Below are 576,716 nucleotides of genomic sequence, written 5' to 3'. Positions count from 1 at the left end.
TGAGCAGGGACATCTTCAACTGCTAATAGAATAGGCTGCTCAGAGACCTGTCCAGCCTGGCCTTGAATGTTTCCAGGGATGAGGCATCTACCACCTTTCTGAGCAACCTATTCCTGTATTTAACACCCTCATTGTAAATGTTTTTTTCCTCATGTCCAGCCTGGATTAGGAGGGAAGCAAGAGAAAGAACAAACTCTGAGCTTTCTAATTTCCAGAAGGCCTTTCTGTGAAGAGAATTACCAACATTCTGATATGGTATCTGAATAGCCTCATCTGTTTTTTGAAGTAAAGTCGGTTCCTCAGGGGAAGCATAAATGCATGGCCACACTGGCCAGAGATGGTCAAGGGTGTCAAACTCAACAAATTCACTAAATGATTTCAACCAACCAACTGGAGTCACAATATTATCAAGAACAAATATTTTAGTCAAGCAGAAGAAATATGTCTTTGGGCAACAACTGTAGCACAATAAAAAAAGAAATATTGGGTACAACCGTAATTCCATAGCTCAGTGTTGTTACTCAAGTTGTGGTCAGTTCTGTGTTCTTACAATTATACTAGATATCAGTGAGGACATCCATGAGGATATAATTTTCTTGCACAGAATCTCACACTGTGACTTGTCCTCAAAAACTGGGATGTTATCTAATTGGTAAAACATTATTAACATAGTAGAATTCTTTCACCTCAAAAATTGGTTCTTTCTGAACATCCCTAGCCTAATCACAACAATCAATGCCCGTCAGTGATTAATTTGTTTCACAAATGTTAACAGCTCCAGATATTCTACTGATAGATTGTCCTGGTGATCTTCAGGCTGCTCCTCTAGATATCTGCCTTTACTCTGTGTCATTTACTTCCTTTTACAAACATGTCACTTTTGGATGCTATGAGTTTGGATTTTTTGGTGTGTGTAACTATCACTTGTTAATAAATTACTACAACAAACATGTACAGGACATCTGAAAAAACCTACTAAGAACTGGCCAGCATCTACTTAAAATTCAAGTGCAGCAGCAATTTAATAAAAACAACTCCTCCAGAATGTGGCCATAAGGAAAGAGTTTGCACAATCTGTTCATCTGCATAATTAGTAATTGAGGACCTGAGAACAGTTGGAACATTGCTGTGGGCAACCCAGGTCAGATCACTGATAACATAAATAACAAAGATTCAGATTTCCACAAACTACAAACATCAGAATGGAGCTAACAACAACCCTAATAAAAGCACACAAAACAAACAGAAAGAGAGATAATTCAGAAAGCCAGGAAAGTCCATAGTGCTACTGAAAAGAAATAAACTATTCTAAAAAAAAATAAAACAAAACAAAAAACACATATACAAAAAAACCCAAAACATAAGTATATCATAATTTTCATCTATGGCTTAAAGGAATTGAGAAAATAAAATAGGGAGGGAAAAGAGACAAAAGATGCTTGGGGAAACACAGTAACTTATTTTGTTCATTGTTTGCATAATGGTATAAATATATGAATGCTTCTACCAGACACTAGAGAAATAATAAATCCAATTATTTACAGTCATGTAGTTGTATGACTAATCATTTCAGGTGCAAAAATCCTTGTAGCCACAATGTAATCCATAGCTTTCAACAGATCACAGTGAAAAAAATCGGAGTGCACAAGGTATTGCAGAGCCAGATGTTCATTTTTGGGAGATGAAGAGTAATACAGGAAAGGTAGTGATGCACTAACCTGCTGTGGATTCATTCTTTGCCATTATTTAGTTGATGTATACAGATGTGCATCAGGACATCAGAACAAGGTAGTTCTTTGCTAAATCAAAACCTTTTATATAATGGCTTCAGTTTGTCATCTTTTAAGAAGTTTCGTTTCTTATTCATTGTACAAAAACATCATCCAAATGAACTAGTTATCAACATGTAGTTTCTGTATATTTATTTGTTTCACCCTCCTGGGAGATCATAAGTAATAAGGGCACAGAAGTCTGTTGATTAATATTGGCAGAAGGCCAGAGTTTTGCCATGTCATACTAGATCAAAAATTATTTTTTCTGACAAAAACATTTAAGGTGGCCTATCTGCTTGGTTGTTCACCAGGGTTTGATTAATATAAATGCTTGAGGACACAAAATATCAAAGTAAAAGGGGACTCAAGGATCTCTGCATTTACAAAAATCAAGATTTAATTATCTCAGACTCAGTTGACACAAAAAGTAATACCTGGAAGCAGAGCTGTGTTTGCAATTCTGTCCCTTGTAGGAACATTATTTTATTTGCAGTGAGATTAGTATAGTGGTTGGAACTGTGTCATGGCTTAACCCTGCCTGTCAACTAAGCCTCACACAGCCTCTCACTCCCCTATGGTGGGATGAGAGCAAGAATCGTAAGAATAAAGGTGAGAAAACTCATGGGTTGAGATAAAGACAATTTAATAAGCAAAGCAAAAGTTTTGCATGCAAGCAAAGCAAAACAAGGAATTAATTCACCACTTCCCATGGGCAGGCAGCTGTTTGGCCGTCTCCAGGAAAGCCAGGCTCCACCACATGTAACAGTGACTTGGGAAGACAAGCACCATCACTCTGAACATCCCCTTCTTCCTTCTTCTTCCCCACAAATATATACTGAGCATGACATCATATGGTATCGAATATCATTTTGGCACGTTTGGGTCTGTTGTCCTGCTGTGCCCCCTCGCAGCTTCTTGTGCACCAGGCGTGGTGTGAGAAGCTGAAAAGCTTAGCAATAACTAAAATATCACTGTGTTGTCAACATTATTCTTATACTAAATCCAAAACACAGTGCTATAACAGATACTAGGAATAAAAGATCCAAGATGAAATCAGGACAAACTGTAATGTGTTTGTCTCTTGGCTATGTCAGGTAAAAAATTAGGGTGAAGGATGAACACAAAAATAAAAAATGCCAGAAACAGGAATATAAAAATGTGACAGCAGTGAAGTCAGTTGCACAGAATATAAATACCATGAATCAACTAGTTACTGCAAAGGACAATTTTATTTTTACTTTCATTACATTTAGTATCTTCAAGATACATACCTACTGGAAGTGAAAATACCAGCAGGTAGGATCTGCAAAAAACTTTTTATCTCTGTTCTCCCAGACTCAAGCCCAATGAGTTGTTACCCAGTCTCTTGATCAGGATCTAGAAAGAGACATATAAAAACTATGTAAATGGCTGGACACAGAAAAGCCTCCAGCAAAAAAATGAAGTGCAGAAAGGAGGAGAAGTCTTAAGATTCTTTCTAGTGAAGGTAAAAGCAATTACTAGATCCACTGGGAGAAATAAAACTGGTATCAGCAAAAAGAACATCAAAGCTTTTCCCCAGTTTCACTATGCCCTACAGAATTAGCTTAACACATGTGGGCTACTGCATTTCCCCATTTTGAGTTAAAGAGCAGTTACGGACTCCGATCTGAAATACAGATTAAGTCTACCAGTCTAGCTGCAGAAAGGTACAGGAAAACCTGATATAGCTGACACCATTGCTTACAACTGTTATGCAGAAATAATTAAATATCTATCAGACATTCCTCTCACTCTTGCTTAAAATTCGCCAATTAAAAAGTTAAATTCCTCTGGACCCTCAAGATTCTCAGCTCATTCTGTTGAAGGAAAGATGTGGAGTCATTTAATGGATCAATAATCTAAACCTTAGCTACAAATTAAATTCTTTAAGTAGGTCTCATCTGACTTTTGAAGGATAAGATTTCTCAAAGTACCCTCCCTTTTAACTATAATTAATTTCACTCTCTTATGATCTTTTTATGGTTGTTTTCCAGCAGTGCAGTTTTACAAGCACCAAGCATCTCTATATAATTTTCTATACCTCTATACCACAGCAGCGTGACATGAACTCTGTTGTTGCTTGACCAACTTGATTACCTTCTATGATGAAATAACCAGCTTGATAGGTGAAGGTTGAGTGTAGGATATTGCCTACATGAACTTCAGTATGGTTTTTGACACTGTGTCCCATAGAACCTTGTAGACAAGCTGTCCATGTACAGGTTGGATGAGCAAACAGCGAGGTGGATTGAAAACTGGCTGAACAACCAGGCCCAGAGAGTGGTGATCAGTGGAACAAAATCTAGTTGAAGACCAATAACTAGCAGTGTACCCTAGGGGTCAGTGCTGGGTCCAGTCTTGTTTAACAACTTCATTAATGATTTGGATGATGCGACAAAGTGTATCCTCAGCAAGTTTGTTCATGACATAGAACTGGGAGGCGTGGCTGATATACCAGCAGGTTGTGCTGTCACCCAGAGAGACTTTGTCTGGCTGGACAAACGGGCTAACAGGAACTTCATGAAATTCATCAAGGAGAAGCCCAGAGTCCTGCACTGGCAGAAGAACCACTCCATGCATCTATATATGCTGAAGGTCACCCAGCTGGAAAACAGTTTGACAGAAAATGACCTGCTACAGTTCTAGCAGTTCTATGTCTGACTTAAAAACTGGATATATTACCAGATGCCTCTTCTGTCTCAAGAAAATTTTCAGAAATAACATAAAGGCACAACTGGTGCCTTGAGACATTTCTCTAGTACATCACACTCCTTCAACAGGAGGAATAATGGCTACTGTCACTTCTTTGAAACTCTTTTTGGCTTTCCAGGAATACAGTACATAGCCAGAAAGTGCACTGCTAAGCAGCTTATAACAAGGGTTACACAGAGTTTTTCAAGGCACTCCATTTACAAAAAAAGATAGTTCCTAAATTATCCAGGGTATGTCATGCCTCTCTCACCTTCAGAAGGCAAAAACTGCACACAGCTACGGGGTTTTTATTCCATTGTGCAACTGGTCACCGAAATCGGTTTTCTGCTTCCTTACTGAATTATTAGGATTTAAAACAGATGAATACTGATGAAAATCAGTGCACACCTGTAATTTTTAAGTATGTTTTTTGTTAAATCTCATTAATATTTTATGAATCTTAAACATCTATTCCTGGGTACCCAATGATAGTCTATAAACTGCTTGAATAACTTGTCTCAGTTAGTCAGAATACACTGAACTCTGCACTTTTATTCATGAACAGAGTCATCAGTCTGGTTTTAGTTTTGGAGATCATTTGTTTGTTACAGTTCTGCCAGATCTATTCATCTGTGATCAAGAAAAGCCATCTGTCTGGATGGATAGATATGATGGTACACATATATCTATCAAGATCCATATGTGTGTAGTATACACAGTGGAGATCACGGAATAGCTTATCATTAATTTGTAACATACAATTGATGAGCCCAAGCCCAGGCAGGATAGAAAGCAAATGAGAATATGAGACTTACACTTCCTATAATTTCTCTTTTCAGCCACCAGATTTGTATTTTTCTCTATTCTTCCTACATTGTGGGCCACATTCCCAAATAACTTGGAATTCTAAATTAACTGGAAAAGATTTATTTAGGAAAAAGCACAATAGCAAGTTTGTACTAGTTTGGAAATGTCACCAAACTCCTAATTTAAAAGAAAGCCAAATTTACATTAAACATTTAAGATGTTGGAGATAGACTAGGTGGACTTTGTCCTGTTGGTCCCCTTGATGAACAGTTTCTCTCAATGATAACCTTACCTACTGTTAGCTGTACTATTCTTCTGAGTGACTTTGCACTGGTAGAAGCAAACCTCCATCACCTGGCCTTGCACTATGTGTAATACAAATATTGGGGTGAGGAGGAAAAGGCAGACATATCTGGCATTCTACTTGAAGGAGAGGAAAAGATTTGTCATATATCAGCTAATGCCTTTTGAACTCAACACAAACTTGAGGTCTTGAGCACCTGTGATTGCTAAAGATCTCTGGCACCTTTTCTGTGTATGAAGAATGTTAGCTCTGGTGTCTTGGCCAACTTTCAAGAAGGGTAATTATACTCTGCCAGCATAATTTCCCCTGGAACTGCAGTTGAAGAGATTACTTTTTTTACTTCCTCCTCCTAAAAAGAGTGTTTTATTTTTTCTGGAATTAAGGAGTTGCTGTGTTCCACCCTAGAGATGGTTGCATTTCAGTGGTGGTTAAATTGATCTTTAAGTGCATACAGCTGGCAACACACTTGGAGTCCCTTCTGGAATAGAAGGCATTTTGTGTGTATAGGGTAGTAAGAAGGTAGTACAAGATGACATGTTACGCACCAGAAACCTGACTCATTTTATACTCTCTCAATTTGAGTAGACCAGTCATTGAAACAGATTAGTGTGAAAACATATTTTTGCTCCTGAATGTTTGGTATAATTACTACAAAAAACTACATTTTTTTTTTCCTTCTTGGACAGAGAATGCTACATATCACTTAGTAAAATGTGTGTGAATTCAATACAGCTATCCACCTTCCTTCTGCTTCTCACAAATACACACACTACATACTATGTAAGAATGAGCTCCCTGATTTAAGAAACAGGCTTGGTGGGTGGCAATTTTTAAAGTAGCTTAACACAAAACACACAACAGAACTGTGAAAAATACTCTGGTTACACTGTTTGTCACTTAATGGTTTGGACCAATCCCAAAGCCAAGCCACTGAAAAAATCCTCCCACTCCAAGGGCTATACAAGGTGACATTGCCTCCTCTAAGAAACATAAACTTTACTTATATGGTTTAGCCTGCCAATTGTTCTCATGTAGTAAATCACATATTCTTTGAATGTGCTTTGAGACTAGCATGGGGAGAAGTTGTGAGAAGTTAAACTGTGTGGCTGATGAAGGAAGAGCTGGCTCTTTGATCCAACTATCTGAGCATGCAATAGAGTAAATATCCTTCTAATATTTTCCTCATTTCTGCAAGCAGCACCAGGAAAAATAATTTTCCAATTAGTCAACAGGTTTCAGCTTCATTAGCTTCTATATCAGATTTGCTACCATTCAAAAATGCATCAGGAGACAAAGCAGGAAGAGTTAAGTATCTTTACTGGAATCTGAGGTCTGTAAGGAGGTGAAATTAGATTAGCTCCATGGAAATGGGGACAGTTTACATTACCAGAGGGGCCCTACCTGTCTCTAGGCTTGACAGTGAACAACGCTTTTAGCATATGGCATTGCAATGGATTAGTGATCAAGTGCAATTAATCCTAATATATCCTCTTGTGAACCTCAGTGGCTTGTTAGTTGTAGGCAAAAAAAAAAATATATATGCTGTCCCGAAAATGTCAGGTGAAACTCTTATTTGAGGTAAGGGTACCATGTGGAGCTGTGCCTCCATCTGGTGACTCCCTTTTGTGATATTCAAACAGAAGGTGTTTTAATGAGTCTTTTAAGCAGGCACCACCTGCCACTGATCTTTCTCTCTAAAAAGGTATAATTGAGGATTGGTTTTACAGTACGGCTCGAATCTTAACCTTGGGAATCCATCAGGAGATGCAAATCTGGGAGTAATGTTGTAATTCTAAAATGCCATTTTGGCTTTTGGTTTAGACTGAATTTGTTAGTGAAAATTGTGGTTTGGCTAATTGCAACCAGTTATATGGTAGCTTCTCCCTTTTCAGATGGATTAATAGAAGTGTCAACTCAAAATTAAATATCCAAGCTGATGGTGACCATATGTCTCCATTCAGACCATTGTATATTAGTGTTACAGCTAAGCTACAGGCAGCTCCTAGGAGAATTTTTTTTCAGCACTTCTAATATTTACATGATTTTGATTTTATGACCCCTTATATTGTGTCCTGGTTTGTTAAAAAAAAGTTTCTCTTTTAGTGAATTTGCCTGTCAGTTAAAGCTTTCATATTAGCTGCATTTTCCTGGAGAACCAGATACATGTTTTGGTAAACCTAGCAATGGAATGCGAAGTTACTGATAAGCATGGAGGGACATCTTGTGAGAGGGGCAACGAGAAACAGGTGACCAAGAAACTGACCATCTGTTTATAGCATTCCATTCACGTGAATACTTCATATAAAAGTAGGAGATCATGAGGATCTCGTCCCTTTTTCATCTCTTTTTCCTCATGGCTGACATTAGGAGAGGACCTTGCTAGTCATCCCTGTGAACTGAGGCCTAGTGACAGACTGAATCCAGCTCCGGTTGGCTGCAGAGTCCAATCCAGGACTTCAGGTGCCAGCTCTGCAGTTGCTGAGACTTTCAAGATTGGTTTTGTATATTTTGTATTATTTTCTCTATTCTTGTTAGTAGCATTAGTAAAACATTTTTAATTTTTCCAACTCTCTTCTCTCTGTCCTTCTTTCCCTCCCGATCGCCTGTCCTGAGTGGGAAGGGGGGGAGCGGAAGGGGCTGAAAGGGGAGGGAGGAGGGAAGAGTGGGGTTGACAATACATCTGCCACGGTTTTATTGTCACTCCACAATCAAAACCCTCAACATATTGTTAACAATTCTATATTTAAAAAAATGCTAAATAACAGTGAGGAAAGCTGAACTAACTCTACTTTATTTCTAAAAAAAATAATTCAAGTTACAAGAAAGGTGGTGTCTAACTTCCACCACCCTGCATTTATTTGTGAATTTTGGACTTACTGAGGCTCAATCATTGGTTCTTCAATGATTGTACAAGTTGCTTTACTGAGGTGCATACAACACTTTTTGTAGTACCCTGTATTGAAACTCTTGCTGGCAGCTGGCAGCACGGCACAGTCACCATCAGAGCATGTTATTCTTAAAAGGGCTGTTAACTCCCCTCCATCTAAACTGAATGCTCATCTTAACACTATGCCTGTGGAATCAGCAATGAATCCCAGAAGAGTGCCACAGGACTAAGCCAGACTTATTTTGTGAAGTGTGGAGTCAACATGATTCCTACTTCTGTCCTTCCTCCAGAATATTCTATCCTCTTTCATGGCAGAGATGTGGACTCCCCATACCGTATCATGTGTAGTGGTTAGTCTTTGCCTTACTCGTTCCCCATTCTTATCAATTCATCTGCTCAGAAGTTTAAAGATAAATCCTTTTTCCATTAAGTTGAGTGTCAGAGAGTCTGCAAGTTATTTAACATGACTTCGAGTTACCATACTTCAGAAAACCTGGGCTGGGGTAAGGGAGAGGGAAGCATGACATTGAAAAGCTTTTGCAGTTAAGAGAATAATGATATTTTAACCATACATGAGCTTCAACAAATCTTACAATAGTCACTACAACAGCAATGGAAGGACAATAATTCTGTGATGTTTGAACTTAAGTATTAAGGCAAGTTTAAACCATGGATTTAAATTAAGGCTAAACCTTTAGTCTAAAGTAAAGTAAAAAATAACTTCTTCTGCCTCATGATGCTTTCAGGTCATAGCCTGGGTACAATTGAGCCTGAAGGGTGCAGCAGTCTTTCATACCATGACCTCAGGAATGAACAAGGTGGAGGTCCTGGCTTCACCTCACAGAACTTATTTACACTTTTACTACCCAGCTAAATTGGCTTCTCATATAGGTGCAGCTCAGCACTGCTCCTGGTGTGAGCTGACTGGGAGCCATGAGCACAAGCAGTAATGAGTTCTATTCTCAGAGATTCACAGTTCAGTCAAATCAACAACCAGTTTTATGTTCAAGACTCCTCTGGCCGTGTTTCCATGCCTAAAGTTTGTGGCAGAAAAAAGCAGTTTCTTCTATGATGCATGTGCTGTCAGAAGAATCAGAGACTGGGGAGGAAAGGCAGCAGGTGGATTTTTTGGGTAAAGCTAGAAAAGATAAAAGATTAATGTTTCCTCAAAAGAGCAAGTAACTGAAACAGGAGTTTGGAGCAGAAAATATCACACAGTCTCAGCTGTGGAGGTAATGAGTGCACATAAGACACATATTTGTGCATATCACAGAGTTACTCTATTCAGGTGATGCTCTATGGAGAGAGAAATGGAAGGCAAAGTATAGGAAGAAGGAAGGGTGAGCTGCCTGCCCTGTGTTCTCAGCTCTTTCATTGTCAATGTTTGAGCACTATTAGGCATTCTTATCATATCATAGGCCAGAAAATAAGATTTTATCAGAATCCTTTTTGTACTTTTCGTAAAAGATATATTTTGCTATAAAAAATGAGTAGTCTTTACATGTGAATTCATTACCTGTAAAATGGGATAGAAGGAAACTGTTCCTCAAGGCAGTGTAATATTTAAGTTTTCTTCTAGAACACAAAGGCAAGAATTACTTAGAATAAGACTTGTTTCTGTTGTATGTTGCCAAAAAGGCAAGAATTTGCATAGTTTTAGTGCTGGATTTAGCCTGAACCTTCAATAATAGGAAGTTAGCCAACTACACCACAGAGCAAAGCAAATTACTTTCACAAGCTTCGTAATGTGTCATTCATTAAGATGACTCTCTTGGCATCCAATGTGGGTGTCCGCTTGCTCTACCATAGAGCCTGAGGGAATATGAAAGATGCCAAGCCACTAAAAGAGCTGAGCAATAGCAGCCACTGTGGTCACAGGGCTAATGCCAGCACCAAAGGCATGTACCAACCAAATTGCAGATGTTAACTCTGACTATGTAACACAGTATGTGGGCCTTTCAGATTAAATGAGCTGAAAAATTACAAAAGTTTCATCCTTTAGCTTGCATGCATATGCCTAAGTAGGCCTATAATTCATTTTTGCTCAATATAATCTTCAATTTTTTTTTCCACCATCATATTCACTTATTTTCCCAAGCGTCCTCTAAGCAGGCTGATTTTTTAATGGCTAACGGGTATTCCAGAAATGTTGTATTAGGAATAATGTCCTGTTTGGATGAGCAAATATTCTTAGGCACTGATAGGAGAAAATCTATAGATACGGTCAGCAATACAAATGCACACAATTATTTTCTGTGTTTTTATGTCTGAAAAATTTCAGACTCACTGAAAATAATCTGCTGTACTGAGTCTAAAGAAACTAAAAAACTTGAATGCCAAAGAAATTAACTTTCAGATGCCTGAATTGCTTTCAAGAGAATAGCCAATCCAACTTTTTCACTTTCATGTTGTTTTTGAGGCCAATGTAAAACAGTGGTGTTTCTTCTAAATGAAAGGTTAGCATCAAAATTAAGTCTGAATGAAACAAATCAAGCCCTTCATCTCTAGAGTTTGACCAAGTAGTTTTTAAAAATCCTTAAGTGAATTGAGAGGTTTTCAATGAGTTATATAAATTTACAAATGTAGGCTTCCTTAAGCTAGGTGAGGAGAGAAGATTCCAGCTGAATTTTATTTTTGCAGTACAACTCAAAATCATCATTTGTATTTTTTAAGATGCGCTACAAAGTGCTGTTCTTGTTCATTATCTGGATGAACACACTGGCGTGTCTATCATCAGTCGTCTCTTATGTGAATTCAGAATCTGATTTCTGTAAGTATCTCTGTTTCTGTATGCATAACCTGAAGCCTGAATTCATAAAAGCGAACACAGAAATTTTGTGGACTTCACATTGGAAAGATCACCTTAAATTGGTGTCAGCTTAGAAAGAAACTGTTCCATAGTATAGCATCTGATAGTACATATCAGAGGAGAAGTAGAGGTAAGCTTTCAAATTATGAGACAAGGATTACACCAAGCACACTTACTGACAAGCTCTATCTGCAAGATAACCTCATGGTGTCCCCTGTTTACAAGCTAACAATTGTAACCCAGGAAAATAAACTTCAGGGCTGAATACTGAGCTGGTTTTGCGGTCAGACAAGGGTTATATCTGTAGAACACATATGAGCAGGTATTAACCTGTTCAGTATTCTCTGCATTTCACATTATATTAGTATCATGCAACCTCTCCATCTCAGAATCTCTGCCTGCTTCTTCTTCTTCCACCTGCTCACCCATACAAAATCTTTCTCTGCAACTTGGTACCCACAGCCACAGGCTGAAACCCCTCTGTGCTTCACTTCAGGAGCCAACATGCCCTCCTCTGCGATTCTTCTCTGTTGGCTGCCAGCTATTACAGTGTGAGGGGTATAAGCTGCTCACAGCATAAATCTAACCAGCCTTGCCAACTCCCACAGTTTTATTGTGAATATTGCAATATGTGTTCTTAATTAAAGTTTCATATGATACTCTAATTCCTGACTTCAAGTGTCCTAATTTTTCTTCATTCAAAGTGTCAGTCACTGTCTATTCTTATTGAAAAAGCCAAATTTTATGTGTTTTCCTACTTTGCAGCTTTGTGAAGATTAGTGGGGCTACACTTCATAGCAATGGCCACCAGCTCCCTCTGCTTGCAGATTTGTTGTGACCAGGACTGGTTGCCCACAGATAAGCAGCCATCTACCTCTTCATAGAAAGTGTGACAAGAAGCAGATAATGTGAACAGCTGGCAAGAGTCATGAAGCACAGGATAAAAACCTTGAAGGTGGTTGTAAACAGGGAGTGGGAAAAAGAGCACCAAAGAAAGTAACAGCAAGACAGTCTGTATGAGGCCATATTACAGAAATCAGTCACTAATGAGGGGCCTGAACCGTGACCTACTCCAGAGCTCTTCTCTTTTCCTACTCAATGCTTTTTGCATAACCTTATTGAAGCACTGTTGAAGAAGATAGTGCTGTTCCTCTCTTACTGCCAGTCAATGAGGTCCAGAACAAAGTTATCTCTAAACAGCTCTCAGGACCCACTGATTTATCTGGCAAAAAGCCACATGAGCTGGAAGCATGTCCTTGCCCCTGAAGACCATCCAGCAGTACTCGGAGGTAGCAAAGGCATCTCCCCCCACTCTTTTTCTGCTTATAGAAAAGACAAAAGAAGTGAGCTGAGTGGGTCAAATACACCTTTCACCTTAATTCCTGTTGAAATGTAAGGAATGCTTGAAAAGACAACAGTGCAACTGCCTAGGAAAATAAACTGGATGAGCTCCAGATTGTCTGTCACCCCTGGTTTCTACAAATCTATTACTGAGATTTCCTGTTTCTTTCCTGCTATTCCTTTCTATATCTGGAATTGCAATCTTTGTACAAACTGGTGTCAGATGCTTTATATCTGTACATTTCAGAATGGTCATTAATTTGTTGTCATTTTCTTTTGCAACCGGCGCCCTTCCTTGTGTTCAGAAATAAATCTGTTACCTCTTCCTATTGTGCTCTTTTTTCAGAGCTCCAGTTCACCACCTGTCTCCTGCTGTATAAAGGCATTCTCTTGGCTCTGAACAGGGGCTTCCCCAGCTGGACCTCTGCATTTTGCCCACATGGCACAGGGCAAAATTTTCCTGCAGTGGAGTGATAAAGTTGCGTTTCTATTTCCAGTGGCGGGCATCCAGGACCAACACAAGGTTGAGAATGAGAGTCACAGGACTGTTGTCAAAGCTCTGTTTAGTTGGGTTACTGCACACAGGAGTGCAACTGGAGTTTTTCCCCTGCTGTACCCTGAGATTGCGATTGGACTCAAATTCCTCAAAATGTAACTGAAAATTTTTATATTCTAGCTACAATATCCAACCTATATTATACTTGACTATTCATCTCCAGCACTGAAATCTCCGAATCCCAACTGGAGAGAGAGAACCCAGATGGCAAAATGTTCCCTCCTAATGAGGAGCACTCAGTTACTTCAGACAGATATCTCCTCAAACCTGTTATAACATTTGTGGTGTTTGAGGTGAGAGAGAGAAGGAAAGGGCTGGCAGTTATTTGTTTGCTGCAGGGAATTTTTTGAAGTGAGGAGGAGCAGAAGGATTTTCCTCCCCCATGAGTTGTACTTGGAGATTCAACCGAAGAGATACAGCTGAGGAATCCCTTCAAAAGTGTATGCGACTGTTTACACACTGGGTATTAGATTAGGTCAAATACAGAGGACCAGCACCATGTCTGCAAACTCATTTAATGCCAATTAAGCTCTTGAAACAAGGTTTGTGTGGTACTTGAGTGTACTTGTGTGGTACTTGATTGTTGATTTGTCAGTGAGAAAAATAACATGTGACTCACCATAAGGAATTAGCTGTTGAGCAAGGTCACTTGGTAAGTATACCAGTAAGGCACAGAACTGGTTAGGCAAAAAACCACCAAACCTCATCTCCAGCATTGCTATTCCTTTCTTTTATAGAACTTCTATCTATTCTTGTGTGACCCTGAAGAAAAGCAATGATACTGTAAGGAAGAAATCCTTCCTGAATACCCAAGATAAAATCTGTTTGAATAGGTTTTAGTAGAAACATATCCTCTCTTTTCTTTCACTGGATAGTACAATTAAACAAGCTGGTGGTATTTAGGTCATTTTTGTGGAGCATGAGACTACAATGGCTGTGATAACTGTGTCATTATTGCTACTTTAATGTCTGTCAGATCCTTCCCATCCTAGCCATCATATGTCCTTTGCCACTATAACATCTAACCAGCTACTGTTTTAATACATCAACTGCCACACTACCTTTTCAATGTACACAGAACTGGTGTGAGATGAGATACCACTGAGGTGATGGGGCTGGAGACCTTGCCCTGCAAGGAGAGGCTGTGGGACCAGGGCTGGTTCAGCCAGGAGAAGGGGTGACTTTAAGGGCACCCAGCAGCATTCCCAGCATCAGCAGGAGGGGCTGGAGAAGATGCAGTCAGGGTCTTCATAGGGGTGTGTGGTGAGAGGGTGAGAGGCAGCAGCAGAAGCTGAAACATGGGAGGCTCAGGTTAGAGTTAAGGACAAGCCTTTTCCCCATGAGGAGAACTGAAGTGGGGCTGAGGCCCAGGGAGGTTGTGCTGTCTTCAACGTTAGGGAGGTTTGTACCCTGACTGGACGAAGCCCTGAGCAGCTCGGTCGGAGTCCACAGCTGAGCCTACTCTGGTCAGGGACTGGGGCTGGAGACCTCCACTCCTGACAGCCTGAATTGCCCTGCAACTTCTGTGGACTGTTTACCTCACTGTACTTGGAGAAATGGAAGCACAGAGAAATCAGATGCCTCATGCTATGATCCAAGGTTACACAGAAAGCCAATGGCCAAGCAAGGAATTTAATTCCAGTCTCCACTGAATCATGAACCTTTGGATTCCACTGAACCCAAGGACACAGGTTTCAAAACTCTAAGATATAACTGTAGCTAGAGGTGTGTTGAAGGCAGTGATGTCTGAAGTACTGAAAAGAAGAAACCACTTCTGCTCTTTCTCTCCAGTCATTTATGTTGTCCACAGAAATCAATTTTGTGGGAAAGAACATATGAAAGTATGACCAGGATCAACTGATTACTCAAGAGGCCAAAACCACTGATGCGAGGAGCACAGCCTGACTAGAGGTGCTTGGAAGAGGAAAGGCTGCTGCATGCAAAATTTAAATTTTGGGTCAGGTTAGCACAGTTTCCTGTAAGAAACAAAGGCTAGACCCTGTACTCCTGCATTATAAATGTGCTTTGGTTATGTAAGCTGACACTGAAGAGCACCAGACTGAAAAGCTACAGCAGTTAGCTTTTACATGCGATTTACCAACTGGATTCAATTTGATTAGAAATGGGACTGCATGCTACAGAGCACAGAGTTAAGAAACCCACAACATAAAACTCCCAAAGCTTTTATGCTTAAATCAAAGAGCAGGGATTCAAAATTACAGGGGAAGATGGAAATGAGGAAAAGACAGTGTAAGAGGAGATTTTGGAGCTGTGACAAACGTGGCTGATGTAAATGGAGGAAAATATACAGCAGAGGTTCTGATCCAAGGACCACTCTCACAGTGAGCAGAACCATAGTTAGAAATCTCCTATCCATTTTCTGTGAACTTGGAACAAGCTACTATCGAACAGAGACTAGGCAAAAACTTCAGAAAAAAGAAGGGCTTATGGCTTGACCGAGATATCTAAGAAATGAAAGTCTGAAGAACTACCACTTGCTTGATTCCAATGTGAAAACTGAATAAAAAAATGAGTATGTTAGTTTGTTCCACACAGGCATTTTCCTTTAAAACTTAATATAGGCTTCCAAAAAATTATGTTAATATCTCAGGTGCACATATGGAGTTCAGAAAAATGTTTGTGCCTCTACACCTGGGGTTTTTTAAGAGCTCAAAGAACATCGTAAATCTATTTTTCTTAGGCACATTGTAATTAATAGCTCACTGTAACAGCTGATTCCATTTTTTATTGACACTTTAATTTTTTCAAAGGTTGTTATTTTGTCCCAGCTAGTCAACAGACTTAATAAAAAGGCAACACTGGCATGTTCTATTTAGAAAGCAGATTTTGGTTTAGGTTTGACCAACACTCACATAAAGCATTTTCTCTTGTTCAGATTTGTTCCAGAGTCATATGTAAGTGAATGCTGATTCATGCCCTAGGCCTATGGCTACCTTAGAGCAGGTGAATAAAATGTTTCAAAAGACCCTCATTTCTAACACAACAGGTAATATCGCATTGTACAGATACCAGTGACAATATACCCAGTCTATTTATAAACAGCTCCATGGCTGCTGTTACGTCCGGAATTTTGGCTTTTTCAATAACTCTGTAGTTTACATGACACTAGGTCTGCTGGTGTCAAATAGGATTCATCTTTCTCAAGGTGGGTAGAGCAGTTTTGGTAGTTTTCCTAGTGAAGCTTATTGACAGACCATTAAACTAGACTTGAAGAGGAAAGGGAATATCACTGTTGCCTGTGACAAGCTGTGGGAGATTAGAGGGACCATGTGCTAACAAGGGCCCTCAGCCTCCTGTTCTGAGACAGGCTGGGTACACTGCAGAACACCTGAAGTCTTAGAGAGATGGGCCAGGGGATCCTGAGGTAGTAGGAGCCAACAGGGGAACACCAGGAAATACCTCAAAGGAATTAAGGAGTGTTCTCTAGGAGGACAACACAGCTGACAGCCCAGCTGAAGTGCCTCTGCACCAATGCACGCAGAATGGGCAACAAACAGAAGGAGCTGGAAGCCACCATGCTGCTATAAGGCTACGAGCTAGTCGCCATTGCTGAAACTTGGTGGAACAAATCCCATGACTGGAGTGTGGCTATTGCTGGGTACAGGCTGTTTAGAAGGGACAAGTGAGGAGTGAAGGGTGGAGGGTTTGCCCTCTACTCTGAGAAATGGGTAGAGTGTGGAGATCTGTTTCTGAAGAATAGCCACAAGCAGGCTGGAAGCTTATGGGTGACAGTTATCAACCGAGGCAACAAATAGAACTTTGTGTTTAGTGCTAAGTACAGGCAGCCTGATGAGGGGGAAACTACTGATGAGGGCTTCTTACTTCAGCTACAAGGGACATCTTTCTTGCAGGCTCTTGTCCTGCTGGTGGACTTCAACCACCTTGACATCTGCTGGGAAAGAAGCACAGTGAGCTGTAGGCAATCCAGGAGACTCCTCGAGTGCATTGAGGATAACTTCTTAAGCCAGGTAATAGACAGCTCTACCAGAGAGGATTAATTACTGGACCTGATGGTCACCAGCACAAGTGTGAAATCAGAGACACCAAGACTGGAGGCAGCCTGGGGTGCAGTGATCATGCACTGGTGAAGTTTACAGTCCTAAATGATATGGGACAGGTGAAGGGTAAAGTGAAGACCCTGAATTTTAGAACAGAATATTCCAGCTCTTCAACAAGTTAGTCAATAGGACCACCAGGGAAACTGCTCTCAGGGACAAGGGAGCAGAACAGATCTGGCAGGTCTGGCAGGTACCTTCCATAGAGTACATGACCCCTTCATCTCCAGATGTAAGAAATCAGGAAAGGAAGGCAAAAGAATGTCATGGGTGAGCCAAGACCTGCTGGTCAATGTAAAGGGCAAAAAGGAAATAGACAGTGGAAGCAGGGACAGATATCCTGGGAAAAGTACAGGGACACTGCCCAGTTGTGCAGAGCTGGGGTCAGGAAGGCCAAGGCACAGCTGGAGCTGAACTCGTCAGGGAACTCAAAGAATAATAATGGTTTCTACAGGTATGTCAGCTAGAAAAGGAAAGTCAAAGAAAGCATAACCCCCATGGTGAACACAACTGGCAAACTGGTAACAACAGACAAGGAGAAGGCTGAGGTATTCAGCAACTTTTGTGCCTCAGTTCTCACTGTCAATCTCTCTTTCCATACTTCTTGAGTGGATGAACCTCAAGACAGAGACTGGAGGAACAAAGTCCCTTCCTCTGTAAGAGAAGAGCGGGTTCATGACCACTTGAAGAACCTGAACGTAAATAAGTCTATGGGACCTGATGAGGTGCATCCAAGAGTCCCAAGAGAACTGGCTGATGTAGTTGCCAAGCCACTCTCCATGATGTTTGAAAAGAAATAAAGCTCAGGCAAAGTCCCCAGAGACTGGAAAAAGGGAAACATTGCATCCATTTTTAAAAAGGGTCGTAATGAGGACTCCAGGAACTACCAACCTGTCAGCCTCACCTCTGTGTCGGAGAAGATCATGGAACAGATCCTCCTAAAAGCTATGCTAAGGCACATAAAATCACAGGGAGGTGATTCAATGCAGGCAGCATGGCTTCACCAAGGGCAATTCCTGTTCAGCCAGTCTAATGGCCTCCTGCAATTGAGTGACTGCATCAGTGGACAAGGAGAGAGCTATTTATGTCATCTATCTGTACATCTGCAAGGCTTTTGACATGGTCTCCCACAACATCCTTCTCTCTAAATTGGAGAGATACGAATTTGATGGATGGACTCTCTGATGGATGAGGAATTGGCTGAATGATTGCATCCAGGAAGCAGTGGTCAACAGCTCTTTGTCTGGATGGAGATCAAGGATAAGTGGTGTCTCTCAGTATCTGTATTTGGACTAGTACTGTTTAATATCTTCATTAACTACATAGACAGTGGGGTTGAGTGCACTCTCAGCAAACGTGCAGATAACACTAAGCTGGGTGATGTAGTTGACATGGCTGAAGGACAGGATGCCATCCAGAGAGACCTGAACAAGAAGTGGACCCATGTGAATCTTATGAAGTTCAACAAGGCCAAATGCAAGGTCCTGCACCTGGGTCAGGGCAACCTCTAGTACCAGTACAGGCTGGAGGATGAAGGTATAGAGAGCAGCCCTACAAAGAAGGACTTGGAGGTACTGGTGGATGAAAGATGGCACATGAGCTGGCAATGTGTGCTCTCAGCACAGAAAGCCAACCGTATTCTGTGGCTGCATCAAAAGAAGCGTGGCCAGCAGGTCAAGGGAGGTGATTCTGCTCCTCTACTCTGCTCCAGTGAGATCCCACCTGGAGTCCTGTGTCCAGCTCTGGAGCCTTCAGCACAAAAAAGACACAGTCCTGTTGGAAAGGGTCCAGAGGGTGGCCACCAAGATGATCAGAGTGTTGGAAAACTTCTCCTATGAGAAAAGGCTGAGAGAATTGGATTTGTTCAGGCTGCAGAAGAGAAGGGTCTGGAAGACCTTACTGCAGCCTTCCACTACTTAAAAGGTGCCTATAAGAAAGATGGGGACCGACATTTTAGTAAGGTCTGTAGCAATAGAACAAGGGATAATGGTTTTAAACTAAAAGAAGGGAGATACAGACTAAATAGAAGAAATATTTTACAACGAGGGTTGTGAAACTCTGGGACAGCTTGCCCAGGGTGGTTGTAGATGCTCCATCCCTGGAAACAGTCAAGGTCAGGTTGGAGAGGGCTTTGAGCAATCTGATGTAGTTGAAGATGTCCCTGCTCATTGCAGGGGAGTTTGACTAGGTGACCTTTGAAGGTCCCTCCCAGCCCAAATCATTCTGTGATTCTATTAAAATAATTCGGACATAAAATGAATTCTGATATCAAAAGTTAGTGGCATCAGTGAATAGTCTTTTACCTAGGATTGTGTAACCATACTCATTTTTCAAGTAAAATGTACCTGTGGCAACAGAATAGTTTAATTCCAAAGTGCTGCTTTCAGACTTTGCACTCAATCTGAAGGTATAATTAGTCTTTATTCAACAGTACAGCAAACGGCAGTCTTTCCAACTGACTTTAAATTATGTCTTCCTGAACAGAAACAGAGAAAAAAGGTTGCATAGAGAAAATAATTGGTCATCTCCTCTCCAACCCCCAGCTCCTCATGACATTCTGAATGCATTGTTAATCTCAGATCCAGTGACCCAATGGAACAGCAGATTACAACCAAGATGGTGGCATTTTTGGAGCTTTCATCCTCCATTTTGCTGTGATCCACTGGCCTTAGGAAAGGAGATAAGATTTTACACTTCTTATCAGCCACCACATGGCTGTTAAAACCAGAGGCTGTCTGCTAGGATTTAAGTTAATGAACAAAAGTGCTTTTATGAACTACTGGTATGTACAGTCAGAGATGTAATTCTGGTTACTCAAGACAGTGCAAGAGAATAGATCCCACCATATTTAACTTAATCTAGCAATTGTATAACAGCATTTCTGACTCATTTTCCATAAGCACTGTAACTCTAAACAGAAATGGATTAGCCTTAGTATGTTAAAGCTTTAGGAATTGTCCAGAGTTCAGGATTAAATAGAATTGTAGTGCTGTTCAATGGATGTTGATACAGAATTTTATGACTGAAAAATATTTTTAAAGAGAAATAAAGCCAATAATGCATTATATCTCCCTGTCACGTAAAGAAAAGTGATGATTTCCTATCATTACTAAAAAGATATGTGATGCCTGTTTTGAGAAGATGGAGCTGCAAATCCAGCTGTAAGGTTATGCATCTAAAAACATCTCCTTTTACAGAAATAATAGTTGCTAGCATTATAATAGCAAGTCAGACAGAACCAAATCCTAATAGCAGTCACTACCATACTGAGAGCCAACAGAGAAACTGAGAGAATAACAGAAACATATTCTGGAACTGGTCCCTTTATATAGAATAGATGAAATTTGTTAAGACCATATGTTAGTCATACTGAAGGAGGCATGGTTTATCTTTATGAATTCTGGAGTTCTCCCAGCAAACTTTCAAGGTTTGATGTCTCTCAGACTTGCTGAATTTCTCATGTGGTTGTAGACTGAATGCAGGTTAAAGGAAAAGTAAAAGAAATGATAGCAGAAGTTAAAGTTGCTCTTCATCAAGCTCACTATCAGGTTCCATTAGAAATCCTATTGTTAACTGTCTTATTACAGTGACTAACAAACTTGGCTTGATGGAGAAGTTGCCAGGTTTATTCTGAAAAACAAACATAATTTTCATAGAGAGACTGAAGAAAATCTGACCAACCTTTCTTATGTGCAAGTCATTTTCACTAGTCTTTTACTTCTTCATATATTTCTATTAAAATACAACTATGAAACTATTCATCCACATATTATTTACCTTTAAACTGACTTTTACCTGTATTAGTACACCTAATTTTAAAAAGAAGCTGCAACAATTTACTCAGCTGCTGAATCAAAGAAGTCAGTAAATAGCTCAAAAAAATCTAGAACCCTTTCTGTTTCTAACCCAAGGTTATAAGATGTTTCCTTTAGTATTACTGGTGAGGTTATTTTTTTTAAAAAAAAGTTTTGGTTTAGATCACAATATGGGAATCCTAGAATTCTACCAACAAAATAAAATGAAACTGTCTGGATGTATAAACATGTTGTATATTCACAACCTCTCATTATACTAGCAAACACAGAAAATGGTTCTCATTGAAGTGGGCTTCTGACCTTGATTCCCAGCTTTCAGCAGCCTGAATAAAGATCAATGGTATTAATAAATTAAATAAACCAGCACTTTTTGTTGTTGCTGATCTGATTTTATTGTGAGATGCTTTTCATAGCAAAATGATACACATTATATTTTAAACAATTCGTCTATACTGTGTAAACACTCTTGCACTGAAATGGTTGGGACTAGAATTATTGCACAGTAAATTAATGCATAGATACTGTGATAATATTTGGCTTTCAGCTTGGTGCTGAGCAATACCCCAGGAATTATGTTTCCCTAATTTGTATCTTGTTGCTGATTTAACTTCCAGGTTCTGGTAACAGGTTTGTTTTGGTTTTTTTTTTCATCATAAATATTATACCCATAGCATAAAATGAATCACAATCATTCCTATTACAGGATGAGTAATATGGTAAAATAATGTCATTCTCATCATTAAATTTATAGTGAACTCCAAATGTAGTGTTGTTTGAGCAAGCTCAACATTTTATGTATCTTACACTTATATTATTAAATCTCACGTATTTCACAGTATCACAGTATCACAGTATGTTTGGGATTGGAAGGGACCTCAAAAGATCATCTAGTCCAATCCCCCTGCTGGAGCAGGAACGCCTAGGTGAGGTTGCACAGGAACATGTCCAGGTGGGTCTTGAATGTCTCCAGAGAAGGAGACTCCACAACCCCCCTGGGCAGCCTGTTCCAGTGCTCTGTCACCCTTACTGAGAAGAAGTTTTTTCTCAAATTTAAGTGGAACCTCTTGTGTTCCAGCTTGATCCCATTACCCCTTGTCCTATCATTGTTTACCAACGAGAAGAGCCTGGCTCCATCCTCATGGCACTCACCCTTTATATATTTATAAACATTAATAAGGTCACCCCTCAGTCTCCTCTTCTCCAGACTAAAGAGAACCAGCTCCCTCAGCCTTTCCTCATAAGGGAGGTGCTCCACTCCCTTAATCATCTTGGTTGCCCTACGCTGGACCCTCTCCAGCAGTTCCCTGTCCTTCTTGAACTGAGGGGCCCAGAACTGGACACAATATTCCAGATGGGGTCTCACCAGGGCAGAGTAGAGGGGAAGGAGGACCTCTCTCGATCTACTAACCACCCCCCTTGTAATACATCCCAGGATGCCATTGGCCTTCCTGGCCACAAGGGCACAGTGCTGGCTCATGGTCATCCTGTTGTCCACCAGGATCCCCAGGTCCCTTTCCCCTACACTGCTCTCTAATATGTAATTTCCCAACCGATACTGGAACCTGGGGTTGTTCCTGCCCAGATGCAGGACTCTACACTTTTCCTTGTTAAATTTCCTTAGGTTATTCCCCATCCAACTCTCCAGCCTGTCTAGGTCTTGCTGGATGGCAGCACAGCCTTCTGGCGTGTCAGTCACTCCTCCCAGCTTAGTGTCATCAGCAAACTTGCTGATAGTACACTCTATTCCCTCGTCTAAGTCGTTAATGAATATATTGAATAATACTGGCCCCAGTACTGACCCCTGAGGCACTCCACTAGACACTGGTCTCCAACTAGACTCCGCACCATTGACTACCACTCTCTGGCTTCTCTCCTTAAGCCAGTTTGTAACCCACCTCACTACTCTATTGTCTAGACCACACCTTCGCAACTTAGCAACTAGGATGCTGTGGGAGACTGTGTCAAAGGCTTTACTGAAGTCAAGGTAGACCACATCCACGGCTCTGCCATCATCCATCCACCTTGTAACATTCTCATAAAAGGCTATGAGGTTGGTCAAGCATGACTTACCCTTGGTAAAGCCATGCTGACTGCCCCTAATAACCTTCTTATCCTTGATATGCCTTGAGATAGCACCAAGGATAAGTTGTTCCATTACTTTCCCAGGGACAGAGGTGAGGCTGACCGGTCTATAGTTACCCAGGTCCTCCTTCTTGCCCTTTTTGAAGATTGGAGTGACATTTGCTTTCCTCCAATCCTCGGGCACCTCTCCCATTTCCCAAGACTTGGCAAAGATGATGGAGAGCGGTCCAGCAATGACCTCAGCCAGCTCCCTCAGCACTCGCGGATGCATCCCATCTGGACCCATGGATTTATGGATGTCCAGTCTATTTAATTGCTCCTTAACCCAGTCCTCATTGACTAAAGCAAGCTCCTCCATTGACCTGGCTTCATCTGGGGTCTCAGGGGTACAGGGCTCCCCAGGACAGCCTCTGGCAGAGTAGACAGAGACAAAGAAGGCATTCAGTAATTCTGCCTTCTCTGTATCTTCCGCCACCAGGGCACCCACCCCATTCCTCAGTGGGCCTACATTGCCTCTGGTATTAGTTTTATCCGCTATGTATTTGAAAAAGTTCTTTTTGCTGTCCTTGACCCCTCTCGCCAGCTGTAATTCTAAGGAGGTATTTATCTGTTGCATTCTTCTAGGGATAAAAAAAAAGAATTAAAAATTGATATGTATAACTTGGCTGCACTAGTGATACCAAAGCAACTCAATTTTTTTGAATTTGATTTTTGAGTACTTAAGGTCAGAAATTTACCATTGGGTTAATCAGAGCTTCTCACTCTGAACTACTAGTACATGCTCAGCTGAACTGTCTGAGATCTTTTTCAAAGACAGAAAGTAAATCCAGAGATATGCAGTTTGAACAGCTTACAGAAGAGTTCATAGCTTCACATTCACTTCAGATTTATTTCTCCCCTCTGTTTGCGTGACTTAGCTACTTTTCGTTACAGAAAATTTTCACTTTTCTGTCTATTGTACTCATACAAATTCCTTGAGAGAAGCTATGCATCTTTGTATTAACTAAAGTGAAAGGGAGAGACAATCCTGTCCTCTTTATCTGTAAAGTACAGGAAGTTGTTAAACAATTCGTTGTTTGTAATATATATGCAGAGCATCTACATTCAAACAAAGAGTAACAGTATGCAATTTAAAAGACATTTCCCATGTACCATGCTAAATCCTTGATTCAGGGATACTACTTCATGATCCCATCATGAGGAAGATGGAAAAGAATGGGATAAATCTTTCAGTAAAAATATTTTCCTCTGTAGGTTTCTATCTTATTGACAGCTGCCTGTATCCAAGGATGTATATAGCAAGAAATCTTAGAGTAAGTGCACAATGCAAGAGGTAGGTACCATCCCATTGTGCAACATACAGCACAGGAGCCATTAACAAAAATTCCTTTCCATGTTGCTTGAACAATTGTGTGTGAAATATTTAAACTTGCTACATCTTTAAACCACTTCCTGGTATCAGACAGACCTAATCGACAGCAACTACATCTGCACCTCAAAATCCTGGCTATCTTATTGTAGCCATGGCCACAGTAAAGCTAAAGCCTTTTAATTGAAGGAATTACTGGGGTTTCTTTGGTAATTTCTTATTTAAATGGCCTTTCTATTTTTGTTTGTTTCAGATAAGAATGGAAAAATTATTTTAGTTCAAAAAAGTTTCAGACAGTTATATGTTCCTGAAGGCAGATACAGAGTGTGTAAATAACACTGTTTGGCAGCACTTAGCATAACATGGTGGTGTGAAGGCTATAAAGTTTTTCATTTAAGTCCCATTGCTGTGTCTCTTTTGGAAGAACTGTGGCCTGTGCTCAGTAATGCATTGCTAAAGCTACAGGTAAGCACACATTCAGACTGTGTTATGCATATAGACAAAAACATAGACACAAGTGTAGTAGCTACAGTGTACAGTCATGCAAGGATTGTATTTATGCGCACACATGCACATGCAGAGCTGAGAGCTCTTAACAAACCATTATAACCCAAAGACTACATAAATATATTTTGTCACTTCAGAAGTCAAATAAAAACTTTCTAAAATCTTGAAAAGTAGTTTTTACCTTCTCCTTTATATGTTCAAGTTTTAAGACATCTTCCACTTCTCTCAGTAGATCTGTTTCAGGTCCTGTAGGTGTGACTCACAGAGGACAGACATCTGTGACTCGTAGCAGAAGATGGAGGGGAATCTCCCCAGAGCTGGCAGATGATATCAGCTGCTAGCAAGTTACAGCCACTGCAGAGCTATGTAAAGCCTCACAAATTAAGAATATGCAGCTCAGAGACCAGTAAATTTTTCCAGCTGCACGTTCTTACCTTCTGCAATCCACAGCAGACACAGTGGACACAGGGTAGCTGCACATACAGTTTCCATATGAAGGCTTATATGAAGCCCACAAATATGGTCTTCATTTTCTGTTCCATGCAACCTCTGTGATGAAAGGTTCTGTTTGGTATGTAACCAAAAGAATGCAAACATGCAATGTTATCAAAGGCATTTTAAAAATTAAGTAACAAATAAAATGTTTAGCATAGAGACAGTGTTTCCTTCTCTAGAACTAATCAAATATCTCACCTTGATATTAAATATTTTTATATGTACATACAATAAAATTCACTTCCAACTCACTGAAATGTGAAATAGAGTACAAGTGGCCAGGTTCTGGCATCCTTACCTGGACAAAGTTATTCTCTCTGGGAGGTGTTCGGAAGAGCTAGAAACCACCCTGGCCTATGAATAATCTGTGTGAACACCCCATTTCAATACACCCGTAGTTTGTGGGCATGAACATCGACTGCAGTCTTCAAAAAGCATTCCACTGACTTTCATGGACAAATCTCATCAAGTTTTGTGCTCTTCAGTCAATGAAATATTATCACTGAACACACAACTGTAGGTATGTACAGTTGAGGTCTTTGGCTCCAATTCTTGCCTAACCTCCAAAGTACAAATATCTTTCTCTGAGATGCCATCATAATCTTTAATTATAAATGTAGTCTTTCTCTTACATCTGATATAGAACTACCTGATAATTCTTGACAAATAAGATTTTTTTTATTAAACCAAACAATTAATGAATGTCCAGCTTTTTTTGACTCCCATAGAGTATGAATCATTAATGTTAATACTAAAGATTTTATCATTTTTGAAGACAAACACATTTTTGAAATGTGAAATTTTAGAAAGACAACTTGTGACAGAAAACACAGGAAGGGTGATAAAGCTATCATTATCAGGGTGTTAATAGCTGTAGCACTAGGTGTCTGAGAAATAATATCAATTTCAGAAAAGATAATGAAAATTATTATAAATTGAAACATTACTCCTCTGAAATATTGGAGTTCATTGAACTCCATAAAGCCAAGCAAAATGCACAATAGGTTTGGGGTTGTTTTTTTTAATGGAATTTTAGCTCTTACTAAAAATCTGACTCTGATGATTACAAAGTGCCAAATCTGTTGCTTTTGGTTAAAAGGGCTAGAAAAATTCACAGTTTGTTTACATGTCTTTATACAATTTTCTCTGATGCTATCCAATTTTTATGTAGAACTCTGTGGCTGCGTGCCTAACAGATTCAGGGAAGAAACAACAGACACCTCATTAAGAAAGATAAGGGTCACTATGTTACTATGTACTTGAGTTTTTGTAGTGTCTGGCTAAAATACAAAAAGACACAGCAAGCTTTTCCAACCCCTTCCACTACAACTTAGTGTCCACATGCCTCTGCTCTTTGCAAATTGCTTTCATAGCCATATGCTCAGGCATCCATAGAGTCATTTATATTTTCCTACATCAAAGTGCAGAGTTCAACCAGCAGCAAAAGACTGCTGCAAGTGGTAGAGTAGCTGGTCTGCTCTACAACTGATTGTAGGTTGGACAGCTGAAGTATGCTGCTTATCTGTGTTAACATCCAGAGTCGCCTTGGCTTTGTCCCAGTTCTTTCCTTATTTCTTCAGGCTGCCTCCTGTTACAAAGATTGCAGACGATCTGCAAGCAATCACTTTAAACAGGATGTAAATTTGTGCAATAGTGGTTTGGAGCTATTTTCAAAGTTAAGCAGATGCTTATACACTTTTTCTGGGCCAAGTCCAGTGTAGTCAGTAACATTCCAAGTTCACTGGAGAACACCAGAATTCCTCATGGAAATAAAGTCACTGAGAAAGTTAGAGCACAAAGCATATTATTTGGACATTTGCTCTACCACCCAGAGAAGAAAGTCACTCATCATGACAGTCATCACACGTCACATTTAGATTGGTTTTTAACATGTGGAACCAATCAGGACAGTCTTTAGCAGGTAACCTTCCCCAGATCTATGCTGGTGCTCCCATAGCTCTTCTTCTCCAGCATTTATTCAAAACTGCATTCTGCTTTGACTCTCAAAAGATTAGAAGACCAACAAAGTCTCCATTTCTACTTTGTCACAGACAAGAGTTGCTGTACTGACATTGGAAGTGAAGTTTGAATCTGATTTGAAATCCTTTCTTGTTTCTCAGATTCTGTCTTCTATTTTTTTAGCAACAGGCACACATTACAAGAAATTCTGTTAGCAATTTATAAGCATATCACAGTTTTAAATAACCTGTTTGCATTGACATTAAAGAGAGTTGTACGTGTTCATCAGCATGAAAGTATGCCCCTTGTAGTTTTGAAAACCTCAAGAATGCACCTTCTCTAGGAATTAATGTTTGAAATATTTCTGTTATCACTTAGAAGTCAGTTGAAAACTTCCAAAACTAAAATATTTTTCCATTATATTTCACTCTTTATTGAGTGACTCCATTAAAGGTACTATAGCAGATTTTTTTAATGGCTACCATGTTTACACAGTCATATTAATCCACAGAGGTTTGGAATGTGAGCTTTTTCTATCTGTTTTTTTTTGGTGTAAAGAAAAAAGCAGCAGCATAGAGTCTGCATATTTTCTCTGGATTCATAAGTAAAAGTATCTTTGGACTCAGACACCCACAACACCAGCATTGAATGATCAACAATGCCCTATTTGCCTCTCTTATTGCACCTTCTTTTGATGTTAATTACATTCTCAACATGGACATATGTGTCACAGAAGTATTTCCTTAAACAACATATAGTATTTGTTGAATATGTGGTTACGGTTAGAATAAAAACTATTTTAAATGACAATTTGTAGTTCAACAAATCTTTGCATAGAAAGCATTCTGACCTTGTACTGATTAATTTTCTAATCACTATGAAGCTGATATTACCTTTTCATATTTTGTACTTCTGTTAGCTCTGCAAGGACAACCTAGCTACGTGAAAGTAAACTGTACTCCAGCTAAGACATCACCAATAAAATGTTTATACTTAAGCTTCAGCTGCAGACTGTTTAGGAATACACTAGAAGAGACAAAAGTTGGCTTTTAGAATCCTATCTGAATTTCCAGAGCTAGAACACTGGTGGAAAATACAAGATTTAGGATTTCTTGGGGTTTGTTTGTTTGTTTGTTTTTGTTGTTGTTTTTTGTGGAGTTATTTGTTTGTTTGTTTGTTTGTTTTGTATTGAATATATTTGATCTTAAGCTCTCAAGGAAACTTTCATTAGAAACACACAAATTAGTTATTGCATAATATATTGTGCATATCTATGAGAATATATATCTATTTTCAGCGTTCCTGATATTTTGCCTTCCAGCTGAAGGCACAGAACATTGAACCCAAGTCTTAGCAAGTCAGAACTGGTACAGGGTAGGCACTTTGCTCTTCTACTGACTCATTTTTGGTGAAAATCTGAGATACCTTGAATTAAGCCTACAGATAAATAATTAAAATAATTAGGTATTCTTGTAAGTCTTTATGTCTTGACTCTACATCTATTTCTTCTTCCTTCTGAGTAAATGGGATGATGAAACTTTTGCTTTCAAGTAAGGAAGCTGCATATAAAAGCAACCTTAAACATCATCTCACTACAGAAACATCAGGACTTTACAACTTTATGAAAAATGTCAAATGCTGCAAGAAGCAGAAAGAACTCCAGAATAATTACAACCTTCATGTGCAGCTACTGTACATATGGATTTTCTGAATGGAATTGGACTGATTTTTAACATAACCTCTGTAAAATACCATTTTAAATTAGTAAACATATACTCTTACTAATCTGATCTTAAATAGGATGTGATTTTAATTCTTCTAGCAATTTTTGTTTCATATTACTACCACAGTGACACCTTCAGAAATCTCAACAATACAAATCTGCCAAAATAAGAAAAGGGACAAACATATAGTATGCAGTAACATTGACTTTATTATGATACAAGAGTTTTCCCCACTTCTGCTCGGTTGCCAAAGTCCCGCAGAAGTGTTCACACTTGGCAGCAGCTAAAGTCAAGAGAATTTTGCAAAGAATTTTCTATTTGCATCGTCAGTCCACATGAGACAGTGAATCACCTTCTGTTATGAACATGCCTCTTTTTTGATGGTTGCCCAAGAAACATGGAGAGACTGAGTTTTACCAAGATGATGGGATACAAAATAAAAGGTCAACATTGCTGATATATCTCTCCACAAAAGAGGTTTTAAGTTGACACGTAACATAAACATGAAGTTGCATGCTCGTTTACACCTCCTAATAAAAAGGAGGCCAAAGGACAGGGTTGGTTGGAAGTTTTCACTGAGAGGTAACTTTTGCCTCAGCAAAGCCATGAGTTACCACCTATATGCAGCTAAAAGACTTTTGCCTTTCCATAGCTTGACCAACTCAAATTCCTTCTTTGGAACAGGACAACTCCAGAAAGTCTGCGGAAATTATTTTGACCTTTTATGCCCTTCTTCCCTTTTCTATAAAAAGAACAGAATCATTTGCACTACATGTTTCCAGAAAACATTTAGTTTTGCCATATTTAAAAGTTCTATTCCGGCAGCCAGTGAGGAGGTAGAAGGTTCAATATAGATCTGCAATTTGATATGCAGCATGTGAAATATCACTTGATGAAATGAGTTCCCAGAAATTCTTGATTAAGGTAGATCTTCCCTCAATATCTTTCCAAACAGATTACAGGAGAGGTTTTCTGAAAGTTTGCAGTCTGGCACAATTTTTTCCTGCATGTGACTTCCTTTGATTTGAGTTGGAAGTCCCTGAAGAAAAGATTAGTTATAGAGACTTGATGGTATAGTCAAAACCTTACCAATTTTCAGTCTTAAATTGTCTGTTTCATCAGAGTGCCATTCTCATTGCACTTTCAGTTTTGTTTCTGACATGCTAGTCTACGCCTACAGACAGGACACATGGAGCCAAATGGGTTCCTGGTCAAAGTCTGTTACTACGCCACTTTGACATTATAATACCAAAGAACTTGGCCTCTCAGCTTCAGTTAGGTTTGTGTCTTAAATGCCCCCCACTATTAACATGGGGAAAAAAAAAAGAAAAGAAGTCTTGTCTACAAAATCAGCCCGGAAAATAAAATTCTTCAGAATATTTGTGGAGCCTTGAAGAAAACAAGCATTTTTAATTTTTTACAGGTCTCTAAGATGATAACAACAACATTCATACATTTTTTTTCCTTAAATTTTAAGAGAGCCTTTATCTGCAAGAAGGGTAGAAAAAAATGTCCTTGAAAAAATTTGTAAGTAGGTCTTTTGCAAAATTTATAGACGCTTTCTGAACTAAACCTAGACAGTTGCACAGTTCTAGCTCTCTTATGGCTGCTCTACTCTGATTTCAAGCTCCGTTGCAGTCAAATATAATTTCCACAAACTGCATGTGCCCCACTATAAAACAAGCACTGTTTCAGCAGAAAGTTGCATGTATCTCTGTTGAAGCCTTTGCCATGTTAATATTACCTTCAGAAAATCTGTTGTTGGGAATCAAGCTGTAAAAAATAAAAAATAAATTAAAAAAAAAAACTACACTAAAAAACAAAACAAAAGAGACTTAATGAGCTCTTGATTTCTGAATTTCTAAATGGCATAATCTTTTTATGAAAGAAATAAAGAAAAAAAGAGAGGCCCATGCACCTCCTTAATACTGTATAACAGGAACATAGATCCTGCCATATGAGCCTCACTGGGGAAATTTAAAGGAGTTCTAGCAATGTAACGTGATTTGGCAAGAGCTGAATTTGAATGTGGTTGTGAGGTCCCCATAAGCAACATATGCTTTTACTAAGCTGTGGTATTCCTTCCTTTCATAGCCCAAGCTTTTAAAATATTACTTTATATTTTCTAAGATTATATAGTTCTAGGCCAAACCAAAGTTGTTAGCTCTTGATAAAACTATCATATTATGAAATTACAGTTCATCCAGAGGAAAAGAGAAAAACTGGATATTTAATTCTGACCTCTTTAACAAAAACACACACACACAAAAAAAAAAAGCAAAAAAACCCCCAACCAACCAAACAAACAAACAAAAAAAAAACCAAAAAAAAAAAAAGAAAAGAAAAAAAAGAAAAAAGAAAGTAGAGAGAAAGGGAGAGAAGGAGGAGGAGAGAATGAAGGAGGAGAGGGAGAGAGACGTCTGCTTATGATTATGAGATGAACTTTGAACTTTTTCTATTCCTGCAGCCAGGGATTTCTGATTTTTTAAATACCTTACCAGAGTTAAAATTTGAAGTGTTCACTGAACGTATAAAACTTTTACTTATATGGTTATGGAAAATTATATACTAAAAGGGAAAAAAAAAAATCCTTCCAGACACAACTGGAGATTGAAACATGTCTAAAAGCAAAGCTACCAATCTCGAATTTGGAAACAAAGAACATTCTTTAATTTCTTCTTCTTCCCCCTTGATGAGTGGGATGACAGTGTTGCCTAGGAAAGCTCAGACATGCCCTCAAATTTTTCTGCATACTTTTACTTCCCATTCTCTTCGTCACGTTAAAGCTGACAAGCTTTCTTTTTCAAAACAGATTAATTTAATAATCTTAATAATACCTCCTTTTAGAAAAATATATATTATTATTATTAATACCATGCCAGAAGCATGCCAGGAGAGGAAAGACATCTCTAGCACATGAGCTAGAGACCGAGAGATCAAGAACACTGCTTCCCTTCTGGGGATTGCTTGCACAGGGAAGGCATGCAAGGCTAAAGAAGAATGACTAGAGGTTTACCAGGATGATTGCTTTATTTTCAAATGATATTTCTGAAATCAGCGTCACTGAGCTGATGTGGGTGTAAGGACATGGCCCTGGGCTGACACAGGTGTGCCTCCTTATGGCACAAGACAGGACCCCCCACGCAAGCAGTGTTTCATCATGAAGCCTGTCCTGGCTTTGGAGGAAGGATTGCTTCCCTCTCCTCCATCTGTCCCAGGTGACATTTGTCTCAGGTACATCTTCAGATGTTCTCCAAGGCCTGCTTTAACCTCTTACTGAAGAGCACGTATGCAAAACTGCAGGGAAGCTACCTTTTCACCAGGTGAAAAGAAGCTGGGTTTGGGAAGGAAGAGGGAAGAAATCCTTTCTAAGGAAGGTGATATGAAAATGGACATCCATTAATATTAAATGATAGAAAAAAAAATAAAAAAGAAACACAAAATCAAAAGAAAATAAAACCATCCAGAAAAATCCCTGCAGGTTGCATTTGCAGGTTGCATTCACTGGCCAGTCTTACACTGCAGGTTCATTGCTTAGGTTTCAGTTTTCCAGTTTTGGCAAGGAGAAGTTATCTGAAAAAGAAAAAAATATTTTTAAGCAGAGCAATTCCAACAAGCTATTGCTCTATAAGGTCACCACTACAATTCCCAGCATGCTCCCAACCCTTCACCTTGGTCACATCACTTTAAAAAATAAAAAAAAATCACATGTTTACCTCAGGAAATTCAAAAAGGCCTAGGGCAAGGTCCTGCACCTGGGTCAAGGCAATCACCAGTATCACCAAATCTTGAGAGATTAATGGATTGGGAGCAGTCGTATGGAGAAGGATTTGGGTATATTGGTAAATGAAAAATTATGTATGATCTGGCAATGTGTGCTTGAAGCCCAGAAAAATCATTCATATCCTGGGCTGCATAAAAAGCAGCATACCCAGAAGGTCGAGGGAGGGGATTCTCCTCCTTTATTCCACTCTGGTGAGATCCCACCTGGAGTACTGCATCCAGCTCTGGTGTCCCCAGTACAAGAAAGACATGGACCTGTTAGAATGTTCAGAAAAGAGACATGAAGATGATCAGAAGGCTGGAACACCTCTCCTATGAGGAAAGGCTGAGAAACTTGAGGTTGTTCTGCCTGGAGAAGGCTCCAAGAAACCTTGTTACAGCCTTTCAGTATATAAAAAGTGTTTATGAGAAAGACACAGAGAGATTTTTTACAAGGAAAAGGGGCAAGGGGCAAGGATTTTAAGCTGAAAGAGAGTAGATTTAGATCAGATGTTAGGACAAAATTACTTACGATAAGGATGGTGAGACACTGGAAGTGGTTGTGCAGAGAAGTTGTGGATGCACCATTCCTGGAAATGTTCAAGGTCAGATTGGATGGGTCCTTGAGTAACTCGATCCAGTGGAATATAACCCTTCACATGGCAAAGGGGCTGTATTATATGATCTTGAAAGTCCCTTCTAATCCAAACCATTCCATGATTCCAAATACCAGGAAACTGGAAGTGTTAATGTCAAAGTTTTTTAAAGCTGAGATTTAAAGCATCTTCAGAACAAGATGCCTAACTGGAATAGAAAATGTCCATAAAAGCCATGAGGGAGACTTCAGTTTGTCTTTTGACTAAGAGACCGTGACAGAAACATGAACAAATTATTTAGGTGAAGCTGCCTATCAGAACCATACCAAACATTGAGAAATTTCAAACCCTCCACTAGACCCAGCCTGACATTCCTTATAATGAGCAAAATCTAAGAATCACAATCTCTGAGGAGGTTTGGATCTGATTTCAAAGCTGACAGCTTGCACTCTTTGCAATTTGTGATGCAAGTACCTATCCCATGGTCCCAAGGCACAGTTATAATTTAGAAACAAAATTAACTGAGACAGATATCAACAAATTCACAATAATTTGAAAATAATAAACAATCCACCAGTTAAATCCCAGAAATTACTGAAAATCTGTAGAAATAAAAAAGCACAATTCCTAATCAACATTTAAGGCACAATATATGCCTTTTAAATTTTAGTTGTGTCTAATGTCCCAGTAAATAAATGCCTTGCATGGCAGCCTGGAGGTCAAAAGAGACAAATGATATCTTATTTAAGTCAAAGTATTCAAAAATATATCCTCAGAACCTGTATTTGTGTGTTTCCACGCTACTTTTACTAAATAATAGGTAAATTAATATAGCTAATCTACAGTTCAGTCCTTTTTCAATAAACAAATGGAAGGAAGACAGTGCTCATGCATTTGTAAACATATTTTCTTTCTTCAAATCTTATCGTATCCTGCTTATTGGTTTGGAATCCTAGAAGATGGGCAGAATCAGTCAAATACAACTACAGAGCAGAATATTCTCTGTAGTTTCATTGGTAACTATGCCTATAGGTAAAAAAAAAAAAAAAAAATAATAATAATAATAATAACAATAATAATAATAACAACAATAATAATAATACACAACATACGACAACAGACAAGCCTCTTGAATCTGCTTCATTGCTGGAATTGTTGAGGAGAGGTTCTTCCTCGTGAAAAGTATACCTTCTGCAACAATGTAAAATTAATTAACTGGGGATGATGACTGGCACAATAAGCACTGGATTTGTGCATTGAGAGAACATTACTTAAAAGAATTTTGCATATTGTTTTGTTTTGGTTTGTTTTTCTATTGCTTTCAAAGTTCTTAAATAATGTTTCTTGACTTGATACTCATTTACTTTTCCTTATAGCATATTTCTTATTGCAAACTCCACATGGAAAATTGTGAGGTCCTCTTTATATTTTCTTACTTCATTATAAATCAAGAACAATATGTGAATTGAATGTTAATTAACTAGTCTAGTGGTCACAGCTTAGAATTGATAATATAATGAACAAAGGACTAGCTGTAGTTTTAACACAGGATTGCTGTGTGACCTTGGGCACACTGTAATCCCAGCCAAATTACTTTCTCCATCTATAAAATGGATTAATGCTATCGGTACTGCACTACAGTATTATGAAGCTTGATTCAATTATTCTGTAAAATGTTTCAGGATTTTCAGGCCAAAAGTTCTAGAAGAACATTACAGATAACTACTTCTGCAAAGGCCAGTGAAAAAAATCATAGTAGCACAAAGTGGTTTCTTTGACACCTAGTGATTTACAGAAACACTCTCCGCTATTATTTTTTAAAAGATATTTAGAAGACATTTTCACCTGCATTTCTCAAATACTCTGCCATTAGTTTACTGGGTTTCCAAGTTTACTTCTGTAAGATTTATAGCAGCATTCATTCCAAAGTTTTTGAAATAAAATTAAAAGGGTGTGCCTTTCTTATTAACCTGGAATAATTTAACAATTTTCTGTAAAGTATTTTTATTGCTCTTTCTTAATTACTAAGTATACTTGCTAATTTCATCTACTTCTCATATTTTTGCTTCTGGCAGATCTTCTATTACATAAAAGAGTAGTTTAGCTGGGTTTTGTTTTTTAACATTTAGCAGGAAGCCAAAACTAAGTAGTTGGAAAAGGTTTTGTGTGGAATTTTGAGAGTGAAGAAAAGAGATTAATAAATTGCCTCCATGAATAATCCAGTTTTTCTTATTCTACTAAAAGGAGTTTTTTGTTGGGTTTGGATTTGTTGAGTTTTGTTTGTTTGTTGTTTGTTTGTTTGTTTTTTATGTTGGTAAAAAAAATCCCAACACACTAATTCTTTACTATTCTGTAATTTCAAGACCTAGCAACTTTTTTACCCTGCATAACAATGACAAGTTTTTTGCTGAATTTTGTTGTGTTCTCACAGGATTCATTGTGACAAAGAATGCTTCAGAAATTAATCACTGTGTATTTTAAATTGTTTAGTTTTTTGTTGTTCTATTATAAAAGACCAACAAGACCTAAGAAAAGAAAACACACAAAGACATTCATTACTTGATAAAGAGCTACATATTTGTAATTTGCTTGGTAGCACTCACACAGTGACATACTTGTTTAGTTTTGCCTCATACATTTTCAGTGTACTACAATAATAGAGTAAAACAACAATAGGTTAGAATCTATACATAGTTTTTGCAATGCATATAAAATAAGGAAGTGTCTTAAAAATGCAGGAGTGGGGATATGGTGTTTGGATTCCTTCTTTTCAGCGTTGTTCTGCAACTCCATGAAACTACAATTGAATTTCCATCACTTTATGATATCAGAAAGTCAGGCTTTGTATTCCGCACTTTGACATACCACTTCAACCTCTAATAGGTACTATCAGATCAAGTTGAGTTGGCAAACTGATAATGTGAGAAGCAGTACAGAATCCATTTCCCATTTACTTGCTCTACTGCTTGACTGCATTAGGACTTGGAGTATTATCTTAAAGACAGGACTACTCCAATATTCTAGCATAGCCAAGAGCAACGTCAGTATTTGCATAAACTCTATACTGAAACATGACGCCGCTGTTTTATGGGTTCTACCAAAACTGAAGCCTGAACTGGTAAACACAGCAGGTAAAATGGGTTTCCCAAACACAAAAATATTTAGATTAAGATGCTAAGATTTACATTATTTTTTTTAAACTCTATTGACTCTTTAATTGAAAGGGAATAATGTTCACTCAGCTAATATAGCTTCTGAGCATTTAATATGTCAATGGATGGGAAAAGAAAATGCAATCTGCAACCAGAAACCACAGTCACAATGAATGGCTAAGAAGCAAGACACAGGCAATAGATTGACACTGAAGTCAACTACTAACTTATTTCTCTCTCTTGCCCTACCCCACCCCCCAACTTTTTTTGAAGTTTAACCAAAGCTGCAGGTATCTAATCTTAGCTGCTGTACTTTATTCCAGCAGAAGAAATCAAGCACGGATGACAGCCCTTCTTCCCTCTGAACACACACACATTTATTTGCCAGTAGATTGGAGGCTTCTGCTTCAGATCCAAAACTGTATTTCTCATTTTACTGACAAGTAAAATACATTTGGTAACACTTAATTAATGTTCCTATTCAGATTATACTGTCTGAATGCTAAGAACTAAGCTTCAGCTGTCCAACTCCCAGCAGCATGGTTAAAGCCACAAGTATCAAATTGGGAACATAAACCTTCATTTAGATTTAACATAGAGAGTTATTGTAAATTAAATAATTATCAAGTGATTGTTAAACCCTACCTAAAGATTAACAAGCATTATTAATTTCATAGCTGTTAACCCTCTGTAATTGTGTCCTTTGAAATCAGCTGGTATTTATTCATTAGTCTTACAGAGTGTTGTCATAGATTTGACCATTACACAACATTTTTATCATAATTAAGGATATTTTAATATTCTTTAGTTATTTGTATTATGAGAAATAGTCATCTTAATTAATTAGCATTTTATATGCTTTTGAGAACCAAACTTCAAAATACTACCTGATGGCCATATCACAGTGTGAAGTCAAATGACAAGAGGGATTTTGGGTCTAGCATATCAGTTACAACATATGTTTTGTACAGAATAATATAAACACATATTTCCTTTTTGGATTTTTTTCTCTCATGTTGGAAAACATTTTATAAGCAGAACCTCACATTCAGCAGATGTAAAATACTGAAGCAGCTGATACTGCACACAACAATACCTGGTGTTCCAAAACTTAGTGCTGTGGACTTGATCCTGCAGAAGACATGTATAGAGTGCTACAAGCATCAGTTTAAGTGCAATACAAAATGTGATGAGTAGAGCAGGAAGCTAGGCAATCTTATCCTATATTCATGAAAGCACTGTGATATAGACACTCAGGGACTGCTAACTGAAGAGAGAAGCAATTCTCAAACAAGAGTCACTAGGGACTTAATTCACCAGTTGATAATCTCACATAAAATCCTCTTTACCCAGGTCAACTTGCTACCTTGTTGTGCCATACCCATCTTTTTCTGTTTTCTTTTAGCAACATAAGACTTAGTAGAATCCCCTTCTCAATATGGAGTGCCCATTGATTCATTACACTATCGCCAACATAGAGGATTCGATTAGATTTGTGTTGAGTGCAACCATTTTCAGCTCCTGCAATCTTGATGTAAGATTACAGAATCACAGAATGGTTAGGGTTGGAAGGCACCTCTGGAGATCATCTAGTCCAACCCGCCTGCTAAAGTAGGTTCACCCAGAGCAGATTGCACAGGAATGTGACCAGGTGGGTTTTGAATGTCTCCAGAGAAGGAGACTCCACAACCTCTCTGGGCAGCCTGTTCCAGTGTTCTGTCATCCTCAAAGTAAAAAAGCATTTCCACATGTTCAGATAGAAACTCCTGTGCTTCATCTGTGCCCGTTGCCCCTCATCCTATCATTGGGCACCACTGAAAGGAGTCTGGTCCCATCCACTTGACATTCAACCTTGAGATATTTATAAGCATTGACAAGATCCCCTCTCAGCCTTCTCCAGGCTGAACATATCCAGCTCCCTCAGTCTCTCCTTGTAAGAAAGATGCTCCGGACCCCTAATCATCCTCGTAGCTCTCTGCTGGACTCCCTCCAGTAATTGCTTGTCCTTCTTAAACTGGGGAGCCCAGAACTGGACACAGTACTCCAGATGTGGCCTCACCAGGGCAGAGCAGAGGGGGAGAAGAACCTCCCTTGATCTGCTGGTCATACTTTTCTTAATGCACCCCAGGTACCATTTGCCTTCTTGGCCACAAAGGCATATTGTTGAGTCATGGTCAACCTGTTGTCTACCAGAACTCCCAAGTCCTTCTCTGCAATGCTGTTTTCCAGCAGGTCCACCCCTAACCTGTACTGGTGCCTGGGGTTATTTCTCCTCAGGTGCAGGACCCTACACTTGCCCTTGCCAAATTTCATCAGGTTCTCCTCTGCCCAGTCCTCTAGCCTGTCCAGATCTCACTGAATGGCAGCACAGCCTTCCGGTGTGTCAGCCCTTCCTTTCAGTTTGATGTCATCAGCAAACTTGCGGAGGGTGCACTCAGTCTCTTCATCCAGGTCATTTATGAACAGATTGAACGGGACTGGACCCCTGGAGAACCCCACTAACTACAGGCCTCCAACTAGACTCTGCACCATGGATCAAAACCCTTCAAGTTCTGTCATTCAGCCAGTTCATGATTGATCTCCCTGTGCAGTCACTCAGCCTGTACTTCCTGACCTTATCTATGAGGATGTTGTGAGAGATGGTGTAAAAAGCCTTGCTGAAGTCAAGATAGACAACATCCATTGCTCTTCCCTCATCTAACCAGCTAGTCATACCATCATAGAAAGCTATCAGGTTGGTCAAACATGATTTGCCTTTGGTGAACCCATGGTGACTACTCTGATAAGCTTTTTTTCCTCCACATGTTTGGAGATGACATCCAGAATGAGTTGTTCTATCACTTTTCCAGGGATGAAGGTGAGGCTGACTGGCCTGTAGTTTCCTGGGTTGTCCTTCTTGCCCTTTTTGAAGATCAGAGTGACACTATCTTTCTTCCAGTCCTCAGGCCCCTCTCTTGTTCTCCAAGACCTTTCAAAGATGATGGAGAGCAGCTTAAGAATGACATCTGCCAACTCTCTCAACACTCATGGGTGCATCCCATCAGGGCCCATGGATTTGGAGATGTTCAGTTTGTCTAAACAACCTCTAACCTGATCTTTCTCAACCAAGGGAAAGTCTTCCTCTTGCCAAACTTTCTCTCCTATCTCTAGAGTCTGTGATACCAGAGGGCTGGTCTTGGTAATAAAGATTAAAGCAAAGAAAACATTCAGTAACTCTGCCTTCTTTGTACCATCCGTCAGCAGGGCACCCTCCTCATTCAGCAGCAGACCTATGTTTTTCCTAACCTTCATTTTGCTGCTGATTTACTTGAAGAAGCCCTTCTTGTTGACCTTGACATCCCTGGCCAGATTTGCTTCCAAGTGAAGCTTGGCTTTCTTCACTGCATCCCTGCATACTCTAACAGACTCCTTATATTCCTCCCAGGTGGTCAGTCCCTTTTTCCACATTAAAAATGATGCAGTTTAGAGTGCCTTTTTTTGCCTCTTTTCTTTTTTTTGTTTTTTCTTTGTTTTATGTCTGCATGTATGTAGCTATGCCATCTCATACAACAGCAGTTATTGCAGCCCAAAATGACTTGTCACTTACTGGAAATAGACCTGGCTACAAAACCAGTAAGGAGTGGGTCAGGGGCTCTGGAGGTGTGGTGAGGAAGCAAGCAAAGGCATAACATGTCACTGAGAAAATTCTGTTAGCAGAGACTGAGGCAACACAGAGATTGACAAAGTCAGTGTTCCTGATTGTAGATCAGACCATCTCACATTCCCCTCACAGGGCTTTCAGATCCTAATCATGTCTCTGTCCTTTACATGGTATATGCACATATACGTAAAGCAGGGATTCTTCATAGTCCAGATGTACTAGCAGTTGTCCTGGGGAAGAGCTAGAACATCACTTAGGTGCAAATGGGCTATTCTGGATCTTTTCCTCCTATACTGTGGGGATGATACTAATCCTTGCCAAAGACACAGTGGTGGTGCAGGTAACCTCCATTGCTGAAGCATGGTGAAGTCTAATTGTTCCTAGCAGATGCACTGTAGGTCTGCTATGGTATGGACCTTTCCCCAGGCACTCACCTAGAACACGTTCAACAACACCCATAGCTCCATCGCAATTGTCAGTTCTTAACTGTAGGGGGAATTTCTTGTGATTCTTGTGATTCACAAGTACAAGCAGCTCCCTTTTTGCTGGGATTGTTAAACCTCACTTCGTAATGCAGAGTTTCATTCATCTCCTGAGATCATCTGGACAAACTTTACACACACAGTATACTGCAACGCACCATGGTCCTTCCTGTTCCTTGCTGCTTTCTGAACACAGAAATGCTGAATCTGGATGACAGTTTTGGGGATTAATATAGGATAGCTAAGTGAAAGTTTAATGGCCTGTGATGTACAGAAGGTGAGCTGGGATGATCTACTGGTCTTCCCTGGCTTATTAGGTCTCAGGAAAACAAATTTCATAAGCACAGGGATATTTTCCCCTCCCTTTTATTGTTAATTTGGCAGTATTTCTCTGTGTCAATCAACTATAGGTATGTCAGACTGATGAAAGACTGCAGAGTTTCTGTCCCTGGCTCACCCCTAAATGGGTTGATGCAGTCATGTGGCACCAGTTCAAATGAGAACGTTTCCATCCGGTCTCTGCTATCTGCTATTAGAAATCAGTTGTCTAAATAAGTAGTAGGAATGTAAATGTCCGCAAGCAAATTGTCCCAGTCCAACCATTTTGAACAAACTAATGAAATTACATCACTGGGCAATGACAGACCCAGCCCTTCATAGAGACCACATTAAACTCTGAAGCAGTTCAGCTCCTCTCTCACAACTGTCTCAGGCTATGGGTAGTGACAGTTCAGAAGATTTAAAGGGTGGAAAATGCCTCTGCTTTTACTTGGCACTGAAAAAAATTGGACCAATTATATTTTTTTAAAAAAGAATTTCAGTCAAACAGTAACAATTAAAAGTTATATTTTCTCATTTGTAAAGACTTTCCATGTGAGTTAGCTGACTGATTAATGGGCATCATTAAATTACTGTATTTAAAGTGCTGTAATGTACTCAAGTGTTGGCTTGCTCTCCTCCAAAGACCAAGGATATGAAACACATTTGCAACTCTATAAAAATGCTTCTAAAAAAGAAAGTTACAAAGAACACATAGCTGTTTCCTCTGTGAAGTAAGCTGGTATGTCTCTAGTGGCTTCAGCAGAGTAAGCATGATTTATACCAGCTGAGGATTTGGCCCACGGTATCTATTTTTCCTCATCAAAAGAAGCTTCCTTCGCCTGCCTTCATACATGTTAAGACATTCAGCCTATAAGGAAAGGATATTAAAATGTACTAGGACTGCTAAGCATGAAAAACGTACATGTGGTAGTTGTCCTGGGAGCATATTTAAAGATCACACATGCACACATTGATGACACCAGCTCCTTGAAACTGATCATGAAAACTTGCTTGTGTCTTCCTGAAAGTTTAAGGGTACATGGCCCACTACAGAAGGGTCATCCCAGTTAAAACATTCACCTAGTCCCATTACCAATGGAACTGGCCAAAAACAAGCAATGTTTTTGAAAGAAGTTTCTCACACTTGGAAACTTAGTCTCTAATAGACTGAAAACCTGATATCTTTCATTGCACAATATGTTGATTTTCAGCACACTAAAAATCATCAGAATCCACCAAATAAGTTGCAGTGTATCTCAGAGGTCATTGTGAGGTTAGCACATAAAATAGACCACCTACATACGGAGAGTGCCATGTGCCTTTACAATTTACTTTGTCGAAGAAGGACGAAGGAACTGTTTTAATGAGGTGTTTTTCAGTTGTCTTTTGTTTCATATTTTACACAGGAAAAAGGAAAATATTTCTTCAGTTCAGGGCATCTGAATCATATTTCCAATGGGACAGGCACTTTTAGGACAGTAAGTTCTGAGGTATAAATAACCTTCAGTGAATTGAATCCTAGTCATTTGTTTTTTTCATATGTGGAAACAGTCAGATTTCAGTAGTTGTGCTCAAGTTCTGTTTCAGCCAAATATTACATCTATGTTAAAATTAAAGGTATTATGGCACATGACAGCTCAGAAATACTGTTTGGACAACACAGTGCATCACATAATGATGAGAAACTCAGCTGTATCAATTAATGCAAATGTATTCCAGGTTTCTGCATACAATCAGCATCTCTAGTCTATAAATTGCACAAAACTCTTTCAGTGCTGTGAAAATTCAATCCAACAGTTAAGCACTAACTGTTAAAAAGGGAGGATGGGGAACAGGAGAAAACAAATTTTCAGACTTGAGGACACACATTAATCCTCTTCTCAGAAGATATTTTAAATGGACAGAATAGCATCCTTTTTATGTATTTGTTTGAATCCTGATGCTAAACATGCATTTCAAGTTTAATTTATTTCTTCAAGCTTTCATTAAGGCTAATCTGAGTATCATAATCAGAATAATGTAGAATATTACATTTAATACAGTTCAGTTCTATACATTTTAATGGCCTGTTTGATAGAAGCAGAACTTGAATACACCTAGGATAATTTTTTTTAAAAAAACATTACTATACTGCTGTCCTAGGGTGAAGTGGCCATGAAGCTGTGATGACCATGGCACTAGTCTCCCAGCCCCTTTCACACAGCTACACCTGCAGAGATCCCCGGAGATCCCCAGAGAGCCCATGGATGGGTTCAGGGATTTAACTTCATCCATGATGCCTTTACATTTCTAGATGTGCATGAGGCAGCTAAGTTATAGTCTTGGAGATGCTGTCTGTTTTATGAGGAGAAAGTGACATAATGCTATTGTACATATATATATACATATATAGTTCTCCAGCCTACAATAATTTTTACCCGAAAATAATATTGCTGGATACTGAGATTTTGAAGCATTTCATAGCAGCCTTTCACTCAACAGCAACACAAGCTAGATCAGCTTTAAATAAAGCAAGCCTGAACATTAAGTACTGATCAGAAAGAGTATTTTAAAACACATAAACAAACACAAAAACAGTTTGCAGTGAAGACTGGCTCTGTTTGTACCATAAAAGATCTTTAGCAGAAGAGCAGTCAAGATGACTGTTCAGAGTCCAAGGCAAAATAAATATTATTACTGTTTTGCAAGAAATCACTCCAGGGCTTTAATCACTGTAAGTCGCGCCTGGATGCTGCAACAGTGTTCAGAGTTTGGGCTGGTCTTACCTCAACTACAAATGTTTTACAGTACTGCTGGTTTAATTAAAGCAAAGTGAATGAAAGACATATTGAAGAGGATCATTTTCTAGCAGAGAATGGAATTAATCATATTTTCCCTGTTTTAATGTGTGCAGAGAATTGTCTCTGATAGATGGTTGTCATGAAAATGACAACAAAATACAAGTGAAACACTGCACTGAATCTTAGAGTCCAGTCAATAATAAATGTGTTATGGAGTCTTGTTGAAAAGCACCTAAGATAGTGTCGCAGAAAACGATGAGATGGAATTGGTATTGTTTAATCTTTCAAACAATTTTTTCAGCCTTGAAACAGTGCAGTTAATATTGTTCATACCAACAGTGATGTCAGAAAACTACTGATGCTGTCCAAGAGTCAGTGGTTTGAAGTGGACAACACTGTAAATTCAGCTAGAAGGGACTTTGTGTGTTCATGACACAAGTTTTTACTGAGAGAACTTTTACTACTTTGTTTTTGTGCCATCAGACAAAAGAAGTTTTTAACTACAAGCATTTGACTAAAACCTCTAAAGAACCCAGGGGACTGTCCGTACATCTCAAAATTACTGAGTATCTTTTTGATCTGAATCACGTTGCAGTTTCAGATGAGGTTAGATGGCAGAACAGCACCTGTTTACTGATTAGTCTAGCCTAAAGCTTACCACTTTGCTAGCAAAAGAAGCCCCATCAAAACAATACATGTTAAAAACATTCTATTTGTAGAGTCATCCTCACCTTCAGTTCTTCAATACTGATAATATATATTCTTGATCTCAGCTCAGAGCTCGATTTGATGATGGAAGATTCATTAAAAAGATTATGAAGTACAAGCACAGACAGGTGACAAGTGAGAAACCAGTTTCATTGCAAAGCCTGACATGAACAAGAATGATTGAGCATTTTTATAGCTCTTTTCATCTTCAAATGATAGCTGCTTTCACACCTGGAGAAGCTGAGACTCATGATTAGATAAACTGCGAAGTTAAAATAAACAGCAGCAAAATTAAGGAGAAACAGAGTAAATGGGAAACAGTTAAGGCAAGGTTCAGCTTTCTCTGCCAGAACCCTTCGTGTTTTGGAGAGATGCATTTGCTCTTGGGGAACTCACCTGGGGAAAGACCTATGAAGAATGGCTGCAGGAGGGGTTCAAAGCAAGATACCTCAGGCATAAAAGAAAAAGTGGCCAGTTTGACACAGGTCTCCTTTTTTCTGCTCCTTAACCATACTTACCCTTTTATGCTCTTCTTATTTTATCTTGTCTCTTTCATTTTGGCTTCCTTTCATCCCATTTTCTTTAAGTAATCTTCCTCACTTCACCACAGGTTCCCTCCCCAGTCATCAGACCAGAGTGGCATCTGCTGTTGTTACCTTGTTCACACTGTCTATTGAAGTTGAGCCTTCTTTCTCTCCCATTTGTTCCTCTTCTCTGCAATAAGTAAATTAGGCAATTCTGAGAGCTTTTTCTTTTTACTTAAGCCTCTAGGCCTTATCATCATAAATGTCATTAATTACAGTAAAACAAGGAGCCAGCAGTCAAGAATAGAAATCTCTGCTCCAAATCTTGAATTGAAATCATCTTGTTTTGCCACTGCAATTTTAACAGGTATTTGGACCCATCTACTTTAATCCAAATGTACTAAAAACCTCTCTGCTTCTTCTGTTTGTATGTTTTGCTTTGTTTTCAGAAACCTTACCATCCATACTCTGAGCTGGTATAGCTGACAAGGCTAAATAATTCCACTACCTTCAAAAGGTTCAATATCATAAAAGTCAGATCCTCTACTGAGATAAGCCAAGGCAAAGTGAAACCATGTGAGAATCTGGCCTATATGTTTTAAATGGTTATTATGCACCTGTCATCCATAACTAATCATTAAGTTTTTCCTCCTGTCTGTGCTTGATTTTTGTCAATTGTGTAGATTTTAAGTGGCACATGACTTCAAGAAAAAAGCAAGAAAAAACTTCCTTTTTTGTGAATGTAAAGGGGAAAATCCCTGATTTCTCTTTGCAGCCTTCTAAAGATATGTCTAGATGTATGATTTACAGTGCTTAGAAATAACTACTAAACACAAGGGAGGTGGGAAAAGGGATGTATCTTGTAATTAATATAAATCAATGAACTTTTCTTCTTCCTTCAGTTTTACCTATAGGCTATGTGCTTTGATGGAACTGGGCCATCCATTGAAGCAATCCACTCCAACACTGGCAACCGTTTGTTCAAAATCACCAAACAATAAAACATCTCTACAACTCAACAGTTACAAATTTCCTACCCAACCTCAAAAAAAAAAAAAAAATTGGTTTACTTCAGCATTTCCTCTCCATGCTTTTGATGTTAGATTAAATATGACAACCTGTATCAGTTAGCAAAATGAAGCAACCTCACTCAAAAGCCTCAGGCGTAAGGGATTTCTTTTATCACACTCACACCAATTACAAGGATTTTAGCTTCATGTGGTAACTTAGTTCCCTGTTAACTGTGGCAATTTAACAGCTCATGAGGAAAAAAAAAAAACACACCAAAAAAACCCGCCAAAAAACAACACAGGTTATGTTCCCTTTGTTAAATAAGGGAGGAGAGTAACTGTAAATCATGGGTGAAGTGGTGGCTGGTGGCTCCCTTGGCCACAGCAAGCACAAAGCAGTCAGGTTCAAAATATTCGCTAATGGGAGAAAAACTTCTAGCAAGACCTTAATACTAGATATGAGGACAGCAGACTTCAGACTGCTCAGAGAACTACTTAGTAAGATTCCCTGGAAAGAAGTTTTTGGAGGTGTTGGGGTCCATCAGTGTTGGTCATTTTTTAAGTACCACCTACTAAAAGCACAGGACCAGGCAATTCCAAAATGCCAAAAATTTAGCAGGTGAGGCAAAAAGCCATCTTGGTTGAACCACCATCTTCTTCATGAAATACAAGGGAAAAATAAATTATATGGTCAGTGAAAGCAAGGTCAGGCATCATGGGAGGACTACAGAGATGCTGCTTGCTACTGTAGGAGGAAATTTGTGCTGCCAAAGCTCAATTACAATTAAAGCTGGTCAATATTGTGAAGGACAATAATAAAGGGTTCTTTAGATATATCAATAGCAAAAGGAAAACTAGAAATAACATTGGCCTATTACTCGATGAACATGATCACTTTATTAATAGGGATACAGATAAAGCTGAGACATTTAAAGCTTTGTTTGCCTCAGTCTTCAACACTGATGATGGATTTGGGAACCCCCATAACCCTGGGCTAGAAAATCGTGGCTGCAAGAACGACAAACTCCCAAACAATCTGGAACTTGTACGGGATCTGCTACTTCAGCTAGATCCCTACAAGTCAATGGGACCTGATGGGATTCATCCAAGGGTACTTAAAGAGCTGGCTGATGTCATAGCAAGACCCTTCTCCATGGTTTCTCAATGGTCCTGGCAATCTAGAGAGGTCCCGGAGGACTGGAAGCTGGCAAACATTGTCCCAATCTACAAAAAGGGCAACAGGGATGGCTCTGGCAACTACAGGCCTGTCAGCTTCACTTCTCTTCCTGGCAAAATCGTGGAGAAGACTGTTCTGGGAGTTATCAAAAAACATCTGAATGGCAATGTAGTCATTAGTCCCAAACAGCACTGGTTCATGAGGGGAAAGTCAGACAAACTTCATTTAATTCTATGACAAGGTCACCCACCTAGTTGACTAAGGGAAGCCTGTCAATGTGATAATTTTGGATTTCAGTAAAGCCTTTGGTACTGTACCTCACAGTATTCTCCCGGACAAGATGTCCAGCATACAGCTGAATAAACTCACAGTACAGCAGCTAAGCAACTGGCTGATGGTATGAGCACAAATGGTTCTAGTAAAAGGGGTTATGTCGGGCTGGCAACCGGTCACTAGTGGGGTTCTTCAGGGATCCATCTTCAGCACTCTTCAATGTCTTCATAAATTACTTAGACTCGGGAATACTGAGTTCACCTATAACACAAAATTGGGAGGAACTGGTGACACTTTCAAGGACAGAGAGACCCTGCAGAGGGTTCTAGACAAATTGGAGAACTGGACGTCACCAACTGCATGAAGTTCAACAAGGGCAAGTGCCAGATTTTGCAGCTGGGACATGGCAACCCTGGCTGTACATACAGACTGGGGGACGAAAAGCTGGAAAGCAGCTCCACGGAGAGGGATTTGGGGGTTCTGGTCAACAGCAAGTTGATAATGAGCCAACAGTGTGCCCTGGCAGCCAAGAGGACCAACTGTGCACCTGCGGTGCACCAAGCACAGCATTGCCAGCCAGGCAAGGGAGGTGATTGTCCCGCTCTGCTCTGCACTGGTGCGGCCTCACCTGCAGCACTGTGTGCTGGTCTGGGCACCACAGGATAAAAAAGATACTAAGCTACTGGAGAGTGTCCAGAACGTGGCTACAAAGTTGTTGAAGGGTTTGGAGAGGAAGCTGTATGAGGAGCAGCTAAAGTCACTTGGTGTGTTCAGCCTGGAGAAGAGGAGAGTAAGGGGAGACCTCATTGCTGCTATGGCTTCCTCACAAGTGGAGGAGAAGGGGCAGGCACTGATCTCTTCTCTCTGACAACCAATGACAGAACCTGAGGGAATGTCAGGAAGATGGGCCAGGGCAGGTTGAGTTTGGACACTGGGAAAAGGTTCTGCCCCCAGAGTGTGGTGGAACACTGGAACAGGCTCCCCAGGGAGGTGTCACGGCCCCAAACCTGACAGTGTTCAAGAAGAAACTGGACAACGCCCCCAGACACATGGCGTGAACTGTGGGGTTGTCACATGCAGGGACAGGAGCTGGACTGAAGGATCATTATGGGTCCCTTCCAACTCAGGACATTCTATGATTCTCCAAAAATATGTTTGCATGTAAGTTTTACTTTCCAAGAATCCAAGGTCCTTCTTCTAAGACTGTCCTGCTGAAAGTATACTCAGCCTAGTTTACAAGTGAACTGAGAGCAAATTCCAATCTTTTCTAAGCTTCAAAAGCTGCAGAAAGGGAAGATCATGTTTTTATGTGTCATGAGCATAGGATTTGTGCTGAGAGAGACAAGAATTGCACAGTGGTCAGCAAAGGCAAACTGAGAGTTAAAGTTGCTTTCTTTTTTATGGGGGTAACATATCATTCGATACCAATTTATCCTAAAATCTAGTAAATAAACTTGAACAAGGAGGCTCCTTCACTCAAAGGAACTTTGATTTGTACAATTCCCCAAATTATTTTTTGTATAATGTGCATCGAAGCAGATAAAGAGTGTGAAAACAGATGGAGAGTGAGTGCAACAATTGGAGTGAAAAAGCTAAGAACAAGTTGTCTCCAGCCAAACTACAGTACTGAGGACCTTCAGTCCTCCAACTGCAGGATTAAAGAACCAACTTTCCTAAACATCATTGTGCAGTATCAGCCTTTCCTCATAGGAGAATTGCTTCAGTCTCTTCAACATCTTTGTGGACCTTTGCTGGACTCTCTAGTGTGTCCGTGTCTCTCTTGTACTAGAGAGCTCAAGAAGTGAGCCCAGCACTGCAGGTGTGGTCACACCAGTGCCAAGGAGAGGGAAAGGATCACCTCCCTTGACCTGCTGGCAAGACTTTGTCTAATGCAGCACAGGATCCCACTAGCCTTCTTTGTGGAAAGGGCACATTGTTGGTTTGTGTTCAACTTGGTGTCCACCAGGACCCCTAGGGTCTGCCAAGCTGCTTTCCAACTGGGCAGCTTCCGGCATATATCAGTGCGTGGGGTTGTTCCTCTACAGGTGCAGGACCTTGCACTTATCCTTGTTGAACTTCATGAGGTTCCTTCATGTTCAATTTCTTCAATCCTCATTTCTTTAATCTTTATTCCTATTAGTACATTGCTGTGGTGTCTTGTTACTTCTTCCATTCAAGGAAAATAAGATGAGTTCTAGAAAGATTATATTATTGCTCTAGGGTCTAACATAGAAACTAAGGGACATGTTTTCTTCTAAACAAATTTAAAATATTGCATCACTTTGTGGAAGAGTAATGGCTCAACTGTACATTCAAAGTCATCCTCTCCTCAGCATCGTCACTACAATACACTTCTCACAATGAAATTCCACCCTGGTGCTAATTGCATTTTAGGGGTGGTATGTATTGAGTTCCTAAGGTTGCAGAACAACAATTTATGCCCCAAAGCAGAACTAGGATCTGAAAAGCGTGTTGGATTCCCTCTGGATAAAAGGAATTACATAAATGCAAGTTGAGATTGTGTTGCACTCTGTAGAAAGTGACTTTTGTGCTATAAAGTATTAGAAAGAACCATCACTCAAATCAAAGGTGAACTGAATATAAGGGGTCTGCAGAATGCTACATGGAACAGAAAAGTCCTGTGATAAGGACAGAGGAAACCAAGTCTGGTTTCTTGAAAGTTTTGTGATTGCCCAAGAATTTTATCCATGAAGGAGCAGACAGGTAGATGTGGTCTTTTTAGACAGGAAGACAGACACAGGTGGTAATGCATTGGCATGAATCTACACAACAAGACTGCTGCTCAGTAACTACCTCTCAAAACTGGGAAAGTATAAACTGGGTTGTATTTATTTTGCTTTGATACTGGATTTGAGTATGAACTGATGACAGGGAACAAAATGAAAATATGACCTAGTGTATTTCAGTATAATTTCATTTGCAACAACTAATAACATAGGCCACTCAGATGACAGTCATCCCCAAAGGTATACAATTGGTTCAGAAGTAACAGATGCAAAAAGTATTATAACAAAATAAAAAATTAAATGAAATAAAAAGTTATATTATCTATTCCTAGATTGTAGCATGGAACTAGAAAAGAAGTTCATACTTCACTGACAGCTTCTAGAGAAGAGGGAGAAAATTTATCACCAACAAGAAAAACTTTGTACATTTTGATATATCAAAGAAATAGACTTCCCAAAGGGCAAGTCTGAATCCCAAGAGTCAAAAGTTGCATCAGCAGCAAGGGATTAGTAAAAGAAATGAAAACTCAATTAAATCATGTTCTAGACAATTAATTGAGGATGGAAAATATTTCCAACTCATCTTCCCCATTTATACTAGAATAAAACATCAGCATAAAGCCTTATAGATAAATATTTCAACTTCATTCCCTCTTTCTGAGAGCAATTACTGTAGGACTTAGGAAATCTTAAGAAAAAAAATCAATTATCTAATAAGCTCATACCACTTCATATCTGCAATCCTCTCTTTGATACTGCCCAGTATGACAGTTAGTGAAGTTAATATATATATATATTCAAGAGGCAGAAAAGCCTTTAGGAAGAAGTAACTTGCTGCCCTCTCAAAATCTCACAAGCTTATTTCCGCTGTGTCATTTGTGGGCATTTGGTCACTTTAATCCCCTTGGAAGCACAGAAATCTTACTAAGACTAGAACCATGCAAACATGACTTTGTCTTCCTTGTCTTGCCTAGTGCTGCAAAAAGGTACCTCTTCAGTGTCTGCCAGAAGCACTCATTTCTGCATTGCATCCTCAGTTTCTGTTTCCCATTTCTGAGGTGGTATTTCCTCTTAACCTTATCGTCTACATCCCACCATATCCCATAGCTCTTCTGCAACACTCAGCTGTTGCAGTAGGCCTAAACCTCAAATCTAAGCTAACATTTTGACTTTCCACCAGAACTACTACAAGACCAAACAGCTCTTTATTAAGAGAATATCTTGTATCTCTGACCACTTCCAGTGCTGCAGCAGGGAAAATGAGGAGGGGGTTTTGCCCTCTATGTCAATGACTGGCAGGAGTGCATGGAGCTCCACCTGGGGATGGATGAGGGGACAACTGAGAGTTTGTGGGTCAGGATTAAAGGGAGGGCAGGGACAGGTAACATTACAATGTGGGTCTCCTACAGGCCTCTCAGCCAGGAAGACCAATTGGATGAGGCCCTCTATAGATAGATAAGAGTAGCCTCACGTTCACAAGCCCTGGTCCTCATGGGGAACTTCAACTACCCTGATATCTTTTGGGGTGACAACACAGCAAGGCATAAGCAAGTCAAGAGGTTCCCGGAATGTGTTGATGATAACTTCCTTTTCCAAATGATAGAGAAGCCACTGAGGAGACTGGATGCTGAACTTTGTTCTCACCAATAAGGAGGAGCTGGTGTGGAATGTGAAGCTCAAGGGCAGCCTTGGTTGCAGTAACCATGAAATAGTGGAGTTCAGGATCCTTAGGGCGGTAAGTAAGGTGCACAACAAACTCACTACCCTGGACTTCAGGAGAGCAGACTTTGGCCTCATCAGAGATGTGCTTGTTAGAGTACCATGGGATCAAGCCCTGGAGAGAAGAGGGACACAATAAAGCTGGTTAATATTCAATAATCATTTCCTCTAAGCTCAGGAGTGATCCATCCCAATAAAGAGGAAGTCAGGCAAAAATGCCAGAAGGATTGCATGGTTGAACAAGGAGCTGCTGGACAAACTTAAACACAAGAAGAAAGCCTACAGAGATGGAAGAATGGACAGGTAGCCTGGGAGGAATACAGAGAAATTTTCTGAGAAACTAGGGATCAGGCTAGTGAAGTAAAAGCCCTGATAGAATTAAATATGGCCAGGGACATCAAGGACAACAAGCTTCTGTAGGTACATTTGTGAAAAAAAGGAGCCTAGGGAAAATGTGGAAGGAAACAGGAGACTGGTTACCCAGGGTATGAAGAAGGCTGAGTACTCAACAATTTTTTTGCCTCAGTCTTCACTGGCAAGTGCTGTAGCCACACCACCTAAGTCACAGAAGGCAAAGGCAGGGAGTGAGGGAATGAAGAACAACCCACTTTAGGAGATCAGATTCAAGATCATCTAAGGAACCTGAAGGCACACAGGTCCATGGAAACTGGTGAGATGCATCTGCAGGTCCTGTGGGAAAAGGCAGATGAAGTTGCTATACCACTATCCATCATATTTGAGAAATCCTGGCTGTCCAGTGAAGTTTCCATAGACTGGAAAACTGGAAACATAATCACCATTTTTTAAAAGGAAAAAAAAGAAGACCTGAAGAATTAAGAGCCAGTCAGTCTCACCTCTGTGACTGGAAAGATCATGGAGTAGATCCTCTTGGAAACTATGCTAAGGCACATGGAAAATAAGGAAGTGATTTGTTACAGTCAGCATGGCTTCATTAAAGGCAAATCTTGCCTGACAAATTTGGTGGCCTTCTACAACTGGGTTACAGCTCTGTTGGATAAAGGGAAGAGCAACTGACTATATATACACTATATATACTATATATGACTATATATACAGGCCCTGCAATTGGGTGGGAGCAATGCCAAGCACAAATACAGGTTGGGTTGAGAATGGTTTGAGAGCAGCCCTGAGGAGAAGAACTTGGGGATGTTGATTGACAAGAGCCTCAGTGACCTGGCAATATGCACTTGCAGCCCAGAAAGCCAACTGTATCTTGGACTGCATCAGAGGGCTGGAACACCTCTGCTATGAAGTCTGCCTGAGAGACTTGGGATCATTCAGCCTAGAGAAAAGAAGGCTTGAGGAAGACCTTATAGCAGCCTTCCAGCACCTAAAGGGGATCTATAAGAAAGCTGGAGAGAGACTTTACAAGAGCATGTAGTTATAGGACAAGGGGTAATGGCTTTAAACGGAAAGAGGGTAGACTGACAATATATACTAGGAAGAAATTTTTCTTCATGAGGGTGGTGAGGCACTGGAACAGGCTGCCCAGAGAAGTTGTGAATGCCCCATCCCTGGAAGTGTCCAAGGTCAGGTTGGATAGGTCTTTGAGAAACCTGGTCTAGTAGAAGTTGTCCCTACCCACAGCTGGGCGTTAGGAACTACATGGTCTTTAAGTTTTGTTCCAACCCAAACCATTCCATGATTCTATGAATTCAGGCTAGATGTGCAAGCCAAAAATTAGGTTATCTGTGTAGTACATGCTTACACTCATAGCTGATTCCTAAGCTGTTTGTTTTGGGTTTTTTCTTGCTGGTTCACTAATGCACCTTATTTATGGAACATTGATACAATAGATCAATTAATAGAATACCACAGAAACCCCTGTAAAGGGGTTGAAGCAGAGTCTTTGAACCTTACAGACACATTACTATTCAAGTAGAGATTCAGCCTGTCACAGTATTCCTGCATCTTGAGGAGCAGAGAACAGCTGAGGCACCCTTTATTTCCTAGGAAGCAGAGTCACTTCAAAGTGTGACAGTATCTCTGCAGATGTCTGCAAGAGCCCACCACGAGCTATCATAAAATCATTCATCATTTCCACCTAGTTAGCCTGCAGCATATTACAAAAATGACAGCAACAAAAAACATGCATTGCTATCCACTTTCTAAACCAAGTGTAAGTTAATGGATGCACCTGGCTTGCTGTAGTTTGATATCTGTAAGGCAATTCACAAAACCAGGGCAGGGAGACACAATGTGAAGAATATTAGAGCTCTCAGAGCACAAGATGAGGTAGAGCTTAACACCAATGTGTGATAGATCCAAGTGCTTTTCTGTGCAAGCAGATCATCCAAGCATTCCAAGAGACATGCTGACACCTTTCAAGGTGAGAGAATTCCATCTGCCTGGTTCAGGATCTGTGTTATTAAGAGAACTAACAAAAGTGGTTTCATTCCAGTCGTAATTCCAATAACCCTAAATTTGTTCATCTTCCAAATCAGAACATAGTTAATTTATCATTTTAAATGCAATGAAAAGTAAAATAATTGCAGACATTTGTCTTACATTACAGACAATCCTGATATGGCAGTGGTATAATGTTATATAAAAGCTAAAACTAGCCAACAATCTAAACAACTTATTTAAACAATTTCTGTCACAAGAAAAGGTTCTGATATTAAGGAAACCAGTTTTTTTTTCTTTTTACTTTTTCTTTTTTTCCAGCCTCAGGTGTAGGACTGTTGGAGGGGAAAAAAAAAAAATCAAAGTAACTGATCTTACTTGTGTTTGGAAAGCACACATACAATGCAGAGTTCTGTGTCCTTCAGGTTGTAAGGATCAAATTTGGTTTGACCTGTTTGAGTATTGATTGACTTAACCAACTGAATTAAGTGCAATGAACATTAAGTACTGCTTTTCTGGCTACAAACCAAGGCTTAGCTATATACTTTGCTAACAACATCCTGTAAAAACACACACACATATATTTATTTAAAACGGAAATTGTTCATAATTCAGTAAAAAAACTTCTAGGCAAAATAGATTAATAATTTATAAAATGCAGCATAGAAAAAAATATAAGTGAAATCTTACTTTCATATATTATTTTGACATACATATTGGAACCTAAATAAAACCCTTCCTTTCTTCTTTTAAGTTTCCTAATTTTAAGGTAACTTAGTTCCCTATTCAACTTATATATGGCTGCATTGTGCCTCTTCATATTTTGGAGTGACAGAGCAACTACATAAGCCATGTAATTATTCCTTTTCACAACAGCTTGCTAGGAAAACTGAATACAACAGTGTGTTAAAAAGCTATTTGGAACTTCTGTCTTTCCATGCTTTGCCAGCATTGGAACCAAACAGGTATGAAGAAAGAACCTCCGAGACACTAGAAAACAGATAAGCACAAAAAGCAGTTCAAACAATTTCAGTCTTCCCAGTTTCACCCTTAAGTAGAACAAGAAAACAGGTTTTGAGGTTTTTTAAGGGCTGTTTGTTGTGAAACACGAGCTGATGACTCTTTCCTTTCTTGAAAGTATGTGACAACATGAACCACAAAAGAAGATTTAGAGCTCATTATTTGTGATTATCTTGAGACATGTCAAAAGACCTATTTTGGAAGTTGAAGGTTGCTATGTAGCTGCAGAAAAAGATAGAATTACATGTAGCACACAATCTTCCTGAAGATCAAAAGTAGTAATAGATAATAAAAAAAAATGAAATAATCCGTTTGAAAAGAAGTTACACAAATTTGCACGTGTGAACTGGAATAATTTTTTTCTGATCAGAAATTTGTATATTTGCAATCTATTTCTAAGAGTGAGGGATGCATACATAGCTGCCTACAAATGTATGCTGTTGATATTATTTGACAACCGAAAAGTGAAAATTAGTTAAAATTGAAGGTGCACATAAACATCATTGGTATATAAAGCAGACAGGATTGAAAACACTTTCCTAGGACAATATTCACAATGAACTAATATGCTGATGACATCTACACAACTTGGTATTGACTGGGTGTTGAAATCTAAAGAGCAGATGTAACATTTTGTAAACAAGTCTTTTCAGTAGATATTCAGGTACAATATTTCAAAAATATGCAGAAAGTTTTGGAGTTTGGTTTGGAATCTAGTCTTTTTTTGATTTTTCAGATGTTCAGTGCAGGAAAATATTCAAGGTGGTCAGGAGGGACTCTGATCTACCTAGAATTCACACTTACATCATTGTCAGTTGTCACTTTCAGCTTTGGTTTAGAGCATGGAAAAGATATTTGTATCCCTAGAAACATTCACAACAACAGACTTGTTTAAGTCTTTAGGATAAACTTGCAAGAAACAGAGTTGTCATGGTCAAGTCAGGCTTTCACACATCAAGATGGGTTGAACGCCTTTAGTAGATGCCAACATGCCAAATTTCCTTTCCTGCGTGACATTCTTACTGTATGAAATCCTGCCATTAAAAACGTCCCTCCACAAATCCTCCATATTAAGTCAGCCAGGCAGGAAAGGGACAGAAAAGGGGGAACTTGTGCATCTTGCCTGTCCAGCTTTGAGGTGCTGGTAACAGGTGTGCCAGCTCAAAGGCTATTCCCAGCAGACTGGGAGGGGAGTTTGACCTTTTAACTGGTCAGGTTTCCCAGCCAATCTATCTGTTGGGTTTTTTTGTTTGTTATTTTGTTTTTCATTTCTACTCCATATACAGATATTTTGAGTGTGATAACAAAACAAAACCAAACCAAAGAAAGAAAACAAAACAAACAAAAACCCAAACACAAATAAAGAAAATACAAAACAAACCAAAATCAAACAAAATAAAGCAAACCAACCAAACAAACAAACAAAAACAGAGTGGAAGTAAATGTTTTAAAGGGATACAGATATTCTATTAAATTGCTTTCATAATTTCATTTGCATAAACAGAACCCCAGGTGGCCTCACACAGAAGAAGACTATAGAAAATTCATGCTATTTTTGTCATTTTTCTTGCTGATGCCTGTTAGAGAAGCAACCTGTGGGTAGACCAACCAAAAAAAAAAAAAAAACCAACAAAAAACAAACGAACAAACAAAACCTTTATGGTCAATGTTAGACTCAAGAGGTTCTTTTTCCACAGTAAAGGACAAGCTATCTACGGCAAAAATTCATTACCTTATAAGCAAGTATGATATTATTTAAGTGCCTCAGCAAACTGTGGCTTTTATAGCTAAAGGTATTTGAGAGAGTGAGATGTCCTGAGGGCATCCAGCTTGGGATAGTTTAAGAAAGATTTTTAAAACTTGCTTAATGACCTCAAGACCAACTGAAAAACCAGACACTGGACATTCAAAAATAGTCAGACTTCCAATGCCTAAAATTGAACTCAGAGGTCAGAGTCAAATTGACCTTTATTTTTTCCCTCTAAGGTGAAAAACAAACAAACAAAACTTAACATTTTGATTTAATATCAGTACCAGAAACTGTAAGAGGCAGTCCTCAAACCTAGTGGGTTCCAAGGTGGAAATACAATATCACAAAGACCTCCCTGCTCCAGGGTCTTCTTGTACCTGAATAATAAAATCATGAGGCATATATTCCCCATGTTTTGTTTCTGCATGTATGCAAACTTTCATTAAGCTATTTCTTGTGAAATTGTGTTGACAGACAGGTAGACTTCACAGCCACTGAAATCAGAATTCCTTTACCTCTAAGTAGGATGTAGAACAGACTGACATACATCCTGGTCCTAGAAAGAAGCTATTGCATGTAAAATTTTAATTGGAAGACCAAACATTTAGCAGCCCTGTTGCTGTGTAAATGTTATTTATTCTAAAGTTCTTCCATTAATATAATTAGACCTTTTTTCCTCCACTTCTCAGATTCACAGCAGTGCTACTGACTCTAAGAATGAATCCGAGAAAAAAAAAAAAAACATACCTGCTGTTAATTTGTGTACTTACAAATGTCATTAAATTTGCCTGCTTACAGAAGAAATTTTCCCTACTTTTCAAGCAAATCAACACATTTGACATGACAAAATCCAAACCTGGAAAGAGTCCAAACCCCAAAACCTACATCAAACGTCTCTAAAATATGGAGTTACTTATAGCAAGGGGGTGGTTTGGGTACATATCTAATGCAAATCTCAAACTGAAGTTTGGTTTTGATTCAAAGCGTTAAAAATGCAGGTTCCTTCTCATGCTGTACAAACCATTTCATTCAGTACTTGTCTGAGATACAAATTACTCAAGCAGGAATTGTCCAACAATTTGTCCATGGAGTAGTGATTTAATCCTTTCTGCAAAGACATCACGTCAGAGCTGATACTGTAAAGTTTTATTCATAGATAAAGCATTTGCAATTGGAGGTGGCCCACACTGGGAATTCCTAAAGAGGCTCTAAAAACCACAAGATGTACAAACTAATTTTTCCCTTCCACAGCCCTTCCTTATTCTTCCTCTTTTTTTCTTCCTTTTTATCTCAGAGTTCAGTTTGAAACTTGATCCTGTTTCACCAGGTAGGACTGGAGTGGAGCAGGAGGGAGAGGAAAAGAGGAAATTCTAATGTCTACAGAAGAAACATACCAGAAACACTCGAGAAGTATGCTCTGTTTTAATTAATAGCATGAAGTTAGAACTTGCAGCTGACATTGGTTACAGTAAAAGGTCAGCATCCTGCTGCCCTCTGCATTTACTGATTTGTAAGATTGTTTCAGACTGTCTTTCCCACTCCTATCTACTCACACTCACCTGGGTTCCCCTGTCTAGCTGATCCTTGCAGCATTTTTTCCTTTAACTGCCTTACCGTTTCTATAAACAGTGGGCAATGCTCCAAAAGTCAAATAAATTCAATGCACGTCTCCCTGCCTGTTTCCCATCCTTCTCCCCCATCACCTTCATATGCCATTTTTATTTTTATCACTGCTCTGGGATCAGGTCTGATGGGATGTCGTTCACCTTCCTGATTCTGGATGTGTACCCCAGCCAGGTCCCAACATCTTGAGGTAGGAACCAGGATAGATAAATTAGAAGCCTGATTTCTGAACTGTATTACTGTGAGACTCACTCCCGGGTAACACCTTAGAGATTGCCCATGGCACTGTTTCAACACAGCAACTACACTGCTTGCGTATGCATTGCCCAGTAGCATGGTCTGACCCCCATTGCAGCCTCTGGACACCACCGTCACACTGCTAAGGAACTCTCAGTGAAGCTGTGAGAGCTAGTATGAAATTAATCACAGAAAAACAGAATGTTTGGGGCTGGAAGTGACCTCTGGAGATCATCTAGCCAACCTACCTGCTAAAGTTCATCCAGTACAGGTTGCACAGGAATGTGTCCAGGTGAGTTTTGAATGTCTCCAGAGAAGGAGACTCCACAACCTCTCTGGGCAGCCTGTTCCAATGTTCTGTCATCTTCAAAGTAAAGAAGTTTCTACTCACATTCAGATGGAATCTCCTATCTGTCCATGCTTATTGCCAATTGCCCCTCAGCCTATCACTGGGCAGCACTGAAAAGAGTCTGGTACTGTCCTCTTGACACCCACCCTTGAGATATTTAAAAGCACTGATAAGGTCCCCTCTCAGCCTTCGCTTCTCCAGGCTGAACAGACTCAGCTCGCTCAGTCTTTCCTCATAAGTAAGAAGCTCCAGACCCCTAATCATCGTCATACCTCTCTGCTGAATTCCCTCCGGTAATTCCTTGTCCTTCTTAAACTGGGACCCCCAGAAGTGGACACAGTACTCCAGTACTGGATGCAGTACTCCCAGTATTTACCAGGGCAGAGTAGAGGGGGACAATAACCTCCCTCAATCTGCTGGCCACATTTTTCCTAATGCACCCAAGGATACCACTGGCCTTCTTGGCCAGAACAGCACATTGCTGGCTCATGGTCAACCTGTTCTCCACCAGGATTCCCAGGCCCTTTTCTGCAATGCTGCTTTTCCAGCAGGTCCACCTGTACTGGTGCCTGGGGTTATTCCTCCCCAGGTGCAGGACCCTACACTTGCCCTTGTTGAACTTCATCAGATTCTTCTCTGCCCAGTCCTCCAGCCTGTCCAGGTCTCGCTGAATGGCAGCACAGCCTTCCGCTGTATTAACCACTCCTCCCATTTTGTTATCATCAGCAAATTTGCTGAGGGTGTACTCAGTGCCTTCATCCAGGTCATTGATAAAATGGTTCAACAAGACTAAACCCAATACTGACCCCTGGGGAATATCGCTAGCTACAGGCCTCCAACCACACTACGCACCATGGATCACTACCATTCAAGCTCTGCCATCCATCCAGTTCATGATCCATCTCACCATGCACTCATCCAGCCTGCACTTTCTGAGCTTGCCTATGAGAATCTTGTGGGAGACAATGTCAAAAGTCTTGGTAGGCAACATCCATTGCTCTTCCCTCATCTACCTAGCCAGTCATACAATCATAGAAGTTTATCAGATTGGGCAAGATTCACCCCTTGGTGAATCCATGTTGACTACTCCTGATAAAGTTCTTTTCCTCCACATGCTTGGAGATGACATCCAGAATGGGTTGTTCTATCACTTTTCCAGGGATGGAGGTGAGGCTGACTGACCTGTAGTTTCCTGGGTTGTCCTGCTTGCCCTTTTTGAATACTGGAATGATGTTGGTTCTCTTCCAGTCCTCAGGTGCCTCTCCTGTTCTCCAAGACCTTTCAAAGATGATGGAGAGTGGCTTAGCAATAACATCTGCCAGCTCCCTTGGCACTTATGAGTGCACTCCAATGAGGCCTATGGATCTGTAGGCATCCAGTTTGACTAAATGATCTCTAACCCAGTCCTACTTGACCACGGGTAAGTCTTCCTTTCTTCAGACTTTCTCTCTTACCTCCAGGGTTTGGGATTCCTGAGGGCTCATCTTAGCAGTAAATACAGAAGCAAAGACGATATTCAGTAACTCTGCCTCCATCACCAGGGCACCTATCTCATTCATCAGTGGACCTATATTTTCCCTAGTCTTCCTTTTGCTACTGATATACTTGAAAAAGACCTTCTTGTTATCCTATACATCCCTGGCCCTATTTCATTCCAAATGGACCTTAGCCTTCCTCATGGCATCATGGGTGGTGTGTCCCTTTTTCTGCATTATGTAAACAACTATCTTCTGCCTGAGTTTTGACAGGAGATCCTTACTCATCCATGCTGGCTTCTTAGTCCCTTTACTTTATTTCTTCCTCGTAGGGATGCATTGGTCTTGAGCTTGGAGGAAGTGATGTTTGAATATTAACCAGCTCATTTGGACCCTTCTACCTTCTAGAGCCCTAATCTATGGGATTCTTCCAAGTAGGACCTCAAGGTTTTACAAGAGGCCAAAGTTCACCCTGCTGAAGTTCATGGGTTTAGTCCTATTAATTTGTCCTGTATCTTCCACAGAGGATCCTGAATTCCACCATCTCGTGGTCACTGCAGCCAAGGCTGCCTGCAACCCTCACATCTCAAACTAGCTCTTAGTTTTTTAGGACGAAGTCCAGCATCATGCTTCTTCTCATAGGCTTCTCCACCACCTGTGTCACAAAGTTATCATCAGTGCTCTGCAGTAACATCCTGGACTACGCGTGCTTAGCTGTGTTGTTTTCCCAGAAGATGTCAGGGTGATTGAACTCTCCCATGAGAACTAGAGCTTGTGACTGTGAGACTACTTCCAGTTGTCTGTAGAAGGCCTTATCAACTTCTTCCTGACCAGGTGACCTGTAGTAAACACACTCAATAGTGTCCCCCTTGGTAGCCTGTCCCTTGATTTTTGCCCGTGAAATCCACCTCCCCCAACCGCTGTGGTTTTTTTTTCTTCCTCATTTTTTTCAAGAAAGCAAAATTTGAAGTTGATTTCTTTCTCCCACCTCTAATTGGAGGGACGTTCACTGTTCAGCAGTAATTTCACTGTTAGCAATTCTTACTTGAAAAACAAAGAGACATTTTGAGAAATACTTTTGTAGTGGAAATCTCGATAGGAAAGTAATGACTCCTGGCAACACTTCTTGGTTGTAAGGGTTAAACACTCCTCATGAGAGATATATGCTTCTATGAACAGCTCAAATAACAATTATGCCTTTGGGATCCAAGGGACAGCACGCCCCCACGTTGTTGGTGCTGAACAAACACCTAAGAACTTTACTGAATAAATGGCAATACAGAAGTAAAGAAAGTAACTATTTTGAGTGGAAAACATAACTTCAATAGTCCCAGAGACTCATCCATAAGAAAAGCCTGTCTCAGGGCTGTGAACAAAGCATGAGTAATCTACATCTGTATTACCTTCAGGACAAGCCCAGGTGGAAGTGATAGAAGACTATTTCCACTATAGTTCCTCAATATAGTGACTACTATTTTTGTGTACAGTGTCAAGTCACACAGACACGGTGTATGTATGCTAGCAGTAAAGAGTGCCAGGAACCGTTTGAAATTGGGGACAAAGTCATGTTATTGGGTTCTTGAGTTTATTGTTAACAATGTAAAAAGTAGTACCTGGCTGAAGGATAGTGTGCTGTTTTGTGGAAGGTGGTTGCACAAAATCTTGTAGTGTGCAATATGGCTCATAAAACTTATGAGCCATGCTCAATAGTGTGACCTAACTACCATTTGTTCAGCTTCAATGGTGGGGTAATTAAAAACTATTGTATACTTGGAAGGATAACACTTTTAGTCCAGCATGTGGCTTGCAGGACAAACTGAATTTACACTGAACAACACACATTTCAGGCACCTTTCACTTGGAAAAAAAAAAAGTCTATGGAGTAAAGCAGATCCCAGAATCTAGAGATTATGGATGATCTTTCCATAATGAGATACTGCTGTAATTTAGAGTGCCTGTGGACTTTACCCCTCTCCTCTCTCAATCATAGGCAGTGGTCTTGTGGTAGACAGTAGGTTGGTTTTGTTTAGTTCTCGGTTTGCACTACATTCCATTTAGGAGAAGCATTCATGTGAGGGCTTCCAGAGATAAGAAGGAAGGGCAGCAGTGGGGGCTGCAGGAGATGGGAATATGTCCTGGAAAAGGCTGAGTGAGCAGCCACACAAGCCAGATGTGACAGAAAGAATGTCTCAGTGACTGGAGGAGGCTACAGTGCCGCCAAAACTCTGAAGGTTACGGAAACCAACTTGAAACATGTATGGGACCTGCCTGCTAGGCCACAGTGGGAAGTGGGAAATTTGTGTATAAACAATATTTTTAAAAAGAAACTTATTCTCTTTCCCTTTGACATTTTATGTTTCTCTTTCAAAAGTCAAATGCCCTATTGTTTATTTTTATAAAATCTAACTTTTTTTTCTTTCTAAACTATTCTGTTCTCACACCAGGAGATGATCTCAGCATTTTCATCTCAAACCTTCGTTTAACTTGGTTTCTGTAACATATCAGGAATTATAATCTTACTCACTAATCTCTCTTGCAAGAATCTTTACAGACGAGGGACTGGCATTTTCTCTTACTAAATGGAGTTGTACCCTAACAGATGAGATTCTGAGAGGAAGTGTGGCCAAGCCATTGTAAAAAAAAAAAAAAATTGTTATTCACAGACAGCTGAATACCTTCACAGAAGAAAACATAATTCTTGCAATTATCTTAAGCAATGTGTAATCACTTAACAAATACCCCATTAGTTGTCTAATGATGCAAATGAATGTTTAAACCCCATATCTAGAAAAAACACAATCTTTGAGCTTTCAGTGCCTCCATTTTCCAATTATTAAAATATTTTCGTACTTCATAATTGTGGCAAATCACACACAAAACCAAAAAACACACCATTTCAGGTTCCTGCAATAAAATGAACTGAAAATTAAGAAAAAGATTAACTGATCAGCTATGCATGATTGTTGTCTTATTTGTAGATATGTATGGCACCCCTAGCACAATTAGAATTCTGGAATTTTGGGGTTGTAAAAGGCCTTTAAGATTACCAAATTCAAACAGTAATCTACTGCAGCCAATTCACCACTAAACCATGACCCTAAGCACCATATCTACACATCTCTTAAAACACCTCCAGGGATGGACACTCAATCACTTCCCTGGGCAGCCTGTTCCAATGCCTGACAACACTTTTTGTGAAGAAATTTTTCATAATAACCAATTTAAACCTTTCCTCGCACAACTTGAGACTATTTGCTCTCGTCCCATCACTTGTTGCTTCAGAGAAGAGATGGACAGCCACCCACTGCAACCTTCTTTCAGGTAGCTGTAAAGAGCTATAAGGTCTGCTTTTTCCAGACTAAACAACCCCAGTTCCCTGAGCGCCTCTGTATAAGTCTTGTTCTCCAGACCCTTCACCAGCTTCCTTGCTCTTCTTTGGATGCACTCCAGCATCCTATTGTCTTTCTTGTAGTGAGGGGCCAAAAACCGACCACAGGATTGCAGGTGCAGCCTCACCAGTGCCAAGCACAGTGGGACAATCACTTCCCTATTCCTGCTGGCCACACTATTTCTGATACAAGCCAGGAGGCTTTTGGTGTTTTTGGCTACCGGGGCACACTGCTGTCTCATGTTCAGATGCCTGTTGACCAATACCTCCAGGTCCTTTTCCATCAAGCTGGTTTCCAGCCACTCTTCCCTGAGCCTATAGCGCTGCCTGGGGTTGTTGTGACCCAAAAGCAGGACCCAGCACTTGACCTTAGTTGAACCTCACACAACTGGCCTCAGCCCAACAATGCAGCCTGTCCAGATTCCTCTGTATGGCCTTCCTACCCTCCAGCAGATCAACACTCCTGCCCAAGTTTGTGTTGTCTGCAAGGTTACTGAGGGTACACTTGATCCTGTTGTCCAGATCATTGATAAAGATATTAAACAGAACTTACTCCAGTACTGATACCTGGGGGACATCATTTGTGACTGACTGCCAAATACATTTGACTTCATTCACCACAACTCTCTGGGCCTGGCCATCCAGCCAGATCTTTACCCAGAAAAGTGTATACTCATTCAAACCATGAGCAGCCAGTTTCTCCAAGAGAATGCCATGGGAAACAGTGTGAAAGTCTTTACTAAATTCTCAATACGGAACATCCACCGCCTTTACCTCAGCCACTAAGGGGTCACCTTACCACAGAAGGCCATGTTAGTCAAGCAGGATCTGCTTTTCATAAACCTATGCTGGCTCGGCCTGAGCACCTGTGTGTCCCATACTACTATATACTGCAGAATAAAACCCTACTGAGAGTGCTCAGTGTGATTGCCTGGTTTGCTTAATTTCATCTATAACCATCCTGGTGGACGTTATTCATTTGAACATAAGTAAACTTCTAATTTTCAATATTTTGCCACTTTTGCTGTCAATGGACCCAAAAAGGCACATCCAACAAAATCCAAATGTATTGACAATATTCTTAATGGATTAGACTTCAAAACTTTAACAACCATATATTATTGAATCTCTTATGAAAACGTACATTTTGTTCTCAGAGTAGGAAAGACAATGCTTTCTTAGGCAGCCATTGCACTGTTACTTCAAGTAAAAACAGGAATATAATCTACAGCACAGCAGAATATTTTAACATTAATATATAAAAATATTGCTGCATGAACACAAACATTAATAGCAATAGTTCTAATCATCTCAGTAAAAGTATTTTACCAGAATACATGCTGGTTGCAATGTGAGCTGGAATTTAAAGAGTTAGGTTGTCGAGGACTAGGTTGAGACAGATTTGAATATCTCAATATCTCAATATCCCTGTGAACTGAGGCCTAGTGAGAGACTGAATCCAGCTCTGGTTGGCTGTGGAGTCTAATCCAGGACTTTGGGTGCTGGCTCTGCAGTTGCTGAGACTTTCAAGATTGGTTTTGTATATTTTGTATTATTTTCTCTATTCTTATTAGTAGCATTAGTAAAACATCTTTAATTTTTTCCAACTCTCTTCTCTCTGTCCTTCTTTTTTCCTCCCAATCGCCTCTCCTGAGTGGAAGGGGGGAGAGGGAGGGGCAAAAGGGGGAAGTGGGGGGGAGAGGGGGTTAACAATACATCTGCCAGGGTTTTATTGTCACCCCGCAATCTTAACTACTCGACAGATAATTTCAAATTTCAAATTTTCTGTGGACATCCTGTGCCAGTGCTCCATCAGCCTCACAGTGAAAAAGTGCTTCCTAATGTTCAGCGAGAACCTTCTGTGTTTCAGTTTGTACCCATTGCCTCTCATCCTATCACTGGGCACCACTGGAAATAACCTGACCCTGTCCTTTTTGCATTCTCCCTTCAGGTACTTATGTATGAACAACATTCCCCTGTGCCTTCTCTAGTCTGAACAGTTACAGTTCTCTCAGCCTTTCCTCATAGTAGAGATGTTCCAGTCCTTTGATCATCTTTGTGGTTCTTCGCTGAACTCTCTCTTTAGTGTGTCCGTGTCTCCCTCATACTGAACCCAGCACTGCTGGTGTGGTCTCACTAGTGCCAAGGAGAGGGAAAGGATCACCTCCTTTGACCTACTGGCAAGACTTTGTCTAATGCAGCACAGGATCCCACTAGCCTTCTTTGTGGAAAGGGCACATTGTTGGTTTGTGTTCAACTTGATGTCCACCAGGACCCCTAGGGTCTGCCAAGCTGCTTTCCAACTGGGCAGCTTCCGGCATATATCGGTGCGTGAGGTAGTTCCTCTACAGGTGCAGGACCTTGCACTTATCCTTGTTGAACTTCATGAGGTTGCTTCATGTTCAATTCCTTCAATCCTCATTTATTTAATCTTTATTACTATTAGTACACTGCCCAGGTCCTTTTCTGCCAAGTTGTTTTCCAACTGGATACTCCCCAGCATATAGCAGTGCATGGGGTTCTTCCCCACCCAGGTCCAGGACCTTGCACTTCTCCTTATTGAACTTCATGAAGTTTCTGTCGGCCCATTTCTCCAGCTTGTCAAGGTCCCTGTGGGTAGCAGCATGATCATCTGGTATATCAGCCACTCCTACAGTTTATCAGCAGCAGCAAACTTGCAACCTCTGCCCTATCATCTAGATAATTAATGAAGATGTTAAACAGAACTAGGTCCAGTATTGACCCCTGTGGCACACTGCTAGTTACTGGCATTCAGGTTGACCTTGTTTCACCAATCACCAGTCTCTGGGTCTGGCTATTCAGCTAGTTTTCAATATACCTCATTGTCTACTTATACAGCCCATACATCCACAACTTGTCTACAGGGATCTAATGGGAGACAGTGTCAAACAGCTGGCTCAAGTCATATAGACAAGGTCTATTGATATTCACTTATCTATCAGGCCACTCATTTCATTGTAGTTTATCATGCAGGTGAAGCATGACTTCCCATGGTGAAGCCATGCTTCTGATAATTTTCTCATCCTTTATATGCTTGGAAATGGTTTTCAAGATTAGCTACTCCATCAGTTTCCCAGGGATCTAGGTGAGGCTGACTGACATCTCAGGGGAAAAAAAGACAAACAAATAAAAGTAGATCCACCAGTGTCAGATTATATGTGCAGAATGATGTATTGTTTTAAAATGGTTTACATTTGTAATGATCCAAGCAATTTTCAGCCAAGGACTCCATAGGCATCCTAAACACAGAATAAAGTCAGTAACAAAGGAGCAGGAAAAGAAAGAACATGGGGTAATTCCATGTCTTTGCTGTGTCAGAGTTCAGTATGGAGGGTTCATTAACTGTAGAGCAGAGTAAGATTCATTACATGCACTACACCACAGCTTAGACTTTCAAAATTCTGCCTTATGCACAACTTTGCAATCTCTATTTTCAGTTCAAGAATATCATACTTAAAAGCAAAGAGAAAACAGCAAGCTCAATACCAGCAGTACTTCAGGTCTGTTCTAACTTAACTAGGACTCTAGGATTCAGCACTGTGACACACATTCTGATATTCCTGGTTTTGTGCCTCAGTGTAGAAAGGCTAATTGTTTTGCTGAGGTAGTGTCATGTGCCAGAAGTGGCTGGAAATGAGTCAGATAATTAACTAAGCCCCTGCTGAGAATGTAGACCTTTCCCCCTTGATTTTCCCTCTTAATAAGTGTCTCTTTTTTCCCTTCTCAGAGCCTTTATTAACTTTTCCTTAACTGTTGTAAATTGCAGAGAGTGGACAACCTTAAACCTAACACATGGAAATCCAAAGAAAAGGGGAAAAAGATTGCCCTGCAAAGAATTCCTTAAAAAAAAAAAAAAAAAAAAAAAATCATGTTCCATAACAGAATATTAAAAATATGTAAGTGCAATCACAATGAAAACCTTGTGTTTTATTCAAAATAAATCTCGCTTAAGGTATCCATTACTCATTTACAGATTAAATAACAAACTTTCAAATTTTGAAAGAATAAAGTTCCTTCAATTGGACTGTATCTGGCAGATGCCAACAATACAGCATCTTTTTGATATGTATCCTTCTGCTTTTATAGCTGTTTCATTGCTATTTTCTGGACACTCATGTCCCTGCCTCAGATTCTGTTAGGAAAACAATTGATATGGCTGTATACTCAAGTTTAATGGAGTGGGTTTTTTTTTTTCTACATGTTGTTTGTTCACGTCATGCATCACTACCGCATTTGTTTGTCATGAGCTTGGATGTTGGCATTTTCTCTGACCTTATCTGATGGCTCCATTGGACTTTCTCCCAGGCGTGAGCTTCTTCCCACACTAGAATTTTGAAAGGACACCTTCTGGCATGCAATGAAGCCCATCTGCAGAGACAAACAAGTGACTCCCAGGTAGCACACAATAACACTCACACCAGTTCCTCGTCTGGAGGGTGGAAATACCACCTGGTCTTCATTAACATCACTGCTGTGGTTAATGTATTGCAGGTGTGAAAGTGTGTAGCTGAAATCTGACAAAACACCTGTCTTTTGTAGCAAGATTAGATCTGTCTAGTGTGGGACACTACCCCCTCAGGTATATTTCATCCTACCTTGAAAGCCATAGTAAGTGTTGTCCTGTAATTATGAAATCATAGTCATAATTTGCTGGGAATAATTCTTTAACAAATTATACCTAATTACACTGAAATTGCCTTTGATTCATAGTAAAAGCATGGCTAAACTCTGTTCTATAACACCTTCCTTTTTATCTTTATGCAAATACGATTACATACTATCAAACTGACACAGCCAGTCATAATAAACATCTGCAGCTAGTTCTCTAGTTAGTGAATGGGAACTGGACATGTGCCATAGATTATGTTTTCTGGAATGCTGCATCACAAATTATCCAGTTCATTCCCTGACAATACTAATTTTTTCCGTCCCACTCAAGCCAAGAGTGTTCAGATTTGAGGTATTGGTTCAGTCCATTATAAAGACCAGGAACAGTAGAGGAGATTGGAACTGTCTCTGAATTTCTTCAAATATGGTGAGCTTTTTGAGCAACATCTTGAGCTTATATATCAATTTACTACCTATGGGAGCCAAACATGGCCTACAGATGTTGCTTAATTAACTTGTTGCTGTGTAAGATACAGATTTCTAGACACATACAACTCTCTCATTCTTTTGCTATTCATATTATCAACTTCAGAAAAAGTGTCCATTTATGTATGTTAGGAAGATAACATATTAAGAAGCAGAACTTGAAATGGATAGGGAAATGTAACTATTTCACTATGTAATTACAAAAAAAATTTTAATCATGAGGAAAATCTTCCCTCAAGTACACAGAATTCATTACCAAGTCATAGATCATGTTTGGACATGATCAACTTCTTTCTGAAATAGCAGTATTATAAATTCCTTTTTTTCACTTTACTTTCCTTTTCCAGCCACTGTACCATTTAGAAGACAGTTTTAAACAGATTTTCTTGTAAGGTGATTATTTATTATAAATTTAGGTCCCCAGTAGCACCCACCCAAAGACCAACCATGGTGAAGTTGACTGTTATGGAATTTATAGACAATGGCAGCTTTCTTCCTTCAAGCAGATGTGTTTTGTGGTGAAGACAAACCTAATATATTGGATAACATTATTTCTTTTCTTTTATTCTCCTTCTCTCCTCTTCTCTCCTCTCCTCTCCTCTTCTCTTCTCTTCTCTTCTCTTCTCTTCTCTTCTCTTCTCTTCTCTTCTCTTCTCTTCTCTTCTCTTCTCTTCTCTTCTCTTCTCCTCTTTTTCTTTCATTTTTTTTTTTAAGCAGTTTGTGGGGAATACACTTTGTGTTGAAACAGTACACCATAAAACAGGGTCTCAATCATGAGCAGACATTCAGGCATTATTGAGATACAAAGAATCCTGAGATACAAAGAATTCTGATACTTCCAGATGTTTCCTGACACATCTGATGTGTTGCTTGTAAGGTCTGTCCTTTCTTTGGGAGTTTGTGTCTTCAAGAAAGTTCTCTCAGAAACTTAGAAGTAATACAGTCACAAAGCAGTTAAAATATGGAATAGCATATAGGGCTAGGCTTAATGTTATTTTGTTGTTTAGCATTTATTCTTAAATAATTTTTTTTAGATGGCCCTTTGGAAACTATATTGAATTCCCTCTAAGCAACTTTATTTATGGGATTTCCTTTTTCTAGTATGAGATGCAACTGGTGCACTATAAATCAGTTTTCAGAATTTTTTTAATGACAACATTCTCTTCTCATTTAATGCTTCCAATGCAGGATCATATTCCCTTTTCTGTTGCAAGAATGTCTGGTTGTTGAACACATAGACTCCAAAACCACTATAATTGCAATGTATCTGCCCCCTAAACCTTTTCAGCCGTTTATTACTAATTTAATATTTTGTTAAAATGTGGTGTAATTGTGAAAACACTGTCTAGCTTTAAAGGAAATAATATTTTCAACATTTCAATACCCTTGTATGGCACACTGTATATAAGCTTGTCACAGAGCAAATAATTATCCCTTCTTTTTTGTTAAGTTTTCAGCTTTCTTATTGAAATAAGCATAATTCCTTCATTATGCAACAACAGAGCTGCAAAGTTCATAGGTGTGCTGATCTGAAGCATTTTGGTAATCTTTATTTTCAGAGTGTGCATGAGTCCTGTTTGAGCAGGTGGGTAGAAAAGAGACAATGAAAAAGGACCCAGTTGCATGTACAAAACAGCATTCGCCAAAAGGCCTTTATTAAGCACTCAGACTTTGTTAGATTTAGTTCAGTGACCCCTTTTCTACTACAATATTGAACCATTTTGCTGAGAAACATCTCGTTCAATGTTGTTATTAGGGACAGTATGGTATATAGGGGAAAGGCTCAGTGGGAGAGGAGTGCTTTAAAGGGTTCATTACATCACTACAGTTCTAGGCACAGCTACCATAGAGTGATTTTTGCTCCTTTCGCGTAAAATTTTGCTCTGGATACTTAGATCCCAAGACCCACTAATAGGCAAACCATTAGCACCTTTACCCACTGACCCATAGTTGTGGATGGGCCAGCTGTTGCACAACCACAGCTGCTTCCTTCTTACGAATTCTCTGTTCTAGAGCCAAATCGAAAAATACAGTTTCCCTCCAGTTTGGTTTCAAGTAAATAGCTCCAAAGTACCACAAAACAGCCTGCTCTGATGTATTTCCTGGCAACACAGAAATCCAAGAGTACTTCCTAGGGCAGTTATACAGGGAGAGAATTTGTGCCCTTTTTACGACTTCACCCTGTCTATGCTTGCACATATCTCAAACACACCCCCAAAGAAAGCACTAGGAGAACTACCATGAACTGCACAATAAACCTTAACTAAGTTTTGTTGAAACAATTCCCTTTTTCACACAAGTATGGCCTTTGTTTCCCCTCTATCCTTGTACATCTTTAACAGCTCTTCTGATCATTCCAGCAGCTTCTGACACTGATATTGCTGGTTGCTTTAATTTGTCTTCTTTTAGTGGAAAGGTAATGAAAGGATTACATTTTTCCCCTTACACTGCTACTATTTTATATTGCTGACAAGTAAGAGGTATTTAAAAAAAAAATACTTTTGGCCCAAAAATGAAGCTAGAGAACAAATGTCTGTTAACTACAAATACACATAAAATCTGAGCTGAAGAGAGCCCAAGTTTAGTGCCTGTTCCCGGGGAATGGCTGGTAGTTCAGCTGCCTGTTCAGAGAGGCTGTAGCTGTCTCAGCAGGCTAGCACACATCCTCATCCAGACCGGTGCCCTTGCCTGCTCCCTCCCACCCAGTCAGGTAGACATATGGGCAATTATATGTCCCAAGGATACTGGAGATACAAAAGGGATTTGGGGCACAAATAAATTCAAATGTTATGGTGGGATTGTGATACAAGTTGAAATAGGACTCTTATTCACTGAAAACCTGTCTTCACTAATTTTGTTGCTCACATAGCTTCTTTGATATTCTTTGTGTTTCTTACTCCACCCTTACCAGCATTCTTTAATGATCCTAATTTAATAATGATTGGCCCTTTCCCAAATACTCTAAATATGCCATAATTTTGAAGTTTACAACAAATATGGACTAAAACACAAGTGATAACAAAGCAGTTCCTTTTAGCTGCAGTACAATAAATATGATTTATAAGATAATTTATTATTAAGTGTGTATTTAGATGAGCCTATATTGTGCCAGAGCTAATTGTTTAAAATGAGGAAAACTGGTACAAACAGCTCACGCCAAAATAGTAGAAGAACTCTGGAGATTTTTGTAGGAGAAAGAAAGAAAAATAACAATATTTGTGTCTGCATAAGTTCTGGACACTGAAAAGTATTTTAATGCAACAATTTCAAAATCTAATTCCCTTTCTTTTTAGTGTAAATGTGAAGTTGTTGGAAGATTTACTGATATAAATACAGTGGAAATGAATTCATCACTTACTCGAATCTTTAAGTTTTCAGTCTTAAAAGATATTCTGTCACAGAGTGTCTTGTGACCCATTCTGAGCAGTAATTGGTCACATAGTGCAATACTGCTGGGAACAGACATTCACGAACACAGTTCTGTTCTCTAGCCTCTGCACTTAAACAAAATTGAGCAATGTTACCAGTTTGGAGCAATGTTACCATTTAGTTCTACACAGCAAAATGCTGCTCTGTTCTCATATCATGGGAAATTGTATCAGTTCTTCCTTTATTCAAGATTTTGGCTTGTCTTTCCTAAGATAGCCATTGGTTTGAAAGGTCATAATTGCTTCTGGAGAACTCTTGAATTGCTCTTAGTCCCTTTAACCATCCAGAGAGCCACAGAGGTTTCTTGAAGCACAGGAACTTCGGTCTTCATAATGAGCAGCAAAGATTTAATCAGGGTACAAACCATCTTCCTTCAGTTGCTGTTTGCCACTAATTGAACAGCATTTTTTCTCAGTCTTGTATGTGAGTGCACCATATAGGTATAGCCATTTTCAGTATCCATACTTTTAAGATGTATCCCAGCAACTGCAACAACCCACTTGGACTGATACAAGGATTTCACTTGCTGAAAAAGAGACAAAGGGAAGGACTTGGATGCTTGTCAAAGATCCAGCTAACCAATGTCAGAAAAAGACAGGCTCTATTCACAGTTCTCCCAAATAGGTGCCTTATATCCTTTTTATTTTATTTTCTCCATGCAATGGTAACTCATTTCTGTCATCACTAAGATATAAAATGAGACTTGGGGCAATAAAAACTGAGTGCCATTTAACTATTGAGAAATACCCAGTAGAAAATTGCTGTGCTACTGTCAGCTCAGTGCTCCTCCTCAAGTCACAGGATTTTGACACAGAAGACAGAAGAGGTCATATTTCCCTTCAAGGAGAATGCCTATTTCCAGTGGTCCCAATACAATTAAGGTAGGCTTGGATAACAGAAAAAATCAAACTGAGTTTTGTTGTGATTGGATTATAATGTCATAACAATTCTTACTGAAATTTAAGCAATTACATGGAAGACTTCAAGCTGTTCACTGGATATTGTTCTTATGCAGACACTTTAGCAACAGATACATGTATATGTGTGTGCAAATGTATGTGGGGTTTTTTTGTATGCAGTATAACATATATATAGATATATATAGATATATAGATATATAGATTTTTTTTTTTTAATTCTCACACAGATGCCAAGCTCTGAAGCTATGAGTTACGATACCAGCAGCTTTGTAGTGAGAGGAAGAGAAGACAGCATTTACTTCCCCTGTCTTACACTTCCTGACACATTCACTTCACTCCTCCATGGTTCCAAGAGCTGCTTAAGCCAATAACAACTCAAAAACTAGTACTGCAATTAGCTGAATTTGAGCTGATATTTTGGCAAGTTGTTTTCATGCTCCAGCTGAGTTAGGAAGATTTTCCAGGTGGCCTTCACAAGAAATAAAGCTATCCAGAGATGCTCAGCAGGGCATTCTCCAAACAGTTCCAATATTTTCCTGTAACAGTAAAAGAGTTCACTTCAGGATTTATCTCCTGTCTCCTCCACCAGGACCCATGTGTACCAGTTCAAAATGCCCCATGTCTACCAGTTCAAAATGCCCCATGTCTTGATGGGTTTCTCTCTAACTAAGGAACTCAGGGTTCAAATGTCTCCAGGATTTGTCAGCCACAGAGGAAATCAATCCAAGCATCCTGCCTTTGCGTTGCTTCTGGCTGTTTTTACAGTGCTTGAAGCAAGGAACTAGGATCTGCAGACTAGCCACAGTAAGATATATTTAGCCACCATCTACAGACTTCACATGTTGTTGCTTGGCACTGTTCCTTGACACAACCCAAGTTTGAAGTATAAGAAAAACCACATGCCAAGCTGTTATGCACCTCCAGCAGCACAATAGTTTAATTGCACTGTGGTCTGTCTTAAAGACTTTAATACTAAATGTTAGAAATATTTTCTTTACTATGCGGTTTGGAGCAAGGCAGAGGATATCCAGTGTGAGAGACAATTAAAGAACAAGGCATGATAAGGCATGTGTTATTACAGTAGTTACTAAACCTTATGCATTTCAGCTTACCAGACTAATGTATGACACTCTCTTAAAGAGAATTATACTGGTTCTGTTTGTTTCTTTGGCTTGATTTAGGACAAGTAGTATAAAATTTCATTTTGAATATTTCTCAGAAGTTTAATCCCTGCCTGGTGAGATGAGGTATGGAAGACGCTTATGATCTTGTCCATCTTGCAGGGGCACCTTGCTAGTTGAGCTGGAAGGCTTTTGTTCCTTTCCACTCCTTTTGACCTACAGTAGCATCAGCTCAGAGATGCTCTGGTTTTTTTTCACTGCTTTTGAGTGGTGGCTCTCTCTTTTCCAGCAAGTCAAAACCACAGATGATCTACCTTTAGCCTATTAGATGAATTGCATTATAACTCTTTTTTTCTGCCTCAGGCTTCCCAAGTGTAAGGTGGCAAGGATTGCACTTCAAGATTAACAACTTTATGTTCTAAACAATGGAAGGTTTTGGTGGTATGTATTCAGAGCTGCTGAATCTAGGAGCCCAAGTAGTGAGGCTGCTGCAGGTCCATATCCCCAGATCCAGCAAGTAGCAAGGCTAACCGTATGTTCCCAATAGGCAGATATGCACACATACCCACAATGGATGTATACAAGTACATATGGCCAGCCTCACAGGCTGAAGAAACAGCATTTATGAAAACAGAAACACAGCTAACATTCTCATCCTGTTTCCTCTCTGGCTGATCAGGATGAAAGCCCATCAGTGGAAAATATAGGTAGATAGGTAGACAGGTAGACAGGTAGATAGGTAGGTAGAGAGATAGAGAGATAGAGAGATAGAGATAGAGATAGAGATAGATAGAGATAGAGATAGAGATAGAGATAGATAGATAGAGAGATAGAGAGGTAGAGAGATAGAGAGATAGATGGATCCTTCTAGTAACTGGTCTTAGACATACACCTGTCCAGTAACTCTGGACCTCATTGTCTCCCAGTTGCTTCATGCACACACACATACAACCAAGTACCTCTGGCAGCTGGTCCAGACCCATGATACTTACCAATACCCAGCTGAGACACCTGGTCTCTGCTGCAGCTGGCTTGGACCTACAGCTGTTCTAGTTGTCAACTCTTAGACCTTCTGGTCTCAACAGTATCCAGTCCAGAGTTAGGGCCATTCCAATATGTGGCTTCCAAATCCCTTATCCTACTTACAGCTAGTCTGGTTTGATGTTTGCTGATGATTGAACACACAGACATCTGCACCCAGACAACATACAGACACCCCAGTCTCTCCAGTTGTAGGCACCCTGGCACACACGCCTGTGACCTGTGGTGCCACATCCATGGCTGACAATGAGCTGCCACACAGACATATACACAGACAGAGCCCCTTCACCCAGGAAACAGAAATGGAGACCAGTGATGAGAAGAGGGGAGGGGAGGGGGAGGGGGAGGGGGAGGGGGAGGGGGAGGGGGAGGGGGAGGGGGAGGGGGAGGGGGAGGGGGAGGGGGAGGGGAGGAGGAGGGGGAGGGGAGGAGGAGAGGAGAGGAGAGGAAGAGGAGAGGAGAGGAGAGGAAGAGGAGAGGAGAGGAGAGGAAGAGGAGAGGAGAGGAGAGGAAGAGGAGAGGAGAGGAGAGGAAGAGGAGAGGAGAGGAGAGGAAGAGGAGAGGAGAGGAGAGGAAGAGGAGAGGAGAGGAGAGGAGAGGAGAGGAGAGGAGAGGAGAGGAGAGGAGAGGAGAGGAGAGGAGAGGAGAGGAGAGGAGAGGAGAGGAGAGGAGAGGAGAGGAGAGGAGATCAGCCCTTGCTCACACACCTCCAGGCCCTTGCAATAAGAGGAATACTGAATCACCTATAGGAAAAACATCTGAGGCAGGTTCTTAACTATCTACTGCAAGGTTCCTGCCTTTCCCAGGAAAGTATACCAAGATGTATTTGTCTCCCTGACACAATTAATTCCTCTAAAGACTTTTAACATCATGAACTGAGGTTTGAAAGCAAGTTTGAAGAGTTCAAGTTCCCCGCTAGAAAGAGGAGAATTGAAAAATGGACCATGAGATTTTCTTATAAGGGTGTGAAAATTCCAGCCATTAGCTGGAATGATGGATGTGTGTAGTTTTAGAGGATTTTTTTTGGCCCTCTGTTTACAGTTATGACCTAGGAAAAGAACTGATAATGGTGAGCAATTCTTATTTGAATGACCAAGGTGTAAACTCATAATAAGTAGCAGAACAAAGGCCCAGGCAAGCTATGTCACACTGTCCCTAACATATGAAAATAAAAACATATTCCATTGCTCATGAGTGTTCGTGAGACTGAGGCTGTTTGGATTAAGAGAGCAAAACAATGTTCATAGGTACAACATGGAATTACATAGTCACTTTTGTTAGACGTTTCAGTGTAGGGCATTACATTTGTTTTACTGGCCTGACTATCAAAAGTTTGCATCTTGGAAACATGTTTCAGAGAAGTAATTCTGCACTCTTGCACTAGTGCCTGTCTGCAGCAGACAGCACTGACTTAAGGACAAATCCAACCATCTGCCTAGCACATTAGGACCTTACTATACACGCAGGTCCTAACTAATTTAAGCTTAGTCCTAGGCTAAGACACTGATCAAAAGGAGGAAGTGTCACAAATAACAGAGTAGAATGACATAGCAAGATTTATGCCTTTTTACTGGCCAAGCTGACTGAGAAGTAGACAAATCAGAAGCTGAATGTTAATGGAAAAAAAATGTTCCCTTAGACAAGAATGTTTTCAGCATAGGTTTGTAGTCAGACTTTTTGTAACACCTTTTTTATGAGAAGCTGAGCACAAATGAATAACTTCTTTGTAGAAAAAACACCTATTGTTTTTTGTTTTAATTTGTTTATATTTTAAATACCACTGGCTCAGGAAGTCCGACAAATCCTGTTTCTCAGGAGAAGGGAGAAAAACATTGTTGATTGACAGTTTTTTGGGAGGATAAATGTTGGTGTAAATCATCCCACCCTTTTCACTAAACATTTTTTCCAGAGGCAGCTGGACAGCTGAATGATTGCTTATCCAATTTAATCATGTTGATGCTGTCCTAAGTAATGTTCACATTGTGCAAACATCTTGCAACTCGCCTTGTTCATATCTAGGCTCTTGTACATTGTAGGCCAGGATGGAGAGAGTCTGGTCCTACCAGTGTCGTATCGTTAGCCATGAAGGTCTCGTTTTCCCACTGAAGTTAAAAATCTGGAAGGTAAAGATGGTAAGAGCAGTAACTTTCTAACTTCCTCCTACATTTACTACCTATGCACTCACAAAACTGCTTTAAAAAGTTGGTCAAAACTACCGTTTGCTTCCCATCAAAGTACTGCAAGTGGAAGATACATGATACATGACCACTCTGTGGAAGCAAACCTAACAAGTCTGAGCAGTGGAAGAAGGTTTTAGAACATCTTAGTATGCACTATTAAAAAAAAAAAAAAAAAAATCAACCTGCTATGGAAAAGAAAACATGCATGCCTGCTAAAGGAAAGCATGAGTAATTCAGTGGGGCTGCTGCTCAACAACAATTTGTCCTGGTGAAAATATTACTTCTGTAATGCAGCCAACGTGAATGTCAGCTTAGGTTATCGGCTGTGGAAGTGACGAGATGTGGGTGAGATCTTCCCAAGAAGACTTACCAGGCATGCACTTTGCTGTGAGGTCCAGCTTCAAGTTTTCTTTAGTCATTTACTGGCACCTCTTTTTGCTTCATACCTTTCCTCCTGTGTAGATTGCACACTCCCTGTGGCTCATCTTACCTTCTCATTCAACCTTATTAAAGCAGTATTTCTGGGAGAACATTACAGGCAATATCCAGGGTATTTTAGTGCACAGTTTTTTCCTCTGCAAGCCACAGTACAAAACTTGAGACAATTTAAACTGGAATAACTCTTTGGTAAGCTCCATTATGTTTTCAGGAATTAATCACCTCTTCCTCACCTCTCTACAGATTTCCTCTTCTCTCTTCAACCTTGCTGGCCATAAAGAGCTGTGGAGTTACTTTCCATGGAAATTCAGGAAGTGAAGGAAGAGAACGTTTTTGTCTCACCAGAGGCCCAGGTTCAGACATGCTCCTGCTTCTGTTCGTCCAAATCTGGAGTAGAGCTTTAGCAACACTAATGCACCAAAGTAGCAATGGCATAAGATCTCACCAAGCCTTTGGTCACATTACATTTTCAGGCAGACATGGTTACTCAACACCAGCAGCGTTACGCCATCTCTAGCAGTGAACTGTGATCCCATAGTAAAGGCACAGGTCCTTCCGGATCTTTAATATACTCTTAAACTTCAAGTGATGTGAACCAGAGCTCCACACTGTTCCCAGACATTTGGACATACTGTGTACAATGGGTATATTTCCAGACAATGCTGCTAAGCTTCAGGGAAAACATTTTCTTATTTCCACATTTATTAGCTGAGCAGAAACCACTCTTTACTGCACTGTCATCCACCTGGGAGTGCTGCCATACTGAGAAGGGAGGGGATCTTAGTAGACAAAGAATGAGAACACTAGTATAAAAGTTAATAAAAGCTCATTATAGCTGCAGCCTGGTCAGCGGTCTTGGCATTCAATTATTCCCTAGGAGAAACTGATGTGTAAAGATCATTTCCTGCTTTCTTATGCACTCTCTTCCTTTCCTAGTAAAGAAACTGAATATTTCTTTAATTAATTTAGTGCAGGCCAAATAGAGTTTTCAACAACGGAAATAGCATATTGCCTACATTTTGATAAAGAATTTAGACTGCTACTCAAAAAATACCTTTCAAAGGAAACTGGTAGAAGCTAAGCTGACTCAAGAAATCTTTCAAAGGAGTGAGGGAGTGTGACAAGGAAAAAATGTGTTTCAGAACCAACAGGATACTCAACTGCTGTGCTGTTAACTCCTTTATTACTGGAAGGGGTTTCATAAAATCTTCAACATTATTGACATTAAAAAGAAATAAGGAGAGACGGTTAATTCTGAAATTTCATAAACATCACTTACCTTGTCAGGTTATATAGTTCACAGCATTACCATTTACTGAGACTTCCTCTTCTGTGAGATTAAAAAAATATTCACGGTGTTTTTTCTGGAGATACCTCTCTGAGACTCTGTCCTTATTGAGCATACAGTCTTCTAGGAGGACTCACTTCTACAATTGCTACCCGGTTCCTTTTTCCTAACATATCTCAAAATTTTTTTATTAATGATATATTTTCTGGCAACTTGAAGCCTTCTACAAATGTTAATGATCTACAGCCACACTCCCAACAGGGAGACAAGCAATTAGGTGCTCAGGGTGACATAAGTAGTCAGTGATATAGCTTGTATTAGAAGATGTATTCACATGCTTATCACACTCAGCATTGCACAAATTCACATTTCTTTTTCACCACTTATTCTCCATGCTTGAGTCCCAAGCATACACACATGCAAAAAAGAGAAGAGTGCACAGAGCATTTCTCTGGCTTGACTCCTGTTAAATTGTCACTGATCACTTTTGGGAATCTTAATGAAGGCAAGATTTAATGTATGACACGAGCTGCATACAGGCTGTTGGAACCTTGTTTCCCCTCAAGCAATCCCAGTAATATATAATTTTATTAATCTTTGTTTGCTTTATAGGGGATATACTTCTTATTTTTCTTTCCTATTCCTGAACACTTTCCAAAAAGAGCTTGAACTGTTTTATGGAAAAGCTTATGAACTGCTAGAACTTTGCTAGAGTTTTTCAAGAGGTGAAATGGAAGAAGAGAGTGGTAACATCAAAACAAGTACTCTTCAGATAGCCCAAGCAAATTACAAGGTCTGTTCAGAATCAGTAATTAATGTAGGACCTAGAGAGAGGCCTTTCACTCTGTAAAAGTACATTGGGTCAAACATGGTACAGTAAAGTATCTGTGACACTGATGTCATAATATCCACCAGGTAAAGTGTTTAAATCTCTACTAGTCATTCTATATAACATAAAAAATGTTTTTGTAATAGAACACTGACAGAAAATCAGCTCCTGCTGCTTGGAAAATAACTTCTGCATTCATGAAACAGCAGGAGGTCATTAACCTGTGACAATATTCTATTCCATGGGCACTAGTTCTTAATTATAAATTGGTTTAAAATGTTCTGTCAAATTAGTGATTATATGAAAACTATTTTGCTAGAAATAAAGTGTTTATTAAGGAATTTTATGATCAACACATTCCTACAGTGTGTCTATATCATTCTGTTTCCATAGAATGAGGCTATTGTGGTAAAAAAACATGAGCTAGGAACACCAGGACATGGGAGAAATACATTTCTTGTCTCTCCAACAGCTACTTTTTGTGACTTCCCATAAGTTTTCACTGTATTAAGTGTTACCACTTTATAATGTATTACATGTGTAAATCTACTTACTACCTTTATCTGTAAAAAGATCCTCTTTTTGAGGATTGCATGCTGTTCTTAACTGAGATGAGATGAAGCTTGCTTTATATGTTAGTGGTGATAAATATATTTGTGTTTTTATTTCACCCCCTCAGCAGCAGAACAGAGCAAATCCTTCTACCTACATTTTAATTAAAAATAACCTTAGTTTTAGAATAGTAGCTTAGAAAATAAGAATAATAAGCAGATACTAGTAAATTAAACATTAACATTTTGTTGGTCAAGGTTGTCTCCAGACTTGGGAAAAAAAAAAAAAAAAAGGCAGAATATTAATTGTAGTTACACTTCTAAATATGATCTACTACTCACAACCATTTTCCCTGTGATCTCTCAGTTTACAATAAAGGCAAAACCTAAAGGTCACAGCCCCTGGATACCTCTCAACAAATACCATACACTGAGGTGGTTTGTTGTTACAATTGAGTGTCTACAAAAAAGGAACACCGAGCAAGAACCAATTTCAGTGGAACATTTTTGGAGTCATTAAGGCATGTTTTAACAAGCTAAAAAATGTCAACACATGCAAAATAACCATTTAAATAGTAAATCTGGCTTAAACCTCCAAAGCTAGGAAATTGCCACATCTCATTAGTATAGACCACCGTAAGAAAGATGCACATATGGTCTTCTGCCAGGAGGCCCCGCAACTGTGGATCAGCTTACATGCCCTCCATGCATACCTGGAAACTTTCATGCTTGGCTACCCCTGAGATTTTTCAACAAACACATATTTTTAAAGAAAACAGTATGAATGTAACATTATCAGCCATCTTAAGACAGTCTTGTAATTGTGTCCATGTAGAAGGTCTATTGCCACCATAAACCATGAGATTAAAGCTTTGAAGCATTTGTTAGAGCAATTCTGTGCTTGATAAAGGTAAAATCTCATATAAGAACTGCACTAAAATTGGTATGTTCTAACCCTAAACTAGCCTCTGTTTATAAAGTACCATTGCACATTTACTTTATGTCTAATAAAAGTCTTTTTAGGAAAATACAGTAATGATTGTCTCTTAGAACATTTTTAAGAACAGTTTAAAGTTTTAAATTTGGAAGACAGCATGAAAGGTTTCTAAAGGGACATCAACAGCAAAAGGAAGCCTGAGAAAAATGTGGACCAACTTCTAAATGGAGTAGGGGAGCTGATTACAAAGGACAATGAAAAGACAGGGGTACCTACCACTTCTTTCACCCCGGTGTTTATGGATAAGACTAATCTTCAGGTAGCACAAGCCCCTGAGACTGTGGGAAAGTGAAAAGGGAGGTAATTGTACCCTTGAGGGGGAAGATCAGGTTAGGAAGGCCTTAAACAAATTGGACTTGTCCGAAGACCCTGGTGAGACATAGCCACAAACACTGAGGGAGCTGTCCCATGCCATTGCAAGGCCCCTCTTGATTATCTTTGCAAGGCTGTGATGACTGGGGAAGGCTTCTGATGACTTGCAGACAGCAAATGTTACATTTTTCTTCAAGAAAGGAGACAATCTAGGGAAGACCATACTGGTGAAGCCTCCCATCAGTCCCTAGGAAGGAGATTTAATAATTTTGGAAACTATTTCCAAGCACATGAAGAACAAGGTCAATTGGAATAGTCAGCATGGATTCATGAAAGCAAATTCCCAGCAGCTTTCGGCAATGAAGTGACTGGCATGGTACATGAGGAGAGAGAAGTTATTTACCTGTACTTCAGTAAGGCTTTTGACACTATTACCTCTCTCTTAACATCCTCATAGACATGTTGATGAGGTATGGGCTAGGTAAGTGGATAGTCACATATCCTGTGGAGAAGTACTTAGGGGTACTGATGGGTGAAAAGTTGGACATGAGCCAGCAATATGCACTCACATCCCAGAAGGCCAATCGTATATTGAGCTGCATCAAAACAAGTGTGACCAGCAGGTCTAGGGAGGTGGTTCTGCCCCTTTACTCTGCTCTGGTGCTCTTTACTCCCTCCTGGAGTACTGTGTTCAGCTGTGGTCCTCTGTCCTCAGTACAGTATAGACATGGACCTGTTGGAGAGGGGCCAGAGGAGAGCCACAAAAATAATCAAAGGGGTAGAACACCTCTCCTATGAGAAAAGGCTGAGAGAGTTGGAGTTGTTCAGCCTGGAAAATAGAAGGCTTAGAGAAGAACTTATTGCAGCCTTCCAGTACTAAAAACGAGCCTGTTGCAATAGGAAAAGGGATAATGGTTTCAAACTAAGAGAGAAGTGGTTCAGCCTAGATGTTATGAAGAAAATTTTTTACAATGAGGGTGGTAAAACACTGGAACAGGTTGCCCAGAGAAGTGATAGATGCCTCAGCCCTGGGAACATTCAAGAACAGCCTGGACAGAACCCTGAGTGATGTGAGCTAGTTGAAGATGTCCCTGCTCATTGCAGGGGGTTTGGACTACATGACCTTTGAAGGTCCTTTCCAACTCAAACTCCTCTATGATTCTATGGTGCTATGATTAAAAACTGGGGGAATGGCCGGTGCTAGAGTGTTGTGATGAGTGGCACAAAGTCCAGCTGGAGGCTAGTAACCATTTGTGTTCCCCAGTGGAACCAGTACTGTTTGACATCTTCACTAATGACCTGTATGATGGGACAGATGGCACTTTCAGTAAGTTTTCAGATGAGGAGAGGCTTATTCACAACAGGGTCCTGCTGCTATCCAGAAGAACCTACACAGTTTGGAGAAACAAGCAGACAGGAACTTCATGCAGTTCAACAACGGGGAGTGCAATGCCCTGCACCTGGGGAAGAACAACCTCAGTCACCAGTACACACTATGGACTGCCAGGCTGGAGAGAGGGTCCTGGAAACTTCTGAGGGACATCAAGCTGACCATGAGGCATCAACGTGTTCCTGCAACAAAGGCAGTCAACAGCCTCCTAGGCTGCATTAAGAAGAGCATAACCAGGAGGTCAAGAAAGGTGATTTTTTCCCTCTCTTCAGCCTTGTGAAACACATCTGGGGTGCTGGGTCCAGTGCCATGCTCCCAAGTACATAGGTATAATGGTTTGAGTGCAGCAAAGGACCACCAAGGTAGTTAATGAACTGGAGTGTCTATCGTATGAGTAGAGGCCTAGAGAGCTGGGAGTGTTCATCATGGAGAAAAAAATGCTCTGGAGCATCTTTCACATGTGTATTAACACCTGATGAGAAAGAATGAAGAAGAGGCAGCCAGTGTGTAGGTTGGGGGTGGGCAAGAATTTGAGTGGGGTCACAGCTAGGTCGAGTGCTAGGTTCTGCATTTGGGTTGCAACAACCCCATGCAATGCTACAGGCTTAGGTAAGAGTGGCAGGAAAGCTACCTGGCAGAAAAGAACCTGGAGGTGTCAGTCAACAGGAATCTGAATATGAGCCAGAAGTGTGCCTAGGTTGACAGGAAGACCAACAGCATCCTGGCTTCTATCAGAACTGGTGGGCCCAGCAGGACTAGAGAAGTGAACATTCCCCGGTACTCGGCACTGGTGAGGCTGGACCTTGCATGTTTGTGTTCAGTTTTTGGCCCCTCACTACAAGACACTGAGGTGCTGGAGTGCTTCCATAGAAGAGCAAGGAAGCTGGTGAAGGGTCTGGAGAACAAGATTTACGCAGAGCAGCTGAGAGAACTGGGGTTTTTTAGTCTGGAAAAAGGAGACCATATCGCTCTCTGCAACTACCTGAAAGAAGGTTGTAGCGAAGTGGGTGTATGTTTCATCTCTCAAGTAAAAAACAATAGTATGAGAGGAAATGGCCTCAAGTTGTGCCAGGAGAAGTTTAGATTGGTTATTATGATAAATTTCTTCATAAAAAGGTTTGTTAGGCATTGGAACAGGCTGCCCAGGGTATCAGTGGAAGTATTTAAAAGACATGTAGACATGGTTCTCACAGACACTATTTAGTGGTGGGCTTGGCAGTGTAGTGTTTATGGTTAGACTCAATGATCTTAAAGATCTTTTCCATCCTATATTATCACACAACTTTTTGAAAAATAACTGGACTATGTGGACCTTTGTATTTAATGTAGCAGTCAACATAATTGTAGCACTATAACAGGAGATTTTTACACTGCATTGGATTCTGGATAAAACAAGCTCTACTTGCCTCACTTAAACATAAACATAGGAATGCATGTGTACAATTCACAAAAAATTTTTCACCAAGTTTTTTTGGGCAAGTACAACACTGCCAACCCTTTTCAACTAATAAGAAAAGTACTTTTCCGATAAAGTTGGTCTTTTAATTTTAATCCCCCTTGCTCAATATATCAAAATGCCTTGAACTACCACAACTTCAAACTACAAATTCTCCCCTAATAACTTTTAAAATTATGTTTTAGAATACAATTGTAACCAATACTATGAATACCAACCAAAAATTCAGGCAAGTGGGTCTATGCCTTCTGCAAACACTTAACAATACTATGACTTTGTTTTATTCCTGCTGTTGTGAATCATGGCCTTACCTTTAAATGGTCTGGCTTTTGTCACTTTAGGCCTCAGTCACTGCTATAGTCACTGTAATTTTGTCAGAGAACTATCTAGGCAGTGCAGAATGGACAGGAATACTCAGCACAGATCTTCCACATCATCCTAATACTGTCTGGCTTGGCTTTACTAAAGTACATAGCTCTAAGACAGGCAACAGTGGAAATATAATTTGTGAAGAATTATTAGAAGGCAGAAGCCCCTAACAAGACAAGTAATTCAGAAGTCATGATACCAGTCCTATTTCTCCCAGTAGTATCTTTGGCAGCTAACCAGCTTCACTCTCTCTCACCCCTGCTTTTCTGTTTTCAAAGGGTTAACAGCAAACTGGACTGAAGTGGCATGTTTTACCATGTCTTCTGCATGACTGATACTGCAATCGATCTGCAGCGGTTCATTTTCTCTCTGGAATCTCTGCCTACTGAGAACAAATACAAACACATGTGGAACCAATAGGAAGCAGACCAAGGGGTTTAAGAGCGCGTACCAACCTATGTCAGAAAGTTCTCACTTAACAGATGGGGCAATTAATAAAACAGTCAAGTGGTATGACTGCGTCAAGGTGCCTTTAAGTGCTAACAATCCTCTTTTGTCTTACTACTGTAGTGTACACATGGATTCCAACTGAGAATAAGCACTGCATTGTGCCCATGTTTGCCGTTGTACAGTGTCACAGTATTTATAGGGTGCCAGGTGTCCAAAGCCTTTTATTTTAAAGACAAATAGGAAACTGGTTCCCTCCCTTCTAATTCCCTACTGCTCTAGCATTTCAAGTGATGAAGTGATCACTAATCAGGGTGTAATTAAACCCTACAAGTAAAGCAGCCTTTTTAATCAATTTGTAAAGGAAGAATTTGCCATAAAATAATGCTAATACAATGCAGCCTCAGTTAACATGAATCTTTACTATACTGATCCTACACAAGAAAGCACTTTGTACAGCAGTGCATACTCTGCAGTATGGCTCACTATATCATATGTTGATTCCCAGAATTAAATAATGATTCTCACTTCTGAGTCTTGAGTATGAAATGTAAAACTCTGGTTATTCCCCATTTAAGACTTTGAGGGACTTTTACCAAGATTACTAGTCTGAGTGTCCTGACCAAATTCCACTCTCCTACTCTATGTCACATTTTCTTTCCCCTTTCCTTGTCTTCCTGTCCCTTCACTTTTCCATTAGCTTCCTTCTCAACATTGCATACCACAGCTGTCACAGGACAACTCTCACCTTGGAGATGGCTGTTCTCAGTTGAGCACAAACCATTTTTGACTCCTTTTAGATTGAATGCTTTTAAAATGTTCATAGGTCCAAAGGAAAGCATAATAATTGTTGATTTGTTGGGTTGTGTTTTTTTTCTCAAATGTCACCAAACTTTACTTTTCAGTCCAGGACAGAAATAGAGCAGTGAAGTGAGGCTGTTTCCTTAGCATCACTGACTTACAGACCTATCAACACCACATGCTGCCCAGCTGACAGCTCTTGTGCAAGCAGGGCACTAGAAGGGCATTCAGCAAGAGTCCGCACAGGCGTTCTGATGATCTTTTGAATTATACTTTGTCCCTGCATTTGAGCACTGAATGAAGGAGTGTTGCCTAGCAAAAAGACACCATTGCAAGGTATTGGAGTATCCTAATTCTGTTGTTGCGGTGTGTAACTATTTGATTATGCCACCTTTACATTATTGTTTTGTTATACCATGCTGAATGATTAATAATCTGTTTATCCTGTGAGCTGTGCGTTGTTATTGCTATTGTTATAATTTTTACCTCAGGCATCCAGCACAAAAAAACAGAAGACTGATTCATGTCTCACAGCACACAGGAATGATCATCCTTTCATCAGCTGCAGAAATATTCTGCTGACAGTAAAGCTAAAAAAAAAAAAAAAAAGGATGGAAAAAATATTTATTTTGATCTTTATGATCTTTATTTGTTCTTTATTTTACACATAACAATGGCATTACCTCAAACTATTTTTCACTTTGGTGAGTAAGGTTTGCAGGATCAAATCCTGGCCATTACAAATGTAGTGAGCCTGTCAACTCACCACAAATTGATGGAGTTGCCCTCCACCCATTTGTGAAATCATTAAATTAAATGTCACTCACAGAAAAATCTCTTTGCTATGACGAACAACACCGACATGCAGCCTCTCTCATTGATATTTATTTGAATTTTAAATACAATGTGCTGTTGGTGTTCTTCCACTTTTTTTTTTGTTTTCACTCAGCATACGCACCAGCTGATATATTCAGAAGGAGGAGAATCTCTTGACTATAGACAAGATTTTAAATTAAGGATGGACAATATTTGTAGGAAGCCTGTGTTTGATGAAAATGATCCAAAATAGCTGCAAATTCAAAGACCAGTTGTGATGGTTTTGGCTAGGACAGAACCAAGTCTTCTTTTGGTATTTTTTTTCCTTTCAGCTAAGTTTCTTCTAAGTAACTACACTCTCTGAAGTTAACTACATTTTTTCAGTCACTGTTTGGTCCTAGAATTGATAATGCTTGATGTTTACAGTTATTACCAAGGTAACAGTAGGAATGGTATGCAGAAAGAACCATGTTTATCTTTATTCCTATGGAAACCAAGGTTACTACTGAAGCTCTTACATTCCACTAGTGAAGTGGCAGAGAAATGTTGCACCTGTGGGGAGCAGAGGACAGAACAGGTGACTAAAAATTGACCAATGAAGTGTTCCATCCAGTACAGGTCTTACTCAGTTTAACGCTGAGGGATTACAAGGGTTGTGTTTTTTCTTCTATGACTGGTGTCCCTGAGGGACTCTGCCCATTCTTCTGCCTCCGACTCCAATCCATGCATGTATAGATTAAGACATTACTTATGGAGGAGAAATAACCAACTGGAGTTTGACTGGATTCTCATTGTGCCCTGTAACCCATGTAGGACACCTAGCACACTCACCTACAATTAAGGTAATAAATGTCTACATTGATCCATGGATGTGTAGATACTCCATGTGCACAGGAAAGGAACTATGGACACACCACTTGTCAGACAATCCTTTCCAAGTTGTTTTGTATTGTGGCAATATACTGATTTCCAAGGGAGTGAGGTGTTCCAGCAGCTTCCATAAAGCTCAAACTGTTGGCTGTCCTCAGCATTTTCTTTTGCACCTGTCAGCTTATCTATGTTGGTTTTGCAGCATAATAGCTCTTCTACGGCTTGTCAGAACCCTAGCAGGTAAAAAGCACTTAACTTCAGAGAAATCTGCAGTCTACTCCAGCAGTTGTTTTGTTTTGCATTGGGTCTGTCACTGTAAGGCAACACAAATGTTCTTATTTCTGACTAATGAAAGGAAACTCAACTTTCTCACTGTTATTTGAATTTGCTGCCAAAATTGATTATGCTCCTTGCTGGAACCATTGTTGATATTAAGCAATTGCTGCTGCAAAAGGGCTGACATTATAAACATCTTGTAATTCAAGAGCCTTTGACAGTAGCAGAAACTCATAACTGAAAAAATAACAAAAAGTTATTGGTATCTTGTTTCCTGTTCCAAGGTTATTGGAAGCTCCTTTCAATTTTTTATTCTATATATTTATAGCAACCAGATCTAGAAGTCATGACATTCCTATTTCTTTTATTCCATTGATAGTCAATCAATTCAGGATGAAACAGAACAGAAAACCAGTTTCTGCAGATTTTCCCATGTCTTGTGCAAAGCTCTTTCAGACATAAGATAGCTGATTCACACCTTCACCACCACACTCTTAGTCGTCATTTCCATGTTTTGCATCCCCTTTTTTTAAGATCTAGCTGCAATTTACCTCAGTGGTTTCAGAAGACACATTTGGGTATCACAAACAACCAGATGTATTTCTGCATATGCCACTGGGAAGACATAAGAATTTTAAAAAATCCCCTAATGTGTTTTGACCAATCTTCAAATACAGTCTGATTCAGCAGGCCCCTCCTAAAATGCCTTACATGCTTGGCTGCTGTATAGAAAGCTAAATTATTTGTCTGGTTACCTGTACAGATGTATAAAACTAATACATCTCTTCAGATTGCTTTTCAGGAGGAAGACATCAGAGAGAGCCAGAAGGCTCTCAGATTGGAAGATTATATAGCTCCCTCTCCCTCCTCCATCTTAGGAGCTTCCAGGACTCATCATAATACTAAGCGTTTCGGAGAGTTACTGGGGAGGAGATAGGCAGCTGGGGAACATGCTTGTTAAGCATACCCACACTGCAGCTTTGTATAGCTGGCCTCACATACAATGCCCCACAGAGATTAAAACCTGCCTCCTTCTGCACAACGCTGGGATGACACTAGTGGGACAAAAACATCTGGACTACCTTGTGGTGTGAGTTGAAATGGACCAAATAAGCAGAAGGACATCTGCATTGCCCAGTGAGAGGGAAAACAGATCTAGTCAGAACAAGATAATGTAGCAACTGATGTCAATATGGTATGCTAGAAATTAACTCCAACAGCCTGGAAACATACAAATAGGTATTTTCAGTTCCTTGCATACCAAAGTGTGGCTCATATACGGCCTACCATAAAACAAATATGTGTATAATGCATCGGTTCTATTAAGCTCCAGTTATGTTTTAAGCAATCACATCCTCTCTCAGTCTCCTCCCCGCCTCCCCTCGCCCCCCGCCCCCCGCCACTTACCCATGCAACTCACTAATCTAACAACAAATATATCACTAAAAGGCTCCTTTGGTTTTGTATCATGCTATTGTTTTGGGAAAACAAGTCTATAGCTTTTGTAATGTCCATCTTCCCTTTCCCCAAACACAGTTTCCTGCCAATCATGTAGGAACACAGAGTGCCAGGCACTTTGACAGGATGTTTGTTTGCTGCAGCCACTAGCCAAGTTGCAAGTCTCAGCACTTACTTGCACTGAATATCCAAGCATAAGAAAATGTCTTGAACAATTATTTGAACATTAATAGGGTTGTTTGTACTCTGAAACAGTGACAGATTATTCCCAAGTGAGGAAAAGTTGCTGGTGAACCCATAACCTTCAACATTTTCCATATTCTAGCAGTTCCACAGAGCAGATATCAGACAACTTACAACATTCTCTTAAACATAACTAAATGTTTTCAGTATTGTCAGTAAAGTAACAGATAATATCAGCATTCCCCAGGCTGAGAGGTCTGAAGACTATTTTGACATTTTTTGCTTGTAGTAATCTAAAAAAGTAATTGCTTAACATTCCATAGGCACACTTCTACTCTGATAACAAAGAATCATTATTTCAGGACATCAAATATTGATGGAACACCCTGAGATATAATGGGAAGTCAATCAGAATGGCCTGCCATGAATCTCAGTGACTCGTTATGGATTTTCTGTGTGCCACTCAATACTCTGCTCTTAACCTGTTCTTGTCCCTTCCAGATAAAGAGCAGCTGGCTCATGTTTGCATCTCTGTGGCAGAAGAAGCTGGATCCCTTTACACAAAATGGTAGTAGCTGTGCCTGTTCAAACAGAAGAAAGTAAGGACATCAAGACATGATATCCTGGCAACAGCTTAAGCAGTGGTTTGTGTAGTATTATTACTCTATATTAACTATAAAGCCACCCCAGAAGGAGGATTAATTCAGAACATAACTAAAGGTTCACACTGATCACAGGATAGAGAATTAGTCTATTCACAGGCTTATGTGTCTCTCTGTTAATCCATTCTTAAATGTTGAAAGTATCTGTTTATTTTCCTCACAATATTCTATGACTCCTTACATATCACAGATATTGCAGGACTGTGTTCAGATTCAGGATGCTATTTGTTTTCTCAAATGGGATGAAAATGCAGTATCTGAGAACAACTAAGTTAATGTTTGAGGCACGACTTGAAAAAGCCACAGGTTTGTAAAGACATATTTCAGAATACCTTAAAATTCAGCTTAAGGTAAGAAAATGGCACACTAATACAATTTTGGGAAATGCATACAGTGAAGTCACATAGCTGCACAGCTCTGAGTAATGTAGTGTCTGCACTGACCAGCTAACGATCACTTATCTTCTAGGCATGTGCACAGCTCTTAGTCAGAGGTCCATCTTGTATCTTTTCTCAAAACAGTCAGCTGCAATACACCACAACAGCTTGCTACTCCTGGACGTGTAGGTAACACAAGAAAAAGCAGTGCTTTTGAGAAGCCTTCAGAGTGCAGCTTTCCTGAGTTGTTGACTTGCACATACCTGGAACAAGCCAATAGCTGAGCCTGAAGACATCTGTCTATAGCACACTGACCCAGGAACTGAAAGGATAATCAGCCTCAATAGTCTGTGTTGATTACGTTTTTTTTTTTCCTTTCTGCTATTGATAGACTAGTGAAATTAACTTCCAGAGATTTAATTCTGACTAGGCAGTAAAAATAATCTATGTAAATAGAAACGTGTCACAGTTTACTTAGCCAGGCCCATCAGCAGTCTCTACTCTGTCTTGATGATGTCTGGGATCAGTGCGTATTTCTTCCCTACAGCCTCTGTTCCCACATAAAAGCCTGATCTTTCATCCTGACAGCCTCAATGGACTGAAGCCAAAGTCACCTCTCAAGTCCACATTATGACCTGCAACTTCTCCAAAAACTGTGTTAATCATGTATGTGGAAATTATCTATGTCCTCAAAGAATATTCTAGAAATAAGGTCCTGTGTTTAAGGACTTTACAAGGACTCAGAAGATGTAAAGTTTCTTTTTCTGCTAACAATTTCCTGTTATGTCATAGGGTATACTGTTTTTCTTTCTGGCTGTATCTGGACTGAGTAGAGGATGGGTGCCAATACACAAGCTATGGTCCTGTGCTGCCAGCTGCCGGGGCTGGGGATGTGGCCAGAGTACCCCCTGGCTCCACTGGGCACATACCTTCCAGCAAAAATCCAGACGCAGAATAGTGCTACCCTTGTTCTGGGTCTTCACTTGAGTACGGATCTGAAACAATGCCACAGTAGACCTGAGAAGTACTCCTAGATGCACCAGGCTATTTATGGCCCTTGCCATAACTGTTCATTTGTACAAAGACAGTAAAAGTATTTGCTTTCTTCTGCACACAGACTCCTTAGATTTAAAGTTTGTTTTTTTTTCAGATAGTGAGGAGCTACAAGGTTTTGTGAAGAGGTTATGTGTTTTCATAATATGTACTCGCTGCATCTTCTGTCGGGGCTCAGACTTTTGGCCCACTGTAGATACAAAATGCTGAAGATGGCACACACTTACTGTGCAGCTGTGAAAGGCTTTACTCAAGATCAAAACATATCTAGGCTAATCTTTTTCTGCCCTGTGTAAAGGCAGCCTTTAATATCAGCCCAGAGCAAAACTTGGAAAATGACAAATGCAGAGAGAGGAAATGCAGAGAGCAAATGCAGAGGAAGACAACATAACAATATGAAGAAACAAATCCAGCCTACTTTAGCTAATGAGGGTTTGGGTTTGCTTATGTTCCATGCTATATTTTAGCACCTAGATGCCATGGTGACTGAACATCTATCAAAAGCAGGTATATCAGCTACATTAAAGAGGCAGCACCTTGTTGGGGTTTTTTTTGGTTTTTTGTTTTTTGTTTTTTTTCTGCCTGGCTGTAACTGCCTATGAATACTGCCTGTCCTGAAGGAATTTTCTCATTTAAGACCCTAGAGAACACGGGACATATTGTTCTAACCAGGTATGTTAAAGTGCGGATCCCTAAAACTGTGCGGGAGAGGTACTTCTTCGCAGCTGCAGGGAAAGTTTTTTTTTCAGAACTCAAAACATTCAGAAATCATAACACAGGCTTTAGTCAGAGTTGAAAGAAAAGTACAAACCAAATTTAAACCATGAGTCTGAAATCTCGTTTAGAAAATAAGTTCACATAGCTATTAGTTATTTAAAATATTTTAATTTTCAGAGTCGAGCTTTTGCAATTCTATTTCACAGACTCTGCAAACAACAAAAGAAAATGTTTTGGGTTTTTTTTTTTGTTGTTTTGTTTCTTTTTTCAGAAGCAGACTTCACGAAAAAATAGAGAGAAAGAGAAAAAAAGAAAACAACAACAAAAAAGATCAACACAGCAACACCACTAATGAAATGAGGGTTAAGTGAATTTAGTTTTGTTCCTTACATAAGTTTTGGTGTTGTAAAATATGGCACGTTTTGTACTGTATGTTCCCTTAGAAAGCCAAACAGAAACTTGTCATCATGGTTTTGAGAGCACAAGGCCTCTCCTTTCTCATGTTTCAACTAAACAGTCTCCACTTGGGCTGAGGAACATATCATATATCATAAATCACTCTCTGATAGTTATTTGGCAGCTAGTCAGCACTCCAGGCTATGCAACGTACAGTATGGAACATTTTTAAGGTGGAATCTAGATTTTGTAACTTAAAGACTTAATAGCATCTCAAAACATTTTACTACTTGCTAGTAAAAAAAAAAAAAAAAAAAAAACCAAGAAAGAAGAATTCTCTGCATGGTTTTATGTTCCGAATACTGCACACATAAATACATACATACGTACATAAGCCATGGAACTGTAAACCTGCAGGGTTTATTCAACAGAGTGAAAACAATATATACATTAAGTAGCATTTCTACAGCTAACCCTTATAGCAATGAAACAGCAAAGAAGTACTGGAATCTATTTTTCATCTGCTAAAGATCTTAACTATTTCATTGCCTTGGTAGACCAGGGATTTTAGCTACTCAAACACAGATAGTCCAGACTCAGGTTGTTTTGATAAGATTTCATGCAAAATTTTTGATCTTACTAGTTACTTGTGAAATGCAGTGTGTGAATAAAGTATAGAGAGGCTTGAGGAGAAAAATGACACTAAGCAGAGTACACAAATGATGGCAATTAACCCTTTCATCACAGAGTGTCATCGGTGTAGTCAGGAAGGTATCCTTTATTATAATTCTCTTAATTTCAGGCCGGTGGCAGCTGCAAGGAAATGTGTATTGATGGCAAGGTTGTGTAAGAACTCTTTCCCTGAGTTTATGCAGTGTGTCATGGGACACTTATGGGTTAACTTTATGTTTTTGAGACGTGTTGTAGTGTTCTCAATGTACTTACACTGAGCAGTTCTTTGAAGGATGAAATGGAAACAGGAGGAATTGCAGAGCATGTGGTATGGGGGTTGGATTGGAAGAAGCAGAGACACGTAAGGAACAAAAGAAAGCTGCTGCACAAAATCCAGAGCAAGTTACATAGAAGTTAGGTAGTTATTGAGTTTTTTGAAGAACAAAGTGTGAAGTTCTAACTATTTTTTTTTCTTTAAGCTCCAGTTTTACTGATGTTTAAAACTGCAAAGAAAATTACTCTTAAAAATTATTTTGGTTAAACTGGATTATACAACTTTTGTTTAATTTATGCAGTGTTTTTGCAATGATTTGTTTTATTTAACATGAGACTATGAAAAATTATAACTTGGTCACTGCTTTGCCCTAGTCAGAAAGGTTGTTCATGCTGAAAAACTACATTTCTGCTTAAATTCAACCACTACTTCATTATCAAATTTAAAATTGAGGACAAACAATCCAGAGCCTTCTGATGTTAGAATGCTGAAAATTTTTGTAGACATTTTGCTTTTTAACCCTTCTCTCTGAAGTTTTTCTAAAGCTAGGCACATAAAATTTGACAGGCAATAGCACATTGCACATTTCCAAAATGGTCAGTACAAGGACATGAAACAGGGATGTCTTCCTTGTTACTTGCACATTTCATGGTTTCACTCGTCATCTGAATATCAACAGATGACTCTGTAAAGTAGCTGATACAAAACATTGGCAAAAATACATTTTCATTGCTCTTTCCCTGAGTGGGCAGCAGGTTGTTTAAAACATTAAAAAATGACAAGTCTTTACTAATTTCTGTCCTTGCTCTTCCTTCAACTCACAGTTTAAATTATTATATCTAAGTGTTTATATAGATTAAATGCCTACTCAGACATGCCACAATAATATGCTACAAAGATCATCTAGCAGTTTTTATTCTAAGCTTCTTTTTCTGAATTTAAATTTTTCATTTTTTCAGTCTTCATAAAGACTTCAGTCTTCATAAATGCTTCAGCTCTGTGTTTGCTTTCATGCCTGAAGATTAAAAATTAGTGCATTACATAAAAAATTTTAAGAAGGATTCACAGTCTGTCATTCATATATACAAACTCTATGTATGAAACTGCTAGAAATGAACCACATCAAGACTGGTAGAGCTTTTCTCATGTTGGCCAGTGATGAAAGATGGCAGTATCCTCAGTACTAGACTCATTGCCTTGATGACTCTAATGGTACTTTATTTCTGCAAGCACTCCTTCAAGTTCCTTCTAAGCATGGAGATCAAACACAACTGACTGTGTATTGTCAGACATCAGATCAACAAGAAGGAATAGTATGGTTCAAGAGATGAAGTAGAGCACCACCAGAGCCCACAGACTGAGGAAATGACAAGACAGGCTGTGACGGACAATTTGATTTTGAACTGCAGTAAAAGGCTCCTTGGGTTATGCCAGCCTGTACCATAGTTTGGGACTTTTTCTAATCTTTATTACATGGGATGCAAGTATTTATTTATTTTTATTGGACACAATAATGTCTTTAGTAATTTTACTAATAATAAAGACAATTAGACAACCAGTGCTATGCAGAGTGCACAACAAATGAAGATCAAACTTCATAGTTTTCTTAACTGGCTTTGACACAAATCACTGGTAATCATATACTGATGCAAGGAAAATGACAAGTGCACAACCCTAAAGATTAAAACTTTTGTACTAAATGAATTACATACACCAAGGGGCTTTTATATTTTGTTCTAACAATGTCTATCAGATGCAAAAGTGAAGAAAGAAACTCTTAAAGCAAGAATTTCAAAATATCTTGTTAGTATTAACATCAATGAAGCTTTGCTAAAATTTCAGATGCTACATATATTATTTTGTGTACACACACACACACACTCACACACACACACACACACAAAAGGGAAGTAAAATAAATCCCCACTCCACCTAGCAAAACTAGCAAACTGGTCTCCAGGAATGGCTTTAGCTACAAAATGTGATCTTCTCTCTTGTGTTAGATGAGCCGACACACTTCAGGGAGTCAGACTACAGCCTGATCATACTCTCCACAATTGGACAGCCCAGGAATGTATCAAACCTCATTTTCCTGTGTCCTGATTTAATGGGGTGGGTGGTCCCAAATGAGGTATAACTGATTTGAGTCCTGGTGGTGCCAAATTGCTACATGCCTTCTGAAGGAGACCTTTGCTGGACTGTGAATTTTAGAAGATATATTACCTTCTCAATGACTGACTCCAGCATTATTTGTGCAAACAGTTGTTAAGAGCTGACCTATAAATGAACATCAAAAGGAAGGTGAAATAGTAATGTAAGACAGCACATTTCCATACAGTATAGAAATAAAAATATGGTAGCATGGCTTCATGTCTACTTAAATATCTGTCTAAATCCATATTATGTCAATATGTTTGTCAGCATTGACACTTAGGTTATGTAAATTAACCCAGAACAGGTAATTGTCAGAACTTCACTTTGTTTTTTAGATGTATTTTGGCTACATTAAGTATTCATGGAAAAAATATAATTATTGACCTGCAAAAACCTGGGCAACTCTAGAGTGAGGTAGGTCTAATTAGAATTAGTAAAGATCTCATTTTGATCTTCATTCTTTCTTCATGTGTCTCAGATCTTAAGTCACTTCTTGCACCTGAGGAAATTTTAAGTTCATGTTTAAATCTCTAAAGACTTTTGTAAGCCTTCCTGTAAGGCTAAAATTAGGTGCCCACTGCCACTGAAATTCAGTAAGTTTGATATCTCGGTCTGTAAGGCATCTTTGAAAGTGTTAGGCTTGTTCCACTGAATAAATGATTAACTTGAAACTAACTTTCAATTGTATTTTTAGCTTCAGTTCGAAACAGAGCAGAGCAAAACCCTATCTTCCTACGCTATCTTTGAACAGTGTTCACTGAAGCAAGCCTTTTGGGACTATTACTGTTAATAGGGAAATAAAATTCAGCAATCTTACGACAACAGAATACATTGCACCTGTGAACTCCGAATTTTTATTAAGTATCAACATTTAGTTTTAATTCCTCCCTGCTTCTTTCCTACATAATGTCTATTTAAAAATGCCTGAAAATATGTCAGGGAGGAAGACGAGAAAGAGAAGCTCATTACTAAAAAAAAGGGTCAGTCAGTGTTAAATAGTCTTTAAAAGCTCTGCCTTGACGACTAAATTACACCTGATTTTGGGGGGTGTGGGAGGGATAACATTATTCATTAATAATTATAAAATGGGCTATATAAAAGGGTTGGTAAGATTTATGAGTTTAGATGTTATCTTCTATAATTCATCCTTATTAAACAAAAGTAGAAACACCACACTTCCACCAGTGAGGTTAAATAAGGGGTCCCAGACACTGCTTTAGGTTGCAGACAGAACAAAACCTTTGACTTTGTGTCTAACAGCACAATAAAAATGTGGCACCTGGGAGGAACCAGCCTACCTTTCCAAGGGAACCAGCTTGCACATTTCCTCTTTTTGATGCTAGGAGTTGTCCATGAGTGTGTCCAAACTCTAAAATGTTTAAACAATTTGTCAGCTACAGGAGTAAAGTTTTACTATTTCTTGCATAATCTTTACTCATCTTCCTAGTGTGAATCCCAGCCAGCTGCTTTCCAAGCTATGGGAACACCTCGTGTAATCCAACATTTCCATGTGAAGACAAACAGTGGAATTCTTTACATTCATAGGACAGAGATGAATATGAGACACAGAAGGGGAAATGAAGAAGGAATATCCTCTCCATTGTGCTAAAACTTGCCTCAGTAGAGGTTTATTCTTTATACTTTTTCTAATTGTAAAAGTTCCAGCAAGTCCTTTGGGAAGAAAAATGTGGAAGGCAGCCTGGCTGCACACGATGTTTCAGGTATCAGCATTTCTGGTAAGGGGATATGTGGACATACCAAGCTGCAGAATGCAGCACTTCAGGGAACAGCAATGGTTTTTGCACAGGATAAGGAGAACCTGAGCACTCACTGTGCTAGGAAGCCCTCTAATGGGTCTGGAATGTCTGCAGTGTCACTCACAGCAGCAAGAAATGGCTTCTTTTGTAACCAACTAAAAGGCAGTTTAGCAAACTGGTGAGACACTCCACAAGAATTGTACACATTGCAGAATGGTCTTCTCTGATTTAAAAAAAAAAAAAAAAAAAAAAAAAAATTAAAAAAAATGAAACTTAAACAAATTGTCTAACATTAAACCACTGCTAAAAAACACTTACTTTTGGACATGTTAGACCCACACTGGATGAACAGATTAGTTTTGCCTACTTGTCTTACTTAACTTGTTGTTTTAGAGGGATGATCTCTCACCATACACCTTCAGAAACAGCACTGCAAATGTCACTAGAGTATGAACAGCACCAATCTGAGGATCTGATTTGAGGAATTGTTCTTCAAAGAGCAGCGAGCAAATACAAACTTTTGAACTTGACTTTCTGTAAAATAATGCTGCCTAAGGCCAGATGTTGCTTACCACAAAGTAATTTTCACCACAAGATTATCACCACAAGGACCCCCAGTAGCACTGTAAGATGCCTGCTATGGAAAGTGGGTATGGCAAGTAGCCTATAATAAAGGCTAGAGGCTTCAGCCTACCTCCAAAGCAGCTGGATCTTTATTTAAGAAAGTTATAAATGAATATTTTACCTAAAATAGAAAACTCTATTCCCATTAAAGAAAAAAATTAAAACCAAAACAAAACCCACCTTGCTATTTTGGAATACTTATGTCCTGCTCTCTGTAAGGTGTTGAATGGGGCACTTTCAAGCAGCCAGTCAGGATTACAAACCTGAGTAGGACCCTCTCTTTCATTTGGTTTTGCTATTTAAACACCCATAAGAAACTCTTTTTTTTATTTGGCTGACAAGGCAAATAGTAATCCACTCTATTTTTATACTGTGGAAACACAATAAGAATTTATTCATAAAGCCTCCCGCTGCCCCCGCCATTAATCATGTTGTGCATACATCCAATCTTCTACAGAGTGAAAACACCAAGTGTTTATAGTTAGTGATGAAATCCAAAGTTCATCATGGGTTTTGGAATTTGTTTGTGAAAAAGTACTCAGGATGATATCTTTTGTGCAGCCCTCACTGTTTCTGCCTTGAGCACCAGACACTGAATTTCAGGGATCCGTCTGAAATCAAAATCACAAGCAGTCAAGGAGGGCTTTTCTTTACTGCCGTTATTGGCTCCTCCACTTGGTTATTCAAAATTTCCTTATGATTGTAAATTTTAACACCATGCATCTGGTTCTCTCCCCCCCATTTGTCTCCCTGTTCCCAGGGTAATTACATTTTGACAAAAATTTATTGAGACATCTGTTTTTTTCTTTAGATCTCCAGGTCATTCTGCAAGTGTAACAGTAGTACAGCACAGCTCAGCCATTTTCACCAACAAGGGGTCTGCAGTAACTGATGGCCACACTGGGGGGAACCTCAGTATAAATCTGCCAGCTGGTTTAAGATGGAAAGTGGCAGGACACTTGGGAATGGAAGGTGAGGTGAAGAAGAGCATTTTTCTGATAATGCTATACTTCCAGAGCTTCTAGTGCACTTCTAATAAAGCTAACCCACACAAAATCAGCAGTGCCATCAAGCAATCACTCTGGCTGTCAGGAAATGCTGAATTAATGCAACAAGGGGCAGGTAAGACTGGCAAAAGCAAAAGAAATTTTTAATAGCACAGCAGGCAGAATCTGGATTAAAGCATTTTGTGTAGTGGTGAGAAGCAATAAAATAATTCATAGAAAGGAGGGGTCTGCATATTTAAATGCATGACCTGCATGTTCAAAACCACTCTGATCCCAGCTGGCCCAAATTCAGAGCTATGGCACAATAACCTAGATTACATTTCAGTATCCAGTCTAAAATATGGCTATCTTGGAATTTAACACATACAGGACGAAAACGGTATGATGTAAAGGCTGCACCATAAGATGTTATTCAGGAGAAGAAACAGGAGTTAGAATGCTTTGTAACTGCTGCCACCACTACTGAGACCTAAAATTGACTGCCAGTCTCCCTTAGCGGTAATAATACTTCCATTTTTTTCTCCATTTACTTTGAGCATGTGTTACAAATATTGCATGGTTGGTTAGCAGTATTTACCATCTCATGAACAACTAAAATAGCATCCAAAATGCTCAGTGAATGGTGACATTCAGCCAGTATTTATGTCCAACTAGAACAAAGAGATCTTGGAGAAGTTATTATTAGGATTCTAAAGGACACACTAAGACACACCTCCCAAATTCCAAACAAACTACAGTTCATCATTACTAAAGCTCATCTTAGCTAAATCCTACATAGTGAAAAGTTTATGTTACTCCATTGGACTCCTCTCACAAAACACAAAGTTAGCCTTTCTAAAGTTAACAGAAAAAAATAACTTTCCCAGCCTCTCTTGAACCAACGAAATATCCATTTTGTACCGTGACATCAGTGACTTATTGCTTCATCACATTTTTGAAGGCAGGGCTACTTTCTTGTGGAAACCAAAGTTTGTCTTTCAGGTATAGTAAATGAGCTACTTCTGTTGAAGATGAGATGTTTCCTCCATACCCAAGGCAAATAACAGAATCACAGAATCACAGAATCTACTGGGTTGGAAAAGACCTCAGAGATCATCGAGTCCAACCCTTGGTCCAACTCTAGTCCGTTTACTAGATCATGGCACTAAGTGCTATGTAGAATCTCAGTTTAAAAACCTGCAGGGACAGCGAGTCCACCACCTCCCTGGGCAGCCGTTCCAATGCCTGACCACTCTCTCTTGTAAAGAATTTATTTCTAATATCCAGCCTAAATTTCCTCTGGCAGAGTTTAAGCCCATGCCCCCTTGTCCTATTGCTGACTGCCTGGGAGAAGAGACCAATCCCCACCTGGCTATAACTTCCCTTCAGGTAGTTATAGAGAGTGATGAGGTCACCTCTAAGCCTCCTCTTCTCTAGACTAAACAACCCCAGCTCCCTCAGCCTCTCCCCATAGGTCTTATGTTCAAGTCCCTTCACCAGCCTTGTTGCTCTTCTCTGGACCCGCTCCAGCACTTCAATGTCTTTCCTGAACTGAGGGGCCCAGAACTGAACACAATACTCCAGATGTGGCCTCACCGATGCAGAGTACAGGGGAAGGATCACTTCCCTTGTCCTGCTGACCACGCTATTTTTGATACAGGACAGGATACCATTGGCCTTCTTGGCCACCTGGGCACACTGATGGCTCATGTTGAGCTTCCTGTCAATTAGTACCCCCAGGTCCTTTTCTGTCTGACTGCTCTCCAGCCACTCTGCACCCAGCCTGTAGCGCTGCAGGGGGTTGTTGTGACCAAAGTGCAGCACTTGGCCTTGTTGAACTTCATTCCGTTGGAATCAGCCCATTTTTCCAGTCTATCCAGATCCCTCTGCAGAGCCCTCCTGCCTTCCATTAGGTTGACACTCACTCCCAACTTGGTGTCATCAGCAAATTTGCTGATGATTGTCTCAATCCCCTCATCTAAATCGACTGATGTCACACTCTAACCATCACCTTAATGCTGCATAAGGAAGAAGTGTTCATGGGCCATGAAAGAAGTTACTGTATGCAATAACTATTTTTATGTAAATTGGAACTAGTTAGTAGCCATCCCTTGAAGAGAAATATTCATTGCAATGGGAATAGGTAAACCTTATTGCCTGTTAACTCCACAGACTAAAACAGGACAAGAGAAAATGCAAAAAGGTGGGTTTTTTTAATACTGTAACACAGCAATTAGATTTAGAAGAAAATAACTCAAAATGGTACTACATGACTGCAATTGCAAAGTTTAGTTGGCCTTTACAGACAACTTCTTGCCCTGCACCTCAAAGTAATCACTGGGCATTTTGGTTTATCAAACAACTTTGTTGTGGGTACTCTTGGTAAGCAGATCTACTCCTCTCTTACTTTCTTTGTAGTCACTTCTGGTTTAGTGGTCTTCACGTAAACTGTTTCATCTGAGCAAAACCAGCCTGACTTTGAGAAGTTAGGTGTGTTTTGGAGAAGGGAAAAGGGAAGGATTTACTTCCTGAACTGCTTCCCCTATCTCTGGGAAAACAAATGCTTCCACACATCCCCATGATCTGGGGAAGCAGGTGAATGCAAAGTGAATAAACTGGTGAGCACATGGACCATTGCCAAGCGCTGTTCACCTTGTTCACCTAAACATTGCCCTTGAGAAATTGCCCTTTATGGCATAAATGAGGTGTGAATTCAATCTCCACCTTCACTCAGTTTCTGTCATTTACTGAGCTTACATTGCCAGCTGTGACAAACAACATCAGTTGGTCTGGTGATGAGTATGTCAGCTTTAGATGTTACCCCAAGAGGCCTTGCAAACTCACCTCAGGTGTAGAACTCATTTCGATCTCCAATTAGACAATTCAGATGAGACAGGCAGGGTATCTGTATGATACTCTTCTGCAGCATGAGGTAAATTCACTGTTGAGAGCTCATAAAAGCCTACTTAAAAACAAAAAGGACCTCCAGCATAGTTCACTTTTCTCATATTTTCTGTAGATACGAACATGATGACATAACCTATTTCTACTTAAACCCAAACAGACTGTGTGGGGAAGAAAAAAGAGAAATATACAAACAAAACCCACAGAGCAAAACAACACGTTCCTTGAGATTCCCATGTAGTAGCAGAATCAAGTGCAGTTCATTTAGCTTCATGAAATCTCTGAGAATAGGCATTGACAAGGAGGATGAAATGTATCTAGGACAAAGGAAGACCCAAACGTCTACAGCTGGTGTGTTTATTAAAGACAGATGCTTCACTGGCTGCTCAGATTTGATAAACATTACAATGGTAATGACCACTGTATAACAGTAATTTTATCTCACAGACCCATTCGGAATTTGTTTCCCATATCAGTGTTCACAAAGACACACGGTACGTCTTTTATTAAAAATGAAATGTTTTTGTAAATGTTTAGTGTGTGCTCTTGTTTGGTGGCTGCTGTGTGTTCCTGTGGTTTAATGCCTCTGTTTATGCCACATTTGCTATGGCAAGTTTTATCTGATACAAACAAAAAGCATTTTGATTCCTGAATTAATAATATGCAAATAAGAACAGTGATTGAACAAGAGCCATTCAAACAGTTCGAGTGAACATAATGTTTTGGTTTAATCCAATTAATAAAACAGCAAGACGCCCTCTTGAGTGTTCAAAATTGCTGCTCTTTCATAGGTAACAGTATTTTACAAGTCTTTGGGATACTTCAGGGATATTTGCAGCAAAAAGAGACAGAAAAACACACATGCTATCTTACATGTTGTATTTTCACAATTCATTGTAGTGACTTGCTAAATTGGCTTTTTGGAAACATGATAATCCTATAAAGGTGTTCTTAAACCAAGACCAGCAAAAGTGTTATTCTTACTTTACCTCTCTCTTTTGTTGTATTACTTTAGTCTGCTCTCATCCTGAACCTGTGTTTACTTCTACTGTGAGAGCTCACAAAGTATTGTATTTGAACACTAATATGTCACTGAACTGCAGCATAGAATAGCACAATCCTAAAAGGCACAGAAAGAAATAGTAAAGGATTTTAGTTGTTCTAAAATGCAACCCTGAGGCTGCATCTCAGTCATGAGGCAAAGCTTCCTAAATCCCACTTAAATAACATTTTGTGCATTCTTGATATGAAAAAAAGTGGTTTGGTATCATTCAAAACAATATACATACACAAATCCATTCTTATTCCACTCTTCTTTTCAAGTATGCAGTACCACAAGACCTGGGTATCTCATGACATGATAATTAACACAATGGACAGGCATGTTTGAGGATAGTATCTGAGGAAAGGTCTAACAGAATGTTCTGTAGCCTGATTTGGAAGTCCCAGATCCTGAAACATCTGACAGACTCCAACAGAAGTCAAATATTCAGTCGTACAAAAACAATGGCTGAGAAACAGCAAGGAGTGTTTGTAGCATCATTTTTCCTTGGGCTGTGCTTCCTGAAGGAACTCCTGTAATAGAGCTGCAGCACAATTCTGTGCTTCTCTTCTGTCTGAAATTACTGTTTTGGGATGAGAGAAATGCCAGGTCTCTGGACAAAGTCACTGCATCATATTTCATCATACTTTGGTACTGCAAAGTAAGTCTTAGGAGTTTGTTCTGTATATCACCTCCATCACCTTGTGACCATGTACGAACCTTCTCTTATGGTTGATAAGATTGACCAAAAATGGTCAAAATCATTTGAACGACCATTAACTTTAGCTAGTCTATGCACAGCTTACACTGAACAGAAGGTCCCAGCATTTTTTTTTCCTCATCTCTGGAACAGAGTGAAAACGTAGTGACAGTCTCTGGGAAGTTGGGCTGGCCTTCAACTCTCTGCACATAGAGAGAAGAACTGCAATTGTGCACATTCTGGGTGATGATAAAACGTGCAGCCATTAGAATTTGTGCTGTCAGAGCTCAAAAGAGAAAGAAAAAAAAAAAAAAAAGCTCCTTTATTCCTTTATCCCTATAAATAATTTTTTTAAAAAGCCTATCTTTTTCATGCAGATCAGAAAGTGTGGGCAACTGATTGGTTCAGCTGGTGCACAAGCTTTACATACCATTGCACAGTCTTCATTTTCCTGTCATAAATTTGTCGCAAGACTTACTACTGCTTCTTCCCTCCAGGTAGCTTACTCGCACAGCTACGCTATTGTCTGCCTCTCTCTGCTGTTCCACTTCAAGGAGCTGCTGGGCCATTTTCTCTCACAGTTACTGAATTAGAGGCTTTTCCAAGGAAACTGTCATGCATCTTGCCTTGGAAGTTTACAGGAGAGGAGTTATTTCAAATTCCTTATGGAAGGAATCCCACAGCCATGGGCTGGCTGTCAGCCCTCTACTTCAGCCAGCTCCATCACGCTCTGCTTCAGACTCCTGATGAGAAGGGGGTCCCAGTTACAAATGTGGACATTGTTCTTGTGTTAGTCAGTACACCAGGAGTTGAATCAAGGTCTGGGCTAAGTTAAACAACGCAATCTTAGCATATGAAATATGTGGCATGTTGCAGTTCTGTTAGAACTCATTTACCAGTATTTTTCCCCTTTCTACATAATCTTTCCAGGCTTCAGCTGGAAATGAAACCTATATGACCATAAAATAAGAATGACTCTTGTAGCATTTGTACTCCAAAGGAAAGGACATGCTTGTGAATCCCTCAAGCAAGCTGGATCTTGTGAGAGCCCAAGTAAAAATGTTACACAAACCCAGTAAGTGCAAATACTTTTCTGTATTAAAATAATCCTTCCAAAATGTATGCCCCTTCCCAACACTGCCATCAAGAAGCTCATCACTTCCTCCATGACTTCATTCAAAGTAATCACTTTTCAGCAAAACCAAGGTTGCCAATAGAAGACTGAACTTGACATGAGCTGTTCCACAAAGTAAAATCAACTACAGTTACTAAAACTTTTCCGGTTTTATTGCAGCAGTACAAAGTACAGCTATATAGCCTCTGATTCTAAATTGTAGATCAGATGGTGGAAAATGGTAAGGATACTGTACTGGGTGTAGGTGTCAAGGTGTTGGGGGGGGGGGGCGCGCACAAAGGGTTAACCTCTGTGGAAGAGTTTGGGGCTGCCCCATGCCAGGCACAGGTGGTTCCGACAGAGCTTAACTTGTCATCCAAGCAGGTGACACCTTGGGGAAAATGTATTTAAGAATGAGCAATAAGCACTGCACAGGTAGTGAGTAATGAGGAAAAAAAATGCAAGAAACAGTCCTGTGAACACCAAGGTCAGAGAAGAAGGAGGTGGAGGAAGATCTGAAGCAGAGATTCCCTGCAACTGCTGGAGGAGATGACACTGGAGCAAGAATTTCCCTGCAGCTCATGGAGAGGACCAATCCAGAGTGAATGTCCACACTGCTCCCAAGAGAGTTCCCCATGATGGATGGGAGTCCCTGTGGGAGGAACCCCATTCTGGAGCAGAGGAAGAGTATGAGGAGGGAGCAGCATCAGAGCAGAGATGTTATGGACAGACTGTAACTCACCATTGCCCATCTTCCTGTGCCACCTGAGTAAGGGCTGAGGTAGAGGATTTGGGAAGGAAAGAGTGAAGTTGAGCCTTGTAGAAAGGGGACATGGAGAGAAGGTGATTTAGTTTTTGTCTTTGCTTCTCATCCAACTCTATTTTTAATTGGCAACAAATCAATTTTCTGCAAGCCAAGCACATTTTGCTTGTGAGACCAGTTTTTAAGTGACCTCTCTGTCTTTATCTCAATCCACATGCTTTTTCATCTTATTTTATCTCCTCTGTCCTTTCAAGGACAGGGAGTGAGAGAGCATGTGGGTAAGGGTCTGGCAACCAGCCAAGGTCAACCCATCACAGACCCAAAAGGAGCAATTCTGGTTTCAAGAAAACTGAAAGCAAACAATTATAAACCTTTAGGTCAGCAAGGAACAGCTAGATCTGTTTCCTCTACAGAACGTGTTAATAAGCTCTGTAAGGAACCACAGTGAGTCTCCAGCATACCCACACAAGGGGTTCACCTACACAAACTTCACTTGAAGTGCAGATAGTCTGATGGGAAAAGAAACAGGAGTTTTTAAAAATAAATTTAAGCCCACATAGAATTCAGGAAATTCTTCTTTGGGTTTTTTTTTTTTTTTCAGTAGGTTACTGTAGTCATTTTTTAAAAAAGTAAACCAAATTTTAAGATAAAAGCTGTGGGAGTCTCTCAAACAGAAATCAATAATTTAAAACTAAACTTGAATAACATGCAGAGTTGATTTTGAAAGTGAAAGAGTTCAATATCCACCAATCGATTTAGTTTCAGACTCTAGAACTTATTTGTACATAGAAATACATAGACTAGAAAGTAAACCTCCAAATAGAATTATGGAATCATAGAATTATTTAGGTTGGAAGAGACCCTAAAGATCATCGAGTTCAACCATTAACCTGACTCTGGCACTAAACCATGTCCATAAGAAGCATATCTACCCATCTTTTAAACATCTCCATGGATGGTGACTCAACCACTTCCCTGGGCAGCCAACTCCAAGGCCCAACAACCCTTTCCATGAAGAAATATTTCCTAATACCAAATCTAAACCCCCCCCAATGCAACTTGAGTAAAATTCCTCCTTCTATCTTTTCTACCATTACCATGTTTACTTATTGCTTTATTATTTCTTATCAGTAAGTCAGTCCTCAGCACTAACACAGAAAGACAATAGTAGAAGGAATTCAAGTATTACTTGTCCACAAAGAGAAGTCACAGAAAGACGTTAAGTAACACAGTATGGCAACAGTCTCGTTTGAACTCCATTACTCAGTTACTTAATTTTATGCAGATATTCTTGTTTTGATATTAATAGAATTTTTGCATTTGATGGAAAAATAGCTTCAACTATTCATATTTTAAATGGAAAGTTGAAGAAACTACCATCTATCTAAATTGCACAACTTCAGCTTACAGACATTTTCCTACTATTGTTTTGTCATGTATTTTTTTATAAAGGAAACAGACAGACATCTCTAAATTTCCCATGGCAATGCTTTTTCCTGAATTCCAAATATGTCAAATCTTTCTCCCCCCAAGACTTTTTTTTTTACTTTAGAAGATCGCCTTTGAATTATTACATGACAGCAGTGCTGCTTTCACTACCGTAGCAGATACATGTAAAAGCCACAGCACTACCACTGATAGGTCAGGTAAAAGGGCATTTATCAAGTCGCTTCAGAGCCCAAACTGAGTAGTTTGTTCTTTGCATCTATTGAAACTTTTTGAAAGCCATGACTGCCATAGTGTTCAGTATTTCTTGTATTAGATATGTGCTGTAATCCAGCTCTTTCATTTGTTTGTTGTAACATTGTTATAACATTGTTTATTATAACATTGACTTGGTTGGGTTTTTTCAGTCTTCTTTCAGTTCTCATTACTCCTTACAAAAGAGTTATTTTTCAACCTACCAAATTACCCATTCAAACTGTAACACTTTTCAAAGCCTTTGGAACTTCCTTAGTGCTTAATATATATTAAGTGAACACCTTTGCAGGTACGAATAGCATTTGACTCACTTTGAGAACCCCTTTATGGCCTTGTGTGTTTTCCACTTACTAGATTTTGCAAACAACTAGTTCTCTTCTTCTTCAGTAAAGCACTGATAAGCATGCCAGCATCCCGACAACATACAGGGTCTTTCTTTCGGTTTTTTTCCAAACAGGAACGCATTTAACGGAGCATTGCTCTGGGATCATTCTGTCTTTTCAGCATCACTATGAAAAATCTTCTATCTCCGTTTGGCAATGGCCTTGTTTCACTTCGAGGTCTCCTTTATTCTTCACTTATTCTGTCTCCTTTTTATTCTGAGCTCTGCCAACCATGTTACTTTCCTTAATATTCTTCATTCCCTCTGTCATTTTTCTCATGTTACATCTCTCCCTTTTTGTCTGTTATTTTAGCAGACAGCTTCATTTCCCCGCTGAAGTGAGATGTGCTTTTATGCAAAGTTTTATTTTTCTTCACAGGCAGCCTGGGTTTCAGAGCTGTTTAATAAATTACTTCAACTGCCTCAAGAAATCGGAAGACTATGTAAACACTATTTTCTTTCCTTCTTTCTTTCTCTCTTTCTTTCTCTCTTTCCTTTTCTTTCCTTTTCTTTCCTTTTCTTTCCTTTTCTTTCTTTCTTTCTTTCTTTCTTTCTTTCTTTCTTTCTTTCTTTCTTTCCTTCTTTCTTTCCTTCTTTCCTTCTTTCCTTCCTTCTTCCTTCCTTCCTTCCTTCCTTCCTTCCTTCCTTCCTTCCTTCCTTCCTTCCTTCCTTTCTTCCTTTCTCTTTCTTCCTTCCTTCCTTCCTTTATTTGTTCACTTGTTTCTTTATTTTCTGAAACACAGCACTCATATTCATCAGAGAAAAGAAGATGTCAGATTATTGTTATAGCAGCAGAAGTTGCAACTCAGACATGTTAATAACAAGAGATGGGTTAGCACTTGGCTTTGAGCACATCCATTATGATTTAACACATTCTGGATTCATGTGCATCGTACAAATCCCTTCACAATAATTACATATTAATAGATGCTGAACAGACTGAAGAATGGCAGCCACTTGTTTAATCATGACTAAAGCCCCTTCTTAATTAAAGGTGCTTGTGTTTTCTGTCCTGTCCTATTGACCTAGACATCAACTCCCATTTAGCAGTTATTAATTTATTTTGTGTTATTTGTTGTATTTTGTGTTAGTTTTTATCAAATCCTTCAGATCTGCTTATTAATCCTTTAGGAAAGATGATTGTTTCAGTAACTTAGAGATAGCACTTTCCCCACCTCAAATTTCCTGGTCAGCTGAGAATCTTCTTCTACAACAAACCTTAAGAAAGAGATCAAAATCTTCTGCTGATCACATAAATGGAAAGTAGATAAGCAGAGGAAGCACAACAGGATAAACAGGATTAGGAGACAACCTCATTTGAATTTCTTCAAGTCATGTTTAGGTTATAGTTTTGATAACTGTTTCTCAGAGATATATTTCCTGCCACACCTAAAAGCATAGTGGATCATAAGATCATTAAATATCTAATACATATTTTACACGCTCTGTTAAAATTTGCCAGTTAAGTCCAAAGGGGGCCTTTATTACAGATCATGACTTGAGACTTCAAAAAAAATTTAGTTTGACTCAAAAACAACTTTGTATTTGGTAAATAGATCTCTCCTCTACTCCTCAGTAGGGAAAAAAAAAAAAAAAAGGCATGACAACACAGCATTCTCAAAAACTGTGTATGGCTTGACCATGTGCAAAACCTCCCAGCCTCCCATTATCCTGGCGCAGCTGGGTGATAAAGATGACACAGGTTTGGTAAATGAGCTTGCATTTTATTCTGGTCTTCCAGATGTTACAAATGAAACTTCGCATTAAAATAACCACCATCTATTCTTTTGTGTATGACTCACTTCGCTCAAAACTCTGAGACCAGTCTTTCTTATTATTATTAATATTTCCAGGAATATTAAAGAGAAGCCTAGGAGCCCTAACTGGGGATGTGGAATTCACTGGATCAGGTAGAGTATATGTGCCTAATTGGAGAGGGAAGGGGTTGAGGAAAATAAAAATAGATAGTTTCTGATCCCAGCAGACAAATAACAGTTAACACACAGTGTAAAAAGAACAGCACATAACTTTACTCGTTCTCGTCTGTCTTAGCAATGCTTCTAGCTTCAGATATGTTCAGGTAGAAATCCCATAACTTGTTACAACATTTTGTTTTCTCTGCAGCCCTTACATGTTGTTAAACATTCATAAAAGATAACTGTTCAGTCAAGCAATAAACTGTATCAATCATGATGACAGACGAATGAATAGACAATGGAACAGGCCTCAGTTGTAAGTTTCCAAGAAATAAAATACTACTATATGGAAACACTGGTGCAACAAAACAGGAGTAAAGTTTTATTTAAGCGGAAAAGGTGGGCTCCTCGTGTGCAGTTTTCAACAGTAAAAAAATGGAGAAGCATCAGGCGAGACCAACATGGGTGACCCCCCCACCTTCCTTGATCTCTGCAAATGGCAAATTCGGCCATAATACAGCAGTGCATTCCTGTACTTCATTGGCAGCAATTCATGTCTTCATCTCATCATGTTTTCCCTACAGACTTGTTCAGTAGGTCACTCCTGTTGTGTTCCTGGAATGGCTGTTCAGCTGCAACTTATGACACTGTTTTTGGGACACTTGTTTTAGTTTAAAGTTGGTAGCACTTCATTGTGAGCTGCTTTGCCATATAGATCTGTATCCCTTCAGGGTTTTTATTCACTTTCTATAAAGCCATACTTTAGAGAATGTTTTTCATTATGTTATATACCAGCACGTAATTATGCTAAAGGCCTTCACTCTGGTACTGAACATAACATCAAAATGGTAACAAAACCATGGTGATCATGTGAAAATGTGTGAAGTAACATCAACAATCAGGTAATTTGATTGCATTTCCTCCTGCCTCTTAGTATATCAACATGACTGAAACAGCTGAAGAGAAAGAATCTAATACAAAATTTGAAAACAGTGAATCAATATAATGTCAACAACTTATAAGTAAACACTCAACTTTGGAAATTTTATTCTCCAATTATTCCTGCATGTAGAGTTCAACATTTCCAGCATCCTACTGTGGAGACAATGCAGTGTATTTACTGGATCATGCAGTTCAGCCCTCTATCCCGAAGTACAGAGTCTGTATATGGAGTAATGTACTTTTCAGAGGACTTTTAATGTTTTCCCTAAGTATCAAACTTGTTAAATAAGTCTGTTGAAGTTGTCTTCACTGAAGTTGTCTTCACTGTCTTCATCTTTGCACTTTCCCATGTTACAGAGAGGCAGCTTCAACAGTAAAATGTAATCTAATGCTATATTTTTAGCAAGGCAAAGGTAGGAGCCATTTCTTCCCAGAACTGCTAAGGTGAAGACATCACTGGGAATCATATCATATTTATTTCAAACCCAGGCTTCTGCTTAATCAAAGACAAGTTGTGGGAAGTTAGATAATTCTGCATATTTCACTAACAACCAAGCAGACTAGTGCTAAGAGCCAATGCAAATTGGTGAATGTTTTCATTCTTTGCAAGGTTTCTGCTTACAAGGAAGCTTTGCCTGTAGAGGAAGCAGTTTTTATTCTTTCATTCAAGGTAGAGTACTCTAGGTTGAAGGATTTGAGGTCCAGCAAAACTCTTAATATAGACAAGTGACTTTCAAGTAGAGACAGAGAACCTGAAGTTGAGTGAAGACAACCTGTGTTAGATGGCTACAAAGCCACGTGCCCACATAAAAAAGAGATGAAGATAAGGGAAAGCAAGACAAAAATATCTGTCTAGTCATTGCATCCCATATCAATATGAAAACAGATAGTGAACATCATATAATTTAGAATGAAATTTACATTCAGGTCAACAAGAAAGTTCACCATGTTACTCTCTGAACAGAGCTTTAAAATTATACTGGTTTCGAGGGGTGGTTTTGGTTATGAAAACACACAAATTATCAAGTCTGAGTGAACTTTATAACCTCCAGCAGCTGCACCATGCGCTGTGCTTCACCAAGAGCTGTTGATAATGACTGAAGACAGGCTGAGAAAGTTGCAGTTGTTCATCCTGGAGAAGAGAAGGCTCCAGGAAGACCTTATAGCAGCCTTTCACTACTTAAAATGAGCCTATAAGAAAGATGAGAACAGACTTTTAAGAAGGGTATGTTGCAACACGACAAGGGGCAAAGGTTTCAAGTTAAAAGAGGGGAGATTCAGGCTAGACATGAGGAAGACATTTTTTACCATGAGGGTGGTGAAACACTGGAACAGATTCCCCAGAGAGGTGGTAGATGCTCCATCCCTGTAAACACTCAAGGCCAGACTGGACAGGGGTCTGAGCAACCTGATGTAGTTGAAGATGTCCCTGCTCATTGCAGGGGGGTTGAAGTAGACGGTCTTTGAAGGTCCTTTCCAACCCAAACTGGTCTATGATTCTATGATTGTGGGATGACCTATGCACCTCAGAAATTGGCTGGATTATTTTATTTTAAGCATTTTTTTTATTCTGCCCACATATCTCTATACTGTACGGGTGTCATCAGTGCACCTGAAGGACTGGTGTGCAAGACCAAGGGCAGAGCTTTTAACAGCAGCTGGGACCTACCTCAGTGCTGCACAGAGCAGCAGCCACTCATGAAGCTGATGCCAGACACAGAACACAAGCACATCCTGGGGCAGGCTCCTGACCCCAGTTACCACCTCTCTGTTGTCTCAGCATGGGAGCTTGGCCACCTGTGGCAGCCACTGAAGTGTGGAGCTCTTGAGGGAACAGGGAGCAAATGTGTCCCTGAAGCTGCTTCCAGGTGCAATTAACTTTGAAACATATCCTTCCCATACCAGTCCTTTCTTCATTTTATAGCTTATTCCAAATCCACGGGTTTGCTGTAACTGTTAGACAAATTCATTCAGAAACATAATTTTGCCTTATACTGTGCTCACCCTGCAGTAATATTCTCCCCGATGGATGATTCTGAGCAGGATCTCTAGACACCGGAAGCATTGCTCCAGATATGCTTAAAAAGACCTCTCAGAAAGATTTTGTTTACTGACATTCGTTAACCATCTTTGCAAAGCCTTTCTCCCTCTCATCACACCCCTGGATCAGATGTATAGAAGTGAAATCATTTCTGCATACAAACCTACAATCACCTTGACTATTTCTCCAGGACAAAACACTCCAGACCTCAGCAGTCACAGATACAGCTACTGCAGACTCTCAACTTTTGTTTATTTATTTTAGCAACCACTATTCAAAACTGGAGTTAAGTGCAACCAAGGCAGAACACATACCATGATCTGAAGAAGTAATTCTGACACAACTAAGCCCAGAAAGTCCCACTTTGTCCTGAAACAGCAGATGAGCCAAGCTCACGTCTGGCCGGAGAGGAGCTCCAGACACTGTGGCACCTTGGCATAGGTGCTCCTCTGCAGAAGTGGTGCTGTGGGAGGTGAAGGAGAGCGAATGTATGCCTGACATCTCTGCAGGTGCCCTTGGGGCTTCTGTCAGCCTCCAACATCCCTTTTGCCTCCCATCTATCTGAGACAGGAAGGGATCCTCCTGGAGTTCCCGGTCCCCCATCACGTCACCTCCCTCCCTTAGGCTGAATGATCATAGTCCACCCTCAGAAGGATAAGGGGGACACATGGCACAAGGGAAGCATTAGGAGAGCTGCTGCTTTGATCAATATCCACCTGAGATCGTGGGGAATGGTAAGGTGTCTGTGTAGACGAAGAACAGTAAAAGCATGAAAGGAGAGGGAGAGTGCTGAGCATACTGAAAAGAGGTTTGTGAGTCCATGGGAATGTCAGGACAGGACTGGCAGCAGGAGTGGCTCATGAAACCATTTGTGAGTCTGGATATGTCACCTGTCTGTCTCTCCAGTCACCAGCACCCTGGGAACACAGAGTTTTGATGTCTCACAGTGGGATGCTGGGCCCAGTCTTGGAAATTTCCTCCCTGAGTGTAAAACAAGATTCCTTATTATCCTGTTTTACCCTAATATCATCCTGGGATCCCCCAAACAACTATCCAATTGCAAAGCGAATAAACTTATGTTTTTATAAGACATCAGGGCTTTCTGTTCCTCACATTCTTCCTGGCATGAAACCTCACAGGTCTGAATGGAAGAATTATAAGCCTAAAACATGCTTGGAAAGGGTCTTCCACATCTCCACCAAACCTTCATGTTGAGACCGGAAAACAAAACATTTCTACTTACTAGAACATCATCATTGTACCACTCAATCTTCTCTATTCCACTCTTTTTTTCTCTTTTTTTTTTAAGCAAACATTGAAAGCACGGAAATAACTTTTCCCAGTTTGCAAACCCTGAAATTTTTCTAATGGTCATTGTATAGTGAATTTGAGCCTGTTGACAGTAAGTTTTCTTTCCTTAATTGCCTTTCAGAGTCCCTACAGAAGCATTCAAAGGACCTCAGGGTTTATTATGACCACAGATTGAAAGCCTTTAGCCTAGAGGAACACATCATTCACAGCAGGCACTGTCAAAGCTTCCTAATGATACAACAGTCTGAGCTTGCCAGCACCCTATTGTTCTTGCTGCTGACTGCTCCCAAGTGGAGCAAGTTTGGTAGCTATAATGGGACTTTCAGCCCTCTGTGATGCGAACATAACATGCCCAGAAGAAACCAAGTAAAGACAGTCTAACAGGTGACCATCTGATTGCAGCTACTTATGCATGACTGACTCAACTCACTTCCACATCTCTGAAGTACCTTAACTCATTAACACTTATTAAGATTTCCAGCTTGTGTGAATTCTGAAGTCCAGAGCATCGTCTTGGCTCACCACAGCATGCAAGACACAGCTAGGACTCAAATGCTGGTCAAGGACATTGTGTTGATATGAAGGTCTGCTCCAGAAGCCAGGCTTGTGGAAAAACATACTCAGGCCATTCACACTTTACAAATCACCCTAAAATCCAGAAATTTCTGAGTATTCCTCTGCTTTTGGAAATTTCTCAGTCTACCTTTGCTTAACTTTGTGTTGTTTCAAAACTGTGTCTCTTTAACCTTGTCAAATAATTTGGGAGAGAGGTGTTTTACAACCAGAATTATGTCTGAAAAGTGTTTCTAAGTGCTAAAGCCCCCACTTACCCGTGGGTGACCTCATTGCATTCAGGGGCATTTCAGCGGTCTTACTGGGGACATCATTTGTTTCTTGAAACACCAGTAACTATCCAATCAGAGAGTTTTTGAAAATTGAATAGGCAGCTGCTTACAATTGATATGGTTCCAGCATCACAGTGCTGCAGTGCTTCCCTTGTCAGTTATGGGGATATACATCTTTTATCCCTGCCTCAGTCCTGTAGCGTATCAGACTTCCTTGCTTGTCTACCCACAGCAATTTGAGCTGGTTTTGGCAGCCTGCAGTGCAGCTAAACATAGTCAGTAGAAGCCTTCATTTTAGTACTGGCCACCAGCTCAGAAAGCAGAAACAGTTATGTTCTGCTTTGAACACTTCCTTTCACGCTAAGGCACCTCCTTTAGGGAAAGAAATTTAAAATTAATTAAAGGAAGGAAGGAAGGAAGGAAGGAAGGAAGGAAGGAAGGAAGAAAACAACAAGCAAACAAACAAACAAAAACAAAAACAAAACAAAATAAAACAAAAAAACCATACCTGTTAAGACCTGGAAATACACATTCACCCCTAAATTAAGGTGCCTTGCAAGCAGTGTAGCCCTGATTCAACACTTGTTAAAAATCAACTGAAAGATTTCTATCAACTCCAGGGGCATCAGACCAACCTACTAAATGAGCAGGTTACCCCTCCTTTTCTAAAGAGTAATTTCTGTTTACTGCACAACAGCATGTGCAGAAGTCAACTGCAAGTCAAGCCAGAGATGAAGCACTGGTAGTTGTGTCACCTCCTCCCATATTTTTTAAAGTTTTGTATTTCAGAAATAATATCCTGTAACTTTGCTTACTCCATTCTTTATCTGGAGAACATGTTGACTCTCTGGGCAGTGTGAGAAAAGTGGACCAGAGTACCATGTAATGGTGAATGCCATAGAATGTAAATTGAATTTAAGACACAGTTGAATCCTCGCACAGCTTTGCACAGATCTTTACAGCTCTCAGCAGCTCCATCAACATTTATGGGTAATAGCCGTGGCAATGGTGGCTCATCTCACAACAATAAGGACCTTAAACCAACCATCAATGGATGCTCTAGAGAGGTATTTTTCACGCAGAAGCAGGATAGCTCTTCTAATGAAGTTCCCTTTGCCAGATCCTGCTTACATCTGTCAAATTTTGACCAACAATGCCAATCATTTGCCGTAGACTGCTGTTTGTTGATAAGTCTTGACAGACATGATTAAGCCATTCCTGAGGGTGATGTGCACAGCCTATCCATAAACAATCCTCTAGTTATTTTATCAGAAAGACTTAAGGCTGCTGCTCTTTTAAGTGGAGATGTGAGAAGGGGCATGAGAGTTACCTCAATAGCAGCAATGATTCTTTTTTCCCTCCAGGGAAGTACAGACAAAATTTGTTCATAGACACTCATGGATGTGACTCAGATTCTGGCAGCTAAACACTCACAAGAGTTCCCTGGTATTCAGTGGCATTCCCGAGGAAACAGATGCCTGTGGGCCCAGGCTCACAAGCAAGAAGCCAAGACTACCTTTCTTTTCAGCTTTGCCCAATCAGCCAGAAGTTGACTGAGCAACAACTATAATAAAAAAATTTAGGTCAGTAACCAGGACAGAAGGAGAAATAAGACTCAAAAAGAAACCCATGCACAGCAAAGATAATAACTTCATTTAATGACTTAAGGGGCAAAAAACTGTAAAGTTGCACTGAACCTTACTGCTTGTTCATGTGTTTGGATCTGGTGGAAATATTTATCTTCTTTTTCATTCATAATTTTTAAGCTCATGGGAAAACACACCAAAATAACACTGTAGTTTAAAAAAAACAAACAAAAAAAACCCAACCTGTCCACAAATTGTTTGCTCATTTCTTCTCAAAAACCTTGCAAATGGGAAAGCAGTAAGGTCTGAACCAGGAACTTCACCCCTTCAGCATGACCTCACCATGAAGTTGCAACTCATGGTCTGCTTTGCATGCTATTCATCCTGCTTCTTTTATCTTTGTGCTCTTGGGCACTGCATAACTTGAGTGTGGTATTGCAGGTCTGGCCCTGGAACTGTCAGTGTGAATAAATGCAGGTAGCTGCCAGTCTTTGTCCTGAACCACTGGCATCAGTGCCACTGTGCAGCTGCTACACACAGAGTGGAAGATCAAAGTCCTATAGGAAGCTCACTGCAGGACTCTGGCGGGCTATACGCAGCAGTAGGCTGCTTTGCAGGGGGCTGCAGAGTGGCTGGAGAAGTAGAGAACTTATGCATCTCTGGGTTATGAAGGAAGATTTTCTGTTTTGGAGGTTCCGACATGGCACCTGAATTTCTTTATATAGTTTTCAAATCTTGTCTAAATATCAACACTCAATGAAACTCTAGCAGGACAAATTGGTATAATTTCCTAATTTTTCAATGCCTGGCAATTTTGTGTGGACAGACACACATACAACAAAGGATCTCTTACAGAAAAAAAAAAATAAGCCATTTAATAAATGAATGGTATTTCTGTAAACAACCCAATGTGGAAAAATAACAAACCATTTTGCATTCATTTTTCACACTAATGGTTGAAATTGGATAAAGCTTATGCTCTGGAACCTGCAGAATATTTTTATCTAAGTAGACAAAGAGTTGTCAGCTTTGTTGTGCGGCAACATTTGACCATTTTTATACAATCCAGTTTAAGTGTTTACACTGTGATACAGTCAGTCATCTCTTGACCATGTTCATGCTATCTCCTGACTATTAGTACTAGTTTACGGATTCCTAATGGTGTAAGAAGAATATTTCCAAGTATTTCCAAGACCATGAGCTGAATGAAACATCCCATACATACAGCTAATTCACACTTAGGAAAAATGACTTCCTTTGTATAGTTCAAAGACCTTGACCCAAAGCAAACCTATCAGAAGTCAGGAGAAATTTGGGGAAGGTTGGATCTTGCTTCATGAAAATGTTATCACAAAGGTTGTTGAGAAATCAAAGACTTACTGTCTGTCATAAGTCAATAACATTAAAAGAAAACAGACGTCTCCTGCCCTTCCACTGTCACACTCAATCTTACATCACTGGAGAAGTAGTTCAGGTCGCCTGGTAAAACAGGATGATGAAAACTAAATATAAACTTTTAAATTGAGTTTATTATCTGATTGTATCTTCCTTTGTTTCTGTTCTCCTCCTTTTTCAGTGTAACTGCTAAGCCAAAATGTATGTGAACAAATATGTTAAATTTAAACTAACTGTACACAGAGCTCTCTAAGTCGTGCCATGCTGTCAGGCTATATGAATTTAAGGTTAGTTTCTAAGATATAACTAATTATGACTCTTAGAGACAGAAAACATAAGACCAGGGTCTGTAGCATAGCTCATTTTTATTGTTTAAACAGTTTTTGCATAGGAAATATATCCGCTTCCAGTAATTGACTGCAGTATGAGCAGCTGCTAGCAGTATAGGCTGGATATAACAGTAACAATCACATTAAGTCAAGCTTGATTTACACCAGTTTAAAACTTGTGGCAGTTGAGTTCATTTGTAACCTAAAAAAAGAAAAAAAAAAAAAAAAAGTACCCAAAAGAACATTATTATCCTCCAACCAGGCACAATAAAAACCTTTGTTAACACTCAGGCTAAAAACAGGTCTGATGCCAGAGGACCATAATTCCAAAATTAAGTAGCTGTACTGTAATGCATTCTACTAGTGAAGGTTCATTACACAAAGACTGTGCTCGCAACTCCTTTTTAATTAAAATGTAACCTTCAGGATTTATGGCCTACAGTATGGGAGAAAATGCCAAAAGTTTTAAAATGGATCAACCCTGGTGTGTAGCTAGCAAGCAATAACTGACTACTTGTCACTTACAGTTGTACTAAATGTATCTAAAGAAACACACAGCCCTACAAAAGTTGTTCTCAGAGAAATATCATTGAGATGGGGTGCCTCTTCCCAGTTTACTAAAAGTTCTATATGATATAAGCACAAATTAACAGCTTGATGAAGACATAATCTAATGCAGCTCTCGAGAAGCCTATGCCTGGGATTGAGGAACCCCTCACATTCTACAAAGTTGTAGAGTTTTTTTTGAAGAAGAAGAAGAAGAAAACGTTATCTGAAACATATTTACAACTGAACTCAACAGAGACTGTGAAATTGAACAGGCACTGCTCATTTGTTTGAGTTTTTTGGTAAACATTTTGCTGGTTTTTGTTTCTTTCTCATTTTGCATCAACTTTTGTCAGTCCATGCAACTTCAATGCCCTCAATGAAGAATGCATAATAAGCCATACTTCTTAAAAAACTTCCTTCTGCATATAGAGATACATTTGCCACATCAGTCCCTGTAGCACAGTTTTCAAAACCATTCTGTCAAAAATACAGTAATACAAAGACTGGCTTTAGTGTCACTAGCTCACACTTCTCCATTTATTTAGGCCACCTTTTGTTTTACTGTTATTATGTCATGCAATGAAAGTATCAAAAGCTTATTCTAGGATATTATGATGCTAGTGGCACTGAAGCCCTTTTCACAAGTTCAACATACATTTGAATTGCAACACACAGATATTTCTAAAGAGTAATAACTAGTGAACCCTTTTATCATATAAAAAAATAACCAAAACAAAACAAACTACTTACAACCATTGAAGAAAAAATTGCAACAAAAATGTAAAAATTGACCGTCTCCAACTTGTCCCCTTTACTATTAACAATGTGACCAACAGAGCTGTGGCATGGAAACAGTACAAAGAGCTGGCATGGCAAGTTTGGCTGATGCAAAGGTCATTGTGCAGGGTTAAAGGGCAAAATCAGTGGTCCGTGTTATCCTCCAACTGCAGTGCTCCACCACACCCACACAATTTTGAGGAATTAGAAAAAACAGGGGAACTAGCAGAAAGTGCAAATAAGAAGGAGGCAGTTTTCAGCTCCCTCAGCATGGAGTAGAACATTCAACTTTGAGCTTCTCCTGTTTAACTTGATTGGCCTGCGTATGATTTTACTCTCTCTTTTTTTTTCTTTTCTATAGAAACCAAATAAAAAAAGTCCAGGAGCATGCAGCTGGTTAATGTTAACAAAAGACCTTGACAGAATCATGTAAACTATATTGGACGTCATGCTTGGGGCCTTACTGCCAGCAACATTAGAGAGTTGTTTCATTAAAAGTGAATACTGTACACTGAATATGGGATAACTTTCTGCAGCCTTCATAATCTCACACAGTAAATATAATTTAGATTTAGGTACAGAACACACTCCGGTGTCACAGCTGAGTATGTCCTTGTGCAATCTCTTTCATTAAGTCCTTATGAAGCTACAAGTTGCAAATCCAAAATTCTGCTCCCTGAGGACAAAGCTATGTGAGACATAAGTACTGTTTTAGTTCTCTGCCTATCCTGAATTGCTCTGTGAACCTAATCTTAAATATCATCATGTAACAATCACAAAAACTTTTGCTAAAGGCCATATATACTAATAAAAAGACAGTGGTGCTTCCAACATTTTGAAATGCTCTGAAAACCAACTTTTCCAATACTAAATACAACAAAATAACCTTCATAAAATATAACTTTTCTCCATTTACATTTTAAAGGATTAGTAACCTATGCTTTTCAAGCACAGGAATCTGCGAAATAACTCCTAACATGGACAATTTTTTTTAATACATAAATTAAGAAACTGGAGAGTTTTAACCCAAGTCCAGTTTCCAAACAAGGAATATTCTTGTTTACTTTAAAAATGGAAATGACATGCATTTCCATTATAATTGTTAAAAAGTTAGCTTTACAAACAAGGGTATTTTAATTAAAAAAAAAAAAAATCTTAACAAAACTATACAGTGTACAAATTACTGTCTACAAGGTAGGCGGTTCATTCAGAAGATCCTCCTTTCTGCTCGCTACTTGCAGCTTCACAGATTCATTCACATATTTTCAATGGAGCTGCCCACCTGAATATCACCCCACAACTATATTGCTATAATTAATATTTTTGCCATGTCTTTATGTACAGTCTCCTTCACTGCCTTTTTTTTCCTTAGTCAAGCCTCAAACTTTCATGTCACTCCAGGGGAAACACACTTCAGTGGCACAGCCATGAGGCCAGGGCTGCAAAGCAACTTAATAAAGGCAGAACAGTGCACATAGAACGGGGTGGCTCAAGTTAGTCAGAATACACTTCCTGGTGAAGGAGGAGGCCAGAGACTGGATTTGAGTTCTCAATCTTATCTTAACCTTTTGACTACTGAGCTGAAAAAAGGGAAAAAAATAAAAAAAAAAAAAATTAAAAAGAAAAAAAAAGAAATAAAATAAAATTAAAAAAGCAGCTACCATAACTGAAAAAGTCCTTTTCTTCCAAGAAGGCTTTTCTATTAGACTGTTAGAGAGACGGGTGGAAAAAAACCCACAGTTGCTTAACAACCCAATTCATTCACATGGAAGGAAGAAGTTTGCTTTTTAAATATTGCATCCAGAGGCTCTTTTTTTTTTTTTTTTTTCATACAGGAGGTCAGAGATAATAAAAAACTCTTTTAAGGGCATCCATTCTCCTACAAGGACAACCATCAATTTCACTATTGCATTTTAAAGCCTGAACTTGTTTCATTTTCATCTGATGTCCTGTTAAAAGCTTAAGGTGAATATCTCGCTAGTGGCACTGATCAAGAATAGCCCGCCAGCACACTCCTCTTCTCCCGAACTGCTCAGTATCAGTGGTGTGCAGAAAGGACAATATAGACCTTGTTTACCAGGCCAGAGCCTGAGGTGCACTCTGGGTGGGTCTAGCACATTTTGGTAGTCTCAATAGCCACATGCTTAGTGAATTAAGTCACTTACTATGGGGCTCAGAAAAAGAGCAACATGAAGTTAATTTTCAGTTTCTTAGAGTGTCTTATCTTTTTATGTTGGGTTTTCTTGTTTTCAGTTCAACTATAGCTAAATCACATGGATTTGCTTTTCTACAGCTCCTGTCTCTGTGGCCATCCAGGCCCTGCCTACACAGGTATCTCTGGCTGGGATGCGGGGATGCACACCTCCACCACCACCACCACCACCACCACCACCACCACCACCACCATAGCTCTTTAGCCACCGTGCTGGCCAGAGACTAAAGGGACTGACTTTGGTGTTCCCAGTGCCCAGGGTGGGCAGCTGCTGCTCGAGCTGTACCTCTGAGGCTGCTCCAGGGTAGCAAAACCTCCAAAATACAGAAACAACTGCAAAGGGATGAATTTCCCCACCAGGCTATCCCATATCCACAAGTCTATACCCTCCTTTGCTTACAGCCCAATATAAGGATGTGCTTTAAAAAAAAATTGCCCTGTGTCAAACCATATGTCACAAGGATCCCTAGTGCATAAGAGGTCTTTAGCAACAGGTCCACTACTGATCTGAAATATGTGAATTCACTGGAAATACACTTTTTTTTACACCATAGTCTAATTCTGTGCATTAAGAACCTCCTTGCACTGAACGACCCAGAGCTCCCCTTCTGACCTGCTGTATGAGAAGACACTGCAAACCTCTGGCACAGCCTGAGCAGGCTGAAAATTGTAAAGCAGATGCTGTGAGTTAACAAACTTGAGGGAAAAAAATGTTTTGACTTAGAAGAAGAAATAAAAAAGAAAAATTTACCAGTCAAGCAGACTAAGGGAGGCAAATTCTCTGCAGCAGCAACTCCAGAGTCAACTGGATTCAGTGGAATTATGCCAGCAAAGATTTTGGCCCTGTACATGCATTTCCTAGACAAAGCAAGTGTCCTTGTCATTCTGAGCTAAAAACATTTTCTAACGTGAACACTTTAGTTTGCAGTATTTTTGCCAGAATGGAAAAGGCTTCATCTCACTGTGGGTCTTGACCTCGTCCTCTGTCTGTCTGTCTCTCTTTTCCTTTGTCAAGGAAAAAAAAAAGGAGGAAAAAAAAAAAACAAAACAAACAAACAAACAAAACAATAAAATGAACAAACAAAAAAACCCACAAAACTCAAAGTAAACCAATTTCCTCAAGTCAAGTCTGCCTCCAACAGAATTCATTATTTATTTTTTAAATCCAGAAATGATTTCAGCTTGCACCCCAGGTGGGAAGTTAAAAAAAGGGAACCGATTTGAAAGTTTGTCACAGTAGGCAGAACAGTCGCTTTGCAGCCCTTGCCTGGCTAAGGGTGCACTGCTTCACAGCTACACTGTAAAGTGTTAAAAATCCTCCCCACCCACCCCAGAATATATATATATGTATGTATAAAAAAAAATCCCCTGTCCACCTCTCAGTACAGAAAAGGACCTCATCACACTGCAAAAATAGCAGTACCCACTTTGGTCAATTAAAACAAACAAAAAAAGCATACTTTTTTTTTTTTTTTTTCTTTTAAATCTGTGTACTTACCTATAATAACCAATGCAGCTAAAAGCACTACCTACATAGGCAAAACTTGGTATTGCATAATTCATATAAATTTGTATCCCTTCCCCCCAATATTAATTGGAAGATGAAAAACATGAAAGGTTAATAGAAAAAACACCAAAATACTGAAAATATTGCTGGTCGATTACAATTTTTAAGCGGCAACTATACACAGCCATGATATGCTTTATAAATGTGAGATAAAGGTATAACTGTCTAAAAAATCCATGATGTCACACTTTTTTCCCATCTGGAGTACAAAATATTTTGTCATAAAAATGGTAAAGATTTAAAATTATAATAAATGCAGCAAAACAAGTGTAGTGATGTCAATTTTTTTGTGTTTTTTTTCTTTTTTTTTGTTTTTTTCCATTTTTTAGATTTCAAGGCAAGGCACGTAATGTGGACATTATATCTTCGTGCAAATTAGGATTACTGGAAAGAGTACTTTAATTACTTTTTTAAAGAGACATAGAGGCAAAATGTCTGCCCATGCACATTATATTTCTGTTAATATGTGAAAATTGTTGAACAAGGCTAACTTCTGAAAGCACCATGCAAGTATTCAGCACCCTGTAATTAGACTTACATTAAGAGTGCATTATTTAAATATAACATATCCCCATCCTGGTATTACCAGTTTGTAAACGGTAAGCTTTGCCCTTGTGGCATGGATTTGCCTGTCTCTTTGTCTCTATGATACAGGTTTTACAGAAATATGTATACCCTATGGGTTCTTGATGCAACCAGTAACTTTAAATAAATAAATCCTACCCTTCTGTGCGGGTAGCAGCTAAACCAACATAAGTGCTGTGTTTTAATTGATTTATTTTTCTCAAGGACATGATTTGTCTTGATTTAATGTCTTTTAATGCCCTCAAAAACTGAGGAGAAAAATAAGTTTGTTCAAAGTAATTTTTATTTCTATTTTTAATCCCCTCAATTTAGAGTCCAAGGGCTGAAGGACTTATAGTGATGACCCCTTAGATATGATTTTTTAGATTGCACTTGCCTCTGTTAAGTGTTTCTTTAGTGGGGAAAATGTTTGCTTTTCTTCCTTTTCATTTTTACTGTTGCATGAGGAGATAACACTTTTACCTACATAGAGGCATTTCTTCCATAGAGCCTGTGTGTTCATACTGATTGAGAACTTCAAACTGCATAACACACTAGAAAAGGCTGAATTAAGGGCCAAAGTTTAATAAATCCATACTGATAACTAAAGGCTACAGAGCTTATTTTAAAACATTTAGAAATCAGAGTGTTTCGGAAATGGCTGGCTCACGGCCCTTATCATCCCGCAGCTCTGCTGCTGCTGTTTAGCCTTTGTTCTGTGAGATAACCAGGAATAGTGATCCCATGCGTAAACAACAAGAATACTAAACCAATAAAACTAGCTTATCATGCAAATATTAAGGCATCTAGAAAGTCAGTTAAAATATATTGTCAGAGACAGAACATCTATTTCCCAGCAGACTTCATATAACAAAGGCTACTTAGCAGGGGCTACATTCTACCCATCAGTGAAATATCTTCGACCCTTCGTATGTCATTTCAGTTTCAACCATAAGGGAATTATTGATTGTAAGAGCTGCAATTGCTGGTCTATTTTTTCTTCTTTCTTCAGTTTCCTTTCTCATCCTGTCTTCATTTCTATTTTTATTTTTTTTAATTTTTCTTTTTTCTTTTTTTTTCCCTCAGTTGCTTGTTTCTGCTTGAAGGAAAGGCTCTCCAATTACGTTCAAACCATAATTTGGGACGTTTGTCGGCAGGATCGGTGTCCTATTTGATACTTGAAAAGGAACGAAGCTAGCCCAGGTACCAGGACTGTTGAAAAGGGGAAAGAGATAAGGAGAGAGAGAAAGAGAGAGAGAAAAAAAAATTAAAAATGTTGCAAAAACTGTAACACAATTAATGTGCATCAGGGTTAAGCCAATATTCATTATTAATAGCACTACTTAAGAAACTACTTAAGAAACCAAATATGTGAATATTACTTGAGATTCTACTTCACAGTTTTCTTTGTGAAAGTATGACTTATTTGAAACAAAAATAATTGCATTGATCTCAGTTACAAGTAATATTACTGCTGTCTTACACTAAGCGGCCTGCTTGTTTATCAAAATTTCAGAGGCAAATACATAGAGGAGACACAACTAAACCATACAAGTGACACTACATGGCTCCACAGGTATTATTTAAGAGCTGCTGAAATGCACTACAGTGTACGGGTTTGCTCTTTTCAAGAACACATTATAAAGGTTTAGTGGATAAGCTTCCCTTGTGATTTTCTGCCATCTTACAACCCAGCAGTTTACCTTGTCTCAGTCCTAAGACATGCCTCTGAGGTGCGTGGGTCCCCACAAGAACAGAGGACCTTTACTATTCAAAAAACCCGACGTTTTTACAGATTCTTCCTAAAAAGTATCAGTGCTTAAGGACCATTGGATAACACAGGACCCAGTCATGTTAACACTTGCAACCAAGGGTAGCTGTGAGTCAAGGGCAGCAGTGAGTACCATATATTTTTCAACAAATGTCTGAGAAAGAAAATATTTTCAAAGACAATTCAATGACTTTGGAACTTAAGTCACCATTTCAGAAACGCTGTCACTGAGGAGTTTATGGGACAATGGCAATCACCCAGATACCAGGCACCAACTAGCAGTAGGAACCATACCCAACAGTATTTGCAGGATGGATACTCAAAGAGAGACCTCAGCTGTCTCTATTCAGGGCCCAGAGCAAACCCTGAGCAGCCTTTTCCTTAGACACGTTTCTGGCAACCCAGAAATAATGGACTTTGGAGAAAGTCCCATCAAATTTATTCAGAAGAAAACCAGCATTGTTATGTCAGCAATCATGGCCAAAGAACTAACCGCAGAACTGGACACACAGCATGCAAACACATACTTCTCCACATTTCATTGTATTGAGTTTTTCTCCACACTAAGTGTTTCCACACATACAACAACTTACTTGTGAATACACATTGGGATTGGACTGATAAACTGCATGATACCACATCTCAAGACTAGAACCTCCAACACATGATTTTTGGGTGATGGAAACTGGAAGGCTTTCTCCTTCTCTATCTTAGGTCATCCCTCCACACTGCTCTCTCTCTGGATAAGCAGATGTAGTTCTGTGGCATCGAGTGTAAAGAGGTAAACAGACCCTCTTTATCTGCTTTAAATGTGCATGAAATAACTATATTTCACTTGGTAGACCTATGTGATCCTTTCAGTTGATGCTGTATGAACATTAAAGAAAGAGGTCAACTTATTTTGTGAAAAGCAGGGGACATGTTCTGCAGGTCTTTTATATTAAAAATAATACAAGTAGTTACTGTCATTTACTCCTATTTTATGCCCTTTACCTCTCTAAATCTGTTAATTTACTATTTTGTTTCCTAATAATTAATTTCAGGTGTTCTGTTTTACACACAAAAAAGTGGAAAAAATTGCTGGCCTGCTATGTGGTAAAATTCTAAAGTGAGGGTATATTCTTGAAAGTGACCTGAAAATCTGGCTAATTTTAACCTCTTCAGAAATTAAAAAAACTCTATACATTTTCAAAATCTAAGATCAGCTAATATGTTTAATAAATTAGTTTTCTTTTTCTTCTTTTTTTTTTTTTTTTTAATTCTACTGACTGTTAGAAATAAGATAAATTCTCTTGTTGGAGCAATAACATCTTTGAAATTCAGAAATAACTGCAAATCTTGAAATATTCACAAAGATTTAAACCCAGTTATGTATGAAAGCTTGTCCAATATGATCTGATGAAAAGCTTATTAAAAAAAAAAAAAAAAATTCAATACCAGAATCTCATTTAAGAGGTTTATTTGTTTCAACTTCACCTTCCTTCACAATTTGTTTTAAATGCATTCCTTCCTCTTCGGATTTCAGTGAGGTTAAGAAGTAAATTCTGGAATAACAGACACAATTCAAATTGTTTCCAAGCACAAGGACTTGTAAAATTAGGAACTAGTAATAAAAAACATTTTTTTTTAAAAGAAAAAGCAGTTTTGTTTTCTCAGGTTCTGTCCAAATACATGCTTTGCAGTGCACTGTTCTTTGCTGCCTTGTTACATGGGATTTACAGTGTTTGGTGACTTTAAACAAAACAGAACATTAACTAAAAGAATGTAAATTTCGTATGAGGTCAAGATGGTATTTAAATAATTTCTGCTGCAGAGGCTAAATACACATCTTCCAGGTTATCTTTCTGAAGATTTACAGTGCACTTCAGTAGTTGGATACATATATACGTGACTTTTTCCTTTGTTTTAAAGTAGACAAACTTCTAATGACTATGGTGGGTGAAGGAGAACAGTCAGTGCCAACAAAGAACAAATTACTACTTGTAGCATCTTTTTTATCTACAGCTTAATGTAGAAAACAAACAACTTGATTTTGTGCAAAGTGCTCAATAAAAAGAAGTTGTAGCAAGTGACTAACAGGGCCGTTGTTGCCGTATGACAATAATAATAATAGAGGTATCTATTTAAACCTTTCAAGCTTCCCACCTTATATTACAGCCATGGTAAAAATGCTGATTGCAACAAATTCGTTAATGGTGCTTATGAATCCTCAGGGATTGATAAATCTCCCATGTTAACACTGTGTAGGTCCCCCAGGAGTTTTGGAAGCCCCCGTGGAGCTGGCACAGAGCTTCCTGCTTCCTTCCCACCTGAGACAGTGGTGGAGGACAGCACAGTTGCAGTGCCACAACAGCTCCAGGTCCTCTGTGTGCGGGGATGGCAACACCATCACCCAACACCTCTGGGGGACAGCTGGAGTCCCTGATCTACACGCACCCTGACTGACAAGCAGCTGGCCCTGCTGGCTGCAGAAAGGGTAGGCCATGCCCTCTGTTTGCTAGCACTTTCAAAGCCATGATAGTCAAGGCTTGACTTTGGGAATTAACTTTATCATACCACGGTTTGATGTAACTCTATCTCACACCACCACAGTCACGATACAACCACCAGTCATGTTTACTGCAGAGAAAAGAGCAAACCTGAATGAAAGTTACTGAGATGAATAGCACTAATCACAGCACAAAGCTCTGAGAACAACTATGATACAAAAAAATAACTCAGGGTCTGCTAAGATGCATATGTATGGCTGTCTATCCAACATTCTGACATACTCCATTACATTTGCAGTAAATTTAATTGAACTTTCAACTACTATATCAGCCACACCCTCCTCTGTAGTTGCCCAGTACTCCTGCATGCAGCCAGGCCAGACTGACAGTCCAGAATGGCAAGATCCCCTACCAGCTTTCTCAAACCTGCCCTGAAGGGACTTAGGTGAGCACCACAGAGCTTAGCTTCTGCCATGGAAACCAGCTACGGCTCTTCTGCACAGTGTCCCAGCAGAAGCAGTTGTTACTGCTGTCTGCAAAGCAGACTCTGCCCAGGGGCCCACATGGGTGGCAACAGCAGGAAAAAGGAAAACATCTTTACCTTCGCCACACTGTCCAGCAGTTTGCGTAAGTCCCAGATAAACTTCCAGACCTTGGTTTCCCAAAAGCAGAGGCAATGCTCTGTGTCTGCTCGCTAAGTGCCTCAACATAGGGGGAAAGCCAAAGCTCTTTCCACTGGCAAGCTGGTTGTCCTTGCAGAAGTTAATGAGATGTTCCTCCACCCATGTGGCTTCTCCTTCAGACAAAAAGGTTTTGTGTGTATGACTGGAATAACACAGATCTACCCCACTTTCCCTCACCTCTTGTGAGGAAACCTGTGAGCCCTGCTCTGACAGAGATTAGAATATAAACACCCGTCTCTTGGAACGTGAGACCTCCAAAAAAATGCTCTAGGCTGTTCTGAAGGAAATTACATGAGAAGCACCACCAGGTATTGCTATGAGATTCAGACTATGTAGCCTTTGTGAGAGAGGATATGGTCTGCAGGACGACCTTACTGAAGCAGTATAACTCTAAGCAATTTCACTACCAGAAACAGTTTCTCTCACTATAACTCATATATCAAGTGTGTTATACAGTCATCAGTTTCCTTTCTATCTACAGCAAGTATAAAGTATTTATCTGTTCAAATTTAATAAAACAGCAACGGAAAACTCTGCAAGCATCCTACAGGGTTAACATTCTCCATTACAGTTTCCATTACAGTTTTCACATGTTAATTCAATCAAGATTTCTGCCGTGATTTCCTCTTAAAGATAATAATTGCTGTTTCAAGAACCTCTGATTAAAATATTACTGGAATGGACCACAAGCAGTGCTAACATTATATGTCTATACAGTCCGCTTTGGAGGTTATAATAACATAAGGAGTATAATAATGTTAAACAATTAACTAAATGCAATAAAAAATAAATCCAATCAGATCTAAGTAAAACTAAAGGATTTTAAGGTTCCTATTTTCCACCAGTTACTAACTTCTTTCTATTACAGCTTCAGAATTCTGTAAGTGTTTCACCATTTGGAAAAGTACAGTTTTTCCTTTGTGCAAATTTACTACCCTGTGCATGAACATACTAGCTTAGACAAGGCAGATCAGATGCCAAGTCAGCCTTTGGACAGAAAAGGTAGAAATGCCTTCAATATTGAGAGAAGTGGCACTAGCAAGTCACCGAACAAGATTCGTATCTCTTGTACTAGGCAAGTGCTTGCCCACACAAGTACAAGGAGCTTTAGCATTTCAAATTCTTAAGATCATATGAACTTTGGAAATGTAATTGTGCTAACCTCAGTGCCCTGGCTAAATTCCCACTTGTGCATTTCTGCCAGAAAAATAACCACCCCTACAGCATCTACTTAATGCAGCACTTCTGTTACCATTCCAAATTGGTATTTGTAGCTAAGCAGCTGCCAAATTTCACCTCTAAAGTGATCATTTACTTCAAGAGATATCTTAAGTATATCTCAGCTTAATTTAGGATGATTTTTATAGTCCACCGGGCACATACCACCCATCTAGCAGATGGAGGAATTAAAGACCTACTGATTAATGCCCAGAGGAGTGAAAAGCGAATTCTGCTGGAAGAATACTTATTTTATTCCCTGCAGACCAGGGAATAGTGTCGCCAAAAAAAAAAAAAAAAGTACAGAAAGATCAGGAAGAGGCCACAGACCCCATCCCCCATCACTAACAAAGAAAATCTACCGCCGAGAAAGGGCCCAGGGAAATGGTGCATGTCCATGCTGTGGTCTGGACCATGCATGCATGAGTGTTTGGTGCAGGGATAGGGCTAAAGGAGATTTGCAAATATGCAGGTGCACAGAGTGGATTATGACCAAGTGAAGGGCTGCTTCCCATAGAGCCAAACCATAAAGAATGTGGGCTTGAGTTACTGGAGACCATTGGGTTGCCTATGAAAAACTGACTCTGCACTTTCCACGTCTGCACTGTTTGTTTCCCCAAATATTACCATGTCTAATTTTAATTGGTTAGATGTTACCTTGGCACTTCTGAAACAAAAAATGTGACTGAAAGTTTATTTATCAAATTAGCTTGCCTAAATAATAATACAATTAATCCTAAATGCACACACAAAACAAAAAGCAAAAACAAACAAAAAAACCCCACGCAAAACAACAGTGTAGTTTTACTGTTGCAAATGAAACTATTGGAGGTAAGATAATTAAGAACTAGAAAAACAGGGTAACCAAGGGGTTAAAGATACAGTTTACACTTGGGAATTCTCTGTAATATGCTCCTCCTTCCCTAGTAGTGCTGCCAAAAATCATCTGACAGGAAACATGAGATTAAGTTTGCCCTACCTAAGTGAACAAAGAGTACTCAGAACAGGCAACCAGTTCATTGCAGAGCGGGAACTTTTCTAATCCTGCTGGAATCTGCAGTGCTGCTCAGAAAATATTACTGAAGTTGTTTTCTTTAACATCTTGCTTCTGGATTATCTCATTCATTTTGATCACACTGCAGTTCTTGCTGTTTCTCCCATAAAGTTTAACTTAAAGCTCCAAACATAATCATGTGGAAAATGGACATTATTGATTCCTATGGTCTATTGTTCCCCCATTCTAAGTCCCTGAAGTTCAAGTTCAATCTGGAATTACATCATGTCTGGTTTCTCCTGGTTACCAGACAGCTTGAGACGTGACCACAGCCACAGAAAAAACAAACAGCCTTCTTCACGCTTCTGCTCCCCTATCGATTCAAACATAAACTTTTTTTCTTTCTCTCAAGTATGCTTCAAGTATGGAGCATGGTTAATTTAGAGATTAAATTCCAAATTAGATTATCTAATGGCATCTTAATGGATTGCTGACCCATTTCCTGTGGGATGGCAGCATTCAAGTCTGGCTTGAATACAATTAATTTCTTAGGAAGTGTTCTGAAGATGTTTGCCTAGATGGAGAGGAAACATAATGTTCTGCACATCTTTCTGCATTACAGAGTTCGGTAAAACTATTAGAGTTAGCAATTTAAATTGATAAAGACCAGAAATCATCAGGTTTTCTTTATGTGAATATTTTTACAATCAGGATACTTCAGGATTTTTTTTCTTAAATTATAATGAATTGATATTTATATTCCAAAATATTGCCCAAGGGGACTGGGGGGGATGGGAAGCTGGGAAGGGGGAGTGAGGGTATTGCTCTAACAGGTGTCTGTGTTTGCCAAAATGTGCTTGCCACAGCAATGCTGCTGACTGTGTTAGTCACACATAAGGTACAAGTTAAACACACACAAGGTACTGTGCTACAAAAGCAATGTGCACCCATTCTCAATTCCCCTCCTCCTTCTTTCACAAATCAGAGATTATCTCATTTGATTGCCTTATCAGCATTATTATCATAAACCCAGAGTGGTGCTAGGGGGAAAAAATGGTGCCTGGAAAGCTGAACACTCCTACAGCTAATGCTGAGAAGGAAATTCAGCACTCTGAGAACACAGCTTCCCTCAGCATCTCCAGGAACAAACCAGCTGTTGTGCTATGCTTATGTGTCAAGATAACAGACCGAAAGCAGGAAATACTAACCTATCGCATTTGCCTGTGCAGTGTAAATGTAATGCTAAAGTAACAGTTAACCTGTAAAACTAATACAAAAAGATAGTTAAAAAAATGAATATAAATAACAATAGTTTGGGATAAAAATATATTTGTCAATAGCTAAGTTAAAATGTACACTTTCGCAATAAAAATTTGCTTACTGTCTGTGAAAGACTTGCAAATACTCAAAATGCTCTAAAAGAGAACCATCATGCCTGCTTTTATGAGTGGTCTTAATATCAATGGCACAAGTGGCTAGGATTCAGTTTAAAGCTCATGTTATCAGACTTATACACACACTTATCACTCTCATTCCTGTCTTAAGTTTACTTGTTGCATACGCTTTTGCTCTCATGTAGCAGCTGGGACTGTATTTTCCTGATCAAGCCTTACAGATATTCACAGCTTACCCTCACCCTCTCTCTTTAGGAGAACAGTTATTATCACAGAACTGTGATTATGAAAAAAAATAAGGGTTTGGTTTGGTTATATTTAAGCTATTCTGAGCATCTTCATATTTACAGGAAAAATTTACCCAAGTGATCTTAAAAGTACTTGAGAACTTAATTCTACTGATGTGCCTAAATGCTCTTCAAAGTTCAGCAGACATAATAAAATATATACCATAAATGCTGTAAGTAAGCAACAACAATAATGAAAAAAATGTAGAAGATTAGGGTATCAGGAACAAAATAAGAAATTTCTACTTGCAAATACTTTACCAAATAATGGGGTTTTTTTTCCCTCTTTTTTTTTAGAATGCTCACAGGTACAGGATGTTTTACATAAGTATTTCCTTGAAAGATACTACAATGTTTAATTCAGCTAAGCAAAGAATTAATCAGTTATTAGTATCACTATTCCTTGAAGGTCTTCTGGTTTTGAAGAAAATTGTACATCAATGACTTAAAGTTTTGTGGGGTGTTTTGTTTTGTTTTGTTTGTCTTGTACTATCCATATTCTCTCTCTCTTTTTTTTTTTCCCCAAAATTCAGTCTTTTGCATATGGACTACTACTGTCTTATACCCGGGACTTCAAATGCCAACAAATATATCGTTCTATAGGGAAAGAAAACCCCAGAAAACATATTTTTAAATCTATGTATCATGTTTTGAAACCTACATATTATATCTACTATCAGGTATGACAAGCAGCTACTAATAAGGCAAAGAAGATAGAAATAACAGAGGTTTCTCACAATTTATGTTCACCAAGTTTCCAAAGTGTGGTTCACCAACAGAGCTCTGTGACAAAGCTTTCAGCTTGGCCACCTCTGCTACCTGATTTCTGCAGAGACAGGACAGCTAACACTGAGGAACTGCTAAATTTATCTTCTTGAAGTCAAAGATTTTATTTCTGAAAAATCAGTATTCTTGAAATAACCACAAAAGTCTGCTGTAAAAAGTCAGATCAAATACCATCACAATAATCACTGCAGATCTGAAGAAGTCACAGAATCATTTAACAAACCATTTTGGAATAAATTTGACTATATGGACTAGAATATATTTCTTTGCCAACAAGGAACAATTCCTCTTGCAATACATTCTTTTTTTTTTTAGTGTTTGTTTTAGTGTTAGAATGGATCACTGCTCCTTAGCCTCCACAAGTATCATTTCTCTTCTTAGATCCTTACCTACATAGGATTTGAAGAATGTTGTATGCCAAATCCAAATCCTAAAAGCCATCTAGTAAGAGAAAAGTAACAGTTTGTTTCTTTCTCCTCCAAGGTTGTCCTTAATTCAAGGACAAGTATGCATAGCCAGGGCCTATAAAGAGCTGTCCATGGCAGAATTTGTGCCCAGGCTCATCTGGCAACACTTTGTATGTTGGCAGGGCCAAAGCAGCAGGCAGCACTCTCAGAGTCACCTGCCAGGCATCTTTTGTTTATAAAGGTGAGTGGATCACGCACCATACTTGTATTCATCACCCATGTTTCCTTGGTCATCACCTAGAAATCTCTTTCCTCCTTTTTCTTTCTTTAGAAAATTCAATTCAGCAAACACTGGCATAGTGCTTCAGCTGGTATAAACTGGCATTGCTTTACAGGGTGCTCGAGGGATGGCTGATGGAAATCATTGAAGGAGATATTCCTAGATAGGCAGTGGGATATAATTTCCTAATGCCTGTCAATGCCCTAATGCCTTGAAAAAGCGACACCCTTTGTAATGGGAGTATAAAACACACTCTCTGGGCTATACTAGTTCAGTTTGGATTCACTCTTGGCAGTACATTGAAAACTGGCAATTACTGCATGATGGGGATTTATAATGTGAATCACAGCCGTTGAGGAGATGAATCCATTAGCAAATTTTCCATTGTGCCATTTAATCTATAAGGGAAAAAAAATGATAAGACCTTGCTTTTCTACCACATTTCTTCCAGATTTTAAATACTATTGGAGAAAAATTGTAAAAAGGAAAAGTGAAGCAAAAATATTCAAGACATTTAAACTTCTCATTTGTAAATGGCACCAATTCTCAAATTCCATAATCACCCTTCCAGTTTAATAGTCAAAACCCCCAAACCTTCTAGTAATCCATAGTACAATACAGTGCATCAAAAGGAATTTTGTACATAATACATATACACACTCACACACACACAAACTATTCCAAAATATGTATACTTTCATGTGCACACATATGTCCAAGAGGTATTTAAAATTTTGAGAGAGTAGCTAGTACTTCACCTGACAGGGTCCCAACCTACACACACACCTCTCTATTACTGTAATTCATCAAGATATGTAAAAGATAATAATGAGTAATTTGTTAATGTACCAAAGGTTAATGGGGTTTATTGTGTTTGCCTTTTTTTCATACAAAAAGAAACTCTCTTTTGTGTAAATCACTCCTAATTATTCTGTTATTTAGTTGAGAAATAAGATGGTTTACATCTTACCTTCATGTACATGTTGGTGACTTAAATCTACACCGGCCGATTAGTCAGAAAAGTCTCTATGAATAGTATGCTTATTCATTGTCCAAAACCACCACCACCTCAGACATCTATGATTATACTCATCTATACCTCTAACAACACAATTTTCTTTGTGTTAACCACTAAGCCCCCAAAATATGACCTTTAATTCTGCAAACAACATTTTCATTTTTAAAGCCTAAGATCAATATTCCCTCAAACTTACAAACCCTTTGCATCTGACAGCACAGCATTGTCATTCCAGGTGCTTAATTAAGGTAGTTTTGAAATTCAGCTTATACTAAAAATAATCAGAATGCATATGGGAAAAAATGTTATATGAGTGTTTTAATCAAATGCTGTCACATATTCCTCTGGAGGCCTGTTAAAACAGATACTGTAGCTCAATGCAACTTTTTTAGAGGTGGTGTAGGGGTGGAAATAATTAAAATGTTACCTTTGCCAAGTAATTCCCAATGTATCCTCACTGGCACTGGGGTATAAATGCCTGCCGTTTTGATTCATGGTCCAGTCACAAATTCTCAGCTGTCAATTGAAACCTAGCAGTCAGATATGGATCGAGCAGTACTACAGTTTTTAGTATTTAAATGAATACATGCAAACTAGTACTGTACATAGCAAAAGCCTTACTTTCCCAAGAAGCAACTCTAAAAAATAAAATAAAATTTAAAAAACAAAGAAAAATAATGTATTCTGAGAAAGATAAGCCTATAGATTTGCTTAAGATAATGCTACTTTAATACGCTTCTCTATTAATAAAGCATAAAAGAGTAACTAGTGTTTAGCACATAACAATTAGCCATTATTAGATTACAAACTAAGCTGAAATAAAAGGAAATGTTAATATTCAATAGTTAGATACTTTAAGAAAGGAAATAAAAATGCTGTTTTGTCTAAGCAATGCTCTATATAATGTGTACTAAGATCAAATATAATAAATATCTTGTAACATGCATTTCGTGAAACATAGAAGACATGCAATGTATAGAAAATTTGCCCAAATTAAACATACTGTATGCCCTTATCTTGCTATTTAAGAGGGGTAAAGGTATTTTGTAATTCGAAGTTTATTAATCTAGTGTTACTGAAAGTGGTATTACTTAGCAAGAGGTGATAAAATAATCTAAACTTGTTTTAGACTCCAAATAATTGCATTTAAAATACTTTATTGCATTTTAATGTAACGAGGAATGTACTAAATGTTAGATGAAACAAATTTTTCCTTGAACTTCAAATCATCAGTTCTGCTTTCATGGGATTGTTCAAGCAACCCTCTATAGCTTTGTTCATGTAACAGCTGCCCTATAGTGTCAGCAGTTTTATTGAAAATATATACTGCTATTTTTAAGAAAGTGAACTTATCTGTCTTGCGAAGAAAACATATATTTCAGCCTCTGTATTGTCACGGCATATATCAATTGCTGCACCATTATATATGATACAGTACTCTGATTTTAATATAGTGTTGCTGAGTTTAATTGCATTCAATTCATTCTCCATCCATGCTCACAGTCTTTAGATAGTGCAGGCTACAGCAAACAAACAACAATAAACTGTATTCACAGGAGCACAATTAATTGCAGTCTTTTCCTGAAAAAGACAAATGCTGAGGACAAGACAGTATTGCAAACTGACCCTGTCTGGCTGTTAGACTCATAAGCTTCCTGCTGTTAAGGTCTGAGAAATGGAAATGTTAGTCTCTGATGTTTTCATAGGGATTGTTTCTTGTTTGTTATCTAAAGAACTCCAAGGGACCTTCTAAAGGCCATTAAAAGCATGACTAAACCACATGAAATTAACCAGAAAAGGAAACATGCAGTCAAAAAGTTTGCTAGAGGTAACTGTGAATAATACATTGAATATGTTTAAAGAAAGGGGTAAGTAAATATTTAGTTTAGTTGCTATACAAAACAGTATCATAAACCTGATTTTAATATTGAAGACATAGTAAAATATGTCAGCTCAGTTACTCAATGTACAGTAGATGTATTTTTTGTAACAATCTTTAAGAATGTCAGCATCTTCCTTACAGATGCATATCTTAAAGCTTTATAGCTTAGCTATAAAAACTCCATTCCAACTGAAACACAAGACTGAAAGGTTAAACCCCCCCTCTTTTCTTCTTTCACAAAACATAAAATCTATGAATAAAAGCCCTTTGGCTGATTAGAACCATAAAAATACTAAAATCCCAAACTTAATGTTACCAAATGATTTTATGCACTTAGGTCTAGCTCAAAAATCTGGCAAGCACTTAGCTAACTACAGAACTTGAATGCATTTGCCATTTGGGGAAAACAGTAAGGGATTGATACGTTACATTTTAGTAAATTAGTTTCTGCACTAAATCATTATTTTCTTCCCACAGTCTGTATGGAAACCTATCACATGTACAGTTAATGTGTTAAATTTATCATTAAGAAAGCTCCAAAAGAGCCTTTCAAACCCATTTCATAAATGCTAGCAATGACATACATGACATATATAGTTATACATATATTAATACATATACATCTAAATACAGTAATGGTAATAATAGAGCATGTGCATTTTATATATATGCTGTAGACACAGGCACATCTGTATGAAGATACATGCTACACCACATTTATACTTAGTGTAAACTGTAGTGCTATTCACTGCACCGACTGTGCCATAACTGTGGTACTGACAACATCCTGAAGAACTGCAGGGCTGAATGACAACAGGTTCTGTGGTTAAACCCAGGACTGCAACAGCTGTGCTGAAAAACACCTTCCCAATGTTAAAAACTATTGCTCCACACTCCTCAGAAAGCTCAGGTAGCTGCCATGTTGTCTTTGAAAACTAACCTGCCAGAAAAATGTGTTGTTTTTTTTTTCTCCCTCATATTAAATTCCTTCTCTCAAATCACTTCTGCTTAGAGATCAGGCTGTCTAAGACATAGAAGTATATTTTTGAAAGTATGTAGAAATATAACTTCTGAAGTCTGACTCTGCATCCCTTACATGTGTTGAGTGCTTTCTGGGTTAAAAGGCTGGAGAATCCTAAAAGAGCTCTACAAGCTCTGGTTCATTTTGATGGAAGATGTCTGCTCAAAGCAGCAGGAATGCTGCCTTTGAAGGATGTCCAGACAGCCCTGTAGAGAAAGCCTGGGGGCACAGACCTGACATGAGTAGCAAGCTTTGGAAGGAGGTAGGGCAATTTAGTACAGTACTTTGAGTGCTATATGTTGTCTGGAGTCACGCTGAAAGCCTTCTGGCTAGTTATAGTCCTCAGAGTAACTTAAGTGAACTCAAGAAGGACTTGAGAAGCAGTCCTTATGAGACTTTTAATAAATGCTGAAAAACTAACTTTCTGAAAAATATGCTATGAATGCAAAATAAATGACCTGATTTGGTATGTGACATGGTGAAAAGTCTTTCCTAGAAGCATGTTGGACTGGCCTTCTCTTCAGTCCTATGGCTTCATCATTTTCAGCAAGGCAAGACACATGAACTCTGACAATACCTTCCATCCTCAAAACATTATCAATTATTTTATTTATCTCTCACCTAACCACACACAAAAAGAACATGGGTCTGTATTCAGAAGCAGAAAAGGATGCCCAGCCTTGCAGCAGATGGGGAAACCCCAGAGGCAGCCCAGCCATTTCCTGGCAGCAGTCTCCTACCCCTGTGAGATGCCCTCACTGCTACACACATGAAGTAGCAGAGAGCACAAAGCCTACTCCAAGTGCCTCTCCAGAGGGGCAGCACAACCCCCTTGCCCAACTCAGCTGTGTCATGGTAAGCGATGGAAGGTCCAGGCAGAAGCAGAGCAGTAGACCAAGTAAATGCTTCCCCTAGGTCTTCCACCTGACCAAAAGTCATCCACCTCCCTGCTCCTGTTCTGCCCACTGACAAATGCCAGGAGAGTGATTTTGGTTTGTACTTTCCAGTGTTGTTCCACCAAATAGCTAGATTTCACTACAGCTGCCTTTTCAGCTTAAACTGGGCACCATCCAAGCACAACCATCCTGCAGAGTTTTAAGTATGTGTCCTGGTTTTGCTAAAAACCAAGTTTCTCCTTTAGTGAATTTGCCTGTCAGCTAAAGCTTTCATATTAACTGCGTTTTCCTGGAGAAACAGATACATTTTTTGGTAAACACAGCAATGAAATGCGAAGTTATTGATAAGCATGGACGGACATCTTGCAAGAGAGGCAACGAGAAACAGGTGACCAAGAAACTGACCAACTGTGTATAACATTCCATTCACGTGAATACTTCATATAAAAGTGGGAGATCACGAGGATCTCATCCCTTTTTTTCCCTTTTGCTTATGGCCGACATTAGGAGAGGACCTTGCTAGCTGTCCCTGCAAACTGAGGCCTAGTGACAGACTGAATCCAGCTCCAATTGGCTGCAGAGTTCAGTCCAGGACTTTGGGTGCCAACTCTGCAGTTGCTGAGACTTTCAAGATTTGTTTTGTGTATTTTGTATATTTTCTCTATTCTTATTAGTAGAATTACTAAAACATTTTTAATTTTTCCAACTCTCTTCTCTCTGTCCTTCTTTCCCTCCCAATCGCCTGTCCTTAGTGGGAAAGGAGGAGATGGAGGGGCAAAAGGGGGAAGTGGGCGAGGAGATTAACAATACATCTGCCAGGGTTTTATTGTCACGCTGCAACCAAAACCCTCAACAGTATGCAAATCCTATGTACATTAAAAACCTATAGTCAACAGCTCAATCTCTAATCACAGTATGAATAATTTTTATGGGTTAATATTTAAGCAGGTGCTGTATTCTATTTAAAGAGTGCCTGTTTAAGACTAACATGCATTTCAAGCTTCTGTAATGGCTAGTGAAAGCAGATACATATTTTGGAAAGTGTAATAGAAGACTGTGCTATAGCTTCTGCTAGTTGAGAAAAGCCCATAAAACTTAACATTTGCATATTGTCATTGTTTTGACTGAAACTTCCTTTAAATGTGTTTCCTTTCCAGCAAGCATATGTGAAAGGTGACCTCTTATCCATTTACATACCTCCCTGGTGGTCATATGACTCAGTTTTACGTCAAACTGTCAATTATGATAAGGGATACAATAAGAACAGTCTAAGTGTTGATAACCTGTTTCCTGGTTTTACTGAGAAGTTCTGTTTAAGAGTCCACTTGTGTTCTTCTTTCAGCCTTCTGCTGAAAGCAAAAGCAACATCCACCCAAAACATTTTGCAAACATATACTCTGTTCAGTGGGCATTTAAGTTTACAGTTTCCATGATGAATAGTAAGAAGAGAACTCCTTTTTGAACTGTTGTGATTCAGTAACTAAAGGATGCATCTGGTAAGATCAACTTCCTACCGAAGAGGATGGACAGTGTGGTGTGTAGGAAGTAAAAAGCAATCTACAATTTTCTGATTTTGCATTTTAGAGACATGAAGTGTTTCTTACTACCACGTACATGGCAAGTGTCTCATTCAAATGTCAAAGATGTGTGAAAATCATGCATACCACATACCACATCCAGAAAGTACAAGCTCTAGTAAAAACCATGCTAGTGTATTAGTGTAAAGACTGGAAGAGTTCATTAGCTCCTCAGTAACTGGGCCAGCATTAGTTAACACAGTTTGCTGCAACAGACATGAAAGCTCTAGAGGTCATTGTCTTCACAGACCTGAACAGCTATCCTGTTTACTTATATTTTCTAATTAAAAACAGAATCACCCATACAGTGTTTGAAGGTGCATTAAAGCTAAATGGACAAGAAAGAAAAGCCGTCAGTTATTTCACTCATTCCAACAGAAATCTTATTATTTGTGAAACCATTAATCTGTATTTGCAGTGAATACAGATGTCTATCTATTCATCCATCTATCTTTTTATGTTTTACACAAGTGCATGATTAGTAGTTCTGGTAATATTCTAGCTTTATCACCAGAAACAACATCAACCTGTCTCTTAAGTTGCTGTCATTTCAGGAACATAAAAAATTCATGAAGCTGAGAACAGTAACACAACGAGGCTACAGAACTGTTGTTACATAACCATGAGAATTCTGATTATTAAGCCTTTGTTACTGAACTAATGATCTCTCCATTAAAATTATTTAGCCAAAAGAATGAAGACACAACTAGAACCTGACAAGGGACTGTGTCCACTTGTAGAAGATTGAACTGACTGAGCTGCCTCAATTTCTTGCTTTTTTCCTATAGTCTGGGCTTAGAAAGCACAAACCTTCAGTAGCTGCACATCAGAGAAAAAAGGGGAGGGGAAGGTGCTCCCATATAATTGTGAAGATATCCAATCTTTTATGCATAAATCATTTAAAATATTTCCCAGCACAGATTATGAGCACCAAGTTCTAGATCTGACTTCCTAAAATAATCCCACCAACCACCAATAGTAAAATTAAAACAAAAATCACTCAGGTACCAGCTCTTAACACTTCCCTTGCTCCTTCCTATGGTGCCCTCCCTGGAGCTGTTATCAATTCTTAACAACTCTCCAAAGCTGATGCTGAATGAAGAAAAGCAAAACCACTGGTCATTAACAATTTGTAACAGACAGTTAGGGGGGAGCTGACATACCTTTTTTACAACAAAATAATCAGATACATGTGACTTTTTAGATGCCACTGAGGCAAGAGATGTGTTTTGTTACTGCTTATGTCACAGTATAGAAATACCTGGAACTTCAAGGCAGGTAACAGGAAGACCCAGCAGTAATTACAGCAGAAAGTGGAGTGCAAAATTATAACTCTTCTTTAGAACCTTGTCTTCCTAGCAATGTAGAATATTTAGAAAAGCATGTAACAGCATATTTTTCATAGTATCTAGACCAACAAAAGCAAATAAATCACTCCTATTTGTGTTAGCTAGCACTGCCTTTCAAAGTTGTATTCAGTGCTTCCCATCTAAAGGTGAGTATTCTAGGTAAATTGTGCTATAAGTTGTGTACTAGAAGTTCTAGCAAACCATCACTTTGTCAAAAGACTCCATGTAAAGGCATGTTGCAAAATAAATGTGAAACTTTTAAATTTATTGTGGTTTCTGTACTTTAAACAGGCTATATAATAATTCTTTTTAACAACAACAAAAAGTATTCAACAGTACACACCAAAGACTCCTCCAATAAAGTGAAAAATGTACCAGTGACAATATTTATTCTTGAAGGGTCAATGTGCATTACAGGGCATGGTGAATATTTAAAAGACCTCTCTGGAACTAAAACCATTGGCTTTCTAATTTAGAATTTCTCTCCACTAATACAAAATGATTGATTGCTTTTATTTCATGTACCCCTTGATTTTTCTTTTCATTCATCATGGGCTGCTTTAAACCAAATGCATTTAAAATCTGCCACAAGAAGAGTGGTCTCTTTTAAATTGTAAAGTAATGAAAGGACATAGTAAATCAATGTCATTTCTGCCTTACTATAGGACAACCTTTGCTCTATGAAAGTTATTTAGACAATCTCAGTGCTCCACCTCATTTTCTGGGTAATAAATGTAAATGGTGTTATCTCAGAGATATCTTTAGGATTTCAGTGAGTGAAGTAAATTAATTTATTAGAAATTTATATATATGCACTTATATATTTGTATTTTTCCACCTGAAAAGGTTTGTTGTTATTCTGTTCTTTCAAATGGTTTCAGTGGTACATACACACTCCCCAAACACACTCAGACAAGCATACACATACATCCATTGCAAAATTTAGGAAAGAATAGAGAATTCATAGCAAAAATGACACCCTGACACAATTTTTAAATTTACTATATGTCTTATTGGTCTTCAGTTGATGCTATGGAACTAATATAATGAGCCTACAAGTAATATAATTTAGAAGTAAAAAACATTAGTTTCACGGTAGCACTGAAGAATTTTTCTGTTTAACAAGTGCATGTGAGACCTAATTTATTTTCCTTTTCCCCCTAAGCCATCTGGCCATACATTTTACCATGAAAGGGAGTATAAAACAGTGCATGGAAACACCAAAGACCATGATGACCCTTGAGATCCCTCTCACATTTATGTTCCTATGACACTGCTGAAATCTCTGAGTATATTTCCATCTACACAAACTTATATATAAGATGCATGAAATAAGCAGTATATGATTTACCTATCATAAACTCAGACAAGAGAAAATTGGTGCTGACATTACCCTCTGGCATATGACAAGAAGTTTGTAATGCTTTCAATTAATTTGAAAGAAGGTGGACTTGTCTTAAGCAGTAGAAAATTTGCTGAAAAAAATAGTGGAAAAAAACTATTGCACATCCCAAAATCAACTGGATGTCAGAGACTTTTCAAAGGATGCTATGTAAAACTTCATACAAAAAGAAATCCAGGAATTACATGCATTGTGTTTAAAAGAGAGATGCTGTGTGTGCTTTAAAATACAAAAAAACACGTACTGTACATCTTTCAGAAACAACCATGTTATAGTAATAACAACACATTTCATAATATAACAAAAAAAAAACAGAAAAAAAGGGCAGTACACCAGTGCACCAGAAAATATACTGAAAAATCAATGGTTGGCAAAAGCACTTATTGTAATTTGGTATTTACACAGAAGTGTACAGTAGGCCCTTCTGGTTAAGAAAAAGTTGGTAAAGCATCAACTACCTTCAATAAATGATCATCTTTCTGACTTTATCTGAGCTTTGCATGTGATGGGACATATGCCACCTTGCCTTGTGAGCACGTAGGGACAGAGAGTTCTAGATGAAGCTATATATATACGTATCTCAACAAACACAGAACAGGTAGGTTTTACTGAAAAATGAAACAGGCATGTGTACCGTTAACAGGAACCTAAACCTGAGGAAAAAAATACAGTCCAATAAATACCAAGGACTATTTAACAGCCCTTTTCTTACTGCCACATTCAGCTTTTTTCCTTGTAACATTTTCATGCTGTTAATTTCAAAATCCTCAACTGTTAAGATCTAGATGCAACACAAGCACACATCATAAAATATGTTAAAGTTTTGAAAGGTCTAAATTTATTCCATTTACTAACAATGTAGAATTTCTGTGTATGCATGGCCTTGCTACTGACTGAAGCTAATTTTTTTGTAAGTCATCATTAATCTCAGGCTGTATATTTTCACAGTTTGGGTAAACACTTCATTTGCATTAAATTTACAGCATTAATGAGATGTGAAATTTAAAATGCTACTTGAAACATAAATGAGGTAAGAAACTAGACCAAAAACATGGTTTTATCACATTTGAAATCAGCAGACCAATTTAAACCTATTAAACTGGAAATGATCATGTGTTACATTGAAAATTTGGTTTTCTAATTCATCTTATAGAATTAAAATGAAGAAATGTAGGCTTAAACATCTGGGGAAAAATAGCTTGAAAATAATAAGCTGGACTTTTTGCTTTGGAAATTTTGCTTATTTTTTAAACTGATTTTGAAATGAGTATTTGTTCCTTATACATCTCATTCTTTTTCCTAAAATCATATTAAAGATTACACGTATGAGCTCTTGAAAAACAAAATAATTGAAAGAAATATGATTAGAATTTCCTTATGGTGGCACAAATCTAAGACATAAAGCGTATGCTAAATTGAAGTTTCTTAAAGGGTTCAGTTTTCTTTTGAGTAAACTTCATCTTCAGAAGACAAATACTGAAACCCTTAGGATCCCAATCTAATCCAAGATATCAGTGGCAGCACGTATAAGGTAATATCACAAAATCTTCTCTATATCATTACACCTATGTGAAACTTGCCCACCTGTTGCTGGTGTAGGAAGGATGGGTCTCTTGGGCTTAGTCCCACATATCGATTGGCTTGGGATGTGCCTGAGGCTGTGTAGGCTGATTAAGGAAGAACAAAACAGATTGATAAAAATACCAACCTATTATAACTATTACCCTGTGCAGGTACATTACAAATATGAGAGATCCAGAGTTATGACTTTGCAGTGTATAGGATGTGTCTGTGGTGGTTTTCCTTTATTTCAACTTTAATAGAAAAAATTGACCCAATTAGGAAAAGCACGTGTAAATTCCTATAAACTTCAATGGAAGCAGCAAGTGTAAATCAGAATGATGTCTTTGAAGGAATCACAAGCCTGATTCTCATTTGCATTACGCCAAACTGAGGCACCAGTGTAATCACTGGTATTAAAATCTTAAGAGAAAATATTAGTGTACACTTATTCTTATGGGTGTGAAGGCCCATCACAAAACTGTTGAAGAACAACAAAAACTGGAAACAAAAGTTCAGTCTACCTACATGGCATGAAATAAATCTTTATAGGCCTTTGCAAACAGGTTGTAATCTGATTAGTATTTTCGGGAGAAAGGAGCTAATTTTTACTGTGCAATATAATATTAAATATTCAACTCCCCTACACATCAAGAAACAACATTCTCCCAGGGGGACAATTTAAGGAAGTCTCTCACTGTCTGCTACAGAACATTAAAGCAATCCATTTCTGAGGAGAAAGGGAATGATAGGCAATGCTGAGATTAGTTACAGAATATGGAGCATTCACCTGTAGGTCACATTCCTGTCTGGTCTCTGTCAGTAATCCCTAAAAACCATTACTCTCTCATGGCTTTTGGTGGCACCTATGAAATGAGGTTATGGTCAAACTCCACTTTCCGGAGTGGAAATGCCCACACTGCAACTTGCAGCATCACAACTTGCTGCAGACAAAGCAAAACTACTAAACTTTTCTCATAGCTATCACAGTCATTATTTGGACTTAGTTTGAGAACAAGAGATAACACCCCAGCACAGAGTTAATGTTTTTAATTGCTCGGGTCTGGATATTCTGAGCACTCTGCCCACAAGTGTGAGGCATCGAGGAAGCGGGGCATGAGCGTAACTGACATCCAGACTGATCAATAACAGTATCCCATCCCATTAGCGTTATGCTTCAGATATAAGGAGAGTCAGGAGCTTCCAGTCTCTCTCTTGCTCTCTCACTCTTTTAGGCATTCTCACTCTTGCTTGCTCTGGGGTGCAGCTGGGGGAGTTTGTTTGGGACGTTTAGTTTGGCCTTTTCCCTTTTTGCAGAGGCCTCTGAGCCTTTCTGCCTTTATCCTCTTTCCTCCCTCTTTGGGATCAGCTTTGGAACCAAGTGTGATTTCCTGAGACTGGCTTCTCAGCATGTTCCTGAGGAATTGCCCTGAGTGTCTTTTATTTCTGTTTTATATATATATTTACTAGTAGCCTATTAGTATTTTGTTATTTTATTAAACTGTGTTTATTTCAATCCAAGTTTCTCCCTTCCCTTTTGATTCTCCCCCCTGTTTGGGGGGAGGGGAGGGGGTGAGTGAGCGGCTATGGTGGTTGTATTGCTAGCTTAGGTTAAACCAAAACATACAGTAAACACATTTTACTGAAAAACTATGATGAAAATTAATCAGTTATTAGAAGGAAATTAGAAGCCAAGGGTTCCCCAAATATTGTCAAAGCTAGCTCTGTTCTTTCTCATTCAAAACAATTCTGCTATTGCACTTATCATCAGACTGAATAATAATAATAATTTTTTGGCTAAGCATTTGTTTCATATATATATATATATACACACACACAAATATATATATATATATACACAATATATATATTTTTTGAACAAAACAATCAGTTTTTGCAAATAAAAGTAAAACTATGCCTTAAAATATATTTAGCCTTGATTTTTTCCGTTAAGCTAACAGTACTTTGTGTGTCAGGTCTATTATGACTGAAAATACAGTTTATTGTACTCATATATAATTTACATATCAGCAGGACATGATCCCTCATTTTTTGCTATTTTCTTCATCAACAAGCTATGTCCCTTCACTTTTTTTGCTCTTACAGTTACCCATTCAGTTTCAAAAAGCTTTACTAAGCAGATAGGCTACTGCACTGCTCTGAACATGTAGCATTTATATGCTATCTCACATGCAGAACTGGCACATTCAAATAAAATTTGTACATAGGGACTTTTTAATTATTATATATGTGCTGTAGTGACAGACATTGGATCTTTAGGCAAGAAGTTACTTGCACACTACTGTGGAAGCATGAGGAGGCATTACTTCAAATATCTAAACTAAGATGTCCTAAGGTTCATGGGGAATAGGGTACCCAAGTTCCAATGAATTGCACAAGAAACTGGGTGGTAACTGATCTGAAAAATATAATCCAGATTTTTCCCTTAGTAATAGGACAATGAACAAATTTGGTTTGCTTTCCTGTAATCCTGAATAATATGGTCAGATTACCAGAAAACATCTTAACACAGTTCTAACATTGTATTTGTTCTTTTTGCCATTTGTATTAGAAGCCCTAACCTTATCTGAGACTGCCATTTAGGCCAGGCAGAATCACATTAAACAGGAAGCAGAATGAAACCATGAATACTGGACCAAAAGCTTAGAGCAACAGCTTCTTGTTTGCTGATAAAATGACTCTTCTTAAAAGGTGCAAGAACTAAACCACCAGGGAGGATACAGATATACTCTACCACCTTTTAACAAAAATTCTGCTATACTAAAAGAACAGCTAAAATATTTGCATATTTTGCATACTTTGTTTCTACTTAAACAATAGTTTTTCCAAGTCTTACTACTTATCATAGCAATGACATAACCAGTTTTCCTCCTTATCCTTTACATCCTGGCCACTCCTATGCATTTGAGTCTCATCTCTGCTTCACTTTCTAATGAAAAGATGCAAAGTAGTATAACACCTGAGAAATGTACAGTTTACGGTCTCCAGTAAAGACAGACCAAACGTTAGGAACTGTATTCACAGTTCAGATACTAAACAGGTCTAAGGCAAGTAATTTTAATATAATGGATTCTACAGAGTTTAGTATTCTCAAAGACTTGTAAATTTTCTTCTGAAGTGTATGTTCGGAAGTGTCTCCTAAAAATCTTCACCATTCTGATACATATTGGTAACACTGGTCAGCTCAAGTCCAAATAAAAGTTCAAAGACAATAGAAATGCAGAAAGTAGTTAAAAAGCATTATTCTGCATTGCTGAGCATAAGATGAGTGTTTGGAAGAGAAGAAACTACTCTAACAAGAGACAGGCTCTTATTTCCAAAACCGCAATTCCATTGAAGATAATAGGATAAATAATATGGTCCTAGATAGTAATAAAAAGCTTATAAAGTTGGGGGGGGGTGTGTTTTGTTGGTTGTTGTTTGGGTTTTGTGTGTGTGTTTTGTTTGTTTGATTGTTTAAAAACCAAAACCAACCAACCAAACAAACAGAAAACACAGTGGATCTACCATCCATTGCAGCAAGGAGGAATTGTTTTTTCTTTTTCCATATCAGTTGTTTTTGCTAAAAATGACACAACCTATAACATGCAATTCTCATAGCTCGGATTCTGTATTTGTTGTAACAAGGCTTGATTTCTGTAGGAAAGCTCATTGAGGAGCAAATTATCCAGTCTCTGTTTGGAATTCCATCTGTGGGTCACTGTAAAACCTTGCTGTCTGGGTGTGCTTCTCAATGTCTTAACAATGTCCACCTTAGATGAACAACCGCATTTTCTTTTTCTTGAATAGTGGTCAAATATTCAGGCTTTTCCCTTTCGTTTTGGTTGTCATGTCACAAACTTTGGTTCATGTAACATGACGCATTGGTTGAAATTTGAGGAGGAAAAGCTTTGCAGTCAGATCACCTTTGCTCTCCATGTAAAATGATGAGCATCTACTTGGTCAAATAGTAGGAAAAGGCGCCTTTTTCTGGCCTCAATTTGAAATTGTATTGAATCTTCGATGGACATTTTTTGCTTCCTAAAGAAATACTTACTGGTTGCTGTAGGTGAAGATGCCTCACCTTCAGTGGATGTAGTGATGGGTTTAGTATCTGTCATGGTCAGGGTCACAGGTCGCACCGTACTGTGATGGGGAGAGGGTGCCAAAACTGGAGTAAAATGGCCAGGCACTTTCCCTACTACTTGACCACTGCTGTTAGGCTACAAAACAAAACCAAAAGAATGCCTTGTGAAACATACACATTGAGTTCAAGGAACCTACCCACCTATCTTAGGGTCTTCCAGAATGCCCATCACTGTAGTACCTGTGTACTGCAATGCACCATTCTAAAAAAGCTCTGAATGTTTTTGTGGTACTTGCAGCAGGCAGGTCCCTCCTCAGGTAGTACATGCTCAAGTAGCTGTACTTTCTGGTAAGCCTTCTTTCTTTCTGGATGCAGCATGCATCAGATTGTTTCAAAATACATTTGCTGTTCAGGCAGTGGCCGTGAACCACAGTAAATCTGTAGCAGAATTAAACTGATCAAGCATAGGCCCTACTGTGTGAAGTATCAAGAGCAAATGAATGATGCAAAACCTCTGTTTTCACATGCCATACCACCCTGGCTTGGAGAACAACCAAGACTTGACCACAGTTGTCCACAGAGATTACACATACTGGAAGACTAACTAATAATTCACATGTTTGGGAGTGAGGGAGAGGGTTAGGATACGATGTGCTATAATGCATACATCATAACAACTGGCTAAAAGCCACCTAACAAAAACACAGAAGTGTTTAATAATGGAACTTGGCAAGTCAAGAGCATAATAAATGAAGACACTTCTTTCACAAATACAAGAGGCAGTCTGCACATGACCTTATTCTACAGGACATCAAGGTAACAGGCTACTTTCTGCATATAGGTGCATCTGAATTTAGCAATATTCACGGCTATCTGTGTTTTTCCAATGCTTAAACATGCCATGGACATTCTGCATGACTGAAAATACTCCAATCATATGTATCTTGAAGTAAAAATTAGGAAGATGTACTTGCTTTTTCAAGAGTGGCTGACAACTTTTATCTCAAACTGATTGTGTATTCTGTGAATTGTAGGTATTTTAAAATACAGTCACGTAAAGTAAAAAATACTGCAAATCCTATTATCAGAAAGATCCTGTCAAAGATAACTCAGGTAAAGAAATGGACTGATAAAGGACCTGATTCAACTGATACAAGGAAAGGTTAAAAGAGGTAAGTATGACTATGGTAATGAAATAATAACTGGGCTGAGACAATTACTGCAAGTACGTGCAGAGTATAAATACAAAGAAGAGGAAGGAATTATTTGGAAAGTACAGGAAGTATAAACCCAGGGTAATGGAATGAAATCAAGAAGGAGGAAATTTAAAATTAATAGCAGGAGAACTTCCTGGCAGTATGATCTACTAGACTTTGAAAATGCCCCCAGGGGAGAGTCCTGTTCTTTAGGACATCTAAACCTAAGCTAGAAAAAACATTAGAAAATATAAATGAGAATGGAGACCATCTTGTATTCATAGGAGCATTGAGCAGACTACATCCTGCTCTAAAATCTCAAGACTTACAATGAAAAGTAAGAGTAAAAATGTACACTAATGAGAAGCAGCCAACAACCTACCCCTCCAAATGAAAAAAGTCACCTCCTAAATGTAACACTATGTTTGCGCTTGTGTTGGTGTGCAGATGGGGACAAAAGAGCCATGGAATCCCAAGATCTTACAAATACAGTAACTGGGTGGTATTTACCACTTTTTCATTCATGTTTCTATTTGCATAAGCCGAGAAGTTACTAGCAGGAGTTTAGTAATGGGAATATATTCAGCTGTCAAAGTTGCTTCAAAATAAGATAGCAGCATGGATTCAAAGGAATCACAATACTTTCACAAATAATACAATTTCCACAAATAACCAGCATGCTACATTAAGTTTTATTCATTAGGTGGAACTTAACAGTTAGATCTCCCTTATTATGTGTACTCAAAATGAAAATGAGATGTTGCAGAATTTATACAAGACAATTTGTAGAGAATAATGCAGCCTAAAAGTTTACTAAGCATCTGCTTGCATCCTTACATGACTAATGGATCATAAGTGGGAAACTCAGTAATTACAGAAAGCTTTTCTCAATAATACAAATTACATCTGTATATTACAACAAACAGTAAGCCCACTTTCTTTGAAATATTTCTTAGCAGTGGTTTAGAGAATTTTGTTTTGCAGCCTCCATTTTAAAGGCCGGCCAACCTCTAAAACCAGATCCTTCAGCAACCAGAAATCTGACTCCACCTGCCATAGAACAAACTGAAAATTTTTACTAATCTAAAATCAGAAAATCTCTAGGAGTTACCTAAAATAAATTTCCCATACAAATTATCCAAGACACCCTAAAACTTAGAGGCAAGTATCCCCACTCAATAGTTGCAAGTTGTACAGAGTTCAGCTTGAGACATCTCGGTGTTGAAATATTAATAAAACATGCTCTGTTGTAGGTAAAGGGGCCATGACACAGTTTGAAGTATCTGTGGGGAAAACTGTCAGAAATAAGAGCAGGCCTTATGATAAACTTTTCTCTAAAACACCAGAATTCTTGCCCGTAAGACCTGTTTGCTATGTTGGACTAGATTTTCAGTATATTTCTGGGAAGCCTGCTGCAGAGGCAAGCTCCCTCTCCTGCCCTTGCAGTCCAGCTGCCCACACAGCCTCCTGGAGGAACAACCACCTCCCAGATGAGTCTGGTAGCTCCTAGGAGGAGTCACTGACCTGTGACCACAGGGCTACCTTAGGAGCCTTAGCTCATGTGGTGTGCTAACAAATCGCAAAAACAATTGAGAAGCCCTTACCAAAAAGACCAACTTTTATTAAAAACTAAGAAAGGAGATTCCAAGGAATTTATGGATTAAAACAGTCAGCATCATCAACTTCCAAAAGCAGCTCTGTCTCCAAAGCCAGACTTGAATGAATTAGAAGGACACAGCTGGAGACCAGGACGATTTACAGATATGTATCACCTTCTACTGTTCCCTAGTGATCTCAATCAACAGGAATGCAATGGCTCACATGGACTCCAGCTTAGTCCTTGAGCATATGGTCCAAATGAGCAAACCCTTTCTTTGCTGAGTTATCAGACAAAGAATATACTTATACCCCATTATCACGTAAACCATGTTTTTCCTTGTGTAATACATAGCAGTGTAGTACATCACCCCTCTTAATCCAAACAGGGGGTGAAATCCTGTCCTTGTTGAAATCCATGCACTATTTGCTAGGGATTTTAGTGGATGTGGTTTGTGACCTCAAGTGTCCACATTCCAATTTCTCTTCTTTTTTAAATGTCTTCTTAAATGGTAACTGTTGTTCCATATCTGTCCTACCTAACACTGAGTGCAGACACAATGGAATGAAACTGAGGTCTGCAACCTCTAGACAGAAAAATAATACCTTCAAAGTAAAAAAAGGGAAAATTGTTACTTCAATGAGTTTAATTCTTATGGTTCCAACATTTTAGCTTGTGATTGCACAGTATATTTCAAATGCAATTATAACCTAGTTGCCCGTCTCTTCACAATTTTATTGCATATTGTCACATCTCCCCAAGTATTTTCTGACAACACTTCACGATCTATTCTGCTTTTTATTTTTGTCATCTCTAACATCTGATCTTTTCCTTTTCCAAGTAATTCATCTCTGTTTTCACGTTTGAAATAACATTTGTTTTAAAATTTTGCATTAATGTCAAATACTATGTATTGTAATAACAGTTCAGGTGTTATTGCTTGGCAAACAAGATAACACAAAAAGGGATAAGCACATACAAGACAGAGCTTGATGTACTACGTCTTAGAACCTAGCTTCTCCCCCCATACTGAAAGTTTCCTGTATTTAAATTTTTAACTAACCTTCGCTGTAGGTAAGCACACACCTACTGTGACTTTCATATTTATGATTCTTTTTAAACAATAGTAGCTGTCTTTCAGATGTGAAATAAGATCCTTCCTTTGACACAGCTTGTCATGAGTAACGGTACAGATTCATGAGTAATAGTACAGATGAAATTTTCCTAAAACTTCAGTGTTTTTCCTAGGTTTGCTACATTTGAAAACAGAATTTATGAAAAGCAGTCTCATACTCCCCCAAATTCTGTCACATGAATGTCACTCATAAGAAACCTTCCTGAAATGTCTATACTTGTCTTTCTTGCACACAGTGAACAACAACAAAGCAGTTAATAAAACTGATGTTTAAGTTATCACAATTAGTGTGCAGCTTATAATCACAAAGCCGTCCCAAATAACAAGATCACATAATTTACTCAGAGTTACGGCTTAGACCTGTCTTCAGACTGATGTTGACATTGCTAAATTCAGACTTCTATGGTTATTTTTGCAAATATAAAACTAGAAGTTTTTGAAACAGAGGTCTAGATTCTGGACCATAGCAGCTGATAGTAGTACAAGCTAAAGAACTCTGGCTCTCTTGGATGTCTCAAGTTCTCTGTCCCACTTTAAGTTTGCAGCGCAAAGAGGGAAACCATTTGATCAGAAATAGCCCATTGAAGTTGTCAGTTCATGAACTTATTGAAAACTGGCTGCTAGAAATAGCTTCTGTGCCCTGTTCTCCTTTTAACTTTTGCAGTTACGTCAGAAGATACTTTAGCATGGAAACTACACATATATTTGGACAGTATGCATATGAATTATAAGTGCAAATATTTATAGCACATCATTTAATACAAATTAATTTTATCCTTACTTAAAGTCAGTTCTACATTCTATTTCCAGTTTTCCCTGAAGAGTTTCTTACAGAAAAATGCATTACAGGTGAAAAATCAAACATTACCATCAGCTAGGGCATCAGTTTATCTTTGTGATGGATTCACAAACAGAGATTTGACGCCTGAGGCATAAACCACAAGCAAATTGCATGGAGGCAGCTGTGTTAGACAAACAAGCTCTGCATTTGAAAATGGGAGAGGAAAGGAGGCAAAGACAATGAAGGTCTAGCAAATTTAGCCCAAATTTATGCAGGTATACACTTTTCTATTGTTGGAGTGGAGGATAATATAATTTTCAGATGTGCTACATTTTATAGCTTTTTAATTCACATCATCCTGAATTGCCTCAGATTAATCCATTCATGTGCCCAAAACCACAGATGACTTATATTCACTGTCATAGTTGTTACAAAACTCAGATTGCCACACTGCTAATATTTGACTGTGTGCACTATGCACACTTTTGGTTAATCTTTTGGTCTGAATTCTGAAGAGAAACTTGTAACATATATGAATACCGACTTTCTTAAAATCAGGATTCACTATACTTGTTTTCCATGCTGGGATTTTACTAACATATTTGTAATTAGTAGTTAATCAACCTTCTTTTAGATTTTTGTTTACATATTTGCCCAAATATCAGCACATTTACATCTTAAGTCTTCATTTACATTTTAGGACAATGTTTTGTCATGTAGCTCACTACTTCCAGTGTCCAAAAAATCTTTCTGATGCCATAGTAAAATGGTAACACAAACATCTACATATGAGATACCCAAACATAGCAGAAATTTGACATATCTATGAAACGATTCACATAAACTATTAAGTTGCTTAAATGATAAAATACATTTTATGTTTAAATTTGCACAGTAAATTTTTTTACAAAATAATTGAATTATAATTCTAATTTCCAAATAAAATAACTATGATTTTCCTTGGAATCTTGAATACAAAGCAGCTTCAAAGAAATACTCAAAAAGACAGAAATCAAGTTAATCCTGTGCATGTCCTAGGTACTGCTACGTATGACACTGTGTTAGGCATTTGAGAAAGAATTTTCAGGGCTGAATAAAAATTACATTATTCCAACTAACCACTACACTTGGAGGATAATATATTTGCATCTCAAAACATGGGTGTTTCAATAGAAAAAATGTGTTTCCCAAGACGGTTACCCTACTATAGCCAGGTAACCAACCAATCAGTGTACTTCAGTCAAACTGAATGCAGTGTGTTTGGAAATACCCTGTCACTCAATTCTTCTCAACAGTTCCGGTCCCTTGTAATGGCCAAGTTCTAACACTATAGGGAAGAATATTACTGCAAAATCCTATGGCAGCGTAGTTTTGCGACCATGATGGAACTTTGTTGATGAAGCTGTAGAAGATCCAGTTCACATTTTGGGCCCCTGCTCATGGATCAAGTATCTTTTTTTAATAGATGTCTGCTAGCCACATCTATGAGCTACAATCATGGCTGACAAGTTCCATATTTGTGAGTCCATGCCATTGTGGTCTGTGACATCCACAGAGGGTGACGGATGTTTCAGGAAATCTTCAAGTAAAAGAAACTGGAAGAAGTATCTTCCATTTTTAGAACTTTCCTCCTCTTTTTTTTTTTTTTTTTGGTTATATGACACAAACCCAACCATTTACCTCACTAGAGCTTTTGCATAGGGCACCCTGAAGTTACATCAACTGTAAAAATCCAATGACCATGTTAGTCTCCCACTGGAGACAGCTCAATGGTACAGGAGGCAGTTTCATCAAATTTGCAGAAGACACAGCCTCAAGTTATTACATGTGAGTAATATAACACAGTGCCTTTGATACTCTGCTAAACATAAGTGAATGGTATTATTAGAGCACTGCCAGTGAGACTGTAGAAGGTACTATAAGGCAGCTCCTCTGTGGGTTGAATCTGGTGGGTTCCATAAAGCATTTGTTTAACAAGAAGCAAGGCTATACAGATTTAATTTCTGCTATTGAACACTATGGTAGCAACAGAAATGTACTTTGCCTTTTTATAGTGACCCTTACCACTTTTCATAAGGACAAATGTCACTAGTTTCCATACCCTTGCAACCTGAGTAATTCATTGCTACAGCACATCTTACCCAGATCTCACTGGGAGATGCCACACAAAAGCTTCAGGTGTTGTGACACGCAGCTACCTGCCTGCTGAGGAATTAGCTTCAGAAAAAACATGTTGCTGCCAGTTCTTGGCTGACAACATCACTTCTATACTACTTTCTGGGAGAAGTCAAGGTGTTGACTTTGATCTATAAAGCTCTGAATCTCATCCATTTGGGAAAGCATTTTCCTCTTGATGTAACGCTGCTGAAACTAAGAGCAACTGCAGAGCTTCAGCAACCCATGTTTGAACACAGATATCGTAAGGCATCCATCCTAAATCATAATTTTATCTGTGAGCTCACAAAATCTGAATTATTTGTCAACAGGCAGAGCACAAGGAAATACCCAGCCCTCCTCATATATTTCCTTAACAGCAGGGTAAGTCCCTGTTACACAAGGATGGGAAAGTAAATCTCTTAAAAAGATAAATGTTCAAAAGATATCTTTGGGTTAAATGGTTTTCATGCACTCTGGAGACCTATACCTGTGCATTTAATAAACTAGAAATGAGCGAACTAAATACAAAGTAATCATTTACGACTGCAAGCAAATCTTTAAATGCCTTGTTAGTAGATACGGTTAAATTAGTAGTCTCTCTCTGTCCCCCAATTACAATTAAAACCAGTAAATTGTCATATTTAATCTTCAATTATTTCTCAAAAATTACAAAGAAAGAGTTGTCCAAGAAGCTGAAAACTATTAAATGTGAATAAATAAAGGTACTAGCTATACCAAAGAAACCACATGCACACGTGTCTCTTGTGTCACCTTATTCTGCTAGTATTCTCCCAGGAACTGAGGTGAACCACTTTGACCAGCCCAAACAGAGCCTCCCTCCTCGTTGCTAAATGACTGCAGTTATTGTACTGAAGAATGAAAAAGCATCTGCCTGGCATTCCTGAAGAATGAACAAAAATGTAATATCCCAGTCCGTTATGAGAGGAAAATAAGTGGCCTCACCAGCTTCCAGAAGCAGCTCTTCTCAAGCAGTTCAGATATTTCTGTCTCCAGACAAAGAAAAAAACATTAAAAATACAAAGCTGCACACTAGCTCACATTGCAACAAAGTAAGTTTTAATAGCACCTGGAATTTTAGTCACTATGTGGACAGCGGTTCACTTGGACTGTTGTATGTAACAACTGCAAGCCTTCTATTGTAAGAAGAAAAAGGTCCAGTATTTAACACCTCCAAATTGGAGACATTTTTACCATGACACTGAAAACTGCCGATTTCATAAAAAAAAATCACAAAATTTGATTTAACGTTACCTGTAAACTGTTGCCTTCATAATCCAAACTCAAAGCATTTGCAAGATTGCCTACTGCTATTTGGTTGGTTCAGTCATCAAAAAAAATCTCACTGATGCCAGGAGGTTCTTCAGCAGGATACACCTGAACTATTTTCTTTACCATCATTTCCTTCATCACACTTGCTGACCCTTCTTCTGTGATTCACCACACCTTAATTAGGAAATTATTCCATTTAACTCGATAGGGCATTAAGTTTGGAGCTTTTGGTTTTGACTTCAGACAAACTAGTGGTGGTGTGCTTGGTGATTTTTTCAGGCTCACTGGAAGCCTGACATTGATACTGTATATTGATTCATACACTCCCGATCATTAATGCATTTCAAGTGTGTACAGATTTGTGTGTGCACATGCACGTGTGTATACACACACAGAGCAGGTAATATTTTCCAAGATTAAAAGATTTGCCCATCTGGAGTCATTCAAAAAGGAAATGCGTGTTCAAAATTTGTGGTAACTCTGAAAGTCTCGATACACTGTAGCTGGATAAACACCATAGGTGGATTAGACACATAGCAATCAATCAGTTTTCACTAAAATTTAGAGTGAGTAACCACTATCAATTTAATTGTGGAGAGACCAGCAATCCATCATAACACAGATACATACACACACAATCTCATACAGGAACACGAGTTCTTAGCTAAGGAGAAAAGATTTGAAACAAGTATAACAAGAAAGAACTCAGCAAAGTTACTTGATTAGTGGAAAGTACAGCAGTTCTCAAAATTTAGGAACTTCTCAGACCACTAGTTTTGCTCTAAGTCCAGCTCTATATTTAACAAGGTCCATTTCTGTTCAATATATGTGTTTATTTATTATCCAGATTGAACAGGATATACAAAGCAGATAAGCATGAAACTGACAGCCACGGCAAGGTTTTGTTTGGGATCATCCATTGCTGAATCATTTTTTACTGCAGCCAAAGGGCCTGTTTGAACTTCCTGACTGTTCATCACACATAATTTGGAGTATTTAACATTACGTCAAGAAAATTGCCCACTGCTTCCCACTGTGGAAACCTATGGGAGCTTTATATCTTTACACTAATTTTACTTAAAGTATTCCATTGAATAGCATTACTGTCTCTCTAAAATCAGTGCAGCAGTAATGTAATTAATCTCAAAATTGCTGTGGGGAGTACAAGGCATCTCAGTTGCTTGTCGTAACAATCTACATTAGTGTATTACTGAAAGATGTTGGGGAGGAACAGTTCATTTTAGGTAAATGCTGTCAGGGTATCCATCCTTTCTATTTCTAAGGCTGAAATTAAAACTATAATCATAGTTCTCCTTTTGAAATCCAAATGAGTATGTTTTGAGGTGGGAAAGTATAATTAAATTTGATGTGGTATTCATACAGATGCAGTTTTGCATTTTATAATAATTAAATTTGTTTGAATAAAAATTCATGTTTTATTTAGAAAAGAAAAACTGGTTTGGCTCAAAGCATGCCATTGTATCAGAACAATTCCCTTTTGTCACTGAAACTTCACAGACAGCTGCTTCTTCTTTTCTTAAGCAAAAAAAATATTCTTGCTTTTTTACTTCTTGTATAGCTATCCTTTAACTGATCTATTCAGAGACATTTTGATGGTGCATACAGCTCCTCTAATGTACAGCACATCTCAGAGGAGAACCTTAAAGAATTAAATTTAAAATAGATTCCACTAATAATAGCAATTCATGATAATAAATTGTGGAGAATAGCTGATGCAGATGCCTGGAATCTCATACTTGCTGTTGTTTAACCCCATTCCCTCTTCTCAGGAACATGAAATTAAATGAAAAACATTACCCTAATACAAAGGTTATAAAAGCTGATGAAAGTAGTAAATTGAGGCAAATTTTGCCTGTTATTCCCTGTGGTGCCACAACACAAGAATAGGAAGAGTTTTCAGTTTGCTACTACTCTGAAAAAGTCAGCAGAGTAAAATTTTATCTTTTCTGGTCTAAAGATTAATCTTTCAAATACAGACAAGGAAAAAAGTAAGGCTCCTGTTGGGCAAAGAGCTGATAGCATTTCTCCTGCTCAATGAATGTACTCCCCAATGTAAAAATCACAAGACAGCATATTTGTCAACCATCTGAAAGTTAGACACTTGATTTAGATATTATATATTTTCAGCGATGATGCAAAGGAGAACACTAAACAATCCAGAGAGATTATCACCTAATCTGCTCTTTCAATATATATAAGAAATCAAAATGTAAGTAAAACAAGCACTGAATAATCAAAGAAATGCATACAAGTAAGGGCCTGATTTTCATTTGCATAATTTCACCCTTAATAGTGCCTAATTAAGACATCAGTTTAAAAAAAAAAATCCATCAGAACTCTAAGATTTTCTGCATTGAATTAACGTTAAGGTCTTTTCATGGATGTCTTAATTAGACTTTGTTATTCATGGAAATTTTACACAAATTAAAATCAGGTCCTGCATGCAACGTTCCCAGCTGAGTTTCAGCAAAAGTTCTATATGGGCCTGAAAGACTTCCAATCCATGCACAGATAGCAATTTGTATTCTAAAGCTGATGTATCACATTTTTACTTTGTGGTTTCATTTGTATTAATATTGTAATCAAGAAAAATCACATAGTTAAGACTTCTCCTTTCAAAGTAAATTTTGGGTTTATGGACCCACTATTTTTTTGTAAACACTTAGAAAGTCATGTAGCTGGACCAGAGCGTGAGGCAATGGGGACAATAGTCACAATGAACAGCCCAGATGGGTCATATCTGTTATTCAACATTAGAAAGTTTGATTCAGTTTCAAGCTTATTTCTGTGGTGCTTGAAACACATGCTGAAAGGCCTGTCATTATAAGTGAAAAACAAAACAAAACAAAGCCCAAAACAAAATGCTGTCACAGCAAGCCTATCATCCATGATAAGACAAACCTTCAAAAGGAACCTAAATCTTAGGAGCAGGAAAACCTGACCATAGTCTCTTCAGTTTGCAGTCCCAAGGCTCTTCTACAGCATAAGCGACAGGACTCCACAGGAGCCTTTCAGACAAGGCATCAAAAATAAATAACAGCCTGAGCAGCAAAGATTGCATTACACTGACACTGGAAATATTCCAAGTATTGACAGACCAAGTCTCAATTACAGTTTATCCTGTAGTGTAGATCACATACCAATGCTATGTGCTGATGCTATCATGGAAAGCAGTTTTGCACATAGCCTTTCACAAATTACTTTGCTAATGAAAACCATGTTAGTTTCCCATATTAGACACAAGTCTGAATCAGTGTAGCAGCCATGAACTCACCTGTTACTGCACAGTCTCTACAAAATGAAGAAAAAAACAATTTTGTGGGTCTGTGCTGTGTTCACTACAGTAGTGTCTTAGTACCTGTGCAAAGAAACAGCAGGTGCCTACAGAACATGAAAAGCATTACCTTGCCAGAGGTTATTTTCACTGTCAGTCTGTAAATATACCCGTATGTCCATGCATGTGCATGTGTGCATGTACATATCAGCGGACTCCATACTCCATCCTGCAGCAGGAGCTTTGTTTCTGGGGGCCCTGCACAGCCACAGAGGCTCCCAGCCTGCAGAAGGGGTGCGGGACTAAGACCTGTCCTGTTAGTGCTGCTGGGTTGCTCAGTACAAGTATTTTTCTAATGCTTCACAGAGGAACAGCGAGTGGATATGGCTAACCTGCACCCTTTATTCAATCATGCTGAACATGAAAGGTTGGTGAGCCAGTTCCCAGTTTGTTCTGACACCAGAACTAGTGAGATACTGGTCTAGACACATTGGAAGACACACATTCCTCATAGGATTTATTTTGGATGGTTCACATTGTTTTACAGTACCTGGCTAGTCTGTGGGCTGGACGGGTCATAGGAAGGTACATAATTCTTCAGAGTATCCTGAGGATTCAGGTGAGGAGGATATCTGATCGTTGGATGAGAGAAATAGCTAGACGGGGCAGGAGGGAGAATAGCTTGTGCTGGAAATGGCAATGGTGAAGGTGGAGGTGGAGTTCTAGTTGAGATGACTGGAGAAGAGAAAATAAAATTAAAATTATTTTGTACCTTGTTTCTTCTAAAATTCTTCACTTCTGTATTTCAGCAAGAAACATAAAAAGTCAGTTATAAATCAGTACACTGCACTCACGCTTCATGGCATCTTTACAGAAAAACTTTACGTGTCCTCCCATCACATCATCCCAAGAAACAGAAAGTGCTAATGTTTCAAATTCATAAATACTGTATATTGTTTTGAATTTGTGAGTTATGCCATCATATTTTTTCATTTTTTTCTTTAAACAGCCATAATTCTCCAGTATAAAAGACATTTCAAGTATACAGTTTTTCCACTTGGAGTTCAAATAAACAAGTGTGTTACTCAATAAATAAAACCTACACTTGGTGGCAAAGCCACCAAGTCCTAAGAAACAGTTAGTGATTCCTCACTGCATTGCATTCTGCCTGCCTTATGTGGAGAAAGGGTAATTACTCATCAATAATGCAATTAATATTAGATGATCTTTGTGAAGATGCTAATGAATGTTCAGTTTCAAGGTGTGGGAAATCAATCCATCCAATCCATCCAATAAAAATAACTCAGGCAAACAAAAAAGTATCTACACTATGCATATTTTTCTTTGCATTCTCTTTCTTCCCAGCCCCTACAAACACACACTTCCCTATCTGCAGACTGTATGTAATGTCTAAACAATCAGCAATGTTTTCACAGCAAAAGGAATGTACAGCATGTTCTGCTGCTGCCCAGCCATTAAGATGTACGTGAAGAGTGCTCTTCTATCACACTGCACTATAACTCGCTTTCCACCTTTATTACACATCTAGAGGGCACCTACTTGGCAACATATTAAAAAGTAGGTAATGAATTCAATGAAAATGGAGAAAAAATACAACAATGTTTTAATTTTCATTACTGGGAAGGTGCAAAATCAGGTCTGTATAAGCAAGGTATTTTATAAACTGCTCATGGTTCTATACTGTAACAGTGCAAGCACAGCAACACTGCTCTTCTGGACCATCGCCCATATTTTGGGGTTTTCCAGCTTATTTTTTAAAATACTTGTTATTTTTGAGCTGGGACAAAGTTGTAGTTTGCCTAAGAAAAAACAACTGTAGGAATGTTCCAAAATTGCTGCACTTGGTAGTCAAAATCTTGCAAATCTCAAAGCCATTGCCCACTGACATAATAGAATAGGCTACACAGACAGAAATTAGGTTTTCTAGCAAGTACATAGCTCATCTACAAATTAGGTTACAACTGTTACCCAGGTACATATATCTAAAAATTATACAGTAAAGCAAACAGAAAGATCTACACATAAGTATAGGGACAAAAATAATCATGGAAACTGCTTTGGTGACAGGTTCATTTTAATCACAGCCCCACCAGTTCAGTTAAATCATTAAACATTAGTTACTGCTGTGACATGTGGAAGCTGTGCAAAACAAACACAAGTGAGCAGAAATCAATTCCTTCCATTTCACTCATCATCTATGACATGCTTGAGTATTTGCTGATAGTGAAAACCCTACAGAGACCACAATGAGTCCAGGCTCACTTTCATAATTCAAAATAAGTGGATGTTAGAGGCAAAATAGTCTTTATACATGGACTGAAAGAGAAGAACTTGAAATCATGGAGAAATCACAAAACAGAAACTTATCAAAACAGAACCGCATGTTAAAGAAAAGAAGAGAGAGTCCTCAGATCTGTTTTACTCCTCTAGTCACCCAGTTCTGCTCAAGCAATGAATCCCTTTATATGGAGTTTATAAGGAGACATGATGAGCTGCTCAGATGAGATTTCCGAGGATGGTGTTCTCATCTGAAGAATCAGGGTCATTCTCATCTCTAACATTAAACAGACCATGATGCTGGAATTCCTTGTCACCCCTGATAAACCCTCAAGATAACATGCACTCTGTCACATTTCAAGTGTTTCCTCCACACTTGCAGTAAAATTTTACTATGGATTTACCATGGATTTCAGAAAATAAATGTTGAAAAGTATTTATCTGGATTCTGTCAGAGCATTCAAAAGAAGCATTGGTCCTTAATTTCATTGGGTCATAGTGAACGCGGTTGTGCCTTCTCTTGTATAATAAATCCTACTTATTCTGGTATTTAAATACAACATAATCATAGCGACAATAATAAAAAAGGAGGTAGGTGGAAAGAGGAAAGGTGGGGAGGATTTTTCTTCTGTTAGTTTCCCCATGTAGTTTAAGGCTTATTTTATTCAATGGCTAATCCTAAATTCTTTCCAGCGACTTGCAGCAGTCAGACTACCTGAACTGAATTTAATGAGCATTCCTACAAGGATACCCCAAACTCCTCCATTTCTACTCTCATCAGTATAACAAATGGGATTAGCTCACTAAGAAAGTCTCTAAAAATGCATCAGAATCTGATTGTAGGAAAGGAGAAAAGACTAAATGTATGTGGAGGTATTTCTTCCTCCTCCACGACCCTCACCACTGTGTGCAACTCCTGGGATTCCTGGGTGGTGATGCTGGGGAAAAGTGCTCAGTCTTGGTGAAGAATCCTGGGGAGAAGTAGGACTAAACAAAGGTTTTTCAGGTTTCTTCATTGTAGGAGAAGACATATCTGCAACAGAAAAACAATGGAACAGTGACATTAGCTTAGAAACCTGTCTCAGGACACATTATTTTGTAGACTGAAGATATTTATTTTTACTGCTCTTCCATATATACTGTTTGGTGACCTAAATCCCCTGTGACCAATAAACTAATTTTAAACTATTGCTTTCAAACTTGAGAATTAATAATAATCCCCTAACTGGTCTTTGTCCTAGAGAAACTACATTCCTTTCATACCAGACAAACCAAACAGTGAAAAAATGCATGTCTTCAGAACCTCCCTAGACACTTCTCAGCTTTCCAGAACATCAACAAATCATCTGCTCCTTCAACAGCCACATAATCTTTATTGCATTTTTTAATGGAACACCTACACTCAGGTGTGTAGGGTAGCTGCCATACACATGCCAGTTTATGGTATTTATATTTTGTTATTTCAAAACCCATCCCTTGCCCTTCCCAAAAACCAAGGCGAAGCCAATTGCCTAAGAATAAAGGATACTTTAACTTCTCTATCTCATATTTTCCAATTCTCAAGTACAGCCTTCCCGCCTCTTCCTTTCAGTTTCCCCATCAACAAAAACATCTCTTTAGAGCTCACTGAGTGAAGATAAAACACTAGTAGGAACAAATGTATGATTTCTACCATGCAGGGTTACTGATACTGCATAAAGAAAAATTACTGGATTCTTTCTGAAATTTTAATTAAGCAACATTTGTTGTACTTTGCATCAAATTATTTCAAAGTTAAATAAAATACTTTTATGGGACACACATCAATGTCATTAAGGGTTCCATTTCAAATCAATGGAACTAACTCATGTTTAAAGGACAGGTAATTTCTTAAGTATTTTACTGGACTAAGGGACTAGGACCACGTTGCAGCTGACTTTCCTACATGGACCATGTTAGCTCTTACAGTGATTTTGGCAATTTTAATACTGGCACACTGTAATGTGCTATTCTGGGGGACATAAAATCATCTTGGAAGTCAAAGATAGGCCTGTAAAATGTGAGCACCTTAATGAGACCAAATTGGACCGGTGCTTTCTGAACTGGCTGGAGTTCAAAGTGAGTTTTCACCATGAAAGCTGTACTTATAGCAGGACCCATTAAGCTGAGAGACTGCTTGTCTGCTCTGCCCCATCCCACTGTCCAGCCCTGTACAGGCACTGGCACCAGACCCAGAGCAGACTCTGCTCGTGCCACTTCACCTTCCCCCACAACTCCCCTGCCCCCTTTTGGTCCTGACTACTAAGTCTGCTGATTTGCAAGATACATTGCAAGGTTCATCTCTTCAAGAAGGTGACTGAGAAAGGATTTTCTTCAGGAGAACACTCAGGAAGAGTGAGGAATTGCTTTACAATAAAGCAATTCAGCACTTATTCAGCTTTAACAGACATGACAAAGGTTACTCTAAACTTTTTTATTATACTGTTCTGTTGCAATTTTACGTTGTTATCAAAAACACTGAGTGCTGACAGATGCATCTCTAGCCATCTTATAAAAATTTGGGAAATAAATCGTTGTTGAGGAAGAAAAAAGAGAAATATTTTGTCTATTTGAATCTAACAGAAGGTAGCAAAGACAAAGCTGACAAGTGGTTACAGTTTTGTTGAATACATTCGGCTAAGTTAAGAAATAATTTTTAAAACTGCAAGACTGAAATGTTTGAAATTGCGTTTTGCATAGGCAAACCATGATAAGAAGGTAAATGAATTCAGGAATTATTTTCAAATATATCATTATGTTTTACTTCCTGCTCAAAAGACAGCCCTAGTTTCTTCATATAAGACCCTAGTTCCATCAGAGCAAGAAAATTTGCACATGTCCACAACAGACATAGGGTTTTATAGAAGCTCAGGACAAAATTATTGAGCTATTGTCTTTGTATCATGGTTCTATGCATGCACAAACTTTGTCTGCAGAAGCATGGCAGTGTTACACTCTGAGAAAAAAAGGTAAGTATGCCTAATATACTGCTTGTAGACACAGCCTCCCACTACAACTATGTGATTTTCAGTAGTTGTCACATAACTTACCAGCGACCAAATATCTTGCTCATTTTACCACATATACACCATCACAAAAGAGAGAATGTACAAAGAGTTTACTTTTATTTCAAATTAGAAGTACTGTATTTCTGTCTCCCTAAGGAAAAAAAAAACTTGGGCTGGAAGTGGAAAATCTTTTCCTTATGTAAAGCTCATATTTAACAGAAAACTCATGAAAGAAAAAGCTGCCTGACTCTTTAAGGTCTGCACACATCAGCAGCTCTGATTTCTGGAATGCAGCAGAGATTTAATTTGTTTGGTGACCGTTACTTCATTAAAAAAAAAAAAAAAGTGTTGCATTTTTCATAAACAACATGTTTCAGTTGCTTTAAAGAAGTATGCTATAAAAAGTGCAATGTAATCAGAGTACCCCTTAACCTCCCATCACTAATTTGAAAAGAGTGTACTGAAAAAGAGATTGGTGACTATGATAACCCTAGAGCTTGCTTTAAACATGTGTAACTTATTCCTGGCTCTGCTTTATGGAACTAAGAGTTGTAGTTAGCACACAGAAAAAAGACAGCAAAAATTACAATGCAAACAGAATGAACTTCTCGCACAGACTGTTTCCCCATCAGGGTGAATACAACTGGTAGCCAGGAGCAAAGAATTCAGCACTGCCATAAAAACACTCATTACCCACCAAAACAGTGACTTTAACATACACTGCCCAGCACACCAGCATGAAGTGCTTTCAGAAGTTTCATCATATATGGCACACAGGCAACCTCAAAGGAGGTTAATGCAGGCAGAAGGCTCCCTGTTAAGACAATGCAATTTGCATTGAGTAGTAATTCAGAGAGCCCCTTCCCCCCAAAGGCCCCGTGTCTCTCCCCACATGTGCCTGGCCGTCATGTCAGAGCGTTCATGCTCCTGCTTCTGCCGAATAACAGATGCAGCCAAGAGGGCAGACGGAACAATAACTGTTTGTATAGGTTAGGAAGAAAGGCTGCAGCCATTTCCTCTTCAGCCAAGAGAGGAGGCTCAGAGATTTAATAGGAAGACACACATGTAACATTTATTTGGAGAGTTACTATTTACAAAATTGGGGGCGGGGGGGAAGCAGTTTTTCACTGTCTTTAATTCTGCTTGTAAGCAACAGTGCCTTTAAATCAAGCAGAATAAGTCAATGTGACAGTGAAACTTCATATGATTTCACTAGTAGCTTATACATAGTAGAAAACACACATTTTTCTCATTTTAAAACTTGTCTTATTTTTTCCACATCATGAGATATAGTCTAGTAGCTATATAGAGATTAGTTATACACTGATAAATACAGAACAAATGACAAAAAATAGGCCACTTGCTCCATGTCTGTGTCAAAATTTCAGAAATAAGATTCCAACCTTCATTATTTGAGAATGAAAATAAAACAGTTTCAAGTGTGATTTATTTTTAGACTTTTGGAAAAAAAATGCAAAGTACAGATGAAAAGCAGAAAGATGCCAAAAGCACTTGGACAAAGTTATCTAAAGGTCAACACTAGTCAGACATTGTGTCCTGTCCTGCTGAGAATTTCTCTCAAATGTGAAAAACAGGCTTTTGTTTTGGTTTGGTTTTAATTCCCAGTTTCAAATCACTCTTGCCTATATTCTCATATTACTGTGGAGATACGGTATGTATGAACACAAACAGGGTGGCATGTTATACATTTTAAAGCATCACATCAAAGAAAAAATGGCTTATGCCAATAAAAAGTTAATAGGCCAACTCATCTCCCAACGAGGTAAATCTGCCTACCTAGGAAGGCAGAAGAGCTGCTGTGAAGCATAGCATATGCAACCTGTTCATCAGCAGCTTGCACAAATGGTGCTCAGATGTATAGTTCTTCAAGACAGCCCAAGGCAACAATTTTGATCAATTCTAACGTGATAAAATCCTGCAGGGAAAGTGTGCAGAAATGTGTATATGTCAGCCTTTAATTAAACTATTGTTCACTTCCAAAGAACCTTAGGAAACATTAAGGAGACATGAGTTTTGGCAACTCCTTAATCAAAGCAAAGACTGTCTTCCTCAGTCTGAAGCAGCTTGTCATCCAGGCAGTCCCTGTCACCTTGGCACACTAGTTGGCAAGACACCTGTGAGGAGAGCTCAGCTGGAATTGAGCAGTGATCCAGGTCAAGTTCAAACATCCACCTTTCTGTTTCTGGACATCTATCTGCCTTCTTCATCACCACAACATGGTAGCTTCTCCTTCTTGCTCTTGAGACAAGCTCATGAGCAGAGTAAGAATAAATAATTAACAAATAGTAAATATCTTTTAATCCAGTTTATTCTTTAATTTTTCTAACTAATATATATTCTACTGCTTAGTTTCAAAAGCCTTTCTTTACAAGGTGCACTCCTGTGGACAACAATCTCTAAAAAATTCATTTACAACTCATTAGTGTAGTATCACCTCCAGAAAGAGCAAGATAAAACAACATTGAACTTGCTGTATAGATAAACATAGTGAAAAGCCATGGAGTCCACAGCACCACTGGCAAGCTATAAGAGGCATCCTTTCAGGCTACAGTTTTAAATGAACTGCTTTTTTACAAGAAACAGGACCTGGGACAATTTCTTATGGCAGGATACACTACATACATCACATCTAGCTGGACCTCACTCTCCACCACATCTGGTAGATACACTTGTGTAAAGCGCATGTGAAAACATAAGTGAAATTTTAAGTTCACATCAGAGAGTCGGGTGATGATAACAAATCATGACAAATCCCACTGTGCTCAGGAAAATCAGTTTTGTTTTACACCTGTGCATGTGAAGAAAAAGCAGATCAATTCTGCACAGGCAGAGCCAGCATCACCAATTTTCAGATGTGCTCAGTCTGATTTCCTTTAATGCTGTAAGCATTCTGTATTTCTCAACTGTAGGTCACGATAAGGCACCTAACATTGAATATTGACAGCTAAGTGATTTTAAAGTACAACTACCTCTCATTTGCAAGAAAAAGGCTTTTATATATCTGTCCTAAAGACTTTGCACTGAGGCTGAGTGGAAACTAAGAATCCTGAAAACCAAAACATTTTAATTCATTTATCTTCTTTGCAAAAAAAAAGGAATGGTGATGTATTATTTTGTGAACAAATAGGAAAGAAAGACAGATGTGCCTGAGCAGCTTGGCGTCTGAGACACTTGGTGCCTAGAACAGAGAAACAGGTTCTGTTAAGCATCAGTCAGAAGTCATGCTTTGCATCTCGCTCTCCCATCATCCAAATCTGTGCTGTAATCATTGGCTTGTTGGTGTCTCATTCCCTCTCACTCTAAGTTTTGTCTTGGAACAGAGAGAAGCCCTCATAAAAAATGTAATTATTTCCATGAAAAATTCAGTTCTGATGTTGTTTTTCTGATTAGAAAATCAACAAAACGAACAAACAAACAAATCAATATCTGTTCTGTTCCATGACTTTCTGAGACACATATAGCAATTCTGTGTGAAGGCCTGTGTACTTGCTTTTGAGAGAAACACTGAGGTCTCACATGAAGGTATATATGCGTGTTACTTAGCAGTTAGAGAGTTCTGAACTTGAGGAGCAGCCAATGTAAAGGTTTGAAGAGAACTTCTCTTCTCCCATTTAAAAACCTGATCTCCATTTCCTTTTTGCCTCTACATTGAGTGTAGTAAAGCATTTTACATATGAATATTTGGTACGAGGGTAGAATGTTTCGGTGTACAAAGATTTGATAAACTTCTATCTTCAAATCAGCCTACTAAGGGCCAAAGTTACTTTCACAGACACACCCCAGATACTGCACCATGCCCAGGGCTAATCAAACACTCTGTTGTGCTGTTTTGACATTTCATAACAGAGAAACCATTTCAATGTACTATCTTTTGTGATTTGCAGTGAAAAATATAAGAAGAGGAGCTAGACTAGAATTTCTCCCAGTGCCATTTTCAGTACTGCAAGCTCGTGAGAAAAACACTACAACAAAATTGCAATTCAGAAAAGCCATGCTAATACAGAGGTACATTTCTTACAATAGAAATGGTATTATTTTCTTGTTCCTAGTTCCTCTATTAATCTTTACTAATAAAGTACACTATTTTATTTTGCACTGTTCAATAAGCATTCTCTTATTATACATAAGAGAAGAAAATGATGCGAGAACTTTCAGATAGACAACTGAAACTAAGAGTCAGAAATCCTTTAGATGGAGTAAACACATCGGTCTTCTCATTGTTACCCACATGCAAACTTGCAGAATACTGTATTCCATTGCCAACAGTTACATTCTGTGCGATGTGTTAACCTTGATGATTTTCTTTTTTCTCATTGGAAAGAGGTTTGGACAAAAGATAGAATGGTTTTATCTACCTTCTCTAATACCTCCCAGCATCCTGGGGGACTGGAGGCTTAAGGGCAAAGCAATGGAAAGATATGATGGTCAGAAGAAAGCATTAATATTGAATACGTTCACGTCAAAAGCTTCCTTATCCCAAAGTAATTTGAAAAAATGTTTGACAATAGATTGGGACATACGGACCTAATCCCATAACAGTTGTCTGACAGTATCATATAACATGTAAGTAATTAACTGCTATACTAAAGAGATTATTCCTATTTAAATGTACATCTATTCCCACTAGGATTAGACTGAAACTATGGCACATTGTCCTGCAAGAACAGTGGGCAGGCATTCTTCATTCTCATCTTTCAAACCCACCTTGCCACTCCTCATCAGCAAGTAACAGTAAACCTTCCAGAAAAGGTTCATAATCAGAACAACTGTGTTATCATACCTACACTATTTCTTCTGAGGAGAAAAATACTGGTTTTTTCCATGCATTGATCTGCTGGCATAAAGCTGGCCAGTCTTCCTCACCCTACATGCCTCATACTAGAAACACTGTCCAGCTGTGAGACCCACAAGCCACAAGGGTCACCATGGAGACCACGGGTAGCTGAGGCATTGCTGTTGGAGGGAAATGAGAATGTCCCCACCCGCTCCACAGTGACCCATGGTAGATGGTGGTAGAGGACCCGACTTAATCTCTGCAGCCTCTCCTGCCTCACTTCTTCCCTTCAGACTCAGCTTATCCAACCACCTCTGTGCCAGCACAGCCCATCAGATGTCATATGGGAAGCACTTAGGAGCAACTCAGAGCTCAGTGAGGTGGCTACGTGCTAAGTATGGAGCCGGCACTGCAAGTAATGAGGCTGACTTTGGAAATAGAGATAAAAACCTTGAGACCAAAAATGCAAGATTGCTGCCACAAGGAATGTACTATAACAAATATATGCATTGTCATTAACAAACCCATATGAAGCTCCAAGTACTCTGTACTGCCGTAAATAACCCTTAAGCAATTACAGTGTGTTTTAGGTTCTCAACCACTTTTTAAACATTATACTTTAGAAACGGACCTAGCCATTTCATCTTTTCTGAATCATGGTTATGAGATGTGATTCCAGTAGACAGCTGTGATAGAGAAGCATTATGGGACACTGTGAGAAAAAAATAATTTAAAAGCCAACAAATTATAAAGACTTTAGAGTACATTTTAGTTATTTATTTAATTATCCTACAGAAAGCAATCCAAACTCCAAGGGAAAATGCAAAGCTATAACATCTCGTTAATGTTGAGAATGTAAGGAACCTGGCTAGAAAATGAAATGAATTCTGTAATCCTAACTGCAAAAGTCAGAAAAGTATTTCCAATTTCCAATGCAATAAGATTAAAGAGGCATTTGAGATAAAGCAATGTAAAGGAAGTTGTTGATTTAAAAGCATTTAGGTTATGGTATCTCATTTTTATTACTATTATAGTCCATACTGGTAACAGTTTAGCATGGGTTAATAGGTGTGCTATATTAATGTAACTGTAGAACCACGTGGACAATGGTTTTGAACTGAGATAAAATCTTTAACTCACATTGAAGTATACTATTTGATCAAGTTTTATACAGTTTATATGAAAGCAGTAGAAGAAAGATAAATTAAGAACCTTTTCAAATGTACCTATGTATACAGTACAGAAATAAATAATTTATCAATGATGACAAAAAGGAGAGGTGCCCCAAAAAAGTTACAATATGTGGAATATTTCTTTTTTCCATCTCATAGATGTATTGTAACTGGAAAGAAATGTCAGTGTGGGCCCCTATGATTCTTCAGGCACTATATAGTTATCCTTTCAGTAACTGAAGATATCCCTCACCACATAGATTCACATTTAAAAATCCGATCTCAGGTTTATAAATAATTTCTAATAAGAGCTAATTAGTTTAAAAAATACTAATTAAATCTGTTATTCAGTAATATCAGAATAGAACAGTTACACTTAATAGTTTCTGGGACATATCTTGCATTAAGATATGCTTTTTATCACTAATTTCAAACAAAGGATGTCTAGAGCCACCATCAAGGTAACAGAATGTTGCCGTAGTATAAAGTTTATCACATATTAAGAGCTATGCATACAAGAAAAATATTCTTTTGCACTTACATTTTTCACTTATGCATATGGGAGATGCATATTATAGCCCTGACTGTATTCAGCTCACTAATCACACATGGAAAACGTTAACTAATAGGCCTTGCCACAATATATTAGGCAAAAGAAAAAACAAAGAACCTATAATGAGATTTTTTTTACAGTGACCTTCTTGAGCAAAGAACAGACATTTCCAGGAATGCAAAAAGCAAACCTTTTTGTATGCTTCCTAGTGTATCTCCTACTGTGTCTGTCTGCATTTCTAAACATTTTATTATTCCTCATTCATATATTCAGAAACTGAAGTGTACATGAGCAGAAGTCAGGTCCCTGCTCTGCCCAGAGTAGAAACTTCCTCATCTGCTACTCTGAATATTTGAAGATTCTTATGAACATGTTGTAAATTATTCTAAAGCTATTCTAAATACAGAAAACTAAGTAAAATCTATGTTGCTTTACTTTTGGAGAAAGTGTAAATTTAATATCATTCTCATCCAATAATGGAGGATACAATTTTCTTGATGCACAAGCAGCTTCACCTATTTTAAGATAACACTTTTGCTTTCCTGTTCATGGATTTTTTTTCCCTTTCTCTGCATTTTTTAATTAAGTAAGTATTTGAAAGCTTCTTCACCTATTTTTCTGTACATAGTGCCTTTCAAGCTTTAAGGATAAGGAAGCATTTTTCACTTTTATAAAAGTGATTTTCAACTTATTTTACGTACCAGAAGTTTGTATTGTAAAATTGCCTCTATTGAAACTGAAAGTAAACAATTCCCTGTTGATTTTAAATTTGTTTTAACTAGCATGGCAGAACTACTGATTTTTAACGAGGTGACATAATACCTGTTCATTGAGCACTACCAATGTCTTGTTCTGCAACCAGGAAGAAAGAGGAGAACCAACCTGTGGCCCCCCATGTGAGTCTTCCATGCTAATATTGTTGTTTGTTACCATGATGCCACTTTCAGCATTATAGAAGCCAACAGGCTAAGAGAAGCCGTGGGTAAGAATTCTCTCTGGAAATACACTTTGAAAAGTTACTTTTGGAGAAAAGTACCACTAATCTTAAAAATGTGAAGTTATTAAAACTAATCAAGTGGCAGCATTTGACTGGTGTGTGCACACTATACTAGTTAAAAACACAGAAAATTCAGACAGGTGCATGAGATGTGCGTATATATATACACACGAAAATACGTGTATCTGTTTGTATACATTGATGAAAGAGTATCTTGAAATATTAAAAAATACAAAGGCAGTATCTGAAGTTACTAACAAGACATAAATTGCTTTAAAACATGCTTTGACATACAAGGATTTTGAGAACTCTGACTCAAAAACACAGAAATGCACTTAACAGATGTTCATCAAGGTAAACCTTTGCAAGATGAATTAATCTGTTAGATGGAGAATATGATTTTCTAAAGCATTAACCTTCAGAAGGAGCACTGGGAGCTGGAAAAAATCCTGAACTCTGTCCAACACTGGTCAACAAAATGACAAGGTGATCTGTTACCATTCTCAACTCCTGGACCACATTAACTACTTCATCTTTTAGTTCCCTCACTTCGGAAATGAGAACATCCATCTTTGATGGTCCATGAGAAGGTCCAAGAAGGTAAGAGTCATTGGGACGGACCCCAATGGGGAAGGAGTGTCGGAGTGGGAACTGAGTGGGAAGAAAGCAAAAGGGGACAAGTGTCCAGAAGAGGGATATCCAACAAAGGCAGTCAGGAGAAGTAGCAGGTCCAACAGCTGCTGGCCAACGAATGGGTGAAGGCAGTCCAGCTGTTTCAGTTTTAATGGTATGCTGGCATCTTGACTCTTGACTGTTGGTAGAAGTGGGTGAGGTGTAAGAGAGTGAACATGATGAAGAAACTGTGAAATTAAAATCACTTCATTGTATCTTGATAATCAGTATTTCCAGACACCTGAGCAGAAATCCATATAAATCTCTCCACTTTTATTGTGACCAGCGTGCATTGGTGATAACTCCTGTTTTATTTATTTACAACATACACAGGGTTGTGACACCTACCAGTAAAACAGATCTCAAGGACAAATACTGAAATTGTCTGCAATTATATTAATGTACTTTGTCAAGCTAGCTTTGAGAAGGGAGGCCAGAGGTGCACACATTGTGCTCTGCTCTTCTGATATTCATGTTTCCCTACAACTCATGGAAAAAGTATCTGATTTACTTACTCGTTAATAGACCAAGATGTTCATCAACAGTTCTTTACCTATTAGATCTGAAGGTTTTATTAATCCACTGCACTAGCCACTGGGTTTGTTATATTTTTAATAACTTGCTCTTCTCCAAATAGGGAGGATGATTTTTTTTTTTTTTAACTGTACAAAACCTTATCCTCCTCAAAATTTCTAAAGTGCTCAGCAAATTTACTCATGCAGCGACTTCCATATATTTCACAAAGTATTACTACACTACTGCAGGAACTCAAAATTTTGTTTAACACAGAAATATGTAAAGAATTTAGTAATAGCAACTTGGAAAATGGAAGACTGAAAGAGATGTACAACAAAATACTTTTTAGATCTAGATATATTTCCAATTGGTAGAAATGTAAGTAAGACGTGACCCAGACATTATTGAAGCTAATAAGACATTCAATTGGAAAAAAAGAGGTACAAGAGAGAATAAATAACTTTCTCAATATCTGACAACAGACACGGAAATTGAACTCCTAATTGTAATTGTAGGGCTCTATTTCTAAGTAATGCAGTATTCTCAGAGATGACTTTTCAATTCCTTAGGCTCTGGGATTTTTGGAGAATGGTTAGTTACTTGGAAGACTAATGGTAGGGAGAAGGTTTGGGAAAATCTTTGCAGTTATGATCCTGTCTATTTGCTCTGCAGGAAAACCTTACACCTTTTACGAAAAAAAAAAAAAAAAGAAAAAAAAAAAGCAAATATAGTCATATTTTAAGTATTTTAACACCGCAAAAGTAACGGCACAGACTAAAGTATCTTCCCACAATGACTGAATGCACGTAAACTCAGAAACGGCATTTAAATCCACAATAATATATTTTTAAATTTGTTTTTGAAACTGTTACACATTCTGTTGTGGTTACATATACTTTTAAAATAGCCACAAACTGTTGTGAGCCAAATAAATAAACCTCCAGGACAGTATAATTGCTACATGAGCTTTTCTTTTATTTTCGTCTATAAGGACTTACAATCTGACTTCAATTAAAACAAATAAAAATTTGTTTTAATACATAATAATTTTTTATTTATTTTATGAATTTTGATACTTTTGTATCAGAGCAATAACATGCATAACAATACTAGAGCACTGGATAACGAAGCCACCGCTCACAAACCTTTGAGGACTGGCTTTGACAAACCCAATGTCATCAAAAGTTTCCATTTTTCAGATATGCTTACTTATTTCTGCCCAGAATTACCTCTTCAAACAGTCAACTTGCCTAAAATAGACTATAGTCTTGAAATCTTATCAAAACATTTTTGGAAGTGGTATGACAGGAAGATGATAGATAACAGCAAAAAGACAAAGTCTGGAGTTTTACAACTGAAAGCAGGGTGTGTTATGAGGAAAGTTTTATTGTAGCTGGACTAGATTACTTTTTCTTAGTTTCACAAATGCCATATCCTGCCTAAACCACAAGTACTTCTGTAGCCATGCTTCCACCCCTCATGATGCATGTTTGCACAGTAGAGAAGCTGTAGAAACTATGAGTATTACTCCAGAATCACTCATACAAAATGACTCCTCTCCTGATATCTACTTACCTCCTAAACTACATATCTGTTTTTCACAGCAATAAAAGGTTGATCTAACCTGTCCCAACCCACTTCAAATTTTCATCTGTCACATTTTAAATCTCAGTAGATTTCTGTGTTACCCATTAATCTTTGTCCCATCCTCTATATCAAAATAGTTCAACATCCCCTAGATACCTATGAAACTCCTAAATACTTTATTCCAACCCATTTCTGTTATCATTGGTTTATTGTCACTATCTCCAGTGCCAGACTACCATTGACATCTCATTTCTGCTATTTTAAAAAGGCAGCTAAATAAAGACATGAAAAGCCTTCATGATAAAAGAATCTTTCAAAGAATCATCTCTGTTTCTATGAAAATACGTTACACTTGGGTATGCAGATGAAGAAACTAGACCTATCTCAGTTCAGAAGTTAGAGATTTTTGCACTATCAGGTTCAAAACAGAGACAATGAAACTGCAATGAATAATGCATTATTTTTTATATCAACCCTATTGCTGATTTTGTTTCTCCTAGAAAAGTTAAAATTGCATCAGAGTGAAAAAAAAATTGCTTATCCTTAAGCAAGATACCTGTACATATTCTTAATTGTTGGTCCTGTGGAATGATTCATATTTCTGGTGCTCATGACCTTTGGAGACTGCCTGGATAAACAGTGCCTGTTGGGACTACATGAGCATCCTGTGGTGACACTGGATGAACACAAATGTGATCCCAAATGGCTTCCCCTTTTTTCCCATTTATGCCTAACCTTATATGGCATGTAGCTCTCCATGGGAGAGAGGAAAGTACTATCAGTGAGCTCTCTGGCATAGAAACCACATCCAAACTTCATTACCTTTGTGCTTGCAGACATAAGGAAAGGGAATATAGGTTTTCACAAATTTCATATCCTGGTAAGACCTCTGTGTCCAAAAGGAGTTTAACACAGATGCATGCCAGTATGAAGATCCTATCAAGCATCTTAACAAACTAGCAGCAAAACAAATGTCAGGAGCTGCCATACATGCCTTCCCAGTGAGGCCAGGTACCAAGAACAGGCACTGCAGTCGCTACCTTACAGTGTTTCTGCAGCAGCAGAATGTAATTGGAGCCAAACAGAAATGGTTAGGGGCAAAAGGCTTGTGCTTCCCCTAGTATAATGGTTTTCAGAGTGGCCAATGGTATATCCGTCCCTCTGCAGGAATGAAAGAATGCCTTCAGGACAGAAAAAATGAAGTCCCTCATAGTGTCTCAAAGACAACCTCTTTGACAGGGATCTGGTAAAACGTCACTAGGCCCAGCAGTGCTAGAGAACAGGATATTCAGGGGTGAGTGTTAACTCTGGGAAGCAAAAATAAAATAAACTGATTCAAGTCTACCTCTTTTATTCTCTCATCTTTTACCTGGTTTATGAAAGATGTATAGAGAGTTAAAGGCTGTTTCAGTTTAGAAGTCTGGCTACCCAGTGTCACAGAAATTAAGTGATGGTTCATTTTAGATCTGCTAAGCAATCTGAACAATAACATTATTCAGTAGTGATAAATGTGACGTGAAGAAGGCTGTTAAAATTGAACAAACCCAGTGTTCACAGACCACAGTTCCTTGCAAGCAAAATGATTCAAGAGCTAAAAAGCAATTGAAATAGTCAGGACCTATCTGTGAAAGGCTGTCTCGGCAGGACTTGGGCTCAGCTCTTCACATGGCACTGACTTTCCTGGAAGACCCTACAGCTCACTCAGCAGCACAAAAGAACTTAATTTCACAAGTATGGAGATGCAGAGACTATTTCACCAAGGAATGATGGGCTGTTTTCCCCACAACCACAAAACTAATTTATTTGAAAAGCACAAAATTTAGTTGAGGTACAATCCTGTCTTTTACAAAAAAAAATGTAAAAAAGTGTCATGACAAAACAGGTAACAGTCACAGAGGACAATATTTTGCACTAGAGTGAAGATTCTGGCTGGTAGAAATGCTATTTTAAGTTTGGTTCTGCAAACACATGGGTAAGAGGTTTTCTTAATTCAACAGTGAATGCTGCAAACAGCTAGAAATAAGAAAATACTGGAGCATCCATGAGAAAAAACAATGTAGAAAATAAATCATTAAGAAAAAGACTAGCAGATATTGTGTGAAAGGAACAGCCTAATGATGAGAACACAGATCAGAAGGCAGACAGAAGCAGATTGGAAGGAGACTGACTGTATCAAAAATCTGAAAATAAAAGGCAGCTAAATTAAATACCAATCACATGCTACCTTGCACACAGAGATGAAAGAGAAAACTTATCAGGCCGGGGAAAAAAAAGCCTAAACCAATACAAAAATTAGGTAAGACCAAAGGGTCAGTCAGTTACTGAAGAAATGAGAGCAATGATGAACAGAGGACAAGGAAAAGGAGGATAAAGACTGGAGGCAATGGCATATTTTCTTCTCTATTTCACTTTTACATACTGTGCTGCACATTTCACCTTCCAAATAGCTGTCACACCTCAGTCATAGGATTCATTAACCAACACTGGTTAAATACATGTGACTTTGAACACATTTTCACATCACAAAGGTCAGAGAAAAGACTACATTGTCACCTAGGTTTATAAAGCATCAAGATAACATGAGGGAAAGTTTTGCCAATTAATTTCACTGTTTTGACAGTCATAACTTTCTCCTCCATAAAACCATGTTCCTTGCTTCTGACAAACCAAAACACAGCAACACTTACCAACACCCTTCAGCATATGAATATGAGCTACGTGTGGGCTCTTCAGAAAAGAGCCTATTTGACCTAGTCTGAGTCACACAGTATGGACTAAAGGCACACACAGGAGTCTGTCATGGTAAAGTAACAAATGAGCAAACTAGCGTTGACTCAACCATAGCATGAAGATGGTTTGGTTTTTACTTGCACTCAAAATCCTGCTGGGATAATCACAGCATACACAGTATTAAGTACCTCACTTGCCCCACATCTTTTTAAACAGTAGATAAGGCAGTCATCATATAGAAAAATTATTATGTGGTTGTTTATACCATATCCTGTTGACTATTGGTTTTAACTACATTTACAAAACCAGCAAATACACGTACCTAACAGAAAAATAATGATTCTTCTAAAAAGCCATCACTTTATGGCAGTAATGGAAAGGCAGATGCAGAGATTTATTGTGTATTTTAATATACTTCAAGGTAAAATGGTCCCATGTTACTCACCTTGATCTCTTTCATGCCATGTCCGACTCCCCGCAGCTGGTGAATTTGGAGAAGGATAAAAGTCTCCTGTTGGGCTTGGCTCCATATTTTCATCTATGGAGATAGTTTTGGGTCTTTTGCTGTTGAAGGAATGTGAGATTTGGCAGTGAATATGATATGCAACTATTAGTGATATATACAGTGTTTGGATTTCAACAAATATTTCAATGCAAAGTAATTCAGGCATACAAAACACAAAAAAAGTGAATATTAGAGCTTACATTAACTTACATAGACAATGTTATTTAACAATATGTAACGTAGGTATGTGTTTGCATTTTTCACAGGATTTAATATTACAGAGATGGCATGATATAAAAGTCCTAAGTCCACCAGCATTTGGCTGAGCAACCAAGAAACCAGCTCCTGTAACCCACCAAAGAAAGTTTGTGTCATGAGAGTGTTAACATTAAGCAGGAATGATGAAAGCAAAACAAAGCGCTGGAAAAGTATTAATAATAAAGTCAAAGTAATGAGGAATTTTTCTGAATGTGTTAATAAGGAAAAAAATGTAGTTTTTACTGCATTTCATAAGGTCAAAAGCGTAAGCTTTTCAGACGTCTAACCTGAAACAAAGACTTTTCATCTTGGACTAGTTTAATTAAAAACAACAAAAGGCCCGTATTTCAAGTCACTCTATATATAATGAAGGAGCACTTCAATACAGTGGAGGGAAGTCAAGTTTCCTCATAACAATATATACTGAAGCAGTTATGCTGACTGCCAAAGAAAACCGGGATGAAATTTTTAATAGTAGTGGTATTACTAATATTGTTGTTGTTATTTAGACAACACTGTGAGAATTAATCTATTCATTTCTAAAATGCACTAGGTGAACTGCCAAACTGAAAATACAATGAAATGAAATAAGAGAATCTGAGCAAAGTAACTCAGAAGTACCAGGTGCTGGTGTAAGAGCATCCCAGCCTCCTGTCAGCCCTGTTAAATCCTGTCCCACTCTGCACATACTTCCTGACTCACTGGGGTGCAGAAACCCAAGACCATGAGAGGTCCCATAGTGCTTATGATTTCATAGTACATTGTGCAGTTTCAGAAAACCAAGGAAGCCCAGAAGTGTGACAGACAGTACACTGTCTGGGAATCAGAAGGAGGATACAGCAGGTTCTCCATCTCTATGGATCTGCTGGCTGCTCCTGAGGGACAGAACAGAACAGTGTCTTTCTCAGAGCTGGGAGAGGGTAGCCTGTTGAAGCAAGGAAGATATGGGTCCCTCAGAGCAAATTGCGTGTAGCTAGCACATGGAGACCCTTGAGAAAAACTAGAGAGGCTTTGACTACCTCACATGTTCCTCCTTGTTACCACTATGATGGCAAGTGCCCCTTGTAAGGGTAAGGCAGCAACTTTCATGAGCTGGGATGATGCTACAGATAAAGATATCGCCTTGTCTTTATACATCTGTCCTAACGCCTTTTCCACAGGAAACAGTATCAAGACAGAGGTCCAGGAGGGAGCCCTCACAGATGCCTTTTGTTCCTGCAACCATCCCATGGCATCAAACCCTGCCAGCAGGTTCTCAGCTGCTATAGCTTTCAGAAACTCAGCAGGAGTTTTAGGATGCATAACTGTTCTCTTGGCAGATGATCCAGCGAGCACTTCAAACCCTGACAAAAGTTACTATTGTGTTTGGTATCAACAATGACGACAGGCAATAATGACACTACTTTAAATTACAAGCTTTGTAACATATATATCTCTACACAGACTATGGTAATGTATGTAAGTTGTCTACCTCACAAAATCAGAGAAAATTCATAAGATAGTTGCCTGTTGACAGTATTTCTGTATTGCTTGTCCTATATTATTCAACTTGGTTTCACATTAGAACTTATTTCAAATTGTTACCTGCTGGGTGGAGAGGACAAAGACCTCTGTAGATTCACTCCCGAATTCATATCATGGTAATATGGCTGGCTCGGAAGCTCTCCAATTGGGAAGTTCACTCCAGTTCCCTGGGTTATGGGTGCTGAAAAACATATCATCATAAGGAGTCACAGATAATCTTCTACATTTTTAGCCATCCTTTCATCTTTAACACTGGGAAAAACACGTTACTACATGTATCTAATTTTCTGCCTCTTGCAGAAACCAAGTACAGACTAGTTCAATCAATGTTTATGTGCCTAAAAAAAAAGTGAATTATCTTCCCCAGTCCCTAGAAATCCCTTAGCAGTTGTGCAGACATAATATATTTGTTTTATAACTAATAACCTGGAATCATTAACATGAAAAAGGTAAGATCAACTTTGGTGTAAAGTCAAGCCTTCTGTAGAAGTTTTATAATGAATGCGGCAGGGTTTATAAGGACAGATAGTATTATTTACTAAAGAATGGAAATAACTGGAAAGAACAAATTTGGGGACACAAAAACTTGTTTCCCTTAATGCTTACTCTTTTGTATTAATAATGGCCTTCAGTGCTGACAGCTTGTTTTGCTGCCTCCATTTTCTTTCACCCAGTGCCACAGGTATTTTTATATGTACAGCTATACACAAACACACACACTCGGCATTATCTTCACCTCCTCACATAGCCTGTGTACTGTATGTCTTGGCATTTCAAGAATAAATTATATGTTACATATTGTGGTGTATTTACCTTTGTTCACTGTTTGTGCATTGTGCATTTTAACTACCTTTGGCACTTAAAAGAATAATTGCATGTTGTGTAATATATCCGAAGGTTTGTATTTTTCCTGACGGTTAAAGTACTACTCAGTTGTGGCTTGAGGTTAAACAAATGCATGGTAAGAAATCCCACAGAAACCACATGCTTTAAAGCTTATTATTGGAAGTATACTGTGTATAGCAGACGCAGAAGGTACAACTTCATAACACAGCTATAATAGTGATTCTTTTTTTTATCTGAATGGCTTAACACTTAAAAATTTATTTAATCACCTGACAAATAAAAGAAAGCTGTATTTTGCTCATCTTCATCCTCCTAAAACAGCAAAACCGTATCTTCAGTAACCACGAAAAGGAATACGTCCTAATTCTGCAGGATGGCAGTGCTCAGTACTTTACTGAAGGACTCAGCATAGTTTTAATTGCTGAATATTAATCTCTGACCACAGAAAATGAAGTGACATATGCACCTTAAGCCTCACTAAGCTTATTAAATTCCTCAAGCATCCTGACCTGGCATGAATTAACTCTTGTGCAAAATTTGGACAGACAGTTTTGGAAACTTGTGCCTGACTGGGTTTGTCCTCACCTCATCAGAAAAGAGATTTTCCTGGATCATTCAGTTGTTATAATGTGGGTCTCATCACTACAGACACTTCTAGCTACAACTTTCAAGTATTTCTGTTCACTTCCTAATGAAGTCTTAAGAGAAATACTTTAATAGTATTGATACTAAAGAGAGAAGTGTTCAGAAAGAAATGGCAAATGAAAATATGCATTAGTTTATGCGATACTATTATAGTAAATTCTTAAAAATCAACAAAATAGATCTTACTTATGTTCATTTTGTTTTTTTATTTCTGCAATAAAAGCTTCACACATCCCTTTATACTTAATTTTTACACTGCTTTTTTCATTTGTTTAATGTTCATGTGCATAACATTTCTGATGCAAAAACAAGCCAACAGAATTACAAATTACAGGTACAGCCAATGCTACGAGTAAAAGGAAGACAAGCATATAATACATTTAAGTTAGTCGTCCTTTTTATCCACGCTATGATTTTTGTTTTAACAGTTACAAATTCAAAAATAAACTAAAAATAATCAGATTGTTTAGAAAAATCCAGTGAAGTACAGGACAACCTTAAAAAGCTGCAAGCCTAACAAATAGTAGGTTTTGTTACATATAGTAATTTTACTGACATATCAGTCCATGAAGCTGTGCAGAGGGACACATAACAAATCGATTCAATCCTTAAGAATTAATGCAAAAAAAAGAAAACTGCTTGGTTTATTACAAACGCATCCAAGAGAAACTGTAACACTGTGGTCAAAGATATCAAAGTTGTGTGTTATAAGCTTTTCATATGTATCCTCCACCTTGGAAAGGAAAAAAAAAAAGTTCAAGAACAGAACATTCACTTGATTACAGTAGGTGTTGGCAATGATTAAATGCAAATGATAACTTACTTCTGGACACCCTCACAAGTTCTGACACGTTGAACACTCCAGATTTTACAAAACTGTCCTCAAGGTATACTGCAAAAGATCACAGTACCATAATTAGTATCATGAGAAGATTAATAAATAACTGTAGATAAGTTTATACACCAGCTAACAACAGTATGAAGAGTCCCAGAACTATAATACACAGACCAAAGTACACTGAAAACTGATCACAGGATCTATTGAGAGCTAAAATGGATGCAGAGATGCAAAAAAATGTTGAGGAGTTTTGAGAAGTAATTTTTTAATATTTGTATGAAAACTCATAAGCAACACACTGAGTTCCTAGTTAACCACATAGAAAATGTCTAAAATCTAGGCCCTTTTATTAGTATCTTCAATTTTTAAGTCAGTATTGAACTGTAGCAGCTGGACTAAGCAATTTCAGCATAGAGCAGTCCTGTCCTCTCATACATTACTGCTTAATAGATTTTTACTTAACTCTTACGCTGGTCATAGTGACTTTACACTACCACTTAGTTATTATTTCCCATAAAAGTAGGAACATAGCAAAACAACTGAGCTATTCCATGGATTTTTTGTGTACATGCTGAATTATATATCTAGAAACCTATGTTTAAGAAACCATGTGTTATTGTTTTGGCTTATGTTTACATATTCTAAGATAAATGTATACGATATACTCTCCCTGCCATGAAATTCAGGCACAACTTGGAAGTACTGCAGTGAAACTACAGCTGATAAGCAGGAGTTGTCTCAGTAGTGTAACTACATTCCTTATAAAAAGGGAGCTGAGAAACGCAGGTTTCTGTGGAAGCCTTGTACTAATAATCACTGCATGAGGTGACTTGACTGAATTTGAGATTACATGACATCACATCCTTTACAGGTAGGAATGCCAACCATTTACCAACAGATATATTTACATCTATACTTGGGGCACATCACTGCTCCAATAGTATTACTTTTTTATTTGCTTTCATGTGAGATGGTGTACTGAGAATTCCTTACTGTGGTCTCTCCAGTTTCTTTTCTGAATCAATACAGTTTTTTTCTTTCAGAAATTCACTGCCAATTTTTTGTTCCAAATGTCTGAATGAGTAAAAGCACACTAAATGTCTTAAGTAACAAAACAAACCAACAAAAAATGCACCTCCTGAAATATCTACTGATTTGGAAAACAAAGTTTCAGTACTATTCTCTTTAGGTTTCTTTCATCTATTATTGCTTTTATCTTCAAGTACTTTAGGAAAATAGTGCCACTATAATCAGAAAAGTGACAGGAAAGGCAGCACACTACTTGAGATATTTGTCCTTGGTACATCTGGAGAAATGTCTGCTTAGTTTTCAGGATCAAACAAAGAGGGCAGAGGCAAAAAGAGCAGTTTCCACTGCTTACTAGCAGTCTTACTAGGACCACAGAGCTGCCTCACCCAGCATCTCCGATATTATTTACCAGTGCACATATAAACAATGAACTTGACAACTCAAGCTGAAAGAAAGAGAACACATCCAGCTGAGCACATTTCCTGACATCTTTGTTATGCTGCTATACCTATGAGTGAATGTCAGTCTTCCCCAGATGAAAAACCACCCCAGGAGCAGGTGCAGTGGGCCTGCAAAGCACTATAGGCCAGTGGGATCATCCTGAACTGTGTCATGCCAATGCCATCATCTTCTTATCTTCCAGTCAATGTCACTTCATAAGATATCCCTGCATGCTACTTCATATGATATCCCTGTATGTCTTTATTTCCATGGGTAGCTCTGCAGGTCTCACTCTTTTTTCTTCACTTCTTTTCACATTCCTCTCCCTCTCGTTTTCAACAGCTTCTCTCCATATCTGTTACTTTTTCCACTTTTATTGTCCTTCACCTGGATGTTGCAGGCCTCTCTGCAACCTTATTCATCTACAGTTTCTGAGAAATAGGAGACCTTCTCTTTCATCTTCTGTATTCTCATGCAAACTTTCTCCTTGTTTTTTTGCGTGGACAAAAACACGACTTCTCAAGTATTTATTTTCTTATTTGACAGGCCTTGGCATACCCATACTATAAAAAACTGACCAGTTCATGTTTCTTTTTCCTTTCTTCCTTAGTTTTAATTTTTTAACCTAAGAATGGGCAAGGTGGATAAATGCTAATAATTCCTTTGACAATGGCAATATTTCCCTTCTCTGCCTATATCCTCCAGTAGGAAGCTGAAGCAGTACACGAACGGGAGATTTCCAAAGAAAAATTTGGTTTCTTGATTTTAGTTGGTGTGTAAGTGAAGTATGGCTTAAAGCCAGTGTGCAAATATGCAGCCAGCTCTGGAGCTGGTAATTAGACAAGACTGAAATTCTCTGCTGCTTATTCAAATACCACTACTGCTATTTTGAAGCACAACTTCTCCCATTCAAAGTAGGCTAACTTGAGAGGAGTTTTACCCAAGTGTAGCTTAGTCAAGGTATCATTACAGTAAGAACATGCCCCAAGGCTCACATTAAAAAAAAAGTCCATGTAGGATTTTATATGAAAGAACACAGATGTATACATGTATATGCACACACACACACAGAGACAAACGTGTTTAATCTTCAGTCTTCTCTCATGAATTCTTAGTTTTTCTCACCGGCAATACTGCTAATACCCACATAACACAAAAAGCAATATGGTGTGTTTCTCTCATTGTGATAATGAAATGGGAGCAGGGAAAAAGTTCTGCCACTGAGTGGTATCACTGTTCATCTCCCTCTCACAGAAGGATGTGTTGTTGACTGATGGATCTTTCACCTAGGTCTCACCTTGCCTTGGATGGTCCAAAAAATAATGACACTCACAGACATATGCAAATGCTTTGCCAGGCATTAGGAAAGAGAGGGAAACTGCAGCTATTGTAAATCTCAATCAACTTAGAAAACAGTTTGATTCTTTTCCCAATGGAATGTCACAAAATTTTATTTACAAATTGATGCAACAGTAAACAGTCTATGTCACAGGCACTGAACAACTTCATCCTGAGCCTTATGTTCTGAGAGTGAAGTTACATTCCAGTTGTGCCTCCAAGTGCAGAAAAATAAACACAGTAGGTTCAGTTCCAGCACTAGTGGAGTTCAACAGTTTTAACTACTGAGGAAGTCAATAGGATTTTTTTTTCCATTCAACTGATGTAATTTGTTGCAGATACCTGTACTCTACATACAACAAAGGATAAAGAGCAAGATTTTGACTTTATGGCGTGAGACACTGCCTTTTATCTTGTGCTGCTGATCTCCGTGCTGAAGATCTAACATTCTTGTTCACATTAATACACTGCATGCAAGAAAAACACTTGGTGATACTCCATATGCTATAGGTCTTAGTGTCTTTTTGATTAAGCATTCCTGAATGCACTGCTTGCATTAACTTGCTGAAGAGTCTCAAATTAGCATTCTTGTTTTTCTGATCTGTTCGGTACAGAAACTAATGCATTTGATAACAGTGTAGTGTTGTATTCCTCACAGAGGATTTACTGTATCTTTGGATGGTTGTGATAACACTTTGCTGTCTTTATTGTTCAAACCTAATATGAACATATATTGTCATTGACTGAAACTAACCTTGCTAAAGAGACAACACTCTCTGAAATGCATTTCACTAATTGTCATTATTCTTGAAAATCTAAGTTCTATAAAAGAACATTTCTACCAAAAGCACCATAGTGAAATTCTGTATAAATAGTCAGTAACTTCCAAAACCCAGGAATAGCAGTGATTTTTTTTTATTTCCTTTTAGTTTTCGCCTTTGTGCCGGGTGAGCATAAAATCTGTCTTCTCTCCTTACCTTTCATACAGAAAACTCATTTCTGAACAATACGTTTTCCAAACAATACTACAAAAACCAGACCAGTGCCAGCAAGCATGAAAGAGGAACAAGTTAAGCTGAGCAGCAGTCCTGAGCAGGCCCCCCGCACACAGTCAGTAACAGGAGAAACCGTCAGTAATGCCTCCAACTGCTATAGAAGTTACTCTATCCTAGTCTTTTTACATATTCCGCTCTGTACCTGTGCTGCTTTGAAGAGCTGGGTTTCAAGTACAGCTTTTAACCATGCTAAGACTCAAATGGAGAAAAAAAAAAAAAAAAAAAAAAAAAAGTTGTTTAAATCTACTGAAAAACATTTTGAGTTTGCACCAACATGCACTGTAAAGGGCTTGTTCTCACATTACTTAAAAGATTACCAGTGACGTCTGGGTTTACAAATCTTTAACCAGCCTTTTTTATGTCTTCTGATTTAATTGTACTTTTATGAATAGAATGCCTGTTTACATTCTGCTGCATATTGTCTAGTGCCAAAACATAAAATCACTTCCTTGTATCATTAAACATCTAGTTTTTTCACTGATAGAACCTTGATTTTGCGTAACTTATAAAACAGGAGTAAGGTTCCAATCAGTGCAGGAAACAATTTGTGTTACTGTGCTTTTATTTCTAGATCTTTACAAATAGGAGTTATAAAGCAGCAGATAGACTTACTAGCAGTTCAACATCAGGAGCTACTGTGGGAAGGCTGGAAGCTTCAGCCTGGTATACAAAATACTAGTAGAGAGCCGCAACTTGACTTTAAGTTATACAATGCAATGTTCTGGATGCTACTACAGTTTTGTTTTACTTCTGAAAATGCTACAGTTAAAACTTAATTAATTTCATTGCATTGCTTGTCTTGAGTCTTTGAAAACTGACTTTTCAAGCATCAGGTCTTGCTGCTGTCTGCAATATATGACTTCTACAGGAAGCTCTTTAACTTCAGCAGGAATCCTAGTGGCAGAGGCCAGAATTTCGTAAAGGCAGTGAAGGGTGGATGACCCAAGGAGTGACAGAGAAGATTTCAGCTATGATGTTACTTGAAACAGTAGCTAAGGTCTGTCCAGAGAATGAGGCTAATTTGGTTATCTCGCAACTGTCTCTGGCATTATTGCATACCCACAGTTTGTTTTGGTGATCTGTTTTTTCCTGAAAGTTTCAATGATGCTGTAAATGGGACAGAGAACAAATATTGCAAAAAGATCTCCTGATTCCATTTTACTTTTTAGCACAATAAGAAACTAAGCAGTTGCCTATGCCATTTTCAGAAAAAAAATGAGATTTTCGATATTCTCAAGTTAATAACAAGAACTATAATATCCTTCAATGCTTCAGTAATTTGAAGAAGTAAACATCTGGTTTAACGGACTCTCGAATCCATGCACTAAAATGTAATAAGTTAGTTGCCCAAAAACCTAACAAGAAAGAAAACTAACACAAATGCATACTGCCTACCACTCCAGAGGGTCTCAGTTTATTTACAAACTACAGTCAAGATTTAAAAAGATGCTGGGGCAGGTGCTTTTTAACAGCTGACTGCCATGTACCAAAAAAATAATTTCCTGATGTCAACACCAGTTTCTAGAATTCTAACAGGTAACCTAAGAGTTCTTAGTGAATTCTTGCTCTGTGCATACTTTGAAGTAAAAACCATTGGGCTCACCATTGAACACAACAGCGTCAGAAGTGAACATTGCATCAGAAGTGATCACAGCATCATTTATTTACACAGCATGGCAGTTGATTTAAAAAAAAAAAAAAAACAAATCAGAACACTAAGCCAGTAGACAGTGATAATTACGCACACCAAATTTCCAACCAGCATGCAAGGCCAAAAACTCTTCCTCTTGTTAAAAGGGGCTGTACAATCTGTGCAGGTTTCTGACTGTCAAGACAGCATAGCTGTACACTGGCTCCCAAACGTCCCACCTGGCTCAGGGCTGAGAGGCTGATGAGGAAGAGTATCACCTCTCAGTCACTGGCAATACTAATTCATAGAGCATTTGGGAAAGGGAGAACACAGAAAATCAAGCCCTGACCAAACCCAAGCCTGTTTTATTTGAAGATCACTATCTGAGACGACACGGTAGCAAGCATATGGGAAACACTTAGCATTTCAGAATATCCACTCCCACGCTGAAGAAGCGAGGTGAATATACGTTTGTTTAAATACAGTTCTGGCTGAATCCCCAAACTGCTGCTAGGGCATCATCGCTTCCAAAAGAAAAGCTGCTTACAATCATGAGTCCAGGGAATATCTCTTCTATTCCTATTAGTTAGGGGGTTAATTCCCCATCCAGAAGAGGGTAACTTCCAATACAGTAAAATAATCAAACCATCACTGTTCTCAGTCATTCAAAACTCAAAGATATTTGCTTACAGCATTTCCAAAAAAGAGGAAAGGTTAAGACCACATTAATCTTCAGAGGTGATTTCTGAAACTATACATGCTAAAACTCAAAACTGAAATACTTCTATCTAAAATAGTCACATAGGGGCAAATTTATTATGCATTTCTTAAGGCTTGATCCAAAAAGAATGTTCTCACTATGGCTGCTAGCCCACAGGAAAGCACAAAAATGCCTTTGAGGCTCTACAGCTGCAAAAGAGATTTGCATATTGACAGACAGGTGAGGCTGGTTGCAAGCTTTTTGGCAATATCTTTTTTTAATTAGAAAGAGGGAAGGGAAGGGAAGGGAAGAGAAGGGAAGGGAAGGGAAGGGAAGGGAAGGGAAGGGAAGGGAAGGGAAGGGAAGGGAAGGGAAGGGAAGGGAAGGGAAGGGAAGGGAAGGGAAGGGAAGGGAAGGGAAGGGAAGGGAAGGGAAGGGAAGGGAAGGGAAGGGAAGGGAAGGGAAAAAGAAAAAGAAAAAGAAAAAAGAAAGAGAAAAAGAAAAAGAAAAAGAAAAAGAAAAAGAAAAAGAAAAAGAGAAAAAGAGAAAAAGAAAAAAGAAAAAGAAAAAGGTAATTTAACTCAAGTCTTCTTTGGAAATGGTTCCCAGAATAAAATCTCTGGTGAAAACAGAAGGGGAAAAACAATTCCAGAGCTGTAAGACTGAGGACTCACATAACTATGCCTCATTCAGATTAAGGATCTTATCACTAGATTAATCCCATGACAACATGGTTACTGTGAAGGAAAGAAGAAGGGAAACAGTGGAGAGGAATGAAAGGCAGAAAGACAGTTTCTCAATCTCTCTGTCTAAAAGTGTGTCACCCCATACAAATAATCTAATATTCATCATCACACAGCTCAAACCTGAGTCATCTGCATTTCTCATTCAGCCCTGACTGCTGTTATAGAGTTTGCAAAATTTATGTGACAATATCCTTTGGACTAACTCAAGTGGAGTAAATTCTATCAAGGAAAAACAAATCGCAGGTCCCACTAGTGAGGAAACATACATCTAACAACCTCTGAACTCAACTGCTTGGATAAGAGCAAAATCTGAACACACTTCTCTTCCCTTACCAATGACATCCATAACTGTCTGTGTCAAAATGATTAGGTTTCCTTTGCACCTTCTGAAAAGCTATCTTTTGTATTACCCAGTCTTTGAAACCTTGAAGCAACATGTACAAGAAGAGACTATTCTCCTCCAGCTCCATCCATAAAACAGAACATGAAGAACATGAAGCAACAATAAGAACTGTCATCTACTCCTCAGGTTTCCAATTCTCTTGATTCTTCAAATTGTATTCAAGTCTCTATCCCATCTTATTGGTAAATCAAGATAACATTTTGCTCTATCAGTGTTGTTATTTCTTACTCTTATTTTAGCTGCTTTAAAAGGCTGTGTTCAAAAAATTTGAGCAACATGGGAACAATCAAACACAGAAGTGTTCAGCTGGTGTACAAATAACTCAAGTCTACCAAGGAGCAATCTCACATCAGTGACAGGTAGCAAGTAACCTTACTAATGTAACAGATGTGGCCACCAGGCAGGAAATAAGGGAAAGAAAAATAAAGCAGAACAAACCTCAGAAAATACTCTACTAGAAGAACTGGACAGTAAGGTTTGTATCACTGGAGACCAAATTAGCTTACTAGTAGTTCTAGATGGTTTTCCTCTGTTTACTCACCCTCATGTTTTTCTAATGCCTGACAGATGAACTTACTGAAGGATCACTCCCTCTGTCTTCAGTACACATCCTCCTACACTTTTGCAGGTATTTTGAGACACACATGTCAAGGAAGGATCATTTTTAGATTTTCTTAAGCTACATGAAAGAGCTATGGGACTTTCAGGGAGCAAATAATACAGCATTACACTGAAACTGCCACACTAGGTCTCCTTCAACAGCCTGCTTTCAACAGTATCCCTGAGCAGATGTCCAGTAGAATAGTAAGAGACGGAGCAGGCCTAAAGTATTTGGTTTGGTTTGGTTTTGGGTTTTGGTGGGATTTTTCTGACTGATAGTGTCCAAGGATCCAAGTATTCTCAGTTTTAAAACTTATTAATCCAGGTGTGCCTCTGTCTGTTTACTCACTCTGAATGGATCCATGAACACGTCCATTCCCTCTCTGAAACCATATAAACTTTTAATAGCACCATGCTAGCACAACAGGAACTTACTGACTGATGCAGATAACAGCAATGTTAAAACTCTTCTCCTCTCTCAGTTCAGTTCAGCTCAGCTCATCTATCTGTCTGGAACCTACTTAACAATCCCCATGCAGAAATGACCTTTACAACCCAGCTCTCAAAAAAAACAAGTTTCATTCTTTAGAAATTATTGAAAAAGTTAGATGAGGATATTCCTGGATCTTGCTACAAAAGCTGCATACCACTTTCACCATAAGCTCCACCATCTTAATAGTGTAGCTTGCTATCAAAGTATTCAGTGTATTTTTAGGAATGTATTGCAAAGAATTCCAACAAGTGCTCTTAATGTTCTTTTGTTTGGCAAGTGACATTACCCTACCACCATGGTTAAGACAGCAAATTACCAGACACCCTAAAGAATGCAACAGTCTTGCCAAACCTAGAAAAAAAACACTTTTAACACCATCAGCCTCGCCAACTACCACTCAGTTTCCAACCTCCTCTTCCTTGGCAATGTCTTTGTGAAGACAGTGGCATCCAAAAGCCAACAGCACCTAGCCCTTGCCAACGCCCTGGCTCCTTGACATACAGGCATCAGACCAAAACATGATAGGAGAATAAACCCTCCTGGCACTGCCAGTCTGTGTGCTCCTGGCCTGGGACTGAAAACAAACCTCAGAGTGGATATCCTCTGGGGCTCTGACAGAAGTGACTGCCTGCTTCTAATAATAAGGCTCATGTGAAGTTTAATAAGAACAGGACAGCAGCCCTTTTCCCAGACAAGCTGAAAGGAGTGCAACTCCCTTTTATCCTCCTGCACAGCCCCAGAAGTTCTGTGTTGTGGAGTCCCACAAGCCTCAGTGCTTTCTCCCTGCCAGTTTATCCCCAAGATAGTATCACACAAGGAATCAGAAAGATGCTGGAAGTTCATGTATCCTCAAGTAGACAGATAACATTCAATTATACCTCTATCTCTGCTTAAACGAGGGTTTCAAGGGAAGCAAGGCACAGCTTCTATTTTGTGTCCCCACTTGGCAGCCGATAAAGCAATAATACTGCCAGCAGTGACTCCAAAGCATGGGGAAGTGTTCTGCTCAAGTTTCAAGCAGAAAGTTTCATGATGAAACCAGCAACAGATTTCTCTGCCCGTTATCTTCTCCTAGTTTTCTGGAACTGGTCAAACATTGGGGCATCTGGCCTTGCCTCACAAGGCTACCAAAATAAAGCCTATATAGCTCATCTGCTGCCCTACCCGGGGTTCTGTTGCTGGCAGCAAGATTACTCATTGGTGGAGTAGCATGGGGTTGAGAATGAAGGTTGTTAAGGCTGGACTCACTAGACGGTGTGACCCTCAGTAGAGAAATATGTCTTTCTACCTTCTTACTCCAAATGCTCAGTAGTATTTTAAAAACAGATTTTTAAAATACCTTGAAGGTGAGTATCCAGACTTTACTTTCAGCTTCCCAAACCCATGGGCTACAATGTATCCTTCAAAATTAGAAGGGGTAATCCATTTGGCTTTTCTTGCACTCACAGAGACATTCTAAAACAAAAATAAATGCTCTACAGCTAAATCCTGCAAGTTTTATAAAACTGTGATTATCTGTGAGGAATTTTTTCAGGCTTGTTTTAGATGAAAATTTGCTGGTTTGGATTTCTAAACCACTGTCCTACATAATTTATTAGAGATACAAAAGACTAGTCATCCCACAGAGGTTGGAGAGAAACAGCATTGAAGTTTCCAGCCAAAAGTGACTTCAAGCCTGCAACATCCCTTGGAAGAAAAATCACTTGAAAAGAAGTTTACCATGTTATTTTACTTGTTCTGCCCTCATATATCTAAAGCATATCTGCAATCTTCCTTTTTATGTTTCTGGGTTTTATATTGCAGGAATGTGGCTTTTTGTATAACAAACTTTGATGATTCTCCCACTCCTGTGTACTCACATGCAACACACATGATACATGTAGAGAATACTTTGATCATATGCATCATACAAAATGGTACAACCATCATGCAAGCTGTTTTCCCTAATGTTTACAGAGATCCAGAAAATATGTATGTATATGTAACAACACAGCATCGCACAGGCACTTCTTGGTTAGAGTGTGCTTCATTTTGCGTTTAGAAAAAGAGCAAACTGAGTTAATTGCAGCTTATTTCAGATAGACCCTTCTTCTGAGAACCAAAATAAGATACAGCAGGACAGTGGTCTCAGGAGTCACTTCTGGTTCATTAAGAACTGATGATATATCTGTCACACTTGTTTGTCTTAAATAAAACAACAAAGATTACAAGATTTACTAGCACAGACCAAATGATTTGAACACCATGAAAATACAAATAGCTTGTGCTCTAAACAGTGTGGAATAGCAAAGTCTAGGTTTGATTTTCCCTTGAATGTTTATTTTTAGATAATCCTTGAAAGGACTGTTTATACTGACATCTGTGTCAAAAAAAATCCAAATGCCACTAGCATGTTCAAAAACTGCTCTGAGCTGATGTGAAAAATATAAGAAAATGAACATACCTGCATAATGCAGGTATTAAATAGAAGTAAAAAAGCTGGTAGCTCAGGTCACTGATTTTAGAAGTAGATCAATTGTGTTTTGTCTGAGATGAAAGAATAACTGTTGCATTTGAAAACTTTTATAAAAGTAAAGTTATTTGGGATCATGTCTTCTTATTCCTCTGCCTATCACCACTTAGGAAATTCTAAGAACCATGAATTGAAAGAAAAATTTCTTAAATCAAATGAATGTTGATCGAAGTACAATTGAGCCACTGCCAGTTAAAAAGACCTAAAATAATCATAGCTTGTCCTGATTATATGTACCTATCAGCGCAAAATAGGTTGCTGACCAATTATGTTCTCTTTAATAGTAGTATCTTTGTTCTCAAACAATGTTAGATGCACATGTTCTGGAACTTATATTTACCTGGTGGATTCTTGGCAGGATCATTGTGGCTTGGACTTCCTGGTTGTCCAGAATCTATAAAGAAATGAAAGAAACGTTTTACTAATTTGTTTTGAAAGTGTCTCACAATCTTTTAAGACCCTTCTTCAGTATTAAACTAATACTTCACTTTGTTCTTTAAAGGTCATTTCCCTGACTTTCTACATGAGGGCATTATTGAACAAACACACTATATGTAACCCATTCTATGCAGAAGTAGAAACATTGTGAAAGATGCAACAATCCTAATAGGAGGAACTCACAGATCACTGAATAAGGACAAGAGAGTCATTCAGGTAAACACTCAAGTTGTAAACACATCTACAAGAGTACCTTTTCATTCCCTTTCCCCCCAATCCTGCAAATATAATATTGCATAATCAGCAAAGTAGAGGAGGTTTAATGTCAGGTAATGACCAGAAAGATCAGGCAACTAATAATGTTTGCAGTCATGAGTCCCATATCTTTACCCTTTCCTTAAAGCAGAAAGGTTTGTGCTGCTTCCATAGACTCAAGACTGCACTAACACAACTGCCCATTTTAATACAATATAGTCTCTGTGTTCCTAGTTTCTGAAAGTCACTGCTGTGAAACGAAGATTATGTAATTTAAAAAACTAAAAAAATCTAAACTCTGTAGATTTCAGAGAGTGTTCTTTTCATTATATATGCACCTAATGAGTCAAGAGGATAATGCACTTTGATGTTAACACATTAAATAATAAATTATATCCTTATTCATAAAAGCAGTTGCCTCTAAAACTATCTACTTTTTGCTGTATTCCCAGACCAATAACACAACAAAACCCTGCTCCACTGCAATATTTTTTTATTAACAAAAACATGACAGACACTCTTGTATGCAGAGAAGAAATTAAATGAAGAACAACAATTTGTTCTGTAATTAGGTATCTAAAATGGTGCAGTTTTACAGTCTGAATAAAAAATATTTCGTCTTTTTTTAATTTAACAGTGCCTGCTAGAAGTGTAGGACCACCAAAAGATTGTATCATAGCACTGCAGAAATTGCTGCTCTCAAATAGACCCCAGAGGGAAGTCGGAGTTCTTTAATGCATTTCTACTAGCAGTGTCCAAATTAAAGAAAAAAAAAAAAAAAAAAGAAGATAGAAAAGGAGAAAAGTACATATCAACAAATATTTGTCCTTCAAGCACCATCACTTCTTCTTAAAGCCAACATAACCCTCAACCTAGAATGAAAGATTCCCTCCACCTACTACATGAAGTTCATTGAAACCTATTACCTTGTATTGTATAGCTTAACAAACATGGCTTGAGACACGTGCCTCTCAAGCAGCTTAAGTTCACAGAATCACAAAATCACAGAATGTCAGAGACTGGAAGGAACCTCGAAAGATCATCTAGTCCAAACCCCTGCTGGAGCAGGAACACCTAGATGAGGTTACACGGAAGGTGTCCAGGTGGGTTTTGAATGTCTCCAGAGTAGGAGCCTCCACAACCTCCCTGGGCAGCCTGTTACAGTGTGCTGTCACCCTCACTGAGAAGAAGGTTCTTCTCAAATTTAAGTGGAACCTTTTGTGTTCTAGTTTGAACCCATTACCCCTTGTCCTATCATTGGTTGTCACCGAGAAGAGGCTGGCTCCGTCCTCATGACACTCACCCTTTATATATCTGTAAACATTAATGAGGTCACCCCTCAGTCTCCTCTTCTCCAAGCTAAAGAGACCCAGCTCCCTCAGCCTTTCCTCATAAGGGAGATGCTCCACTCCCTTAATCATCTTTGTTGCCCTGCGCAGCACAACCTTGATTCTACAAAAGATATAATCTGAGATGGAAATCCACTCCACAGTTCAGGTTCTACTGAATTCGTGTGAATGACAGTTATCACAGAAGACAAGCATCTGAGGCATTACAGAGTACTGGAAGACCAAGGCACATGCAAAACTCAGTTCCAATTTTGTTAAAAACACAACTAAATTTTCCAATACTGAATTACATCACTCTTGCACACAATAAAATTCATATTGGATAGTGAATTTCACATTAAATTCCTTCTCTTCAACCCTAGGTAGGAAGAGTAAGGCACAGGCCTCTTGGTCATATTCTGCACATCCAACAGTTTGGGCACTCTCAAGAGTCCCACTGTACAGCACAATACATAACCATTCAGTAAGCCTGTTTCTTTTCATGATAAGATAGAGCACATCCCCTTAAAAGATCAAATCAAGTTGATTTGAAATAGCAATCGGCCACAATAAATGCTAAAAATACTATGCTTCTATGCATATGGATCTTTATACAGACAAACATACTTTTTCCTGTGTTGTAATGGGAAGGTTCACTCTATAGGGCACTTCAATACTCTTCTAATAGGCATTCTCTGCTGCTGTAAACCATTCATATTATTATTTAAATTAAGGTTATCAGAGAGGATTAATTTTACACAGCAATGGTCTGAGTGTAAAACTACTGCAGATGTGTGGCTAAATGAAGTGTCAATTTGGTAGCAGATGTACCCAATAAAGGTTAGACAGGGTAGCAGGGGGAGCACAGAGATTTGAAACTGGATTAATGATGACTACCAGAAGACAGCCTTTGAAGTTTTCTCATGTTAAAATTCACTAAAAACATGCATAAAGTGAAGAATATTTTTAGCTCTTGCACAGCAATTTGCCTTTACTCTTATTTTCTCATTGTCAACATGGCCACTTTCTGGACTCAGGATTTAAAGACAGATGGAAGTTTAAAAAATTCTTTTTCATATTATAATAAGATAAATTTAGCAAGGAATTTTCCAGTTATAAGCATAAGCAGTTGTATAGTTGTCATATTTTGCCAGTCAGATTTATCTCTGTTTTATGCTAACTACTGATTAATCATGACTTTTACTGATCGATTCTCACACAGTGTTTTGAGCAGTAGACGCTACTAACATATTTGCCAGTGGGGTCTCAATGATCTTGAGAAAGCAAAGAATTACTGTAAGCTGAATATGAGAAGCAACCTATCTAACCCTTCACTTAGAGCAGCTGAGAAAGAAAAGGATTGTATTCTGTATGAGAGTATCAACCTACGTAACTCTGCACTTTAAGCGCACAGAAGTATCTCATTCTCAGGATGAAAGACACAGATCTGAGATGGCCTGTGAGGATCCAATTCCCTACCCAATGTCAGTAATTATAAAGCACTCTCCTCATTTGATGAGATGCAAATAGCCTTGCAAAGTAGAAGAGAACCATAATCATTATATGAATAACTTAATTTATAAGCAGAACATGGAATAAAAAGAGACATTTGAGCAATGCTCTTCTAAAAGAGGTACTAAGAGGCATTTTTGGAAAGCAACAGAAAATATGGAAGTAAAAGATACATTAAGACACTTTAAATCTTTCTTTGTCCTCACCTGCACAAGATCATTAACTAATAACATGAGCCCTGGATTTAAAAATCACAGACTTTTCTTGCAGTGTGATAGAGAAAGACATAAACCAGACTAATAGTCTGTCTAGGTGGCTTTGCATTCAATTTTACCACTAAATAATTCTGTGGACATTAAAAAAACTTCCCAACCCAGAAGTTGTAAGCAAAGATATACAACTAGTAGCAAATAAAACCTCATCACATCAATATGATGAAACAGAAACTTTCACCATTGTCACTTAGGTAGCTTGCAACTGCAAGTTCCCTTAGTTCATTCTTTTTCTTTGGGTTTTTGTTTGTTTGTTTGTTTGAAAAACCTCCTTCTCACTGTGCTTTTCTTGAAAAAAATTATTCCACACAGATCTCAGAAATACTTATCCTTATTTGCTGCAGAACAAATGTTCACCTACACATACCATTTCCACAGAACAGCATTCATATGCACCTCACAGCTTTGGTGAGCATATCTTCTGCTCTGGTCTTCTTGGTGCTGACTGCTCCAAGAGTCAGCGACTGATGCCTTGATAAGTTATTGCCCATGGATTAACAGTTTATATTAGAATGGTTCAAGACAGCCTTTACTCTTATCCGGTAGATATTCATGTAACTCTGACACACTTTATGTGTAATTTATCATGATTTAGCATGGTTACCACCAAGACATTGAAACTCTTTATCTCAAATTACTCTTTCTTTTAGAAGATGGTACAAAAGGATGAGTCAAGAAACTGATATATTTTATACTTAATTATTTCCCACGTTTTAATTTCTAGGGGTCAATCCCAACGAGCATCTCCGAGTGCAGGCAATTGTCACTGCAGCCAGGGTTACATAAAACTGTCTGCTGGGGCCTGCTGCTGGTGATAAAAAACCATCCATTTCCTCTGCCATATACTAGGAGAGAGGTGCTGCCATGATATGTTCCTTTGGCTTCATAAAGCCAATAAGGGGTAAAAAAAAGCTTCTGTTTTGCCATCCAGTGAGGGACAAGACGCTCTCTCCCTTTGGTCCACCTCATCTTCAACAAGCAGCAGCAGGAAGGATGCACATCCAGCAAAGCCAAGAAAGTCAGTGCTGCTCACCAGCTTCCTGAGGGATTTTTACTACTCCTCACTTCAGTAGTATAATCTTTCGTTTTTCAGCCCCTAAGAGAGGATACTGTCTTTAAGAAGAAAGTTATACTACATCTTGCTTATGCCCAGGCTGTACAAGGAATTTTGCTTTTAAGGCTCTCTGCTTTAGCATAACATTGAAGGCCTTGAAAACAAATAGAGGCAGAATCTGTAAAAAGAAAAAATACTTTCTTGAGTCGTGTCTTAGAAATAAGCAGATTCTTCACAGGTGTCATACTAATCAAATAAACTTCCTCAGTGGTTTCAGTGAACACATTTCACTTTTCATTTGCCACAGGCTAGGAGACAGCCTTTGCACTCAGTTCATCTCAGCCAACAGACACTAATTTAATCATTCACCAGCATGTAAATACACCCTTGTTCTTTGATAGTCCATGATTTGGCTACAGGGGATAATAAATAAGCAGAGAGATGTGGCACCATGTAAGTATCAGTTTGATGCCATTCAAGTCATCACATAGTTATACAGCCTCTGACCTGACAACTGACAGAGTCACTACCAGGAACAAGAAACACAACTGCTTCCCAGACTGTCATCCTTCAGGATTACACTGCCACCTGACATCACAAACTTGAGGCACATGCTTGTACCCCTGAAAATCACAGGATAACAAGACACTTCGGTCTGCCTGTGGTCTGGTGAGACCTCCAGTCCCAGCTCCTGCCCAGGGAAGGCTCAGCCAGGGGATCAAACTGTGCTGCTCAGGGCTTTACAAAGTCAGGTCATGAAAATCCTCAAGGAGGGAGACAGCCCAGCCTCCACTGCTGCGCTGTCCTCATAGGCAAAAGGCTTTCCAAATCATCTCTTCATCTTTCACAGATTTTCAGAACATCATCATGGTAGGAAGGCATTTATGGCAACAAAAGAGCAAAATATTCCCCTCACTTCCAAAGCCAATAATATGATCAGCAAAAATTCATAAAGCAAAAAAATAAATACTCTCATTTGTGTACTTCAAATCACTACCATTAATTGTTATTTTCCTAATTTTAAAACACACCTTCGACTACCTGCATTATTTTACCTTGACAAAGTGACTGATTCAATTGACAAACTTCCCAAATACTTCTAACAATTTCATTTTGCAAAAGCAATGTCTTTCATTATGTACAATTTCTGTATTAGATGACACTTTTTTATTGTACAATTTTATGAGCATGATTCATATCAGCTCTAGTGATATGACAGTTTGTTTATGGTATAAACAAGCTGAAAGTGTTCTACTGCACTAAATATCTCCTGAAATTAGTTGGTGCAAGCATCATCCTTGTTTTCATAAGTCTAGTAACTTGAGAGGGGATTTATTTTTCACATTTTCATAGACCACCACATTTAATGGAAATACCTTACCTGACAATTTTGGCTCATTATGTATAGTATAATAAAATGCTCACCCTCACCACTTTCTTTGTTAGAGATCAAGTCTGATGAGGAGTAGCTGAGGGAATTGGATTGTCTAGCCTGGAGAAAAGGAGGCTGACGGGAGACCTTATTGCTGTCTACAACTACCTGAAAGGAGGTTGTAGCATGGAGAGTGTTGGTCTCTTCTCCCAACTAGCAAGTGATAGGACAAGAGAAAATGGCCTTAAGTTGCACTAGGGCAGGTTTGGATCAAGTACTGGAACAGGCTGCCCAGGGAAGTGGTTGAGTCTCCATCCCTGGAGGTGTTTCAAAGATGCGTAGATGTGGCACTTAGGGCCATGGTTTAGTAGTGTACATGGCAGCGCTAGGCTAACAGTTGGACTCAGTGATCTTACGGGTCTTTTCCAACCTAAGTGACTCTATGATTCTATTATTCTATACCCCTGCAGATATATGGTATGAACCACAGATCACACAAGGAGAAGCAGCAACTCAAAAATCAAGTAGGGCTGCACCATGAGACAGACAAGTTTGTAGGAAGAAGTCTCGCATCGTATCCCATCAACAAGACTGCTATCTGTTGCTATCACAGTTAAGTATAAGATATGCTAGGCCTACAAGTTTTTAATGAACCTAACATTCATATAGCTGGTAGTAAATGAACACTGTAGTGAACCGAAAGTAGACATTTAAGTGCAAGTCATGGGGCAGTGTCATCTGCTCCCAGACAACACTGTACTGGCAAGACTCAGTGGCCATACAAGGAAGGATTACTTATTGCTCGCCTTGCAGAGCTTCTGTGGCATCCTCCAGTGCTCTTAAGCTGACACAGAAATAGAAGTCCTGGTTGCTATTGACTTGAGGTGCATTTAAATCTCAAGAAAGCGTCAGTTCCTCAGTGAAGACTCCATTTTGGCAAGTAATCCTCACGGATTTTTACTCCCTTCATTAGTACGCACCCAGGAGGTAAGGGAGAGACCTCTTGGGAGACCAGAGCAGTGGCAATGGCTGCTCTGAAAGCTGGATGTTCTAGTCTATTTTGTGATCCTCCAAGAGCAGGATTCATCAGCACCCACGTGTCTACACTGGGAGCCATGGAGGCACTGTAACAGTGACCTACTCTCTTTACCTTGAAAGGGCCCTGCCATCTAACCTTCACCTCCCCAAAAAAGGCAGTGAGGAACAGAACTGACCACTGGCCCCAGAAAGCTAAGCTGTCTATCTATTTGTGTCACCCATCAGCTCAAGCAGGTACTCAGGTTTTAGTCCAAGCAGGCCTGTCATTCAACGGAAGCCTTCACAGCTCAGGCATGGAGGTGCTTCTGCTGGAATACAGCTGGCCTGGCAGGCAGGAGAGGGCTCTGCTTTCATTTGGCTTGGAGCCTGTTTACTTTGGAGTGAGGACACAGCAAGAGCTACTCAGTCATCACCCATCCCCTTTTACTGCGCTCCCTTGTGCCCTCCCATAAAAAGCCAGTTCTCCTGTAGCTGTCACGATGGGGAGAAACACCACACCTTTCGGCCAAGAGCCCGTCCATCCCCACGGGACAGGCTCCTCAGCCCCTGTGGTGGGGTCTGCAGCTGCCGTGGCATCATCATGGCCAGGCTGATCAGGGAGTTCCCACCAGGTGGGCTGAGAGCAAGGCAGTGTGTGACGGTTCGGGGCGTCAGAGCCATGCAGGTCATGGCGGGCTCCCTACTTCACCTCCCCTTTTATCAGCAGCTCAGATCTGCTGCTGCCAAGTCACCCCACTGGCCATTGTCAAGACTGTTAACTTTTCTTCAGTGTGTTTTAATTGGGTAAATAAAAAATGGTAATTAAATCAGCATTACGTAATGTCTTTCTGATTTGTAATCTCATTTAAATTAATTAACTGACTCAGCCCTTGTTTAGTTTTTAAACTGCCCTAGTTAAGAAGTGGAGCTCTGGGAGCAAATCCAGTTTTCATATAGTTGAAAGAAATTCAAGGACCTCGAATCAGTTACCAGAACCAAAATAGCAATAAACATAGTCAGCTTTTCAGCTTTATGTACCATGCATAGATTTATCTTTTTAATTTAAATTCCCTTATTTGTTTATGTAAAATAAGTCACAATACTTATTTATTCAAAATATTTCTTGTGCAATTTAGAAAGACCATATGTTGCTCATTTTGAAAATGGAACAACTTTACCCAGCTGTGTTATAGGATAAGTTGTGCATGGAATATATACATATATATGTATGCATACACACGCACACATGCACACACTTAAGAAAAGGGTTATATTTTTTCATGGCCTGAAACAAATGTTTCCCATACTACGTAATATTAGCTGAGCTCTTTTTTGACATGTACGTTAAGAAGAGATTTACATAGGTATCTTGCCACATGTGGATGAATGTGAAAGAATGAAGTTGCTTTCCAAAACTTGCTGGATTCAGTAGGAAAGGATGAGATATGAACACTTAATTTTATCCATCTGGAAGACACTGTGAATACTAGCCATAGTGAGAAACATTCAGAAGTTGTTCTTGGAAAACAAGAAACTTTTTCAATTAAGGTATGTATCATAAAGAGATTTTATTACAGATTCTTCAAAAAATGAAAAGCAGAAGGTAGAACACAGTGGAAGACTTATCTGGGCATTCAGAGAAGAAAGAAATTATATTATAGATCATATTAATGAAAAAGTTCATATTTGCATGTAAAGAATATGAATTTGCTTGCATATATAAACTTGCCATTTTATTATATTGTAAAATACAAAGGTTGACCCTCATCTGCATGCAATGTACTATAATAAGAACTTCTGTGCAGAGTCTGGTTTCATGGAAATCAATGTGGATTTTACCACTGGCTCCCATGCAGTCAGGATTTCATTTTGTGTTGTGTTTTAGAGTAGTAAAGAAAAATTAATTCAGGGAGTTGAAATACACATTTACACTACTTAATGCAATATTTTTAGGCATGGGATAATGATGACATGACTACAATAACAAACAAACAAAAAAGAAGTAGTTTTTGTCAATACGGGTCTCAGTCAAAGGTTGTTAAAATCAATGGGAAGTTGCCCCAGTGAGCTTTGGATGAGGTATGCCATGGTAAATTACAGGTTAAAAAAAAAAAAAAAAAATAAAAGCATAGTTCAATAGATGCTGTAGGATGGGACTGCATTTTTTCTTCAAAGAGCATTGCATCCTCCACTTATACAGTAATAAAAGCTAAATTCTTCAGTCTTTAAAGAAAGATACAACCATATGGTGCTTCATGAGTCTAAAACAATGCCTGACAACACACAAAGTAGTTTACAAATATTAGCAGAGGTTCACGAGGCCTGTCTATTATTCTTTAGACAGAGCTCTCCTAAAATGCTAAGTATGCCACTACACTATACACTAACTGTTGAAAATAAACAGCAATTAAACTAAAACACTGGGGTTTTACATATCATGGAAACTTCAAAATTAGAGTAGAGCACCACACCGTTTAGTATTTTTTCAAGTCAGCTAAAACAGTATGAGTTAGTCCTCTGCCAGTAAGTATAATAATATTTAGGTGCCAAAAACAAAATTAAAATTTTCTCTGAAATAGGAAGGAAAAGGCGTAATGATTTGACAATCTGAGTATCATTGTAGTGTTCATAAATACTGTAGAATTTACCAAAGGATCTAGTAATTTTCATCTATGACCCACAATACTACCACAATTATGTTTTCATTTCAATGAATTCCAACTTTATGACTGGTGATAAAGTGCAAACTTTAGCATAAAGAATATGGATTACCCTTCTAAGACCCCAAAACAGTAATGGTTTGGGTTGGTTTGGGTTGGTTGGTTGGGCTGGGTTTTTTTCAACTGCTGACCATACACTGATGAGTATTTCTTCTCTTGAGATTCCAGTTGATGCTATGTGTAATTTTTAAACACTGGGATATAAATTTACATCTAACAGAGATGTGATATAAGGAATGTCACAGTTCTGTATGTCCACAAGTAACACATCTTTTACGATATATCGTGTATATACACATAATTTGTAGGTTATGTTACCTTTTCATACCACTGGTTCATGAACTTGACTGGAATTGCATGTGTGCTCACAGCCACCATATTTATTTCCCATCACATGCAAGCTAGTAATAAATAGGTAACAAGAAGAGACAATGTATAGAGTACTGAAGCAACACTGATTAAAAAAAAATTCTGATCAATGTATTGATATTCTGTCTACTTTGATCTTTTACAGTAGATAAAAATTAGAATTAGATTAGTACCTAATCATATGAATTGCCACAGGAGAAGTTAAAATGTAGAACTGACTAACCCATAGAAAGGTACGACAGTTTGGGGTTTGGGCAGGGATGTTCTGAAAAAAAATGAAGGATTTTTTGTGTTTTTAAATCATGTAACCAAAAAAAAAAAAAAAAAAAAAAAAAGTATCCAAATTTAAAACTTGCCCTTCAAAGCAATTTTAAACATCTTTCCTACAGACTCCATACCCCCTATTAGCACTATTACTGCTGTTTCAGTCATATTGGTCAAAAAGCTATAAAAGATAATATTAAATCCTGTCTGATCACATTCTTTTGTGCCTTCCCAGCATAACTCTGTCATGTTGTGGCTGATATCAAATGGGAGCATCTGGTTTGTAATTCTATAACTTTCACTGGATATTACATGCCAGCGTATCGTTCACTTCTGCTAATTTCTAATATATTAGCATCATCTACATAGGTGAAATAACCTGATATAGTTACAGTACCAACTGCAGTTCTGCAACCAAGGCTTTAAAATACACTTACTGGTTCAGCATACAACGGAGGCTGTTTTGCTCTCTGTATTTCAATTTATTTACTAAAGGTGGCACATATTCTTATAGTAGCTAAGGGTATCCATATATTTGGAAAAAAGTGAACTACTTTTTATCTAAAAAGGGTATCCATATATTTGGAAAAAAGTGAACTACTTTTTATCTAAAAAAGCAGTTGTATGGATTCAAATGCCAAGGTTTTTATTTTTATTGATTACCACTTTTTTGTTTGCATGAATAACAACTGAGTGTTAATTAAGCTAAAAAAAAAAAAAAAAAGAACAAACAACAACAACACTAACTTACAATTCTTACTGCACCTGGTAACTTGCCAGTGTCTTGAACATTATTTAACTGGCCAGAGTTTCTCAGGTTTATTTTCTTACTACTGTTCCACCACAGCAGGACCTTAAAAATCTATGAAGTTTGATTTGGTCTGCAGCTATAAAAAGTCTTCGGAGTTAAAAAACCTTGTACAAATTTGCTGGAAATACAAGAGAAACTCAAATTTCAGTTTGTGACAGACAGTAATGGGGGTTGCACCACCCAGCTTCTCCAAGACACAAAGCCAAAATGAGCAACTTTAGACACTCAGTATATCTACTGTAACTGCAGGAGTTACATTCTCATGAGAGGCCCTTTCTTACTTTAAAAGAAAAAAAAAAAATTGTTAAATATATAAGATAGCATTTATTCCAATCCAAACAGTCCTGTCCTTTCCATAACTTTGTATATTCACGTATCTTTGCATCTGTGTGCTGAAATGATAAATGCATATAGCTTCAGGGTTATCTTACTTATATACCAAAATCTGGGGCTTTGTAGAGGGAAAAGTCTAATGAGTTAAACATGCTAACGCTCTTGTGCATTACTGAAAGAACAGGAATAAATGTGAACAGCACCTTCACAACAGCATTCCCTACAGAAGTATTTCAGGTTTTTCTAAAATCTTTATACCAAAAAATAGCAACTTAACACTTGCACTGTCCTTCTTCTGGGAACAATACTAACCATTTTCCCCTTAGTGCACCCACATCGCACGTGAAGAATCAGTTTGACATCTTCCTATGTGCATTGAAGCATTTTGACAGCTCTGTGATGTATTTTTCCTTGACAAATGGGTTAAACCCACTTGACCCAAAGGAGTTAAATGAGACACATTGCACTGCACAAGAGTTCAGGTGTATGCACTGTAATTACAGCAGACCCTTTTATGACTGATTTCAAGCAGACGACAGTACTTTAAAGGAAACCTGAGAACTTCTCAGACTTTGCCTTACCTTCCTTCTGCCTGTTCCTCCCTGCCCTCCACAAAAATACACACACCTTGTGCACTTCTGAAAATATATTCTTACAGCTCCCTTTCTAGGTGAGCCTCCCTTTATTGTGGTTGCTGCCAACACTTCAGAGAAGTGTAAAGTCAATCTGTCTGTGCTGCTTCAACAACTTGATGTGAGTTTGGAAAAGCGTGCAATGCCAAGACTAGACTTCATTCAGACCAGCCTATCTTTCAGTAGTTCAGGTTTCCACGGAGTTGCTAAAATTCACATTGAGATAATTGTCTAGTTAGACAATAATTTTTACCTTTATGAACAGTTATAGCAAGCATCTGAAACCCCACAATGCTTTCATGTTTTCAAGCACTTTTCCAGAAGATGCTGTACATATGAATAACAAAGAGTATCCCTTTAATGCCTACTTAAAAGTGAAACATGAACAACAATAGAGCCTTTTCAGGACAACAGTATGATATCAGTAATGGTAAGAACATGAGAAAATCCAGTTCTCTCATGAAATTCACTTTGGCCTAGGGCTGTGTTTCTCCACCCAGTGGGTGTGACTGACAGGCAGGCATGTCAGAGGGCTGAAGCTGTCTCATAGCAATGTAGGCTTTTCACATTATGCTCTTCTGTTCACTGGCACCAATGCACTTCCACATGTGGGACCAAAACAGAGGTGTGTGACCTGCCTGCAGCAAAACGAGGCAAAGTCAGGGCTGGCGACAGAGAGTTCCAGCAGCAGCGAAGCGAATGCCAGGAAATAAGAATATGCCAGTGCTTTTTCTAGCCAATTTTTCTGAAGTGATTCTGGCATTAGCCTTCCTGCCTACACAAGTGCTCAAACTTAAGTTCATGTAACGAAGTTAAAACAAGCTCCATATCAAGACAGTTTGTCTGCTATAAGCTTAAAACGCTGTGTTCCCCCAGGAAACACTAGCATTACTGTATGGCCCCTTTCTTCTTTTTTAATCAAATGAACAATCATATCACTTCCATATGCATAGCTATTGATAACAGCATGATGTAAGCATTCAGGAGACAAAAACAGCATATGAAGACAGATTGTCCTGATAATAATAATAGAACTAAAGCTTTATACAAAGTTTAATCCACAGGTTACCACAGTTTGTTACATGCATGTACATAGGAGACAGCCCAGAAAACACGAATCTAGGAAAAATGTCAAGCCTACAAGCCTACATTGTTTCCCATACACAAGTTGGCTCAACCACAGCAAGTCTGGGCATCTTTGCACAGCTCTCACCTATGCCATTTCAAACAATGCACCACAGATTAACTGAACTTAGGTAGCGAAGTTCATATAGATAACAGGGAATCACAAGGTTCTCTGAGCAAAAGCACCAAAATGGTAGCTGCCTTCTAAATTTATTAGCCTAAGTCCATTTTCATAATCAGAAGACACAAAAAATGTAATCTGTATGTTGCATCATTTAAAAAAAAAAAAAAAAAGAAAAAAGAAAGAAACAGACTAGGTTAAACATATGTAAGAAAAATCACATTAGGAAATAACATTTATTAAGCTATAAGACATTAAAAAGAAGTGCAATGATTATTAGGCAGAACAAGAGGTATGGTTAAGAGGCAAATTTTCTGGACCATATACTTCCATGAAATTAGCAAGGGAGAAGCATGTAAATTGACATATCTGGATGATGTGTTACACATACTCTTTCCTATGTTCCCGTACTTCATTCAAGTGCTCTCTCAGACTCCTGAAATACATTCCCTTGACATCATTCACAGACTCATGACCAAGACTTGAATGGCTTAAATCATCAGAAAGCCATGATAAATTCTTAGCCCAAATGACAAATTCCTTATTGTCTTTAAATCTGTAAAAACGAAGTTTTTGCCATTCAGGAAAGACCATTTACTGCTTACAGGGATTGTAGACTGATCTTAACAACCTGAACAGCCTGAAGACCCTTGGATCAGATGATTGTGTTCAGTTCCTGCTAGCAAAAAATTTAAAGGTTGATGGCCTGCAAAGGACAATATTTAAAACTGAATTTTGTTCTTGTTCACACATACGCATACCTGCAATGCTTCCTTCTGCAGGGCAGATGAGTCAGTTTTAAGGTCACAAAATAAACAGCAGCAATCAAGATCATCTTGCTGATTTCAGGCATTCCCAAGAGAAAGCTTCCTGAAATAGCCCACAAAATCAAGTTCTGTAGAAACTCTGCAGTGATGTTTCACTTTCAGGTACCTGAGAAGATGACTATCCTTACCCTGGCATTGAAGAACATCCAAAATACTCACCCATAAAGAAAGAAAGCTGCATGACTGGTGACAAGTCTGTCACCACTACTAGTGCTCTCTGCTCTAGGGGACAAATACAGCCAGAAGTGTGTATATCACAACTCAGAGAATCACAGCTGGAAGGACAGAGACAGACAACCCTCCTTCAGAACAGACAAGTAGTAGTAACAATTGCCATACACACTACACAGGATTCTTCCATCACATTACTAAAAGCAGAGAGCATACATCTGAGCAAATTACACTCTGGTATGCAATGAATTCAGAATATGTGGCTTTGTGTGTGGAGTTAGAAGTAGTTGTCTACAAGCAATGTTTGACTCTAGGAATTGCACTGTCATTCTGTTAAGGACATTGGCAGCCCTTTTACCCAAGGTCTAGGTCTACAATTAACTTTAAGAATAATACCGCATGTGAAATTGTTAAAGATTTACTATAAGATAACTTGCAACCACCTGTATGAACAAACAAAACAACCAACAACAAATTCATTTCCCTACCTTCTCTTTGCAATCTCTCTCTCCCTTTATCCTGCCACCACTATGTGCCTGGGAATATTTCTCAAGCCTGCAACCTTCCCAGTGTCTGGGAAAATACTTCTAGGTAAACAAACTAAAACCACTAAGAACTGTACAGGTTTCTTGCTCAACTGAAAAAGAGACAGACAATCAAATGCTGCTTTTTATGAAGGGGCCTGTTGCTGAAAAGATCTTTCTCTTGCTTGATGCTGTTACTTTAAAGAAAAACCCTCTCTTTAAAGGTGTGTAAGGTAGAGGAGAGGCTGGGCAGATGATGAACAAAGTGAACAGTCTCTTTTGAAGACCAACTGAAATACAAAGCTGTGCTTTGCAACTTGGACTTTGATGAATCATCAAACAGAAGGCTTCCCCTACAATCATGCCATTTTACAACTCATGGCCAACAGTCATGCTGCATTTATGGCTACTATTATCAGTCTTAGTGTTTAGTCAAAAACCAGGAGATTAAAGCATTAGGTGAATATCATAGTTATGGTAAGAGTCATTACAGAAATAGAAGTAGTAGATCTATATTCCTGCTTCATCTTCACAAGGTGGAGAGAAGCAAAATGAAAATCAGGCAAACAAATTTCATCTGGGAAAAAAATCTACAGAACTGCTCAGTTCTGGATTTTTCAGATTTATGTTGGTGAAGTTCAGGTTCTGAACATCTATATACTTATTATTAGAACTTCCCAGTTATGAATACCATCTTAAGATTAATTTTCTTAATAGTCACAACAGGATCACAAATATTAATGTAGCTGCAGATCTAACTGCAAAGGACTGTAGTACTAAACTCCAAAGGACATTTACTCCCAAATTCAGTAAAACTGAAGGAGTAAGCAAAAACAAGCTGGGTAGGGGAGAGGAGAAGGATACATGCAAAAAAACAAAAGGTTTATATATCTTTAGCACTTCATATTTCTCTGAGCTTTACTCAGAATTCCTCTTAAAATGTTCAATGTTGACTGCCACTTGCAGTTTGCAAAATTGTAACCCATACACTCCTATTGTCAAAAGTTTATCTGTATTCCTGTCTCAGCTGTGTGCCATGTACTCTCCCTTTAGCTGAATACAGAAGAATAAAAAGAAAATACAAATGTTGGCATAGGTGATTGCAAGCCTTAGTTGTTTGACCTTTTTGTATAAGCTTTTGGCATCTGTGACTTGGCAGGCAGAGTGCAGGCCAAGCCAGGACAAAGAGGAAGACAGGAAGCAGAAAGCTGGCCATGTCTCCTTGGCAGTCAGCATTGCAACAGGGTGAAAAACCACACTGTTGCCAAACCAGAAACAGTGGGGGAAGCCCAGATAGTTGGCAAGTCACATACGGCTGTATTGTACATCCTAAACACTAAATGACTGATAAACTTAAGTGCTATGCCAGAGCCCAATCCATTTAAACTGTCTTCTGCTGTACAGGGGAAAATTTCTTTTGTCCTTGTTTATGTGTTTCCCAAATAACTAACATGGTGTTTTTACTACTATCTAAGGGCTGGCAGGTTAAAAGCTTCCTGCTACTATATGTATATGAGCTTTCAGCATCTTTCTAAAAAATCCTCTAAGATAATGCCAGGGCAGGGAAACTCCACCACACACATTCATCTTCTGCCCCGACCCCCATTCCTGAGCATCCAGGCTTTCAAGAACCCTCCAGATACCTAGTGCACAGCCAACTGCAAAAAATTGCTTTTAACTATTTGAAAGTATTTTTTTAATTCTTGCCAGATTGGTTGAGGAGGACTATTGGTCTTCCAGTGTTTGCCCAAACATTAGGTAAACATACAGCTTCAAAACCTGTGACCTGGTATGAGAGGAGGGCTTGGGGTAAAGGTGGCTGTTGGTCACCTCTGTGTCCTCCAAAACCCCTGAATGGAGGGATGCTGTTTCAGGCTTTACTGTGGGTATGGTTCCCACCCAGGAGCAGGATCGGGTAGGTCACTTCCAGCACTGTGCTCTGCGTACTGCTGCAGGATGCTGCCTTGACAGTGCAGCAGTGGTGCTTGTAGCTGCCAAGGCAGAGGTGGCAAGCCCCCATGACATCAGCACTGCCACTGCAGGAGGATGGAGGAACACTATAGATGCTTCCTCTATCAGTTAGTCAAGGCTCCTTACACTTACAGTGGACCAAAATTTTTGAAGAGGACATGGCATGTTGCCCCACTCTCCAGGAAGGCCTGGCTCCCTGGTAGACCTGGAAATTGGCTTACACATAGGAGACCATCAGAAGCTTCACAGGGACTCTGCTCTCCCAGAGCCTTGTCCCCAAACCAGTTGTTTAGGATGTTTATTGATAGGCAAAACACAACAGCTGTTTTCTTTTCCACGTATTACCTGTGCTCCTGTAAAGCTTTGGGAAAGGGCGGATTGCAGTTTATGCACATTGTTATTTACCAATTATGCATGAAATTAGTCTTGTTGAAGGTGACTGATATTCTCTTTTTGGGTGTAGAACATATTTCTCAGTCCCACCTTTCTGAAATTTCCTTCCTGTGGCCAAGCTTTTACTATCCTGAAAACCTATTTTAAGGAACCCAAATGAATTACAAAGCATCATTTTTTAAAATGCTGATTCTGCCTATGAGCTGCCATAAGCATTCTCACAGACTTCTGTGGTCAAACAAAGGAGAGAATAAGGATCTCATTCACGAGATCTTTCACTACCAAACTGATTTTTTATTGCTTATGTAATGGCCAAAGTCTATTAAACAGTTTCATTTTAGTCCTAAAAGCACTCTGTTATTTGCTGTACTTACACTCCATTCACAGTAGCAATTCTGAATAACTGTGCTCCTAATTAACAGAACAGCACTTAAGAAAAACAGCCAGATAATTCAAATTTACAAGCAAGATTGATTTATTGATGGATTGATAGAAAGAGTAAGGAGACATTCAATTAAAAGTAATTATCACTTCCTACAGTAGGAGTCTAAGAAAATGTCTTGTGATCATAAGTGACAAGAAGTTATTCTGAATTCCTGCAATAATGAATTGTGTGGGATGCCATCCATAAACTATATTCCCTTATTCCCTCCCTTACAGCCTATCTCAGGTTACAGAGACAGAATTGTCCTTACAACTAGACACTAGTTTATCATAGAATCATAGAAACACAGAACAGTTTGAGTTGAAAGGGACTTTAACGATCATCTAGTTCCAACCTTCCTACTCTGGGCAGGGACATTGCACTAGACCAGTTTGCCCAAAGCCTCACCGAACCCGGCCTTGAACACTTCCAAGGATGGTACATCCACAGTTTCTCTGGGCAGCCTGTTGGGGTTGGAAGGGACCCCTGAAGATCAACTAGTAAAACACACTTGCTAAAGAAGGTACACCAAGAGCAGATCGCACAGGAATGTGTCCAGGTGGGTCTTGAATTCCTCCAGAGAAGGAGACTCCACAACCTCTCTGGGCAGCCTGTTCCAGTGTTCTGTCACTCTCAAAGTAAAGAAGTTTCTCCTCACACTCAGATGGAACCTCCTGTGTTTCAGTCTGTGCCCATTGTCCCTCATCCTATCATTGGGCTCCATTGAAAGGAGTCTGGTCCCATTCTCTTGACATCCACCCTTGAGATATTTATAAGTGTTGATGAAATCCCCTCTCAGCCTTCTCCAGGCTGAATAGATCCAACTTTCTCAGCCTCTTCTCACAAGAAAGGTGCTCTAGGCCCCTAATCATCTTCATAGCCTGCCACTGGACTCCCTCCAGTAATTCCTTATCCTTCTTAAACTGGAGAGCCCAGAACTGGACACAGTACTCCAGATGTAGCCTCAACAGGGCAGACCTGCTGGTCACTTTTTTCCTAATGCACTCCAGGATACCATTGGCCTTCTTGGCCACAAGGGCATATTGCTGGCTCATGGTCAACCTATTGTTGACCAGAACTCCCAAGCCTTTCTCTGCAGTGATGCTTTCCAACAGGTCCACTGCTAACCTGCACTGGTGCCTCGGGTTATTTCTCCCCAAGTGCAGGACCCTACACTTGCCCTTGTTGAACTTCATCAGGTTCTTCTCTGCCCAGTCCTCCAGCATGTCCAAATCTTGCTGAATGGCAGCACAGCCTTCTGATGTGTCAGCCCTTCCTCCCAGTTTGGTATCAGCAGCAAACTTGCCAAAGGTGCACTCAGTCTCTTCAACTAGGACATTCATGAACAGGTTGAACAGAACTGGACCTAATAGTAAAATACTGTTCCAGTGCCTCACCACCCTCATGGTGAAGAATTTCTTCCTTATGCTTTTAGTGTTTTAACATCTGCTTTTGCTGACTTCTATCACCTTTTCAGTATGGCAATTAATCTTTATTTTGTATGTTAGTATTTACTAACCTAATCACATTTATTTGATGTCTACTAGAAAGTAAATATACTTTTTAAAAAATAACAATTAAGATTGTTCACTTCAATGAAAAAAGGCTTGGACAAATCAATTGGAAGAAGCTCTTGTATGATGGCTTTTCACTCACATTTAGAATCAAACTGTCTGGAATTCATTAAAAACTCAAGTAGTTAATTTCACTCACTCACTTTTGGGCCAAAACATGCTTGCTCATTTAAAAACCTGCTGGTAAATGATGCCTTGAGCAATGCTCAGGAACATTGCCACTTGTATCTACTTCCATTATCTTGTCTTCCCTCATTTGAAGTCTACAGTAAAAACCCTTCACACAGTCCTCAACAAGTTTCTGCATGTGAGCTGAAAAAAACCCATGCAGATGCTTGAATGCTCTGTACCAGTCATTAGCCTACCTCACGTCACCACCTCCTGGCCCCACACATGTGTAAACCAAAGCTGAATATTCTGTGGGGCAGAGACCATCATCTAAACTGCTGTTGGATAACCATAAGCCTTTCTGCTGCTGCTACTGCATAATTATCAACAACAAGAGGCTTGTCCTGGAAATACAAATGCCAAAATGAAAGCAGAGAAGACAGAAGTTTCTTGGATGCTAGTCCAAGTTTCATGACCAAAGAAGTCCCAACATACTTTCAAAAAAACTACAATCTTTCCTACTCCTCAGCTTGTCCAAACTGAATTTATCCTTTGAATCCTAGAGTCTGTCACCCCTACAGAACATGGTAATCTAATTCAGTGACTGTGCCCACTCTGTTCTGCCTAGACCCTGAATACAGAGCCCCCCATACCAGGGATGGTCCCTGTGACACAGTGGGATTCCTCACAGGACTGGGGAGCTCCTGACTGCAAGGAGGGATTCAGCATTTCAGACTTTCAAAGTCACACTGAAGCTTTTCATTCCCGTAAAATGTGAAAGGAATTAGAGAGTTACTTTAATGTATTTGATAGTTAGTAGAATGATATTATCTAATATGTATTCTTATATTATAAAACATTAACCAGCTTCATAAAGACAATTAACTCATCTCATTATAAAATATTGTAACCTCCAGCATTTTGAAGTTTGCAGGGAAGATCTTTGGCTGCTTTTGCATGTCTGAGGCTGAATAATGCTTGTGATTGGAAATTATTTTTCTTTTACTCTATAAGAACAATTACCGCAGCTATCACACAATTATTGCAATTATATTCCTAAGAATTGCTGTTCAGAGCTGTTCTCTGTAGCACCATTCTTCAGCGCCGGGAACATTTGTCTTTTCTAATGATCACCAGCACAAATGTCCTTTTGTGGCTCTTTAAGTGATTCCATTTCTTTCTATTAATATCCTGTTACTTGCTTTGGGAGAAACCAAAGGAGACAGGCCCCAATTAATATATACTTTTAAAGCAAAGGCTTTTAGTGAAGCCAGAGCTAAGGCATTTTAAAACAGGAATTGACACTTCCCCTTTATGACAGCCTAACATTTTCAATGTGCCTTGCTAAATGGACAGAAAGCCCCCAAAATACTTCAGATCTGTGTTTCATAAACTGTACTCTGAGACGTAGCAATAAAGTTTATTGCAGACCTAAAGTATCTGCATAAACCCGGTTAATTGAAAAGTGGGTGGAGAAGGCTGCCAAATTAAATGTTTACATTAGCACAGCTGTATTGTAAAAACATTCTGCCCCCTGTGCTTTGTAATTATAAGATATTTCTGGACTGTGTATCTCTGCAAAGTTTATCTCTACTGCCAAGAGTGTTTTGGCACAGAGTGTCTGCAATTTTTGGCAGCCAGAGAGCTCTCAGCGCAGGCAGTATCTAAAATGGCTGCCAAACAGTTATCCTGAAATGTCGTCGACCTAGTGTCGTCCTGTGTGAAGGGCAAAAGCCAAAGCTAGTTTTAAAACCATCTGATTGTTTTAAATGGGGCAAGGAGCTGGGTTTCCAGACAAGCACAGGATCTGGCACCAGAGGCTGGTCATGCCAGGCTCACTAGGACACGGTGCATGGCGACGGGTGGAAAGGCATACAGACTGCTCCACACACACTGTAACTGGGGAAAAAAAATGGGGAGGAGGAGTTTCCCAAAAGGAAGCTTAATTTTATTGTTTTAAATTATGCATAAATCGTCATGCGCCTGCCCTGTGCCAGAAGTACACATGTTGGGACCTTGTCAAAGCACAGATATTCTGCACCCAGTCACAAGGCACTGGCAAACTCGCAGGCATCTGATACCTCCTTCACATTGCATTTACCCACTTTTGAAGCAAATATCTTTTCCAAGCAATCAGCAAAATGTACAAAACCCTTCCACACATCTCGAGCATCTGCTGTGCCAGCCTCTCTCTATTTGATTTGAGCTGTCCCATGCTTGGTCAGAACTACGAAACCTTAGCAGTTCTGTCTTGGGCCTGAATAATAAATATGGGTGAGTATTCTTTCACTGTGTGCATTGTCAAACAGAATAGAAATTGAGAGACTTCTTGGTCTTGCTTACTGAGTTGTAATCACAACTGACCATGACTGAAGCAGAGGCATTTTGAACCTTTGCCGAGACCTCTGCTTTCTTACTGCTCACTGAAGGTAGACCTGATGGTTTGGATAATGACAGGTGACACTTGAGTGTACCATGATGTTTCCACTGAATTTCCTCTAAAAAATGAAACTCTACAGGCACTTTATCATCACTTGGAATTAAAAAGAAAACAAGAACTGTCTATGCCAGAAGAAAATAGTCCATTAGTAGAAGAATTACAAACTTAAGGACACTACATGTATACAAAGCTTGTCCTACGGGTGCTGTCCCTGTCTACTTAGTGTCCTAAGCCTCCCTATCAACTATCATTATATAGTAACATCTGAACGAGAGCTTTTTATGAAAATGCTAGTCAACTGATCCGTGAACTGCTTATTGTGCATGGCCACACTGTGGCATCAGAAAACTTCAGATCCAGCCCAGTCAATTATTTATATAACTTTTATTTAATTTCTCATCTTTTCTACTCTATTGAGCAAATCTTTGTCCCTGTAAATACAAAGGACACTGACAGTGATAGTTCTGTCCACTCAACAGGCTTCGGAATTAAGGGACTTTCACCATCTGTTTAATGAGTAATCAGGGTCAAAGTCACACAGCTATGTAACGCTGATGGCCTTGTAAAGTACCAGTGAACTAGGGTTAAGGTTCCAAAGAGCATGGGGACTACATCGGCATGCAATTTCAATTGGTCTCTCTTCTATTAATATTTAATAAGTGCACCTTTAAACTGCTTTCTTCCAGAAAAAAAAAAAAAAAAAAAAGCTAGAAAGGTATTATGTTCAAAGTGTTTTATCAGTCGGATATGTACAGGGACATGTTTGTCACTTCCATTTTCCAAAGAATGTGCCATGGTTAATCTCTTCTATGTAAAACATTATCCTCACAAATTTATAGCCTCTACACATGAAGCTTTGTTCTGTGAACATCATGCCACTCTTCTTCCTTTCAAATGCACATGTGTATTTTAAAAATAAATATCTACCTGTTCTACATTTCTCCTCCTTCCTGGGTTAACATGGGACTTTTAATTCCAACACTAAATAAAAACAAACAGGCCTAAAAATTTCCCATGTGGAAGCATCAAGTACTTAGTTTATTGGGAATCCTAAAACTTTCTGGTTTTACCTAGCTGAATTGAAAGAAATATTAAAAGTGTTTAAGAACACATTTCTGTTCATTTATTAAAGACAGAAAATAGAGGTATAAGAACAGCCTTCTCAACCTCGAATTTCAGTGTCTCCCTTTCCCTGACCAGTCTGATGTCAGGTCAGAAACCTGGGATGAAGATTAGTATACTATATATTTGCATATATCTCGGCACTTTCGTGTTGTAAGCAGTAAGAAAATGAGATCACATCCCCAGTCCCCACGTTCTGCACACTACTGCCAATAGGCTTGCTAAAACCAAAATGAACAAATCTTCACTCTTCCAGGTTTCAAATGACTGTGAAATTCTATTTATGGTATTAAAAAATCCCATGATATTCATACTGTTATTTTAATGCTGCAGGAAACATCCTTGTATCTTAGCAGTTCCACTCGCATATTTAGAATGGCCTCTGACAATTAGCTCACATTTTCACTGGCACTGGCACTTAGGTTTCTGAAGTATTCAAAGGAAAAACAAATGAAGGCATAATAGTATTTTTTTATTTATAATTACTACTGTGGTCTCTTCCTTTTGCTTAAAATTTTCAAGACAGGAAAAAACAAAGGTTTTCTTCTATCACAGGAATATCACTACAGATGTTTCAGCTTCACAGAACTGTTGTTAAGACTTTCTCTTTCTTCACATTCCTTAGTGAATGGCTAGGTCTAAATTCCATAAAAGTCTGTTGGAAGAAAACACCGAAATGTGTACTTGATTCATAAAAATCAAGAGGCCAAAGTTATCACAATTTAATTCTGCTTCTTGCTTCAACTTATTATTTGTTTATTCTTCACATCTAGAGATCTCTAATGTACCTTGCCTAAAGTATACAAAAGCTATATGCAACAAAGTTGCTTGAAAGTCAAAATGGCACAATCAGTGATCAGAATAAGATTTTTTCTTAGCTCTCTGGGCCATATGCAATATAATTTATTGCAATCCATTCATGTTTTGCATCAAGTGAGTCTATTGTCTTTAAAATTCAAGTGGTTTTATAAACTTAGAAAGAAGCTAAATTCAAGCTGTATTGATAACCATGCAGTACCTGTGCACATATATATGTTAAAAAAAAAAAAAAAAATGCAGTTTATTTTGAGTCTCTAGTAGCATAAGGATGTTTCCGTTTCATTTGGACGACATATTCCTGAGCAGTTCTTCAGATCTTGCATAGACCATCAGAGATTAAAGAGAGGAAGGATCTAATTCAATGTAGACGAAGTTCTGAAGCTTCTGAAGCACTGTTCCTAGGAAAATAACTTCCACCACACCACCAAACCTAAAATAATCATTGCAGCACTCTTTAGTAAGGGTCATTGCCCCAACAAATACTGATTTTTCTACCTCCACGTATTTTTCCCATTAAAATAGTGTAAAAGAAAGTCAGGAGCTCTTTTCATTTTTGTACCAAGAAAGAATGTATTTTATGAATCTCCATATACTTGCAAACCACTACATAAATTACATGCAAAGCACAAATGCTTTCTAAGCAAGGCAGCTTTGAAAATTGCAAGTCCAAATGAGAAGTTTGAAAGCAGAATAGAATTTTTTATGCAAACTTAATGGTTGTCAACTTATGCTAATACAGTAAACCATTTAAACAGACTGAGATATTTTTATTTTAACTTTCTGCTTTGCTACTAACTCATTCCATCACCTACTGAATTTCATTTCCGCGTTTCTTTCTCTATTTCCTATTGTTATCTTCATTAAAGCTATGATTTTGATTTTTTTTCCCTGATATTTACTAGTTTTAGAGAAAAGCATCCAGGGACTGAAAACTGGGATGCTTCTCAGTGAATAATGACTATTAGAGATCACTTATATTTTTGAATAATGGAAGGAAAAAGAAGCAAACTACCTTCTTTTGAAAAAGAGTTCACATGTTTCCGCAATGAAACATCTCTTTTCTTCCTTCCAGGCATTAGAAACTGTCTATAGAGTTTTACCTAGTCTTATCTACCTTTTGTCTGAGTGAATTCTGAATTTTAAAAAAGAAGTTAATTCCATTGTCTGTTGGGAACAAATGTTTGTAAAATAACACTGAAATCACATCAGACAACCAGTACACCAGCAGCTGCCCTCTGACATTGATTTTGAAGCTAGTTACATTATAATCACTCTTCGTATGTTATGCACTGTGTACAGGTTGCCTACATCTCCACAGCAATATGCTCTTCACAGTCTTTCTCATTATCTTCTGCAATGGCATACGTGTAGGGGCACAGTAAAGTCCAACCAGAAGCTTTCAATGCATCTTTTTCTGCATCAGAAAACATTATTTTCTGGGCTAAAGGTGAGGCCTCTACTCAAGGGAACATTCACAATACAAATTTAATATTCTTGCAGTGCAAAGTTTTACATTATGAAAATAAAAAGACAAAAATGGGATTAGTGAACATCAGGAATATCATTGTCAAAGCCTTAACATCTACTAGAAGGCAATTGCTTAAAACATGGTTTTAATTGTGCGTACATATTTTTATTCATTAAAATGAATAACCAATAAAATCCCACACTATGGTGTCCCAGCCTCATAACACATTAATAAAAGTTCTTAAAGGTTTTGGCAGGGGGCCAGCACAGTCCATTAACTCCTTGAAAGTTGTAAAAAGAAGTCAAGTCATTTCAGGCTGCTTTGTGGTTATGAATGAAACAGCAGGCAGTCTGTATGGAAACGTCACTTTGGATATGGCATTGGTAATGGATGCTTTGCTGCTCAATCAAAGCAGTATGGGGATAAGTTAATGTGCTGAATCACGATCTAAATCTTGATGCACTGCAAACCTAATTTAGTTAAAAGTGGATGGAAAATGGCAAAAGATTCCAAATTATAAAGCTCTGTGTATTTTCCTAGTAGGCTGTCACACTGTATCAGGGTGAACCTGCCCACTGTGAAACCAAAAATTATACTATTAGTTTTCATTTATTTTAACAATTCTGTAAGGCTGCTTCATAAGATCAATCACATTTGTGGTGTAACTATTAACAAATAGTATAAGCAAATAAAGTACCAGTTTGCCTTATCTTACCCTTTTCTCTTGGAAATGTACAAAATATTCTAATTTTCTTGTTTTATTGTTTTACACAAAGGAGCATAAATAACTTAAGCAATTGATAACTAAGTGGCTGTCTTTAGCTCTGTCAAACAATTTGAATTAAAGTGCTACACTTTCCCCTTAAGTTTTATGTTGCCATCTGTCCTCCTTTTTCATAACATTACAAACATTCTGCTTTGGAGAATAGATTTACTGGTTTGCACCCTTTTTAGAGGAAAAAGCAAATTTGAATGTTGTTGAATATTCTGAGAGTCATCCAAGATTTTTCAAGTGAGGGAGCAAGTAGCCTGTAGGATTTGAGCATTTTCCTCAAGGTGTGGCCAGTCTTTCCTCTTGCCTTATTGTTAAGCATCAACATGTACTTTAAGATTAAAAACATATTCTGAAAAAAAAAGGCATATTAAAGAGGTTTTTTTAAGGAATAGTAAAAGGAAAACAACTTGTGGAACAAAAATCTGTGCAGTCTTTAGCAAAACAATTAAAATCCCACAGTCTGTTCACTGATGCTGTAATAGTAGTTCAGAGTATTTTTATGACAATTTCCAATTCAGAACTTAAAAGTTACATAAAATTTCCAGTGTGCAAACATCCCTGAAGTATTTCAGAGGGACAACCAACTAATGATCTGGAATGATATATCAATCTTTTACCTCTGACAACCTCAGCTCAAGTGTGGCTTAAATCACAAATGCAGAAGTTGTTTGTCTAGCACCTAGTGGGAATTTGCCATATTACAAAACCACAAAATGTGTTAAAATTAGCAGTGTCTTCAGAGTACGCCAAGCAGTGAAACAGACGGGTTGTTGAGGCCAAGGGTGAAACCCAACAGCACTTGCTATAAAAACTGGTTATGAAATAAATGACACAGCTATGTCAAATTCCTATTGATCTAGCTGCCACTGAGCATCATGCATTTCATCCATAAACAGGAATGCCATATTTCTATACCAAAGATAGCCTAATAGTTTCAATTTCAATATGTAAGATAGTTTTCAAGCACTCATTTGGGCACCTGGAAATGTACTCAATTCACTTACATTATATGAAATACATTATCCAAGATCACACCTTTCTGATCCAAAGTGTATCAAGCAACCTGGTTATCTAAAGGTTTTCCACTGGCTGGGAACCGAAAATAAGAGAAGACATAGTGATGTTAAAACATCTAACAAGTCCTGTGGCCGCCAAAATGTTTAAAACCACAAATGTGTACTTAAATCTATGCACTGAATGATATCTCTCAATGGCTCCAAGGTAAAATAAAAATAATTCTACAGCCTTCATTAGAGCTAGTGCAGATTTATGTAACCAACTGCAAAGTTAGGCCCAAGAATTACTTTTCACACACAACTGTATGTCAGCCATCTCTGAGATATGCTTTTTTAGCCACATACGACTCACAGACGCCACAGTTTATAAGCCTAACCTAATAAATCCATACTGTTGAATACACATCTAACTTGTAAGTAGTCATATTGAACCCCAACGGAATAATTTAAGCAGGAAGTAAGATATTCCACCCCAGCTTTCCAAAAAATTAACTTCCTTACAGAAAATAATCTGCAAATCGTAACAACAGATCTGTCAACCTTGAGGCTGTAAAAAAAAATACCATATATGACAGAAACTGCATTGAGAGTTTAAGCTGGGCATGATACATGCATATAAGCTGAATTGTTTCAAGTCTTTGGCCTCTTAGGAAAGAACAGTCAAATTGCTTTTGATTCTTAACTGAAACACTCATTTTTCCTGCCAGCATTTATCTTCAGTGGGAGTAGAAGATTGCCTGTAAAACATATTTTGAAAATCCTCACCACTTAACTTTCAGAAAAGATTATCTTATACCATAGATACCATACCCATCTTCCAAAAAATACCATATTCCATTAAGATACTCTGCCCCATGGTTCATAGGCATAGAAACTTAGGGGACAGAGATCTCAAGTAGTGATGCAAGGCAGTTTTTGCCTATTCTACATAAGCAATTGTTTTCCAAAATGGCACAGAGAGGTTGTGCGTCCTGAGTAATATCTCCTTCCTAATAACATAAGAAACATATATGATATGAACAGTCATGTCTCCCAGCATGACGCAGTTTCAAGTGTTCATTCACATCACTCAAAGGATCAGTGCGTTGGGGTTTAGATCAGTCTGATTTGGGTTTTTGCTATCTGGTTTTGTTTCACCTTTCTTTCCAAGTGTTAGATGAAAAAGAGTGAAGGCTCTTCATCTGTGCTCAAAATAGAGGAAGAGACCTTTCTCAAAAAGTTGGGTTTGTTTGTTTGTTTGTGGTTTTTTTTGTTTTAATTATTACTATTCATTTAGATATTGCTTTCAGAAGTTTGGAATGCTGGAATAGCCACACAAGAGAGTGATTAGTGGGTCAAGTGCTCTTGTCTCAACATGGATAACAAGTAGCCTGTTCAAAACAGGGGGAGGAAAAGATCCTGTATTAAATAGTATAGACTTGTTTCCCTAACAAAGGAAAAATACATTTCTATTTTTTTTAATGTTTTGATATTATAGAAAGGTGATGTCAGCTTTTGTTTTATCATTCTTAAACCAGCTCTATGAAGAGAAATTCTCAGATGACTTGAGAACATTCCGCATTAGTTGAATATAATCTCTTTTACAAATGAGATCTCTTGAAGTGTGGCATGGGCACAAATCACAGACATCAAATTTTGCTAAAATTTAATCTATTTATTCACCTCTAGTTTTGATAGCCATTCCTGGCATGTACAAGATAACATGCCCAACACATGACTGATGTCAGTCAGGAGAGCAACACGAGTCTTCCACACCAGCTAACAGTCTAGTGCACCATTTACAGGCCTGACTTAATCCCAAAGACCAGCTTGTGTTAGGATGCTCTCTGAAACCAGGGGATAGAGACAGCTGGAAGCTACCTTCCTCCCACCCCTCCCTCATTTTGGAGAGACTTGGTGTTCTCTCTCTTGTTCCTGGGAGAAGAAAGCAAGAAAACTGCAAATTTTGTTAATTGGCACAAGAAGATGATGTAGTGAGACCTATCCACTCTCATGACCAGCCAAGAAAGCTGGAGTCTCCACAAGAGAAAAAGGGGCATGAAGCTGAGAGTCCCAGTGAAAAGCCAGAGGTTAAGGCCTGAGGAAGAGGCATAGCAGGAATACAGAGCAGTCAGCAGCCAGCACAGAAGGAATTATCTTGCTCCATCCAGCCAGTGGCAGAATCACCGGAACACCTACTCATGGTTCAACAAGAAATGGAGACTCTTAGCAGGACATTAAATAACTCTCATTTCCCCAAACCATGGATGAGCACATCTCCTGGATTTGTGGGCAGGTAGGTATTGACTGCAAAACAATAACCAATATGGGGCTATTTCTTCAGTGTCACATCCATGTTCATTCACTTCCAAGAAGAAATGGAAGTTCTTGTCTTTACTGAGTAAGCCTTGCTTTTGGCTTTATAGCTCTAAACATGCATGCTGATTTGGGATTTATTTCTCTACAGATACCATTGTAGTAGGAATGGCATAATCTAGCTAATTAAATGGAATTTCTATCACATAATGTTAATCCATCAACGCTATAATCTTAACTGTCCTTGCATAACTTATATCCAGATAATACAGTACTCCATTGACTCTTCCATTTCACCATGCTTCAGGAATGTCTAATGAGTCACAGTTTGTCTAGATGCCTTCTGAGAGTCACAGTCTTCCCCCCAGCATCCCATTGTATCCAGGTGCAAAATAAAATGGCAAACAAACTCATGCACTGGTCTCTCTTTTCTACAACACTGTGGCACAATGGGGCAATAGAAGGAAACTGTAACAGACAACATTTTCAAATTTACCTCTCTTTTGAGACTTTATCAAATCAATAGAATTATTTCCTCCTATTACACATGGCTGAACTCAATTTTCTTTAAATTAGTGCACTTGCTAGATGTGAACACACTGTAATATAAAAGATGAAAAGAGATGTAAGTTCTCAAAGTCGCAAACTATCAGCAAGAACTGTGCCCATGCTACCTTTAAGGTTTTTATCCACATACACGACTTTTTTTAAAAGCAGTGTTTAGGACTGTTCTAGGGATCACTCAGGGGAACTTGCTTTATGATATTTACAGATTTAGCAGCTGTATTTATAACTATTATCAAACATTTCTGCTTACAAAGCTATGAACGATTTTATCAGCATGAATCGAGTAGTTGCCATATGTAACGAAAAGGATATTCCCAATAAATCTACAGGTCATTTTTATTAAGAAGAATTAAAGAGTCATAAGTAATTTGTGGTGGTCTAGGTGCAAGCTGGTGTCTTTCATTCTAGAGATGTAGTTGTTTACTACATCAAGCGAAAATTTATATCCCTCATGGGAAAGACGGGGTCTCTCCCAATAAAATTAACTCTCTTTTATCGCTCCTCTGCCCTTCCCTTCCTCCTTTCTCTTGTGGAAATTTTTCTCTTTCCTAAAACATTCTTTGTCATCCTCTCCCCCGGCACCTTGTTTTTTTTTTTTTCTTTCTTTTCTAAATTCCTACACATCACCCGTTTTGGAATCTAGTATGTTTGGTTAGAGATTTCACCCTTACTATAAACAGCTTGGCTGTTAGATGTTTATTGCAGGACAGCTCTCTTCTAACCAAAAGAAGTACAAGGGCAAAAAACAAACAAACAAAACCACAAGCTATGTCATACAACTGTGTAGCCATCTAAAATTCAGTGTGCACATGAGATACAAAATAAATGTATGCCAAAAGGTGTCAGTAACCATGGTTTATAAAGAAAAATTAACTTAGTAAATGCCTACATGCAGTCTTTCACTTGGGAACACTGCAGAATAAACTGCACCTGCAAAGTTTAACTCATTATTGTATTTCGAAGAGTGATCAGCACTATGTACTTCTGATGACAAATCAAAATTTCCATTTTGCAAAATTATGAAATAGAAGACCTACATAGATGATAACTTCTTTTTCTCTCAGCATTTGTCCTAAAACATAACTACTGATAATCTTCCTTTTTTTTTTTTTTTTTTTTTCCTGTCACAGCAGCCAAAGCTGCTGAGTTTGCAGGCATTACTTCTACTAGAGCTTGAGGTCATTTAGCAGTCACTGGAAAATTATCCAGTCTGCCTCCTTAGCCTTCAATGCTGCCATAAGAAAAGATGCAAAAACATACTGCTCTTAGATTGGTCTAGACAACTTTACACACACCAGCTGGCAACGTCTTGTCATTATTCATAAATATGGTGTAAAAAATAACTGCTTCCTAGATTTTTTATGAATCTCAAATATAAGTACCCATATTTAGTAGGCAAGTTGATGTTGGTTTATTTAACAGTTGGGGATTTAAACCTCCTGGAAAAGCAGTGAGCCACTTAACTGGTGACTATGCAAATTGACTACATGATTTCTGTACAAGTGGTAGTCTAACTGGATCTGAGAACAAAGGTGGCCCATTTTGCTGAAGTGATATTTGCACTTGGTATCGGTTAAAGTAATTAGGCTCAAAGAGACTGGAGGAGAGTCAGTAGTGGAATGTTGTTGGTTTTATTCGATATTTGTCTCTCTAAAGTGCTTTATGACTATAGGACATGCACCACACACATCTGAAGGAACTAACTTGATGTGCACTCCTTTCTCAAGAAGTCCTTGTAGACGTAGCTAGTCACACTACCCTTGGAAGAATAAAATTAGGCAACTTGAGAGAAGATTCACACTCTACAACTGGAAGTAGACCCTGCAATGCCAAGTGTATTTTACATCTAAATGGAATTTTAGTTTAAGTACATTTGCCTTGCTATTGTTTTTTTCAATAAGAAAGTGAAGGCTCCAAAAGTAATTTCAAATTTTATGTATTTTGTTTAACAAGATTACTTTTCTTCTTTTTCCCCTCAAGCACATCCTTGTTTTGGAAAGCATTCCATCTGACATCTAAACTTTTCAAAGAGGCAAAAAAGAGTTAGTGGTTTGGCTCTCACTTGTACTTCTAGTACATAACTACTGGAAGAACTAAATAATTTAGAATCTTTCATCATTTTAATAATTGATACTGTACAACTGCAGGTTTCTTGGAAATTGGTTTTGACCATGTTTCAATTCTAGTGTTGGTAAGAACGTGAAAAAAATCTTGTTTAATACTTTTTTCAACTGCTTTTGGGGGAGGCAGGGGCAGAAGTCAGCTAGCTAACTTTTAGTACTGTACTCCAACAACAAAGCATTATCTTTCTGCTAATTTTGATTTTGAAATGCAGTGGTTTTATACATAATAAGCTGTCTCTGGCACTAAAATTACCTGAAGCCTGTTTGGTTGTGTGATTCTGCTGTGAGCCATGTATGTAAACCTTGCAGAAGAGCTATGTAATGTTGGACCTTCTCATTCAGAATAAGAAGAATATTTCCTGAATATTCAGGCATATTTAGTCTGCCCATCTTCTGGCACAAGATCAGAGCTCTGAAAAGCATTCTCTGCTGACTTGGCTGCATTCCCATAGTTTTACTGTTGAGATCAATAACCAGTTTTGAAAATCTCACCTGAACCTATTTTTACTCCTCAATTTTTTTCTCCTGCTGATACTACCATGCCACCATACTAACGAGAGATTCAGCTGACCTTCCTCCACTTTGCATATACTGAACACAAATTCTGAGTGAATTCCAATGGGAAGATACAATACTTCCTGTATAAAAATCTCATGCAATGACCCCATCAGCAGGATTTGGACGGCATAGACTTTATTGCATGTGATGGTGCACTAGTCATGAACACAGCTCAGTCTTCACATCTTTCTTTCAGTGTACTGGATCTGCAACCTCTTCCTCCCTCTCTCCATCTTTCCTTCCTTCCCCTCCTTATTAACCTTCTTCTCTGCTCTCTCTTTTAAAACTGGAAATTCATGAAGTGGGTATAGCAGCCCACTAAACACCAGTACCAGACACAGATGGAAATAAACCCACTGTAGGCCTTCCACAGGAAAACGCCACTTAAAATGCTGACATGACACGGAGGATATCTTAGGTATTCATTTCAGTGAAACTCACTCTGGAAGACAGCACACTGAAAATTTTTCAGGCTTTCCTGCTAACTAATGAAAGCTTTGAAAACAAGGAAACAAATCTGGTTTCTTGCGTGTTCATCTTCTAGCTTGCTGGAGCTGGATAGGAAGAGAACACAGTTTTTACATGGGAGGCAAGACTGGAAGACAAATCAGGTCTCTACCTGCCACAAAGTAATCTCACACTTGCCAACAGCCACTCTTAGGGGCAGTGTCACTCTCATGTTCTAGGGCTATACTTCAGACCAAAGTTTTTCAGAGAAACTGTGGTCTGGCCACACTCTTTTCCTTATGCAGAAAACACTCTTTATCCTGGCTGAGGTTGTAAAGAGGTGGCACAAAGCTCCCTGTGATGGTTCTCCATGCTCTGTAACACAAGCAGCATCAAGATCTGCCCCACTGCTGTGCAGTGAGGCTGCAAGGAGGATGTGACCCAGCCTCACATACTTACAAAGGAGCTACCTTATGTGAACGCAGCACAGAAGGAAGATCAACCCTATCTGAATAAAACCCCCTCTGTTTATGAAACCCTTGGCACCAGATCTGTTATCACAAACTATTTTGATTGCATGTAAAAGAAAAGCCTTAAGTGAAAATTATTTATTCTTTATCTACAGTGCAATGAAAAGATTAACTCCCTTATCAGTTGGTTCTCTTTTTGAAGGTGTACGTCCTACTTTCATTGTCTTATTTTTACTAATGAGAGGTTTATAGTAGGTTTTAACTTAAGAATGATCGCTGATGGTGAAATGCAGTAATTATATGCCTTATGACAAGACACAAAGGTGCATAAAGAACTTGCATAAAATGCCAACTTAATCTCCCTCATATAAAAAAGGAATACTTTACAAGCTGACAGATCTTCAGCTTTGAGTAACAAAACCCCTTTCTTTTTCTGCCCAAAACAAGAACGGGTTAACAAAAGCAGGAACTGAAATCTCGGTATTTTCTATTCTCTCTTGTTCACAAAATATAGTATTACAGGACTTAAGGAATTTGAAATACCATGATGTGAAAAACTATGTGAAGCAAAAGAAGTCTCCTCTGATAGTAACAAAATAGTTCTATCTGAAAATTAGTTCATAACCAGTTCATAATGAAGGCCTTTGAGATCCATCATATAAATTTAATTTAGAAGCAAAGCAGAAATCCTAGGTAAAGGGCAAAAGGTATTATGGGCATGAAAGTTAAACTAACATTGTCTCCTGTCAAAAAAAAAAAAAAAAAAAAAAAAAGAGAAAGAAAGAGAAAAGAAGGAGCAGCAACAAGCAGTAGGCAAGTCAATAGTGTTTGTACTGTTTCTGCATGACTGCATTTTCTCATACAAGAGGTACTTCTGGACTACAATGAGACTGCGGTAAACCATCTGTTTAGGAATTAAGGATCCAGCAACACTGAATGTTCAGTTCAGCATAAACCCATCACTTGTTTAACTCTGCATTCACCACTGTCCCCCCAAAAGACTCAGTAAGTACTAGCTTTTTAATTCTGTGAATATTCAGAAATGCATTTTCTTCTTAGTATTGAAAAATGTCTTACAATAAGAGTGATGTAGCTATAAATTTTAATGTAAATTATCATCAATATTGAAGTTTTAGGTCCATGAACTGGACTGCAGCTCTGGGATTGAAAGCCAATTGGTGACTGCCACAAAAGATTTGAAGTGTTTCAGTAAAAACATAGAGTGCATGACACAACATACTGCAAACAATCTGAAAGTCTAAGAAAAAAAAAAAGAATGAATATTTGAACTAAATTTCAGGAAAATTTTTGCATTCATGGGATGCTTAGCACTGCTGCATCTTTTCCCAAAGGAGTGATATAACACTCTCTTTGCCAAACCAGACTGCTTTTGTGGAAGCTGGCATACCTGAGATGTGCATTTTAGTGAGACATCTGATGAGAAAAGAGTTAGGTATTGAGGGCGTTGGTATCATTTACTGATTACTATTACAAGCCCAAGAATTATAGTACATACATAATGTATCTATTACATCCCTAAAATTTACTATATAAAAAGCATAATATCCTTAAATAAAACACAAGATGTGTTACTTTGTAACACACATATATCACTGCATCAATAAAAATAAACACATTTTTGCTTAGACTTAAAAAGCAACCCAAAAAAGGGTAAATTGTACAGATTTTGCTGCTGATGTCTCCCCAAAATACATCTTGCCTTTCTGCTTTGAGCTTTCTCAGCTTGTCCTTCTCCATTTAAACTGCACCTATGAGTGGCAGACAGACCAGCAAAGTCCAAGCTCTGAAAGTAGTAGAACACAATTACAAAGTTTTCTGCAGCCAAGTGAAAACTCTTATTCAGCAAACTAAACTGCTTGCTCACTAAAGACAAAGTATACAAACTCCTGCTAAAAGGCAAAAGAAAACCACTAATTGCCTGAGCTTACAAAGCTACTTCCCCTATGGGCAGGTTATTCTGTAACTGTCAATTAATGGGTTTCTTGCAAATTCCACTGGCTGCTGTCAAACATGGGGTGCTACACCAGCCACTAAGTAGTTGATCCCAGACCATTGATCCTGTCCGATATGATAAAATTCCTGTGGTCATAGCACAACTCTATCTTACCATTTTACACATCCACACAGAAATCATAGTCTCTGTTTAAGGACTCCTCTGATCACATGCCATTCCTCCCTGCTCAGGACATTTCAGTAAGTGTTCAATTCAGTTTCTAGGAATCCTGAGAATATCCTTAAGGATGTCCTGTGGAAAGAATGCATTCCTGAAATCGTGATACCTGTTCATGATCTGCCAGCAGTGTCTGCCTCATTCACCAAACAAACCAAGGAAAAAGGAATTTAGTTAAAGCAGCTTAAGAACTGCATCCTGTACCTACAAAAGTGGCTGGAATGCTCACATGCAGAAAGTATTCTTCAGGTTATCAAAAATGCAAGGGAAGAAGAAAACTCTGAACTCCTAGCTTTAAACAAAACAATAAATGCTCTAAAGCCACACATCAGCACTGCTCCTCTATAGGAGTGAGCATACCAACAGCCCAAATCCTCCTGTCCACAAGTCCGTATAAGAAAACCTGAGAAATAAAGCTGACAGTAGCATTATCTCATAAATCCACCAAGCGCATCACAAGACTAGCCAAGATTATCAAATGTACCAGTGTTTTTGTTTGCATCTTAACCTCACTGAATGCTGCTGTCACTGAGCAGAGTGTTTATCCAGTGAGACAGGATAGTCACAAGTTCCTAGAACTACTACCTCTTCCTTGTTCTCATTGCTTGTTACACCCTCTCCTGGCATCAAGCCTTGAAGTAGGCCATCAACTCCTTAGGGCAGGTATTATGTCTGTGTTGGTTTTGCACAGTGCCCAGTACAACTAAATTCTAATCCCAACTGTCATTTCTATAGATTTTTCAAATATACAGGAAGCAGGCTGTCTACGGAGCAGCTTTGGGGAACCATGTTGTCTTTATCAAATGTCTTCAAAATTTTGTTCACATTTTTCTTGACCTCAGACTTCTACTCCATGTAATGGAATAGTGATTTAAAGTATGAATAAAAATACTTTTAAATCTTTATTAAATCTTCAAGAGAAATCACAGACACATTGCCCCGATGCTTTTGCTGCCCACACACACTTGCAGACATCTCCTATCCACACAGCTCTTTCAGCAGAGATGGCAATGGCACATGCCTAATTGTTGAGCTTATTTAAGCATTCCTTGCTGGGGAGCAGAACAAAAACAAAACAAAACAAATTTCTGAATACCTTAAAATTATCTTGCAAGAGATGAAACATCCTTGACCATGTGACAAAGCCCAGTGCTTTCCACCTGTCAGCACTATGTCTACCTGATTTTCTAAATTACACAAACAATTAAAGTAATATTCAGCAAGCTGCAATTTGTACCAATCTTATTACTCAAAATTGAAACCTCAGTCCCCCAGAATTCACTTTCCAAGGAACGTATCAGCTAGATTAAGGTAAAGACACTAAATCATGGCTCAGGCAAGTGTTTTGGCTGGCCATCTCCTTTATGATTACCAGTGAACCGGTTAACTCCAAAGCATCTCAGGGATAACTGCTCAACTTTAATGTCAGAGCCTCCCAGTCACAGAGGACTACAAGTTCACATCTCCTGCTGGTTTTGTTTCAGTTTTCAGGGTTTCAACTAAGAGGGCAGTTGTGCACCATGCCTCACTGTGAAGGATGTGCTCCCAACTCTGACAGAAACATTTTTCTTAGCATCCAGGTTCATAAACACTAACAAGTAAAACTACAAAAGCAAAGGAAATACCAGCAGAAGGGGTAATTGCAGTTGGCAGAGGTACTTCCAAAAAAACCCCACATATGCTGCAGTTGTTACAGTGTACCATCAGATAGTCCCAGGCGACCACCTACCATGACAGTCCTTAAGACTGACACATGGACATTTAAATGTATCACGCTTTGGATGGGGTTCAAAAAGTCACATCTACAGAGAACAAATAGGGGGTGTGCTGGAAGAAAGACACAGTTGTTTGACTTGCTGCCAAGGACAATCAACCAGCATCCCCAGGACAGAATGTTCTGCCATTTCAGAGCTGCATCTCAAGAACAAGGGGCCTTAAAAGCATGAGTCCCCACAAAGCTTTACATACATCATGTACTTCCCTCCTGAAGTTCAATGCTGGCTGTATGTAGTTCTGTCCCACTCTCTGGACAGGGAACCACAGCAGGTAGCAGTGTAGACGATTCATACAGAAACCCACTTTCCTCTAAACCAAAAGCATCAAAGGCTGATGGGCTCCTGAAAGTCTCTTCCTTTGGATGAGATCTAAAATGTATCAAAAACCAGTAAACTCTTGAGGGAACAGGATTGTTAATCTTCATATCACAGTTTGCTTCCATGCATTTTTGCATAGCTCTTTATTTTCCACCCAACGTGTGTAACACAGCAAGAGGTGTTGAAAAAAGCCATCTCCCATCCTCCAGCTTAGCAATAGGCAACACTGAGGCTTAATGCCACTTTTGACTCATAGCAAACTGTCTGCTGACATCAGTGTAAGTTCTGCCATGGGCCAAAAATCTTGTAAATTAATTAAATTTGGCATGTGGGAAGAGCTGGACAGCTGTTTGGTACAGCATCTTTTCTTTCATACATATAAGACCGTTTCTCCCAACGCTAATTGGTCAAACAAGCAAAAGACATTACCTAACATTTCTGCAGTTCCTTCTGTGATCTGTGAGAGAAGCCCTTTTAATATTCATTTTGAAGGACACATTGGTAATCTTTCATGATTGAGATGGTAGTTAGAATTGATCAGTTATCCTCTGCAAGATGCTTACCTTCCTCATTACCATAAGATACCCAAAATGCACCAGTCCACAGGGATTACAGAGGGAGCATAATATAAAAGAATCCATGTTCATCTCTGTAAATCAGCGGGATAAGTGCTTTTCTTGAGAACATCATTCATATTACGTTATTATTTTTTCATATGCTAGAGAACCCATAAGATGCACATTTCTCAGTTACTGCTAAATCCCACAAAAATTTTTGAACTCTGTTTAATGAATGAGGATGTATTTTAATACAGTGTCATTGTTTTACTACTTCCCATGTTTATTTGGACAGATTCATAGCACTGGGTAGGAAATGTATTGGTTGGCAATTTCAGCTTTGGAAGGGAAAGTAAGCACATGGTGATTAGCAAACAGTGAACTCCACTGTGTTTAATTTTGGTTTAACAAAAACTAAAAACACACACACAGACAAACACATGAACCAGAGACCATTTTCTACTTTGTTCCAAGCAAGAGCATTTCTCTGTACATCATTTCCTAAACCCTCTTTGGAGAGCTTCCAGGATTATACTTTTTTTCCTTTTTTTTTAATTCGTTCACTAACACTGATTGCAGATGCCAGCAAGGCCCTATTTAAGAAGAGAATGGTAAGACACCAATAAACAATTTGCCTCTGAGATGTAAAAGGAATCACTAAACCATAAAGACTAACGGGAGCTTGAAAGAAAATAAAAATGCGTCTAGTGTTGATAAAGGAAAGATCCCAGGAGTCATTTGTTGAAGAACCCAGAAAAAATACTGTAAAATGTCTCAATGAATTTCAAGGCTAAAGCTAAATACACAATGACCTCATAAGTTTCCAATTGTCACTGTTTTAGTGCTCCCATTGCTTTTTTTAGTGCTTCATTGCTTTACTTACCCTGGGAGTTGTTGGGTTTTGTTTTGTTTGTTGTTGTTGTTGTTTTTTAAGGCATTCCCCACATGCAAATGTGCTGTCTTTTCTGAGATTATGACACTCGCATTTGGGTGGAGTTAAGTGGCCAGAGCACAAAATTAAGTGCACGAATTCATACAACCAATCTGGAGTTCTGCCGCAGAATCTGTAGCATCACTTCAGGCAAGACAAATACTTTTTTTCTTTGCTTAATTTCATCTTGCCATAACAATATTTCTCTGATTCAAAGAAGTGTTGTTGATATTTTATTTACATCTGTAAAACTGCCTTGGAAAGATACGGTGGAATTTGACAGTGCTCTTGCAATTCATGACCTCCCTCACCAGACTTTTCTAACTACGTGGCAAGAACTTTTCCTGAAGCGTGCATCAATCCCCTTGGAGCCTCAGGTGGCTGGGGAGTATAGCAATGCACAGCAAAGCGTTTTACACACACGTTTTACACAATGATCACCGCTTGCGTTTGATGCACAAAGTAACTGCTCAGCAGCACTTGGTGCTCAATAAAGATGAAAAGCGTTTCCTTCCACGGAGCCCGGCAGCCGAGGGCCGCATCCGCCAGGGCTGCTCGGCTGATTTCAAACAAAGGTAGGAAACGGCTGTATCCTAATGCTTCATTGTGGCCCCATGAGTCAGGGCTTTGGAACTCAGTACCTATTCTTCACTCTTTTACCAGAAGAAGGAAAAAAAAAAAAAAAAAAAGGCAGCAGATAAACACTCCAGGCTGTTCAGATAAATGCTTTGCTCAAGAGAGATCTCTTGGTCCTTAACTTTTCTTTTCATTTCCTAATCTCCAGCTCTGCAATAACATTTACTCACCGGCAGGAAATCACTCCTGGTGACCGGTTTTTCTACTGCTATGGTGGCGCAGCACTGAGCTGCCGTTTCAAAGCCGTGGTTGTTGCAGAGAAATAAAGAGAGAAGGTGTGCAGGCTGAGAAGGTGACTCAGTTACCCTCCCGAGTGGAAAACCACCCTTGCAAATGCAAACATAGTAAGGTTATTCACAATAGTAACTAAGGAAGCCAAGCCACAACAAGTACATTTTTACTTATCAGTTAGCATATTTTTTAAGGTTTAACAGATACCTTTTTACAAAAAGCGTAAGCATCAAGAAACAGAGGAAGAGTTGCCAAAACCACATTGCACAGCTTTGACCCTGCTTTTCTGACTCACCTGCAAAACTGTTTACGAAGTGGATGACCAGATTAACATTACAAGAGCTGTGCTACTGCATGCTGACATGGCATGCTACATGGCAGACATCACAGCATTTAAAAACATTAAAAAAAAAAAAAGTTATTGAAAACTTCACTGTTGTTTTACACCACTGGAAATCATTTTATCTACCACAGATATGCAGTTCACCTCTGAGGTGAACAAAGGCAGAGGTTCAATGCTGAAGTTGAAGATACTCAGTGTTTCAGAAGCTCAGTGTCTAGAAAATGTCTCAAACTGGAGTCTGAGAAACTTCTGCAGTTACAAACATTCCTAGTTAATAAAATCTTACCTTCTCAAAGGTACTCGTGGTGACTGCAGGATACCAGGGTTAAACCAAAGATCCTGCACAATTGCCATATACCACTGTCAGACACATGGCAGCTACTCATTCAGGCAGGAGCAACTCTTTAGTTCAAAGGGAGACCTGAGTTACAAGGTCCATTAAGGAACAGTATTAAAAAGAGACTAAAGGAGGAAAAAATAGTTGGGCTGGAATGTATTATATCATCTATAACATTACTGAAAGGTATTACTGTAGTTTTGACAACCTGAGAATTTATGTCATAGTATAGTCTCAAAGGTGTAGTACAGTTCAGTTTTATATGACCATTCCCAATTGTGAAAATCATGTCATTGTTCCCCTTTTGCAAAGGTGAAGTTTCAGCCTACATATGTATGAATAATGAATGGATTAAAATTAGTATTCTTTTTTTAGATTTCAGTAACATTCACTAAATTTAAAAATCATCAGGTTTTGCATTTTATTAAAAAGAAGACTCAGTTTCTCCCTATATAAAATGGCAAAGTTAAACTCTGATTTTTCTTAAAAACTCTTGATCTAACTGTTGTTAAGGTACATCCCTACATATACTATGGCTATCAGATTTATAATTGGCTTCTTGCTCATTTAAAAGATACAAGCAATGCCTTTTTTCTTTCCATAATATCAATCAATAAAATGTCATTTGTTGTGCAAGTCTTTATCATATTTTAGGGAGTCAAACTGACCACGCTACCAAAACTGAGCATAGAGTTTATAATAGCATATAGCAGAGAGGAAGCTGTAAGAAACTATCTCATACTTTGCCAGTATATCAATAGTCAGAACTGTTTACAGGGGTACAAAAACTATGGAGAGCACAGTTTATAAAACAAAAAAGGAAATGTACTCTATGCAAGGAGAAAGTTAAAAGTAAAGTGCAGTAACAGCACTATCTTGTTACAAACACTTGGCAGTGTGTCTAAAGCACCATGGTCAAAGGCATGATGCAGTATGTGCTGCGTTCCTGTCAGAAGTACTCCCCAGCTCCAAACCTCTCTAGCCATCATCACCACCTCATTTGGCAATGGCTCCACAGACTCTGTTCGTCTACTCTGAATTTACTCCACATGAAACAGATACAAATGTACGAGATCTGCATTGTGTTCCATGCAGTAAAAAGGGAACATTGGCAAACAGCAGGAAAGCATATAGCTGGGCATCTACAAAGACAGTTGCACTGTATCATGAAAGCACACTTGTACATCATGTCCACATCCTGTTTTCACTTTAAAATTTCAGTGACACTTTTCTTTATTTGTCTTCCTTTCTAAGTTCTTCCAATTTCTCAGCCCCACGCTTTTTTTCCATGCTGCTACTGCCGCCACACTGGACACAGAAGTAATGTGTTCAGGACAGATAACAAGCAGCATTTTGAATGTATAAAGGAGGCAAGAGGACTCAAAGAGAAGTAACTGACATCTCTTTGATTAGGAGCTGAGCTGTAAAAATTCTGGAGGGTATATTCTACTTTCCTCAGAGTTATCAACAAAAATATTTTCTCAGATTCTCTACAGCAGCACACCAAAGTCAATTAATGAATTCAGACACACTGATTCGAACATAGTGCCTGCAGTATTTCTTAAAAGGAACACTCATAAACTGTAAGGAGTCTTCTCAAGCAGCTTTGGGGACCAAGAGATTCACTTTTCAGCAAAACTTGTAGTCAGTGTTTAACTACTCAGTAGAGTGAGGTTAACAAACAATCTTAAAGTCAGGCTAGTATGTACCAGAAACTGTATGTAAAAGACCCAAGCCAAACTATCCAAAAGCAGAGATGTTAGGTTAAACAAAAAATATTTCTATTCAAATTGATATTTTTTTAAATGTCTTTGAAGACACTGAAGTGACAACTACTTTTACTATCTATCTCTCTTTGAAGAAGGTTCTAAGAAGGTTCCTCTTCAGGTTTTTCCTCACAAGTTTCTTAGACAGGACAAACAAGAACCTCTGACTCTGAAAGGCTTTAGCATGAAAAACTCAATACAAGCTCCCAACCATCTAGGGCAAAACTAGTTTTAACTCTATGGAAATAGGAAAGCAGCAGAAGGACCATTCTGTCTTCATATTTTAGTGAAGGACTGAGACATAAACATTATTCCAAGGTCATAGAAAAAGTCCAACAATAAGAGACTTCTTTGAAAGGAAAGGAAAAAGTGGATTGATTAGAGTATGTAAGTACCATCACAGAGAGGAAATAACAGGTCCTAAGAGTTTTTCAATTTAATCATGAATGGCATAACAAGAACTATCCTGTAAAGCTAAACAACCTCAATTTAGCAACAGCAAGGATAACAAACCGTTGGAACAAACTACGGAGGGAAGCAACAGATACTTCTCTCCAACTAAGGCTGGATAGCTTCCTGGAAATGCGCTTAACCAAATGCAAGTTGCTAGGCCAAGAAGAATTGCTGCTGGATTACACTGAGGTCAACCAACCAGATAAAATGTCTGTTCTGACCTCAGGCTCCATGTATTTTTTTCCTTTTTCAAAGCAGCCTAGGTGATTTCTGCTTTGGAAAAAAAAATACACAAATAATTTTAATTTTATTTTCTTACCTTTGATTTCTGCTTGACTCTTAGCGTTGCTCACACGGAATGATTCCTGTCTGAATTGCAATGAACCCTGGCCTAACTCAGAGCAAATATCATATCATCTAAACTGACTCCCCAATGCTCTAATCATCTTCTTTCACAGTAACAAATTTTAAGACACTTTTCCATATCCCAGGTGACTCATTTATTTCATGTATCTAAATTCTGAAAATATAACTTGGGTATATGGTGTCTGTCTATTATATATTACTGTAATTAGAAAGAGATGTGATTTGAGCAGAGGACTCCAGCAGCCCTGTAGTCTATACTCTGCCTCTTTCAAGAGATGTGACCCTGACTAAGTAACTTAGCACTTCTGCCTTAATTTCTTCATCTGTAAAATAGAGATAATGCTGCTTATTTACATATCTCCATGTATAATGTGGATTAGCTAATGTTCTAAAGTGCCATGAAGTTGAAAAGCCATCTTTGAACACAGTTTGATTAACAGAAACATACATACCATCTGCAAATTAATAAGAGTAAAACTCTTTCAGAGATGTCTTGCAAAGATCAATAACAATTATACCAAAAAGGAAGTCTAAAAATTTTAATGCCTCAAAGGCTGTTCTGGTTTAGTAGTATTCACGGACGGCACAGTCAGAATACAAAAATACCAGTGTAGCTTCTGAAAAATGACTGAGAGTAGCCCCACTGAAAATGAAATGCCCAGGAGTTCAGGACTGAAGCCCTCCCACCTTTGCATAAACTTTGTGGCTGTCATGAGCCTTTCTCCTGTTCTATACATCAGATATGTCTACTGGGAAAAAAAAAAAAAAAATATGAAAGCCAAGTTTTAATTTAGAATTTAATAAAAATTGATTAAGCATCACAGAGCACAAACAAAGCTGCTCCATAAATCTCTCAACTCTTTTTGTGCAGGAATGAAAGAAAACACTGTCTGCTGAAGCAGATGACAGATGCTGGCTTAAAGATAAGTATTATTTATACTTCTGTACCAGATTTCTTCTTATGCATATCTTATCATGCATGGATATACAATCAACAAAGCAATTATTCTGTATCAGTCAAAGACCTTACAACATACTTTTACTCCATGGGAATTTATTTCATGCAGCTCATTGTTCAAAAAAAAATGGAGAAAGAAAACTTTCAAGAAAATGTTTAAATTATGTCTGAAATACTCTTTCACACTGAAGTACTGAAATAGAGGAACTGAAAGTCTTACAAACTGTCATGTTCAGAATTGCACTGATGCTTTGCAAATCACTTGTGACTATCTGCAACATCTGCAAATATCCACAATCAGGGAGCTTTTAATAAAGTCACATACTCTGGATGATTCTTCCACAAACTAGCCTAGTAACCTCTCACCTCCCTGCAAAATGTTGAGTATTGGCACATTTACAATCCATGGCAGCAGTTTTAGCATTATTATGGGTATGAACATATATATATATATTTGATATAAAATAATCACTTTGCCATTAAAGAAAATTAAATATAACTTTCAAGTTTCAATGCCTTTCTTTTTCTCCCCTCTGAAAGCTGACATTCAGCAGTAGCCTACTGAAACACTACATTTTTCTGGCTTAATGATCTAAAAGAAAAGAAAGAAAAATACACAATAATTTAAATGGCTGAAGCAACCTTCTTGCAATGATCTACTGTAACCTGTCTAAGAGCAGAGGCTGAGAAATGCAGACATAAAAGGTATGTTTCTGCCATGATATACAGGCACCTACACCATAATCACAAAATAATTCTTAGAGAATTCAAATAACAAGTCTTCAAAATTAACTTGGCAAAGAAATTAACTTGTAGGCTTTTTCTTTAATTGATTTAGATGGGAGTAAATTAAAACACTTTAAAATACTGCACATATATATCTTACCTATGTATGAATAGTCTGGTTTTTTCATTCTTAGTGAATGACACTAAGAAAGACTGACTACAGTATTTATGGGATTTCAACAGTTTTACCTTCCTGCTTTTAATTAAAAATGCTGTCACTACTGATTTTGTGTTGTGCCTAGACCCTTCAAAGTAAAGAGGTGTTCCAGGATAGAAAAGCCATTAAAGCTCACAAGTAAAAAGCCAGAGAAACAAGTACAGGTGTCTGTAGAGGAGACTGCTGTTCGCATTCTTGCTGTGTTTTCACTCATGAATGAGGAAATTGTGTCTCATTGGCATGGTGGGTGGTATGAAAATAGACACTTCCAGGGGAAAGAGCTAAGGCATCTCCTAATCACAATGGGTCCAAGTTATCACAGGGTCTCAGAAGGTCTCATCTTTTAGCAGATAGTTGATAGAAGTTATTTACAATCACTGGTCAGTCAACTGATCAACCATGGTCTACCAGACAGTCTTTGAACTTAGGACGTAAAACAAAAAGGCTTAAGAATAACGTTACTCTCAAGTTTTAGAAAACACAAGAAAGACTGCTGAAAGCAACATCAAAATAAATTAATTTTAAGTGGTCTGAAAATGGGAAGAATATTTCCAAATTGCCACTTACTGGCTGAGCTGTTCAGGGTATTGTCCTACAAATCAGTGGAGTCCAAGTATTACTTTCATAGCGGAAGGTAGAATGGTGGTACCTATACAGATGGGATTTTTCAAAATATTTAAATGGAAACCTTTTACATACATGTGTCAAAAGACTTCATCAGCAACCAAAGGTATCCTCAGAATGTCATTTTATCTTTACATTTCTCTGCCTGCCTTTTTCTTAACAGATAGGAAAATAATTTTCAAATGCAGCAAACCTGAAGAACCAGCTAACTTGCATGGTAACTCATGCAAAGGTATGCCATCTTATACTACATACAGATTTGACATTGTGGCTACACATGTAATGCATGGAATGTAAAGACATTCCAGAATAACACGCTTTTATGTTTCTCATAATTTTCAGAGAGGGAAATGTCCATAAAGACTTCCATCAACTTCATAAGAATTTGGTTTAGTTTGTTTGAATCATGATATTAACACAGCAAACTCCCTTTTTCGGAAGGCTATCTAAAAAAGTCAGTGGCATGTTTTAAATTATTAATGACTCAAAGAAAAATTTATCTTGGAAACAATCTAATTATCAAGGAAAATATTACAAAAAATACCTGCTGAAAAAGTATCTATCCTACAGTCTTTATATTAGCACTTCCTTGCTTTTGGTGGGACAATACAATAACTGTATTTCCATCAACTCACAGCATCACCCATTAAGCAGACTTTTCATTAATATAACCTTTCTTGTTTATAATTATGACTTATTCATTACACTTCAGTTAGCTAACAATCAGTCTCATGTTTATGACAATCAGGTTTTCAAAACTATTCTTCACAAACGTAACTCTCCTTCTACACTGAATATCCCATTTTATCTTTCATAGAGGACACATCAAAAGTTTTGTTGGAAGAAATACACGAGTACATCTGTCATAATAAATAAATACTAAATGTTCTGGGTCTTTCAAAGAGTCAACTTTTCTTTTGTCTGTCTTTCCTCCAGGGATTTCCGCAGTCTAGGATCTTAGGGTTTGAGTAATTAGCAGAATGTCACATTTCATTTAAAAATAAAACAAAAGTTAGAAGCTTCAAAGGAAAACAAAACTAATGGCATTTCTCTGAAATTTGGCAAGAAGGGCATGGGGGGGGGGGGGGGGGGGGGGTGGAATAAAAGTCTTGCTTCTTAGAATTAAAATATGCAACAAGTGAGACAAAGAAGTGCCATCCCTACTCAACAATGTCCTCTCTGACACCCATTCTTCAAAGGGAAGCACTGTCAGTGCTGAGCTGCTAAACAGTTAATCTTCAGTAACTCTGCTAAAGAGCACTAGTGGCAGGCTGCCCATCATTCTTTTAGACAGAGCTTGTCAGAGAAAGTAGGGCAGCTTGTCCAGCCCAGCAGTCAACTGATTACTAGCGAGCTCAATGGGGCTGCCAGCCAACCCCTGAGACTGCTGCCAGCCCCTTGGGTATTCAAAGGCCAGAATCCAGCGTGGCTCACTTTGCCAGAATCACATGATGTCAGCGCTGTTTTCTCCTGACCAGAACAACCAGTCATTCAGGTTGCTGCAAATGGTATGAAAACAAATGGCATCGGCTCAGCAAGGCTTGTGCCTGCCTTGACTTCCAGGGCTTACTGACACAGGACAGCACAACTCACCTCTGCAGCATGTGTTTCTGCAGTTGGAGGAGTGTCCATTCAGGCTTCCTACCATAACTACACAAAAACTGCTACCGCAATTGCATTGACCAATCTCGCTCTGGAAAGTATATTTCTAATTATTTTTAAAGAAAGAGATGACGCCAGATTACTGGATCTGGTAGATCTGAGCAGAAACCAGAGAGAAATTTACAGCTACATGTATGGAATGGAAATGAAACTTCTAAAAACGTGTTAGAAGAGAATGTATATTCACTTAACATCTGAGGAAATTTGGAATTGAAAAGAAATAATGAAACTGATGTTCAAGTGGCATGTTTTTCATAAAAGATTTCTCTCCCTGCACATTGCACCCAATCCAACACACAGACCTGTCCACTTTTATATACTCAACAGCATACATCATACTGTAGATATGCAAAGCATTAGCAAAGTGAAATGCAGTGATGATGAAAAAAGAACCAGAGGGATTTTTTTCACTTCAGAAGTTTGGAGGCTCATCAATAACACTCCCCTGACAAGGCAGCTGTGGTGGTGCAGTTAAGGTTCTGAAATCTGTCTTTGGCTGAGTGGAGCTAAACCAGGTAATCCTCTTCCTGCAGAGTATGAGTGTATGTTCAGAAAAAGAGTCCTCTGGAAAACATGGAGGATAACTAGTAAGAAGAAGGGAAAATATGTGGAAAGCAAGAGAGGCTGAAGAGTATCTTCAACACCCTTATATCAGAAGAAAAAGTGATGGAGCTACCGTTCTCTTACACCTTCATTTGCAAAGGTCTATCGTTGCACATAAGCTAAGGTGTAGGGCAAGGCAGATATTTTTTATCACAAAAGAAACTTATACAGAATGGCTGATTTAATGATCAGTCTTCAGGTGCCAGAGTAATTTTCACAAAGACAAATTCTACCACCTTTGACCACTGTTAGGCAGTACCTCAGCATCAGATGCAAAAGTGGCAGTGATGCAAGATTCAAACCAGCAGGAGTATAGTAAAAAAATTGGCTTTAAACACTGAGCAAGAGCCTCAGGCCCAACACAGTTGCCCAGAAGAATTTAGGAAGCCAGGAATTCTCACAACACAGACACAGAGTTCCGGGGGAAAAAAAATCTCTGGCTGACAAAGTAAGCATGTCAGGATGGACAGGTGACAAAAGCAGATGGAGTTGAAATGCAGTCACAAACCCCTTTGGCTCAAATGCCTGTCCCTGTAGAGGTGTGTCGGTGTCCATCTGCAAAAATGCAGGGACTCCTTTCCATTTGGAGGACTACTGCTCATTTCCAAAGTTGATCTAGCAGTCAGCAACTTCTCTGCTTTTAACTTGCCCTTGTTCACTCCAGTGTGTAACTCTCTTGTGGAATTATGAATTAGAGTTAAATCAGACATAACTTTAAACCTCAGCTAGTTATCAGCAGAAGGACAGCACTGTGTGAAACACACACAGCAGGTGTGTGTTTCTCAGATTACTTTGGCATCAGCAACATCCTCCTCCCCTCCAGTATTTGAGACTTTTGACAAGTGGTCCTTCTGTCTCTTCCCTAGTGTAAGGGGAAAGAGTATAAGATTGCATCTATGATAACCATTTCTCTTAACTTGAAAAAATAGCTATGACTGTAAAAATAAAATGATCTGTTAAGTCCCAGAAGTTAAAATAGTAGTGGTAAAAGAATAACCAAGAGAGGTTAAAACTGTCACTCATTTAATTTGCAAGATATAAGAACAAAAGGAACACACAGTTCGTTGGATTTGGTGGGGAAACATCTTTTCTGTCATTCAGATTCAGTACTCTTCCACCTGGTAGCAATGAGGGTTGTAGTGTCTATTCTTCTAAATCCTGTTTAAAAGGTATACCATATGACAAGATATCAGAGACCAACTGGTGACAGATATTTTTCCCAATAATGTCACTAATTCTTGGGAAAACCACAGTGTAACAGCTACACTATATGCAAACTAAGCAAAACCATGACTCATGACTCATGACAAATAAATCCAAACACTTTGGGCAAATCTTCTGGAAGTCTCAATATGCAGGATGTAAAACATGGAGCTGGCTTCCAAGATTTCAGTATTCTCTCAAATTCCATGCAGGCAAACTGTTGTGCCTCAGTTTGTCTTTTATAAGCCTGATAACTATACAAGGCAGTTATTTTCATCTATTGAAAAATGCACATTTTTAATGAAACATGATCTTCACTGCCACTAACGACTTGTTCCATGACTTCATGTGGTCCCATATGTTATGAAATATCTCAATACTGTGTACAATCTGTCATTTTGGCATCTCCCTCTTGCTACTTATATCCACTGCTGTCAATCCCAAAGATAAGATTAATTATTAGAAGATTAATACTAAGAGTCAATTCCAGATTTCAAGGTCACTCTAGTTTTGGTTCTTCTGGTTATTCATTCCTAATAGAATAGTGTTCAATTTATGCATTTTATACAAAGGCTGTCTGCTCTTACTAAATACACTGTTATTCTCAATTTTTGAATACTAGAACCCACAATACATACCACAGGACAAGCCCAGCCCTTTGATTCAGTTGTTTCTTTATCAGGTGATGCTTTTTCCCCAAAATTCCAACCTTAACTTTGTTAAATTGAAGTTAAGATTAAGGAAAGGGGTGTGGGAAACAGGTTTTTATATTTTGCTTGCAACACAGAACTGCAAAATATTTTTACGCTTACAACTTGCTGTAAGGTATTTTACTTTCACTGAGTCCATATGACAAGGATTAAGCTGTAGTGACATATCAGTCATATACCTCATTCATACAAGCAGGTCACAAAAGCAGTTAATTATCATTTTCTCCACAGAGTCCCCACAACTTTTCTTTGACATGTTCCAAAAATAGGTAAACAATAGGAATGGAAAAGCTGTGGGTGAAGGGCTGTCTGAAAACTCTACACAGTGGTCACAAATCACAGGAATGGAGTCAGTAGCAAATTTCCATGTTGCTGCAGAAAAATGGTCATTGCTCGGCCTCATCAGTCTCTAAGGCACAATGAAACCAAAGGTCAAAAAACAAGGTGAAAAAAGTCACCTAATCTTGGAATGAAGAGACAGCCAGACCACAGGACTGAAATAATCCTGTCCATACAACACTCTGGCCTTTGGTGTTTCAGTAAGCCAAGCAGCGCCCTGGATCCAGGTCCTAGCAGCACTCGCAAGGCTCAGAGAGAGCCCGGTCACCGCGGAACCCTGCGACACAGGGACATGGAACCTGGCACCAGGCACTCAGGCACTGCCCCTGAGACCTTGCACTCCAGGGAGCAGGGAGACCAGGAGCAGCAAGTCCTCAGCAGCCACAGAGGAGCACGGCATGTATCAGAAACAAAGCCGTTGTTCCTGTCTGTGCCTTGAAGAAAAGCCCTGATGATTTTTTTAACAGTTCTGTGGCAGGCTTTCACAAGACTGCATGAACAACACACCCAGAGGTGGCAGGCAGCTGAACTGCCTTAGAGCTCTGCATTTTTCAGCCAGTTTTTCTTTTTACGTCTACTGAAAGATGTTTGGAAAGTTGACTGAGAGCAGAACTTTGCAGCAGGAGTGAGGAAAGTGGCTTAACTTGACACTGCAAGTCTTATCTTACTGAAGAAAAAAAAGACAAAGCTGAAGAACAGCCCGGTCTCTTGAAATTCTTCTTTGAAAGTAACTAGATACCAAGCATATTAAATTACAGTCTTTAATGAGACAATTTAGTTACAGCTTCTCAAGTTTGTCATTTTTCATTTGTCTATATGCTTTGCTGGGATGAGGCACCTGCCTCTACAAGAGTTATGCTTCCTTCCCATCTTTCCCCCCCATACCCATACCACCGCAAATCTGAAGGGATATTTCAATCACCACTTTGATAAAGGAGATTATTTTGGCATACAGGTGATCTCCTAGCAGATTAAGGATATTTACTTTCTTCCTGATGGATCATTCCCAGACATACCAGCACAACGCAACCTACGCAATTAGTTTTCACAGGTGGCTGTTTTGCCTCAAGTAAAACTGCTTTCCTTCTCCTCCTGCAAGTCATAGCAGAGCAAATGTATATAAAAACATTTCAGATATGAAATAAACACTTTCATTAAAGCAGCTGTGATGCAATGCATCATTTCTGTCTGACCTGAGCTATGGAATGAACTTTTGTTGCCAGGATCAAAGATGGTAAGGAGAGAGTGGAGGATGGGGGGCAGGACGGGGTTGGGGGAAGATCAGGGCTCAGAATAGCACAGTGTAAAATAACCTCAAATACTCAAAGGGTAAATGCCAGTTTGGTGCAAGCACACACTCTCTGTTTATTCTGCTGGGCAACTAGGCTCATGCTGCTGTGCAAGACTAATCAAGGCAGTTGTCCATAACCTACTCTGTACAGCCAAGAGTTATGGAAAGACAAGTCCCTCACCTCTTACATGCCATAGGCAGCAGTGAACTTCCAAAGCATAATAAAAAGCACATCTGAATCTGTTATTTCACCCTCACACCTGGTCCCTGTCTAGGAAAGCATAAAAGAAAAAACTCTTCTTGAAACTGCTGCTTCCCATTTTTGAGGGCTGTACTTTCAAGGTACTAGAGTGTTAATGCACAAATCTCAAACTAAACATGCACTAGTAATGTTTCTATGTCAAGGGTCTCAAACTGCTACACATTAGTGGTTTAGACATATTTTTTTCCCAAGTGCATTCATGACTACCGTATATAAGCATTCAACTATACTATTAAACACTTGGCAGGATTCTTTGAAAGAGAATTTTGGTTTATTTTTAGAAGAATAAAAATCATACTAAGACTAACAATGCCAGTTTAATAATTTAGAATGTAGTTCAACCAATAATTAAGATCTCAGTGATGATTTCTGTAAGAGAAATTTATGGGGACATACTAAATGTGTGGGGATAAACTACTGTAGATATACATAGTTATATATGTATATTACATAGAGATTAACGGCAAAAAGGTCAAAGGCTCAAATCTGTCATTATTCTTCATGCAAAGTGTTTATGAAAGTAACTTATTTTGTAGATACCAGTATTGACCAAAATGGTTTTCCTGTGTAATCCAAATATAAAGTCTGAGTGATCCTCTGAAGAAAAATAAATAACTGCAAAAATGTGGTCAGACAAATTTGTGTAAATAAATATATTTAATAATTTGTATTAATACACTTTTCTCAGTCAGTTAAGAGAAGTTTTAATAAATACATTGGAGAGTGATAGATTGGGGTCTGCATCTCCAAAAAGAGCCAAAGGAATAAGTAATTACACAGAAGTTTGAAAAGACCACTATGAACGTTTGTAAAAAAAAGGTAGCTTTGTTATTAAAACACCAGCAATATGCTTATCCAGGGCCAGCCTACTCATTTTGGAAACTAAAAGAGACTCTGATTAGCTTTGAAGAGCTTATGTAGTTAAGAAAGCATGAGAAATAGATTCTAGCCCTTCTGTTACAGCTACGTTTGTTTATTAAAGTTGCACACCTGTGCATATTGACTCAAGGCAAAAGTGCAATTGAGGACATACTTTGGCCTGTAGAATATTTGTTACTGGTAACAGATGAGAAGGAACAAGCCCCATACAGCTATAACAATTCAGGCTAAGTTTGCAAGTTGATAGGGTGGAAACCAGACAAAGATATTTTACACTGTGTTGCTCAGACACAAACAGAGAACTCTTCTTTCTCTGACTAATTTTTAGAGTGACAGTGCGGTCATACCACCCTCTGCACACCAATTAATACTGCCCTTCACAGCAGGTTTCTGAAGATAATCTAAACTAACTCAACTTTTATAATGAGATCAAATCATTTTGAAGAAATTAGGGTTTGATGTTGTGTTACTAGGGAGCTTACCTTTATTCATGCCTTCACCATAGAAAGGCACTTGCCAGAGAGAAGAACTAGCAACTTCTGATTGCCTAATGACTAATGGCTACTGAACACACTAGTATCAGATCTAAAAAATACTTCATAGGACTGTGGCTTCATGGCTTCACTATCATTGTCATTTTGAAGAAGAAAGGAAAAATGCCTAAAAGAGGTAAAGAGATATACCCCAGTTCATTTCCTCAATTCATTACTGCCATTTCAGCAAGCCAAAAATGGTTTTGTGTTCCCTCACCCAAATGATCTTAGAAAATACACTCATCTTCTAAAGCTGTATCCATATTAATAAATAAAATATCATCATGTCTTTTAACAGCATAATGTTTACAAGTAACCAATTCTTATTCATCTTAGTCAATTAACATTCTTCTATTCCTCTGAACTCTCTATCCCCACTATATTAAAATCCAACAGCAGATGAGCTTTCTGAGGAATTTGTCTGCCTAAGTCTAATGTGACTGTAAGTTAACATGTGCAAACTGAGCCTTTGCAAAGGCTTATAACTTGGCCGCATGCAGGCATTTTTTTCACAAGAACAGTAACAGGCATCCCCTGACAGCAGAATGACCTCTGTGCTAAATTTCAAGACTTTACTCAAAAGCATGGAGGGCTCATAGCTTCTCAATAAAGCAGCTGTAAAATGTATCTGTTACAATCCAACATGGTTTTGTTTAATCTCATTTTTAGGAATGTCTAGCTCAGTTTTGCTGAAACTCAGCTCTAGGTGACACCCTGCATGGAGAAGTCAAAGCTCGAAGAGGTAAAGCCTGACCAAGTTATAAGCAACTGGAAGCATACTTGTAATGGGAAGATCTTGGCTACCTCGACTCTCAACAGTGTTACCAGCTTCACTTAAAATAAAAAAGAAAGAATTAACCTTTTAAGAAAAAGAAAGTAACTGCACCTTTAATCCAGACATTTTAGAATTGTAGTAACATGAATACAGCAAAAGTATTTATTTGGGACAAAAGCTGAAAGTATCTTCCCAGATTGCTGTGAAACAGATAACTAATAGTAGCCAAGCTTGATATCCAACGTGGGCCTTCACAGGGTACAGTGACAGCATTTAGCCTCTTAAGGGATTTGTCTGTGAAGCAATTCTGGCTGACAAACTTCTGGGCCCAAAAGTAGTTGAGCGGTCTCATCTTCTGTCTAGCTGCTTGAAGCAGAATCCTAAGCCACTCTTCTTATCCTGAAAGACACTTCATATTCACTGGTTTTTAAGGAGTGTTTGAAGTCCAGAACAGTGCTCAGCTGACTTACAGTTCCATATCTCTCTGCCTACCTTCTCCACAGCAACATGGAAAAGACAAGGTCAGATTTTAAGATTTCCATTATGAATGCAGGCTTTGCTTCTCACCTTAGAGGCACTCTGAGAAAGCCTACAATAGAGACACACATTTTGTCCTCTTCCCCTTAAGAAGAGAGGCTCCTTTGAAACTCTTTCCAGTGCTGTGAATAAGAAGATGCCTTCCTCCAATAAACTCTGCCCAGTATCATGCCAAGTAAAAAGATCATGCAGAAATCTTGTTCATATTGTCTGTCAAGTCTTCAGAAGCAGGCAGCACACTTGACTCACCATAAGGTGATCTGTTTCTGTAAATGTGCTTTTTGAGAACACTGGCAAGAAGCCAGCTACACGTGGTAGTAACACAACATAAAACAGATGTAAAGGGAACAATGTACAGTAAAAAACTAGCTAAATCACACGAGTCAATAATGCACACACACACCTAAAAAAGGCAGCCCTTTCTTTAGTAAATATTAAAAAAAAAAAATGCATTTAGGTTCTATATCATAGATGCATTGAATCAAATGAAACTATTATAGCACTGCCTCTTTTGGGGGATTTGTATGACTTGGAGGGAGCTGTGTATTGTAGCCTGTCTCAGGAGAATCTGCTTCTGGGAAAGACTGAAGAACACAGATATTCTCTACTCAGTACTTGTACATCGGGATTCTGGACAGATTTGTATCTCTGGATTTTTGGACTCTTGAGAAGTAGTCCACCCTGGCATGGGATAACAGGAAGTATTTTTACTTCTTCCAACTTTGTGTATAGACAAACAGAGGAGTCCACTTCTGGCTATGTTACATAGCATAGAATGGCCACTGGAAAAACATTATGGGAAAGGACTGAGATTAGGATTTTCAAAAACACATGGGCCTTTTGAAATATTTACATGTCAGCTATTTGCCCACATTTCAAGAAATTAGTTAAATCAGAACCTCAGTATTAGAAAGAGAAATAGTAATTGAAAGGTACTGCAGGGCTCGTATAGGGCTCGTATAGGTCAAAAGCTCAAAGCTTTCCCTGTAGGTGACACTGAAAAAAGGTAATTGTTCCCTCTTTTGAAATAAAACTGATATACACTTTTATGAGGTTTTTTTTTCTTATTGTTTTATGAATACCACAAATCATCAGTGTTTCTGTTATGATCACATTCTATATTCTTTTGTGGTGATTAATTCAATTGATTGCATTATCAACTTTGCTGAAAAAGACACATGCAATAGAGGAATGTACTTGATTTTCAGAACTTACTGAAGAAAGGTAAGTGAGGAGCAGCAACTAATCTGAATCTTGATCTAACCTAGGGAAGTGCACCAGGACAACGGTTTACTCCAACACAATAATTTCTTCAGCTGAACTGAACACAGGCTACAGTTTGCTGCAAAAAGGCACAGCCTCTAGCCAGCATTATTCAACGAGCAGAAGTTTTTGTTGTAGATCTGACCCTTGCCTCATGAGAAGATATTTCAGGAAATGTTGGACTATGAATCTTCCAAGATCAAGCCAATACTTTATTTCTCCAACTGGAACAGAAATAGTGTAAAAATTGAATGACTTGCGGTATTTCAACATTTCTGGTCCCAGATGGAAATATGAACTGGAGAATAAAGCCAAGGAAAAAAAAAAAATCCAGTTAACTATTTTGCCCCCTTCAAAATGCTTTTGATTCAAGGCTGGCTTTTACTAGCTGATAGACTGTTACCTCAAGCATCCATCAAAGCATTCAAAAATTGTTCTTCTTGAAGCACACCTGTTAGAACAAAGCCTGCTATCGGTGACTGCTTCTAGACCAGACAGCCAAAATGCCATCAGCCTCTTGTTTACGATTTTCCTATTTACTTACAAGTGATTCACACTTGTTGCCACATTAATCTTATTTACTGTTGTCTATTATCACTTAGTTTTCAAGGTCACTTTTTCTCATGCTTGTGTGATTATTATTCTTTTCTACATGCAGCTTTATATTTGGACAAGTTAGAAGACATAAAGGAACCAGTCCACACTGCTCCATGTCAGTGATTTTTTTTTTTCCATTATATTCATTTCTCCCATTGTACCTGCAATTTTTATCAATGAATGAGGTTGCAGATCTTGTTTGGGGTCAGAAACTCTCAGAAGAGAAAAGGATGATCGTGTCAGAGAAGTGGCTCCATTGATCACCAGCTCTATATGCCATTATTTGTATTGTTCAAATCTATTCCAGGAATGATTACAGATATCTTGAATAAATCTAATAGAATATAACAAAGGGAGTTGGGCTCTTACATGTGAAGGAATCTTTTTTTTCACATTCAATTTAACCTCTCTGTTGTTTTGGGCTTCTTTTTAGAAGAGAGCCGAGCCGTCAGATTGGTGTCCTAGGGACTACTAAAAACATTTTAATGTACCTTAAAGCTTTTTTGACTTTATTTTTTTCCATGATTATGAAATACAGTGCACCTGAGATATAGAAAGTCTATCAGAAAAGTAAGGAACCATGCTGCAAACATACAGATAATCATTCAGTGGTTTAGAAAGTCTTAAATATAAACTAATGAACTAATGTCTTTTTTAATTTTCATTTGGTTCCTTTCCAGACAAAATTGTCATCAAATTCAAAACCGGTAAGATCGTAAAAAGGCCACAATGAAACTATATTAGCAGTGAAGCTTTTAGCAAATATCCTTTGCAGACTGATCTCTTTCTGTCCTAGCTGACAATCTGAGAAATTTTTTAACAGAAAACATGTGAAATGCTTGGTTTGCCACCATATTTTCTATTGATAGATATATGGTAGTTTTTGGTTTTTTTGGATTTATTTAAATCTGAATAAAACATGGAAATAGCACTAGTTTGGAACACAGTTGAAGGACCAACATCTCTGTGTTCACAAACATATCTGATGTTTGTCAATCAAGGGAGAACAACAAGTGGGATAAAACTGAACAAATGTCTGAAGGAAAGAATTGATGTATGGAGAATCTTACAACTTCAGCTTTCTGGAGCAACAAGAGAAGTGACAAACCAAATGCCAGCCTGTTTCACATGAAAATGCATAGGAGCTGTGCCTTCCTGTTCCCCCCTAAAAGTATTTGATTACTTGAATTTTGAAACATTTTTGCATTATGTTTTCTTCTTTTTTTTTTTTTTTTTTAATTGTATTATACTGGACCCTAGCTATACAATCCTAGAGGGATAAGATTTCTAGCAGGTCAGCAAGCTTCCATGGACTTGCTGAAGGAGTACAATAAAAAACAACATTGTTAAGATTAAGGAAGAAAAATTCTTACACCACTGCAGCAAGGAGCTTCATTTCACTCATGAAATTAAAAATGAATGTTTGAATTTGGGAAGTCATTAGCACTTTACTATCCTGTGAAACATGTAAGCCTGCTGGGTTCAGACTGAAAAATCAGATCTAAGTTAAGTAAAAAGAACATCCTGGAAAATAAACCCTTGCCTTGAGCTTTTATGACTCTTAGAATATTTACTGAAGAAGACTAACAAAGTTCACAAGTCAAACATGCCATATACTGAAGTGTGCATATTTGTATAGAATATATGGATGTACTTTAAGCTCTGTGTCCTTTTAAAACTAATATTAACTACGTTTAAAATGGCAATGGAAGGTCAAATGGCTTATATATCTTGCCATGTACCAGTGAATTTCCGTGGTTAAGAATACTGTAGGACAAACCCTTGTCTGTATGTAATATATCAATCTGCAAAATAATTGAAAAACTATCAGTGCAGGTAACAAATAAAATGTAGAGGCAAGCGTCTCATAATATCATCTTTTATGAAGTACAGTCACCGGGGTCTTGTGATATTTTTATGCTGTATTTAATTTAAGAAGGATCTATTTCTTTTAACTCATTGATATTATACATACATACAAATCATTGATTTTTACCAACCATGAGATTTTCATTCTCCACAGAAAGGCAATCTATGCATAAACAGATTTGAAAGATAGGATGGAATATCCAAGTGTTTTAATAGCCCGTTATCAAAAATTATCCCTTGACAATAAAAGCTCAGACCACTGGCTAGAGATCAAGTCAAAGAAAAATGGGATTATACAATTTAATTGAGAGGGACAGAGAGATGTGCTCTAAAAAGCCTGAGATCACAGAGGAGAAAAAAATCTGTAGAAGGTAAAAGACAGATCAGCTCCATTTTCTGTTCAATCTACTGGTCTCTTACATACAAATCAACTAGATTTTCTAAGTGTCTTCTTGCTAAATAAAAAAAATAAAAATTAAAATAAGGCAATTCAAAAAAGGACTGATAATTGCAATTTTTTATGAAGAAGAAAAAAATCTCAAAAAAAACTCCACTATATTGAGAGGTGACAGGAAACAAAACAGCATTTTGTCTTAAATTTGCACAACCTAATTTATAGTAATAAAGCAGAGCCTAAGAGTTCTGGTAAATGTCAGTGCAGTCATGTTCATTACATATGTTGATAGGTATGAAGCAAAGTCTCTGTAGGCCCTTCAAAAATTGCACACAGCCGATTTAATGCAAACCAGAAGTCACTGACTGCTGGATGAACACTCGGTTTCATTCCCACATGGATATTTAGACAAAGCGGGGGGAGGGGGCTTCCTCCTCGTTTATTTACAGTTAAAGGGTGGGTCTTGAGGCCAGTGAAGGATGGATTTGGTTTATGGGAAGACACCTCCCAGCCTCCCTTTCTCCAGCCACTGCAGCGAAAGCGCCTGGATTGTGTGTAACCTCCTCCCCCACCTCGCATCTGCCTTGCCCAATCTCGCCTGGGCCCGCTCCAATAACAACATCTGCTTGGCAGCTTTTCAAACCCATGGATAGTTATCTAACTGAGGCTTTTGTGCTGCACTGCTTATTCTATGTGAAGAAATGCCTCCTTAGTTGAAAGAGTACTTTAGAAAAGCTGTGCAGCTATTAGCAAGTGAAGCACAAGGCTAATAACCCCCACCTGCTCATCAAATTAATTATGACATCTGAGTCATTATAACTAAGAAAGAACACACGACTGCAGACTTGTCACATGTAGAAATAAACACACTCTGCATTAGGGGAGAGAAATATACAGCAAAAGGTCCAAAAGAAAAACATCTAACTTTCCACATTTCAGTTATTAAAAATATGCATTATTTAACTTCCCAAAGGCAAAAACAAAGGGAATAAGCTAGAAGAGGATACATTTTTCCTGCAGAACACATCTCTATACGTCTGTATGGCCTTTGTAAAGAAAGGGAGAAGAAAAATATATTAACACAGTGATCTTCACAGCAGGACTGTAAAACAGTATGTTCTTTTGTGTGAAATCTTGTTTCCACAAGATTCCACAACAAGCTGTTAGGAGAGGTGTACATATCATCTCCCCGCTCTCCCCAACCCCCCCAATTCAATTACTCCACATGTAACAAGCGTATCTTTAGTTAAGATGTATTTTCAGATTGGAGCACACTTAACAAGGACTAAGGTAGAGAAAATCCTAAAGAAAAAAAAAATTAAAGTCTAAGCCAAACATTATCTCTCCGGAAAACAGCAAAAGGAATAAAAATTTCAAAATGTAAAATATCTGCATGTCAGTTTTTCATATTCAGATGTTGCCTACTGATCTGATTATCAAAGCTATTAGATGATTGTGCAACAATTCATGTAGAAGATGATAGTTTCTTTCAATCACAAGTATGAATTCAACTGAAAAAGTTAAACCATGTATTTGCTTGTTACACTCCTAAAGGTCTCTGGCATTCATAGACATGGTATGTACTTACTGTATTTTATAGTACTTTTCCAGAAGGAATGATGATTTTTCACTCTGAAAGACACAGCCCTGCACCTCATGGGGTACTTCACTCTTGAAAGTGTTTCTTAAGTGCAAAATGCAATTGACAGCCAATTAACTTTAAATAATTATTATATGTTTTATTATAAAAATTAAGTGATAGGTAAACAAACCATTAATAATTTCCTGTATTTTGTTTAAATTTAGTGAATAAAAAATGTCAGGCACTAAATACATAAATGTTGGAAAAGTGTTTGTCTTACGTTAGTCCCAACTCATTCTTTGTCAACAGCACGTTCTCCAACAGCACACAGAACAGAGGAGTAAATTCTCTGTTACAAAGAGTACAGTTTCAAGCAATGTCTCTATCACAAGTATGGGGTTTTTTATCAGTTAGAGGAACAAAAAACATTTTCTAAGTAAGAGAGAAAGTACAACCCAAAAAGTAGATGGCATATTACTTTTTCACCTACACCAGTTTTTCCGTTAGTGCATATTTTTCACTGTGCTAGTAGCAACCACCACCCTTTGCAAATAAAGACCTCCAGCATTACTTCTGGTGAAAAAAATGCTGTAGAATTAACTTTCAGACAAGATGATACTGGTTGTCTAGCCTCTTCATATTTTTTAAGCAATATGTATGCTAATTATTCAGAAAACCATGTTGGAACCTCATTTTACTTACAGCTTTTTTTTTTTTTTAATTCAATTATATATTTTTTTTTTCTGTTTGAAAGAAGATTTTGGTTGATTTATTCAATTTTTTTCATTTTACCCAAAGTTGAGAGGCATAAAAAGAAAGTAAATACAAAAAAAAAGGTAGTCCCATCTTTGCATTTGCCTAATAAAATGACTGATACTCATCCTAGAAAATAAATTACTATCCCTTGAATGTGTCAGTGCTGCAGATCCAGAAAAAAGTACAAAGAGGAAATATATTAATCACACAAGCAGGGTGTTCTGCAGATTTATATCCCTGGGAGGATGAGTCTCACATTTAGTCTTCTCAAAAGCTCCACTTTTTGAGAAATCCTCTTCACTGGGGACTTGATGTGTTGATGTTGAAGCCTATGGCTTCCTCCACAGTTGGATTAGGTCTGTAGACCTAATGAGACAATGAGTGTGCTCCTCCCTGCTACACTCATACATTCTGCCGCAGAAGTGTTTGCATTGCCGCCTGTGCAACTTATTCCTGCCCTGTCTGATCCACGTGGATTCACATATTGCTCCTTCACATCACAAAAAGAATCAGGAAAACTGCGAAGAAATAAGGTAAGGAAGGGTACATTCAGGATTCTCGCTGATTTTAGTTTAATGGACTACTTGGAAAAAAAAGGAAAAATGGTACATTAACAGTTTTTATTCACTTGTATAAACATAAATAATTCAGATTGCAGGAATGTACTGTTTCTATTCTTACTGTAAGAATCCACAAAGTATGGCTGTACGACATGTTGCCCTGCAGAAGCATTTAAGCACAGATATGAAGCACACTGAATCTGGCCTTGAGCTCAAATGTGTAGGGGTTTCTAAGAGGACAGGAAAGGAAGGGAAAAGCTCTTCTCAAATAGCACACTGTTAACTGAATTTGCATCAGTGTCCATTACAAAAGTTTGAGTGGTACCATTAAGTTACAAAATACTTAGTAAATCCAGATTTCATTTGAATGCTCTATTTTCCCCAAAATATTATCTTATCAGAAATTAAAATAAGTAGAGGCACAGAATTTATGGGTCCAAATTTAAAACCAGACTACTACTTGCAGATGCAACATCAGAGTGGGAAGAGTTAATGCTAAACTAGTAAAAATATTTTTGAAGTTATTTTTTAATAACTGGTTCCCACAGTTATGGAATTCCTTTACCATGATGAATAATAAATATGTATTCCAGAAAAACACAGCTAGAGTATATGAAAGCTTGTGTACCCGCATAACAAACACACACATTGCATACACATTATATATGCTAAAGTGCAAGAAGAGAACCGTATGCAAAAAACTGTGGTCTGTGACAACCACACACAAAAAAAGAGTTCTACATGGAATTTTCTGACAGGTTGCTAGATTTAGCAGCATTGTGACTGAACTCCTAAAAATGCCAAAGGACATGCCAGAGAGTGTGTGTCTTCCTCAAAATTATGCAGTTCCTAGATCTTTACAAAGTACACTGCTTCTCATATCCACTTAATCTCTGCACACATCTCCACCCCTGCTTCCTTCCCAATGGTATGTGGTCTTGAAAATACAAATGTTCAGGTCTCCTGGAGCTGAGCAAAAGAGGAAAAGACTCACTCCCAAGAGTCAAAACTAAAGGCTTTCAGGCCCCTGAAGTTGTTAACTACAATACAAAAAAAAAAAAAAAGTGGCACTTCACCATAATTAGCAAGAGGAAAACAGCCTTTTTTTTCACCTCCAATGGCATTAAGGAGATAAGGCAATGAATTCCAGATTGTATCTGAAGGCGCAAAGGTGTCTGACCAAGAAAGTGCTTATATGGACAAGGAGTGACATTTTGTGCTATAAAGGAGGAAACAAACAAAAATAAACAAACAAAAAAAGAGCAACACAAATCTGCTCAAAACTAGATATTGTTAGCAGCAATAATGTTGACATGCAACAGGGGAAAGGAAAAAAAAAAAAAATAAACACAGCCAGGAAAAAAGCCCTGTGATTACTTCTTCCTCTTTAAATTTTTAACTATAAATGTAGTCCACAGAATTCCTCCTAATTTTATAAATGTTCTCCTCCTTCTCCTTTGTATGGTTATATTATTTCTAAAAGTGCCACTTTGGGTATACAAAATGGTTTAGACTGAAAAGGCTTAAGTCTCCAGACTTTTTGTAAGTAATGTTATTTGTGTGAACAATGCCGAGCAACTTTCTTTTCCTTTATCTGTCCATACAGCTTTTGCCCCTGTGCTATACAAAAGTCACTTTGAAAGTGAAGAACCAGCGATGGTACTGCAAACATTTACTTCTCTGCAGCCATTCATCATGAAACTTGTCAATAGCAGTTCCAGTACCTCAGGGCTCCTACGGCAGTTTTAGTAGAAAAGGACCAAGCACATTACTGATACGGTTTATTCAAGTTTTTGTGGGGGAGGGGGACTGTAAAACACAAGTAAAAGTAGCACATAAAACAGGCCTGCTAATGGCTCGAATCCCCCAACTACAGAGCAAGTCAGGGGCAGTAGTTTCCTCTCGGGCTCTATCAATGTGCCTTAATGATTTTCTAAAGAAACCACATCAAAGGGGAAAACAATTGTTCAGTTAACCATGCCTTTTCATTCTTGAGTCTCTCTGCTGGATAATCAACCATTTCAGTGTTGATTTTCCATAAAACAGATACCAGTCCACCAGACACCAGACTAAACCTTCAGTCTTCTCTTTTATTCCAGGGAGACCACAGACTCCCGCATGTACTTCTGACAAAACTGCCACTCCAGACTTTAACTGGTTAATCACAGGGGTACCTCCTAGTCTTTTGGGGGCAGCTTTTACTGACTGATACTTGTCCATGCTCAACAGTACTAATTAGCGTGTACACAACAGTGCTTGGAAAGAGTACTGCAGAAGCCAGCCTTGCCACAGCCCTCCTCTGAACTGCAGGACAGCAGACATGGGGACATCCAGCGCTAGCACAGAATAAAAAGAAAAACAAATCCATGGTCGGGGGCTTTGTTTTTTGCAGTTTGTGTTTGTTGTTTGTTTTGGGGTTTGTTGTTGTTGTTTATTTTGTTTTTTCATATATTCTGCCTTTGGATACAGCATCCTTCGGTTCTGAAGACAAGACGACACTGTAACAGCCATTCCACCACTGCTAGATAAGGAGCATCAAAACGTGTCATCCTGCCTGTAACTACACTTTCTATTTCTGTTCTGAATCATACTCAATTACAGACTATACCAACAGGGTGTATGTTTCTGGTGCTGGGTGCCAAAATTATTTTTAAAAGCAATGTAGCTCACTGTCATTAAGCCAAACCAAAACTCTCTCAGTGCCAAATGTGGCACTATTGCCAACTATACCACTCATTGTGGGATTATTGTTCCTCTTTGTGCAATAAAGTGGCTGGACTCTGTTCACCTAGAGTGATGCATCAGAACTGCAAACCCACTTTTGGACTCAACAGAAGCCTTTTTTCCCCTGGTTTTCCCCCAGCTGACAATTCACTTAAGAGATTTTAGGCATAATTGAGAGCATGAAACTACATGTACAAAACTGGACTTACATTTTGACTATGAAGCCCTGAAAAAATAAAGATTTTATATGAGAATACAGCTTCATCTCTTTCACTGATCTACACAAATGTCCAATTTTTCATTTTAATTTCATAGACCTCAAGAAAAATATATTTTTTCCATCAGCTTAAAATTAATATTGTAAGGGTAAAATCTGAAAAGCTCACATCCAATCAGCAAGCCAAAACAGAAAACAGAACACTTTAAAACCTGGTTGATAGCTTCTGGACTCTTATATATACTGCTTATCAGGATTTATTGACAGTTCCAAAACCACAACCTCTGAAATACCACAGTAATTTCCTATCTTAGAAACAAGGTAATAAAGCAGTCTCCAAGACAGCACAATACAATAACCACGGAGAATTGCAGATTTTATGCTGATAACCACTGCACTGCTTTTTATCCAAGTGCTTCAAAGTGTCTTACAAACATGATTAAGCCTTACCACCACTGGGAGATAAGTAAACATATTAAGAGTTTTAGTCTGAGAGCTGAGCAGCTGAGGCACCTACTGTTGTCCAAAGGAGTTTTGCCTTTGACCTCCATTCAGGCAGGAATTAACAAGGAGTGCACTAATGAAACTGAAGAAACTGACCAAAATTCCCACAGAATTGTTTGTACAGAGCTCAAGTTCCTAATCATTGACTGGTAGGAGCAAAAAAACAGCCAGGTTACACTATGAATAAGTGTGTGCAAAATAAAAATGGGTCTTTGAAGTATTTGACAAGTCTATACATAGGTCCAAACACATGTGTATTGCATTTATTATTAATTGTAAAATATAAATAAATAAAAAAATAAATAGGTAGATAGATAGATAAATAAATAAATGACATAAACTAAACTGGAAAATATAAGCCAAGGGCCAATCTTTTATATAATTTAAAGTGAAATTTACCTCAGAAAACAAATTTCCCGGGTTTGAAGTTAAATATACATGTAAAAATTGTGTTCATTGTATTGGATGCATTTTTGTGATCCTGTAAGTGTAGAATAACATGAATTATAACATTCATTTTCTTGTTATTTTTCATGTACTTCTGCCACAAATTTTTAGTCCCAGTTCTGCTGATGATTAATTGTTAGCCTGCCAAAAGTCATTACTGAGGAACTTTTTTTCTTTCAAATGTTCAAGAAAAAAATGATCAAATTCTATTCTTGGCATTGTCAATGGAATTTTAGGGCAAATAAGCCTGGTTTTGGCCTTCTTTTAAAAAGTCCTGTATATGGACAACATATAAACAGATGAATTCTCTCTTCAGCAACCCGTCTACATCATTTGCACAGGAAAATATGGCAGTTTCCAAGATGTATTTCATTTAATGGTCTGTCTACACTGGGAAATCACTGCAGCATTGTCCAGAGTTACCAATGCCATTGTATTACTAAACTCTGCCAATGCAATAAATTTCCCTGCACAAAGACACGCAGCACAAGTTGAGAATGTTCACACCAAAAGCTGGTACAAAGTTTTTACTGAAGTGTAGAAGAGAGTAGCTAAGTTTGCAGCTGTGCTTATTTAGCTTACTTTAAACTGCTTTCCATACAGAAAGAAAACCCTAAACCCATTTGAAGGATAATAAATACATTACATTACTGTCTAATAAATGTAATTTCTCTATTGTTTGGTGGAGGGGAGGGGGTGGGAGAGAGCACTGGGCTGAAGAATGGTGGCATTTGGTTTTGGAGCCTCTGACCACAATGTGAAAGTAGGCAAATGCAAGGCTTTATGTCAAAAGTTTTGAAATTAACAAATAGGTTCTGTAGTACTAAACCACAGTTTCCCACACAGATGCCAAACAGCTGTTTACCCACATGAACACAGATTTCAGTCACACCTCCATGATTTAAGCTCACCCAAAACCTCAGGTGAAGCAACTGCTAACCCATCTCATCCTCCTTACATGCACAGCTATGTTTGAAAACCGTATTCAAAGCAGCGAGTGTAATTGTTGAAGTCTTTTTGTTCCATACCAAGTTTCTGAGAAATGCCTCACAGCATACATTTCAGATGCTTTGCTTATTTGATATACACTTAGCTTAATGCAGTAAGTTCGAAGGAAGCATGAAGAAAGAACAGGAGTGTCTCACTTCCTTCTTCATTACCTGTTGAGGGAAGGCTTAATGCCCCAGAGTATATGCAGTGAATCAAGTTTTCTTCCAACAGGAAAGAACATCCTCTAATGCTGAGTGTACTGGATGTAAGTGTTTGGGTGTTGGCACTGGAGGACTGCAGGGTGGCCTCTGTAGAAGAATTTGGGGCTGCCCCATGCTAGACAGAACCCATTCCAGCTGGCCAGACCCACCACAGGGCACAGCTGAGACCTTCAGCCAAAATGGTGGTGCCTCTGGAAAAATGTATTTAAGAAAGGGCAGAAGAGTGAGGACTGATGAAAAAAAAAAAAAAGTGTGAGAAACAACCCTGAGAACACAAAGTTCACAGAAGAAAGATATGGAGGAGGTGCTCCAGGACCATGGTGAAACAGATATTTCCCTACAACCTGTACAAAAGACCACACCAGAGCAGAGTTCCACACTGCAGGCCATGGAGGACTCCACACTGGACCAGGTGGATTATTCTTAAAGGACTGTACTCCATGGAGTACTCCCTGCAGAGAAGGATCTGGGGATTCTGGTCAACGGCAAGTTGAACATGAGCCAACAGTGTGCCCTGGCAGCCAAGAGGGCAACCATGTCCTGAGTGCATCCAGCACAGCGTTGCCAGCCGGGCGAGGGAGGTGACTGTCCCGCTCTTCTCTGCACTGGTGCGGCCTCACCTGGAGCACTGTGTGCATGTTTGGACACCACAGAATAAAAAAGATATAAAGCTACTGAAGAGTGTCCAAAAGAGGGCTATGAAGTTGGTGAAGGGTTTGGAGAGGAAGTTGTATGAGGAGCAGCTAAAGTCACTTGGTTTGTTCAGCCTGGAGGAGACTAAGAAGAGACCTTATCACTGTCTACAGCTTCCTCACAAGAGGAAGAGGAAGGGCAGGCACCAAACTCTTCTCTTTAGCAACCAATGACAGAACTCGAGGGAATGTCAGGAAGATGTGCCAGGGGAGGTTTAGGTTGGACGTTAGGAAAAGCTTCTTCACCCAGAGGGTGCTGGAGCACTGGAACAGGCTCCCCAGGGAGGTGTCATGGCCCCAAGCCTGACAGTGTTCAAGAAGAGACTGGACAACACCCTCAGACACATGGTGTGAACTGTGTGGTTGTCATATGCATGGACAGGAGTTGGGCTCACTGATCCTTGTGGGTCCCTTCCAACTCAGGACATTCTATGCTTCCTTCTATGGAGAAGGTCCATGCTGGAGCAGAGGAAAAGGAGGAAGGAGAGGCAGAGAGGAGCTATTATGGACTGACAGCAACCCCAACTCCCCATCTTCCTGCATGACTAGAGTCAGGAATGAAGACGTGACATTGAACCTGGAAAGAAGGCGGAAGTGGGGAAGGGTGGTTTAGGTTTTTCTTTGTTTCTCACCATCCAACTCTATTTTAACTGGCAATAAATTAGATTAATTCTCCCCAAATTGAGCCTGCTCTAGCTATGAGGGTGATTTCTGAGTGACATTCCTGTCTTCATCTCAGTCCGCCAGCTTTCTTATTTTCTCTCCTGTCCTGTTGATGAGGAAGGGTGAGAGAGCAGCTTGGGTGGGTGTCTGGTAGCCAGCCAAGGTCAACCTACCACACTTAGAAAAGACAAAATGGGCTTTGTCTTTTTCTTGTTGTGACAGAACACACTGTACTTGCCTGTCTGTCCTAGTAGTAGTGTCCAAACTAGAAGCCAGAAGCTCATTTTATGGCATAAGTTGCCTTTCCTCACTCTCAGCTTTCAGCACACTCTCTGCTCATCAATAAAGAAAATGCAATGAAAACCATCAGGTGACAACATTGCCACATCTAAGGTTTTTAAATCTAAAATAACGCAGGTTTATATCTCAGTTTTTATATCATGTCTGTCATTGTTTCACAGAAGTATGGACGTAAGTGTGAAATAGAGTACAGATGCATCTACCTCCCTTTCTTGTACATACAATTCTCAATCAAAACATAGATTTCTTCACAAAAAGATTTGTCCAACACAGCAAATTTACCAGAACAGCAGTTCTGGTATAACATAATACCCTTTGGGAAAGCCTACTTTGGAATACAAGCATCTTTTCCTCTTCTAAAGCATCTTTTTTTCACTTCTAAAACACCTGTGCCCACAACAGTAATTTACACTGGAATAACTACTATGGAATAAATTACCTAGGATTTTGTGTATTTACATCTAGAGTGGCAAAGAAGTATGAAAGAAATAAGATTGCTCTTTTAAAACTGAAGGACAATCCCGAGCCCCTTCAAAAAATGAAATGGCTGATTACTTTTGTGTTAAGTTTCATTTAATTATATTTCAAACTATTAGAACATTACATCTGTTTTTTTAAATTTAATATTTTAACCACATCATTTCCCAGACTAAGTTCATCCCCTGACCATCTAAACACTTTCTGTCAGCATGAAACACAGCTCAGTGAAGTGGTGAGACAACCAACAACCAGCACGGTGGCAAGTGAAGGTTGCTGTGGGGAAGCTGGGTGCAGAGGACCAGTGGAGAAGGGCCCCTTTTTGCAGCAGCTATCCACGAGGTCATCTCAGCTGTTTCATGAAGTTGCACCCTTAAATTTATCTGAATATTTGAAACGCTTTACTGTGAAACAAAAGATGTGCCAGAGCTTAAGGGGATTAATGTAAAGAACAATTGTTACTATGGGAGGAAAAAAAATGATTTCTTGACTGTGGAATGTATGTTAAGGAGGAGTTTGTACCCTGCTTTTGAGGTCTCTAAGCACTATTCAATGCCCTGTTTTAAAAATTAAACAGAAAGAGTAGAAAACAAAGTAACTGAAAAAAATTCTGACTAACAAGCACACTTCATCACCAGCCTGTTTCATGTAAATTGTCTCTGTAGATTTTCTGATGGTAGAAACACAACCATTCCTTCCACATACAGGAAAAGGGGAAAAGGGAAAAAGGAAAAAGGAACAGGAAAAGGAGAAAACCACAACTTTGTTACACATCTAGAACTCCCGGTAAATTAACAGAGATACATAATCATCATATCCCCAATTCAAACACAATGCACACAGTTTTCTTGCAGAATTTATGCTAAGCTCCTCCAGATACTCAGTGCGCGTGCAGAGGCAAATGGTATAGAATTTTTGAATTAGTAAGTCATTTGGAAGAATCTCCATAAGTGTGCCGAGGCATGCTTCTGGTGCTGTGCCAAATTATGTGCTTCTGTTTGTGGCTTTCAAATATGGATTAGACAGATGCACAAGCATGTACAATTTGGCAAGTAGTGGCAACAGCCTACTCTGAATTTAGCAATTTAAGCTTTACTTAAGTTTTACTAGGTGAAAGAAAAAATTAATTATGTATTTTTTTGAGCTCTGTCTTCATATCCTTTTGCCATCTTCCTGCTCACTAGCCAAAGACAAGCATCCCCTGCAATTCCAGAATGCCCTCCTTAGACAATCCTATGGCAGGAATTTCAAATGGAAGGTTCAAATGCCAAGTGCATTTAAAATGGAGCTTGCATTTGTACATGTTGTTATTTTAAGACACCTAAAAAATTCTGAAAGTCCCACTGTGGAAATCTCTAATATTTCAGTTTTTGGCCACAGATCCATTTGGAAATTAGTTGGAGGTAAAATTACTTAGAATGTCGAAGTATTGTGCCAGGACTGTGCCATAGGTAAACACAGACTTTTGCACAATACATACCGTGCATTCACAGGCTTACTATAACCAATACCCACTGAGCTCTTCCTCCTCTTACTGCTATGAGGTTGAATGACATACCTAGCACAGTACTTCTTGATTCTCTACACTTAAGACCTTGAAACACAGGAATTTCAAACAAAGCTTTATTCTAGATTCTGCAATCATTACAACATTCTGCAAATAACAGACTTTAATCTTCACTTTAATCTGAATTTACCAGGAATATAAACACAAGTGCCACTGTCTTCTATAAATCACATATAAAATGTCATGCAAGGTCAATCCATTTACAGTCTGTCACTTTCCTCATTTTATAGGTAAGAATAATAGTTGAGTTACACATGGAAAAAATGTACAGAAACCAGGAAACTTTTTTAAAAAAGATAGAAAGGATTAGATACTGACAGTGGCTCATTGTTAATTGAGTCCCATGTGTGAAAGCTACAGAAAGATTAGTTTATACAGCTGCTGCTATTTGTCAAAACATTGCTAACAAGGTACACATGTTAAATCTGAGTGTCTATTTTCAGTCTCTAAAAAAGAATGACCACACTAAATTCAATTACAAATATTAATTGAGAAAAGTCACTGTTATTTCCTGGGGAATTCCACTATTTCAGATTATTCTTCTTATTTTATTATGATAAAAAGCATTTTTAAACACTTTCCATTCAATGAAAACTGAGTGTTTTGAGAGTACACAGGTAGGATCAAAAGGAAACTGAAGGTTAACTCCCAGTAAATTCTTCCTCAGTATCTCCAAATGTAAGTTTTCAAGGACTATTTTGAAACAGAAACATAATGCTGCAGTCATTTCCAGTAGAAACTAAGACATTTTATATCAAAAGCATTCGTAACTCAATAACACCCAATATATTGTGTTCCGAAAATAATGAGAACTAAGGTTTATTCTATTTTTCTACATACTCCCCCAAAAAATAGGTGGACTACCTACTGAATTAAATGAGGAAGCTCTACAGCTGGGAAACAGAGAGAGCAAAATAGTCTAAAGCAAGCTGGTATCTCGCTCCCTGCCTCCATGCAAACAGACAAGCAGGTCTTGCAAAGAGGGAGGACAATTAGCCGGAGCCACCCCTGATGCTGCTATGCTAGGTCATGTTACAGAGGTGGGCGACATTACGAAGTGGCAGCTGGGCACTTCAAAGGGAGCCTGCCAGAAGACACAAGCTGCATCTGAAAAACAACACCATCACCCTCCCCTGACACATGGCCTGCCTCATCCCTGTCACTTGAGCTCGAAAGGAGCTATTTGAGAGGTCAGTGTTGACCACTCCCCTGTTCCCACTACTATTACAAGTATGGGTGTATTTACATGTTATTTTGCAGGCAGCCATACACAAGCCCTGACAGTGCCATGAGCCAGCTGGCCAGGACTGAGTGCCTTGTAGTGGCTTGGCTGACTCAGTGCATAGAGAAAGTTTGTTGAGTCTGCTTACAAAACACCGTATAAATATGTCCTAATCTTGCTTCAATTTTCTTAACATAACTACTGTCTAATCCACTTTAGCACAAAGCACTTCCCTGGAAGGCGAGCTCAGACTTCTTTGTGTAAGAAATAGGTTGTGACAAAAATGCTCAGCTACAGCACACTTCACAGCAGCACCAAGAAACACCCTTCAAAATCTCATTGTGCTATTCCTTCTAAAACTGGCTGCCAATAAGATAGTACCACACAAGACCAATGCAAAAGAGAGTCTGGTGGAGTCTCAGAGAACCAGCAGGAAGCATGCTGGTAAGTGTGGGCAGGAAACTGGCTCTAAATTTCCACAGTTGAAAATGCAGTAATATAGCCCATTTCAATGGGCACAGGGACCAGATGCTGGATGTTAGTTGCCTTGTCAATTTACCACTGTTTTTTTGTTTAGCCTAAGGAAAGATGCTTAATACTTTAACTGGAGAAACTTTATATTTTTTTCTGCAGAGTTCTTGTTGACTGTCATATATACTTAGACCTTTTGGTAGCTTCAGTACACTTAGACCTGTCTCTTGTTTTTCTGCACAACTCTCCTATATTGGGCTAAATTTTTATCATAATATAAATTATGAAAGATTTTCATCTTTTGAAATGTTGGGAGGCAGATGTTCAGGAAATTAAATATTTCTTGTGTTGAATTCAAGTCAGCATCAGTAAGAAAATAATATTTAAATTTGCATTATTATGGCAAGGAGAAAGAAAAAAACATGAACCACAACAAATAAACTATGCATATTCAAAGAACACTTAAATTTAGCTGCCAAATAACAAAAATATAATTATACCTGTAAATGCATCTGTGCAATTGAGTTGGATCCCTAAATGTTAAGACTTCCATTGTTACAAAAACCTGCTGCACATTAGTCTCAATTATACTCATTTCAACCTTACAGGCAGCTGCCTGATTTAAATATGTTTAAGAACTGCTGTCAAGTAAGCCAGGTAGACAACAGTGTCTATGACACTTCACAGTTGAACTTTGTCATAGGTGCTGCAACGTTGCTTACATTTTGGTGGTAAAAAGTGCACTGGTTCCACACAGCACAAATGCCAGGTTACTGTAGGAAGTTATTATCTGTAATTAACGGCTTTGCTGAGTCAGAAGGAAGACATGGTAAAGAAACACAACAAGAAAGTCACAAAGCAAAGAACTTAAATGCTCTTTATGTGGTCACATAAACACAACAGACAGTGGTAACGCCACCCCAAACCAAATTTAAGCAACAATTATCATGAAACCAAAAGAATGTATAGCAATGATTTTATGCTGTAGTTCTTACTGGATGTACTGCACCAATGGCATACTTGAACTTCACCTTCCTAGCTTGCTGCTAAGCTAGGAACATGGATGTAATTATAGTTATTGGCTTCTAATTCTGTAAACCATACAGAGATAAACTGCTATTAGTGAGCATACACTACAAATAATTGTGTTTTGATAATTTAGGTAAAGGAGACAAAAAAATCTGAAAACACCAAAAGGAAAGACAACCACAGCAATAAGAACGATCATGCCAGAAAGTACATCAAGGTCATTTATGGCTTACACTAATTTGCTGCAGGCCAAAGTTCCTTTTATTCACATGAATTAATGCATTCACGTTATAAAGCAAAGGTTTCTTAAAAATCTGGACTTGTTTAGATGGCTGAGATTTCCTACTTTTTAACAAATGTGTGAAAACACTACCTGCCATGCATGTTCAAATAGTTACTTTGTGTAGCAAAAAAAAAAAAAAAAAAAAAGTGTCCTCAAACCATGGAGTCTGTAGGACACACTTATTTTGATACCATTATCTGGATTAAACCTGTGCCAGAGTCATACTTTTGTGGTTTCCAAGATGAACCTCTTAAGTGTTCTGATAGAAATATACTCTTGAATTGTGTATTTTTCTTCACTTCTTCTACAGCGAGTTTGAACTGCCTACAGAACTGCCTATGCTACCCAAACACTTTTTATCAATGAACACTATACTAATAATCTTCACTATTTCTTACAAGTCACTATGTAATAAAATATTTACTTTAAAAGGCTATTAAACACACTGTACAATATGATTCTATGGATGGACAGCAGATTAGTTAAGTGAGTAATCTGTACACTAAGGGCTGAAAAATAGGTTTTTAGATATTTTTGCTTCTGAGGCCTATGCATTTATGCACATTGATATTTAAAAGCAAAAACTCAGCTGTGTCTGAAGAGTTTTGAAATTCAGAAATGGAGAAACAGATATTGCCATTTTAAACACACTATAAATTTATTAATATAATTAAAATGAATGATTCATCTAAAGAGAATTAATAGCAACAAGTGTTGTGGTCCTAGTCAGACCTATGCAGAGACTTTTCCAAATTACCTTATTTGCATCAATAGCAATGACAGCGTCACAAGAACAAGCATCATCTACTGAATTCTCAAAAGACTATCAGTCATTCCCAGCACAACCCAGTAAAGTGAACTCATCCTTTGAGTTTATACGTATGTTTTTGTTTCATTTTCTTTGTTTTCTTTCAAACAAGTAAAATTTAACCAAAAGCTATTTCATTTCTCTCTTAGTAAAGTTGAAAGTGTTACTGTGTTTTTCTACAGTTGTCTCCTTCTATCTGGTTTGGTGTATTAAGCTTTTGTAACAACTATAAAGATGAAGAAATTTTAGTGTTCACTATGATTAACAAATTTAGTTTTTCTAAAATAAAACCTTATCTGCTTTCCAGGATTTTCTCTCTTCACAGGTATTTTAACAACTATCATGGGAAAAAGTTAAAAATCTAAGCATTTACAAGATTGAAAGCAGTATTTCTCCATTGATTTTAGGTTTTCATGACAGAGGTAAGATACACAATTGCAATAGTTGTTGCTAAGAAAGTGACATAGAACAGACCTACCTTTCGATGCCTGTGAAAAAAGTATTTTCTTATTCATACTGAAAGACCTCTAGAATCTATGTTAAGAATACATTATCACTAATGAATGGACCCAACCAGTTTAATGATTTGTTTTATCTAGCAAGAAAAAGTGCTGAGAATCACAGCCTGCAGGTTGAAACGCGGCGTGCGGAGTATTGGTTTAGCAGAGAGTCTCCACACTAAGTGTTTGAAATACAGCCACACATGGCAATCTCAAACAGGGATGAAGATCCTGCTGTGCCTAGTGCTGAGCTGAGGCACAGGAGGACACCAACCACAAAAACCTCCTCCTCTCAGACACTGAGTATTAAATCTGTGTAAAAAACATATCTAGAGGCAGCAAGATAATGTAGTGGGTTTATATAAATAACTGTTGTTTCACTTAAGTAGCCAGGAGACAACATGTTATGTTAAGATGCAAATAATGCAAAACTCTTTTTGCATTCAAAAGGTGTTCACCTTCAGCAACAGCCCCATAGCACCGCAGAAGGATAGGACATCCTCTTATCTTAATGACTTAATGAGGTACATTGGTTCTGATGAAGAAGAACATTATTTCTCCTGAGATGCGAGATTGCAATATAGAAGATTATTTCAGACCCTAAAGAAATGACAATATTCCTTGGGGTGATACAGTGTGCACAACTAGATGTGAGCAAACTGACCTTATACACTTATTATTTTGAGAATACTTGTCCCATGCAGTTCCAAAAAAGAAAAAATTTCCTTATTGAATTAACTAATTGCTCTTAACAAAGGAAGATGACAATATCTCACATAGAAAATTAGCACAAGGGTTCTCTTCATATTTTGTTCTAGATAAATAAATTTTATAGAGATTTTTAATGTCATTTTTTCCCAAATCTTTCATATTAACATCTATGAAAAGAAATGTATAAATCGTTTTACCTTCAGTCCCAATACTTATTCCCTGGAGGATTACATTTTGCAATTTCAGTTGATCATCCTCTCCATTCTGCTTTTTTAACCATGGTATAGTTGATTTAAGTTGCACATTTAGCATAGGTCTATCTTCCATAAAGGTCAATATAAAATCTAGAAAGTATACACTAAAAATTATTGTCCACTTCACAAAATAAATTACTTCAGAACAAAGTGGAACAGTTAAAATTTCATTATAAATCATTAAGAGTATAATTCCCAATAACTTACCTTACAACATAAGGACAAATGTGGACCAAATGACAAAGAAGGAGGAATTGCGGTAACTACAGTGTGGAGATACAGATGATACAGAAGAAAAACCTATAGGAAAGCATCTGTTCCCCTAATGAGAAGTCTGCATGATGAAGGATCTTTCACATTTAAGGAACCGTGACTTGTAATAACCAGGAAAGATATTGAGAAGATGCTGTAAAGTTACAGTTGTGAATAAAAGCACAGTCTTTTAACTCATTACATTGTAAAGCTGAACTGCACACAGGCTTCATTTAGATTCTAGCTTTTACATATCAGTCAAAGCCTTGTCCATTAGGCTTTGGACATTATGTCACTAATTTCAGGAAAGTGAAAGGATAATCATGTGAAATATTCAAATTGAGAAGGAAAACTTTCAAGAATGTACTACAGTCTAGAGCAATAGCATGCTTCTGTCCATCAACCCTGCAGCTTCTGACTGCAAGCTAGCACTGTTAGTGTTTCTGCCATCTTGCCCCTTTTCTTCCATTGGTCTGACGGCATGAGTAGCAGTAGCTTATTGCCCATTACATGGCTCACAGAAATCCCAGACCACTGTCTTTGTCATGTACAGACTGTAAATTTTAAGTGCAGCAAATCCAAAACACGAGGCAGATGCTTGAACTATTGCACATGCACTGCATTGTTGATGTTGACTCCCATTGCTTTTGGACTTCAGGGAGGTCTTCCCCAATACCACATAAATGGTCCAGTTCAGTTGCCAAGCTCCTTCTCTTATATTTTCTACAGCTGCTTTATTATAACATCTGTGCTGCAAGGGACATTGAATAACATCTTATTTCTCTCTTCAGCTGCACAGCCCAAGGCATGCAGCAAACATACACATGAAATCTCCAGATTACACATCAGGTGAGCCCAGCACCATGACTCCACATGCTCCTGTGCATGACAAAACCAGGCCAGAGGAACTGGGAATCAACTAAGGTAAAGCAGCAGCCTACTGTCCCTTCTACATCAGACCTCCAATAGAAGTCACAAAAAATATTCAATTCCAGCTGCACCAAGTGCTACCACAGCTCCGCAGGTGTTCTCTTTTCTTAGAGGAGAGCAAAGGAAGTGGACTCTGCTCTTCCCCATGTGACCACAACCTGCTTTTGCTCAGATTCCTTTCTTTCTTGCAATCTTATCAATTGACTATCCACTGCTCCACCGCGAATGCCAAGTGCACTCTTCAAATGTACTACTTCAGTTAATTTGGACAGAGCCAAAACATAGCATAGAACTGCAAGATCCAAAATACCTTAGAATTTTATTGAAGACATTTCTTTCTCAGTTTCCAGAAACTCCGAAAGGAACACACTGACACTGATTAACCTGTATGCCAGAGGCCTCTTTTGGTATCTAACAATATCTCAAAATCTGTAGTCTGGCACAGAAAGTTTATGCAACACAGGTGAAGAACTGTTGTAACAGCACACAACTACGTATAGTATTTTCTCTCAAGTAAATAAAAATATGCAGGAAGGGAACAGAGGAGAGAGTATATACAGAGAGTTGCTTTTGGTAATAATCCACTTCATAGCAACAGATAACAGTGTTACTTTTTTGCTGTTTTCTTTTAGCCCAGATAAAATGTTTCCTCACAGTTTTCTTTAACAGTCATGAGATTATCACAGTTGGTGCAACAGATGTTGGTCTCCATGAAGAATGGCCTGATCCTGTAAAACCTGCTTTCTCATGTGCAGACCCTTTGAAATCAGTGGGATTTATGTAAATAGGGATTTGCAGGATTAGGTCTACAGTCTAGAGAGTCTGCAGTACTTCAGTCATACATGTTCTAGTTTTGTTGCCTGGGAACCCAGTACAGCAGAATAGTTCCTGAACAGGCCAAGCATCACTTACAGAAGCAGAACAAATCTGAACACAGTCTTTGCAACATGAATTTAGCATTAGGACTTTATACTACTGTAAAGCAACCCCTCCTGATTCAAATAATGTTCAATGTGATCAGATGTGATCTATATTAAAGTACAAAACACAAGGAGAATGATCCTTGCATTTACAAAACCAGGCAAAGGAGAAAAAATAAAGACTTTTCTCCTTTTTTTTTTTTACTCTTTTTTTTTTTCCTAAGTGGAACACATTGGATATGCATACTGTCCTCTCCCAACACCAAAACCTGGAGCTGGAAATATTTAGAATGCAGTAACTTAGGGTCACCATGGAGATGGAAGAACAGAGACTACTATTTGGAAGTCAAGAGACATGTCTAGCACAGGGGTTTCAAAACTGGTTCAACTGGCAATGGAGATGGCATCCTGCAATGGCCCGTCCTCACACCCACTCTTGGGCGCTCTCCACTGCACACCCTGCCCACTCCTCCCTTGGCCCACATGCATTGTCTTCTCTCACTTCACCCACCCCCCACATACCCCCAGGTTCCCCACATAGCCCCAGGTTCTGCAGAAGCTAGGTTACTGCTGCAGTTTCCATCAGCGAGGAAGCACACACAGCCCATGGCCACCAAGCAGTCAAAGGGGGACAGGCTACAAAGAAGATGGTGGGTGGTAGCTGCCTCATGGAGAAGCTGAGAAATGCTGGTACATTTATTCAACACTGGTGATGTCCAGAGATGCAGTTACTCTGCCTCTCAGGTATCTGCCACCTAGGCAATGAGAAACATGCCAGATGGCACTGGTGAGGCTGTACCTCACATACTGTATTCATTTTTGTGCCTCTCACTATAAGAAAGACATTGGGGTGCTGAAGTGCATCCAAAGAAGAGCAATGAATACGGTGAAGGGTCTAGAGCGGGGGTGTCAAACTCATTTTCACTGTGGGCCACATTGCCTCATGGTTGCCTTCAAAGGGCCGAATTTAAATTTAGGACTGTTTGAATGTAGGAGTAGTTACACAGTCCTAAAATTACATTTGGGCTTTTGAAGGCAACCATGAGGCTGATGTGGCCCTTGGTGAAAATGAGTTTGACTCCTGCGGTCCAGAGCACATGTCTTACAAGGAGCAGCAGAGGAAACTGGGATTGTTTAGTCTGGAGAGAAAAAGTGTGTGGAGAGGTTGTAGCATGGAGGGTGTTGGTCTCTTCTCCCAATTAACAAGTGATAGGACAAGAGGAAACAGCCACAAGTTGCACCAGGAAAGGTTTAGATTGGATTTTAGGAAAAAATATTCATGGAAGGGGTTGTCAGGCAGTGAAACAGGCTGCCCAGGGAAGTGGTTGCGCCACCAGCCCTGGAGGTATTTAAAAGACATGTAGATGTGATACTTAGGGACATGGTTTAGTGTTGGACTTGGCAGTGCTAGGTTAATAGTTGGACACAATGATCTTGAGGGTCTCTTCCAACATGAATGATTCCATGTGCCACTTTCAAATAGATCATGTGCAACCAATGATACAGAAATCAATCTTGAGAAACAAAGTAAGGCATCCTTCACAATAATATACATAATAGCTAGGATGTGTGCTGAACACTGTTCACCCAAACTGGAAACTACATATCAAACATCGCATCAACAGACATAGTCAGAGTCATATGCATATACTATCATTAGAAAATAAAATGCAACTATAACTGAGAGAAGTTCAAATGAGCCTACTATAGTTACTCCAATGGGCATATTTTTCCAGAGGAGGTCCATTTCATCCTGCAGGGAACTCTCAAGAGCACTGTACACAAGAGCACATGAAAACACCATATGAGTGCAGTTTTGCTGTTTTCAGGACCCACAGGAGCTTCCTCAGATGTCACTATGGTATTTTTAGATATCGCTTCATGTAGTCAAACTTCAGCAGAATGAAATTTTAAAATTCTAGAGTTTTTTTGCAACTTATATGCTATGTGTAAAGTAATCATTAAGTTCCGTTCTGTGTATTTTGATACCTGTTTCCTGGGCATTACAATGAAAGCAGGGACATCATACTTATATTTGCTAAAATGAAACTGTCATTAACTGCTGCTTCTCAAAATACAACCCATAACTATTACTATTCAGCAGTCATATCTACATGATCTAATACTGTTGTTTTCTAGTGTCTCTTTTCATAATTGTGTCTGTTGGTCTCAGATACAAGGTGTCTATGAATGGCAAGAGAAGTGTCATAAGCACAAAGAAAACAGAATATCTCATTATATTGTAACAGGGAATTTAAGAAAAAAAATCTATGTATAGCCCTCTCTGTAGGTTCCTCACCAGATAAGTAGTGAGTTCTGTGTTAATGGTCATCCTACTATGAAACACATCAGCAAGCCCAAGGTACCATTTATATGGCTTGAATTCTAACAGGGTCGAACAGGTTGGACTATATTTAAAAATACTTTTATCTTACAACAATACGATAATGTGTTCTAAGACTACATACTGCAGGAACCCAAGACTCTTCTGCCGATTTAACCTAGGCTCAGTAGCTAATGCTCTGCACCATGCTTCAAGTTAATTACTGCTGAACAATTCAGGAGAACAGCACAGGACTCCAGCACAGCACCAAGAGAATTAGTATGCCCTTCTGATCAAAGAAAACCAAGCAGGCTATGTCCAGGAAAGCAATTACAAAAAGGCAAAAGTCTGAAAGAAAGTTCGGGTCACTTTATGTGCTCATTATTTGTGAACTCAAAGCTCAGAAAAGGAGCAAATTTGACTACTCTATTAACATTACTGAACCTTGAGGTTACAAAGGACATGAAGTAATCACCTGAACTATCTCTCTGCTGCACAACTTGATCGCTTTAGGTGTGTCATTTTGGTAGATGCTTCCTAAACCTGTCCTTGATAAAAATAACACATTCTCCTCTCCAGTCTATTCTGCCCTCATCATGAGAAGGTTACTGTTTTTTTTCTTGAACATAATTTTTCCTGATGAAATGTTAAGCTTTTACTTCTTGTACCTATAAGGAAGGCTAATCATAGATCTAGAAAGTTTCTGGCTGTCTCAAATGATTCCCACTTTTTTTCTCATGTGCAATACCCAAAACTAGACAGTGTTGGATATCATTATACCGTAAGTCCTTTCAGTTGGACATAGTGGTTTGTGAGTCCTTCTAACAATTGCTGCAATTTCATTCTAGATCTTGGTTCACACTAGTGAACAATCATTATCATTATTTGACTCTGCAATGATCTTAGTCTTAAACCTGAAATACATCTTTAAACACACATGTTTTACATCACACAAATGTTGGAGGACAAACAACAGATTAATTGCTGGCCCTAATGCTGTGTTTGTGAGTGCTAAGAAGTAATTCCAAATGTTCCAAAAAGGATTAATGCAGTATAACAAGTCTATTTAATTACTGAAAGACCAGTGATCCTTATTTTACTATAAGCAGCTTTTCCTTTATTTGTAGGCTGTAAATAGAACAGAAATCATTACAGGACAACTATAATTCTTGTCCCAGAATATCCAAGTTACAGCAACAATTTAGTGGAAAAAAATTATGTGAATGGCCAGGGAAGACTATATACATACGCTGCATTTATGCATGACAATGCAAGACCAGGCACCCCTCGCTGTATTTAAAAATGCAGTAACAATTCTTCTGCTCTGTGTAACAATGTGATATCTGTTTCCTTAACTTAAAAAAAAAAAAAAAGGCAACAATTGAGCAAGTTAAAGTAATTATACATAGTTTACAAAAAAAATAACCTCCGGTTTAAAAAAAACAAGGAAGTCCATGACACCTACAACATAAGCCTTTATAGATTACTGAACTGCAGGCATTGAACTCACCTACGAATGCATATATGGTAAAATTACAACTTGATATAGATTACTTTGAATTATGTGTCTGAATCTAGACAGCCCAATCGATTTTCCAATTCTTCTTTCTGCACAAGCTGGTTATTCTTTAACTGGAAGATAAACAATAGAATAACTTTTGATGTTAACCCTTGATTAGCTGTAAACTGTGCAGTTTCAGTATCACCTGTGGTAAGTGCATGGACAGACTTTTTTCATTTTTATAAATTAATGTCACCTCCCACTCTGAGAACTAGACACAGTAATTTTGTAGGTGCTGATGTTATAGCTGGCTCATTATCAACCATGAAATATCATAAAGGAAGGAATGAGGAAAGCAATTACTTAACGAGTAAAAGTAGATGGCACACTGGGTTCAAAAAGCACAAGTTACTGAGTATTTAGAAGAGATTCAGTACAAGCAGCATGGGCTTCAAGTAAAGGTAGGCCCTCCAAGAGAAGATCCTCAACTAATTCCTTACAAACTGTCTCCCTCTTGGCTGGCTCACAAATCAGACCTGCCCAAGTATGAGAGATGAAACAGGATGCATATTCCACACATACACAGACAATTACGTTAGCTTGGGTTTTATCTCACACTTCAGACCAAACTGCTGACCATCCATCCTCCTGCTGTGCTGGTGTGCTCTGGTCTGAGCTACTGGTACACACAACTGAAAAACCTGGGCTCAGAGTGGGGTGAGGGATGAGGAACCAGACTGAGCTCAGAGGCCACCCCTGCAGGCACTGCAGATGCCTCCTCCATGGTAGGCCAGCTGGATGAACATATATGTAACTGCCCACAATGATTGTTTCTTGATTGTTTCTTTCACCTTTCTGTCTGAAGTATTTTTCCCTTCACCAGGCAACGGCAAGAATACTCACACAACTCTCTGAGTACGCCAAAGCCTCTGCACCATAGTCCCACCCTCAAGGGCCAGCCCTGCCCAGGGCTCCTGCAGACTGAAGCATAGGTGACCCACGGAGCTCTTCCACCACTGACTCAGTCTCCTCCTGCACAGTTCTCTCCGACACTCTCTCCCACGGAGCAGTACCACTGCAGGGCTTGCCATGCAGGAATGCTTTGTGCCGGCCCTCCCTGCTTGGGCAAGTTTCTTCTGTTTGAGCACGAGAAAACCAAGTAAGACATTTCTTTACAACACAGGGCCCACTTGGGGGCTGGGTACCAGCACACAGATTTTGTTTGCAATGAAACACAGGAAGAGTTTTAACTTTTCAGTCAGGACATATCTCAGTATTTTGCAACCCTCGCAGAGCAGTGCTGGAGCAAGCAGTGCTCTCTCTCCCTGGAACAGGATGCACAGAGAGATGAAGCAACCTGCATCTGGTCACCTGGGCAGCTGCAGCAGGGCTGGGGACCAGGACAAGGATTTTTAAATCCTTGCATCTAAACATAGAGTCACGTTTTACACTGGCATCACAGTGATAGCATTCAAGCTCCTTGCATCAGCATTCCCACCCTCTTCCTTCAGAGGAACTATGTAAGTGCAATTAAAAATCACACCTAGATTTTCAGGTTTCACCCTGAAAGAAAATGTTTGGTCATTTACAAGTGCACAGGAATGCTGTATGTACAAATATGCTCTGATATCTTTTCCTTTTTCAAAAAAAATTGAGTCGATATAGAAATCAGGTGGACAACAGTAATATAACCTTGATCATATGCTGCAAAATTCAGTGCCTCATGCTGCAGGAAAAAAAAAGTTTTAAATGAAGCATATTTCATTGAATAAATCTACTCATATGATCAAAGCTTTTGGGCTGAGGCCCTAAATTAAGAACATACCAATTATCTGATGACCACTGGATTACAAATTTACTTGTTTTATAATGGTACCCGTACTAGCATATGAGCTTTCTTAATCAAACAAGGCTGTGGCATGCCATCAGATTTTTAACAGAACCAACCACTGATTTCAAAAGGCAGCGCTTCCTAAAACAACAGCACAATGCAGCAGATTATTAGATGCAATACTCATCTCAAAAAACTAAACTGTCCTAACAGTGAAATTGTAGGTAATTACAGGAAGCACAAAGCCTACATCAAGAAGCTGACATTAGCATCAGGGACACTGACAGTAGGAAGCCTGTCGGGATATGGGGTCTGTGACCGCCTCCCCTCTCCAAGAGTAATTCATAAGGACAAATAGCTTCCCCCAGAAACAAAGCATTTCACAGAAGGAAAACAATTATTAAAAAAAAAAAAAAGACAAAGATTGTTCTTTCTTCCTTTTAGATAAGTTTATATACTGCATAAAGCATAGTGTGTAAAGTCCTTTACTTTAGAGACCACAGTTGCTCTTGAATGCAATCTAGTTATTGAACAAAATGACGGTTTGGTACTAAAGAAATCACATAGCCACTTATAACACTGACATGAAATGCTCCTCCATTTCACAGCAAAAAAAAAAATATTTTGATCAATCTTTTCTCCTAAAAATTGAAGTGGTATGTATACATATTACATTTTCATCACAAAACATTTTCGAAGTGGAACCTTCCCAGCTCATCCCACTCTAAAAATGCTCACAGTGAAATGGGACCAAGACTGACAGCGTTTGCCCTTGAAAAATGAAGCAAACCCTTGCACCCAAACAGAAGACAAATGCCCTGCAGCCTGGTAGAGGATGGAGCTTCCCTCCAGCCACCAGAAATCCTCCTGTCACCTCTGCCACTATGGAAAGCTGTCAACTTGTCCCCATCACTGTCAGCAGACAAAAGGTACCACCATCATGAGCACATCCAAGGGAGGATACAGCTGCTCCAGAGGGACACCACGAAACCCACTGGGGTGTATTTGGGACTAAGATCTTCTTGTCAGCAATTACCACAAAGAACTGAAGGAAGGGGCACGGCTGCTGAACAATGGAGAGGTCAAGCAGTTTGCAGCCATTTCATGATCCAGACAAGCTAAGGTCAAAAGATTTAGGTAGCAACTTGGCCTGGGCATGACTTACAGCACAAATGAATTGTTTTAACAAATTGGCTTTGGTCAATTAAACCTAACAAGACATGTTGCATCATGGAGCAGGGTTCTTGACACTAAGGCCAGGAGCTGAGGCCAGCCTCATAAAACATGTCTTTTAACATAGCATAACAAATTTAAGGTAATCCATCCAGAAACTGCTAGTGTCAGAATAATAAAATACAAGTTGTCTTGACTAGGAGTTGCTTTCACACTTTTAAATCAGGGACACTGGAGTGTAGTCATCCCTTCAAGATGTCTGGCTTCATTTTCAACAGCATTAATCATGCAGTGGAAAACTGATGCTGCAGTAAATATACTTACTATCTCTCAGACACAAGGCACTTCCATAAAAATCTGCTAAGCAAATTGAGCATTTCCTTGTTAGTTGCTTCAGCAAAAAAGGCAGAAAAAATTTTGGCATTTTAGGGCAAATTAATTCACATGCAATGGACATATATTCTGTAAATATTTTAAGTATGTTTGTACTTATTATTATTATTATTAAGTAGTTTGTAATTATTGGGTTCTAATGTGAGCAACTTTTTTATTTCTATTTTAAATAAAAATGTATAAATCCCGTATCATCTTCTCAGAAGATAACTTGTGAAGGATATGGCAAAATTGTTAAAAATTAAAATGCAATGCTATATTTAAGATAAATAGTTCATACTTATATTTCACTTGTTTAAATTCAATCCTTATGAAAGTATGTGTAGTAATTCAGGCTAATAGAACTTGATGATTGGGAAGACAAATATATAAACAATATGCTCAAGACCTAAAAGTTTAAAATTCTCAGTTGTCACATAACTGTAAATAATATAGAACATACTTACTTGTGCACAGCATTTGCATCAAACCAGTATCAGAAAACTTATCTTTTTTATCTAGTTTCTCAATGAACATGCTGAGTTTCTCAGAGTTCACTAATGCATTTTTGCATTGACTTTCCTGTTCAGTCTCTGAGTAAGAAATGGGGAACCGTTTTGTTCGATTTCCATGTGTATATTTCAGGGGTGAAACAATTAAAAGCCCACTTAAAGCCATAGAGATGCCATTAGTGAAGGTGTCTATATGGAAAGACACTGGAAAACATAAAAGTTTCCCTTCTGCTCTGGAAATAGGAGGTTTCTGTTCAAAAGTGCAAGGTCTCTCTGACAGAAAAGAACACTTACTGGGCTTTGGCTAAGCTTTTGCACCATGCTTTCCCAGTGCTATATCACAACTACTTCTTATTTCAATTCTATTTCTTAGAAATAGAGGAAACTAACGTTAATATGACTCCGATGTCCCTATAATATTAAGTCACCTTTTTGACTTGAGGAAGGGCGTGGAGGTAAGAGAGTTGTAACACACAGGAGCCACAGGTTATGAATGTAAAAGCTCTGGTCCTCAGGCTGGCTAAAAACATCCAAAATGTTGTTATTGATAAACACACTTTAGACTACCAGCTCTTCCTCAGACAGAATCCTCCATAAAAACTACATCTGAAGTGTCCATCTCCCACCAACTGCGAAAAAAGGCTAGAACAAAAGTCACATGCCAACAATGAGGTTCCTAAGCAATGGTTCAAGGAATATATTTATTTAAAACTGAAAAAGCACAATATACTTCAGAAAAGGAAAGAACCTCTCTGAAAGGATGTTTGGCAGGGGGAGAGGGTAAGGGAGTAATCTTTTTGTAAATAAAAAGGTGGGTGGAAAAGATTAACAGCTGTGCTAGAAGAATGTTCCTGACTTCATACACAACTCACTGCCCCCAGACAGTACAATGCACACATCCAAATCAACTCTCTTCTCTCTTGGACAAAGATAATAATCTAAGACTTACTTCCCCTTTACTAGCTTCTGAGTCTTTCAAACGCCTTCTAATCCAGGCTTCACTGCCCTGAGCCAGGTTCTGACCAACTGCTTCTAGAAGTTACACCAGAGTTAAAAAAAAAGGAAAAAAAAAAAAAAAAAAGAAAAAAAGGAAGAAACCTCCTTACAAAGAATGACATGACATCCTGTTTGACATCTGTTGAACAAATCGGTGATTTCTTCTCCACAGTACAATGGAAGGAGCAATGCTATTCAGTTAAGTTAGCCATTTAACTTGATATTGAGATCAACCCAACCAGAGTGATCACCACAAAGCAACATACCACCTTGCTGCTGAGACTGGAACATGATGCTGTAGGAAGCCTCTTAAAATACTGTGTTGGGCACCATGGCACGCTGCTCCAAGGACCAGAGCTTTGGAGGACCACCAGTCCCTGAGATGTCTACATTACTATACTAGCAGCAGGGAGATGGTGAAGGATCGAAAGCAGAGAAAAAGGGAAAGCTAGAAAAAGAACTGGACTTGACAGCAATCTCATGCAACTAATTTTAAAATCCAACTTGCAGCAGCATTTAGTGTTTAATTATTTTAATGAAGATTTCACAGTTACAATGAATTCAACATGCATGAAAACTAAGACATTTAAAACATAAATCTCTGTTGTTATTTGAAGTATTTACTTTATGAATTACTGGCCTTATTTATAGTTTTAGAGCATTTTTTTTGTTCCCAGTATTGTTCTTCTGTCAGAAACTATGGTGAAGCAAGAATCTTCTGTTTTCTTTTCTATTCTATTCTTTACTTCATAGCTTCTTGCTGTCGATCTAAATGTCATTCATAAATTAACCCTGACCTCTAAATTTTCAACTAGTTGTATAGAATTTATTTAACCATAAACCTCTTTTGTCTTAGACACAATTAATGTCACTTAAGCTTGTGAAAATGACTCCCCTTTGTGTATCAGGTAAGGGGAAAAAAAAAAAAAAAAAAAAGAGAAAAAAAAATAAAAAGAAAAACTAAAAAAAAATAACAAGCTAAATGCTCCTTCCTAAATTGTATATGTACTTCATTCCTGACTGCAACAGTAAAATTAAATATGGAAAAGTCTCTTTCCTTTCTCAGGAACCTGTCATATGGCCCGTAACCCTGTTCTGAGGGAAACTGGAATCCAAAATAAAAATATACATTTTGAATTCTTTGGATCTACTGTCCGAATGTCAGTTCACGCATATACATTCTGAAAAATAAAAATAGATGGGTGGCCTTTTAAAATGTTTTCATATCCTACCTCTTCATGAATAAAATATCATCAACTGAAAAACTTTATTATGCCCATATATATACTAATGACAAATGTCTTTCTTGACTGCAGTTTTCCCCAGAATAGAGATACTTGACAAAGTAATAATCCAAAATTCTACATTAGAAAACTAGAAAAGAAATCAATACAATGTCTTTTTCAGTTGGCAGAAGAAAAAAATTAAAATTAAATTTTCCATTTGCCTGAACAGACTGGAATTGCTCAAAGTAATTCAAAGATTTTTAAAGGTTTATTATTCCCTATCAGATTCTTAAACTACAAAAAAGCTCTTCTTATATGACATAAGATAAAATATTAACTCATACTTCTGCTTCTGCATTTGCTTTCTGATTCAAAATTGAGATTTAGCGCAAGGGATCAAAATGCCATTTTACTGTGTGTGTCACAAGCTCCTAGATCACTTAGACGCCTATAGGCACAGGCAGTAATAAGCTCCATTTCCTGTTGTTCCCAGTGTAACTAATAATTTGCTATGTAAGCTTCAACAAACCACCCTGTACCTTGACATAAGCTTCTGCAAAACAGGTAAAATGTTCTACTGTATGTTCCCAGGTAAAGTATTCAGAAGGAGGCAAATCATTAAAGTTAATGGAAGTAGGAACAATCAGCAATTCAACAGATTGATTGATTCTTCTAAGCCCATTATTTTTTATTAATTGTACGTGGAAGCATCAGTGCACACAAGAAATGCAAACCCTCATTCAAAATCCATCTGAGTGGTGTGACACTTAGACATATGACCATTATACGACTTAGGCAGAAGGAACAGTGCTTAAAACACAATTTTGATTGTGATTTTAAGTGGAATTTCTTGTAGGCACAGCAAACTAACCAAAATAATGTATTTATCATTTTAAAATATTAGAAGCATTGTATTACTATATCATCAATTTTCCATATTTACTACATGAAAAATAGGGTATAACATGAAAAAGACTACATAAACCTATCTTAAACTTTGAGCTCCCTATAAGAATAAATTCAAAAAACTCAAAAAGCTTAATAAATATATCAAGCCATTGGTACACCAAGAGTTCACCCACCCATCCCTGCAATTTCAATATATCACGATTAAAAAAAGAATTACAGTTCTTCCTGGAAGGAGGACACGTTTTTCAAAGTAACACAGTGCATTCGTGTTTCCAGGGCTGTCTGAAGTGAAAAAGTGATATTCCTGGTGAGTTCAGGATTAACAGTTTGCTGGCGCTAAACTAGGGTAAAGACAGTTTCAAATGAAGGCAGATGCAGCAGCCTGCGCTCCAGCTGAGGTTATCTGACATGGGGGACATTAACAAGCAGAAAGCCACCACCACAGGTGTGGCGGCTTGGCTAGAGGCAGGTGGCTGCACCCAGGCCACCCCAGCACAGCCGCCCCCGGCGCCGGAACCTGCCAACTCCCCACGGGGCGGCCGGAGCGTCCTGCACACAAAGTTCTCCTCTACCCAGGCTGCAGAAGCCAGCCCGAGCCCTCGCTGTCCCCTTCTTCTCCTTTCTTTCTTTTTCTTTTCCTGCCCCCTCTCTCCCCCGACAAGAGACAGGACACAGTCTGGCAATTCAAGGACTCACATAGGCCAGACTTCCTTCTGTGCAGCCCTTTGGGTAGAGTGGCTAATCCTTCTTATTAACGAGATAATAGCAGTTAACTGGAAAGCAATATTAATGCTATCTAGGAAACTTCCAACAGAAATTATCTAGTCTTTTTGCTGATTTCCTGGTAACAAACTCATGCAGCTGGAACTGTGGCAGCATCTTGATGGTTTCTGCCCTCCTTCTTGAATACTTTAACAAGATTCTCCCCTCCCTCAACTTCAGAGTTTATTAACAGCTGGAGATTCAGGGTCCTCCAATTAAACCACTCTTACAGAGTGACAAAGGACAGTGTAAACAGTAACATGACTGATCTGAGAAATGTAGTCTGAGAGGCATATGCATTAAAAACACTCACAAATGTTTAACATTTACATGTACCATTGCTTCAGTCCTTTAAACTCCCAAAGCCTTTCTCAAGGTCTACTATGCTTCATTCAGTATGTGCTGAAACACCTAACATCAAGTTTTCATTTTATTTATGCTGCAAAAAACAGCAGAGATGATGCGGGGATTAGGAATTCTGCAGATAAGGCACATTGCTGTAGATATATTATGCTTTAGAAAAAACAGCAACGCATTTTTTATTATTATTATTAGCCATTGTAAGAGTAAAATATCTATCAGAAGAAGGGATTTATATTATCTGGGTTCTGTTGCAGCAAACAAGTACTGCAGCTTTCATTCACTGATTGTCAAAAACTTTCCAATGTGCCCACTGCAATGCGGATGCCAACCAACGAATCAAAGGCATTCAGCAAGTAGACAAAGAGGGTCTGATGCCAACCTCGGTGCCACTGGCAACCATTATTGGCATCAAGCACATTGTCTGCCTTTTTTTTCCCCTCTCCTGGCACTTGACAAACAAAATGGCGGTTCTTGTAGCAACGGGAACACAGCATAAGCGCTGCACTGAATCAAATATCATCAAACGATTTTACGGACTGAGATGCATTTCATACCAAGTGATAGACACTCCCTGATGCCCGACCAAAAATAAATAAAAAAATAAATGAAAGGGGGCAGATTTGTCAATAGAAACAATATTCATACCATTTTCAAAGTTTGCGCTTTTTAAAAACTCAGGCGGGGGGGGGTGGACCTGATTCACATAACAAGCAGAAGTGTCTTATGATTAAGAATTATTTTGATGTTAAACATTGATTACAGTATGTACTTCCCATTTTCTTCCTCCATTTCAGTCAAAGGAGCAGCATTGCAACCTATGTCTTTTTTTTTTTTTTTTTTTTTAAGAGATCGTAAAGCATAAGACGATAGTAGGAAAAAGAATGAGGGGGAAAAAGAAAGGTGCTGAATTCTGCGGGAGATGAGGGAAAAGTAGAACCAGATGAAGTTGGTCAATGACAGAATTTCACAGGTCAGTCCTTATTTCTTCTTTCAAGGCAGGCATGGAAGTAGAAGCTCTTTTTATTAAGAACTGAAAGGATTATTGACACTTTTAGATCTGGAAATTGTCAATATATTGTAACATTACTCCGCACTGCAATGCGGATGCCAACCAACAAATCACAGGCATTCTAGGCTAAACAAAGAAGGTCTGATGCCAATCCTGGTGCCACTGGCAACCATCACTGGCACTCGAACTATCCTTCCTCCTCTTTTTTCCCCCCTAATCTTCTTTTTTTAAAGCAACAAAAAAAAAACCAAACTACTTGGCCCCCTTATTCATTTTATGTGCTAATTCCTTCTTCATATTTCATTTGGGGATTTAATTGTTTCTATGTCTCCACTTAGTTTTTACATGATACTATCAGGTGGGTTTATATATTCTAAAAGAGAAATAAAAAGCAAAACAGCATGTGTATACTGCAGCATTTTGGTTGACTTCGTGCTTATCTTTCGCAAAGCCTGGTGCTCTTAATCAAGTGCACTACAAAGCACCACAATTAACCTACTTTCAATGAGGACAGAGAATCAAAGTTTGACAAAATGGGAAAAAAAATATAAAGATAACTCAATATGAGTTCTTCAAGAAGAGAGTCAACAGATGTTAACAGAAGATTTACTGTGAAGCAGCAAGACAGATACAAAATACATGCAATTTACAATAAACAAAAGGGTCTACTAAGTGTGACTTGGTACACAGAAATTAGCCAGCTTCATCTTCCAGTGTATTTTCAAAGTAGCACCATATAGCTTTGAAATGTATAATATTACAGCACGTTTATCGTACCCATTTCCAATTAGACAAATATTTTTAGTAAACTCATATTCTCAATCAGTTTAAATCAATAAAATCAGCTATGCCCTGCAATTCCTTCTCCCACTTCAAGTTACTGGCTTCCAACAACTTAAAAGTCGACTGTATGTAAGAGTACTCTGACCCCAGCTTCTTTGGCTCAAGAGCTACTTAAACTGTTTTACCTCCCTTTGTAGTTTTGACTTCTAGAGACAGGTAAATCCATTAGAATTAATCAGTAAGCTATGTGTTGCAATATATGCATTCAAAATATCATTTGAATTTTTTTTTCACAAAAGGAGTTTACAGGTACAAATTATTTCTAATTAACTTATTTTGGTTAGTGCTATCAAAGAAATCTTTCTTTCTATGTTATTGGCGATCAGATTTGCCAGACTGCAGCTACTTAAAGTCGCTACAAAATGTATAACTGTTGTCTACTGCTGTGGAGAGAAAAATACAAAAAACTACAAGCAGGGGAGAAAAAAAAAATAATATATACACATATATATATGTATACATATATATATAAAATAAAAAACAAATATTTTTTCATTACAATTATCCTAAAAGATTGAACCCTATTTATATGTTCACATAAACATAGTGCTCCACTTTCGTGAGTAAATGCTAAAAGACAAATTAACTGAAAACAAAAAGGTTGTGTTGTGTATCTGCTCTCTTAAAGAATGAGTACACACCAAATGAAGACATGCAATTTTACTTCTTTTTTTTTACTAACAAAATCCATTCTGTTTGTTTTTCAGTTAAATCCTGCAGTTATGTATCGGGCATAAGATAACAGCTGGCCATCTGCCCTTCTGCAGGCCATTTCTGCCCGCTACCAGGCCAAGTTGTGAAATGGCCCACCATCTGCAGCCAGCCAAACTTCCCCTAGCTGAGGTCTGCAGCTAAAAAATAAACGCTTTATTACCGCTGATCAGTCAGCAATACAAAGACATCTAGAGGATGGTATAATCACCAGAAACAACCAAAATGACCCCTCACAGAGAAAAAGCACTTCAGAAGGCTTAATATTGGAGGGAAAAAAAAAAAAAACCAAACAACCTTCACGTACTTGCAGTCATTTACAATTTCAGGTAACTTGTCTATAAGTATTGTTATCTGAATATGCAATATGACTTGCAGTTTTTTCCCTGATACTTGGTTATCAGAAGCCCTGTTTTTATTTTCATTCTGTAAAGCTAAGTTTAAGAAGCTTTTCCATAGTGTTCTTGCACTTTTCTACATTTGAATTACCTGCCAAACAAAATAAGTACATGAGTGTGTTTATGAAACTATACTTTTCGTGGAAAATTATCTTGAAATATTACAACCTGGATCTTTTTTTAAAAAGCTCAGATAGGTAAGGTGAGCTGGTGATGTAAAAATATGCATAAAACATTAAGTATTGTATGCTGTAATTCTGACTACATATGGCATCTACAAAGCAGTATTTCTGTGTTGAAGTTTTTCCATGCTTTATTTTATAGACATGAGAAAGTCTGCAATTGCTCTTCAAAGTGACAGTAGGTTCACCAGTTTAAGGATGAATTCTTGATTATTTGTAACTACAAAGACAATAAAAATATTTGTACTATTTATTGTGGTTGTGCATATCTGCATCTGTTACTAACTATACTGGGGCAACTAAAAAAAAATATATATATATATATAGAAAAACAAGAAGAATGTTTCCTAAAGTCACAACTGGAAAAACTACACAATGTATTGCCACTAATCAACAAAAAAAAAGGCAACTTCAGTGGAATTAAAGTATTACCTAGGTATGTCCCGCTCTCTCTTGAAAGAAAGAATGAGGCACATATGTCAGACACACATGCCACTTACACAGGTCTGTAGGAATGTGTGCGTATAGAAGTATACATGCTGATTTACATATGGACATGTACTCACATTATGTCTATAGACGACAGAATAATGTTTCACTGGAAGCCAGCCCATAGGGGAAACAGGGCTACTTGGAATCAGAGTTTGACATACTAACATAGAAACATGACAATCTGCTTCCTACCTTGCTCCTGCACGTAGTATGCCAAAAACAAATCAAGCTCCTTGACTGATACTGTTATGTGATGTGGCTGGACGCAAAGTGCTGGATTTGTGCAATGTGGAGATTTCATGAGCCGCTCTCCATCCGTACTTTCCAAGGGGATGCCTTTGAACAGGATCACCATGACTAGATCCAGACGCCAGACTTTGTCAGCCTGTCGCAGGCAGTCGATTCTCCTAATCTTACCCTTCTGGTCAGGATTGGACAATACACAGCATGGGTGCTTCTTCCCAGTCACCGTGAGCACAAAATCCTCCCGGAACTCTTGGCGAATATCTTTGCGCAGCTTGGCCAGAAGCCTGGATGCCCACTTCTGTTTAATTTCAGGTTTTTCACTAAGTAACTCATCCTTGACTGCTCTTTCCTCATCCTTTGACATTCGTTTCTCATGCTTTTTAAAGTACTTGCGTTTTCGAGCCTGAAGGTTGAACCAAGTATAGGCAATTGCACGGACATGTGGAAGAAGTGCCTCAATGAACGGGTGAAATTCATCCTGTGGAAAGAAGTGGAGGGAAAGAAAGAAGAAGAAAACTCAAAGTCAGTAAGTTGTCATAATCAAAGCAGTATCGAGAAAGGTTTCTGAAAATCTTAAAGTGAAATCCAAGACAAAGAGAATAAACACTTAAAATTTTCGCAAATTTCTGCATAAAACCTTTTATGCAATTACTATCACTGTCAGGCAGCAAACAAAAAGTACACACAGAATTGCATTTTCCCCATATCTCCTTCTTTGAAAGAACCATGTGAAGATTTTATTTTTATGCCTCCCCTCACTTCAACCCGCAACACTGCGGAGATAACATCATTTAAAAGAGATGCTATCAAGATGTTTTGTTGCTAACATTTAAATATCTGAGTGAATGGCTAACATCAAAAAAAGTACCATTGCACAAAGAGGACACTATACGGTTTTAGAAAATCTGAGCAGAAACGTTCAGAAGGCTGAGGCGAATGCCACAGTTCATTTCTCTTCTCTGTGGCACAGAAACACAAAGCATATACATGCTCAGTGTAATGCCACACAGTTCCCGCTTTTGGAGCATGCTCTCAGCAAGAGACTGCTGGTGGCACAAAGAGCATGCGCCATTAAACTTGATCCATTTTCTTATCAAACGTCCAACATTCCAGCACTGAAACAGCACCATTCCAGTGGTGGTAACTAGAGAAACCAGTATACAGTAAGGGAAAGCAGGCAAAAGACACAGTCTGTCGTATACAAATCCTGAACAGAAGCTTCTGTACTTTCAGCTCATCGGGCTTCCCTCCCACCACCCCCAAACTCTGTAAAATAGAAGTTTATGAAGTTGAGAACAAAAATTACATTTATGTTCTTTCGGCAGCTCTACTGAGGGTTTTGAAGCCCCACAGAGTCAGTTAATTTGTTAACTGATCAAATGAGTGTGGCAATTATTCTAAACCCCTTAAAAATCAATCTGAGGTGTACAATGAAAAATGGCAACTTGGCACAAACTTCGCATTCTTTGTGTTTCTGCATGCTGTGGCAGAGTGACATTACGAGTGCACCGCTGGTCAAATGCTGCTTTTGTGAAATTCAAGCAATTTATTTACAGGTCAAAAATATCCCTTTCTGTCATCTGGCTTCACCTGCAAGTTCTTATCTTCTGCCTAGCAGCGATATGGATTGCATTAAGGAGGTAATGTTTAGTTGTCGTCTACACATACATGCTATGGCAATTAAATTAGTTCATTTTGTCTGCTAAAAGTACCATCCTACACATCCATGTTAATATCTAAATAGGCTTTTCCCCAAAATTAAGGCTTGTTTTCCGCAAGCAAATCCACTGCTTAAAACAGTGCAATCTGCTCATCAAACATTACTGTATTTTGGTTTGGAAAGGAGACCTTAGGGGAGGTATCTTTCTTCCTGTGCTCAGGCATATTTAAATACCATGCAGATTGCCCATCACACTGAGTGGCAGAGTCCAATCAAACTAAAACTGAACCTTTTTTATGCAATTGTGTTCAAGAATACAATTAACAAACTAATATTTTAGCTACACTGCTAGACAAGGAATGAATTATGTTTAATCAATAGGTCAATTAAGTCCATTAGGTAAAAATGATGAAAGTATAACTAATGGTCTCAATTATACAGAGTTCACTCTGCCATTGTATAAGCTTTGGGCCAAGAATTTAGTATTTAAATCCTCAAATTTCAAACAAACTTCAAAATTTCCTGAGTGGTAAAAAACACCACACGATCTAGTTACCTCTCTTCCCTACACATCCTCAAATCAAACAGAAAATAATAGAAAAGTTGCAAGCAGTTTACCTATGACCCCATTACCTTCACAGAATTAAAAAATAAATAAATAAATAGAGAGAGAGAATAAAGGAAGGTAATTGAGGACATGAACAATTGCATTACAGTATGATGCTTGACAAAGAGCCACAAAGGCAACAATTAAACTGATTAGTAGTTTCCAGAAGAGATTTGAACAATTCTGATACTATACTGGCACATAAAACTAGGCCATGGAAAGAGTTAAACCACAATCTGTTCTTTGTGTGGGAAGGCAATACTGCTCTGAGTAACCACAGCCCATGATAAGACTTCCCTATCTTCATACGCTTTCTGATGCCATGCTTTTTTTCCCCTCAATTATAACTACTAAAGAAAGTTTATTTTTTCTTCCACAGAAGTCATCTTGATTGAAGTATTCAAAGAAATTTTTTTTTTAAAAAAAAAAAAAAGGCATAAGGACTGTGCAGTGTTAAAACTTTACAATTCATTTTAGACTGAATAAACCAGATTTACTATAGATTTTGAAAATTCTAACAGCCGGAGCTAAAGGTGGCATAAAGGCAGGGGGCGGACGAGCTTTGGGATAAATGATTTTTTGTCTCAATACAATGATTACTCCTACATCTAGATGGACTTCAGTATTTGTATATTAAAATGGCAATAAAATGAATGTGGAAATACTCTGCGCTACTAGAATACTGCACATCTAGTTTTCATTTCCAAGAAGAACATCACAGGCTGTTTTCTAATGGTTATGCCTTCAGGTAATGCACATAGCAGTACCAGTAACAACCTACAACATTTTATGAAAATTTTTCAGAGAAAAATTCCAACTTTAAATTCCTATCTGTAGTGGTTGAATGTTTCTATTTCAAAGAGTGAAGGGAAAAAAAAAAAACAAAAACAAACAAACAAACAAAAACTAAAAGCTTTTCAAAACTGTATTCAGGCTTTTCTTTCATAATATCATTAAGTTGTAATGATATAAATATATGTGAAAGAGTGTGAAGGAGAAACACAGCAAAGAACATCCTGTTCTAAAGCAACATTATCAGATATCTTTGAGAGATTCATCGTGCACCTGGAGTCCTTTCAAATGAAACATTACTTGACAAGAAGAAGTGCCCATAAAAATGATCCTAAATGGAGATTTGCAATTAATCACACACATTCTCCACTAAACCTCCTAAAAAGCCATCTACAGAATTTAATTTTTTTTCTCCCTTAATACTCACACAGGCATTATTGATTTTTTTTTTTTTTTTTTTTTTTTTTTTTTTTTTTAATGTGGCATTCACCCATGTGCCACAGTTGCTCTTCCAATAAAGTGATTTATGGAGGCAAGATTTTCAAAAGTCATATCAAATGGCTCAGGTGAACTATTGTGCACTGGCAATTTACATTAAAATGGAAGTTACTATGTAATATCTATGTAGCTTGCAAATAAAGGAAAAAAATACCAGTCTTCTAATGATAATAGATAGGCCAAGTTTTCTTTTTTGGAAAAGGTGAAAGGGAAAGGCAGCGCACTTCTCCTGTCTTACACTTTTTTATAAACTTTGTATCAATTCATGCAAGATTGAACTGAGGAGCAATATAAAAATTTTATACAGAAAACTTCACGTACTCAGTTTTGCTGCATGGATTTTCTCTGTGCTGAATGAAACAACGTATTCCAAGAGGAAAACAAAATGACAATGTATTCTGAGTTTCCTGGACCACCACAACATAAAAATAAACCACGGCAAAAATATCACAAGAGACCAAGCACTTAAAGGCATGTGGTAACTGCATCCTATCATGCCTCAGCAAGAGAGATAAATGCATTTTATGCTCATTCCAAAACAGGAGGAAAGAAACATATAGGAAGGAGAGGAAAGGACCCCCAAAAATTAAATTGCATTTGGTTAAGTCTTCATTCTTCCTTGGAGCTATTTTACACCCACCAAACCCTTATGAAAAGAGTGATGGGTACCATCTGAATTGCCAAGGCTATTCTTAAAGCTGTACTTTGGATTTTAGACTTTTTCCTAAAAGGCGCTTCAGCATTGTCTTAGCAGAAACTAAACTACTGCTTTTGCAAGGAGCGCGGTCCGAACAGGTGTTTGTGTTTAGAACTTTTACCTAAATATTTTCTTCTGAGCACATACTACCACAGTCAATATGCATTGTAAGAGCCCTAGAGATGGAGAACACAATAGAGAGAACAATTTTGGCAGTACTATAACTCAGTCACAACTCAAAATGAGATCAATCCATCTTTTGCTTTAAATAAATAAATAAAATGAAGTATAAATTCTCCTTGTGAGTGTAATATTAATTTTTAATTGATGCAGAGGAAAGATAATTTTTAAATGTCTTTATCATTCCAAGTAAGGAGAGAAAGATTACAAATTAAAATAAATATCCTCCAACTGTGTTCCATGTATGTACCACTAAAGGGAAACTGCCTCTACATGGTACATGGTACAGTATAATTATAAAATATTATGGAGAAGTTATCAATGCATGAAAGCTTGGAATTGCTTTCCTGTATTTATGGCTATATAAGTACAATGCGGTGTTTTTGCATACACCTGAGTGCGACATTTTAATATAGATTTGGAAAGAATAAGGAAATCTATTACATCTGTGAGTCCAAAAGGCAAGCATATGGGGGAAAAAAAAAAAAAAGTAATCAGAGCAGGAAACAACAAAATTAACTACGCGCTGTAACAGAGGCGGTAGTGAAAATCTATGTTTCCAATGTAAAAAAAGCTTTCTTAAGTTATACTCTCACGTTTACACTTTGGTGCAGAGGTCTTATTGCTTGTCAATAATTTCACAGAATGGACAGCCCACATAGAATTAATTTTTACTAATTGCAGATTTCATCAGAAGTAATTATTTCTACATGTGTACCTGTAAGCATGCGCGTATCTGTTACACAAAACGCTTCCTACATGCATTCATTCCTCTTTTGAAGAAGAAATATCTCAACAGTACTCTTTCCAGCTTTGCTACACTGTAGCTCACGTTTACTTGCTGAAAATATCCATATCTAAGTCAATCACACTTAGATGCCAAACAAAATATAAACAATAAAAAATGTGTCAGCCAAAAAGCTACAGGACTGTATCCAATCACTGAATAAGCCTTATCATTGTTTCCATCTTCATTCACAATTTATGAATACTTCAGTCCTTTTGAATTACAAGGCTTTCTAATTGTGGAATAACTTAAATCATATTTATTTATTCACCGTGCAAATATAAGCACATCGTTGGCCGCTTAACACCAGTGTTGCAGGAGACGTTACTTTCGCACATTTTCTGCTTCTTTAGCTTTTTGGTGCACCAATGTGGAAGCAAGCAGTTATCGCTTAATCAGTTTACATCACATCCTCCTAAGACAGAGTTTCACAAAAAGCTTCTGAAAACTATCCCCTTGGCTTTGCAGGCCGGCTTTACTCCCCGGAGCGGGCTCCGGAGCCCCCGCTCCCCGTTACCTTACGCCCGGCAAGGACGCTCCTGAGGCACCCGGGCAACTTCCCAATCCTGCTCCCTAAACCTCTTAGGTCACCAAAAAAAGAAGAAAAAAGGCATTTTGCGGCGGCTGGGACCCCAGACCGGGCTGCCCGTCGCGCTCCGCGCCGCCCCCACCCTCTGCGCCCCGCTCCGCGGTCCCGCGCGGCGCCGGCCGCGGCTTCGCCCCGCTCCCTCCCGCCGTCCCGGTGACAGCCGCCGCCGCGGCTTGAAAAGTGGCTGCAAGCGCGGCTGCACAACACGGGCAGATCTTTCCCCTTGCTCGGGAGGATGCACGCTGCTCCGCGAACGTTGCAGCTTCGCTGGGAGGGGGGCAACGCTACGCTCCTGCACAACCGAACAAGAAAACAGTGCACAGCTTGGTCATCCCCACTCACATCGCCCTCGCTGTTGGCAGGCTACGTATTATTAATTAAGCATAAGACGGGATTAGTTCGCACCGGCGAGCGCTCATTTTTTGTCAAAAATAGCACTTTTCCTTTCAAACCCCTTCATTAGACTCTGCTTAAACCGGCGAGCTGAAAAGAGAGCAAATCGTTTAATTCCAATCAAATAAATACTTCTCAAACCTGTTTTTTACTGTAATTATGCTCATTTCCATTTTGTTAACCTTTGACTTCCTATGCACCAACAATTAACAGTATTTGTCTACGGGTGACACTTTGAATGGATCTCCCCAAAACAATGGCCTGGTACAGTTTATTCTCTACTATTCCCTCCTGCGAGAGGAGTTTGGATCTGACAAGCAGTTACAACTGTGCTTTAACCCGTTACAACTACTAGCAATGACTCATTAACAACTCACATATCAAAATTATTAAAAAAAAAAAAGTGAAAATAAATAAGTAAATTAACAAATAAACGAAATAAAACGCATCTATACCTGAGTGAGACAGATTGGAGAATACATCATGACTTCGCTTTGAGAACACGCTGCCCGGAGAGCCCCTAAGAAAAGCCTCAAAAAGGAATAATTTCATCTATTCATTTTACAGTCATCTGAGACTCAAGGAAGATGAAATCAATCAGGACGGGGCTCTGCCTTGGATCACCGCAACTTCACAACAAACCCCAGTCCTCCTTAAATAGCCAAAAATTCAAGTTCACTCCGTGTGCTAGATTTCCCGGGGTGAAATCCAATCTACACTTTTAACCCTCTTGTAGTCGGCGGCGCGGGAGTCTTGCTTTTGCTGCTGCTGCTGCTGCTGGTTGTTTTGCAGATGAGGGGGGAAGGACTCGGGGAGGGGGGGTGGGCGGGAGGATTTTTTTGTTTGGCCCTGTTGTTTTTTTTTTAATTTTTTTTTTTTTTTTTTAAGGAGTTGGTGATGGTGGGTTATTACGGCACTGTCACCACGCTCTCGAAAGTTCAAGGTTACCGCCCGGAGCGGAGCAGGAAAATCCCGGAGAGTGATGGCAGGCGAAACTTCGCCGGGCAGCGATCGTGCCGGCGGGCGCGCGCCGGCGCAGGAGCGCGCCCCGGGCGGGCAGCGCGCGGCGGCGCGGGCTGCGGGCTGCGCCGGCGGCCCCTGTGCGCTCCCTCCGCCCGCCCTCGCTCCGCAGCGATGGCGAGAGGCTGCTTTCCAAACGCCCACTGTAATAAAAATGATCTCTTGGAAATTCAAACGATAAATCTCTCCCCTCGCGCTCCCTCACGATTTGCTCCCGCCGTGTCCCCCTTCCTCCTTCGCCCCCCTCCCCCGACTCTGCAAAACTTGGAAGTTGAAAAATTCGCCGGCTACACCCTCTGGACCCCGTCCCAGCTCTCTCCCCAAATGAGACTTTTTAAATTATTTAATTACACAATCATCGCTTACACTCCTCCTTCTCCTGCAAACACATTCTTTCTCCACCAGATCCCCCTCCTCTGCCCTCCCTCTTTATTAATCACCATCTAACGCCGCAGAAGGAACTCGCACGTTTTGCAAACATCCCTCATTTTCCCTCTCTTCTGGTGGGAGAAAGTTCCGGCGGAGAGGGGGGAGGGGGCTGGAAGACTGCGGGGGGGCTGCTATCTGCAGGAGGTTTCTTTTCCTTCCCCTCCTTTCGGGGTACAATCTTGCCAGCGGCCGCGGGCTCAGACGCCCCCGCTCCCCCCTCGGCGGCCCCCGCCCCGCCGCGGGGGCGCGGGGGAAGGCAGCCCCCTCCGCCGCCCCACTAAAGGAGGGGCCCCTGCCCGGCACTGCCGGTGACTGCTGTCTCCGCGCTCGCAGGCTGCTGCCGGGCGGCGGGGGGGTCCCGGCTCCCCAGCAGCAACAGGGCTCGGGGTCTGGTTTCATTCTTCCTGGGCAGCTTTTACAAGGGGAGCTGGGGAAGGGAGAGAAAGTAGTGAACGAAACTTATTTCTGCTCTTGTGATGAGGGCTGCGATGCGGCTCACAGCTGGGGGGAGTGCTCGCTGTGTGTTCACACCCCCCCAGTGCTGCCGCTGCCGGCTGCGGGAACGAGCGGCTGAGCTGCACCGGCGCTGCCTCCCGCTGCCGGTGCGCAGCCTCCGGCGGCGTCCCGGAGAGATCGCTGACTTCCTCCTTGCCCAAAGTGAGAGTTTATTCACGTCAGGCATTTCACAACGACACATCAAGGCAAGTAGGCAAGTTCAAGTCAACCATGAAATGGTCACTTTTTAACCCCGTCCTGTCCTCATTAGGGAAATGCTCAAACACAGCCCATTTTCAACAAGGGCTCTTAATGAGGGGAGCTTGCCAAGTCTACCAGCTGCAATTCCCGTAAATTTACAAACCAAAAGAAGCAGGGGGATGGGCGGGGGAAGGAGAGAACCAGTATAAGACAGGTAATGTCAAAGAAAATATCAAGACCCAAACGTGTTAACCCTTGCAGAATCCACACTGCATCCCTGCAGCTCCGTTTCTGGCTGCATTTGCTGAGTTCCCTCAGATTTGCAGGGTTCAGGCAGCAGCCACGGATTTTCCTTTCTACAGATCACATTGGTAAGTGGCAACTACCGAGCATATGCTTAGGATGGGGGAATGGGGATGAGGGAAACTCTGCGCTAGCCACAATGAGCAAAATTAATATCCATATCTGGTGTAGAATACCCCCCAAATCCTATCATATTTTCCTGTACCCAGACACTGGAAAAAGCTGATAACACCAGCTTTAAATACTGGAGTTTCCCTTTGAATAAATCTTCAATTTACCTGGAGTTAATTTATTATAAAAGATATTCCACTTGGCACAAAGGCACTGATGCCCTTGAACACACCTCTTTGAGTGCTTGAACTCTTACACAACAAGCCATTATTATGGACTTGATTTAAAACCGTAATAACTCCCCTCTGTCCCTCTTCTCCCTCACACCCCCTCCACAAGGATCAGGGCAAGCCCACAACACTGCATCAGCAAGGCTGCCCCTATGAGCTGCATAGATGGGAGAAGTCTCCCCTTTTCCATGCAGGACCTGCAGAAGGCCCCACTCCCTCCCAGGTCCTGGCCAAGGAACAACTTTGTGCTAGAGACCTGTGCACAAAAAGCAAGAACTGCCTGGCAAGGTCCCAAGAGCAAGCAGAGGCAACTAGGAAAACACAAATGGAATAAGGTAAGGGCAGACACCAAGCTGGGTGCTTTCTGCAGTTCTTACTGCTGCAAGGGGTTGTGGAGTCATGGTGAGATTGGGTTTGCATCCCCACAGGAGCTGGTTGAGGATACGTTTGCATCTCTAACCCTAGCAGACAAGGCAGGGCTAGGCCCAGCCAGCCCTGCACCACATGCCAACACCCCCCAGAGTAGTGCTGCTGGGGATCACAGCAAAGCCAGACCCTCTCCAGAGCCAGTGTGCTGGCCAGGGCTGAGCAGGCCCCTCATGTGAAGCCATCCTGAAGGAAACGGAGTTGCCTGGCCAGCATGGCTCAAGCAGCATCTTGTCATCTGCATGACCTAGGAGGCAAGGTGGACATGGTGCAGGTTGCCATGGGTTTGCCTCCAGTTTGGCCCACAGGTTCCTACTGCATCAGTGAAAGCAGGCTGCACTGGACACCCAAAAGCAATGTTTTGGCTCTGTTCTTCCTGATCAGTCCTAGTGGAACTTGTATAGGAGAGGCTTTCTCCTGGGAGAACCCTTCCCACACGCAGACACATACGTGTGCACGAGTCTCCACACACTCACCCCAACATACCCCACCCCAGCTCATTTTACAGGAAAGCAAGCTAACAATTGTTTCCAAAATGGAGAAAGAACTCCATTAAAATAACAAAAAAGAGCAACTGTCTACACCTTCCTTGCAGAGGTACACAGAGAGGTATGTGGGAACTGGGTTAGCCTGGAGAAACATGGTATTAATGCAGCAATGACAGCAGCCACGGTGGCTGGACCCTGGCATGCAGGGAGACCTTGTGGGGAAACTGGTTCAGTTGAAGTCCTGGCTTGCAGTAACTCCCCATCCCCCTAAAAACACATTTTTCCCACCCTACACACTAAAAACCCCACTACTGCTGCAAATTCTCTACCCTTGAAGCTCCAGGCTGGGGGACAGTTGCTTTTTGTCCTTGCTGCTAGAGATATGCCAACCTCCATGCTGTAGCTGGAAGTTTAGCTATCATTTCAATGCTGGCGATTAAGAAAATAAAAGTCACCAACTGACCTTCCTGGTGAGGGACAGCGGGAGCTGTTATTGACTCTGTGGAGCCAGGATCGACTGAGTGATCCTGCCCGCAGACAGGATGCGATATGAGCACTGGTAAGACAGGCCTGAGGACACACATAGCCGCCCACATGGGTGCTAGAAAACTTCAGGCAACAAAAAGGCACGTTCAAGAAGAAAAGGCACCTCTCACACCAGTAAGTGGCAAATACTGAAGCGGTGTGTGAATGACCCTCCCTGAGAGTGTGCAACCACCCTACATCCCCCCATGCCTCCTACCCACCTTTTGCCAGGCTAGCCAGGATAGAAGGGCGTCCACTGTCCACACTGCAGGATTTGCAATCGTTCATCTCAGGAAAGAACCAGAAACGCTTTTTGACACCATGGGCAGACAGGCTTGCTCCCACAACCTTCCCTTGCTCCCCAGAGCAGTTTCCTGCCAGCAGTGCGGATCCTGGTATGCCAAACTTGCACAGAAAGCCTAGTTTTTCCCCCCTCTCCCTCACAGACAATGCTCACAAACTTTACCAGATGAAGTAAATTGGCACTGTGCTTGGACTTCAGAGATAATAATATTAAAAACTGGAAAGGCAAATTAGGCCACCTATATGCTTTCTAAAGCAGAGTTTCAGCTGATGCCCTTTGGCCAGACAAATGCTCAACTGCTTGAAGTTCTGGAGCACAAGACTACTATCATGCATCAAAAATCAAAGAGAAAGGTATTGCTAATGCTGAATCACGCAGCCTAAGATTCTCTCAGGATACAAGTGGGCAGTTTGGCCCACTATCTAAATATACACATACCCAGCCGATAAGAAATCAAATTTTCACTAAAATTCCAGTAGTCTCCTTGTGAAAATAAGAAACAACTGATTCTGGCATATGGCATTTCATCTAAAAGATTCAATATCTGAGAACCAGCTCCAAAACTTACACTTTAGAGGTGTCTGTGATCCAAAAGACAAACTTCACAGTGTTCTATCTAGTTCAATAGCAATTCTGTTAACTTCTTTTTCATGCTTTGTTAGAAAATGCCGTTCACACCTATGTTCATTAGATAAACAATTACTTAAGTACACACATAAATACTGGGCAGCCCAAATACAGTATAGTTTATGTCAACTACATGCAACAACCTAAATTATATTATATTATCATAGTGCTATATAATGGCAATTCTATCTGTATGACTTGTTTCCATGCCTTGAAGACTTCTTGTACACACATATTAAACTGAAAAGTTTCGCATCTTGGGCGTAATTAGAGCCTTGGTAAGTAGTCTTATGTATAGTATTGTGTGTGCATATGTATCTATAGATGTATGTACATGCACAGAAAGTTGGGTAGAAAACATTTAGGGAATAAACATAACTAGTTAAATAAGCAAATTGATAACACATTAGCTAATGGAGTCTCTGTACTTGTCATACGCAGCTGAATTGTAAGATATTTATTAATCAAAGTACAAACAGCAATCAGTAAAACTCTAAGACAGTGTAGTATAATACCTACAAATATATGTATCCTATATTTACTAGCACCTTTTTTTGTTTGTTTCAGAGTGATCGGAAGAATAACACTATGTATAAACTGTGTAGATTATGATCAGATAGGAAGTGTGCATGTATACAATCAAAAATAAACACACTATTGACTACGTACAGTGACACATATATACAAAGGGTGCACGTGCTTGACCCTTTTCCCCGGATGGTTTGATGCGGACTGGAATGCTTGAGCTTTCCACAGCTCCCAGACCAGCAGATGAAAACCTCAAACCTCAAGTGTAAAGCTGTAAACCACAACGTTTTGGGTTACACAACTGTGCAGTTTTTGTCCTCACTGTGGGTCACATTCTCAGCCTTTCAAAGGCGTGAAACCCTCTTACCCCAAAACAGTAAATTATTTTAAAATTCACATTTGCTGATCTTAAATGCCGTGGATATAAACAGCAGCAAAGACAACAACAGTACCATTTCAGCACCATCTTTTCTGACAGTTTAAATCACTTGCCAGATTTTGAGTGGGGCGGGGGCGGGGGGAGGACGGGGAGTGGTGTCTAGAAGCTGGATTTAAATGTCTGCCCAAATTAGAATTATAAAAGTGCCTTTTTTTTTTTCCTTATGATTCAATGTTAAAATTTTAAGCATTGCAGCTCAAAACCGCTTCAGAGAAAACTATGAGTTAATCTTGTGTGTTTTGGCGCCTTTTCCCTGCTAGCTACTGTACTTAAAAAAAAAAAAAAAAAAAAAAAAAGTTGGAGATCTTGTCTGTCCCGTCTCAAGTTCAGTGGCAGCGCTTTCCAGAAGCGGGATAAGATGGCCATGCTCGCAACCCTAATAATAATTCAGATCACGCCACATCGGCATCTTGTGTCAGAGTAGAAACTGGCTTCCCCGCCCCCTTCAACCTGAGAGCTGCCAAGTCCTCACACACTCCGCATTCAACCACAACTTAATGGATGGGATATTGTGCATTAAAATGTGGCCCAGACACACAGGCGAAGAGAGGACAAGAGGGAAAGCAGACAGACACACACACTCATACACACACAGACACGCAAGAGAAAGGAATGAATTAAAATACACACACAGGTCCCACAACAAAACAAGGGGCGGGGGGGGGGGGGAGCAAACACCTCTAAAGCAACTTTAAAAACCAAGCCAGAAATGCCACCCGAGCACTGTATCCTGCAATATAGCCTGAAAGATACCAGCATAAGCTTCCAGACAGTTTATTGAGCCGACCATACACTGCAGCAATGCCGTTTCCTCAACATTATACATTAATACTGCAGTCCATTAACTACGAAAACCACCAAGACAGCCAGAAAGCAAATATTATATTAAAATGTGACTAAAGAAGCAATCTCTACAGCAACAAGGAAGAGGGGGAAAGAACTGTCTGCAAGGTACAAATAAAGTAGCATTTGCATTAATCCTTTCCAGTATTTAACTGATAGTTGCCTGCCAGAGAAGAAGGGGGAGGGGTAAAAAAGCAGGAAATGTGCCAAGTTCAGCACTTTTGGACGCAACCTTCCATCAACTGATTCCTGGCATAAAAGTGTGACCCATATACCAAAGCTGCCAAAAAAGCAAAGTATAAACAATCCACCACTCATCTCTCATCCTGTAAAGCAGAAGTGATTATCAGCATTTAAGAAGAAGGTATAACATCCACTTTGAAACCACAGAGACACAATCTCAGCCTGGAGGAATTACAAAACAAGAGTCAAGCAAGTTAAATATATCTCTCTATAAAAAAGGACATTGAATTAAATAAATGAGATCTTGAAATCTGCAACACACACCACCGGGCCGTTGGCTTCACATTTTCCAGGAAAGAAATCTATTCTTTTCACAAGGACTCAGTATTTTAAGAGTCTTACAAAAAACAAACAAACAACAGAAAACAACAACAAACACAAAACACCATAACTAAACCAAACGAAAAAGCCGCCCACCAAACAGAACTGGCCGTCTGCGTTTTGAGGTGGGGTGTTTCATTTTTGTTTTGGTCTGTTTGTTGTCATTGATTTGGGTGGAGGAGGGGGAAGCATATATATTATTTGCTCAGGCTGGATGTTGGCTTTTTTTTTTGTTGCCGGCTTTTTGCTTGACACCGAATGCAATGGAAATTCTTGGCCGGAGCGAGGGAAAAGGCGGCAGAGGCACACATCCCGCAGGTAGCCCCCTCCTCCCACTCTTCCTTCCTCTTTCCAGCTGCCAGGCTGGAGAGCACGTTTCGGTGGCGGCGGGCTTGAACGCCGTCCAAGGAAACATATTTTTTTTTTACTTTTATATAATATATACACATACGCACACATAGATTTGTGTGTTACGGCGGGGCTGCCTCTGCGCGCCTCTGCACGCGTCCCTCCGCGCCCCCCGGCGCTGCGTGGAGCGGGTGGCCAGCGGCGGCCCGGGCCTCCTTACAACCTGAGCTCCGGGCTCCGCAGCCGCTCCCCGCTCGCCGCCCCCCGCACCGTGTCCAGCGGCGGCCGCAGCGCGGGAAGCGCGGCTCTCCGCTTCCGCCTGGCGGCTGCCGGACGCAGCGGGGCCGCTGCGCTCGTTTGCATATTGGGGGCACGACAGCCAATGGAGAGCGCGGGGCGGGGTTCGGCGGGGCGGTACGCGGGGGTGGGAGCAGCCGGTGTCCGCCCGGCGGCGGGGCCGCGTCCGCCGCGCTGCTAGCGGGCGGGGGCGGGTGCAGGCGAGGGGTGACACCCGCCGCTCGACACCCGCTGCTCGCCCCGTTGCAGTGTCTCGGTGTCGAGTCCCACGGCCGTGCTTTGGGAGGACTGGGGGTGTAAGAGCGCCCCCCCCCCCCCCCAGCCGGGGCACGCACCGTGCGCTGAACGGGGCGATGGATGCAGGCCGGGAGAGTCGGAGAATCAAATTGCTTGCAATCGCATTTTAAAATATAAATATCAAAATAGTTTAGCCCTCACAGGCCGCGGGTGACGAATACATTTCTTCACACGTATCTTTATAAGAGGCTTCTGCAAGACAGGTTATGTAATTTCATGGCTTGAGATACCTTTTATAAACTGTCACATCATACTGCTCCCTCCTTGCAGGATTGACTTCGGAGAAATTGTTCTGCAGCCCAAACCCGAAGGCAGTAAGGCACCTCGCAGAGGAAGGATTTCACATCTAAAACTTCCTACAGGGTTAAGGCACTTAAAATGAAATAAATAAAACTGCACCAGGAGAAAGTGTGTGAAGAGTTTTAATCAGGCAGATAACAAATACGTTCCTTCCTGTTAAAAATTGTTTGCCGAGTACAAACTCTAAAGAATCTTCATAATTGCTTGGAGACCATTGCTGGGAACATGGGGGCCTCTCAGGAAGTCAATTTTCTTTTGTTTGATTCAAGAAAAACATTCTAAGCTGCTAAAAATACATTCCACTCTTAGAATGAAGTACAAATTGCCATGAAATAGGAAAAAAAAATAAGAAACACAAGCTTTCAGACTTAAGAATAATTACTGTGGGGTTTTTTTCTTTATTTTTCTGATTCTTCTATGAAGAAGCTGCACCTAGAAAAATTAAATTATGAATTTGTCTGTTCAGTGAATGGGGGAAATGATTGTTCATGCTATCTGTGGCGCAGATTTTGTAAACTTTATGACAGCCAGTCAGTCGAGTGGAGAGCAGACCTTTCTCCATGCCAGACAGAATCTATGGGTGTTGATTTTTTTTCTTTGAAACAGAATTCAAGCTCTGAGTCACAGAGTCACAGACAGTTAATGATTTGCACTGGTCATCAATACTTAACAGAGTTTATGACAAGAAATTTGGCAATATTTTGTGATAGATTTCCAGGGTTTCTGTTGCTCTGTAGGCTTAATTTTGGTGCTGCTGTTGTGATTGCTCACAAAGATTCAATTTCTGGTAGACAGGCCAATTACTGTCTGCAGCTTTCTCTTTTTTTGTTGTTTTTGTTGAGCCTATATAGTTACTAAGCCTAACTCTGCAAGTGATTTAGCAAACAATTGGAAACTATTTATATTAGAACACATGAGAGAAATAATGGCATCAGGGAAAGCAATGGATATTGTAGTCTTTTAGAAAGAAAAATTTTCTTACCCGAAGCTGCCATAGTTACTCCATTTAGTTTAAGCGTGAATTGTTTGTCTTAGACAATTTTCTTGAACATATTTTTAAGTTCAAAAATTGTGTTATGTATCATTTAAGTTGCCTTTTATTTCTCAATGGTATAGCACTAGCATGTTTTGATTATGACTTTCTTTTCCATAAATATTGTCAAAAGCTCATTTATTTGTAACAGAGTGACCTTAGATTCTGTTGATTATGGATTTTTTTGTCTTCTGAGATTATATATCTGTATACTTGATACTTTTAAATGTTCATAATGGATGAAACATGAAAAGACTCTAAATAGTTCTCCTCCATGGATAATTGTTACATACTTGATTACCTATCTGGATATGAGCAGATAATAATCTGAAGGGAGATAGATTCACTTTCAGAATTTCCACGAAAAAATAACAATAAAAAAATATTTGACATCTTTATAACAGAATTCGTAAGAAAAATATAATTTTTCAAGACTTATTTTCAAAGCTGTTGATAGAATTTTCTTTATTAAAATTTCTTTATTTTAGAGTTTCCTCACTAATCAACAGGACAGGAAAATAAAATGAGTGAAAGAGGATCTGGCATGTCATTCGTTCGACAGTAAATTCTTTGACTAGTGCAGCCACAGCAGAAGCCAAGTAAACAAGGATCACATTAAGTGACAATACAGTAGGCAGAGTCTCAGTAGTACTCAGCTATGTGCATGAGAGGTACAGCCATCCTCATGCATAACAAGACAATGGAGAAAACCAGGTAGCTTCGGCTAAATACATCATTTTGCACGTGTAAAAAAAAAAACTGCTCTCGCCCTACCAGCTCCCAGGTAGGAGCTTCACATTTTTCAGGGAATGGCTACTCTTGCTATTCCTGCAACAACCCATTCAGGTTCATCTGAGCAACCCACCATGGAAAAATCCACGATTTGCACATGTGCACGACACTTGCTCATTATTTCTGAAAGTTCATACTTTTGCCATGCTGCTCTTTATAGGCTCCCAGCCCCACTGAGCCTCCTGCATAGTTTCCTAGCAACTAGGCAGAATTATAACTCTGAGCTTGGCACGGGTGAAATGGTTTCTTCTGCTGCTTCCCCCAGGCAAGTACTCTGCAATCTAGGGTAAAACGCGCTGGGCAGAGAGATGGGGAACGCCGGTCAACAGATTCATAGAGCCTGATGTTAGTAGTTCCCTGTACTGCCATGCAAAACCTAGAGTTCCCACTTGTCACGGCAGTGACAAGTGCCATTTGTTCCCAAAGCTGCCCTGGCTTATTAGGGAAGGGAGAATTCAAGGAGATTTCATAAAATTATTTCTAAAATCTTGAGGGCCCAGCAAGCAGTAACAAAGTTGTTACCAATTACAGCAGATCAAATTTCTGACTTTGGATAATAAAACAACGCAAGAGAGGAAATACAGCAAATACACTTCTAGTCAGCAATCAGCCTCCCTTTCCTTGTACAGGAAAGCAACTGCAGAATCCTGATACACAGTATCTATTTCTGCCTAGTTAAATGTGTCATACTATGTGCTTTTATTTGTTTAATCCTGTACTTCTATTAAAATATGTTGGAAGCACTTTCACAATATCACCACGCAACTGCATCATCACCAGAACAAATTAAAAGAAGATTAGGAGATTACAGAGTGAAGCACTAAAAAGGTAGGGATTTTCCTATACGTTCCATACAACAGACTGCTTTCAGTTCTTCAGCTGTCCTTAAACATACAGCAAAGTTTAATTTCTTCCCACAGACCCTTGCCTGTCTTGATACACAGGATTGCTGAGGAACTGTAACATCATTGTTTTTAATAGAAAAAATAATAGCTAAGCCTTAATGGTAGCATTTAAATGGCATACAGAGCCTTTTGTGTTCACACCTCATTAAGGTGAACAGGAAGGGAAGGGGTGCACATCTTTGTTGTTACTTTTGCCTTACAGCGTTTTCAGCCAAGCTATTTGAACAGACCAGCAGCACATTAACTGACTTTGTGGCAGCTGTATTTTTGTAGCAGATTTGTGGGGGTTTTTTTGTTGTTTTTTGGTTGGTTTATGTTTTTGTTTTTTAAGTTTAGAAATTGCAGAACATTGTAAAATGGAGCCAGGACAGGCCCTTAGAGGACAATTATTTTGGTTTTCTATTTTTTTGCAAACCAATCTGTCAGAACCAAGTCTCCTTCCTGCTCCAGTTAGGGGATCTCTTTCCACTAAACTTCACATACCCCACTATTTCTGAGGTGCGCCTTACAGCATCCAAATAGACTTGACAGAATATTTATTGCCCTGGACATGAGCATGTTTACCTGAGCTGACCAAACCCATATATGCATGTGCACCTGAAGAGCTGCCTGTGGCCCATACTCCTCTAACACATTCTAACTGTGTTGCAGTCACGTAGGTGATCAGATTTGGTCCTAGCATACGTTTGGCACTAGAATTTCTGAGCATGTTTTCCAAGGCTTTTAGCACTTACCAGCTTGAAAGCATTTTTCAAAATGGTCAGAGGAAGAACTTCTCTGTGCCTACAAACTCCTGTGAAAACGTAATTTTAGCCTGCTAACCCAGCTTCTCACTTTCATTTCTATCCTTTCCTGTTACATCAGCCTGGACCTGCATCAGCTACTCATGAATGTGGTGTTAGCGTTCTTGTAGCAGGATGCAGGAGAGATTAGGGAAGGCAGCAAAGGTTATTTTCATGTGAACATCTCACTTTTACACTGAGATCTCCAGGACAAAAAAGAAAAAGGAAAAAAAAAAAAAAAAAAGGAGAGAGCTTATTTCTGCTGCTGAGTGCTGATGTGATGGCCTGGCAGACACTTATCTCATGCTGCAGTCACTATGGGCTCTCTGTAGGCACATCAGCATGACAGTCTGTGCAAAAGAAAGCTATCCTCTCAGTGTGTAGTCTTGGGACATTGAGCATTTCTTCATGAAAATGAAATACACATGAAGCTTGACCACAAACTTTTCCTGTCCTCCATCTCCAGGTTCTGCCCAGGAGGGCAGACATTTTTTGTCCAAAGTGGATGATTTTGCCACCTGGTGGCTTTTTCGTCTAGACTTGTACAGGTCTGTGCCATGGTGTCAGCAAGAGAGCTGAAGAGCTTATGGTAACAAAGACTTTGGATATGATTTATGATCTTGTTCCTGTTGCTAAGGTGTTTAAAATAATAGCTACGGTTTAAGAGACTGGGCTTCACAAACTGCCCCGCAACCAGTGGTAACACTGTGGATACTTCACCCATCACAGAGAAAACGTTGCTGTGTCAGCCTGAAAGACAGCGCAGTCTTCTGTCACCCACAGAGTAGAAAGACGACCAGCATGATGCTGTCCCAGAAATTATATTCACTAGTTTAAACAGCAGGGATCTCACTCCCTCCCAAAAGTATGGATGTCAGCAAGACGTGTATCATTTTAAGAAACGCCTCTTGCCCTCTTCGTGCTGGTATCGCTGCTGCCAGCAGAAGAGTGTCAGCTGGAGAAGAGTGCTGAAGTGTGAACTCAGCAGGCTAAAGAAAAGACAGTCCTCCTTACCAAATCACTTCTGGATAAAAGTGTACCCAGTGTTATTTCTTCTCCTGCCTTCTGCAATATCCTGCATAATGTTTTCAAGGAAAAGGACTCCTGAGGCTCTCCATCAGCTTTCAAGGCACAGTAGACCTTCGAGAGTATGCTCTCCATCAATATGGTAGAGTCCAGTAAGCAGGGAAAGAACTGAAGGAAAATGCTGGCTGCACTTACACCTGCATTTCTTGTAATGTGCAAGAGAAAATGTCGTGCTATGGAAATAAAATAGAACACAGCACACTCCTCCAGCACCGATGGATGTATTTTCCATTGCTTTTTTGACAATCAGGAACCTGAATATGTTAGAGTCTTCCTGATGACTTCTCTCCTGAATATTCACATGGCTGGGAATGCCTATGAAGATTGTTTAATAAATTTCCTAAACAATGTTTAAAACATTAAAATAAAACTGTTACAAAAAGATATGTTATTTAAGATTTTTTAGAAGTATTACAGGCACTCCAACTGCTTATAATAGCAATTTTTAAAGACACAGATCTGCTGTTCCAGTAAGTGCTGGTGGTATAACCACACTGATAGTTGAGAAGGATTTCTGAAGAGTTCTACTTCTCTTTGACCACACACCAGAGTGCTGGGTGGGAACATCGTGAATGGGGAGCAGTACCTCCTTCCTGTCCTGCGATAACTGAAAATATTGTACTCCCTGGTGACTGGACTGGTTGTGCAAGAAGGCAGCAAGCAGGAGAGAACACTCGTAAAATATTGGAGGTGGTTATGCTTCAGGAGTGGAAACCTTTGCCTTGGAAACTGTGATAGTGACCAACGACTTAGCTCCTTTCTCTCTTTTCCCTTCCTGTGTGCTCTTCCAGTCCTAGTCAGAAAGCTATATCTCAGCTTTTATAAAGAGAGATTGCTTTACCTTCCTCATTTTCCATAGCTTGTGTTTGTTTTGTTTTGTTGTTTTGGTTTTGTTTGTTTGTTTGTTTGTTTTGTAGCTATTGCTCTTCCTCACTTCACTGGCTTAAATGTTCATCCAGCTTCTTTCTAGAGTTTATATCTACTTCATGCATCTATGAGCCCTTTTATAGTACTCTGTTGACTCTGCTTTGTTTACTGACCTCCAGGAAAAACAAAGAGCATATAATTTGTCCTCTATTTAAAGAAACAAAAGAATTACTCCTTTATATTCTATGACACGACAAGACTGCAGACCTTTTTCTTTGTCCCTCCATTTGGCCCATGTGTTGTCTGCTAGCAACCACATTCACAGTTCATTGGTGTATTATGGGAGGGATTTCAGATTAGTTTCTTAACTGACTGGAAAGAGAAGCCAAGAAAATGGACAGAGGGGTCATTTCAGTATGTTAATAAGGAGATATTATTGGTAAGAAGGCAAGTAACTTTCTCAAGTGTAACAAACTCCACCTGTCACTGCATGAGGCTCTGAGTGAAGAGCAAACCATGGCAGAGAGAGGACTGGTGAGCTACGGGAAGTTTGTTCTGGCCAAGAGGCCTACCAGGCATTGATATTTTAAACTTTAAATGTTAAAGGCAAATACTAGCATCCTGAGTAGGGAAGGGAGTGAATTTAAGCAGCCATTGATAGGAGAATAAGGTGAAGTTTTGCAGAGACTGTCAAATTTGTTCTCTCTCAGGATGTAAAGTTGTGAATGGACAGCCTCAAGAACAACAAATTCCAGAGCCTTGGGTAGAGACTTTTACTACATATAAACATTGGTCATCTACAGTCTGGACTGGGTGACAATGTTTTAGAAGTATCACTCTACACTGCTGTACTGGTGTGAATGTTACAGGGAGCATGGTCTGGAGAAATAAGAAACCATGGTGGCTAAACCAAAAGTCATAGTTTTCTTAAAAAAAAAAAAAAATATATATATATATATATTTTATGTATATATATATATATATATATATATAAGGTGCAAAGCAGATATTTGAGGCAGCCATAGAGATCCTTCAAGCTCACTATAGTCACAGCTGTCACAGCTGTACAGGTGCACAGCAAAATGTGTCGTTGGCATATTTTGGTGCGATTGCAGTTCTTCACTGGATTTATAATGGCACACCCTGAAATCACAGCAGGCTTTCTCATCTCTGTCTCTGAACATGCCTTACTGCCAGTGTTGATTTTCCATGCACCTACCAAAATTAAACTGTAAACCATGATCACATCAGGGAGTAACCAAACCCTGTGACGAGCCTGGTCTTGTCAAGAGCTGGTTAACCTCAGCAGCGTGTCCAAGGTGAGACAAGCATGTAAAAATAGAATGAGCTGCATGACCGGAGAGTTACATGTGTATAAGCCACAACTGACCACAGGTAATTTGTGTTGCATAGAAGTAAGCCACGAGAAGGAAGAAGAGTGAAACGGTACAGGCCCAAGGGTCTGCAGTACAGCACTGAGGAGCTACTAAAACCTGGCGTAAGGGTTTTGGACTTCAGCAGCAGCTACTCCATACAGGCAGCCTCTCAAAGCCCATTTTAAAATGAAACCTGTATCCTGTCTGTACCGGCAGCCAGCTGCATGATCCTGGCTCTCAAGGGTATGTAAGTTCAGAGTGAAAATTTTTATTTGGATGTATTTAAGCTAAAATGTAAGTCCTGCTTCGTACTTTAAATACAGGGTGAAATTTCTGAAAGGCTGAGTTTTGTGTTCAGAGGAAGACTTACTGGCATGTTAATAGTTTTCACTAGACACAGGAAATTTGAGTTCCAAAGGCGACATTTTCAGAATGCTTTGAACATATGGAAAACAAGGTTATAATGGAACTTCTCTGTAGCTTAATCATACCCTGTAGTTCTTTGAATACTCTGAATATAGAGACACACGCACTCAAGTTAATAAGGTAAGACTATTAATCTTTCTGTTAAACAGCTGAACTGATTAATAAAGTAATATATTTTGCAGTACGATATGCACTAATGCAGGCAAGCAATGGAGCAGGACAGCACTTGGCTCTTGAGTAGAGGAAGCAGAGAAAGTCAGAGGAAGATGTGACTGCCAGCAGCAGGAGGTCAATCTAGGCTGAGAGCAGCTCTGCCTGACTAGGATGAGCAAAGGCAAGCTTTGTCACAAGAGCAGTACTGATTGCTAAGGCAAAACCAAAGCAAGCTTTACCTCTTTCTTTATCCCCCCAGCCCTCACCCCCATCATCTATATCATGAGCCCTTCCAGTCTTCTTTTGGCTTCTTACTGAGCCAAAGAGAAGAAAATATGTTGGAAGCAGGAGGAGCTGAAGCAGCAGGAGGTACATAAAGAGCATGAGGAAAGCTCTATAAGACCTTACGGTGTGTAAAGGAGAGTAGTATATGAGCATCTCCAGAGAAGGTGGCAAAATCAACTTACAGCCTCTAAGTAGAAATACTACTGATTTTTCAGTAAAGAATGTATTTTACATAAATGCATATCTTCATGCTGTATAGAGGTGGAAATGTAGGTTGGTAGATTAGAGGAAAAAACGTAATCAAGCAGTGCTTTCCCATTACAAAGTTATGTGGTGTTTTCTTCTGCACCAGTGAAAGGAGTTCCTTTTTTCCCTAATGGATTTACTTTCCATCCCTAAACCACAGCCTCTCATGTCTTCTGTGAAGTTTTGACAGATAAAAGTTTTCTGGGAAAGCACGGGTTTCTTTGTTTCTGGTATGCATTATGTCTACAACTCCCATGGCCTCAATTCAGGAATACGATTTGCTTAAATACCATTTTCATTACTACTCTGGTTTTAAGGCTGAACTGTGGTAGTGGAATGGACACCATCAGAATGGACACCATCAGAATTCAGGCTCCACCCAAATCAGCAAAAACTGCAGTATGTCCTACCACCCCTCCCAGAAGACAGGGTGAAGACTAAAGCCACGTCACACCAGGAGGACGCAGCATCATCCCTAAGCCAGTGATGTCTGCACAGAGAGGTCTATAATACCTAAATTACAGTCCAGGGTGGTCCCAAGCTCATCCCTAGCAGCCCCCTTGGGGCAGGTTGCTGCTCACATAGCATGGACCAGAGGGGTGTCCATTCTTTTAGCCTGGGAGGGCCAGAACCAGCAACAGTGGTGGTGAAGGCCCCCTGGCAGTCGGTGCAGGGCTGCACTGCCATGCCGCCTCCTCTCACACCACAGCTGCCACCCCACAGCAGGCAGGTGGAGGTGTCATGCCTGGTGGGGAGGTGAAAGCAGAACAGTGTTGTGGGGCAGACACATGGCATCTGTGGGCTCCCCTCCTTCCCCTGCTGGGAGTGCTCACTTTTTTCTGTTTGTTTTAATTTTATTGTATTTCCTATGCTGCAGCAGAGAGACACAGCCAAAAATAATGTTGCCAAGCTGAAGGGATTGGCACACGCTGCCTGGAGTCTGCAGCAGCAGCAGAGGCTTTAAATAGACAGAACCCTGGCTGCAGGCTGCTCCTGGAAGACTGGCCAGCGAGAGAGGACACCAGCTGAGGGTGCAGGATGAGCTGCACCTTGCTGCTGCTGTGCCCGCACCTGTGGGGTGCCTTATCCCCATCTGTGTGAAGCTCCTCAGCCACCCTCAGTTCCCTGCTCAACCTTTGAGAAGGCTGAGATGGCTGGCAATGCGACCCACCCCCTGAAAATAACTCTGCAGTTACTAAAAATCTGTCATCAATAAAGTTGTGGTGGCCGGGTGGCAGCACCTGTGCACGTGAGGGAAGCCTCCTCTCCACATGTTACACGTGTGGAGTGGCAAATGTGGTGAGAGCTAACCCAGGGAGGCATTGTTGGCGGTTATTCTCCAGGCCCACTGCCACAAAAACTGCACAGTGCTGGTTTTTCATCAGATGTTTACCACCAGTGAATTTTCCCAGATACATGATTTCTCCCTCCTCATCCTTTCCCCAATTCAAAAACAATCCCTGTGGGCAACTCTCACCACCCTTAGGTAAACAAGAATCTCAAAGCCTGGCAAGCTGAATCAACCCTTCCTCCTTGGGTGAGAGTGGCATGGTGCAGGGCAACTAGCAAGAACCTCCAGCACCTTGCTTTGTAGCAGTGCACAGTAAAGCTGCCTTCTGCAACTGTGTGAGATGTAGGAGGGTCCCAAAAAGAGATCCTCTGATGCCTGCAGCCTGCAAAGCTCTTCAGGGGAGGCATATCTCCCCCTGCCTAGTGCTTGGCATGCAAAGTAAGCAATAACTCCTGCAAATCTTCGGCGTTGAGCTGCCATGTATTTTTTTCCTTCTGATTAACTCCTTCTCTCTCCTCCTGGCTCCTGGACCTTACTCCCTGACCCTTCTTTATTTCTGTCTTATAGCAGCCGCCTACTATTTCGCTCTCCTGGAGGGTGACAGCCTCTCCCTGCCCCCAGCCGCAGAGGGGCAGAGGCAGCCGGTGGGCAGGGGCAGCCCATCCCGGGGGGCGGGAGGCGCTGCGGGCGGCCGCTCCTGGCAGCATCGTTCTACACGGGGTTTCGCGGCCTCTCACTGCTTTCACTTGGCACCCTCGCCGCAGAGCAGTTTGGCTTGTCGCTCCTTGGGCTTTCAAAGGCTGCCTGGGCTCTGGATGTCACTTTCTCTGCTTGCCAGCTTCGTTTCCTTATTCCAAATCTGCTTCCTCCCCACAACCCCAAGCTCCCGCCTAGACGACCTCCAAAAAAATGGATTGGTTTCTCCTTGTTTCATCCAGTGTACGCAGATTTCACCGAATCTTTTGTTATTGCTGTTCTGAGCACAGTACAACTGGGTATTTCTCGGTTCTAAGAAAGAGCACTACTTTCAGTCTAACACCAATTGCTTACCTAGGATGAAGAAAGAAGCAGCTAACATAACGTGAATGTTTACTTAGGACACAGGAGACGTATGTTGGCCATTTCCTCTTTGACATCCCTGTGTTACTTTTACGGCGGACTGCAGCCCCGCTTACGAGTGTCCCGAAAGGGACAATGACGCAGAACAGGTAAGGACGCCACTACTCCTCCTTTAAAGAGCCGACTGCTTGTTTATCTCTCCCTCGCCTGTGGACACACAAACCGCGGAGAGAACAAGGAAATGTTCAACCTCTTAGGTTTTCCCAGCTGAAAAAAAAAACAAAAAAACAAAAAAACCCACACCAAACACCTCCCCATCCCCCTCCCCACCCCAACAACAAAAACCTCAACCCAAACCAAACCAAACAAAAACCCCACACACACCAAACCAAACAAAAGAAACACTCTCCACGAACAGCTTGAGCAGCGTTAGGCAAGTTTCCACTCGCCATAGCAGCTGCAAAGTTGTCCAATCGACTGGCATTTTTCGCTAAAATTCACATATTTAAGCCCGAAATGATGAGTGTGCCGAGCCTTCTGCCGCTGCCGCCCTGCCTCCGAAAACAGCCCACCCAAACAAACAGCAAAGAGACTCGGTCCTTCTCCACGAAACCCGAGCAGAGCCGGAGCATCGGCAGCCGCGGAGCGGTTCTTAGCTTTTGTCTCCGTACTCTGCCTTTTCCCTTGCTCTCCTTCCAAACTTTTGGGCGCTCTCTCTGAAGTGTATTTATAGACCTGGAGCCCACGGCTGTATTTTTCTTTGTGCCTCCTTTGGCTTGGGCTTAAGTCACTGGCAGCGAAAATAAAAAGGAGGCTTGCAGGCGGGCATGCATGCATGCAAGAGGACAGAGGGGAAAAGAGCTGGAAGTCCCTCAGACGGGACGCGGAGGCAGGCTGGGTCAGGGGCCGGGGCTGCAGGACTCCCCCCCTGCTCCTGGCGGACGAGAGAGAGGTAACAGCGGAATGTCCGGCCCCGACTCGCTGGGAGGGGAGAGGAAAGCCTCTGGGCAAGGGGCAGGTCGGGGTGGCCGCCCCGTCCGGATAGCGGGGCTCGGAGTGGCCGAGGATGGGGAGAGCTTGTATTTGTGTCTGGGGCGGGAGGGGACGACATGGTGTTTTTAAGAACCTGAGGTGTCGGACCAGGTGAAAATAAAGTGAGAACGAGTGGCACACGGGCTGCCGCCCGCCCCCGCTGGCGAGGCTGGAAGGCCGGTGCTCGTTGCTGGAGCGGCTGCCCGCCTGTTCGCGGCTGGCGGCAGCCCGGGACCAAGCCCGCACCAGGGGTCGGCGCCGGCCCCGGAGACCAGCATGGGAGTGCCCGGGGGTGGCGGGACGGTGGCACTGAGAGGGGATGTTGTGGGGCTGCAGCGGGAGCTGCGGGGCCGGGGCCGCCGGAGAAACCCGGCAGCGAGCCTCGGGCAGTACGGCTTTGCGCGGCGGGAGGAGGCTGTGCCGGGGAGCAGCAATGCTCGGTCGGGCTGGCGTGGGCTGTTTTTCCTGCGACGTCTCTATTGTGCTTTAAACAATCACACCCAAAAACAAACCCCACGCCGCTCACGGGAGCAGGGGAGTAATAGCTAGCAGGAAACGCTTTTATTGGAAAAGGAGAAAGCTTCTTTCCCTGCCCGTAGAAAAAAAGTGATTGGGGGATTAAAAACCTGGGTGTTTCGCGTTTTGCTGCTGTTCCTATTTCCCCCCCCCCCCCCCCGATGTGAAAGTAACGAAGCTGTCTTTTTTCGCAGCGAGGACGGTGAAAGTCTCTAACATGGCAGCAAATACCTCAATAACGTGGATAGTGTAATTGTCATGTCGTTAAGTATTTCCTTATTGACATGCACCATACTCAGCCTCTAATCTCCGAAATGGATGTCTGAGCAGTTTCTGACATCTTTAGAGAGCCTGTCCTGCAGGTAAGTAAAAAAAAAGTGAAGCTGCGGAAGGAGTTTGCTTTTGGACCGAAAATGAGACTTTCAGATTTGGCTTCGAATGGCAGAACGGCTGGAGCAGCAGGATTACACTTGGCTGTGCAGTTTGGCATTATTATGACCTTGTTCAAACACATTCAGATGTGCCACAAGGAAGGTATAAAATTAGATTAAAGCACCCAACAACCCATCAGATACCGTTCAGAGCTCCGGCTCTGGACTCGGGCTTCTTTAAATCACTGACTCTTTAGAACAAAACTCTTTCACCCTTCAAGTCTTCAGGCAGATTTTTGTGTTTGATTACATTAATAATTTAAGTTCTATTTCCTACCGGGCCTTCCAAGTGGGCAAATCAACCCTCTTCCAACACGGGTGGGGGCTGTTATTTTTAGCTTGTTCGAGGGAACAAAATGTTCCAACACTCCCTGCCTTGAATCTCATAGCAGTTTGGCTACTCTTTGATATTTAATACCGTCGTTTTTCCTTGTCAAACTACCTGTTGTAGGAAATGGCTCCCTTAGCTTGGCAAATCACTCTCAACAACCTAGACAGGAGCATTTGCCTGAATAAAGAAACGTTTCTAAAATGTTGCAAGGAAATGCCTGCAATATTGAACTAGTAAATCTACCGTAGGTGATGCCCTTATGATGACTCTAACGGTGTGCCCAGCTATCAAAATAAGAACTGATCAAAATATTGCCATGCCTTCTTGTCCCCTTGACAAACACATTTTGTCAGCACTTGCTGAACAGTTTTGGGGAGTTGTATATGCACTTCATAAACAGCACTAAAAACTCGGGTCCGATTCAAACAAACATCATTTAAATAGTCCCGCTTCTCCTTCCCAGATGTAGTCCTGCAGCTACTGTTTCGGTAACAGTACTTTAAAGTGCGTCTACATATTCCCCCGCTCCACCCCCCCCACCCCGAGTTGTCCGAGAGCTTCCAGCTGACACTACCGCTGTGTCCATCTTAAAAACGTGTCGCTGTGTGTTTAACTACAAGCTGTCCAACATAAATGCGAATAGCGCTATGAAGGGACGCAACAAAGTAGGGGGGAAGGGAAAAGGCGAAATCCATTTCTGTCAAGTGATGTTTCCTAGAGAGTGAATTACAGTAATTCAGACTTTAAAAACTAGCATTCTTGAGATTATAATGTCATATGCATTTATATGTAGGCATAGGTATAGTCTGAGGTGCAGAAATGCCAACAGGAGTTTTAATCATGACTGTAGATTTGGAAAGTTCTCGTACGACTTGCACTTGGACACCCGCACACATTAGCAAAAACACTGCATTGTGTTCAGTGCCTGATCACTAAGATCTTCTTCACAGGATCTTCAGTTACCGCCAACAGTATCTTCATGTAGGATGCCCTCCGTGGCCAGGGGCCAGAGACTGAACGAAGTCAACTGAATAAAATAAGTGCAAACTAGTCTTCTTTGCACAGAGACGTTGAAATATGTGTAAGGAGAACGCCTAGAAAAGACGAAAACCCGAGTGTCGGCGCTACAAATCATTACAGTCTCAGCAACAGAACACGATCATTATGCACGACAGAAAGAGGCAAAATCCTGCTCGTGCAGTGATTATTGTTATGAGTAGAAGCAATAACTGCTTTGCTATAAAAGTAGTGTTTGTTATGAAGAAACCGAGTGAACAGCCATCTAGATAAACATTCCTCGTGTCTAACAAGTCTACTGTCTTCGTGGTGTTTTGTGCGCTGCTAACCCCCTGTCCTTTTTAATCATTATTGTCTTTTTTTTTCTTTTTTGTCTTTTTTTTTTCCCCCCCTTGTAATTATGCGCATTGTTTCCCACTTATCCTAATTTCAGCACTAACGCTCCTAAATTGCACAGAGGAAACAAACCCTATTTTTTCCTGTATGTGCGCATCGATAAATTTAATACCTATTCTTACTTCGCAGTAACCTTTTCGTATGATTATATCGAGCCCACTCAAACATTAGAGGTCTCTAATTTCTCTGTATTTGTAGTGCATCTTAGTTGCATTTTCCTGGTTCTTGGAGAACAGTAACAAGCTCTCTCTGACAGGTAGGGAAAAACCTACAAAACCGGAGTGCAATACTGACATCGTTTCTCAAGTTAACTCTCTTTCTTTTTGAATCGCTATTTTTCTCTCTGTCATAACACTCGGCCAGACAGGAGTGTTTAAAACAAGCAGACTCCTTGTTTGTATGCGAGCTCATAATGAGAGGCACAGGTACGCGAGAGCCTCCGCGGACACCGAGAGCGCGGGGTAGCGGCTGTCCTGCAGCCTCCCTTCCTTCCTCCCACCCCGCTCCGTGTCGCCAGCTCCGCTCCGGCAGAACCACTGGCAAGGAGCGCAGCCCAAAGCAGCACTTCTCAAAAGGGACAGTAAAAAGGCAGGCAGCGAGCAACGGAGCATTCCTCGCAAATGCGTTCCCAGCCTCACACAAAATTAAAGCCGCCGTAAAGAGACTAAATATAAAGTAAGAAACCCACAAACACCACGCAAGACATAGTTGGGGGTGTGATGGGGACAGGGGGACGTGCGTCTTTTGTTCGCGACGGGTGCATTGAGGAAGCTTCATTTCAATTCTGCCTCGTATTTGTTGATGGATTACCAGAATGAAAGCGGACGGTTTTTGCCCAGGCGGCGCAGACCCCTCACGCCCCGAACCTCCTCGCCCCCGCACGCCCCCGCGTACATCTTTGCGCGCACGCACAGGCCAGGGAGATTTTCTCGAGACCTTACCACCCACCTCCCGCCGAATGAGGCCAGCGGGATTTCTGAGGTTACTGCTGCCGACCTGGCCCACGGCCTCTGCACCTGCCCGGGCGGTGCCCTTCCCCTCCCGCCCGTCCCCGGCCAACCCAGGGAGCACGGGTCGGCGCCGGCGGCTCTCGCAGGGCAGCGGCGCAGGCTCCGCTGTCCTTTACCGACCGTTCCGTGGCGTTTACTCATTTATTCTTAAACGCAGATGGATTTTGAAACCCCACTGATGGAGCCAGTGGAAGAGCGGACGCGGTTTTCCAGCGATGCTGGCGGCGGGCGGGCGCGGCGGCTGCCCCGGGGGTCCGCTCCGTACCTCGCCCTCACCCCAAAAACCCCGCTGCCGCCTTCCCGCGCACCCCTGTGACCACCGGCCCGGACGGGATAATTTTTAGGACGTCCGGGGCTTTCACCCTGCTCATAGGAAAAGTCGCCTAATTTGGCAGAGCCTCTCCGTGCCAGCGGGCAGAAGCGGGGAGCGCTCCGGCCCTTGCGGCAGGGCACGGCTTCCCCGAAGCCACCGGCGACACCTCCGCCCGCCACACGCGGGCAAGCGACCGCGCAGCAGACCGCACGGGAACAGGCCGCCGCCGCCGCCCCCGCCGCGGGCCCCCGGGCCCCCCCGCCCGCTGCAGCGCCCGAGGCGGGCGGCGCTGGGACGGCCGAGCCGGAGGGGGCACATGCGCGGCCGCGCAGCGCAGCACGGCCCCCGCGCGCCGCCTAGCGCCGCCCGTCCGCCTCCGCGGCTCCGGCATCCCCCGCCCGCGGCGTGGGGCTCGGCTCCTGGCCGTGGGATAGGCCCGCAGCTGTGGGGTCGACTTCCTGCCCGCGGAGCCCGTCCTGCCTGTCCGCCGCCCTCTCTTGCAGCTGTGGGTTCAGTATCCTGGGTATGGAGCTCAGGGTCCCTCCATCCCCCCCAGACCACAGCATCAGTCCATTGGCACCTGGTGGCAAGTCTGAGGTCAGGGGCGGACCATGGGGGCATGTATTGGTTTGGCCTATCCAGCCTCACGTCACCCTCCTATGCTCACCCGAGCTCCCCTCTGGGATGAGGACACCCTTCTCCATCTCTGAGAAGGCCCAGGGCAGCTGAGTGCACCTCCAGCCTGCTCCATGCATGGTGACAAACAGTTGGCCCCACTGTCACCATCACCCTCTGCTGTCCTTCAAACACTGGCTCACCTGACCCCAACCTGAGAGACACATCCTCTGCCCCTGCACTTCCACTGGGAACATCCTCCTTCACATCACAGCGCACAAGGGCCTTGCAAACGTGGCTTCATTTACTTGCACACAAACCCCTTGGAGGTGATGGGACCATTAGCTTCATGTTACGAAAGGAAGCAAGGGTAAAAATTACCAACTAAGTTTATATACTGTGCTTGAAATAATTAAAGTCTTGTTACACTTCAGCTCTCATAAGTACTATACAATACTGCTTATGGACACAAGTCTGTATTAAAGCTCTAGAATTCAACATAGTTCTTAATTTACTGAGGTGTGGTGAGTGATGAAAACTGTTTACTAATATCTCTGCGTGCTGCTCCTTCATTAAGCAAACTGAAAAATAACTTTCTATGAAATCATCCCAGCAGGTTTACCAGCAAGCTTGATGCCTGCAGAGATGCTTATGCACAGCTTTTCCACAGAGCTGGCAGTTTCTTGCAGCCTAAGCTTTGCACCATGTGCTTCTGTGTGCCATCTCGTCATGAAGAGATACCATTGTTTGTTGAGGAGTTTCTACTGCCCCCTGCCCTGACTTCTTAACCAGCTTGAATCTAACATCAACTGGCTGTCTGTAAGTCATCACTGTTGCTATCTACCTCGGCCATGGAACCAAATCTTCAAAGGCAGCCAGGCTGCCAGTGTCATCCGCTTTTATGAAACAGAGAAGTGAACACTGGGACACCATTACCTCCAGGAGAGCCATAGCGTGCAAGTCCTGATCTTCATGTTGGTTTAGGCAGATGAGGTTGGCAAAACTGATAAACCCACAAAAACAGAGAGCATCAGCTCCTACCATGGTCAGGAAATGAAATACAGTTCTCCACTTACTACAGAATAGCAGAAATTTAGACCGAGATCTGAGCAGAATTGTTCGACATATATATGAGCAAAATAAAGAGACATCTTTAACAATAAGAAAGAATGAGACCTAACAAAAAATCACGAAGCATGTGGAGTTGTTCTATATTGAAAGGAAGGTTGAAGAGAGCCATAATAGAGCTCAAGCACAGCGTTAATGGTGATGGGGAGAAGAGAGGGAGATGGCAATTTTTTCTTGCCATTTGAATATGTCAGTCCCTAACTTTTCCAGATGAAGCAGCTGTCTGGGAGTTTGTCCTGCACCTCTGGGAACTGAAGCACATACGGCATGTTTAGAAATGACAGGTGGGGAAAAGGTGGCTCTTAGAATGCCTGCTGTTAGAAAAGCCAAATTATGTTTTGGTGCAATTTATCAGAGCCGAAGGCCACCCTAAGTTACAGTAGTCCTTCCAGTGCTACTTATGGACACAGTATGCCTTAAAGTTTTTGTGTTGATTTCCTTCCCTTAGTGACCCACACGTGAGTAATGGTTCCTCCGGTCCACTGATGACTGTTGAATACCTAGAAGGCAATATCAAATGTGAATGAAGATCTTTGCCTGAGACCCCAGCAATCCCGGTCACTGCATGGGCTGTCACCTATTCACAGAAACAAATTACTTAGACCAGAGCATAGCAGCAGGAAGGGCCACGAGAGGAGGAAGGTTTTGAAAGGGTTACTCAGGTCTTAGTCCTATGTGCAAGGCTTCACCCAGTCTGGTAATGGGGGGATGTTCAGCACATATTTCTGGGCTTAACTCACAGTATCTTAACATTACCACTGGGATGAAATATACCTTCTTTTATGAGCTCAGGAGTGGTAAAATAAGAACTTTGGTGAAGTATGCAGAGGTCATCCTAATTCACAAAAATGAAATGGGTTCCCTCCAAGACTGATATACTGTGTTTTGTTACCATACTTTCAGGCTGCCATTATTTTCTATACTCAGTCTTTTACGGGGCTTTTATGATTTTGTTAAACTGGGAGTTCATTTATAGGGACTGTTCCGCTGCTCCGTTCCCCGGTCAAGACCCTAATATGCAAAGTCAAGTTTAATTTTTATTTTTAATTTTGCAGTTCACATCTCAGAAACCTTTTAGATTTGGAAGGTAAAGAACCTCTCCCACAGTGGGAAACCAGGGGCAAAGGGAAAGGAACACAGCAACGTAGTTTGCGTTTATTTTCAACGGACTCCTTGTGAAGTCTATTTAGAGAAAAACACATAACAACCTGAAGAGCATACTGACACTTTATCTTCACCTGATTTGAGACTTGTCTATTTCATTTCTTTAGATCCTCTTCACATCCTCACCCAAAGACACTGCCTTATGAGGAAAACAACGTAATGGTGTAGCCTTCAGGGCAGTTTATCTTTGAGCACCGAATCAGGTTCACTACCTCACTGTGTGCCAACAGCAGAACAGATCGTGGGGGCACCTACATTCTTTCTTTCTCAAGGGGCCTCAACTGCTCTTGCTAATCAAATAAGTGAATCCCTCGTGCCTGAAAGGGAGAGATGCAGAATTCATAGAATACTTAAGCTGATGAGCTCCACCATACCTTCATAAAAATTACACTGGTTGTATAATCGGCCTGTAAGTGAAATTTAAGAGCAAGGAGCCACAGTAAGTTCTATTGACGTTGGGCTGAATCTGCATTTGCCAGAGGCTTTCTAGCTGACCCCTAGAAAAAAAAGAAGGTGCCTTTGTTATTAAAAAAATCCCTGTATCATTCCTGAAAAGGCAGCCAAAACCAGGAGGTAACTCATCCTTTATTTCTGAGGCAAGATCTGCTGAACAGCTGACACTGAGCAGGAGGGGATCATTGGAACATCTGTCTTTGTAACAGAGTTGGAAGCTTCTGAGATGATTCCCCATAAGTGACGTTACAAAGAAAAAAGAACAGGCTGATTTTAGGGCAAGCATGATTTTTTAAAAATGTTTTAATTCTTTGAATGTGCAAGATTTTTCACTAGAAAACAGCTTATCCTGTCAGGCATTTCTTTGTCATTTTATCCCATTTGTTAGGTGTGTAAGCATTAAAAGTGCTACTCTTTTTTCTTTTTTCTTAAGTAGAAAGGTATAAAAATTGATGCACCAGCCTTTTTTTCATTAAGGAAAGGAAGTGAGCAATGAATATGGACTGGGGATATATTCATGGCAGTTTGCTGTCATTTTGCACAATTCCAGAGGTGTACGCAAAATGGAAAGTAGGGGCCAATAAAAGCAATTTTCTGAGTCCTATTGGCTGCCAAGTGGAATCACAATATGTGGTTAGTTGGGAATCTGCAAGATTTCTCACTTAATTCTACTGGACTTAAATCTTAGTTTGCCATCAGAACAAAATGTTTAATTGTGAGATGCAGCAGCTTATGACAACTTTTATGTGACTCTGACTCACACATTGACCAAACTGCAAGGAAAGAATTTTCCCTTGCATACATAGAATGTTCCCACTTGTTCTTTACCTAAGAATTCTTCATGATCTACTAATATGAAACAGAGAATGAGAGGAAATTATCTTCATCTGTTTCTCTCACCCATAAAGCCGAAAATAGACAAAGTGTTAGAGCAATTGCATACCCTTGCACCTTCTTCAGTTAACTCCTCTTGCACAGTCCTTGACTAGCAAGCTGCTAAAGAGAATAAATGTGTGCGGAGAGGAACTTTTATATCCCTGCTATCAGTGAAAGGCTTGCAGGAAATACAGAGAGAAAACATTGAAAACCACTAGAATTAGGAATTTGAAGAGTAACAGGAAAAAATAGGAAAATGGTGCCTACTGAGACTTCTCTCTCCAGACACTCATGATCAAAGCCCACGACTGCCATTAGGCAATCAATCTGCCGTTGCGCACATAAAGCTTTGGCAGTGTATAGTCTCCACTGCTTTCAACAGAGGCTTTAGACATCTGAAACTGGGCACTCTCCCAAAATTTATATTCAGTTGTGCTATACATTCCAGAAAATAGAGCACCAAAGCAGAGGCCCTCTTTTACCCATGTTATTTTCAAGCTGCAGGATATGAAAAGTTATGCTGCAACCCCCACATTTAACCTCTTGGCTTGGCTATGTTTGTGTCCTTCAGCTTTGTTGAGTGGCACACACTGCTAGTAGGCAGTTACTGCTTAAACGCATTGTTGTTTTAGGAGAGATTAGTGAAAATGTATGCCTGTCCTTCCTGACTAATTCCTTTCAATCACATACAGGCTTCTCTATTTTGTAAATGGAGATCTACACTGGCATAACATTTTACGAGTGTAATGCAATTTGTCTCATGAGTGACCCTCAATCTCCCGATTTGTCTTGTTTTTCTGCTTTTAAACCTCTATGTCTTTTGTGCTGGGATATTCTTCTGCTTTTCATTCAAAGCTGGTCCTAGCAGCCAGCCAAAGTTTTAGCAGCTTCCTCTTCTTACTCACTCCACAGTCAGAGGTTTTTCAAGCAGCTGCACTGGATTTTCTTGCAGGGAGATGAATTCAAAGGAATTCTGCAGTCACAATCGAAGCACAGAGGGCAGCCCCAGTTACTTAGTCCTAATCTATCTACCTCTATCTCTAGATGCTTCTGTCTTTGATTAAACATCCCTTTTGTGATAGCTCATTCTCAGTGTGTCTAAAGAGTACAGAGGCTGCCCTACATTTAATAGATTTTACAATTCCAGAATATTCCATTTCTTAACAGTCTATCTTTCATTCCATTATCAGAAAAAAAGTGCAGTAGCTATAGATATACAGAACATTTGCTGAACTCTTCCACATCCACATAAATGCCCTGTGGAATGTGCAGCCTCTGGTGGAGTTCTGCAGGAGACATCCTTCTACAAGAAAAATCCAGAGACCAAACACCACTTCATAAGATACACATAGAAGTGTGGTGAGATCCAGAGCATGCCCATGAAATCATTTGTGTGTTTATGATAAGAAGCTCACTCCCTCTAGGATAACCTCATGATTGCTTTTTTTAAACCCTTGGCAGCTTAAAAGGCATCTTGCTTGCCAGCGTCTGAGCCTTCTTCCTTTCCCTTTTCTTCTCTCTTCCCCGCACAAGGGCCCCCTCTCTTCACTCCACTCCTGTTCCTCCTCTCAAATGACATTCTTTCTGTACTAGTCTGCACAACAGCACAAGGCCCAGGCTGTGCTTCTAAAAGCCAGAAATAATGCCCCGGTCTCTCTGAGTGATTGATGCACTAGGCATGGAGAATACTGTGCTTTGGTCAGAAGGGTTTGCAAAGCCATGCACACTAATATACCTGCTGATCTGCTTTTTACTTTCACTGTAATTTAAACAGAAGACTTTAGGTAATGATCCTTGACTATACGGTCTTTCTTCTTCTTGTTGAGAAGATGAAGCCCAAGATTTCAAGGCATATCCAGACAAGGAACCACAGAGAGAGAGATGTATGTTACACACGTCTATATTTAATATTTAAAATAATTAAAACTTGAAGAAAATATTTTTCTTGAAAGATCTATGGAGCAAGTCTTTAGTTGAAGCAGTCCTGCTTGTTCTGATTAAACACACACATAGCCTTATCTAGAGACCTCCAAGCAGCTGGTGTTTCCTTTCCTAAGCCCTTGGCCTCCTCTGCCAAGGCCAGACATTACACAAGTGCCTTCAGTGTGTATCCAAAGATTAGAATACAGCCCAGGAGGTGGATTCTTGTCCATCTTGGGTAAGTGGAGACATACTGATTTACCTTATGCCTGAGCCTATACCTGAGGCATGGGGACATCTGCTACAAGACAACCTCTGAAGTGTTAAGAGATTTCAATTTTACTGTGATCTTAATAACCAAGAGCAGTTCTGTCCCTTAGTGGTATAGAGGATGCTCCTGTTTCCAATAGGTCAACAGCAGAATTCTCATTAACTTCAGCATTAAATGGGAATATTCACTGAGCACCTATCAGGAGAAACAGATAAGGTAAAAGTTGCAGAATTGTAAATGCCTACACTGAAAAGCTTGATCCAAACATCCTGAGATGCTGGCAGTTCAGATCTGAATCCAAGCTGTGTAGTTCAGGAAAAGCTTTATTGATAACCCTTTAAGAAGTTAACTTGCTGCTTTTCTCCAGTTATGACTTCGTATAAGGAAAGCTTAACCCTTAAGACACTGATATTTTTCCAAATTGCCAGATAAACTGTCAGAGCACAGCTGGCTTTCAGTCAAAAACTATCCTGGGCAAGCTGGAATTTGGAACAAAATAAGGTAATTGCTATATTAATTTATATAGATAATTAAACAATTTAGTTAATTTACATTCTCCAATTATGTGCTGCTATATGCTGTTTTTCTGTATCTCTAAGTCTCATGAGTGAAATCAGAACTGAAATGACTCCATAAAACTCACAAAGGTTTGCTAAGTTTCAACTAAATGTTGCCATCTACTGTTAGAATAATAATAATAATAAACCCCCCATAAATGGGTGAAACTAGCACTGTAATTGTGGAAGAACTCAATGGATATTTGTGTCCTATTGTGCTGATGCACAAGGGATTTTTCTTTGAATGCACAGGCAATAATATGTCCGTAAATCCTTCTGTATGTCAGAGGGAGAATAGAGTTCATTGTTTGCAAGATCTCATTATGATTACTTTTCAGCTTCTAAAAATGTTGTAATGGTTTCCAGATTCAGTATTTATGGTGTTCAGTATGTCGAGAGAAAACAGTCTTCACTGAAAAGCTTCTAAATGTGCCTTATCTATGCTTTTTTCTTGACTGGGCACACAGAAAAGTGATAGTAACATACATAGCAGATTTCTAAACATTCTCCTTCTGCAGCATTAAAAGCTAAAAACACACATCATCCCCTGCCCCCCCTCCCTTTACTTACAAATGCATAAGGGGTAGCTTTACATCAAGATCAGGCACAAGCATCTGGGTAAGGACACAATGACCTATCAGTTACAGAGTGTTTCAGTTCTGAGCTGACAATAGAAAAACTGCTGTCAGTCCTTTACTTTCTGTACAGCAGAAACATCAGAATTTAAAAGGGCTCAAAGTGGACGCCATCCCTGAAGCTTTGAAAATGAAGGCAGTGGGCACGTTTCCATGTATGACACTGGAGCAGGAGATGAATTTCAAGCAGTTGTGGGATTTATGGATTCCTGCTGCGTGTGCCTTAGCTGGCATACTACACTTATTTGTGCATGTCCCATATTTGCGTGTTGAAAGGGACCCACTGAATTTTCTACATTCGAATTTGATGGAAAAATATAGTAAAATATATTCACCTAATAGGCCTTGGGCATTTCAAACAGAACTTCCCATAACTTTGAAAAATCTTCTGCTCATGTGTTATTACATTCTCAGACAAACATCCTCAGCTGATTTTCACAGGCATGAGTTGTGAAAAGGCCAGAGGCTATTCATACTACCTAGAAAATAAGAAATCTGAATACAGAAAAAGGAAAAACCATGCATAGTATTATGTAGTGCCACCTACAGATAGAATGGTGAATTACAGACGATTTTTCAGCGGGGTTGTAGAGGCTGGGTGTTGATGCTGATGGAACAGCACTGTGGAATGGCACTTGCTCAGCTATGTAACACAGATGATAGAACTGAGGGAATATTAGTCATGTTTATTCTTTCAGAGTTTCGTTGAATTCTGTCTAATTATGTTTCTTCGAGGTACAGGAGTATGAATTTTTTATTATTTAAGTTCTGATTCAACAGACAAGTGCCTTCAATGTGAGGTGCAATGTAGGATGAGTTGAGAGAAACTGAGCCACAGCCCTGGACCCTGGAACTGTGTAGTGAATAGTTTGTTTCACCTTTGTGTGTTACTAGCATGAAAGGAAGAATGGCCCAATCAAAAGCAGCATCAGAAATAACATACAAGTCTCTTTGTTAGGAGTCATGTCATACAGGCCAAAGCACTAATAACTTTTTGATGTACATAAAAAGATGGAGATAGAAAAGCCCAAACTTATCAGGAGTTGAAATTGTCAAGAGACATGAAGAGCATCTATAAGATCTTCTATGGAAAAGGCCAAGACACACAGGGATTTCTTTGCCTTGATTTCTACTGTGTGTGTTTGTCTTTAGGTCTCCTAGGTCCCTAAGCCTAATGCCAAGGCCTTGGGGAATGAAGCATTACCCAGGATAGAGGAGGATTGAGTTAAGAATTGAGTTAGGGAGGTTGGACACACACAAGTCCATGGGACCACACAGAATGCACGTCCGGGTGTTGTGGGAGCTGGATGGTGTTCCTGTGATGTCTCCGTACCGTCTTCACTGTTGTTGTGTTTCAGAGAGATTCCTAATGACTTGTAAAAGTTAAATTATGCACAGCCTTATTCAAAAAGGGCAAGAAGGAGGATCTAGGGAGTGTCAGGCTGGTCAGCCTCACCTCAGTCTATGGTAAGATTATGAAGCAAATCTTCCTGGAAGCCATGCCCAGATGACTGAAGGAGAATAAAGTGATTTGGAGCATACATTTAGCAAGGGCAAATCATACCTGAACAACTAGATTGCCTTCTATAACATCCCATATAGACAAAAGGAAGGCAATGGATACTGTTTACCTCAGGTCAGTGAGGCCTTAAGACCAATCTCCTATAGGACAGTTATAGCCATATCAGTGAGAAATAAATAGTATAAACAGACCATATACAAGGTAGAAAACTTTCTGAACCATGAGGCTTGTAAGGTAGTGGTCAGCAGTATGAAATCTGTTGGATACTTGTGACGTTGTGCAAGAATCCGTTGAGGGCTTGAACTGTTTAAAGCAATCTTTTGCTTGCAGATTTTTTATTGTAAATCTTTTGATTGTAAAGAAAAAGCAAACTTTTCTAGCTTCCAGACTATTAAGGAATTGAATCCAAGTGTATGCTGAGATTTGTTACTTTCTTTGCTTCCCTAAAATGTTATTTCTTTGTTTGAGTCTGCTTTTTGGGTTAGAATTGTGAATCTGTTGAAAGTAAAGCTGGTTGTAGCATACTAATGCTAGACCTGATAAAGGAAGCATCCCACTACACATAAGAAGAGGTGTGCCTACTTCCAACAGATTATCAATTCGCCATCCTTTGGTGCAGCTGTGCTAACTCCATGCTGTTCTGAGAGGCATCCTTCATTAACTTGAGTGCCTTTTCGGTGGTGGCAGTAAGAATTGCTCTAGAGTTTAAAAAGCTAGCTCTGACTTATGTAATTCTGGTGACAGGTTGCCTGGTGGACACCAAAAATAACCTTAGATAGTAGACATGGCAATGTTTTTGCTAGGACCTCCCCCATTTAATGCTGTCAGTGAAAGCATTTCCCCCCCAAAACTGAAATATCTGGCTTTGGTATGTTTATAGTGTTGCTGCTCTGATCCGTTAAAAGACATGTCCTGTTTGCAGCTGTGCTCTTTCTCTGCGTGCACAAACACATTTCCCCTTAACTGGAGCAGACATACATCATGAAGAATGAATCAGTAGCCAGTCCAATCTCGGCCATGCAGGAGAAGGCTCAGTGAGTATCCTAGCAATGTATATAAGTAACTTAAAGGAGGGTGTAAAGAAGATGCAGCCAGGTTCTTTCCAGTGGTGACCAGTGACAGGACAAGAGGCAACGGGCACAAACTGAAACATAGGAGGTTCCCTCTGAACATTAGAAAACACCTTATCACTGTGAGGCTGACCAAGCACTGGCACAGGTTGCCCAGGGAGGTGTGGAATCTCATGGTCCTGGGCAACCTGCTCTAGCTGACCCTGCTTTAGCAAGGGTATTGGACCAGACCACCTCCAGAGGTCCCTTCTAACCTCAGTTATTCTGTGATTCTGAGCAGCTTTTTCCCACAGAAAATAGTGACATAGTCTATTAATCCCATCCTATTTAAGAGCAGCCCTTTCCTATGATGGTTAGCAGTGTGTTTAGATATGAAGAAGCAGAAGGTAACATGCAGTGGCATGCAGAAGGTAAATGAGTGGCCCTACCGAAACGCAAAGTCCTTCTATAACCATGTAACAGAGTTCCCACAGTTATGTGGAAAAAACAGTTTTGTTCCTTCTTCACTTTCTGTTTTGTTCCTTTCCAGCATACACATATTACAGGTCAAAAATCTAAGTCACATAAATAAAATTCCAAAAGGTCTAGATATGTAATTATCAGGCATTGGATGGCTACAAGAGGCAGGGAAGAGACTGAGATGCAGTGGAATTTCTGAAAACCAGTTCCCAAAGCATCTTATATTATATGTGCAAAATAATACTATTTAGTATAGAACACGCTTTCTGTCTGTTTTGGAGACAAGCTGATCTGTCCAAGAGAGCTTTCTAGGCTTAGTTGTTCACAGGACAGAATGGTACAAAATTTATGAGACTTTACAAATTGGAACAGAAACATGTCACACATCTTAGAAACTCATTGCTTCATACACAGCAGTTAGTATACATTGAGTCCAAGGAGAGCAGTGATCAAAATGCCCAACAGTATTTAGGAAGAGCATATTTTGTCATAGCTGATTTTTGGTTTGTACCACACTTTGAAAAATGAAGACTTTGTCGCCGATTTTATAAATTGTAGTGTTGCTGTTTATCATAATTTAATTCTGATTTTCATGACACTTGGTGTTTTTCCTTAAGCAATAATTGGAGACTAAGGATTATATTGTCATTACAACCATATGATTGCCATTAATAAATAATGTACTAGTAAAATTATGATTATATAATCTCAGTTTTCATTAAGAAAAGAGCAACCCAAAAAGTAGTTTTTTGCTCTTGCCTTCTGCATGGCCCCTCCAAAAATGTGCTGTCTTGGTGTCTTAATGGTTTCATGTCAAATCTCGTTATTTTTAAACAGGCCTTATGCTTTTGAGAGAGAGGGCTGAGCAACTTTCCTACTGTCATGGGAAATACAGATGTGCAGTACAGTAAGCAGCGAATTAAGGTCTTCGGGATTGAAAGAGGCATAACATAGTTTCTTTTACTATTCAAAATCCTAGTTTCTTCTCACAGAAAGGGGTGGCTTTCTAATAACTACTGAAAAACTCAAGTCTCAGGAAAGGCCTCTTTGTCCCTTTGGAGACAGTAGTCTTCCTCAGTGGTTCAACACTCCTTGTAGATAAATCCTAGACTCCTTGTCCTTTGAGTGGTGCTTTTAAGATGTCTTGCTGAGGACTGGGAGAGAACAGAAGTAAAATTTCTGGGCTCTCACAAACTGCCACAGCAACGAATGCACTGTAGACTGAGGACACTGATAGTGAACTGCAAAATGAGGGAAGATAACGTCATGCTTGATAAACATTTCATGGTTCTGGTCATTGCAGAAGAAGAGTTTAATTGCCTCAGGTTTATTTTAACCTTTATAGATTATATTAATTTAAGACAGCTCATGTAATAATTTGTTTGGTAATTACTTGAGTGCATAAATATTGTGATCCTATTGTAATTGCTACAAATGCATCATAAAAGAAGTTTTTAATTATACTTAGGAATATATCTGATTTTGAAATTACACTGACAGATAATTTATCTAGTTTAATTAATATGTATATATAATAGACAAGGTACTATCTATTCTGAGAAACAGATCTGCTAGCATTAACAAATGAAATTCTCACAGTGTCTTTGAGAGATATTTTACAGGTGGAAAATCTAATATATATAGATAGAATGACATACCTACTGAGGTCAACTGATGCAAGCCTATGGCTGGTTTTCTGAATCTCTTTGATAATACAGACAGGTGAGGTATCAACCAGGATGTCCTAGCACAACTGGGCTAGGTTAGTATTACTCCATGTCACCTTTCTCCAAAATAAGAAGTTTCTATATCTCACTCATAATCAGTCTTTTCTACCATGAAAGATATTTAGGGAACATGTATCATCCTGAGAGCCACCTTAGAGGGTGAATGTGTGGCTGGCTATGTCAGTAGATGTAAGCTGGTTACAACCTCTGGTGAATGTAGCAGTGATTAACAGATGAGACATGGCAGCAGTAAATTTAGTTCACTTATAAACAGAACAACACGTGAAACTGCAATCACTTTACGGCCCCAAAGCTTAGGAAAGCTCTCCTTCCATCATCTGTTTAATATGATTCTGATGTGCATCAAAAAGGGAAAGATATTGAGGAACATGGTGAGGACAAGTTTGGTAAACAGCAGTCCTGCTTACAGAGAATATCTTGTCACTTTTCTTTTGGCACCCGTATAAATACTTTTGACTGAAAAAGTACCTGTTGAGGGAAAATTCTCAGTGGAACAAATGAGATCAGTGAATAATCTAAATCCTTCAAATATTTAAAATATAGACATAACTGGGGAAATCACTATTAAATAATAATTCTTTGTTTAAACAATCATTTAATAGCCACTGAAGAGATTCTAATAGATTCAGTGTGAGTCAGTCTCTGGGATCAGATGGCACTAATCAATGCTCTTAATTCAGTTCTGAGGTTTAGATTATGATATTATCCAGCTTCTGGACTGACCTTTAACATGGTAATCACTTAACGTTTTGTTATTTCACAAATACCAACCAACCAGTTGTTTGAGGTTTTTTTACAAATAGGTGTTCTTTAAAAATGTGTGTTCAGTGTAAGAAAAATCTCTTTCAGACCTGTTAAATGCAGAGTAAGGGGTAATGAATTAGGTTTTTTTTTTAAGGAAGCCAGAATTTTGACATCGTTGTGCCTGTTCCTTCTGAACTCCTGCCAGGTAAATCTTAATTACTATGCAAATCTAAGCAAGATAACTTTTATACTCTGCAATTTTGCAGCGTAACAAAACATCATGAATATGGGAACTTAACCACTTCTAGCTGCATGCAGCGTATTAAATGAAGTAATCAGGGATTTTTTTAACAATACATGTGTGGGGTTTGGGTGGTGTTTTTTTGTTTATTTGTTTGGTTTGCATTCACTAGATACAAGAAAAGACCACATCATGGAGTGTAATGCCTTTCTAACTTTAGGACTGAAAGTACTAGAAAGTTCTGTCACCTCTGAGTTTAAAGGGTCTCTACTAACAGTGTCTCTCATTTTGTCATTCCCTGAGCAGCGCTTTCCTAACCACAAGTAGCATATTCAAGAGGTAATTAGCACAAACAAAATCTGACTACAATCATCTGAACACCCTTATTTTAACACTAATTAACCGGCATTAGAACACATTTTAAAATGTACTGTTTTGTTACCAAGAATAGAAAATGCATTTATGTGGGGTTTATAGCGCAGGTTGCTGAGCTGGTGCTCAGGGAGCTCTCAGTGCAGCCAGTGTAAGGGTCACAACTGAATCCACAAAATCCATCCCCAGAGATATGAGATGGTACATAACAAAAGAAAACAAAAATTACAGTGTCTTCTTATTGCAATCAAAAAAGCCTCACAGAAGCAGGGAAAGCACTGACATTTGTGTAATCAACATCTGCTAGTTGTCAATGGGACATTAACAGGGAAATGTATTTGAGCTCTCATGAGCCCACTGGTGCACTGCTATTGACAGCATTTCACTAACATAAAACTTAATTTTGTGTTGTCAGCATTATCCAGAATGAACTTGTGATATATTTATAATATAGCATCCTCTATTCGTGAGGGTGCTGTCAGCAATAAACCTTTTCAAAATCAGAAGGAAACTTTGAAGACAGAAAAGGAGAAAAGAGCTTTTCATAGTCAAACAACACAAGGAGTAATTCTGTATAGATGATGTACATGAACTTGAACAAGGGGTTCTAGTGGTGCTGTCACCTTTCTCTGAAAAAAAGCATTGGTAACAGGATTGACAGTATCCATAAAAAGGCTCAGAAAAGAAACCTGAAAGCACCTTTGCAGAAGGTGAAGCACCATTTCAAGTTTTAGCAAAATTATACTAAGATTTAATCAATTTGCACAACAGTCCACAGGACTGAACTGTTTATGGACTGTCTTTTATTAGTCTCTTGTTAATTGGTTGTGACATAATTTTACACCAGAAATTGGGACCTATAAGCAGCAGCTGAAAGAAGAGGAGTCTTTAAAGAGCCAAAAAGGAATGTCTGTGAGTTCCCTTATAAAAACATTTTTGTCCTCCTGTGTGTGGCATTGGTAGCTTTTTTCCTGCAACAGCAACGAACACAGCCTGATAGCTGAAAATAAATGCTGAGTTGTACCAGCAATATTTCTGAACAAGTTGCTTTAGCCATAGTTACTATCAACTGGCTATAGTAGACAAACATGGATACTGTGTAGCTTTATCAATAGATACCCATTAGGACAGCAACGCAGACTCCCTGGCTTCTGATCCACGCATCTCCCCTCTTTGCTAGGCAAGGTTTAGTAACAATGTATTGCTAGAAGGATTATGCTATGGTGCTGATGACTATTCCTATTTTAAAGGAAGTGGCACAACTCTGCATTACAATGAAGATTTCAGGAAACTAACATCTTTCAACTAAAGATATGCAGGAGCTTGGGATGCACACAATAGAAAGCGTGTGGAATTCATGGTTGCTGTTTGATGCTAAAGGGGACAATGCTGCTGAGACCAAGGTCAAGATAACAAGCTGTTTGGCTGCAGAACTGCAACTTAAAGGTCATTTTATTCCTTGTTACATAATTCTGTTGAGAGAAATCTTCAAGTTGGAACAAGTCAGAGAGATCTGTTTATTTGCAACAACATAATCCAAACCTTACTAAAAAATATGCTGGGTGTCATGTGTACCTTGTTTTGTGAAATGTGAGTTTCTGAGATTCTAACACATACTTAACTGATTTTTCTTTTTATCAACAATCTGTTATTTTTAAAAAAAGGTTTTGGAATCCTTTTCCTAATTTAAAAGGTGCTTAAATACCATCCCTGATCAGACACAGTTTGGTTATGTGATTGGAATGACCTGATGAGTATTCCATTATTACAGCTGTTGTGAGTATTTTTGTCAGTCTTCTGCATACAATATTAAGCACCCATTGCATAAGACAGTTCTGTGCACATTTCCTTTGGATTTTTGCCTCACAGTTACCCTTTCCATAGAACAAGCTGTAAATCTAGTTAAATGTGACTCTCACAAAGTTTTTCCATTATTACCTTAGTCATTTCATGGAAGAGTTTCTTCTGAAGAGATGAAGTACCATTCTGTCTGGACAGCCAAGCAATCTACATTTGCTTGGCTTCTCTGCACTATAACACCCAAAAGTCTGAGGATTTTGTGAATGGGACTTCACTGTTCATTTAAACAGATGGCCCTAACTCTACCTGCCCATGCATCTACATAAAATCTGAGTACAAAGGGGAGGATTTCAAGGCAGGAGTCTCCAAATAACAATCTGTTCTGCTCTGACATGCCCATTATGGAGGGATATATCACCTCTAAACTGCCTTGGAGGTAGAACAACTTTCAAAAATAAGAAGTAAAAAAAAACCACTGGTCATGAATGAAGTTTTGGCACATGTGCCAAGCAGACTGAAACATAGCAGGCTGGGACAGGTATTACATTTTAGTCACTGTTACTGTTCTCCTCTAGTTTCTTTTCAGCATTATATAAGGCAAGCTTCTGCACCAGAATAATTCCAACAGAACAGGGTCATAGGTTGCTTCATAGATTTCCTCAGGCTCACATATGTTTGATTTGCCAATCAGATTTACTTAAAGGCAGGTTTATTATCCAGTATATTAAGTAGACACTATGAAAATCCAAGTCCAAATAAAAAACATTCACTGTCTTTTATACTAATCCAGTACTAAAATAAGATGAGAATTTAATTCAAAAAGTGATTTTAGGTAGTGAAATGTCCATTGTCAACCTCAGGTTTTGATAAAGAACTAAAAAAAACAAAACCAAAAACAAGTCTATTGAAGAAACAGTAATACACTTCAAAACTAAATATTTTTACTGTCCAATATTACATTACATACATATTAAGCATCCTACAGACTGCATTGAAGTCTTATGTAAACTGTCCACACATAATAATTCAGGCAACTCTAAAATTAAGTATAATATGAGACTCAATTTCTATGTTTTACTCAGCTACAAAGATAATACTGTGTTGCAAATGTTCAGCTCAACCACAAGGACTTCTCAGGCTCATTTATTGGTGCCACATCATCAGGATGATTGCAATGAAACTTAGTTTATCAAAGAGTTTGCTTTGAAATGCACACATCTCAGGGAGGTTCAGGTTTTTTTTTTTCTTTTTCCAAGGAAAGCAGCTGAGTTAGCTCTTCTGCATTCTCAACACAGCCCAGGAAAAAGCCTCTTACTTTGGGGCCATTTTGCTAGATGTTATGTCATCATTCAAGAGGGAAATAAGCCATCACGTGTCTATGGGTTCCTTTATGTTGATATAATTACACAGGAATAGGAGTTCAATCCAGTGAAAATTTAAGCCATGATACACAAGGAAAAAAAGGCAGTAGCATAAGGGGAAGACAGATGACAGGGCAACAGGATTCTGCTGGAAGTAATAGCATAGTCTGAACTGTAGCACTAACATGTCCTACAATACCAAAAATTGTACCACAAATGGCCACCTAGATGTCTCAGGGCAGAGGTCTGCTCTACCACTGTGAGTCAGGATGCTTATATAATTGAGAGGTCTTGCTATTCCTAAATAGCCAACACCTTGAACACAAAAAAAGATTATGTGCCTTCAGTTCAAATCTACTTGCCTCTGGGTTTTTCTTATTCTGGAACCCACTTTTCCTTGTCATTCCCATGGTCCACTCCAATGTAAGGCAACCTTACCATCTGTGAACATAGCTAAACTTCTTCTGCTTCTGCTACCAACTTAGACCCAACTATTGCCTCCTGGATCATTTTCAAATGGAGAAAATACTGGAAGCACAGTAAGACAGGATTATTTCAAGGAAATGTCCTTGTATTCAGTACCACTAGGCCAAAATTCCTAATTTCCAAATTAATCAAGGTCTTAGCTAAATTTTAGCAACAACTTCAATTAAAGAAACATAACTAACATGCTATCAAATCAAAGAATCTCCAGAGGCTCATGTTTTGTATTCAAATATGCTGACACATTCAAATGTGCCAAGTTTTTCCCTTGGTGCCAACATCAACTAGTCAGATATAACAGTTACAAATGTGCAAGCTGAATCAAAGACAGGGGCATAGTTAATAATGCAAACATGCTTCTGAGTTTAAAAAGTTTAAAAAATCTCTCTTTTTCTTGAATGACACACACTGTCATGTAATTGGTAGCTTGGAATTGAGTTCTGACAATAATCTGGTTTGGTTTCAACAGAAGTATGGAGGATCAAGTGACAGAGAAATTGATTACTGGGCTGCTAGTAGGCCTTAAATATGAAGCGGATAGGTAGGCATTTAATAAACGTGAGACCATGAGCATCATGCTTACAGATGTAAAAGTCATTTAGCACATAGAATCTTACAAAACGACACACACAAAAAAAGCTGTACATATACGTTTAGATGCAGACATCAGACCATGTGCACTGTTAAAATAATTTAGACCTTTGGATCAAACCTAAGGCATTGCAAACACTGAGAGAAGATGATAAACTCCTAGAAATGGCATTAGTCTGCAGACAGTTGTGGATATTTCTATTATTATGTCAGTACATACAACCAATGACATTGGGTGGAGTTATTAAAAAAAAAAAAAAAAAAAAAAAAGGAAAGAAAAGAAAAAACACCATATTCTGAATATATTGGCAAACTGACATATTTTTATTTATTTGTGGTTAGAAGAATAAAAGTTAGGCAACTTTTTTCATGATCACAGGGAGTTTAGCTGAAACTGTGTAATCTATATTAATTCACCTCAGCAAAAAGAGAAGCTAGAAAATTCCAGGAAATCTTGCTGATCTATACATTTAACCATTCATATCCATGACCTGTTGCTTCTAACTCCCAGCAAAACTATAACACATGCATTGGCAAGATCCATGCCAATTGTCATCATCAATTCTGAAAACATGATAGAAGACACTTAACGTTGTCCTAAATGTTTCTGTATCAACTAAGATGCTCAACCTCAAGCTTACTTCCCTGAGTGACACAGGGTTTGTGGACGTTAACAGGTAAGGCTGTCAAGCTTCCAGTATCCCATTTCTTGGCACTTGTGGACTCTCTCTGCCCAACTGCCTCTGCTGTTAAGCACAGCTATACATTATAGAGATGTTTAAAAAAACATTGCAAGAATTGATATTTTATTTTTGTTGGCAGGCCTGGATTAGTTATTCTTTTGGCTTTCCTGAGAATCAGAATCACTGAGGCTGGCCAGTCCCCCTGGAAGTTTGTACTCCCAACATGGCTTGTACTAGGTCAGCCACAGCTGGGTGCCCAGGATCATGTCCCAGCTGAGTTTACATATCTCCAAGGATGAGGGTTCCACAACCTCTCCAGACAGCTTGGTCTGCTGTTCGACCACCCCCACAGTAAATAAGCTTTTCTTAGATTTAAAAGGGATTTCCTTTATTTCAATTTGTGCCCATTGCCTTCTGTTTTGTCACTGCATACAACAGAAGAGAGTCCAGCTCCATCTTTCGTACCATCCCATCAGGTATTTATGCACATTGATAAGATTCCCCTGAAGCCTGTTCTTCCTGAGCATAACAAGTCCCAGTTATTTCACCTTCTCAAGCTCCAAGCCCTTCACTGGTGTCTCTCCAGTATGTCCATGTGTCTCTTGTACTGGGGAGCCCAGCACTGGACACAGCACCCAGGTATGTCTCACCAGTGCTGAGTACAGAGAAAGGATCACCTCCCTTGACTTGCTGGGAGACCCAAGGAGGCAGTAGGCATTCCTTGCCAAAGGGACACATTGCTGGATCATGGTCAACTTGGTGTCCACCAGAACTCCTAGGGACTTCACTGACAAGCTGCTTTCCCATTGGCCAGCCCCCAGCATGTGTTAGTGTGTGGGGTTGTTCCTCCCCAGGTGTAGGGTTTGACACTTCCAATTGTTGAGCCTCATGGGGTTCCTGTCAGCCCAGTTCTCCATTCTGTCAAGGTCCCTTAGAATGGCAGCAAAACCACTGGATGTACCCACCAATTCCTCCCACTTTTTAAACTAATTAACAAAATTGTGAAGATACTTGCTACTATCAATCTTTTGCTGTTATCACTGCCCAACACAGAATTAAAAAGTGAGACTAAATGGTAGATATCAGATCTTTAATAAAGACAATTATTAGAATAACTCTACTATCAACACTTGTGTTTTGAAACATTAACTCTCAAACTTCAACAGAAATCTTTCTTTGGTGACTCGATGCTGTCAACATTTGCATTTTACTAGAAATCTTATTCTTCTGCCATGTCTGCTCAAAACTTCTCACAATGTGCCAGTTTTCTGTGAGAGTCCAGTGGGTGGTACTATAATACATGCTGTGGCTACAGAAACCTTGTTTGAGATCTTACTTACAGCAGGAGGGGAACATGTGTTTTTATGATTCCTTTTCAACAGCTTTTAAAATAATTATGTAACTTTGAATGTCCTTTCACCAGATTTTCCTCTACCACTAGGCACAGTGTTGAAAACAGAAGGAAGATTCACAGACCAAAATAATTGTATGTTTAAAAATAGATGTTAGCCAAACAGAAGGCAACAAAAGATTTCCACACCAGACTGCAGTAACCAAAAGGAGCAGGAACATTTTTCTGCCGCTATAATAGTTGTGCCCGTCTTCTGCATGCACATCTCTGTCTGCAGCACTGTTTTCAGCTGGGGAATGCCCAGGTTTGCCCTAACAGTAGCAGTCACCCCAGGCAGGGGGCCAGCATGTGGAACATTATAGCCAGCCTGTGCTAGGTGGCAATGCTTGCATGGCTCTGCTAGAGGGGAAACCTGAGTCCTCTGTATCTTGCCGTGATCGTATAGTGGTTAGTACTCTGCGTTGTGGCCGCAGCAACCTCGGTTCAAATCCGAGTCACGGCAGAAGGGAGGGAGAACAATTTTTATCTTCACTTTTGGAGGTTTGGTGGTGGAGGCACACCATGGGGGACACAACACCCACACAAGCCCTCACTCTGTAGTAAGTGCTGAACAGGACTCCATGTCTGAAGCACAGAAAAAGCAGAGGAGGGGAAGTAGTAGCTGCACAAAAAAAGCTCGCGTAGCTCACTGCTACATGACAAAGTGGTTGACACTCTTTGCCTAGGTTTTTTTGTCTCCTTTTATGTGATTTCAAGCAGTTCACATAGATGTCATTGTACATTGTTTTTTAACATATCTCCTTTCTCTCTCCCAGTGATGACTGACTTTTTTCTATGATCTATCATCCCCAGGGATGACTCTTCGCAAAATAAAATTCCAGAGGAATTTTTCAGGAAAGAGCAGCAAAGAGGCCATAAAATTCCATGCAATTAGTTTCTTTATTGTGACACTTCTTAGTATCTTTTTTCCAAGAATGATGCATTTATGAAGCCAGTAATCAATAGCAGCAAATGGGAGACATCATGTCTAGATCTGAAATTTGATTAAAGAGAAGCTTGACGCTGCTGGAAATGTAGTGCCATTTTTGTTGGGAGAGGATGAAGTGGCTGGGAGGACTCTGCCAAGAGGTGGGAAAATGGCCTGACATGATTCTCTGTTTATCTAAGCACTGTATCGTGGTTCATGGTGGATGTTGCTGTTTAATGGGGCAAAGGTGTTAGGGACCAGCTGTTTTCCAGTATGGGGGTGGTGAGGTAGAGGAGGTATCTGAAAGGCACAATGAAAGAAATTTTCAAGAAACACTCCCAAGTGCCTACAGATAAGCACTTCATAGACTGATTGAACTACACAGGAACACAGCTCTACTTCCAATTCATTATTAATAGAAGATGCTAAAAAATGTATTCATGAACTTCAGATCCTATGACCAATTGTAATTTCCTCATTACATAGCTATACATCTTGCTGACTGAAGTAAAAACTACTAATTTTGACCAAATTATTCTAAGCATACAGCCCAACTACATTTAAAAAGAAAAAGCAAGGGATGAAAAAGGAGAAGGCAGCAAATATTTGTTTATGAGAAATGGATGTATGTTTCTACCAGTTGACGCCAGAATCTCAGATGTTTTCCTTACCGAGGACAGTGGATGTCCTGAGGTCAAACCCTATTTAGCCATCTAGACATGGGCTTCTCAGCTCTTGGCAAACTTCCTCCAGGTGTCTGCCCAGGGCTTATTAAGGAAGCAAGACTATCTTGAAACTATTAAGATGAAAAGGAGTTTCTTTTAAAGTAGGATTTGTGTAATGATGGACACCAACAGGGAATATTTAGTTCTCTTAAACTCTTCTCTCAGCAAAGAAGAAATTGGAAGGACAATGTGATGAAACAAAGCAGTTCAACAGTGGGTGGATCAATCTTTAATTTCTTTCGGGAACTTTCGTCACTCTGTAAGACTTCTGGTTTCTTACGTTAGGCTTTCTAGAATTCCTTTGCAATTACTTTTCAGTCACATTCAGTTCTTACACAAAATCCAACAAAACAAAAAACCCAACAAACAAACAAACTTCAAACAGTGTTTCTGAAGAGAATTTTTCATTATATGCAAGTTTTCTTACAGCTGCTTTAGCTAAATGGTTCAGACTTTTCCTTGTCAAGTGCAATAGTAAAACACTAATTTACCCCTTGTGGTTTTATATACAAATGCCTTCATGGCTATATCATAAAGAAGTTTTCTTCTCTGTGCCAGTACAAAAGTCAGCACACCCTCTTGCCTTCAGCTGCATGGTGAATAATGGCAGCAGTGCAGGTCCCAGAATAAACACATCCTACTATGCCAGATTTTTCTGAACAGTTTAGATAGACCTGCCACCCTCAAAACAAATGTGATACCATCCTAGAGAGTAAGGTAAGAGGTTTGCTGCTCATATCAGAGAATGAAAAAAAAAATAAATCTGGGAGTCTGGAGGCATAAGACCTAAACTGAGAATGTAGGGACTCTCAAGAAAGAAATTACCAGAAAGAGTATGGTGGCTGTGTTGTTAGCTCCTTGCACAACTTTCAGGTGCAAGAGACATGTAGGCACTGGTTTAGCAGCACAGAGACACTGATTATGTTAGTATTACTGACTGTGTTATAAGGGAAAAATTTTGCTATATTATCATGGAATATCAAAAGTGTGCTCTCTCTCAAAGATTTGGGATCTCTCTGGATGGAGGCTTCTTTTTGGCAAAGAAGATATTCTTTTGAAAGGAATATCACACAGTGTCATCTTCTGAGTTGTATTTGGTGCAGATAAAGCATATATCACATTTCTTGATAAAAGAGTAAAGGAAAAAGTTGTAAAACAATAAGCACATGAATGACTTTCACAAAGCTTTGCGAAAAATATGTTTATCAGATGTGTTTGAATCTAATTCAAAGAGCTTCTGTAAAATTCCCAGTTGAGGACACTTCTATAAAGTTTTTAGAATAAAAAATGGGAATTTAGAATTCAAGAGATAGAACAACAAGATATAAATAAATTAAAAGAACAAACAAACAAACAAAAAGGAAGAAAAAAGAAACATAAAACATTTTTTGGATAGTTTTGGATGTTTGGTAGTTTTGGGATTTGTGCTGAACTCTTGATGAAGAAGTGAAATCAGGTCGTACTCTGTAGTTTGAAATGTAGTACAAAACGTTATGGGATTCAAAGCTTAGTCCAAACTGGGCAAGTTAAAATCTTCAAAAATTGATGACAGTCTTCACGTGTGCATCTCCCTCCTGTGCTGTGAGTGCCTGCCACAGCTTTACATATAAGAAGCCACACAGTCTTATTTAGAGACCAGGACGGCCTTTCTTTTTAAGAAACACCAAAGGCAGATGATTGAAAAAGCTATAGAACTGCAGCATCAGACATTGTTTATGCAGTTATGTTTACATATCAGGCTCAGGAATCTTCCCGTCTGCCAAATTTTCCCCAATTACTACCCATCCTGCAATAATACCCTGTAAACTCAGAGCTGAATTTCCAGAGGTAAAATCATCCCACCTGTGAAATGGATTCCTGGCATTCTTTGTTAAAGCACAACCAGCTATTTAAGTTTTCAGGAGTTCTCTTTACCACAGAAGATCTCCTTTCAAAGAGGCTTCTTGATGAGAGCCCTTTGAAAGGATTTCAGAGGGGACCTATAAAAGTTTTAATATGAGCTGCACTCCTGTAAAGAGAATGAAAAACAGAATTAATTTTATTTGATGACTGCAGATTCAAAACAGCCACTGCTTTCTATCCTGCTCAGCACCTGATATGAACATCAAACAGGATTTAACCAACTCTGCTGCACCCCTGAAAAATAAAGGCAGTAGAACAGAAATCTGCACCAGGTTCAATTAATATTTCAGAAGTTTTTCAAGTCTTTCTGTTCAGTGTTGCCTTTCTAACAAATAGACATCTTTCTCCATAGCTTAAAAACTCCAGCAGTTTTAACCATAATTAAAAGCTAACGTTAAAATACAATAAAAATACATAAATCTCTTCCCAAAGAGTGTTAATACATTTCAGAGCCAAAATGTGAATTAGGCATGTTTGGGATATAGATACCTCTATGTCTTAAAGGTTTTACATCCTATGCAGAATAGGCCATGCACTAAACAATGACAGATACAAAAGCACACAGAACAGCTGCAGAGAAAGCATGTACTCCTTTTTCTTGTCTCATTTTTAAAACACTTTTATTCATTTCCCACCAGATCAGCTTGCTGCATGAAGGCAGGGAAGGCTTATCTCTGGCCTTCAAAGTGGTCTTAGGGAAAAAAAATCTGGATTTTTGTTAATATTTGGACATATTATTAGTAGCATTATTAGATCATAGTTTCCAGCTGGAAAAGCATTATCTGGATATGTCTGCTAGAAATGAAGAGTCACGCATTTCAGAAACATATAGGCAATTCAAAAGCTTCAAAATCCATTCCAGGATTTTCCTCATACGCGGTCCTGTTATCCTTGGAAAAGGTTTTGTACTAATGTTTTTGTCTTCTTTTCCCCAAATTAGATGGGAAAATTGACATATTTTCTCAGGAAATAGAATGCTGGGAGCCACCTGTACTTGCATGTTTATATGAAACATGGAATTGAAGCTGTGTTTTAGTTTTCCTTCTCTTGTGAGGAGAATTCAGGGGAAACAGGTTAGAAGTGTCTGATTATCTGCCTACACCATTCTTGTTCTCAGTTTATAGTGCTGGCATTCAGCTAGTGATACAGATATTGGTCTCCTAAATAAAATGAAGTAAACAGAATGAACAGTTTTTCTGGCTAACTCATTATATTTTTCTTTTTAAAAGGTACTTCAAAATCATCAATATTACTATAGACAGCAATAAGGTAACACCATGTTACCACACTTTAGCTACAGATGAACACTGGATATGCAGAAGTCAGTTCCAGGGAGCCTGAAGTCAAGCAGGGGTGAGCTTTGAGTGTTTTGGCAGCCTCAGGAGGATACATGAGTAGAGCGGAATTTCTAGCACTGCATTTTTAAAATTTCTGTTCTAGGACTTAACTCACTGGGATGCTTTAAAGAATATATGCATCTATGATAAGTTAATCTGGTATTTCTGAAGTTTATAAAATCTGACACAATTGATGGTATTTCTGAGAGACTACAGCAGGGACAGAGTATGAAAGATAATCCTGGTCTCTTTTACGCTAGTGCATGCTTCTAAATTGCTTTCTTTTGGGAAATCATTCACATCTGTCTCATCAATTAGACCAAGAAGTCAAGAGCTAATTGCTCTGATATGTCCCTAAAAGGCTGAGTGATATTTAGACAAGAGATCTGAGGCCAGTCAAAGGCATACCCAAAGATATTAAAACAAACAAACAAAACCAAAAACCAAACACCCCCCAAACAAACAAACAAAAACACAAAATACCAAACAAAACAAACAAACAAACAAACAGACAAACAAACAAACAAACAAACCACAAAACAAAACTAACCAACCAAAACCAAAAAACCCAAACAAACAAACCCAAAATAAACAAACAAACAAACAAACCACAAAGAAAACCCCACAGCACAACAGAAAGAGAACTCATGAACCTGTGGGAGGTGGTAAGATGTCAGGGGTCACTAGCCTACTGCAGCAAAACAGAGACACCTAAGCCTACAGCCTCCAGAGGTGAGGCGAGGTGCTCTCTCAGGTTTGCAACTGTGTGGGACTTTGATTTTTCCTGATAGCAATGTGAAGGAAGTTTTGTTTCACTTCCTCACTGAGTAGGAGGACAGGTAAAGCAAAAACACCTGTCACTCACACTCAGCAAGAGCTGGACCTGTTGTATGAAAGTTGAATCCGCAAAGCCTGATAGAGATGTGATCTGCAATACGGAGAACTGATGTCCCATCAGATGCAACACTGACAGAAAACCAGCACTTTCTCTTGAATCAACTCCTTATCAAATCAAAGAACCAACTACCCGAAACTTTATCATGGCATCCAAATAATCTGATGAACTCCATAATAATTCTATTTTATTAATATAATTGTTGCCAGCTATGCAATTTTGTTGTCAATTTATCATTTATTGCGCAAACTGCCATTATTCACCATGACTAATTTATAAAGTCCACATGGTCATTTTAGAAGTCTCCATTCTGAGAATCTGAGCTCATATTACTGAGTGAGGCAGGACAGTGAAGTTACACGCCCTTTCTGCCACTAAAAAAAAATTTTAAAAGGAATCAGTGGAGTCAACGACAAGTGACAATTCCTCTTATCTGTCACCAGCAAAGACCTTCTGCTAAGAGCAGTTCATGCCTAAGTAAGCAAGATTTCCACACCTACCACTGTCATATTTCGAATTCAGGCAATTCAGCCTGATCTCTTTATTAGCACGAAAAACTAGCAAAGATCAAAACCAAACAGACTTCATGGCCCAGTCCAGATCTTAAATAGTTGTAATGAACAAAAAATTACATGCTCACTGTGCCACCGTGTTTGTCACAATATCCATAAACACCTAAATAAATTTTAAAAAATCATACTTGTCAATAGAATTACTGAACTAATACTTGTGGCACATACTCTTTTAGAAAAACATTCTTGTAAAACGTACAGAGCTTCCAATTGCTTTCTCATCTTAGTCTTAGACATCACTAATAGATTATTTTTGGAATGCACTCTGCAGTTACATTTCTTCAAAAGATGCACCTTTCCCTGCCGTGACTCGGATTTGAACCGAGGTTGCTGCGGCCACAACGCAGAGTACTAACCACTATACGATCACGGCAAGCTATCAGAAACTGCTAAGTTAATGTGACAGCTTTTTCCCCACTGTACTCCAAAATTTTATACAAATGGTGCCACCTACAGTTTACGCTAAGTTTTAGCAGCAGCTGGTTCTAAATATTATTACAAGTAATTACATGTTTCTCGAAATTGCTTCCAGACTTACTTTTCCTTTCTGTTAATAATCTGTACTTATCAGGATTGCCTAAAAACAGGCTCAAAAGAATTATAATAACCCTATTCCTGTCCCCCAAGGCTTTTCAGGAAGAACTTTTTCTTGTTTTGTTTTTTTCCTGTTTTATCAGTGCTAGGGAAAGCAAAGTCATGACAGCAGTCTGTCAGTGCACTATAGAGACAGATGTAGACAAAAGAACAAAATCTGCTTAACTGCAAACTGCATTTCCTGAATTGTACCAGGTATGCTTCATTCCAGTGTAAGTGCTTGTATTTTTGGACATCCTCTTTCTTAGCTCTGCAATAAGGACAGAACACACAAACACCTTTTCCAGAATTTACGTCATCTACTGTGGAAGGAGGTGGTCAAATGCTACAGATGAAGTCTGAGTGGAGTGAGCACTTAGCTTTTATCAACTAAGACCACTAATTACTATTATACCGAAGCAACTGCTGAGAAGCACCTGCCCTTTGTCAGGTGTTCAGACACAAAAACTGCAAATAACAACATTCAAATAGCCACAACAGCAAAAAATTATTAGTTCTCTCAAATAAGAGCTGCAACAGAAATCAAGTTGTACAATCTAAAGAGAGATTATCACGGGGAAAGATAATAATGCAGCAAGTTCTGGGGCACTCAAGCCCTGCTCATAAAATGCAGTCTGTTTTCCTTATGCTCATCCTACCCATATATTCATTATTTAATCATTTATATTCATTATTTAATTTAAAAAATTAACTGCTTTGCAAAGCTTGCCTGGATGACAGCCTTGGAGATCACAGCAACAACCTCAGTGCAGTGGTCCAGTGCCACACTGAGTCTCTGAAGAGGAAGGAAGACATGCAAGAAGACTTACTAGGCTGTCATACACAAGAACATTAAAACGTCCTCAGTGTGTCTTCAACATGTTGAGGTGTGGATTTACTCTGTATGAAGGTCTGCACGGGACAAGCTGCAACACTAAAATTGCAAACTTACTAAACGGACTCTGGTCTGCCTCAGTGCTGAATTGCATTGCCTCTGCCTTAGGGAAGCACACAGGGTCCTCCTTGCCACTGGAGCTGCAGGAGGGAAGCAAAAGCTGGTTCTGATGGTTACTGGGGCCATATCGAGCAGAAGTGTGCTCTAGTGGTGGTTCGGACTGCTGTACCTCACCCTACAGCCTTGCTTGATGGCTTGGTGTGACCAGAATAACATTTTGCTCAAGGGTCAGTGAACCCTTCCAGAGGGCAGGAAGGCTGCTTCTTGCCTTATCTCCAGTCCTGCTAGGCACAGCCTAGCCCTGCGTTAAGGGACTGCATTGCTGTCACAAGTTTGAAAGAAAGAAAACCAGGACCAGGAGTTGTATGCATCTGACACAAACTTAAATCCTCAACTTAAATCTGCTGCTGCCTCATAAAGCCATTACACTTAGCAGAAACTAAGGATAACTGTGGAAATTAGAAATGACATGAAGATAAGGAGGTACTAGGACTCTCTCTACCTCCCCACTCCATCCCTGTCTTTCAGTTCTCACGCCACAGATGTCTGAAAAGTAGGTGTTATCAGAACACCTTCTGAATCTTCTGGCAAGGGAAAAGGACTGGAAAAAGCAATGACCTCAAGCCCAGCTTGTGCACTGAAGTGTGAATGTTACCTGTAAAGCCATCACATACATGTTGTCAGCTGTAAGAAGTCACAGTATAGGAAGGCCTTTTCCCGTTTTCCTCACTGGCCTCCAAACCCTTTTAACTCTTAAAGGTATCTCTGAAGAGCTGGACAGTGATTGCAACTTCTGGGCAAATGTTTTGATGTGGTAAGTCTTATGATACTTCTCAGTACTCAGGAAGACCTTGATTAAATGGGATGAAGAAACTGGGTACTAGTATTTAACAGACACTATCAGGACAGCATATCCAGTGGATCTTCATTACTGCTTTTTTATTTCTTTTATTTATTTATTTAAAATATGTATATAAATTGAAAAATACGTAAAACTGTGGTTCGGAGAGAAGGGTGGTAGATAAGGGTTGAAGTCAGCTCAAAAGGTCTTCACAGTGAACAGTACAGTACCATCACCTAATCATCTGCATGTGAACAGAAATACGTTTGGAAGATGGCACTGCTCAGCATCACGCACACGTGGGCAGGTGGAACAGACCTGGTGAAACTTCTCTGAAGTTTCTTGTTATTGTAGCCCCATGGAAATACAGTTCTTAGAATATTTACTTAATTTCCATACTTAGGACCTTAAGTAACCTTATTTAAAAAAAAAAAAATTGTGTCTTGTTATTACTGGTTACCTGTCCTGAAGTAACAACAGTAACTTCAGTTTTGTTTGAGTTTCTCAGAACATCCAGATTTCCCCTTAAGGCAGAAGTCTAGTAAATATTATAGATATAGGTTTCTGTCCACAGCATGCACCTTCAAAGTAAGTAAAGGGATTAAGTTAAAACTACTGCAAGACTCCTTGAGGTGCTTTATGGCACAATATTCAGGAGAGGAATGTGATTTTAAATGTGGTTTGTCTTACAAATCGTCACTAAAATATTTTCAGCTGTGTTGAAACAGGGCCCTTGCAAGCTCTGTAACCTGTGTTAGTCTACTATACAGTGTCACTTCCCACAGAAGTCCTAGGGAGGCCTTATTTTTTGCAGCACTGAAATAGGTTTGCTAGATTCCCATCAAAAATTTTCATGTGATTATTTAAAATCTGGGTTTCAGAGAAACAAAGTGTGTTTCTAGTTTCATCTTGCTGTACAGAGCTTAGAATGTCACCTAATGCATTTTTTGCTAAGTTGGAGTCACTTGATACACTGTTTTTATTTCAGACCTACACCTGAGAATTTCAGACCTATGCATTATAATAAAATGTAGTTTATAATAAATGTAATCAATCACATCCATAAACCTTTGGAGCTTAAGATCAGTCCACAAATCTTTGAAATGATATTATAAGTAGCAGCCACTGTGCAACGGATGATCATTTCATTAATTGTACTACACTGGTACTACTTTTCACTCAGTCTCTATGCATCTTGTCATTTTTTGCATTTATATTTATTTTAATAATTTCTATTAGTAAAGCATTATTACTGTATCTTTCTTTCTTTCCCAGACAGTTATTGCACACAGGCATGCCTTGTGCAGTATGTGCACAGGCATGTGATTCTCTGCACCTGAGCCCAGCCTTGGTACTTAAACTTGGGCTCAGAGAACAGCTGTGAAATTTTCACCCACATAACTATAAAGGCACTCTAAATATCTGCAGTTTCCTTTTTTAAAAAAATTAAACTTTTTGTTGTTTGTAAGTTTTTGTTCAAAAAATATTACAAGGTAATGATTCTGTTAAAATGTCAGTTTTGGACGGAACATTTCTCTTGTTCAGGATTGAATCACTGGTCAAAAGACAAAAAGTAATCAGAAGACACTCCCCTAGCCCCCAAATTGCCAGAAAGCTCATGGGCAGGTCCAGAAGGAGGACTTGAAGCAGATACAAATAGCATCTCTCTCTCATTTCCTAAAGAGATTCATTACTTATCAAATTATTAGTTAATATAAGGTGAATTCCCCTAGTGTCTCTGGTCTGAACTCTTCAATTTACTGTTAGGATAAGCAAGGGTTTAACAGGACCAGGCCCCAGGCTGCTCACCTTTGTTTTAGCTGAGTGGCCCCGGCATCAGGCCATAGAGTTAGTGAATTAGCTGTGCAAGGGTAACACTTGATAGAAAGCCCTGAGACAGGCATACCCTCTGCACACCCATAGCCAAGTAGTCCAGGACATCCACATAGGCAACAGAAGACCCTGATCAGGTCCCTGTCTACTTCTATTACATATCTGGGTCTCTCAGTTTGTTTCTTGCCTACCAGAAAGGGTGTGTTTCTTCTGATCTTAAACATCAGAGACACAATACCTCCATTTAATTTTGAGTAACAATGCTAGTCTCCATGATTGTCAGAGTAACTTCATGCAGTTCAAATATGTATTCTGACCACATGGTGGAGAAGATTCTGGTGCTATGTCAAAGCCCAACATTGGCTTACTACTCTCTTTAAACTACTTAGCTTAAATTGTCGACAGTTTGCAGCACAATATCAAATAAGCTTTTTAGATGGTTATTGCAATTTGTACAGTAGACACTTGTCATAGACAAGCATTTGGGGATGTACAATTGAAAAAGTATCTTTTAGTACTGTTTTTTACTATCAGGAATAGAATTCTACTGGAATTTTCTGTGTTCAGTGTTTTACTCATAGATGCCTTCAGGCAAGAAGGCCTATCTGCGCATACAGGCATTATGGGTGATTTGTCTCAATAAAAATAAAACAGAATTTATTACAGGCTGATGAAATTTGGCTTCAGGCTCTTGACTAATAAAAATATAAAGTGTTAAAGACTTTTTGATGTAGCAATAATAAGGACAATCAATGAAACCTAGCATTTGTAGGAGGTACGATCATCACCCAGATCAGAAAAGCTGCTTTGAAGAAATAATGCACAACAGGAGTTCTGTCATTGTCTTGACAGTAACACCCAACATCCTTGTAAGGGACGTCATGCCATAGTATATCCACTTGTTAGTTTTCAATGCAGAGTTCACTTACCCAATATTTACTGTTCCCATCCTTTCTGATTGTATTTTTAATGAACAGGAAAGATGGGGAGTGACAAAGTTACATTTAAATATTGCAAAACCATTCAGGACAGCACCCAGAGGCTTTCTCTGCTCCTTTGGCCTGGTGCCATCATTTGCACAGTCTAAAGTCCCAATGTGATGCATATAGACAGTTCTGATTAGGTAGTATTTTGTAATTGCAAGGCACAGTTTTTTGTTGCTACATATATGCAGGACATTCAAATAGTTTCCACCAAAATGCTTGCTGACTGCCTTTGGTTAAGTATCATCACCACTCCATGCGGTAACACCAGCTCTATGGACGGAGAGCCACCTGGCTTCCTAAAGGCAGAGTGTGCTCCCCATCTCTGACCTGCAAGGACGACTCCTCTCCTGTTCATCTGCACCAGCCTTGCAAAGCCCTTTGTACCACATGGATCTGTCACTCAGCAAATCTCCTACCTCCTGCCTTGCACGGGCAGCTTGTACCACAGTCCAGCTTTCACCTCCCAATAAAGAATGAACATTAAAACCACCAAAGAGTATACAGGGAGGGTGATGCATTGTCATGCACAGCTCCGGAAAGGGTGAACTTGCTCCTCTATCTGCTTAAAGGGCTGTCAGTTTACTGAGCCTTTGGCACAGAGTACACTGAGGAACCTTACACTTTCAGTACAACAAGATTATAAAGAAATCGGGGTTTTCTCTGTTGGGTGTGTGCTTGCCATTTGGCTGTAGTCCTTTTCTCAGGCAGATTCTGTTCTGAACTTCAGTTTAATCTGTGTATAGACGGAAAATACAATTAATGCCCATTAAAAGCAAAGCCTGGGCTGGAAAAGCTCTAGAGCAATTAATTTGGCAGCACTGCCAACAGCAAGGAGTTTTTTCTCTTCTTCTGGTAATACTATTTCTATTAGTATTGCAACCTATCTTATTTTTTGTTTGTTCTCCTACACAAAGATTCTTAGTCAAGAAAAGTCACCTTGACATTCGTGTTTTTCTTTGAATTCAAATGCATCCATGCTACAATGCTTTTCATTTGCTCTGTACATCCCTATAAGTGGTCACAAATGACCTTGCAAGTGTCAAGTATTTTCCTTGAGCCAATATCACGTAACTTTACTTCATGAACAAATTGTTCTCTGTCCTAAGCATTTTGTTCATCTTTTCTGTTGGTCTTTTTCCTTCCTGCAGTTTCAAGTTTCTTTCTGGTAGCCAGAGATCTGGACTGAATGAAACACATCAGGTGTTCTGCCAGAACTCTCTGTCTGCTGACAGGACCGGCAGTGTCTCAAAGCTAGCATAGCCACACCAGTTAATGCGTTGTCTTTTATTTCTTTATTTTGTAATTTTTGTCCTCTTGCAAAATTCTCAATCTCACTGAATATTTATGCAAATTATATTCCTACAGCTGAAGATGCTTAGGGGTGAGATTTTTTTCCTGGAACGATTCTTGTCCTTTAAAATTTTTGCATACTACCCAAGTAAAACATGGAAATCAAGTTGTATGATCAAAATGAGCCTTGTGACTTACCTGAAGTGGAGCATGAACTAGTACTGATCTTTCCCTAATTTAGTTGCTGCATCTGAAGACTCTCTTCAAGGGTGCAACACCAACATCCTGGGAGGGGAGAAGAATTTCCCTGTGCCTCCCTATTTTTAAATAGACTGAGAACAGCAAAGATCTCAGGATGTTCTGTTACTGTCAAGCACATGTTCTTCTTAACTATAAACAGCATGTAAGCATGATTTCACATGTAACCTTCTGCTGTTAGTGAATTGGTTGAGGTGTATCCAAGGAAAGGATTTTGTATATGTGATGTTACTCATTATTTTTTTTACTGTAACACAACAATAACAGTTTCACCAAAAGCCGGGAGACTGCCATATGCATTGCAAACCACATGACTGGGAGGATGGCTGTTGGGCAGTTTTGTTCAGCAATATGCTCTCTCTTCCAATGAAGAAAAAGGGGAAATCCCATAGTGCCCATTCTTGCAACTATGCTGCATTTTAACTTGTTCTTGATGCTCTTTTCAGCTTTCTGTGTGGCAGCATTTTCTGTGCACTTACTGTCGCATGGTAGGCAAATCTGCAGAAAACACCCTTTTGCAAAGAGATAACCATATCTCACATTCAGATCAGTGTTTTGAAAACATTGAAGGATAAGTGAAACTCCTTACAAGGAGATGATAATGAGCAATGCAGTCAAACTAAAAAAAAAAATGAGCTAGTCTGATCACTTTTTAACATGTTTACTGTTGTTAGACCGAACATGTCTTGATAGCAATTTTCAGCTTCACATACGTTAACAAAGCAGGTATTTGATCTGTCTATGTTTATTGTGAGTGCTTTCTAGAAGCACCAAAAAAGTCACTAAGGAGATAAAAGATTAGCCCTGATGTACTCCTGTGAGAGCAGAACTGACATAGTCCACACCCTCCTGTCAGTCTGGGAGGTCATGTTTTCGACTCTTAAATCCCAGAAGCTATTCCAGGGACAGGCTTCACAATCTTTGAGATGTGCTGATCATTATAGCTCTTATCTCCCTCCTCCCCATCCAAGGAGGGTGAGCATTATCCTCCATACACCTTTCTGGTGGAGCAATTTGCCCCACATTGCCACAAGTGGAAGGGTTGGAGCCACTGCATTATGCAGCTTCAGTGGTAAGCTGTTTATTAACTTGATAGACTTTCAGGGCATCATCAGTGGTGATGATGAACACATGGCACCCTCAAGACTTGAGGGTATATCCCTCTCATATATATTTTTGTTATTATAAGCTGAACTGCTTTATATTTCTTTCACCATGAGCAATGAGATCTGTTTGTGCCTTTTGCGAAGGGGAAATGATACAGTGGGCCACAGGACAGCACTGAAGCAAATGATCCTGCGACCTGTATGGGAGGATTTCCAGCCTAAATTTATGGGCTCAGTTGGATTTTAGCTTGTAGTGCCACACAATCCAGCTACTCTGGACTGAAAGAAGCACTGACTGTGAGCAGGTGCTGCCTACAAGGTGAGATAGAGCTGGGAGCAGCACCGAGACAGCATGCAGCTCCAGTCACATAATCAGAAAATAGTAGCTGCTGGTTCTGCTACCAGCCACTGTGAGACTGAAAGTGATAATGTTACAGCAAAAAGAGAGAAATCACCAAAACTGGCTAAGGTGGGAATACCAAAGAGTCATCATGAGCAAATTTAGGTTAAGTATATAAGTTGTTAGGAATGTAAGCCTAACTCAAGCAGAAGTCCTACAGAAAAAAACTGGAATGTAGTGGGATGATTTTTTTCAGTGAGAACACAGAGAGGTTGTCCCCTCTTTTCAAAACTTCCCCTTTGTTTAAATACTATCTATCCTTTAGATCACTTTTTTTTTTTTCTTTTTTCATTCCTGCACATTGCCATAGGGGCATTTATTTTAAGCATACAGAACACATACATTTTCTGAAGTTATGAAACAAGCTAATTACCAAGGTTCAATTATGCTTATGGAAATCAGCTCCTGTTGTTGTCAAGGAGTACTGAATAGTTGCCCTGATTCCTTTGACTTTCCTAGTTCTCAACGACTGTGAATTCATGCATTACTACTCACTCCCTAGTCTTCCCTCTCCCCATTACTCTCTCTCTCCCCATTACAGAATCACAGAATGTTAGGAATTGGAAAGGACCTCAAAGATCATCCAGTCCGATCCCTCTGCCGGAGCAGGAACACTTAGATGAGGTTACACAGGAATGTGTCCAGGCAGGTTTTGAATGTCTCCAGAGAAGGAGACTCCACAACCCCCCTGGGCAGCCTGTTCCAGTGTCTGTTACCCTCACTGAGAAGAAGTTTCTTTTCATATTTAAGTGGAACCTCCTGTGTTTCAGTTTGTACCCATTGCCCCTTTTCCTATCATTGGTTGTCACTGAGTGTCACTTGTGACACTCACCCTTTGCATATTTATAAACATTAATGAAGCCACCCCTCAGTTTCCTCTTCTCCAAGGTAAAGAGACCCAGCTCCCTCAGACTTTCCTCATAAGGGAGATGCTCCACTCTCTTAATCATCTTTGTTGCCCCACGCTGGACTCTCTCCAGCAGCTCCCTGTCCTTCTTGAACTGAGGGGTCCAGAACTGGACACAATATTCCATTAGGCTTATTACTTCATGTATGTATTTCATCCTGTAAACCAGTACATATTCAGAGGATTACTCAAAACAATGCAGTCTGTCACATTATTGTATCAATTTATCTCACTCCATCATAGCAGTGGATTTTGACAAAGTTCATTTAATCACTCACGTGTATCAAAATGGGACACATGGAGGCAGGGATTTGTTGTGACACAGCTGAGGAGCACAATGTTAGCTTAGGTCCTGTACCAGATCCTAGTGAATACTTGAACAAATGGGTGCTAAAAAATGGATAAAAAGAGATTTGTTGTTGTTATTGAATCCCTGATCAATAATGTTGTGAATTGCTTGGGTAGACAGGTGAAAGCTTTCTTGTTCTGACTGTGATCAAATTGTCTGAATCTCATGTCATGTGTTTATGATATACAGCTGCCTAATCCTTATGGCTGGATAAACCACATGGCTACAGGCTGCAAAGCATCTGTGTGCTGCTCAAATCAGCCGCAAGACACAGATACCTGACTTTGATATCGTGGATCAAGTATTTGTCTTCTCCTGCAGCCAACACAATCAAGCTTAGGCCTCAACAGTGCATTGCATGCTTTGGCTAACTTCACAAAACCAAGTTTGGCTTCCAGGCTGGATCCTAAGCCCAATTTCATTGCTAGGTGACGCAGCTGCATGCAAGCCCAGGAACATATCTCCAGAACAAGTTGACAGAGTTGCTGTGGTCTGTGTACCATGGCATTGCCAAGGACAGGGAGAGGTTCAGCTGCATCTGGTTGCCCTCACCTGCAGCAACTCAGCATCCTAGCAGAAAAGAGGTTAAAAGGCTACAGAACAGTTCTCAAGACCTGTAGCAGCACAGACTACTTTGACTTTTTGCTTACTTAAATATGAAAGTTTTGTGTTTTCAAATACAGTAGAGGTACCTTACTGATTTCTGCTTGATAAGTGAGAACTTCACAGAAGGGAAGAAGAAAGCACACTGTTCATTCACCAGGAAGACCATGCCTCTCCAAAAGAGCAGATTTCTAGAAGTGGTTTTTTGAAGTTGATTCCTTTTTCACATGTAGGCATGTCCTAGATTCATGTCTTTTTACTATAGGTTGCAAAGATATCTCTTATTTCTCCTTCTCTACTACAGCAGTGTGTACAACAGTGGCGAGTTCACCATCACCATTTGCAGTGCAACTCTGACAAGGAGCAGCTCAGGGAGCTGGGGTTGTTTAGCCTGGAGAAAAGGAGGCTGAGGGGAGACCTTATTGCTCTCTTCTGCTACCTGAAAGGAGGTTGTAGCATGAAAGATGTTGGTCTCTTCTCCCAAGTAACAAGTGATAGGACAAGAGGAAATGGCCTCAAGCTGCGCCAGGGAAGTTTAGATTAAATATTAGGAAAATGTTCCTCAGAGAAAGGTTGTCAGGAATTGGAACAGGCTGCCTAGGGAAGTGGTGGAGTCACCACCCCTGGAGGGGTTTAAAAGAAATATAGATGAGGTTCCCAGGTTTAGTGTTAGGTTAATGGGTAGACTCAGTGATCTAAAGGGTCTCTTCCAACCAAAATGATTCTACGATTCTATGATCTTCTCCAGGGTTCTGGATGCCATTTTTTAGCAAGGAATGAGGACAATCAGCATCTTTTAAACTGGCAGAGAACCATCAGTAAGTGAACACCATCAAAACAAACCCAAAGCAAGTCATTGTACTTTTAATCAGATTTTTCATACTTTTATTTTGCATTTCACCCTAAATTGTACTCCCTAAAGGATTGCTGTATGTAAGCAAAAGTAATCAATCATGAAGGAGTGTAATTTAGTTTTAGATGGCAACAACACACATTCATCAGGTTTTTAAACATATACTGCATTACAGCAGGGAATGTGACCACTAGCAAAGCGTGAGCACCTACACAGTTAATCAGACCATATGAAGTAGTTGCTTCTTGAAAATGTTATCCTGCAACCCGTTTTGGAAACATTGTTGAAGCCAGGCCCTCAAAAACTTTGCCAGTTATATCCCAAAATCACATGTTTGGCTCTGAAATTCCATTATTATTTGGGGGTTTTTAATTTAATATTATATAAAATACTATTTAAGTAAGATTTCAAGGTCACTTATGTAGTATTTTTCTTCTCCTGTTTGTTACAGGGCTGGAGACAAAATACACCATTCAGAAAATAAATTTACAGTGGCCTGGGTCACATGCAGAAATAAATTGTGCCATAAATCAGTCCCCCAGAATAGCAATTTTTACTTCCAGTATTTGACTTTTATTCAGTAAAGAATCAGACATTAATTCTTTTCACTTAACAGACAATTGGGGTTTTTTTGCTCACTACATAATTTGTACTGCACTGCAAATGAATAATAAAATAAAATACACAGCTTGCAGGAGTATTAAAAGTGCTAGTTACTATGCCAAGGAATGACTGAGTAAAGATCTTTGGAGTTGCTTGTTATTCTAGCCATGCTTTACTGACTAAAGTAAAAACCACAGTTTTCGGTACTAAAAGCTGAAGAGTCTGTGCACTCCTTAAAGCATCTTACGTTATTTCTATTCACAGTGTCAGGTCCTCGTATCTGATATTCCCTGTCTCTCAAAAAGCCATTAAAATTTATTTTCACATAATGTGTCCTGGAGGTTTACTTATGTGACATTCAACTTAGAACATTTAAGCTAGTTTTTCACATTGTTTGAAGATCAAACAAAGTTTAACCCATCAGTACTAGATATAGAGGATTTATCTGCAACCATACTATGCTGTTCCTTTAATACCTTTCAGCAACATAAGTGCTTACATCCTAATAGGTTTTTAGCTTAAGATCTAATCATCCACTCTTGAATTAAGATGCTTGAATGAAGCCAACTCATTTGGAACTAAGCACTTTAATGTCAACAGAGACATATGGTATTGAGACTGAATTACAAAGGATCTTTTCTGAGCCATCTATTACGGAAGCAAGGCTAAGACCCCAGCATTATTATTAGTTTACTCATTTATTTGCTAGCAAATAATTGAGAGTAAGATCTTCCTAAGAAAGTGGAAATGGTCTAATAATTGCAATCTGGTGGTATAGTACATTCCCGTATGCACTGATTAAATCTCCCCCATCCATACTTTATGGCTCTATGCTCATCTGTAAAATCCCCTTTTGAAACCGAAAGAAACAAACAAAATATGCAGTGCAACAACTCAAACCCAGTGATTGAAATTCTAAATTATCAACACTAATGTCAAGTCCTCTAACATCTATTAAGAACTCTAAACATTCCCTTTCCCTGAATTATTCAGGTCTTGTTCTCTGACAAAATATTGATTTGAAGAAGGTATTTATGATTATATTTATGGCAATAAATGACACTGTCCATCAAATATAAACTTAAGACCAGAGGCTTCCTTTTGTTCTGAAACTCTCTGAAACTCTCCCTAGTCTCAACATTTTGCTGAAAAAACGTGTGCTGAAGTCCTCTTCTGCAGTATCAGTAGGAAAAACAGAAGTGGACATCCTTCCACATTTTTATTTCTGCAACAAAAACAGCACAACCAAAATAAAGCAATACAAAGTGAACCTAAAAGTACGTTTTCTGAAACTGTAATTTTATGTGGATAGTTGTGAAGTTTTGTTATAATACTATCAACAGCTTCTGCTTACAGTTGTAAGGAAGATATAGTTAGACAATAAGGTTGCATTAACATTTTAAGCCACGCGTTACTAAGGGCTTTAGCAGATAGTGTTTGTCTCTCTGAAGTAACTACTGTCTGTTGCTTAAATAGCCAATACTCTTGGCTCTGTACAAGTGTAACATGGGCTGTCGTTACAGTCCAAGTGCTTTCCCACTTCAAAGATACATACAGTCCAAAAGGCAGAACTGCCTCGGTACCACAGCAATAAACACCTGGCAAATATGATTACAGAGGTAAAAAGATGCAGTGTAGTCAGTCACTCCGGTCCTGTGAATGGCTGGACATGATTTTACTTCCTCCCAGCAGACTGTACAGAAGAACCACGTGAATTAAATACCCCAATCATACACTTAAATACTTTTAGAAGACTTTTCAATTTTGCAAATTTAGGACACCTCCTGTCTTTCTGATTTTAGAGAGCTTCATATAAAAGCATGTTGACACGGACAGAATTGCTTAAAATCCACTTTATTTTTGCTATATAGTATGTAAAAGTATACTGTTTTGATAATAGCTATAGACCTCCGTTTGTGGATGAATCCATGTTATTAACCAGCTGGTAAGCAGAATAAAACAACTTTAAAATCACATTAACTCCTCATTTTGAAAGTATGTATTTATGGTGGATAGTGAGCTGCCAGCTCAGTCCCACTGAGGTCACAGCAGGAGCATGGCTGCAGTTAGATGCTGTACAAGCCAGACCACAAAGCCAGGTCCCGTTCTCAGTTTGTATTCTGTGCAAGTAGCACCCAGACACACACATCAGACAGAAATGTGGCCTTTGGCATGTGTGCAAGGAAGAGCTGATTGTTTACCCAGGAGAGGGGCAAGGGATGCACCATGCAGCAAGAGAAGGGGGAGTTTGTTTTACTGAAGCTTTCCTCCACAAAAAAAAACTTAGGGAATTTTGTGCAGCTTCAGATGAAAGAGTTCATTTTTTGTTTTGACCTCTGTCTTTTATAGGTAGGCTATGACACTGAGGTGCCTCATGTGCCTAAGATTTTAAAATTAACCATGGAGATAGATAGACTACATTTCTTCCCAGGTGACACTTTGCAAGTTTTTCTTCCAAGGACCAGAAAGAAAATTTTTAGTGAATGAAAGCAATACGAACAATCTGGTTGTATCAATTCTGATTCACCTGTATTCTGTTACTGATTTCATGCACGGAGGTTTCATAACATGTGATGCACAAATGAAGCAAAAGCATTTGTAACGTTACAGGAGAAATCCATGTTTCTGATTCTCCATTTGAAGAGCAATTTGGATTTCTTTACAACCTAATTTTCGTGTACTAATTATTTGAGGGGTTATGGGAGAGATTAATGCTAAAGTAAGGAGGAGGGAAAGAACAGACTTGAGGGGATGAAGAGCAGCTGTGGTGAAGAAATCTACCAGACGATAATTGCAAAAGTCTTTAAATATCCAGAACTTCATTTGAAACCCTCTCTGGTGTAGAAAGGCATGTTGCAGAAAGGCATGGTTTCAGCAGCATCAAGCAGCCTTTTGTTTGCTTGCGCATAGCTGTAGTTGCTCAGAAGCACACATGGAGGGCATCAGCTTTCAACTACAGAGAAGGTAATAGCCAACGGTGGTACTTAGCCAACCCGACAAACTGAAAGCACAGAAAACCAAAAATGCACCACTCCCCGGACCAGCTTCCCACCAAGATCCACCTGCTATCTTTCACACAGGAAGATAATACAGTTTGCTGTCCTTAAGAGATATCAGGCAACAGTAACGATACAAAAGAACAACTTTGGGGAACAGTTCAGTTTTTTAAATCTGTTTTTAGTAGATGAGTCACTGAGAGAAATACCACAAAGAATTATAAAATTAACTTGTCATGTGTGAACCTGTGTGAAAATACACGTTAATTTGTTGTTACTTCTAAAGGAAGAGGAGTGTGCATCCCCTTTTCAATTTATCCTGAAACATAACTTAATTGTAAGGATAAACTTACATAGTTCCATCTAAAATTTTGGAACAAAATATGCTACCACAAATAAATAAAAACAGATCCTTACTTCTGAGATCAGAATATAGCCTCCAAAGGAGGAATAGATAACTTTACACAGTAAAAGTCACCAGAAGTAGAAAATACATTCCATAGCAAACAGCCTTGATTTTAAACCATATGTTTTTTTCTGGTCGGTTCTTAGACTCAGAGTATTTTGTTCCTTGCAAAAGCTTGTACTCCTTTCTGACTTGCGATGTTTCACATTTTGCTGCAATTCTCGTGAGTCACCACCTGAGGGACTCTGAGACTCTTTTGTCCTACAATTGCAAATCAGATTTATACTCAGATTAGACCTATTGCTTACGTTAAAAAGAAAATGGCATACTTGCTATCAGTGAGAACTGCTGATAAGATCTAGGGACGATCTTACTGCAGCAAATCAAACTCTTCTGTTTATATTGTAAGCAGGTGTAACTACAAAATGGTAACTTACAGAGCAAAAAAATTCACAAAATTGAAATTATTTTTTAAATAAAAATATTCACAATTATTAAAAAAATCACAATTTTCCTGCTAATTTTAGGTGGTGGAAACTTTCTTTTTGTTAGTTTATTATTTGCATGATATGCCTCTAAAGCACAGATTTCATTTGTTCCGAGCACAGAACTGCCACAGGGAAGAAAAAAAAAAAAACAAGAGAGAGAAATAAGAGAAAATATCTGTATCACCAGTCAAAGAGGACAATTTTACCCAGAGTTTTTGCTGATTTAGGATCAAATATGGTTATACTTGGAGGTGCTTAAATCCCACTCCCAGGTGAATCTACAGAAAGAGCTCTGGAAAAGTTAAAATTTTCCTACTTGGTGTCCCTGCAGATCAGACTGAGGAGTTTCAACATAGGCAAACTGGAACCAAATGAACCTTTTTTTTCAGAGTACAATTACAGACAATAGATGTGAAATAACAACTCCAGAGTCATGTGGGAATACTACATTTTGTTCCAGAAGCAGAATAGCCATGTTAGCCTGGCACAATGATGCACTGATGAAGTTACTCTCTTTCCTGGCTCAGTAGAAACTGAGGAATGACTGCACTACATTGCTTTATGTGGCAACAAAATGCTCTTTTCTTCCCAGCTCATGTTCAGACAACTGATTTTGTCTTTAAAAAGGTATGTTCTTAATTTGAGCTTTCTAACTGGAAGTCATATACTGGAAAGAAAAGGAAATATATAGTGCTCACCCTTAATCAGCTGGTTTATAGATCTCCATGGCTTTTAATCTGACCTGCTAGCTTGGACTGAAAACAAAAACAAACAAACAAAAAAGCCTTGCTATTTCTAGGATTCAAAGTAGATTATCTGAGTTGAGGAAAACAACATACTGTTTTTCCTGTGAAGGTAAATGCAAAAGGGTTTTTTTTGTAAATACTGACTGAAGTAAAAAGTCTTTTAAGTTGAAAATGTTTAGCTGATGAGTAAGATATAGCCAAAGGACTTGAAAGGAGAGTCAAATTGAAAGATAAGCCAAACCAACTGGAAAGTGGAAAAGAATAATCACTAGCACAAATCTAAATCATTATCTTGCTTAAGTATGTTGATATATAAATATGCATAGCACTTATTACATAAACAAACAGAAGGACTTGCAAGTCTCACAGTTCTTTTGCACAAGCATGAGTTCTCCAGAGGAAAGGCCCTCATGACACTTCGAGCTAATGCAGGCACAGAGAGCTGAACCTTTTGCTTTCTCGTAAGAGGAATTAGAAAAATTAGATAAGAAATCATACTGTTTCTCTGGAGTTTCTGTTGCCCACAACCCTTTGCCTACATTGTCCACCTACAGTCTCTGCAATGCAGAAACTGCCACCCAAACACAGCATCACGCAGCAGGAGTCTTTGCTCAGCTGGCATGTTTATGCTACATAATATAAACCCGTCTGTGTTAGCAATACTTGACATTGTCTGTAGAAATGGTACCAAAAAGACAGAAGAGTTGCCTTAGTTCCTAATCCCAAGAAATACAAATAGACTTTTAAAAGAGCTGTCATACCTATTGTCTGTAATCCCAAACACAGAGAGGTGTTTGGAAACCACTGACATGTAGATAGCACTTGCCAATGGTCAGCATGTTACGCTGTGGTCACTGTTCTTTTATATTTTCAGGTATTAAAATAAATGATATTGCATCATTAAAACCAGAAAAATACATTAGAATGATTCTGCAACTGCTGGAAAGGATCTGTCAGCCCAGATGTGTTTAAACGAAGCTGGCATTCATCCACTGGGAAAGGGAAGTGTCATCTCACACACACATGCATGCACGTTTAGAGGTATGTGTACGTGGGTGTGTGTTTTACTGAGGAGAGGACATGAAGAATTGCTAAAATTTGACACAATGAGAAAAATTCATTGTACATTCTCTTGGGGTACCTACCTGGAGTAAATATCTAATGAACATTATAAAAAAAGAACTGCAGGTGCTGTGCAGGCACACACTCCTTCAAGTGCTGGCAGACCTGTGGTTGCAACAGAATGCTAAAGTATGGGAGAAACAAAATCAGATGTGTTTGTTTTTCATTATTTACTTGTTTCATTTCATCCGCTTTTCCTTGTTCAGCAAATAAAGGTTTGTCAACAAGTCTCCACCATCCATATGATCTGCTCAGCCCATAGTTCTGAGCACTGTTTTAACCTTGACATTTGACCATTTAGCCATTTGACTTCACTACTGTTATTTTTTGTCAATTATTTTGTGGCTTGATAAGGAATGCTGAATGCCTTACAGTCGATCTTTTGAAGGATTAGGCCATTTCTATGTCCTGTGGTAAGAAAAAAACATTTCAACATTCACTCTTTGAGGAATCTCATTTCATTTCACCATCTCCTCTGCTGAACAGGAAACATCACATTTTCCATTTTTATATTCTTTCCAGGAGAGAAAACTCCCTTTGTGCTAGGTCAATAGTTTCTCTGAGAAGCCTACAGATTGTATCCACAGAGTAATATTGTGCTCTTGGATAAATTAAAGCAATTTCATTTACATTGACATTTTGCTGGAGAAGCTGAGAGTCCTACTAGTTCTTTCCTATTTTATAGAAAACAGAAGTATCTCTCTATTCTCAGTGTTTTCTCACAAAGTCTTCCAATTTACAAAATGCTCTTCATAGACTGCCTCATGAATGGACATCAACTTTATGGCCTCTCCAGCCATGATCAGCATTTAGGAAGATAACTTTAATATCCACAGGACCAAATGCTATCTCCTCCTTGTTTGAAAATTATCTGATCCAAATAATTCTATTAATGTTCATATACAGCTTAGTTTAAAAATACACTTTTTTTCTGCCAAACTTTATGCTGAGAACCTGAAAAATGCTAGCAAATCTTTACTTTGAGGCTTGGCAATGGCTCTTTTAAATGTTCCATTTTACCTATCAGAATGTGCTGAAGAACCTTGCTACAAGATGACACCTCCTTACTTTTCTTCCAATTTACCTCCACCAGTTTACCTGTTATTGAAGCATCCACTGTTCCCATTAATTTTCACAGATGCTACAGCACTCTATTGTGAAGACCATGAAGACACAGGGCTTTAAGGCCCCTTCATAGAGAAGGTGTTGGTTCACTCAGCTCCCACAAGATTGCCAGAGAAGCAACATACATTTCCCATTTGCCAGACATAGGAAATGCAACATGGGGGAATGTGCTGGTTTGTGCAGAGGGAGCTACAGCAACCAGATGATATTTTTCCAGGGTAGAAAATGCTGTATCAGATCTATTTTCCTCTTTCTATTGAAAAATCAGCGTAAAGCTTGTTTTCTCTTCTTACTGTAGTTAACATCCTTCCTAAAACCCAGTCTCTCCTTCTACTTTCACTTACAGCATGCTAATACTCGTTTCTCATTCCTCTGGTGGCAAACATCACCCATTCAAACTATGATCAAACAGTTCTTGGTTACACCAGAAACTAAACTGTCTGTTATTTCCTTAATTTCTTATTCTTGTTCCAAAAAACAACCCTGTGAAATTTGTGTATACAGATATTATGAAAATACCCTCTGTTTGCCTTCAGTTCCTGGCTCAGCCATGATCTTCCTTTCTCTTTTCAATTATCCTTTGCCCTCAAGACCACATCTGATAACCCTCAAGACCTAGGTTTGAGTATGAGACTTACAGCACTGGTAAATTCATTACAGGGCAAACACAGAGAGAGAAAAAGTGCTTGGAAGGAAATGGCCAAAGGAAAAATCTTCAGATGAATTAAATGAAAAGATGAAGGAGGGAAATATCTAGGAAATTGCAAACGGAATAAAAAGATAAAAACTGCATATTCATCTTCAGAGACTTCTGAATGTGCTTAAAGTTTCCAGATGTATGAAACTACAGAACTGAATTTTGTGAAATTCCCATGAAGTCCTGCAAGATTTCTGCCTAACTTATTGCTCCACTTTGAGTCTTTGGTGCTTAGAGGTGGACAAGATTTGAGGAGATGCTAACAAACGTATATACACAAAACAAAGATAATAGAGAAAAAGAACAGCATAACACAATTCTGTGTGTGAAACATTTTGTTTAAAGCACGTGGGAGGAGTTAAACAGAATGAAGACAAGGTCATCGTTTCAACAGATGGTCTGTGTCTGGTTTTGGCTGCACAATACAGGAAGGACACCCACAAACTGTCTGGAGAGAGTGTGGCTGGAGCCCTTGTCCTATGAAGAGAGGCTGCAGGACCAGGGCTCATTTGACCAGGGGAAGGAATGGTTTGGGGAGCACTCAACAGCATCCTGGGCACTGATGGAAGGGATGGAGAAGACAGAGCTGGGCTCTTCACAGCAGTGCATGGTGAGAGGATGAGAGGCAGTGGTGAAAGCTGGAACATGAGAAGCTCAAGTTGGAGATAAGGAGAGGCTTTTTTCCACAGCTAAGCAGCGGGGCTGGGGCACAAGGACACCGGGCCATCTCTATCCTTGGAGGGTTTCATTCCCTGACTGAGTGAACAGCTCAGACTGAGCTCACAGCCGAGCCAGCCTTGAGAGGTCCATAGTCCCTTCCAGCTTCCCTGAGTCTGCCACTCTGTGATTTATTACTGGAAAACACAAGTGGAGTACCTGGTCTCTCCCAACTCCAAGTTACTTCCCTCCCCCTCGTCTCTTTACACAAGTTCTGAGAACAAAAACTGAATGAAAAAAATCCAAGAGGTTCCAATTAGTTATTCTTTTCTTAATGAGGCTCATATGGCAAGAAATAAATCCAATAAACAAGTCACCTGGAATTGTTTAAGCAAATGCACAGTAATTAAACTAGGCAGCAAACAAGCAAGAATACTTAATTATCATCCTCCCAAAGATCTCACTTAGTAAACAAAACTTTCACAAGTTGTATGGCAAGGACCAGAAGCCTCCATTTAATGGCATGTAAAAAATTCTGAGCAGCTGTCGATAACAAGCAATAGCCACAGAAGTATTTCTGCAAACAGAGCATAATGCACAAAGGCAAGCTCTGTTTCTTCATTCATGCTGCGCTGTACACCTTTATGAAAAGAATTTCAATTATCAATACAGGCATTGCACTTCTATTCACAAATATGTGTTTGTAGAAACTTTAATTGTTCCTCTCTCTAATGTGTAGCCACACATATTTACACATACATTCAGGTGTATACATATACACATGTATACATAAATGTGTGTACAAATACATATACATATTTGTATACATATATATATAGATATACCTGTATATATGTACATACACACATATTTGTCTTTACAGTTATATAATATCACAAAATCATAGGACAGTTGGGGTTGGAAGTGATCTCTGAAGATCATCTAGTCCAACCCCTCTGCTAAAGCAGGTTCACCTAGAGCGGATCACACAGGAGTGTGTCCAGGGGAGGTATGAATGTCTCCAGAGAATGAGACTCCACAACATCTCTGGGCAGCCTGTCCCAGTTCTCTATCACCCTCAAAATAAAAATGTTTCTCCTCATATTCAGATGGAACTTCCTGTGTTTCAGTCTGTGCCCATTACTCTTCATCCTATGGTTGGGCACCACTGAAAGGAGGCTGGTCCCATCCTCTTAACATCTACCATTCAGGTATTTATAAGCACTGATGAGATCCACTCTCAGTCTTCTCCAGGCTGAACAGACACAGCTGTCTCAGTCTTTCCGTATAAGAAAGATGCTCCAGACCCCTAATCATCTTTGTAGCCCTCTGCTGGGCTCCAGTAATTCCTTGTCCTTCTTAAACTGGGGAGCCTAGAACTGGACACAGTACTCTAGATGGGGCCTCATCAGGGCAGAGTAGAGGGAGAGGAGAGCCTCCTTTGACCTGCTGGCCACACTATTCTTAATGCACCCCAGGATACCATTTGCCTTCTGGGCCATAATGGCACATTGCTGGCTCATGGTAGGCCTATTGTCCACAAGAACTCACAGGTCTCTCCACAATTCTGCTTTCCAGCAGGTCAGCCCTAACCTGTACTGGTGCCTGGGGTTATTCCTCCCCAGGTGCAGGACCCTACACTTGCACTTGTTGAACTTCATCAGGTTCTTCTCTGCCCAGTCCTCCAGCCTGTCCAGGTCTCATTGAATGGCAGCACAGCCTTCTGCTGTATCAACCACTCCTCCCAGTTTGGTATCATCAGCAAACTTGCTGAGGGTGCACTTGGTCTCTTCATCCAGATCATTGATGAAAAGATTGAAGGAGATTGGAACCGGTATCGACCCCTGGGGAATACACCTAGCTACAGCCCTCCAACCACACTCTGCACTGCTGATTACAAGCCTCTGAGCTCTGTCATCCAGCCAGTTCTCAATCCATCTCACTGTGCACTCATCCAACTCACACTTCCTGAGCTTAATTATGAGGATGTTGTGAGAGACAGTGACAAAAGCCTTGCTGAAATCAAGGTAGACAAGATCCACTGCTTTTTCCTCATCTATCCAGCCAGTCATACCGTCATAGAAGGTTACCAGATCGGGCAAGCATGATTCCTCCTTGGTGAATATATGTTGACTACTCCCGATAATCCTCTTTTCCTCCAGATGGTTGGAGATGGCATCCAGAATGAGTTATTCTATCACTTTTCCAGGGGTGGAGGTGAGACTGACTGGCCTGTAGTTTCCTGGGTGACTCTTCTTGCCACTTCTGAAGATTGGAGTGATGTTGGCTTTCTTCCAGTCCTCAGGCGCCTCTCCTGTTCTCTCTGACTTTTCAAGAATGATGGAGAGGGGCATAGCAATAACATCTGCCAGCTCCCTCAGCACTTGTGGGTGCATCCTATAAGGGCTCACAGATTTGGGGGTGTCCAGTTTGACCAAATGATATCTAACCTGATCCTTCTTGACCAAGGGTGAGGTTTTCTTTCTTTAGACTTTGCCTATTCCCTCCAGGGTCTGGGATTCCTGGGGCCCGGTCTTACCAGTAAAGATGGATGCAAAGAAGCCATTCAGTAACTCTGCCTCTTCTGTATGCTCTGTCATCAAAGTACCCACCTGTTAGCCTGTCCCGTAATTCTTACCCACAAGCCCTTGACTCATTCTTCATCCAATGCTAAGCAGAGCTTTATACATTCCAGTTGCTCTCTCATATGAAAAACAACTCCTTCACCTTGCCTCCCTGGCCTGTCTTTCCTAAAAATTACATAACCATTCATAACAGCATTCCAGTCATATAAGCTATGCTATCATGTCTGTAGTTGGTGTTTAAATCTCCCATGGTAGCTCCTGGCAGTGCCCAAGCTGTGTTAGCCTGTCTCACAAGAGCTGCTGGCTCCTGGAGGATCTCTGTGCTCTTCCTTGGGTTTCCCTGTCTCCAGGAACTCCCCTGTCCACCTCAAGCTAGGGCTCAGACAAAGAACTTAACTGCTGCTGCATACATCACTGACTGAGGTACCTTGCTGACTATCTCTGTAAGGACAGTTCTTAGATAATCCAGATGTTCAAATGTTCAGTCTGGACTTCAGCTGAGATCCAGACAGAGTACAATAGCTGCTGAGCCTCAGGAAGGTAAAATTGAATTTTTAGTGATTAGAGTTTTTCCTGAATGTTCAGGTGCCTATGCTTTCACAAGACAAATTGGCTGCCCAGACTTGCAGGACAGATAAATGCTCATCTGCCATAAGAGCCTTCAGAAAACTCCTAATTGCTGGGAACTGGGAAGGAATTGTAATATAGGTATTGGCACAACTGTCCCGAATCACAGGGGGATTTTGCTGAATCCTCCAGTAGGATGTTAAGCCAGTAATGCAATTTCTGTGCAATTTCTAATTCAACATTTTGACAAGGCATGTACATAGGTAACTAATAATATCGTTATTTCAGAGATGGAGTAATTTACAATCACAAATGTGAAGAGGCTTACCTTGCAGGTGTAGTAACTTAATTACTTAAGATGACCCTGATTTTCTGAAGATATTTCATCCTAGAGGTATCACCATGTGATGTGGATAAGATATTAACTGCTAATAGCTCTTTCTCCCCCTCATTTCATTGTACGTGGTACTATATGCACAAGATGGTATTGCTGGGATCAGCTTATGCCTTTACTCCATCAGGCAGGACAAAGGGCACTAAGAACAACTGATGCAAAGTAGAAGAGCCTTAAGCCTGCCATATACAAAATTAGAGACATAACCACCAGCTACTTGGATTACCCTTTGGCTGAAGTGCCTTAAATCCGTTCTGGCATCTTTCCATTCTGAGCTGACCGAAGTGTATTTTGTTACAGTTTAAGATCTTAAAGTGCTACAAAGCCTCACAAGAGAAGCAACTGTTCCTTTTGCATTTACTTAACATTGCATTATAAATAAAATAGGCAGACTGAAACCTGTGCTATGTCTCAAAATGCATTAAGTGGATGTCTATACAGACATGTACCTGATAGCCAGCAGTCCTACCCCAAAAGGGTGGAGAAAGATCCCTAGTCCCCTAGGTTTTTTATATTATTTTACATATCATTACACACAGATTTTTTTTTTATCTTTCTATTTTTATCAGTTTTTCCAAAGTCCTGGTTGTTAGGCACTTCACATGGTTATTAGACCACTCATATCCTCATATGTGTTTGTGCTCACATCTGTGCATATGTATGCACACATATACATATATCTTCAGCCAGCCTAATATGGTCTTAGCTGCATTTAGAGGATGTGTAAGCCCACAGTCTGCAGGTATATGAGCCTTGGTGAGCATCACATTGTGAAAAGAAGGGCCTGTTGCATCCACAGATTTGTGCCTCTGCTCCTCCTGACAGCCTACCCATTCCCTGCAGAGGCCTTGGCTGTGCACCGGCTCGGGGAGCAACAATCTGTTACAGTCACAAATGCAGAAATGACTGAGCCTTGGCAGTATATTCATCTAGACGTTTATCACATTGGTTGTAAGAAACATAGGGATTGTTAGCTTAATCTGCTGATATACCAATATTATACCAATGAGCCAGTTAAACAGAATTGCCTGCAGAGTGATTTCAGAAAGGTCCAAAACAATTGCAAAGAACCTAAAATAGCAAAGTCATTTCTAGGCAAAGATGACTGTCCACTGAGCAGAGAGAAAAAAATAAAAAGCAGATTAACTCCAAAGCTTTACTTGTTCCCAGCTTACTAAGCAGTTGTTTTCAAATGCCTGCAGCTTTATATGAGTAAGCAGGTGACAAATAACTTCTGTGAAATAGTTGAAGGCTTTATTGCTGCTGCTGCTGGAAAACAAACAAAAAAAAAAAGGTCTGATACAGTATAAGTACTGCAGTGTCATAAAAAAGTCAAATTGCTGTAGTTTTTGGAGATGGTGTTGTCTCATGCGAAGGATATGTCATTTATTTCTAAGAATTGTATCAGTTACTTATTCACCTAGTATTCACCAGCATCCTTTCTATTTACTAGTGTTTACTACCTTAGTTACTAGTTGGGGACTTGGGGCTTTTTGGTATGAAACACATAAAGGCTTTTTTGGTGTAGTAGTGTTTTTTTGCCCTCCTAAATTCAGGTGACTTTCTAAGAGTGAATCTTTGAAAAGGAGACAACTAAGATAACCATGACAACACTAAAACAATATTTCTAGTTCACTACCCATAAAAACCTGCTTGTCTAACATTTTCAAATGTAATTTTGTTCAAATCCACTATGGAAGATGTAGTCCACTGATTAAGAAGTCGTGTCGAGTCTTTTACTGTGACAAATCCCATAGCATTCTAGTGTTGCTAATCCTCCCACATTTCAGGTAAGACACAGAAGCATGAATATTCACATAAACATAGATTATTCACAAATGAGGACAGAAATGCAATTTCCAGAAGCTGCCCAGATTTTGCAGCCATCTTGGCATTTTGCAGAAGACATTCCACACACAGGGCCACTAAAATGGACCAAGCTGGTGACTTCAGGAGAAATTATGTGACATATCAAAAAAAAAAAATAAAAAAAATAAAAAAAATAAAAGATCCTTTCACTTTTGGGTAATAACATGGAATTTTTAACATTTAGGCAGAACGGACTACACCACAAAGAGAAGGCTTTTGTATTTAACATGGAAACATTTTTGCTTTCCTCAGATACCTTGTTTCCTACAGTTCAACCGCAAGAGAGTTTTTGCAGCTGTATTAGAGGTGCCTGACAAATGCAGCTGGAATGGGCACGGTTCTGTAACTAGCACAGGAAGACTGGTTACAACCATTGCTGCAAAGCATTCCTCTGAGAAACAGGATAGTGGGAAACCAAAGCAAACAGCAGAGGGGTGTAGTGAGAGGACATCTCCAGACAAAATCTGTGCTGTTATTAATTTTCTTTTGGTTTACAGCAGGCAAATTATATTCCTTCCATGTTTGATTGAATTGGCAGATGATTAGTTCAGCATCTTGCTCTCTGTCTCAGCTGAAAAACAGGCATTTTTTTCTTACATAGGGAAAGGTAAAACTTTTACTTCTGACTCCCTTTCAGTGGAAAAATTATTTAGCAGTTCAGCTACAACATCTGGGGTACAAGTCTATGAGCAAATAAACACAAGTATGTTTGTAACCTTAACTTATGAGCTTTCACAGTAAAATAGCCAAGAGACCTATCTGTCCTATTTTCCTTTCCTGTCAAGCATATTTCATTTACCCTGCACGTATGTTTCCTCTAACTTCAAGGCCGAAGTTTTTTCCCAGGCTTTCTGAAGGCTTTTGGACCCTGAGCATTCCTTAATGTCTTGATCCTGTCTTGATTCAGTCCCAAGTAGCCCACCAAGAAAACTCCACTGATTCCTCAAGTTCAATGTACCTGCCAGCTTGCACTTTTATTGTAATTGGAAAAAGGTGCTAACTGTTTCTTATGAATTTCAGCTCATACTTTGTGCTTGTTATATATAGCCTAAGCTTCATATCTAAGCTGCACATCTAAGCAGAAACTCAGCTGCATAGAATAATTGTCTCTGTTTTCTGCTGGTTTTGATATGATTGAAGAAAAGCTGCCCTGAAAACAGAGGACAACAATTTGGTTATACATCTTTCTTGAGGGGAACCTGAGTTCAGTATGATGACTTACATCAGGAAGAGACATGAGGAAGTCCCCTGGCCACAGCAGGCCAGGAAACAGGTACTTAGAAGAAATAGCATGAGGATATCAGTATGGGAGGTGGACTTGAAGGATGGAGACAAGAAATGGGAAAAATCTTGGCAGTGGAAGACAAAGAAGTTGCAGGGAAATGTTGCCAGCAGCACTGAAATGATGTGGATGGGGGATGGAAAGAAACAACCAGGTATAAATGCACATAGGACACAGAAGGTGAGGTCAAGTTCTGCTTGGTTACATGGAAGGAGGCAGTAAGTGGGAAGCGTGATACACAATATGATCCAAACTATGGAGCTGCAGTTTTGTAGGTGCATTAAACACAACTAAATGAGCATACTTTAAGAAAACCTCTCATATGGTGTTTCTTTGGAGTTTATCTTGTAGTTTTCCAGAAGTCAGTGCTGCAAGTTCATCATAGGCCCTCAGGCAAGAGAGTCTCTCAGGCAATGACCTAACTCAGCTGTACTGAGGGAAGATAGTGTCTCCGTGTACATCATCATGATTGACTCTAACTCTTAATTACAATATATAGTTCCTAGTTTGCCTTTCACAAAAATTAATTAGGAATAAAGTATTGAAGGGCAGTGCAGCAATCAGTCAGTAGCTTATGCTTCTCTATGATATTCATATACTTTCAAGGCAACTGTAGAATTTGCTACCTTAGTTAACACCTTTTTCAACCATGTTGGTGTGTTAGGGCAACCGCTGAGGACTGCACTTCCTAGCTCTGCCAGATGTGAGCACTTGCTTACTGTGTTGTCAACTTTGCCAATATTAACTACAAATCTTGAAATCTGTGATATTACTGCCTTAAACATGAAAGAATCTCTGAATTTCCTATGATTAGCCACTCTATAACTATTTGAATTAATGTAAGTCAAATGTGTTGTGTCAGTCACATGCTGGCAGATTTGGTGGTGAAGACATTTAGAAGATTGGGAACAACTTCTCTCTCTCGCTCCTTTGGGGCAGAAAATACAATACAAATGTATTTATAGCTTAGTGGTATATTGACAGCTTTAAATTAAAGTAATTTCAACAAAGATCACAGATAACCAATAATAAAGTGGGGTTGTTTCAACATTAATAAATGTTTTTAAATTGACATCCAGTCTATAGTCAGACTGTTTGGAAGATCCCAATTCTGTACTGATCTGCCTAGAAACACAAGGGCAATGATTTGTATTTCACAGTGGTTAACAAAGAATGACATTAATTTTTTGTTTGCCAACTAGAACTATATAGCATCATTTAGTTTCTTACTACTAGATGAGGACGTGACTGTATTTCACCTACAGTCAACAAACAAGCTTACTTTTAAACAGAGTATATTGATCCCCTTCTTTGACCAGGGTAGATCACTGAGCATAATCTCATCAGCAGAGAAACAAACAAGAGGCTGAGTGAGGAACAAACGGTTCTTTCTCTGAAACTCTGGGCCGTATTCTTTGACCATCCATTAATTTGGTTTAGAAAGAGGTTAGTAACAGAACAATAACTAGGTAAATGGGACTGAGAGAAACTTCCTAGGTCACTGAACTTGGCCTTCTCCTGTTATCACAGAATCACACAATTATAGGGATTGGAAGGAATCTCGAAAGATCATCTAGTCCAATCTCCCTGCCGGAGCAGGAACACCTAGATGAGGTTGCACAGGAATGTGTCCAGGCAGGTTTTGAATGTCTCCAGAGAAGGAGACTCTACAACCCCCCTGGGCAGTCTGTTCCAGTGTCTGTCACCCTCACTGTGAAGAAGTGTCTTCTCATGTGTAAGTGGAACCTCCTGTATTCCAGTTTGCACCCGTTGCCCCTTGTCCTATCATTGATTGTCACTGAGAAGAGCCTGGCTTCATCCTCCTGACACACCTTTACATATTTATAAACATTAATGAGGTCACCCCTCAGTCTCCTCTTCTCCAAGCTAAAGAGACCCAGCTCCCTCAGCCTTTCCTTACACGGAAAACGCTCCACTCCCTTAGTCATCTTTGTTGCCCTATGCTGGACCCTCTCCAGCAGTTCCCTGTCCTTCTTGAACTGAGGGGCCCAGAACTGGACACAATATTCCAGATGCGGTCTCACCAGGGCAGAGTAGAGGGAAAGGGGAATCTCTCTCGACCTACTAACCACTCCCCTTCTAATATACCCCAGGATGCCATTGGCCTTCTTGGCCACAAGGGCACAGTGCTGGCTCATGGTCATCCTGTTGTCCACCAGGACACCCAGGTTATGGATTCTCTTTCATCCTCAAGCAGTATGTGTTCCTCTTATATCACCATAGGCATTGCAGCAGGATTTTTCTCTGGCTTTGCCTTGGAGGGATTACTTCCTCTGTCTGTAGCAGTTCTGACAGTTTTCTACATGTGCAGTAGAGGCAAGTGGCTTTTACATACCTTTTCTGTCTGTTGATGTTTTAAGTCATGATGGCTTCAGAGGCACAGTGAAGTTGAGACCAGTCACCTCATTGCCCAGATGCCCAAAGGGGTCCAAAATGAGTGGCAAGGAAGCAATTGTAAGCTGCCATCACTGTTGGCTGTTGGACGTGTAGAGTAGGCTTTGCAGGCTCACTATAAGTCTTAGCATAATGATGTTACACCAGAAGTTGGTTGGCAGCTCTACTGTAAAGGCATGAACTGTGAGATTTTGCTTTCTGAATCAGCAGGAGCTCTGGGAAATCAGAGTTGAGAAATTTTGACAACCTTCCATGTTCTCTGTTACCTAACCTGTATCTCTTCTATAGAGAAAAATGCTACACATGATGTCAGCTGTGCAAACATACTTTTTTCTCTATCAAAGTTGTTGCTACAAATAGTCTATAAAAGCATATTTTCTTTCACAAAGAGTTGTGTTCCAAAAACTCTGCTATGCCCTCTACATTGTTTAAAAAAGTAAACATCTGAAATAAGGCCTTGTTTTTTTTTATCTGTGAATGATTCAGGTTGTCCCTTTGCCATTTGCCAAAAGACATGCAGACTCATTCCTAGTATTTAAGAAAACAACTTGCATTTCATTCATATGTATGTACACAATAACAATATGCTTGTGCTGTTGTGGAGAGAAAAAAAAGACAAGATAATTACATTCTGTCTAGCATGGCGATAAAAAACCTTAGTTCAAAAAATAAGATAACGTCTGTGATAAAATCAGAAGGGCCCTGGAGTAGGCCGTCAGATACCTGAGCTGAGGACACTTGATACAACCAAGTCAATACTGCCTTTCTTGCTTTCAGCTTTCTTTTTGCTACCTGTGTGAATAGAAGCCTTTTGTCTAGAGGGGTAGTGATGCCTATGGTAGTTGAATTCTCTGAAATTTCTTTGATTGTACTTAATGAAGTCATTCCTTTATAATTTTCACTCTTGAGGAAAGGGCAGAATTTATTAAATGGGAATTTCTCTGGGATTTTCTAGCCTCCTCTTTAATGAGGGAATAATGATACTTTCTTTTTTTCACAAGGAAATAGGTATTAGAATAATAAGACCCTTATTAATTATCTGGATTAGACAAGACATTGCACACTGCACATATAAAGCAGGACATCTAAGACAAAATTCCCTTCTTTTTCCATTCAGAAGTAGAATGTGGAATTTCATAGTGTAATCCAAAACTCAATTTTACTAGATTTGTCTGTGAACAGTTATCAAAGAGGGAGCAAATGCTCAGACAGGAGAACTAAGGATAACACAACTGAAATGCAGGAGCACTCTGAAGGCAAATGTGACCAGTTGTACTGCTGAACTGCCAGAGTACGTCACTGCTGATGCCACGGACACTGAGCAGCCAGTGGGGTACAACACCCCAGCCCATTTCTGGTGACAACCCCAGGGAAGCATGCTGAAATAGTGCCTCGCATACACCTCTTGTGGTACTGAGACAGAAATATACTGTCTGTATCAAACCTTGCTGGCAAGACATATCTGCCATTCCAGCTGAAGTCACATAGGCTACATGCACAGCAAAGGAACAAGAGTCCAAGCATGAAATAGTAAGAAACTGTATGGTGCCACTGATAATGCGCCTCACCTGCTCTTCTCTCCTTGCTTAAGGGGTGGTCTCATCAGCATGTTTGAGACTGACAATGAGGTTCAAAAGTAAATTTATTTATATACATAGTACTAGGATCACAAATAAAAGCATATATTCGAAGAAAAGTGGGGTTTATTCACATCAGGTGAACACAGTACAGTCAGAACCTTGTTTTTCATAGTTTCACTGTTTTACTTCAGCTCTTTCCAGTCTCTACCGTATCCAGACACACAGTCCACCTGTCCCTCTATGAAAACAGTAAATCCAAATTTCATACTTGAAGAAAACAAGGCACAGACATGCTAAGATGTTTTTGTAGCAAAGGAGGTTCACAGCAAAAAAAGACCATAACATTGTTGGCTTCTGCTGCTTCCTCAGAGCTACAGGACCATTTTTCCTCAGGCCACAGCATCCTGAAACTCTGTATCTCTGACATACACGTTGGTGTAGTATGTTTCACACACTAGTAGTTGTTTGGTTCTCTCTAAGACATTGGTACTGATATAACTGTACTGGTTTAATCAGATTTACTTCTGAATTATGTCACTAAAAGATCAGCATTTCACCAGCTTTGACTTGGGATGTAGTTCATGATTGCTTAGCTGCAACTTAAAATCCTCAGTTTTTTCCAGCCTTTAATGTCAGTCTATACTACTTTTCAAATTTTTAATTATTTTTGTTGGTTTTGCTAAGTTATGTGCTTTTCCCTTCTGTGTATAAGCTTCAGAGAAAGGTCTCTCCTGAATTGCTTGACAGATGAAAGAACTGTTAATGTAAATTTAGCTAGCAAAAGTGTTAGCAAAAACGAATGGTACATAGGCCACTTGTTAACTGCAGACCAAATTTTAGGGAAAAAAAAAAAAATTGTGAGAATAGATCACACAAATAAAGGGATGAACATAATATCAGTTTTCAAGATGAACCTCTCTCTGTTTATAACCATAGTTCTCACAGAGTGATAATGTACCTGAACTGTGTGATCATAATATAAAGGAACTTTCCTTAGCTGAAGGCTCACTGCCAATTCTTAATCCTACTGCTTATTTCACTACTCAACCCAGCAAGCTCAGTAAGCCCTGAATATTTGTCAAATAATATCCTTTAACAATGAGTTTCATCAGTTGATTGCATAACACGTCAAACACTATTTTTGTGTATCTCTCATAAATGTATCCCATCTCACTGAGTGACACTTTAATTCTGTAAAACAGAGTAGAATGGTTACGCTCAAAAGGACCTACAACAACCATCTAGTCTAACTCCCAGTAAGCACAAGACAGTTGCCTTCTTTACAACTTGTAATATTTATATTTCTGTTATATGCCCTCTGACTCACCTGCCTGCCAACCTAAGTAATCTTGGTCCTTTTAATCTCTTCTTTTAACTGACATAACTCTCTTTTGGCTGTATAATTTGTGCTGTGGGAACAGACGGAGAGTAACAGCCAGTGCTCCACTGACCAGTGCAGCTCTTGCATTCCTCTCTGAAGAAAGTTAGAGGGTTGGGAAGGATAAAAAGAAGAAAAAAAAAAAAAAAAGGAAATCCTCCTTAGCACCAGTCATGATGTGATTATTAACAGCTCTGGCTGTGAGTTCTCAGAATAACCACAGATAATACAAGCAGGACTGATAGGGACTTCTGGTGCACAGAACATCAGAGCACCAGTTTTCACTCGAAACAAAAATTAAAACGAGACAGGAAAATTAGCAATTTGAAAGTGTTTCTCAGAAAACTACCACCTACCTGAAAGAGCATGTATGATTGTGTCTGTTCAACTGCCCATCCTCATCAGGATCCTTTATACATAATCAAAAGATGGAGAGGTTTAAATCTTATTCTGAGCCCAAATAAGTAAAGAGCTTCATTAACAAGTTTTTAAAGCAGGGTTAAAGCTTGGTTGTTATGATTATTAACCTGGTAGACTTGGAATTTTATTTCTGCTAGGCACAGTTTCAACAAGCGATAATGAATATCAGTCAAGTAATTTTATCATGTATTTAAAACACAGTTGTATAACCAATATGTCTTTTGCTAACTGTGGTCACTGCAGTACCAGGAAGTCATCTCAAGCAACAGCAAAATACTCTGTCCACACTTTCATCTCTCTTTTTTTTAAAAAAAAAAATCAAAGGAATACTTGATGATACTTTCTGCTCGGGGAGAGGCACAAACATCTGCCCTTAAAAGTGAGAGGTTGTTATATGACTATGCCAAAAGGCAGAGGAGTTCAGGTCAGTAATGTCAGGAGACAGAACAAATAAAATTAATATTTTAAGTAGTTTTTCAGCACATAGGCTATCATTATTATTATACCATTTACAAAAGTAATAATACATTTAACCTCCATGCAGAGGTTGTATGGCATAAGGCAGATTCTGACTTTTCCCTACTTGGTAGCATAAATTGCTGGTGCAATGTCTTAGAAAAACATACAAAGATGTCTCTTTCCAGGGAGCACCTGAAAATACTTATTTACCGTAAAGTCACTATATGACTATACAATAGGAAGCCAACTCTTCCTGAAATTTTACAGTTAGTCTTACCTAAGCAGGCAATGTTGCCAGCAAATCTACTTGTTGAATCTTAATATCTACAGGGTGTTTAAAAAAATGGACCCAATTTCAAAGATATAGTGATTTCAAATTGGGTCCATCTTTTTGAAACACCCTGTTGTAACCACAATATGGTACAGAGCTTCTTCAGCCTCTCATTTTCAGTTCAAATTCCTTTGTCACTTATTTGACATTTCCTGTATTGAAATGACACAAGTTTGGATTGGAAATTGTTCATCATCACTTGCTGAAGGAAGTCAAAGCTCAAAAGTCTCATGCTGAGCTGGTCAGTATGTCTACATTACAAAAGTTATTTCTCACATGCTATCCTCCTAACAGTCCAGACTTCTAACTTGAACAGCCGCTTTTAGAAATTTTCCTATTGAGATGCCAACAGGATTTTGTTTAATGTGAACTTGATTTTGTTTTTGTTTAAGACATTTCAAAGAAGCTGAGACAAGAAGCACTTCCCTCCAACCTTGGTAAGCCATAATAAATCAGAAGAAAGCCTCATGAGTGTTCAGAGTGTTCTCTTGAGAAAACTTAATGCACATTAGGTATTGTTCTACTCTATTTGGGGCTCTCTATGAATACTCTTCACCTGTTCTTCATTGTTTAGCTATCCATAAAAAACATTTAGCACATTTTTTCTCTTATCTGTTAATCTGTATTCCCTAAAACCATGATTTAAATTTTCTTTGTGTGTCTTTTGCTGACCTCTGACTAATGTAAAATCTTTTGAGAGGACACTAAATCCTACTCTTCTCCTATTGTATCTTGGCCAATGAAGCTCTGCTCCTAGAATTTCACTTAATATATAACTTTTTTATTTCAGTGCATCTTACATTCAAGAGAACAATTGTGTCAGATGAGATTCACAGACAAAATAATAAGAAACTCTGTGAAATTAAGTACAATTTAAAAAAAACCAAAGTTTGCAAAAAAAATGTATTTATGTTTATATTCTAAACACTTAATAATAATTCCACAGTATTACTGAGAACCTCTTGTTTTTCATTACTCCTGATGACCTGTGTGTGAGTTGGAAATGGAGAGAAACTGCCTTGCCTTTTAAACATGTGCTGTTGCTCACCTGGTTGTTAGTTCAAGTTTCAGATTAATTAAAGAAGTAAGTTCCTGAAGTAGTCTTGAAAAATAGTCTTCCCTATAGGAAGGCTTTCATTCCTGTTTGACGAGGGCAAACTGACTTGTAGGCAGTTCAAAGTGTTGTATTGAATTAAGGTCTCAAGTTTCTTGCAAAACTGAATTCCTGAAGTCTGTTGTGTAATGCATTAATAGAGTTTTAAAGTATTCTTTCTCACATATACCTCAACCTTGTAGAACATGAGACATTGTAATAATGCACAACACAGGCAGTGAAACAGCTGCAGTCAGACACAGGATATGACTAAAAAGCAGCATTCAGGTTTATAGCGATGTAGAAATATGGCCACTCATTAATCTTTAATAAAAGTAATGCAGACAAAGACTGCCTTGTTCCCTTACCCAAACATTCCTAAAGACAAAATCACCTAATTTCTATAAAAATGTTCCTCAGTGCAGTGTCCATCTAAATTACTCAGCAGACAGCTCAGTAAGTTCATTTCTTCAGAGAATATTAATAGCTTGGAAAAAAAGTGGCAATAATCTAAAGAGACTCAGAGGTTTCTGAGGAAATTTTACTGAAGTTACCATGCAATTTCTTTCCAGACAGGCAACAAAAATGATACGAAATGAGACTTAAAATTATAGTAGCTGGGCAGAGTGAAAGGACAACTTGCAAACTGCAGGCAAGATGACACCAGTTCAGCTTGTCTGCTTCAGGTGTATGCCAAAGAGAGAAATCCTTCCCTGAACTCTACTGATCAAATAGCTATTAACTATACAGGGCTGCTTACTTGAATGTGGATGTCTACATCATAGGAAGCTCCTTCCACAGGATAAATCCATCCCTGTGTGTTGCTGTGAATGAGTCAAAGCAATGATCTAGTTCAGCTTTGTGTCTGGCTTCTCCTCAAGAAAAATAATCAGGTGAAGTTGTAGGAGTTGTGGTGATTACTTTTATCAGCTTATCAATGTAGGATTCACCTGGCACATTGTTTTATAGGCATGGATTATTCTCAATTATATTTTGAGGATAAAATAAGCAAAACTGAGAGCTCCTGGAAGGTAAAGTCACAGAATCACAGAATGCTAGGGATTGGAAGGGACCTCAAAAGACCATCTTGTCCAATTCCCCTGCCAGAGCAGGAATACCTAGATGAGGTTACACATGTGTTCAGGCAGGTATTGAATGTCTCCAGAAAAGGAGACTCTCCTCTTCTCCAAGCTAAAGAGACCCAGCTCCCTCAGTCTTCCCTCATAAGTTAGATATTCCACTCCCTTAATCATCTTTGTTGCCCTGCGCTGGACTCTCTCCAGCAGTTCCCTGTCCTTCTTGAACTGAGGGGCCCAGAACTGGACACAATATTCCAGGTATGCTCTCACCAGGGCAGAGTAGAGAACCTCTCTCGACCTGCTAATCACTCCCATTCTAATACACCCCAGGATGCCATTGGCCTTCCTGGCCACAAGGGCACAGTGCTGGCTCATGGTCATCCTACTGTCCACCAGGACCCCCAGGTCCCTTTCCCCTACTCTCTTTCCACTGCTTTCCACTGCTCTCCAACAGGTCATTATATACTGGAACCTGGGGTTGTTCCGGCCCAGATGCAAGACTCTGTACTTGCCCTTGTTATATTTCATTAAATTTTTCAATGCCCAGCTCTCCAGCCTGTCCAGGTCTCGCTGCATGGCAGCACAGCCTTCTGGTGTGTCAGCCACTCCTCCCAGCTTGGTGTCATCAGTGAACTTGCTGACAGTGCACTCTATTCCCTCATCCAAATCATTGATGAATATATTGGATAGTACTGGTCCCAGTACCGACCCTTGAGGCACTCCACTAGATACAGACCTCCAACTAGACTCTGTCCCATTGACCACGACTCTCTGGCTTCTTTCCTTTAGCCAGTTCCCAGTCCACCGCACTACTCGATCATCCAGACCACACTTCCTCAGTTTAGCTGTAAGGATGCAGTGGGAGACTGTGTCAAATGCTTTAGTGAAATCAAGATAGACCACATCCACTGCTTTGCCATTATCTATCCACCTCATTATGTCCTCATAAAATGCTATGAGGTTGGTTAAGCATGACTTCCCTTTGGTGAAGCCATGTTGACTGCCCCTAATGACCCTCTTATCCTTGATATGCCTTGAGATGATGCCAAGGATAAGTTGTTCCATCACCCTTCCATGGATGGAGGTGAGGCTGACCAGTTTATAGTTACATGGGTCCTCCTTCTTGTCCTTGTTGAAGACCGAAGTGACATTTGCTTTCCTCCAGTCCTCAGGCACCTCTCCTGTTTTCCAAGACTTGGCAAAGATGGTGGAGAGTGGTCCAGCAATTACCTCAGCCAGCTCCTTCAGCACCCGTGGGTGCATCCCATCCGGACTCATGGATTTATGGATGTCCAGATTGCCTAATTGCACCCTAAACCAGTCCTCATCAACTGAGGCAAACTCCTCCATTGTCCTGCCTTCCTCTGGGGCCTCAGCGGTATGGGGCTCCTCAGGACAGCCTCCAGCAGAGTAGACAGAGACAAAGAAGGCGTTCAGTAACTCTGTCTTCTCTGTATCTTCTGTCACCAGGGCACCCACCTCATTCATCAGTGGGCCTATATTGCCTCTAGTGTTAGTTTTACCTGCCATGTATTTGAAGAAGCTCTTTCTGTTGTCCTTGACACCTCTCACAAGGTTTAATTTTAAGGAGGTCTTAGTTTTCCTAGTTGCCTCCCTACACCCTCTTACAACAGCCTTATATTCTTCCCAAGTGTCCAGCCCCTCCTTTCATGATCTGTAAACTCTCCTCTTTCACATGAGGTGGCCCAGCAGTTCCTTGTTTAAACAAGCAGGTCTCCTGGTTCCCTTCCTTGACATCCTGTGTGTTGGGATGTTCTGATCTTGAGCTTGGTAGAAGCAGTGCCTGAATGCTAACCAACTATCTTGGGCCCCTTTACCTTCAAGCAGCCTTGCCCATGGGATTTCCCCTAGCAATTGTTTGGAAAGGTCAAAGTTGGCCCTACTGAAGGCCAGGGTTGTGATTCTGCTTGGTATCGTGTTCCTGCCACATGAGATCCTGAACTCCACCATTTAATGGTTGCTGCAACCAAGGCAGCCCTCAACCTTTACTGCTTCAACCAGACCCTCCTTGTTAGTGAGGATGAGGTCCAGCAGTGCTCCTCTTCTAGTTGTCTCCTCCACCATTTGCATCAGAAAGTCATCATCAAATGCACTGGAAGAACCTTGTGCACTGTGGCTGGCTGGCTGAGTAGTCCTTCCAGCAAACATCAGGGCAGTTAAAATCCCCCACCACGACCAGGGTCTGTAACTGCAGGGCTGCTCTCAGCTGTCTGTAGAAGGCCACATCAACTTCCTCACCCTGATCTGTTGGCCTGTAACAGACACCCACAACAGTATCATCCCTGCCAGCCTGCCCCTTAATTCTCACCCAAAGACCCTCAACTTACTCCTCATCTCTCCCTGGACAGTACTCAACACATTGTAGTTGCTCTCTCACGTAAAGAGCAACTCCACCACCTCACATGGCTGGCCTGTCTTTCCTGAAAAGGACATAGCCATCCATGACCACATTCCAGTCATGTGAGCTATCCCACCATGTCTCTGTAATTGCCAGCAGGCCATAATCTCCCGACTGACCACAGGTTTCTAACTCCTCCTGCTTATTCCCCATGCTGTGCACATTGGTGTGCAGGCATTTCAGGGAGAGAGCTGAGCACAATGATTGCACCCTAGGGGAATGGGAGGCCTCCCAGTCTTGGTCAATTCTAGAGTGCTGCCCCACTGGTGCAAGCCCAGCTACAACCCCATCCTTCTTCGAATCTAGTTTAAAGCTCTCCAAACAAACCCTGCTGGCTCCTGTCCCAGCATCCTTTTGCCCCTGTGAGATAAGCCTTTCCCATCTATCACTATCTGGACTGGTGTCTTATAAAACAAGCTGTTATCAAAGAATCCAAAGCCTTGCCTGTAGCACCAGTCTTGTAGCCAATTATTTATGGACCGAATTCTTCTATTTCATACCACATCAGCACCCAAAAATGGAAGGAGGGAAGAGAAAATCACTTATACCCCAGGCTCTTTCACCAGCTGTCCCAAGGCCTTGAAATCTTTCTTTATTCCCCTCAGAATGCAGCTTCCTCCCCACCTGTCTGGAAGACCAGCATTGAGTGCATCAGCCTGGGGAGTGCCCTGGTGATGTCCCTGATTGGGGCTCCAGATAGACTACTTACTTCCCTATGATGAGGGTCAACTCTGCATATTGGGCCCTCTGGTCCTCTCAGAAGGGAATTGCCCACCACAATTACCCTTCTTTCTCTCTTATCAGAGGCAGTCTTGAGGTGTGGTGCCAAGTGCATCTTCCTATGTGACCTTGTAGGTGGGCCTTGCACCACATCCTCACCTACCTCTCCTTCAAGATCCAGGACCTCAAACCTATTATGGAGGGGCACCTGGGGAAGTAAAGCAGGTAGGGAGGGGAGTTGCCTGCAATGCCGAACTGGAACTGACTTCCAACCCTCCTCATCTTTTTGGTCTTCTACTTCTGCCCGACAGTGACAGGGCAGGGGCTGTCCCAGGGAAGTCGTAAGTACTATCCCTTTCTCAAAATGTTCCTTCACCTCAGTTATTTCAAACAGGAGTTATTATTTGTTTCAAGCAGTTGTTATAGTAAACTTATATTTGTAGAGAGCCAAGCCCATTAACATTTAAAAGAGGACTGAATATAGCAGTGTGTTAAGAGCAGTAAGTTAAGTCCTAGCTCAGAATACTGTGTATTGGGATCCATTAACTCCAGCTTCATTTCAACAGTGGCTTAGAGTAAAGCAACAAAATGTGCTTTGTTGCCAAAGAGCACACATATCAAAACCATTACTGCATCAAAACTGATGATGCAGCTTCCAGGTGAGGATCTGTAACTTCCCAAAATACTTTTTAAAAGTTGCTTCTGGTTGTCTGACCACACCTCTTAGTGCTTTGTATCCACTATTCAGGATTTCCACACCAGGACAGGAAAAATTCCACTTCTTAAATAAGATGCTATCCACTCACAAACATTTTCAGATCGGTCTGTGACCAGTTGAGACAGTTGTAAAGGTGAGGACTCTACTCAATCCTGTAAATACTTTTAATCTAAACATTAACTTAATGACGGATTTGAGCTGACTGGGAATTCTTGCTGAAGCAGTATTTTTCTCAAAAAGCACAACTAATCAAAATAAAAACTTTCAATAGAAAATTAATGTCTTAAACAAAACTTCAATCAGAAATAGAGGCAGAATATACTTTTTCATGAAGTGAGGAAAGGGGAGAGGAGGTAGGAAAGAAAAGGAGCAGCAGCAGCAGCACCTTGATGGCTAGCGTCCATCATCAGTGTAGGAAACCAAATTTCCAGCCTTCGTTCAGCTTCACTTGGATGCAAGGTGTAATTCTTACATTTGGTTGTGGGTTTTTTTTTTGCTCCAGTTGGTAAACAACTTGGATTAAGTCTTTGATCCCACTTAAAACTCTCACACATGTGCCAAAAAAAAATAATACCAAATTCACTGACAGTTTATCTATTTCAGGTATGGGAAATGGTAGAGCAAGGGATATAATCTTTTTTATATGTTTTCCTGGCTATGATCCTAACACACAAGCTACTGTCTACCCATCTGTGAGCTATTAGTGTCTTCTCTCTGCCTCTTTGCTCTTTCCTTCTCCCCCTTTCCAGTCCTAAGGAGTAAATAAACAAAAATGGAAAGATCTTTATTTTTCATTGATGTGAAGTAGAAAATATTTGAACCTTGGGAAATTTAGATAGGAAAATTAATCTACAATCCACAATCTGAGTAAAATTACTTTCAAAATCTATATACTAATACCTTTTGTAAAGTAAGCATTTTGCAATTGTTAACCATTATATTTTCCAGTGTTAGTCTCCTGTCTACTCAGCACAGCCAAAATCAAAGATAGGGATATGGGCCTGATAAGATCACTCCCTTGGAGTGCTTTTGGAACTTTCCTATGACCTTTCTATTAAGTGGAATGGTTAGCATAAGGGGTCCAGTGCTTCTTATTGTGGAGTTTCATGCACAGAATACAGACATTAAAGTTTTCTTAAATTTCCTGTCTTATTATTGGGGTTCTTGGGGAGCCCAGAGCTCTCGTACCTCCCCTTCCTCAGCTGTTATCTCTGTATTTTTTGTTAGGTGGGGAAGCTTTCATAATTGCTCTTCTGTGTGCATTTATTAGTGGCTAAGGCAAGATGTTTTATGACATTTTTCCTCCTTGGCAGGAGGATTCAGCACAAAGCAGGACTACTAATGAATTTAGATCGAGCAATAGTGCCCAGATTTCTTGTCTAGAGGGCATGTTCTTGTGTTTCAGCCAGGGAGCACATCTGTACCCCACACTGCAACACTGGGCAGAGGGATACACTCCATATTACTACAAGAGGTAGAGCTCATCACATCATGAATTAACCTGCTTCTTATTCAGAGCCAGCCTGATTGTGTTTAATGCCTTTTACACTATGTTGCCATGCATATGGTGGATATTCCTATAATGACTGCTTAGGACAATATTCTATAGGTGTACTTAAAACTGTGGATTCCTGTTCTGTTTTCTGTGATGTCAATTGTTTTATCTTCTCAGCCAAAGATCTTACGAGAGGCAATCAAGCATTCTTTCCCTTAAATGATGGTCTTTTATTCTTTCTGTTGAAAAGATATTTCCTTGAATATTTGCCCTCATCATACTCTGAAAATCAGTATATTTGGGCTGTCTGCAGGAGCAGGTAAGTTATCAAATACAAGCCCTACTGCTATGCAACATTATTAAACAGAGCTATCATTTCTTTGTTCAGTTACGTTTTGGGGAAATATTTATGTAGTGAATTTGGGCAGACATTAGACAATTTCTCTAATATGGTAGAACATCACGCACAGGACTATTCATTTAAAGTTAAATGCTAGCAATATCAAGATAGGCTTCCTGTGAAAAGGAAAGAAAAGGTCTCCAACCACTAAACGTCTGAGCACTCTGCAGTACTCACAAACACATCCACAAACAATTGGGTAGACTGATGTGTTGGTTTTCTCACAAGGCATTGTTTGGAAGGCAAAATTAACCTACAGCAGTGCACGCTATTTTCGTTTGTGAAGCAGCAGCCTTGAGAAAATAAAAATGTTTTCAGAATGTAGCCCGTACATTTCCTCAGCAACATGAGACCTTACTAAACTAATTTCACTGTTTTTTCATATGTAGTAGTCACATCACACTGAAGGTTGTTCTGCTTTGATGCTATCTCATGGCCTGACACCTGAGAAGGCTAAAAAAAATTCTCAATCTGTCAGGCTGCTGTTATTGACCTTGAATTTTTGTCACACAGAACACATCTATGCAGAAGTTCAAATCACTGACAGAATGACAAAGTCTTTTTGGCCCCTACTATAAAAACACTGAAAAGCCTCACAGGCTGCCTTCAGAAAGACCAGAATGATTTCTGTCCTACCTCCACAACACAATTTTGCCTATTTTTCATCCTTCCCTCGTTGCATACACTTTATGTATGCAAATGCATTTTCCCCTAGGAAAGAGAAGTGTGGTAGTATATGGATAAACGTTTTTCAGTGCCTGATGACATAAAATGGCTCAAATGAAACCGAAGTTCAGGAGTCTATCAAGAGACAAAACTTACTTAAATTTTGGATTACGTCTTCAAATGGATAGAAGTTGTAATTATTGGTCCTACTGAGAAAAGGAAATGCATTTGAGGGATACAAAAAACACTGCCTCACTATAAATTAAACTTACACTCTTCCAAATTAGACCTGCTACTACACACAGTAAAATCAGTTTTACTTTAATTTCAGTGAATAACAGGGCATTATTTTGAAATTGCACTGCCTAACCAAGAAGTCTTTGGTGCTACTGAAGAAATTGCATACCATCATAATACTACAGTACTGTACTGCCATAGCAAATAGTAATAATTCACATACTGGAAAGTCTTGGAAATATTTGTAGGCTAAGATATATCTGGAAAATATTTTCCTGATCTGATACTTACAACAGCCATAAAATCTGCTCCCAAAGCCTGAGTGACCAGAGCAATGTAGGGAAGAGAGGTCTTGCATATCTGGACTATCGCTTTAAAATAGAGAGCACCTTAGAATATATTTGTTACATAGTCTAAAGCATAGTTATTCAACCTTTTTTCTTTTTTTCTTTTATTTTCCTTCCCCCCCCCTCACATTTGGGACCACAATGTTTGTCTTTAAAGTTATTTTTTTCTTCCTGACTGGTTTAATTTTGTTAGCAATATTGTGGATGTATTCATATAACTTCTAGTTTTCTTTTAGCACAAAATAAACCTAATTTGGAAAAAAGTCCCTGTAGTGTCTCTATAGTGTATTAGTCACCCTATCCTTTACAGATTAAGCTCTTTGGCATTATAGGAGAAATCATCTGCTACATACTGGCATCAAGCAAAAGCAGATTCATAAACTCTGCCCTTAATCTCTCTTTCAGTTTTCTTCCAATTAGAAACAATCTTTTGCTGATACTCTAATTAATAATTACACATTAAAATATTAGGCATTACAGCAGAAATCATCTGTTATATTCTTGTATAAAGCAAAACTAGGTTTGTAAGCCCTTGCCCTTAATCTTTCTTTCAATTTTCTTCCATTTAAAAACAGTCTTTCCCCAATGCTCTAATTAATGCAAATGATATTCATGATTAGTTAGTATTATGCTAATCTGAGCCCCAAATTTACCTAAATCTACATGGTGTTGTCTGAGTACCAGATTGCTTTAGGTTTCTAAGTAAAATTACATTAGCCTGCCAGCTGTACAAAATGCCATGATAGAGTAGAAATCCAAGCAAATCATCAAGATTACATTAGTTTTGTTTCTTAATGAACAACTGTTTGCATTAGGGATTACAGACAAATTATTATTTTCCTCTCTCTACCCAGGCAGCCAGGCATCTGTTGAGAAGTTTCATTTTTTTTTCCTGACTGTCCCTAAATAGATTGAGGAGAGCTAAGGCAGGGAGACGAGTCTAATATTTCATGTAATTGAATTTTTTCCATTACAAAGCAATCACCACTCTGGGGCCCACTGCTAACCTCAAATTTCTCGCTTCCACTTCTGTCTGGAATGCAGAAGAAACCTGAGTGGTTTTTTTTAAAGAGGTATCCGTCACCCAGCTTCACCTCTCCTCCTACAGTAGCAGATTACGTACCTTAGAGCCATACCTGCTTGCTGTTATACTTCAAGCCAATTTCCAAAACCATGCTGTTGCAGTTCTTGCTGCTCTGATATAAACACCGTGCCACCAAAAAGCATCGTGTGTGGAATAAAGAGCCATGGGGCTTACACTTCATAGTCGGTATCAACACCACAGGCAGGGAAACTGAGCTATGCAAAGTTGGGCGATAATGAACATGGTACCACCAAGACTGCTAATCTTTAAAGTGTAACGACGCAGCACCACTTTGTGTACGTAGGCAATCTAGCAACCTGTTCAAGTTTGTCCCTGTTTTGTGTCAAACTGTTGTAACATGCTTGTTATTATGTTCTGCTTGATTTAATTATGTTCCTAGTATACAGGTTTACTCATTCTTCCGTGCACTAATCTCATCTCCAGAACTCACACTGTGACAGCTCATTATTGTTGGCAAAAATGTAGGGCGCTGATAGGAAAAGAAAGGCTCTGATACATTCATCATTGTGTATCAAGACCACCCGATTACAAGATACAAGTAACAAGTTAATTGTGGATCAACCTGCAGAGTGCAGGGCAGTAAAGGGCAGTAAATCACCGTCCGTGTCTTGAATGGTAACACCAAGGAGCAGCAAAATAATTCGGGAAAAATTCTTTCCTTGTGTCAAACCCTGTGCTAACATCACAGCTCACTCTTGGCCTATCCTGAGCATCAGATGTATACAAACATGAACCAAAAGGCACTGTCACTATTGTGGAATTCATTAAGAAATCCTAGCTAAGTAACCTACAGAACACAACCTCCCTTTCACTTCCTTCAAATGGTTGGTTTAAACAGTTTTAATTAGTTTCAGCAAAAACATATAAAGTAAAAAACAAAACAACAAACAAACACAAAAATCTGACGTATCTTTTCTATTTATAGTCATTACTCCATATTCCAGACTTTCTTCTGTACTCTTTCATGTTTCTTATTGCAAACTACTGCAGAAAAAGACCACTCTAAATCTGGTTTTATATGCTGACAAAATGAAATAAATATAAAATATCTGTATATGGAGTCTACAACAGACATCACTAAGGCTATCATGTTAAAAAACTCATTTGAGGGTTTAAGGAAGTCTGGGCGACTTCCAAAATGCTTTGGAAAAAAATATTTATTTAGATACCTTTGTCTGAAACAGGTGATCTGCAGTTCTGTCTTTACTGAGTCTTGTTAAGTGCAGCAATTTAAATTGGAACAAGATAAAATCAGGCCTTCTATTTGGAAAGCTGCTTAAGAGCTAGTACACATGAGTGTTTTCCTGTCCATGCTTGTGACATTTGGTACTTCTATATGGACATTTTTGTGTTGTTGACAATATATACAGAAAATGTAAATAATCACTAAAACCGGTTAAGGAGGGAACAATCTTCACACTAGATACCAGGAAATGTCTACAAATGAGTATCTTTTGAGATAAAGAAATTTACAAATACTAGCCATTATACCATGTAAATTATATTATTCACTACAAGAATGTTTCAGAGTTTAAAAACCCATAAAATTTCTGCTATGGTAAGAGACATTGATAAGGCAATTAGATAGACTGAAAATCTGAATGGCTACATGCTGCTCAGTGTAGACATTCTGTCAATTAATGATACGTCAGTTTGGTTATTGATTTGTGAAAGAACACTAAAAATTGATTATAATCTACCCTAGCACTTGTCAGTGAGGTACCTTGAGATATTTCTATAATAGCAGCACAATGGAAAAACACATCTGAATGAAGTGGTCTGAAGATCACTGTACCACATTAATTTCACTATTAACACATTCACTTCGTTTTAATGTAAGTTTTTGCACTGATTATTTGGGTAGCATTATTAACCGTAACGTAGTTTACCTAAGCAAAAATAAAAGGGCTACTTCACCCTTCTCTGCTAACAAATACTCCTTATCTAGGGTGGTCTCAGCCTTAGTTGAAGCACATAGTTTTTTCCCCTCTGGAATAATGTCCTGGTTCATAACTGGTTTGGTTGAAAAGAACAGATTTTTAAGACAAATCACTACATGAAATCGGAGTCAGATGCATCATAGGTAGGATTAAAGTGAAAAGTACATTGGTGTCATGATGCTGTTGATGGGAATCAACTGGAATGGCTACTGAAGACTTTCATAATTATTCAAATAATGTTACTCCAGGTGAACCTGCTTTAGCAGGTGGGTGGGACGAGATCTCAAGAGTTCCCTTCCAACCCCAACCATTCTGTGATTCTGTGAAACGGCTGAGTTCAGATTTTACCTCATCAGTCCTCACCTGCCACTCAAACTTGCTAATTATCAGTAGCAAGGACAGAAAATTCATGAGTTTCAGGACTGTGCAATATTCCTGTAGAGAGGCAGTTCCAGCCCAGGTGTAAAGTGGAAGCCAGTGCTGCTGCTGCTGCTGCTGCACCTGCCATGGGTGCTGGATGGATAGATGTCAGCAACTGAGAAATCCTTGATTTGCAAGCACATGTATAGGAACAATGTTGTGGCTGGGAAGCTGAGGCAGTAAGCTCTGCTTGAGAAACATGAACATGTCTGCAGAAATGTTCTGATAGATGAAAACCTCATCAGCCTTACAGCGTGGTGCAATAAATCTCCGTGGTTTCTGAAACCATGTTAACTTTTACTTTGAGGTGGCGCAGTGATGTCTTCATAATTGCAATCAGCATAGTTATTTCCAGTGAAAGACTCTTGTAGAATATCCTTTTGTGTATAGCTAACAGGTAAATGTAAAGGTTTTATAAAATCAGAGCTCCTCAAAACCTGGAAAACTTATTTAGAATAAACAAACATGAGTCTGCGAGAGTGAATGGAATATGACTAGTTTAAAAGAACAACTTGGCAGTGCCACAATATGAAGACAAAGCATTTCAAATCCTAAACTGTGTCAGTTTAAAAGTCCAGTATTAAAGGATTCAGTTTTATCCTTCATTTATTTTTAAGGGGAACATATCTACTATAACGTTGTATCCACAAGTCTCAAGACCAATAGGTTTTGGTAACAGCTTTCTTTTATGGATTGCTTGGCCTAAATGGAAGACCACATAACTTTATTGGATCAAATTTACTACATGGAATAAATCAGAAGTCTTTGTTATACAGAGGAAATCAAAACCCTTATGTAACACTTTCTTGAGCATTTGTGAAATTTACATGTAGTCTAACCTCTCTGTGCAAAGAGTTTCCTTGAATTAAAAAGAATTCAGTTCACTTCCATATGAAGGTAATATTCTACCTAAACAGAAAATCTCCCCTATCAGTACTTAATATCTTTGAGAAATTGACATTGACAATTTGAGACTTGATATTTGACATTGAATCCCTGCTTAACAAAATACGGGTTTGCACATACATGCTAGTGCCAGGGAAGAACTTAAGTGTGTACATGACATTGCAAGGCAGAAGATCTGCTAAAACATTTGATTATGTGTTTTTGTTTAGAATACTGAACAGCTGTAGTAAAAATTTTAAGAGAGTTAATGGTATCACTGTATAGTGCGGAGTGGTAAAGCTTTTAGTAGCAGTTGATAAAGAAGATAAAAATTATTTCCTAATTATATTGGGTTTACAGGTTTGAAAAAAATGATTTTATTTGTTCTCGACACGATTTTTAGTTCTTTAAACTGTGTTTATCATGATGTTGTCATCTGAGACACAGTATGTCAACTGTGTCTAATATCTAGTTGTCTCTTATTTCTAGCAAGTACTAATAGAGTGACTTTCCCATCTTTTTTTTTTTTTTTTTTTTTTCCACTAGCAACTTCTATTTCAAAATTAAATTGGAAAAAAAATTGCAGAAACCTTCACCCATCTGTCTTTATTTTTAGGTCTTCCATTTCTTTACTAAAGTTGCTGTATTCAATATTCTAAACATAGTATCTTACACTAGGAACTTGAAAACGTATCTTAAAGAGTAAAAAAGTTTCTAGTTCTGATAGAAGGTTCAATCTATCAATATCAGGGTGTAGAAAACTCAGCCTTCTCATCTCAGAATTTTGACTCAACTGTCACCATATAACATCAGAGACCAATTATCAAAAATTCCAGCTAGGAAACTACATTTTTGTATAGTGACAAAGAAACCAGGTATCTGGGGAAAAAAAGGAAAGCGAAAGAACAGACTGATAACTTCAGGATAGAAAAAGGAACTTTATTAGGAGTTGTGTAAGATTTCTGTAGGTCCTGCAGAGGATTCACCTACAGGAAGGTGCCATAGCTTCCTTTGTACATGCATTTCTTCAACCATATAATATGTTCAGCTGAGTTACAAAGCAAAACTGTTCTTGAACATGTACACAAAACATCAATGTTAATTACATCTTGAATACTACAGTTGTATAAATTAGGGACAGGTTGTACAAAGTACAACTGCATTTTACATGCTTTAGAATTAAACAGCTACTTTTTCCTGATTTCAGTGAACTTTGGGTCGATGCCTTAAGCCAACACAGTGCACATATATTGAGACATGCAAACACATGCACACAAACATATGTTTATGATATTGTTAATGTACAGCTTTCTTCATAAGAAAATGTTAACATTGCCAGAAAGAGCAGACAAAAGGAGGCATTGTCAGACTCTCAGTGTGGAGCTCTTGCCAGATACAAGTATGAAACACAAGTAGAAAAAGTTGTTTTGCTCAGAAGGCACTGCAACTGCTAAACACCTTGCAGTAGCAAATCTAACTGGAAGTACGTAGCTAACATGCAAGGGACTGAAAATGAAAAGATGTAGAGGAATTTGAGAAGTATGTGCATGTGAATAAGCAAAAATATCTTTTTCTTGGTTAAAAGTACACATTTAAAAAAATTGTCGGTGAAGAGCTACCAAAAATGAACAACAGCACGTTCATTCTATCCAAGTGTATGTTGTTAGCTTTTAAATTCCCTGCTACCTACAGGTTTTTTCTTTATGAAGGAAGATTACTCCCTTGTTTCATAATAAAAACCATTAAACAGTAGAAATGAATGTGCATTCGAGGTTTACAGTTCTCCAGACGGACTTTTTGCATTTTAAACAATCTAATTCAGGTACATACTAATTATATATAGTACCTGAGATGGATATTTATTATAGACTGAAATCTAAATGTTCTGGAAAAAAAAATAGAAAAGAAATACTTATAGTGTCTCATGAGCACATATAGCATGCCTTTAAAAAAAAAGTATTTTGGCTAATGACTCAGAATAACCATTACATAATTAATAAAGGAACTTGTAGTAAGTTATGTACACTATTTGTATTTTTGTGTAAATAAGGAAAACTGAAAAACAGCTTACAAATACAACCTTGAGCTAACCCTTTCTCTTACTCACTCCTCCCCCTGAAATTTATAGAATTAAGATATTTTGTTTTGGGTCCATGTATAAGCACGGCATGTTCAATATGTCCACAGTTATACTGACATTTGTTTCTAAATCATTTAATTAAAAGTCATTATTGAGAACAAAGGATTCATTAACAATCTGTACATCTGAACAACTGATGGAGTTTTTGTGTTATGAATATCATTTTAATCCAAATTTGAAAACTGCACAGATGTGCTGCTGCAAAATATTGACATACTGCAACTCCCTTGGAATGTGATTAACATTTGTGTTAAACCAAAAAAGTACATTAAAATCTGGCTTTACTAATAGATTTAGTATTGGAATAATTCTTTTAATGCTCAAATATAGCATCTAAATTGTTGCCTCCATTTGGGACTATATGCCCTAGTAATAGAGCCTTAATACTATGTGAAATCTCGCTTTTCAAAAATATTTATTTCACAAAGTGAAAATATAGAGTAGAATAGAAAAGTGATTAACCTTGTATTGACAAACCTTCTTTCCAAGATTTTGTTATGAAGGTTTTGATCATAAGATCAAATCATTAAGCAAAATGAAATGTGCAGTATTTGCAACAAATTAGAACTTCCTAGTTGTCTCTGGATTGTTCCTAAGACAAACCTGTGATTTCCCAAGAGTTTTGAATAGACAGAGTATTTTTCATTCTCTTTCTTTACTGCACATACATGTATCCATGGATATAAAAATAGATCATTGAGATTAGGAAGAAGATTTTTTTTTTTTTTTTTTTAGAATATGTATATACACTCTACAGATGTGCACAGAAATTATTCAGACTTTGGTACAGATTTAACAAAATAACTTTGAGTAGGGGCCTCAGGTGTAAATATCTGGAAACCTTCCCCCGCAAAACAAACACAAACAAAAACTACCAAAACGACCACAAACAAAACAAATACCAGCAACCTAATAACAATGCCACAAAGTTTTGTAAATAACTTCTTATACTAAAATTTTTAAATCTGTAAAGTGATGAATTTTTAAATCTATAAAGTCAATCACAAACCACCATATGACTGTAATCCCAAATTAGCCCTTTGCCATTAATAAAGAGACAGTAAAAAATACCTAGTGTTTCTATGGCTATCATCCTCTCAATCACCCTCATTATCATTCCTCATCAGTTTATAAATGAAGATTTTTCAACAAAAAAATTCTAGAGTATTTGCCCGCTGTACTGAACAGTACTTGATATATAGATTCTGTGTCTTAACAGAATGCTATTTCCCTCATCACAAAGTTAAATGAAAAAATAATAAGATAATGTGCAACTAAGATGGTCACATTACAGCCATCTAAAAGACTGAGATAATAATCAGTAAACAAGTTTTCGTATATTGACTGTTATTTAACATATAACAAATTTACTTTTGTTTGCACTTGGTTGTTTATTGCATTCTTAGTAAAATTTTTATCCTCTTGTGTTTTAGTAAACATATCCATATTTAAGAGAACACAGATGGAGAGTGTGTAATTTCTGGTTTGGTTTGTTGTTTTTTTTTTCCCTAACAAATGAGTTTGTTATTATTGTAGCTAGGTAAAAGAACTTGAATGGAATAAACAGTAAGATAGGAAACCGTAGAGTAGTACTACAATACCACAGGTGGATAACACAGATTTTACTTATTAAACAGTCATTCCACTTAATTTAAACAGAAAGATGGAATGTTGTTTTCCAGGTGATATTTTCAAAGTAGTTACTTTAAAAAAAAAATACATATATATAAAAAAAAAAGGAATAAAAGCCATTATTTTAGGAATATTTAAACTAAATTTGATGCTGAACATCTGTGCTGCAAAATAAAATAGATAGCTTAGTTATAATGAAAAAAATACCAGATTTTGTAATGATGCCTGTTATAACAGTGTTTGTTAATGAACTTTTTTATAAGTAACCATCTTAATAAAGTGTTTGCTGTTCCTCACAAGGCATTTGCAATTCAATGTTTATAATTATTCAGGAAAAGCAAAAGCAAAAAAAAATAAAGAAGTCTGCCTTTCTTGATTTCTTCACTGAGAAGTCTTAACATTTTACTTATACTGCATATTTCTGATAGGAATTTACCATGAATAATTGCACAATAAACTCTGTAGTTATATTTTGCACACTATGGCATTGAAACATAAGTTACTTCCCATTCTTTGAGAGAAAACAATTCACATTGTACATGGGTTTACCTTAAATTCTACAACTGCAACTTTATAAATTAGAAATATAATGCAAAATAGAATGCACAGGTAAAATATATTTTAATTTTCACCTATACTTAAAAATCAAGTGTTTGTAAACTCCCTTTCCAAAGTGTGCGTGAAATACACACTCATGACAGTGAACATTTACATTACCTGTATTTCACAGATTACAGTTCAGGATAAAATACTGCATGCAGTGAAAGTATTGATTTTCTTTTCCCTTTGGAAGCAATGCCAGCTTACTGAAAGCTATTCTCGGAGAAACATTTATTAAATATAAGACATGCTCCTCAAAACCTGAACAAAACAAACTTTCGTACATGCACTATTAAAAAATCTGCTACGCAAACATTTCATAGTGCCCATGTCTAAACATTTGCCAGCCAATTTAACAGCTCTTTTCAATAATGCACACACAAATAAAAAGTCTGGTTAAAGATATAGACATGAATCTAAACGTAATACCAGAAAACACCTTTTTATCATTTACTTTCCTTCTCTGCTCTTTATAAAGTAAAACATGAAAGTTCATACCGCAGTAGTTCAACAAGTAGCAAAGACAGAAAAGCTCTCCTTCCCTGCATTCAAAACATACAGAAACAATCACAAGTAGCAAACACAATTTAAATTAAATACTCCCTTCAGGTATGATACCCTCACTGAAGGCACATATCAACATCCACCTTTGGAAAGATAATGAAGTCCTTGCAAAGCAGTGTAGGAAGGCAGTTACAATCAGAAATCTGCCTTCTGTCCAGGCACTGGGACGTGCTCTCCACTGGTGCTCCTCAGACCCACTGCCCAAGAATAAAGTGCCTATTGTCTCAGCACTGTACTAATTGTGAAAAAGCAGCCCATGCAGTAAGCATAATGATTATCCAGAAAAACAAGCAAAGGCAATCAATAAAGGAATGAAAAGGGTAAAAATACACAACCAGACAGAGCAAACCAAGAATGAAATTAATATTCATAATGGAATGCTAGCCAGCAGAAGGTCTCTTTCATGGCACAGCTATTGCATACAAGAGACTATTGTCCACACGCAACAAAAATCAGTATATGGAGAAAACTTTGTGTAGCCCTGCTGAGGAGAAAAGCTTTTCTTTCCCAAAGCACTTGCTCCTGGCCCCAGTGTTTTGATTAAATGAAGTTCTGGGCTCCTTTGCCTGGCAACATTAAAAAAGTTGTCTCAGGGTCCACCCTTCCCTGAGCTCTGTAAGTTTTTTTTTTTCCACCTCCCCGCTTTCATTTGCAGCTGTATAAATATGAACAAAAAAGCCGTGCTTGTCCAAACAAAGAAAAATTGGTCTGAATATGCATAGCCTCATTAACTAAATTTAATTATGACAAGCGGCATATTAATCAGTAGTTGCTCCAGTTACTGCATTCATTGGAAGGGAGGAGGACTCCAAATTAAGGGGAAGCGTGGTGGACAATTGCATACTGATTAGGAGGCTGCTCACAACATGATACAATACACTTTCTAAATAATTATTCAGAGGAAACAGAATAAAGAGGCAGATTGCTCTATTTTTAAGACCAACTCAAGAACAATTAGTCAAGAGGACGATGACAAGGCTGCTTTCTTTTTTCCCGTGACTGCTTCCATCTCCACTTTCTCACACCATCTAGCCTGGCAAGCACTGCAAAATTTGCATTTCATGGGGGGAAAAAAAAAAAAGGGAAGAGAGAGGGAGGAAGAAGAAGAAAAAGAAGAAAGAAAAATCCCATGCTGTCCTTGATGCTGTGTTAAAAAGAAGGCCCATGCCACTGCAACAGCAGAGAAACTCTATCTATCTGACCGTGATGTTTAGCAGCTCCTCAGTCACTGAGCTGGAGCTGGGAACTTCGCACACTCTGAACTTTGCAACACCTGCACTGCAGAAGTGAAGGAGGAGTTCAGAAAGGGAGGGGAAAAAAAAAAAAGCTTCCAGGGAGAGAAAAAAAAAAGTTATCACACCAACTTACCATCCACCAGGTCCTGGCTGACATGTCATAGCATAGCTGCCATTTTATGGAGCTGTCCGATGCTTTCCCTGCCATTACGCTGTCAGCAACCTTCATCAGATGCAGCTCAATGGAAGATAAGACACCTAATCAAGAAAACATCAGCAGTGGCTTGCAGGGCTACATGTAGGCCAATCCTTATCACACTGCATCATGGGAAAAGCTCCTTTATTAGCAAGAACTCCAACCTCACTGATATAAAGACAAGGATCAGGTTTTTTTCCTCCTTTTTTTTTTCTTTCTCTTTGTCTGAAGGGATTGGTGAAACTAGTCAGCGTTCTTTGTGTATCATGTGTACACCAGTTTAGTATCTCGCAAGTGGGCGGCTAGCTGCATTGCTGGGCTATGCAGACTTAAGTTTATTTGCATTCTTCTCAGTTGTACATTGTTTGACATGGTTCGTGGTGAGTGCCGAGCGAAAGAGAGGAGGGGAAAGAAACTGCTCTGAATCTCCCCTAACAAGGACAGATTCGTTTCTCTGACGTGGTGGGGGCACAGTTCAGGTGTCACGAGCACATGCATGTGTGTACACACACCTACACACTCATGCATGCAAACACACACACACGCACGCGTGCACAGGTGGGGAACACACAGGTAGCGGCTGCAGCTGGATGCAGCAGGGGTTGCCAAAGGCTACAAACTCTGTTCTCGCACTGGACATGTGGAAACAGTTTAACTCTTTGCAATCAGCCTCTAACAAGGAATAGGAAGGCTGGTTAAGTCAGCAGGAGGAGTGGGGAGGGGGCATGGTTAGGATCTCAGTGTCACACATTTTTCTCCCCTCCCTTCCCACAGATGCTCATGATCTCTTCTGCTCTGGCTGATCTAACCGGGAAAGCGGAGGCGAGCTGTTGGGGAACTATTTCAGTCACTGCTCCTTCCTGCCCCACAGCTACAGGTTCTCTGCCTGTTGCACCTACTACCAGCAGGGAGAGAAGGCATTCCTCCCACAAGATTTTCCATGCAAGGGTTTTTCCCTAATGGAAAATTTGTGATTCCCTGAAGGAAGGGCTGGCTTAGAAGAACAAATAATTCTGACTTTATTTAAGCTGCGGAAAAGTTCATATATAAGCACACAGAGCAAATCAATAAACCCTGCCTCACATGAAAGGGGATATAAAGAAAGAACAGGGTTTGCTAGTCCTGGCTGAAATGATCAACATGGGTTTTATTGCTGCATTGAAGATTCTATTAATATATATGCTTTAGCTACAAGTTGCTCCTTAGCAAAAAAACCTTCCACATTTCAGAAAATGTCTTTTTAAAAATATCACATTAAGTTAATTACTATAAACAAGAAAATATTTCACACATCTCTATACCACTTGTGTTTTCAGTTAATGGCCTCCTACATTTGCTCTGTGTTATATAATTGAAAACTGTTTCCAATTGACAGGCTCATTATGCCTATTTGCTGTGAGGCATAAGTAAGAATCCAGGACTACGGGCGTATGGAGATACTACAGTATGACACACACAGCCACCACCAGGATTCCTCATTGCTGCAGCTCTTCTTTCCCTTGTGTGTATTTGCCTCTTTTTCTGCTCTCTTCAGTCTTTTTCCCTTCTATGAAGGTCACCTCCAGAGTGAACCACCCCACAGCTGAAAGCCCACTGTAGCTAGTGCCACAGCAGTGCAGTGCTCCCACTGACAAATGGGGGTACCCGTGGATGCTGTGGGATGGACAGAAGATTTGTCTGGCATGGACCTACCTCTTTCAGCTGTTAGAGCTGGCGCCCGTGACCCATTTAATTAGGTCCCGAAACAGTGACAGCACCTAACAAAATTACTTTCTTGAGCAAGTCCAGAGCTCCAGCAACAGAATAGCTCTCTAGCAACACCAGGTGCATCAAAAGATTAAAACTGTTTTCCCTTCTCCCCGTATGCCATCGAGGTCAGCTTGCTGCCTCAGTTTCTTGTTTTAAATACAGTGGTGAGGCCAGCATTAAAGAAGTCAGACACAGAATTAATGGAGACTCTGGACATCCCAGTACGCTAAATTTATATAACCCTTTTTCTGAAAGAGCTCTGTATGATAAATGAGGATGTTTCCTTTTTTTTTTTTTTTTTCTTTTTTTTTTTTAATATCAGCTAGGTTAAAATGATAAATAGGAATCTGAGAAAATTTTGGATTATTGAAAGATCTGCCTATAGTCAGGTGCTGTGGTATGGCTGAGCATGCTTACAGTGCACAGGAGGTGTTAACTCACTCTAGTTCAGTCCTTATGTTCTGGTCAAACAGCTTGGCTTTGAAATAAACATTATAAGGTAGAGAGTGTACCAGCAGCAGATTTTTATCCAGTTGTTTGTAGGCAGTATACAGGCAAATATCCTAAACAGTCCCAGCCTGAATCTCTCCCATGGCCTTCACTAACAGCCTCATCATCACAATGGGACTGCACACAGCAGCCAGCTGCAGGTGTGAGCTAAACCTTGGAGAAGAAGAAGGATGCTATTTGTCACTTTCACACATAACCCCCAACAAACATACTTCCCAGTGCAAGGAAACCTGGGACTAGTGTGGACAGGTGGATTTTCTGCAGTTTCTCATCCACTGAAATCTGATCACAGGTGAAGAGACCAACTGCTTCAGTCACTAATCTGCCTTACCAGTGCAATTCACAAATCCCCAGCAGAATGGTGACGGCTGGAAGTGGGAGCCCACACTTTAGGTAATCATGAGCCAGTTCACTGTGCTTAAAAGAGGATAAAAGTTTTATCACGTTACAGCTAGCTGAGAGATCTAAAGCTGCTCTCAGAGGCCCAGCACACAGCAGATCCAATCTTGCAGCAAACCCCCTGCGACGAGCAGTGGTGTTCCATCCTAGAGGAACATAGCTCCCAAAGCTTCAAGAAGACTACACACCTCCTGCAGGCAAAAACACCATAGGCATATTAGCTTTATATGTGCATATAAAGCATATATGCATATATGCATATATGCATACATTAGCATATATATGCATATGCATCCAGAAAAGACAGAGTCAACAAGGATCCTCCCTTCTGCTGCTGCCTGTTGCCTCTTGCGTTAGCAGAGGGCAGAATGAGGATTCCTGGCACCCAGAAAAACAGCGCCTGCAGCGCTGGTCCGTGTGTGCTTCCCGTACACGTGCCGCTCCCATGCCTCCTCCTGCCTGCTGGGAGGTCTGCCTTTCTCCCAGACATGTCTGGTTTCCAGATGGGATTTTTTAAATGCTGTAATATGCAGGAAGAGACCTCATTTCCTATACTGCTTGAAGATAAAGTCATAGACAACACAGAGAAATAAGTAATTGGACAAAATTTTCAGATTTTTTTTTTTCCCTGTCAGGAAAAGATAAATTTATGAGGAGAGCATATGGTATTGGTTATTACATGATAGCAATGCATTTCAAGGTTATTAAAACTTCCATTTTGGTAGAAGGGTGGGGGTTTTTAACTGGAATAACTTAAATTTCTCAAGTGAGTTGGATTTTTCAAGTGAATTTGAATGAAACATTTGCTCTGACTGACCCTTTTTTTGCATCCTTTTCCGTGTTTTCAAAGGAACAAAAGAAGATACCAAAATATAAAATCTAATAGAACAAAAATCTGGTTGTTATGTAAGTGAAATCAGATGCAAGCCATTTCATCCGATTATAGTTACCTGTCTTCCTAACATATTAGGAAAAGAATTGCCAGCCTGAATTTTCCCCAGGGGTTTTAGTTTTTGTGAGGATCATTTTGCCCAGGCTGGCTCAGCCTTTGACTCTGCACAGGGGGATATTCCCATTTCATATCCAAAAGGGAGCTAATGAAGACCACCACTCACAATAAGCCCTCAAGAATCAATTAATTTCTTTCCATAAGGTCTGAACACCTACTAACAGAGAGGCTCAAATAGAGAACGCACAGTATGCTGCTCTGGGGGACATACAGGGCTGCCACAGAGAGACCCAAACTAGTAATGCAGATCTAAGTGATTACAGAGAACAAGATCAATGTTCAGATTTTGGGGTGATCTTTAAATGTTGGGGTTTTTTTAATCTGCTACTAGGAAAGTCCTTGATTGTCTTTGTAAGGAAAAAAAAATATACCCCACTGATTCTGAAAACCTCCTCTCATTATTTTAAGTCTAGAGCAGCATTTTTTTAACTAGTGGCTAGAGGCAGCCCTGTGTCCTGAGGCTATCCCCGGCATCTAGAGACCCTTCTAGTGTTGGCAATTCCCTTTCCACAACAGGCACTAGGCCTGTGGGCAGACACAAATCACAGCTCACATTTCCTAGGAAATTTTTCATTAAGCCAGCCATTAGTGGAGCCAAGCAGTTGGTATTAATAGCAGGGAGCTAACCACAGATCAGTTCACGCGCATTCTTACACACACACCTGTGTGCACTCACACACTCTCATCACTGCCAGGCTGAGGCTGAGACCAGCCCCAGCTGCCGATTAGAAATGGGACATTGCACTGATGCACCAGAGGCTTTTAGGTAGGTTTGGAAATCCCCTCCAGAGCTACCTTGTTTCACCAGGTGCACATACAGCCCTGTCCCAGCCCTTGGTGTGAGCCCAGAGGCACTGCTGGTCTCCAGAATCTAAGAACTCTTGGGAGCCCTTCACACACTGCTCTTCAGCATGTGCTTTTCCTCTTTCTCCTGCTGTTTTCTGGTAAATATTTTCCATCCAAAGTCATTGGCACCTACAGAACCCATTCACATAAGCTTATACAGAGAGGTCCTTTATGGCACCAGGATTTTTTGTTTCTGTTAATGGAGAAGTACTTGGCTGAAGAAGCCTGACAACTGACTGCTTTCCATTGAGTTATATCCCCCGGAAAATATAAATTTGATGATTACTTCATAATGCAGCAGTAGTGGTGGCAGGGAGCAATTGCTATTAGCTTAGCCTTTCCATTTTTCCCATTTTACATTTGTAAATGGGAAAACATAAGTTTTGTGTGTTGTTTGTCTTTGTTTTGTTTTGTTTTGTTTTGGTTTGGTTTGGTTTGGTTTGGTTTGGTTTGGTTTGGTTTTTTTAAGGAAATTATTAAACCATGGTGGGTTTTGCCCAAGAAACATGTTTGTTGATTGCCAGCAAAGTGATGAAAGGCAGCATTCTTACCAAGTCCTTTACTAGACATTTTATAGGCTGACACTTCCACCTTAGCACTTTTTCTTGTGGAGAGACATACTTCCTCTCTTCTGGAGCTCCAAAGTGCACAAGACATGGCAAGGTACCTGCAGGGATGTGGAGAGCTCCATAGTTGTCACAAACAGTCCTGGCTGAGGAGACAGGAGCAGCAGCAGCAGCTTTACTGAAAGTGACAAAGAAGGCTGACATGGAAACTGACTGGTAGTTCTTTCCAATATTCCTCCTTTTGCTCCCATCACCAGTGCCTGGCAGTTTTCAAGGCCGAACACAGCACTTTTTGGGACAAGCAGAAAACAGAGGGTGGCAGGTGCCACCTGAGGGTGGACAAGTTGGCTTCCAAAAGGCAAAAAACCCAGTTCCCAGACTGATGACATTCAGGAAAGAAAGTAATGCCGAACTGTTGTTTGCAACTCTTTGAAGTCATAAGTGCTGAAGGCTGACTAGAAAAGAAGATATGACAAAACAGTTGAGTGAAAACTACTGTTTTTAAAAGTACACACCAGTCAATTTCAGAGGCAAATATGAAAATTTAACTTGAAAAAAACTAATGACATAATTGTAATATGTCCACAGAACTGCCACATCTTCTGTGCTATCATAACTTGCAAGTTGGGCAGGAGACAACCAGTGGTAGAGATATGCCCAAAACAGTACAGTTCAATTATACATTCTAAACCAGCCCCAGAAAATGCTTCATTTGCATTATTTCAATTTAAATAATTCATGCACAATAACAGAACTAGTGTACAATAAATTAAAATGCTAAAATTCTAGCATTCTATTTTTTTTTAAGTTTATGAAATGCAGTATGTGACTTTTTTAATTTCTAAAAAAATTCCCTAAAGTAAAACCATGATTCAAAGACAGAGGTGAAGTTACACTTGCCATTTTCAAGAAAAAAAATTGTTTGATATTTAAGAATTGCATGACTCACACAAATGTTCTTTATTCACTAAGTGCCCTGTTTCATGAGGAGGGTGGCCGCTGGTGCTCAGTACAGGGTAACACTCCATCCACCTCATTTGTGGATTGGATTTCATCCCCTATGAGCCATGCGAGAATCATAGAAATCTGAATTGTATCCCCTGAGATTCAGTGCTAAGAAGCCCAGTAATAAATGGAAGTCATTATGCTGCTTGTTAACAATCTCCTTACAAGAAGGAATGGATTCTTTTCACCTTTGCTTTGAAGAGAGGGGCATACTGATAGGCTTCATCAAACACACTGCACGTTTGTAACCGGATGTGGAGCAAGCAGTTTCCTTACAGGACATCTCCAGTTCGGGGCCTGGTGAAACAGCCTTATCTGCCAGGACCAAAACACCTGCTTGGTGCTCACTGTGTGAGCACCAAGAACGAGAACAAAGCTGGTTGCTCCCCTTTGCTAGAGCACCACGAGCTTTATAAAAGTTTATAAAAGTTGGAAGGGTCCCACAAGGATCATCGAGTTCAACTCCTGTCCCTGCATATGACAACCACACAGTTCACACCATGTGTCTGAGGGTGTTGTCCAGTCTCTTCTTGAACACTGTCAGGCTTGGGGACGTGACACCTCCCTGGGGAGCCTGTTCCAGTGCTCTAGCACCTCTGGGGGAAGAACCTTTTCACAATGTCCAACCTAAACCTCTCCTCGCACATATTCCTGCCATCCCCTCAGTTTCTGTCACTGGTCACTAAAGAGAAGAGATCGGCTCCTCCCCTTCCTCCTCCCCTTGCGAGGAAGCTGTAGACTGCAATGAGGTCTCCTCTTAGTCTCCTCTGCTCCAGGCTGAACACACCAAGTGACTTTAGCTGCTCCTCATACAGCTTCCTCTCCAAACCCTTCACCAACTTCCTAGCCCTTTTCTGGACACTCTCCGGTAGCTTAATATCTTTTTTATGCTGTGTTGCCCAGCACTGCACACAGTGCTGCAGGTGAGGCCGCACCAGTGCAGAGCAGAGCGGGACAATCACCTCCCTTGCCCGGCTGGCAATGCTGTGCTGGATGCACCCAGGACATGGCTGGCCTAATGTCCTTCACATCCTCCTGCAGCTGACAGTCTGAAAGTCTGTTTTGTTTGCAAAGAGAAAACTACAGAGGCAGGGGTTAAGGCTTAACTGTTAAGCTGTGTACAGTGTTTGGCATTGTTGCATGGCTGCAATTGATCTCACCCACTTATATAAGAGAGGTGAGAGAAAGGGGAGAACAGGCCAGAGCTGCAAGAAAATCTCATGTGTGAAAGATCTAGCAGGTCCATTTCCTGTTAACTTCCCTGGACTGACTGATGTTCTTGACAGCATCTTCCAGCAAAATACATCCTCACAAGAGTGTTGATAGTAATCATAATTCCCTCCAGATACTAGGCAAGACTTCTGACTGCAGTCAGCACCATGCTGAGCCAGGCCCAGCACCACCTTGTGACAAATGCTAGCACATGACCCAGATGACTTCCAAGCTGCAGAAAGGCAAGAAGCACAGGAGGCTTTTAAAAAGTGTTCAGCATTATTCTCAGCACTGCAAGGCTTTATTGCTGCAGATGGTCACAGAGGCTGCGCTATTCAGGAACTGAGCATACGGCTTCCTCAGCATGAGGGCAATTCCTCTTTGGTCCTCACAGCTCTCAGTCCCATGAAGGAGGTACACGAGCAATCTCTGTAGATGAATTTTGCTCACAATGTCTTAGCAGGTGCCAGATTGTCTGTCCAGTTGTCAGAAGGTTTGCACCTGCCATGATCCTCTCTTCAATGGAGTGAGCCCAAACACATTCCCTCCTGCTCAGTTCTGGTCAGCAGCTGATCTTAGACCATTATTCCTCAGCTAGGAGGTTGTGGTAGGCAAGCCGGGTGGGCAAGGGTCAATGCAAACATATTTTACCTGGAGTTTTGGTGCAGGACTAAATGTAGGATCATTGGACACCAGACAGTTTTCTGTCTTGAGCTGGAGGGGAGGGTTTAGTTTTTACAACACAAGCACTAGCTGGAGTGAAAAGTTTTCAGTATCCCTGTGACTACAGGCATACAATTTTGATACCCATTCATACATGCTGCATTAGCAATGCCTGGTACTATACTATTGTGATTTGATAGAAGTTGTGGCCTGCTTGTTGTGTTTTGTTGTTTTCTTTTCTACTCTCATGTTTCTGTGTCTTCCTTTCGTCCCGTTTTACCAGATAAAGGTGACCACACTCTGGGTAGAGCACGAAGTAATCCAACAAACTGACAAATCCTCTGCTGCCACATTAGATACCCCAAACCTGCAGGAAACAGCAAACATGGTGAATTACAAGTTCACCGGGAGCATTAGGAGAAGCTAGCCTAATTCCTTTCAGTTCTTTATCTTTTTGTGCGCTAACGGAGCACAGAACAGCAAGCTACGCCAGAGAAGAGCAAGCAATGAGTAAATGGAAAGTGTAATATTTAACTCAGTTCCAAAGGAGAAAATAATTATCTGTATGAAAATGGCTCTGGGGTCTCAGCAGACTATTTTTTAAAGCTTGTTTCTAAAAGGTCTTCATATAATAATGCAGCTCAATACATCTATACAACTTAAAATTCCTAGAACATATTAGACAAATTGAATAAATCATTTCAACCACCTAGCTGGCCTCTTTCAGCAATAATAATCAGAACAAGCTATTTTGTTAATGATAAAGATTATTACCTTCAAATGCCTGTTGGCCTTTGTGAAATAACTATGCAAAATGCATGGATAGAGATGGCATATCCTGCAAGAGATCACTAAACTAGTAGGCGTGCAGTTGCTGTCTTCCTCACAAACCAATTTTCCAGCACATTTTTGCTGTCTATTTTATATGATAAATAAACAGAGCTCAGATTGCATAGCACTGATGTTCTACTCAGCTACCACTGTAATACAATAAAGACCTTCACATTCAAAAACTTACAGAATTATAACTGAAAGTCCATTTAAGATACAGCTGCCAAAACATATACTAGAACCTTAACAATGACAAGTGGCCACGTGGAGCAAACAACAGCGTCATCAGTATTCTCCCAGATGCAGTCATACTACCTTCCCCTCCGCTCCCTTTTATCCCATACAATAACATTGTTTACAGTGAATGTTTTATAAGAAGGCAAATTTATCTTCCACCTACTCCTATAATTTTTCCACTAAAATTTGATTAACTGAAACAATATGCTAAAAAAACCAACTGTTTATTCCTTTACTCAGAATCAGCCATAAATTACTGTATGAAAATTTGCTATTGTTGACATTCTTAAACAAAAGAGATTAAATTATTGAGATAAGTCTTTCAACTAAATACTACTGTGTATCACCTGCCTTTCACCCTAAGACAAGATCTACTTGCAAGAGTAGTGGTTTTGTTCAGACTTCTCCAAAACTGTAGAAGTGTTCATATACACCATAAATGCACACTAATCTCAATTGCAACACATAATTTTTTTCTGATTCTTTTTTTAAGCATTTAAAATAGGATCTCTAGGAAGTGACACGTCTTAGATGCAACATTAGCATCTGGTTTTTTAGTTGTCTTTGAGTTCATTTTTCAGGAAACAGCAGTTTCATTTTAATGAGCAGACTCTCTGATATCTTCAGATATCTTCAGTCTTCAGATATCAATTTGGCTCACTAGTACATTCAATTGAAGAATAAGTTTGCTGCTTTGAAAAAGGCATGTAGGTGAGAAATCTGATCAGTTGGACAAGACCATGGCTGAAGTTCAACAATTCCATCAGTGCTACATCATCTTCTTCTAAGTATCCGCAGTTTTGTCAGACTTGAGACGTCATATTTCTGAAAATCCAACTTTCTGGGGAATTTGCAGGGTGAGACAGGAAGAATGGGCGGTGTGCCCTGCATGATGCACCCACTTATAACTCAGCAGTTCCACTGGGAAGCTCCAAGGTGGTGTGCTTAACAGAACAAAAGCATCTGAACTGGCAGTAGCAGAAAGGATAAAGAGACTAACCTTCACATGCGGGCTTGCTAACAATAGCGCAGTTTCTTGCATCTCTCAGTACACTCTGAACGAGCATTTTGACATTTGAAAGAATTCAGAGCCACACCTTGAAGAACAGCTCTTTACATCTCATTCAGGAAAATTAAACAAAATCAGATGTGCGTCTTCAGCTCTTCATGTTTCTAAACGCCTGTCCATATTTACTTCTACGTTTGCTATGAATACAGGGCTACCCTGAACACCTTCCTGCTGTGTTTTGGGAAGGATTTATCGAAAACTTTTTTTTTTTCTGTAATGATGCACTTTTTTTTTTCTTACATACTACATGGAACAGCACAAGAGACAATATCATGGACAGAAAGTTTTTGGTAATGTATTTGCCTCCAGATTAAATGCATAGTCAGAATTCTTGTTTCGAACACCAAAATCAAAATCAGACAAGACACTTCACATTTTGAAACATCTCTTTGTCAGTTCTTAGGGCTTAGGCAAGTAATTTCAAGCAATCCTGTTACAGCAGATAAAACATGTTACTTGCTTCCTGACCTGCAATAGTGGACTGTGATCCTAATCTAGCCCTTGTGTGAAGTAACGACATTCCTGTCAGTTTTGGACATCTCACCACCTTTATGGTTATTCTTAATTTTAAATATAACCTGATTTCCTTATAGAAATACATTTCTTACTTGAATAGTATTATATTATATTCCTTTACACTGATGGATTAGAGATAAAATTTTACTCCTTGCATAAATTAATGGATCATTTCAAAGGTTAGTGGATACTGATACATTACTTTCAGTAGCTTTCTTCCTTACAAACAACTGAATGAATATGAATTCTTTCCACCAAAAATGCGAGTACTTGAAAATGAAGACTTAGTGACAAAAACATCACAATTTTCACCTATAAATAGTTTTTGCATGTAAACAATTAGAATGTATTTCATTGTGGCCTGCTGTTAACATGGCAAACCTATTACATGGCACTAAGTATTGACTTCCATGGCCCATGAAATGGCTCCAGAACAAACTAATAATCAGACAGGGAGCGTTAGTTATAGTCAAAGGCTTACTGAAATAACGTAAGCATGGTTGCAGTGTTGTTGAAAATAATTGCTTTGGAAACAGGAGGTACATGGGCTGCAAAAAAGTCAGTTCAGAACTGCTTTGCCACCAGCAGAGCTGTGTGCCTAACTTCAGATTTCAAAAAATACTGAGTAGAAAGTCACTTCGAGTGAGAAAATGAAATGAAACGGTATCGAGTCCAAAATGTGGGAAACATTGTGTTGAAAAATTCTTCAAAATCAAACATTTTCTTGTAAAATAAGTCCAAGTTAAGCTGTAATTCTCTAATTAAAAAGCCTGTTGTTTATCTTTTCCATCTAGAGCTAATCAGCACAAAATTAGATGTTCAATAGCATTCTGATTTCATTGATGAGTCATAAATCATGTCCTGAAAAATTCTTTATTTAGCTCAGTGTGTGCATCTCCTCATATTCACTTGCTGAGGTTCAGACATATCTTTACCCTGGAGCAGTGGAAATAAAGCTGTGCTCGTGCAGCAGATAAACAGACACTGCTTCTGAGATGCCAAGTTAGCTCTAAGTTCTTATTAAAAAGGTGTATGATGCTCACATGGTCACATTCCTTCTCCTTTGTCTTCTTCTGAGAAGCTTTGGAGGTTGATGAACTGACCCCGTAGGACTTCTCCACCTAGGTGCTCAGTGGAACATCCAAAAAAATGTGTTAGGATTTCATAGTTCCAGGTTTATGTGAATCTTGCAGAAAATAAGCTCTTTTAGAAAGGATTGTACAGCCTTTCAGTTATCAACTATTGCTTGTGTTTTGATATTTGCCAAGCAGCTGCCTAACTGGAAGATGAGAGGAATGTGGAGTGCTTGAGTTTCATCTGACATCAAACATTTGTTTTTAAATTTGACAAAATTTAAGAGCCCTTTGCCCTGAGAAGAAGGAGTTTACAGAGTCTGTTAGAGAAAAGAGGAACTCCTGCTCAGGTGTCTCACCTAGGAAGCAAAGTGCCCAAGCTTCCTACAGGGAAAACAATTCCCACTGCACTATTTCCCCTGCATACAGACCCACTTCCTCCCTGTCACCAGTGTGGGACCCATCTCCACCATGTGTCATCTCTCAACTACCTCATTGTGGTGATGACAAATTTTACCCTCCTGACTTTATGAGGCCCTCTGCCATCTGCAAGGAGATTCTGCTCTGAGTTATGGAGGATGGTGCTAGATGTCTCTCTTTGTGTGAAAGAGTGAGCAGGAGGGAAAAAGAGTCTCAGAGCCACACATCCACTCATAGTCCCCTCCACAGACCCGTCCCTGACTGGTGTGCTGTCACTGACAGTGCTGTAACATCCTCCACTTGAAAACAAATTGCATTAAAAAAACACACCTCATCCCTCAAGTGAGGTTCCAGACTCTACAAGATGCAAAACAAAGAACACTTGGACTGGTGGAAAATGCATTGCATCTCCTTTCCCAGGTCATACATGTTGCTGTGGTTCCTCCTTACCCAAGGATATGAAGGTAGTGCCTGTTGTATTTGCCACTGTAGGACTATTTTTTGAGAGTTATCAGGGTGCAAGTTCATTTGACTAGTCTAAGAAAAAAATTCTCAGCTGTCGTGTTCTGCGAGTATTAAGCTAGGAGGATAGGGAAAGCCAAACCTGATTTTTCAGTGCCAGGATTTAATACCTTGAAGCAAAGCTGAACAGAAGATCCTTAAAGGCTTGCCCAGAATAATTCTTACTCTCCCTGTTTGCTGAAGATGTTGTATTACCGGTAAGTGAAGAGACATAAGATTAAAATTTCCAGTCCAGGTTGTTAGTGATGAATTCTTCCTCACCTATACACATGCTCCATGATTTTCTAGAGATATACCCTGAATATGCAACTGTTCAGAGTAGACAGATCGGATGCAGAAAGGTATTTTCAATTTCCCTCCAAGTAGTTTCTATTTTAAAGCCATATATATACAACTCAAATATTTCAGAACAAAATAAGTCTAAATCTCAACATGATCACCTAAGGCATGTGTCAAGACTTAAAGCAAGGTGACAATAAGCCATGGCACATGCTCACTGTTAATCCCTCCCACCATAAAAAGTGATAGTCTTCAAGTCAGAAAGAGCCTTGCAAGCTGGAAAAATTTAATTTAAAAGGCTTTACTAATGCTACTAATAAATAGAGAAAACATACAGAGGCAATCTTGAATGTCCCAGGGTAAAGCACCTTTTAACCCTTCCCATGGTGGCTGGAGCTGGTGTGGCTCCAGCAGCTGCAGGGCAGGCACCCAGAGGTCCTGGGCAGGACTTCACAGCAAACTGGAAACTGCATTCGGGAATGCAGGGCCTCAGGCCTTGGATGGCAGGGACGGCAGGCAGGGTCCTCTCTCGATGCCGGCCATGGTTGAACAGAGTGAGACCCTCGTGATCTCCCTCTTATGTAGGGACTATGACGACTATGGGATGGAATACTCAGTTGGTCAGTTTTAGTCACCTGCTCTGTCCGCCGCTCCTTTCAAATGTGTCCCGTTACCAGGTAACCTTGCTTACCATAGTAATAAATCTAAACGTGAGCTTCCTCTGCATTCTGTTGGTCAGCTTATCAGCACTGAGCACAGTGTCCAAGAAAAAAAAAATATGCAGCTAACTTCAGAGAAGTGCAGTTACACAGAAGAATTTAGCTGAAAGGACAAATCACTAAAAGAGAAGTGGTCTTGTTTTTAACAAAATCAGGACACCATGTTCATCTGTTATTCTTTTATTCATTTTAATCTAAATTCAAATGCAGAAAACTAAATACAGTTTCTTATATGATCTTTGTCCTTGGTCCATATATTAATCTTTCGTATATCCATAAAGTTTATCAGCACGAACTGAAAAATACACATACTTCAAATTCTAGTCATCTGTGCACTCCTGGATGTTAGGCAGCCCAAGTACCTTATCTGACCTGTGGGATATGGCTATTTCTTCTGAAGTGGATTATCCAGGCTTCTGTGACCCACATAGTACAATGGAAGGGAAGGGACATTATTTGAAAAGCATTCAGCACGCAGTAACTCAGATAGTAAGATAACAATAAAGAGTGCTTGACACAAGTACTGCACACTGTTTATCAGGTGCCTTGATGACAGAGTTTGCATCCATTTCTGAGATGAGCTGGGATTGTACAGTCAACACAGGTGTTACCATCAGTCAGAGCAGGAATGGGAGCGTGGAGGAGTGATGCTGGTATCTCAACTTCTGTTTCAGGTGCCTTCACTGCCCTGCCTGACTTCCACCTGCTGATGGGGGAGTGGCATCCCACAAACTCTGCATTGAACTTGCTGGTCCCACACTGTTGTCCCGGCCACCCTAAGGTATCTGTAATAGCAAAAACTACTGGCATCACTCTTCACTTTTCCCTGCTTCTAGGAATCTGGTGCTGGGCCTCCAAAATCTGCTGTCCCTTGGGACTGACTTAAAGGGCTGCCCACTGGGACAAAGAGCAGAGGGTTTATCAGTGACTAAGAAAAATGTTAATACCTAATTGCAGTTTGAATGTTGCCACACTAGATAATTTTCAAGAAGTTTGTGAAAAGTTTGCTGGCCTGCTGATTTTGAGCAGCAATAAAGCTGGACCTAATTAAAAAGAATTTGCCTTCTTAGAAGCTAAATGCAAAGTTACACATGGGAACCAAGAATTCAGTTAAGTCTGGGGAACCATACCTTGAGTTTAGAAAGGTAGTGGGCAAAATCCCAGAATAATGTTGCAGCAAAAAAGACTAATACAATCACTGAGTGAATAGTCAGCAGATAAAGCTTAAGTAAAAGATTATTTTACTTCTGTGTGTGGCAATGAGCACAATACAGCTCTTCATGAAATATCATGTCTCTTTTTGTAACTTTCCTTCAAATGCCATGACACAGCTATAAAACTGCTTATTCAATAGTGTCCTTCAGCCAGACGGTGAGTGCATGTTCACTTAGTGTATCAAATACATGTATGGCTGAAAGGCAACTTAATGATATTTTACAAGAAAGTTTAAAGAAAATGCTGACTGCTCTAAGATTCTTGCAGTTAGAAAGAACAGAACAAGTCCAATATGTTCAAAGGAAAAGCTTAAAATTTCAAATTGCAAAACAGCACATTGAAAAACTCGAAATGACAGAATCAGGGAATGTTAGGGATTGGAAAGGACCTCAAAAGATCACCAAGCCCAATCCCTCCACTGGAGCAGGAACACCTAGATGAGGTTACACAGGAATGGAAAAATGGAAAAAGCTAGTTTATAACTGAAGGACCAGGCTTCCAAGGTAAGTGACAGATTTCCCGTTTCTCGTCACCTTCAAGAGCCCTCTTCTAGGAGACTGCAGAAGAGCTGAATGAAATTATACTGTCTGTTTTTCATAAACCTGGCTAAGATCTTTAATTTACTATGTATTTATGCATCTGCTGTGACAGGTGAGTGAAGACTATAAGAAGTTACTTCCAGAAAGAAGTTCTGCAAGACACTGCAAGTGAGACTTCGACGTGAACAGATACAGTCTAAGTTATTGGTCCACCAGCCTGAACTCTTGGAAGGAAAAAAAATGGAAAGAGAGGGAGTAAAAATTTTACAGTTATCTCAGAAAACCAGTTGTCTGTATTATGACTGACTTCCACATTTTAACTTATCTCCTTATATCTCCAAAGAACAACGACTCCTTACAGATCTATGATGCAACTAACGAGCGTGGGACAGAGAAGATAGATTTCTGTCAGTAAAGGAGTATATATGGAGTATTTGGAGAAAGACTACTTCTCAGCAACAAATACCTATCATAGTACATTAATCAAACTTTTTATGAATGTGAGATAGAAATATAGAATCCTACATAATTATTAATACAAGATACTCCCTCCTCCTCTCTTTAAATGCTCCTACGTATGCAACTACTGGAAGAAAAAGAGCTGATCATAGAACCGTAGAACAGTTTGGGTTGGAAGGGACCTTCAAAGTTCATCTAGTCCAACCCCCTTCAACCTGATCTTCAACTAGATCAGGTTGCTCCCTGGCCTTGAATGTCTCCAAGGGATGGGGCATCTACCACCCCTCTGGGCAACCTGTGCCTGTTTTTCACGATCCTCATTGTAAAAAATTTCTTCCTCATGTCTCACCTGAATCCCCCCTCCTTTAGTTTAAAATCATTACCCCTTGTCCTATCACAATGGGCCCTGCTAAAAAGTCTGTCCTCATTTTTCTTATAGGTCCCTTTTAAGTACTGAGAAGCTTCTATTCTCCAGACTGAACAACCCAAACACCTCACATGAGAGGTGTTCCAGGCTTCTGATCATTTTTATGACCCTTTCTGGTGGGAAAACTTACTCAAATATTTTTTGCAATTACAGTATTTAAAAATAACTTTTTCTAGGCTTCAAAAGCTTTGTTTTAAAGACAGTAAAATAGAAGATGATCAATTAAAGATATTTGTGCAGTTATTCGGGTATTTGTCAATCCTAAAAAGAGGGGATGACATGAATAATGAAGACTGACAGAAGACTGTCTTCACCAACTTTTCCCTTTCTATAGTCACACCTCAAGAACTGTAACTCAGAAGATAACCCATGCCAAAAATACAGGAGATATTTTTCTTTGGAATATGGTTATTTTTGTTTATTAACAGCACTTCCGAAGTGACTTTAAAAAGGTCTTCCTATAATATAATTTTGCAATTTTATGCTTCTGTATAGAGGTAATAAATTTTACAGCCCAAGATTAGATAAAAAACAAATTTTAAAAAGCAAAAAGCCACATGAGAGGAATATGACTGGCACTAGCTTAGCTGATGAAATCTCTCACGTGTGGCTTCTCTTGTACATTACTACTGGTAAGTAAGGTACACTTGAGTTGCTATCTGTCCTTCAGTTATGATACTTCTAAGTAAGATGTTTATACATCCATCAGAATATTGAGTCCCAACTCAGTGTGGAGGAATCCTGCTCTTTAGCAGGCCCAGCCAAAATGAGCGTTAGACTCTCTAGTCAGACTCTTCAATCCTGAATTTTCCAGCAAAACAGTTTGACTTAGAGATGTGATCAACATCGGCATAGTAAATTGAACTTACTTATCCACAGTATGTAGAAAACTAACATACATGCAAAAAGACTTGCAGATATTATCTGCATTTAACTTAAGGCAAGACATATTTTTACCTCAAGACCCTGAATGTCACTGAGGCGTACATTTTTTTGACTGGTTCTCCCTTGTTTATTTAAATCAGATACTGCTGCCAGAGAGCTGCAGCGTAAAATTTTCTGAGTCGTGTTATTACTCATTGTCTTGTTAAAATACACTCGAAACCTCTTCCTCTTCACAAGAGAAATCATTAATGTTTTAATCGAGTGTGAAAAAGGAGGAAATTTATTTTCTGATTTTTCTTTCTCTTGGGAACACAAGGATAGAAAGCAAAACTATTTTATTGTTAGTAGATATTTGGTGACCTGTCTTAACTGGAAATAATGTTAGAAAAAGAAAGTCAATGAAATAGATCAACTTTTTGAATTCTCTGCATAGAGCAAGACTAACGGCAAAAAGAAACGGACACTGGATGCACTAGAAACCTGCTACCTGGTCCCTAGAAAAGGATGTTACAGGAGTGAATTCTGGAGTTAAGGCCTCCATTGAAGACACTGTGGGAGGCGGGACTCTGCGAATGGCAATCGTGGGCACACAAGATGTGCTGGAACTACTCAGAGCTGGCGAGAACACTAAACACCCCAGAGAACTGCTCTAACTGCAATCCTCTGCTCAAAGATATGAAGAATCACTTGCTATAGCCATGATGTAGTGATGGCTGCTGCTGTAGGTGGTGAATCCTGCCCACATACCGCAGCTGCATTTGGGCTGGATCATTTGAAGGCTCTGGGGAACGATCACCCATGTCCCACAGCACGGAAGGAAGCAGGTGTGCAGCTCCTCAGGCAGAGGCAGCTCAGGGCCATGGGGACCCATTGCTCTGGTCCTCCTGGGAGCTCCAGGAATCCAGTATGGGATCACGGCCTTGGCTTCTGTGTCGCAAGATGCTGCAGCACCTGTGGCAGCACTCGGGTAGGGGATTGCAGCTCCACCTGAGACAAACAGAGGTTATGCAGAGAACTGAAGGCAGATCTTCTGAGTCCTAGACTTGTCTAGCCCAGTGGGTTAGCATCCATAAGCCACCAAAACAAATTATCCAGTTTCACCTTCATAGGGCTGAAATTACTGCACTGTCTGCACTGACACCACTTAGACAAAAAGAGGAGCCTACCACCCAAAGGGCAGCCAACAGGCTGTGGAAGCAGGGATTGTGGCTGCAGCTACAGGAAAATCCTAGCTTCATGCAATAAAAGAAGTGAAGTTGTGACGCATATCCTAAACAGCAAGATCGTGTCATATTTGGGGATAAATTATTAATTAGGCTTGAACAAGTTGTTATTCCTCAGCAGCACCTGTCCAGTTTATTTTACGTACAGCTCTGTGAGAATGAAATACAGGCTGAAACAGGCTTACTGTATACACAGCCTATTGCTGCGTGTGTCTGACCTTAAACTAATCCTTCAGCAAAGGAAATGTTTTTGAGACGGGAAGTCTGATGAGAAAAATATTGTGAAACTAGAGGACACACAAAGAATGTGCTGCGACTGATAAAAATTCTGGCCTTTTTTTTTCTTTTTTGTAGCTCAGTTGTATTTTATTCAGACTAGCACACCCTCCATGCTTCCTCAAGCCTGTTTACTCAGCTGGATGTCCACAGGGTCCAATTTTCCCCCCAATTGCCCTTGCACACTAACATAATTGCAGCTCATATGGATAATTGGTCAGCCTACAGCAGTGTTTGCACGCATTTGTTCATCTGCACTACCTAGCAGCCTCTTAAAATGAATTTACAGACTCAGAGTAACATTGAATACTTTGTTTCATTCAGTTTATCACAGGACAAAACACATCAAGGAACACTTCCAGAGGCTTTAGGCATTAAAAATACCACAGTGTACACATTAAAATTATTTTTATGGGCAAGAGGGAATAAATATCTGTTTCCACACATCAAAAAGAAGGCACACACTCTTGTCAGTTGTATCTAATTTGTAAATACTAAATTAAATAAATTTCGCAGCAGGGATCAACCAGATTTGAAATTATTATGTGTGGAAAAGAGGCCCATTGAAACTTCATACCGGAGAAACCGAAATTGTTGCAGCAGGCAGGACAGCTTTTTCTGGAATACACACCAAGCACAGAATTTCACAGGCTGGTTTTATGCTGTTGTGGGAGAATCAGCATTTTTATTCCTGTTATTACCAGAATCCGGTTCTTGGGTTGAAACAGAAGACACAAGCCTTGTGCCACAAACCGTCATCATGTAGTTTGTGACCACTTATTCATGAAGTGCTGCACTTCAGCTATTTTAATTGTTTCCTTACAGGCACAGCCACTGGCTTTTTTTCTCTGGCTCACTATTCTTGCAGTGGATCTTTCCAGGTGTCTAAAATCTTCAGTATTACAGCTGAGACCACTGCTGACACCGCAGCCAGCAACTTCTATTTTATTCCTCTCTCCTACATTTTTTCTGTGGCCACTAATACTTTTGCACTTCTTTTTAGATGTCTGAATCCAGTATCTCATTTGAAAGAGACCAAAGTGTGTGTAACCTCTCTGCTTCAAAATCTGACAAAAATTCACATGTACACAAACAGAACTGTTGCTGTTTCAGAGCCATTTAACTCTCTTTTAAAGTGTTCCAAGAACAACTATGAGCTATATAATACCTTGTATAAAAACATAAAAGCCAGAAGTTGTTTGAGTTTTTTTTTAAATCCCTATTGTTGCAATTTGAAAAATGTCAATTTATACAAGTTTTAGCTTATATCTACAAAAAGAAGGTTCTACTCTGATAGCAGTTACACAGAACTGTGAACTCTGTCTTGGCATAAATACACAAGAAGATGCTTGGGTCTCTTGTGCCAAGGTCTCCTGTGCTTGTACCCCCTGATCAGCACAGTCTAGAGATGTGATTGTTTTTACCTTATGTAACAAGAGCAGAAAGTAAAAACAAAAAAGGGGGGAGGGTGGGGAGAGGAACTGGGAAAGGGAGCAAAGGAGGGTTAAGGCATCAGTATAGCTGCATACACATAGTTTAATGATTTAGGCAAGAAATTTAACCAACACTATAACTAGTAGTCTTATACCAATGAATACGCCTACCAGAGAAAGTTTTTGGTGCTGCCACTAACACTCATTTTTTCTCTCAAAAACAAACAAGCAACTAAACAAAAGCAACCAAACAAAAAAACCCCAACCAACCAACCAACCAAAAAACAACAAACACAAAACCCAAGGCTTAGATAATAAGTACCTCACTAACTATTCAGTGATTTTTCACAGTTCAGTTTTCCAAAATTATCATTTGGCACTAGAGCTTAATCTTGTCACAATAAAAAATACTGAGTAATGACAGTAATTTATAAAAGAAATAGGAAAATCTAAAAAAGGGTCTGGAAAGTATTAGCAAAGTATTTACACAACTTTAAACCAATGTCAATTAAATCCAACGGAGAAAAAGAAACTTTGTGGTTTTTTAATTTAAAAATAAGATTTGTAAAAAATACAGTGCAGAAGAAATCTCAATAGGAATTTAAAAAACTACATAATTTAAATAAATCTGAAAAGCAAAACCGGAAGTATTACATGAATAAAAAGAAATAAAAGACAATACATTGTTTTTCAGTTGGACATACTCTTGCACTTTTAGATTTAATTAAAAGAATACCAGAGTAAATTTTCCTGGTTTGATGTTATTCAGCCATTCACCTCATACATTACCCAGTCAGGCATAACCAGTGTTAGACTTTTTAATTTTCAACAAGTCTAGTATGAACATTATTTAACATTGTCTGAAAACAGTCAAGATCAAACAAAGAACAAATTAGTAAAACTCAATTGCATCCCCATGTGTGAAGTACAAAATTCAGAATGCTAATTTACAAAAATCAGTATTATTTGGCTATGTGGCACTTAGATCGAAGCTGTTAAGGAGAAAGAGTGATGATTTTCTCTCTATACACTACACCGTTATCTACAGTATATCAGTCTTGTGAATGTGCATAGAAATATTTATTCACACAGAAACTCACATTAACTACAATTTAAGTTTTGGATTTGCCTACTCAAAAAGTACATATTCTACTGTAAATCTAAATTATTCTTACAGTTATACAGGCAGTGCTTAGATGGCCCTTGTTGCAACAGCTGACTGATCACTCTGCCATAGTTTGTCAAAGCCGACACGATGCCATTGAGCAACTTCAGCAGAAGTGAAGTCCTCGGGCTAACACAGCTCACAGATACAAGTACCTGCAAATGCTCAGCCACTGAGAAGTAGTACAAAAATCTTTTGAAGAACAATGCTTTCTGAATCTTTGGTCAGGCAGTATGTCGTGCAATTATGGACACTGTATTTAGAAGTCCCAATTCTTTCCAAAAGTGTCACTTGCCATCACTTGAACAGTTTTGAAGTCTTGACATTTTGACTAATTTAGAATGAGATTTGACTTATTAGTGTAAGAGACCTAATTAAATTTATTTTTGCTAATGCAGGAGACAATTCCCAGTATGTTTTCTGCACTCTTAACTATTAAAACTATTAACCTTACATACCACATGTATAAAATAGTCAACATGATAATGAGGTACCCGACATACTGTGTGGTAGTGACAATTGTAATTACATTTTGACATAAACAGCATACCAAGCAGGAATATGTCACATTTCATCTGTTTTAAATAACTTTAAATAGCACTGAAATAATCCTTTGCAATGCCTGTATATTTTCAAATAAGTACATTTTTAATAATTTGTATAGACAAATATTTCTAGCATTGTACTTTACATATTGACAATTTCCTAATGACTGTAAAGCAAAAGATTGCATCTATATCTAAATCCCCATATCAATATCATGAATTATTTTATTCTGAACATGATAATGTGACTGTGAATTATCTGAATTATCCTGAATCATCCTGGATTTTTCTGAATGAGAATGGCAACATGATTTATCATGGTGTTTCATTAACCATGTGCTTAGAGAGTAATGGGTAAAAACTGATTATCAGGAGCATCTGAAGAACAGCCCAGAACACACATTTTAAAACAGTTACGTCTGTTAATAAAGACTGAACCACAGAAGATCAGGTTTATTCTTAAAATTCTGAGTATGTGAGAACTCAAGTCTCACGACCATACCAATTTTAAAAAGTTATTTTTTGACACCAGAGCCATGGATGTCCAGCTGCTAAATGTACCTGTGGCAGCAGCAGAACATTGTATGTACTGTCTTAGACCAAGAGATACTGACTCAGGCAACAACAAAGTAAAAGCAACTTTCATTACATACAAATAATGTTTAAAGTTACAAGAAGCTCCAGGTGTGCTTTATCACAGTAAAAAAGGCAGTACTTGTTCAAAACCCATCAAAAGGTGTGACAACTTCTTTCTTTGTATTTCAGTGTACAGAATCCATAACAGATTTCAAATCTCTTAAGCAATTGACAGCTTGCTCTCAACCCAAATCCAAATGGAACCAGAGAATTTCGATTTTCTTTTTTAATTTATATTTTTTTAATCACATCAATACTCCAAAAGCTCCACACCTTCCCAGGCTACCACAGTGCCCATTCTGGCCAAGATGATATTAATTTGACTGCAGGCAGGAATATTTTATGCTGCTGTGTGCTCAGCGGAAAGACAGAAGAAGAACCATAGAAGCTGAAAGTAAGCAGAGGAAGGAACAGAACTCATTAAAGGCGGTAACTTTGCTATGGGAGAGAATTCATGACAACAGAAGTGATTTTGTCTGGGTAAATGAGGCTCAAGTACACCCAAGAAAGGTCCAGTCTTTACATGATCACAATGGTAAATGCTCACAAGCAGAATTCTTCCTAGGTCAAGGAAATGCTCATTTGCGCTCTGCAGTGACCCTTCCTACTGTGTAGACATTTTACTGAAATACTGAGTGTCAAATAGCAAATATTTTGGACAAACGATCCAGAGCTGAATGAGAAGTCATTATCATCCTGATTTTATGGGAGACACTACCTGCAGCTTCAGCCTCTGAGTTACCAACAGCTTATTTTTAAATCTAACTCTCCCTTTTTTGAATACAAAAATTCATCATGTCATTAATGCCAAGAATCAACTACTTGCAGGAACACTAAGCTAAACTTAAGTAAGTCATCTGCCTAAAACAAAGTGCAAAGTAAGCTTCTAGAGATGTTTCAAAGGTCCTTCAAGAGTTAACACTAGTTAGCACACACAAAATCTAAGGGCCATCAGTGGATAATCTCAAAGGGTGACAAAATGAACCTCTACCTCCTACCTGTCCACTAACCTGATGCAGTGGGAAGATAATAAATTGAGGCCTACCATGCCTTGAAAAAGCACACCGTGTGCCCACTACTCATTCAAACTAGTTAAGAGCTAAAAGAGAGCTACAAAGTGGCTGTCAGGTACAATTAACAGCAATGTATATTGAGGGCAGACAAGCAAAACTCTTTCAGAGGGAGATGGTCTGACTGAGAAGGGACAGGCCCTGAGAAGTTTATATATTGAGCTTGTGCTATTTATACATATCTGTCTTACACTGGTATACACTGGCACGCTATAGCACAAAACAAAGTATGAATTCATAATTTCTGAAAAGTATCATTTACTAAATAAAAGTGGACAGCTGTAAGATGACTATTGAAAAGCATAATATAATGACAGCATGTATATTTAACTGCAACCTCACTTCATTTGGTAAACTTTGGTAATGAATCAAAACAATTCTTTTGGCCCTATCACCTCCATTTTCTCTCTGCTTTTATTAATCCTCCCTTCACATTATTCCACTTCAGGTTCAATACAAGGAGGAAGCTGCCTAGTTCAGATTCTGTCCTACCAGTTCTTAGATAGTTTCTTACTCATGAATCCTCCTCACGACTGAACATCATTGTGTATTTCAACTACTCTACCAGCTGTTTGATGGAACCTGTTCTTCAAATGAACAGACCAGAGGATAGGTTCGTAAATACTATTTGATGCTGCATCTTTTATTTTAGACATCAAGATTTTTCAAATGAAATCTCAAATCTCTGATAATATGGAAGATAGCAAAGTGGCATTGTTCAGTCCTACCAGTTATTTTCAAATGTTGTCAGATGGTTTTTCATTAGTGTTTTGACATCTCTTTGTCACCCTCAGGAAATTAAGTATTGTTAAGTTCATAGCTAATATGCGATGTCCTCAATAAAGCATGTATAGTTCTGATGTTACATTAGGATGAAATACACCAATACTGTCTATGAGATTTATTTACATGAACAACAATGACAAACGACTAACTAGTCTTCAGAATGCAGTGTCAACTAAAATAAAAAATCATGAAAGACAGATGGAGGGAAATAAGTGAGATTTCAAAGGTTCAGTTCAAAGGATTTCAAGGTTTAAAGGATTTCAAATTATATCATAAAAGACTACTTGATCTTTTCCTGCTGGAAAAAACCCTTCTAAGAATCAGTTTCAGAAACTTTACTCTAATAAACATGGTAAGGTTATTGGCTAAAAAAAATTGAAATTTTTTTGTTACTTTTACACTTTTAAAGGCCTGTCATTCAAAGAATAAAGCTTGGTGTCTCCTAAAAATGAAGCTTCTCCAAATTCTCCCTTCCCATCTCCATATAATCAGAAACTAGATAAAAAATAAACTAGCTGCCTTAATCATATTACACATTGATTCCTAATGTTAAGGATGAATGGGAGACTGAGAAAAAATATATTTACCAAAAAAATGCAACAATACAAACACATTTGAGAAAATATGAGTCTATGAAACTACCACTTTCATTTGCGAATTGGGCAAGACTTTGATGTACATCCTCTGCTTAGCTGGATACCTGATACTTCAGCCTCAAGGTTCTTCTTTTGGTCATTTGAGTGAGCACCTTAGGATTTACAGATTTTTGATCTATCAATTACAACCACCAATTACAACACCCAAACCACGCAGTTCTTCCTCACAGTACCTACTGCATCACAATGTAAGAGGGCCGACAGAGGGGGTGTGGAGTGTGAAGGAGCATCCCCATGGAGGACAGCCACCCACTCACATGTGGGATACATCGTGGGCATTTGCACCTACAGTCTATAGGTCCTTCAGAGCATGTTCAAGCCCGATCTGTGCCATATCAGCGTTGGTTTCTGATGTTTGGTACCTTCTTTAGTTTAAGAAGGCAGGAATATAGCACACAATATGGTATTTGGGCTGCTGGTGGATTTTTATCCTCACAAAGCTGGCAAAATTTAATGGTCTCATTACTTCACTGTATATCATGTACAAAAATTAAATACACTGTTTATAACTAAGGTTCCTACTGTCGAGCAGATCCCGTTCTTTGTGCATTGTTAAATTAGCTGAAAAAATGATACTAAAACCAGAAATAATAATTATATGCCCCCACAGTGAACGTATCAAGAACAGTTAAATTTTGATCTTCTTTCTCAATTAGCTTCAGAATTGTATGATTTACTAACTAAAATAATTGATTGGCATGAAAAACTTTATAAAGTTGCCATTTTTTCCTCATGAAACATTTAAAAATTGGCATATAAAACAAAACTGCTATTGTTCCTCTATGTGTTTCAGAGACACTTTTATAGTGGAATTCCTTAAAAAAAACCCCAAAAAACAGAGAATACAGCCATTACTTTATAATATATATGCACATTCTTTTTAATTTCAAGCACCGCTCCAGCCTTTCCATTCACTTTCCTCAAGCTTCCTTTTGTTTAAACATTGCTGCCAATATCACCTTAAAGTCTAAATTCACACCGAAAAATAATGTGGAAAAAAAGTTTGCATATTAGTCTTGAAATTTAAATGAATAAAATATTGCATCTATTTTTAAAAGCAGAAGGAAAATGAAGTTGGTTCAAATATTAGAAGTTTACGAAAGTTTAAAACTTGAGTGATTTTTAACATGCAACTTCTGGAACATTCAATGGATCGTCAAAATCTGTCAATTCAGTAAAGGGACACCCAACATTGGTAGTGACTGTGTTAAGATTTTAAAAGGGCTGATCTAAATATTTGTTATGAATACCACTCATGACAAATCTAGCCCTTCTTTTTGAATGAACTGTTCACAAAGAAACAATTGCTGTCTCCATACACAACCTGTGTATATTACATCCTGATCCTGTGCTGCCTTATTATCTTGTTACACGACTGTCATTTCAGATGGATCCTAGTACTGTTGAACTAGAAAACAAAGGAAGCAGCACAACTGAAAATAACAAAGCTGTGAATTTCTCATAAAAATCCACAGAGATTTCAAAAATAATCTTTTGCTGATATATGTATAGATACAGAAGACTATAATAAATGACACAGTTTTTCTAAATACAGCAAAACTAAGCCTGTACTTTGGGACTCATCATCATTTCACCAGAGGCAATCTTAAGGATGCTTACTTTGGTTAACTACTTCAATAATTAAAGGGCCCAGAACAAGCTATTGCATATCAACATACTACGCTATCAAAACAGTTAATATACTTTACTATATATGTTTGTAGCAAATATCTGTATTTATGTATAAATATTTTAAAATATTTTCACACATATTTCCAATATACAAACACTTAGACCAATCTCAGCTAATCATGACTAAACAAAACTAAATATAAAATTTATAACTTCATTAACAATATACTTTTATTTATGATACATTAAGCCAACTAATTAAATCTGCATTTTTAAAAAGTAATCATTCTAGTATTTGCACCATACAACTTCTTTGTTGAATTATTGCAAAAACATCCTTTGGATATAGGGAAAACATGCTTTCTATCTGCATGTTTTACCCTGGAATATTTCACCTCTCTTATCAACATAAAGACATGAATATTTTTCACTAAGATCTTATCTATGCAGAAAGATAGCTGTAGGTTGCAAAACTTCTATACATAAACACCTAAATTTACAGATATTTATAAAAACCTCTCTGAGAAAGGTTTAGAAAGAAGTCTCCCTTGGACTGAAATGTTACCCTTCATAGTGTGATGCTGCAGGATTACTATTGCATATCATAAATAAAAGGCAGTATCACAGAATTTTAAAAACATGTAGCAGAAAAGAAGACATTAATATTATGTAAATAGACCTACTGATGAAAACAATTTAAAAAAAAAATTCAAGGCAGAATAAGACACTTGGTGAGAAAGATAACAATAGATATAAAAATCCAGTGTTTTCTACCAAAAAAAAAAAAAAAAACAAAAAAAAAAAATCAAAAGAGCCAGTATCAAATAAATACAGTAAGACTGCATTCCAGTCATTTGGTTTTGATATGAACCTACAGATGAAAGAAATGCCTTTGGAAAGCTAATCTGAAAGAAAATACACGTAAAGTTAAACATACAACTTGTATTAATCTCAGAACAGAATCAAGACCACCATTAAAATAAAGCCTGGGGCACGTTGTGATGCCTGCAATTGGTGTGTGGATTTTAATTGACTTGAAGGCTGTCATAGTCCTATTATCATAAAACCTGTAATGCATTTCCAGCATGGAGGACCCATCTGTGCCCACCATCCATCTGTTTAGACGTGATTGGCAAAGTGGTAGGGAACTCGCAGTGGTTGCCTCTGCCTGAAAGGAATAAACCACAGGATCTTCCAGTGAGTGCCAAAAACTTCTGAGAAGGTCTGCTGCCATGGCTTTCGTGGCCTCGATCTACAGAAGACAGCATTATTAGTGAAAGACAGCATGCTCACGGTGCACTTCACTCAGCTAGAACAATGCAGGGTGGCTGGGGATCCAACACTGAACTCTGATGAATTGTGTCCCAGCATCACAAATACAGCTTTTCTTTCATTATGGCACGCAGCTGAGACTTAACTTCGGAGAACAGAAACTATTTGTGTCGTAAATCAACCGAAGAGAACTTTTGAAGCAGAGGAGAACCTCAGAATTAATGAAAAGTATGTCAAGACACAGCAGAAAGTGTCTTTTGATCTGTACTTTCGAAAGAAAATAAAGTTCCACTGGCTTTGGGTAGGGAGGGAAAGGGAATAACGTGAGACTACTTTGTGTACAACCAATATTAAAAGATTAGTGAGCTGCTGCTAGACATAGCAAATACAGGGCACAGTATCATGCAAAATAAGATTTCTTAACAAAGTGCCTTCAGTTTCTTTTCTCTCTCACACAATTAAAAAAAGAGCTACCCCTTTATCTTTTCAGCAAATAAATGGAGAAATTTTACAGCACTTACATGTCTTCACAACAGTTTGACATTTTTTCTATACTTGTAGTGTCCTGTTGAAGAAAACACAATTAAAAGCATTTATTTAATTTCTTAACTGTTAATACATCATCATGAAACCAACTAAATAAAGCAGGGAATCAATGCTTAGTGTAGACTGCTTTGGCATTAGTCCAGTAGATTACATGTTACTTATACACCATATTACTTTTAAACAGCTGTGAGACTATATGCACAAATTTACTCAGTCTGTTAAATGATCTTTACAAACATAATGTGAAACTAGACTGCATAGTTTTACTACAACACCACATGCCACAGACTGTCAACAAGAACTTACAACATTACTACAGCTAAAATTAAATCAGATATTACAATTAATTCATGGGATATTTAGAATTAATGTGTGTAAACCACACTTTTGACATACTTTTCACAAGCATCCATTGCAGACTTGGAGTAGTCCACTGAGATAACTATAGGAAAATTTAGTAAAATGCAACTATTAACAGATGTATTTTGAAAAGCATGGCCTATTAAGAAGTTTTAAAATAGTTATCTTTATGAGTATTGTAATGCAAACAGCACCACTAGGAATATACCATCAGTTTCCATACTCTCTACAGGTAAGTACCAAATATAAAAATTATTCTGTTAAAATGTAACAAAAACTAAGTAATTTGCAGAGTGAAGGCACCCTGCAGCTAACAGTAAATTAAATTCATACTTTTCTGAACAGAATTAATTAAATGAGACAGAAAGTTTTATAATTATCAATTTAAGCTTAGATCATCTCCAAATAAAACTTTTAAAACTACCAAAAATACTACTTTCTTCTCTACTTTTGCACTGATTATTTAATAAGAAAGTTTGTCTTTTGAGTATCACTTCAGTTTCAACTCCAGCAGTATTAGTGTTTTCAGTGCACATTCATAGTTCATTATGTCCAAAAATCAATCATGAAGTCCACAATACAATAATTGAAATATTTCTCATGGTTCCATCTCCTTTTCATAGCAGCTTGATATTTCCCTTTACTGTTCATTGATTTAGGCATACATATAATGCACCTGTCAGAATACACTAGCGTTTGAATGAAAGCAAGAGCTCGCCTCTATTGTCCCAGCCACACACAGACACAAAGGCTGTGGTTTAATTAGGCTGCGACTTCATTGTCATCTGGAAATACTACCTAGCAATAAAACCACACTGTGTTCCTTGATTGTTCCTGCCATCAGTGCATCCAATTCAGTGCAGGCACTGCTGGGATTCTGCCACCATCTTTCGTAAAGCTTTGAAGGCGAAGGGTGAAATGTGAGTGGGAAATAATGTACAGGAAGCTGCTTCCCTGCTTCACCAGACATGGGTGGCATCAGCTCCCCCTGCCAAATTTTGTCCTTCTAAATCCGCTTCCTGCTCTGATGAATTTTGGAACAGGATCCCTTACCACATGCTAAACGGCAAAAATCTTAATTCTGCCCACAATCTATCCAACTGAATTCCAGGTGCACTATGGAGAAGGAGAGAAGTCTCCCCTTCTCTACGCCAACCCAATAGGATGCACAAGTTCCTCCCTTTTCGTGCATGGACAACATGCCCACAGCAGACTACATAAACTATCCTGGCCCCATCATTAGGTGGATTTGAAGAACCACTCAATAGTGAGAGAGGACAGGACTGGAGGCAGTAGACTGTTAATACTGTCTGTTGTTTTGATTCTCACAGATAAACTGCTTCTCAGCTCCACCGCATGGGCCTGTCTAGATTATTCCTGTTCACCTGCACAGGTGGCACGAAAACATGATGAGACACAAGCGGTTCTCCTCACTACGGCAGGACCTGACTGCACAGCCAAAGGATATTCTGCTTCCTTGGGCTGGCTTTTTGTCCAGCTCTTGTCAGAACAAACACCACCTTTTCTGACCACAGAAAATCACATACAGCTTTCTGAATAAAAAGGACTAAGTAAACACAGATACTACTTCCGTGACACTTTGGTGAGGTTCTAACAGCATTTTCATGAGATGCTATAGCTCCTTCCGTAACTACAAAAATATCTCAGCTCTATGAATTATCCTGTGGTCAAACCAAAGCCACCTACCTGACAGCAAAAAATAATACTGGTATGTGTGAAAGCAATAATTGCTAACAACTTTTTTTGTACAACACAAGCATGCTAGTCCAGACTATAATTGATTTCTAGCTATCAAAGATTTATGCCATCATTTCACAAAAGGAGCCTTAAAACAGCTTTGCATGCAGAAGTAACATACCAAAATAATACCTAAAATATGGCTTTTTGCTGTTTCTCCACATTTTTTATTCATTCATACATTTGTACTGCTCCCTAAAATACTGTATTCAAGATTTTTTGAGAAATTCCCAGGTTGGGAACTGGGGGCTGTATTTCTTTTAAATTGTTATCAAGGTATGCTAAGAGGACTGCTTCTCTCTCAGATTAAATAAGCAAACTAAGTGAAAGCACTAAAATAGGAACTGCTGAAATTTACTGTAAGAAGAGACTGCCAAGCTTCCACACCTTTAAAAAATACTAAGAATTCTAGCTGGATAGGAAGTCAAAGGAAATCCTCCCTTCCTTCCTTATTTTTTCTATTACAATGCTAACACCTACTTTAGAGTACTTTTGCTTTACAGTAACGGAATTGGGACTGACAAGTGAATCCTTTGCTTCTGGGATATTTTTTGAGAATTAAAAAAAAGCTTTATAGCCACATTTTTAAAGCTGTGAACTAGGGCTGGAGGGAGCGGGAGAAAACATCTCTCTGAAGTTTAGCTGCTTAGAAGTGCTAGTGACTGAACTTAAGAAAACCAAATTCCCCTCACAGCTTCCCTCCCCCAACACTGCTGCCAAACAGCTGGGTTCATCTGAAATGTACTTTCATTTGAGAGTGAATCAATTTACCTTTCCACATGAAAGTGAAACTTCACAGCACCCCAGGAAACTCGGTAGCCCCTCTGGAGACAGGAAAGGAAGGAAAGGGAGAGGGCCATGGTTGAGTTTTGGCCTGTTATTTAAGGCTTTCTTCTCCGACAGATGAATTTTTCTTCTTCTGGAGACAGGAAGATCAGAATAACCACTATTCTTCTGAATGACAAGGTGTTCTGTTCATTAACACATCTCACAAATGGCTTTCAACCAGAATATCATCTCTTTTAATTACGCATTTGATCTATAACAAGGTTTTGCTACAACATCGGTATTACTGCGTTCAGCCTAAGAGGCTTTGGCTGTCTGCATCTACTATCAGCTTGGATTACTATTAATACAAATAGAACTCCACTAAGATTTTTTTTTTTTTTCCCAGACTCACAGCTAACGCTGATGTTAAAACCTTTTGGAGAACTGGCTCTCATTCAAAAGTTGAAAATAACTTGATATGAGGAAACATGGCATTCCAGTTGAGATCTAGTAACCTCTATGTCCAAACCATCCCCCCCTGCCTCCAAATTTACAATTGTATACAAGACAAAATTAACTAAGCCACAACTGATTAATTTCACAAGATGGGTCATCTGGACCCCCAAAGTCATTATCCAGCTGGGAAACAGCTACTGTTCCTGCACCTCGTTATTCAGAGATACATAGCTGCTGATAAGTATCTTAAAGCAACTAGGAAATAAAATCATATCTTAGTGAGAAAGGCAAAAGAAATTAGAGGAAATAAACACAGCAATCTATAACAACATACCACTTTAAAATAAGAGAAAAAGGGCAAAGGTTTCAGAGCCTGCTGAGGGGATGAGGAATGTTTGTTTGTTTTGAGGACTTGCTACGAGTTTGTAAGAGCAGCTTGTCTAAGCAAAGTAAGCTACTGCCACAGCTAGGACTGTTACAAGATGGACAGAGAGACATAAACAAGAGCACCAGCCAAATTCTACAGACCAACTTAAGATTAATTTGCAAATGAATGCACCTGCATTAGCTTCTAATAGGAATATATCCTTCACATCTGTATTTTTGATTTATATAACAAACTGCCTGAAAAACTTTTTTTTTTTTTTAATATGACATGCACTGTTTAACAAACTGTGCTATAGGATGGGATTCATCATGAGCTAATTTAACACGAAAGAAGTACATGGAAATAATATCTTCCTGTTACTGATTCATGTTTTCCCAAGGAGTGGCTGTAATTTGTAACTCACAGGACTAACTCCAAAGCACACAGCCACAATCTCTGGTTCAATTTTTCTTCTGTGTTTTCTTAAAGTAACATGTAATCAATACATGTCTTTAAGCTTATACTTGCAATGGAAGAAATGTAAGTATTATGCAACATTTTCTTAATAGAAGATTTTCACATACTCAGTATATAAGAAGCAGCAGGAAAGTATGATAGAGCAGAAAGAGAAAACAAACAAAACTTACAAGCCTTCCTGAATTTGCAGCCATTGCTTTTATCTGAAAGTGCAAGACAACATGTCCTCTACCCGAACAATACATTCTACCTAACCTCCTTTCATTGTATGTATGTAAATGACAGCTGAGCAACTGAACACCTCACAGAAAGAACACTTCATATTTCAGAATTTTCCCTTTTGGCATTAATTAGATTTTGGGTTTACGTTTGGCCACTTTTTAGCATTGTTTTCTTAACCGAGACTTCTCACATAATATGACTAATTTTATCACTTACAATTAGGTTCAGCCTGAAAATTACTAGTTCAGTTTTAACTTTAGATCCCTAAATCAGAGAATTGTGTGCAAAATTAGAATTGAAGCTACACTATGTTGTACCTGGGGAATACTCCTATACTTCTCTGTGCTCTGATGAATTTATTTAAATATTTAGTTAAATAGATTTCCAATGTACTTGTCAGATATGAGAAAATGGTTCAATGAAAAGAAAATCTCTGATAACAAACTAGGAACACTTCTACAAAGATGATATAAACAGATCTCTTTTCTTCAGTCTATTTCAAATCTATGGTGTGGATAACAGGTGCAGATAGCTGGTAACAGCCAGACATGTGACAAAACTTACTATTTTTCTTGATACTTACAAATACCTTCTTAAGACAAACATATTGAGAAAAAAAATGCTTAGGAAGAGCAGCTGTCCGCCTTCCTCACAGAGAAGTCATTTTAACAATCCTATGTCTAAATTGACAAGCAACATTTAAACAATATGTACTCAGCCCCCAGAACACCCAAATATCATTATTATAGTTACTAATTTTTAATTGGTTAAAGGTACTGCCTTACTATTTAGCAAATAATGGCATTGTAAAAGGACTTCCTCATTGAGTCATGAACAGGGGATGTTTTTGGCATATTTTTGACTCTCCGCACAGTATAAAATCTCTTTGATTAAATTTTCTAACTTATACTTTTCCCTAATACTATTGAAAATAATTAATTCCAGTAGAAGTATTCCCACTTCACCTAAAACCGCAGTGATCTAAATAAAACAGATGTGATCTGTTGCCACTCAGTGTGTTTTACTCTTGAATTTATTCTTACATTTTAAATAGTTCATGAAAGAGGTTTTTAAAATAAACTGAAATTGTAGTTCAATGGTAAATAGATGTTTAAGACTGTCAGGATACATTCACAAAAAATGTTAAATAAATTGATAGTCTGCTTCAGAAAAATAAGGTAAAGGTACAAAAGACTCTACACAGTTAACAAAACCCCATTCAAAGACAAGGGCATCACTAATCTCTGACAAATTAACATACAGGACTTTATGCAGTATTCTAACAGGAGATTTACCTGCAGGTGGATTAAATTAGAGACAGGAAAAGGGGAAGGGATAAGAATACTGGGGAAGACACAGACAGGAAAACGTTAATATGGACTTATTTTCTGTTACATCTCCAATTTCAGACTACTATTCAAGTTTATAGTGCATGTACCTTTTGCTTTCCTCTACAATTACTTTGTATCTTACACTTATTATAGCCAGTTAAAGAATATGTTTGTCTGGGAATCCTAATTTCCCCTCTCAATCCTAATTTCTTCTGTGCTAAATTTCATTATGAGGATTAATATTTCCTTGATTACATTTCTGCCATGTTTGAAAAAAAAAAAAAAAAAAAACCAACAGGAAAAGCCCTTAATAGTTCACTAATCAAAACAGTATTTAATAGATTATCTGATTAAAGATATTATTACAAATATTTTTAATTACAAGATACTTGTTTTTAAAGACAAAAATAACTAGATCACTAGTACACCCTATAAAAAAACAGCAACGGATCAAGACTACAAAATATGCAAAGAATTAAAAAGCCTTTGCTTTTATTAACAGAATAACTGCAGTTTTATTTTCATTACTTTGCATTTCAGCCTGTGTAAAATTTCGCCTTACTGATTACACAATTTTAATTTTTTCACTGGTATTTTTATTGTTTGTATTTAATTTCTGTATTATACTATTTAATGAAATGATACTACTAAAGAAGCTAAACTGCTTGAAAATATTCCTCTGGGATAAATATATCAGAAAATTAATTTGTATTATTTCCATATTTTCCCAGTTTCCTTAAAAGGAAACTTTTTGGCCTTTTGAGAAGAAGCGAAGCCCTGAGCAGAATGAATAATGTCCCTTACCACAGCCCCACTAAGTAAAATAGTTAAAATGTATCAATCAGTAACTTCAAGATGTTCATGTGAAGAGGGATCTGTTTGCAAGAACAACAAAAAATAACTAGTGAAATACATTTACTACTACTTGAAGGTGAAAAGAAGAAACACTGCCACAATAATAAAACACAGTACCTAACAAATATAAACCTTTTAAAATGCTTCCAAGATGACAAATTTATGTGGTAGGCATCATTTTTTGCACGAGACTGTTGAACATCAGCTGTTAAACTGTCTTCCTTTCCATCCTTCCACCTTCCCCAAAGCAAATGAAGGGAAATTTCTCTCTATCACACACAGAGTACTCATGCACCAAGATATTGGCATATCATTGTACACCATTCAAACAGTTAATTAACAGGAAACCCTGGTAGCATTAATTAAATTAATAAAGTCACTGTCCACTTAGTTTATGATAATACATTCACTAACTTGTACAAAGGCCACATGGTAGCTATTGAATTCATAAAAGCCCAACCATTACATAATTCTTTCCCAGAGAAACAAGTTGGTTACTAAATAATTGAAATGAAAAGTTTTTCTCTACAATACTAACACACAAAAATCACATAAAATCATATTTGATGGACTATAGTGGAAAAATGAAGAAAATTTCATTAATTCCATATAAACACCTTGCTTGAACATATGGAAAAATGAAAACAGAAACTGTTTAGTATTTGAAATAAAAAACAATCAAAGGTAATCCTTTAAAATTAGGGTTCAGATTAGTGTCTGCAAAGGATGCTGTTTAACTGAAACATCTGGTAGTGTTACGTTGAGAGACAGGCCTTTTTTAACTTTGGAAATGAGATTAGTAGATCAGTTATTTGTAAGTGTCCAAGTAATTTCTAATTATTTTATCTGGGTCACAGATAATCTGCTTTTACAGGGCTCCCACAATGACATCAGAGGATCACTGCTGAACTGATTATCCTGTTACCTTCCACCATCCATGGGAAGACGGGATTTTCCTTTTGTAGAGAGGAAGGGAAAGAAGTGGCTGATTGCTTCAGACAGGTGGCAGCCAACAAAATAAAGAACACCACAGATCTTGAGAGGAAGAAAACCTCATATATGAAAAAGGTATCCACCTTAAAAATGGTCAGCAAACTCAATACTTCTTAGTAGCACTTGGTGCAATTTAAAACCTCACTAGAGATGAAGAAATATAAAAATAATCAGACAAATCATTGTTTAAAAAAGCATGCCATGTTATTTATTACTTGTTCTACGGTAATGCCTTGAAGATCAAACACAATCAATGACAGAATCCTACTGTATAAACAGAAAAACTGTTTTTTAACATCATTTTACTATTGAAGTGATGTGAAAAGACATGCAGAAGTATTTTCTTAAAGCAAAAATGGAAGATAAGTGAGAGAAATCCAAATGCCAGGTTTGGTCTCATGCTAATAAACACACACACATCCTGATAGTTTCACCTTTTTAAAAGAGCCTGAGCTGCAGCTCTTTACCTCCTACAATCATAAATCAGAAACAATCTGTACTTTACAGAAGATACTTTTTTTTTTCCCTAGGTGAACTTATGCCTCTTCTGAATAAATAGGCTAGTATGCATTTTTAAGGAAAACAAGCACCTGCTACATACAAAAATGTCACACGAAAGAGGAATTCTTAAAAAGCACATGTCAAGAAAATATGTCTTGAGGAAACAAGAAAGTTTCTTGATGCCATTTTATTTAGCTTCCAATTAAATTATTTGATGTGAGGATAACTACAGAAAAAAAATTGGAAACAAAATTGAGTAATGCAGATATGTCCGCCTCAAGATCTTCTTCTATGTTAAGTGCAAAGCGTTCTTTCCCAGATAACCCTTGCATTTGCCATTGCAGTACAATGTCATAAATAGGCACAGGCAGTAATTGCACAAGAAAGCAGATGTTTAGGACTTTTTGTGCAAAATTCAACAACTTTCTAAACTGTAACTACCTATCTCACACAAACATAATTTATCTATAAATAATATTTTTACTATTACAAGCCACCATATAAATAAATACCTCTCTACCTTCTTGGAGTTTGAAAGTGTCTATACTAGAGCTATCTTGTTATGCTGTAGAGGTTGAGGCAAAGGAGGAATAATTGCTTGCAGGAGTACAAGCATCTAGAAGTAATCTGAGGTAAGGGGTACCAAAAATTTAAAATAGATAGATAGAGAGAGAGATAGATAGATAGATACACACATACATACGTAAATGATAGATAAGTAAATAAATAAGTATATAAATAAGATGTTATTCTCAATAGGAGAATATTTAGTTTTTCTAGGGTGCAACTGACAAAAACTTCTTTGTTGTTGTTCTGTGTTTTACTTACAGTTTCATGCTAAGCATGTTTTACTTGTCAAGCAGAGTCATTAAAAAACATCATGCTGCCTGAGAATGTAAGAATTACAGCCTCATTTCCAGGTCAGGAACATTAAATTCAAATTTGCACTACAAGCAATTACAGGGAATAGCAGACTGGAGAAGCAAGCACCAAGAATGAAAGATATGCAGGCCTTTGATATAAATGCATGATCATTTTGGAAATTACATCAGATAGCACTCTCTTCACGGGTAAAACTGATTTCTTCCACACAGTTCTCTAGAAACATTAAAATTGTAAGTAAGAAGAATAATTGTTATGCTGAGATTTTATGAAGAGCATCTTCTGAGAATCATAGAGTTCCTATATTAGCATCCTAATTTTCTCCCTATTTCAGGGACTTCTGCATTAGAGAGAATTTAGATACCTCTGTTTCCAAAGGATCTAAATAAAAGTTCCCCAAGAGAGATTTCAGGTACATGCTGGAAGAAGTGTTAAAATTCAGGATAATGATGACAGTAAAGGCAAACAGAGCTTGGTGAAAGCAATTGAAGAAGGAGGATGAAAAGAGCCATGTGCCACTTCTGCTAGAAGTGTGTCTCACATATGCTAGTTTCTAGGGAGAAAGCACTAATCTCATATACAGAGGCCACCTCAGCTGCCCCCCTCTTCAGCAGAACAATTCATGTCAAAAGTTCCTCTAAGGACAGTTTTTGCCAACCAGCTGTTCTCCTCTCATTGTAGGAAGTCACTTCCCTTGTTATTTGGCTTCCTGGACCTTCAGAGGAGATAGGGATAGTCCTGCGCTAATGATACCCTAACAGTGATAACACGACAAGAGAGGTAGTAAATGTACTCAGAGAAATTACTGCCTGTTAGGTAACTTGGTCTATTAATCTCCTTCTCAAGCAGCACAGCCTTAAGAACATTGTCTGTGCAAGAGCCAAATTTGAGTGCACAAGTTACAAAGTTTTCATTTTTACCAAAGAGCACATTTTTTCCAAGCATCTTAGCATCTGTTGAACACACGTGTAACAGAATAACAGCAGATTACATGAAGTTTCTTCGTAAAGAACTTTTACATAATGGATCTACTTTTATAACCAATGAGCATTATGCAATGACAGGTACAGAAAATCAGTCAACTGCACAACACCACTGAATGCTGGAAAGAGCCAGCACACATGGCAAAATATTTCACCTGCAGTTCATAACATGCTGCTTTGCTTTCCTGTTTCAGCTACAGCATTGTTCCAGAAAAATAAGCTGGAGATTGTCAGATATATGCTTTCCATTACATGTTCAGTTGGAAAACATTTTTTAACTTCTGAAAAAAAATTATCAAAGAAGAAAAAATGTCAATATTTCCCCTTAAAATCCTACAAAAAAAAACTTCTGCTTATTCTTATGGCTTGTCAAGCCATCACTTCAATTCTAGAAAAGAGCAACTCTACTTATAAAAATGCTATATACAAAGGCAACTAAATGCAGGTTAATTCCATACATTCAACTTGTCTATCTTGCTGCAGTGGCAAAAGGATAAGCTGTTGTAAATATGAAGAATCAGCACAGGTGTTCTGACCTGGGGTACATATCACACTTCACAATGCATACTGCATGTCAATCATTTTACATTTGAGCAGGGCCACCCCATTGCGGAAATCAACCATAAACAATGAGGCATGAAGCTGCCATTTCAGGTCCTAGTTCCTCACTACTGATGACACTAAAGGAGGATGACCAACTTTGTGGTCTCGCTATCCGATGTTGCTTCTGTGAGACTGACGGTAAGCAGAGAACATATAGTCTACATAGAAGATACTGAAAACCTGAGGACTGGAGTGTTTTTTTAATATACATATCCAACATTCCTGGAAAAAAGGTAGACTTAGCTTTACATTACTTAGATGAAACAGAAGCTACTGGCTTGGTTTCTGGAAAATTATATTATATAATGACAGTCAACCAAGTTTACCTGATAGAGAATCAGGAAGTTTCGCTATTAATATAAAAGGGTCAAAGTTTGATAAACCTTGAGTTAATTTTTCTTTTAAAAAAATACCATTTTGGCAGCATTTGAAATAAAGGTAAATAACGTTAAACTCAAACAAACCCAAAGTTAATGAAGTCATTTAGCAACAGTATGTATCATTCAAAGTTTTGATCACGGAGATGCAATGCTGATTGTCTCTATTATTTAAAAGTAACTTTTATCCAGAAGCTGTTGAACTGATCTTGGCTTGATGTTAAACTGCAAACACAGGCATGGAGCACAAACTAGGAAACAATTTATTATGTGTTTTCTTGTACAAGCACAAGTAAGAGATGCCCTGCTTCACCTTTTTCACAAGGCTGACACCTTCGTCCACCTCTTTTGCACATGTCTCTGAGCAGCTTTAGAAAATACGGAAATTAATGCTCTCAAGAACAGCTATGCAGCAATTAATATAACATGAATGCTTTAACTGTGCATATCCATGCCTGTTTGAGTTTATTTTAAATTAATAGTCTGCACTATTACACTTCAGTGATTGTATTCTTCTGTTAAATAACTTCTGATTTGTACCTTCTACTAAGCTAAGCTTAATTTAATGATTAATTCATTATTTTAAATAGAACTCATTTCAGATACTATTTGCTTAGTTTATACAGGAAGGTTAAACGCTGAACAGTAACTCCAGCACAGAACACAGTAGGAACATCTCTGTCTCTTAGTGATCACGGTTCATAGCTTCTAAAGGACTTGAATGCCTTCCACACTGTGTGCTCAGCACTGTGGGTGGGTATACCCAGCCTCTCTGTTCCCCAATTCTATGCATGACAGGCATGTCTTTGGCAAGCTTGCAGAGAAACTACTCACTCACCTGCTGCCCTCTCCTCTGCCTTTTCCATCAGCTAGCCAAAGCTGTTAGTAACTGCTTACAGAGGAAACAAATCCCCTCACTACGATGCTGACAATCAAAAGCCATTTGTACAGAAAGATCTTCTGACACAACTTGCAGACTAAGCAAAACTTCACCAAACAGATTTGGCTTTGTTTGAATTCTGACTAGTTGTTCCCAAGCAGATTTCCTAAAAATGACGGTATTGTTTATTCTTGCCAATTCTATACTCATGAAGAAAGGAATGAAAAGGAAACAGATGACTGTGCTGCTGATATGGAAATGTTTTGAGCGGGGGATGGATCAGATGACCTATGTTCTTCAATGAGGCAATGCAATACCATTCACGTGGTGTGAATGAATTAAGAGTTTGGAGATCCCAGTAATGGATTTCTATTTCCACAGTAATCCCAACCAGGAATCCCAAACCTAAAATCTTGTCTATATGATGCAAGCACAGTAGCCCCTCTGATACAGGTAGGGTGCAATGAGAGGCCCTAATGCAGAAGGTCTGTACTTTCCAGAATTTGCCTCTCATAGTCCATCCATGTCCACAATCAACATTTTTGTTGGCCACATGGACAGTGGGATGGATTGTAATCTCAACAACTTTGCCAAAAACACCAAGCTGTGTAGTATAGTTGACATGCTAGAGGGAAGGAATTATCTTGACAAGCTTGAGAGGTAGGCCTATGTGAACCTCATGAATCTCAATAAGGCAAAGTGCAAGGTCCTGTACGTGGGTAAGGGCAACCCCAGGCACAAATACAGGATGGGCAGAGAATGGATTGAGAGTAGCCCTGAGAAGAAGGACTTGGGGGTGTTGATTGATGAGAAGCTCAAACACAATGCAGCAGAAAGGCAACTGTATCCTGGGCTCCATCAAAAGAAGCCTGACCAGAAGGTCAAGGGAGGTGACTCTCCCCCTCTGCTCTGCTTTTGTGAGACACTACCTGGAGTACCGCGCTGAGCTCTGAGGTCCCCAACATAAGAAGGACATGCACCTGTCAGAGAAAGTCCAGAGGAAGGCCACAAAGATTATCAGAGGAAGCACCTCTCCTGTGAGGACAGGCCGAGTGACTTGGGGTTGTTCAGTCTGGAGAAGGCTCTGGGGAGACCTTCTTGTACCTAAAGGGGACCTACAAGCTGGGGAGGGACTTTTTACAAGGGCATGTAGTGACAGAACGAGCAGTAATGGCTGTAAACTGAAAGAGGGCAGATTTAGACTAGATATAAGCAAGAAATTCTTCACCATGAGGGTGGGAGGCACTGGAAGAGGCTGCCCAGGGAAACTCTGGCTGCCTCATCACTGGAAGTGTTCAAGGCCAGGTTGGGTGAGGCTTTGAGCAACGGGGTCTGGAGGGTGTCCCTGCCCATAGTAGAGGGGTTGGAACTAGATGATCTTTAAGGCCTCTTCCAACCCAAACCATTGTATGATTCTATCATAATCACTGTGTTGTGTTTGTTTCACAAAGTTTGGCAAACAGGACAAAAGGGAGTATCCAGGCACACTGCAGCTCAGTGATCCACAGAATTATGATTCAAGTACATAAAAGGAGGCTGAACTTGAAAATGCTATTAGCTTACATCTGTTCCAGGGTAGTGGCCAGCTCAGTAAATGCAATGGGATGTACGTCAGAGTATACTATACAAATGACACAGAATAAAGGAGCTTTACAGCACTTTATAAGAGTTAGCAGTAACAGTAGCAGCCTGACAGTGTTAAGGCTCAGAATGGTGAAAAAACAGACTGGGAATTCACACCTGTTGCAGAGGCAGCAGAGTTGGTAGCCTGTGTCTGAACAGAAATGGCCAAAGTTTCAGGTGTATCTGACAGAATCAGGTTCAGTCTGAGAGTTTTTATTTCATAGTATCTGAATGTATCATTTCTGTATTTCAGTGTAGTATCAATTGCATGGCTTTTCGTTCATTATCATATATCCATTTAACAGAGACTAAAATGACATCCGTGTTTCAGCATCTGTACTCTAAGGCTTCCTGAGTTTCCATCTCTCCCACTACTGGGAGTGAGGGTGAGCAGAATTCAGATGTCTGCACCACTTCAGCTAGATACCCAGCAAGGCATAGTATTAGATTAGGAAAAAACCTCAACTCTAGAAGACACAGATGCAAAGGCTGTGTGCCAGCATTTAAACAGGGAGGTGAGAACCTGTCAGCAAGATGCTGGAACAGAAATCAAGCACATTGTAAAGGGGCACAAAGTTACATCTGTAGACCTGGGGATTGACAGAAGAGCAGCTGGAGGATGGCAAAATAATACACAGCATAGCCATAGCCACGCAAAGAGCAGAAGGCACTAAATTTATGTAAAGGTAATACAATAAAAACAATGGCCAATATTATTGCTTTATCTAACTGAAGTAAAAACTATACAGCAATTTTTGTTCTTTATTCTATACAACGGAATTGCATAATACAGCTAGGAGGTTTTCCATTCTGCATCTACAAAGATTAATACTGTGTAAACCCTTGTAATTCCAAAATGAAATCTCAGACAGATCTGTCAGTTGTACTCACAAAGATGCTGTCATCTTGTATATTACTGTATGTAAAGAAACATTTTGCAGACCAGATCATACACCCTTTCAGACATGTACAGATCCAACTAATATACTCTCTCTGTTCAACACTGTTCAGTACTTTGAATGCTCCTATGGATTCTCAATATAACTTTAAAGAATCCACTGGAAGTGGTTAACTTCTAATGTCCAGAACAGGATATTAGAGCAACAAAAGCTTGTTTCTTGCAGATATTTATTACATTACCAAATTCATTTAACTGGAAAATCTTTCCATGCAGTTTTTTTTTCTGTACCTTTAAATATAGAATATGCATTTGGACTGTAAATTGCACATGATCCCATTCCACAGTTTAGTAACTGAGATATATGAATGTAACCATATTTATTAAAATACTTTACAAAAAGTCTGTGTTCTCAGGAAGTATGATTTATCAGTGGGTCTCACTGTCACAAAGTATAATTGAGACCAAGGCACAGAAGAGCTTAAAATAAAAACAAAAATCAAAACCCACAAATACGTACCTTTATACACTGCACAATTCCAGAACAATGTATGGCTTTATTTTACTAATACAAATCAGGAAACTGCCTTGATAGGTGAATTATTAGACACTTGTTTTTTCGAAGGCTTATTGGAGACTTCCACAGAGACAAGAGTTTTGACAGAGCACATACCATGTAGATGCCTCATAGTGCATTTCTTATTCTTCCCTTAAATGCAAACTGCTTTTATCAATTTTATTCAAAATAAAACTAATAAATACTTCTAAAATTAGATACTTACGGTGAAAATACCCATTAACTGAGTGTAAAAGAGTCCACTTATTCCACCTAATATTATTAGACCCATGAAGGCAGATATTCTTAGGAGAGCAAGTTCATGTCTAAACACAAAAACATCCTAGAACAACACAGAAAGAAGAGAGAGACTTTAGCACTTACAAATTAATTCAAGTATTTGAATCAAATGGAAATACTAGATAAGAGTTGTTCCTGAAGACTTACAGCTAAAGGCAAATAGTGGATTTCTGAGTATTGCAAACCATTTATACATTTATATGCTAAAATTATAAATCGATAATCTTTTATTTATACATGTAAACACTTGGGGATTTTTGCCAGACTGTTAAAAATCCTTTTTCAGGTATTTAAGATATGGGAATACATCGAGCTCAAATAGGTTATTTCTGAATTTTCCATCTCAAACTGTGCCAGATTGCTACACACAAGCTCCATAACATGAAAACCATCCTGTTAAACAGTCTGATTTATAAGACTCCTATATCTAAGCTCCCAGACACAGCAAATTTAATTTTAACATCACCTCTTTTGTAATAAAAATATTAACATTCCTAGCTTGACTCCAGATCAAAATCCAAGTATCTGTATTGGATTGGTCTCACTGTAATGTTGTCCTTTATCCAACATAAACTTATCTTCACCTTTTAAATTTTGGGCTTAAATGGATTATTGTAACTTTGGAAATGGGTGCACAACCAAGTTCCCTTGGGGTACAGGAGACTATGAATTTACTGTATCAGCTGCTCTGGAAAGCCTGGTATCACCTAGCAGAAAATATGAAAAGCTTAAGAGAGTTTTATAGATCTTTTTCAAAAGATAAACCACCTTATTTTTATCACAGGAAAACAATTGTACACAGCGGTTACTGTAGATGTACTGCAAGTTCACACTCCATCCTACCCTTTGATAATAAGATAGCTCACCCAATCTCTTATTTATAAGTTACGATTATGTTCTCAAGGATGTCTTTTGAATGACACATCTGCTTTTTCACTTAGGGAAGCCAGATGACAGCAGGAAACTATTAAAAACTTTCAAGTAAACTTTAAATCACAACCAGAACATAAAAGTGAACTGAATGACAAAAAAAAAAAATAATACACACACCAAACATACAAAACAAACACACACAAAATGAAAACAAAACAAAAACACCATGCTCCTTCTTTATGTTCAACCAGTAGGACTTAAGGAAGAGGAATTCTTAGATTCAGGAATACTGCAAAGTAAATTATATTTAATAAAGTAGTCTAATTTTATATTTAAATTATCTCCGTGAAAGTTCAAAATATAAGCCCAGAAAAAAAGTTTATACTGGCTCCTAAAGCTGTGAAGAAAGTTTATACTTAAGGAACAAGCAAAAATCACTAGTTAACCACCTAAAACAAAAAGCAAATCCCAGCAGTCTTTTCTGAACTGTTAAGCCAGCTCTTGTTAGTATTGGCCTTTCTTACTTGTAGAAAATACATTTTTAGTTTCCACTTTTTTTTTTTTTAACCCTTCTTACTTAGTTAACAAGTTAATTCAAAGTTAAATCAACTCAAAATAAAAGTATTCATAGCAACCTTTATTCCCCTTTCCACAAGCCCACCAAAGCTTTAAAGAAAAGCAAGGTAAGACACAAGTTCTATTAGCTGTAAAATACCTTCTTTTCATATATATGTTGTTTTATTATATCAGAAATGTTTTAGCGTAGTCAAACTAAAATTAACAGAAAACATTGAAATGTAGGAGAAGATTGCCAACAGTGAAGTCACATTGTGGATTTAGCATCACACTCTCATTAGAAAAAGGTTTATAACACAGCTCTGAGCATTCTCCCAACACTCTAATTAAAAGAGTTCCTTCTCTTGTGCATAATATTCAGCAGGAAAAAGAGACATCACTCTACACATGACAACAAAAAATCCTAGCATAAATAAAGCGGGTTGCATTTTGCACTTGGCCCTTCTAACTCATGTCAAAACTCGAAGTACAGAAAAGACCATTCACACTGAAGTAAAGACCCAGGAATACTCCTCCTTTCCTAACTCCTTTCCTCCCTGCTTCCTTTTTTTCCTCCCTTCCTTCCCCCAAAAATGAAAGCATCTACTGCGAAAGACTGGGGGTTACTGAATTGCTAGTGAGAAGAGGTGATACCACCAATGCTTTCTCCAGCCATTATACAACCCTAGGGGAAACAAAGTCTCTGAGGCAATGATGGCCTGGACATCAATACTGGGCACCCACCTAGCAATCTGTACAGACAAAACAGCACTTTTCTATAGAAAACCAAGATATGCAGGAATAGCATCTTTCAGTAATCAGATCTTAATAACTGAGCTTTCAAAATTCTGCACTCAAATAGAAACATGTGACTCCATGAAAATAGAACAAAAATTCAGTAAAAAAAAATTCATTTAAATCACAGTAAAAACAATAATAATTATGATGATGGTGATACACTGAGGATTTTGTTTCTTTACACAGAAGCTCACGCCAATTTGTTTTTATTATTCCTTCTTAGAATTGATAAAAACATTGCACTTGGGTCACAACAACCCCAGGCAGAACTACAGGCTTGGGGAGAGTGGAAAGCTGCCTGGAGGAAAAGGACCTTGGGGTGTTGACTGACAGCCAGCTGAATATGAGCCAGCAGTGTGCCCAGGTGGCCAAAAAGGCCAACAGCATCCTGGTTTGTATCAGGAATAGTGTGGCCAGCAGGACTAGAGAAGTGATTGTGCCACTGTACTGGGTGCTGCTGAGGCTGCACCTTGAATCCCGCATTCAGTTTTGGGACATTGAAGTGCTAGAGAGAGTGGAGAGGAGGGCAACGAAGCTGTTGAGGGGTCTGGAGCACAAGTCTGATGAGGAGCAGCTTGGGGAGCTGGGTCTGTTCAGCCTGGAGAAAAGGAGGCTGAGGGGAGACCTTGTCGCTGTCTGCAACTACCTGGAAGGAGGTTGTAGCATGGAGGGTGTTGGTCTCTTCTCCCGAATAGCAAGTGATAGGACAAGAGGAAATGGCCTCAAGTTGTGCCAGGGGAGGTTCAGACTGGATATTAGGAAAAAATTCTTCACGGGAAGGGTTGTCAGGCATTGGAACAGGCTGCCCAGGGAAGTGGTGGAGTCACCAACCCTGGAGGTGTTTAAAAGGCGTTTAGACAAGGTTCTAAGGAACATGGTTTAGTGCTAGAGTTAGGTTATGGTTGGACTCGACGATCCACGTCGATGGATCTCAACAGTCTCTTCCAACCAAAATGATCCTGTGAAATTCTATTTCTGCCAGTTAAGAAAACAAATCAAAGCTATAATAAATCAACCCCCAAGACCAACCAATAATTATAAAGTTAATGCCTCTTTCAATCTATTTTGAAAAGATCCTCAATGTTCATACACCATCTAGGACTTGCCAGTCTCAGTGAATGAAGAGTACTGAGACAGCCTGAACCCAAGCTCCGAAATCACACTATCTGTGCTGAGAAAAGAAACTACACAGACTGAGCCACAATGCATAAACGTACTAAGTTAGCATCACCAATGTGTGAATGCTCTCTCATGGCACAATAGGGTTTTATCCCATAGCAGTTTTTTTCCACGTTGGGCCAGGCTGGCACTTGTGGCCTCAACACAGATGTTAAATGCACACTCTTAACAACGTGTGCGCTGCCCTTCTGATAGCCCCCTTCTCTCTTTTTTGTCAACATCACAGCCTGACTGCTTTGTCAAAATTTCAGTTCACACAGGCTGATCCCATTGTTTTTCTAGTCAGCATTTCCTACCCAGTTCAGACAGGCCCTCCACCCAGGCTGTTGACTGTTCTAAGAGTTTTTAAGTTCCCTTTAGCCACTACTTTTAGCCATCCAATCAAACTGTAAGGATTCTTGGCTGCTTACAAATATTGACAGACATGTGTACAATAGAAACATGTCACAAAATAAGAAACAAAGTGTAGGTCTGTTTAGGAATTGGATTACAATTGGATGTTTAGGAACAGATTACAAGCCATGCGATCTGGCATCTTTATCTTAACAGGCAACACTAAAACATTCCACAGAAAGTCAGTCTCCATGACAATTTCACACAAGACTTCCTCAACCCCACTGCAGAACATATGCCATGTCTTCATTTGTGAGCATCAACTGCTAAGGATGTTACCTGCAATGAAGGCTACCACTAACCAGGAAAAGAGCTATTATAGCTTTATACTATCATAACGGACAGCCATCAAAAGCCAATGATGGGTTCAGCTCAAGATCATAATCAATGATATGACAACTGCTTACATATTCAACTTCCTTTTTACCTTGCTGACAAAAACAGCAACAAAAACATAAAAACATTTAATGAGTCCCTGTCATTTGCAGTATTGGGTTGTCATTTTCAAGGGTTTACAGCATTCCTTTAAAAAAGAGCTTTCAGCAGGATCAACACAGGACTATTCTGTCTGTTCCAGAAGAGACAAAGTGAAAAACAATTTTCTTAAATTTTAATTTACAATCTAAGATTCATTTATTCAATCTTGATTCTTTACTGAAATATTATCTACACAGAAATTAATATACTGACAAAATATGTTAAGATACTTGATCTTTCTCTTGGGGAATGGATATCTCATGGTAACACATGCTTGTGTATTTTCAGTCGTAAATGCCCAGGATGTCTGTCCCAGTCTCATGATGAAGTCAGTCTATCAACCTGGCAGAAAACCAGTATAGAACACAGAACAAAGCCAGACTGTAAAATAAATAAATTTAAAAAAAAAAAAATCCAGACGAGGTTTTGCAGTAAGAAAGAGGAAGGAGATAGACAAGGGAGAAAATTCACTAATGTTAAAAAAAAAAAAAAAAAAGGTGTTTCACAGAACACAAGCTGCATTCTAATAAGCTCTTTTGTAGAGATATTTATTATTAATAACAACAGATGTTTATGTAAAGCACTTTTTGATTCAGGACTACTTCAATTCTACTAAATGAGTAATTTTCCAGTCTGATTCATTACTGATTTCGTTTCAAGTGAAAATGGAAATAGCTCTCTGATTCCAAAAATTATTGTCTACACAGAGTTCAAGCCAAAGCAGTAATTCTGAAATCATTTCAGACTAGAACAGAATTTAAGAAAATGCCATACAATTTTCACATAAAATGACACTATCAGGATATTAAGTTTTAAAAAAATGCTATCCTCTCAGTTGTTCCTAAATATATATATATTTTTTTTAATTATTTTTTTTTTTTTCAGACCATGTATCTACTTTCTAAACTTAATTCATTATTCATATACTCTCCTTACAATTATAAGGGAGGAAAGGGTTAGGTTGGTTTTGCAGAACCCTGAAAAGGAAAATTCTGATGTATTTTATTCTTTTTAAACTCACACATCCTTCTATGTCATTTTGTGACCATAAGAAAAAAGGTTTCCTATACATTCTCTTTACAATATAAATGTACACTGGATTATACATATTTCCAGATTTTAAAGAATATTAGTTAATATATATTATTGAAATAAATATTACTGTAAATAATCTCCTCACAAAGTCTGATTCATATTTTCCAACACTTTTTGTTTGGAATTAGGAAAGCTGAGTCCCAAGATGGAGCAGGCTGATATTGCCACAATGCTTCCTCCTTTATGTTTCCTCCCCTCTCTACTCATACAGTTCAAAATACTTAAAAGATTAAGTAACAGTATTTTCATAATATACAATGGATAACCACATAACTGAGAACAAAATAAAAGTAAACTAGAGCAAAAAGTTTTAGGGTTTTACATGTCAGTGTTTTTTCCAGCGACAATCATTCTATTACAGCAACATCTCTAGCAAACAAAATTACAAAATTTATCAGCAAAGCTTTTGCTGAAAAGATTAAAAGCCTTCTATGAATCACACAAAACATACTGCCAAAACATTTATTTTTGCTGCTACTTGGCATGCTGTGTCTAGAATCTGTGCCACCACAGCCACATAGAGAGCAACTACGTAGTCATGGAGTCACTCTTCTGATCTCACTGTCCCCAAGACTGAATACTTCCCAAAGGATTCAGCTTCCTGACCTTGATGTTATTTAATTAAGATGCAAAATTAAGAATGCTCCAGTCTTAGCCTCTGAAAATCATCAAAGCTTGCAGAGGAATTCATAAGCTGTTTAATTCAAACTATAGATTTTTCTCCTGCTAGGATCTCACATAGAAAATTTATTTATCATTTCCTTCATTTCTAGCAGTAATGGTACTCCTCCTGCTGGACAACCGGAGCAATAACCATCATCCATGTTTCTAACAGTGTACAGATTACAAGAGCCAAGAATACTATGCAGCAATTTTCTGCTATAAAACCTGAAGCTGAAAGATTGCATCTCTATGGAAACGGCTCCCCCCAACAGCCTTAAAGCTATCACCTTTACCTTAGTACACTTAATTAAAAATATTGGGCTTTTCTTACTTAACTCTTTAAAAATAAAAACACAAGTTTTCATTCAGAAGGAAATATTAACATGCATATAGTTATCATATCTTCATAATGCATTAATCAGGACTGTGAAAAAATGAGTATTTCACAAAAGCATTAAAAGCAATTTTAATTCTACAGCTTCTGTGTTGTGTACTATTTTATATCCAAAGAATAAAAATTAAGATGAAGGCACAACACCAAAAAATTCAAAAGTATTTTAATGAACAGGAAGGAAGCTAATTACCAATGGCTGTTTAGAAAAAAAACAACAACAACAACAACAACTGTTTTTGAATCTGTGCTTAACACTAGTCTCTGTCAATTCAGAAAATATAAGCTCTTGGTTACAACCAAAATTTTGACAAAGAACAGTGCTTCCATGAAAGGCAGAAGGTACCGAGGTCCCTGGAATGCTGTGGTACTTCAGCTCCAATTAATCTACAAAGACTAAAAGAATCATGAGCAACACTCAAAAAATCAGTTTTATAGGGCTCTGATGTCATCTTACAGGTAGATATATTGACTAGATGCCCAAATAAATTACTATTAACTTTCTGTACTTCACTGTGTGCACCTCAATCCTGCAGCTGAAAAACTGAGAAAGCTAAATACTGTTTAGTGTAACACTAGACTTAACAAAGGTCTAAACAGACCAGATCTGCTGTGCCTACTAAGTTTTTCTATACAGTGTAAACATTTTATCTCTCTGAGGGACAGAATGTTATATACTGTAACACTGCTCCTGTTTTTCAAGTGTCATTTGAAGTGTCCACATACGCAAACTCATAAAGCAAAAAAACCTCACAGCTAAAGGAAAACAAAACTAAACCAAACAGAACAAAGTACTCAATTTCTTCCACATCTTTGTGTAAATTCAGGCAGACAAACACACGAACCTGATCCACTCTGTAGGCAACTACATTAAACCGGGTTAAAATAATTACTGCACAGGTATTAATACTCTGCTTGCTAACCTGTCACATCTTCTGAAAGGTAGATATTAAAAGTAGGCTTCTCTCTGAAAGTCTTCGAATTAACCTCGTTAAACCATCAAGACCAAAGTTTTATACATATTCATTTTTCAGCTGTTATTATTAACAACTATTATTACCCCTTCAGAGGTTGCAAACTGTATGAAGTAAACATAATTTCCCTTTACCTCTCTTGTACAGACCATCTCCAAGCAAATACTTTGGCTCCCTAACAAACAGACCTTGGGTTCTTTTTTTTAAAAAACAATGTACTTACTAACTAAGAGCACTCAGGAGACTCTCACAATAAAAAGAAAATATTCTACCATTAAATTACACTATTAGAGAAGCACCACCAACACATTCAATACAAAGACTTTATCTTTGGAAAATAACGCTCCTTCTAGAAGCACTGCAATACTCAATCCAATATTCCATTCAATATCACAGAGAAGCGCTTGCACTTGAAACCTGCAAACCCTGTGCGTGGGAAGCCTTCAGAATACAGAAATAAGATTACTCGGTCAAGAAATGTTGTAAGTTAACTTAGTTTATAAATGAAAAAGAAATTTTAAAAGCTACTGAAACTAGAAGCAAAGATATTTACACTGTTATCTTTCAAAAATATTAACTTTCCAAAACTCTAAAATGTAACGTCCGTAAGAAATTTTTCTTAGATGACAAATTTCTTCAGTAACAGAGAAAGACTGCAATTTCATATCCCTTTTAATTTGAACGCAGCTACAACAAATCAAACTGGCTCCCCCAATCTCACAACTCCTGTAAGGTAAATATGAAAAGCCCATCTGCAACAAACTGGAAACAAAGTGAAAAATATGAGTACTCCATTTTAAGAGATGCATTTTACAGGTCTGTCTCTGTTTACAGGACATTGTCTATGGAAAGATTCTCCAAGTAGACACCAAATTCTTCGCTTTTCCATATTTCTGGAGTCCCTTAAACCATTTACATGGAAATATTTCTATAGATTAAAAAAATTTTAAATTAAAATCCTTTAGAAGAGAAATTATGTTGAGAGATTTGCAAAAATCCTCAACTTTGGTACATTCCATATGATAAAAACTTGGCACATACCAACTCGAATATAATACTTTTATCAGTTCTGGATGATCGAAGCAGGACATACAGTGTTCCTACATTTTCAGCTCTCTTTTGACACATCATCTTCACATAAGCTTTCTTGGGAACACCACATCTACTTCAGACTGACATATGAGCAAATAGAAGCCTGGAAGGCTATGCTCCATTCTTTTCCAGAAGGAGAATTTTTCAAGAAGTTTAATATTATTATTTCATACCATTTAGGACACAAAATAATGCAATAAACTTAAGTTGTCCAACAAAATGGAAAATGTGACTTGCCTTGCCCATAATCAAAAACCAGTTTCAAGCTGCCTTGAAGGACGTGTGTTATGTCACCACAACAGAGTATGCTGGGATCCCACATCAACATACAGTAAAAAAAAAATCTGCAGCACTTCAGTACCTGGAAAAAATCTCAACAAAACGTAGACTACACTACAAGTTTCTCGGATGGTCTTAGTCTCTTCACTTAAGACATCTGAAATGTTATCTAATTTTGAATATTGTTTAAACTTGTTTTCTAGGTTTTTCTCTTTAGTGTGCTCGTATTTGTTATCATCTAGTAAAAATACAACGGCCATTTCAGATTTTGGGTAGAAGTTTAAAGTTTCTTTACCAGCAAAATCTTGTAACATTTTATTCAAAAGAAAATGTATCAGCTTTGCTGCTCTAGTACTTTCAAGTATCCAGCAGCTTTCAAGCATACCTCTTGAATATTCTGAACATTAGAGATAATAATCATAAATGAGCACCAAACACAGATGTTTTTCAATTTCAATTTCATAATGAGAAATTCTGTAATTTTTCACTCTGCTCCAATTCTTAAGTTCATTTTCTCTGTATGCATGTTCAATTGCTTTTTGCTGATGCCAAGATGCTGGAATATGATAAGGGAACAGAGTCTAAATAAAACAAATTGACCTTAATTCTCCCTTAGCCCATGTGACCTTTTCAAAGCAACACAAGATAATGCTTCAGAACCCATGTATATTTTTCTCCTTTAAGAATGATCGGATGATCTTTTCTCATTTTTTCTGGTAATGTCAGCATTTTTAAAGAGGGACTTAGGGTAGATGTATACTCTGAATAAATCTATTCCAGAGAAAGTAAAATTAAATTTGAATACACCTAAAGTAGTTACATGGCTTCTTCCCAGTATTCACTAAAGAAACCTGTTTCTGTCCTCCTTTCCTAGATTTCTAAGAAAACTAATGTTGTATTTTTAAGACACAGAAATCATATACCCTTTTAGAACAATACTTGGTTACTTACCATAAATCAGTTTGCTTGCTTGATAGCATACACCTAGATGAACTCTACTAACAACTGACCAAGCAGAAACATGCAATAACTAGACACAAAAATAAATTACATTGCAGTACTAGCTATTTAGACACTTCATAGAGAAAACAGATTCTTACCCAGTTTTCTTTTTTCAGAGGCAAAAAGTAGTAGTAATGACAGAAATCAAGTATCAGTGTATACAAGCTAAGGATCTGAGTGTAGAAACAAAGCTGTAAAAACAGCCAATGATTGTCTTCACCAACACAATTATTAATCCTGCAGAGAAACAAATTGTATACATAAAGACAGAAATATCAAGACTTTAACACTGCAGTTATGATATTGTGAATACGAGAAGTTATGATTATTTATGGAGTAAACGTAAGAACTACTGACTAATCACTACATTCTTAGTCAAAGTGACGGTCTGTACGTTAGAGATGGCAGTTACCATGGAGTGGTTTCCTTACACTCAAGTATAGGTTGCATTACTGAGATCACTGCTTAGAAAAGGAGATATATTTCCCCATATCTTCATATAGTGAAGATACTACTAGAGTTTTAAGTAATACTCAAGTAACAAAACTATTTTTTAAAAGTCTGCAAAATTTCATAGTAATATGTACTATCTTCTGCTACTCAATAGATTTCACTGGTTGTGAACTATGTACAGTCCAAAAACCAGAAATGCAAATTAATGGTTTGAAATAAATGTGATTACAGGGTACCCCAATGACAAACAAGTATGACTAAGGAAGGAGCCTAAGACACAGAAGACAGAACAGGCATCTCCGTTCAGAAATCTTCTGCATACTCCAACATATACTAGTAAAGGAATCACAAGGATTCTAGAAATATCAAGTACAAGATTAAAAATTTTTTAAATCTAGGTCTAGTCTGCTTCACAGAAGTTACACTGATGCAAAAATGGTCAGGTTGCAATTTCACACAAGCATTGGCACAGACATCAGTAACAGGCTAAGCCATAACGACAAAAGCACTATACTGGCACCATTTTCTGAAGTAGCAATTGACAAAAATGGTGGTTTAAAAAATGGCTAAATCAAAACAAGAGGATCCTGATGTCACCACAATCTAATGGTGACATCACCTGATGTCCTTTGCCATCATTGCCATCTTGCAGGATACCATACCTCAGAACTACTGACAGAAATGTTTATTTTTATTTTAAGCTACAATCAGTTTACATAGAGAATTTTAGCCAAATTAGTTCGTTTTGACTGAAACTAGTTAGAAAACATCAAAATAAGCAATTTCACTACAAAATCAGAGAGGCTATGACAAGTGGGGCATGGTATAAGTCAATAATATTTCTACTCAGAACAGCCAATCCATAAAGTAAAAAATAAAAACTGTCTTAAACCATGATCTATTTTTATTATTATAAAGAGCATGCCCTTGTATGCTGAAATTTAAAGGTTTATTTAATCCAAGAAACAAAAATATTGTTTGATTTCCTACAAAAAATATTTTTTCCTGCATCAGAAACTAAACTGGAACAAATGAAATAAATCTTCAACATGCTAATTGTGTTGAGATCAGTTTTAGGAGTAAAAATTCCAATTCTTTAAACAAAATACATCAATCTTCCAAAACTATATGGCAGGTAACAATTTGACAATAATAAAATGTTACACTACAATACTTTTTACTGTTAGTTTTACTTGTAGATGTAAGAAAGTCTCAAAGCTGCTCTTTCCCTGCTCTAAATGCCTAATGATTAAGCACTACTTGGAAAGAAATATGACAAATGAGCAATACTCAAGACCATAAATTTTGAAATTATTCATTCAAACAACAGTAAATTGTTAGAACATATGTCCTGGTCTTACCATGGACAGTGGTGATCCATCCTCCTCACGCAATGTCCGCAACGACTGCAATGGTGCGAACGCTTTGGTCTCATCATATTGCACTTGTTGCATAATTCCCAATATTCTCGTTCTAAGAGAAAATGTAAAGACATCTTAAAAAGATTTAAACACAGTCCAGCATGCTTATGAAAAATCTACATAGTAGCGATTCAAAGACTAAGAAAATCTTAATATGACCTGACAAGGGTAGGCAGCATTTAAAAAATGTTTTTCCCACTGTCACCTTAAATAAACCGGAAGATATTCTTGCCACTCTGTGCCAGTTTTCTTCTTGAAAATCCTCTCCCCTCCTATATATATCTCTAAGGAGTGACTACTACGGCACAAAAGCTGCCACTCAAACAAGTAACACAATTCAATTATCTTCTTACATGTCTATTGTGAAAAAACACATCTGCTAGACAGAACCATTGTACAACCTCCCTGCCAATCCAGAACCTCCTGAAGAAATACTGCTACTCAAATTTGTCAAAGCTAGCTAACTAAAACAAAATACTCAATGAACACTCCAGGAACATCTTCCACCTCAAAGCATCTTAAGGCATGCATCTCACAAAATGGAATTTTACACATAAGGCAACCAAAGAACAGATAAAAGATAGGCTTGTATTTTAAAATATACACTATTTTTGGATGCTCAGTGTGAGACTCCTTAAGTTCATCTCCAGAGATATCAAGTAGCTGAAACTACCAGGAACTATTATTGCACAGTTTAGCTATTATTTATCTCAAATTGCACCACCCAAATTAGAGGAAGCCTTTGAAAATGAGAATTCAAAATTACATATTCAGAAAGTTCATCTTCACATGCAAAAAACTGACACTAACGCTATAATACTTCCATTCACAAAAGCATATGTATTCTACTGAAAATCTTAAATACTTTGGTTGTTTCTACTGAAATAGACATTTATTTGACACAGATTTTTTTTTTTTAAATCCCAGGGGACCAAAAAAAAAAAAAAAAGGGCATTCTGAAATTTTACAATTTTACACAGTAAAGCATTGTCCTTTTGTAAACAAAATAAAGTTAAAATTAGCACTTCTGAGCCACCTGCAGGCAGTTCTCATCTTATCTTTCTTGCTGCAAAACAACATTTGGACACTGGAAGTAAAAAAGCCCAATATCTGAGATCATTAAACTAGTAATAATGCCAGATGGAAACTGATATACAATCTGTTCCCATAAATCCAGTGTCACAGAGGTGTCACTCCCTAATAGGGTAGCTACTAGCAGAGTTCAGAAACACCCCAACCTGATTTTTTAATACAATTTATACCACGCAAAAAATCTTCCTGTCAGCCTATAGAATACCAGAGAACTGAAGTGCTACTTTAGAAAGTACAAAAACCCTGATCTAGCCCACACTAAACCATAATATAAATGTCACAGTCAAGCCTAAGTGTTCCATCTTCAAACATATATATAAAGTACCATTGCTGTATGAAATTAATGGAGAATGAACAGGTTCAAAAGCTATTTAAAGGGATCTCTTGAAAGAGAAAGAAGCATTTGTGCACAAAGGGAATTTGTACTGGTCCATGGTACTTTGCAGGTGAACATGAACATTCAGTCATAAACATAATTTTAACTGTACTAGGTGCCTTCATTCTCCAGCTCAGGTTTCAGAACCCATGTTGTTCTTCCTTCAGCAAGAACTCTGACTGCAGAACCCAAGTCTGAGCCACCTTTAGTTCTACTGGATCAAAGACTCAGTTACCAGGAATAGAAAGAACCCTGACATGAGATTTTCTGTGATCAGTGTTTCACATCTGAAATGAAGAGAGATACATCCCTTCCTACTATCTGCTGCCCAGTTTGTGCACATAGTTACTTCAGTGCTGAGGCTAAACAGATGCTGTTTCCAAACACGTCACCCTAGATTCTCACTAACATCAGGAAGAGAGAGCAAACTGTTATTCCTGGCATCTACCACATTGCAAGACAAGACCAAAATATTCAACTCTCACTACATTTGATACATTTTCTACATTCAAAAGGTATTTTCCGTTAATGTGACAACACTGATGCTGTTTAATAGCCCTATATCTTTCTAAACTGCTATGTAAAATCTCTATGCATTAGACAAGCACCTTAATAGCATCAAATGGTTCAAAAAAATATTGTTTTTTTCTGTGGAGAATTATTAAGGTCTCAAATTTCCTCCAGTTTCTGGAGCATTGAACACCATATGGGAATTGCTACTTCACAGCAACACATTGAAATTAGTATCACATTTGTTTGGTTAACAGCCAATACTAACATAACACACTGAAAAAAATGTGTAAAAAATGCACAGGTAAAATCCAGCATAAGAGTATCTTTTACCACCCTTTTCCACATCTTATAAATTTAGTTTAAAAAAAGCAGTAGAATTGTAACGAGTAACCATCTCTAAATATTTTCTATTAAATATTATCAACTTAGAGGTATATGCAGTATGTTTGAAAGACTCGAATGTAAAAAAAACCAAAAAATGTTCCCATGGAAAAATTTCATAGCAGAAGTTCCTACATAACTAAACTTCTGAAGGAATACAAGTTCTGAAAGGGAAATTTTGACTCTACACAAGGGAAAGTGCTAGAAATGTACAGGTTAAAGACAGTGACATACCAATTTTAGTTTCTTTAACAATACTGACTCCAGCAGAGATAGTTCATAGTTTCCATCAAATCTCACAAAATAAAATTTATTCCTAGTTATTTTGAGGGCATTAAAATAACTTTTATTCAATTATACAGAAACAAACGAATGTACCTGTAATAGGAATCTTTGGGTTTTCCGGTAGCTTTCCCGGATCAGCTACTGAGGCTCTTAGTAATGAAGCTATACAAAACAATGAGCAGAAGTAATAACCTGAAAAAAAAAAAAAAAAGCATTTTTTAGCCTTTTCAGGTGTACAAAATATCTGTTATACACTGCATCAAAAATATAGATGCCTCAGCATGGAGTTGGAAATTACTCAGCCTACTCATTCAATTCCAGATATATTTCTGGTGCTCTACAGTCTACAATACTAAGTGCTCCCCAGTCTGAAGATGACAGAGGAAAAGGTAGCAGTGAACATTGTTTTGATAGCACCAGCAGGATGCCACTATGACTTTACTACTGTATTGAAGAAGTTCCTCCCCTGTCTTATCAAACAAGTACCAGTCATTCTACACTTCAAAGCCCCTATGTAAAAGGACATTCCAAATGGTCCACCTTCACTTTAAAATTGGTTCTAGTTATAAATCAGGTATTCTCCCCAGCAAAACCTATTAGCCTAACTCATATCAGCTGACATCTAGAGATGTACAATGAAACTAATAACACCCAGTTTGTCAACCATCAGTACTATTCCTCCCAAATTCTGACAAGCATTAAGAGTTGTAGGTCTGAAATTACGTCGACAGGTTCTAGCTATAGGAACTAGAAAGACATATTAATGCTTTTCCCCAGTTTCCCTACAAACAAGTTTTACCACAACACCTTTGAAATGAATGGTCAGCTTCTCAGAACACAAAAATGTAGGACACATCCCAGTACTCCTATCCCTTATCTCCCTTATATCTCCTTTATATCTCTTATCACCTTTATCCTTCCTCTTTATCCTTCACTTTATTCTTTATTTTCTGACCTTTCTCATTCATGTTAATTCCTGCCCACAGATACTATCTTTACTAGTAGAAAAAGGACTAAGTTAAATTGACTTACACAAAATTGCCACAAGTGAAATATGTCCCTCTTCATAGTGAGGAAAAAGGATCACTTTTGGAATGAAGATTGTATTGTACAGCCAGACAAAGATAATCAGGCCCATGCAGCACCAACCCTGAGGGTCGACCACAAAGTGAATTCGTCGTCCCATTGAATACAAACAGGTAATCATCTGTCACGACCCAGGAAGAAAAGATTACCCTAGAGACATAAATCAGAGAAAAAAAAGTAAATTAACTAGCATCATGCAACCTACAGGGTTCCACACACATTCAAATAGATTAAAAAACAACAACAAATACCTGTCAGCTACTGATTTCAGGAACTGAATGAAAACTTACAAACATTTCATATACAGTGTTCAAGCATCAGAAAAACAAAAATTTTATTATTTCATCCATTAGTCATATCTCACTAAAAAGTAACATTTATCATCAAGATGCAAGTAAAATAAGTTCCTAGGAAAACTATTAAATAATAGCTACAGCAAGCAATTGTCGGCCAGCTGGCAGCAACAAAGGATAGAAACATTAAAGAAAATAAGTCTCCTACCAAAATAAAAAGGTTGCAAAGCAAACAATACAGGGAATGATTCATATTATGCAAGGATTCATCCCACATACCTATCATAGTCTCACAACTATATTTCAATTTTATTTTTTAAAAGCTTATAGGCTAAAATGGTCACAAGCTTCCCTATCAATTTGTCACTTTTCCCTTCTTAAAGAGCATCCTTCATGGCATTTATAGCAAACCAATAGAGAAAGTAACCACACTACCCTAACACCTTTCATGTAGATCATTAAGAGGTATCATACAATATCAAGTTTTCTCACTATTAATCATGCTTAAAAAAATCAAGGTTTCAATTCTGCTAGTTCAGTGTGCTGGTTTCTTCTTTGTTTTAGACGGAAGAAACCCCACCAAGTCCTATGGTATAAACTTCAGAGCTTCATAAACTATCTTGATAAAAACACAGCACTGTTGTAAGCACTACTCAGCAGAACCTTCAAGGGAACGATTACTACTGTTACTTTTTTTGTCAGGTTGCCTTCATATATATATCTTAGTATTGCAACACAAACAGAAACCCCAAGCTACTCTCCTACTCATTATTTCCCCAGTTTCTGGGCTTCAGGGAACTTGTCTAAGGTAGATAGATTTCCTTCCTTTCAGCTTCTAATTGTTGCATAAAAGTTTCATCTTGTTTATGAGGCAGACATCTCTGTTTCCAGGGGTTTTACTTGCTTGTTTCATGTTTGTCTATCCTCATTTGCACTAACAATTTCACAAGTTTCATTAATGTCTTGTTTTCATCTTTTTCTGGATCTTTAATCAAAATCAGGCCCAAATAAGCTATCTGACATTTTTCCAGACTTCTCCTATGCATTATTTATGAAAGTTCCTTTTTTTGCTGTCTTCTTTTGCAAGTATTCACATTCAAGTATAGCAGAGTATTAAGTGCTTATTTTTATCCTAAAAACGCAACAAATTTGATAACACTTGTTTCGTAAACTCATGTTGCATATTGAATACACCTACTGTGCTCTTAGAACTGTTTTCAAATTCACAATGATCATAAAAACTATTTAGGCCTATATTTACTATTATTTTCTAATTTTGCTACATGTAGCATGCACACACCACAGTCTGTTGTATACATTTTACTAATACACTACACAAGTACATACAGTCTCTAGACATATAAATGATGTAGTATTACACTCTTGAACCTGCCAGTACTTAATGCACTTCTGTTGTAAGTTAGCTTTGGCAATCAGCAGGGTTAGAACTAAGAAACATATTATATCCTTCTAAGCATGCACTGATGGAGGATCTGTCTGATGAGGCAGCCAAGCTCTAGGAGGAGGTGGGCAGACTGTACGACATCAGGGATACTGAAAAGGACATGGACCAGATTCCCTGCTGCAGCTACAGGAACCACCACAGCACTGCACAGATGCAGGCAGAGCCTTAGCTTGTCAGGCTGGGTATGGAGCTGCTGAGCTTGATGGGCATGGCAGCTTGTGAGTGCTGGTACCATGAGAACAGGTCCTGCTGTGCTTGCAGCTCTGATCTACAGAGCAGGTTCTGAACCCTGGCAGCAGGTAAAGACAGGGGGCTCTGTCCAGTGAAGCCTCCAAACTGGCTATGCCCAAGTCCTGTGGCAGGACAGGGCAAGGAACAGTAGTGGGAAACTCCCTGTTGCAGGGACAGAGGCAGCTCTGCCAACCCAACCTGTCACCTGGCCAGGTTTGCTGCTTGCCAGGGGCTTGGGCCCTGGATACCATGGATCAGCCATTACTGAGACTGGTAGTAGTGTGGCACTCAGACCACGACCCTCAGCTGCTCTTCACAGAATCACAGAATGGTTGGGGTTGGAAGGCACCTCTCGAAATCATCTAGTCCAACTCCCTTGCCAGAGCAGGTTCACCTAGAGCAGGTTGCACAAGTTGCTCTTCCATCTAGGCAGCACCAATATGGCCACGGGAAACAAGGTGAATATCATGCATGACTGCTTGGCTTGGAGTATGAAGGCCAGGGCCTAGGAAGCAGGAGGTGTCTCCTTCATCCTGCTGGTGAAGGGTAAGGACTTGAGTAGGAGTAGAAAGATCCTGCGGACCAACAAGTGGTTATATAGCTTGCATGAAAAGCTGGGACTCAGCTTTTACATCAATAGGACCTTCCCTGATGATCAGGAACCGTGGGGGAGGAGCAGCCAGATCCACCTGACACTATGTGAGGTAAAAGCCCCTTTGCCAACAGGCTGCTTAATCTGCTAAGAGAAGGCTTAGACTAGGAACAATGAGAGAGGTAGGTGGTGACCTATAATAGAGTGAGGAAGTGCTTGTGAGGGTTTTCAAGCCAAGGACAATAGAGATCCTGTAATCAATTAAACAGAGGTAAAGTGGGGCCACATCAAGTTTGTGTCCACATCTGATAAAGAAACACCACTTGGGTGTACTGGGATGTGGTTAGGAAAGCCAAAGTCCACCTGGAGTTGAATCTGGTGAGGGATACGAAGGTCAAAAGAAACTCTTGTACAGGTGCATAAGCAGTGTAAGGAAGGCTAGAGGAAATGTGGCTGTGCTGCAAAATGGGACACATTACCTGCTGAAAGGATGCAAAAAAGTCAAATTGCCTTCTTCACCTTGCTCTTTACAGGTAAGACCTGCTTGGAATCCCAGGCCCCTGAGACCAGTGGGAAAGTCTGGAGCAAGAAAGATTTTCTCTGAGTGAAGGAGGATCAGATTAAGAAAACTTTAAATAAACTGGGCATAACACTTCAATGGGACTTGATGAGATGCCACTACTGAGTTCTGAGAGAGCTGGTCCTGTCATTGTGAGGCCAGTCTCAATTATATTTGGACGTCTTAAAGTGATGGGTGAAGTTTCAGTAGACTCAAGAAAGTAAGTGTTAACCATGTTTTCAAGGGCAAGAAGGAAAATCTAGGCAACTACAGGCCTCTTAGGCTCACCCTGATCACTGGGAAGGTGGAGCAAATAATCCTGGAAACTGCTTCCAAACACAAGAAGGCGACTGGGAGCAGTCAGCATGGATTTCCGAAAGAGAAACCATGCAGACTGGCAGAAACACAAAGGTAAAAAACAACAGAGGCAGTTAGAAACACTGCTGCCCACTGAGAAATCCATCTGTTTTCCATCTTACCAGAGCAGCAGAGATTTCATGACTTCACAGTGCTTCCTCAGAAGGGGAAAGAATAGCTCAACCAACAAAACAGAGAGATTTAAGTACTGAACTGCTTGTTTCTCAGTGACCTACAAAGTATAATGCATGAGCAATAAGCAGTGAGAGAGATTCTGGAGAAAACAATAAGAGTGCCTGGAATGGAAACATATCCAAAATTTTTATAACTCAATAACTAACTTTTGCCTACATTATTCACTTATATAATTAAAGAACTAAACCAAACACAAATACAGCCCCCCAAATCATACCTCTGATGGCAAGTTCCACAACTAAGTTGGAACTACACATAAAAAGGCCCCATTCTCAAGAGAGGATTTTCATGATCATCTTCTGTATTTTTCCTGAAAGAGAACAAAAAGAGTGTGATACTCAAACAACCATCATCACTGGTTTGAAAGGCAGCATGTAATAGAGTACTTTCTATTATGTTCTTCGTACCTCATCTCACTGAGTAGAGCCTCCTCTCAAGTTATTTACACCGATATCGAGACCCTTTGCCTCTCATGTCTGAACTGACATGCTGATTCTAACTAGCATTTTTTGAATTTCAGTTCTAGGTCATTTCACAATTTTAATATAGATTTAAAAGGATGGGACTGTTCAGAGAAAGGTCTATAGTCAACTGCACTACTGTCAGTGTATTTCAGTTAATTTAGACTGTCATACACTTTCTTCGCCATGCCTTTTATGATAAATCAAGCTTTATATTTTCCATTACACTGTTATAAGCAATACTGTATAAGCAATGTTAATATGCTAACTTCCTCCAGCAAAGTGAGCTTTTTCCCTTCTCATTCTTGTTGCATGTACCATATATAAATACGTAAGAGTGTGGGAAATAAAGAAAACCTAACAAATGCATATTCTGATGATTAGGTAGAAAGTATTAGATTCCAATTTAACTCACAGGCAAGGTGGACTTACAGTCTTTTATTTTTAAACATACTTTAAAAAAATCTACATTAACTCTTTCAAATATAATGTCAAAATAAAGGAAGACTGATCTCAAATAAGTCTGTTCTTTGGGATGCATCATTTCTGATAAGAATAATAACTACAATATGTAGAGGAAAAAAGTCTATGAGCAGGTTTACAATAAATCAGTTGAAAAGAAACAATTAAGTATTTATATCCTTCTATATTCAGTATTCATACATGCAATGCCTTAGAATTTCACAACAAAATCCTTTAACATAAACCACACAACACTGATGTTGGAGGTTTTGTGGTTTTCTTCCCTCTTACCCTAATTTATAGCATTTTTTCCTAAATAAACATCTCAAACACAAAGCGTTTAAAAGTAAACATTAGCTCTGGCTGGGGAAAGCTTCAGATATGCCAAAATATGACAGAGCTTTTCTTACAAAAATCAAGAACTGTTCTTGCCTTCCCAAAAAATATTTTTACTACTGGATTTCTTCACTACAATCACCTTCAATATGTCCTGATGCGACATCCTGAATAATGAGACCACAGAATGAGTCAGGCAGTCAGAAAGTCACTTCCAAGAAAAAAGAAAGCTCTGCACTGACCAGAAATGTTAACATGAAGATTGTTTTAATAGGTTCATTCAAATGTAAACTTAAAAAAAAAAAAAAAAAAGAAGTATAAAATTTTGCATCAAGATCCTCCAAAACATACTTAGAAAATTACGTTTCATAAATAAAGTCAATACAAGCACTAGTCTGTTTTTCGTCCTAAGAAGCAAGAAAACCAGCTCTGGCAACTTCCTGTTTCTTGGACTTTTACGGCTATTGCATTCATACATAACTAGAAACCAAGATCCTATGCATTCTGCCTCACTTTGGCTTAAACAAGTCTGGAATGGCACAGATCAATAATTCACAGAATTGTTCATTGTAAAATACAATTTTAAGACCCTAAACAAACGGAACAATACTATGCTCTATAAAATACACCTCTAGAGCAAGAAAAACACCACTTTCTAAGATGGTTGTATTCTAAGCAGTTCAGAAAGTGGAACAGAGAGTAGTAACACGAGAGCTACACTTGCTATAATATTTGTGATAGCCAAAGCAAGGCCATAACAATCAACAGCTGCGGCCCTAGATCTGTGACGCTCCTGACATCTTAAGAATTACTGCCAAAAGCTACTGATATAAGATTAAAAATACACTTCAACAAGAAACAAAGCAGACTTGAACCAAACAGCTAAATTACTTTCAACTGCATTTTAAAGAAGTCACTTACGTGATGTAATCAAGGGTCAGAATATAATTACCATTATGCCTTTTACAGCTCTTCTGTTTAACAAAACTAGTATCTGAATAACCATTTAATACAAGGAGCATATTTTTGCCATGACAAAATCCTGCGTACTTGGCATGAAACATGTTTATACAATAGATGGTTGTTAGCAGAAACTGTGGCACTACAGAGCTGTTAGGTGGCTGTTGACAGGTTAAGGTAGGCAAGATGTTCCCACCCAATTCTATTTTACAGATAGGATCTTGCAAGGCGTGCCTCTAAATATCTACTGTACTCATGAAAGATGACACATGGGCTTGGCCTGGGACATGGCTCGATACCAGTGCATGCATGTTGTACCGCCATTGATCACAAATCCATGAAAACTATCTTCATCTATTGCTGACCAAACAGCCACTTTTACACAGACAATATACATGGCTTTAGCACATTCCTGTTTGCATCCTCAGTGTGAAATGTGTAAAGACGTACCATTTCATTTTACTAACTACTGGGGCTGGAAAATGAAAAGTGTGAAGCTAAGAAAGGCTAAAGGGCATTGTATTTCCTTACACTGTGTTGCCCGAGCACAGGACCAACCAAACCCATGCCCTTCCTCCAGAGCAGAAAACGCCCTCCTCATCATTTAGCAAAAAAAGAGCAGCATTAAGGAGCTTCATGAAAACGACTAAGTATTGCTTTATCTCACGGATAAGAGGATGCTCATGAAGTTTTGTAAGGATTTTCCTCCCTCCACACTCCGCGCAGAAAACTGCAGTCCTGAAGCTGACACAGGTAGCACAGACACCCAGCACTGGTCACACGGATTTAATACAGGCAAAGCTCATGTCCGAGACTGGTTACACGGAGGCCCGAGCGCACTCTACCCAAACCCCACCACCGAACAGCCTTCTCAGGACCACGAACAACCGCGCCCGAGGGTCCGCCGGCGCCCTCCGTCCCACCGCCACACAACGGACCGGCGGAGGCGGCCCCGCCCTCCAGGCCCCGGCTCAGCGGCCTGGCGGCGGGGACACCCCTCCAGCAGCCCCGAGCAGAGGGCGCTCCGTGGGCTCCTCCCGCACACCCCCCGCCCCTCCCCCCGCCGCCCCTTCCCCGCGGCACGAGGCGGAACCAACCGTCGGGCGAGGCCGCGAGGAGAAGGGAGGGGCCGCGGTCACGCGCCCCCCGTCCCCTGCTCTCCATGGCAACCGCGGGGGCCGCCTCCGCCGTTCGCGCCCAAACCCTGCGCCTTCCGCTTCCGCTGTGGGAGTCGCGCATGCGCGCAGAGGGTGCGGTGGCGGATCGGGCGGGCCCGAGGCGGGGGACCCGTCCCGCAGCGCGTTCCCGTCGCGGCTGAGCCCGGGGCTCCGCCTGGCAGCCGGGTGTGGTACCGCGCACCTGAGGCTCACCGGCCGGAGCGGTGTGACTGGTTTCTGCGCCCGCGGCGGGAGCCGCGCTGCAGGGCGGTCCCGCCTGCCCGCCGGAGGTGCCGCAGCCCGGCTGCCCGTGCTGGCTCAGCCGGCGGCCGCGGTTCGACGGTGTTGGAGGTCGCTGGCGCAGGCCCGTTCCCGAGCCCGGGCGTTAGTCAGGACGAGCCCTTGCCTCCCCTCCATCCCTCCAGTGTCCCTTGGCAGCTCCTGACCAGCACTGCAGACAGGGTCTCTGCCTCGCTCTCTGGGCCCCTGTTAGAAGAATCTCATTCCCCAACTGTTGTACCAGTTAGTCTTTATAGTATGAAATTGTATAAAGTATCTTAATAGTCCGAACTAATATATTTCGTAAGAGGAGTGTGTTTTACTTTGTATACTGCATAATCATGGCTAAATCAGCATAACTGAAGGGCCCCAGCTCACTGCAAGGGGGGCAGCCCCCACCTTAAAGAAACCGTCCTGTTTCTTGGAATCTTAAAGTCATCCACAAAGGAGAAGGGATACTCCTAGACTACTAAGGTAACACTAGCATCTCAGCCCCTCCAACAACTCTGCGAAACCCTCCCATTATCTGGCATTATAGATGAGTAAATGTAGCAGTACCAACCCCAGGGACACCTAGATCAAGAAAGCAGATGAATGGTGGCACCATAGTATTATACTTGCTTTTCAAAACAGTAATATGTGTGTGTTAAGTAGTGAGCAGTCAAATCATCCTGTATCTGAGCACTTCAAAGGCCTGAGAACCATGTGTAAAATCGCATTCAGTGTGCCCTCGTTGGAATGGGACACCTCGTGTATCAATAAATGATAACGCTTGTAATTCTATACTTTGCATCCTACCCTCTCCTCCATCTGGCATGGGCCAGTTGCAAAATTTTCATGATGCTCAGGTCCCCTGCTGTGCACCACGGAGGGGCCTCATAAGGCCACAGAATTCGATCTTTGTTTTTAAAAGAGAATTCTGACCCATGGGGGATTAGCAGGGGCTAAGAGCCACAGACAGCTTGTAATGGACAGCATTTTCGTGTTCCCAGCTGGGAATCATGCCTTGAGCACCCATGGCTGATGTACATACATGATCTTTTGGCTACCTAAAGGTATCTCCATCTGTCTGAGTGGCATGGTTCCCACTGTAAATTGATGGGCTCCTGCTCTGAAGCATTTTTCCTACACAATGATGAACGAACTGGATGAAGGGTAATATGGTGATTACCACCAATACAGAAAATTCGTCCTTATTACTGATAACATTCTTCCTAAAACTTAATTATAATATGATTATTTTGAAAGAAGAGTATCCAAAAAGTCAGTTTAGTGTTTAGGTGGATTTCAGGCTTTTGTTGCAACTTTTGGACCTTATCCTGATTTTATTTTTCAGTGTCCACAGTCTTCTTTTATGCTGGGTAATTGTTAATGTTTCCAGATAAAGTTGCTCTGACCTAAAAATACATATTCTTAGCAGGAACTGGACATTGTCTGGAAAGAAAATCAAGCATGTTCCAGGTAAACCAGAAAACAGCACTGCCTCGAGAGCAACTTATGTATGTTCCTAGGAACAGGTAACACTGAAAATAATCACATATTAATTGTTCTATTAAAAACATGGGGAAAAGAATCACTGGAAAGGTTGTTGTAATAAAAAACAGCCTCTGCCTCTATACCATGTCAAGTTTCACATCTTAATTTATGTGTATTTGTAAAAGACATAATAAGCGGTTTGTGAAAACTTTACACAGATTTGAAGAATGAATGTAAATGAAAAACAAACAAACAAACGAGGAGTGGAAAGGAAACCAAAGATTTGGGAAATAAAATGGAAATATAAACAAAGAGGGACAGTATGATCAATGAAGTTTTCTTGTAGTATGAAAAAGAATCAGTCAATGATGGTGTCTTCTAGTCAAATACCAGGTATTTGTATTTCTGTAATGGTGCCCTGATAATGGCCAGTCATTAGATCTGTAATCTTGTTAGAAAGATTATATTTTACTCTTTTCTACTCATGGATGTGGAGAGTAAACACAGGTTGTGGAACAAGGGCAGTAGTCTATTCCAGCTCAATCACCGGCACAGCAGTTTCCATTTGTTAGTATTTCTTTTGGGGAGGCACAGTGCAGGAAGAAAAATAGGCAATCATGTGCTGGTCTTCCCAACTGAACTTACAAAGGCTCAGACTATAGAAATCACCGGACACTTTTGCCAAAGTGTCGATCCAATTACATAATCAGTCTTTGTGGTAAACTCTATTCTGAAGGAAAAAAAAAAAAAAACAACATACTTAGGGGAAATATTAACTTTGCATAATATAGACTTTACATATTGTCCAGCATGGATGTATTACACAAAGATTATTAAAAGTCTGCAAAATTAGAATATCCACATTCTTCGATGCTGAGTATTGCACAATAGCATAGAATTCCTCTTGGAGTTTCTGATGCCTGTGTTGTGTTGTTGGTGGTGTTTATAAATTACCACAGGAGCCACCATTGTCATCATATAAATTTTATTGGCACTCTGTAAATATTAAATCAGCATGCTAAAATCAAGCCATGTGCAGTAACAGCTGATGCTCTGTTATGGAGAGCACATGCAAAAGAGAGGTATGCACTGTGTCTCCCCTGATTTTTACTGTTTACAAGCCCCTTACTTCATGAGACTGTTTTCCAGGGTTCATTTTGAGCCCAATTGTTTCTCTTGATTGATGTGCAGAAGGGGTGCTGTCTGTGCACAGATATCTCCTGGGTTGAGAGATCAGCCTTTTCAGCAGTACCCATCATCCTGGGTCCTTCTAAACTCCACAGTTTCTTACTGCCACTTCTTTTCTGCAGCACTGCCGTATTGCTCACTTCCTTGTAAACATTGCTGGTGTACATAAGAGACACTTGCACACTCTAGAATGGGAGCAAAATTCTTTGTGTCTTGAAGATCCATCTCATGTAGACAGAGGTCAGTGTTAATGACATGCTGTGCTGAAACAAATCCTGTCCTGGCCCAGTAGTTTTGTGAGTCACAATGTCACATACTAAGCATAAGGCAATAGATATTAAAGGAAAAATGTCTCTCAGGCAACTTTTTCTCTCTGACCTAGTTGCCAGAAAAATCAAAGGCAAGGTGTGCTTTCTGATCTGTCTGCCTCAGTAGTAGGCATGGTGAAATCTACTGATCATCCAGCCCAAATAGGTTTTATGAGGTCTAAGCTAGACCAGGCAGTAGTTTAAATTAGAAAATTAATTTTCATCCAAGGCATTTCAGTGGTGTGAGGAGCTCAGCTGAGATTATGTCCAGCTGCAGATGTCCTAGCATGAGCTCTCCTAACACCTCTCACCATCCAGGAGCTGCTGTCGTAAAGCCAGGCAGGGCAACAAGGCTGCAGGAATGCTTCCACATCTGTTGCAGTGTGAGGTGAGTTTGAACCAGCTTCAGCGGAGGGTTAAGCTGAGATACTGCCTTGTTCAGAAAGGCAGTTGAGGTACATGCCTGTTCTGTCTGAACACCCTTACTTCAAGCTGCAGCCACCAGCAGAGTATCAGACTAAATGGCTGGTAGTAGCAAGACCCTAAAACAGCAAAATGAAAATGCCTCAGGAAAGACCTTAGAGAAACGTAAGGCTGTCTTTGACTTTTAATATTATTACTCATTTTAGCTTTTGGCCCATTTTTTGTTTTTCAAGTTGAAATGCATTTTGCTGGTGCCAGGGAGCACAAGGCACTGCAAAAACTATTATTTTACTCTCAGTGTGGGCAATTGACATTTTTACCAGTATTATTTTAGCAAGCCAACTACAGAGTCTTCTCATTCCCATTCTTTCTCATCCAAGCAGAGGGAGTGTGCACAGCTGTCGGGGAGAGATTTCAGGGGAGCTGAAACTGGTGGCTGCATACCAGATATTCATGGCGCTGGGTTTAGCAAAACAGCAAATGCAAAATATTTATCATTCACTATCAATGTTTCCTCTTTCTACTGCCAAGCTGCCTGATGGAGGACCTAAAGTAGCCTCTACCCCAGTCTCTTCACATGCACTGTCCTGCATAGTACATGGTCCCAGCCATGATGTCATTGTGCAGCTATACACACTGGCAAGGGGCTTCTCCCTAAGTAAGAAATCTTGTCATCTTGCTATTGCAGCAAGGAGCTAGTGCATTTAGGAGAAAGTACCACAAGAGATTTTTGCCACAGGTCAGTAAAACATGCTAAAGCTTGTTAGCTGACAGCCATGAGGTTAACTGTGAATATTCCATAAATGATGAACAGAGTACCTAGCGCAGCATAAAGTGCCAAGTGCAACTTCAGAGACTGTTCCCTGAAATATATGGTTGCACAGAATTTGATAAGAGCTACCCTTTAGTATCTGATGTCTTTACATGCATTAAAGTCAGCTGCATAAAATGCTTATTTAAGAGAATAGCCTGTACTGAAGATTTATTTCACTTAAGCAACAGAATAAAGAACACTTCTCCTCAATTATTTTCCAGGTAAAGCACAAGAGCCAGTAGGTCAAATAAAATGGCAGAAGTGTACAAACCCAGCTTGGGATTGAGTTGAATTTTCAGACAGCTCTGCAATCATGACTTAATCTTGTTCTGTAAGACAGGTTTGCACAGGAATGCTCTGAAATAGAAGAGATCATATTAGCAGCACTTCTATTGTAAGCATAGCTATATTGCTGAAGCCTTCATTACACAAGGCATGCAATCTCTGAATGGACACAACTAAATTAAAGTCATGTAGATTTGCTGCTATAATGTCATTGCTGCTAGAAGGATCCATACAGTGATACGGATCACACCCGTCACCTTTCTGACCCACGTTATTATACTAGTAGAGGCCATCACAGTTGTGCTGAGAAAACAAAATCCTGTTAGCCCCTGGTCACAACTTATTCCTAATATGGAATTTTTAAAGGCTGAGAAATCTGATCCAATTAACATATTCTTGATTTTGCAGAATACTGTGCTAATTACATGAAACCAGTCATTGCTGGGTTAATTAAACATTCATCAAAAAAAACTACAGCACTAATCTAATTAGCAATTACTACAGCTGTCATTACCTCTTTTCACCTACTTTTAAGCTGTGCAAATTCACGCTAAGAATGTGGTCCTGTAAACTCCTTACATGAATAGCTTTCTCTGACTGCCATTATGCTTCTGTACACAGAAGGAGCTTTAAAAATTAGGCTGAATACAGTCCACAATATAGCTTCAGTTCTGCCATCTTTATCTGCAGAAGTCACAGTTTAGCAATCAGCAATGTCCAATTTATGAGACTGGAAGATTTTGCTTTTTAATTGACTTGTGATCTTACTGGGAGTGTGTGTAGGTCCTACCTATAAGTGGTTGTCTGCAACTATCAAACTTAAAACATACTTACATTTAAGAAAAAAATAAAACTGGGATAAATACTGTTATATACTCACACAGGTTTAAAACATCAGTGGTTGGAAGCCTCAGAAGATTTAGCAGTTTCAACTTACATTTAAGAAAAAAATAAAACTGGGATAAATACTGTTATATACTCACACAGGTTTAAAACATCAGTGGTTGGAAGCCTCAGAAGATTTAGCAGTTTCAGATATAAAAATACAGTTCAGAATAGAGAGGAAAAAGTTGGGAAATTTGATGCCTTATGTGCATCCTTCCTTAGGCTTGATTAAAAATGAACACTAATAATCACAATAACTCACAAAGGCTTAATAAAGTGCTGAGGTTTGATCTTTATGGTAAAGCAGGGAGTTGTTGCTTAGCTTTTCCACTTGAATACAGCATCATTTAACAAAGCATCAGTTGTTAGGGCTGACTGTGCAATTGGACATGCCCAGTGAGAAGGAATCTGTACTGAAAAAAAGCACGAGCTGTAAAGAATTACTTTATTCTCTGAAACTATATGGTTGCTAGCTGGTGCTAGTTTGCCCATTAGAAAAGCTTGTTTCTTTGGTCATAACCTGAGCCCATTCATGCTCAATGCAGCCCAACATGTGAAGGTAAATTTCTGAATCTAGATGCTATCTCCTTTCACTAGCACCCTGAGACAACCAATCAGCATTATAAAGCTAGAATCAATATTAAGTCAAAATAAGTATTTCCTTTATTGCATTCAATACAGGGATGATATGACCTTGACAGTTTGTTACTTGGAATAACATCATCTATAATGCCATAACATAAAAACAGCCATACACAGTTTGCATATCCATACTTAGTGTAAAAGGATAGAGAGAAGGCTTTGTTCGGTTTTATTATACAATTTTTATTAATTAAAAACAGGTTTATATATAATGAAGGATAACTATATAATATTCTTCAGGTCACTCACAGCAAGTGACCTGCAAAAGTAAACAGCTATTGCAGCAGTTCAGATCCAGTATCAGAATATCATTTGGATGCAATTTTCAGTAAATATTAAATAAGGGCCTTGCAATCCAAAGCCATGCTGCACATATTTTTTGGCAGGATATTAAGACACTTCAGATCACAGTGCAGTTCAGCTACAAGGAATCATTTGCCCAACTCTTGAATTGACCAGGTATATGAATACTAATTTTTCTAGTACCCACGGAAAAAGAGCTGTGGATAGTTTAACAACAGGGGCTCAGGTCTGAGAGTTTGGCAATAGCAGTGGAGCATATTCCCAGAGGACTTAAGGAGCTCAATTAGAAATAGGCTGAAATCTAGTTGCTGGAAGCTGATCACTGTCTGATATGCCAGGCCTGCAAGACAAATACAGGGAGAAGCAGCTGGAGAGAGCAGAGAAGCCAGGAGTTCGACTAACAGCCACTGGTGCTGTGTTGGCTAGCGCTAGACTCAGACCTTTCCTGACAAAGAGTTTTCTTGGCTGTTTCTCTAAAGCTATGTAGGTATTGCGATACTGATAGCGTCCTGCAGATTTTCTATCACACAAATGCCTTCTCTGCTTTAGTTTAGCTGTTGTCAACATTACTTGAACTTTATCTTGATGTCACTGACAAGGTTAAAATTCATCAGAGTGGAAAATGTGCATTGTCTTTTCACAATGAATCTAAATAATAATAACAATACATTCATTTATGATGTTTTCTGAGGGAGTATACCATTTTTAATATTTTTTTCTCCTACTATGTAACACTTTCAGTAAAAAAACTGTGCAGAGCAAATGCAGCCATGTAAGAGAGTAAGTGGTTTTTATGGCAAAATACCACTTACAAACACTTAAGTGTGTAAATTGTGAGTGAGGCATATTAGTTTTCACTGGGAACTACACTCCAGCTGGGAGCAATCAGAATGACCTTAACTAGTTACAGCTCTCTGTCTGTCTTATGTCATTTTATATTTTATACTTTTCAGCCACTAGCTTGATGTAAAAGTAGACCTGCTTTTGCAAGGAAGAGACTAAAGCCTCATCGGTGTTGCCAATGGAGCTATATTGGCAGTGTAAACTGATCAATACATTAGGGTTTTGCACAGGTAATTCATTCTATTTCCTCAGATGTGGTTTTCTAGCATCTTATAAACAGCAATAGGAAGGGTGGAAATGTTTTTAAAGGTTTCCCTTGTTAAAGTAAGAACTCTACAAATAAGCCAAATAACCTCATCCTTGTTCCCTTAACAGCTGCAAGAAAACATCTGTTACATTTTAGGTAATTTTTTTGTTGATGAAGAGAAGCAGTTCAAGTAGAAAGTCTGTATCTTTAATATTTTTGTGTACCAGTGTGAGGAAAGCTTTAGTTCTTTACGTTTTTTAGGAAGTACATTGCACAGGTTAATTGTGCTCATGTAAATTTGCATGCAAGTCTGACAGTAGCGATCCAGTTGCTGGGTCCTTAATTTTCTGAATCTCACATTTACACTCTTCTACAATCATGACTTCCTTGACCACTGGGACAGAACTGGTGCAGTTGAGATCCAGGCGCTTCATGGAGAACTTGCTGGGCAAGCAATGAGAACAAAAGGTATAAAGACGATCTTCTGGACCAGGAACATGAAAGGAACTACATTTTCCAAAACACAGATTATTCTGTACCATCACCTTCTCACAGGTCTCATGAGTAATGCCCTGAAACAGAAAACAGCTTGAAGTTCTTCGTACATGAATGGTCCATGGACTTTGCTAGAAGGCGTGAAGGCAAAAAAACCACCCAAAATACTGTATTTTTTCTTCTTAGAACGTTTACTTTAAACATGTTTATATTTTATGTCAAGCAAGCAGTAAAACATAAGAACTTTAAAAAGGAAACTTAAATGCTCCTGTGGGCAATTCTGAGATTGAACAACAAAGGCAAAATCTGATTCAGTCAGGGCCTTTGTGAGCTGATAGGGGAAAATCCCATATGTGGGTCTGGGATACCTTTGAGTTCTACGTTTCTGACATGGTTTAGCAGTCTTTCCCACTTAGCAAGCCTTAAATATCTTTTTGGCCCAATGTTCTTGTATATAAACCACAAGCTAGACTCAACCGTAATCTTTAAGATTTGTTTCCATGTGGCAGAGGCATAATGGCCTTCAGCAGTTTTTTTTAATAAAAATCTTGAAAGTGCAATGGAAGTTCTGTGTTCTCTTGGGTTTGCAAGAATAATAGTTCCTTGTATCAGGAGAGCCTATGTCAGCTCCCACGCCAGCAAATGCTAGACTGAAGTTAGCACTTTTATATTGGCGTAACTGCAGCTATCCTGGAGAAAGTTTTCCATGTTACATGGCACAAAAAGTAAAATGGTAGAAGTTTCTAGGCCACATCTGTATGTACATCTGTCTGCCAGTGAAATTTAGTGAGGGATGTGGGAAAACATGGTCCTTGATGGACTGTGATTACAGAAACACTGAGAATAGATGTGGCTTTATGAGGAATACAGAACTTTCATCTATATTATTTACTTGTCTTGATGTTACAACATGATGAAATGGCTTAATCTGTGCATGGGGCAATTTACCAGTTCTCCATCATTCTTAGCACAGAATTAATGCAGCAGAATGGAATCCTTGCTTAGCTGTAGGAAAACAGCCCACTTCTGCAAATACATGCCCTGGGACTCTTTGTATATACACCTATGTGTATATGTATTTACATATATATAGGTAATAGATGTATATGAACTTTTGAGATGTATGTTCCTTGAATAGATAACTACCACTGCCCTGCTTGCTCAGGCTCAGTCAGAACATCTTTGCATGAAAACAGTAAGTAACTCTGAAAATCGAATATGTGGCTTTCCAGTGCTGAAATTTAGCACTTTGCCTCTTTGGACTAAAGCTTTTTCAGCCATTTCAGTGGTGGTTTTCAGCTGCTTATTGCCTGTGAGCATTCAGAGGTGACCCTGTGACTTAGCAAACAAACTGTGTATTTTGTTTCTCATTAAAAGAGGCAGAGGAAAGAATGCATTTAATGATCTTGAATCCCTGTTCTTACCTGTGAAAAAGGCAGGGTTCTGCAGTTTTCTTGGTGCATTTCATTTGTCTTGATTGGCAGGACAACCTCTTCAGATGCTGAATTTTTCTTTAACATGAAGTGGTCCCAGAATTTCTTGGCATCTTTTCTATAGGGAGTTGCAGCCTTCTTCTTGCTGGAGTAGTGGGATGGAAAGAGGTTTTCCACAGGAGACATCTCTCTAGGTGCTGCCCAGGTTCTCAGGTCTTGGTCTGCGTGGAGTTCTGTGTTGGGAAAGATGAATCTGGATGTTTTTTTCTCCTCTGGTTTCTCACTTTCAGATGCTGTCTGTGGAATTGCTACAAAAAAGCTTGGTTCTCCCAGAGTTTCCTCAACACCTACTGGGTTTTCACCTAGGAGCTTACGAAAACTCTGACTTTCAAGCAGATTTTTGTCCAGATAAAAAAAGTGCTGAAATGGCCCTCTGCTTTTCCTTTGTGCTGAATCTCGCTGTGGCTCTGTGGCTCCAAGACATGAGAGAACTAACAGCTGGAGGAGCAGCAGTGACATGATCTTGTAAAGCGCAACCCTGTGAGACCTGCTGCTCTTGCAGTGAATGTAGTGTGCTAGCTTTATACAAGAGCTAGGTGTCAGCTTATGGCTGCTGTCAGTCTGCAGAGGAGGGGAGGGCTCAGGGGAGACCCTGGTGTGGCTAATTGCATTCAGTTACTTTAGATTACAATTATGATAGGGGAGTTTGTGCTAACGAAACTCTGCTTTCAATCTGGGTTATGTGTATTAGAAGTTCCTATCTAAAATCTAGTAAGCCAGGATGGTGTGTGGGACAGAAGTATTGAACAGGAGGAAATGTTTGGATAAACTGTCTAGCTTAGGCCTAGGAATTAAGGAAACATTTGAGGTTGTGTATTAGCATGGCCGTTGTGGTCTTCATTGTTTATTTTGACTTTCCATTCCACAAAGCCAGAGACTGTCAAAACAGGGAATGTTATTTCATCACAACGGGAAAAGGCATGCTGATTCAAGTTTGCTAAAACACGAAGCTGGATCTGAAGACATCAGATCAGCCCATATTTTCAAAAGTTGAGTCTAATTTTGGTCTTTCACATTAGGGATATGACCCAAGACCTTCAGCAGCAAAACTGGAAAGTGGCAGACTGGTGCTCACACACCCAGAGGAATCTGGCAGAGAGCACTAGCCCTTGCTTCACCTCCTTCACAGCAGTTTGCAGCTGCTGGAGTGCAGACATATCACTAGCCCAGAATAAAAGGTCAAAGGGTGAAGAAATTCTGCACCCCAGATTGTTGAAGACTAACTAACTGCTACATCCTGTTCAGGCACCAAACCCGCTGCAGGCTTCCTGTAAAGCCGGTAAACAGAATAAGGATTTACGCAAAACATGTTAGAACTGAGATATTTTATGTTTCTAGATATCGATGACTCAACAGAAATTTCTAGAGCATACTAGACCCTAAAATGAAGGTGTCTTTTACCAAATTACCATGCTATGCAACATGTAATGAAAAAAAATGTGATAAAACATCACGCAGAGGAAAGTTTTGGGAGAAGGAAAAGATATTTTCAATAAATATCACAAATATTGTTCCTAACCTGCAAATACTAAAAGCAAATTCTGCTTCAGATAATTTGCCATTTAGTTACTCTCATCTCTACACACTCCTGTTTCTACCAGAAAGAGCCTATCAATAGACTCCTAATTTTGTAGCGAATCTGTTCATTAGTATTGAAAACTTTGGTGATCTGTACTCGATGAATGGAATTTTTTTGACTTTCATTTCTGGGGAATTAGTTTATTGCCTGATAACTGAAGTAAAATAATTGCCTAGTAACATTGTTATGAGACACTGACTTAAAACTTTAGCACAAAGTTAGTGGAGATCTCAAGCTTTTCCTTACTGCATTATTCACTTCAGTTAACATTTGTTCTAATCTTGAGGTCCATCCTGAAGCAGAAGTGCCTGGAGGTCCAGCAAGAATGGGGTTCACACACCAACACTAGACTGTGTTTGTGCCGTGACCTCAGTGGGATGAGCTCATTAAGAGAAGCACAGCAATGAGGCATAAGCTTTTCTGCTCTGTAATTTCAGCTGAGAGCAATTTAATTCTGCCACTAATTTGGTGCCTTCCTGAAGTCTCAAGCATGCTCTGGAAGGGCAGATTCTCCCACAATTATCAGGAGTGAAATCATGGAAAATTCTGGCATCTGCAATAAGATCAGCTGTGAGATATTCCCGCAAAAGGTCTTTGTGTCATATTTACACTACCATGTGCAGCATTAGAGTGGAGCAACAATGAGTCAAGAGGATAAATTCAATGGTAGACAGTAATTTAAGTAGCCTAGAAGTTCAATTTGAATCTTCACATTCAGTCTTTATTGGCTAATGAGTTGAACTGAAGCAGCTGACCTTTGGAACTAAAATTCCTTGTGTCTGGTGCATGTTGGAACTACTCATTCAAAATTATTCAGCAAACATAAGGACATTACATTTTGAGTTTTCCCTCTTTTTTTCTTTTCCTCTTTATTTTAGTTTCTCAGAGAGTTACAAGACTGGGCTGGTACTCAGATCTATGTATTATATTGAAACAGAAGGGTTTGACGCATTTAAGCTGTATTTGAAGGGGGAAAGGGATAAAACCAGGCTTGCTAGGGGTTAGTCAGAGGATGGCACAATGAAGTTTGAAGGGTGGTGTGATAGCGAGGTCCTTCAGTCTGCCATTTCAGTGGAGGTAGGGGATAGAGACCCATGCAACAGCAAATATATAAGGGCTATTGATGTGTTAGAACCCACATAAGTGCCTGAGAATGGTCATGTAGGAATTAGAACTTTTCCTCAAAAAATGGTGGTGGGATCAACAGCCCAACTTAAATGCCTCTGTACCGATTCACCCAGCATGGGCAATAGACAGGAGGCACTGGAAGCCATTGTGCAGTGGGAAAACTATAATGTATTTGCCATCACAGAAACATGACAGAATGACCCTCATGACTGGAGTGCTACATTGGACGGCTATGAACTCTTCACAAGCCATAGGCAAGGAAGGAGAGGTGATGACGTAACCCTGTATGTGAGGGAGTGGTTTGCTGTCTATAGCTTGGTGAAGGTGGTGATCAAGTTGAGTGTTTGGGGGCAAGAATCAAGGGAAAGGCCAACAGGGCAGATATCCTGATGGAGGTCTGTTACAAATGACCCAACCAGGATGAAGAGGCAAATGAAATATTCTGCAGGCAGATAGAATTCTCACAATCGCTAGCTCTTGTTATCTTGAGGGATTTCAACTTACCAGATGTCTGCTGGAAATACAACACAGCAGAGAGGAAGCAGTCTAGGAGGCTTCCTGACACAGCTGGTCAGTGAGACAACTAGGGAAGGTGACCACTGGGCCTGTTGTTTGTGAACAGAGGAGGACTTGTGGGTCATGAGATGCTTGGAGGCCATCTTGGGCATAGCGATCATGAAATGATCAAGTTTTCAGTTCTTGGAGGAGTAAGGAAGGGGGTTGCAGCAGAACAGCTACCTTGGATTTCTGGAGGGCAAACTTCAGCCTGTTTTGGAGGGTGGTGGCAGAGTCCCTTGGGAGGCAGTCCTGAAAGAGAAAGGAGTCCAGGAAGGCTGGTCATCCTTCAAGAAATAAATCTTAAATGTGTAGGAGCAGCTATCCCCATGTACTGAAAGACAAGCCAGCAGGGAAGAAGTCCAGCCTCACTGAACAGAGAGCTCTGGTGGAACTCAGGAAAAAAAGAGTTTATGGCCTTTAGAAGAAGGGGCAGGCAACTCAGGAGCACTACAGGAATGCTGTGAGGCTGTGCAGGGAGAAAACTGAAAGGACCACAGCCCAACTAGAATTTAATCTGGCTACTGCTGTAAAAGACAATAAAATGTTTTCTTAAATACATGAGCAACAAAAGGAGAGCTAGGGACAATCTCCATCCTTTATTGCATGCAGGGGGAAACATAGCGACAAAGGATGTGGAAAAGGCTGAGGTGCTTAATGCCACCTTTGACTTAGTCTTTAATGGGAAGACCAGTTGTACCCTGGGTACCTGGCCCCCTAGCTGGGAGACATGGATAAGGAGCAGAATGAAGCCCAAATAATCCGAGGGGAAGTGATTAGTGACCTGCTACACCACTTAGACACACATACGTCTGTGAGGCCGGATGGGATCCACCCACGTGTTCTGAGGGAGCTGGTGGAGGAGCTCATCAAGCTGCGTTCCATCATCTATCAGCAGTCCTGTCTAAACAGGGAGGTCCCAGCTGACTAGGGGTTAGCAAATGTGACACGCAACTATACAAAGGGCTACAAGGAAGATCCAGGGAATTACAGACCTGTCAGGGTGACCTCAGTGGTGGGGCAGGTTGTGGAGCAGATCATCCTGAGTGACATCACACGGAACGTACAGGACAAACAGGTGATCAGGCCCAGTCAGCATTGGTTTATGAAAGGCAGGTCCTGCCTGACCAACCTGATCTTCTATGACAAGGTGACCTGCTTAACAGATGAGGGAAAGGCTGCGGATGTTGTCTACCTAGACTTCAGTAAAGCCTTTGGCACCTTTGCAAGCTAAATGATTATAGGATTCTATGATTTTAAGATTTGGCAATGTCTTTCAAACATAAGATTTGACTGAAGTAATGTATTTTTCAGCTCTTTGCTTCAGAATTTAAAAATATAAGGCTAACTAATACTAATTAAATATGATTCCTTCTGGATTATAGCAACACAGCACAGGTGTTCTTTGTTTGCTTTTATCTGTTTCAGCTATTTGCCAGGAAATGCCTTGTCTCTAAGTCTAAACCAGTGGTATACCAGCTCTTTCTGTTTAGAAGTTCCAGCTGTGGTCTTGATCCGATAAGGTCCATATTTATCCATATAAGCAAAATTGCATTAAATTACTGACGTGTGTTTACAGAACTGAAATCTAAGTTCCTGAAAGGCCCAATTTACCTCTCTTCAAAGCCTGCTTAAAAAATACCTCTGCCTTCAAGGTAAAAGAAAAAAGGCCTTTAAGTCTCAGTTAAACTTTACCCCAATCTGCCCTAAAAGTGGAAAAAAAAAAGGGGGGGGAGGGGGCGGGGGGGGGGGGGGTAATGCTTGAAAGTATATTCTGCCCTTCTTATCTGATGTGGCTGAGGCATGGTTTGGTGCCCAGATAGCATCTTAGTTTCTGCCGAAGAGTTCTCTTCTTTGTACCAAGAATATGAGCAAAATAATGTTATTACCGCTGTTTACAGTGGGTTCTTTCTGCAGCTCTTCACAAAGAATAAATCATGTTGCAAGCAACAAATATGGGCAAATGATTTAAGTATGTCTCTGTCGAGGCACAGATAAAATTTGAGCAAATGGTAGTACTGGAATGACTGAGCTGCACAGACACTTCTGACCAAACTAAACCAGTCAGGGTTTTTGGTGCAGTGCAAATATTAACAAGAAATGTATAAAACCCTTAACGCTGGCATATATGTGTAAGTGTTAGCTGCTGTTATATTTGCAGTGTAACAGCTGTGAAAAATACATGCTGAAGATCAGGATCCATTCATGTTATGTACTGTTTTATCCTGTAACATACAGCAAGAAAAAAAGCTTGCCTTAGAAGGCTTCAGACATAAAAGCACAACATATTATTTACAGAAGGGTAGGAAAGAAGTCTGAAGCAAAGCATTGTCAGCAAGTCTCTTCACAAGTCACTCCACAACCAAAGAGCCCTCTTCTTCTCCAGGTCAAGACAGTTCTACTTCTTGGGTTTTCTTGGATGGTTTTACCCAAGGTTTACTGAAAGCCGAAAGCAGCATGCCAGCTCTGGTTCTGCCAGGCCAGTCTGGTACTGTTCCATCATTCCTTCTGATAGTAAGCTGTGGCTGCTTTCCAAGTGACAGAATTGGTAAGAAACAGGACCTGGTACCTCTGGGCACAGTTTGTTCTATATTTACGCTTGTTCTAAACCTGTTTTGGAGTCAGTGCCTCTATAACTGTGCACAGGTAAGATATCTCTCCTCTTCCCCAGTAGCCTGCTTGCACTATGGGAAAGCATCCTAGCTTCAACAGCAAGTTTGGAGAATCATTCTGAAGTTAAAAATAGTATTTGTAAGTCTGTTTGTGGTGACACCAACTACATAGACTACTAATTGACAACAGAGATTGGACTGGGCACATTATCGTTATCTTCCAAATACAGCTAATCTCAGATTTCTACAAAAAGCAATGCTCTTTTATAAAAACTTGTTTTCCTGCCTGATTTCCCTTTAATTTAAGCATATCACATGTTTTCACTATATTTTGATTGTTAAATTTGTGGCTAAATGTAGTGGTGTCTTTCAAGCAGGCTTTGATTTGCCTTCATGGTAGCGATTTGTTCAAGACATTCTGTTTTCACTGGAAATAATCACCACGAGCATTTGGCCACCCTTTTAAAACTGTCACGTCTATAGATCACAAGCACTAGGCAAATGCAAAGTGGTATTATTTATTTGTTTCAGAGCTGTAGTTTGTTCAGTCATTATGGACATAAACTGAGTAACTGGTTACTGCCAGTTGATGCCTAAAAATAATTCTTAGGCAGTGCTTGAATTACTTGCCTTCTGTTGAGCTAAATAGTCTCCTCATAGCATGATTGATGATTTAATAATTTAAATGGGGTTTATATATTGCAGCCTGTTGTGGTTTAACCTGAGGCAGCAATATAACCATGATAGCCACTCGCTTAATACTCCCCCTCCCGCCCCTGAATAGGAGAGAGAATCAAAAGGGAAGGGAGAAACTCGTTTGTTGACATAAACACAGTTTAATAGCATAACACTAAAATACTACTACTGCTACTACTATTATGTATAAAATGGAAATAGAATATAAAATAAAAGATACTCAATGCAATTCCTCACAAATTCTGTCCACACTGAGCAGCCAGTCCCAGGAAGCAGCACCTGGTCCTGAACCGCTGATCCCAGAGAGGGAAAAAGAAAAAGCCAGAAAGGCCCAGAGGCCTCTGCAAAATGGTCCGACAGCAAAAGACTGAACTAAAGAAACCCCTGAACAGAACCCCCCGGAACAAGTCTCCATCCTGACTCCCTCCCACTCCATCACTAGCCGGAAGATCCTGGCTCACCTTAAATATGAAGCATGATGCTAACAGGATGGAATACTCCTATTGATCAGTCAGGATGTCAGTCAAGGTCTGCCTCGTCTACGCCCCACTTTTTAGCTGCCTCACACCTGTGAGCAGAGAGCTCAGAAAAAGTCCTTGACTCCCAGATGACAATTAAAAACATTACCTGTGTCCCAGGGTGTTGTCTTCTTGTTCTTAAACTAAGTCCAAACAATGACTGTGCTAGCTAAATATATATATAACTGCATGAAGAAAATTAACCTGGTTTCAGTCAAACCATATCTTTTATAGAACCCATATGAAGACTTCAGAACTAATAAATTAACACTATGCAGTTTATTCTCCAATTATTGTACTTACCAAAGAAAGCCGTCTGCCGTCTTCGCTTTACCAGGTTTTGGGGAAACAAATTACATACAGACCTCATGGCAAAGTAATATTTATGAAAACAAAAGGCTCTTCAGAAGGTACAATATGAAAGAACAGACAATGAAACTGTTCAGTTTTGTACCTTCAACCTTAGATACTGTACATACTGAATTCCCCTATGTTCTATTCAGTTTCAAGTCCTCTGCTGCATTGTTTCTTTCTTCACTCATTTATACTTTCCTGTTCACATCTCTCCATTTCTTTTCTCCATGCGCTAGCCGGAGAACTGGAGTCTTAAGTTTCAAACTGCTGCCAAAATGTAGATGCTCACACTTGAAAATGTTTGCATGTGTGTCCAGCAGGGTGAGGGTAAGTGTCCTTTCTTGTGTATTGGCCCATGTTCTTTTGGCTGTAGCTATGTACATATGATGCCATGGGTGTTTTTCTCTCTGTTACAATTTTCAGGTTGGTAGATTTTGCACAGGCATCCACCTCAAGCATCTTCTGAATGGTACTGGCCATATGTGCTTCCTAATAGAGAGTGTACCCAATTCTAGTCTGAGGAGCTATGCTGGTTATGTGCTTGATTCCTGCAACAGTGAGCCAGGGGAGAAAAAGTCTGGGTAGAGAGACATTTCACATCTTTCTTAGATTGCTGTGCATGATTTGGGAGAGTCATGGCGAGTCACTGAAGAGTTTGACAACACTAAGAAAATGTTTGTAGCATAATTCAAGGAAGAAGATGCAGATAAGTTTTCTTCTAGTAAAAATATATTTAGACTTATCTGAAAATTTGATCTGTGTGAATAAAATATCATTTTGTTTAATGTGCTTATATCCAGTACTTCAGATATCAGATTCCTATTCATTAGGATTACTTCTGACTGAAAAAAATACATTATCTCAACACTATAAAAATAAACAAACAAGCCCTATTGTGTTCTTCTAACCTTACACTGCTTGTGTACTGATGTAGAGAACAGTAGTTATGCAACAGAATTACAGTAGCAGAGTTCTCCATATTATGGACATCATAGCTTCTGAAAGGGTAATAAGAGAGGAAAACTGACATCTGCATCTCTTCCATGAAGATGACTGAGGTTGCTGAGGGACGATGACTTTTTTTCAGATTCTCCTTTAAATCAAGAATCATAATAAAGTTCAATTTTATGGACTGACTGTCTTTCTTGAATTCATTCTTCATCTTGTATATCTGTTTACAGATCTGTAACTTTAATTTACTTCTTAAAATAAACAGCATTTTTGATTTAAAAAAAATGTTTACTTGCAAAAGATTGTCCTTGTGGTATTCATTCAGGAATAAATTCATGCAGAACAAACACCATTCAGAGACCGCATAGAGTAAACAGTAGGTATATTATGCTTAACTATTAAGTACATTGCTACTATGCCCAACAGAACGTTCTTTATCACTAGAAAAAAAGCTCTTGTGAGATTATGGAACAGAAGAAATACATATTCACCAAAATATGTTTCAGTTTTCTGTTAACACACATTCTGAAGTTAAACATAGCAATATATATAGTGTTCTGAATACAAGAGTTAAAATAGCACCAGTTTTGTGACGTAAATAATGTAGAATCACAATATTCAATGAATTATATATATAATTCTCTCAAAGCTATTATAATTTTAGAATGAGTGAATAAAGACTTTCTTCAGATTAAAAACTTGATCCCCATAAAGTTAATAACAACACACAATGTTTTAGGATATTTTGTTTTGGAAGAAGTGTTTCTGTGGCCAGTTGCCTACCAATTTTTTTCATAACCATTGCTTTTGAGTCAACTACTCCTCTGTCAAATCTGTTTGAAATTGGTCAGCAGATTCAAAATCAACTTGACAGGGAGAGAATGTGGTTAAAAGTGGTTAAAAGGCACTCAAAGAGCTCAAGTTGCCCATCCTGTAATAGAAACCTAGGGTAATCACTGAGTTCTTTTCACTGAGCTGTTGCGTCCTGGTTCTGTTGCTCTTAAAAGGCATATGGGTAGTTCTGGTGAAATAAATCCTCTGTTTATCGAGAAATTGTGTCATCGATAGATGAACAATGGAATTTACATGCTCTTTGTTCTTACACTCAGTCTCTTAAAACTCCTTGGCTCATGCTGACCCTGCGAATACTGGTTTTTCCCCTGAGTTTACTCACAATCTAATTCAAAATTATTGAAGTCTGGAAAAATTCCCAATAACTTCTTAGGATTTTAGGCCCTTTCTTTATTAAACCTCTTAGAGACAACAACTTCCTATGGCAACAGAAACAGTGATGTATTTGTTCTTTCTCTGATTTGAGTGTGTTGTATTATTTGAACTCCAGTATACTAATAAAAGCTGCATAAAATCTGTAAAAATATACTTCATTTTTAAGGAAAACAATTTAAAATTTATGAGTAAATGTTCGAAACAGTTAATTGTGTTGAAAAGCAATTCAGCAGCCTTTCAGAGCAGAAATATCTTTGCACTGCAACATAAGAATTTTAGCTTCATTAGTGTATTAGAACTAATGAAACCAGTAAACACATACAGTTTGCACAACTAACAGTCTCTTGTGTACTGAAATTTTCATACTCTTCAATCACTTTATAGCAGTTCAAATGAAATACAGAAAATGGAAAATCCCCTCATCTCCCAAAAGCAAACCTCTGAGATCACTGTTGTCTCAGACTAGACATGAGTCATTTATTAATTCCTGATCAAGTAACAAGCACCTTGGTCAAAATTCCCTATCTCTTGACATCATTCATTTATTAAACAATTAGGAGAGGTATTTAAACAATCTCAACAGGTTTTGTCAAGATAGCACCAATAAGCTCAGCAGTTTTTATAAAAAGAAGGCCCTAAAGAAATAGAAGTTTATGTTTATATCTTACCAAGCTCTCTTAGTCATTTTTTGCCTGGAATTCCAGAACACAACAGCAAGAGATCCCAAGAGTGCTTTTTTTAGATCCTGTTTTTATTGCAGTGAGGATGATCAGAAATAAAAACAGGGCTGGATGGGTACTCAGAGGTACTTAGTCTGGAGAATTCTTGAAACAGCCTAAACTATGCAGATCTAGAAAACTCCTTTAGAGAAAGTGTCAAACGTCTAGCAAAAGTGTCTAGAAGCTTGACATAAAGATCGCTATGACAAAATTAAAAAAAATCCTGAAAATATATTTGGCTATGTCTGTTGATACCAACAATAAGGGTAATGTTCTGTCCTCAGTATTTTTCCTCAAGTTTTGCCATGCACTTGTGTTTATCTGCAACAGTCCTTTCAGAAAGGTTCTCCCGTAGGTATAAAGACTGTCCAGCTATTCACATGTATATTCATTTGACTTGTCACAGGCAAGAAGGAAGGATAAATAACCCATGCATGCCAAAGGAAAGGAGAAAGGATAAATAATCCCTGAACAGTGTCCCTCAGCCCAGAGAGCAGAGGTGATTCTGCTGCACCTGTCCCTCACAGAACTGAGAAGTTGCTGTGAAGACCCTCAGAAGGAGGTTTTGCAGCTCTGATGCAAATAGTGTTACAGATGTAATTGATCCAGAGGCTGGACAAACAGACGGGCTGATAGAGGGCACAGGGAGAATCAGCTGCAGGCAGCAGGCAGGCAGATGGAAGGGGTGCAAGTCCGTAAGGTACAGGGACTGTACCCTGCTCACCCTGCTCACTGCCCCTCCAACTGTCACACACTCATTGTGGGCAGAGGGTGGATTTGAGAGGAGCTTTAATATGTAATTTTAGGAAGCTTTTGACTTGTTTTTTGGTTTTAAGGCTGGCAGTGAGAAGGCCTTAAAGCAAGATTTTTGACAGGTCAAATATAAATTTACTATAATGTAACAAAATGGTAACACTCCAACTGCAAATATTTAAAATAAGTTTAAGTTATCAGCAGCTGGGGTTTTTTTCCTATTAAATGCTGATTTTTAAGCCTTTCTCAGAACTAAATCTGGATTTTTTACTATTATTTTTAACAACCTCAAATCCCTAATAAGGATTTAGATTAATACTTTTCAAAAGCCATAGCTGCTTTAATACAAAATATGTCTCATGATTACATTAGTTTATACACACATATAAATCCTACTGGTGTTCATGTATCACTGAATAACCCCAGATAATATTCCAGGATTAAGCTTCAGTGTTATTATTTTTTTGTGTAAGTCATCCTTTGATATAGCATTAGTCTTACAGAGGTCCCATTATTTAATTACACTAAAAATTACAGCACTGTCCTGCAACTCCAAAAAACATCAAACAGTTTTGGTTAGGAATGTGAAACAATACGCAGTTCTGCGTGAGCAGATCCACTTGGATCTGAAGCTGGCCTTGGGAGGCAGAAAAAGAAATACAAGGCTTTGCTCCTGTTGGTACTCTGTTACTAAATCCTGCTGTTATTGTTTTTGTAGGACGTTGTACTAGGGCATCCACTAAAGAAGCCCCAGTCTTCTGCCATAATGTCCCTCCCCTCATCACTCAAGAGGACCTGTTTTTAGCCAGCCAGGTCTGCCCACATTTGCACCCCAAGCGGTCTTCCTCTTTTTGTGACTGCAGGATAAAACTTCAGTTTTTATTGCAAATGAATTGTAGCAACAGCCAATTCCCCTGCGTAAGAGTGAAGCAAATTATCTGATGCGCTAGTTTCTTTTTATTACAAAGAAAAAAAAAAGAAAAAAAAAAAAGGTACTTTTAGACAGAAATGTGATAAAAGCCTTCAGACCTCACTCCTCTTTGGTGTAAAAATATATAGGAGTGAGAGATCAAAGTCTTTGGAGAAAGTTCAAAACCTTAACCTGGACTTAATCTTTGCAATTGACTTCTATCATCTGCACTTCTGGCAGCATATAAAATAAACCTTGCTGATAATTAAGACAGTTTTCTAAGTGCATACCATCCCATGTCTGCAGATAAATATAACTGAAACAACATGAATGTCAAGATGCTTTCACAAGGATCTTCTGTTCTTTACAGCTTTCTTGAACACATATAGCTGTTCCTTTTCACCTTCCTGCAGTCAGTTGCTTGCCATTTTCCTCGCTTCTGCACCAATACACAATTTCTTCCTCTCTTTGGAAAGTGGTATGAGCCTTTTCTCCAGTTTATGTAAGTTACAGGTTCTCCTCCATTCCACTCCCAATGTCCAGGATTGTCTTGGTCATTCAAGCCTGTGTGAAATTGGTAAGACCAAATGAGTAATTTGTATTGTCTCTGGAGCCTGTTGAAAGCATGTTGTTCTGTCCTTTTGTTAAAAAATGCATGCAGTATTGTGCTAAGAGAAAAAAACTGTCTGGAAGAATACAAGTAAAATACAATTTAATATTTCATAAGGGAATTGGTGCCATCTGAATAAGGGAAAATACATTTTTCTTCATTATTGTCCATCTAAAATGTTTTATCTCTTTCCATCTGTTGCATGTCTATCACCTCCCAGGTTCCTCCTTTGATACTGAAGATGCCAAGCAGAAAATATAGCAGAAACAAGACGAGTTAGAAGAAATAAATAGTTCTAGTCTGTGAGCTAAGGCAGATGTTCACAGAAAGGGATCAGCAGGTACAGAGAAGGCCTTTCCAAGTCCTTTGAATTTCTCATTAAATGAAGGGGTGCATAATATGAAACAGACAGCTAAATCTAAAACAATGTGATGAAATCTTCTTTAGCTCATCATCTAATTCACAAGAGTTCTGATACAAGATGACACAATTAAATTAGTAGTAACATAAATAATTATTTAATGTAAACTTTAAAAAAAAAAAGATAGAAATAAATAAAGTAACAGTCAAAAGAAAGGTGAAATAAGCGAAGGAGTAGGAGTGCCACCAGAAGTTATTTCACCAGCTAGTATTAAAATAGGGAAGATGTCAAGGCAAAAACAACTCAGCAATAGGCAACAGGATAAACTCTTCTTTTTGATAAAGACTTATAAAATTAGTTGGGTAAATTATGGCTTTCAGTTTATGCCTTGTTTGAGATGATAAAAGCAGCAGGAAGTTGAGGACAATGCAACATTTAAAAACTGGGTTGGAACTGCTGTGCAGTTCCTGCTTTCCAAGGTTAGCAGGAACTGTAATTCTCAGAGTGGACAGACAGCCGATGTACTTGCCTATCCAAAAGGGCTTCCTCCCACTGAAGTCCCACAGCCACTGCATGTGTTGCTCATTAGCCACACTTGCTAGACTCCCCAGGTATCTAGGCTCAAGGAGACAGACAAAGTAATTAGCATTCCACAGAGTGACTGACATTTCCCGTTGACTTATCAACAACAGGCAGTGATTTTAGTACAAAGCCTATAAATAATGTTTCATAGGGAAAACGCTACTTACTGACATAAAAGAATAGTTGCATGGATAAAGTCTTAAAATTCCGGATCACTTGGAGAGAAACCAAAGTCCTGGTCTGATTTTTCTAACCGAAAAATTAAATGGGCAACTAAAAGAAACATATACAGGAAAGGTGTACCTCATACTCACAAACTGTGTTTTAAACCATAGATACCCTCACTGATACATTATTTTCTTTAAAATAATCATCTGCCTACACTAAAATCCAAACCACCGAAAGACACAGATTTACTCATTTGGTAGTAGAGCAAACTATATCTTTTTGAAATCATGTTCTGGTAATACTAAAGGTTTGAATAACACAGTTGAAATCTCCTCTGTATTTCAAAACAGAACCAAATGTATGTAGTTAAGGGGTCTGGCTTAGAGTGGTAGTGTGGTTCTGAGAGGTAATGTTGGGTTGCCTGCGATGACTATGCATTTAGTTCAGATCAGAGAGCAGTTGTGGGGTGTATTGGCCAGACTATTTCAGAATGAAGCCAATGCATAAGCTCTGCTCTGTGTTTGTGCTTGAAGTATACGAGCCCCAAAGTAGGACTTTCAAACCCTAGCCACTGAGCGGCCTTGCCATTGTGATGTTTTCCAGCTAGTACCAAGCATGCAAGCACCAGCAGGCTGCTTTTAAGCCATTTGCAGATAGGCTAAATCCTGAAGCATTAACAGACAAATAGCACCCTTTACATTTGCCAGAACTGTCAGCCATCAGTGGCTCTACTTTCTTACTTATCCATCTTTTTGCCATCCTTGATGTCAACTTTTTACTTGTCATACCTGCTGTTGCCTCCCTATGATGCTGAGCATCTGTCATTTCTGTTGTCCCATATTTCTGACTGCCACTCAGTCAAACAGTGATGCCAGCCCCTTCAGTCTCCAGGAACATCCTGGGTGATGCTTGGTAGGGTGCAAGTAAACAACACTGCTCATCAAAACATGTTTGAAGAGAGCCAAAATCTTTTCTATCAGCAGAATAAATTAACGGCATAATGAGTATTTTCCTAATTTAATGACTGTTGCCAGATAATGGACACAGAAGAACAGTATAGCTCCAAAGGAGGTAATAACTATCTTCTTTAAGAGCTGGGACAACAACCAGACCTCAAGGGTGGCATGGCAGACTTGAGTCTACTATGGAGACCATGGTCAGATCTTGGGACACAAGCCTATCACCAGGCCTGCTTCCCAGTTAGAGAACCATGCCTGAAGCTCCAATCCTGTTTGTTGCCTTATATCTCTTCTAACAGTACTGATCCCGTGGATGCCATATCGTAACACCACACAAGATAGGGAAGAAGGCAAATTTTACATAATGAGGAATTCAAAGTAGTAGCCCACAATATTCTGCACAGTCCCTATTGCGCAAAATCTGGACCAATCCAGAGGGTCATGGTATGAAATAAATTCATTGTCATGCTGATGGGATGCTCCTACTGCAAAGGCTTTCTCAATTATCCCAGCAGACAACCAAAGCAGCAGGGGATTTACCCTCTGCTCTACTTTGCATGGTGGATCTGCCAAGGCCTGCAGGACAGCTGAGTCTCCTCAGGTACTCTCCTCAGGTAGAGGTGTGGTAGGATCGTCTCAGAAACATTCATCATGACTTTACAAATGTCAGACTGTCCCAGCACAGAGTGATTAGCAACTGGCTGGTAGGGGTCAGAGTTGTGCACCCATTTATGGTACAGGCTCCCAAAACTTCAAACAGAGAAGCTCCCAGCAGAGACTTTGACTGTGCATCTCATCAGAGTAAAAGTTTCATGCATGGTATTGGTGCCTGTATGTCCTCACAGTGATCTGCTTCCACGCCTCTGGGCCCATCTCCTAGACATGGAGTTTACAGTGAACCAGGAACAAAGCTGACAAAAGCTGACTGACAAAGCGTCTTGGAGAGTTTTGTAGTCCATCTTCTTCCTCAGACAAAAGGTCCAGGAAAGCAAGCTCAGTTAATTCAGGTTGTCCTCCCAAGGTAACTGATTCAGCAGCATGGTGCCATTCCTCCTCACAGTGACTGTGGTTGATCACCAACCAAACTTGGGCCTAAGAGGAGATTTGGGCATCAGGCTCTGGGCTATCACTGCCAGCTGAGCAAGAACAAAAACAGGGCATTTTACCTGGCTACTGCTTAAGGACAATCAAAGCTCTGGAACTAAGTCATTTACTTTGAGTAAGCATAACTTTTCTGTTGTTTCAATTATTTTAGAAAATGTGAAAACAAAAGGCATCAATGTGTATCAGTAACTGCTATATCATTTATGACATACAGGGGTAGTCTGAGCAATAACAGTTTCAGACTTTTACTTCAATCCAAGTACCAGTGAGAGACGTCAGCACTACAAAAGAAAAGCGTTGCAATAACTATAACATTATCTAATCTTCTCTCCGTATGAGTGTTCTGTAAATACAGCATGAGCACATTTAATTTGAACTGCTGTAGTAAATCCATGTCCTATACTGATGGTGAAGGGGAAGTAGCAACTGAGATGCTTTTCTTATCCCAGGCTTTAGTCTGGTCACATAGGGAGTAATCCTGGTATCCTGAAATAGGTGTCTAATGTTGCTTACAATGCATCACAGAATTAAAAACGTTCAGATAGGGCTGGCAGACACGATGCAGAGCTTACAGGAGCCTTGCATTTACTGAGTGGCAACTGGAAGTCAGACAAGATACACTAGGTCTTTAAAATAACTCTGGGTACCTGAATCCTACACTGGAATCACTAGCAATAATATGTTAAACCAATCGCTTACAGAACAAACACAAGCATTAGGAGAGAAGGGCAACAGGGTCTATCCTGCTTTGCGCTAAGCAACACTGAATCATCATGAGGGATCTAAAATATTATTTTAGGTGTGATTCTGCCTGGGATTCCCAAGGACTGAGGCCACATGCTGCTAATACACAAACACCAAACAAAACAGCAACCCTTGCCTTATAAAGCTGGCACTAAAGGACCTGAAATCTGGCCATATTTAAGCTCTAATTAAATGTTCAACCTCAAGAAGATGAAGGTATAACCTGACTAACAAAGCAAGAGATGCAACTGTGGATTCTGTTTGTCCAGTGTAGAGTTCCTTCCGTGGCAGCAGTGAAACCATCTCACATGTGAGTGAGCCCTGCTGCACTGACCCTTGGGGAGGAAATGTTCCTATGGGATAAACAAGAACTGTAACATAAATCACCAAAATTGTTGCTAAATCAGGCTGCTGTGGGATCACTCAACCATAACATCCCCCAGATGCTTCTCTTTATGTTGCCAAGGGCCACTTCATACATAAAAAACAAAGCGAGGGAAATGATTTCTTAAAAGACCTTTCTCTCCAGTGTGTTGGAGAAGGGTTAGAAATGGTATAAGACTTTCACAGGAATTAGCTGAGGTTTTTTCCATGCACACTATCACCATGGCATACAGCAACTTTCATCAAGACAAGTTCATTTTGATGTCGGCTTCTGTCCCTGAATGTAGAAATTGAAGGAAAGATTAGTATGTCATTTGCAACAAATGGATGCAATGTATGTCACAGCTCTTTGGAAGCCTATGTACATATAGTTATGTCCAGACAACAATTACTTCCGCAATAAACTGATATCATTACTTCGATGAAATAGAATCATAAAATCATGAAATCATAGAATATCAGGTTTGAAGGAACCTCAAGGGTCATGTGGTCCAACCATTCTTGGCAAAAGCACAATCTAGACGAGGTGGCCCAGCACCCTGTCCAGCTGAATCCCAAAACGGCCCAATGCTGGGGAATCCACCGCTTCCCTGGGGAGATTTTGATGGCTGATTGTTCTCAGTGGGAGAAATTTCCATCTTATGTCCAATCCGAATCTCCCCTGGAGTAAATTGCACCCATCATTCCTCTGTCTTTCCCATATGACTCTTTGTAAAAAGGGAGTATCCAGCTTTTTTGTAGCCACCCTTTAAATACTGGAACATGTTGATGAGGTCTCCCCTACGCCTTCTTTTCTCAAGGCTGAACAAGCCCATTTCTCTCAGCCTTTCCTCCTATGACAGGCTTCCCAGCCTTCTGATCATCTTTGTGGCCTTTCCCTGGACCCTTTGCAGCCTGTCCATGTATTTTTTGTACAGCTTAGTCTCTAGTCCTTAATCAGAGAGTAACAGTGTTTTCTCTAAGAGGCAAGGAGGTTGGTTAGTTGGAGACTGTTACTGAAACAACTTTAAAAATGCTTGTGCTTTTTTCTTGTTCTGTATAACAGAAAAGGTTTGGCAAGAAAATTGAATAGAAGTTTAAAATAATGCCGTTTTTGTATTAATAAAAATTATTCTTCTTTTTCAGTGAAATTGGATGATTTACTGAAAGTCAGCTGTAATATTTTCATTTAATGTCTAACGTTTGCTTGATCTAATAAAAAAAAAAAAAAAGGATTGACCACCATGCTGATTTTGTTTTCTTATTGGAAATATCAGCCATTTAAATCTCAACAGCAGACTTATTAATAACAGAAATATCACAGTTAGTGGTGGTAGTGATTGCTGGGGGAAAGCTGGGCAGATTAAATAAATTAAAAAAACATATATTTAGTTATCTTCTTGTACCACTTAAAAAGTGTGTGCCTGGGGTTATACTTTTGTAAACTTGTTTCAGATAGAGGCCAGGAATACTCCATTTACCAGGATAAAGCTTCCTTAATCTGTGGTAGTCTGACATTAATTACATCATCACTGCTCTAGGATTCATTTGCTTGTAGATTCAGTGATATGTCTTGACTTTTTGTGTAGGTGTTTAACACTGTTGTTAATTCACTGTTATTCATTTTAACAGCTACATTGTACACTATAGCCTTCAGCAAGAGGTTAGCACCTGCAAATAATATGGGTCACCAGAAGCACACTCCTACAAAGTGAGGAATACCTCCCAGCAGAGTGACATACCTTCCCAAGGGATCAACTGAATATTGAAGACTTCAGGAAAAAGAAAAAAAAATAATAATATTCACAATTTACAGCTTTGTTTGGATAAGTAACAAAATAAAAGCAAGTAGTAGAAAACCATTGCAGGAACTGAAATTTTAAGTAAACCCATTTACAATCTGAAGTTTGTGGTGAGCCCACAAATCAGGCAACATTTATATTTTGGTAAAGAGTAACTTCCATCAGTGGGAGGTATTAGAACCAAAACTTTCCTTTTGTGTGTTACCAAGACATAATCTGGCATAACCAGAAGGAAAGAATCAAGGTTTGTTATGCATGCTTTTCTGTGTTTTATGTTTCCTGCATGTCCTTCAACTACTTATGGAATATATTCTGTTTCTTTCATCTCCAACTCTTCCCTTTTTCAATTTTCATTTCATGGAGTAATGGAGAGGTCTGTTAAACCCCCTCCTATTGTTCAGTTCAGTCTTTAATGTGGTGCTCACGATTCAGCACAGAGTACAGAACATGTATGATCCCAGGGCAAGCTCTATGTTACCATGGCTAGCGCTTCTACCCGTCCTAAGCTATCACTCCTAAAGCCAAAATCACAATGCAGGCCTCCGAAGAGCAAGACTGGTGGATCTTCTATTCATCTCCTGTTTTGATGTTATTTATTAGCTTTTGTTTATCCTTAAAAGTCAGAAATTTACTGTTAAATCAAATGTTAAAGTTTTCAAGTAGTTACAGAATCTGAAGAGATGCATCTTCAGAAGAATATGGCGAGGTACACAGACACAAGTAACATTGTACTGTCACTACATCAAGTGAAGGTAGAACCAAGGAAGTGGTGGGTCACAGGGGGTGAAAGACAGAGTCTTTGCTCTGTTTCTCTTCTTTCAAACAAACTCTCTCATTGGGAAAGCATCCTCACTGCAAGTGGACATCTTTGGGAATTCATGTTGTAAATAAGATAGCATCACCACCTGAAACATTATGAAACTAATAATATTTCTATCCTCCTCTTTGTCTGAATCCTGGGCTTGTTCTGTTTTTTTTTGAGAAGCTGTGCAGTACAACCAAAGTGGGGCTTATTTGAACAAACTTGCCCTCAAGAGCAGCATCCAGCTCAGGGCAACAGCAGTCCACAGCGAACACATTCAGATGGAGAAATCTCTTACTGTTCTCTGCAAGCCCGAGCAGCAGTGTTCCACGTGACTTTGTGATTCACTACCAGGAGGTAGCAGCTGCCCTCGTGGTGACTCCATCCAGAGGGACATTTCTTCGTGCTTACCTCCTAAAATAAAAGAGGAAAAGGCAAAACAGACTCCTGCTTACAGTGATCTAGGTCTGTGCACAAGTAACCAGACTGAAGGCTGGAGGTACTGCCTATGGCCCACCCAGAACTAAATTGAACATGGTCATCGGTATGTATCAATAAAACTACAGCATTGCTTAAAATATGTAAAGAAATAAATGCCTGCCAGAGGACCTACAATTTATAATGAGCAGCTTTAAAGGTGACACAAGGTTCCTGTTTCAAAAACCCTCTTAAGAGACCATGTTAGTTTGGAAACCATTTTTTGTCTTGTGCAGTCTCTGTAGGGAATGCAGTGCAACAAAATTCAGCATGATATCTTATGTGATGCAGGGGTTGCATGTTTACTAAATACCTAAGTGGGTTAATTTTACTAACTGCCACTTGTTGTCTCACAGGCTTCATTCACTGTCTCGTGCACACATCCTCAGAAGCATGAAAACACCAGTGCTCATATTGTTCATGCAGGAGCACCTGTGAATGACAGAGAGGAAAGGCAACCCCAGCAATCAAGCCCTCATCTTGTCTCTGGGAATCCTTTTTCCTGGTGACAGCAAACTTGGCTCTGGACAACTCTTGTATTCCCTGTACAAGTTAATGGTTGTTACAGGAATGTCCTTTGCTTGAGTGTCCTTTGCTCACAGGAGTGTCCTTTGCTCACAGACTCCATGCTCTGACTTAGATCCATACTCATGGTGACACTTTTACCTTGCTTTGGAGATCCCAGAATTGCCATATTATCCCATCACACTGAAATAACTTTTGAGTGCTTTCTTCATAGTGCAACAGCCCCTTTAAATCTGGTGTACAGGCCTTTGGAAAAGAGTTAAAGTCCTGGAAAGAGAAATGTCATTTGAACATTTGAAGGAAAATAATTACACAAAACAAACAAGCTACATGAAATAAATTAAGCAGGTCTTAGGTGAAAACTTCACTACATGAAAGCTCTCCAAGGGCTGACTTGTTGATTTATCTGTGTATTGGTTAAACTCAGTGTTGGAGTGGGAAGGGTTAGGCTGCAGATCTCAGAGGTGTTAAATCATTTTGGAAAGCAGCATGACTGAAAACAGATGGTGAAAATGCCTATGAAACAAAAGGTTTCATACCTGATGTCTTGAGCTTGGTTCAGATGCCAGTTCTGCCTTATCAGCTTGTGGGATTTCTGTCTTCCTAGAGGAGACAACATTTATCTGTGGTTGTGCTTGGTTAATTACTGACACTTGAGCCTTCTTATTTGCTTTAGTAGATGAGGAGTCATCCTCTATTTTGAGTGATACCATCCCGTGATACTTTGTTTCACATTATCACACACAGGCAGAATAGGAGAGGGAAAAGAGAGGGTTAGCACATACCAGCAACTCTTAAATAAACTGCACCAAGAAGAAAAAAACACAACAACAACCACCACAAAGAAACCCAAACAAACAACAAAAAAACCCCCATATTGTTGCAAATCAAGAGGAAGTGACACCAAGTACAAACAAACAAAACAAAAACATAGAAAAATAAAGTATTGGTCATAACAAATTATTAACAATGATGAAGCCTGCAAAGAAAAAAATCAGAAAGAAATCATAGAAATGCCTGAGCATTACTCTTACTTTGAAAACCACATCGGTTCCATTTCTAAATACAGATGAAGGATGAACCTAAGAAAAGTAGAACAGCAGAATGAGGTGGGCATATTCATGCATTATAGAAACAAAAAGACTTATGCAAGATTTAGTACAAGATCTAGGTTACAAATCACGCAGAACATATCTTGGGTGTAATTATTTCTCTTTCACAATAGAAACTGATCACCTCTGAAAACAGCCATTAAAAATAACACATTACAAGTACATAAACAAACAGATTCCATTAATTCATAAGACCACAACAGCAGAATGTTACTAAACCTACTAGTTAAATCAATGTAGCTTAAGCAGGAAAAGCAAAGGGAAAGTTTTAAGTAACTGTACCCTGTTTAAGCTAACGGTATTTTCAGCTTTACAACTTGTGGAGCAGATGCACAGCTTCTATACATCAGCCTGGCTCAAGTGACTTCTTTCTTCTAGCTAACCCATAATTTAGACATTTGCTGAAGTTGTTTGATGAATGTTTCTTCCCCCAAATCTGTTCTTCTTCCTCTCTTGCATAAATGGATCTTCCTTTTTAAAAACTTCCCACCCCCCGCCAAGTACTTTTAAATATCTCTCAGGACTGATACAAAGCAAACTCAGGTAGTTAATGGTTATTGTATGGTCAGGTAGGATCCATACACAAATATGACAACTAAATGAAGATATCAAATCCCAATTAATTCCCAAATCAGTCCATCACTGCACTACAGAAGTGTCTTACTATTCTGCCATTTCCAATCACTCTCAGGCTGGTTCTTGACTGATTCGTCAAGCTGTGTTCCTGCCGCGGGTCCCCTCCATGCTCCCTCATCCCTTTGGAAGAAGGCAGTGGAATCCCTTCCAAGGGAGCAGTGCCAGGCCTGGGAGGTGATGAGAAGCCTGAGGAAACTGGAAGCAGTGTGCCTCTCCCCCAGAAGTCATGCTTCCTTTGGCCAGAAGGATGGGAATAGCTGCACTGACCTGAAAGCATTAAAAATGGCAGATGGTCAGTTCTAACTGCATGAGCAGATAACTGGTCATGTTGACATGGGCACATGAACAGCTTGTCATTAAAAGTTGGACCATTCTTTCACTTTATGTGGTTGATTTGCTGTTAGTTTAGTCATGCTCATTTGTAGGCATTGCTGTGCCTATGACTGCATCTACTACCTGTATATAGTCATAGAATCATGGAATAGTTTGGGCTGGAAGGGACCTTCAAAGGTCATCTAGTCTAACCCTCTGCAATAAGCAGGGACATCTTCAACTAGATCATGTTGCTCAGAGCCCTGTCCAGCCTGGCCTTAAAAGTCTCCAGGGATGGGACATCTACCACCTCTCTGGGCCATGTGTAAGCGTTTCACCACCCTCATTGTAAAAAAACCTCCTCCTCATGTCTAGCCTGAATCTTCCCTCTTCTTGTTTAAAACCATTACTCCCTGTCCTACAGTTACAGGCCCTGCTAAAAAGCCTGTCCCTGTGTTTCTTAGAAGGCCCCTTTAGGTACTAAAAGGCCACAATAAGGTCTCCCCAGAGCCTTCTCGTCTCCACACTGAACAACCCCAACTCTCTCTCTCAGCCTGTCCTCACAGGAGGGGTGTCCCAGCCCTCTGATCATTTTTGTGGCCTCCTCTGGCCCCTCTCCAACAGGTCCGTGTCCTTCCTGTACTGAGGGCTCCAGAGCTGGACACAGGACTCCAGGAGAGGTCTTGTTTTTATACATCTATCTACCCGTAGATCAGAATTTTGGTCAAGCACCTGCTGAAAATACCTGTTTTCATACATAGTTTGGGGTTTGTAGTCCTGTTTTTTGGTCATGGATAGACAGATATCTAACTAATGTTGGTGATACTTCCATCATTTCCAGGCAAATTGCTCTTCAGAAATCTAGGACACTTGTTCCTACAAACTAGTTGTGTAAATTAACTCCTGATTTACATTATGAATATTAAAGAAAAACAGATGTGAAATGTTAAAAGGAATTTTTGTAAAATTAAGCCTAATTCATTGCAACACAGTATTTAACTATTGTTCCACCAAGCACCAGAAGAAAAAACTCTTGAGCTTCCAGAGGACTCAGCTTCTTTGTTAGTTATTTGTATTTTCCTATAGTTGCTTCTTTTTTTGGAGTGATTTTAGGCATACTACGTTTGATCGCTGAAGAACACAGTAATAATGAAGACATAAATGCTTAAACTCTGTAATTATGACTGCTGCGTGCTGTAATGTTGTGGACTGTGTTAAGCTTTAGAAAATGCATTTCTAAGAGCTGGGTTTAGTTGTCAGGTTTCTTTTTTGAGAGGAAAATGAATCTTTTTCAGAGGGGTATAACAGCTATTGTACAATACCTGGGAAAAAAAAATTCTAATGAACCTACAAAACATTTTTTCACAATTTAATAAATGAGAACTGCATTTGTATGGTTACAAAAAGTGGTTTATTTCCTTGTGCTTTTCTCATTTTGTACTTGTTGCTTTCTCCATGCTGTGTTTCCTAAGAGGATGAATATGATTGTGTGAGAGAATAAAGGGTCTGCAACTGTCAAGCAAGTTTTCTCTAAAGCGAAATTGAGCATTTTGATCTGAACTTGAGTGTTAAGAACAACTTGTGGTTTAAAATAAGTAGCTCCTCAGCCAAGATTGTCCCACCTTCTTAATGATGAAGATCAAAAGACACTACCTCCTTTTGAGTCCAAAATTCTCACTACAGCTTTTGTCCGGGTGCCAAGAACAGCATTCACAGGGGAGTTCAGAACTACTTCAAAGACTTCATCATCTTCCTCTAATCCATCATAGGTAATTGCTATATTCCATGTCTTGGTTGACATTCCTAACAGAAATAAACATTTTAATTATTCTTTAAGTGCCATTTCACTCAATCAGGGTGTCAAAGAAATATATTAATTAACATGTCTGCAGCTAGAATGGAGTAGCTGCTTTATGCTATTATGCTCCTACCAACTGCTCGGACTCCTGCTGTTCTCTCAAATAACATTAAAATGGAATCTGTTCCTCAACAATGATGATTCAGTTCAACTGTAACAAAAAGCTTCTGTAGATGTAGGAAATGACACTGCTATACATAGATTTAGGACTTCCTTGCAGTTTTCGAGAGAAAAAGTATCATATGCTTTTTATCTTGAAAGCTTGATTTTAAACATGGAACAGTTATTTAATAGATTCTAATACAAACTTTTAGGCAGATTTTATACTTAGTGACAAAATTTTTATTTGGTTGTTTGCCTTTTCTGGGTAACATAAGGTGTGCATTATGAGAATGAGAAAAGATCATTCCAAGATAGAGGACTAAGCTGGCTATTACCTGAAAGGCTACAAAATTTATTGAGGAAAAGTCAGAGGCAACAGGACAGAAACGGATCTCAACATACACACTACTGTCAACAAAACATCTTCTGAAGTGTTTCTGAATCGTAAAGTCCATGCTAACATCCAAAATGCATATAAAACATACATGTACAACATTGTCAAAACACATCCTTGTGACACTTCACATAACCTCTATTTCCTTGCTCCATTCCAGTACGAATCCTCTAGCCAAGAGAAGCTGTCGGTACAAAGAGACACATGAACTTGGGTAGGGTCTTCTTCTGCTCCTTTCCATTACCATTTATTGATTGCAGTATAATGTACCAATCTGTCCAATCAATTAACAGAGTTCAGGTTTGTTTTAAAAACTGAGAAGCTGGCCAAAAAATGGGAACAGAGTGCATCTCTCTTGTCCATGTTCACAGTTAATTTTCATGTGGCTTACCACCATATTCAGAAAGACAATAATAGTAATTCCAAATAGTCCTGTGCTTAGAGAATTTGCACAGACCAGCAAAAAAAGAAAATTCTAGTAAAGTGTCCTGCACTAAAAATTTCTTCATAACAATCTCTAGCCATTTCAGCCCAGAGGCTGGTAAGTTTGACTGTGTAGTATATTAGAGGAAAACGAGCTGGAATCCTGCACAGCACAGTATGAAGGAACTTTTACACTTATCTCTGAAACCTTTCATCCATCTTCAAATTTAAAAGAACAACAACAAAATCTAATTCTAGATAAAGGGTCTAAGAATGTGTCTTGTTAGTTTCAGATATTTCATTTGTGTTCTAGAAGCACTGGAAATTAGGGCAGATTTCCACCTTTCTGCCCACCTCCTTTATACACTTCTAAAAACTAATCAGCAGTTACTCATTCTACACCTTTACATAAAATTTGCGTTCTTCAAGACAGGCTGTAGTGGCACATTTCCAAAATAATCACATTTGTAACTCTGACTAGACTTAAAGCTACAAGTTTTCCTATGAGATAGCCAAGCAAAGCTGGGATATAAATGAGTTAATCCATGAGATGCAGTGCTACATAATCTCTGCAATACGCACTGCCTTTTTTTTTCAAAATAAAAAGCTTAAGTCTTGAAGTAAAAATCCTCAAGCTTTGGCTGGAGCTGACTTGCTATATTCCCCATGTCTGTTTTTCAAATGCAGGTAAGCACTTAGACTAATTTTTGCCATCAAATACATACTATTTATTTCAGCCTTTCACAGATGATGTATTTTGTCTCATCTGTAGCGACTGTGACTTTCTGCCATTGAAATCATACTGCTGGCAGGCTTGGGATAACCTCTGCTGGCACTGCAGGCAGCATTGTGAAAGGCCTGTGCAGACCTCATTTTCTAAACTCAAATTCTGGACTATGCCAGCAGGATGCATTTCAAAAAAACTCAGATGTGTATATGCAAATGAAGTGATTATGATAGCAAAGGGGTTTTCATTCCTATGTAACCTATTTACATAGGAAAAACAATTTTTTTCAGGTGGAGCTGAATTTCTGAATGGTAAATCATGAAACTCTCACCTGGACTGCTTTTTCACTAGACCCAGGGAGATACCCAAAGCATAATAATAAATTGTGCAGAACAGAGGAAGCTTTTTTAGTATCTTCACATTTGTGTTCATTTTTATTATTGATTTTCCCTGAGGAAAAAAAAAGATCAAATTTCTTTTGATGATACAGTTATTATAATTTCTTGCTACTTACAGCCTCAGCCAAGGTCAGACGGCAGTGCAAGCAGAGATGAAGTCTGACAATTTTCAGGTTTTTTGCACCTTTCTGGTCTTAGATACCTCGCATAACTTAGGCTGTACTCAGTTTTGTCTAAATTTAACCAATGTGTTGGTCAGATCTTTAAATCTTTAAAGCTTCTCACAGCTCAGCTCATGGTGAGTCCTCCCTGGCTCAGCCATGAGGAGATCAGTAGACAACATTTCAGCACTTTTGATATTTTAACTGACATAAAGGGACCGTACGCCATCTTGCTCTAAGTAATACGGGTACTAATTCACAAAGGAAGCTCACTGCAGTTCCAGAAAATTAGCAGAAAATTAGGTGTCTTTAATCCTATTCAGCTCCTCTATCTACAGATACATAATAGGTTTTACTCTCCAAAATGAAAGTTTACACTTTCAAAATCAGTGAATTGATTTTTAAAATATCCAGTGCACTGGTTCATACCTGGATCAAACTGAACAAGCTTGGAGGGAGTCACTGTAAAGTCCTTTCCCAGCGTAGCTGATATTTCATTGACCTGAGAAAAAATCAAACAGCAAATGCCATGCTGTGACATTTTTCATCAAATTGCTGCATTCTGCTATGTGCTGAAGCTACTGTGTGCCTCCCCATGGAGCCTCAAGAAGACATGTCAACCCACATATGTGCTTAGATGGAAATTAGAAAAAAAAAAAAAAGCCCTAAAGAATAAACCTTGTGATGTGCAATTATCATTCTGTCTTTGCTCACAGTATAAATCTCATAATAAAAAAAAAAAACTGCTTATTTTAAAATTTTGCCTCATCCCCTCTGAAGTTACTGCTTGACAGCATCAGATGACACCGCTGTTCGCCGTGCCACACCTGGCTCCTGGACAGGCACATCACGGCATCATGGAAAAGCAGCAGCAACCTGGCCATGTTTGCACATTTAGTGCTTTGTGAGGTCTTGGGAGAAGCAGCTGCATGCAGAACTGTCAACCCCAAAGACTTTTGGGGGTAAACATGGGTCCCTACATATGTAAGTATGCAGACTCCAGCAACTCCCTGAATTTTCACAGGAGACTGCCAGAGGACACCAGCTTCCACTCTGTGTTCTTGATGCCGGGATCAATTTCATTGGTCTTTTTAGCCACGTGACAACCAGAGTAGAATCCCTGGAGTCTGTGAAGGGTAGGACAAAATGGCTCCTGATTAAGTCAATAGCAAAATTCCAACTGACTCCCATGGAAAAAAATATCAAAACTATGTTTCCAAATAGGGCTAGAATAATGAGAAACTGTGAGGGAAATTTTTAGTATTTTTTTAGCTGGTAAAATCCTGGAATTTCCATTTTATGAGGAAAGATAAAATTTGTGAAGGCAAGTTGCACAAAACCTGTTTTACAAAATTATAACCTGCAGCTTTCAGTCTAATTTTTCTGACACAAGACAGAGGCTGTTACTGAAGATATGGGAGGTTCTCTGGGCTGTTTCCTAGGCTGGTGGCAATGGGGGGATACATGGGGGACACTGCCATGACTGTGGAGTTGAAGCTCCCATAGCTCCCAGGCTTCTCCAGCCTGAGCAGAGAAATGAGAAGTCCCAATGCCTCAGGTTGCCCAAAGCTTGGATTTAAATGTGGCAAATCCTGGAAAATCAGCTTCTAAGCACAGTGACAGAAACTTCCTGCTCTGTCACAGAAGATCATCAAAACTGAAATACAGCTCCAAAACATTACAGCATTTTTACTTAAAATCAGAAAGCTTTATTAGAAATCTTTCATTCATCTGTACTAGCAAAGACAATGTCCCAGTAAGTAAAATTGCATGGCCTCTTTGCTGATTACTGAAATGCCTTTTCAATCTGAGGAATAAGTTAATGGGCTTCACTACTTAATATTACGAAGTTTCCAGTTAGGAGCTTGGGTTTCAGCTTTACCTTCACTGCGATAAAGGCAGACTGCGCTGAGTGTCCTGCCCTGGCGATTTTCAAAGACACCACTCCTGCGCTCTCACACACCTCGTACTCAGTCTGTTGCATTTCAATGCGAGACCACTGTAGCTCCAGCCTGCGGGAGAGGAGAGGAAGCTGATGTGAAGCAAAGCCCCCTCCCCTGCTGCCCCTGCCCCCTGCTGCTCCAGGGGTCCACAAGGACCCATTTCTCTTCTGACTGCTGATTTAGCCAATACACATACTGAGTCTTTGTTTCCAAATCAATGTATCTGTGTGATTTGGCTGATTAGGAAGAAGGAGAAGCAGTTAATAAATCTTCCTGTCCATCTCTGGTCCACCCCAAACAAGCCGCAACCTTTTTACAGAGCCAGAGGGGTTCTTGCAGCAAATTTGAGAAGAGCAAAGTTTGCTTAAAAGACCAAATAAGGTCAAGACAAGTGATCACTGTTTCTTCCAGGGTTCCTTTATGCCTGTAGTTCTGTTTTACTCTCAGTATTTTCTCTGCAATATCCTCCTTTTTTTCCCAACATTCTTCATCTATCCTTTCACTCTCCTTCTCTAGAATATAGGGAATGCTCCAGGACTCCACCACCTCTGTGCAAAGTGTCCTCCCCACTCCCCATATTTTAATACTCCATGTACTTCACTCTGCAGCCATGGAAATGGCTGAGTCCAGGTGTCTCGTACACTGGATTTTAAAATTGTTTATAGGGAATGTGATGGAAACTCTGAGAATCGCATGCTGCACAGTGTAGAAAATAAAGATCCCACCTTTTTGAGAGCTGTGATAAAAATTAGTGAGAGTCAGAGAGGAATAAAACAGAGCCGAAAGATAGAAAATTAGCTGTGCTATGTATGAAATAACTTGAATTTTTCTAAAACAGACTTACAGACCTTTCAAGGTTGATTAACGCTAACACCAGTGGAAGTTTCCTCCTGGCCTCCTATATCCTCTGATTCTCATGGTGTGGGTAACCCATTTAGAAGCTGACTTGCTTTCTTTTTACTAAAGAAGATGCATGCACCAAATCTAGCCCAGCAGCATTCAAATAAAAGCTGGGTTTCAGTTTCAATAATATCAACATGCAAATCAAACTTGTATTTTGAACCAGTGGCAATTAGGTGGCAAATTGTAAAAAAAAAAACAAAAAACAAACAAAAAAAAAAAACACACCAATCACAACCATTTAAATTCAATATTAAAAATACTACTTTTTCCTTAAAACCTCTTCGCTCTAAGGTTCAATACAGCTAACAGTTAAATTCTACTTCTCTGAAATTCCTTTTCCATTCAAAAAGTGTTTTCTGTTTGCTCTCTTCGTAAATCTATGTTAGGCATTGCTATTTATACATAAGCAGCTCCACTTTCCCAGGAGGAATCGCGGTGCTTTAATGGTGGTTTTAATACCAGAGCACCTGTGGTCCAGCACAGTGCAGCTGGGACATGCTCAGGCTGGCTGTGCTCAGATGTGTTTGTGTATGGGGACATCTTTTGTCACACCATGTAATGGCCAAAACGCTGACTCCGCCCAGTCCCTGTCCTCTCTCCAGCATGCAGGGAAGTGCCCTGTGGAGGAGCCTGGCCCTAGAATCCAGCTCTATGCTCCATTTCCCTCGCCATGAGTCCTGGTTTATGAGTACCCAGTTTAGGCCAGGGAAATAGCATTAGTTATTTTTCACAGTTGCTTCTGATAAAATCAATTGGTTGAACATCTAGCCCTACTTTCAGAAATAAAGAGAAACGTTGCCCCGGCTTTAGAGCTATTCCTACTTTTGGCCTTTATCATCAAAGCACGGTCCGTATGTCTCTGATTTTTGTACATTTGGCTTATCGTATGTCACAAGGAAATATTGATAACGTGCCTAGTATAAATTTTGGCAGTGGATGACAAAGAAGACGCTGTATACCTTCCACCTTCTTTCAGTGCTCTTTCGCAGAAGTGTGGCTGTCACAGTTTTTACTGCTTGAAAGCATCCCTCCATCATGCTCTCAGTTTGCAAACAGCCTTGTTGTCAGCACGGGGCAAGAGTGACCTCCAGCTGCAGGACTGCGCATGTGAAGTGACAGTCCTGTCCTTCAGCACCCAGCATCTCAGGTCTCCAAGTGCACAACTCCCACTTAGATTGAACTCCCTGTATATTTTTCTGTGAGGCCTCACAGGCCCTTTGGAACCATGGCCCAGACTGACCTGGAGGTAGCCACTTCTATCGCACTTCCCCGAGGGACAGAACCTTCTCTTCAACAAAATAAATGACAAATTGAGTCACAGCTACATGGCCTTGTGTCAGGTATGGATTCATTTGGCCCGGGATGGGTGTGCACAGCGCCCTGCAGCACACACCACCCGGGGTCAGGGCTACCTTTGGGGCACCGCGGAGTTCCCCCTGGCATCCGTGACTTGAAACTCGATGTTGTCTGAATTCACTTCCTGCGATGGATTGATGACATAAAGTATGATTTTGCTGTTCAGATCCTTTTGGCTAAACCATTCCTGAATATATCCACCTAGGAAAGAAGAAAAACATTTAGGTGAATCAAAAGCCTTTTAATAAGAATCACATAGCTCATATAGACTGTTTTCAACTTTTCTTCTTGTTGAACATTCAGAAAATCTGAATGCATAGAAACTTGGTTTTACAGCTAAACAGCAACATTCCATCTTTTATAAGCTCCAGCCAATTTATTCCCAAGTGACGTGTTTATCAAATGCCCAAGTTCAGTATTCATCTTTTTTTTTTTTTTTTGACACAAACAAAAGATAGTTTCTCAACAACAGCTATTAACAATCTTCTCAAACTCTTGTAGCATTCATGATGAACAACAGACTCTAGTTTTAGTGTAAAAGTTTGCAAAGAAATTTTTTCCTCTGTCAAGCAAACATGAACAGGGTAGGGTTTGCAATCTGGTCTGGTATGTCCCAAAATACAGAAATTATGGAAGACAACACCTGTTGTTATATTTTCCAGGTAGCCATAATGAGGACCTCGTAAAATCCTAAACATTATTTTGTCATCTTCTGTATTGGGGTCAGATGCCTTCAGGGACCTGGCAGTAATATAAATCCCATAATTGCCACTCTTCAGCACTTCCACATCAGAAAAGCAATGGAGATGAATAATTTTGGGTGCTATTTTGTCCAAATGATCCACCTAAATCAAAGTTAAACAAATGTATAGTCATTTTACAGCATCAGGATATTCTCTGTCCTACCTTTGCTAAAAGCACAGTAGCCTGCTCGGGGTGGTAATAGCCACTTTGACTCTCAGTTTGCTCCAAAAGTCTCATCTCCAGTGAAGCACTACTTCCCATGAGAATTTCCAGCTCAGACTGCCCAGTCACTTGCTGCATACAGGCAGATACAGCACACATTGGGGTGGGCAATGCAAATTGTGTGCCTCTGCCCAGATGTCCCACACTCCCCATAGCCCTTCTTCTTTTTCATGTTACTTTCTTCCTAGCAAATGAAAACTCCTGAAGAGGATTCTCACCTCTATTTCACAATAACAAGCATGGAAACCTAAGGATTATGATAATCACAGTCAGAGATGTGGCAAATATGTCTCTTCAAATCTGTGCCACCTTTCACAACTTCTGATGAGTCTTCAAGCACACAGCAACAATTGTTGCTCTTTCTGTATCTCATCTTCAGTTGAAGTGGCACTCCTTGCTCATCATATAACCTCAAACTTTGTCATCAGAAGTTAGGAGCCTCTTAGTTAGTACTGGCATTTTGGAACATACAGAATTTTGACATATAATGCAACCAGGCCTGCTTTGCTTAATGAACCATGCTGTATCGAAACGTTCTAGAAGTAATAGCAAAGGTATCTGAGCCTATGACACAGTGGGAAGAACTTGAAAATGAAGGAAATGAGAAGTCAACAGAAAAATCCTAGTAAAGGAAGGAAGAATCAGAGCAGACATTTTGCAAAGACTCCCAGAAGGAAGACAGGCTATCCAGTTGTGGGAGCAAAGTGTCTGTAATTCAAGATTCCCGTGACATAAAAATCAACAGTCATCCTGGTATCCCTCACATGCAGATCAGTGGGTCAGGTACCAAGTGCGAAAGCTGAGCAGGAGGAAGCTCATTCCTCTCAGTTGCTGGGCTCAACTTCAGGTTTGAGATTTCTATGTAAAATATTTTATTAAGTGTAAGTGTATGCGTACTTATATTATTATTAATATTACTGTTTATGTTGGTTGTTCTTAATATGTTATTATGTTGTTATTAATAATGTTATGTTATTATTAATATTACTGTTTATGTTAGCAAAATGTCTTTCTTCTCTTAAATGCAGTCTGTCTGTTTGCACTCTCTAAAATTCTTTGCCTGAGTAATGCATTGTGACAAGTAGTTAATTCTCCAGGTTAATTATTCATGGAACACAGAAAGCAAACATTTTAGCTGATAAATACCTCAGTTATATCATATACTGCAGCAAGTACCAGTTCTTATCAAAATTGCTACATTTTCCACCTTTTCATGCTATATATGTCTTTTAAGCAGGCCTGTGGTCACACTTGCCTGAATGGTGAATGCCACTGGCTCGCTCTGCACCCTCCCATTCATGATGAAGCCTTGATTAGTCCTATCGGTTGCAACAAATGTAAATCTGTCAGTTTGGGAATCCCCGCCACCGTGCTTGTATGCAACATCCATGTTGTCCACATCTTGCTGGGTGAAATTGTACTGCAGTAGCATAGCTCCTCGATAATAGAGATGACCATACTGGGGCAGCTGAGCCAGGAGGAAGGTAAGGTTTTCTTTAGCCGTGTCTGGGTCTGAAAGTTGCAGGACATCAGGAGAAAGGAAAGCCGTAGTGCCTTCCACTAATCTTAACCCTGTGTTCCTAGACAGTGTGGGCAAATCTTGGTCGACTGCTTCCAAGGAGATCATGAATGTCCCATGCTTAGTCCTCAGTCCATTGCTGATGATGAATCTGGCAAAGAGAGGCAAGGTAGTCTTCAGCATGTGTTCTTGATTCACCATGTACTGAAATGAAACGATAGCACACACCTTTACTACAGAACTTGCCTGTGCTGATACTGCAGAAGTACTAGAGCTAGTTTCAGCTCAAACCCAGGCTAGGGGTGGGGTAGATAAATATTTTAAAAACATGAAAACCGAGGGCCAGGTATATGGCAAGAGTTAAAATCTTTTTGCAGGAACCTGAATAGATGGTGGAGGATGGTGGAGGCTTTGAGGATGTGCTGATCAGTCTCAGCAGTCGTAACAGAGACCATCTAATCTTCTGGCTCAGATACAGATAGAGCAGATCTGAAAGGATGGGCTGGCTGACGGTCTTATTGCACCCTCTGGCATATACCAGTTTGTACACATTCTCAAGAAGATCTTCACTTGGTTACCTGGCAGTGGCAACTGTCAGTGGAAGTGCAAGCTTGTGTACAGCTTACAGAAAGAGGTGTGTAAAGAATGTGGTCTGCCTGGATCGTTTTGTTTTGTTTTGGGTTTGGTTTTTTTTTTTTGTCTTTTTTTCTGTTTACTGTTACAAGCCTCTGGTACCAAATAGCCCCAAAGTATCTAGCAAAGCAATCTGGAAAAAAAATCATTGCAATTTATGGGTTTGTTTAGACACTAACTGTATCTGTAAATTTCAGTTTAATCAGGGAAAATTTTATGAGGACATAATGAGGTGGATGGATGATAGCAAAGCAGTGGATGTGGTCTGTCTTGATTTCACTAAAGCACTTGACACAGTCTCCCATAGCATCCTTACAGCTAAACTGAGGAAGTGTGATCTGGACAATCGGGTGGTGAGGTGGACTGGGAACTGGCTGAAGGAAAGAAGCCAGAGAGTCGTGGTCAATGGGGCAGAGTCTAGTTGGAGGCCTGTATCTAGTGGAGTGCCTCAAGGGTCAGTATTGAGACCAGTACTATCCAATATATTCATCAGTGATTTGGATGAGGGAATCGAGTGCACTGTCAGCAAGTTTGCTGATGACACCAAGCTGGGAGGAGTGGCTGACACGCCAGAAGGCTGTGCTGCCATCCAGAGACCTGGACAGGCTGGAGAGTTGGGCAGGGAAAAATTTGATGAAATATAACAAGGGCAAGCATAGAGTCTTGCATCTGGGTAGGAACAACCCCAGGTTCCAGTATAAATTGGAGAACAACCTATTAGAGAGCAGTGTAGGGGAAAGGGACCTGGGGGTCCTGGTGGACAACAGGATGACCATGAGCCAGCACTGTGTCCTTGTGGCCAGGAAGGCCAATGGCATCCTGGGGTGTATTAGAAGAGGGGTGGTTAGTAGGTCGAGAGAGGTTCTCCTTCCCCTCTACTCTGCCCTGGTGAGACCACACCTGGAATATTGTGTCCAGTTCTGGGCCCCTCAGTTCCAGAAGGACAGGGAACTGCTGGAGAGAGTCCAGCGCAGGGCAACAAAGATAATGAAGGGAGTGGAGCATCTCCCTCATGAGGAAAGGCTGAGGGAGCTGGGTCTCCTTAGCTTGGACAAGAGGAGACTGAGGGGTGACCTTATTAATGTTTATAAATATATAAAGAGTGAGTGTCACAAGGATGGAGCCAGGCTCTTCTCGGTGACAACCAATGATAGGACAAGGGGCAATGGGTATAAACTGGAACACAGGAGGTTCCACTTAAATTTGAGAAGAAACTTCTTCTCAGTGAGGGTGACAGACACTGCAACAGGCTGCCCAGGGGGTTTGTGGAGTCTCCTTCTCTGGAGACATTAAAAACCCGCCTGGACACATTCCTGTGTAACCTCATCTAGGTGTTCCTGCTCTGGCAGGCGGATTGGACTAGATGATCTGTGGGAAACTGCAGCAGGTCTGTGGAATCCTTGACAGAAAATATGAGAGTAGAGATCAGCCTTGAGATATTAAGATTTACCCTTGAGAAGGATGGGAGTAAAGGAGTATCCGGAGAGAGAAGAGATGTACCCGTGAGAGAGAAGGGGATAGAAGAATAACATGGATGATGGAAAAATTAACCAATGAGATGTTAGTGCTGTAACTTGTAACCAATAGTGAAAAGACACATGAACTGGTAGAATTGTATAAAAATGCACTTGTAGCAATAAATGGCATCTATTACTTTCATCTTGAAAGAACTTGGTCCATGTCGTTTGTCTGTCTCAACCGCGACAATGATCTTTCGAGGTCCCTTCCAATCCCTAACGTTCTGTGATTCTGTGAAATGATAATGTTTCTCTACAAAGCTCAAGTAAGGTTTCACTGAAATACTAATATTCTGTGGGAGATATTAAACAGAACTATACAGGTTGCTAGGGCAATTTTAAAAACATAGATGTCCATGCCATGTATTTATCAAAGGGTCAGATCGGCAAAGTTCATACTCTGTGGTGGAAATTTCTATTAATAGCAGCATGGTCTCCTGTAGTTTTCTCCCAAGCAGTAATATTTCTTCAGATATACTAAAGATTTGATTACACTTTACAGTTGCATGCCTTGTATGTAAGTGACCTTCAGTAGGTCATGGAGTATCTTACTGTGTCACATGGATTGTCCATCTCTGTCCACCTAAAACTCCTCACTGCCTTCACCAATGCTGGATGATTAGGGCTTGATCAAATTGTAAGTTGGCAGTATGCCATGAAACAGATGGGATTGAGTACAGGCAGACCAGGGACTACATAGCAGTTAGAAATACGTTTACTGAGGATGGTATTCCCAGCTGGAAACCTAGAGACATCTGTCTGCACTGACCTAATGCTATTGTGCCAATGGTAAAAGGGTTCTGCTATTAGTAATCTAGCTGAAATCAAACACAGAACTAGCACGACCATGATAAATGCTATGCTAATAAAAATTAAAAAAAAAAAAAAAAATCAAAACATGTTCCATCAAGACCTTAACTATCTCTATCTCTCAAAAAATCTGGAAGGTTGCAGCAGAAGTGAGTTTCCTCTGGCTCATTTGATGGCTGTAAAATCATTTGGATGATGTCTCAAACAGTGTTTAAGTGAAATACTTAGATAATTCTGTTCATGAAACTTAAGATTCTTCCAGTCCTCTACAGAATAATGGACAGGAGCAAACCTCCTGGTTATATTCATCAGACTGCGATTTATGATGCAAATGCCACACGCCACTTGATTTCACAGGTGATGAAGCTGCCTGTGTCCAAGATGTCCTTTTTTCTGCACTTTGGGAGATTTTGGTTGTTGTTTATTTCTGGTTTATGGCTGCTTCATCTTTCCCTTAGGAATGAAGAGCAGCCAATATTCTCCTCACTCTGATGAAATTTAGGGGACAACTCTCAGGCACAGTTAGGAGGACGTGTTACATGGTTTGATTTCACCATTACCAACGTTTCATGCTTTCTGCAGTTTGATGGCAATGGAGTTGGCTGTAGGACCTACCATCTGTCATGGCATTTAAAAGATAAAAATGGAATCATAAATAGTGCCAGCTCATTACAAAATCAAGCCAGTGTGTCAAAATGGAGGACATTAGCATGTTCTTTTAGTATCCTGCTGTCAGCATCTGATGTCAGGTTGCTAATCACTTGAAGTCATCTGTCCAAACAAGCACTGCCAAATCTTTCTTCCAGGCCAGCAACACCAAACAATACAGGCAAATTTATGTCTGAAGGAAGTACTTCAGTGGAAAGTAAAAATTTGATCAGTTAATTCCCCTCCCACTATAATTACCCATATAATTAATGTGGCCATTCCTTGTTTAAATAATAATATTCTGCCACAATATTTATATGTTTACATAAAACCAAATTATTTTCCAAATGATAGCATCCAGAAACATCAATTATTGTGATTAAAATAGTTATTCAATATCGATATTTATTAAAGCATCATAAACTCACTTGTATAAGGCTGACTTTCTAGTTTGATCCTAAGCCACTGGACTAAATAGAAGACATTTGATTTATCCACATGCACAGTTTCCCTTAGAATTGTTTGGTCTGCTTTCATTAATGTGGTATAGAAGTTATATTGATGCAAAACACTCCTACACTGCCCAACACAGAGTTGGCATGACAGAAACCTTACTTGTCTAAGCTAATTCTAGTTTTGGTTATAGCATTTCACAACTGAGAAACATAAAGCCAGAGTATATTTGTTTGCTTTTCTGTTATGATAAGTGATCTGTTATGACAAGTGGATCAGACAAATATCCTAACTAGAATCTCCACACATTGAATTTAGTGGAAGGGATAGTTTAAAATATTTCATCTGAGGAAAATCCCAAAATTGCTTTTGGTTTAACTCTAGATAATGTCAGCTGGGCTGCCCCGGTATCACTAGGAGGTTTATTTGATGTCTTCCTGCCTCACTTGTTTGACTTCTCGGAAAAAAAGCTCTTGAACTGGATGACACAACATGTCCTTTAATCTTCATCATGCATCATGGAAAATGATGTTCAGATCAGGAATCTATTCATAAGAGCAGGTAAAAAGGGGTCTCTTCTGAATTGAAACTGCTAGGAGCTAAGTCTTTCATTTTTCTTAGTAACTAAAGCAAAAACAAGAAGATTTTATTTTATTGTATGGAATATTTGAGTTTTACAGAAAGTCCATTTTCTGTCAAAAGCTGTTTTCAGAGGAAATTACCAATGCTAGCAAGAAGCTAATATTCTTCCTTTAAAGACATGTCTTTATTTCTGCACTTTTTTTTTTTTTTTTTTTTCCTGAATTTGCTCTCTTTTACAGCTGTCCCCAAGACTTGGTGCAACCATGTATCTACTCTGTCTTCACCTAGAGGTAACTCATTACAGCATTCCTCTCTACAACCAAGGGAAGTTCATTTAAGAAAAAAATAAGGAAATATCCACTTCAGGACTGCACCTAGTCTAAGCTGATCTAAGAGAAAGGTTCAGAACCAGGCAAAAGTAAATTTAAATATCAGTAGGCTGATGAATGGGGCCTATAGGTAACCAGGTTTAACCCCGAAATCCCCGAAAGTTAGTCAATCTCCCCTACTTATGTCTAAATCTCTGTGTATGTTTGGGTGCTATAACAGTATTGAAGCTACTATAATTGATTGAATGTGGCTGTGGCTACAATATCAGCATCAATTAGAAACTGCATTTATTACTGAAGCAGTCACGACTACATGTATTAGAGTAGAAATATCTGTACTATATAAATATGGAGAATTCCCACAGGGCTTCCACCTCTTTTTAATATTTAGTTTGGTTTGGTTTTTTTGTTTTGCTTTGTGTTGTGAGGTTTTTATAATACTCAATAAACCCAAGCAGAAGAGTTTGGGTAGTGGGTTATTATGCCTTACCTGAAGGAATCTTCAGAAACAACTGCCTTAGTGTTGTGAACATAGCAGACTATGTGTCTTGCTACATCCATTTGACTGAAGCTCCTGATGGGGATGCCAGGATAGCTGACGTACTCTATTTGTCCGTACTGGGGTGGGGAGGTTATCACATAGAGGAGCTCCTCTGGCTTGTCAGTACCATCCAGCACCAGGAGGACATCAGTTGTAATGTAGCTCCGATCCCCTTTTGACACTCTAAGAGGTTTTATGAAAACAGCAATGTCTCCTGCAGGATAGACAAAACAATGCTAAAATAGTAATATTTAATTGTAAGTTGATATCTTATGCAGTGTTTAGCCATATGCAAGCCATCACGAGTAGAGAAGTCATATGACTACAGGATTATAGGGAAATTCAGGCTATAAGGGACGTAAGGATATCTCTAGTCCAACCTTCGGCTCAAAGCAGTGTCAGCCAATATATGAGCCATAATCAGGTTGCTCAGGGTTTTATCCCATTGGGGCTTGAAAACTGCCAAGGAAGGAGAAAGCACAACCTCTCTGGACCCTTGTTCTAATCTCAGTAGTGTCATGTTAATTTGGTCTAATTTATGTTTCTAATAGGAATGTAATGAAGGAAGAGAGACCGTAAGACTAGAATGTAAACCTGGAAGACAGATCTGTTCTTGAACAGTGTTTTGTCTACCTTATTGCATTCTTGCAATTTTTCTGTGCTTTTATTTACTCAGACATAAAGCTAGTTTCAGAAGGATATTTTCAAGTCTATTTGAAAAGTTGCTGGGAGTCCTGGGAGGCAAGGTGCAAGACATTGCCTTAGGCAGAGCCTTTTGAAATCCTAGGACATCTTCTTCACCAGCAAGAACATCACGGCTCTGGCCAGCAGTGAAATCCAAGCAGACAGACTTTCAAGGTCTGCAGGGAGACTTGCCAAGGGCCTATATAGTGTTCAGGAAGGGATCAGGACATGCACTCAGATCATCTTTGTTTCAGAAACAAGCACTGTAAAATGTCGAGTCTGGCAGATCTTTACCCTTTTCCATGTCCTTGATATTTATGTAGAAGTCCGCAGCTGGGGATCTGTTGTACCCATCCCACAGATGAAACGTGAAGCTGTCTTGGTTCTTGGACCCTATAGCTCCTGTATGAGCATATCTCACAAGGTTCATATCCAGGTCTTCCTGAGTGCACTTCATTCCAGTTTGGAGCGTCATCCAGCCTTGGCCTACCTAGAAAGAATAAACATCATTCATTAAACAGATGTATCCTCCACAGTTAATGGTGTTTGTCTGCAGTTATACAGCCTGTTAGTGGCAGCTACCCAGCTTCCCTTCTAAGCTATAACTTCTTTCCTCATAGTATGTTTTGGAGAGCAGCAAATAGCTAGAGCTGTTCCCTAGCAGCTGTAAGGCTGGAGAAGATACAGTGAACATGAATAAAATGGAGTAAACGGATTTATATTTATGCACACTTCCAAATGATATACCAACAAGATGATCCAGCTTATGTTTTATGTTTCTCAGTTTCCAAAAACTGTTCTTGGTTCTATCTGAAACCATACCTAGAGGGATATTAGAAACGAACCTATGGAGAAATCTAGAGCAGCACAGAAATTTAAAGCCCAAGAGGTCCTCTGACAGAAAAATGTGAATTGCTGAACAAAATTTCCTGCTTTTCAGAAGAAAACACAGTATCTTGTGTCAGACTGATCTGTGTATTTGACACTTAGCCTGTAGGAACAGTGTCGCTGGCTTTGGAGCAAAGGTTACCAAAGACAGAGAGCTCTGATATGCATGTATACCCTATATGTTCAAACTGTCAGACTCCAGCCAGTAGCTGCCTCTTGCCCATGTGTGGGACCTCTTTAATGCACAAGTTTTACATCATCCACGGATTCTTGCAAGGTTGGAGCACAAAAATACTTTCCAGGCTCACAGATCTTAGAAACTGATTTCTTTTTTTCTATTATATATGCATGAAATTAAAAGAAGGCATTTTTTCTACCATTGTACCAGTGGCTTATCTTGGGTCATCTTTATGGTCATCTTTACCTTTCATTTCTAATCTTATTTTCTGCCTTTCCTCTGGCTATATCCTTTTCTATCTTCTTCCTTTTTCCTTTCCGTCCCCCCATACTTTTCTTCTAACTCATGATTTATTACTCACTCTTTCATATGCATCTCCCTCCACTCTTTCCGAACCCTGAAGTAACTGAAGTAATGGCTTACTTGTCACTTTTTTGATCAAGGACTTCCTCCCCAGCCCTTTGCAGCTCCATTGCTTGGGTTTCCCCCTCTGTGAGCTGATTCTCCCAGCACCTCTCTCCATTGTCACCCCAGATGACCTGCCATGCTTTTCACCTTCCCCTTCCTCCTGTTGAGAATCTGTCCTTCAAACATCATTGTTTGGTTCAAACACTCTTTCCACAACTAAACTGGCTACAGCCATCTACTTCAAAGCATGACAGACATTTGTGAAAAAAGAAAGATCAACTTCATTCTAACCTAAAAAGATAGAGTTATTTGCAAGCCTGCTTTTTGTTGAAGTACAAAGACTAACCTTGATCTGAAGCTGACCATTTTCTGGAAGTCTTTCAAATAAGTAGTAAATTTTCTCCCTGGGGGTATCTTTGTCTTCTGCTGACAGAACAGCACTAGAAATTATTCGAGTTTCACCCATGTTGACCTCTATATCAACCTTCCTGCAAAAATTAAAAGTCAGGTATTGGTGCAATAAAAGAAAAGTAACTTTTCCAACATGTAATTTCTCTGTCAGGAATACGAACTACCCAGATGCTGACAGAAATGACAACTGCAAAAAGCATAGAAGTAGAGTGCCTATTTTAGTTCAAAACAGAAAAAAAGGCAAACTGGACAAACCAGCTTCTCCTTACAATGGTGAAAAAAAGCAAAGCACATACCTACAACAACCTGGGATTTACCACCTCTGTTTTCTTACCCTCGGCCATACTCCTTTTACCTTCATACAGTTTATAAGAGGACAATGGAAACAAGTAGGCTGTATTATATGTTACTGCTACTATAGCCCATAGCAATACTAGCTCTAATGAACTGATTATTCATTAGAGAAAAGACCATCTTTCAAACAACTAATCTGTCACTGCTCACCTTAATCTTTAAGAGACACTACAAAGACCTTACTGGCTTCTTCTCTATGCTCCCCATTGCAGAATATTCCTGGGTTCTTGATTTAGAAGAGTAGGGTAAAGCTACCTGTTCCTTGGCAGAAATGGCCACCAGTAGGCACAAATTGAAAAATAAAAAAAATTAAGGCAGCTCTGAGGGAAAAAATGCCACAGTTTGAAATTCATGCAGAGCTGCTCTGAGATGTTTCTCAGATTGTGTCTCCTCTGTTTCTGTTCTGAGCTAGTAATCATCCTCCAGTTTGCCTCTGCACACCCTGCTTTACCATTTTGCTGTTAGCTGTGTTACATTTTCACAATGTAGCACCCAAACAGTATTATTAAACTGGACAGAAGTTTCAAGGAGGTCGAAGGGGATCCAGCATATTCAGTCACCCCAAGGATGGGACCTTCTCAAGCTAATCTGCCCTGGGGCCAAAGAGCAGGCTGAGAAAGGACAGACTCCTTAGGCATTTGGGCAGCTAAGTTCTGGCCGGATGCAACTGACCACATGCAAGTCATGCTATTTCAAAAGCCAAATACAAATTTTTACCTAGATTGCTAAAGATGTATTCTTCATATAACAGCCCTTTCCTTTGCCAAACTGCAAGTGCCTGCTCCAAAGCAGATTGACAACTGAGATTTCCAAAGAAGTTGTCGCAATCACTTAGTGATTTTGGAAAATACATTTATTATTCTGAGAAAGAGAGGAGATTTTTTTTCCTGAAGTTTTGTATTCAAACTGATATGGATATGAGGCATAGAAATGTCACATTTTGCAAAAGGAGAAGCAAAGAAAATTGAGTCATATGACAAAGTATACCAAGCCATATTAATGATGGATCAAGTAACCTTAATGATTTACTCATACTACCAGTAATCATGTTGGGAATGTGCAGACAGAAAGACCAGGTGCCTGACCCAAAGACTGCCTGAGCTAGGAAGATTCGAACAAAAAATAAGTGAAGATAAACACCTTTAGTTACACCCTGAATGCTGTGTAATCCCAACTCATTTTTCTGTGTAGCAGTTAGTCGATTAAGTCCTTCTAGCACCCACATGTCTCATCTTGAGAAGAAGCTCTCAAGGGGAATGTGTGAGGGCCATACATTCCCCAAGGGCTCCCCTTGCTACAGAATGCAATCCAAGAGGTGACAGATTGAGTTTTTGGCAAGCACTGTGAATAAGAGTCACTGCTTTCCAGTTAAATGTATCCCATCCAGCTTCTTCAGTCTGTTCACCATAGCTAATGGAGATGAGAACTAAAACTCCCTGGGGTGGAGAGGTACCCCCAGAACAAAAGGTGAGAAAAAGCCTACAGGTATTGTCAAATGTCCACCTGTAAAACACTGCAGTGGCATGAGGGAGCTCCCAACCCGCAGCAAAGAAGTGGTGACTGAATGTGATAGGTAAACCACTTCAATGTCAAACTGAACAAGTTTCCTTAGAACACTACTGTTTAACCACTGGCAGCATACTGCATCGCAGTGGAAGAGTAACAGGCAAGAAAGCAGTAACTTCTTATAATGAAATAGCTATTTTGCAAGTAGGTGGCTCAGTATGTGCAACTGTTCACCACAGGAATGGCAGACAACATTGCCAGACAAGGCAGCAACAGTTTCTGGATCCAATTGAGCAAAACTAAAAACACTTCACTTTTTGCACTCTATCACCTTCCTTCCGTGAGAAAGGGTGGAAAAAGATGCAGCAGTCTTTACCATGTGGGGAACAAATAAACAATTATCAGTAATTATCAGTACATGATATGAATATGTAAACTATACCCTTTATTCTACCTAGAAATTTACTTTTTCTTGTTAGCATTATGTGGTCCTTGATAATCTTTTAACTATAAAACCAACATTTCTTAATGCAGAAGATCTACATGGTAAACAAAACATTCAAAATTCTCTACAATAGGAAATGTAGGTCTAATCTGAGGGTAGGCCAAATATCCTGAGGGATCAGCTTAACAGGCTGTGAGTCATTTTTGAAATACAAACTTTAGAGGTTCAGAGCTACATCCCCAAAGCCTCCAGGCCCCCAGCTCCCCATCTGCCAGCCTGGGGCTGGAAAGCAGCCAGGAGGACAGAGGCCCTGATGCTCTCTGGCAGGTTGTCAGCTAAAAAATGGGGATCCCAAGGGACAAGCTCCTTGTTAAAATGTCCAGGAGGTCTGGCTCTCTTGCAGTCAGCTGCTTATCTGCAAATGGTCTGCCAGGAAATTTCTGACCATATCAAATTCATCTATGACTCTCAGTTTTGAACTGCAATGAAAGTTTGCATGTAGTTTCTCGAAAGCTGAACTATGGCTGAGGAATAGAGTTTTTTAATAGAAAATAAGATAATAATATAATCTGAAAGGCCTTCCCCTGTGAGCAAGAGTCATCAGCCTTGTGGATTCCCTCTTACCAAAATCCAAAGCTACTTTCAGACGTCTTTTGGACATGTAATGGCCCCAGGGAAATGGCAAGCAAAGTAACTGTGGTCAGCACTGTGATGGACATTGGCCAGCAGAGGTGTGCTAAGATCAGGGTTCTCTGGCAAATATCTTGAAGTAAGTTGTGAAAGACAAAACAAGTATGTTCCCGCCCTTTATTTTCCTATATCCTTGTAATAATGAGGAACATTAAAGCATGCCCTTCTCTCACTAAAAATGCTTTTGTTAATCAAGCTGCTAGAGACCTACATGGAAACATCTGCATTGACATTTGTCTGTGACTAGTTATGGCATCCTCTCCCCATCAGTCACTGACTTGCTGTTTTGATCACTTTTGGACCAGTTTGTTCAAACTCATCCCTCTATCAGAGACAGGAACATGTGGCTTACTTGCTCAGCACTGGTTTCTCATCGTTAACTGGAATGACCTTTACTGAAATGGTTCTGAGGACTTTATGTTTCCCATCTGATAGCTGGACTTTAAAGCTGTCAGTGAGGTTTTCCGAATTGTCATGAATGTATATCAGCTTCATTCCTATGCAGGAGGTGGGGGAAAGAAAAATAAGAGAGAGGTAGAAGGAGAGAGAAATGGAAAGAACAAATAAATCTGACGACTCCTGCAAAATCTCTCACATCGTTTCACCCTGCTTCCATCACCTTTCTTCCATGTCCCCCCACCCTGCATACACCCACACCACAGCAAGCTTGTTTCAGCTACCAGAAGATGAGATTGGCAAGCTACTGCTATTCAGTGATGTTGTTGCAACATACTATTGACCCAAAGACACCAGCCTGGACCTTACTAAGGAGTCACTAAGGACTCACTCTCTTCACAAAAGGCCCTCTGTTGGTCTGAAAAAGGGACATTTCTTCTCCTCTCCTCATTCCAATTCATTTTAACAGGGACCATAGAAAGGCCAAGGCTACCAAGCAACACTTTTCTGAACCTTAAATAATACTCAGGGACCTTTAAACAAGTCTTGGGGAGGAGAGCAGGCATTGTGGCTATGACCATGGACAATCAGAAGATCTGGGCTGGAGGTGGCTCGGTCACCATTGTGAACAGGAAAACAGAAAAGTCAAGCAATTGGAAGAGAGTCAAAAATAGGACTTAGGAAAGCTGAGGAATTTGTAGTGGGGACGTGATATTTCTGAAGGTTCACATTAAGCAGGCAGAGAAGAGAAATATCTTTCCTTGGGTTTTGAGGGTTGAGCTGCAACCTGAGTGTCAGGATTGCATTAATGTCCCTCTTCATATTGATAGATTGCCTGTTTCACTAAACAGACACAGTCTGGAAGAATCCACCCTATTCCGTCAGTATTATTATAACTACACTCTTTTATTACATATACTTGAAAGAGCTTTACTCCTTCACAGCAGGTTAATTGATCATTCTAAGCTATAGAGCCCCAGTTCATACCTTTATCATTATTTGGTAGGACGAAGGTATACATTGCAGCCTTCCAATATAAAAAGGAGGCTTATAGGAAAGACAAGAGAGAGTTTTTACCAATGCCTGTAGTGACAGGACAAGGGTCAAGGGTTTTGAATTGAAAAAAGGTATGTTTAGACACACTGCAACACACTGTGACACACTGCAACAGGCTGTCCAGAGAAGCTCTGGATGCCCCATACCTGGAGGTGTTCAAGGTCAAGCTGGACAAGGATTTGAGCAACCTGGTCTAGTAGAAGGTGTCCCTGCCCATGGCAGAGGGGTTGAAACTAGATCATCCTTAAAGGTCCCTTCTAACCCAAACCATTCAATGGTTTTATGATTCTGTGATCACTTAGAGCAATATTTAATTCCACGATCAGTTAAAGTGTTTTTAAATAAGTCTCTCTGTTCTCGGTGCTGTCAAACATTTTTAAATCGGTTTGCGGATATGTTACAACATTCCCTTTATTTTTTCAGAACAGTTGGCCTCCCTAGTCATATTACTACCATTTCTGACATTTTGGGGTTGAACTCAGGGTGATTTATTGACAGTTCCTAAAATCAATATATAACATTAGCATTAAATAGGCTAACTAATATTCCTAAACATTTTGTCTGGGAAATACATGTAAGGCAAGTGAATAAATAAGTAGTGAAGGTTTCTAATGGTGCCACCGAGCCTCATGAAATGAATGAAAGACCTGTGTCAGAAGAAAGCTGCACCTACCATTCTTCAGTAGCTCCATGGAAAATTCATGGACAAACAACCCATGGCTGTGCTGGTTATGGTTAATTAACTGTTTATAGTGTCGAATATCATTGCCATCAACTCCTTTAATAATGAACCCATGGCAGGGTCCTTGCACAACCCCAAATACCAAATGGTCTTGAGGCACGTCTAGATCAACCGCGTTGATAACAGAGAGATCCAGCTCTCTCATCTCCCCTTCCTGAACCTGAACATGAAAGAAAAAAATGTCAATTTTACCTAAAAATTATAGGATTTTAACACTGTTACCTAAATAGAGTATTTTTGTGTATGAGTGTATTCTGTTTCCTCCACCCTTTCCCCAGCAGCTTTTGAACCAGCTACCAATTTCAACCAGTTTAAGAGACATAGAATAGTAAACAGTTACAGTGATGCAAAGACAAGGTGAGATAAGGAGCTTGTATCTGTCCCAATTAATAAAAAAGTTGTTAGATGAGTAAACTTCATATTAAGTGCTAGGGAATGCAGAGAGGAGAAAGACTTTGGATACATAAATATATATAAAAACATGGATGCATATGAATTTATACATATAAATGCACTTTTAACTTTACAGTAACATAAGCTTACACTACCCTAGCATGGTGATCACAGCATTATTATTTATATTAAAAGCAGTATACAGAGAGGAGAGAGGCTGTGCCAGGAACACCAAAAAGCACTACAGAAAATTTATTAGAGGCTTTTGAGAAACCAGAGGAAGTATAAAGATCCTTCAGTTTTCTAGATGACTTATTTATTTAAAAATTTGAGCCTGTTTTTTACTTAGCTGCAAGTTACCAAAAAGACCTGTGCACTGCTCCAGCCCCACAGAAGCTCTGTCTTACAGTTTTACGTTACATGTATCTGGGCTATTTCACGAACTATGCTAAACTACACAAAGTAAGGGAAAAATGTAGAGTAACAAGTGTCAAAAAACATGTTCTTATTTATATTTCTATTTTCTGGTATAAAATAGTACTGTGACAGATATTTTGATTATTTCCTTACAGTAATATTCCTTGTTATGAATTCTGGGACTTCATCATTGGTTGGGTTGATCAGCACGAAAAATGGAGTCTCTGCTGAGCGATGCAGCCCATCGGTGACATAAAGTACAAAGTGGTCTGCTGTTGGCTCCATTCGCATGTGCCTGGCTTGTACATAGTTTATGTACAGGGCTTTCAGGTGCTTCAGCTGAAATGAAGCTAGAGATTTTAAAGATATCATGAGTTAACACAATCTTTTCCTGTCTTCTTATATATCGTTAAAAAAAAAAAAAGAATATCTGAAGATATGTCTTTCTTCAAATGACAAATAACTTCGATTTTATAAGTTCTGAGTCATTTTGTGGCTGGAAGACTTATACTGCTCATGCTCTTCCCCTGAAACAGAAATGCATTCTTCTGCTTCTTGTGAGACTGTGCAACTTCAAACTTCTCAGTTCAATCTGCAGAACTGAGCCCAAATAAAAAGACCCAAATAACAAATAGGAAAAGTTCTGAGATCTAAGTAGTTACACAGATTGTTATTTGACCAACAGACCGGGAAAACAGGGACCAAAAGGCTCAGCAATGCTGGGTGTCCAGCTGGAGACACCAGGAAAAGCTGGTAGAATTAAAGAGCGTGCCACAATCTGTTCTGCTGAGGAGGAAACTGCCTTGCAATATTTAAGGTGAACAAGGGGAAAGACCCAAGGCAACCACCATCTCTACCACTTTTGTAATTTTGCCATGGAAACTGACGTGGGACCCAGGCTTTTCAAATTCTCAGCTGCAGCATTTTATTAACAGAAGTATAAGTGAAGGGAAGTGCGAGAGCCTTGCCTGGGAGAGTGAAGGGAAAGGCAGAGAGAGTGGGTTAATGGCTCATTATGCCACTTCTAATAGATTGCAGCTGGAATTCATAAAACAAGTATTGGTTTGTTTACTTCAAGTGCCAATTCTTCTCATTTGTGGGGATTTGGTCTCCCTTTGAACTCCTCCCACACAGTCCCACTGCTCTTCGTTTGCCAGCACCTGCCCTCCTCAATAAGTCCGTATTAATGCACACACCTGCAGCTACTTCATCAGAGCCCACCATACAGCCCTCTGTACCTCATCTGCTTGATTACCATACATCATTTAGACTTACCTATACTTATACCAATGTTGCTCTTCTCAAACCCAGGAGAAGGCAGTATGTTTTCAAGGTAACCAAACTGGGGAGGAGAAACCAAGACAAACTCTAAGTCCTCTGCAGAGGTGTCAGGGTCAGTGGCAAACAAATGGTTGGTGGTAAGGGCTGCTGAGGAGCCCTCCTCCACCACAAACCTTGCACCTGCACGCAAACGATATGATAAGCAGTATTGGTTCTTTAGCTCATTTTACTATTGTTTCTCTTAACAAGAATTGAAATCTTAACTAAGAGGGAAAAGACAACAAATACTGAGCTACTGATGGGTTTTGGTTTAGGTTTTTTTTCTTTGTATGCTTACACCATCAACTCCACTTTTGCCACCATGTAAATAGAAAGGAAGGGGACCATGAAATAATTTTACTGCTAAGTTATTAGGCATGGTTTATGTGCTGCTCAAAATTGGTTGTTACCTCTGTTTGTCAGAGCATTAATTACATGAGAGCTGTTACGAATTGCTCATAATGAACAATTTTTCATGCATCACTGCTTAATTTCCCTGCTGGGACAATGCTTCATTTCCAGAACATTAGTTGAGTGAGAGCCTGCAAATTACAAAGCTACTCATACATATGCTTAAATATTCTCTGAGATACATGACATATATGTGATGCTTACCAACAAATGACATTGAAAATCATACAGAAAGCATACCTTTAATATGTATACTACAGACTACATTCAAAGCTCAGGAAGTCAATGGAAATTTCACACAATGAATGGGCTGATGTTGTACTAAATGCACATTACCAACACTAGTGTACTAGCTTCACACCTATTAATTTGATCTGCTACCTAGATTTGTCTTTATTCACTGACAGAATTAAATAGAGGTAATAAAATATTATCTCCCTTCATATAAGGGCCAGAGTCTAAATTTCTTTAGTATACATGCAAAGGTAGTATGTTTATGGTTTTGTATTTTGTGAATCTGACAATTGTCTGGACCTAAGTTCAGGGCAAGATATCAATCACTTTTACTCAGACATAGCTTCCATACGCAGGAATGGACATGTATAGATGAAGGAGAGCACAACTAAGGACTCTCACCTCTAACCACATGTTTTAAACATGCAGCTGAAGTGCCACAAGCAGTTACTCATATTTGCACCTGCCCCTGAAATTGGAGGTCACACTGTACTAGCAAATGAAAAAAAATACTAATGAAAATTCTGATCCAAACTTTTTGCTTGTTGATCACAGCTGATTCTTCCTGATGCTTAAAAAAAAAAAAATCAGACAAACCCCCCTGAATCTTTAGCCATTACAGTACTGCATAGCCCACATTACAATGCTATAGTGAGAGGAAGCTTTCACCAGTTGCAATTGATGGAGGCTGGTTGTCCACTGGAAGTATAGTGATATTAAGGTCATATACTGGAAATGGATTGTGAATCAGAACTGGAGGAGGAAGAGGTCCATCATGACAGCAGCCTTTCACATCCAGGCCAGCCTCACCATCAGAGACAACAAAGGTTAAGATCTCAATGGAAGGAGTCAAGCCAATCTCCCCACCTAGAAAAAATGTTTCAGTTCAGAAAAAATGTTTTACCAAAACTTAATGAAGAAATTTATATCCTGCAAGGACAGTCAACAGTCTGCAGTATTCATAGTCAGAAGAAGACAGACCAATACAACAGCAGAAGGACTAGAATTCTTAATTCTGGCTGGTGGGGGTGCTGTTTGTTTAGGGATTCAATTTGTTGTTTGTAATTAATTTTAACCAGCTTCTATTCTAGAGTAAAAGGGTGTAGAAAAGTATGTAACTAAGCTAGAATTACTGACAGTTATAATATTATTATCATAATGTTTAATATTGTGACTGATAATATTGTAATTGTAATAAAATTGCCAATAGTCCTCATGATTCTGTTCTTTGTGCACTAAAGTTTGAGCAAAATGTAACTTGCACAGAAACTGAGGGGGTTTTCTGCATTCCTTCTCAAAAATGTAGGAAAAGATCTTTCTTTTATATACATATATCTATACATATATATATACCCTTTCTATGACAAGTGGTAACATCCATGCTCCTCCAGAAGAAAACATTTTTGCACACCAAGAAATGCATCTATTCCTATATGTCTCTTATTCCTGCAAAATGGACTATAACAAGGGCTGTGCTTTGTAACTATACTGTATATTATGCCTATATGCAATCACATTCTAAATAGGGGCTAATACAGCACAGGACTAGGAACTGCCACCCTTTGCAAGAATCATCTATGGCTGAGTGTATTCCCCTTCTCAGCACTTACAGCAGCCTGTGTCTTGCATTGCTGCAAGATATTACTAATAAGCTGCCTGCAATGCAACAGCAGTGGCTTCCACCCTTCTTTGCAATATCTACTAGCAACACATTTAACATGTAGAAATTTGGGAATGAAAAACAAGGGCACCGCAGCCTTGAGTGTCAGCTTCTTCACTTCCTTGTCTCTGAAAAACTCTGCCATTGAAATAATGTTCCTGATAGCTTTAGGATGCTGTGCTTTATTTTTTTATGGGTGGCCACAATCAAGCACTTCTCAAATAGCAGATGTTCATTTTAGACAGTGCCAAGTCTGAAAATATCACATGTATTTTCCATGCTAACAGAAAATTACAGACTAATTACACAGAAAACCAGAGGCTTAATGTTAGCAGAGATGTAGAAAAGAGAAGTCCTTCAATGCTAACCAAAGGACCAAATTAAGTAGGAAATGGGGTTAACTGGCCCTTGATTTCTGTAATTTAAAAAAAAAAAAAAAAAAAATTAAAACCACAAAATAACATCTTTTAAACACTGTGGTTCTCTTGAAGAAAATCTGAATATCAAAATCTGAATATATTTACTTTTTGATAGAGAAAGACTATAAGCTATCCAAAAATGGATATCCATCTAGATTGAAGAGGCAAGCAAGTACCTCAGGTTGTCAGCAGTTTTCTATCAAAACTCAGCATCCTCATTTACACTGTTACATTGTCTTACCTAATATGACTACAGTAAAAGGTCAAACTTTTTTTTTTAGTGTCATGAAATAAAAAAAAAAAACAAAAAACAAAAAAACAAAAATACCCCTTTAATTTGTACCCAATTTAATAGTAATTTTGCAAAACAAACAAAACTAATAGATTTTACCAGCAACAGTGAAAGAGACGCTTCAGGATTGTGATGTTTTCATGTACTTGTTCTATAATTTCAGTTCAAACAGGGATTTGGAGAACACATTAAAGTATTTGGTAGTTGTATTACTTTTTTTCCCTAGTCACAACACATGTAGTTCCTCAGCAGTTCCCTCTGAGCTTCTTCAAAGTTTATATGGATTCAAGTTATGATTTTCTGTTAAAAGTCTCTGACCACCTTCCAGTCTAATTCTGTCCTTAACTCACTTACCAGTGTGCTTGTACGTGACTAAACCAGAGACGACATCTGCTTGGGAGAAACGATCCACAGCAATGCCAGCTTTCCTCACTACCCCATGGTAGGGCTGGTGAGACAGTATAAACGTCAGTTTCATGTCATCACTGTCTGCATCTGTGGCATAAATGTGGTCTGGAGAGAGGACCACTTCTTCACCCTCCAGGCAGTGGAGCACAGGAACAAGGCCTGTTCGCATAATAGGTAGCTCATCATTCACAGGCAATACCTAATCAGAAAAATAATTTAAGATATTTTATTCTTCATTTCAGTGAAAGCCTGTTGCCTTAACACATTGCTTACCACCCCAAAACAATAGTGTGGTGTCAGTGACAAACATTGAGCTCTCTATGTGAACAAAATGAAACCAGCTGAATTAGGGTCACTCTTAAAATTCAAAGACAAAAGTAAACCAAACTAGATAATTACAGCTAGAGAAAGAAAGCTCACTCCCCCTATTTAAGCAGAGAGAGAATAATTTCAGATAGAATAACCCAAGCCAGAGGAAGGACAAATGCCTTTAACCTAGTACAAGCAAAATCTCCTCTCAAATTTGCTGCATAACCCTGAAGGCTATGGTTGAAATTGAAGCCTAACAAGTCCGTTATCTCCCAGTTTCCAAGGGAATGTGAAGACTCTCAGAAGTCAAGTGTTGCAGTCTTCTACACAGGCAATTGCTCTCAGAAACATGCAACTCGCTGACCTCGACCTGCAGTATGAACTCTACAAAGTGGGTGCCATCTGTGGCTGCAAAGAGGACAGCGTCAGTGAGGGTTTCAGAACCATCATGCCGATACCTGTGAAAAAAAAAAAAAAGAAAGAAAGAAAAATAGCTACACAAATTTCACACAGACGGAGAAGCTGTGCTATCTGGTTGTGTCAGAAAATGTGGATTCCTCACAATACAAAAATCTATTCCCTGTGCAAGAGTGTCCATCTAAGACTGCTGCTTTTGGATCAGAGTTTCTTCAGAAGGCTTGTGGGGTCTCCTAAAAGAAAACCCCCAAGATAAACTAAACATCATGTGGGAAAAAGTTTCACTGAAGCTTTGTCATCTATGTTCTGGTTGCTTGTGAGGTGTCTACCAAATGTGTACATCCTCACTGTGGTAGGTGCCCTCTTCGACTAACAGATGGAAAGAGAGTCAAGAAGCTCTTGCATGTAGGAAGTCAAGCCTTGTTCTTGACATAAATATAGCAGCAAAATTTTCTTTTCTAGATTAATCAGTCTTAATACAATTTTTAATGTAAACTAACCAAGTTTAATGAATTCAGCTTCCCTAAAACAAAAAAACTGGCAACCATTGCCCTCTTTACAGGAACTGCATGGCTGAATACAGAATTTGCCTCCTCATCTGCATGGGGCAATGCTTTATAGAGAAACCTAGCCACATCAGACATGGTCGCGAGCTGCTGCTTCTGGGACACACCACAGCTCAGTTTCCACAGTGGCCAGCGCTGTCCCGAGGCTGAGCCAGGAACCTTGGCCTGGAGCAGCTCTGCCAGATCCATGCGATGGTGAGCATGGCTAACTGTAGCCACTGTGCCTTGAACCACTTCACTGCAGGGCTTTTACTCATCCAGCTAAGAGACTTCACCACTGCAGATGAGAAGACAGCCACTCTTCTAACCTGACTGCCAGGGTACGCAGGTCCCCACAGGAAAGCCTGTCACCTTCCTTCATGGGAAAGCCATCCAGCTCCACTACCCCGTGCTGGGGCTGTTTCTGCAGGAGGAGAAAGAGATGCTCCTGTTTCGTGTCCACATCAGAGATGAGAATGTGTCCTTCTGTGACAGGGCTTAGGCCACCCTCTTCCACTCTCAAGTGGCTTGTAAAAACCTGCATGGAGGAGAAATGCTGAACTCTCTTTCTACTACACTTCCAAACATACAGCAAACATGGCAATTTCAGTTTGCTCTGTTATGAGGACATGTGACACCAAAATGCCAAAGGCTGTCCTCTTTTCTGCTGTGTTAGGAATACCTAAGGAGTTCTCTAATAGTATAATAGGTCCTAATACGTGCAGCCCAGTCCCGACCCCATTGATGGAGGCCTTCATAGGCAATAGGCAATAGACAACACAAAGGAGGCATGCAGTTTTGCTACCTAGGATGTAACAGGCATATTTTTGTGCATCCGCTCAGACACTGAAGGTAGCCCTCTATTTAGCACAAAAAGTCACCTTCCACACTCACCACACTTTGCCTTCCCCTTTAGTACCCATGAAGGCTATGTGCAAGACACTGAAACCCTGATCCCATGGAAGATTTATTTTTTACTTCAGTCAGATCAGTCCATCTCTCTGCATTTCTGTTTCTACCCAATGCGATTTCCAAGTCCTTCCCTCTTGCCATCACCACCACTCTACCTCTGGGGCTTGATTGTCCACAGGAAGAATTGTAATATTGAAGCAGATCCCATACAAAGTGCCACCATGCTGATTGCTGATGGAAAAAATAAACTGGACTTGCAGAGGTTCAGGCCCAATATCCTGCAGCGGTGGCATGTAGGCAATTTTCATATAGTTCACAGCGTGCTACAAAACAGGAACAGGGTGCATGTAAGAAGACATAATGGGAGTAGCCATAATTCAGGACATTAGGGACCTTTCTCATGCTCTGATTATATGTTATCCGAACTGTCAAAATTAATTTCAGAACCTTTGCACATGTACTTTAGCTACTGGCGATACCGTGATTCACTACATCTTTAGCTACAAATCAGGCGAGTACAGGTTTAAACACTCAGACCTGTAGCAAAAAATACAGGCATGGTTTATAAGTGATGACATAGGTAATGGCCTTACCTTCTTGATGGAGCACTTAAGAATGCTGGGTCCCAGGACCTTTTCTGACTGTGACTTTAAAATTAATAGTTCATCACAGTATAGCTTTTAATGTAACATCTCCCTTAGCAGCTGAATTTGCCCTCACCAGTATGAATAACCTGCACACCCTGCCTCCCCAGGTGAGGCTGGGCCGATGAAAGAGACTAAAATGATCTTACACCCACACACCCATATTAGGCATGTGATTAAGGACTTGTAGGCTCATTATGGTACTACAATGATCACCAATATGCAGCCTTAACCATACAGCAGGATATAAAACAGGGCACTTTACTAATATTTTTAAGACATCTGTCAAACTACAGAAGCATGAAAACTAACAAACAAAATCCTGAAAGAGGCCTGTTCCAGTTTGTACCAAATCTATTAGTGAAGACACTGAAGAGAAGCAGAAAACTATTAAGATCTCGTTTTCAGATTTTGTGTACTTTTTCCTTCCTCTTAACATCATGCTGGAGCAAAATTCACCTTACCCTAAGCAACTGCAGCCCCTGCTGGTTTCAGAAGGAGAGTTCTGTTTACATACTGTAGAGCTGAAGCATGATGGAAATGTTTTAAAGGCTGGAATGGAATGAGCAAAGTTTTAAGCTTTTTAAGCAGAGCTTGTAATAGTACTGCTCCTCTGTTTTCACCTCTTGTTTTCCTGTCAGAAAGAAGCTCTATGCCGGTAACTTTTAAAAACTGTTTAGAAATTAGGTAACATGACAAACCTGAGTAAATGACTGCAGTGCAAGAGCAGCAGGATCCTTGACCAGCTTGGGGATGGTGTCCACCATAAACAGCTTCCCAGCATCTGAGTGGCTGTACAAAAATACCAATGTCACATCCTGGTTAGCAATACTGAAGAATAGGAAAAACAACAGTCACATAGCTCAGTCTTGTATTTCAAATTAACTTCTGACTCCCAAAATGTACTGAAAGGAAAAACATTTCTCTTTCTTCTATCCTTGTTATTCATTTAAACATTATCACAGAAAACTGACCACAATAAATATTTTTCAGGATGGTAATGAAAAGTCATTGCATACCTTATAAGCAAGGTCTGGGTTTGCTACAAGGGTGTCTCTGCACACCCTAGATACCATTTACTCCACCTGCAAGTCTTGTAAATTGCATTGTTATTACTTACACACCTGAATTTGTCTTTATGTAGAAAAAGACTAGTTTTTGGTTTTCATGCATCTTATAAACTTCTGAAATGAAGCAGTTTTCAGCAAGCCAGAATTCCAACAGGAGTAACCAGCAAAGTAGATAACTGTATGATTATTTGACTGAATAGGGGAATAGCCTAAACATCCTTCTCCCACATCTGCATATGCTCCTTTGTTGCTTGAGATCAGAAATAGAAGTGTTGATCTTCAGCTTAAACTCTACAGTGGCTGGATTTTAAACTTTTCTATTTAGCAAATTCTTTCTGATGCTGTCATGAATGGTGAAGCAACATCAGTGACATGTAAACTGCTACTACACCCATTCATCTCATAGCTCTATTGCCCCATAACCTGTTCTGCCTGCATTCTGATCCCTGTTCCTTCTCCAGGACAAGGAGTCCTTCACAGTGCCATGGTGATAATACATAGCTTAGAAAAAGATGTCGCACCTCATCTTCTTAGTCTGGGGCAGGCCCTGGTGAGCCCCACTCTACCAGTTAAGAGAGGGGCTGTGACTTGTGCCGAAGGCTGTACAGGATCCCACAGGTCAGTGTAAAATGCAAGTCCAACAAAAGGAAAGAAAATATTTCAGGTGCTTTCCTCTTTCTTATTTGTTTCTAAACCATACATTGTTTTTATTACCCTGTGTATTGTTCTGTTGCTTCCAGCTCTAGCTCATCTGTAATCATCAACAGGAGAGCTGCACTCAACTATTGTCATCCACGCTTTAAGCAAACAGATGAACCTGATACACAAGCATGCTACTGCTACTGAGGCTGCTCCTCTTACATGGGTCATTGCCCTGTCCCACATGGAAGGCATGGCAGGTCATACCTACCTGTGTGTGCAAGAGAAAAACGGAGAAGTGGTTATGGTGTATGTGAGTTCCCTGTCTTGCTCTTCTACATCTATGAAGTGGAGATGTTTCTTAGTTAGGTGAGCAATCTCAGTCTCCTTAACAACCAGGTGACGGGTCACTCCTGGGGCTTCTCGGGGTAGCTGGTCATCCACAGAGGTAATGTGCACCACCATCACCTGAAATCAGGAAGACCGTAAAATCAGCAGCAATTCCTCTCAACAACAGTGTCCAAGCAGCTGTTTACAAACACACACACACCGAAGTAAGAAGATCACTGGAATATGAGTAATAGGATGTGACTGTCACGCCATATCATGAACATATGAGTAGTGGAGATATACAATAGTTAAATGCAAAGCCTATGAATTTTAACAGTTTCCCTTTAAATTAAAAGCAAAGTTAAACTCAGTATGTTGGAATCCTGGGTGAAATAAATAGTCTCAGGTGATTTTAGGAGGGCTGTTTGGTTTGTTTGTACCATCTCCAAATCTAATTTGTTTTCAGCATTTCCTTTTATACTGTAGGAAAAACTTTGTAATGCACTCTCTGCAACTGGGCAGAGAAAATTACCTCATGAAAAGCAAGAAAAAGTGCTAGCTCTGAAGAACATTATTTGTGATGATGACTGTGGTGAGGGCAAACAGAAAAAATCTACCCAAGTTTGATTTGAAAGTCTGTCAGGTGTAAAATCATCAGCCATTTGAAGGCGAAATGCAGAACTCTGCCAAAGATGCTATAGTTTCATACCTGTGGCTCTGAGAGATTGGGAGGGTCATGGCTGTCACACAGCACAAACTCAAGGGAATCTTCAAATACTTCTCCTCCCAAATGACGATAATAAATTATTCCATTAAACAGATCCCTCTGAAGAAAACTGCTGACAGAATACCCTGTTGAATTGAAGAATATATCTTCTTTTGAACTGTGCATTATTTTAATAATTCCTAAAAATTATCCATTACCTGTGCAAGTAACTGGTGAAGCACAAAGTTCTCTTTCTCACCCTAACTGGAGCAAGCCCTTTGAAATGTTAACTCATTGTCTTCCATGTTTCCTAAAGATCATCAACTTATTTTCTGTCATTTAAAGATCATTCAAGAAAAACAACACATCGAATGGATCTATAGCCCTGTTCAGAGGACAAATGAATTTGCAGTGCTATCAGCCTCTGCAGTCTAGCACAGGGATTTCTGAGTTCAGTTAAATGGAAGCGGAGTTCTTCCTCTTTTAGCATCATTAGTGTAATCTAATAACTTTGAACTTTTCAAGGATCCTTGCAGATAAAACAACTCCTGACTAGTCCAACTTTTCTGGAGGAGAAACGTACAGTAGGCAAATAGACTCAGAATGGAAGAATTATGGGACAAATTTTGTTTACAGATGTAGTTATCCTGGTGCAGAGACCAACGTTAATTAATGATGGGGATTTACACTGTAATGAAAGAAGTCCAAATTTGTCATGATTTGTCCTGAGCCAGAATAACTTGCCTGATTGTAACATTTAATGTAGACTAAAAAGGAGGCGACAAAGAAAGTAGGCTGTTGTGGATGTGTTTCATTACCTATCAGGTTTGGTCCTGGTTTCTTCATGATTTCTCCAGCCTGTGGTGGCTTGGTAATATTGAATAGTATGTAATCATCACTGGAATCCATGTCAGAAGCGTGAAGCATGGAGCCCTGAATCAGGATCATCTGTCCCTCCTGGACTTCAATGACCACATTGCTGATAAGGAATGGAGGGCTGTCATCTTTAGGGAGGATATTGATTGGAAACTTATGGCGAATACTGTGGAGTCCATCAAAAATCCTAAATACCACAAAGTCCTTGGTAGAATCACTGTCATCATGATGGTAGTGAACAACTCCAGCCTGAATGTCAGAAACAGTGAATATGAATCCTTTCCCTCCTGTCAAAACAGTGGCAGAAAACACATCAAAAACATGCAGTTCAGCCCAGAGAATCCTTCCACTAATATGGATGTTATTGATGGAGAGAGAAGGAAAATGCATTTCTAACTAGAAAAATCAAATGTAAATGTAACTTCACCTACTGGAAACAAGTTTGTAGAAATCTGAATACTTAATAAATACGCAGAATCTGCAGTTGTGGTAGCAGAGAAAATATTCCAAATGTCCATTCCACTAAAGATAATTTGAAACATCAAGGATTTTTAACTGTGACTGTTTCCACTTTAATTTCAACCTCTACTTTCTTATCAGAACATTTTAAATGTATTTTAAACACCAAAGGGAACACAGCTCAGCATTTCATTGCATGTAAAAAACAACATCTGTGGGTCTTTTACCTAACCCAACAAAGAACTATTCAAAACATTGGGTTGATCCACTGTTACCTGCAGTTAATGGGAATCCATTCACTGGGAATGGATGAGAAGACAACTGAGAGCCTACAAGTTGAGTTTAAAGGGAGGGCAGAGACAGGTAACGTTGTAGTGGGGGTCTCCTGCAGGCCACCCAGCCAGGAAGACCAAATGGATGAGGCCCTCTACAGATAGATCGAAGCAGCCTCACATTCACAAGCCCTGGTCCTCATGTGAGACTTCAACCACCCTGATATCTTTCGGAGGGACAACACAACCGGACATAAGCAATCTAGGAGGTTCATAGAATGCACTGATGATAACCTCGTTCTCCAAGTGACAGAGGAGCCTATGAGGAGAGGTGCTATGCTGGACCTTGCTCTCACCAACAAGGAGGGGCTGGTGCAAAATCTGAAGCTCAAGGGCAGCCTTGGCTGCAGTGACCGTGAGTTCAAGATCCTTAGGGCAGTGAGCAGGGCTCTCAGCAAGCTCACTACCCTGGACTTCAGGAGAACAGACTTTGGCCTCTTCAGGGATGTGCTTGGTAGATCATCCAGACACTGAACTCCTTGGCAGGATATGAAAACTACTTCTGAATAGTTTCTGTTTCCACCAAATTCTGAACACCACCTTCCACTTTTATTTAAATACTTGTTTTATATCTCTAGGATATGCATTTTACATGAATACTTTTAATTGTCAAAAAATCCATCATTGATAGTGGCAGCCCCTTTCCACTCTGCCAACTGCAGAGTGACTTTTTTTACATAATCATTTTCCCAAAGAGTGGAGAACTGTGCTGGCTCATGAATTGCAAAGCAGAAATAGCAATATTAACAATGCAGAATGCTAACAAATTAGAAGTCTAATTTAATTGCCACTTTTTGAAAGAAACCTTAAAGCTGCCAATAAATACAAAGCATATCCAAATGTTGTATGGTTTTGCCAACAAATCAAAATCACTCAGCATTCCTTAGCATCTTTGAGCAAAAATGTAAGAAGTAAAAATATAATGGTTGTATTTTGCCTAAGTCATGCCTGCTCAATGAAAGCACAGCTGATTTATTTAAAATTTCAGCTTTGGGGTGTAAACATACATTAAGAAAGTAACAGCTTAAATACTGAATTTATCAGTAGTCCTGTTGCAATCCCGACACCAAGCATGTTTGTCGCAGGGAAGGCCGTTCAGCAGGCGGGCTGGCTGGCGGTCCTGCCCCGTGCTGCACAGCCTCGCCGCTTCCCTCGGGCCGGTCTCACTCTTTGCTCCTGTCCTGGTTTCGTTAAAAACAAGTTTCTCTTTTAGTGAATTTGCCTGTCAGCTAAAGCCTTCATATTAACTGCATTTTCCTGGAGAACCAGATACATGTTTTGTTAAAACCTAGCAATGGAATGCAAACTTATTGATAAGCATGGATGGACATCTCGCGAGAGGGGCGACAAGAAACAAGTGACCAAGAAACTGACCAACTGTGTATAACATTCCATTCATGTGAATACTTCATATAAAAGTGGGAGATCATGAGGATCTCGTCCCTTTTTGCCTTTTCCCTTCTGCTTATGGCCGACATTAGGAGAGGACCTTGCTAGTTGTCCCTGCGAACTGAGGCCAGTGACAGACTGAATCCAGCTCTGGTTGGCTGTGGAGTCTAATCCAGGACTTTGGGTGCTGGCTCTGCAGTTGCTGAGACTTTCAAGATTGGTTTTGTATATTTTGTATTATTTTCTCTATTCTTATTAGTAGCATTAGTAAAACATCTTTAATTTTTACCAGCTCTCTTCTCTCTGTCCTTCCTTCCCTCTCGATCGCCTGTCCTTAGTGGGAAGGGGGGAGAGGGAGGTGCAAAAGAGGGAAGTGGAGGGGGAGGGGGTTAACAATACATCTGCCAGGGTTTTATTGTCACCCCGCAATCTAAACTCTCGACAGCTCCTGAGGGGAAACCCACAGAAGATGCATTTTCACATCCCGGGCTTTCTTTTTTCCTTGGAACAGCACAGAGCAGCGTTAGGCTATGCTGGCGTTTCCCTTCTGTTTGCAGTGGTGTTACAACCCTGTCTCCCAGGGAGTTACCTGCCCGTCCCCATTTAGCCTGGGTGGGAGAAGGCAGCATCAGACCTGCTGCACGCTGCTACTGATTGCATTAACTCCCTCGGGCTGAATTCGTCTCCAGGGAGGAAACTAAGATCCCATTTCATTTTCAAATGAAAGTGGTGTGTAGGCAAAATGCCAGACTTACAAGTATATCCTACTTAAGGATGTGGACAGCATTAAGTACACTATTTGCAAAAGTGTCTAAGCTATGCAACTGACCTTTTCTTATAAACTTGTGAATTTTTTTTGTTTCTTACTGTGCCTCCAGAGACTTCCACACCTTCATTCCCTTGTAAATCTGTCTCTTATGCCGGCAGCCCTCAGCAGAGAGTGACATACGACAGAGTATCAACATCTTGTTGACTGTCACATTGTCATAGCCAGTTGCCACTTGAGAACATGTTGCCAGGCCCTCAAGTTGCAATGATTTACCTCTCACTGTGAGCTGCCCATGCTGTAAGCCATCAACTGTGACCAAGCGAACATTTTGGATGTTATCGTTGTCTACAATTTGGAAGTGCTGCCATGTAATGGGTCGGGATTGCCCTTCCAGGAGGTTGAGGCCTGCAAAGAGCAGAGGGTTATTTCACCAAAGCATCTGTAACAGTCAACGCTGTAAGCATCCAACCTTTCTAAAGGATTTTGCAGTCAGGTAAAAAATCATGTTAAATTCAATCTACATACCTGCCTCTGACAGATATTTCAAGGCCAGATTAAAAACTCGATAACAACTCTTTTTCTGGTATAGTTGTCTTAGTCAACTGCCTTTAAGGACTTTTTTTCAGAAAAATAACATATTCTGGCTTGACTTTAAACAATACCAACAAGCCTTGATCTTTCCCACATACTACCCTACTACTTCTATTCCATCATATATCTGTCTTTACTGTTTTGTAAATATCTTTTATGTCCAGATCATTCTTGAAGAAAATGCTAGATGTGGAAATCCTGACTTTCCTGTAGTGTCCTTTTTTCTTGATTTCTCATTACAGCTAAGACTTGAATTTTTTCAAGTTTTTGTAAACTGTTCCCCCCAAATTGGATAAAAACCAGATTTACGCTCCTTCCCTTTAATGATCCTTAACCCCCACGTGTAAATCTGAATTTTAGAGCTTTATCAAATGTCTGTGTCAAAGCATCATAAATTCTGTACCAAAATAAACTGAGGAAAAGAGATCTCACCTGTATTCCATGAAACTCGAGGAGCATTTGTTTCTGTCGTTCTGATAGAAAGATGCACAGTGATCGGTAAACTCCTTTCAAAGTAGAAGTCATGAACCTCAAACTCTACCTGTTGTTAAAACAAACTATTTATTGAAAAAAACAGACCCTGAAAACCAGCTGTTCCTCAAAAGACATTAGTGTGTTCTTTCCCAAGAGATCTAAAAGACTTTTGATAACACATTAAAAAATGAAACTTGATTTAGCTTCTAAAAAGCGTCTTTGAGGTTCTGCACTAAACTAAGTATCTGCCTTCTGTGGTCTTCACAGTGAATGCTGGGAAAGTTAGTTTGCAACATGTGTGGAAATTAATGAGAGAGGTAAGCATTTTCAGTGTTGTTTGGGGTACAATTAACTCAGCAATTAATACAGGGCTTTTTTTATTGCAATAAGAACAAGTGGAAGAGGCTTTTCCCACTCATTTAATATTTTGGGGGCCAAAAAAGAAAAGAAAAAGAAATAAAAGTACAGACTGACACAGAAAAAAAAAATCTATCTATATATACACATTTATACAAAAGACAATATCAAGCTCTTGAACATGCAGTCAAACAATACTGAAAGCAGAACAGAAAAGAGGCACTTAAGGAGCAGGCAGTTTGGTGGAATGACTGATCCTCATAGTAATGAAACAGAAAGAAAGGAAGTTCCTATGGCAGCCAAGGTTAGAAAAAGGCAAACCGCATCAGCATCAGGTGCCAAAGTTACTGTTTCTCTGCTTTTCAGACCACCCTTTCCCCATCTTACCTTGCTCTGATTTTCTGTTTCTTCAATTTCATTACTTTAGTATGAAGCATTTACTTTTGTTTGGGTTATTGCTGAACTCCTGCTGAATTCCTGCAGCCTTGGTCTCGTAGATCTGCACTGGTTTTTTACTCACTTACTCCAGAGCCTGCAGATACCTCCCTGCTCTCATTGTTTGCATCATGCTCTCTATGTTAGTAACATACTTTTACTCCTCCCAGCAGGAACTGTTTGGAGTGCCTTTTTGTCATCCCTGTACCACCATTGCCACAGTAGGTAGGCTGTCAGATCAAATGGCAATCCTGACATTTAGTCCATTCCACAGGTCAAAAGGATCAATATGGTCACATAGGGATAAAAGCTGTGTGGAAAAGGCACTATTGATCCTTCCAAAGGCTCGGTAGATCTACTAGTACTGTTATTTCCCTAACCCTCTCATAAAAGATAAGTAAATAAATAAGAACAAACAATCCTGCTTAGATATTCTCAGTCAGAAGGGATAACTATTTTTCAGTCCACATAAACTCTGAAGTACCAAGCAACAAATATTTGATTTGTGTTAGACAATTAAGCTAATGAGTCTAGGAGAAAGTGCTAAAAGCTTTTACTTCTGCTCCTGCATTGCATATAGTTTAACTTTTTTTTTTTTTTCTGAAAAATAGCCATTACATATGAATGCATTTGTTTATAGCTTACTGAACCCTAAGGAGAAGCAAAACAGCAAATGTGCATGCATTACATGTTTACCTCATAACTCCTTCTCTCTGTGTGGCTGTTATTTGGAGGCTGATAAGCAATGAGCATGTCACTGAGATCTTTCCACGTGAAGGAGCCAATAGGTTTTGTGTGGTCAGACAGATGGGTGATGAAGCCCTGTGGAGGTGGCTTGGTAACGTTGAATACAAGCAAAGACTTCGGAGTTTCATTGTCTTCAGCATCAATGGTTGTGGTCGTAATGGGGGTTAAAATAAATTGATTCACTTCCAGGATGAATTTTGCCATTGAGGCAGCTTTGGGTATTTGATTTGGAATAGCACCTTTAATCTGAACAGGGAGCCATGCATACTCAGTCTGCAACAGGAGAAAAATGAGACAACCGAAAGGACAAAGTGAAGCAAGCAAATGAAATTTGATTTCCGCTACCTTCACACAGCTAATTGGGGTACATGTTCAAGGAATAATTATTTTGAAAAGAAAAATTTAAACATTTAAATAAGAAATGCCTAAAGTAAATACTTCAACCTCATGAAAGGGTCTTCCAGGTTCACTAGTCTTATTTGTGTCCTTAATTTTGGGATGAAACAACTTGCTTAATGTAATGTGAGTTTAATGAATAACTTTACCTAACAGAAACATGCATAAGCCATTAATTGTTATTGATTGAATATGTTCACACAGCTCTTCACTTATTAATTACTACGTATGTTGAAGTTGGTGCAGATCATGCCCCGTTAAAAAGGTAGACTTATGCCAGAATTAGTTTTGCTGACAAGCTAAAATACTTACACTGCCAGTGAACAACCAGAGGTGTTTCTCTGTAGCCATAATGGTCTAAGAGCCATGGAGATAATGCATTTCATGTGCCCAGCTGGCAACCTTGTAAGAACTGAACAAACTTTAAGACTCACTATCTCTCTTCAAATATGAAAAGGAAAACAAATTTAAATTTTTTGAAAACCAGGAAGATATAGGACATTATAAGGTTGCACAAAAGTCTACCTTGTGCAGAGTTTTGCTTCTGCTGTCTGTGAGATCCAGCCTCACAGGAATATAATCAGTGTCAGGTGAAGGAGGGTCAAGGTGCCGATATCGAATCCCCACCCTCAAAAATTCTTCGCAGCTCATCTTTGTGTCATGAACAACTCCCAGTCCTAGCACGCAACTCCCATTTCTGCACGGCTGGCCCAGGCTTTGCTCTGTAACCCAACAGAAGCAATAGCAGAACAGTTACCAAAGCAGAAACCAACCTGGAAATCCTGTTCATATGGCTAAGCTAACCCTGATAAAAATACAGTATTATGAGAATTAGTACTCCTTTCCAGACTTAACTTTTCCTCCAGGATTTGGTTTTCAATTGGCATCTCCAACCTCTCTCAGGCTCTTGGGTCTCTTCTTGCATTCAACAACTCCCCGTACTATTTCTACTAAGTCTTGGCACTCCCAAAAGCATCAATTGGTCCACAAGTCTATTAGCCAAAACCAGACTCTATCAGGGGATTACTAGATCTGTGATCTTCATTGTGCCTCACATAAACTTCATATCCCTTTCAGTTTCCATGATAGCTTAACCTGTTCATTAAATTTCACGTCACACTCTCACCCTGCACATCTGAAGCAACCTACTGCTGCAGACTTAAACTGCTGGGTTTCTTTGAACTTGCTAATACAACAACTAAAGCACATCATACTAGGGCCAGGGAAGAAGCTCTGTGGCTGATCTCCATGAAGATGCTTTTGCTGCACTTCCCCAGTGATGAGCTGGCCATGAGCAGGCAGGTGGGTTTCCAAAGAAACTACGGAAATGGTGCAATCCAGATTTATCTTCCTGTCATAGTCAAAAGTGAGGACATTCTTGTCAATCGCCCTGGACAGACCATAGTACTCAGGGACCTCCAGGGCATGGGAGCGCATTTTGATGATGTTACAGTCTGGTTCAAGTAACTGCACGTGGAGGGTGAATGTTTCTACAAACGTTTCGGTTTCTGTAAACCTGCAGGTGATAGAAGGAAATTATTATGTTTCATCTTATCTCCTGTCACTCTGTGAATTTGGCATTGGCCTCACCTTCTAAACTGAATTACTTGAAGCCCTTTGTCTCACGTGCCCTCAAACCCCAGATTACCAGAGACTGTGAGGTGACAGACCCTGCTGCCCACCTCCTCATACTCGTAAAAATGGTGTCTGTGTGAAGAGATTACTCACTGTCCATATGCAAGGGTCTGTGTCCTGATCACCAGGACAGCACAGAATATCCAGTGCTCTGAATTTAATTTGTCACTTTCAATAATAAAAAGAAAAATCACTGGTTTTCTGTAATCAAGGAATACGTAATATTTATTAATGCTAACAGACATGTTTGAGCATATCTGAAATACATTGCAAGAAATGTTTCTGTAACCAGATGGTCACTTGTTGACTGATGCTGCTGCTACTGGATCTCAGTAGTTATGACATGCACAGTAGCAGAATATGTTTTTACTGTGAAAAACTGTATAATTGCTCTTCCTGAGGGCAGCTGTGCTGCTGGTAACAATGAAGTGTGATGTCCCACTGCTGCTTACCTGTACAGCCTAAGCATGACCACATCTTCATCTAAAATTGGACAGCCATTGTGAGTATATTTGACTTCATTGGGAAGGAAGTGACAGTCAAAAACCTATGAAGAAGAAAGAACAGACTAGTCACTGTCAAGGATGATAACTTCACAACTTCTGTTCCACTTCTCTCTGACTGTCAGGAATGCATCAGACTAAGGAAATGTTTAAGCTGTAGTTTATTTATACTAATAGGTATTCAACCATTCCGTGGTCTCTCAGTGAGAGTCAGAGCAACCAGACTAATTTGGGTCTTCTGGCACTCTACAATTAGAAAGGCAATGGGCACACAAATATGACTGTTCCAGGCTGCCAAGTCCTTCCTCCAGTGCAACAAATAGCTTGAGGGCACACTTCTCTGCCACTACAGCCAGTGGATTTATGGATGCAGTTCTGTTCAGTGGGACAACTGCAGAGGGTCTGAAAAGCTAGCAGGTCCTGCAGTATCATGTTAGATTTATTAGCTTTTAAAGTTGCTTGTGGTGGTAGCCTGATTCTATAGTAAAACCTGCTTTATTGCTGCTCCCATTAGACTACAAAAGTATGATCCAGTGAAACTTCTTTGTTGGGAACTTTGCTAGCTTAGTTTTGTTACATGTTTTTGGACCACTGGCTTTTTATCAGTATCCATTTAACCAGGTGAGGTGTGATCTCTGTGTCATACCAACACCCAGCACCAATTTCAATGTAATCCCACAGCATAAAAGCAAGCAGAATTTCTCTGTTTTGTCTACCAGCTAATTCAAAAGAAACTAAGTCTTATAAAATACTTGATACAGGTCAAATTTACAAAGGTGGTTGGCCACAGTTTAACCATCTAAGCCAGACACTTTTTTTCCAGGCTGGTTGTTTTACTTAATCTTTTGTTGACTTGCAAAAGTAAGGCAATAAGGAAAAAGTCCTGACTCAAATGGAAAAAAATTTCCCTGGAGAGTTCTGACACACACATTCTTTAGAGAAAGGATTTGGATTCTGGGGCATACCGTTTCCTTGTCCTCACATATACCAGTCTGCAAGCCTGGCAAATTACCGCTCACATGTAGCTATACTTCTTTATAGAGTTTAACAGCTGAAAGCTCCTAGCATTGATAAGACCATGTCTATGTTATCCTTATGATAACAGGGAAACTCTACATAGACCATGTGTAGATCGAGGATACTCTTGTTTCATATCTGCAGAGAGACAAGGCATAGTCTTGTCAGCAAGAAGGCAAAAGCTAATCATCACATTTCCTGGGTGAAACTGTGAAACTATATGAGGTTTTGATTCAGTTTTTATCACCAGTATTCACATATTATTCTATGGACTTCTATGAACTTAAGTAAAATCTGTTCAGCATTCACTCATAGACCTAGTGAGGTCAAAACTAAAAAGGATTAATATATGTTTACTGGTGCCTGACAAATCACATTCAGAAAAGTAATTTCTTATTTCCAGTCATTTCTTAAAATACACGAAAAAAAATCATGAAAATGAATAGACTTTGGAAGATGATGAAATGGAAGGGGGATTTTAGTGAGGTTCTGAAATGCTGACTGAAGTGCAATGTATAGAGAAAGTCTTTTGATGATCTGACTTTCAGTGCAAAAATAAAGTAATACTTTACTTTCTATATTAGATGATAATGCGTAGTTAACTACAGTGCATCATAACCACTGTGTGGATTTAAACTAAAAGGTATAGAACTAGTGAACTTTGTTTATTTCTAGCCATTACATGGAATTTAAACTTGCAACTTTCTATAAAGGAAAAAAAACCCAGAGTTTATCAGCCTTCATTATTACTGGCACTGTCCACTTTCATAGCTTAAGCTATGTGGCAATTTTTCTATATTCCTAGTGATTTAAAAATGTTATACACGTTATATAAGGTCTTTTTTTTTTCTTTTAAGTAATGACTTATGATTATCAGATTTAAACAAAACAAAACAAAACAAAACAAACATTTTATACAAAATCCACTCAAACTGTAGCTTCCAGTAGTTTAAAGTTGTACACTGAAGATATTCTTCAGTGATGTAAAACAGTGTAGAGCCCTCACAGTCAGCAGGGCATTTGGTGACATGCAGGTCTGGTGTGCACCTGACAATGAGATACTGCTCAGATAATGCATTCCTGTTCATATCAGAGGGGAGTGCCTACAGCAGAGATGATGTTTTATCTTATCAAAGAATTAATTTCTTTCTTTCTAAGACATCATTAGTCCCACTTCTTAATTGATAACAAGGGGATAGAAAATGAAGGACCTTTCCACAGAGGTCTGTTACCACTGACTGACAGTCATTTTATATGTGTATAAGACACAATCTGCTTTGTAAAAAGAAACATCTGGTTTATGTTTCTTAATATGTTTTCCTTCTATATGAACAGGCAACTCTAATTGTCTATAAATTCACTGGGTAAGACAAAGGAGATCTAAATCTTTTCCTAATTACTGTCGAGCTTTGTTTTTTTCCACTTCAACTGCTTTTCAATTACAATTTATAATTAAATTGTCATACATTCCTAGGACATTACTCACTTTAATGGCAGTAAAACAGATCAGACCAGAGACATTTTCTCATTGCAGAATTTCCTGGTAGAAGGGGCAGGAGTGGCACCAGGGCGAGTGGGGGCAGACTCTGGCACCTTTTTTCAGAAATGGTGGAAGTTCGAGCAGCACTTTTCAGCATCTGGCTCAGAATTTTGTCATTTGAAATAGAAGCATTAAACTTACAAATGTGTCCTTTTCTTTCCCACCAAGGAAATATGGGTTGATCAAGATAACCACTCTGCCTGTCTCACTGGCAATCTCCAGTGTGACTCTGCATGGTGGGGTGTCTTTGGCTCTGCCTCCTCACCATGCCTGGGCAGAGGAGGAGAAGGCACCTTTCCTAACAGGATGGCACTAGGCCAGGAGCCCATCCAGAGGAGGTTTTCCAAGTGCCACCAGCAGCCACAGCCCCTCTCCAGCCTGGCAGCCCAGGGCCACCTGCCCCAGAAAGCTCACCCCTACAGGTGAGGAGTGCCTGCAGCCTCCAAGAGCCACGCTCAGCTGCTGGGGCTCACATCAGAGCACCTAACAGAGGTGGGGTTGGAAGTGGAGAACACCAAGGACTCTAGGTATCTTGGAAAACAAGGTATGGTGAAAACATACCTCTTGTGGTCTCAAGAAAACTGCCTCTGACCCTGTGCTTTAAGCATGTCAGGCTACAAAGGATAAAGTGTCTTTTTCAAAATACCTGTGTCCTACTGCATGTAGAGGCTGAGGCAGAAATGGAAAGCAAAGTCACTCACTCGGCCAGCCAGCTTGCCTAAAGAGATTGGCCAGCGACGCAATGTGTAAGTCTCTCTTTTTCTCCTCGTAGGACAAACTAGACTGGGGAAGTGGAGAGGGCAGACTATGGTCACAGGTCCTGTGCTGACAGAGGGCAAGCCCCAGGGGAGCCTCAGTGCACTCCCTGGGGCCAGTCTCCAGAGAAGATCAGACATGGCCCTGCTTACCACCTCCCATTTTCCCTGGCATGCCTCTGCTCCTTGCAAGTGCTAGTTCAGCTGAAGTACTGCTAAAATAGTGATGATGACCAAGCCAGAAGCTTTGAAAAATCTATTGAGGCTGGTGATTCTGCATCCATCATCACAGAGACCACCAGTAATCTCAGAGAGGATGTTTTAAACAATATACATACACAAAGATACATTGTAAAAGTATATGCTGTATGGTACAATAAACAAAACTTTTAAAAAATAAAACCATTTCATTAAAACCATTCATCTTCTATCTCTACTCATACATCTTCATGTCAATTACTTTGAATTCCTTCCTGCTGTGGTTCAGGTGCGGTGATTTATAAGGTGAATGAGTAGCAGAACAGTGATATGTGAAATACATTTCACTATTCCTACAAGCTTGACATTTTAATGTAAAACTTGGTTTTGTAGTGTATTTGCCATCTGTTAGCAATTTAGCTGTTGCAGAGCAGAGCAAACAATGGTGTACACAATGTGCTTATTGTGTTTGATTACTTTTTTTCTGAATTGCTCCCTAAGTAGTGGCTGCGTGACTAAAATGTGAAATGCTCTGTCATGCTATGCATTACTCGAGGGGCACCGGTAACCCTCATGGTAGAAAAACAAGCATCTGAGAGACTGGAGGATAGCTCCTAGCTGAAAGTTTTGAAATACCCGTCCTCCACTTGTGAAAGGAGACTCGGAGCGAACTCACTTCTATGCACTTGTGTTACTGAGCTCTTCTTTTGGATTTGAGGACTGGAGTTCTCTGTCAGCTGGCTACTTTTAGCAAAAGGCAGAATCTCACAGACTATTCAGTTTCATGCCTTTTAGTCACTACCCAAAAAAAAAAAATTATCTTTCTAGTTTCTCCCACACCCGCGCACACAAGAACACTCAGAGCAGCACAAGGGAGCCCAAATACCTGTGGAGTTAGTTTCCCAACCCTCTGTGTTATTGGCTCATTGATCACAACTTCTACTTTGCAGACATCCTTCTCTCTGGGGATGGAAAACTTGAGGTCATCTTCTGACAGGAAGACAGACTGTCCCTTCATCACTTTCACCCCAAGGTTGACACTAATGAAGGAGGAGCACACAACTCTTAGTACAGTAAGCAGCAGTAGAAACAGCCAGCTTTTCTTGAAAGGCTTCATGTTTTGAGGGTATGCCAGCTCTTTTCCACCAGTGAAAATGTTCTTAAAAAAAGAAGTCTTCTCTTCTTCTGCCAGCAGATTTTCACCATATAATGAATGACTGAGATTTTAGTCGTAGGTAACAATGTGCCACATGTTTTCTATTAATATGCATCCCTTCACTGAAATTTGGACAGGAGCCTTTGAAAATATCCTCGGCTTTTTATAAAATTCATTGGTCAAGCCTGACAAAATGATGAATGTGTTCTCAGAATACTTTAAAAGTTTGCTAATCCTGAAAAGAAAAAAAAAAAAAGAAGGTTGACATAAGGCATGAACAACTATTGGGGAAAAAATAACTACACAAAAAACTTCTGCCATTCTTACAGTTGCAGTTCATTTCAAGTAACGTATTAACTTCACCTTTGAATACTTTTAAGTGCACACATGCTGAGAAAATTATCTATGTACCAATGGGTCTTCTCCCTCAATGGATCAGCTCTCGATATGAATTCCAGGGCACATTTGATCCGTATGCACGTAAAAACACTTACTGTGTAGGATCCTTTGTTAGTGACCCTTTTTTACTGATAGACCAAGTCAACATTAATAAAAGGGTGTGAGCATCCAAGTAATTTGGAAGTGCAGCAGTAGGTATTCATCCAGATTAAATATACCTGGAAGTGGGATAAAGGGAGAATCATTTTTTGTTAAATTTATCTTTGCCATTGAAAGCAGGGGAAAAAAAATCAGCCTTTAGTTGAAAACACTTTGGCAGTGCTCCTCTACTCTTCCTGCTATCGAGAGCAACTCTGCCAGGACATCAACATGGAAACATATGATATGGCACAACAAAGCTAATTAATTTCTTGGGGAAAAAAAATCTGATGTATATTCAGTGGAAATAACAAACAAAACATAATACAGAAAAAAAAATTACACAAGCTCCTCACACTCTCAATTACAGTCAATCTTGTCTTTCATGTTTATAACCTCAGAAGAAAGCATGGTTCTTCTGACATCAAACAACCACTATTTAAATCCTTATAAGACCCTAATTTCCACAACCTTTGAAAGTAACTTAATCTATGGCCTAAAGAATAGGCAATAGTATTGACCTAATTAAATTCGATAAGAACATAGGAATTTCAAGCTACTAAAACATCAACATTCCTTCACTTTCTAGTAAATATTTAGTGCACAGTCTAATTCAAACAGAATCCTACCAACAAAATGAGCTTTCCTGAAAGCAAATAAAAAACCCACATCCATTTATCTCTCTATTTTCTTCATTATTGTTAGCAGATAACTGTTCATTCTCCTGTTTCCAACACGATGACCTTCTGAACAGCCTACAATTGTATGAACATATCCACCCGGTTTCACATTTCACTGGAAAACCACCATTATTCACTTCCTAAAGTAACACAAGACAGATCTACTCAACTTCAGTTCAGATTCAAGACTGAAGACATTGGGACTAACATGTTTAAAGTTAGCCATATGTTGACCATGTAGTCTGGGCCACAAATCTTAATTTTGATTTTCTATCTTTTTATCTGAAAATCCTTCCATTATGGTCTATTTTTTTTCAGCCTGATCAGTCTGAACAAAATCTGAAAAAAAAATCTATAATTCTAGCCAAAGTAAAGGGAATTAAGTTCACAGGTTAAAGTTTTTTTAATGTGTTCCAGAAACAAATCAAAATCTCAATTAATGTTAAAGGGTTTAGTTACACAAACAGCTTTTACTAAAATCCAGATATGTAAATGTGTCCAAAGTACTTGCTAATTTTTGTTTCTTTCTAGAAGGATATGTATTCATAGCACTTCATCAAAATCATCACATCTGAGACAGCACTTCACTTCATAAAATTCACAGCTTTGTAACAGTCTTCAGTCCTATAAAAGAAAACTTGGAGAGAGACAGAGGAAAACAGATTACATTTCAGCCTCTTAGTAAGAAAGTGTGGTTTGCTGCAAGTGCAACCTTTTAACTGACTGGCATTTATCACACAGTGTAGGGATTACTAGCATTTATCAAGTATAATCTGTGTTTCCTTCAAATATCAGCTGCAAAACATGGAGAGGTGTTCTGATCTAAAACCTTCTCAGTTTCTGTGTCTTCTTCCTATTTTCTTCATTCATCAAAGTAAAGACAGAGCTGACGGAAGTAAAATACTTCCTTGGAATATATCTCAAGAAGATGCTCTGCCTGACACCTCTGACTTCATGCATGCTGAGATCCTTGGCCAGCAGGAAGCTCCTGGCACAGCAACTGCAGTGGAATTTGAATCCCTTTACTCCAGTTCCTGAGTATGTCTCAACTAGTTTCACAGAAGACTCAGTTTCTTGAGCCATAGAGGGGCTCAGATAAGAAGAAAATAATTAGGAATTTTAGACTCTAACTAAGACCTGGAAAAGTGCTAAGAGGCCATCAATGACTCTGAAGCATACATCTGGTGATTTACAGCTCATGGCAACGCTAGTGACTTCATGCTCCGTAATACCAGGCTGAGGCACTGATTTACAGTGCAAAATATTTTTATTCACAGGGCACTAGGTACCTTATGAGAAATGATGGAATTGAAGCCTGGGCAGTTTGACTCTTCCTGCTCCCACCTGGATAGCTGCCACAAAAACATATTATGGTTCAGAGGCAGCCTAATCACCAGTTGAGAAATGGCACTGGTCAAGAAGCATATTGTTCTCTTTACGCATTACATGTGTGCTCACAAGAAGGGACAGCCAGCTGTCTCTCTCCAATAGGCGCTGCCAGAGTCTTTCATGCACAGATATCTTCACCTCAATGGTGATGAAGCCCAGGTCAATCTGTGGACCCTGCCCCACAAAACCCAGCACTGGGTGCAGGTATAAACCTCATGCTGCCTTTTCTTGCCCTGCTTCAAACACAAAGAGCATAAAGACTCCAAGAGGAGCCAGAAGCATTTAGCCAACTTCATGGTGGTTGTGTGAGCCATGCTCTACTACAAAATTTGTCTCTTGTTGTCCCTGTGTATTACAGTCTTGCTTTGACTGCTTTTGCTTGCTTGCAGGTACAACTCCTGCCCCATATGATCCAGGAACTGGCCCCTACTCGTCAGCTGCAGGGCTGTCTCCTTATGTGGCTGAGTAAAGATCTTGAGACATATAACATTGTTTCTCAATCACTTATCCAACTACAGCAAAGTGAAATGAAATTAAAAGAGATCCTTTCAGCACATAATGACAATAAAATTAGAAGGTTTTGGAGTCAATGCCATCAGATTAACGTTCTTGCCTCTGTGTGTAGGCCATTGCTTCAGCAATGTCACACATGTGCTACACAGTACATATGCTGATCTACAGTGACAGTGCATTGTCTCCAGCAGCTCTGCAACTGCTGGTGATGCCACTGCCACATTTTGTGGCTGCTTTGGACTTCCTTATAGTCTCCTTACTTCTCTGCCCTGAGCCCGATTCATCCCTGCTATTCATTCCTTGGCATGTCACCTGTGTACCCAGAATAAAGAAATGACTGAGGCACTATTTAATTCCAAATGGACCACAATATTTCAGATATACTTAGAGGCTTATTGAAATAATGGTATTCATGAATAACATGTTATCAGAATGAGTATTTTTAAACTAAGCTGTTCCTTCATTGACTTTCTAAGGGTCTGTCTATATGGCAAAACACCTGAATAAGCCCCTAGGTGCGCTGCATGCCTACAAGCCCAAAAAAGCTTTGGTCACAGAAGTCAAACACCCATGTCAGTTCAGTGTTATATCATGTATTAGTTGTTATCCCTCAGTGGGGATGGAGCACATGATTTATGAGACAGCTAGGTCTGTTGATCCTGAAGAAGAAAGGGCTTATTGATGTTTTTAGACATCTAACAGAAGAGTGCAGAGGGCCTGGAGGTGCACAACAAAGGGACAAGATGCAACCCACGAAATTCACAACAAGGAAAATTCACGTTAAATATTAGGAGCACCTCCCTTATGAAGAAAGGCTGAGGGAGCTGGGTCTCTTTAGTTTGGAGGAGACTGAGGGGTGACCCTATTAATGTTTATAAATATATAAAGGGTGAGTGCCATGGGGATGGAGCCAGGCTCTTCTCCGTGGCAAACAATGATAGGACAAGGGGTAACGGGATCAAGCTGGAATACAAGAGGTTCCACTTAAATTTGAGAAGAAACTTCTTCCCAGTGAGGGTGCCAGAGCACTGGAACAGGTTGCCCAGGGGGGTTGTGGAGTCTCCTTCTCTGGAGACATTCAAAACCCACCTGGACATGTTCCTGTGCGACCACACCTAGGTGTTCCTGCTCCAGCAGGGGGATTGGACTAGATGATCTTTTGAGGTCTCTTCCAATCCCAAACATACTGTGATTCTGTGATTAGGAAAAAAAAAAAAAAAAAAAAAGACACATTGAACATGATCAGTGGAACATGTTTCCCAGAGGGGCTGTGGAGTCTCCATCCTCAGAGATGTTTACAAAACAACTAATCATGGCCTGAGTAGCCTGATGCAACTTTGAAGCTTGATTTGCTGTAAAAGCTAGCTGTGCTGAGAGCAAAGGGTGAGGGCAGTTACCTGCAGAGATCTTTTGCACCCTAGATCTTCTGATGACACTTAGCTGAAATGACAAAGCTGTCTGGGTCCCGGGACCCAAGTTAATTACCTGATGTGTTTTTACAAAACACTGCATTGTACCCCACAAAAGGTCCAGTAATTCCTGTGAGATCGCATATAAGACCTTTCCTGTCATTAGAGGCAGGCTAATCAAAAGGAAAAGGAGTCCTGAAGATGTGTCCAAAGCATTGTTCAATGGACAGTCAGCAAGGGGAATTCTGAGGAACTCCTCATCTGCTGGCAGAGCCCTGCCCTGCTCTGTAGATGAGCCCAGAGGGAAAAGGAGCCTCTGAAGAGGCAGTGGATGTTACTCTGTAGATCTAACAGAGGAACACACCGGACTACAGACAGTGTAGGGTAAGGTTATGCAGAACTTTGGTTGTGGTTTGTTAAAAATTTCCGCCAAATGCCAGAAGAACTAGTTTTTCCTCAGAGCTGCTGTTGCACATGTGATGCAATGGCTAATTACAAACATAAGCATTCTCACCAAATACAATTGGTTTTCAAGAGCCTAAAACAAAAACAAACAAACAAACAAGAAAAAAAAAATCAGAAAAACAAACTCAAAGACTGCCGTAGAGTTATCATCATCACAAAATATCTGACAAAACTTCTCAATTTGCCAAGCGTTCATCGGTTTTAGGAAGCTGGAGAATGTGTTAAGTCCCTAAGAGCATCCATGAATTATTGCAAGCTACATGTCTTTCCAACAGCAGACTCTGGAGAAAATATGCAGGACTCCATATGCCGGACTTCATATGCAGGACTCACCCAGAGGTACACACAGAAACTCTCATTTGTGTATGTCTAGATCCATGTCAAGTAGATCTGCTATTTTAGATTTTTTTAATTATATCTTTTTTTTTTTTTTTTTTGTCATGACAACCCTGGCATTAATTAAATTTACTTCAAAGAAGGCAAATATTAATCTGTTGATTGGAAAGTTTTGAGTACTTCTTTATTTAGAGGTTATATAGGTACAGATTCTCAAGTCTGATTCTGAGGATGGCTGATGTGATGTAAATAAAGACTAGTCCAAATAATTTAGATAGATATCTATCTACCAGTGCAAAACTACTTAAAAGAAGATCAGAAGCAGCACCAATAACTTGCAATTGCAATACCTAAAAAATTAGCAAAAAATCTATAATCACTAGTGACCTTGAGCCAAGTCTCAATGACACCCAAAGTCTTCAATGGGATTTGGAAGAGACTTTAGGAGTTTCTCTTTGTGTGACAAAATCTCTAGTTGCCTGGGAGATTTCACTGAACAAAGCTTGAAGGGGATTATGGAGGATGATTGTTGTGGGCTGGGAGTTGGACTGTTCTATTTTAATGAACACCAGAAAAAATTTACTAGAAAGAGGAATTTTATTTTTTTTATTTTTTTTATTTTTTTTTTTTTCAGATTGGGATTAAAGAAAACAAGTAGCAGCCTTCCCCGATTTCTAGGGGGAAAAAAAGGCCAATATTATTGCAGCAATTAAAACTTAGCTCGGGGGAATGAAAGGATCCTGAGCTATTAAATTAGGGCGTTGTCACTTTAGAATGTGCAATTAACACATACACCCCTTGGACTGTTTGCTATTTAGTGGTTTTGTTCTATGCACTACAAACAAAGATTACAGGTCACACAGAAACTAAGTATTCAGCAAGGTATTTGCTGAGTTAAGGAATGGTAGGTAACAGTTCCTTTCTTGTTTTCCTTGCTCAGTTTTGATCTGCGAATGGAAGTCCTGTGCACTTTTTGTCAAATCCTGCACACTTTTTAGCAATGTAAAAAAACAAGAAGTGTCTAATTGCATGGTAAGTGAATAGAACTTTCTTCATCAGGAATAACAACTGATGAATGTGAAGCACATCAAACATATCCAGGTTCTTAACACTTTTTTTTTTTTTCCCTTTATTTCTTTGCTGTGTTAGAACAGAATCATAAGAATGCTATAAGACAAAAAACAAAACCAAAACAAAACAAAAATCAAACCCCCACACCTGTTTTTCTTCATTCTACCCTCTTTCACACTACAGACACTTTAACAGTGATTATCAGATAAAGACCTAATACAGTTTCAATTGACAAGAGACTGTCTCTGATTTCAGTATTCATTCTCAGGATGGTATTGTCACTGTCGTACACTAAATTATGATTAATCCAAGTTTAGGATATTAGCTAGTGGAAACTGAGTGCAGAAGTATTCCCATATGCTGACAAGCCAACATAAGACTGAAAACATATTTGACATTGCACAAAGGCAGAGAAGCAGTAGAGAAGAAAAGTCTGAATATAACAGCATAAACTTCATTGCACCATGATGCCAAATATTGCAGCTTAATGCAAGAATGATAATGGAATTATTCTTTTCCAGAGGGTTCCTCTGTAGCTCTCGGCAAACGTTTCTAATTTCCATTCCTTAGGAGACCCCCTTCTGCATCAGCCACAGGCTGTAGGGCCAGAGGGGATTCTGTCTAAAGAGCCGTCCTTCACTCTATGCCATTGAAGGAAGGCAAGTGGGGGGACTCACTGACAGACAAGAAAATGAAGGGAAAGACCGAGCACCGAAGCACCGAGAAGATTTTCAATCAATCAAGAGCAGGGGCACTTAACAGCTTGGCCTTCAAACATTATACAACATACTTTTAAAAAGGTAGAGCAGGTCAGAGTCCCAGACTGAGAGTAACAAAAAGGAGCTATTGATTGTGGTTGACCCTTAAATACCATCTTGAAGATAATGCATTGTTACCTGTTAAGTGTTAAGTAAATCTGTTTATATTATTAGAAGTACTTTAAATTTTGTGATAGAGATCGAGATCACATTGTTAGCAGATGCCTATTATACTGAAGATAACTGCAAAAGCAAATAAAATCAAGTCTTGGCTTTTGTTTTCATAAACAAAAGAGAGTAACAGCTAACCTTCATTTTTTGAACAAGTGAATATTTTCTTCTTAAAAGACCAATGAAAGCCTCTTTGCCCTCTACTCTTTGAAGCCCAGGAAAATCTCTCATATTGCAGAAGTTGAGAAGATAAAGTTCCTTTTTTTTCCTTCTTAGTTGCTCTTTATGTGTTTTTAAGATCACTACACAAATAGGAACTGCCACACCTCTGAGTACCTATTCTCCACCAGACGTGAGCACTGAATTGGAACAGAGTACAATGCAGAAGTGACTCTGAAAAAGAAATAATTACATCTTTTTGACAACTGTCTGAGGAAGTCCATAAAACACTCCAACTTCTGGTGAGGTTCTTGCACTGATGCTATCCATAGGTTACTGCACTGCACATGACCCTCATCCTCCTGGTTCTCAGTACTCACGGATTTCCCATCTTCCTTTTGGATGAAGAGAAAGTCAAGTCAGTCTAGGAGAAACACAGAGTGAATAAACCTCTTTGCCATTTCCAGGTCTAATTAACATTTCAGAACATTTGAATATTTCCACTTTAAATTTTCTCATGACCATTTTTGGCAAAGGGGCTAGGCTAATTCTCAGTCTAAACGTTAACACAAACTACTATTTTTTTAACTGCCATTGTTTTGTAGATTGATGTCATACTGGTATTCTCCTAAGAGAATGACACAATTGTGTGAAGATCAGAAGCATACTTAATCTCTCTTCTTTTCTCCTTTTCCTACATGAGAAAGGAGAGAGGGATCATGGAGATTCCCAGTTGTTGCTGGGGAGGAATATAAACTAGGGGAAAACTGGTGAAAACTGTAAAGTGAAAGAACTAGATTAGTCATCTTTTTTATAATCACACACACTGTAGAGAGGGAATAAGACCTCCTCTGCATAAGAGAAGAGCAGTTTATAACATGGGTAGTGGAATGGCTTCCCCTAATCCACCCAGAGACTGACCGAGAAATAAAAATGAAAACTACTCCAAATAATGGAAACTGTGGATGGGTGAAGCAGTAGATAGAGGAAACTTTCACTGACTTTGAAAATCTATTTAGTTTTAGCAAGTAACTATTAATGGATAGAGAAGAAATAAGTGAAGTTCAGCAAGCAGCCTAGGATTAGTCAGTGACCACTGTGCTTGTGTTACAAGGACAAAACCATTAGCTTCAGCTTGATTCATAACCTCCACGAAACAGTAATGAACGTACTGTGTTCAGTACATAGCATGACAACACAACGCTTCCAGCTCTGCAAACTGATGCTTTTCCATGACTGTTGCAAGCTACAGTCAGATCTCATGCACGGGGTGCAAGATGAGCTTGACTTACAGCAGAGTTCTACCAGAGATCAAACACATCTCTGACCCAAAAGTGTGAGGGTATCAAAACCCAGAGACAAGGAGGCGGAAAAGTCTCCTGCACAAGGAATAGCAAGGTGAGGAGGCAGGGACAAGGAGCCTGTGACCAGCTGCCCAACAATGTCATAGTTTCAACATACCATGAAGTACAAAGTCTGATACTTACATGAAAAAATCATTGAGCAATCACGTTGAAATGCAGTACCACTGACACATTGCACCTCATGTTACATGTCTGGTCAGGTACTCACTGAGTTGTACGAGACAACATCCAACCCTGCTCTTCATAGAAGAACAAAGGGATGAAATGGCAGTGGACTTCCATCTCTGGCAGACTGTCTCTTACAGGTAGAAAGCTACCTGAAGTACAGTATGGTTTTTTTTGTGATTTTAGAATAATTTTATTATGCACTGCTATTGGTTGGGCTGGTTACCTGAGTGTGGGGAGGGGGAGGCTGAGATTTAAGCTGATGAGCCCTGAAGGTAATGACAAAGGTTTTGAATTTTTGAGAAGGAAGACTTTGCAGACTGTACTTCACAAAAACAAGCTCACTGAAGGGCGTGTAGCGTCTCAGTCCTAAACAAAAGAAGACTTGCAATCTGGTGCATATGCTACACAGAGGACTTTTTTGAATGCTTAAATTTTAACAGCTGGTTGATGGTATAGTTTACACTTTCCCACAAACACACTGGCTTGGTTTTTCTCTTTGCACCTTATATATGTGAAACTTGAAAGCTCATTTGAGCTTTTTTTTGCCAGGATTACTGCTATATTCTGGGAGCAAAAGATATGCATTCAAAGAGCAATTCCTTCCTGTTTATATAGCTAAAGGAAAGATGATCAATATAGCACAGACACAAATTTAGGTTTCAAAAGGCATGTGGAGGAGACTCCTCTAGGAGTTTGACATTCCCTCCATACAAATCAAAACTGATTTGAGGTTCTTCTGGTACATCTGTATGTTACTTAGATGTGGTATGATTGCCTTCAAATTATGTTTGATAAACAAGGAGTATGCACTATGTTAAGTAGTTACACATCTCATCAAAATTAAACTAGATCCACTAAAAACATACCCATACTCACAGTTTCTCTTCTGTTAACAATTTTCATTGATGTAGGTATATCCTTGTGCATTCAGAATGCCTGCACAGTGCAGCTACAGACAGTTAGTTCATGTAGTCACATTGCAGTTTTAGACAACATTTGTCAGAAAATCAAACACAATTCAGCTATGGAAGTTTATCTTTACAGACAACTATCAGAGTTTTTTGAAATACTGTTGCAGGTTTCACAAGGGTAGCAACTAGAGATGTAAATAACACATTTCATTAGGGAGTGTTTAACAACTTCCCAAATGCAGTCTATTCAGGTGGTTTTTTACTCAACTTCACAAAAGGCAGGTGAATCATCCTGCAGATCTCTGCTACAAGTTGTGAAAGCATGAAGTTGTGCACAACCTACATACGGTAACTGTAGGCCACACAGCCATTAGCATGAGAGAAATTAATCTTGGTCCACAACCAACTGCCACTGAGTCTCAAAAAATGAGAAAAGCAAAGTTAGAGAATCAGCAATGAATTATCTACTCAATTTCCCTTTATGCTCAACAGGTGCAGTCAAGTGGACTGCACTTCTATTGTATCATTATTTGACTAGTATGTGCTGTTCCACCATAATGATTTTACTACACATACTGCTGTTACCATCTGAATTCATTGGTAGATTTATTGCCAGTGCTCATCTCTTATCCCCATTAAAAAATTATTTCATGTTGTACTGTATAGACTAATATTATCAAGACTATTTCAAGGACTGCAGAAAAATAATGTAATAAATTAATAGACAGGAGGTACTTTAATTTTAAAAATCAAGTAATTGTCCAGGGACTTGTTTATCATTGTCCTTATACTTGTCTACTTCTTCTCGGACCAAGGATCTGTGCTGGAAAAAATGTTCAAAATCTAAAGGTGCCCATATCTAAACCATCTCATTCTCTAGGTAAAAATGATCTGCATTAAGCCATGTTGCAAGCAGAACAAACCCTAGAGAAGAATCATTAAGAAAATGCTGGCAGGCCCACAGAAGTAATGAGAAAGAGAAAAGAGATGGGACAATTTCTGCAGATGTGTGTGCTCTTTTACTGTGAAAGCAACTGGTGATTTACAGTTCCAGTCCACAGACACCTTGGACGCATGTCAACAGCAGAGATGCATTTTGCCTACGGTTATGTGCAGTCCTGAGTTAGCTCACATGACGAACTAGTAGATTTTTCTAACTAGCAAACACATAACTTGCAAAAATACCTTTTTAATAACTATTTCAAGAATCTGTGTATAATTATCTACTGGATTTGCTGAAGTACAACACAGGGTGACAGCAACTAATCTCTAAAAGTTGATGTTTTAGAGTTTGGGTCTGAATAAATGCATAGAAATCAGCAGGAAATGTAAAAACCGTGCAAGCATGTATTTGTGGTTACAGAAACACACAAAAACATTTACGCATACATATGGCCAACAAACATCTGTCTAATTCAGATGAATGAAGTCAGCTGTCTGAATGTACATGAAAATCTAAAAACTCTTACAGATCCCTACTGCAAAATAAAAGTCTATAATTTTAGAACATGCATTTAAAGTCAAGTTAATCCATCTAAACAAAATGTATCTGTTAGAAAGACTGAGTAATCTTTAAAGTTTTCATGTTTTTCAGTGCTTTTTTTCAGATTTCCCTCTCCAAGTGTGTCTTACTAAAAAGACAATTTTAAGAAAAGAAATCTTGCTCAGTACTTCTAAACTTTTATAAAATATAAACCCACAAAGTTTTATTAGAACTAACAGAAAAAATTCAGCACAGTTGAGAAATCTGTATCAACGTTAGGATAAACTAAGTTGCTTGGAATCCTTAACTTCCAAGTTAACTTCTACTAAATGACTGGCAAGAACCAGTGTCTGTTTTCCTCCAAGGTTAGAACTGACCTTTCATCCATCCTGACTACAAAAATTACTGTCCAACTCCTTTGCTGCAACATTCAGCAGAAAACTGAATACTGCGAGCTGTTAAACATTATTACAACCACAACAGCCTTCAATGTATACAACAAAATTGAAGCAGATACTTACAGGTAGCAGTGTCTCTCCAGGAGGCTGAATACGAGAGCATACTAGAATAAAAGAAATAATGAATGTCACTGACCCAGTAATCTCTGGTTTAAAAGGCTGCCAGAGAAAGAAATCCAATGAGTGGGTGACAGAGGGAAAGACGGGGGTGGGGGGCGGTGGGGAGTGGGAGGAGATTGATAAATGAAATTCCAGTCTTCCTAGTCAGCTTGACTGTAGTTTTCGCGGTACTAAAAATCCGCATAAACACTCAATGCTTGCAAGACTGCTTCTGAGTGCAGAGTCCCAGGTACTAAAAATCCGCATAAACACTCAATGCTTGCAAGACTGCTTCTGAGTGCAGAGTCCCAGGTACTAAAAATCCGCATAAACACTCAATGCTTGCAAGACTGCTTCTGAGTGCAGAGTCCCAGAGTACCAACACTTTCGGGTTGTCTGTGGTAAGGGCATTCTGAGATGCTTTGGGGTGTTTACACTCAGCAATGCCTCTCTGGCAGCCAGCCCCAGATCTTCCTTTCCTCTTCTGCTAGTTAAGTCTGTTGTAACTAAAAACTGAGCCCCTTCTAATAAGGCTTGCTCATTTTTTTCCCCCCACTTCTTCTAGTTTATTTCCTTCAACATATGCACACGCACACACTCATTTATGTGTTAAAGATTCATAGACAAAAAGGTGATCTAAAATATTTTCAGATCAATCAATTTTTCCCCACAAGAAGGAGAACACAGTCTTTATTGAAATACAGACTTGATTAATTTCCACCATAGCATAATAACAAAGCAAGTTTGATCTTATTTCAAGGTGGCTGATGAAATTAAAATGAAGTTAATTATCAATTTAATATTAATGCATATTGCCTACATATAAATGGGATACTTTTTACAAGCTAAAATGTTCAAAATCCTGTTGCATGCTAAAGTATCAAGCATTCAGATTAACATATATTCATTTTACTGACTAATTGCTGTTCCAGCAAAGGAAAACCCAGGAGTATACACTTTTTTTTCCTGTTCAGAACAGCAGGAAATAGGAATGGTATTGCCCAAATTCTACCAATTATTTGATATCTCATAGAATTCAAGATATCTCTCCAGCCTTCTGTCACAAGATTCACATCAGGTTTGCAGATTTGACTGGCTGGTGGGAGTCTGAGTAAAATCTGCTCCCACGCAGTGGCTTCCTGATACATCCTGAGGAGTAAACTTGACAGCCCACATTTTCAGAGGGCAGAGGCTGTACTGCAAAGTTGCAACACGCAAACATAACTACCAGGGACAAACCACTTTATGCCCATCTCAGCAGCGGGATCAAAAGCACTTTTAAGTGTACTGGACAAACAGATTATCAGCCCAGCCACAGGGCATGGGTACAAGCAGACAAGAGGGACAACATGGGTAAGTGCCTCTGTTTCCCTGTGTAAGCAGGGGTCAAATCCAGCACGACTGTAACTCTGTAGCATGTCACCCCCCCTTGTCCCTTTATGAACAAGCAAGCTGACTTTGACCCTCATATGGAAACAAGACTGCACTATAAAAATGCAAAACTCAAGTCAATAGTGTGAAAGAAAAGAACAAGCAGATGTTCCTGTGGCGTGACTTAAAGGCAGATGAAGAAAACAGATGAGTGTTGAAAATTGAAAAGAACTCAAAGCTACGCTGTGTGTAATATGATACAATCTGAGCTATATTTGTTTATGTAAAAACACTAAGCAAAAAAAAATCCTGAAGGTACAAAACTAGTATCAGAGTGGTATACTGTCCTGAGTTTCAGACCTACAGTAATCCTCAGATTTTACAAAGTTTCAGAAAAACTTGGAATGAGTATTTATCTCCCCCAAGTCATGCAGATGGCTGTGGGTTGGCTTGTGTGTTTGTGTTTGTGCTTACTGAAACATAGCTTCTAATTCACTGTGATGAATGGCCTGTTTGTATTGTATAGTGGTCTGGCTAGGATCATGAACATAACTGTACTTATAGGGTGATTAAGAAAGTGGCAGCTTATTTTAAAGTATAATGTCCCTGACCCATTGATCCATAACTTAATTGCAGAAGTTCTTTTCAAATCAGTTTGATTGCTCCAGCAATCAACTTGGCATCTTGTTTCTTATTGTACTCCCTTAACTACAATTAATTTTTACAATATATCAAGGTCACATTATCTAAAAGACTAAAATTATCAAAGCTTTTCTTGAGAAATGCCAGAGTACTAAAGAGAAGACATATCTTTTGTACACATAATCACTCTTTTTATTTCAGCATTTTTCTACACAGGAAACAGAACAGTTCAGTTTCCTGTGAATGCAACTTACATATGGTATATATTCCTTCTTAATTACTGGATAAAATTGTGCAGTCCAGACTGTTGATAGGAAGCTAATCAGTCAACTGTTTTCTCCAAGCTTTCTTTAATTATTTATAGTCATAATTAGTCCCTTTCTTTCCAGGCTTTTGATTGGAAAAAAAAGTGTCCCTGAGGCACAAAATGGGTGAGAACCCACAACACCCACTTAGCCACACACACCCCTCACCCCCTCCTGTCTCTTCTCTTTCATCTCGACCTGCATTGATAAGCGATGGCCTGAACTGCACACTGTCTGTCATCTGCACATTCAGTTAACACTACTGTGAGGAGGATGACATTCTCAAAGTAACAAAAGGCTCATGCTCATCCCAAACCCGAAGGCTGTACACAGGAAGATGTGCTCAGCTGTGGGGGGAAATGATAGAACTATTTCCCAGGTATTTACTACACGGCAGAATTTTTATTCTGTGAGCAACAGTACCTGGCCGCAGCAGTCCCTTCTTCAGTCTCTAGCACAGGCTGATGAGAACTGAGTGAAAGACCGTGTTTAAAAGAGGAAGTATTAAATCTATCTTTTTCTTCTTCTCCAGCCTGTACATACTCTGCCCATAAAGATTTATAGTCCTCCTGGCTACCACAAACGTGGGAAGGCCCCTGAGTTATGTTCTAAGTTATGTTTTTCCTAAACATAGAAGTGCAAGATTAACAATGCAAGGTCAGATGGTAAATGGGAAAATAAGGTTAGATATGTTGACAGAGAGCTGATCCTGCAACAGGCTGTCAATTTGCTAGGCTTGCATGGAGACTTGCCTAGTGCTTCCCACAATCAAGTTGGTAAGAATCTGATAATCATATTAATGCCACCAGAAAGCCAGCATACTTCCTACAGAAGAAAGAAGGATAATCTGGAACTGCTGCATGCTAGGAGTCAATGGATAGGGCTTCTTTGCAGTGCTGTAACCCAGAGATTATAACCAAGAAGTTAATAACAAAATTCACAATTAAACAGTCTGATGGTCATTTCCCCTCTTTATCCAAAAGTGTTTTCTGGAGCATTACAAAGCAAGCAGTATACACAATATTCCTTTGTCTCATAGGAGACTGAGGATCTGTTGGTTATCCGAAATGGACAAGTAAGAAACATACTCAGTTTTCATGGTACAAAGCAATTGATGCATGTGACACAAGAGAGGAGGTGGACCCTGCTGTAGGGAGTACATCCTCTTCTACTTCTGAGGCACTGAAAAGCCTCATCCCAAACCAAGACTCCAGAAAAACTTCTATGTGTGATTAAATCCTCACTCACCCACAGTCACGGAGTGGCAGTGGTGCTATGGAAAGGTTCCTGCAGTAGCAAGTGAATAGAGAAATACCTACACAGACACATTACAGTCTGCACACTCCCTGTAACACACGTCCTACATATCTTCACAGTTCGGAACATAATCCTAGCAGTTTTGGTGACTTTAATAAAGAATCCAACAGTTTGAAGCCTAACAGTCAGGAGATCCAGATTCAGATGACACCTACCCCCTTACAAGTATGGAAATGTGACGAAGAAGCCCTTGAGCTGCTTGAATGAAGAGCATTGGTTCTGGTGTATTCCACAAAATCATTCTTGTCCTTGGAAAAGAAAAATGCTGGAAATTACATAATATTAGTGCTACTGAGTTTTATGTGATGTAGGCTTAACTCTTCCTGTAACCAACAACAGGAATGTCAAGTGACACTCCAAACAGCATGACAAAAGTTTCTAAACGAGTCCAAAATGATAAGGCATCACACTGTTGACTTTTACTCCCTGATAAGTATCAGAAAACATTTTTTTTTAAATATTATTGTCATATAAACCTGGCATCATTTTAAAGAATCTCTCAGAGGCCTAACCTTTAGGTAGATATTTTCAGCTCCGGTGACAATTGACCTCGTAATTTATGAACCATGATATTACAATGTTGTCTGAAAAAACAAGCTGTGACCTAAAGGGAGTTTTAACCTGCATACACTTCCACAAAAGTGACATAAAGGCAAGCTGTTAATCATCAGGGAATGAGGGATGTTACCCAGATCCAACCCCCAGACAACAGCCACTTGCTTAATACAAGGAAGCCTGTATTTAACCTACTGCAAAGCCTCAAGCCAGCTGAAAAATTACTATTGTTTACTTCAGATTGCATTTAGAGGTTTAGTTTGGGTTAAGTAGTGGGGAGAGTCTCTCCACAAGCACAGCTGCCCTTCAACTTACTTATAACAGGTAATGAACCTGACAGAAACATCCTGGCATGCCAAAATACTCACCAGATGGAACATAATGTCTAAAGTTAAAAATTCTCAATACTGATGTCAGCTCAAAAAGATTTAGTCCAGCTTCCTGCAAAGCATTTTGCATCTCAGTTTTCCTGTCACATAAAAACTCCTCTCACCTGAGTCATGTTAAATGACCTGATTGATGCTGATGTTGTATCAAAGCTATTGGAAGGCATGATTTCTCTTAAGGAGTCAAAGTGTATGCTCGTAACACAATGAGATTCTCAGCTGGAACATATTAAAGAGAATAACAATGCTATTTATTTCACATATCATGGAAATGGTTTATTTATGTTTACTAAGGTGGATCTCTAAAATAGTAGTAGTTCTCTGATTAAAACAGTGTAGTCTTTTGGCAGAGAACAAAGGAGAGAAAGAGAGCCAAGGTGCTATTTTTGCCTATGTTACAGCAAATAAAATGTGGAGGTTTTTTTAATAAAGCTGGAAATCTGGATGAATAATTCTTTGGGGAAAACCAGCATTTCTACAAAACCTGACTTACACCTTCAAAGCCTTCCTTTCCCAAACTGTCTATAGCTGTGTCCTTAACATGCGAGAATATGACAGGAAGCCTGGTAGAGCACAGAAATCATATTTACAGTAAGCCCTGCATGAGGACATATCACTTGCTTTTGCAGTTTCTTCTAAAATTATTCTATATATCCTGTCATAACTTATGTTTGTCTTCATTTAGTGCAGATAGGCTCTTCACAAACTCTTTCTATATTTGTTTAAAAACACAGAATGGTTTGGGTTGGAAGGGACCTTCAAACAACATCTAGTCCAGCCCAGCATTTCCTGCAGTAACTTAAATGTTCATTGAGACTGTTAAGTCTCACCAGCAGTCACTGTAATCGAGTCTATTACACGCCTTGTCCTCATTTTCAGATTCTCAGCAATGTAAATTTTTAAACTTTGCTGTGTGGTTCTCCTTGCTTCTCTATAAGAAAATGGAGCACGGGTCTATAATGGTGCCCTAGAGGCAAGAGGACTGCGAATGGTGATCGCTCATCAAGTATTCAGATAAAACAGGAAAGGGCGTGAGGAATAAAAATTAGATACATGCTGAATCCATACTCACTCAGTAATTGATATAATTTTTAAAAATCTTCTCAGTTTTCAATAATTACAACCCAATATAGGCACTATGTGTTTGTGAAAAAAAAAAAAAGTTGTCTGATAACTTGATTAAAACAAGTGGTAATTAAAAAAAAAGATAATAAAGGAAATGACTACTAATTGAGCCTCACCTAATATCAATAAATTAATCTAAAAATAACCCACTTCTGATTTGGATATACCTCCAGGAAGTAAAGCCATATTGCAATGAAACAGGTGTCAGCATTATAGTCTTTATTAATCTCACACAACTTTTAAAGAAATTACTCCGATGCATTGGTGTCTTACATGGAGCACAGCTTTCAGGAGACCAAATGCTCTGTCACTGCCAGCTGCTTCATTGGAAACTGTAATAACAAGCACAAACTATTCAAGTTTTTGACTGCAGAAAAGACACTAAACATGAGGTTAAAAATGGTATTCTGGAGAATCAAACAAATAAAAAGCCCTACAACAAGGCAGCACAAAATCCTTTGCTTTCTGTCAAGCAGATTCAAAAATGAAAACGTTGTCTGAAATGAAAGTTTGAGACAAAGGTAGGTAACATTCTAAGTAAAATGAGTAGCATTGAAAAATCCATACTTGATGCTATTCTCTCTTTTTTTAAACAGTTTGATTTTTCTTAAAATTCTTTGTAGCTTGCACCAAACCCTCAGTTGTTGCAGAGGAACAGTGAACAGACATCTTCATGGATTTCAGCATCTTGGCAGCCCCTGCAGATCTTGACCTGAATGCACCTAGAGCACATCACCAATTACAAGGTTTCTTCAAATTATCCAGCCATGGGGATCAGCATACATACTGCAAATCATAAAAACACCATGGATTTCCTTGCAGAAGCATGAGAGGGACCGGGCGCAGCTGGCAGCACAGCAGTAGAGTCCTCTGTCCATGTCCTCCTGCAGCATCACTGCAGGGAGCATGGCCACTGGAGTTGTGGGACTCGGTGACCGTCAGAGGTGACCTGGCTCTCATTGGATCAGGATAGCAGAGATACATAACAACGTAGTAGGAAAAGAAATTCAGGCTACCACTGTCCTTGCAGAGCATCTTCTGTGGCATTAAAAGATATGCTTGCATATTTAAGCTTCATCACAGAATTTCAATTCTAGAAACTGTAGTTATGAATATTTGTACCTGTGCTTCCTGCATCTATAAAGGTGACAATCCTTGCCATTTCCCTTCCAGGCTGCTGCTGCACACTGCTTATCTGGGGTAAAAAGTTAGAGGATGAATTTTCCAAATCTTCAGGCAGCACAGTGTGAAGTGCCTGGCTGCAGCTAAGATGATCATCAGCATTTCTAACTTTCGGGGGTGGGGGCAGTCTGGTCTGTCACACAAGGGTCACACATGAGGCCCGGAATGAATCCTTTTCCATTCCTTCCTGAGACAACCAGTATGCTCACAGAGGGCAAAGTCAGGTCTTGAGCAGCACAAAAGCAGTGAATTTGGCACAGTTGGAGACAGGAACTTAATGAAGGCACTGGAGGAGCAGCAGTGTCCCCATAATAGAGGAGATAATTAGATTCCAGCTTCTGAAGAGCTGGCCTGTTCTTAAATGTAGCTAGTAAGGGACAGAAAAAGCAAATTTTTTTCACATCAAGCAGTGCGGGAGAGAAAGGCTAAAGTCTCCATATTCAAAATGGAGACACCAGACACCATAGGCTGAAAACAACCAACCAACCACACCCACATGTGGGATTATTGCATGTTGGCAGTCTGTCCACTCCCTGTAACAATGCTCATAACTACGCTTCAAAATGCCCACGTTTTTCCTCCCTTTCTTTATAGTCTGTTGTTCCTGCTGCAATCATTTCACCAAAACCCTCAGACCACATGGTCCTGTTATTGCTGATGGGAAATTGTTCTCCTAGTTAAACAGCTATCCAATTTACTGCAAATGGAAAAACTATTAGGAACATTATGGCCATTAAGGTAATACCAGTGCATTCAGAAAAGGTTTCTTAGTTGTTTTAATTGAGATCAAAGTGAACTTAATGAGGCTCTGAACATTTTTATCCAGAGTCTTTGCAAACTGAGCCTTTGGGGGGCATAGTATTTTGGCATACATGGATTTAGATCACAGTTGGCACAACTGGATTTTCAGCTCAGTTAATGCTCCTAAAGTTTCACCAGCTTTCGTTAGTTAGCTCACACTGCCACTGACTATGAAAGCTCGGGGGCGGGGGGCAGTTTTCCTAACAATATTACCTATTTTATTCCATCTTCTGCAGAACATTGCAAGCTCTGCAGAGGCAGAATACTTCTTAGAAGCATAATCAGGTAGAACTAACACAAAACCAGCAACTGTCCTGACTTCAACCAGTAGCTCCAGTAAAACCATACATTCTAGTGTATTGAAATCATCCTGTGTTTATTATTGCGTGTGCTACACACAGCATCAAGACTGAAAACCAGGAATGCTGATCATAATGAAGAATTTCCCTTCCCTCTGAAGTCTACATTTACACTTACAGCGATACTTTAATAATAAGTGTGACAACATATTCTGAAACCATTGCAACCCTTAACTGCTTAGAAAGTATGCTGAAGTCTTTAAGCAGAGTACAGTGCTTTAATCTGCCATAATCCTCTAAAAAGATTATTTTCTGAAGGAATTTTCATATCTTGGCATTCAGCCAAGGTATTATAAAGATGACAGTTTAATTAGAGGAAACCGAATGAGGCTTCTGAGATACAGAAAGAAAAGAAGCCCCACCTAGAAAAGGCCTGGGGAATTCTAGGAAGGTGTATTATGTTAATAATAACAGTGTCAGATCTGATGCTTGCTCACGATTAATGAAATTATCAACTAGAAAAGTGAAGTTCAGACTTCTTCAGAAAATCCCTATTTCACATGCAGGTAGTACCATGATCTTTCTAATTTAACACCAAAGCCCACTCATAGCCCAAGCAGTATCCACTGTTGTCTGGGCAGACACAGACTTTAACATGGGAAACAGACAGGAAGGTAGGAGGAAATGGGCAAAGATAAAGCCAAAAAGAAAAGCGCAGAACAAAGGCTACATTAGAAGAGGAGAGCCTGAAACCCGAACACCAGGGTATGGTCTAGAGCTCCATCTCGTACAGCCCAAGGCACACCTTTGTTTTGTCCTTCTCACTGAACGACACGCTGGTGTTAAGCTGTGATCTGTTGAGGCCAAAGAAACACTTCCCCAGCTTGACACAGATATAGGAGAAGGAGAAAGTTCTCCAGCAAGAAGTTCTCAATACCTGAGAAAAAGTCCTGAGTAAGTGTTTTGACTTGTGTGGACTTCATGATCTTCCCTTCCCAGCAAAGGAAAAACATACATTATAAAACCCTAGACGAGTTACCAAGAGCAGAAACTTTTCTAAAACTTCAGCAGGTAATCACATTGAGAGCTAGTAGCATTTTTTTAAATTAAAAATCTAATTGTTCCTTTTCTTCCTCTTTCATTACCTTTTTTCAAGTCTTTGTTTTTCCAAGCCTTTAAATGACCAGATGTAGCTCAATTTCAATTTCTCTGGAAGTGCATAGTTTTATTCTCAGTATCTGTTTCTTACTTGAGCTATTCCTGGATTTTTACTTTGTAAACTGCTTAGCTAATATCCTGGTTTGCTAAACCTCTGTACTAAAATTTGCCTGCTCAGATGCTTTCTCCTTGAATTAGATCAACATCAACTGCTAGTTCTGGTCTATTTTCTAGTTCCCCTTTTTCAAAATTCCACTTAAGGATTCAAGTCATTCAGCTTCCACCCTGCACTGGCCAAAGCGTGAGCCCAATAAAAATAAAAATAAAAAGGCAACCAACTTTGTTTGAAACCTGTTTCAGCTGAGGTTCTTTACAGCATACCAGTGAATGACAGCGTCTTCAATTCAAAGCTTATCCAAACAGAATTTGAAACTAGCAGATGAGGTCTGAGTAAAAGAAGCACAAAGGAAAATCCTTGAGGACTGCAGTGTGTTGGCCAGGAACAGTAGTGTTTCCAGAGAGAGATGGGTGTTGTGGAAGCACAGAAAATTGACAAAAAGTGTGACAAAGAAAATTCTCCCATTTTCTGACTTTTGCCTCCCAAAGGTCAGGGTTAGATTCAAATAACAAGAGTGCTAGATCACAGAAACTGAGCCAGCTGTGAAATTTCAATGACATCAACGAACTTCATTGAATCATAGAACCACAGAGTGGTTTCATTTGTTAGGGACCTTTAAAGATCATTTAGCCCAACACCCCTGCCATGGGCAGGGACATCTTTTAATATATCGGGTTGCTCAAAGTCTCATCCAACCTTATCTTGGTATGGATTTCACAGGGTGGGTTAGAGGCACATCTCAAGTGTCAGTATGAGACTGAAATGTGCAATTACTTTATTCATCCATCCATCTATACAGAGAGAAAAGGAAGCAACTCCCTCAGAGTCATGGCAGGGTGATTAGAAACCTACTCAGCCTTAAAAGTAGCAGTATGCAGGGACACAACTATGAAAGTAAACTACATATGCACCAAAATTTGAATTGTCCATCTCAGCCCCTCACAGGTTTTGTGAACGGCACTTTGCATGCTGAGTTCAGAGTCAAACTTAGTGATTTCAAAGAAGATAGCCCACCTAAAGGTTAAAGCTGTTCAGTTATTTGGAGGCATCTGTGTCCACATCCCAAAGGAAGCACTACCTTCAGGGCACCACCATGCTAAGCCAACAGTCCCCAGCTGGTGCTGAATGAGTCTGGTTGATACCCACTGATGTGCAGCCATGTCAGCATGGAGTTTTGTCCTGGAGGATACGCCCTGTTTTAAGCAGAAATAATGAGCTGAGGCATTACACTAACACTCACTGAGAGCTCCAGTAATGTGTGTCCACACCTCCCAGTAGCTTGAGACCACCCTTGTCCAGACATCAGCAGAGGAGATGGCATTGGTGTTCTTCAGCAGCTTCAGCATAAGAACTGAAATAGCTACCAGGCTATTTTCAGGATTCAGCCAAAATAGCTGAGGGTTTAGAAATGAAAACTGGCATGAACTGAGCTTTTATTCAAAGCAGGCAGTTCTACTTTAATCCACAAAAACAGGACTTTGATCTAACATGATTAAAATCTTTACTGAAAAAAAAAAAGTTGCATTGTGAGCATATAGAGTTTTCCAATGGTTGATTGTTGGTTCATTTCCAGAGAGATTTGCTCTTTAGCCATCCAGACCAAAGAAAATGCTCTTTGGAAGCTCTGCAAAACTGAACCTTCTATAGGTTTTGAGGAAAGAGAATTCTTTCCTCTACTGATGTCAGAATTTACAGCTCTTACTTCCTAATAGCTTAGCCTGCCATCAGCCGTAGCAACATCACTGGATATTTAAGGAGATTTCCAAAACTGAAAAAGATGTTTTGTTAAACACCCTTTTGCTTAAAAAAAAAAAATTAATAAATAAATAAATAAATAAAAATAAGAGTTTTAATATCACAAAGGTGTATGCTGAACTTGAAACTGTTTAGGAAGAGCAGAAATTTAAATATGTATCATATGATCACCATTATAAAGTATGCAAATGTAACTTCACTAGTGTTCAAAGTTTGAACCAAGACAAGCTGAAAGCCTCACCAGTAGAATCTACTGAACTATTCAGTCTTGCAGCCATTAGCTTTGTTAAAACCCACCAATGCAGACAACAACTAAAAATGTATTAAGAGCTTAGCCAAAAACTGTAGTTTGATTCTTTTAAATCACAGACTCAGGTCACATATGTAATTACACAGAAAGGAATTACACAGGCAGTATCAAAGGTCTCTTACCTGTGATGACAAATATGATCTTGGCTTATGGTCTTTATAACATACTGAATTTCACTACTTCGAAGCTCTTGTATTCTGCTAATTGCTCTTTCATCTTTAAAAAGGAAAAAAAAAAAGTTCCTAAAAGAGTAGTTGAAGTAAATGAGATTGAAAGCACAACCCAAGAGAAGTTTGACTTTAAAAAACAAACAAACAAACAGCAACAACAAAAACACACAAACCAACCCAACCCAAACCAACAAAAAAAAGAAACCAAACAAAAAAACAAAAACACCACCACAACAACAACAAAAACACCAAACCAAACCAAAAGTTCTTCTCTGTATTTCCATGCATGGAACATGGGAGATTTGAGCATGTCTACTGTGTTGAGGAGGGGGAAGATACGTTCACAAGCGCGGAGTTTCCGCAGTTGGTGCCATTTAAATGGGAAATAACTTTACAGGAAAAAACATCCAAACATTGGTAAGCATCTTTCCCTTACTGACTGTTTAGACCAAATGCATGTGTCTGTAGCATATGTCCCCCCAATGTGGACCTCAGAAGGCAGTAACACCATTGGGTGCCACTGTTGGAAGATACTTTGTGCATTGCATATACCCCGGGAAAGGTCAGATCATGGTCGCTAGGCCAGCACTCAGCTCATGCAAACCAGCATCGGGCAAACCTTCTCTCCCCATGTGTACTGCTTTGGCTCCAGACCTTGTGGCCACACACCACCACAGTGGGAGACTTGGACCTCAACTTGGGTGCATTAGCCTGCGCACGCAGACAGCTGAAGCCTGGTGGTAAATATGAACATGGTGGGAGCTGTAGGCTGAGGAGAAGGCTGCCTGTAAAATCCCAGCCTTAACAGACCTGACTCATATGAACATCTGCAAACAGCATTCTTTCCTCAGGCACAGCCTGGGCAGGGGTGCTTCCCAGTGTGAGAGAAAAACAGCTTCGTGTGAGCTGGTGGATCTGACTGGTGTGGGGTTGGAGGATAAGGAAACAGCTGACAGAGCATGTTTCTTCCCTTTCACCAAGCCTGTTCTCTTTATTCACAACCCCACCGTAGCACTTTTACAGAGAATTAAGGTGTCAGCTAAACCTCATCCTTCAAACACTTAGCTCAGATGTACAATCAAGCATACAGCATTTTGCTCGTGGCTGAAGAAGACAATGACTTACATATGTTGTTAGCTTGCTTATGCATCTGGTCTGAAAAAGGAAAAAAAAAGTAAAACTGTATGGCATCTAGAACAAAAACAAATACTGGAAGAAGAGGAGAGTTGCTAGTACACATGAGGGACACAATAATAACCCAATAATCACTGCACATAGCAAATTTTGGAGGGTTTCAGCATTTTGAACAAAAATACATGCTTTAGACCCTTGATATCTGTCTACTCTATCTTCCCAGAATAACTGACTTCCTTCCCAAAAGGGGGCTTGCAGAAGCAGATAACTGCTTGGTTTAACTTTTCTATCCTTCAGGGTACAGTGCAGACAATTACAAGTTTAAGGGCAAGTTCTTAACCAGACCTCAGTATTCAATGTAAACTAAATGTCGATCTCATAATTTAATATAAGCTACAGTTGGCCAGAAAAACCCCCACACTTCCCCCTCCTGCCTTTCCCTTTTTTCTCCAGCACTATGCGGGATACTGACCAACAAGTTACCAGGCAAAATAAATTGTCTGACTGAAAACAATATTTTTTTGGTCTTTAATACTCTGCCTTTATTTCCAAAGCTGACTCAGGCTACATGCAGGAGAGCTGAGACACTTAACAGAAATTTTATATAAAGGGAAGACTGCCTTCACTAAAGCCAGCAAGAGATATAACAATGACATTAGTGATTTTAGCCTTTAGGACCAGGCTTTATGCACTAGGATTCATAGATTTGGATTGAATACAGAGGAGGCAATCATATCAAATACATGAAAGACCCTTTAGCTTAACCACCGGGGAGGGTTTAGTTTGGGGTTTTTTGTTTGCTTGTTTTTGATTTTGGGTTGTTTGGGGTTTTTTTTATCTGTGTATAAACTAACAGCCTCAGTCAAAACACATTTTAGTCTTCTATTTCCAGAATTTTTGTTGTGAGTAGCCCAAACAGGTTGTACCAATAACAGAAAGCTACAGCATTTCAAGCACAAAGGAGAAAGGGAAGGTTTCATGCAAGTTATAATAAAAAAATTCTTAACTCAAACTGATGTCCTGTCTCTTCCGTATTAGTGTGTTCAGCCCACGTTTTCTCATTCTCAGTCTTCCTACAAGTCATAGATGTAATCCTCCGGAGTCTCAATTCTGAACCCACCTCCTGACAGTTTCTAGCACCTTTCTCTTCACAGGCGTCTCTGGCCATGAATCCCCCTCAATCCTGTTGGTATTAGACAGGGCCATGAAACTCCCACATATGGCAATTTGGAGTCCTGCATTTGGATGTCATCATAAGATAACTCTGATTTGCAGAGACCCTGAGCATCTGGCATCTCCAAACTGCTGGCACCAGGTGCCAAGGGTTTCAAGTGACAAAGACATACCAACAGAGACTTGACAATACGGGATCAGAGTCAATATTTTAACAGTCTCTACATTTCAAATCATTTACTAGCAATGTGCATGAAAACAAAAGTATTTCTGGTTAGAAAGCTTCAGTTATCTTCACTTTACACACTAGTTAAATAGCTACCTATGCTCCAGCCTATAGTCCTGCAATGAATTAAAGTTGTCTGGGTGGATCTTTGCACTCACGTAGAGCCTCCCTGAAAAAAAGTGAGCCCATTCAGAGTTTATCAGGTGATAAAAGCCTCATCATTTACTGACAATTCAACATAAATAATACTAGCAGTATCTTGTTTTGCAAGCAGAGCAGAAATCCTTCCAGGGCCATAAATCCTGCTGAGCATATTGTTAATTGTATTTAAAAAATAAAGCGCAACCTCACAGTACTGTCAAACAGAAATGGCTACTTTCTTTTTGCACTGCATGTTGAGGGATCCCCTTTACGCCACTTAGCACCCAGACAGGACCCAGCAACCCACCAGTGTTTCCACTGCGCTCCCATTTTGCTAGGCTGAGCTCAGACAGGCCAGAACTAGAAACCTGAAAGGTCATCCCTTTCTGAGTCTGTTTTACGACAGATGGTTGCAATCAGCCTTTACCAGTAAGCACAAATGAAAAGCGATGTTTAAATTCCTAGCATCCTCTAGATAACATCTCATGTAAACAGAAGTAAATTGCATATAAGAAATGTCTGTAAATGTATTTAAAGGGACCACCTCTATTTCAGCATTCCTCTCTGAAGCTGAGAGCGTGACTTCTTGAATATCCACAGTTCTAGGGGCCCCAGATTTGCATCCTGCTGGATTAACCAAACCAGTTCTTGCTAAAAGCACTGCCAAATACTGCAGATGACAGGATACGGAGCATGTATATCACCCTCCATAAACAAAGTACTGCCAGAGTAACTATTCATGCTGGCTTTCTGCAATTTATATCTGTATTTTTAGCCTTGCTAAAATGAGATAATAATGTACTGAAAAGTGTATTTCTGAAAGACGGGGCAGCAGCAGGAACAGGATAGGAAATTTTCCTGAAAAAACACATAATAACAAAAAGAAACCCAAATGAAAAACAAAACAAAAACCCCCAACAAACAAAAAAATTTGCTAATAACTGCATGTAGCAACAGGGTTGACACCTGTTGCATCATTTACAATTTAACAGCAACAAAAATCTATTGTTTATAGGAAAATAAGCTTAACACTAGCCACTGGAAATAGACATTTATTTTGCTGACGCTGCATCAGAACCCTTAGCTGATTACACAGCTGAAGCATTTGCTTACTTTGGAAGAGATTTAACTGTTCCCCATGAGAAAAGCATTTCCCATAATTTTTGCCATGAGCTGAGGGAGCTCAAGGGTCAGCGGCCAGCCCAGAATATTTTTTTTAGGAATGTCAAAGCAGTATTTTGTTTGTTAGCTTGCAGTCCTATTTTCCCTGCCTCTTTGTTCTTGTCCTTCCATTCCCATTTCCTTTAGTTGAATGAAGGAGGAAAAAAAAAAATAGGAAGTTCATAATTTTGAATTTTGTTTAAAGAATTCTGCAAAGATGCCAGTGTACAAGAGAGACAGAAACTGAGGATGAAAGAGGCCTACTGCAGCAGAAATTCTCTTCCTCTTTGGTCAGAACATCAGGTCTTGGCTGCTACAAACTGCTTCAAGGTATATAGGGAACTGGCAAAATTATTTTCTCACTAGAGTGAAGAAAATGAAAACTCAGGCAAAAGGGATGTTAAAACCAGGCTTTTGGGAACTTTTCATCTGGCTTTTTTTTTTTTGGTAAACTTTTATTATCAGCTTTTTATCCTGATTTGTAATAATGGTTTGGCTAACACTTTGAAATGGCTTCCTGTTTATCAAAGAATACATATTGGCATTGCACAGGTAAGCCAGAAACTGGCCAGAAATTTCTCACCAAAACAAGCACAGACAGAGCAACTACTCCTGATGCTTCTTTGGAAAGAAAACTGCCAAAGAGTCTTAAAAACAGAAAGGTAGGTTGAGAAGAAGAGCTTTAAGAGCTTCTTTTTAAAAGCTGAAAAATAGATTAAAAAGTTGATCTGAAAACTCTTCTATAGGTTATATTTCAGTTCACCACAAAATAAAGGAACAACAATAGTATCAAATTTTTTATATCCTATGCAAAACAATTAAATGTTTACCACTCAGATTTCAATGCATTAGCTTTCAAGTACATGGCTGCTCATGAACACACAAAAACTTATGTGTCTGGAAGATGTTTGTTTTGGAGCAAAAAGAATGTATGTTAATAAAGTGACATGTTGATAACATGGCATGACAAAGTACGTGTGTTTATAGTCCTCCTTTGTATTCCTGAGCAGTTATTGGATCTCTTCTCCCACAGAACTGGAAGAACAGTTCTGTTAATTCAACACAGATGCATAGTATCCTTTTGAAGAAAAAATATTTGTTAACAGGATATCCAATTAAACTTTCACATGGGCTAATCATCCCAAACATATTCTGCCTTTAAAAAACATCCAACAAAGTGCCTTCGTGGTTTTGCCTCTTTTTTTCAAAAATCACTAGTAGATTTTTTTCTTTTTCCAGAGTTGCAGGCATCACTAGATTCAGTTTGTTATTTCTACAGTATGGAAGTACAGTCTGGAAGTCAGAGCAAAATAAGCAGGGGGACAAACCTTAATTTAGGCAGAAAAGTATATGTATTTCACTTGTAGAAATGCTTTTAATGCTATTTTTTCGAAATCAGTTTTCTGTGACTGCAATATTAGGTTGCTGTTGTAAAAAAAAAGTCCTCCTAATTTTTCAAATCACATCCAGGTGGTGTGATGGCCATATCTAGTCTTTTTCAGGACTGTGGTCCCTACACATTGCACTGGTTGCAGTATCTACCTCTTGTGAGATGTCTTCTAAAAAAGGAAGTTTGAATGTGAACTGAGATCCCCTCCCACCACAGACATATATGCTCTGTAGTCGAGTACAATTATAATGTGTCCCAGACTATTCTGAAGACACAAATAACCATGAAATATCAAGCACATTTCCCTTAGAACATATCCTGATATGCTTTACTTGTTTTAGTGAAAACTAGCAGTTTTCTTAGGGTGACTAAACGGGCAGGTTCCCAAAGTATGTGTGACTTCCTCCCGTCATTTTTACCACACTGCTTATTCACTGTTTTCTCCAGAGGTAGGTGCAAAGGCATGCATTCGGTTACAGTGACAAAGAACATGTGTTAGGACCTCTGGTGTAACTCTCAGCATACAGAGGCTTATGAGAGTAAAAGATGATACAATATCTGTGCTTCTTCTGATAGATTCTTAAACTTCCAAGATAGCCAGAAAACATACCTAGTAAATGCTCCATTGATCATGTCCAGTGCATTGCACTTTATTAATTAAAGTTTTCCCCTGGACAAGCATTTTAGAGCTTAGAAAATTCCATGTTCCATAAGGCTTAATAATATTTGTTCTGAGCTTTGTACACAAAATATAGTTAAAGAAGGCCCAACATCTACTAAAGTAAGCCACATTGTGTGCTCTCAGTTAGACATTAAGCAGGCAGCATTAGCTTGATCTTTAATCCTACATTAATGAAATACTGAAAGGGAGGACAAGCCAACAGTGATTAAAATAACTATGAGTAAATATTTGGCAGACTTCCAGAATATAATTAGAGGCACATGTATGTCAATATAGAACACATATCTGTGTAAACTGTTATTTTTTAAAAGTAAGCCACAGGTAATTGAGAGACAAAGCTGCAACCTTAGAGTTGCCAGAAGCTGCTATTCAATAGGCACTGAATACCAATATACATGCTATTCACTACATGGTGCAATCATATTGGTGCTTAGACATTCTTAGCAAAAGGATCCTTAGACTCCTTCAGCTCACATGGATAATTATGTCTCTTCTCAAACCTCTCTCACAGTTAAACAGGAGTCTAGTATAATGGCTAATGCATTTTCTACTAAATCTACTGCTGTCTCACTTCTGAAACTTTAGCATTTTTAGCATGCAGACCTAAGGATTCTTTTTTCAGCCTTAGGGCTTTGATTCCCTGGAAATAACAGAGGCTCATAGCAGTGACAGGTCCAAGTCAGAGAGCTGAGATCTGAGTCTGGGCTTGAAGAAATGCAAAGTTCTTGGGGTGTTCCCCACAGTAGTCTCTGACTTACAGGGCACAGCTTCAGAAAGGTGGTAGAATACAGAACGAATTGTCTGCTTTTCTCTCCTTGAGAGCTTCATATAAGTTCCAGAGTTTCCATTCACATATGAAGATTTGCTTTTTACCTTCATGCATTACAGTTTTAGTACACTAAAGCTTAAAAAGCGGAGAAAAGAAATGCAGCAGAAACTTCTCACTCGTCGCTGTGATATGTATTGAAGACACTGCAAAACTTGTAAAATCAGAGAATATCGATATTGGACATGTTTTTAAGTAGCTGACACGTTCCTGCTCTGAGGAGACCACTGTTAAGGAGCAAGCATAAAGGCCATGTTCTGCCAACAAAATCTACTAAGCTACCTTGGTCATGTGGGGTCTCATTGTCTTCAGTGGGTCTGCTGTTCAACAGTTTTGTGCAGTACTACATCTAGTTCTTGTCAAATGGTTAGAGAAAAAA

The 576,716-nt window shown here is 39.2% G+C and overlaps 4 protein-coding genes across 12 annotated transcripts; all 4 read right to left on the bottom strand.

Moving 5' to 3' along the window:
• Positions 1 to 125,882: 125,882 nt before the first annotated feature.
• On the bottom strand, positions 125,883 to 399,260 carry NFIB (nuclear factor I B). 7 transcript variants are annotated; one of them, XM_080362342.1, is made up of 12 exons: positions 399,035 to 399,260; positions 289,312 to 289,843; positions 195,716 to 195,769; positions 184,414 to 184,482; positions 182,160 to 182,280; positions 180,258 to 180,376; positions 164,666 to 164,797; positions 162,017 to 162,201; positions 149,986 to 150,151; positions 145,953 to 146,035; positions 136,669 to 136,757; positions 125,883 to 126,126 (listed from the first exon to the last, which is right to left on the bottom strand). In XM_080362342.1, the coding sequence occupies exons 1-12, from the start codon at positions 399,128 to 399,130 to the stop codon at positions 125,997 to 125,999; spliced, it is 1,776 nt and encodes a 591-aa protein (XP_080218468.1). In that variant the 5' UTR covers positions 399,131 to 399,260; the 3' UTR covers positions 125,883 to 125,996. The 7 variants fall into 7 exon arrangements, with proteins under 7 accessions (XP_080218468.1, XP_080218469.1, XP_080218470.1 ...); XM_080362343.1 differs by having other exon boundaries at positions 150,013 to 150,151; XM_080362344.1 differs by lacking the exon at positions 399,035 to 399,260 and adding an exon at positions 296,024 to 296,279.
• A 26,852-nt stretch (positions 399,261 to 426,112) lies between these two features.
• Positions 426,113 to 465,152, bottom strand: ZDHHC21 (zDHHC palmitoyltransferase 21). 3 transcript variants are annotated; one of them, XM_080362073.1, is made up of 8 exons: positions 465,064 to 465,152; positions 461,965 to 462,057; positions 458,002 to 458,205; positions 457,063 to 457,161; positions 454,263 to 454,374; positions 452,547 to 452,685; positions 442,604 to 442,720; positions 435,167 to 435,218 (listed from the first exon to the last, which is right to left on the bottom strand). In XM_080362073.1, the coding sequence occupies exons 3-8, from the start codon at positions 458,174 to 458,176 to the stop codon at positions 435,216 to 435,218; spliced, it is 645 nt and encodes a 214-aa protein (XP_080218199.1). In that variant the 5' UTR covers positions 458,177 to 458,205; positions 461,965 to 462,057; positions 465,064 to 465,152; the 3' UTR covers positions 435,167 to 435,215. The 3 variants fall into 3 exon arrangements, with proteins under 3 accessions (XP_080218200.1, XP_080218199.1, XP_080218198.1); XM_080362074.1 differs by lacking the exons at positions 435,167 to 435,218; positions 461,965 to 462,057; positions 465,064 to 465,152 and adding exons at positions 426,113 to 426,921; positions 427,463 to 427,506 and having other exon boundaries at positions 458,002 to 458,170; XM_080362072.1 differs by lacking the exon at positions 435,167 to 435,218 and having other exon boundaries at positions 442,507 to 442,720.
• Positions 465,153 to 473,094: 7,942 nt separating this feature from the next.
• Positions 473,095 to 475,421, bottom strand: CER1 (cerberus 1, DAN family BMP antagonist; the record flags this gene model as incomplete). Its single annotated transcript, XM_080362580.1, has 2 exons — positions 474,736 to 475,421; positions 473,095 to 473,388 (listed from the first exon to the last, which is right to left on the bottom strand). The coding sequence occupies exons 1-2, from the start codon at positions 475,261 to 475,263 to the stop codon at positions 473,095 to 473,097; spliced, it is 822 nt and encodes a 273-aa protein (XP_080218706.1). The 5' UTR covers positions 475,264 to 475,421.
• An 11,289-nt stretch (positions 475,422 to 486,710) lies between these two features.
• FREM1 (FRAS1 related extracellular matrix 1) lies at positions 486,711 to 546,100 on the bottom strand (the record flags this gene model as incomplete). Its single annotated transcript, XM_080362470.1, has 36 exons — positions 486,711 to 487,370; positions 488,307 to 488,392; positions 494,600 to 494,715; positions 495,445 to 495,570; positions 495,843 to 496,025; positions 496,338 to 496,385; positions 497,080 to 497,318; positions 499,017 to 499,166; positions 501,856 to 501,928; positions 503,309 to 503,438; positions 505,685 to 505,829; positions 506,272 to 506,473; positions 507,850 to 508,264; positions 513,576 to 513,840; positions 514,605 to 514,800; positions 516,131 to 516,272; positions 519,543 to 519,687; positions 521,316 to 521,544; positions 522,348 to 522,544; positions 523,470 to 523,655; positions 524,829 to 525,026; positions 526,885 to 527,137; positions 527,612 to 527,705; positions 528,539 to 528,747; positions 529,277 to 529,444; positions 530,467 to 530,557; positions 531,746 to 531,942; positions 532,514 to 532,656; positions 533,329 to 533,673; positions 536,609 to 536,740; positions 537,359 to 537,467; positions 538,889 to 539,212; positions 539,861 to 540,057; positions 540,550 to 540,851; positions 541,423 to 541,517; positions 545,870 to 546,100. The coding sequence occupies 36 exons, from the start codon at positions 546,098 to 546,100 to the stop codon at positions 487,171 to 487,173; spliced, it is 6,561 nt and encodes a 2,186-aa protein (XP_080218596.1). The 3' UTR covers positions 486,711 to 487,170.
• Positions 546,101 to 576,716: the final 30,616 nt, after the last annotated feature.

This window comes from Nesoenas mayeri (genome assembly GCF_963082525.1).
Source record: "Nesoenas mayeri genome assembly, chromosome: Z".
Taxonomy (NCBI): Eukaryota; Metazoa; Chordata; class Aves; order Columbiformes; family Columbidae; genus Nesoenas; species Nesoenas mayeri.
Note: the sequence above shows the minus strand (reverse complement) of the source record. Positions and strands in the feature narration are given on the sequence as shown.

Excerpts from the sequence above, each read along its gene's own strand:
- NFIB (XM_080362342.1), bottom strand. The coding sequence starts at position 399,130 with ATGAAGGTTGCTGACAGCGTAATGGCAGGGAAAGCATCGGACAGCTCC. Across the intron at positions 289,844-399,034 it reads CAGCCAGGACCTGGTGGATG|GATGAATTTCACCCGTTCAT; the intron begins GTAAGTTGGTGT and ends TTCTTTCCACAG. Across the intron at positions 126,127-136,668 it reads TTGGGAATTACTTGGCAAAG|TCCTGGTACCTGGGCTAGCT; the intron begins GTAACATTTTAA and ends CCTTTTCAACAG.
- ZDHHC21 (XM_080362074.1), bottom strand. The coding sequence starts at position 458,155 with ATGGGACGACGAATTCACTTTGTGGTCGACCCTCAGGGTTGGTGCTGC. Across the intron at positions 452,686-454,262 it reads ATGGATCACCACTGTCCATG|GATTAATAATTGTGTTGGTG; the intron begins GTAAGACCAGGA and ends GTTTCTCTGCAG. Across the intron at positions 426,922-427,462 it reads TCAAACTGTTGTGAAGACAT|ATCGAGGCCACGAAAGCCAT; the intron begins GTAAGTGCTGTA and ends TGTCTTCTGTAG.